The sequence below is a fragment of the Metopolophium dirhodum genome, chromosome 4, assembly GCF_019925205.1.
Source record: "Metopolophium dirhodum isolate CAU chromosome 4, ASM1992520v1, whole genome shotgun sequence".
In the NCBI taxonomy this organism is placed as follows: Eukaryota; Metazoa; Arthropoda; class Insecta; order Hemiptera; family Aphididae; genus Metopolophium; species Metopolophium dirhodum.
In genome coordinates, this window is record NC_083563.1 from 32,901,909 (window position 1) to 33,368,756 (window position 466,848).

Sequence of the window (466,848 nt, forward strand, 5' to 3'; positions counted from 1 at the left end):
AATACACAACTAGCCATCTATATAGTTGTTGTATATTATATGTGTGGAACCACATGCGCAGCGCAGCTTACTTCCACCGCGCGAACTACCACCATGATCCGTCTATGGGAATTACCTTAGATCATAACAATAATATTATAAACTAAGTTCTAGGTCCATGACTAGGATCCACGATCATAAAGACACTCTTTGTAATCGTGCTAGGATCTGAGGGAATTGCACAACACCGATGATACGTTAACACAATATTACACCGCGCACGATTTACTGATACTATGATACGATGATACTATCTTAAATCGTGGTTAACACGTATCGGTACCATGATAAATAATAACTGATAAATGATAATGAAGTTTAAAACATTTCGTTTACTTTTCAGAGGAGTTTAGATCTGTAGAAATAGAAAGCTTTAAATTATTTTTCAAATTAACTAGTAATTACATAAATTTTGATTATTTCAAAAAAAAAAAATGTGTTGATAATTGAACATTAGATATTTGTTTGTGGATGTTAAACGACACATTACTCAATTAGTACAATACTAATATTATGATAAGTTCAATTATTTAAAATTATTGTTAATATTGTTATGGCTGAAGAAATAGAACATTTTTACGGAGTATACCTACTGTATTGTCTGAATGAAAAGAGCAAAGGAAAAACTTACATTGGCTACACCAAGGATCCAAATCGCCGAATAAAACAACACAACAAAGGTGTCAAAAGCGGAGGAGCCAGAAAAACCAGTCTTCGTGGGCCATGGTACCATATTGATAAGATTACAATTAGTTATTAATGTTAAACAATAAAAATTTAAAATATTAAAATAATTTAATCAGTACTAATCTGCCTACAGGGAAATGGTTTTGATAGTACACGGATTTCCCAACGATATATCAGCATTAAGAGTAGGTATGATGTAAGTCTTCGAAATTCAAGAATTTAACGATGACATGTTATTTTTTTTCAGTTTGAATGGGCATGGCAAAATCCTAAGACATCCAGACGACTGAAACACATAGCACAAAAATCGAGAACGGAAAAAGCATATGACTATTGTATTCGCATACTTTCTGAAATGCTGCATGTAGGTCCGTGGAATCGTTTAGCTTTAAATGTCCGGTGGCTGAACATGCTTTATCGACGCGACTTCAGTGTAAGTAAACTGTCATAAATCATATAAATAACTAATTTAGTATCAAATATTATAACTCATAACTTATTATAATATAACTTCCACAGGATGATAAATTTCCACCGATGCACATGTCTATATGTCAAGGACCAGTTGTATGTAAGAAACCTGTGTCACCAAATGATATTAGCTCTTTGGACAGCAGTAAAAGTCAAATATGTGTTTTGTGTGCACGTAATTGTTGTGCAAAAAGTCTACTAAATTGTTTAGATCCAGATTGTCAAGCCGTCACACATATTCAGTGTCTTGCCAAGCGGTTTTTAGGATCATCTGATCATATTATACCAATAGATGGTGAATGTCCAGCATGTGGCACCCGTGTTCTTTGGGGTGATTTAATTCGGAGAAAAAATGGATGCTATAAAAATTTAATTGCCGCCGGCACATAATTATTAAAAACTTATTTATTATACCATTGATTATGGTTTGAGTTCCTCTTTAATGTGAAGTGTATTTTAAATATATATATATTTTTTTTCCAGATTATTGATTTTTGTAAATATTTTAGATGTATTATTATATTTTATTACTAGATAAAAAAAAAATGATTTACATATTAATATATCATAATTGTTGACGTAATATTTTTAAATTAAATTTTTTGAAGAAGTAATTTTCTTAGTTTTTTAAAAAATCTTAATGCTTAATAAAAATCTGATTTAAATTTTTTAGGGGTATTGTGATAATTTAAAAGCATCATAAGATTATCCAGTATAGACCTGAGTATAAGTAGAATAGTACAGCTACAGCTACAGCCCCCTACATTTCAAACAGTACGCCTATGAAAATCTATATCAAATCTGATGAATTCAAAAAATTTAAATGAGCTGTGCAAGAATGTGAGATTTATCTTAATTTACTGATTTTGAAGATATATTATTTAGTTGGTTTTTTCTACAATATTAAAAAGAATATTTTTTAAAACAGACCAATACTTCAAGAAAAATTAGATGAATTAAAAAGTAAAAATAAAATAAATGTTTGTTTGAAAAAATAAGTCATGAGATTGTGTCAGTATCAGAAGTAATGCCATTTTGTGTAGACTAATTAAAAAAAGTGTGGCCTGATTTGGAAAAATAAGGTAATAAGAAATAATACTAGAGATGTAAGCTTGAAATTTTTTTTTTCATTGAAATTTACTGAAAATTTGTTTTTAATGTATTTTTATTAACATAATTAATTTTTAAGGTTGTGCGATTGGTATGTTAGTTAAACATTAAGTATTTAATTAGGAATTAAATGACTGTGAATATTAAATAAAATGTATAACACCTACCTACAATCTACACGTTAAAAATATGACATAGTTTCAATTATAAATAGTTCTGACTTGTGGTCGTGTGTTAAAACTAGATAACATTTAATTTTTAATAACTCATAACTACTCATAAAAAAAAGTTTGTGGACAATTGTGGAGATAACTCAAACAATAAATATCATGTAATATCAAAAATTATCAAAAAAAGGAAAAATTAATAAATGCAGGAAAACTTTTACTTTATACTGAAGTAAAAATACAAATATATACTAAATTTATAACTATCAAGGGATTTATTTGATAAAAATGAAATAGAAATTATAAATTTTCATAACAAAACATTTTTATGAAACCTGCATCACTAGCATTCAATGGTAATGTAACATCATAGTTGTCCGAATTAATACAAGATATTATATAAATTTCAAATTTGTATTTTTGTAATTTCATTCAATTTTTTAATATTTTTGATAATCGTTCTGATTTTCAAATATTAAATTATTTTGTTTCTAGTTTAATTCTATATAATAATAACGAGAAACTGTTTGATGGTAAGAGCATCAATCGAGAAGTAAATTCGGCAAATTTTTTTTAAGTATGAATTACTGCAAACAAGGTTTTTACAAAAAAAATTGGAAAATTTGGGAAAAACCGATAAGATATTTATTAATGTGATTTTTCGATAAAATTGTTTTCGTTTAGAAATGGTTGGCAAGTTACATATTATAATGATATTAGTATTTTTTTTTCTAAATAAATAGTTTCTACTGGTTACATAATATAATATAATTGTTATGATTGGATAAAATAATTTTAACTTATAATTTTGATTTTTGGTCACTATATTTTTTACTTGCATTGGTTTATTCAAAGTTAATAGACTCAAAAACTGCTGGACCATTTTCAATAAAAAGTTATACCAATAGATCCCTTGAAACTTGCAGGGTGGTAATATCTTTTTGTCAGCCCCTATATGGGTAGCTTAAGGATATAGACCAGTGCTCACACTATTATAATTAGTAGAAATATGGAATATTTTTTTTTACCAATAAATTTATAAAAAAAAGCTTATCTTTGACATGAGTAATGCAGAGCAGGAGCTATATTAAATCAATATTATGGAAAAATAGTTTACAACAAACAATCATTTCTCTTCGAGCTTGTAACTTTCACTGTAGGTATAAAAAAAAAAATAGATTTAAATCACAAAATGTTTAATACAAATATCATATATATATATATATATAATATTATACAATATTATATCATAGTAATAATAATAATAATAATAATAATATTTTAACATCACAGAACATATTAGTCATGTCTTAATATAATATACATTTTGTAAAAAAAATACATATACTATATTAAAACAATCACAACCATAACCTGAGGTTATTATTATAAAATATAGTATAATAAAATAGTACACAGTTATCAAACAATAAATAATCAACACTATACTTCGATCTTCTAATAACATTATCATTATAACTACAATAAAAAACAATTTGATAAAATTAAAATAGTATGTATTCCAAAACGACTAATAATGGGCACACAGATTTGGTGAAACAACACTAGACATAGTATAAACATTGCATAATAAATACATTTTTTAAAAAAATAACTTGTAATATTGTTTTATTGCGCACAATACACATACCCTATTAAATTGTTTGGTGTAGTTGAATAAACATAATTGAAAAACATTGAAGGCTTCTCACTAGTAAACAATAAAACAATAGTACCTACCTATACTACCTACTTAACACATAATAATTATAGTCAACCAGTACAAATCACAACATTTTTAAGAACATATGTTTCATTTATAAATACATATATAATACAAATGGTGAATCGCAAAGAGTTGACAACTTTACGTTAAAATTGCGTTTAAAAATGTCAAATCACTGTGATACACTAATATAGGCGTACATGTATCAATCATTACATTAAATTTTAATAGTAAGTATAAAACTATTATTATACAAAAAACATTTAATTTTTAGTTTATTTTCAGTAGAATATAGTATATTCTTTAGTAATTAATATCACATCTGAGATTGAGTTATCTTTTCTTATACCTTGAAATAACGTAAAGAATAGTGAAGTATATTTATATCAAAATATAAATAAAACAAATTTAAAATATGATATATGTGAAAACGAAACAAGAACAAAGTATTTATTAATAAAAATAAGATACCGGATAATAAATTACTGTTGTCGAGAAATGTAATGGAAATTTACCCTGTATAGTATCATAAGACTCAATAAATTATAAAATATTAAAATATTAACCATTGGGCATTGAACATATTTGGTGTTAACTATTTTCAGGTTAACATAATATAAAATATAACAATGAATTGTTTAGTATAAATAAATAAAAATATTGCAGACTTAAATGACATGGGCAATATTTTTTTAGATGTTATTGATAATTTGCTTCATAAATTTGCTTAATTCATAATTTGCTTGTAGAATGTTTCAAATCTTCAGTCACTTCAATACCTTTAAAGATTTGAAACAGTAAACAAATATTTTTTCTTATTTTACTCTTATACATATAATGTATATTTAGGTTTAAAAAATTGAGCATTATAAACATTGTGAACAGCTGAGGTCAATTTTTTTTTACTTTAGAACTGTTACCTTGTTCTAATTGTAAGTCAAAATTGGGGATTTTCTCTTCAGGTTTTAGAAAATCTTCCATTGTCTTATCTAGTTCAGGGAATAATCTAGTATAAATGAAATATGCTACATCGTAGTTTGACCAATATGACGTATGTGTATACAACATTGACAAGTAATTACTGGCCGATCCTCCGATACTATCTCTCAAAATATAATCTAACCGGTGATTCAAATCTAGACATAATATTTAATAATTCATATTAGATATTATTATATTAATTCATAATAAATATAAAAATAAATAACATACTTTCAACTGGCGTACTATTTCTTGATAGTGGACACGTATTAACTTCAAACTGATTTGAACTATTGGCTTTATTATCATTGCTGCTTGACATATTAAGCCAAGTACTTATTCTACGACTGAATGTTTCATTTTCTTTTTTTACATCTGGGGCTTTAGCTTCAGTTCCATTAGTCTCTTCGAAGCTAGTATCTATGTTTCCAATTAGTTCTAAAGGAACTTCAGAGTAATCGCATTTGATACCATAGGCCTGAATACCGACAGGTTTGTAGCGACAATAATCTTTCGCAACTAATGGTTCAAACCTGAGATAATAAAATATTAAACATTCTCACTCTCACAAATGTCAAATATATGTAATTCAATAACTAATATTATAAATAAAGTGTACCTGTAGGCAACAGGGTCTGTAGGATGGTAAATGTTATATACTTTTTTGGCCAACCACATTGGGAACAAGTTTAAGTTTTCTTTGAATATTTCATTTTGACGTAATGCCAAAAACACTGACAATGGTGAACCCAAGCAGAAGAAATTCTCCAACTAAATATTAATACAGAGGATTAACAATTTATATACAATAATACGATATTTACGATTATTTATCTTAAATATAATAATATAACATACCTCAAAATTTAAATGTATTCTTGGACTGCTGTCACTTCGTTTAATCTGGAATCAATGTAATACGTCATAATATTAAATAGGTATAGACAATAAGAACAAATATTTAATATTACTCACAAATGGTTCCCATCCGGTTATAATATCATATGAAATTACACTACCCAAAGAGTGTGCCATTATTGACACTTTAAAGTCATGGTGTGGGTGCCGTTCTACAAATTCTGAATGTAGCCTATTCAGCTCGTTTGCCAAACTGTTTTGTATTTCCCGACCATATATAGGAGAAGTGTAGTACATGATATCCATAGCGGATGAATTTAATATTTGCCGTATATTTTTTAAATTTAATGGTGTTATCTGTTCAACTAACCCTGCGTTTAAAATAAATGTAGAAGATAATACTGTATAATGGTTCATTGTTTTAATTGTTTGAAATACTACCTCCATCAAAACTACACTGTGATCTCCAGTCCACAGGAAAAAACTCTGCCCTCTGTTCAGTACCTTGGAAATATTTATGTTTGATCCATTTGACGCAATCACGAAATCTAAATTTAACATAATAGCAATATAAAAATATTAAACAATAAACACATAATAATTATTTCATAATAGGTAATATTGTAAAGTATACTTACTGTGAAGTATTTTTTATTATTTTTTTATTATCTATTTTATGACCAATTCCATGAATCAAAAATACAAGATGAGTTATATCGTTCAGTTTGTCCTTTTCATTGGCATCAGTTTTGTATGATCTGATCAGTTTGTATCCAGCGGCTAAAAAAAATCAAAAAGTGTTATTTTAATTACAATTATTATAATTATTATTTATACACATTTTATGTATAATACAATCTAAATAATGTGGATGAAATGAATTTCGTGAAAAATGAATAGCCAAACATATTTGCTTCAAACTTTTTAAGAGTAAAATTCAGAATCTGTGCTTACCATATTTTTATGAAATTAGCAAACTTACCTATTCCGTTGAATAAAAACCTCAATTTAAATTTCACAAAAGTTTTTAGTTTTAAGTTATTTATACAATTATAGAAAACTTACATTTTTGGAAATAAGTTCCTAATTTTTTTGTAACGCTTCTCATAATTTTTGTGTTGATAAAAGTCTTTTGTTTAAATGAATACACCTCAGCCGATGAATACCATACTACATGCATGTCCCCAATAGTAACATCTCTTAATACTGTAAAAAACAATTGTATTTTATTAAATACAATTATTATTAAACCTCAATTAATATATTCAATATATACCTATTATGGTTAAATAGCAAAAAACCATTAATACCTGACTTTCCATTGTCTTCAGTGTCTTCAACTTTTCTGGTATCATCTCTGAATAGATTTAGATGTTCCCTTTCAACTTCCTCTCCATATTCATATGGTTCATATCCATCATAAAACCAAACGCCACGAAAAATTTCACTCTCTTCACCTTTTAAAAAATCAATAATATGAATATAAAGAAATCTACATAGGTAGTATAATATACACTTACCAGGCCAAAATATAGATGTACACTTTTTTTTTGATAAGTCTACTTCGTAAAGACCTCCTCTCACCACAACAGTATAGAGCCCAAGAAAATAATTAAAGGACCCATTCAAACTAGATACATCCTCTTCGTTGCCAAAGTTCGCCCTGTACCTGTACTCTATATTTAATGAATCAAAACCATCAAACTTGGTCCATCTTTTGAGATCACTCTTGTAAAACCATCTGACTTTTTCAGGGCCTAGTGGTTCAAATGTTATTGCAGTACCGTTGGTTTGAGTATTTGACACATTACTCTCATCCTGTGTGTCTTCAGAAATCAATACCGGTTCTTCTGTTTGCAAAAAATTTGTATCCATATTGTTCATTGCTGGTGCATAACTAAAACATTTTAAACAGTGTCGTGAATACACGTGAGAATATAAACAAAAAAAAATGTGCTTGCTTTGATTTAATTAACTGATGATGTAACCAGTTAAACAAATAACAATGGACGAATAATAAAAATGATTCACCTTAACGTGTGAAAATGAACGGTTTTTATTGATTGTTAAAAATAAAACTGCACAAAATCAGTTGACGGAGATCACGGAACAGCTACTAAGAGTTAAAACGTTTTAAAACTAGTGTAGAATGTTACTTTGCTTAATTAAATCAAAACGATCTATGTTGAACGTTTGGATTTTTTAATGTTTAAAAAATGTCCACTCTTATCTACGTTATCAGGTCTAGTGTCATGCGGTTATCACTTCCAACAATCGTTTCCAATGATAACAAAATTAATGAATTTGATCGTTTTTAAAATAAAAACTAAAAAGGCGTTTGGTTTTGATGTTTATTAATAATTAATTAAAAAATCACACGTTCTATAACCGTTGTTTTGATAATTTGATGTTTCTATAGAGCTCGATATATAATTACTGCCTGTCAAACGGTTCCATGATGTTTGGTAATTTGAGAGAAAAATTGCACAACGTCGTTCAAGAAGGATTGTCAGCAAGGTAAATGTTACTAAAAAAAAAAAACATTAAATAAGAAATCGAAAAGACACGGTTTCATTACAATGTTATCGTGATGTTAATTGAACAATTTGTTTATTCACTGTAATGCAGAAAAAGTAATGCACCCCGAGGTTGTTTTGTTTCACGAATTGCCATTCGCTGAAACATTATTAAAATAGGTATTGTCAGTGTATTAGATTTAGCACCTACTTTTCTCAAGAAGTTAAATTCCACATATTGATAAAATGCAATAAATCCTACTTTGAATCGATTTGATAGTGTTTATAATTATTATTTATTATACCTACCTAACTATAGACATCTTTCACTGAGCTTTTTATGCTATCCACCTATTATGGTTATAATTTATTATATTAGATAATAAGTCATTGATATTTACATTAACTTGATGTATTTGTATTACATTTTAACTAATACTTAGAATAAAACTGAAATGTGTCCTTTTTTAACATATCTATTATATGAAGGTTCTCCAATATATAATATATTAATATTTATTCAAACTTCTAATAACATATGTACTATATTAACAAACTTATTCTCATAACTTATTAGTATAATTTACTATTACTGTTCAGGGTCACTTATATTGTTGATTTTTTTGTTCCTACACTAAACAAATTGTCTTATCTAAATTAAATATAGTAAAATCTTTTATCTTATCCTAATGTACTAAAATTGTATTTGTATTTGATATTATATTAAAATATAAAAAGAACTTTTTAGTACTTATATGTTAGTATTGGTTTTTACTAAATTGTATTTCACATAAATGTAATTTTTTCATTATTTTCCACTATGTAACCAAAGTATGTAGATTATGGATTATTTATATATTTTAAAATAAAAAATAACTTTTTTCTTTAATTAGTTTTAACCTTTGCAGGATATTAGTTTCTATTATAAATATGTATTAAGCAAAAACTCACTTACCTACTAAAGAAACTGAAATGTTAGGAAATCAAATTAAATACATTTTTTTATAATAGTTATTTACATTTTATTTTTATTTAACCGTAAAATGAGACCATTGGTCAATAATTAGTCAATTAAAGATAATATTATTACCCATCATATTTTAGTTTTATAACTTCATACTTCCCTCGGGTATATTGTATTCATTGTTTGTGTTCAATATGTGTTACAAAGATTTTTATACATTTTTTAATCTTTTCTTTCTTTAATATATTTATGATGAAATGATGTAAATAATTTTTTGAAGTATTGCAATAGATACTTTATACCAGGTAGGTACTATAAAAATGTATTGAAATCAAAATAAAATATAAAATTAAAAAATTGCATTTAGTGAATAAAGTTATCTAATCTTTGTTCTTTGACCCATATATTATTGCAAATATAGGTTAAATACAATTATGAAATTTATAAAATAATATTTTAATCAGCTATTAGATAATTAAGTAACTACCTATTTAATAAAAAAAAAATGAATTGATTATATAATAGTTTTCATTATATATAACTAAAATAGAGGAAATTTTTTCTTATTTTCATGCTTCTATATAATTATAAACATCCGTTAACTGGGGAAGATAGAATCATGCTCGGAATCATGGGTTTGTGTTGTCGGGTAGCTTAGTGGTAGAGTTACAAAGCAAGCTAGAGACTTAGGTTCAATTCCGGTACAGCTTGATTTTTTGACATTATTTCTCCGGGAGATGTTAACTTAAATATATCTTAAAGACTTAAACCAGTTAAACCATCCCTGAAAATAAAATAAAATGTTCTTGTGTACACTTAAAATTAATAGTCGAGTTAATAGTTATTAAATACTTTTTACTACACGCTGAGTGAAGTTTGTTATATGAATACAATGTGTCACTCTCTACTTATTTCAAACCACAACTAAAATAAAACAAATTAACTAAAAACTACAATAAAACAAATTTATATATTTAAATAATTTAGTACAATTATATATATACCTAGGTCTTAGATTATTATAATTAAATTGATAAACAGTGCCTACATTATTTTGTAGGTAGATAGGTAAAATATTATTAACAAAATTAAATGTCTGTTGCCTTCTTTTAAATTGATTCAATATTTACAATAATAAAATACTATAGTCATATAAATTACATACATTTATAAATTAATTTATGATGAGCAGTTGGAATATAATAATAATAATAATAATAATAATAATAATATTTATTTAGCAAACAAACAAGATAAAACAAAATATACAAACAAATTATAGTAGGTTTGCAAGCTCATCCAATAAGCATAGATATGCTTGTAGACGGATGAGCTGGGTTCATGTTATGTGTATTATAAAAGTATACAAATAAAATAAAAAAGAAAGAAAAAAAAGTTCAACATTAAGAGTAGTTACTTAAAATTATCATTGAACTAAAAAGTGGACATTTACAACCAAGATAAAATAGTGTTAATATGTTTCTTATACTTATTAAAATTATCAAAATTAGTTAAATTAATATTATATTTACGAAGCAACAGAATTCCTTTAATCATTGGACTTTGTGTTCCAAAATTAGTATTATTTCGTGGAATAATTAAATTACAATTGATTTTTGTTCTAGTATTATAACAATGCAAAGGCTGAAATGGACCTATATTTACTTTAAATATATACAATAAAATCGCCCGTTCATAAACTTGAAAGATAGTTCTAACTTTCAACTCTGAGTAAATTGAACAAGTTGGATACAATTTTGGTTTTCCAAGTATAGTTTTAATCATTAAATTAATTGTAATAGATAAAACATTTATATGTGTGGAGTATGTACATCCCCATATTGAAATACCGTACGAGAAAATAGATTGTACAAGAGCTAAATAGATAATTCTAAGAGTTTTAATATCTAACATATTTTTGAGCAATCGGAACTTATATAATAATTTTCTAATAATACTATTTACATGATAAATATGTTCAATAAATTTTAGTCTATGGTCTAATTTTACTCCAAGATATTTAATACAATAAACTCTATCCAAAGGTAAACACTCACAAGGGTTATCTAGATATTTACATTTATAAGAGTGTACACACAGAGAAAAATCAGTATTTTTAATATGTGAACTATTTGTAATATTAAAGACAATATATTTAGATTTAGATAAATTTAGTTGTAAATTATTATTATCACACCAGTCTTTTACTACAGATAGACAGTTATTAGCTGTTTTATATAAATTTTCATAGTCATGACTTTTAATCAGAATAACTGTATCGTCAGCATAACAAAAAATTTCAGCATTAAGCTTTATATTTAAAAGTCCATTTATGTATATGATGAATAAGACAGGGCCAAGTACTGTACCTTGAGGTACTGAGAAACAATTTGTCTTTACATCACTAAGTAATCCGTTTATTCTTACTTGTTGAGGTCTGCCAGAGATAAATGATTTAATTAAATTGAGAGCATTGCCTCTTATACCATTATATTCTAATTTTTTAAGTAACAAATTATGACTTACGGAGTCAAAAGCTTTTTTAAAATCGAGAAAAATTCCAAGAACTTTAAATTTGTTATCTAAATTATTATGAATAAAATTAGAAGTTTTAGATAAAGGATCAGTAGTTGACATATTTGAGCGAAAACCAAATTGATTTGGTGAAAAAAAATTATGTTTGTCCAAAAACGACATTAGTCTTGATTTTATACATTTCTCAAATATTTTTGAAACTGTTAAAGTTAAAGCAATAGGTCTGTAATTTCCACATTGTTTTCTATCACCAGATTTAAAAAGTGGTATAATTATAGTTTTTTTGTAGCTAGAAGGAAATTTACCTGTACTAAACGATTTATTAAAAATAATTGACAATGGAAGTGAGATAGAATCAGCTGTTTTCTTTAAAATAAAGTTTGATAAACCGTTATTATAAAATGAGGATTTATCTGGTATTTTCTTTATAAACCTAGAAATTTCTGAAGGATCAATCTGATCCAAGAGAATTGAATTATTAATATGGCAGTTTTTATTCATATCATTCCAATTTAGTTTTTCAAAATTATTTATTTGAATATCGTCAAAAATATTTTTACCGACATTAGCATAATAATCATTTAGTTCATTTAAAATGTCAATTTTATCAGTTAAAAAAGATTTAGTAGAACTATTTTCAATACAATGTATACGAGTTTCCTCATTTTTCGTTGAATACGTTGCTTCATTTATTAATTTCCATGTATTTTTAATATTGTTATTAGATAAATAAAATTGGTTTTTGTAATATAAAATACGAGATTTTCTGATTAATGAATTTAATAAATTCCTATATTTAATGTAATGTTTTTTTAGAGTAATATCAAAAGGAGCTTTTTGTTTTTTTAAATATAATTTATGTCTATTATTAATTGAGACCAGAAGTCCGTTAGTAATCCAAGCTTTATATTTTTGTGATTTTTTAAATTTATTTTTGGATATAATACATTTTTTAGAAGAACTGACAATAAATTCATTTATTTTACTATTAAATTTATCTATTAAAATATCAACATCACAGTCTAAAAGAAAGTTATACCAATTAAATGAAAATAATAAATTATTTAGGTAAGAAAAATTACAATTAAGTTTGTTAACATTTTTAAGTGTATCATTATTAATATTACTTTTTTCAATAAAATTATCATTGTTGATGCTAATAGCTAAACTATAGTGATCTGTTATATCAGTTTTAACAATATACGAGGACAAATCTTAGATATCATTTATAAAAATATGGTCTATACACGAGTTTGATACATCAGTTACTCTCGTATAGTTATTAATACAAGATATAAAACCATATGAGGCCAAGATATTTAAGTAATCAGAAACGTCACCAGTATCATCCAATATATTGATATTCATATCACCACACAAAATAATTTTATAATTACCATGAATATTAGACAAATAATGATCTAAACCAACCAAAAAACTATTTATAGTTAGGGAGGGCGATCTATATAAACCAATTACTTTATATGCTTTTAGGTTATAATTAAAAGTTAGTTCTAAAGAATTACATCCCGGTATTACATTTAAAATAACATCATTAATAATTATATTATCTTTTATAAAAACTGAGACTCCATCTGCTTTATTTAGTGTGCCTAAAGAATGAAAATATTTATATAATTATTAATAATGAACATTATATCATTCGTTTAAATACTTAGCACCTAATAAATTATCTTATCTTAAAGTGAGTCAACAATATAATAATAATAATAAGAATAATGTTTGAGTAGTTTTGTGTTTCATTCAATAGTATATTAAGAGGATGTCACACCTGCATGTGTTGTCTCCGTCTTACAAATGTACAACATAGCAAAAACTGTTTTGTGCGGGACAACTTTTCTCACACCATATTTGTTGTAGAACTACCAAATTTTCCCAACTCGTAAAGAAGAACTTTATCTGTGCAATAGTGTGCTCTTTTTTTTAATAGCACTATCTAATCATTTTTTATAAGCAAATGAAAAAACCAAATGTTTAGAAGCAAATAACTTTTATTGTATTTATGTTATCTAAAATATGGGAACGCTGTTGTTAGATAATTTTCCACCCTATATGTTCAGAAATTTTGGAGCCACTACTACAAACACAGAAAGATTAAAGTTGTCCGGCGCAAAACAGTTTTTGCTATGTTGTACATTTGTAAGACAGAGACAACACATGCGGGTGTGACATCCTCTTAACTGTTCAACAAGTTTTGAATTAATGACTATTTTATAATTCTTATAAGATGAAAGAATTTTAGTATAACTGTTATAAGACAATATTAATTTTGTCAATACTTACATGACTCACGTGAGTTACAAAATAATAGTCTACCTTGTACTCAGTATTTTAAAGTTAACACATGTTAATGGTATGCAAAATTAAGAATATAAATCTGTAGAACTTTATTCCAAGTTTCTTTCGTATGTCTGACCTCACTATTTGGGGCATTAAAGTCTTAAACCTTAATGGTTGTTACTTGTATTTGGTTGGTACATTGGAATGGATATTCTCAGTACTGTTCTCATTAATATGGAAAACTGACCAAAACTAAGAGGAAAACAGTAGGTATATCTATTTTAGACAACACCACACATTTTCAACAAAATCTAATATTATCATTTTCAAAATATTTTGGCTCTTTTATATGAAATGTCTTGAATTTTTTTCAATTTAATATATAGATTCGTATCCTTTTTCGCAACAGGAACGGGAACGAGGTCCTTTTTAAAAGAAACTTTTCCAACATTGTAATTAGGTCTTATAGACACTATATTATAATATTATGTTTGAAATACCCGCAATAATTCTTGTTCTCTTATACCACACTGCTCATCCAATTATTTGAGAAATGCCCCTCTCCAAGATGATGAGAATCGCCATTTAAGATCTGTCATTCTTATTCTAAATTATTTTGTTTAATGTAAAGTATTTCATTTTCATTTTTGTTATGTATTAATACTTAATAGTATGCCTATGTATATATTGGGCTCTTGCCCATAATTATTATTATAAATAAATAAATAATATAATATAATCACAATTAATTTTAAGATATTGATAAATCATTGAAATATTGAAATAATAAGAATGAATAATTTAAAATTAGTTAGTTATTTGTATTACTTATATAGTATATTATATTATATCATCATAAAAAAAAGATATTTATATTTGATTTTGATTTTTAAACTGCAGGTACATCACAATAATGAAATGGTATTTTACTTTTATTATGCTTTAAATATAAATAAAATGTTTTATATTTATTTAAATACATTGAAAAAATTAAGAAGCCATTATCTGGCATAATACCATATAATGGTAGTTTGTGATGCATTGTGATATTAATAAATGTTTTCTATAATTAACTCTTTTTCGTATAAATCAATAAAAAATTTTCTATTGTGAATATTGTATTTGTTTACTGATGGGCTTGCCAAAATTATATGCAATGACATTGTAATTATTTAGATACATACATTATAGATACCTATATTTAAATTAATTCAGAACTATATTATTAACATTAAAGAAATATTAATAAAATATCAATATACTTTAACCATTCATTATTACAATACATATTTTAGTAATATGCATGTATAATGTATAACTTTGAAATTTTAACCTATATTTTTAGTTTCTTTCTAAGATTTTTATGATTTAATTACCTACAGAACAAAATACAAAGTATACAAATAGTTGTGTCTCATCTGTTATAAGGTGGGTTAGCACTTTGGCAAAAAATACATTACTAACCCCATAATATTATATTATTATAATAAAATATTTATAACTTTATTTATATTTTAATCCAAAGCCCAAATATTTTTGTCTACCAAGAAAATAATGAAACGAGGACACGAGGGATCATTTGATAACACAAATTATTTTTCAATTTTAGTGTAGAAACTAAAAATGTATTTATAGGTACATCATTTTTAATTCAAATTTATATTATTATTTATGCACAAAAGAAAAAACTCAAAACTAAATAATCTAAATATAAAATACATAAATATTAGTTTTCATCCCAGTGTACTTAATACTTTATAGAAAACAAAATTGAAAAAAAAAAAATAAGTGTTAGTTTTCGAGACACTATTAAAATGCCTTGAATTAAGAGAATGTCAACATAACATGTGCCTATATCATTCAGACCTTTTGTCTTTTTATCAAGATGGGAACCTGTACTTTTATATTTTCTATAGTATATTATTAAAAATACATATACTTTATTTATTTTAATATAAACTACTATATTAGTGTCAAATTACCTAATAAAAAAATGCTTAAGTTGCCCAGGCTTACCCACTTTTGTCTAAAATTGTTTTTTAAAAAATCTAATCCACTGAAGTTGTATTAAAAAAATTAACAGTTAGTCTATGCATACAGCTCTAATAGAATAATGAATAATAGTTTATTTATTGTATAGCGTTATCGTATCTGTGATAACTGATTATGTAATTAAAGTTTTGTCGCACGACAAAACCATCAATTTCTATTTAATTAAACACAAAAAATAACAAAACCAGACATTTTTTAGCCTCGATAATTCTCATAATTAGTCTTGTAATATCTTTTTAATGCTATTTGACAATTTTAAACCAACTGAAACTATTTCTGACCGCAATTGTTTTTTATAAATAACTAATATAATGTTTATTAATACCATTTCTTAATTGTATCAAAGTTTAGAAAAATTTATTACATTTTAATGTTTTTGTGAAATAAAATAAGTTGATTTAATTTTACGTTTATTTGATGTTGTTTTATTAAATTTGTATTTATGTATAAGTATTCTGTTAATTCGGGCCTACCTACCCAGAAAAAAAATTCTAGCTTCACCGCTGATTTTTAGTTGTTATATTAATTTTTAAAACAATATAAAATTTTTATGTATTTTATTATTTTTGTTTCTAGTTTAAGAGGATTGTCTGTGAATGAAGTTATTGTTGCGCAGTCTCCTAGTGAACATCCTGTTAATTATGATGCTGGTGCGGATCTATTGCATAAATATCAGACTGAATGGAATCAGCTACACTTATTAGCCGAAGACAATGCCCATAAAGCCGAGGTTTAGCATATTACAAAATAAAAAGTAATTTATTTAAATTTAAATATTTTGTTAAAATTAAACTGTAGGAAGTCAATGAAATGATTAGTCTTCTACATCATCAAATGAGTGAACAGTGGAAAAAAATGGATACAATCACATCGTGCATGGATTCAATGCCACAATTAGTAAAGAGTATTGAAAATGCCATGAAAGACATGGGTAATTGTTTTCTACACAATTATTAGTTATCAATGATAATAAACTGTACCTTTTCACAAAATACATGTCTAATTTTAGAAAACATTAAATTATTGATAAATGATGTGGAACACCAGCTGTTGAAGCTAGATGATGTAGTCGAGGAACAGGAACTTCAAGAACAGATGTTGAACGAGCGGTTTCAATTGGCTGTTTACCGATCAAAAAAACTTAAAGAATTAGAAAAAATTAGTGGTACAATCAATTGTGTTTATGTAGTTATTAGTACATAGTTCATTAAAAAATTATGATTTTAGGTGAGCTAGAAGCTGATCACAAAGAGAAAGTAACGGATTTAGAACAAAAGATAAACATCAAACTCAAAGAAAGACAGGAAATTTTCAACCAAGTATTTCAACAAGATATGCGACAGTATATTATATCAGGCATGATTCCCGTGATGAAGAGTTCAAGTGGGTGAAATATAAATTATAATTATTAATAATATTATACATTTATATACAAGAAGGTTTCAAGATACCTTAATGACTGTGATTGTTATATAGGCAATGGTGGGCGTGATGAAGTTTCACTTGAAGACATCGAAATAGAAGACGACACAGATGCACTAGACGAACTTCTAAATTCATGACGGTTGGTTTTGTACTTGAATGTTATTGTTTAAAGAATGATATATTTTTTAAGAGGTTTGTCTTCCATGATGTCAGTTTAACTGTGATCTATTATTGAATATTGTTAAAAAAAGAAATTATTTTTTAATTGTATATTATTGACATATTTATTATTAAAATTATGCATATGTGTTGTAATTATGTACCACAATAATCAAAATGTATTTAAAATTATAAATTACAGCATTCCACTTTTATACTCACCGGTTTTATAATTTTATAACTTAGGTGGACCACTGTGATCACTCATTCACTCCTACACAGCACTTATTAGAATATATTATATAAACAAATCACAATGGTATTAATTATTAAATTAAAATATGTTTTTAAACATTATAATACCATATACTTCTTACTTCTGAGCAATGCTATTTCTTAAATATAATATTATAAGTTATGATTTTATCACACTATTTGATATATTTTTAGACTCGGACTTCAGTTGTCTTATTACTAGGGCAGTAGGTCAGGGGCTCAGATGTGGATGCCATAAAAATCTATAAAAATGCCCTAAGAAAATAAGGTGTTTTACCTAAATAATTAAAATTGTTAACATTTCTATGATAATTTATTGAATTTTAAATTAATATTTGTAATAACATTCTACATATATTTAATAAACATACGTATTTTGACTTAAGTTTGAATTTCAATACTAGTTTTTAAAAACAATTTAAAAATGTTATTACCTATAGGTAATTTATGTAATAGGTGGGTAAAATTGAACAAATTAATTGTATTGATTATTTATCAATTATTTAATACATAAGATATCAATAAGTTTTGATGATAATGTCAGAGAATCTTCAAAAAATAATAATACTATTCTAGGGGGAGTCCGGATCTGGAGTCCACCCCTCTGGGTGCTCTCAACGCTGGTAAACGAAAAGTTATCGCAAAAGCGGCAATTAACAATGAAACAAAAATATTTCATTAATATGTTGTGCTGTTGTTGGTCGCCAAAATTCAAATATTTTCCAAAATAGGTCGTTTACTCGTTCCGTTAAAAGTTTGGGAACTTTTACAGTATACACATTACTATCCTTATAGTTGATTTGTTGATTATTAAAATATAATAACATTAAAACCTGGTGTCGAAATAATATGGGACACACCACACGCATGTTTTAGGTAGATACATACCTAGTTACCCTATGGCCTCTACTATATAGAATAAAACTACAATTTATTATTTATACCTCCTTCACATAATAAGCTATAGCTTATAGGCACCTAATGGCTAATATATAATTATCATACTAAATAACATAAACATCACATAATAAATGAGGTATATATGTTATAACTTATAGGTCCCTATTTAAAGTTTACATTTTAAAGATTTAGATTTAGCATCTACTGACTATGTACCACTACTATACTTTGACACGTTTTAGTATAGCATTTAGGTATACAAAAATTATTGTTTCGATTGTTTGAAGTAATAATTATGTTTACATTTATGTGGAAAAAATATCATACATATTTAAGTACCTATAGGTATTGTTTGTGATTTTCATTTCATAAAATACCTAACTGAACTGCATGAGATTTTAATTAATATAATATAAATTATTGTTAGTTATGTATACTATGTATTAGATAACTGATATGTAGATAAGTAGATGCGATGCCTTATCCATATTTTATAGCAATTATTAGCAGCTGCCTACATAATATATACAATGTACACAAATAATATTTAATATAGAACTAGTAAAATGCGTCACGTAAAGTTTGTAAAAAGTAAAAACACCAATTTACATTATGGCATTGATTATAGCTATATTTCACTGTAAAAACCGTATGTAACGTCCTCAAAAGACAAAAGTTTAGCGTTTGTGTCACACTCAGACCAGAAAAAACTGGAACCATTTTAAAATCATGGAACTGTAACGCTTGTTTAAATTAATTCAGAACCAAAATCAAAATCGAATCGATATTTTTAAAGTTAAAAACATACCTACATTGTTGGTTTTCAGTGTTGGCGCCAGATATTTTTTATTGAGAGGATAAATAGTCAGTTCTCGACTCTCGTTATGTAATAGTTAATTACAATTTACATGTTTTCTTCATTATTAATTAATAATAAAATGCAGAGTTTTATCGTGTTGACATAATATACTTTTACAAACAAAATAAATGTGTACCTAAATAAGTATAATATTTAAATTTAAAATCTTAATACATATGAGGAAAGGATTTTTGGTACCTACCTATATTATGTAGGTTAGGTACCTATATTAATATTACAATTTTAACGATAGGTAATGTACATTTTTTAAGCCTTTAAAGACTATGTTGGAAAAAGTTTTGTATTTTGAACATCTAGGTAACCGAAATCCAAACGGTTAAGTTAGGTTTATTCATCAAGGTTCCAGTCTTTACGGTTTGCAGCTTATATACCACATCAAGTAAAATACGACCGCACAAATTGATCTGATCGTGTTTTCAGGTGACGAGGAACAAAATAATATCCGACGGTTGAAAATGATACACTAATTGTCAATATCGAATACGGCGCACATGGCACATAATATACGTGTGTAAATAAACAAAGATTATATTTTAATATTTCATATAGATTTGCAATATCCAATAACCATCACGTCCGAACGAGCAAAAATCCACGTCCTGCAAAACGGGTGTTTCGTCTATTCATCATCACAGATTACAATACCTAATTATTAATAAATACCTATTATATAGTGTTAGTGTTATAGTGGTTGAATTGGATGGGTCCGAAGGGACGCGAGGTGGAGTGCTCCTTCTAATTATTATATCCGTTATTAATAGGAAATTTAAATATTCGGATACTTCCGCAATTTTGTTTATAATTTTTTAATCCCTCATCTATTTTTTATCCAATTCAAGCACTGCAGATAATGTATTAATGTACCTTATTACTTATTATATACGTTATATACCTACGTGCTACTTACATGAACTAATATCTTCATCGTATAAGAAATATTGTTTTTTTTTTCTTCGAATAATAAATTATTTATTGGTCTTATTGTACGGTGCTGACTGGTTCCGACAATACCAACGTGTTGTGTTAACGAATAGGTATGACGCCTCGGAGTATATTTTAAAATAATTCCGCTCTTTACTGCCCTTCTAACCGTCACCAAAAAATAAATTATTATAACCAAATTGTTACAATATTTTGATTAATATAGGTGTATTGTAATTGTATAGTGTATACACATATTATATACAGCACTGATATGTGGGTATATACATAATACACAGCCACACAGGTGTATAAACTTTGCACCACTTGATTTTATTCGCTGTACTCTAAAAAAAAAACTATGAAAAAATATTAAAAGAAACTTTTTTTCAGTCAAACGGATTATTTTATCATTTATGAGTATCTTAAAATTTGTAAATTGTTTGTGCCTTTTAAAATATTCATAACTTGACAACTTGTTTTAAAATTAAATATAAAAAAAAATGTTACGCACTTGTAAGACGGAGACAACACATGCGGCCATGCGGGGTGGTGTCCTCTTAAGGAAAATTAATCGGCGATACTAAAGCGCTTCTATAAAAAACATGTATCCGCTAACCGTCAACAGCCATAATATTATATCATAAAAATTAAAAAAGCATAATACAAAATATATTAATAATTGTTAGTCAATATTATTATGATCGATTGTACAAATTTTTCTAATAACCGGGCCTGTCCTGAATTTTTATCCTGGACATGCCTCTGAATTTCAGTTCTTAGTGTACCTGCGAGTTAATTAACCCCTCCATAAAACATTTTGTTTACCATTTTGTGTACCTACCTATACCCCATTCAGGAAATGATTTTAAAATGTCATTAATTTTTAGATTTACACATATATTTACACATTTACACCTATACAAGTTCCGAGTACACAACTTACTCTTCGGCCAGCGTCTGTTGTTACAATATGACCAGAATTTCTTACTGTCATGGTAGGAAGAACAGCTCCAAGAACATACAATTACAATCCACTCGTACCATTTCATCCCATTCATCTATTTTACATTAAGTATCAAATTTACAATCATTACATCGATCGGGCCAATTGATTCTTCAATATTTCTAAGCACTGTACTTATAACTATATATTATACACAACAGCTATAACATCATTAACATCAGCTAAATAATTAAATTTACATTAATAGGATCATTAACATCCATTTAATATACCTATGGGAAACTCGTGTTTTTTTTGGTCACACCAAGTAAAAAGATCTTCTTTTATAATTCCAATAATTCCATCAAACAATTCGTTCATTCCAGGTGGAATCACTATTTCTCCAGCTAATGCTATAGGCTTATAGTTATTTCGTAACCAATTCCTGAAGAAGATCCAGTAATCAATACAACTTTTGACTTTAATGACAATAACTGTGTTGGCAATAAAATCTCTGCTCCTTAAAACAGGTATATGTATTGAATAAATACATTATATTATATAACTTTATAGGTTTTAACACGAACTAAGATAGAATAGACTGGAAACAAGAGTCTTGTCAGCGGGCTACTTACAATTTTGCGAGTGACCAGATTAATGATTGACATTTGACAATGTATTCCATCATCGAGATACCATCCATCGAGTTTTTCCAACGCCAATGCTCTTTAGTTTTGCGGCCGAACACCAGCTGTCATTTCATCTAATTTATTATATTTCAACTTCATAATATAATCAATTGAACTAACAATTGGGCCCTCAATATAATCATGGAAACTGCATTTGAGGTATAGGCGGTATAGCGTCATCTTGAATTTCAAACATATTTTCGAGACGCCCTTGTTCGTCATAGTTAGACATTATTTACAGATGGATCTTTTGACGTTTTGAAATATAAAGTTTTGTTCTGATGAATAATAAATGAACATTGCAACAAATAAAATTTTATTGGCAATTATTATAGAAAAAAAAAACTAAAAAAATTGAAAACTGACAATGTCCGTAAACAGCTCAAAAAGAATCAAAATGTTATGGTGTATAGAAAATGAAAATATAAACATTCAGTAAAATGTTCATGTATCTACAGTTATTCGTTTTTGAATAACAATAAAATAACAAAACCGCTACATGAGTAATCGAGTGATCCAGTATTGTAGAAATATGAATTTCAAACGCTCATAAAAATTTAATTTAATTTGTTTTTTTTTTTGATAACGGCAGACAAAATTATAAGGAATCTTGTATTACATTTTCAAATCTTAGATTTAAAAGGAAAAATTCTTATGAATTTCCAACTCAAAATAGTTTGCTAATTTTCGGGATTTTTCCGTATTTTGTCAATATTTGAACTTTAAATGCTTATAAATAAAAACTGACTTTTTAATATTTAATAATATTTAATAATATTTAATAATATACTTTTTAATAATATTAAAATATTTAAGGATTTTTAATATTTTACAAATGTCATTGTAACAATATAGTAGGAACCTTGTATTAAATTTTAAGCTCTTTTACCCAACAAATAACGTTTTATTGACATCCGTAGAAAAAAAAAAAAACTAATAAAATTGGAAACAGAAAATGTTCCCAAATAGTTCAAAACAAATCAAAATATTTTGAAAATTTTATTGTGTATAGAAATTGAAAATATAAACAACCAGTGAACATTTCATGTATATACGTTCATTTGTTTTAAAGTTACATCAATAACCAAAAGCGAATTTGTCAAAAACCGGTTTCGCGTGAAAATTCCCGTTTTTCCTTAATTTTTAAGTTGTTTTTCCCGGCGCTTTTGAAAACTGTTGGGACCTCCCGAATGCACTAAAAATATTCACTTTCTCATCAAACAAGATACTGAAGTTGAAAATCGAAGCATTATTTCGACTACTTATCGTGTACACGGACACAAAAAAAAATAATAAAAAAAAACACACATCATTGTAAGATCAATACATTCATCGTTAGACTCATAATCTAAAATAATAATAGGTAGATACGGTATTATATTTTTATCAATAACAAATTAATATGAAAATAATATATTGTATGCTGAAAACAAAAAAGTGCCATGATGAAATTACGAGCTAAATTTGTATATTATATTAATCACGATTTAATCACTATTATACAATAGAAACGATTTTCTATATTATTATGCATTTACAATTTCTCGTTTCATTATATCATTTTTATAATTAATAGAGATACGGATTAGGTTGTAATTTTTCCCCGAGAAACTTGTACGTAACACCATTGATTATAAATACCTACTAGTATTTATAGTCAATGGTAATACGTATGCCGGCCTTTTCTGAAACAGTTTAAGCACTCCTGGTAAATTAAGTTAAACAAATGTATTTATAACCAACTAATTGATTAGAACACTAGTTCTTACTTCTTAAATCTTAGTTCTTTGTTTAATATTTTGTAAGACCTCGTGTCTTGCAACCGGAGACAGCATGCGTAAGCAGCTATTACCTACTTATCACACTTACTTTAACTGGCAAGGTTACATACAATAAGCAAGTACTTCGCGCAAGTAAAAAAAACAGAAAATCGGGAACTTCAGAAAGCAATGACTTCAAAACCAAAGATTTCTAGGGAATTTTTTTTTGCACTACCATTCCCAACTTGTTAGTATACCTATGTAAGTTCTAAGACAAAAAAAAAAAACGTTTCCCGGTAAGGTACTTTTATACCAAAATATGTAGCAAGTTATAACACGAATCTTCTCAGCTGTCGGGATTATCTGGCCTCGAGTTTAGATTCAGATAGTTTGCTTAACCTGTTCTTAATATACTTTAAAGTCGAAAAAAGGTAACCTAACCTAACCACAGGAGGCTGGCCCAATCCACGCCTATATCTAATATATAAAATTCTCGTGTCACAATGTTAGTTACCATACCCCTCTGAAACGGCTTGACCGATTTTTATGAAATTTTATATGCATATTCTTCATTAGGTCTGAGAATCAGCTACTATCTATTTTTCATACCCCTAAGTGATAAGGGTTGTCCAGAAAAAAATAAAAATAAAAATAATAATAGTGTATTATATATTGGTTGCTATTAGTTAATCGGGCATGTTTGTTGATTTGTATTATTATTTTTGTCAAAATATATGCATAAAAAAGAATGTTTATGTGTAGATTAGACCTCTGGGAAGAAAATAGGTTAATTTAAAAAGGATTAAATTGGGTTTTTTTTTATTCATCGGATTTTAGTACGGTTACGGGTTAGGTTAGGTTATGATTGTGTATTAAGAAGATGTCAGCGCACTATTTGTTTTCTCTCTTTGACCCACGCGCAACATAGACAAAACGCATTTGCGCAGAATCGTTTTTTCTATGTTTTCAAATAATCTTAGAGTAAAATCACCCATTACAAAAAAGATAGAGAATAATATTTTTGAGGGAATGTCATATCGATTTTATATTTTATTGATATTTAATTTTGTATTTGAGTTTCAAAATAAACAAAAAAATGTTGTAAATTTAAATGATGTTTAAATTGTTTTGAAACAATATTTAGAGAAATCGATATGACATTCCCTCAAAAATATTATTCACGATCTTTTTTGTAATGGGTGATTTTACTCTAAGATTACTTAAAAACATAGATAAAACGATTCTGCGCAAATGCGTTTTGTCTATGTTGCGCGTGGGCCAGGGAGAGAAGACCAATAGTGTGCTGACATCCTCTTAATTGATTATATTAATCCACCGTATGTGGAATTAAATAAAAACGACAAACTTGGTATAACTTTGATACTTTAGAGTTAAATCATACACTTATGTACAAATAGCACGGGGTCCGCGATCTACGGATTGCCTACCCGATGATATACTGCTGCGAATCAGAATTTTTATTCCGGGCAACAGAAAAGTTAAGATAAATCTAGAACATCATACACCGAATATTAAATAACGCATTGAACAAAGTTTGAGTCATACACAATTTGTACATTTAACGGGTAACGAAGTGCACGGGATCAGCTATAATAATATTATATATTAATATAATAATTTAGTATTGAGGGACGGAGTGGCCGAGCGGACCAAGGCGTCGGTTGTGACGCACACCGACGCTGGTTCAAACCTCGGTACACGGGCGGCATTTTTCTTCGAGCAAGTCATGGTGTCCGGAGGACTAGTGCCGCCGTCCCTCACCCGGGCATGGCAGATACCTGCAACGGGTGCCCACTTGAAGATCTGCCAAAACTGTAATTACACCTACTGTTCCCTCCCCCACAGTTTAAAAACCACCAAATGGCCTAAGTTGCCGCGGGTTAACTAATAAAAAAAAAAAATATATATAGTATTATTTAGAGTGTAGGGATGCAGGGTTACTTATGCAAAAATATATTCAATAAAATAAAATCTATTATTGATTATAGATAATAAAATTATAATATATTAACACACAATTAATACACAATTGTATCATATTACTATAATAATTATTTTAATATTTACGTTCTATTTTTTTTTTAGATTATTTCAAACTACAAACTTCTAAAAATAGTAATTTATCTAAAAATGTTTGGTTTATTTTAATAACTTACTACTATTTATGACTAAACAATACTAGGTAGTAGGAATCACATTTTTTCTACCTACTTTGTACTACGATTACCTATATCATTTTCTAAATTAATAACACCGTTTATATCTTCTGTTTTTGGCACATCGTTTTGACAACACCACGATATAGCTGTATACGCAGTCTGCTTAAACTAAATAATCAGAACAAATATACAAAATATATTAAAATAGTCACAAGTGTGAAATCCTAAAAATTAACACTATCCAATCACCATTGGACAATGAGAAGTTCAACGTATTCTAAAATGACATTAAAACTGTATTACCTAGGTAAAACGATATATAATTGTTTTATAGTCTATAGATAAAATAATATGTAGCTTTTAAAATGCTACAGTGTTAAATTGTTTCCTGATTCTAATATTATGTTTAAAGTCTTTTAGAAAAATTAGCATGACAATACGACTTGTTATAATAAAAAAAAAAAAACGGGAAATTACTCTGTTGTATGTGTCGAGTACTTGGGTGTACCCATACGTCTTGTCATCGAGTGGGTTACTGTAATAAAATTGAATTCAGACATAATACATAATATATTACATTGTGGTATTGTGCACATACGAAAAACGATTTTGCTCTAGATGCTATTTTAGTACATATTTCTAACGACTTCTTTTATTTATCTGTATTAATATAAGCAGGTAATTTGTTTCTCTATGCATTTCGTGGTATAAACTTAATCTAAGTATAAGTTAGGTTAGGTTTTTGAAAAATTCATCGCGTACCTATAGAAAATATGTACTAGGTATGTACTATGTACTATGTAGTGGTGTAAAGTCTCAAGTCCCAACGAATTATATTATTCTAATTACAGCGAAGTAACTAAAATCGTTATTATTTTAGTTTTAATGTTCAACTGGATCAACTGTATACAAATTTTAACTTGAATTTTATACTGTATTTATAACTAAAATGCGGGAAATTGTAAGGGAATTTTCAACTACAAAATGATTGACATAATTGATTTGCATGATTTAAAACTATATGTTCAATTTTATTGAAATCATATACGTACTTGTTCATTGACACAGGAAAATAAGTAGTAGATAAAATATGTATGGAATGTTTCTGATGATATTAATACAAAAAGTTTGAAGTTCATTGGAGATAACAATGAAAAACCATTGAAACAATTCCTCTAAAACATAAGAATAATTGTGTAAGTAACGGCATATTTATGCAGACTGAAGTAATTTAACCATTATTTGTAAGATGGATAGTAATGTTATTAATGATGACACAGAAGCTATTTGATAAAATAATACTGGCTTAATTATTTCGTTTATATATTTCATGTTCCTGTAAGAAAATATTTAAAGTAGGTATAAATAAAGGTCATATAATTTATTTATTGGGGGGACGGAGTGGCCGAGCGGACTAAGGCAATCGTGTCCGGAGAACAAGTGCCGCCATCCCCATGGCAGATACTTACGGGTGCCCAAATTAAAAATTCTGCCAAAACAAACACACACGTGTAAACTAATCTACAGTACCCTCCCCTACAGTACCACAGGCTAATGACCTAGTAGTCAAAGCCTTAAAACTAATAAAAAAAAAAAAATTTATTTATTATATTTTCAATAGTGGTAAAATACTAAAAATTACCTACTTATATTTCATTATTTCAATATTTCAATTACTATTGCACAATTAAACAAAATACAACTTAACTATTTAATAGTAAAGTTGTAAACGTATAAAAGATTAACAAAAGTCAGTGAATTTGTTCTTCCTTTCCATAACATTAATACCATTACCTCCGTAGTCACTCTTCGGCCATCGTTTTAGATAACCTAACCGTCCAGACCCAGCATACACCGCCAACGACAGCACTGCAGGGTAGTGACTGCATGCACAGGATGAGTATCTTATAAGCAGTGGTCGGACTTATCTAGATAAATTTATCTAGATTAATATCTAGATAATTATTTGGTCATCTTTTATCTTATCTAGATAAATAGTTACAAGGTATCTAAACGTTCACCTTAGATAATTTTTTTACTAATCTAAATAAATTCATCTAGATATATTTTTTATTGATAAAAATCGCGATGTTGTACTTACGCATTTTTAAATATTTATACAGATTCTCAAACAAATTTCATGGTTTATAAATAATGTAATTATTTTTATTTATATCATTATTATTATTATGTTCTTAGTGCCCAACTAAAATATACCTAAATTTAAAACCATTTAAAAAATAATTGTATCTTTTTTTATCTAGATAAATAAGTATTTATCTTTATCTTTATCTAGATAAATATGAGTTAAGTTATCTTTTATATCTATCTAGATACATTTGAGTTGCATTATCTTTATCTAGATTTAAAAGTACTTATCTAATCCGAACACTGCTAATAAGACATAAGTGTCGTGAAATGGAAAAAGGTGGGAAAAAAATAGTTACACACCGTGACCAACCTGCAAAACGATTGCGTCGGTAGTCGGTACCGATAGTGAGACAGCTCTTTACAATTTCAAAAGTCACCTAGGACCTGAAAAGGACTACCTAAGCACAAAATTTGGGTCAACAAAAAAATCAAAATGTGCCATATTACAGCGCTAAAGTTAGGTCTCTCTGATTTGTCAAAATGAAACCAAAACAATACAAATATACACGTTAAGGTTAAAAACAGATCACTAGGATCTTTATATTCAATATGGAATCTAAGGGGAACATAGGTATGAAGTATTTTCCACTTAATTCGATTACAAAATAGAACGAAATATTGAGCAAAATTCACGGTAATTTTCTCTCAGTAAAAAATAACTTGTATATAGCAACAGTATTCGACAACTTATACTGCGCGATTCTGTTAACCAATGTCCCGTCTGAACAATATGATTTGGAACATGAGGGGGCACTTATTTTCAGCGCGTTATTTTAAATCAGGTTATTAGCTTGGGGAAAATGGCACTAAGTCACGGACCATGATTGTTAATGGCTTTTCGCACGACCTGATCAGGTCTGTGCCGCAGTTTAAAAAGTAATCCAATGAATTTCATACGTCTTATAAATAAGGTGTTAAGAGGATACCTGAATACCTATTGATGACTTCGCCCAACGCCCAATTATAATTGGACAGTATTGTAATATTTTCAAAAAATTAAAAATTCATGTGACCATGTGAGCCATTTGGAAAAAGTGCTTGAGCGACTGAAACGTCATGGTCTGTCCTGTTATCTAAAAAAAAAGTTTATCACAACGGTGATTTCTTTTTTGGGGCACGTGGTTATCACGATGGTATAATATGTATTCATAAATCAAATTACGGATTTTAAATATTGAAACCGATAACCTAACTTTTTAACGTTACATGATAAAATATAAGTATATTTTTAAAGTAGGCCTAATATTTTCAAACAGTTCCTTAATTTTGATCCATTCACTTATCCATCAATTTATTACTTTATTAATTTTGAGTAAGTACCCAGCAAAATAATATAAAAATTAGTGAATATATAAAATTTAATAAATCATGTAAATTAATTTGTAATTATTATACTACATACCTAATAGCTATCTTAATATTATTATTATTATTTTATAAAATATGCAACTTACATGAATTCCATACAAGATGTCCAAAAATGTGCAAGTATACATTTACTTTATAGAATCAATACATTATGAAACATATATTTTTTCATTGGAATATTGCTTTAAGTAAAATATTAAATACATTTCCTATCTGGCTATATATATACATATACAAATATGAGTTTATAAATTTGACTCATAATATTTTTGTAAAAGGCAATGTTAGTGTATTTGTAAACGATTCATTGGAGCTAAATCTATCGCACTCGTGGTTCTGAAATTCAGTAGGTACATAGGTAATCCTAAGCCCGAGTATATGCACCTCAAAGTCAAATTATTACATTTTGCATATTAAAGACTCAAATATTTGTTGGATCATGAAAAACTAATATTTTCTTGTCTGTTTAGGGTTGCCATTGCTGGTTACTAAAAATATAATAGTTATTAAAATTTGCAATATTTGGTCAAATATCAATCCAAATATTTAATGGTGTCAAAAATCAACGCAGTTTACATTTAACGGAGTTTAAGAAGGGGTAAATCCACAGGATTTTAATCTGTAACGGGTAACGCCATGCAGGATTTAGTAATCAATTAACTCAGAAAGACTGTATAAATACCAACATATATAAGTACTATACAATATACATCTAGTAAGTAAGTTTGAGTGTAAACTTACTCTACCACTTTTTTTTGATCCTTAATCAAAATCTTCACATCTAGGACTTTTGATTCATCATGTCTAACTATTGGCATTCGGTTACCTGAATACAATACATTGTTATATTATAAGTAGGTAGGACACGTATGTAGTTACTTATAATATTTTATAAATAAAACGGAATTTATAACTTACTCATACATTGATTCTCTACGTTGCCAAGTGTATTAAACGAATTTCCAATAGCCTTTAACTGATATGCAGTTGCAATACAGATTACAATTATAAATACATCATAAATCAATGTAGCGTGAGCCCAAACAAACATTATTGTACATTCGATAGTGTAAAACATTGTAAAATTGTCGTTGTAGAATTTATCGGTCACTGGATAAATTATATTAATTATGTTTAGTCGATAGTGGTAAATCTCATTTCTCCCCTTTACTATCGTGTAAGAGTTTTTTACAACGAACGGTGTCGATATCCAAAATACAACATTCACAATCCACAAAACCATAAAAAATGTCGAAACCCATTCCAATTTCTTTCGACCATTTTCATGTATACGTCTGCTGTAATACTTATATGATAAACCTTCGGCGGACGTTAATTGTATACATTTCCATATGGTATCTGAGTAACAAATTATGTAACTGTATTTATAAATTGTAATCATACCTATCACACACAACCAAAAACATCTCATTCCCTCAATTACGTCGCTTAGGCAGCTGTATATGCTCACAATAAACCCAAATAGTGTCATAGTGAAAATAAATATTTGTATTGCAGCTATACATTTAAAAATGTGGTAACCAAACAATTTTGGACTGCGTGGGTTGAATAATTGGTAGAATCCGATAATTTTCAAAAATGTTGTGTTCGCCATTAATTTATGCTCGTTTTTCAATACCATAGTTAATTTTGTATCAAAACCTAATATTAAACAATAATTATTGGTAGGTATAAATGTAAAGTAAATGTAGCTTTAAGTATTTATTTTAAATATACATTTCGTTATAGTTTAATTCATATAAAATTCTGGTCAGTAAATATAATAATAACGTAAAAGAATTGTTATCGTAATATTTAATTTATAACTAATATAAGCATGGTTCTATTACAATTTTATTTTTATTTTTAAAATAAAGTGAATATCAGCGGAAAATCAAAAACCATACCAAATATTATAATAGCTGATAACATATTTTACGTATTATAGAGTTACAATATTATTTAATTAAGTTTAAGTGATACCGTTTAAATTCTTCGTTCAACTCATAAATACCTACCTACATATTTTAATTACAATTTACCGTTTTTATTTTGTTGGAAATAAAGTCAATCGAATATTAGGTAGGTATATAATAATAATAATAGTAATATTGTTTATTACGGAAAAATTCCAATTACATTTTAAATAAAACGGTTCGTGAGAATATTTTTAAAAAAATTATTATTATTATTATTATTATTCTATATAAATAAAATTACATGTGCATTTATCGTATATATAAATATATAATGAAAATGAAATAAAGATTGCTGATTATAGATCATTAAGTGGAGAGTGAAATAAATCTATATTATTTATAGAGTTTCCTAGACATAATAAATATTAGAAGGGGAGAATGATATATATTATGATTTCTTCAAAATGATAAAAGCTAGGTGCGCGTATACATACCTTTTAGTTTTAATTTATTTTTTGTTAGGCAAATATTATTGAGTTTAATTTTTATAAATATGATTTAATAAATAATTTGATTATTATTGATAATTACACTTACCAGACAGAGTAAAATGATTTTACTAAAACCACCCAAGTAGTATCTATCGCTAACACAATAACGCCTATACATAAAACTTCTTCAGGAAAATGTCACTTGTACAAGCGGTCTTACGATACTAACTATACAATTCTATAACCTCGATAAATTGTCTATGATGGCTTTTGATGGACTAGATTGCTGACATGCAACTTAAATATCTAATTAATAATTCATATTTAATTATATTGCCTTATTTTACTATACACGGTAAAATTTACAATTATAGGTTTATGAAAAAGGCTTCGTATCCATAGGCTACCGACTAAGTTAATATTCTATTAGATACTGACCTGCATTATGACCGTAATCATAAGTTACCGGTATAATAAATTGAGTTCGTGTCTACTAGTTTATATAATATGCAGATATTATACAGCTTACCACAGCCGGTGCTGGTGTAGGAGAAAACTACACCTACATGGTGGAATGAAGAGGGGTAAAAGCTAAGCTTATTTTTTATTAACATACCTCTACACTATAATTACCAACGTTATAGTGTACAATATGTCAATATTGTAATAAAAATATTTCTAAATAAAAATACAGGATAACTAATAACGACGGACGATTCCTACACAATTTAAGAACATTTTAATATTCCTATAATAAGGCAATCATAAGACTCAAACTTTAATTTTACAAAATCAAAAAAACATAATATACAAAACAAAAAACATATATAATTTAATTTCTCCTATCAATGCAATAAGATACTGGACACTTGTCGTAACTCGTTTGGTTTAAGAAAATATATATAATTCTATGATAGTCTACGTAGAAAACAAAGTTTATCAAATTAATACAATTATTATATAAGGCCATTAGACCCAAATAATGTAACAATAGTAATAACACTGCAAGTATCAACTCAAGCAAAAAAATCAACCATAACTACAACAACAACATTGGTACCAAATGCGTTAAACCAAACAACAAATTCAACTACAAAAACTCCAAGCGTATCTACGTAAAATACAATAATTATTCCAACCACAACAATACCAACACAAATACAACTATAACAGTATAACAACACACATCCAGCAAAATAAATAAATAAACAAACAAACGTGTCGTTTCATTTTTCGTTACGATTTTTTTCCCACTCACACCTCAAGAAAGAAGTTTTACTTAAAAAAAAACATCATGGTAAAATTGCAATACATTTTTCCTTCCGGCCTCCGATTAGAATCTAAATGAATTCACCTATAAACATATTAAACGAGTACAATTTACAGTATATGACGCAAATCGAAATACAAATCATCGTTAACATCATTATAACATAATAATATACCTCTAAGGCTCTGTGTAAATACTAAATATAGCTGGTATACCAATAATAATAATAATAATATTGGTGAAAAATAAACAGGCTTAAAATCCAGCTGATGCTGACCTATTATAATAATAATAATATGATGAATGCCACCTCGCTGGTTAGTCATAAACGACGTTGTATTTTACATTATCAGTGACGAGTTGGATTGGATGAGCCAAAATTAAATTCATGTGTGAGCCACCCTAAAGTAACATTTAAGGATTTAAAAAAATAAAGTATAAACACTCCCAGAGTCTCTAATTCCCAGAGGAATATATTGATATAACTTTTATTGAAAATGATTCAGTAGTTACTGAGTCTAAAGAGGACAAAGAAACAGACAAACAGATAGACACTAATTTATATTATATAGATTGTACTTACTGTTTATTGCTTGAATGAATAAGATTGAAACTGATGAAAACTTGGGATTTAATAGAAAAGACATTAAGGGGACGTGATACCCGCTTTGTTGTCTCCGTCTTACAAATGCGTAACATACCAAATTATACGCTCAGTAGAACACGTGTAGCTCCGTTAGTTTGAAAATAAGAGTGAACTGACATTTTATAAAATATAAAGGTAAGATTATTATCTAGGCAACCTAATGGGCTTTTTATTATATTTTAATTTTAAAGCGAGTTATGAGTATTTTAAAATTGTAAATTCTTTGCACACCTTAAAAACTTCATAACTCGCTTTAAAATTAAAATATAATAAAAATCCCATGAGGTTGCCTAGATAATAATCTTACCTTTATATTTTATAAGAGGTCAATTCACTCTAATTTTTAAATTAACGGAGCTACACGTGTTCTAATGAGCGTATAATTTGGTATGTTACGCATTTGTAAGACGGAGACAACACATGCGGGTATCACGTCCTCTTAACAATTCACATGAACTTTTTATTTCAATTATTAATAATTAAGTACAACTGACAACCACATTGCTACACGGTTAAACACGAAGTGTGTATATGTATGATACATTGATACATCATACTGTGATAACATAATCATATCATATACATTACACAGATGACAGATAGATAAATATATATTATACAATGTTTGAATCGCATAGGAATCACTTATACATTTATGACGTTTTTCATTTTGTTATCTCATTGTCTCTTTAAATTTTTAAAGTGCCTGTTTATTTTTAGAAATTAAGTACACTTTGATACCGTATTAGTGGCGTAGTACCGTACCTACTATGTTAACTACTTATCTTAAATATACTATTTCCTGCGTGGCTATATAACATAAAAAAAATACTAACGAATTCAAATTTTATTTCAAATTGGACAACTAGAAGTACCTATTTTTTTTTTTCGCCCACTTTTGGCATTAAAGCATTAATAAACATAATTATTCATTGTCAAACAATAATTAGTAAAATATTTACGAATGTGCCTTTGATGAATTGTGCCTGTTTGTTGACATGATTACCTATATGCTAAATAACAGGGGTGGCCAAACGATCGACTATTTAAAGTCGATCCCGATTTGATACAATATATAATTATATATTAGGTAACCAACCCTAGTAAATCGTAATGACCGCTGTCGACAATAGTAGTACTTATGTGTATTATATTTTTATACCTCCTTAAAGGAAAAATATTTTATCAGTACATTTTTATCAAAAAAAGGTTGGCCATCCTTGCTATACAACATAGTGATCACCACACTCACACTAATAAGTAATAACACAAATATTACATGCGGCGACAACGATATTAGAAATTGCCTACATTTTACCCCTTAAACAATAGCCGCCTCAACGGACTTGATAACCTTAATACCTATTTTAAGTCGTTAAATACATTTTAATATAATATATTATTTAAACAATATTATAGATTTTCTAATAGTTTTTCGTTTTGTTTTGTTAATTTACATAGTGGATTAAACATAAAAAAAAATAATAGGTATGCTAAAACTAAAATGCACATACACTACTATATTATTTTTAAGTGTATTGCATGTTTTAACAATACAAAATATTTTGGTTACATAGCGTTTTGTACAGAAAATTTAGTTACATGTGGATGTGGTGTGTTCATTCTTCCGGTACCCATATGTATAGAAATAAATACCAATGTGAGAGGTATAATTGTATAAACTATAAATTAAATGTTCATAAACAGAAAAATAGTTTTAATTATTATAGTTTATAGTTACTAGTTATTACCCTAAACAAGGATGAGCTTGCTTTTTTCAAATATATATGCACCCATTATCAAACGCCTTAGTGTAAATATGAATAGTTGTATTTCTATAGTACAAAAATAACAATCTCAAATAAAATATAGTATAGTTTAAAGGATGGTAACATTTAAGTTAAAAACTACATTCTAGATGCTGAACGTTAGCGAGGAAGATATTGATTTTACGAAGGGTTCTACTTATTTATTTTGTCTGTAAATACTTTTTTAGTTTTCGGGTAAAAAAAGTGCTTGAAAAGTTTGATTGGTACTGTCGTACGCATATATCGTTTGTGAATTGGAAATGTGACGCAGGCGATAAGTACAAAAAAGTAACTTTTGTATAGACTACTTACCTACTACTTTCAGTATTTTTCTAATAAGTTAGGAACAAAAACTTAAATATACAGCAATCCATCAGTCTGGAACAAAATTTTTTAAGAGAATGTTTTGGGTAGTTTATGTCATTCTAAAAGTAATTTATTGCAACTTCAAATTTAAATATAGAGATTTGTATTTGTTTCAGTATTTTAAAGATTTAATTAACTATCGATTTATTCATTTTTATTAATAATACATGCATATTTGTTAACTTTTTTCAAATTTTAGATAAATTAGAGTATAGAGTTGAAAAATGTATTCCCAAGCCCACTTAACTACGGGCTTAATGTAAACCTGATTTAAGATTTTAAAATTTAAATTTCAGTTTACCTATAATAAATACACAATATATAAACTTCAATAAAATTCCAACCTCGACGGAATTTCATAACTCTTTGGTTACCGTTTATTATAATAGTCATCAATATAATATTAAACTATTATCATACCAACACACTATAATACACAATATTATTAAAATTTATAACATACATTAAACAATACACAAACATTCTTGTCCACGGTAACGACAGATATAATTATAAATTATAATATTATTTCCGCGTCGATCAGTCACGGTATTATAATATAGCTGTAAACCTGACACCTGCCCGGTAAGTGATAATGCATCTTACGTAGTTTGTGTGCGCTGCTCGTCATCGTGGTTTAATATTATTGTCACGCAAGACTTTATAATATTTACGTGGTACACCTAACAGTAGCAAAGTGGTACTACCATGTCCGACGGCAGTGGCTGTAGTGAAATGCGACAGGTGTCCGTCAAGGACCTGATACCAGAGAGTCGATTGGCGGTCGTCGCTGGCGATTTCTTCGTCTCGGATCCTGTGGTTTACGATGGCGATGATGTGTTCGAAGTGAACCTGACGCCCGACGACCGTGCCGGCCGACAAGCCCGTCTCCGGTTCTCCGACATGGAGACGTGGATGTTACCTGATACCGAGTTTATGTTTCTCAGGTGCATCGCGGGCGCGTGAGTATGACCATGATTATATTATTATTATGAATCTAGGACGTTTCCGTGAATGTCCGCAATTGGCGAGTGTCGTCAGTCACCGGTTAAATATGTCGTCCTACGCCAAAGTCGTTGGTGAATGTTTTTTTGCGTATTGATTAGATTTGTACTGTTTGTAAATATGAATAGTTGTATTTCTATAGTACAAAAATAACAATTTATTAACATATTGATTATTGGTGAATGTTGGCAATGCCGATATTATAATCTGATCTAATCATACTATCTAGTATTCTAGCACCTATCGATACAGTAAAGGTACTGTACAAGTTGATAATTTCAATAAAATGTTTTATTACCTTACCCAACCACTCTCATTATACCTGGATAACCACCATGCTATGCTGTCTCGCTAACATTTAGTATGATATTGTCATTCAACGTAGTTATAGGTATATTTTATTGTATACGATTGATTTGCAAAATAACTAAGACATCTTCGACCGTAGTAAAATGGATCCCCAAAAATTGTTAGCTGTATAGTATTAGATGTAGTAGATAATGATTTTTTATAAACTAGCTACCAAAAATTGTCTTATGAATCAATTATACACACCAGAAACCAATTTTCAGTATGTGAAGAAAATATAATATCAATCAATTCAATAATAATAAGAAAAAAAAAAAATTCTGCATCAAATTCATCAACTGGTGGGCAAGGGTATACACGATGTGATTGCAAAACAAAGTGCACCACAAAAAAGTGTGGTTGTAGAAATGTTGGCATTTTATGTAGTACAAAATGTCATGTTGCAATATGTAGAATAGTTTTTGTATGGCAAAATAATCATAATTTAAATTAATAATACAAGTAGAATACTGTCTGATAATAATAAATTTATAATTAAACATATTGTTTCTATTTTGTATTATTGTCAATAGACTACAGTACTATAGTAAAATATTATGTGCGAATATGTACCTATGTCAACCTTAACCAAAACCATGTTGTGTATGTCAACATTGACCAAAATCCTGATGTAAATGTTAACGTCCACTGGTACATGTCTATATTATTTTAATTTTTCAACATTCACCAATTTAGTAGGTGTTTGTCGACATTCACTAGGTGATTGTCAGCATTGCGAATTGCGGACATTCACAGTAACATATACACACTTGACGACGCCTATCTAACAATCGTCAGAATATCCATAGCTGAGCACAATTTGAAACCGAGGGATTTGGGTTTTGGATTTCCAAAATAGTTGTAACTACGAATTTAATAGATATAAATATATAGGTAGGTACAATTAAAAAAAGACTCATCCAAATTACTGTAGGTATGTACGATGTACCTATTAACTATTAGTTACTTTATATTCACGCAGGTAAAGATGTCCCACCAGTACACCGTATAAAATTTATCACCCCGCCACTCTTGTTTGTTATCGCCCCGCCATGAACAAAATAAATAATATGATAGATAAAAAAATAATGTATAATAAAAGAAACAATGAAAATGAAAATAATATATTATTGTATTAATTAAACAATAATATTTCAAAATTTAATTATATTTTATATATAAAATTCAAATATAAAATATGTATTAAAATTATAAATTTAAAAAAAAAACGCTTGCCGAGTCAGGATCGGCATGTAAACTTTCTTGATTTTTAATTTTTAGAAATTTATTAACTGATATCACACCCAACTACCCAAGCTATATATAAGATATAACTATTTGAATTTCGTTGTTTGGGGTCTTGTTAGATTCACATTGGTCAGGAGAAGTGCAGTGAACATTTTCAGAACTTTGTTAATTCACTACAGACCATTAAAAAAAAATTTAAACAAATTTATTGGGCGTGTTTTGATGTTTTTCAGCTTTACAGCTTTGTAGTGAATTTATTAACGATTGGAGATAAAGTTCTGAAAATCTTCACTGCACTTCTCCTAGCCAATGTGAATCTAACAAGACTCCAAACAACAAAATCCGTTCTCCAGTTTCGGAAATCTACCTCGCTAAATAAAAAACTAGCGAAAAATAACTTCTTTTTATTTGTTAAAAATTAAATAGTTTTTTTTTTAAATTTTAGTTCCACATTTAGTATCTACTTGATAATCCTTTTTTAATGAGTTATCAACCAACTTTCTAGCTACCATAGTTTAGGAGAAAAGTTAAAAAAAAATAGAAATGTTGGGACTGTTCACGCCGACGTTTTTATGGATTCAAGTGGTTATACCGCTTGGGTGTGATATCGAATCTCTCTCATTAATGTTTTATATTAAAGCTAGCTAAATTACCCACTTACTCGTCATTATTGAGTTACATTTTTATTATTTTCCTATTTAACACAAATTCTTGAAGTTTTCAAAATTCAGACTTTTTTCATTTCAATTACCATACTTTCTTGATTAAAAATCAAAAAAGTAAAATGTTAAATTTATTAAGTGGGCCAGAACTCAGAAATATCTTTTAAGATAGTTTCAAATGCATCTTGTTCCCCGAGACGTGTTCTCCACCTAAGTTCTGCCGAATACGATTCCAGAAAAATATGTCTATTATACCTTGCTCTACAACGCTTTTTATTTCCTCATTTAGCAGAACCCCCAGAACCCCTCGATGCATAGGCGCAAATGGCGTTTGAGATTTGGAGGGGCTGAAGCCTTACTTTGATAATATTGAATAAGCTTAAAAAAAAGTGTAGGAAATGTTTGGGGGGTTATGGACATTTTGCGGGGCTTAGCCTCTAAAGCCCTCCCCCCCCCTATATGCACCTTTGCGGCTTAATGTTTCGGGTGCGCCCCTGTGACCGGATAAACAAAATTATAGGTGTGGTTTACAGTGTAACCATTTCTTAAAATATATCGTCTATCCACGAGCTAAACACAAATACACGATAGTCGATAACTGTAGGAACAATAACAGCACACTATTGTATAAAGTAATGTATAAACTATAAAGTAACTAATAAAACTATATGGCGGGTGATAACAAACAAGAGCGGCGGGGAGATAAATTTTGTACGGTGTATTGGCGGGGTGATAACAAACAAGTACCCATAATTTATTATGTCTATTTAGAACCTGCCTAATACATTTAAATCCTGATTATAATATTTATTATACGATTATTTATTTAAATTGTAAATTGTCGTGCTTGCCGCTTCGAAATGTTTTAATTATCAATTTATAATTTGTATTAAATATTAAATATTTCATAAATTATGCCTACCTGTTTTTACTTTATGGACAATAATTGTATGTTATTAATTCCTTAAAAACAATTTTGTTTTCAGTACAATTGTATACACGAATACAATTATTATAATTTCGTACATACATTTCGTACTGATTTAGTGATTTATATTATATGTACCTAACATATAAATGAAAATGTATTTTTAAACTAAAGATGAATTATTACCTATAACTTGTGAAGCAAAATATTTTCATAGGGATGCTAATGATGTTGAACATTTTATTGCGGAAAAAAGCCATTGGTTAGGTGGAAAAAATATATCTTTGAATTTAGATGTAAGCAAAACCATATTTAACAGGCAAACTAAATTGGTGTTGCATAATACCAGTAAGCTATAAATGTTTTATACAACATGTACCTAAGACCTATATCATTATCGTTTACATTTGATATTTTTTTTTAGAACCGCTGCAGAAAACCTTAGACTACCATATTACAAATGCATCACAGCCGTTAAAAAAAACTAATTTCATACTTGAAGATTGGCCTTACGTTAGTTTAAATAAGCCATTAATACCAAAAGGTATTTCATAATCTTATAGAAACATAGAAACCAATTATAAACTGTATCCCTTCAAATTTTGTCTGTTAAGGAACTGACGATGAACTCGCACCGTGGATGAGATCACGAAATAAACAATTTAACACTTGTCTTCCTGAAAAATCGAATAAAACGCCACAATCAGGTAATTCTATAGTTATAGAGAAATAATCCTACTTCCAAGTAGGCAGTTGAATATTTATTTGTTTATTTATTTTGAGCGATATATTATATAATGCGAATGAATTTTATATTTACCTACTTACCTATACTTTTTCCAACAAAATTAAAATAAGTTATTAATAGGTATGTATAGTAAATTACCATTATTTATATTACTGTTATTATACACAGAAGAGTAGAATAATTATACAACTAATAAAATACTATTAGTTATTGACCGATATTTAAAAAATTGTTTTCATAATCGTATTCAGCTTTTTCGACGCACGATTATGATTTTTTGCACGGATACTGGAAACTACAGCAAACACAGCAACAGAAGCAACACCAGCAACCACATCAACTGTACCAACAACAACAACAACACCTTCACAAATTATATCAACAACAACGACAGCAACACCAATACCAACAGCAACTCCAACACCAACAACGACAGCAACACCTGCAACACCATTTACAGCATAGGGCAGTTTTTTACCCACCGCCATCATCCCGCCAACAAGTGTTTATGTATGGTCAGCAGCCGATGATCGGACCATACTTGTCCAATATCGCTTTCCAAGGATGGCCGGGTAACTTTTACCAGCGATTATCTACCCCATTTCTACTGGCGACACATTATCATCAGGACCCGCACAACAACGATTCGTCGTCAGCAACTACTACCCAACATTAATGCACATTTGTTATTCTAGATCAAGCAAAGTACGATCGACTTGACTTCCCTATTTTCGAATACATTTATATACCTACGATTCATTCGGGTACTATCAAATATTTTCGAAAATTGATCGAATAGCGATTTAGAATAGATATCGTTGTTTTTTCAATCCTCAAATCATATAATTTGTCGATGACAATATTTTTGTGACGTTCAATATGAAGTTATACATTTACGATTATTATATATTAGTTACTATGTATATTGAATAATTATGATGCAGCACATTAAAGCGTTTCATTTGTACGTGATTACTCAAATCTTAATATAATATAGTCATATCACATATTATAATCCTCAGTTTTCCATATAAATTCAAAAAAAAAATAAATATCTGACGACTGACGAGTATGGGCTGGTAAAAAATTATAAATGATTCGTAGATCGTTGACAATTGTCAAAAGAATGATTCAGTAAACATTTTATATTTAATAAAAATATATGTTTTTAAAATAATATAATAATATGATGTAAATGAAAGTTCAGCGGGTCGGCCCTCATACCAATTTTATCTGGCTCGCGAGTCTTGTTTATAATTTTAAGTTACGAACTTAAATAAACTAAAATAAATTTGAAAAGAATATATATTTTCATTTAAAATAAAATAAAATATACTATTCAAATTGTGTCCCGTGAAAAATGTATATTTATTTTTTGACCCTTTTCATTTAAAAGGCCGATCACCATCATTGAAACCACTCTCAAAGTTGAAAATCAAAACATTTTTCTTTTATATTAATACGTGTCTTCAGACACGAAAAAACCTGTTACATTTTTATATAAATCCAATCAAAGTTAAATATTCATTTGAGTATTTATTTCGGTCATGTGTAGTGACACATCTACGTATTTTAGAATACGTATTTATATAATCAATTATCATAAATTGATTAAATTGATTAAATTGATTCAATAGTAGACCGATAATAATTTAAAAGAATAATACCTAGGTAACCAAGAAAGGAAGAAACATATTATTATAAAAAAATATAAATAATATTAAATATATGTTTGGTGAGGGTCGGGATTTAACGCTCTGCGTAAAACGGTTCGCTGTCACCTAAATGAAGTACCTAATCACTTCAAACATTTTTAATTCACATCATAGTAAAATCATATTATATGATATGCTGAGAATATAATAAACTAGGTATTAATAGAAATGTAAGATTGAGATTTTCAAAAATAGTATTAGTTTTTTTTTCTATTCATTAAACTCCTAATTTAGCATCAAAGATAGCTTCACTATTAGTGAATCACTAATGTACATGTTAAATTTAAGTCATTGCATACCTACAAAAAAACGATCTATCAGAGACGGTGAGTCAGGCTCTATTTCAAACGAGATTATTTTTATAGTTACTAAAATTTATCAAATATAAAGTAATAAACTTAAGTAATACATTTTCAATCTGGTAGTATATTTTATACGGTAAATTTGATGTATTAATTTATTATCCTAATTTTTATGTAACATAAATTAGTTTGGTTATTTAATGAAAAATAATTGGTTTTGGTTAGTTCAAAGGTCTGGTCCTAGGTCTTCGTCTAAGACGTTAGTATCTTGCTTTTTTCAAGTTTCTTTATATATTTATGGCATTCTGTTAGAAGGTGTCTTACCGTTATTGTGCCTCCACAGGTTTTGAAAATGGCTGGGTCAACATTGGGAATTAGAAAACCGTGAGTTATCCTTGTATGTCCAATTCGTAGTCTATTTTGAGTACCTAGTCTTTTCTTTTTAATTTGGGGTTGTGCCATTGCCCCATTCGTGTATTGAGTTATTGATTTTCCTTAGTTTGGATTGGTTTTGGTGTCAATTATTTTCCATTTTATCACGATATTGTTGTGAATCTGGTGTTTTTTGTCTAAGTAAGTTGTAATTTATATGAGTATAATGTGTTATTAAGTTCGGATGACTTTTTTGTTCCATAATCCACTCTGTTTGGTTTGTCATTCTCTTCTATGTTTGATTAGATTGTTTTTTTCTTGTATGTAGTATGTCTATAGCATAGTAAAATGAATAAAGATTCGATAAGTATTCATTTAACTATGGTCTGTAGTATATGTTGTATTTTCTATACTTTTTAGTGTTCTAAGGGAGGATGGTGTTGTGTGTTGTTCTTCAGCGTATTTCATGACTCGCGTATGTAGTGTTTGATTGTTTTGAGAATTGCTGTGGCTTCTGCCGTATCGAACAGTTTTCCAGTAGCTTATATCTAACAATACGATTTCGTACTATACTTTGGTCATGTTTAGTATTCATGTTTGTTAATGGGTTATAAGTCAAAACTTATGACCTTTTTTTCATGTATCATCACTACACGGGAGCCGTACAGTTTTCACATCACTTGGCCCTCATGCAGCATCGTTTATTTATAGCAAATATGTACATCTTTTTCGAGCTTTCATGGGCCAGGATAAATCCACAGGGACAGCGCTGTATATACGTATACGTATACCCCAAGCTCCATGAAAGCTTACAATCACTTTACAGCGGCTATGGCCACACGGGGATAGCCGGGGACATGCCCCACACAATCCCACATAATTATTTACATTATATGTATATTTTTTTTCTGATGTGTTCGAAGTCTTCTTGGGCTGGCCTAAGTCCTCCGCCCTAAACTTCTCGTTCAGGGGTTCTCTTCTTAGACCGGCCTAAGCCAGCCGTCCTAGACTTCCCCTTCCCAAGCCGGCCGTGCTCCGCCGCTCTCGAGTCCTGGTGCTTGAAAAGGATCACGCAGCATTCCTCACGACAGCAGCCCTTTCTTTTACTTCTTTGAGAGTCAGGATCTCCTCCACCATTTTGTAGAAGATAAGACCGTGCCCTGGGACACGCCCGCACGTAACAGGTTTGGGGAACCTTCTGGTCACTGACGAAGCTCTCTCTCGGATAGCCAGGAATGAATCATCAGGACTAGGTACTCAGGTGTACCTTTTTTTCTAAGTGCTTCGTGGATCATTGGCCACCGGAGTAAGTTGAAGGCATTCTTAACGTCCATGGTGACCAAGATGCAGAGCTCTTTCTGCCTGTGGTTTCCCGTAGCCAAATGCTCTGCAAGCATTGTTACGACCTCAACAGCAGTTTCAGTGGAAATGCCCTTCCATAAGCCAAACTGGTTTGGAGCTCAGCCGGAGTAGCGGGAGTCCTGGTGGGTTTCGAACCTCTATAGGAGGAGTCTCTCTAGTAGTTTTCCCGGTGTGTAGATCGGACGGAAGCTGGAAGGTGCCTGGACCCAATGGACCTAACCTAACCCACCATAACCCATTCAAATTTTAATAAATTCATTATTTACTTTTGTCTCTAAAAGTTATTTTTATTAAAAAGTATTTTAATTTTTGAAATGTGTTATTGTTATTTTATTTACAAATGTATATAAGTTTATATTAAACAAACTATATTAAATAATAACTAAAATTACTTTTTAAATAATTTTTTACAGTACGAGTATGTATGGTAAAGCGGGGCATTATCGTATGTGGGGCAAAACCATATAATCAGGATTTTATCAATAATTGATATCATGGCCAGGGCTGCATTTAGGGGGGCGCTGGGTACAACTGCCCCGGGCGCCGGTATTTTGTGGTCAGAAATATGTTTACTTGTGAATTATTAAAATTTTAATTATTTTAATAACAGTATCATATAATGTAATTTAGTATAATAGTATTATAATATATAGTATTATGCTGTTTGAAATGTATTATTCAAACAACCAATGTATTTATAGCAATATAGATATAAGCGATCGATAATTATTAATATACCTAATAACAGTTCCCAAATTTGTTGTGATTATGTCAATAGACATCAGTTATTTATAATAATACGGGCAATACGGCGTATTTTGATATCATGTGCGGCGTGCTATTTTACAACACAATTATTACTTATTGCATATTAGGACATTAGGTACCTACTAGATAGTTATAACTTATAAGTCAACCAACTCGAGCGTTTCAAGCCACAGTATTTGTGAATGATGCCCATGTGATTACTGATTACGTATTGTTTCTGTTAGTTGTCACTATTCAGCGCTGTTGAGGGTTGAATGTTGATTATTTATTTATTATTATATTTTTTTTATACTTTTATATTATTTTAATTATGGCCGGTAAAAAAATGGTAAGTGGTAGTCAAAATTGTAAAAAAACTTTGTTTAAACACAAAAAACAACTTAATGTTGTTAACAAATGTAAAAAATTCAAGACTTGTTTGGTGAAAAAACCTTAACAGTTGAAAGTAAATATTGGTACACTATGTGTCCTATGTCTATACAACATAAATTATACTTACAAGTTACAGTATAAGTTCTAACTACCTATGTATTAATCAGAGTTAGTGCGTTAATTAAATATTAGCATTTTTAACTAATACAATTTAAAGTGCATATACATTTTAGTATTTTACTCAATTTAGAACTTCAACTATTAGATTATTTTATGTGTAAATACTTTTGTTTTCAAGTCTATTCAAAAATCTATGGATAGTGTTTTATATAAAAAATATTTTATAACTGTTTAAATAGAACTTTTAAACAATTTCAAATACTTTTTTCGTCCATCAGTATGGATAACTTAAATTGGATAATTCGTCTATTTTGTATACAATTATAATACATTAATTAGTATACAATGTTAATGCATACAAAATATACTGTCTCTAAATTAATTGTAATTAAATTACCTAATAGTTGAAGTTCTATAAATTATAATAATTGTTAGTCTGTTTAGTAATAATATGCACTTATTTACTTAAATACCTATGTTATACATGCTAAATTAATACGTAGCCACGTAGGTAGTGATATAAATTAATTTTGCGTGTCTTTCATGAAATATAATTGTTCCAAAGTACACATGACTTTAATTAAAACCTCTAAAAATCTCATTATACATCGGTATTTGGTACCTACGTTAAATTATTATGTCAATCATAATTATTCATAGAAAAAAAATGTACATTTTAGTTATGGTATTTTTTAATTTAAGAATGTTTAAATATAATACATAATAATTTAATATGTTTACACAAGTGCAATAATACAATATTATTATGATCATTAGAACATTTTAAAAATGATTTAGTTTGACACGGTCAAGCGGTGTATCTGCTTGACGTATTGCTGTCTGCTGGATATGATGGATGTGGCTCCTCTACAGCTGCCCGGTCCTCCCAAGCGCGTGTGTAGACCGCCCACAGAATCGGATCACTTCGTATTTTGGACACTGAAAACGAGCTCACTATAACCGCAATACGGGCCGTAGCATTTGGCTCACCACCTTGACTCTCCATGATGATTCTGCACAAGCTCTTCCAATTCCCCAAAGTAGCGTTCGGGTGTTTGGTTTCCGTTTGTGATGCATTCCGTTCCTTTTATTGGTTGTAAGCCTGTGGCAGTAGTTAGGCTTGTCAGACTTGAAGCGTTATAGATATGGGTGACGTTTGCCGTCCAGTCCTGCCAACCACGATTGTAGATAGCTGACATAACCGGGTCACCTTGCAGTTCATACAATGGACACAACCTCAATATAGCCGCTTTATAGTCGTCTATTCCAGTACTCCGTAGGATTTCTCTAGTCCTCTCGCAAATCCTAATTAATTCCAGCGTGGAGTTGATGGATGTTGCTGGTGTTGATCGTTTCATCATGTTGATTGACTCTATAATGTTAGTTTGAAATAAATACACGTTATTAAGGATTACCAATTAAAATATAATTATCTGATTTTTTTGTCCACCATTCGCGTTTCACGCTCGACACTTACATTTTCCGTTAAGGTAATTAGTTGGTGTTAGAGAAGACATTTTGATTGTTATTTCAATTTTGCTTATAAATATTAGTTTTTTTTTATTTAAATTTAAAATGGGAGCGCAAGTACTTATTGAGTTTATAATTGTATATAATATATATTTTTTTTTTATTTAACATTTTATTTACAATCTCTACAATTCAATTCGTACAATGGGTAAGTTAAATACATGGTTATTATCAGGAGGCAGCATTTATGGGCAGGCACTCAGCAGTGCCACCCGATAAGGTACTTTTTAGCTATTACCTATTATTGTTTTATTTTTTTATTTTAATTTTATTATTTTAGTAGGTCTCTGACCACTGTATTTTAAGTCTTCTAAGTTTTAAGTACATTACCAGGAAGTGAGATGGAAGATAGTTGTTTGATTAATGGGTTACTGTGAGAGTTTAATTTAGTTAGAAATTTAAATTAATATTGTACCTATATGATTTTGAAAGGTTTCATAACATCGATTTAATTATTTTCTGATCTGTAATTAAATTGTATGCATAATTTTTCTTTTTATTCGATTTAAGATATTACTTACTTTTATATGGTTTTAATTTTAATTTCTACCTACGAGAACGTAAGCGTGTCGTAATGAGGTTAAAAAACAAAATATTAATTATTCATATATGATATGTACAGCAGTAGATAATAAGTTATTACTAATAACTTATTACCTACAGATGAACAATATTAAAGACCTGTTGGTTATTGTTAAATTTTAAATTTCAGTTAATTTTTGTTACAGTTTTAAATCGATTTGTGTACAAACATTTTACAATTATTATTATTTTGATATAAATAAATTATTGATTTTAATTTTTTTGATTTCCATATTTCCACGCTGCGGTTAAACACCACGTGTGTCCCTGCTGTTTATCCATCCGCAGATGCTAAATTTCAACGATGGACTACAAAACCTCCGAAAATGATATCGCTGACAAACATTTAGTCCGAATAATAATTTAGTCGACATTGTTTAATCCGACAATTAATATTGTGGCCAAACCATATTAATTGTCTGCTAAAATACATGTCCAATAAAAAATGTTTCCGTTGAAATGCAGATCGGACACATATTTTTTATGCGCTCCCTATTTTAACAATAGTACCCAGATGTATAGTTTTTACGTCATGCCGGGTTTTCCGGGTTTTCCTAGTGAACGACCACGTTTTTTTCATGCACAATACGCGAAGTGGATCCTACATATAACTAGTACATGTGGTAAATATTTTGACTTGCCGATGATTCCTGTTCGAAGCATTGGTGCAACTAGGGGGATGCACAGGGGACTTGTGCACCCCCGAGTTTAAAATGTGCACCCCCAAAATATAAAAGACTTAATCTATTATATTTTGATTATTTTGAAGTAAAAATTATCAATAAATACAAAAATGCTGACCATACTGTATATTGAGGAATATAATGAGTGGATACTTCACTATTATGTCCTGACATTCTCAGTTATAACAGTATAACACTATAGTCTATAACCTAATATTATGAAATAACCTTTAGCTTATGTAGGTATTTGATATTGTATAGAACCGGTCACAATTACGTCGTTATTACTTATTTGTGTAAAAATGATCATAGTACCTAATAATATTTTCTTATAAATTAACAAAATTAATTAGAAAACAGGATAGCGATGTTTCTCTTTATCTTTGGCAAAATAAAAGACTGCCCATGATTCATGAATGTGAGCGCGTTTATATTTTTTACTTGTTTATAATTTGTTATAATTTATAAAACAAGCGGGAGCACTTTAAATAGCCAACAATATTTCAGTTAAATTATGTTGTTCAAAAAACTGTTATGGTGTTATTTTATGAAAATTAAATATATCAATGTTTATTCAATTATTTATAATATTAAACAAATAATAAGACCTATAGAACCTATATTATTTAAAAGAAAAAGAAAATACAACAAATTGACAATCTAGATTATCCAGCTTTAAATATAACTTTTGTTCTAATCAATATTTAAAATTTTTTTTTATATATAGGTAAAATTAATATTTTTATTTTTAATATTGAAAATTAAAATTTAAAATTTAATTTAAATTTTTTGGAAAAAATTCAAATTAGCCAATTTGTAAATCTGATTACAAGAATAATTTTAATGGTTAAAACATGTATCTAAGTCAAGTAGTTAATTTTTTAGAATATTTTAAGATCAAAATTTTTTTGAGTAAATTAATTTAGAATGTAATAACTTTTTTCAAAATATTTTTTCACAATATTTGTCATACGTTTAAGTAGCGTATTTTTTTTTTTTTTTTGTCAGATCTTTCTATTATACCCTCTATATAGAGTGTGGGTCTGGGAATTCTTTATAATTTGTGCACCCTCAAAAATATAGGGCTAGTTGCGCCTATGGTTCGAAAAGTGAATTCGACACAATTATTGAGCGGTGGATCCGTATTGATGTGATACAGTGGTGGTTTCAGCTGGTGTCAGTAAATCAATCTTATACTATAATATGTATTTTTTTAGTATGTACTTTGTTTTTTTTATAACCAATTATGTCATATGAAAGTGTGCGAGATAGTACGGCGGTCCGTGTATATTAAAAGGTTAACATAACAGAATATTTTCGTAAAGGGAACGTAAAGACTATCGTAAAGAGATGTTACAGTTAGCGCAGATACGAGAGAAGTCAGAGGACCGATACTGGTGGTACTTCACATAATATCGCGGTGGATTGAATCGGCCAGCTATGGAACAGAGAACACTGGACAGTAGTGTCAATTCATCTGCGATCAGTATGACCAATCCACGAAAAAAAAAATGGTACCCATTTTTTCGGTAAAATACCATAGATAATATAAGAATGGATAGGACATAAGAACTTATCACATGAAACTTTAGTGATACTATTTTTAAGGTATATATGGGGCAAAAATTGATATAATTGATAAATAATAATAAATATTAAATATTTAAATAACATAATTTTATTCCGTAATAACTAATAGCATATAATAACATTATTGATTAATTAGTGATATTTAACAATATTTTTCTATATTCTAACAAAGTTTAGAGTAATTTTCCAGGCCCAAGTGATCAACAATCAAAATAAAAACTGACTATCATGTTATCATTATTATTTAATAAAATAGTTTTGCACATAACCTTAAAAAGCCCCATATCGTCTTTCTCTCTTTACGTTCTCTCTTCCCCAAAAAAGCACACGGCCCCATATGGAACTGGTATAGGCATGTCCTATTCATTCTTATATTATCTATGTAAAATACCGATTGTAATCGCGATAACGTTAAATCCACGAGTATAGATCACTGCGAAAATTTAAGAAATGGATGGGTGCCATGGCCCATGGGTCTTTTTATACTATATGCGTAGTGTGCTTACGAACCACGACTATAGGATACTAATACCTATACTAGGGTGGTCCAGCCTTATAAAGGCAAAAAAATAATTTTTCAAATCGACTCACAGCATATTCTTATTTTGTTAAGAGTTACCTAATAATGATTCTATAAAAATTTGGACTTGATAGGTCAAACCCTTCACATGCCGCAAAAGAGTTGAAAGTGGTCCTATACTATATTATACATTTTAATAACCAGTATATTTACGTATATTTCGGTATGTTATTTTCGGTCTGTATAGGTATACCTATTTATGGTCGGCAGAGTCCTACCCGGGTCGGCAGAGTCCTACCCGGTCGGCAGAGTCCTACCTGGTCGGCAGAGTCCTACCCTTTGTCGGCAGAGTCCTACCCCCACCTCCACGTGGTGCCGACTGGAAACGGAATTCCGGTTCCGGCCAACGGGGGAGGCACAGAAGGCAAACTGTATAAAACCGAACACCGGCGGGTCAACACGAGCGACCAGAGAGGGCCAACATCGCCCTCCAACTACCGACAACAACACAGACCGAAGGCTCGATGCATAGACGACCGGGAAGGTTAGACGGGGACCCAGGGGCTAGTAAACTCAGTGACCCAGTATCATCATCCGAAACTGCCCCACAGCGGCAGGCGTGCCCCGGGGCATTAGTAGGACGCCCACAGCACGATTCGTCACGATCGCGATTGATGAGAAAGGCCGCTAGTCCGAACGCCTCAAGAAACCACCGACCGGTCACTCGACACACCGAGCAGCACGAACGAACGAACGAACGAACGGAGGAAACAGAAGGAAAACTGAACAAACCAAAACACCGGCAGGCATCAGATCAGAGCGGGCAAACATCGCCCCCACCCGACAACAACAGCCGAAGACGGACTCTGAAAGACGAGCGGAAAGCCGCTCCATACCGGCGCACCCGCACCCCCAATCACCTCATCCGAAACGGCCCCACAGCGGCAGGCGTGCCCCGGGGCATTAGTAGGACGCCCACAGCATGGTTGGTCACCGTCCGGGTGATCGCGATTGAGAGTGAGAGGGGCCGGGCCCAGCGTCAGGAGGCGCCGCAGACCGCAAGGCTCGCAGAAAGACGAGACAACAGGAAAACGGGCAGAAGGAAAACTGGCAAACCATCACCGGGGAGACGCGAACTCCAGCACAATGGAAGGAGAATTGCGAGGCACGAGACTCGAGGCCGACTGGCTAACAAGCCGGGCCGGGAAGACCATGAACGTGACTTCAAGACTGGCGGGCAGGAAAGCCGGGTCGAGAAGTCAACAAATGCAACCAGCGGGCCTTAAGCCAACAACGTTATCTTACTAATAAAATGTAAAAAATTAGTTTCAATGTGCGCCCAATAAGGGACAAAACAAAAGGTGTGATATTAAATTTTATAAAATGTTACATTTATTTAATTTCAATAAACGATGGCGGCGTCGCGGAAGTAATGCAAAAGCAGTTCCCGCGACGCCGTCGGTTCAAACAGGAAAAAAAAAAAAAAAAGGTATACCTATTAATTAACTATAACTCAAAAATTTAATTTGAAATTATTTTATCAACTTGTTGTTTACTATTTGTGGATATAATTTATTTTAATTGAGTAATTCTAAATTTGACCCAAATTGAACATTGAATACTAAAAGTTTAATTTTTATGTGGGTTATTATTTGATTTACCTGTGACATCTAAGACCTAACTCCGCGGATTGATGACGACTATGATGTGACAACAACAAGAAACGAAGTACCTAGGTTGTCAAAAATTCATTTTTATTTTATTTAAAATTAAAATGTTTTTCATACTCCAGTGCTTTAAAAATAAAATTTTCTATCGAAAAAAAAATTTTTTAACTGTCAAAAGTTATCTCACAGAATCACGACATCATATATTATTAACAAATTCAATATCATATTATATTTATTACTTAAATAATAATAATATTAAAAAAAAATGAAAATAAATACACCTATCTATTTCTTATTATGTAACACTCAAACATACAATTATTTTCCAATTGAATCGTATAGATATAGGTACTGATACAATAAAAATAAAAATAAATATGTTATGTTAGTAGGTATCGATCGAGATAATATAAAATACGACTTATGATGTAAATCGAGCATGCAGTATTTTTTGGAATTATACCGTGACACAATAATATAAGATATGTTACTGCTGCAGGCCGTTTTATCACTGTCATCTGCTGTGTGTGGAATGTGGAATCTCATAAAAACACGTAAGCAGAGCCAACAAGTGCTTGTCGAAACTGGCCCAGGCAAGGGGTGCAAAAGTCAGAACACAATATACCGATGTTATTATTAATAATATACATTTTAAATAGTTATATACTATTATAATAGCTAAACTACTGTATAGTGTATATAGGATATTTTGTATTTTTCTTAAATTAACAAGTGGAATATGATATTACAAGAGATGGTGTAGACAATATAGTAGTTTAAAAATTCCCAAATTGATAATGACATGGAAAATATAAATATTTTTTTGAAAAAACTATAACGATCATGTTACCCCTTTAAGTCAAAGTCAGCACACTTTACGGTACATATTACACAATTTTCAAGTGTTTACAAAATAATATGACGTTGTTAGGTATGTTATGGCATTATGCCGAGTGCCTTTTTTTAATAGCGTCTAGTGATACTATGATATATTAAGAGCATTTGTAACCGATAATGCGTTTTTATTTTTATTTATAATTTATACTGCATGTCTGCTGCTATTATTCCGCCACCCAGCACACACGAAAATTAGTTTTGAAATTAATTTGCATTATTGTTAAATATTAGGTGCATATATTTAAAGTTGAACATAAAATTCCAATTTTTTTTATTTTAAGACTTCCGTCATTATATTAATATTTATGATAAGGTACTCGTATTTCAATATTTGGTCTTTTATATAAGTCCATGAAAGGAAGCACTTCTAGAAATTCTGTGGTGAGTTGTTAATTATTATAATTATATTTAATTTCATTAATTTAATTAATTCTATAATATACATATACAAGTCGTTTTTAACCTAGGTTTTAATACAAAATAATTATTTGTAAGAATGTAAATATCAAGGTAGTATACTCATTACTCATACAGAATTTTACCATTCGTTGGTTTTTTACGATCAAATTTGAATCTAAATAATGTAAAACTAAATAATGTAACATTTAGTTTATTGACACATCAAAAGTATATGATCTAAGGTACACTAGTTGGGTCATTAATTATTTTAGGTATTTTACTATAGTTGGATGCCTAATAGTTTTTAGTGAGTAGTATACTAACGTCTAACATTATTCTTCCTATTTAACAGACTTAGGACTGTCCATGACATAGTTAGAGTGTAGACTATACCTTATGGTTAAAAATAATTTTAAACTGTTTATTATTTTTATTGTTTTCTTTGCCATTAAAATGTAAATCATAAAAATTTAACAATTTATAATATTACTAGCTGACCCGGCAATGCTTCGCTATTGCAAGATTTATCAGATATTTTAAATTGCTATTTATTTTCTGGATGTTAAATAATTATTTTTATTTTAGACCACTTTTAGTCACGTCTTCATGGTAATGTAGCCATATAAATTTAGCATCGCCACCGCGGATTCTTCATAATGTTTAAAAAAAATTATTTTGTATGTAGTGGTAAATGTATATGTATGTCAATTGTGTATGTACATTTTGTAGGTATAACTATGGATGAATCAAAATATATGAATTATGCCAGTATTTTGATAATTATTCAAATACTTAAAAAATTTCTTTGTAAACAACGTTATCAACTTTTTCTGGATCGGGGCAAAAATATACAAATTAAATTTGGATGTCACACGTGACAGGGCGACGTATAATTGACCGTGAGAAAAACATTGAACGCTTAGGTCAATTCCAGCAACGTTAAGTGTTTGTCCCTGTGCTTTATTTATAGTCATTGCAAATGCTAATTTAACGGGAAATTGAATACGTTTAAACTTAAAAGGTAAATCTGATGGTATTCTTGGTATTAAAACAGTTTTTCAATTACCACAGCCTGTTAATATTATACACTCGAGTAATGAACTTCTCAATTTTTTGATTTGTAGTCTTGTACCGTTGCAAAGTGTGGGTGGGCTCAAATTTCTCATTAAAATAATAGGTGCCCCTATTTTTAAAATCAGTGTATGTGGTGGGACTCCAGGAGGCGTTAAAGAGTTAAGAAATTCAGTTGGGAAATGGCCTGCATCATCTTTTTCTAAAACTGTATCAACTGAATAGTACATTTGTGGTTGAGCGTCAAACCTAGATAGAATCAAAATATCAAATCATTTAATTTGTCGACTTGCTCATTTGTTGGTGACAAAATAGCTCTTTCTTGAAACCATTTCATAGTATGTGATCATGTGTTATGGTAGTGAGTGGGGGCGCCAGACGACGCGAGCGCACAATACCTGCCTTAGTGCCTTGGTTATTAGCAGTATATATATTTTGTATTATTAAGATATTAATACGAATATTGGATATACATGTTGTTGATGTACGTGTGATAAACTTCTCGGAACACCACCGATATCAAACACAATACAATTTGACGAATAAAAAGGTCAGGTTGCAGGTAGCAGGAAACCCGTGGCCCGCACAATATGTACAATAATATATAGGTATATAGGTATACAATTTACACGTTTATTTTAATTAATAATAACTAATTATTTATTAACTTAATCGGACTAATTGTTTGCCTTAAACCTTCTCTGTGATGTCCTCTTTAATTTAAAAAAAATTGCACGACGATTGAATAAGTAGTTTCGGAGTTTATCCCGAACAAATAAAAGCGACTTCATTTTATATAATAGTACTAGCTGAATTACCCGGCTTCGCCCGTGTGTAGTTTTTGTTTTATCAAAATTAAATTCTTAAATTAACACAAATTGTTGTGTTTTAAAGAAGAAAAAATGTATTTTACTTAATGCTATCAAGTGCTAAAAAAGTAGTAGGTAGTTGCTGAATTATAAAGACAACAAAAATAATAATAATAGTATTTACAAATGATACTAATGATTCTGATACACATATTGTTATTAAAAAATGTTTCTATAATTATATATAACTTTTTTTATGAATATTTACAAATGATACGTAGTTGCTCAATTCTAATATGGTTTAAGTCAAAACCTCTTGGTATACTACATTTAGAGTTTTATTTTGTGGTGCATAAACGTACAAATGGTCAGGTCTTCCAACTCTAGAAAATGCCACATACAATTGTCCGTGTGAGAAACAGTTATTTTCTAAATCTACACCACAATAAGTTAAAGTCTGACCTTGAGCTTTGTTTATTGTCATTGCAAAACAGACTTTTATTGGAAACTTAACTCTTCTAAACTTAACTGGAAAATCGTTGGGGTATAATGGTATTTTCGGTAAAAATATTTTTTCTCCCTTAGCACATCCGGTCAAAATTTCAGCTTCGATTACATTTTTTGTAAGAGAGGTGACACGAAGCCTAGTCGAAATGCGATAAACGTGTTACGACCGACGAAATGTATTATTATTTTTAGTCAGTGTTTTCTATACAACCCATTAAATAGTTTATTATATAGCCTCGGAACAATTCATAACACACAAAAAAAAGGTCAGAGTCCAGGTAGACGGAAACCTTCGGACCGCCGTGCCGTACCGTATTTCCCGTTATCGGCCGACTGCTATTGTTATTTATTATATGAATATAGATATACAAATTACACGTAAAAATTTATTTTTGCCAATTACAACCCTTTAAAATCAAAATTTTGAAAATCGGGCGACGTGGTGACACCCACGAAGGTATTTGGAACAACTTTGTGAAAAAAAATTGGAAAAAAGTTAAATAGCGTCGTCACAAAATTGGTACATAAAAAAGGCCTGTTCTTTTATATATATAAGGATAAGGATAGATGATAAAAATGTAAGACGTAAATACAAAACCAAGAAAAAATATTAAACATTTTAAAAATCAAAATATATAAAAAAATATTCATATTAGGCAAGTTATTGAAAAAAACAAAATATTATGTTATTTAAAAAAATCACTTTTGTGTTAGTACAAATATTTATGACATTAGTTTATTTTTGGAAATGTACCCATATTTGTATTCATAGCGAATAATAATATATATATATATATTATATATATTATTAATATCGAACAATATTGAACAGCAGTATCATGATATTTACAGTTAGTCCGATATAATATATTATATTTATAATATATTTATTTAATATACATAGAGTTAGAGTACGTATACTTATATAGATTTATTTTTAGTTATAATATTTCTGATTTCCTATTAAAATAAACTTGATTATTTAGTTATTTTAAAGTGGCGCAAATTACTTAATTCCTTTTATTAAGTTTTGTGTGCGTAAACTACAACTTTAAAAAGTGGCGCAAAAAATTAATTTTTAGATGTGACACAGCTTACATATTATATTTATTTTTTTTGGGGGGGGGGGAGGGGGGGCATTGATTTTGGCACAAATTACATACGCCCGAATTTACATACACTTTAATATTGTAACTTGAATTTCGGGGTGGAATTTACATACACCCCTGGGCTTCACATACGTGTCAGATTATATAATATAAAATAAAATAAAACAAATATATAAATAAAATATATATTTATCTACTGCTGTGAATTCTTGGTTGGAGCGACGATAAGATTAGTGCCGAAAAGATAATATTCTCAAAAAACGTGTGTAAATAGTACAATGGGACTCCCGCATACCCTACCCCATGATGGGCCGGATACCACCTTTGTTTGATGTCGACCGGCCGGCACCGTACTTGGAACCCGTCGCCGTCGGTGATATAATTTATCGATCGCAAACACTCACAGACCTGCAACGCACTGTTGTATTCAATGTATCGTGTTTGTACCATTTTTAGAGATTTTTTTCATTATACGACTCTCTCGACGACTATAACGAAAGGAAACCCTGGTCCTGTTTTATTACCGCACTCGCATTGCATACATGTTTACTCTACTAAATTTTGATTTTATTCTTTCATTCGCATTCTACACGAAACGATCGAGCCGTACTTTTGTATTAGATGATTTTCGGCACCAGACAACCTATTATTTTTGTTCACGCGGGCTACGCGGCGATGTTGTCTGCGGATTGTCGTTAATGCCCTCAATATTAATTATCATCCTTGTGTACCCGACACAACTTTACTATAATATGTTTATGTATAAAATATAATCCATATACATATATAAAATATATTATAATATACTATACAATAACTTTGACATGATATATTTGAAATCGATATCCACCGTTAAAACAATTATAAACTTATAAAAAAAATATAAGAAATATGTAATGAATGACCTATATAGTAACAGTTATAGCGGGATAGCGTAAGCCGACATACTCGGAATATTTTAATAAATTACTTGAATTTTTGTTTTCCACTTATTCACTACCACATAATAAATTATTTATTATGTATTTTTAGCATTTTTTCTTTTTCTTAAGTTGATATTTATTTTTTTTACCCAGTTCTCCCGAAGCAATTTTCAATATCGTTTCTGCTTGAGCTAAATTACAACATATTATATATTAGATGAGAGCTATTAAATGTTCTGTGAAAGGTTTCGCGACGTTAGTAGTCCTAGAAAGGTATGAATTATTGTAATAACTAATTTTAATATATTCATTTATTAGAAAAATGATGTAGGACTTTCAGATGGTTTCATTGCCCACAACTTTGTATTGAATGTATTATAATATACATTTACTAGGGTTTAACACAAATTGTTAAAATATCTGCTTAAAAATGTTAAAAATACATAGTCCAGATTTTTTTTATTAGTATTAAAAAATTTAAATTTGGACAAAATGAAAATTTATAGTTAATTTGTAATTAAAAATTTATAAAATGTTTAGTTTTTATAGCTTTGGATTGAAAATTTAAAAAAAGTTTTACTAAATTCGTTCGTTTTGTAACCAAAAAACATAAAAAATATACAGTTTTTTTTATATTAATTTGAACTTCAAGTGTGGACAAAATTAGATATTTTAACCAAGAATAACGATTTTAGTTAATTTGATGTTTTTTAAAAATATTATTCTTGGGTACTTGAAACTTTTGGACTAGGTATATCATTATATTTTATACCCACAATGACACTTTCAAATGCGATTTTTTTGACAAAAATAAATTTACCCTGCTGTAATACTAATGCGTAATAGTAAAATAATTGAGCTTGACATTCAGCTTTCAGAAATAATTTATGAGAACTTTTTAATGTTAGATTATGAATAAAAGATCGATTATTACAAATTATTGTATATTGTAATAAGCTTTACACAAATATTTGCTAAATTCCATGATATAAGTATCACATTGTGTAGGTTAAGAACTTAAGTTATAGAATTTTTTTATATTTCGGATACGTACGCCTAACCGTTATTTCCTCATATCTAAGTTCAACGCACTTTAATATAAAGTTCATATTAGTCTAGTTCCCAATAATAGGTATCCGGTGAATGTGAATCCCATAATTATTACCTATTATTATTTCGTAATACTCAGTAATAGCATCGGGATTCAAACATAATATTTTCTTCGCATAAAAATTCTCGTTCTAACTAGAATTATAATTAATATAGATAACTTTATAAAATTCGAAGAAACCCATATTAATTTTATATTTTAATCGGTTTTAAGAATATGTTTGAGTTTTGTAACGGGTTTTTTAAGATTTTAGGTTTCAGTTACAGGTTTTTAACCGGTTTTTAAAAGCTTTTGGTTTCGGTGTGGTTCCAATGTTCAAATATGAAAAAAAGGTAGGCAAGTTTGGTGTTCCTCTACTGTACAGTAGTTTACAAGTGACTCACTGTAATGGATGGTGTTAAATTTGAATTCAATGATATAAAATCATTGTATAAAAAAAACAATCTTGAGCGAAGACAGCTTATGATATTACTAAGTATATATTTGATGATAATATTGTGAATAAAGTAATTTTTATACAACCTATTTATACGTGGAACCTTGTTTTAAATTTTCAATCCTTAGATATAAAAATTGAACTTTTTATATATTTTTAACTACAAAATAATTATTAAATTTTAAATTTTATAAATTGTGTCAAAATTCGTACTTTAAATACTAATAAAAAAAAATTGTGTCTATGTATTTTTAATATTTTTTGACTGCTATTGTAAAAATTTATCAGGAGCCTTGTATTAAATGTTCACGCATTTTTACCCAACAAATAACATTTTATTGACAATTATAAAAAAAAAACTAAGACAATTGAAAACTGACAATATCCGTAAACAGCTCAAAAAGAGTTAAAATATTTTCAAAATGTTATGGTGTATAGGAAATGAAAATATAAACATTCAGTAAAATTTGTATGTATCTACAGTTATTCGTTTTTCAATTACAACAAAATAACGAAATCGCTGCATGAGAAATCGAGTGAATATCCAATCTTATAAAAATATGAATTTCAAACGCTCATAAAAATTTAATTTGATATGCTTGTAGACATTTCTTTTGTTAATAAAGATAGACAATCTTATAAGGAATCTTGTATTATATTTTCTAATCTTAGATTTAAATAGATACATTTTTATGAATTTCTAACTCAAAATAATTTGCACATTTTTGTAAATTTTATATTTTGACAATATTTGAACTTAAAAATGCTTAAAAAAAAATTGTGACATCTTTAATATTTTTTTGTGGAAATATCGTACCTATGCGATCTAACGTAAGATCGTAGTACATATATTACCTATCATTATTGAGTTCACATATTTATAATTTAATAGCAAGAAGCAAAAAAGTCTAAAATATATTACAAACATTTTGAATCACTGACCTAAAAATGTATACTGGTCAATTCAATACATCTGATGAAAACACATTGTGTTTAGAAATACGTGTGTTAATCCATAAACGTGCTTGCACTCTATGGGGTTAGGTTCAATGGGACTCCAGAATAAGTAAAGAGGAAAACACATTTATTTGTCGTCAATACCGCATTATATAGATTCCCTGTAAACCCAAGAACTAATAATGCATACCTACCAACGATTTTTACGAATAAACATCGTCCATTCCTTACAATATAATGTTATAAACCTAATGTTTTTAATGCATTTATTATGTTCAAGTAACGAAACATACAAGGACATTTCACGGTACGGCCGGGTCAGTTTATAATAGCGGAAAAGGTATTTTTGACCTTCGGCACAGGCACACCCTTCTGGGTAGACATAACAAAGACTACAGAATTAAGGGCATAAAAGAAATACATTTAGTATTTACACACCCCACATGTATATAATTGTTATAGAATAATACGAAGAATGTTCCTTTTATTATCGAATTCCTTTTGTGCATATTTCTCAAAACCGTTTTCAATGCTTTCCGTGTAAATGGACGGTGTGTTCTTTGAATGCCCACACAAGTTAAGACACCACACAACATGGGTTTTACAGTGATGTGGTTTTTTCTGTGCCTGACGTCTGACTCAGGATCAGTTAAAATTCTTCAATATTTTATATTTATCGAAACGGCGGTGGGTCCAGACTAAAGGTAGGTAGGTGTAAATTCTTGTGTGGAATTTGGATGGTCCAAAGTGTAAAATATTCAGTATTTTTTCCTAATCAATTTTTAGTTTATTTTGTTAGTCAAACCGCTTGACAATATAATACAATGTCCATGCGGCATCAATTCGACGTCACAATCTCACAAATTCATTATACATTAATGATCGATAGCAATAAATTGATTTATTTTGTTTGCCGGTCGATTTCAATATAATATACTGACCGGTTCACACCAAACATGCATCCCTTTTTCCCCCTCAATAATGTAACCTACTCAACATCTGATTTGTTAAATATTTAAATTAATTTAAGATCATATTTCAAATTGTTGAGGTTTTTTAGTATCACATAAGGAGGATTAGTCAGCATCCTATTCGTGAATCATCTTGAATATATTAATATATTATATTAAATAGATATATTTTACTTATACTGATATATACTACATATACCATTTTACAATGTTCAAGTCTTATAATAAATACAATACATCATATTTTTTACAATCCATAAAACGTTACCAATTGATCGATAAGGAATTTAAAAGCACGTCCAATATTTTTGTCACAATTTGCAGGATCAATTTATTGCTAAAAAAATTAAATAATGATTGATTAATTAAGACGTTGCGTCGTACCCACGTATAATGTATAATATATGTGTGGTCTCCGTTTACAAACGGTTAACATAGCAAATTTGCATTCAGCTGTTCCAATTTATGTTGTTAGCTTAAATGTATTTAATTTATTTAATTTTAAAGTGAATTGACCTACTATCAAACTTAAACGTAAGAATAATTTTTGTGTTCTCTCGTTAGACGTTAAATTTGTACGATGTATTAATTTTTGAGATAGTTATATATGAGTATGTAAATTACAAATACAGTGAAACTTCCATATAAACTCATATATAAATATATAATTCCATACATAAGGCACTTCCATTTAATAAAATATTTAAAATATGAATTTTAGATTCTGAGAGAAGCGATAAATGTATTGATTTTATAATGATGTGTGTTTTTTTTTGTGTCTGTCATCACATTTTAGGACAGTAAAAGTTCTTGGATTTTCTTCAACAGTAACTTTTCTGATAGAAAAATGAATCTATTTGGTACTTTGGGGGGTCAAACGTAAAAATTTCTCAGTAATTTTCAAACGCGACGTGAAAAACAAAAGAAAAATTACGGAAAAAACGAGAATTTTTACGCAAAATCTGTTTTTGAGAAAATCGGTTTTGGTTTTTGTTGCAACACTAAAACAAATGACCGAAGGTACATGAAATTTTGATTGAATGTTTATATTAGCATTTTCTATACACCATAACATTTTCCAAATATTATGACTTATTTTGAGCTGTTACGGACATTTTCAGTTTCCCTTTTTTTTTAGATTTTTTTTTCTATAAATATCAATAAAATTTTATATTAGCTATACGAGTAAACAAGTTTACTTTCAAAGCTAATTGCTCATGAATTCCTGATTATGTGTAGCAATAATATGAATTATCACATACTTTATTTAAAAAAAAGTATTTAATTCACTATTGTTGGGACGCTAAATGTAATTTTTTTCAAATTCTCTCTTATTATTTTCAAAATTTCAAAAATCATATACATATTAAGTTCGTAACAGCACCTAAAATAGGTAGGTAGGTACCGTCTGCTCGATAAACAAAATTTTAAATGTGTAAAGTATATTAATATATTATATACTCCCATTGTTCTAAATATATGCATAATTAATGATTTATAATGAATAATTGTATAAATAAATAAATAATTATTTTTATAATTATAATATTAAATTGATCGAAGATTTTTCTACTGGGTTCGCGAGACGAGTGAACAATGAATGTTGGTGTACACTGTACAGTGTCAGTAACTCTGAGGGCCTGGTGCAAAAAAAATGTAGGGCCCCCTTTGACGGGTAGATATAATGACATAAAAATCCAAAATGTTAAAATTAGATTATAAAAAATCGTTATGCAATTCAATAATTTTTCCCGGCTATATTAATTAATAAGTAAATTTATAATAATATAGTTTCAACAAATTTTTTTTTAAATCATACATTTTCTAAAATATTTAATAAAAATATACCTAATATATTATTATCCATTTAGAATTTTAAAAACCATTAAAAACTGGTTTTTCGGTCATAACCTAGTATCAGCGAACTGCGCTAAAGTCCCCCTTATCATAAAACTTAAATTACGTCACTGGTTATCATGAGTCATGAATATGTACGGTTTTATTTATGCATGTATTTTACTAGGTAGATTGTCCAATTTTCGGTAAATTAGACTAATATTATAATTATTATCTTATACACATTATTTCTATTTTTTAAGTGATCGATAAAAATAACAGTAATTTAATATTAGATTTCCTGGTTTATTTGGTTTATATAATTATATCTATGGGTCTGTATATAGGTCTGTAACTAGTTTGGGGCAAATGACCGTGATATTTGATATTATTTGTTTATATTACTTATTATACTCTAATATCTATATAAGATTTTATATTGTAATTTCATAATATTATGTATAGTCCAGTCAATAGAGCTCCGAAAAACGCGTTGCCTTGCAAAAAATGCAAAGTTTCATCTTGGAGCCCTTATTTACCAAAAAAATGCGTCATCCCTTCGAGGTCCGCAACCGTCCATCATCTTGGAATTTAGGTGAATTTTTTCACTTTTTTACGATAGAAAATTTGCAAATACCACACACACGTAATTACACCTGCTGTTCCCTCTCCCACAGTTTAAAAACCACCCAACGGCCTAAGTTGCCGCGGGTTAACTAATAAAAAAAAAAATAAAAAAAATATTGCTACAAAATATATAGAGAAAAAACCAAATACAATTATACAACATGTATAATATTGTTATATAAGTTGATATCGTAGTAACTTCAATATAGTTTCATGTTATTAACTACCGCAGCAGCTGCTAACATGGTAACGGGAATTTCAATACGAAAACAGTTTTTAACCAAATCGATTTTGTTGATTGTTGTAGTATACAAAAATGAATAACCATAGATCATTAAAATTTTCGACAAATCTTCAGAATATGTGTAAATTATAAACATGATAATATAGTTTTAAGAATATAATTTTTAGCTAGCCGAAGTGCCTTCGCTGTTTGGTTCTTCTCTGCTACTACGTATATTATAATTTTAACAAAAACATCATTTATGCTTATTGTACTTTTTTTATGTACAGATTGTATAAACTCTAGATTAAAAATAAAAAAAAAAAATAATTTTTAGCTTTTTGTCGACATTTTAAATATGCTGGGTTTTTTTCTTTTCAGTTTGATATAAAATATTTTTTCTCGGTTAAAAACGTACGAAATTTTATTCAAGGTTCTTAAGTTCTTCATAAGTAGTTTTCGCAGCAATTTAAAAATATTGAATTTACATAGTCATAATTTTTCAATAGATATTTTATAGGGATCAATGAAATTTTCAAAATATTTAGACTATATTGAATGTGTATTTAAACCACGGACTTATTCATACCGGTTGTACAGTTTGTGATATTGACTTATAGGTTAGTATTAATAATGTAGGTGTAGGTAATCTATCTATAATATTATAAGAATGAATCGTTATTTTGGAGACGAAGGCATCCGTTTCTATTAACAGCTGATTATAGTATTTTAATTTTGTTTTCAGCCAACCGTGTTTTTAAATATTATACGAATAATTAATAATAATAATAATAATAATTTTTTCTCAAATTACCTACTAAAAGTCACTTTATCCAATACCATACATTTCCCAACAAACAAAATATGTAGAAGAATTCAAAACCATTATTCAACCAAATTCATATTATCTTTAAGTTTCTACACAAACATGTGTACAGTAAAATATACATAGATACAATAAGTCTAAAAACAGTATCAACTCCATAGCAATATGCGGGATACATATTACATATCATATGATGATAGCTGTAACCGCATTTAAATGCCTTTTTTTAATTTAAAATTTCAATTATTTTTAAGAAACGTACAATTTCAATATAATTTATATTAATATGTGGGAATGATAGCCACAAAATTTAAATTTGATTTAATAAATCAAGACATTGTAAAAAAACTATTTCACATATAGTCCGGTGTGTCGCCTACCAACAACTTGTAAAACAATTCCTAATTTTGATTTTGATTTCGATTCCTGTTCTAAGCTAAAAACTTGTATTTATAATTTGAACATTGACGTTTAATTTGTTTAAATTGTTCTCAGTTTTTCAACTCTTGTCTTCGTGTGTTAAATTAACGATTTTGTTTGAGTTGCTCGGCGACAAAGACGACGACGACAACGACGATAATATTAACTCCCGTGGGCCAAATGTCCTATCTTAATAATAGATGGGGACGAAACGTCCGTGGGATCATTTTTTTTACGGGAACGAAATGGCGGGGGCGAAACGTCTCTCTCTAGGCAAACAGAAAGTATTTAGGGCTGAGATCAATTGTTGAGAACATAACAATTTATATACATCATGCAGTTAATGATGAGTACTAGAAAAAAAATCGAAGGTCCGTCATCGACACGACAATCCACTTGGTTTTATCTGACCATCTAATAATAATAATATTTTATACATTCTTAGTAACGTTTTCGTATTTTTTAAATAACGACGAACATATTATATTATATTATGTTTTGTATATTTTGTAAGTACCTTTATCATTCAGACATTTATTTCAACACAAGCAAGTTGTTTTTCCCCGAAATCTTAACTACGCAGTACAATAAAAACCCCTGTAACGCGCACGAAAACCTTTTCGGAATCCGTTGTCACGGTCGTTTTTGAGAATGTAATAAATTACACACATTGGGTACATATTTTAAAAGCACTTTCTGATAGGCATCGGGCTGTATATCCGTATACACATAAATCGAATGGACGTGGTTGTAATGAAACACAAGCGAGGGGTTGAAAAGATCCAAACCGGTTTTCGCCAACTGGTGGTATAGTAGGTTTCGGCACCGATGCGGTCGGCACCTTTTGCGTGCCATTTGCGGTCAATTTATTACTATCCACCTGACTATAAGATTTGGGTGCTAAATATAATATTTTATATACTATATACTTAATTTATGCTAATAGGTATAATATAATACTTTTTTACTATAATTCATTACATATTTAAACTTCCCTTCACACTTTTCCAGGCTTAGGACTGGCAGTATTTTTTACTGGCGTGTTTAAAAATTCACATAATCATCACAATTCACTGTACTTACATAAAGAAATTTAAAAATATTTATTATTATAAAAATGCACATAATAATATATTTGTCAATCACAATTCACAGACTCACAGTACATAATAAACATAACCTTATTCTAATTTTTGAATAATAGCTATTTTTTTTAAGCATTTTTCTAAATCATTATCTAATTCATACTATGGCAATATGGCGTATAACGTGTAAATATGTGAATTGTGATTGACAAAAATATTATTATTATGTGCATTTTAGATTCTGAGCGGAGCGATGAATGTATTGATTTTACAATTTTACAATGTGTGTTTTTTTTTAGATTCTGAGTGAAACGATGAATGTATTGATTTTACAATGATGTGTGTTTTTTTTTTTATTTTTTTTTTTATTTTTTTTTTTATTTTTGTGTCTGTGTACACGATAAGTAGTCGAAATAATGCTTCGATTTTCGACTTCAGTATCTTGTTCGATGGGAAAGTGAATATCGTTGGTGCATTGGGGAGGTCAAAATTTTAATTTCCCAGTAGTTTTCAAAAGCGATGTGAAAAACAAAAGAAAAATTAAGGAAAAACGGGAATTTTTACGCAAAATCGATTTTTAACAAAATCGATTTTGGTTATTGGTGTAACTCTAAAACAAATGACCGTAGATGCATGAAATTTTCACTGGTTGTTTATATTTGCATTTTCTATACACAATACAATTTTGAAAATAATTTGACTTTTTTTGAACTGTTTACGGACATTGTCAGTTTTCAGTTTTTTTAAATTTTTTTTCTATAAATATCAATAAAATTTTATTTGTTGGGTAAAAAAGCTTGAAAATTTAATAGAAGGCTCCTAGGTTATTGTTTCAAAGGCAGATGAAAAAAATTAAAAATCCTTAGTCACAGTTTTTTTTTATACACGTTTAAAGTTCAAATCTTGAAAAAATACGGAAAAATCACGAAAATTTGCAAATTATTTTGAGTTAGAAATTCATAAAAAATTTTCTTTTTAAATCTAAGATTTTAAAATGTAATATAAGATTACTCATAAGTTTGTCTACCTTTATCAAAAAAAAAATGTCTAGAAGAAACTTAAATTAAATTTTTATGAGCGTCTGAAATTTATATTTATACAACATTTGATATTTACTCGATTTCTCATGTAACAATTTTCTTATTTTATTGTAATTAAAAAACGAATGACTGTAGATATTTGAAAATTTCACTGAATGTTTATATTAGCATTTTCTATACACCATAAAATGTTGAAAATATTTTGACTCTTTTTGAGCTGTTTACGGACATTGTCAGTTTTCAATTTTTTTAGTTTTTTTTTCTATAAATATCAATAAATTTTTATTTGTTGGGTAAAAAAGCGTGAAAATTTGATATAAGGCTCCTGATATATCGTTCTAATAGCAGTTGAAAAATATTAAAAATACATAGGCACAATTTTTTTTTATAAGCATTTAAAGTTCAAATTTTGACAACATTTATCAAATTTATAATTTATTAATTATTTTGTGGTTAAAAATGTATAAAATGTTTAACTTTTATGGCTAAAGATTGAAAATTTAAAACAAGGCTCCGAGTAAATAGGTTATATATAAATTACTTTATTCACAATAATATCATCAAATATACTTGGTAAAATCATAGGCTGACTGACCGTTTTCGCTCAGAATCGTTTTTCTTATACAATGATATTATATCATTGAATTCAAATTTAACACCATCCATTACAGTGACCCACTTGTAACCTACTGTACAGCAGAGCGACATCCACTTATCCACCTTTTTTTAATTTAATTTTTATTTTTGTGTTTGTCATTAGATTTAAAAACAAATTAGGGTATGTTCTTTATGTAAGTACAGTGAATTGTGATTGACAAGTATATAATTACCTATATCAATTATAGTAAAAAAGTATTATATTATACCTATTAGCATAAATTAAGTATATAGTATATAAAATAGTATATATAGCACCCAAATCTTATAGTCAGTTAGATATAAATAAATTGACCGCAAATGGCACGCAAAAGGTGCCGACCGCAAATGTCCCGGAACCGTTTAGTATAGGTACCGATAATAATACAATAATAGCGACAACGTATGGACGAGGGCGTTCGGTTCGATCTAACTGGTCCTGCTGAGTATTTACGACCCCACGTGCAGTGACTTTAAACGTGCAGGTTGAATTTTATATTTTTTTTCTGCAGCAGCATTCCGACAAGAAAAAAATGGGTAGATAATATAACCTAAATCGGGGCGTGGATCGCTGCCATCCACGGGGCGCTAATCTAGTATATATTGTATATATAAATGAATGTAAGAAAATTGTAAGAATGTTTGTGTGTAGATTAGATTGTTGAGTTAAATCATACACTTACGTGCAAACAGCACGGGGTCCGCGATCTACCGCAGGTAGATTGCCTACCTGATAATATACTGCTGCAAATCAGAATTTTTATTCCGGGCAACGGAAAAGTTAAGATAAGTTTTGAATACCACACACCGAATAATAAATAACGAATTGAACCAAGTTTGTGTCGTATAGAGTTGGTACGTTTAACGGGCAACGAAGTGCACGGGATCAGCTAGTCATAATATAATATAAGTGATGTGTTAAGCAAAAATTAGATCAACACTTAAAAATACCATACGTCTAGACATTTATCACTAATATTAGTGTATTACTTAATGTAAACTAATATAAGTAGTATAAAATATAATTGGTGACAATTCCAATCGTCTACGATTTTTCATTATTGAATTACAAAATAAAAACAAAATCGTTTTTGTTGAAAACAAGTTTTGCGTTAATATTCCCATTGCCATGAGTTGTTTATTATATGAATTTATTATAGTTAATAACATGAAACTATATGTACTGAAGTTATTATGTAATCAATTTACATATTATTACTATACATATTTTAAAACAAATATTCATGTTTCAAAATGTAATGTATTTGTTTTTAGAACTAACAGAGCAAAAAAAAATTACTCGTACCAATTAGTTTATTAGTTTGTTTATATTTTAAACAACGTACTAAATATAATATAGTAATATACCATGGTTGATTAATATTTTAAACTTCGAAATTATAATAATTGTTTTCATTTTAAATGTTCATTAATGGTTACGAAAAGATGGTCTTTTAATGGTGTAAAATACGATCTATTATAATTTATCTCAAATTAGTAATTACTAATTACCTAGTACCATATTATAATAAGCTTTGATTAAATACATAATTAAACATATTTAATCAATGTAATAAGTGACTAAATAAAAACCTATTATTAGTCATGACCTGGAAAGTAAGATTTTCATAAATGTATCATTATGATAAATTGTCCCTAATAAGGGTATCGATTTCGATTTATTCAAAAATCAATAGCCCACTCATCATTAACATTAATAAAAGTGGACTTAGTGACCATAGTGACCTGAAATTTAAACTCATTTTTTTGAACGAGTGCAGTTTGACTACTACCTAGTGGCGCCGAACTACTTTTTAGTAGGTGGTGCAAACACAAATTTAACCACCCACCCACCCCTACCTAGACACCCACAAAAATTTTATTTTCAATTAGGTTCAAAGTCAACATTTCCAATAAAACTTTAATAAAATATTGTTTTATACATAAATCGATACATCTATGATCTATCTATAAAATATATGTATATGTAGGTATATAATTAATTTTTACATTTTAAGTTTTAACCAATAAGTGTCAGTTTTTCAAAACTATATAGACCCAGACACCCAGTGGCCAGTACCCACCCACCAATTGTAGGTGGTACGTTAAGTACGTGTTCGGCGCCACTGCGGGGCACTACCTGTTTTTACCCGAGTACAGTTCGACCATTACCTTTCTTGAACCCAAATGTAATTCGATCTTTATAGGTAAAAGTGCAATTCGCCTATCCCGATAGCTCCCACCTGATATTACATGAAAAGTAACCTATGGTGGCTGTGCCCCCATACCTCAATATACATTCACTTAAAAATATAAAAAAAAAAACAAATAACTATTTATTCAAGTTTTATTGTTCACAATAATAATATACTGCCTGTGGTAATCTGAATAAATATCCCAAGGAAAATATCCCCAGACTACAATATTACTCACAACCACACGAAAATGACTGAACAAGTATTTTTAAATGCTAATTAGTGTAAATACCATATTGTTAATATTTAATTACAAATTCATATAATATACTTATAGACTATACTACATACGTATATACTATTAGATTATTAAATAAAATAAAAATCAGGTATAGGTATTAAAGAAATGTTAAAGTTAAAAATATATACCTTATTGAATACAATTTACCTTACTTTTATACTTATATTATATTTTTCACATATTAGCAATAATATTTTGTTTTATATCATGTATAATTCTGTAAAAATGAAATCCCCGAATTGTTCTTTCAAATCGTTATATAAAACAAAATAATATTATTGTGAATGTTTGAAAATTATTTATTAAATATAGATATTTTTAATGATAAGTATACCTATATTTTAAGTTTAATATTAATAATGTGGTAATTTCACTAATTAACTTTTAAAAAATATTTGATCAATCAATTTCATGTGATTGTGACTACTTATGAGTAATATTGTAGTCCCACCTGTTCGTTTACATTCTATCTTAGTCGGTAGTCCGTGAGTATACCTAACCAAATGGTGGTAGATCACCAGATATTTAACATTTTTAATGTGGTTCACTTGTTGGAAAAGGTTAGCAACCCCTGATCTACATAATATTATTCAACAGTTGCCAATTTTATTTCTAAAGCACTACCTTTCTTTTTTTCCAGTTTATAAATTATAACCGACGACGCCGCGGGAATTGCTTTCGTATTACTGCCGCAGCGCTTCTAAAGCACTTCTAAATCATTACAATTGTTTATCTTAATAATAGGAATACATTTTAGTGTTCTTATTTGCCCAGTGGTTAGGGTTTGGAAGTTTACCCAAAAAAACATGCATCCACATTGAGTTTATTTAAAAATATTTTAAAAGTCGTAAATAATACTTATTCCGACGTTTACATTAAATAATAAAATACAACTAGAACATTAAAAGTTACTATACCTATAATTAAATTTTTGTGAAAAAAGTTTATTAATACTTATTTGTAAAAAAATACATATATTTTGTCAAATTAATATAAGTAGGTAGTTTTAAAAATGATTTGATTTTGAAATTATTTTCTATAGTAAATAATATATATTTTAAAATATTAAATATAAATTTCATCAATTTATTTTAATTGTAAAATTCGACATAAATCATAAACGAAAAACAATAGGATATTTTCTTAAAATAAGTTGTAATTGGTAAAAAATTCGCTGAAATTACAAAAAATTACCTTAAATTTCAGCCATTGTATTATTATAAATTACTTAAAGATATAAATCTAAGAATTCCCACTTTATTACAATTTATTATTTTTAATATCAATATAATAATATATTATTTACAATTAACTATGATGGTGTATTCATAAAATATTTATACTTAATAAAAGGGAGTGTAAATGTATTACCTACGTTTCACTCGTTAGTTGTGGCACAGTACTTCAAATGACCACAAATAAATTTAAAGACTACGTAAAATGCTGCTGAAGTGATTTAGTTAATATTCTTTCGTACGTGTCTTAGGTGTTTCAGTAAAAAGTGTATTCTTTTAAAATATAAAAGTGTGTTCGTTTATTTATATTTTAAGTACATTTATATATTATAGTGACCTTTCTTGTTGAAAGAAAAAAGTGACAATTCAAAACTAAAACAATTATAAACGTTTGGTCTGTTAATATAATATATTAAACCAAACATATGTATGAAATCCCCCCCCACAGTTAATTTTGGCATTTTCTTAGAATCGATGAACTCATATAATTTATAATTTATAATTTATAACATATAATTTATAAATTTGAAAAATCGACTTACAATATTACTTATAAATCGGCGACCGTGCCGTCATCGCAATGTTTATTATTATTTATTATTAATTACTTTATCAAGACATCTGATTTCTAGAATTAATTCCAGTATTCTAAGAATAGACTAGTTTGATGGCCGCGCGCCCGCGCACACTTATTGTGGTGCCGGGTGCGGGGTGAGGCGGGTTATTCCAGTTAATATAAAATAATTTACTTGCCAAGCACTGCGAGCTGTCCCCTATCTAGCTAGTAGAGCGGCTATATACCATGTACCCGGCGGCCCGAGGCAGTATAATTGACTGCCTTGGCTGGCGTTTTTCGCATGCGCCATTCACAATATTGTATATGTTTACGCCGCACACCCGCATACCACCTCCCATGCATTAACATAGGCAACGCCGGCAACTGCCTCGTCGAGTGTCGTGTCGAACCTCTAGCGGTGGCGGCGCGCGCCGTTCGCAGGATTAAACTCAAACGGCAAGGTTAATATAGCATATAAATTAAAACGTTACTGCGACGTGACTACGTGAGCCATTCTCCAGTTTCATGCAAGTTGTATGCAAACAAAATTAATATAAAATATAAATTTAGGTAAATAGGTATAATTATGAAATTATAAAAATCTAAAAAGTAAAAATTAACTAAAAAATTGCGCCCCAGGCACGGGCCTTGGTGGCCAATGGGTAAATCCGCCCCTGCGTGTACTGTATCATACCGCATATATAAATAAGCAGTGGCGGCTCGTGCTATAGGGCACACAGGCACGTGCCCCACCTAAAAATTGATAAGAAAGAAGAAAAATTTATATTAAGTTATTAAAATTAAAATTTGAATAGGTATATCATGATTATGTTGGTACTTGGTAGTTGGAATATTATCGAAAAAAATGTCTTATCAAATACGGGTGCTCCTAGATACGATACGCATTGGGCGGCGGGAACAACGAAGTTGTGCCCCGATGACCCGATCAACAGTACTAGATTTCCCCCACTTATCGACACGAATTAATACGGCATTGCCGGGCACAATCGGATTGTGCCCGAATTCTATTTTTATTACGATTTACAAGATTTTGTCGGTCTTATCGCCTTCGTATTGTTATTGTCGACCGTCGTCCGTGGAACAAAATTTATATTTTGAAAACATGATAATAATTAATTATTATTTGTTCATTCTAATCATTCTGTTCAATGTTCTTTGTTTATTTTATTAAACGTTTTGTACTTTTGTACTGTCATTTGTCGGTGCGCTTTTCGATAAGTTTATAAAATAAGTATTTTTACTATTTAGTGTATGATGACATGGTGTATAGTGATTAATACCTAATTTATTAAATATTTTTATTATTTTTCATCATGGGTACATAATATGTAACGGTCGATCATTTACTGAGTATCAATTTTTCAAGTTTACCTCTTGAGAAAAAGATTGAAATAAAAACAGAAGGTATAGGCCAATGCCAAATTTAAATATAATACAAATTAAGAAAACAAAGTCTAGAGAATTTAAAAGAAGTTTTAATAAAGACGTTTATTCAAAACATGATTGGTTATGTGGTTGTTCTAAAACGAACCGTTTGTTTTGTTTTCCTTGTATACTTTTTTGTCGTACTTCTGGTGATAAAAATTGGTCACAAAACGGAATAAATGATTTAGCTCATTTGAACGATAAAATTAGTACACACATAAAATCAAGTTCACATATAAATGCACATTTAAATCTTAAACTTTTGGGTAAACAAGATATAAGGCAACAACTTGCAAATGCATTTAGGCTTAGTATACAAAAACATAATGAAACTGTAACTAACAACCGTTATATTTTATCTAAAATTATTGATTGTATTAAATTTTGTGGTGCATTTGAACTTGCTCTTCGAGGGCATAATGAGAAGTCAGATTCTGAAAATCCAGGAATATTTCGCGGACTTATTAATTTTAGTTCTGAATTGGATAATACTTTACAATTACACCTCGAACAGTCTACAGTATTTAAAGGCCTTTCTAAAATAATTCAAAATGAAATGTTGGAATGTATGCTATTTGTTATTCGACAAAATATTAAAAATGAAATAAAAAACGCCGATTTCTTTTCTGTTATATCTGACGAAACAACAGATGTATCAGCACAATTTCAAATGTCCATAATATTTCGTTATATTTTATCCAATGGTACGCCAGTTGAGAGATTTTGGGGCTTTTTTAATCCATCTGGACATGATGCAAAGTCACTATCAAAGTGCATAAAATATAACTTAAAAGTAGTAACAGAAAACCACGACAAATTAATCTCGCAAAGTTATGACGGAGCTGCTGTGATGAGTGGTCGACTTTCCGGCGTTCAAAAACTCATAAAAGATGAATATAAAAATGCACATTTTGTTCATTGTTATGCCCACCAGTTAAATTAAATCTTAAGTCAAGCTACAATGCACAACCATGATGTAAGAATTTTTTTTTCCAACTTGACTGATGTAACTAATTTTTTTCTAATTCTCCGCAAAGAGTTGCCGTTTTGCATAAAGTTGTTATCCATAGAATCCCTCGATCATCGAATACTAGATGGAACTTCAAAATCCGTATTGTTAATACTGTGCACGAAAATCGTGAGTTATTAATAGAATGTATGGAAGAGATCGAAAATACATTTAATCAAAATATTGCAATTAATCAGGCGTGCGCAACAATACCTATGACATCTACAGAAGCAGAAAGATCGTTTTCAACATTGAAGAGGATAGAAACATTTCTTCAAAACAGTATGGCAGAAGAGCGATTAACAGCATTAGCGATGTTATCAATTGAAAAGAAAATGGTGAATCAAATATCAAATTTTAATGAAGAAGTCATCAAAGTATTCATGAAGAAGAAAGACAGACTAATCGATTTGGAATTCAAAAATATAACTACTGCATAATATTGTGTTATAACTTATAAATATATTGTATTACATATTATAACGGCATAATAATTATATTTAATATTTATTGTTAAACCATAATTTTTTTTTTAAATTATTTGTTGTGCAAGATACTTTATAAGCGTATAAGGTTTTGGTATCAAAGGTATCAAAAAATGTTTTATTTTATTTAAAAAATCAACAGGAATTGATGGTAAGTTCAAAGTTGTCATAGTGGAAAAAGAAGGAAATATTTGTGCCCACCTTCAATGAACCCCACGAGCCGCCACTGTAAATAAGTATCAGAATGATTTGTTTATTATTATACTGTGCCTAATATGATATTATAGTATGATTATTAGTATGATTATTATTTATTAGTATAATGTATGTATATTATACAAGATTTATCATAACATTTTCGGTCCCAAATCATCCCGATAGCTTTCTTTTTTAAAAACAGTTAATTTAGTGTTGTTAGAAAAAATACTAGGTACTGATTGAGATTTTAAATAAACGTGATGAGCATGACACTCCTTGTTTAAAAAATATATATGCATACGGAAGGCGGTACATTTTAAACAACGATTTACATATTAATTTTGTTCTAAAAAATATTTTTGTACCCTCCCTTCTCTCTCGTATCAAATTCCGAGTTACTCAGCGTACTACTAGATTCTTCATACCTGCATATGCTGTACCCAAGCGTGCTACGAATTGTGGCAGTAATCCATACTAATTATCCACTTGACTCTTTAATGCGCCTGGCCTCTAAACTTTCAAACCAGCTCCCTGCTTAATTCACAAACACTGCTACTTAATTAATCTTACTGTGCATATTCTATTAAATTCTGTAATGTAGGACTCTGCCCGTTGTTAATAAATTAATGATTAATGTTTCTTTGCTTGTTGGCGTTTTTAGCTCATTTGTTCTATGAGTCATAATAATGTTGGGCAAACAACGAAAAATAATACAATATTTTAAGCCAAATGCGCCCATATTCGTGTAAAAACAATAATTATTTATTTTAAAATATACATGTGTATTTACATTGAGTTTACATTTATAGTACCTATCTTCAATTGTTTCATGTTATTGACTATAACGGTAATCAGAATATTTACGCAAAACCAGTTTTTGACTAAGTACATCGATTTTTTTTTTCTTTATTTGTTATAAATATTTTAACTTTTTTTAAGCCATTTATATAGATATTTTTATTTTTATCTTTATCTTGATTTTTTTTTATTGATGTTGATAAACATTTTTTTGGTCTGTTAAAAGATTTTATCGATTTATTGATATAAAGTATAAACAACCTACAATATGTAAATACATTTTTTTTAATAAATATAATATAATATTAATAACTATTGTAAAACTAATAAATAAGTAGATACCCATAATTACTATGGTATCTTACATTAAAAATATACCGGTATAAACAACACCGGGAGAATCATTGAAATCGAATCATATTGCAGAGGAAAACTAATCTGTGGAACAAATATGTGCTGTTCAAATGGAATCTTTTAATAATAAAATTGATATAAAAGAAATACAAAGTACGGTTTACCTAAGTAGTGTGGAAAGTAAAGAACAATTATTAAAAAACTAAACGATTTATTAACAATTTAAATATTAATGTGATAAATAATTAAAGCAAATAGATAAAATTATAAATACAAGTAATAAAATAAACCAAATTACTAAAACAGCTTACCAAAACAGCTTAGACTGAAACAGTGATAATAATTTTAATAATTAATAACATAATACACTAAAAACCTGAAAAAATAAATCAAAGCCCAAAGGTAAAATATATGCGGATATATTAAACTAGATAATAATAAGTCCAATTAACAGATTACAGTCTGATTTAAATACTACATTCTTTGATAACACAATAACTATAATACAATTTCAGTCTATCAGACATATAAAACACATCTAACGAATTATTTACAGTTAATAAAAACAATCAAAAGGAACCAAAATAAATGTATGTTAATAAAACCAATCAGTTTTGCCGGACAAGGGTCCAATAAATGTATTAAGCTACAGAAATAAATAATTGGGATGATAAGTGCACTAGTGCCTGAACTATATTTACGTGTATGCCTCAAACACCTCGGTATAATAATAATGTTAATAATGATATTTACTTATAGAAAGTTTAAAAAATATTTGGTAGGACACTATTAATATTTCCTATTACGAAGTATCGTGGGCAACAAGAAAAATTCGCATTATAGACATCTGGAAATAACAATTTTAAGAAGATTATTTATCAATATCCCAAAAAGAATTTATCGGACAAGAAAATAATATTTTAAATAATAATATTAATTATTATCAACAGTTTTGGAATGAAGGTTAGGTTTCATGTTCTGCGAAATTTGCGTTGATTACATTAGACATATCGTAAGTTGACCTATATAAAACAACGAACTTACCATTGCTAAGAATTTACTAGAAATCAGTATCTTAGACAAAAATCGAAGCCTATGATAATAATAATAATAATAATCAAAAATCAAAATGCAGATAAATAGCGTAGGTAGGCAAAGAGCCATGTCAATAAAAAAAAAGGAGGAAAGTAGCCAAAGTAGGTAACCGCACTGCTACGTATAAAGTGGGTTTGGAGTGTACCTTGTCATCGAGTAAGTCACTGTAATGTATGTGTTAAATTTAAACTCAATGATAAATCGTTCCATGCGAAAAACGATTCTAAGCGAAAACGTACTGTGTTAGCCTATACTAAGAATATATTTTTGTGATAAATTTATGTTGCTATTAAAGAAATTTATTTTACATTTAAAAATTTCATTCTGTGTATAAAATGTGATAAATAATAATATACTTTAAAAGTTTCAAGTACCCACGATTCACGAGTAATATTTTTAAATTACAATAAAATAACTATAAAATGGGTATTCTTCGTTTAATACCTAATTTTGTCCTAACTTCAAATGTCCATAAAAAAAAACTTTGTATATATATTTTTGGCTATCGTATGAATTATTTATGAGAAAAGTTGTGTTAAATTTTATCCATCCTTATCTATAAAAATGTAACATTTTATACATTTTTAACTACAAAATTATTTATTTACAAATGTTCGTGATTTTGTTAAAATTTGAACTTCATATGCTTATAAAAACAACCATGCCTATGTACCTTTAATATTTTTAAATAGTTTTAATAACAACTTACGAAGAACATTTTCTTACATTTTCAAGCTTTTCGACCAATCAAATAATTTTTCATCGACATTTATTGAAAAAAAGACTAAACTGATTGTAAACTTAACATAATAAAAGTGAGTAGGTGGATGTCGCTTTTCTGTACAGTATATAGGTTACAAGTGGGTCACTATATAATGGATGGTATTGAATTCAATGATATAATATAATTGTATACGAAAAACGATTCTGAGCGGAGACGGTTTGTCAGTGTGGAATGTGTGAATATTTTAAATTATATTTATATATATTGTTCATACTTATTATTAATACGGTAGCCGGTAAGTTTACTAATAACTAAAATCGTTATTCTTGGTTATTTAATATCTAATTTCGTCCAAATGTAAATATAAAATAACTACAAAAAAACTGTGATTTTATTTTTTAAATCTATTACGTGGAACCTTGTTTTAAATTTAGCTATAAAAGTTAAACATTTTATACATGTTTAACTACAAAATCATTTTTAAATTTTAAATTTGATAAATGTTGTCAAAAATAGGTTTTTAAATGTTTATAAAAAAAATTGTGCCTATGTATTTTTAATATTTTTCAACTACTATTGTAACAATATATCAGGAGCCTTGTATTAATTTTTCACGCTTTTTGACACAACAAATACAATTTTATCGTCATTTATACAAAAAAAACTAAAAAATTTGAAAAATAAAACGTCCGTAAACAGCTAGAAGACAGTCAAAATATTTTAAAAATGTTATCAGAAATTGATAAAATTAACATATGATATAAATTTAAAGTATCTACGATTAGCTATTTGTTTTTGAATTACAACAAAATGAGAAAATCGCTACTTGAGAAATCGAGTGAATATATTTTAATGTTCTAATAATTTAAACTTCAAACGCTCATAAAAATTAAATTTGACTTTCTTATAGACATTTTGTATTTGATAAAGGTAAAAAACTTATAAGGAATCTTGTATTGCATTTTAAAATCTTAGATTTAAAAAGATACAATTTTAGGAATTTCTGAATCAAAATAATTTGCACATTTTCGTGATTTTTACTACTTTTGTAAAAATTTGAACTTTAAATGCTAATAAAAAAAAAAAATAAGTAAATAAACCACTTATGAAGAACTTTGTATTAATTAATTGTTATTAATATTTGCATTGACATTTATGGAAAAAAATTTAAAAAAGTCAAAATATATTAGATCTATAATATTAATATAGAAAATACTAATATAAACATTTGGTAAAAATTAGGTTATTCTTTTTTGAGTTTAACCAAAAACAAAATCAATTTTATCAAACTAGTTTTACGCAAAAAATCCTATTTTCCTTAATATTTTATTTTTCCCGGTTATTTTAAAATATAGGGTATTGGGATAATGTATAAGTATAGGGGATAGAAAATATAATATTGATAATCTATATAACTTATGTATTTAAATCTCTATAAAAAGTGTTTATAAAAAATAATTTTGCCATTTGTAATTTAAAGAGTTATCTTGCTATAGACTTGTGTAGTAATAATACCTACATGATTAATAAACAAAAAATTTGTTTTATTACTGATTTAATTGGATTTATTACGATGCCAGGCGTCAGCAGTATTCTATTGGAAATATCTTATGGCATTTTATCGTATTTTGAATATAATCTTGAAGTATACTCCTAGGATATCGGTCAATTTATATGGCCGGCTTGAAGGACACATTAATAGATAATAATATATAGGTAGGTGGTATAACAGAATCATATTACAATAACACTGGTATAATGTTATAGTACTACCTATGTATATTGTATATAATACTAATATAATCTACAATGTGATTAAAAATATAATATCACGTACTTATTATTATATTTATATATTTTCAGGGAAACGTGGACGAGATAACTCATAACGCTGTGGAAGTGTGGATGTGTTCGATGACTGGTAATATTGTCAAATATATAGAGTATAGACGAATAGACGATTCTCGTAAAAAGAAAAGAGTACAATGTAGTTTTGGAAAACAGATGATGGCTAGGGAGGGTAATAGTTGTTTATAAAAGATAAAGAATATATTATGTAATAAAAGTATAAGTTATTAAATTAACAATAAATAGTTACAATAGAACCCAGAGGTGCATAATAATTAAAAAACAATGTTTTAAACAAGTAAATTTAAGGCCATATAAACATTCTGTCAAAATACATGACGCGACATATCAACAAAAACCAACATGATTCATTATACAGTTCGCCAAAGACAGAGATTTGGGGAAAAACGAGATGGATGTATAATTGTTTTTATAAAGAGAAACATGAAATAAATTGGAATTTAAAAATCCCTAAGTTTATATATTACCTAAAACCAATGATAGATAATAGTTCTGGAGAATAAATAAGACCATTTAATAAATCATATAAAAATATAATATCCTCAACATTTCTCCTCAATTTACAAGACGCAATCCCCAATTGGGTAATCTGCGCATAATATAAATTTCTTGAAATGGGTAAATTTAATTTAAAACAAGTCATAATAGTTTTAAAAATGTATACTGAAAATTTTCAATTAGACTAATATGCGAAAAATAGTGCGGTGACCGGACAATTGACTCAAACTCAAGATGAGACATAACCAGGGAAAAGTATAATGTTATGAACGCATTAGTGTTTTTTTAAATTAATCGTGCTTCTATTAATAAATCCTAGCATCTTAAAAGCTATTTTAATAAAAGTGTTAATAATTTATTATGAATGGAAAAATTCATATTAAAATTAAAAATAATCCGTAAGTTTCTGATGGAAGTAACTCGTGTAACTGTACAATTATTAATCATATTATATTATTTATACGATAGAACGTTATAACGCTGCACTTATTTATATTTAATGGTAGGTGATTTACACGACTCCAATCAACAAATTTATCTAAATTTGATTGTAATTTTAATGCATCATTTGGTGATTTAATAACTGAAAATGATTTAGCATCATCAGCAAATAAAAGAATGTCAATTGAGCTATCAAAAATAAAAGGTAAATCATTAATAAATATTATAAATAAGATGGGACCTAAGTGCGAATCTTGAGGAACGCCAGAACTAACTAAAAAATCATTAAAAACATAACTATTAATTTTTACCAACTGGGTACGAGAACATAAATAAGATTTTAACCAATTAAAAAACGGTCCATGAATACCAACATAAGATAATTTATATAATAGAATGTTATGATTTACTTTATCAAACACTTTTTGAAAGTCTGTATAAAAAGAGTCAAATTGAACACGTTGATTTAAGGCCGAAAGAATTTTCGTCTGATAAAGTAAAATATTAGTAGAAATTGATATTTTGAGTCTGAAACCATGTTGCCATGTTTGTTTTTAGATATGAAGGGATATAATTAAAAACAACTTTTTAGTAATTAAAACTTTAAACATTTTTGGAATAATGGACATTTTGGAAATCTGTCTATAATTTGTAACATTATGTTTATCCCCTGATTTATGCACTAGTGTTACAAATGATCTTTTCAAAATGATAGGAAAATAACCCAAACCTAATGATTTATTAAAAATCAAATGAAGCGGACGAGCAAGAACAGAGCTACAAGATTTTAAAAACATAAGTGGTATACTGGTACACCATCAGGTCCAGTCCCATCAAGAGTATACCATTAAGAATATAGCAACCATTTATAAACAAAAATTTCCATCGAAAATATTAAAATCCCCGTTTGAGAACCTCCCGGGTTGAACCTCTCGCGACAAGATGTAGCTTATCTTCTTCCCCAAGGTCTAATCTATCTCTGTACCAAATTTCATCGCTATCGGATGAATGGTTTTGGAATGCATAAGAGACATAGGTATAGGTGGAAACATTATTAGTGTTTTAAATATATAGATATTATATGTTGTTGTTAGTTGTTTAATGTTGATCTTGCATTTTAATATTAAATTAAAATACATGTATCATGTATTTTTTGTGTTTATGTACACACTATATCTAAGCTATATAAGATATGTATAGTATGTAAAATTATAAAAAATTATTATTATTTCCAGGAAATTATATGATATGTGATTGTCAATTTTATTGTAATCATACTAAATAACTTACTGTAGTGTTGTAGCCTGTAGATACTATATTAAAACTGATGTAGGTATGAAAACATAAAGAGCTTATGAATAATAATTGTATCACATATTCACATACTGCATTCAACATTGTATCAATAAATATATTAAAAGTAATGGGGAAAACAGTATCAAACATAATAATTTAGGTTAGTATTAGGTTAATCAACCAACAAATCACATGATTTATTCTCTCTCCTTTATAATTTTTTTTATATGTACATATATTATTACTACCTAATTTCCAAAGATAAATACACAACCCAATGGTAATATAACAATTCAAAAATTTAAATAATAACAATTATAAGTATTTTTTTTTTATTAGAAATATCTAAGCCTTGGCAGCAATGGTTATTAGATGTCATTTGAACATTAGAACCACACCGAAACCAAAGGCTTGTTTTAAATTTTCAATCCTTAGCTATAAAAAATGAACATTTTATACATTTGAAACTACAAAATAATTTGTAATTTTAGAATAATATATATTCGAAATAAACGTACAATGCGATATCTTAACATGTGTTTAATTCTTATATTAAAACATCTGTTACATGTTTGAACAGTAAGCTTAAAAGGTGGTAATGATTAAAAATAAAATTTGACATGGAATAACGGAGTCAATAGGCTCAATAGTGGAGGCACTTCATCGTGGAATATTAGTTATAATACTATTGATTCGATGCTATAATAGTGATCTACATTATTATTTTTCAATTTTTATAATAAGCAGGTCCCATACCACTGACTTTTTAGCATTCTTTTGGGATTCCTTGAACAGAAATAAAATTAATTTTATGTTAGAAATTACAAATAAATTAACTAAAATTAAAATGTTATTAGGTAGGTATATTTTATGATTTTATTAGGAGGTAGGTAGTCATTATACAATTTACACTAGGTGCCTAGCTATCTAATGGTATGAATGATTGTTTTTAGGAAGTCTTCGAACTAATTTAATTGTTTTGCATTCTCGAACATAGTTCTTCTAATTTTTTCTACAGTTGACCACCCTAGTTCTTTTCGTTTGTTAAATGACTCAACTAACTTACTGTACAGCAGAGCGATATCCACCTTTGACCCACTCTAAACATAACAAGTTTGATTTCAGTAGACCAACCTAGTGATGTTTGTTCTAGTATTAGAATTTAGAGTGAATTGACGTACCTTATGAAATACCTTGTTTTAAATTTTCAATCCTTCAAAACTCAACATTTTATAAATTTGTAACTTTTGCAAATTTATAATATTATATTCGAAATAGACGCACATATGTGATGTATTAACATGTGTTTTATACGTGTATATTAATGGGCGCATACTTAAACAGTTGGCAGACTTTTTAATTCTTACGTAAGTAGTACAATTTAAAACAATATTACATAAAACTACCGCGGATAGGTATTATCTAAATAGCATTGCTATGGAGAAAATTAATAAATGCTAAATGCTAAATTATAATATGTACAATACATGAAATAAATTTATAATAATTTTAGATTTTATTCCTTAATAGGTTAGGTTATAGGTTAGGTTAAACGATATAATATGGGAATGCGTTCATTTTATTGGACAATGAAAATTGAACGTAAACGCGAAAGCGTTTGTTTTTTTAACAAACGTTCCAATTCCAAACACTGATTATTATATTTTATTATGTTTAACTATAGTTATATACTTATATTTGCACGACAATGACATTTTCGAATGCAATGTTTTTAACAAAAATGAACTCAACCTAACTTAGTGTATTGCTAATAGTAAAATACGAGAAAATAATATTAAATAAGAAGTTACTATAACAGCAATATACTTAGTAAAGGTCACACGCTCCAGCGGTGGTGGTAAAATTATTTTTTGTTACACCTGCACTGAAAGTTTAGTTTTCGATGACGGTTGAAGCGTTGGAAAGTGACCTTTTTTCGTCTAGCGGGCGGTATAGTGGGAATCCCCATAGTGCATTAGTGCCGGGTGGTAAAATGGAAATCCCAAAAAGTGCCGGGTGGAAAACTGGAAATCCCAAAAGTGCTGGGCGTATCCCCTTCACAGCCAGAAAACTGATCGATAAACGTGGAGGCGTGACAAAAAATAATATGACGTGTGGCTCGTGCCAGAGCCCAGAAGGCAATTTCAGTCTTGGGTGAAATGCGGCCCTCGCCTGGGGCTCGTGCGTCGCCTATCACTTCCAGCCATTACCAAACAATATACTAATGTCTTGGAGGTGGCGGTAAATTGTATCCGGAATCATTTTACCGCCACAGCTGCAATGTGTGTGACCAGGGCTTGCATTTGGAAAAAAAAATCCGTTTTATGTTATTTACAATTAAAACGTTACACCATTTTTTCGTTTATCGTTATTTAGAATTAAAACGTTATACAAGCTTTGCGTTTATCGTTTTATAGAATTAAAACGTTATACAAGCTTTGCGTTTATCGTTTTATAGAATTAAAACGTTATACAAGCTTTGCGTTTATCGTTACGTAGAATTAAAACGTTATACAAGTTTTGCGTTTATGGTTGTTTAGAATAGTGTCATTAGTGTTAATATCTATTAAATGTATTAATAATAACTGGCAATTAATAATGCTGGCAGATAATGGCCCGGGTACGGAGTATAATATAATCAATTTTAATGTTCGTATGAATGGAATAAATATTTTAACCAATATAACTTTTAAATAAATGGTTTTATATTATTTCGTTTTGCGTTATTTTTCGTCCAATGAAATTTTATAAATTACGTTTTGCGATATTTTACATTTAATGATATTTTATAAATTACTTTTTGCATTATGTTTTGTAATGATATAATATAATATGTTTTGTTCATCGTTATGTTTTATTTTGTGGTATATAATTCAGTGGCTACTATCCTCAAATAAATATGTATTGCTGAAAAAAATTGTGAGGACCCACCCACCAACAAAGTACAAACACCATTAATTAAAAAATACAAATTACCAATATTCAATCAGTGGGTCACATATTTTTGTTAATTTTTGAGCGATATCAAAATATAATTTACCTAATAATTTTTTTTTAAAACAATCTTTATTTTAGATTCTGAGTGGAGCAAGGAAGCTAGTGGTTTTACAATGGTGTTTTTTTTTTTTTATATCCTGTATTCAAATTTTCTACCAGAAGGAGTGCTTCGATTTCAACATTATAGTACCTTATCTTTTAGCAAATTGGATCAAGATGGTACTTTAAAGAGGTCATTTTTCGATTTTCTCAATAGTTATTTAATGCCACGGGAAAAACTACTGACAAATTACGAAAAACCACTTAAAATGGGATTTTAATTTCTAACACTTTGTTGATCACCCTAGCAACGAATAAAAATTATAATATTATAATGTTAATTTAACTTAAAGCCTATAATAAATAATAAAAATTAAAAAAATCCAGACTGATAAACCGTCTTCGCTCAGAATCGTTTTTCTTATACAATGATATTATATCATTGAATTCCAGTTTAATACAATCCATTATACATTGACTCACTTGTAACCTACTGTAGAGCGACATCCACTTACCCGTTTTTTATAAATTAGTTACAAAATAAATAATATATCTAATTGAAACAATTAAACAAACATTTTTTAAAGGAAAAAATATAACGTACATTTCGCCAGCTCCCCTAAATACAATTTTCGAAATTTTTCTTTTGCTAAACATTAGTGTGCCATTAGTGTGAATTTGTGCGACTATTTTCAGAATTTGTGCAATATTGGTTTAACCGTAAATTAAAAAATATTAAAGGGGGACTGGATGTTCGCTCGCCCCCCCCCCCATGGATAAAATTATAAATTTAAAAATTTTTCTAGATAGCTTACGGCACCGTCGAGTAAAAATTTTGCCAAAAAACAATTTAAAAAAATATTTGTTCTAAATAGGAATGGGATTGAAAACAGTTTTTAAAACGACGGTTATGTTACATAGATTATGCAACACATGGACTATAGGATCGCTGCCACTGATTTGATTATTTTTGATTATTGCTTTCCGTTAAAATTACTTTTACAAATTTCAATCGTTTTTTTTGTTAATTTATAACGTTATAATCATAACGCTATTATAACTTTTGTAAGCCCTGAAGGTTCCCAGTCTACAACTCATATAACTACCCAGTCTCAAACAAAATCCAAGTCCTACGTGTAATATCAAATGCCCCATGGTTTGTGCGAAACGAGGCACTGCACCAAGATTTTAAATTACAAACGATAAAAAAATACATTGAAGAACTTTCGGTTGGATTCTTCAGCCAGCTACAAAAAGCAAGTGGTCCACTACATTATGGGATGAATGCCCGCCCAACCAACCGCAGACTTCAACGTGGTCGTCCCCGCGACGTCATAATTCAGAAATAGCTATTTTTATTGTAATTATTGTATACTTATTTACTCATGTTTTTTTTTTGTTTTTTATCTTTTTATTTTAATTGTTGGTATATAAAAATCGTTACACTATAATCCTTAGTTCCAACTACTTATACCATATATCGTGATCCAATTTTCAAATGTTCAAAAATTAAATTTTACATACTTAAGTTTAGATGATGATTGTCAGGAAAACTTTAAATAATAAAGAAAAAAAAGCTCTGGAAGGGACCCTAAGATGTGTGCATTACACATTTTGAACGCGCGCGTTTTTGATAGCAAATATTTAATACCAATATTTTTTACTAATATTAATTGAAAAAAAAACCGAATGTTCTCAAACCGATATCTTTAATTGTATTTATATTATCCAAATAATAAAAACACTACGACACAGATAAAGTTTTTCCCAATGGGTTGTAGAATTTTGGTAATTTATTCTACTAAAAATTCAGAGGGAGTATAATAGTTGTCCGGCGCAAAACAGTTAATGCTATGACGCTATGTTGTACACTTGTTAGACGGAGACAACACATGCGGCCATACGGGTGTAAAGAACCATTAATGAATATTCAATTTCCATTCGATATCTGCCGGCTGGCAATCTATGTTGATATTGGTACGTGCATTGAACCACTGGGGCGATTATTATTTAATATTTTTAATACATTTTATTTCTTTTATATCATACATCAATTAAAATTATTATAATTATATTTTTAAATTTTTTATTTAATCTTTTTATACTAATTTCTTTCAAAATAATTTATGAAAGTGACAAAAATATAAGGTACATTATATTAAATTAACACGACGTGTTAAGTGAAGAACATTATTATTTTTGCTAATATAATAAATACCTAGAAAGTTTTTTCTAAAAGTCATTCCTAAAGTCATTTCAATTTTTCAATTGCTTTTGCTCACTTTGCGGCGTTTTGCATATTGCAAGTGTTTGTATTACTTGTAATATTATTATGGCATTGTATTACAAAAACGCTTTCAATAAGACTTTACTTAAGCTCGGAGTTATACACGGCGTTTTCCAACGCGTTTCGGGCGTCGCGTATTCCGCACTCCGCAGCGTTTTATACACGTCGTAGTTGATAATTGATAGCCCTCATTAGTCATTATTTTATTTTATTTTATTTTATTTTTATTTTTATTACTCGTCAATCATCGTATTATTGTAATTTGTTTTAGTCTATAATTATATGGGTACATTTTTTTCGTATTTAGCACAATATTATGGTATATTGATATATTCGTATATTCAAATACGAACTGCCGAACAGCTCAACAGCGGCGCACCGGGAATTTTCCGGGCTTCCCGGCGGTCCAGTTCGGCACTGCATATTCCGCATAGTTTTTTACTGCATCAGCTGTATCCGGGTGTATCCGTTGATACGTTCCGCCGTCTAAATTGTATACAATAAATACATTTTGGACTATGGTATAAACGCCGTGTTTTCTGTCACCAGGTCCAGTCCAATTTAAAAGCATGTAAAGTTGGCAATTTTATTGCTTCAGCGTTGCGGATGGCGGATATAAACGTAGCGGATCACTGTTCACTATCCGTCGTGTATAATAATTAATATGCATTCAAATATGAAAAACAATGAATATTGAATTAGACGGAAATAGTTGCGGAACACGCAGCGTACGGAACGCATCAGAAAAAGTCGTGTATAGCTGGCCGAGTAAGTAAAACAATAAGCTAATATTATATAGATCCATCTTTATTTGTTTTAATTTTCATCTGTTATCGTCGATAATTTTTCTTGAATTTTGATTTACGTAGATCGCTATTAGCTTTTGGATTGAATAATAATTATTTTATATGCTGACTTTTTGTTTATGTATTATTATTTACTATTGACTAGTGTACTTTAATGTTTGTACACACTACACAAAGAAAGGTAAAATATAAAAACTACACTATCAAAATATGTGAACGATTTTTAATGAATATCGAGTAAAGGGTAACGGCTTCCCTGCAGCGTTCAACAGTGTGGAACAGACAAAGTATTTTTCCTTTTACCTAATTTATTATAATATATACCAGACTTTTTATGCTTCGGACTTCCTTCCAACCGTTGACTTCCTATAATCCTATTTCCTGGACTTTTTCACCACGGACTTTTTGGCTGAGACATGATTGAGCATAAAACACCTTTTTTTGCGACACGATTGAGCTAAATTGTCGGTGTATCAAAGGAAATCGGAATACAAAAGAAAACTTACACGATTGAGAATAAAAACTCTGCAACGTTGCCATTTTCCATTTTAAACTATATTATACAAAAATATTTATTTAAATAATTTAAATAATTCTAAGTATAACATATCAAAAAAGAACATGATTTTATAGTCAATAATATAGTCGCATTTCATAAATCTGTTTGATAATAATAATAATGATAATTATGATAATAATAATAATAATAGTTATGAAAATAATAAAATCAAAATATGGTACGAATTAAAAAAAATACTGCATGGTTTATAAGTCAAGAATACTATAGAGTACCTATCAATCAGTGGTGGCTCGTGGGTGTTGGTGGTTAGGGTGCGACTTTAAGACTTTAAATATAACAGCGGTAGCCATAGGTATAACAAATTATTTAAATGTACGAAAACATACATCTTACCATGACAATGTAGATGTATTTTAATCATGCATCTTACTTTTTATATAGTCGCAGGTCGCAGTAGAAAATGAAAATGAAAATAATAATAATAGCGATTAGCAACCGACAACGCTGTTAGTTTTAAAAATAAATTACCCAATACAGTAATATCACAGAATAGATTAAATGCCGTCGGTCGTCCAAACCCGTGTGTTATAATATTAACATCGCAGCAACAATAAACGTACCCGCACGCACACGATTGCGCGCGTCGATGGTAAGTGTTATTACATAGGAATTCTGAATATTGCTTGTACGACGCTGCCGGTCGTCCAATATCCGTTTATAAGAACGCAGCTTAAACGTACCCGCACGCACACGATTGCAGCGCGTAGCTTATACATGCGTAATACGAATATTGTTCGGACGACGAAACGCTGCCGGTCGTCCAAACACTGCTCGTGCGTACGGCGTACCCGTTGTGCTCCCGGTATCTGAGAGAAATGACCAGAGAAACGAATTAAATGTTCACGACAATATTAATATAATGGACAAATGTAAAGTAGTTAGTAGTTTATAACTAGCGATCGTCCCGTCGTCCAAACCACGAGCCGCCGCCCGCCACTGAGGCTATCATGATTCACGGGTGATCGAACATTGATATTATTTCTATAATAATTTTGGAATAATTGTATATCTTAATTTTATTATCTTATATTTTCCCCCAATTTTAAATGTTTAAAACGTCGGAACTTTATTGTTCCGGAACTTATTTATTAATCGATAAAGCTGGGCTCAGCTCACGGCTCACGTCTGGTATCATAATAATTGGTGTGATAATACGTGAAAATCATAAATTACAAAATTTTGGCCACGTGAATGTGACGACATCGCATAAAATATTCTATGTTCAATCGTGTTGCTAAAAAGATATATATATGCTCAATTGTGCTTTACCGGACTTTTTATACCTCGGACTTTTTGGTAGTCTACCACGTAGGACATAACGTCAGATACCCACCTATGTCCGGGCCGGTACTCGGTAGTGACGCTAGACGCTGCAGGGAAAACGTACCTACCTTAACAAGAAATATTGTGTCCTTGGATAATAATATGTATTGCTTAATTTATTTATTTATAAATATACACAGCCACACAGGTACCTATTGGCTATTATATAAATGTATAAATGAGTTTTGTATTAGTATCCATAAATACCTAGTTATTTGGGTAAAATGTTTATATTTTTATATTATAGAAGAATTCGATTTAACTTGATTCTTGGTATCATATAATATCCGTTATTATTATTATATTATAAATTATAATATATTATGTACCTATTACTAGTATAAATACTAGTATTTATAACCAATGCATTTCTTATTATTTTTGAAATTTTAAAACTCGTGTAAAATTAAAATAAATATTTTAAAGTATGAATTTAATTTGAGATGAAATGGTTGTGCTAGAGATGCGGTTACCGATTTTTCCTTTTTTTTGTTCAAATATAACCTATAATAGTTAGTTTCCTTGGTATAGTGGTATTCACTCCATTACTCAAATATTAAAAGTTAGCGTTGCCATAATTTCATCAAGCAAATCCGGAACTGAGCAAAAAAAAAATAAAAAATATCATTGAATCATATTAGGTACCTATGTATTAAAAAAACGAGTAACGATATATTATTTTATACACTCATTTTACCATGCAAAAATAATAAAAATATTGTAAGAAAATATTCATTATTATTTAATAAATTATAAATTATAAAATTAATACTTTTTTTAATTATTCATAATATTATGGAGTTCTTAATGGCTAAAGAAAGCCCCCCAATTTGCACCACACGTGGAACACGCACAACAGTACAACACATACTTACTGATTGCCTAAAATACGAAGACCTCACAAAAAAAAATCAATCTGCCTGAACAATTATCCGAAATCCTGGGACCCGACGAAGATGCAAACAACAAAATAATAAATTTTCTAAAAATGTCTGATTTGTATAAACTTATTTAGCAAAATATCTTCATAATAATATTGTTTATAAAATAAAAAGTAATATTATGTTTCAAATCCATTTCTACCTCTTATTATAAAACTCCAAGTTTCAGAAAACACGTCACGAAAATAGCATTTTCTTTTAGGTGTCATAAATCATAATGACTAAAAGTGGAATACGCTGCAAATCAACAAATTACAATATACTATAGAATATTACTGATGTAGGTACTTACGTAATTAGTGTACTACTAGTCATTACTCATTAGTCTTTAACAATCGTGTCGACTATTGGTAAAATATAAAGTTAAAACATGTAAACTGGTAACACACTAACACGCAGTAACAGTGCACACGCGCTTGTTTGTTTCCCTCGAATTTTCCCAATACTATTATTTTATAATTAGCCTATGAATTTGGTGTAATCAGTCAATACTTTATCCCGTATAACATTTTGACTCTCAGTTAAAATTATTATTCAAAAAAATCATCGAAATTATTAAACAATTTTGAAATTTTTTCCCAAAACCGTACGGCGGTGACAGTTCCGGTTTTCCGGGACTTATGACAACCCTATTAAAAGTAACAATACAAAATTCAAAATAATATGCGAAAGTAGGTAACCGCTATATGCTACGCATTGCATAGATAAAGTGTACCAACGTCACTGGATGTGTTAAGTTTGAGTTCAATACGAATATACGATAAATCATTGTATACCATTATACAAAATAACTAATCTGATCGGTGACAGACCGTCAACCTTTATAACTATGGTATATTATTTTGTGATACAAGGGCGGAAGCCGGGAAGTGAGCTATTTCGGTCACAGGCGACGTGTGCGGCTACGTTCGCACAAGACACGTAGTCTTCTCAAACGAGCCCCACACGGGGTGCTTACTACCTACCTACTATTATTTGTCACACCTCTATCGTCGTATATATCTACATTGTGGCGTTCGCGTTCCATAATTTGAATATTGTTCTCGCTATTTCTTGGCATATAGATTCCCCTAACTGTTTCGTACATAACAACTCGGGATTGGGTAGTAACCAGTAAGTACAGACTATACTGTACAGTAAGTATTATAGTAACCCACCTACCGGCCGGTACCTATTTTATATATTAGACAAAACGTATCGGATAACGTTCGTCGTTCGTGTATTGATCCGATTTGAACAGTAACTTTTACGACGGCTGCGTAGCGGGAGATATCCATTTTACCACCGGTCGGAAAAAAATATTATTTACTGTCCGCTGAATGGAAAAAGGTTATTAACCACAGCTTCAACCAGCGTCGAAAAATAATTAAACTTTTGGTGTAGGCGTGACAAAATGTAAATTAGTACATTTTATTGTTATAATAGGTATTATGTTTGTAATTGTATTGCTATAATAGTAATTTATTATACACTTAGTACTTTAGTTGTACGGTAGGTTGAATTAATTTTTTCCGAAAATATCACATTTGTTATAAATTATAATATTATTATTAATTATTATGATGGTATAATTATTTTATATTTACTTAGGTACCTATTATTATTTATTGATATTACAATTTGAGTAAATATTGACTAACCATAGAACGGTGTGAAATGTGAATAAGTTATTAGTTGTATAAATAGATAATAGCTTAAAATAAATGTATATATTTGAAAAAAATGTGTGTAATCGTTTATTAATACACGTAAACAAATAATATTTTTGAATTATAACAAAAAATCTATTTTTTTTTTTATTATATCTCTATTTTTCTGATAAAATCCGATTTCGTATTTATTTAAAATAGTATATATTTATATCATATACATTGTTGCTATTCAATTTTAAGGACGTCGCACCCACGTGTGTTGTCACTGTCTCACACACGTACGACATAGGACATTTTCGTTCGCTAGTTTATGAGCATTTTCAAACACTAATATTTTTCATACTAATAACTCACTTAAAAATTAAAATATCGTAAAAAACCAACTTGAGAACACAGATAATGTTGTTACGTAAAAATTTGATAATAATATGTCAATTTGCTCTAATATCAAAAATTACAGCACTATGCCACTCTATTGAAACAAGCAAACGAAAATTTGCTATGTCGTACGTGTGTAAGCCCTAGACAACACATGCGGGTCCTCTTAATACCGACTTACTGCAGAAGGGTGTTCGTGCCATTCGCGGTATAAATATTAAATACCTATAAATATTTTGGAAATTTAATTGTGTTGATGTATATTATAATAATAATTAATAATATACGTAAACGTATACTATTACTAAACGTATTAAATTACTACAAAATAACTAAAATCATTACCTATTCTGTGTTTAAATATCTAATTTCGTGCTAATCTGAACTTCAAATGTTTATAAAATAAAACGTGAAATATTGTACCAACGCATTTCAAATATTTTTATATTGCTAAAAGACAACTTAAATAATATGTGAGATCTTGTACTAAATTTACATAAAACACTAAAACAAATAGGTACATTCGTAATTTTCGTGATTCATCATTCAGCTAGGTCAAAACGTCTGAACGCAAATTTTTAATGTTGTACGTTTGTAAGACAGTGACGAGTAACAACACAACATATTATGCAAATGTGCCAGCCTCTTAATTTATTTTTAGTATTGTAAAAACATTTAATATTATTGAAACAATTAATCGATAAAAAAATATACTTATATGGTTATAATATTATAATTTAGTATAATTTGTTAGGTATTGAAATTTGAAAAACTGTCTGTTCAAGCGTAAATAAATACATACCTACTTATTAATAAATAATAATTAATAAGTACTAATTATTTACTTATTAATAATTACTGTAATTATTACAAAGTATAAAGTCCTAGAGACTAGAAACTAGTGTTGGAATATACTGTCAAGTGTCAAGCAAAATACTACATTTAATATTTATACAGGTAGAAGAGGCAGTAAGTAATAAGTATGGCGTGCGTGTCTTTCTTCTATAAAGCAATGGAAATTCACTTTTTTCATTGTTAAAATGACGTTACACGGATATTTATTGTATACGTCTTACAAGTGCTTAGCATACCAAATTTAAGCTCAGCAGATCACGTTTAATTCGGTTAGTTAAAAAATTAGAGTGAATCGACCTATTATGAAACAGGATGGTAGTATGGTAGTATGGTACGAACATTATCTGTGTTTGTATGTGGTTATCGTATATTATAAATTATTACGATAATTCAGTTTTTAAGTTAGTTATATGAGCATTTCTAATTTACACTATATTTTATACGCATAACTTGCTAAAAAATTTAACTATCGTAAAAACCCCATTTACAAACAGAAATAGTTTTCTTACCATCAAGTTTTAAACGCAATCTGCTGTGCGTAAATTTGTTATGACTTATGTTACGCTTACGCACTTGTAAGACGGAGACAACAAGTTACCGTGTAGAGTGTCATCTTAACCGTTAATATAATATTTGAACAAAAATTATAAAATTATTATTTTACTCAAAAATATTTACAATTAATAAATTCATAATTATACATTATGTCAGGTTTATACTTAACAATTTTACATGTATACTATTAGTATATATGACATTCATTAATCTATATTTAATCATACTGAGTGACTGAGTGTAATACAAAATATATACGATTTACAATGATTAATTAAAAATTTTCATAGCACTGTATAGTTTATAATTGTCACAAAACCATGATTCAATCCTAAAAATAATTAATTTTTTTCTTACGGAACTCATACCGATGTAAAGAAAATAATTAAAAAGAAATTGTGGTCAAATGTATATCGTTTTGTAAAACGTCATTTTATATTATATTATCAACGTGTTAACGACCCAGCGTTGAGTATACTGAGATGATATTACAATGTACATGATAACGTAGATGTCTATATTTATTTATAATTACTAAAACAGTAAAACACCAAGACCATGGCTTAAAAGTAATTAATAAAAAGTATTTAGTCATGACCAAGATTAGGTATAGATAATAGATATAATATTATTTCGTAGATTATTCCTAAAACAAATAAGAAATATTATGGTTCATCATTCAAAAATTCTCGTCGAAAAGCCAATCTACCGTGTTACTATAATACAACCATTCGTAGCGAATAGTGATAATAATAATAAGTATTAAATAAGAACACTTCCGAGGACGAAATAAATAAATGCAACTGCTACCGAAATAGTTAATCGTTTAATGTTTGGGTCGTGAGACGAAAAAACAGCTCTTAATTTCCCAAGTACCTTCCGATAAAGGAACGTCATTTTATAATATTGTCATATTATGACGTAATAACGAAACAGACCACAGGATAAAAGGGTAAAAAAAAAAGAAAATATGTCAATATTCAATTCCGGAGCGTTATATTATGTTGCCATGGTGTTTTGGTGTAATCTACGACGGACGAAATAAATTACAACAATATAAAGCAACAATAATAAATGTTCAATTTATTGTAATATTAGACATAGGAAAAACAATATTATTTTATCGTCGCGGGTCTATAATTAAAAATAATAACGAATGTCGTCGCGTACGACCGGTTGATGGGGTGTGCCGGTGTGGTGCGGTGCGGTGCGGTGCCGTGCGATGCGCTGCGACGCGGTACGCTACGGTGGCGGGTGCTGAGGTTATTTGCGTCGACTTTAATAGTTTAATAACGCAGATGCGCGGGGAACGGGTGTCGACTGTCGAGCGGAGCAAGGAACCAGCGGACGGGTGTTGTGCTACGGCGGTGAGTAGTGTATGCTGCGGGGATTGCGGCGGTGGCAGCGGCGTTCGGATCGATAGCGACGGTTGCCACTTGCCACTGCTCCGTTGCTGCGGGCAGCAGAGCGAGCGAGCTAGCCGCTAGCGTGACGGCAAGTACAATAAGGTGGAATAGAGAACGAAAATAATAGTTTATAACGCACGCCGCCCGCACCGACCTCGAACGCGTTCGTGGAACACGAATATTGAATCGAACATAGACGCGTCGGAGCTAGCGAGCGTTCGCTGTTACTCGCTAGTCGCTGAGCGATATACCACACTTGCGATTGTCGCCGTCGCACGCGCACGCGGCGGCGGCGGGTGGCACGCCACCCGAAAGAGAACACAACACACAAGCATGAACACACTATATAGCGACTAACTCGCGGCGGCGCACGGAACTATGCGTGCTCAACTGCTCAATACTGTCCGGACAGGTGGGTGGGCGGCCAAACGGTTTTTATGGACGGGCGGGAAGGGCGGCGGCGACGGCAGGCTGTGTTCGGGTGGACGCGCTATAGGCGGTGGCCGGCAGTTCGAGTGTTCGACACTCGTGTGACCCGAGCAGTAGACAGTCGTGAGCAGTGAGCATTGAGTACTCGACATTCGATAGTCGACACGGGCAGCCGCAGCGCTCCATTTCACCTCTCTGGCACAGCGTTCGTCTGTCGTCAGCTTCGGTACACTTCGTGCACCGCCGTCGTCTCACAGCTCGCTCCGCATTCCGTGATTCCGTCCGGCCGCCGCCGTCGTTCTTCTTCGTCCGTCCACTCGCTCGCGTCGTCCTGTGTTCTTCGCTCGTGCGTTTGATCCTTTTCCGTTTGCGTTTTTATCGCGTACGGTTTCGCGCCTGCGCGCCGGTCCGCGTGTATCGATTGTCATTTGTATTTAGTGGGCAGATATCGTTAACCGTATCACACGCTCGCCGTCTAATAATTTATTATTATTTTCATAAACTCGGTTGGATTGTTATTATTGTTATTATTGTTATTATTGTCATCGTTGATAATAAAATATTATTAATACAACGGATAACATTAATATTTTATAATATTTTATATTATAGTTCTATTGTATTAATTTGTGTTGTGAGCTTTGTACTTTCTGATCGATACTTAAAACAATTGGTAGCATTATCGTCATGTCTTTCGAGGGTCCGTGAACAGCAGTTGCAGCATCACACGGAATCTAACTCTGTAAGTAGTAAATTTTGCGATAACGGTAAGCCGGTAGGTCCGCCCGAACGGTATCTCCAAGTACGGTGCACGGACTCCCGCGGGTCGTGTAGCAACACGATCGTAATAATAATAATATTATGACATTCGTACGTCTTTTATTGCACAAATTTTCATCCACTGTTGTTCGACATCTTAAAACAGTCAGCATTCTGTCTTAAAATCATTTTTAGAATCTATTGTAGGTACCATATTATAGACAGATCTTTATTGATATTTTGCATCGTTGATCTGATATCGTTATTTTTTCGGGATGTCTATGCAACGGATATTCGAATATTGGATTAGATACTTTCCTAATTTCCATACTTTCTCGACGTCTTGTCGCTTTTTGTTTTTATAATAATATAGACGCACTTTATATATAAAATATACGTTTAAATCATAGTAATATTATACCCTTTGCGTTTCCCAGGGTTTTTGTAATCGTTTCTGCTGCCCTGCTATTGGTTAAATTGCAATACGTTGACACCATTATCTCTTCTACAACTGTCCTTGTTAGATCAGTGCTGTATTGGGTAAATTACTTTTGTAAAATAATAAAATTACACTACTCGTTACATTAAATATTTAATTTAAATTACATTCACATTACCCACATTATTTTTATCACTTTACTTTTTCATTCAAAAAGTAGAGCGTTCGAAATAACGTTACTTTAAATATAAAATAATTGCAAAATCAGTCCATATTGTTGATTATTATTTATTATAAAAACTTTTGGAATCGTAAACAAATTTTAAATTTTTTTCGAATATCTTAGTTTTTGTCGTACATCGTACATTCATAACTTATTTTAATAACGTGGAAAATATCGCGTTACTCCATTACAATTGTGTTGATTTAAATAAAATATAGTGAAATGACTACAGCGTTACAGCAAAAGTAATTTGTAATTTGCGTCGTTATGTAACTACGCAACACTTGATGTGTGTTACATACCCTAAGTAAGTATGCATAGCTACCTATCTACTGCCCTAATGATTCTGGATTATCCGTCTGTCACCAGTCACCATAGAGATTTCAACAGTGTACCTACTATCTGATCTTGTTTAGATAATGTCAGAGGAGTCGACATGTGGTTTTTGCATATTCTGTCTTTACAATTTGAGTGCTTTGGTACATTTTATTCATAATATTGAATTCTATACTAAAATTGCATATAAACCAATTGTGCTGACCAACTGTGCTCCACCAACATAATTATTAAATTTGAACTTTTTTGTTAATGTGTTTCATGTGATTAAAGGAATACCTATTCAAAACTAAAACGTAAATGGTCAATACAAGAGCGTGTACAATGAACTCAGAAAAAGGGAAGAGAAATCAGAATAAAAATTCAAATAGAAGTAGAGCAAACAACTCAGACTCTGGTTAGTGCTGTATTTTGTGATTAGTCCATTGAATTTAAGTTTAATATGAAGCTGTTAAATACCTAGTTATAAAACTAAAACTGTAAACATAATATTTCAGAATTGTTTAAAAAAAGAATTGGCAAGCTAATTCTAAATTAAAATGTAGTAGGTATATCTAGATATGGTCAGTTTTTGTTTTAATAAGAAATGTTTAATATTATAATTTGTAATACTTACCTATCTACCTGTCGGTTTTGAATTTAAATAATATTAACTGCTTCATATAAATCTAATAATAAAATGATAAATTTAGACATACCTAATGTAAGTAAGTATGCAATAAAATTAATGCAAAAAATCACGCCCTTATGAATAATTTTTTTTTGTTGATTAAAATGGGATTTTATTAGGTTCAATCAGTTTTTAATAGCAAAAACTAAATATAAGTATTAAGAGGACATTATTCCGACATTTGTTGTCTCTGTCTTACAAGTGTGCAACATAGCAAATTGTACGCTTAGCAGAACACGTTTAGCTCCGCTAGTTTAAAAATTAGAGTGAATTGAGCTCTTATAGTTATATTAGAGTGAATTGTCGAACTCTTTTAACATTTAAAGGTTAGATTATTATCTAGGCAATCTCATGGGCTTTTTATTATGTTTTAATTTTAAAGCGAGTTATGAGTATTTTAAAATTGTAAATTGTTTGTACATTTTAAAATACTCATAACTCGCTTTAAAATTAAAATATAATAAAAAGCCCATGAGATTGCCTAGATAATAATCTTACCTTTAAGTTTTATAAGAGTTCAATAATTCACTCTAATATTTAAATTAATAGCTATACGTGTTCTGCTGAGCGTACAATTTGCTATGTTATGCTCTTGTAAGACGGAGACAACAAATGTTGGTATAACGTCCTCTTAAGTTAAATATCAAACAATGTTGGTAGGTAGTGTTTTATATAGGTACAAAGTGCCTAACTATACCTACATTTATATTTTAAAAGTTAATAAGTGTCAATTAAAAAAAAGAAATAAAGAAATAATAAATATTCAGTGTTATAAGAAGTTTAAATGTATAATATTGTATTCTACAATATGAGGTTTTACCTCAGACCTGTGTAGAGAAATTTCTTGTAATATTTCACAATATTTAATATTTATGTTATGTATATTTCTTTTAACTAGAATAAATAAATACTTAAATGAATAAGAACTAAGAAAAATACAAAAATAGTTGTATAAAAACAATATAAGTCAATATTTTGAGGTTTTTCAAGGATTTTTTTTTGAAAATTATTTTTATTTTTTTTTAAAAAAATAATGGCGTTTATTGAGGATTTACAATCTGTACATTATATACAATAAGTAAATATGATAAGGTATAGTAAATAATATAAAACAATGGCTTTGAGTAACGTGTAGGGAGGCTTGCAGTCGAGTCACCCTTTTACAATGAAATTAAATTTTTATGAGTAATATAAATGTATGTTATTGGTTAAGAAGATCTCTGCACCAGTTACGTTTGAGACGTCTTGTGGGATTGTCAGGAAGAGTTTTTGAGGCCAATTGAGAGATGAGGTGGTTGGGGTTCATATGGAGTTTCCCATGAAACATTTTGTAGAAATTGGTAGCTGTATCATGGATGGTTTTGATTTGAAGGTCATCATGAAGTAATTTGTTCGTTACGTACCGCAATGATACGGAGACAGATTGATTGAAAAGCTTGCATCGTTTGAGTATTGGATTTTTTGGCTGGGCCCCAGAGTATGATGCCATATGTCCAGATGAAACGGAGGAGACATTTGTATATAATAATTTTGTTTTGTATATAGATGTAGGATCTTAGTAAGGGCCTGAGTAGGTGAAGTCTGCTGTTTAACTTTTTTCGTTTGTCCATGAGATGAGGACCCCAGGTAAGTCTTCTGTCCAGTGTGAGACCGAGATATTTAACTTGGGTACAGTGCGGAATAGTAGAGTTGTTCAAAGAGATCGGCGGGCAGTCTCGGGGTCTTAGAGAAAAGGTAATATGCGTTGATTTGGTTTCGTTGATTTTGATCCCCCATTTGTTGAACCAAGACATAAGGGTGTTTAGGTGGGCTTGGATTTGTTGACTGGCAACGGCAGGGTCTGCATTTGAGGCAAGTATGGCTGTGTTGTCTGCGTAAGTTCTGATGGGAGTGAACTGATAAACTGGGATATCCGCAGTGTAGAAAATAAATAGAAATGGGGCAATATCGCTGCCTTGAGATACGCCTGCTAAAACACTATGTTGGGTTGAAAGTTTGAACGATCTGTTTTCAAGGTACGATTTTAGGAGTAGATAGTAAGGGGCTAGGAATATTTTTTTGTGTTTGAACAGTAATCCTTTGTGTCAAACGGTGTCAAAAGCCTTCGCAACGTCTAGAAAAACTCCCGAACAGTATTTTTTTATTTCAAGTGCCGAGGAGATGAAATCGGTTACGCGGTGTAGTTGATGAGTTGTCTGATTTCAGGTGTGATGAGATGATCAGATTTTGATTTATGTGCTGGTAGGGAGGAATTATATTTTGCGTTGAGTATAGTTTCTGTAAAATTTCGGATGGCGTCGTCGATGTCTGCGTGAGATTTTAGTTTGATGTTGAGATGTGAGTTACGAGTCATGATGCTACGAAACATTGGCCAAATAATTTGGGAAGTATTATTATTGAGGCATTTATTTGAATTAGAACTGGAGTATGGTCAGATGCTGGATCATTTAGGTTGGTTAGTTTTGTCTGGAGATGATTTGGAAGGTTAGAGATGAAGAAGTCGAGAAAATCAGGGTTGCGGTTCAGATGAGAAGGCCAATAAGTTTGTGCGGGTGGTGCATGTATTTTGGCTTGTTTGGTTCTGATAAGATTCTGGAGAGAATGGCTTCGTGTGTTGATTGTTGAGCAGCCCCAACAATGATGTTTGGCATTGAAGTCGGCTCCTAGTAGGAATGTATGATTTAACGTGGTATTGTAGGAGTTCATTTTCCGGGAATTTTCGGCCTGGAGGAAGGAATGCAGAACCAACAGAGACTGGTACTGAGTCAATAAGCAAGGAAGTGTTGGTTATTTGCATATCGAGTGATGTAGAAGGTTGGGATGGAGTGTGCACTATTTTGTTTGAGATAATTAGCGCTGCGCCACCATGGGCGGTATCGTCGGGATGGTCAGCCCTAAGTATGTTGTAACCGAATATTTTGAAGGCCAAGTTCTTTGTTAGATGCAATGTGAAAATTATTATAATATCAATTTTAGAGTAATTTTTAGCAGACTCAAGTATTATTGTTACATTAATAAAGAATGGTTACTCTCTCATTTGTTGTATAAATTAAACAGTGTTGAAAGCGTTGTACACGTTATTAATAAAGCGGATTAGTGTACTTATACTATACAAGTTGTGTTTTTGGTTGAACATGCTGTGGTTATTCTTTGTCTCGCGTCTTAATTTCTACTTAACTTTGTTTAAATATCGTACATTGTTTTTGGAAACCAATTAAAATAATATAAAACAAAAAGTTTCATAGAAATTTTTAAGTTAGCATCAATTTTTAATTTTAGACTATTTCCAATTATTCTAATTATTTTTTTATTTTTGTATATCTGCTTAATTATGATTTATGATGACACGTGCCACTAACAAAAACCTAAAAATTTCAGTTTATTTATTTTTTTATTTAAGGTAAAGCTAAAATGTTAAATAATTTTTCTCCTTTGTATCATATTTTTGAATACTTACCTAATAAACATCAGGTCTCGTATTTGCTCGTTAATTTACTAACCGGTTAAATTAATCAATATTTTTTTTTTCAATTATTATTAAACAGTTTTAAATTTTTTTCAGAAAATCTATAAGAATTATAATAAAGAAGTTAAAATGTTTTCAAAAACTGAAAAAGGTTAAAAGTTTTTAATTTTTTTTAAAGATGAGATTTTTTACATTATATATAAAAACTAAACGATAATATAAAAAAAAATGTGTTGATGGTTTTTGTCGCTCTTTTTTTGCTTTTTTAATATTTTTAAGTGCTTATAATGAAATATTTAAGTGCTTTTTTCAGCGCTTATTTTGATGATTATAACAATGGTTCTAATATGAGGACACTGACATTGTGCTTAACTTATGTAAGCTAGTATGCCATGAATATAGCTTAATTATTCACTGTTATAATGATCTATCTCTAGCAGTGTGACCAGTCGGTGGGCAAACTTGGAGTATTGTACTCCCAGTTTAAAATACCTTATTATACAATAAACTATTTTACAATTGCAATTTTAACTAATAATTCCAGGGTAAAAACATCTATGGCATCTATTTTATAAATCTATGTAGCTACTTTTTCGTTGAACCAACAATCAAAATGGTGGTGATTAATGATATATATTTTGTTGTAAAAATATATTTTGCCAGCTTTTTAGTATTTATTTTTTGTTTTTGTTAATTAGGATAGATTTTTAAAAGTACCCATCAATACAGATTGTGCTTAAGTATATAATGTTAATAGTTATTTTTTTTTAACAGGAAACGAAAAATCAAAAATGAAATCCAACAGTAAATCGCCGCCCTCTATTTGTTCAAATCCGGAGAGTGAAGGTACTTTAATCCAATTTTTATTTCAATAAAAGTTCTTTACTTAAAACTTCTATATTATAAATAATTTTTATTATTATTTTATTTATTATTATTAAATTAATCTTCATTATTATAGTTATAAATTTATAATGTATAAAAAAAACTATTATTTCTTTATTATTTATTCTGTTTGTTATAATTATCTTTGTTTTTGTTTTATAAAATTATTTAAGAGAACACTACTCAGATATTGTTGTCTCCATCTTACAAGTGCATAACATAGCAAATTTACGCTCAGCAGTAACTCGGTTAGTTTAAAAATAAAAGTGAATCGACCTATTATGAAACAGGATGGTACGAACATTATCTGTGTTTGTATGTGGTTATCGTATATTACGATTTATGATAATTCAGTTTTTAAGTGAGTTATTAGTATTTCTAATTCATGCTATATTATATACGCGTAACTTGCTAAATAATTTTACCATCGTAAAAAACCCATTTACGAGCAGAGATAATTTTCTTACCATCAAGTCTTATAATAGGTTGATTCACTTCAATTTTTAAACTAACAGAGCTAGTCCTCTTAATAATAATAATATATATTAATATATGTAATAATATTAATAAGCGCCCTATAATAATCATTATTGATTAAAACAATAATTGTGTATTAAATAACTACTTACTGTAAAATATTATTTACCAAAAACAATGTTATTTTGAAATCAGTAATGTTATTAAATTGTGAACTGATTATCAATAGTAACATTTTTTATTTTTATTCAACATTTTAGATACAAGTTTTACTAGTGGCAATAGTTTTTTCTTGGTCAAAAAGCTTACAATTAATGCAATAGGTACAAGGTTTTTGTATTGATTAAATTCATACAATGTAAATGAATAATATTTTCAATTTTTAGTTCCCAAGACTTGAAAATGTAGTATGAACTTAAAGTGCTTACCAGCAATTTAAGATCAACAAATCAACTTAGCCATTTTAAATTTTAAATTATTAAAGAGTCAACAAAATTGGGTTCCTTCAAACTAATAATAATAAATAACATATTAATGTAACAATTATTTAATGTATTTTTTGAAATTGTATTGTTCAGAAGATGATCAAAATGTACCTACAGCAGTAACAAATCCACCAGTCAAAGTGACCTTAAAAAAGACAAGGTCAAGTAGCAGTAGTTCTTCTAGGGAATCCACCCAATCATTTGAAGTGAGAAACTTAATAATACATTTTAGTTAGAAATTGTTTCAATTAATAATATGATGAATAATACACATGAGTAATACTTACACATTTTGTCTGATTTTTGTCAATAGGGATTAAGTAAAAGCTTATTATTATATTATATTGGCTATAAGACAATTATGTATAATATTGTATATTATATTAATTTTATTTAATAACTTCAAGAGTATAATATATATTTTTTAACTTAGTTAAAATTATATTGATTCACCAAAATTATTGAAATGGATGTGCATTGTAATAAATTCATGATGCCTATAGATTCTGAGCGGAACAGTCTTACAATATTTTTATTTTTTCTATATCAGATTTTAAGGCAAAAAAAATGTTTTAATTTTTAACTTTGGGGGTTGTTTCTAGTAGCAAATGATCTAGTTAGTACTTTTGAAAATTCTGGGAAAAACAACAAAAAAAATTTATGAAAAAACAGGGATTTTCACACAAATCCAGATTTTTTAAAATTTTTTTTGTTTTTTTTTTGTGTGTAACTTAGAAACAATATTTTAACTTGAGCTATTTTTAGAAATTTGAAATTGTTTTTAGTTTATTTTCTATAAATTTCTATAAATTATTTGGTGGGTCAGAAAGCTTCTAAATTTAATAGAAGGTTCCTTATGAGGATGAGTTGTTATTATAGCTATTTTTAAAATATTAAAAATGCGTATGTAAATTTAGATATTTAAATGAAGAAATATACTTTGTTGTAATTTATAAGTATATTATTTATTTCGCCCCCCCCTCCCATGACTCTTAATGATAACATGATTCCCTCTAAAGAAGCAACTCGTTATTTTGGAGTCCACCTTAACAACAAACTTACTTGGGTCACTCATATAAAAACTAAGAGAAAATCTCTTAATCTCCATAAACGTAGGCACCTCCTCAAATCAAATCTTCCGCTCAACACCAAACTTTTAATTTACAAACTAATTATTCGCCCATCAATAACTTACGGTATTCAGCTTTGGGGTACGGCCAAAATATCAAATATAAAAATGTTCCAATCATTTCAGTTAATTTGTCTTCGCCTCATTACAAAAGCCCCCTGGTACGTCAGCAATCTCTCATTTCACTCTGACCTCAAAATCCCAACCATTCATACACTTGTCGCTCACTACTTTAAATCATTCCACAAAAACACTTTCAATCACTCAAATCCTCTAATTTCAAACCTCTCCTCTCTTACTCTTCCTAATAACTCACCTCGCCGTCTCAAACAAAATTGGCCCAAGGATCTCCTTAACATTTAATAATAATAAAAAAACCCGCTTAGAATTTTAAAGTAGGGTCATTGGACCCCCCCTCCCCTTCTATCATGCCGTCCCGTCTTGTTTACTTGAACCCCCTATATAACCTATTGTATAAATTATTTTCAGAATGTATATGTTACGGTAAAAGTACGAATAGCGGTAAATCCTAGGTTTTGCCGACTGCTGATGGTAAATGTCCGAATTTTGGAAATTTACCGATTGATTTCGGTACAACCTAGGAAACACAAAATAATTTAGTCAAACCCCGAATGATTTTTGTAGTTTGGACTTTTAAAAACAAGATTTAGTAAATCTTAGGATAAACAATCAGTGTTAGTAAAAGTCTGAAATTGTTAACCAATTGTGTTATATTTTTTATGCTGAATGTTAATTAATATATGTAGTTCGAAAATTATTATATTAAATTAAATTAATGTTATTATTATATATTATGACAACAAATTTTTATTATTATTATTATTACTATAATTTATTATATAACAAAATTGAAACTATTGCATTCATTTTACAACGATCAATTTTAGGGATTTTCATTTTGACTTAAATATAATAGATAATAACGGAAGACCTTGGCTTGTTTTTGAAGTCCAATATGTGATTCTTTTTGATATTGATTAATTTTTAGTGTCCACACCGGTATTTAATTTTCTACGTCCCTTATTTCTACATTTTCATTTTCATTTGCTAAAGTTTCATTATCCTTGTTTATTTCAATTTCTTCATTTATCTCTCAAATTTCAACTATATTTTCATTTGGTTCTGTAAGTGCTGCCTCTAAATCCTCTTGCAGTCCTGGAAATACATTTTTTGGAATAATTGAATTAGCGTACTGTATTAAAATATGCATTTTCATTTTGAAAAGATACATACACACAAAAATTAATAATTAGGGGAAAGTGGGGCACATGAAATAAAATCATTCGGGGTTTGATTAACTATTTTGTGTACCCTAGGTTTTACCGAAATCAATCGGTAAATGTCCAAAAGTCAAACATTTACCGTCAGCAGTTGGCGAAACCTAGGATTTACCGGTGAATCCTAGGTTTTACCGCTATTAGTACTTTTATCGTAACATATATATTCTTGTTTTCTAATAAAAAAAAAAAAAATTCATTTTGTGGTTATATGAAACTCTTAACGTATAAGTGTTACTATATTTTATAGTTTTATACACACAATGACATTTTAAAATTGAATGTCTGCCAACGTTTAATTCAATCTACTTATAATAAAATAAATGCTTTTAATTGCAATATAAATTTATTATAAAATATAGGTAAGTTATTAATATAGGCTGACATACCATCTTTGCTTATAATCGTTTTTTGTCTGCAATGATTATTATTATTTACAGCGGATCAGTTACCTACTTAACTTCTTTTTTTGTGTCTGACATCAGTAAAAATATGCCAAACATTAACTTTGAAGATGTTTTCTGGTAGGAAAGTTGATCTGATTGGTACTTTAGTATAAAGCCACTTACATTTTGTATGAGTGATTGAAGTTCAAATTTTAAAAACATTGGATATTTATACATAAAATATAGATTTTTCCTCAAACAATTTTTGATATTTTATTATTACTACAAATTTATTAATTTAGGAAACTTAAAACATTTGACTATTAATAATTATATTATTTTCTATAGACAATCAATGGCGTATTTCCTGAGTTTAGGCCTGTGGCAAATTGCCGCCCTAAATTATTAAAATAATAACAATAACAGAAAACATATAAGTATAAACTTAAAAAATGTTCTACTGTAAGCACGTGCCTATAGCGCCTGTATATAAATACACTATTGTACACAATTACAATTTCAAAATATTCACACACATTTAAAGCCCTATCTAGGTTTTAAAATTTTTTTTCTATTGATGTTGATGGAATTGTTTACTCTTGGTCAAAAAGCTCAAACAAGACCAAAGTTTAATGATTTGTTTTCATAGCAATTTAAAAATATTGTATTAATTACACAGGCACTATTTTTTTTTTATCGTTTAAAGTTAAATTTGTAACATTAAAGGTAAAATTAAATATAGTGGGTTCTTCTCACGGTTAATTACTTAATTTGCCTATTAGACTCAAAGCAGCTGGTCTCGATTTCCACGTATACTAATAAAAAGCAAAAAATTATAGTGTATTAGACTCACTAGACCGGTTAATCGGGTCATTTAAAAATTAGGTAGGTACTTAGGTTATTACAATAAATACATATTTAAATCATATTTTATATTTTGAGCATAGCGAAAAAATGTATTGTATTTTCAATGATTTGTGTTTTTTTTTGTCATCAACATTTGAGGTAGTAAAATTGCTTCAATTTTTGATGTCAGCATAATTTCTGATAGAAAACTAAATGTAATTGGTGTATTTAGGAGGTCTAAATAGAAAATTCCCAGTAGTTATTAAAAGCGTTAGGGGGGAAAAAAAATAACAAAGTAATAATGGGAATTTTTACGCAATAACAATTTTCAAAAAAATCAATTAAATTTTTTTGGTATAACTCAAAAACTAATAACTATAGACACTTGACATTTTCACCAAGTATATTTTATATAAGCATGTTCCAAACAATTACAAAATATTTATTTTTTTTTTGAGCTATTTAGCCATAACATTTTATTAAATGTTGTAAATTATTTTTCATTTTGAAATTCATAAAAGTTTTCTTTTCATAGCTAATATTCTACCTCTATCAAAAAAAAAAAAATGTTCACCGGGTACTTACACTATTTATAGCTATGAAAGATTTTTGAATTTTATAAATTTTTTTTTAATTGTTAAATTTGATTATTGATCATACAAGTATGCTTGGAATTGTTGTTCGTATGCAATGATTTATCATTGAATTCAAATGTAATATCTATAATTATAATAATGACATACTCATCAATTACTGTACAGTAGAGCAGTACCCATTTGTCCAAATTTTTTCCTAATAAAATGTTTAGATTAATATAAAGCTACCCTGACATCATTCTATTAATAACATGTAGTTATTTTATAATAAATGAGTTCAATCTACTATGACTAATAGGAATATAAATTATGGATAGCAATATAAATATTTATATCATGGGCTGGCTGAAAGACTATCTCTGCCCAAAATTGTTTTTTGTAAGCAATGATTTATTATTTATTGAGTTAAAATGTAATGCATCCATTTTAGTGATCTACTCAATAACGAGGACATGTTACTCGTCACCTACTATACAGCAGATAATTTTTCCATTTTTTAATCTAAACAACTAATGTTTATTTTATATTTAAGTCTTCTATTTCTAATATATGGTTCTTCTTTTTGTTATTAAATTATATAAATATATTAATTAATTTCAGGTTGTAAGAAGTCTTACAAATACAACTGAAAGTGTTTCTGGCGAAGAAGATTGTGAAAATCCAAAAGCCTCCGGACAGGAAAAACCTTCTGATAAACCCCCCTCAGTTGATGCAGGTGAAAATGAAAAGGAATCTGATGGAGAGTCTCAAAATGCTAATAGTTCTGATGATAGTGATATAGAAATATTGTCAGATGATTCCGATGAGTCATTTACTGAAAGACCTAGTCCAGCTGTATCAGTTAAAGCTGAGGAGAAGAATGTGTGTATTAATACAGTAGTAGATTTAAAAACTGAAGAACTTCCTCAGAATTCTACAGCGGTTACGAAAGAAGAATGTAGGATACGAATTAAACCATTAAAAGAAGAACTGTTAAAAGAACCAGACTTAGAAGTTGATGTAAGTGTCCTAAAAAATGATAATGAAATAAAAAATATTCAAGTTCCTCAACCACAAAACGGCATTCAAAAAAATGAGATAAAAGAGCAAGTTAAAGAACAAAAGTTTACACTTAATGTCCGCTCTTTTGATGATTTAGTAGATCCTCGTACTGCGATTCTAATTAATATGCCACCACCTGCACAAATAGACAGGGCACCAAATTTTTTAACTCAAAATGGTAGTGGGCCTTTTCCGCCACCGTATTTGTCATGTGATATCTGTGGAATACAGTATGATTCTCCAGAATTATTAAATGATCATAAAATAACCATGAAACATTTCAAATGTTCTTTCAAGGAATGTGGACATTTACTAGAATTAAGTCAACAAGAATTTCTAGAACACCAACGTATGGTTCACAATACTGTGCCATCACCAGTACAACAATTAGCACACCAAGTAATAATAAAATAATAAAATTTTGAAAAAAAGTTACAAATTTATTTTCAATTTTAGTCAGTTTTAAATCAACTAATATCATTTAAATTATTCTTTAGTATTATGTTTGTTAAGGCTGTTGAAACCAGGTTATTTTTTCATGTAAGCAGAAAAAAAAAGATAAAAAAATTTATTTCCAGAAGATCAATTTGAATTTTTCTGATTTTTGTCTGTTTTGTAAGAAAATAATTTTTTTTTTAGTTAGGTAAAAATTATTTTTGAAAAAAAAAAATATTTTGTATATACTAACAATACAAAAAATTGAAAATCCATTTCCTACACACCTAGAAAAAAGAAGAAAGAATTCAAATATGTTTTAAAAATTATTAAAATCTAGTTTTTGGTACTGTGTGAATTTTTCTTCCGCTTTTAAGGACTCATGGCCACATGGGAGCTGAAATTTTTTTGATTGCAAAGTATAGTTAGCGACGTGTGACTGTGCGTATGTATGTTACAGATTTCCTAGAATCTTAGCCATAATTTATCTTTTACATAAAGCGTTCGGGAATTCATGCACACAAATGTTCAGTCACTACACTCAAAATGAGTATAGAACATTTGCTAAATCCGACCCCTTAAAAATGGTTGGCTTTCAACAGCCTTATACAATTATATACTTATTAAAATACAATTGATATAATATATTTCTTTATATCATGTTGAATTGTTTTTTATAATTAGGTACAACGTTTACCAGCAATGGGTTTTGATCAATTACAGTCTGGTGTTCCACCATTACCTGAGAACCTATCTCCTAGTATGTATACACAATCATTACGGATGCCGAATCAACCAGTTCCTATGCAACGTGCCATGCGTCCAATGATGAGGGCTATGCCACATAGTATAATTTCTCCAAGAGGGCGTAGTGTACAAAGAGGATCAACTATGAGTGCGTCTCAAAGTGTTGTATTGTATTATATTATTAACTATATACAATTATTTATTATTATTGCATAGGAGGAAGACCAGCATCTCTAAATTCATCTCCAAGAGGCAGTTCTTTAAAAAGACCATTAACAGCGCCTAGGAGGGGAACTCCGCCTATGAAACGTACAAATGTAGATAGGTTAGTAGCATATTATCTGTAGAATATTCCATTTAGTATTAATATACTCAAGGTAGATATTTAAAGGTATCAACACTTCGCTTATAATTGCTTGTAATACTAGTTGTAAATTCCACTTTGAGCTAACTACTATTACTATGAAATACTGATTAAGACATAGATGAATTTTTTTTATAATAATTTATATTAAATAATATTATAATAATTATAATATGTAACTTAATATAAATCAATCTTGAATTAGAAAATTGTCAATTGTCACGCTGTTTTCAGTTATAGGGTTTTGAGTAGGTATATAACAACATACTGTGCCAGGCTGCATGAAAAATTGATTAATTTAATGGTTGTAGTCATTATAATTTTAAAATTAAATTGTATTAATGGCAAATTTATTCCTTGATTTTTGGTATATGGACTACCAAAGAGTAGAAAATCAGTTAATCTGCTTTTATACATTTGTATAAAAAATACATGGCAAATTGTCACTGTAAGCGGACATGTGTGAAATGTTCAATCTTGTCAAAACATGTTATCTGACTATTTTACTTTTATATTATAAATATAGCAGTATCACATTTCACTTTATTTTATTGTACACTCTTGCAGTCTTATCATTATTTCTAAACCTTTTAAATCAGAAACCATTAAAAATGAGTTTGTTAAAACTTGCATTTTGATCATGTTGACGACTAAAATGAAGCCATATAAATTTTTTACGAGAACCAAAATTTTTTATTAAGGTCTGTTCTTACAATGTCTGGTAAAGTGATTAACGCTAACCAACTGACAATGGATTTTATTGCTGGCAGAATTCGGCCAGTTAAGTGTCGAACGCGGCCGGGGCCAATCCATTTTTTTTAGGGTCTTGTAAATTTTTTTATATGCTTGGCGTCGTGTGTCTGGTAAGGAGTAAGGACCCAGTAAAGTATTTATTGATATATTTTTCTATACTGGGCCAAGATGCTTGCCTATTACAATGTGAGCAGGGCACTATATTAGTATAATTAGTGTAATAAGTGTAATAAAGTAATAAGTAGGTGGAAGTTTTTTTGGATAAATTGCGCTACTGCAAGTTAAGTTAGGTTATTTATCTCTCCTTAAAAACAATGGGCTCAGACGAGGCCACGAGGGCCCCACTCCCTTGATCCTGCAGCGGATCCGCTGTTGGATTCAGCGATCATGAAAATGTTGCATGCAAAAATATGTATTATTTATAATACTATACGTCTACACATACCTATATATTATATATATAAATAAAAATATAAAACAATGATGAAGATTGGACATTTACCTATGAATGTTTACTTGAATAATATTATGCTTATAGCTTATGGATTTGTCTTCAAAGTTAAAATTCTATAGGTAATATAAATATAATTTTTGTTTTCGTAATTTCGTTTCTGTGTAATTAATAATGATAATTTATAATTTTGAAGTTTTAAATATTTCAAAAATGTCATAGTTTATTATTGAACGAATGACTCTCCTCGTCAGGCTTTCCATAAATATTATACAGAGTGGTTTTTTAAGCATGCTCACCCTATTTTTTTACTTAAATTGTACATATTATATTCAAATTCTGATTTTTAGAATTTTTTAATACACTTGTTGATTTTTGAATGCATTAGATTATTCATACCATTTAAGGATGATATTGTTACAATACAAACTTCTGTTTTTTAAATAGAAATCATCTTTGTTTACTTTTAATTATTCAGCTGATATTTTTTTTTTAGAATTTTGATGCATCTAAATCAAAATTTGAACAAGTAGTTTTTGAGTTATATAACTGTACTAAGGTTATATGGAAAATGGCTAAGTAGATTTGGGGGCTTAGATGATTTGTACATGTTAGTAGTTAGTACTAATTACCTTTGGTCTATCAAGATAAATAATTTGTAAAAATTACTAAGTAGGTATACTGAATAGTGATTAGGTACTACATTTAATATTAGGCATTTATAGTTTTTTTTATTGTAAAACCATATTTAAGGATTATTATCCTTAGTATAAACATTTTAATAATTCAGCAACTGCCTATTACAATTATGATTTAGATACATCTACATTTACAAGAAAATCATCTGCTAAATAATTTGCAGTACAAAAGGGAATTCTCATTTGAAAAATAGAAGTTTGTAAAGCCACTCTTTAAAAGTAGTAGAAAAAATATCAAGAACTTGAATATATGGTCTTTTTAGGTAAACCTAAAAATTCAGAATTTAAATAAATGTTTTTTAAAGAAAAAAATTTGGTGAGCATTTTTTCTCCAAAATGTCAAGTAAATTTTGTATTTCATTAGGGGCACCTTTGAAAAACTGATCCCCATGGGCCTTTGGAGTTCCAGGCCGACACTGGCCCTAAATATTATTACGCTTATTCAATTTAAATGGATAGTAAAGTAATGTCTATGTTTTTACATTGACGAACTTGAACTTTAAAACGACGTTTAACAACATGACAATTGTATTTTACGCACGCATTTAAATACACAATCTGTTTATTTTTAAACTAAACCCAATTATTTGTAGTTTATTCTTAACTAAAATCGGAGATTAAATGGAAGTATCTACCAATTTGGCTTGTACGTCCATTTGTATTATTCAGAAATAGCTGATATTTTTTTATTTTTTTTTTATTAGAAATCAAAATAAATGGTTACAAATTAAACATTTTTAACAAATAGGTACAGTTTTGATTACCTACCTCCTGTAAGCTAATAGCTTGTGATGACCAATAAAATAAAATAAATAATAAAATAATTAGGTAATTTCTTATATGTTCATTATATAATGGTGGTGTGTCAAATTAATATTATATCTGTTAATTTTATTGTAAAAAAGGTTAATACAGCTAAAAGAAACATTTAAATTACTTAGTGATGATTGTAGCTAGAACCACTAGAGTGGGTTCATTTGATGTGTTTTGTTTTGCTTATTAATTTATTGGTATGGCGGATACGGCCATTTGTCTGTTAGATTTCGATGTATTCATGAAGTTATTGTAATCATTTATGTAATACATTGTAATAATTAATTTAGATAATAATTTGCCTCAATAAATCTCAAAGAACTAATATTTGTATATTAAATATACATTTTATTTGTTTATTACTAAATATTATAATTTAAATAAGTTTTGTGTATAGTATCAATTTTTTTGTATTTCTATAAATACTATAGTAAGTATACTAATATGCAAATACAGTATTTAAACATATAAAATACTATAATTTGTATTACATTATTTAAATTAAGGTTGAATGCTTTATACTGATGTATTTCAGTATAGACAAAAAAATGAAAATTACTTAACATTAAATACTTTACAAAGTCAAATTTAAATATCAACTGACAACAATTATTAAAACATAAAAGCATTATATGCTATACAAATCAAAGTAACCGAAGCAGTGCTTATGGTGGAAATTATACAAAAACAATGGTCTATAATATTATATTGAAAAAAACGTTGTTTTCAGACCACTGTTTTAAAAAAAAAAATCCTAATGGTTACTAAGTACCATGATGATTAACTGGTTTAATTTTTTCGTAATGATATAAAATATGAAGTGTTGACACATTAGTACATTGATGATTACATTTACATTAATTATATTTCAAGATTTAAATGTAATTTTGATTTAGAAATTCCTATACAAATACCTTGAACAAGACTCCTCAAATTGCAAAATCCATAGCAGAATCTCTAACCAAATCTGCAACCAAAAATTCAGCTTCTCCGGCTTCACAGCAAGATGTTGTTAATTTATTTTCCAAACGAGGGCTCACTATTAGCACGGTAATTTCATTTTATTATTTTTGAATTTAAAAAAGGTAGTGAATTTAAAGGAAAAATTGAATTGCTATAAAATAATTATTAAAATATTATACAATACTATTATTATAATACAATAATAATTTATTAGCGAATTTAATTATAAATAACAAAATAATATTAAGCAGACATTAAATATTGAGATACATAATATTATATACTTAATATAATACTATATAGTATATATATACTTAATATAAGTTTTGGCAATATTATTGTTACAATACGTTTATATATAATAATTATAGATTTTAAAGATATGTAATGTATAGGTTGTAACTAAGACTTTTTTTTTATTAACTCCGACTAATTAAGAAATATTTTACCATCAAGGAGTTAGACAATAACAGTTAATTAATACAGATACTAATTATATACAGATGGAACAATCAACATGATATTATTAGATGGACCATGGACTAATTATTGGGTTTATACTTATTTTTTTTTTTGAAGTTAAAATAAATTATTACAATATACCTGATCCGTTGAATGTCTTGCTTATTTAATTTTTTAGTGTTGGTAGGTAGCTTTTATTTTTGATAAGAGTCCCTTGTATTGATTATTTTGGGAATGTCAATAAAGATACATGGTTGTCTGTCCATATCTTTAGTTCAATATTTATTAGTTTTATTAAAATTAAATAATATAAAAAGTATATAGTATTATTAATTAATTTATTAGATAGTATCACGGGTAAAAGCTCAATTAAAAAGAAAAGAAAGTTTTTACATTAATAGAAATAACATGCTTATAAGTAAGGCTTGGATTTCAATGCAAAGTCCATATTTTTTTGGGTTATCTTAGACAATGCTTTCCAAGAACATAATTTGTTTTATGAAACAGGTACTTTTATATTGCATATTGTTGCACATTTAAATGTTTTTTAATTTTTTGAGCATTTTTCGGTAATTTTGTTAGTTTTTATGCATATTTGTATTTCATACGACTCCAGTAGCAGATTTGATTCATCTAGGCGAGGGGGACAATATCCTTTTGGTCAAAAAATTCAACTTTTTACTATTTATCCACTTACGCATATACAAAGGGAAAAACATGTATCCAGTAGTAACTTTGTAAGCCATGGTTGTAATTTATAAACACTAAACTTCTTATCAAATTTTTTTTGATGTAATTTTATTAATAGATATTATTTTAATTTTATAGGTGGATAATGGAAACAACTCAATTCTTCCCGCTGGACTTAGCTTGAACTCAGCCGTTTCTATTATACCTACATCACCTCATAAGGTACCTAGTAATGTACCTAAAAAGGTATCTAATAGTGTATCTAATATGGCATCTAAACATGTACCACCTAAGGTACCAACTCAGGTAAATTATAGTTTTTCATAATATATTCCAAATATTTAAAAAAATAATTTTTCATTCGTAAAATCGGAATCAATGTTAACAAGCAGATAAGGTAATTTTTCAAGTGTTTTGTCATTAATACAATTCATTTTGATTAAAATATTTATCAAATTACATTGAGTATTTCAAAAAAACCAATGTCATATTTAAATATAATACCTAACACCTGCACTTATATTATGAATGTACATATTCAATAAATTATTTTATGCAATTTATAATGAGTAAGTTGGATAACATGAGTTTATGTCATTGTAGATATTGATATGTAGTATACATATAAAATGTTAATAATTTAATATTTTAGATAGTTAAAATTGTTCTTAGACCAAAGTAATCTTTGAATGTAAATTATCTATTACATTAATATAAGACTGATAAAATAATAAGATAATTTAGACTTTTATTTATAACAGTACAAATGTAGTGTATTATCAGCAAACATTTTATAATTTTTTTGCATCCAACATTTGCATGGAAAAACTGCCATAAGCTAATATAAATTAAACATACAATTATTCTATTTTAGAGTATGGACTGTGTTGATTTAACTGGTCCTGATAAGCCAAAGAAGTATTATCCTTGTGAAATATGTTGCAAAACATATACGAGTTCTGAAAAACTGTATGAACACACATCTATTGCACATAAATCAACTTCAATTCCGTATAGGTAAGTAATTGTTACTCCCTCACGAGTGCTTAAACCGTGGTTTTGAGTAAAAATAATACATAATTTTTCCTTTTTCATAAATATTTTGTTCTGATTTCTGTACAGGTGTAACTTGTGTACATTTGTTGGTCAAAATCCTGAGGTGTTGAATCGCCATAAATTAACAGTTCACAAATCAGAAATGAATAACACATCGTTTGTGATCCCTGTTGTAGACTTGAGTAAACTCTCTACTGTAAATAAGTTGAGGAATTTAGGTGTCACCAGTTACATACCAGTTTCCCAACTGGAAAATCAAAGTGGCCAGTTTGGTGTGCCTATCATGAGTTTTGGAAAGAAGAGCAACTTACTAGATGGAATGAATGCTACCAACTTTTTCAATTTGGGGACAATACGGCACATGCAATGAATATCAGGAAGACTGTTTTGAAATAGCATCTATTTTGGTTGTAACTTTTGCATTTTACTCAATAATCGCAGTTTTATGCATTTTATTACAAATTTATTATGTATCAACAGATTCTACTTTAATTTGGTACAGTTAAAACATTAATTTTGATTAAGTTTCTTTTTTTTAGATAAAATAGTTTCTCAGTTTACAAGTAGTGGTTTTTTTTTTATAATTAAATTTGTTACTGATTTTAATATGTTCTTGTTTATTATTTTTTTTTATGTTTCAATAAACTAAGCCAAATTACAAATTTTAATCTTGGCAAACTATATTGTATTGTATAGATTAAGTAACTACTTCTATACAACTATAAACAATATTTGTACATCTTTATTATTTGAGTGAGAAATTGATTTTTAAAGGTCAAAAATCCAATGTTTATTTTTTATTATAACTATTTTTAATAAAATGTTAACTATTGACATTTTTTATTCCCTGTAAAAAAAAATTATAATTTTTAATTAATATATTATATTATATGACATTTTCTTATTTTATGTTCCAGTGTCACATTTTTGTTATTTTATTTTTATTACATGTAGTCATGTAGGTAAAAGGGTGCAGATAATATGTCATTAAGGATGGTCTAATAAACATTTGACCTATATCAGTGTGTCTTTACTGTATTTTTACCACCTTTAACTTTTTTTTGTTAGTTGAACAAAATATATATTCATACCTAATTGTTAACTAATACAGTAATACTTTCAGACATCTGACTCAGTACAATTTAAGCCGTGCATGTAAACATTTGTACAGACTGTATACACGATAAATAATTTTAAAAAATGGTTTGGTTTTAAACTTATGGAATGGAGGTGATTTTTACTTTTTAGTAAAAAATTAAATTTGGTTGGTACTTTTGAGAGGTTAAGATTAAAAATTTCTAACACTTCTCAATATTTGGGAAAAATGGGTTTTTGTGCAAAAATAGTTTTTGATAAAATTGATTTTTTTTTGTAACATTAGTTTTTGTGTATTATTTAGGCAAAACAAATAGGTAATTTAATTTTTGAAAATTTTTCCCCTTCACCCCCTTGGGTGACTTCTGGATCCGCCTCTGGTGTAACATAGCAAATTTTATGCTCAGCAAAGTTATGAGTATTTTAAAACTACATTTTTAGTACATCTTAAAATACTTGTAGTTTGCTTTAAAATTATAATATAATAAAAACCTATGACATTGCCTATAGATAATATAGATTATTTTACCTTAACATTTTATAAGAGGTCAATTCACTCTAATTTTCAAATAAAAGAGCTAAACGTGATCTGTTGAGTGTAAAATTTGCTATGCTACGCACTTGTAAGACGGAGCCAACAAAATATATCGGTGTAACGTCCTCTTATCTTTAAATTGTATAGTATGTAAATTGGCTCTAATATCAAAACTAACAGCACACTATTGAAACGGGTGAACGAAAATTTTGTATGTCGAATATATTAACTATATATTTAGTTTCTGTTTATGAATCCTAACATCTTAAATGATTTTTTAACTAAAGTATTAATATGTAATATACCTACCTGCCATAATTATCAATTTTATATATTATTATAATTAATAACATTATCTAGATGAGAAAAAGTAATAACACTACAATTATTTATATTTAGTGGGAGGTAATTTTGACGACTCCAAGTAACAAATTTATCTAGATTTTACTGTAATATACCTATCGGTTGGATACATTTAATATTCAAACATATTTAATGTTTATTTATTATACCTATTATAATTTTGATGTCTGATCGTCAGTGGCGGCGTGATGTACCATATACGATTATTTGAAGCAATTAGCAATTGCTTTATATCTGAAATGGTTGGGTAGGTATAATCGTACGACCTCAACACAAATATCAATGCAAATATTATAATTAATAATTATTAATGGCCCCTGCTGCTGATTTTGATTCAATGAAGAGTGGTGGTAAAAATACTAAAAATATACAATATGCTTCAAGCCTCCAAAATTTTGTGACGCCACTGCTGATCGGTAACAGTTAACTTTTATAACTACCTACTCGTATACGAAATCGATCTATTCATGAAAAGTTGTAAATTTCATGAAGTGGAAACAATACATAATATACTGTGTGTCCACAAAAACACTTGCACAGTAATATAATATATAAATAAATAAAATATTTAAGTTATTTTAAATATAAAAAAAGGTGGGCAAGTGGGTGTTGCTCTGCTGTACAATAGGTTACAAGTGGGTCATTGTAATGGATGGTGTTAAATTTGAATTCAATGATATTATAATATCATTGTAAAAGAAAAACGATCCTGAGCGAAGACAGCTTATGATATTACTAAGTATATATTTGATGATATTATTGCGAATAAACTAATTTATATACATTATATAACCTATTTACGTAGTTATAACCTTGTTTTAAATTTTCAATCCTTAGAAATAAAAATTTAACATTTAATACATTTTTAACTACAAAATAATTATTAAATTTTAAATTTGATAAATATTGTTAAGATTCAAACTATAAATACTTATAAAAAAAATTGTGCCTATGTATTTTTAATATTTTTCAACTGCTATTGTAACAATATATCAGGAGCCTTGTATTAAATTTTCACGCATTTTTACTCAACAAATAAAATTTTATTGACAATTATAGAAAAAAAACTAAAAAAATTGAAAGCTGACAATGTCCGTAAACAGCTAAAAAAGAGTCAAAATATTTTCAAAATTGTATGGTGTATAGCCGTATAGGAAATGAAAATATAAACATTCAGTGAAATTTTTATGTATTTACAGTTATTTACAGTTTTTGAATTACAACAAAATACTTCAAACGCTCATAAGAATGTAATTTGATTAGCTTGTAGACATTTTTTTGTTGATGAAGATAGATAATCTTATGAGAAATTTTGTATTACATTTTCTATTCTTAGATTTAAATAGACAAATTTTTATTAATTTCTAACTCAAAATAATTTGCATGATTTGCATTTTCGTAAATTTTCGTATTTTGTCAATATTTAAACTTTAAATGCTTTTATAAAAAAAAATTGTGACTGGATTTTTAATTTTTTTCAACTGCCTTTGAAAAAATATGCTAGGAGCTTTTTATTAAATTTTCAAGCTTTTTGAACCAACAAATATTTTATTTGATATTTACAGAAAAAAAAACGGAAACTGAAAATGTCCGTTAACAGCTCAAAACAATTTTTGGAAAATGTTATGGTGTATAGAAAATGCTAATATAAATATTCAGTCAACATTTTACGTACCTTAGAGTTGCACCAAAAACCAAAATCAATTTTCTCTAAAACAGTAGATTTTGTGTAAAAATTCCCGTTTTTCCTTAATTTTTTTTTTGTTTTTCACGGTGTTTCTTAAAACTACTGGGAAAATTTTACTTTTGACCCCCCAAAGTACCAACTAGATTCACTTTCCTATCAGAAAAGATACTGTTGAAGAAAATCTAAGCGTTTTTACTGTCCTAAAAGGTGATGACAGACACAAAAATAAAAAAAACACATATCATTGTAAAATCAATACATTCATCGCTCCGCCCAGAATCTAAAATAAAAACTACTTAGGTATTTAAAAAAACGAAAAATTGTACGCTCATTAGAACATGTTAGCTTAAAAATTGGATTGAATTGACCTCTTATAAAATTTAAAGGTCAGATTTTTTATCTAAGTAATATCATATAGGTATATATACCTATCTTTTTAGTTTTTATTATATTTTGATTCTAAAGCGAGTTATGAGTATTTTAAGATGTACAATTATATTATATAAGTATTTGCTTTGGGGATTTTTTTCCTGTGGATTTGGTTCCGGGGATTTCTTTTCCAATTACCACTATTTTTATACCATCCTACGATCGATGATTATAAATTAAGCTAGGACCATAGGCGCAACTAGACCAATATTTGTAGGGGTGCACAAAGTATAATAATTTCCCCTTAACACTGTACCTATATCTATTAACAATAATTTCCAATGTATATGTATGTAGTATGTACTACCTATATTTTTAATATTTTTGTAAAACAGTAACAGTACCAAGTACTAAATTGTGACTACTATACATAATGTTTCGGCCAGTAAATTGTTTATATTTAAATTACCTACTGCTAGTTCAACATAATGTTTCGGCCAGTAAATTGTTTATATTTAAATTACCTACTGCTAGTTCAGATTTCTGGACGACGTACATCCACCTCTCCTATCTCAATTACACCCTAATAATTAATGCTATTACAATTATTTTTATTCAGTTGAGTAGGTATTTTTTAACTCTGACTGATTTGAACTAGAATTAGTATAGCCTTAAACAGGAATACTTAGATCGTTAATTTCTTGTTAAGTAGTTTTATTTTTTTTGTATGGGTATAAGGCGGCAAAATATGTGTACCTCCGGCGGCATTGCACCTTAACACGGCACTGACTATACCTACTATCGGTATTAATTTGTTGTATCGTGTGTTGGCCACAAACACAATATAAACAAACGTACACTAACAAGTTATTCATATTTATTATTATAATAAATAATATATATTATGCTGGCTCAATAGTATGCTGCCTAGTTATTAATTTTCTTATTAATGTTATTACCATTTTAATTTTGTTCAAAACACATTATTTTTTATAATATAATACATCAGTTTTTATTTTCGTTAATAATATTTATATTTTTCCGATTACTGTTATAATTCTTATTTTCTAAAAGTTTTCCTATACCTATTCTTTTAAACTTTTTTAAGTTTCTTTTCGTTTGTAAAGTATAAGTTCTTTTTATTTTCAACATAAAACAATTACACTTTTTAGATTCATAAACGCACGCACATCAACGATGAATGCAATTATTAACCAAGGATTATATCTCTCAGACCACATAGGTAGAAGACTGAAATATTATTATGCACCTACAATGTTTTATTACCCGTCAAGATTTATAGAAAAGTTATTAAGTCCAAGTGACGATAAAGAATTATTTTGATATAAGCCTTGATCGGCGGATATAAGTAAGCTTAACTATAGTGTATAGATGCCTAACCAAGTAAGATGATTTTATGTATTGACATTGAGTATTTTGTAAAATGTATGTATATTGAATATTGTCGTCCCTTCACCATTTCATCACCACACCAAACACATCACTCACTATCGCCGGCCGGCGTCACACACACAAAATAAACACTTTGTTCCAGGACCGTAAAAAAACGTTTATGAATGAATGAGTTTCACGACATTTAAAACAGGTTGAATAAAGAGATCCAGTAGGAATAGTGAGTAGTAGGAGACTATTAGAAATAGGACTTTGGAAATTCCTAAATAATAATAGATAAATAATAATATATAATATAATAAAAATAATAATAATAGTAATAATAACATAGTTATAGTTATAATATTAAGACAGTGTTGAATTTTAAATAAAGATCAGCGGGATATCATCCTAATAATTTAAAACTACCTACTGTATTTTTACTCCTCTTGGACTTATTATTATAATGATAATATGACATATATAAATCCCTTGGCACCAGCAGCCTAGCTCGCCTTTCCAGAGGCTGAAACACACTAAAATTCAACGCTATAGTAAGCCGAAAATGTGCGAATGCCATGTTGCGACAAAATTAAAAATTTGAATTAAAACCATAAAACCTCTATTCAACGTTAAATTCGATATTTGTTTTTTTATATTAAAATATTATGTCTTATCGATGTATAAATAACGAAAAATGTTATACAAGAGTAGTGCACTTTTCGCTGTACCTACCTATGTAAATTACAATATTATTGTAATCAACCGGCGTTCGCGTGTTCTCGCTTGCGATGTGGATTAGGCCTACAGGGGATACCACAATAAAAAAAACGCGCCACGTGTAATACCTCTTGCTTTTAAACAACATGGATGATGTGATAAAATGTCGTTTAACTAGCTAGGTGGTGTGGAAATTTATGCGACGCTGCAGCCTGCTGCAGTCATCCTATATAGGTACCACCTACATGTAGTACATTGAAGTAATATAGATAAAACAAATACTAATAAACTTGGATAAAAAACCTGTATAACATAAGACCGTGGTAGAGATTAAAGAAATATATTTTTGCACGGAAAAAAATATTAAGTAAAAAGTTTTAGGTAGAAATATTATATCATGTTATATCAGCCATATTTTAGTTGAATATACTACATTTTTACCGAATAAGTTAACGAAATCAACTAACTATAATTAGTTGAAATATTTTGGTTGATTTAACTGTAAAATATAGTCAAAATGATATGACTGAATAAAAATACTTAATACAACCGTAATAATATAGTAGGTAGGTATGGGTTTATCCCACTGCGCTGTGCCATCGTGTTGTGAATTTGTTTCCTTTGTCATCATTCGAAAATCAAAACCGAAACGTGTCTAGTCTTAGTGCGTACCTACTGCATATTCTTATGTAATGCGTGCACATACATGTTTGTTTCATTAAATTGTTATAAAACATTGTTATTCGTTAACTGTGAGTCTGTGAATTTGTTGATAGTGTATTCGCATTTCGCCGTGTCACGTGTTGGACGCGTACAGCGAGCGGCATTATATGTAAGTCCCTACCTACATTTATTACATATTTATATATTATATACTCCACATAATGAACATTATGGACATACACTTATAAGCGTGAGTCGTGGAGCTGTACAGATCACAAGTGGATTAGGTGCAAATTTACGAAACCTCGGGTGCTGGAGAAGTGTTCATAAGCTTCCCTTCATGACAAAATCACATTTAAAAATGATTTTTTTCTAAAGATCTGTGCGGCGCCATTTGTAAGACGCGTAGGTATGTAAAAAATTGAAAAAAACAAATACTTTGTGATAAATGATACCCATTGGCTATTATAATAGTATATTCAATAATCAATACACTTCAATAACAAATTATAAACAAGGAGACAATGACAACGCGCTCACATTCATAGGCTTTTATCCCGCCAAAGATAAAGATAAAATTTCGTTATCCTATGTTCAAAGTTATTTCGTCAACCGATAATATAATAATATTATGGGGAGACGGAGTGGCAGAGCGAACTTAAGTGTCAGTTGCGACGCGCACCGTCGCCGGTTCGAACCCCGGCCATGGGTGGTCACGGTGTCTTTTGAGAGAGGCCGCCATCCCCCACCCGGGCATGGCAGATACCTACGGGTGTCCACTTGATAATTCTGCCAAACTAAAAACATACGTGTTTAAAACCTACAGTACCCTCCCCACAGTTAAAACCACCCAATGGCCTAAGTTGCCGCGGGTTAATTAATGAAAAAAAAAAAATAATAATAATAACATTATGACTATTGCTACTCAAATAAGTACCTAATAACATTGATTATAGTATAATACAATGTCTATTATATTAGCAATGGTAATGACTATCTGTGACCTGTTCTGTATTTCCAAAATTTAATTTGTACAATAATGATGTATGAATGCACCGTGGGACGTGGGTATGACTGAATGAGGTACCTATTTACTTACCTATATTGTAGTCTATATACTATTCCCGCCAAATAGGGATAATCAAAATCGGTAAAGCACGATTGAGCATATACCTTTTTAGCAACACGATTGAGCATAGAATATTTTATGCGATGTTGCCACATTCACGTGGCCGAAATTTTGAAATTTATTATTTTCATGTATTATTACACCAATGATTATGATACCAGACGCGAGCCGTGAGCTGAGCCCAGCGTTATCGAAAATATTATCGATTAATAAATTAGTTCCGGGACTATACATTTCCGACGTTTTAAAAATTTTAAATTGGAGGAAAACATAAGATAATAAATTAAGATACAATTCCAAAACTACTATAGAAATAATATCAGTGTTCGATCACCTATACTCTATAGTATTCTTGACTTATAAACCATGCAGTATTTTTTCAATTCGTACCATATTTTGATTTTATTATATTCATAACTATTATTATTATTATTATTATTATCATTATCGTTATTATTTTGTTATTTTTTTGATATGTTATATTTTGAATTATTATAACTATTTAAATAAATATTTTTGTATAATATAGTTTAAAATTGAAAATGGCAACGTTGCAGAGTTTTTTATGCTCAATCGTGTAGGTTTTCTTTTGTAATCCGATTTCCTTTGATGCTCAATCTGCCATCAAAATGTATCATTGTTTCACATAATACCGCACTATGGTTGATTATTAATTATTATGCTTGCGTATATCTACTTATTGCAAATAAAAAAATCCGATCAATATAGGTATCTATTAAAGATACCTATATTATGTTAAAATGTTAATAATATTTTGCTATAACGATATAATATAATGTATCTATATAATATATTGGTTAAAGTAAAAAGCACTTAAGTAATTCTCTTCAAACGTAAACTATTATTAGATAATTATTATTTATTAGTTATTATCTATAAATACTAAATATGTGTAGGTGTATACGACCTATAAGGATGTCGAAGGAAACAAACATAGGTAGGTACCTACTTAAGTATCTACCTATACCAATCAACATTTTTTGTGGCGGAATAATAATAACACTTATTTTAGGTTTTAATAAAATGTCCCATGATATATTTCAAAACGCTGGGGTTTAAAGCATTTATATGCAAAGCGAGTAATAAAAAAGGTTCAATTTAAAAATATCTGAGCCTCTGTATAGAAGGTCCCACACGCATAATGAAATTGAATACCTACTTGCGAGCACAATAAAACGTTTGATCAAATGCATTGCTGAATTAATCAGCGCTCAAAGTAAAAACGATTCTTATAGTAAGTTAATTTCAAAGAAAAAAGGACGTCCAATGAAACGGTAGCTACAGATATAAAGCGAAATAGGTATGCTCATTTAAGTATAATATAAGCAGGGCCTTGCACCCGAATCAGTTATTCGGGTTTCGGGTTTTGGGTGTTCAAACACCCGAATAAAAAATTTAAACAAACATTTGGGTTTTCAAAACCGTTATTATTCGGGTTATTATTGGTTAATATGGGTGCTGAGAAGTCTGGATAAAACAGAACTTTTGATGACCCCCCTTCCCCCCCCCCCTAAAAAAAAACAGAAAGTGTTCATGTTTATGTTATTAATAATAAAATATAAAAGTTTTACCCAAATTCGCAACGTTTGTTTTTAACTAAACTAGGTTAATTAATGTACAGTAGTTATCTTTTTCTATGAACTATAAGAAATAAGACAATGGGAAACTAATTATTTAACTACCTATTCGTTTTAGTATAGGCATTAGAGTCCACGTAACTCATTTTTTTTTACTATATAACATGTCTAAAATCTAAATAGGTACTGGACTTAAATTACATACTAGCATAATTAAAAAAAAAATTGTACTTATTAAAAATATTCAGAAAAATTTTATTTGATAAGCAAACAAAAAACAGTCATCAAAAATCAAAATGTTTACAAGGCTTTCTGTGGTCAAAAAATAGTTAACTTGCTAGAGCCTAATCCCATTTAAAAGTAAATACAAAAACATAATGAATAGGTATATTTTACAAAATCAACAGTTACAACAGATTGATATTTTAATTTTGCATAATGTTACGTACCTATATAATAGAATAGGTATTGATTATTTTGTGATGACTTAAAAATTAAAAAAAATAATCTTGATAAATATTATGAATAATATTATTATACTATAACTAAAAGGTAATATAAAAAATATATAGGTACTTATAAATTGTACGATGAAATAATAATACAAATGAAAATTGAGTAGGTACGTAGTGAGGGGCGCGTCGTAGACTCGTAGACCGAATGTGATACAAATTAGTAATTACAAATGTACAATTTCCCACATACCAACGCCAAGTCGATGGATATAATAAATAATAAAATATTAAAATGTTTAAAATAGATGTCCATAGGGGCGCTGACTGTTGAGCCATAGACAAATAAAATAAAATATAAATTATGATTTCGTGATTACCGAAACACTGGTAAATAATAAATATAGCCGCGTATTACGATATTCGAGTTACTAGATATTATAGGACATAGGTAATTCCGCTTTGGAAGTTCGTCGCAAATAATGAAATAACACAAGTTATTATTAGTTATTAGTGTTTGGTATTTTGGTCACGGCTGTCAATACTTTCAGTTTTGTTGAGACCACGTCTATTTTATATTGCTATTGGCTATATTTGGATTTATTTCACTAATAAAGTAATAAAGTAATAAATTATATCATATAATAGGTATAAGAAATAAATTAAATACTTCGTATTTTAATCAGAATCAATTAAATTATTAAACATTTTAATGGATTTTATTTTCAAGAAATTACCTATGATTGTTTGTTAGATTGTTCCTGTTATTATTATTATTGATTATTTAACTCTACAAAATCGAACTCACCACAAGAAATACATACGAAACGATATGTCGCATGAAGAATGAGAAAAAAAAATTATTCGGGATTTCGGGTTAACCCGAATAGTTATTCGGGTTTTGGTTAACACGGGTGTTTTGAAAACAGAATCATTCGGGTTATACACTTATACGGGTTTCGGGTGTTTGATTTTTTAAAGGTGTTTAGGGGTGTTAGGGGTTCGGGTTAAATCGGGTGCAAGGCCCTGATATAAGTACTCCACTACTGCAGTATATTACCTATGATAACAGTTATCTACTATAATATAGGCATATGGTACTCGTGTGTCGAAGTGTAATATGTTAAAATATTTATAAAAAGTTTTACCTTTATTGTTATTATTAGACCATTGACTGTAAAAATTCTTGGGTTTTGTTTTTTAAAACAATGCAATAATACATTCAGTTAGGTACGTATCTAATTTGAACGTGAAAAGTGAATTATATACCTAAAATCTATTATATTTTTTTCCATTCTCTATACTTAAATCCTTCTACTATACTTAACTAGGTACCTAATATATTTACGTAGTCATTACTTATTAGTTACTGAACATTGATACATAATATTAATGTTCGTCAGTGGCGTAGCTATGAATTTTCGGTGAAGAGGGGAGGGGGACTGTTAATTTGTTATTTAGGGGAGGTTTAATTAGGATCCTTCCCAGATAGAATTTTGTAATGATAATATTATAATAACGTTATATAGGTACTATAATAATATTATAATCACGAATAGTATTATTATAATGTTATAATAATATGTTTAGTCAAACATTTGCTGTCTGGGTTCATACGTTTATTCGTATGCTGATGGGGGATGGCACGAAACCTCAATATAATATTTCTAACTGTAAAATATAATGATTTTTTTTTGAATCGTATATACGTACTATATTACCTAGATAAATCCAGAGTATCTGCACGAGGAGACCTGAAGGCCATATATTTTCTCTCTATTACAAATATAGAATATTATACTGGGTGATCCATTATCTAATGTAAAATACTTATTATTTGAGGAAATGTTTTTAAAAATATATCTTTTACATCATTTTAAGTCTTTAAAAAACTAATATTTTTGGAAAAAATTATAATGTTTACTATATTTTATCTTTACCATCTTAAAGTAATATACTCTTTTGAAGACAACATACATTTTTAAGAAAAATATTATTCGTATTTTGATTCATAGAAATCAAATTTCGGACAAGTTTATTTGTTATACGTTATAAATAAAGACCGGATTTATATGTTTTTACATATCGTTACTGGGTCTATGCGACTATGCAGTCTTATCATAAGACTTATGAGAGTAAAAAATGTTTTATTTTATTTTTAAAATGTGATTTATTCAATTCTGAATACGTAGAAAAAAGTTTTTTTTACATATTTGAGAATATTCCATGGGTTGGAGAATATTTAACCCATTTAGCATATTTTGGAATATTTCGTAAATTGTGAGAACAAATGTGTATTTATTTTTAATTTTAATATTACGGTACCCAGAACATTTATAATTTTTTTTTATCATTTCCAACTCTTACTCAATCGCAATAATATTCCATTAGAATACGCAACTTTTAATGCCTAATTAATACCTCACTATTATATATAAAATTATATAAAATTGACAAATAAAATTTTTAAATGCATATTAAAGCAAATAATGATGTTTATTGATTATTTTTGCATATTTTTGCTTTTTTTTGTATATTTTGCATATTTTAGCATATTTTTTAAATTTTTAAGAGAATATAATGAGAATATTTGAAGGTTTTTTAGAGAATATTAGCATTATATTTTAGGTATTTTAAGAGAATATATATCCGGTCATTAGACTTATAACTTATATTTTATAAGTATTTTATGTTTAGATGAGCGGAGTACCCCTGTTGTATCAATTCACTCCTTTTATCAATACTTTAAATATATTATTATATTCCTCATAAACTACTCGTCCAAAATTAGATTTTTATATTACAACGAAGTACTCCAAAAATATTCAGAATAAGGAATTAAAAATGTATGTTGTCATTAAAAAAATAAAAAATGATAATGATAAAAATATACTTTTTCTTAGAAAAATGTTATCTCAATGACTTACAATATTTTCAAAAACTGTAATGATATTGTGTGTATTACGTTAAATGGTAAAATGGATCACTCGGTATTATTATCTAAATACATATATAATATATATAATTTTAACTCGTCACAATTCAATGGTTTGGAATGTCTACTGCTTGCTTTGTTAATGAAGAGAAATGTTAATTAAAATTTAAATACATTATTTAATACATTTTTCTAGAAATACACAGAATGTTTCCTACGAATTGGTGTTATAATGTTTCTATGAGTATTAACCATTAAGTACAATTGAGTCTCATTAACTCGAAAACCTCGATAATTTGAATTTTTTTTTTGTCCCTTGAAGTGTTTTTAAATTTTGTTTGAGGTATACCTAACTTTAAAAATACATAATTTGAATTTATATTTATACCCCTCGAGATTCGAGTTATCGTGACTGAATTGTAGTAACACAAAATATATAGGTAGATACTTAATATTTTAATAATTTAAATTTAATAATTCTTTAAATATTAGGTACCTCTATAGTCTATATCTATAGGTAACTGTTAATTATTACAATTTTTTTTTTGTTATATTTTTAAATAATAATACCATACTGATTCTACTTACGTTGCTTGACGAATGACGATTGTTAAGAAATTAGAGATAACCGTGTACTGTTTTTTCCAGAAACGTGAAGGTAACGTAGTTTTTTTTAGTAAACCTTATTAATTGAAAAATAAATAAATTTCATTATAACTTTATTTGAGTGATAAGTAGTTAAATTAATTATTTTATAAAATTGACTCATTCAACACCGTATTTTAGAATCTTGCAGCAGCCTTATATAAATTAAAATTGTAATGCATGGTTAAGAAACCTAATTTTGACGATATTTTATTTTTATTTTGTTGATAATATTATGTTCTTTGAAATTAATTTCCCCTCCCCCTGACTATGTCAATGATGTTTTGAAGTATAAACTAAAATGTAATTAATATTATTATCTCTTATATTTTAACTTATGAATGGTTCATATTTTATTTAAATTTCCACAATTTTTTATACTTTAAGACTTTACAGCTTAATTTTATTCATCAATACAACGATTAAAAAAATAAACATTATTCACTATTATAGGGAATACATATGCCTAAAAATATATTCAAAATTATTACTCAGTAGGTATATTATATAGAGTTACATTATGTCAAATGATGTGGCCACACATGACGCATTGCTACAATAGTAAAATGTAATAGCAGTAGATAGGTACTACAACTGTAAAATGTATCATAACTCATTTTATAAGGTTTCCAATGTTTAATAGTAACATGCATGACGTCAATCGTCATTGATGTTGTTAGCAGCTGAATGGTAGCGAAATGGACGTAGTTTTCTGTCTTTAATGAATTATAAATGATTGAACAATTTTATTCGAATAAAACCGTACAAAATGTCGTAGACCATTATAGTCATATACTCAAATGCATGCATAATAAATTAGGCTATAGAGTGAACCACTCTTTGCAGATATATATATATAATACATAGGTGCATGAAAAGTGTTTTTGAATCAAGTTTGCGTAAGAAATATATTATACGTGTTCTTAGACAATTATTTTGCACTGTCGACTGACAAACAAAATGTATATTATTTTAAAAACGACTTATACATTTTTTATTTGGATACTCCTAGCCGGATTATTACTCGGGAATACACCGACCGAGTGTTTCAACATTGTGGTTGAAAAATGAAAAAATAAAAATAAATTAAGATGAAATATTAGTGCTCGGCTATAGGTCACGAGCGTGATATCTTCTTCGGAGTAGTGGTCGTCTTATTCAACGTAGGCGGTTTGCGAGTGGGCGGAAATAGTAGAAGTTTCTGTGGAGAGCTTGGCACATTTTTGAGATAATTACCACTACCAATTGGCCGTTTCCCACACTAAATGTCAGTTCAGAAAACAATAATTTGTCATTTTCAACCGTGGTTTAGATTTTACACTGTCCAGGGAAAATCGACCAATACAAATTCTAAGTTAAGATATTTAATTAAAAAATCTCTGTTTTAAATATAATTTGTATTTAATTCGAAATTCGTTAAGGTCACTAAATAACTTTTCTTAATGCTTCAAAATGTGTTTTTTTTTAAAATAATATCCACTCGTGGAATTGTAAAACATATTGTTGAAACCATTTCATTTCTATACTTGAAATTAAAAATAATACACAAAAGTAAATCATCTAAGATTAGGCATGAAGCAATAAAATAATTGTCAATGTTTGCGTTTGGAAATTACAGTTATTGATTTTAGCTAGTGGCGTCACAAATCAATCGGCTCTGTTCATATGTCAGAACAAAATATTATATCGTTCCTACTTATATAGTCATCACTCGTCGATAGTTCGTAATAATATCACGATGAGTACCTCCGTATTACTACACTTGCTCGGGCTCGTTTTAAATCGTATTCGATCCGTTTTCGGTTATCTTGACACGGTAATCCTCAAGGTGTGTAAATCGCGGATTTAAAGACGTCTAAATTGAGTGGCGAGATAACAGTCGACGACAAAGGCTGAGTACACTACAATATAGATCCGGTCGGGCATAAAAGATTTCACACATTTTTCTTAGGATTTTAGTGCATTTTATTTATTTTTTATACCCTTCTCCGCGAAGTGGTCGGACATTTTGTCTCGGTATCTGTATTCATAGCGTACAACGTTTTGGAATATATTTTTCCAGCTACTATTTTTCAAAGCAATGAATAAACATTTTTTGATTTTATCAAAAGTATAAACTTTTTACCAGATTTGTAGAAAAACCAAATAAGCAAAAGTATTTGAAATCCTCGTAGAGTGCGTTATATACAGCGTACGGAATAATACGCATACATTTAATAGTAAAATATTGTATTTAAAAATCATACTTATATGCGTAAAAATAACTATAAAAAAGCTTTTTTTTATTTTACACTCTTAAGTTTGTTGCGTTTTATTTACCTAACCTTAACTTTTGGGAAACTTTCCAATATGTACGCTTCTGAATTTCCAAATATAATATAAGTTATTAAAATTAGGTCCATAAACGAATTGTGTACAATACTTATTATATTTCTATAGTGCTATGTTATAATACAGGTAGACTGTAGCTTAAAGAACAACGTCTGATTCGTCGAGGAGCCGCAATAGCCTCTGATTGTTAAGCGTTTATTTATGACGTCCATTGTGCTTCACTGAAGTAAACGATTTTGTTCGAATAAAACAGTCGGGCGTTCTTTCAGCGAAATAATGAAAATCTCGAGAGACAATTTTTGTGTCAGTAACGGACACGTTTTAGTGAAATTGAAGGCGCGTTCAAGCCGTTAAAAATTGCCTGTACCGTGGTCCATGAATCATGATGAAGTATACTTGTAAGAGACCCTAAATGCGCCATACTGCTTTAATTGGCTTTCCATACAATCGCATGATTTTCATTTAATATTATTATAATGTCGCAGAATAAAAGATGGCTTGGCATCGCCGATGTGTCCTACCAGAACCCCAAGATGCATAAGAGACTTGTACAATTCAGCAAAAATGTTGCAATGTATAGACAGAGTTATTGTGTTTTATTTTTGTTTTTAAAAGAAAACTTTATATTTTTACTATACACTTATACTTTAAAACAATTGCTACACAATGCAACTTTAATCCAATTTAGTGCTGCGAATAGAAGTTTAATTATAACACAAGTATTCGGTAGTTTATTATTATTCGACTTTCGTGAATTTATCGTGGCGGCAAAGCCACAACAGCGGTGTACCTAAAATGCCTATTTAAAGTGCCGTGTGATCTTAACTATTGTATTATTTACCAAATCATCCATCTGACGTCTACAGTATAGTAATGTTTTTCGATTCTAAAGTGTCTTAAGATCGACTCAAAGTGACTACTACTCGACGAAGTTGATACCCTGACTTTGCGTGGGATTTGTTCGTGCTGATCACGCGATGTCGTCGAAACACTTATGTCTGGCGTTTAATTATTTATTTGACCGTTCGCCGAAGTCGTTTCCACTAACAATACGTCAATACTACCTATGCAAACCAATCATACCGATAACAATTATTTATATTTTTTCGTATGTAATCATAGTAATATAATATACGTTTATCGTTATTATATATTATAATGATTACGTATTTACGTTAAAAACATTAAACACGTTTGCACGCAGACGAATTTAGAATCTCGGTTAGGGGTTATTAAAAAATCTGTCCGGATGAAAAAACGGGAAAAAACAAAATAGATACCTGCTACAGATTTAAATAGTGGTAATTAAATCAGAATGGAAATTTCCAGGCGTTAAAATGAGTCTGTCATTTCTGTTTGTTTAAATAATGTATACAGTTAACTAGTCCCCGGGTTTTTGTTTTGTTAATTTATCACTTTCCTTATGCAGTGCAGTATAACAACTGTCTATTGTATTTGCTTTTGGAGATTTTTTTTTGGCGTGCACTGAAATCTCATTTTTTTTCTTTTTTTTTTTTTTTTAATAATGCAATCAGACCAGAGTTGTTTGTACTAAGCAAATAATATTTCTGGTGGAACAAACAATTTATGATTAACATTACCCATCGAATGCAATAAACCTATTACAGTTGTGCAAAAACACTTAAATTCTTAATTTCGTGTTGTATTTTTAGTAGTTATACATTTTGGATTTTGCTCATTATAGTCATTATACACCAGTGTTCATGAACTTGTAAGAGATTTAGAGATATGGCAGACAGATAATTAAGCCAACTTAGTAATTTACTAAACTGTGGGTAGAATACGTTTTACTTCAGATATTAAATACAAGTAAAACTATGAAGCTGATAACAAATTTTAATGTTATTTATTTTTAAACAAAACGTGTTATGTTAAAACCGTCAAATATATTTAGATACTTATCTTCGAATTGAGTGAATAGAAAGAAACAAGTGATAGTATACAAGCAATAGGCAATTCATTAACTATTTTATGATTAATTTACTCGAATAAAAATACATATTTACTTTCTTTTATATTCTTCGATCTTACGAGTAATAATTTACATAAATCACTATACATAATCATTTACAGCTCATATTATTATAATGAAACGACAACAATGATCGAATTAATATTCAATTGAAAATAAAAATAATAAATGAGAGTCACTTAAAGAAATATTTAGAGCAAAATGGTATTGATAATAATTATTATTATTGAAATCAACACACTTTTAATACACTTGTGATAATGGTACACTACATTATATAGCTATTTTTAAGTAGTTCATTCAAATACTGTATGTATATATGATGGATATTATAATTAGTGTTAATTGACACGTACCGTTTTATAATAATTAGATATGCGTCAATACTTTAATACTTATAATAGTGAAATTTAGAATTTATTAAGTTGACTCTGTACTCGTTGCTATTTAACTTGAATCACTGAATCATTTCCATATACATATTTGTATATTTGTATATTTATATAACTTGTTTTTAGTCATGACAATGGAAAACATTTTAAGACTTAAAGAAGATTATTATGCAAGTATCATAATATTACAATTTACAAGTAATCATAACAAATAGGTAATTTTAATTAAGAAAGACTTCAATAATTACTGTAAAATAAACATGAATTACCATTTACAATGTAAAATTATATTCTACATAATATTATATATTAATATTATTTTAAGATAATATATTAGTAAGTAGGTACATGATAAGCTATAATAAATGAATACAGATATATATCAGAACTTCTAATGTGTGAATGTTCTTGCACGCGCATTTATTTAATTGATACAATTAATTAGGGTACTCTTATATTATATAACAAATTAATAAGCATACAGCGGTTGGTTATAAATGTGTTTCCACGACCCTTTTAGTCTTAAGTTTACGAGTATTACACAAATTTGCTCTGTATAATAACACCAGATTAATATGATAGTCGGTGCAGACGTGCAGTGTATCCCGTGAACTTATGATATTTGACCTGATGGCTGGTGCAGTAGTGCCTGGTTATACAACACGCTTTGTTTAAAATCATTTTTATTTTTTATAAAAACATACCACAACCCATTATTAGGAGTACCTATGTAATTTAAACCATATAATAATATTATGTTTCAGATCTAAATATCACCATTTACAGAATTGTAGAAGTTTTTTTTTTAATTGTTCGAATAAAACCGTACATATTTTAGATTTGAAGTGGATCGAGGAATGTATTGGTTCTACAATAGCATGTGTTTTTATATGGTTTTTTATTTCAAACAATAAATGTTGATGTAGTTAAAAGTTAAAAAAGTTTTACAAGGAAAATAATGAAAATATTAATATTAATATTCAATGGTTATATTTCTTTGTTAGTAATTTTACGGTTATTAGTTTAGAACCGATTTAGAACTTCAAGAACTAACATGTTTTAATAAATTGTTTAATCTAATTTAAGGTATCCAATTAGGTAGGTTAACTGTTGGCTCTTGAACCAAATTAGAAATCTCGAACTCGGCCACAATTGATAATTCAAGAATACAAACGTCTTTATTACTATAACACAGCTTTAACTTTGAGCTATAGTTTGTAAGTTTTAAATGAAATATGAGTTGTGTATAATATTATAGGTTGAAGAAGGTTATTTTAGAGAACAGCTAATAGTAAACTTTTAAAACATTTTGAATTTTACGTAATGGATTATTATTTTTATGTATATTTTATTATTTTCCATAGTTAAAGTGGCTATATTTATCAGGGAATTTTAGTTTCAAAATGTAATTACAACAGCAAAAAAACAGTTAAGATTAATATATAGTTATTAATTATTACTTTTAACGATAATATTAATTGAATATCACACAAGTATTGTAATTGTATTCAATATTAATTGTAAATTGGGAATATGCCCGGAATGTATGCTTAAATAAATAAATAAATAAATTATTAGACCATATAATTCATTATTTTATTCACAACCTAAAATTGTGAGAATATACTTGGTAGTTTGTGAAGTTCCTACAAATTGGAAAGTAAATAGAAAAATGTATTATTATTTATTATACATATTTTTTTAGAATAATAATATTAAACGGAGAATATTTTATTATTAATCTAAAAAAGTTTATGTATTTCATATAAAAGAAACATATTATTTAATTTATATTAATATTATAATCTATTTCAATGTGGCATAAGTTCTATTTTTTTTTAAAAACATTAAGACTAAATATTAAAATATTGTTAGGTACCTTCTAATGCTGTATATAAAAAAAAAACCATTAAGACGTTTCTGACAGTAAACATTATTTGTAATAAAATATTTTCGTGGAATTGTCATTTTAAAATTTTCGTAATAAAATGAATATAAAATAAAAAATACCATAGAAATAAAAAAGTCATACTTAGAAAAAGTTGCAAATTCATAGCAATCCGAGTTAAATACTTAAGTAGGTAGGTACTAAAACTTTTGGGAAACAGACTACTTTATAAATTAAAAAAATTATTTTACGTGTGTCAACTAAGCAGATAAAAATAGGTATATACATATTCTGTATTGGGTAATATATTGTGTACTAACTATGTTTGTATAATGAGAAACTACGTAATGTATTTCTATTTAGCATATATTTTCAGCCTATGCACTTGGATTATAACAATGTTTAAATTAATATGCTGATAAATATTATTTTTTTTTATATGCACTTAAGTAATTTTTTGATAAATATATTATTATTTTGAAAAATTCTCAACAAATAGTTTGAATAAATATTTTTTTCTATTATACGCTTGGGGTCTTTAAGTTTTAAGAAGTTAGCCAGCCTGTAGTTATTATAACCATTACACCGAATTCTTACTAGTAAAAACATATACAGCAGATTACTAATTTTAGAAATAATGTAATTAATAATTATCTATTTTAATTTTCAAATGGTACTGACATTCTTAATATTCTTAATAAATATAATATATTATTATATCATTGCATCAACTAACAGTATTATTGATACTCGCGTTTGTCTAGTTATTTAAATTCAAAAGTTTATTTTTCTCTGGTTCAATCTTATCAATATATCAAGACGAAAACCATGTAAATTAGATAATATATTCACCAATATTTTTATTTTAAATTAACTTTGACTTTAACTTCTTTTCCACCATGTGTAGTATTTAACCATTAGCTCTGAGATGTGTAGTCTTGTCACAGGCCACAGTACAGCGTCCAGGCCGCCATCAGTAACAATGAAATATCCGTACAATTGTATTTTACGAATCATAATAAGGGTAGAAATCATTATTGATATTTTTAATGTTAATCATATTCTTAAAACGTCTGAGTATTTTACAAGAAAAATAAAAGCTCCTAAAAATACAATAATATTCTCAAACGATATTTTAGTTATGTATTTGTGTTTTATTGCGTTACGTATTAATTTTCTTTTCTTTTTTTTTTGGCATTTACTCCAAACCCTTTTTATAGTCTTATTCTCATATAGTCACAACTTGTCACATTCATTTTATTTTTGTTCTACGAAGAAAAACGATTTTAATTTTGTGTTATAACTTAAAAATATTATTCGTGGATGCTTAAAACTTCTAGAGAATATTATTATATACAAATAATATTAATTCAACTTACCGGCTACCGTATTAATAATGATAGTTTAAATACAATATAAAACATCCTTGGCTGACGAACCGTCTCGTTTTTCTTTCACTTGTAACCTACTGTAGAGCAGAGTGACATCCACTTGCTCACCTTTTTTAAATTTATTGCTGGAAGGCTAGGTACAAATGTACACATTATTAATTTCATAATATTTGTTTATAAATTGAATAATGTTTCTTTTTTGACAAACGGATAAGTTAAAGAACCCAATATTGTTTGTTCATCGAAGATCTATATTTAGTTTTAAAATTTTTTAAAATACTCGTTCACACTTAACTTGACGTGTATTTGAATGCTAAACACAATGTTTTGAATAAACCAGACTTTTCGTTAGTTCAAAAAGAATTTGAAATGTCCCGATAAATATCACGACTTATAAGTGATTTAAATATTATATACATTTCTCAATTTGGCTATGGGCTCTCAATATTGAAAAATATCCAAGGGTCCAGTTAGGTTATCATCCGGTAACTGAATTGGCAAACTGACACTGGTGCCATCCATGTTGTGAACTCTTAAATCATGTCTATTATTTACTGTAAAATGAACATTTATCCAAAATATACGATTTATAATGGTTGTGCTAAAATTAAACAACTGGATGACAAAGCAAATAGAAAGCAAATTTAAAAAAAAAATAAAAGATTTTTTTTATACATTTTGGTAGTAAATTCGAGTTCATTATTATTAAGTAATCATACCATCGGAATTTATGTTAATTTATTACCATTATTCCAAAGTCAATTAATTTGATTAATCGGTCAAACACGCCTGTATACCCCGGGCTTACAATATTATTCACAGTCACCACATTATAGCTGATTAGTTTATAAAATTATAACTAATATTTCAAGCAAAATGCAGGTGTAGGTATAATGTATCTACGTACCATAAAAGCCAAATTATAAATAATTGGAAACCTTTTTTATTTTTATTTTTATTTTTAATGAGCTATTAAATATTTAAAACGAGAGAATGATTAAAGACTAAGATTATTAATCTAATAAATACAATGTGTTCAATACAATTTTTATTTATTTAATTTAATTAACGGACAATAAGGTCAGTAATATATAATAATATTGAATATATTCTAGGTTTTTGTATTACGGCAATAATTAAATTATATTTTTAGATTTTATACTTGTATTTATACAAGATTATACCGTGTGTAATTTATTATTATTTTTTTTATAAAATTATTTAACTGTTTTTTTTTTTATTAATTTTTTCTAAGAAGACCTGCCATTTTGTTTCTATGATTTATTTAATCTTGAAAATTAATAAAAACATAAATAAAGGTTATATTATATGAAAGTTATATTTATTTTTTCACGTATGATTTTCCATTTAACGCAAAAAACTCTTAGTACGAGTTTTCCGAAAATAAACTTTGTACTATTGAACTCTTAAACTATTGACATTTTGAGTGTAGGTATAGATAGAATATAGAATATGGTAAAAAGTAGGAATGAGAGTTCACCAACTACACTAAACCAAATTGAAATACTCAAATGGGAGCTTTATATTTGGGCTTATTATCTTTTATACAAAGTTCAATATATATAATATATTATATTATGAATTTATCATTTATTTAATTTCAAGACCTTAAAATATTTTTATACAAAATCAATATAATATAATATTATAATATAAGCCCATAAATTCGAAATTTGTTTTGAAAGAAAATTTCATAATCTTAAACGTAGGTATTTATTTTGTCATTGGTTTTTTTCTTCATAATGGGCTTACCTTTGCAGTGTAATATTTGTATAGTTTCGTATTATTGAAACGTTTTATCGAACGTATTGTGAATTTATACTCCCTATTAATTTAATCGATTCTCCAATGTAACGATATAAATAGTAAAAACGTTGTGTTCTGGATTTTTAATTGCTATGACCATTGACCATACAAGCAAGCTTTTGATTTTAAGATGATTTTATTTCAAATCTGAGACGAGTGTGTGACATTTAAAAAAAATACTTTGTTTGAGACATAATAATAGTTAAAATATCGAGTTTAATACTAGTCTTAAGAGGATAATGGGTAATTGTTCTCCAAATAATTTTTAAATAATATATTAATGTATCAGGGATATTATGTAAATATTTAAAAATATTACTCATCATTTTTTAGTTAATTTATTTCATAGGAAAAATGGTTTTCGAATAAAATCTGAACAGAATTATGCGTGATGATAATTTATAGCATGTTTCAAGATTTGATTTTGAGAAGCTGTGTTGTGTAATACTTCAAAACTCAACTTTTACGATGACTCGGAAGTTTACAGCCACACCGATACAAATCGACTATTTTATGCAAGCTGTCGGATAAGTGGGTAGAGTTTTTTCCTCGGGACACTTATTATGCGAATGTTGGAATGCACTTTCGTAAAAAATAAATAAATATGATATATTAAATATACATATTATAATACAAGTGAAAACTGAAAATTAATAATAATAATCATGATAACAAGTAACAACCACAACAATAATAACAACAATAACAACACCAACAACAACGACGATCACAACAAAGCACTTGAGTTGCGTGGCTATGACTTGTATGTTATACCAAATTTTAGGACCGTGGACGTCAACATTATAATAATGTTATATATTTTATGCACACTTCCTACCGCGTTATAACAATAATAATTATATTGTCATTTTCGTTCGGACGGCGTACACGGCCCGACGCCGACCTCACCACAGTACGGCACACTGGCACGCGGGAGCTAAGTACACTTATCCACGTTATACGTGTAAAACTACCGCTGACAAGAAGTCAATAAACAATACGACGTCGTGCCGTAGGTACATTATTGCGTAACGAAATATGCGATGACGTTAAAACTTAAAATATTATTGTTTATGTTATAGGTACCGGTTAACACGGCCCGTTGTACTGCACCGACGTCATTGCGTCCGGCGAGGTCAATTATGATAATAATATCGGCATTATAATATTATTATTATATTTTACACACGGCGATGGGTAATTATAACAAAAACCTCCGTCGTCGCTAGCCGCTCGGTGACGACGACGGCCTCTGCGCGCGTGGTATTATAATAATATTACAGGTATTATTATTACTCCGAAACGTAATAAGACAGCAGCTACAACGAAAACCACAGCGATGGGTTGATACCATTATGACCTCATGGTACAATATTATAATATTACTATATTAATATATTTTTAGGTCATCGCGATATTGTGTGGATTTGACCACGAGCATATTCCAGGGAAGATCGAGAGGAATCCTCCTTCCTGTACCTACCTATCTGTATGTGTATCGAAATCAAAACATATACCTAGGTAAAATAAAATACTTAGCTTATCTACGATTTATTCTATTTTCGATTGTTATTTTACCATCAGAACTGCTTATATTGTCGCATACATTGTAATTTGTGTTGTGTAAAAAAAAAAAAAAATAGTAAATTGACGATTGTGACTTGTAATACTACCACTGAATTATAATCAGTGGTGGACTATGAAAAGAATTCGGCCCTGGAAACTTTATAATATTATTACCGTTCTTTAAATTTGAGCTCCATGTCATGGGTATATTTAGTGATTTTTTTAGGGTATAATTAATGCATGTTTGTTTTGAAGTTTTATAGAACATCTTGCCCTCAAATTATTAATTATTACTAAAACAAAATAACTCACATTTTGTACCTAATAAAAACGGAATATACCAATATTAAATTTAAAAAAATGTGCATGATTTCTTACAGTTTTTTTTCCAATCTAATAAATCGCTTATTTTTAACAGTGGCGTCACGTTGAAAACATCAATTATTATATTATTCAATATATTTTTCTTTACAGCCATAAACGGGAATGCCTCTTCTCAATATACTATAATATTTTGTACGAACGGCTCGACTACCCCAGCCACGTGAAATTCCCCCGGTAAACTGCCCTCTTCCAGCGCAAGCCTCATATAATATTATTATGTCTGTTGTCACACAACTGCGCTCGTCCCACTCGCATATAATAATAATATACTCCCACGCAGTGGCGTAGACATGATTTCTGATAGGGGGGGATCAAAAAAAAAAACAACGTAGCTGAATGGGAGGGGAAATTTGGAAAATCCCCCATCCTCTCAAAACTTTTTACTAAGGTAATAAAAATCCAATGTGGGGGGGATCTGACCCCCACGTCCCCGCTTGTCTACGCCACTGCTCCCACGCCCTTTATAATATTATTAGGCACCTATATTATATTGTAGGGACTCCGCCGGTAAGTCCGTCTGTCACGGGTGTCGCACCGCACGTGCGTTACGGACAATAACAATAATAATAATAATTATTATTATTATCGTCGTGGCCGTCGCCGCCGAGTACACTTGAAGCACGGCGGTGGCGCGCGCGATTTTTACGGCGGCGGCGTATAATAAACGTGGCGCAACCTCTCGCCCCGCGGCCGAGTCACGTCATTATTATTATTATTACCGTCTGCCGACCGTCGTCGGCCGGTCGTCGTTGCACGTCGTTTCGCCGATCCCGTCGATCGCTGCAGGCCATCGTTGCATCGTTTTCCGGATCGTCGCTGTCGAAACGTTGCGGATGATCGCGCCGACCGACGAACGACCAAACGTTCGTACTTACGACAATCGGCCGTCATGCCCGTAGTATAATACACCGTTGTATGCAATTCCTATAAATTGTAAATAATACATATTTTATACCGGATAACCACCGCGTGGGTTACCGTTGATACCGCACTCGGACTATATTGCGGGTATACCAAGTATACGGTATACCGTGGTAACCTGCTGCAGACGGTACGTTATTTGCGCCGTTATCCGCGCGACCTCCGTGTACAACGTGTGCGAACAATTTTTTAGCCGTTAAAATTTACAGTCGCTTAATTTGCGTCGCTCGCGTCGATCGCGTCGCGCTCATCGAATTGACGCCGCGAGAAAGACAACAACAACAACAACAACAACAACGTCGACGATGTTTCCGTTTCGTTTTGAAAATTCATAATCATAATATTTCCGTTATTTTTTCAAAAGTTTTTTTACTGATTTACTTCACTCCCGTCCCGCCACCCCACCACCGCTAACAGCAGCCGGTGTCCGCGAGTGTAGTTTAGTGTACGCACGACACAGCGTGATTTAAGTATAATTATACTTAAGTTTAAGTATGTCCGCCGAGGATAAAGTCTGTCACATTCACTGTGAGTATTATAAATTATAATATTATTATTGCCTGCGCCTTCATCACAATCGCGTAATGTCATGCCGTACAAGTACATACATAATGAAGTACAGCTTTTGTGATGTTGTACCTACCCAGCATAACTCGCGTAATATAAAACGGCAGGTACAACAGCTGATAACGTTATTAAAATAAAATACAAGTTATGACGACTATTACACAGCGTATAGGTACTTATAATGGCGGTTCTCAACCAGTGATACGCGGAAAGCTCGCGTACATAATAAATAATAGTACAGGCGGTGCGCAAAAAGAATGGCTTAGATAAATAAAGTTAGAATATTATTATTATCAAGTTTTTACAATTATTTAGTTCCCATGTAGTATAAAAGCCTTCCATTTACAACCCGTTGTATGCCTACAACTGTACTCGAAAGAGCTTTCCTTTGAAGTGGTACGTGAACATTTTCAAAACTTAACGGATTGCACCGGGATATACGCAGAGGACAAGCGGCTGAGAACAATAAAGTACAAAGTTTATGCTAGGACGTGGCCCACGATGGGTAGTGGATATCTTCAGATGTGTTGTCCCCGTGGTTGATAAGTAGGTGCGTGGATAACCAAGTTAATAGATGTTATCGTAGCTACCGGGTTTCGCAAACACGCAACGGTGTAATGTTGTCAGAACAATGCCATTGTTGTCATCAGACGTCGGCTTAGATTTGTCCGCCGTGCCATGACGTTGAAAATGATTCCTTTCGTCCATTTCGACGGTTTTCCGATTTACATAGGTATGTAGAAACCATGGTACAAGACGTGTGACTCTCGTTGTGTTTGTGTAACGACTACACTTACTTTCGTGCATTTATAATACACGCCAGTGTTTTGCTATAAGACCGATTGGGTCACGAATAAATAAATCTCGGTATTGAAAATCGGGATAATGATCACAGATACTTTTCGTGGTTTCTATATTATAACACTTTTTGGTATTATTGTTTTTTTTTTTTTTTTTGAAAAATTTCTATTCGTTATATGTAGTTCTTAATTATTATGTAACACATCGATGTTTGTTAGTTATGGATGTACATACTCAAAAGAGCACTATATAGTGAGATGACGAGCACATAATGGTGGTCCATCATTATAAGAGTTAAGTGGAAAAAGCTGAGTCTTTGTAGTTGTCTGCAGTAGATCCAGGAAGTAACAAATTTGATTTGTTAAAATAAAACGTTTATTTTATTGTAAAAATATATTATTATTGACCTGTTCTAGAATTCACATCGGTTATATGTATACATTATATATTATTATATTTATATACATACTTATTTGTACTAGTTACATAATTAGATACACTTAATTTTATTAACAACTAAAAAATAAAAGCAATAGCTTCAGCGACTAAGAAATTGATTTTAGTCTTTATTTGTAACATTTTATAACATGACAAATATTGTGGTTACTTTCAAAATTTGAATAAGATTAGGTAGGTACTAATTTAAATTTCTATATCTTATTATTTTAATCAAGTGAAATTGTAAACCTTTACGGTTAAGTTCTCGGATTTTGTTTTATAAATAAATCATATTTAGTTGATTGTATTGTACCTATATCTAATGTGGATTATACAATATAATGATTATATAATAGTACTGACAGCATTGTGTGGGAAATATATGTGTTATTTGTCCAGGCTTCTATAGGCTTCTTTAAACTAATATAGTGTAGGTAGTTGTATAGAGTACGATGAAGTAAAGTTAACGTATTTGGTTTTTATAAGGAAAAAAATGGCTTTCGTATTTTTATAAACATAGAAAAAGCTTCATTTTTGATCATAACTATTTATTTTAACAATTATAAGTTACATGTTTTGTTTTTTAAAATAAAAAAAATTCACTTTAGAGCTACTAATGTACAAATGTGCATATCTAATATACAATGTATAATAATTTGTTATTAGTAAAATATATTTGAAATGTTTTATTTTAAACAAGCAGAAGCAATCATTAATTGTTTCATTTATTCTATATGAATAATTGATTTTCAAGAAAAAGAAGTTGTAGTTTATACTAACTTTGTTGTATAATACAATACATTGCACATTAATTTTATTAAAATTATTTGATTGTTATTAATAATAAAACTTCACGTTATTTGGTACTGGCTTTCAATAGTAAACTGTCATTTTTAAATACACAACTATAGCTGTTTTAATAAGTTTTGAAATATACCGTGTTCCGTTTTACGGTACGATAACCAATTCACGGTGATTTGTCCATTTGGGGACGTTGTCAGTAATGCGAAATTTGTTGATTTAGGGCACAGACATGATGACCGATTTATGTTTTGTTGCCAACTGTCCTAAAAATAAACATGTCAATGAATAATATTATAACACTTAACAATTCCCTATTATAGGTAATATCGAGGGTATGTTTTGCTGTTTGTATACAATTAGTAATTTTTGTCATTTTAACATAACTTTTTACACACCAACTTATTTTAGAATAGCAATTCAGTCAATTTTAATAACATTTAAAAATAAAAATAAAACTGGATTTTACGAGAAAAAAAAATTCTTAGCAACAATTTAAATTAGTGCAATTAATGCAACTATTAAACATTTTCAATAATAATGTAATTATGACTTAATGAGTGCAAAAAAACACATCTATGTTGTTTAATCATTTTTAATACAACGCACTGAAATAAATATACAAACTTAAGCTATTCAGTATTTACCTCGGTATTTACGAAGGTATATAAAGTTTATTAATCTAATGAAGTTTAAAGTTTATATAATTTTTTGAACAAAATAATTATAGTTTTCCCATTTAATCGAAAAATAATTAGATATAGGGGAGATCAAATACACTATGTTTTGTGTTAATTTAATTTGATATTTGTTTAATGAACCTTTATTTATAAGGTAACTGTTTTGAAAGAAAACTAATAAAAATTTCCAGCTTTGGACGTCAAAACTATATCATATTACATTATTACTCATAGAAAAGAGCTTTTGAATTAGCTTTAAGTTTGCAAATAGTTTTGTATATTTGATTAATGTTATATCATATATTACTTAATACATGGAGTATGCACTTTTTCATTTCAGTAAATTGTAAAAATGTTGTTTGCTACAGTATGATTTTATTATTTATAAAACTATAAACAACAATTTGTTTGAGTTATGTATTTTGAAATGTATTAGTTAGTATTTTATTTGAATTGTATAATATGTATATACAGTTATAATTATAAGTTGAATGTTAAGATATAGTAAAATGTTAACTTAACTCAATATATAACCACAAGTGTTCATAAAATGATTAACCAAAAGTAATACATTATGATACATTCTAAAACAATTGTCTATAATAATTAGTAAAATTAACTTAAGGTTGTTACATTTTTACTATTCTTATAATGAAATACGTATTTAAATATTTATTTGATACATTTGTTTCTAATTTCTATACAGAATTCTTTTTTTCATACCGTGTAGTGCTTTTTATTTTTGTTTTTGATTATAAAATACCAATAGAAAAATCATCGACAATAGTCACTGATATAGAAATTAAGTACCTAACTGTTTTGTTATTATACATTTTATAAGCCACTTTAAGCTGATAAATCTAAGTGGAAGTTTTTGAACTAAATGAAGAAAATATCTACATAATAATCATCAACATTTATAAATATCATATTCCATAAATGTCATCATGAATAATCATTTTATTCTTATTTTAGAGTCTGAGTAGAGTGAGGAACTAGGGGTTTGACAATGATGTTTTTTTTTTATCCTGGAAACAAAATTTCTACCTGAAGGAATCTTTCGATTTCTACATATAGTATCTTATCTTTTAGAAAATTGGATCAAGATGGTACTTTAGAGCGGTAAAACTACCAAAATGTATTTTTCTCACCAATTTTTTTCTAACACTTTGTTTATTACAATATAAACGAAACAAATTTAAAAGTGCAGCGTGGTGGAGTATGTTAGTGGTGTTGGAAGTTTTTCTATCGTCCCTTCCGTTCTCGGACATGATAGTGTATTACAGTATTTGATTTGAATAAAAAAACTGCATTCGATAAAAAAACGATTCTGAGTGTAACGATTAGTAATTATATGTAGCAATATATACTTATATATATAAATTAGTATGTTTAATAAATAATATTATATAATTTGAAATTAGATTCATAAATTATGTTTATGTTCAATAATAAATTGAATAAATATAAATTCATACATTTTCATTTTCGAGGGGTTATTTTAAAATTTAATTCTTTCTATGGTGATTAACAAAGCGTTAGAAAAAAATAGCTTAGCAATAGTGTATTTTGGTGGTTTTTTTCTTGGCGCTAAAAAATTATTGAGAAAATTGAAAAATTACCTTTCTAAAGTACCATCTTGATCCAATTTGCTAAAAGATAAGATATTATATGTAGAAATCGAAGCACTCCATTTGGTATAAAATTTGTTTACAGGATAAAAAAAAAAAGTAAACATCATTGTAAAACCACTAGCTTCCTTGTTCCGCTCAGAATCTAAAACTACCTAATTTCCATTAGGTATATTATACACAATTAATAGTTATTTATTAATACATATTTATAATTCATTCTTTCGTCCACTCAGAATCGTTTTTATCGAATGCAATCATTGCATTCAAATCGAATATTGTAACAATACACTATCCTGTCCGAGAACCGAAGGGACGATGGAAAAACTTCCACCACTGCTGACCTACTCACCTAGCTGCACTTACCCGCTTGTTTTTAATTTTAATTTTGTGCTTGTTAAATATTTCCGCATTAACATTTACAACTTAATATTAAAAAATTATTAATATACCTACCTGGGCAGGACCATCCCGTGAAGTGGATTGTGGGTATGACCTCCTTCTCCTCCCATGAGTTTGCTAGTTAGTGGTATAAAACTGTATAAGGTGGTGTAATACGTATCTATATATTAGGAATATTATACGATGGTGTATGCGGTTAGGTTACACGTCGGAAACTCGGGCTACAGCGGCGTACCTCGCAAAAAAACATTATTGCGGCTCAAAAAACTATTACAACATAATAAATACTGGGTGAGTTGAATTTCCTGAAGATGAAGGTCACGACGAGTTACAATAATAGCAATAAAAGTAATAATAATAAATAATAATTTTTCTATAAAATAGTATCTACTTACTGTCATACAATATTATTTTACCAAGCTTTCTCTATGTACAATGCACCATGTATAATTATAAAAGATTATCGAAAAAAAGTGCGGTATTTTATTCCATCGATATGTCGGAAGCTTAGTATTTCGAAATGTCGTATCTGCTTGTTGTTTCAGAGACGATACTATATTGCGGAAAGTTTATATTGATACCATCATATTTTACAAACGATAATATAGTATAGTTATAGGTTAATATGCTAGGTCTTGATAATATTAAGTCTGAGTCAACGAATAATAATTGTAATGCCGATCATATCGATACTGCAGCTGTTGAGTAGACTTGTTCAAATGCATCAGTAGTAGTGGTGGTGCAGACACCAGAGATCCCGAAGAAAAAGTGTGCTTCAGGAAGTAGATGAAGTAGTTGAACGACAGGACAAGTCACTATACGCTTGGGACACCTGTTGGAATATAGAACGACGGGTTGGCGAAACCGTCGGTATCCGTTAGCTGGACGAGTACGCCTAGCTGGGACATAAAATGGTTGAAAGTTAGTGTGGAGGCGGTGCCGGCCGAACGTTACGAGTATTAATATTAATTATATGATTGGGAAAAACTGATCTGGAGTAGGATTTATACGGCCGCCGCAACGTCATCAGGGCCAGACCGGGTGGCGCTGGGCAGGTCTATGGAACATGGAGCTAGCGATCATTCTGAAGCATGAGTCGGACCAAGTAACAGATAGCGTACCTCGTCGAAACTCACTGGTAGGTGATCGTGGAATTAACGTGGAAAAGCGTGTCTTGCAAGGACACACACCATTTTCCAGGTTTGGCGCCAGATTTGAGCTCAATGGGTGTTGGGAGGGGAGTAGTGTGAACATTTTAGTTTACTGGGTTTTGAGAGTGTACTTCACCGTTGAGACCTCATTGCAGTAATGAATGTGTCTTCATATGTTTATCAAAAGTTTTCAGTTGTTTCTTTTGATATTTTTAGCAACATTACCTACTATTAATACTGCTGATATTTAAAAAATAATAATAATAGAAACGTATATTGCATTATTGCATGTATATAATATAATATTATACCGTAGGTCCGCGAAAACTGGGTGAATTCTATAACTCAGTTACCTACATTACTCAGTACCCTATGCATATTTTTAAAATTCTATCTGCGGGAGATTGATGGATGATGATCCAATAGTCTAGTATCATGTCTCAAAAACAGAATTCAAAAATATGTATGGGTAATTTAATTATATAGTGTACCCTGTTTTCGCGGATACACGGTTATGTAAGGATTGAGTGTATTCAGAGATTTATTATTATTATTTATATATTTGAAGAAAGATGCACTGTTTTAACAAAAATTGGCTTGAAACTCAAAGCACATGTATTTTTTTATCTTCACATGTCACTTTTTGTAAGACGACTAGACGATTTTTACCTATATATGGACTTGACTTCGTTGATCACATATTGCATGAATACAGTATAATATAACATAGTTGTACTACGAGTGGCAACTTTAAATCTATGTAGAATATAAATTACAACGATTGCTATACATTCAAAAGAACTTGGAAGAGGCAATCATTAAATCAATCTGATTTACGTCTTATTAGACAATACAAAACTACATTTTTTATTCAAGACCCCTGCAAATGTGTAATTTTTAAGGAGTTGTGTTTAGGCGATTATTTCGTTTCTGCAATTACTGATCATCTTTGTGTGTGTAGTAAATGATCATTAGTTTGTGTATACTCCTTTACCATCACCCGCGAACCGCATAAATTTACAATTCATTGTTATTTCTTATCTGGTTTATGGTCGCACGCACGCACATGCACAAGTCATTTAAAGTATTTAGATCAAAATATTCAAAACCAATTTATGGACGTGAAATAGCCGTTGCACTGACAAAAATTAAGGCACTTCTAGTGGTTGGATTTAATAAATGTAAAGATGTTTGTGTTGGTAAATAAGTTTACTTTGCATCGGTTGGAGCACTTTTTCAATTTCAGCAAATTCTTGTCGAGAATAATTAATATTTTACATTTTATAAATTTATAAATTTTTAATATTGAATACCTATATTCAAAAATATCTAAAATATAAAAAATATGCTCCGACTGATGCAAAGTAGACTTGTTGACCAATTAAAACATCTTTACATTTTTTTAAATCGAACCACTAGAAGTACTTTAATTTTTGTCAGTCGCTAAGGTCGTTTTGATGAAAAATTAATAGGGTTTGCAGGGGCCTTAAGAAATCTGAAAAAAAACGGTAATAACATAAGTAGATTCATGGTATTTGTGTACTTATATATTATTATTCTCTAATAAAGTACAGTTTTTTTTTATTCTTTTTTACTTTTTGATAAAATTTGGATAGAAGTATTGCTTTTAAACAATAGCTTGGATCCCAAGGTATATAAAAACGTATAGATTTTTAAAACTGATTACATCGAGAATTATTATTTTTATTTTTACTTACAGAATTATATACTTATATTCTCATTCTTGGTGTTAGAATTCTAATATTGTATTAAGTATGTGTATTGTTTATTAGTTATTGACTTATAGCATTTACTAACAGTAAATATTAGTAGGATAGTATAACATATAGAAATATTAGAGTTAATTGAACTCTATAAAAAAAGTAACATTGTTGAAAATGATATTTTTAAATTGTATTTAACACAAAAATTAATATATTAAAACAATATTACTTGACCATGATAATTAATATTAAAATAATAACATACTCATTATTATTTTGACTAATTAATAAAGTTACCTTGAATTTGGTTTTGTGAATATAAATATATATTTTATCTTAAAATAACATTTATTATTATTTATATAGTGTAATCTTAGCATATAACTTTTCGATTAAGTTTTGAGTTAAATTTTTAACGCATTCGTAAAGTTTATTTTTTATATACTATTCTATATAATATATATATATTATATCATAAGAATATACAAAAGTAATGGTATAAAATATTAATTAATTAATTTGAAAAAATGAATTGGGAATCGTTAGAAACAAATTTTAATTTGGTCAAGATTAAAAGTTAAAATATTACTAGCCGACAAGAAAACAAATTTTTAAAGTACCTAATCATCCATTACAGTGATCCACTTGTAACCTACTGTACAGCAGAGCGACATCACTACCCGCTTTTTTAGTTTTTAAACTTAACTTTGTATTGTTTGATTAAATATAATTGCATAAATTATATTATTTTATTTTATTTAGTTAACCGTGGTTTTTGCTTATTATATTTGACTGTGTCGTATTATAATCATAGGGATTTATTAATCTCATTGAACAAAATATTATTTATGGATTCTTTCATACTTGTACTAATTTTATTATTGTTTTAAATAGTTTTTAAAGTTGTTTTATGATTCAACAGTGAAATATAATACTACAAATTGATTAATTCAAATAGTCTTATATAAAAATATAATAAATCTTAAAATTATTTATTGTTTTATTATTAGGCCTTTAGCATGATCATTTATTTTTAAATATTACGTTTATTATATACCCTCAAGTCTTAGTAATCCTGTTATAATTTGGGTTAACACCATATTATCTTCCATCTTTCAATTTAAAAATGAACCTGCCACGGTACTACCGTACCGTTATGTATCATTGACCATTGTATAAATATTTAAGGTGCCATGAAAGTGATATTTATAAAATTGAAAACTTCAAATATCTTGATAAATAGTATAGTTATTGTAAACCATATTATAGAAGCCTTTTTTTATTCACATCTGCAAAATAATATTTCATTGTTTTTATTTAATAAAAAGATACAGTTATTTTTTTTTATTTAGTTATTTTGTTGTAATTATTAAATAATAATATGTAAATCATGAGATGTTTTTGTACAAAATAAGTTAAGCCTACCAAATTAAGAAAATACTATTAGTAATACAATATTGTTCATGAAAGCCATAAATCGTAGGTATATATTCAAGTGCGGTTGCTGGTTCGTCGTTAAATCTAAGTGGGTGTGGTGGCATGCACCCCACGGTTCATTTGGAACTTTATTTTAAAAAAGGTCACATGGAAAATCGGTAAATATCTTGGGTCGCATGTACCTACACAAAGGTTGAGACCTGATGAGCTTAATGATATAGTTAAACTCAAAACAAAATTATATACGACATAAATAGATAAATATACGTAGACGCCTAATCATATACGGGGGCATATTATGTATTTTATTACAACTAGTATTTTATTTTTGTCATTATAGAATTTGCAAAGTTAGGATGATTAAAGGAAGGTATTATATATTAAACAAAATTAAAATTTGGTGTGTTGAATTCACTGTGTATATAATAATTATACATGAAAATAGTTTAGTCATTTTCATCTTAAGTCATACAGGTTTAAGAGTCCTGATCGATAGTATAATATAGGACTGGCAAAAGTCGCCTGATCATATATAATCTACAAATATTATCATTTTTTTCGCATAATACATGTGTTCCCTATTTAACAAATAACATTATATTTTAGACGCGTGGGGTCGGATTACTCGGATTCGAAAACCAAACAACGATACCTTAATAATAATAATAATAATAATAATAATACGTCGTTAAAAGTGTGCGGTGCGATAAGTATAGTACGGGTGAATACCTGTGTGAAAACGTAGTTGTTGGTTGACCGCGTTTTGACGCGCTTTGTGGTTAGGGTGGGGGTGGGGAGGTAACGGCCTCTCAAAAGTCATTGGTCCGTGGTTTTCCCCGCAGACAGCATCGTGAATTAGTCTGTATAGACTCTATACACGGTGTCACCTCAGTCACAATTTAACCATTCGCAGTCGATTCATCCTTTAGGGGCTAGAAACAATAGAAATGTGTATCCACGGACTGTTCTCGACGAATATGATCAAGAACGGCGATCGAGTATACGAAAATCTATTTTTTCCCATACGTTTTCGTTCGTATCCCCTCGGCAGGGTATAAAGTAGGCGACGGTGAAGACGTTGCAGGCAGCGTTTCCGGTGCCGAAAGATCGCGGGTTAACTCGGCGGTCGTCAAGACCGAAAAGAGAATTTGGCGCGATTGTGAAAAGTGAAAAATCTAATGACAAATTTATCAGCGACGGGTCAATAACTTTGTGTTATAGTAAAAATGCCATTGTAGCGCACGATATAATGATTACACCAAACGAATGAGTACCTATATTGTGCGATAAAGTATAGAGAGCCTATTCTCAAACGTAACATAACTTATAGAATATAATTGCGTGACAGAAGTACAGCACTGACAACGACGTTCCGTGCATGAGACACATAACGCCCCGTGGGTTCTAAATCGGTCGCCAAGAAAATGTTTGCCACTGCAGCTCTTTTACTCACTTTTCTCGCGTAGGTGTGTAATTGTCGATCTTTTCCGTGTCGTTTTGTTCTCCAAACGCAACTTGGAAGCAAACGGTCTTATTAAAATCTGTGATTCCTCATTTCCTCGTAGTCACAGTATGTAATAATTATTAATGCTTAGTATAATGAATTACGCAATGCTGTGATTATTATGAAATAATATAGGTCATATAATTTGATTGTATATGAGCGTACAATTATATTGTAATGTAGGTGATGCCTACTATTTTTGTATCTACCTATAATAACAGTTTGTTTTATTATAAACCATTTGTTCACATATCGATAAAACTATACAAGATATACATATATAGACGAAACAACAATATATTTTAATGTAATTTTCAGCATTTCAGCAAGACACATCACTTTATTATAATAGGGTGACCATAATTATTTTATAGAAAAATAGCAACAAACCGTTTTGGCTTGAATCTAAATAAAAAAAAACTTAAAAACCTTGTATATGGTTTGTTGTTACTTGTTAGGAAGGATTGCGGTCGTATATGGGGTTTTAATTGCACTGTGTACTAATACGACATTGCTGACAATATTGTACGTCGGACCTCAATAAGAAACAATATTTTAATGATTTCAAAGAAGAATATGTAACTTAAGATCACGTACAATTCACTGTAAAAACCCAAGAAGCTTACAAAAAAAATATATATATAAAAAAAAAATAATAAATAAATAAATAGCCTTAGAATACATTTCCTGAACGAAACTAGGACATAATGCTTACGTGATAAGTGAAAACTAATATCATGATCTGATCCACCATAAATGTTGATGTGGACCCATTTATTGTGTAGACTGTATACTGTAGAATTAAATTAATATTTAATATTATTGTGTTAACACAAATCCAGTACTAACTGTATAACGACGTGCAATTGTGTATGAGATTGATATTGGTCGTTGTTGGATCTGCGAAAGTCTTCAATGTTCAATACTTAAGTTGTTAGGAATCGCGTTAGCTTTGAAAAGGTTTTGGATTTATTTTTAGAAAAACCTTACTGATTTAGAATATTACGATGTATATTTAAATAATATATATTGAATGGATGACGAATAAAGTTTTTTTTTCAGAATACTGCAATGAGTAATATCGATAAAACCGTTCATTCTGAAGAAAATATTATCAATGACCCGGCACCAGCACCAGCAGTTGCAAATCCAGTCGCTGAATGTGAAATGGACGCACTGCTGCTCGGAAGAATCGGGGTAAGTTACATTTATTTTAGTAGTTATCAATTTAGTTACTAAGTTTAAAAATAGTATAAGAATTTAAAATGCAGGGCATTGTGTTTGTATTACAACTTGGCTGTGGTTGAGAGTAAGTTCAAAGTTCAGAGTTATATTCAAATATTCAAAGGTTATATAAATAAAATATACTTTTAGATTTAGTGACGTAGTAAATGTTTTTAGCACCATGTGGCAAAGAAAAATTATTACACTTATGGTGGTTTTAAAATAGGCAAATACCTCTAAACAAATTAGTATTCAGCTACAACCGCTCCTCTGCCCTCTTTATAATTTATAATATATCATAAGATATTGATTTGATAACTTAGCAATTATGTTTTTATATATACATCGTATTCGTCTAGATAAAAAGTATGGATATTAAAAAAAATATCAACTATACAAATTTTGAACAAAACAATAATGTCAACAATTTTTATTGTTTTTGATTTAGTAATGTAGTTATAAAACTTACGTAGGTGGCCCTGATGTAAGGTGCAAGTATTTCCGGATCTTTTCATGAATCGGAAACAAAAAAAAAAGTCTTGGGAACTATCCTTCCCGCCATCTTTAATCCTGGGATTTCCTCTCAGTTGCAACTTATAAAATTTAGTACTAAAAATGATTAGTATATTTATTTTTAAACCTACCTAGATAAATTTAAAAATGGTTATTTTAAGTTAGGAGTTTAGTTCAATCCCGTTTTATTTACAAACTATACTGAGCTAGTTTTGTGCAATAAGTAAAGGTAGGCTTAAAATTGTATAGACGCGTGTTATGGCTATTGTCTTGGGAAATTCCGTTATTGCCTGGATAGAACTTTTAAAGAAATTTAATTATTTCTTCAGATACTTGAAAGTGATTTACAACTCCCAATAGAATTTTACTAGAGTTATTCTTTCTCGAAATTGATCACTATATTTATCCGTACAACGTTAATCATTTCATAAAATTTTAAACAAAAACGTTACATATATATTAACTATATTTCTATACCTTGTATATGTTTGAAAGAACATGGGTTTCCGAAATTACTTGTTGAGGGTTCAAAAGTTTTTAAAAACTTTCATTCAGTCTTCTTGAAGTTAAAATTTAGAAATATTTATTTTGTGTTTAGAGCAATTTTTCTAAATTTGTAGCTAATATAATTGTATATTTTCTGAAAGTTTCATAAAGATTAACATAATATGTTTATGAAATAACTGTAGGTACCTGCTTAATTCAAAATTTTTATTGATATTTTGCTTCGATGATTATTTTATTTCAATATAATATATAAAATAAAATGTTTAGGTACTTATAAGTTAAACTTATAATTAATGAGTAGTCTATTTGTGGTTAATTAATATTGTTATATTTTATGCATTTATAATGAGTGAATTTTATAATTTTAACAAAACTTACAACTTACATGTTACACGCACAGGTAACAAACAAATGTTTTTATTTTTATTTAATAGAAATTAAAATTTTATTGTTTGCATTTAGTCAATTAATTATATGTATTAATGATAATATATAAGTAACTATGCAAATGTATTAATACGATTTTACAAAATAATAGTATATTGAATACATGTCGTGAATTAGTTAATGCTACAGTATATGACTTTATCATAGTAGCATATTATTTTTTATTTTGAGTAATTAGTTAACTTATATATCTGCTTACTAATTATTATATTTATAAGGTATTTGATTACACATAGGTAAGTAGTACATAGGTACTATTAATACAATTTACAAACTACGAGAAAAGGGAATCTGTTTTAATTATTTTGTGAAGGAACTAACAATAATTATTTGATTTTAATTAAAAAAAATATGGCTTCCTTTAAATTGTTTCATAGGTCTTTACCATTGAACAGTCATGTTTCCAATAATAAACACATTTCTAGCGCACATGTTAGCTTACACAAAACATTTGGTAGTATTTTGATGTGGGCATATTAGGTCCATAAAATGTATCAATTTTAATATATGAACGAATCTTTGGTTTTCGTTCTATTTTTATATCACTATAGTTGATTTTAAATGACGTGTTATACAATATCTTTCAAACGTGTTGTTTTATTGAATAATGTCGTTCAATGATACAGATGTGAGTGTTGTAAACAATTTTCCTCTTTCAAAATATAATTAAGTACTTTTAAATATATACTACATAGTTAGATTTTTTATGAGACTACATTCATAATGTAGTATCTATATATTATGTTAGTCCGATAAGTTAATTTTAATGTTGTATTATTTTAAGTTTATAGCATGTTATTATAATAGAATAATTGAATGACGTTATTTGAGACACAGTTTGTTGAATATTTAAATTACAACGACACTATCACTTTATATTTGAAATTGGACATTTGGATATTTGGTTGATATTTAAGTAATTTTAATTTTTGAATGGTATGCTGATAATATCATACCATATATATATATTATATTATAAGACACTATATAACATCAACTTCTAAAAATTCTGTGAAATAATCATACTTGTAAAAAAAACAGTATCAACAATAGTTTTTTTATTACATTAATACTATTTATAAAATAAATTAGTGGCATCACTAGGATTTTTATTTTGAGGGGGGGGGGTTGATAATTTGTTTTATATAATATATGGGACTACTTAGACACTACTAGAGGAGACTTAACTCGGTTCCTCATAAGTTTGGTGTGCCACGGCCGTGGGTATATACAATTGTATACTTTTACAGTTTTACCACAACGTTCATATAAATTACAATTTCAATCCTTAATTATGTCTAAAGCATACGTTCTAGAGCATTTTTAAATTTCATAAAAGGGGAGTACTGCAAACTTCTCATCTCTTTGGAAGAAACTTATCTCATCTGACAGATGATACAATACAATAATAATACTCGTCAAAATACTATCTCTTAAAAATGGCCAAGATGCAGATCACTTAACATAATAATGTCGCGGTCGTTATCGCAACGACCGCGGCGTCTCTATCGACGTCCGCGAGATCGCGACCGACAACCGGTCTGGCCGCCGCCTGTGGCACGGCCGCCGGCCCGGCCAGCGGCGGTGGCGACGGAAAACAGCTTAAGCCGAACCGTCGTCGACGAACCCACGCGCGATTATTAATTGTAACAAATTGTGATTCGAACTCTGAATAAAAGGTGCTTCACAGAAAAAGCGTGTGTCGTTATTGTGTTATTAAGTTTGCCCTAACTGTTCCAACACCTACATTGGCGCAGTCGAGTAAGGAGTAAGGTAAGTGCTAATTTTAATAAAAATAATTTTACGTAAATTAAAGTAAATTAGCACATATCGGGTTAAAAGAACCTACAATTTATAGGTGTCCTGATCATACCGGTTCCTAATATTTTTTATTCTGATTTTTTTTTTTTATTATAAATAAAATATTAAGGGCTTGTCCAATCTAAGGTGGTAAATTGTAGCAAAGTTTGCATAATTTAGCGTAATCCCTACAGTGCTAAACTTGGTTTAGGCTATTTATAGATTGGAAAGTACATATCTCTACCAGCGATAGCCCGAGTTACGTAATTTCGTATCCATTACGTAATTTCGTAATTTAATTTAGTATAGATAATAGCAATTAGATTTAATCTCCACAATGGGTGTTAAACGCATTAGTGAGTTAAATATTGTCGATATTAACAGGGAATTATTGAAACGTGGTATTGAGACCGGGGGGTCCAAGGCCGATAAACTCTTAGCATTAGAAGAGTATATTAGGGCTAAGGAAAATATGGATCCAGGATCAGTACGGTTTGGGGAAACTGACGAGACGTCAGCCCAGGTACCGGAAGGGAAAACATCGGAGGCTCTGAGTGGGGAGGATGAGGTCGACTCTGATAAGAATTTGATAAACCACTTCATGGAGCAGATGTTAGATAGACTGGAGGGGTTGGAAGCAACGGTCGACAAGCAGCAACTGACAATCGCTACTCTCAGCGAGAGCGTGGAACGCTTGGAGCGGGAGTTAGCCGAAGAAAAGCTTAGGTCGACCGAACGGGTGGAGCAAGCAAGTTGCTCATGCCGTGGAAATTCCCAACAACCATCAACCAGCGATATGTCCGGGGCAAATCAGATTTGCCCGGACAAAAGTCAAAATCTTCCGGTCAAAACTCAAAGTGTGAGTTTTGAGAGCCGATGGGCGAACATACGGAGCAGATTGACCGGGGAAAACCCGAGAAATCGGAGTGTTTCCGGAGTTTCCGGTAACCGGTCCGGAGTGTCCGGTGAAACGTCCGGAGTCTTCGGTAATCTGTCCGGAGTGTTCGGTGAAGGGTCCGGTAGAAGTCGTGAGGAAGCGTTACGGAGTAGTTTTCCGGTGAAAAACGCGTGCATTTCCCGGATAGCCTGCTCATTCCTCAAAATGAGTTGAATATGGCCCGTGCGTCGATACCAGAGTTTGCCGGTAAGAGGGAGGAAGACCCGGTGCGGTTTTTGCTCCAGGCCGAGGCAATACTTGAAGAAACTGGTATCCACAAGGCTAGATGGGTGACCGTTTTGGCCCCTCAGCTTAAGGCACAGGCAGGAACATGGTGGGGAACCATGAGAGCGTTGGACTTACCATGGCAAGAGTTCAGGTCTGAACTATTGGAGAAGTTCAACGGGGACGAGTTGCAGTCGAGTCTGCAATCAGAATTGTTGAGCACCGCTCAGACCAAGACCGAAACACTGGGGGAGTACGTCCTACATAAGTACCAGTTGTATCGGAGATTAAACCTTGGTCTGACAGAAGAAGCGGTGGTGATGACAGTGATTGGGCTCATGCGTGATGAATTTAGAATTCATGCACGTATACAGCGACTGAAATCGTTCAGCGAATTACGAGCGCTTGCCCATGTACTGGATGGTAGCAGGGCCGTAATGTCGGATAAGGCGGGAGTGAGCACCAGCGTACCACCAAAGTTAAAATGGTTGGATAAACGAAAAGCTGAGAGTGCTGAGAAATCCCAAGTGCCGAATCCGAAGCAACGACAATCTTCGGGAGCAGGGTGCAGGGTATGTGGTAGTCATGACCACTGGCAAGCTGCATGTCCAAAAAGAAAGTCGGAGTCGGGAAACGCCAAAACGACCGGCGGGACCGCCGGGTCCCGGCCGGCCAGGAAGTAACCGGCGGGAAAAGTACGAGTCGTCCGAAGAGAGGTAAGCAACGGAGTTCAAGTCGGGCAGTGAGTAACGTTCCGGTACAGGAACCACAAATTACAAGAACTGACCCGAAGAAACGGAACTTCGGAGCGTTACGGACCGGAGACTCGGGAAAGGACCCGAAGAAATCGGGTCAGAAGGGTTCTGAACCGGAGAAATCCGGTACGAACGGAATTCCTCCGGAGAAAAACTTTGGTCACCCGAAGATAACCTCCGGAGTGAAGAGTTGTCCGGTGAAAACCGTCGAGCCTCTAGGAAAACACCGGAGAAATCGCCGAATCCACCCGAGAAAACCCATTGAAAGCGACGTTCCGACAAAGGAACCACAGTGCGTGACAATGGACCGGGTAAATGGTTCGGTGATGGATACGGGTTCCGACCAGCTGGACAACAGGTCGGGAAAATCATTAAGGATCGAAAATGTTCCGGACAAAAGTGAAAATTTCACCGAGGTGAGTAATTTTTCCAATAAAAATGTCGCGGACAGTATTTCAGGTGATGCGGAACAAGATGAGTTAACAAAGCAGTTGTTAATTTGTCCGGTCACATCCGAAGATTTTTCCGAGGAGTTTATTCCTGATCCACGGGAAAAGTGCAAGAGGAGAGACTCGGATACGGACTCAAAGTTTGAGTTGAGAAAACGCTTTTCGGATCTGCGGACCGGAGTGTTAGAGTCTCCAGCCATTGCAACGGTGTCAACGGGGAAAACGAAAGTAACGGATGTTCCGTTACCGGCCATTGAACTAGAGTTTGCACTCGGGGCAGTAGTAGCGCTACTGGACTCCCAAGCGGCGAGGACATACGTCAAACCGTGGGTGGCAAAGAAGTTTGGCCGGAGTTTTACCGAAGAACTGGAGATTGTCCGGATGGCGGACGGTCGGACCCGAGAAATTACGGAGTTTTCCGAATTTCGGGCCCGGATAGTGGATCTGGAGGTAAGCTTTAGGGCCGCAGTGCTAGACAACCTAATTGGAGATGTCTTCCTGGGCCATGATTTCCTCGTGGAGCAACAAGTCGCTTGGGACTATAGCGGTTGCATAATCCACCTGGGGAAAGAAAGACGTGTTTCCGTGAGTTGGAGAAATCCAGTAACTCCGGTCACCGTAGGAGTGGACTTAACAACCGCAGGTTTACCCGAAGGAGAGTACGGTATGCGGGTCAAAGAAGTCCTATGCCAATATCCGGAGGTATTCTCCGGAGAGGTAGGCAGAACTCGGGTGATAGAGCACCAGATCCGTCTCAAGGATCCAAATCCGGTGGCTCTAAACGCTTACGGGTACTCCCGAGAGAAAAACGAGGTGATTGCCGAGATGGTGCGAGACATGGAGGAACAGGGTTTTGTCGAACCGAGCATATCTCCATGGGCTGCACCGGTGGTACTCGTGAAGAAAAAGGATGGTTCACGTAGATTTTGCGTTGACTATCGCCGTCTGAACATGCAGACGGAGTCGGACGCTCACCCGATGCCGGATCTCCATGACATGGTCCGAGGAATGGGTGGAGCGAAGATTTACAGCACCATGGATTTGAAATCAGGATACTGGCAGGTGGGTCTCTCACCAGAGACACGTCCACTCACGGCGTTTAGGACCCAAAGAGGATTATTCCAGTTCAGAGTAATGCCTTTTGGACTTAAAAACGCCCCCGCCACTTTCTGCCGCTTGGTAAACGAAGTCTTCCGTGGGTTAGTTGGTAAATTTGTGTTGGTTTATTTAGATGATATCGTGGTATACTCCGAGGGTCCCGATCAACATCTAAACCACTTGCAGAGAGTCTTGGAGCGACTCCAGTCTTACGGTCTGACGTGCCAGCCGAAAAAATGTACATTCGGGGTGACACAGATCAAATTCCTAGGTCACGTCGTGGACGGTGAAGGAATAGACCGGGAGCCGGAAAAACTGACGACGATTCAAGAATTACCGGTTCCAAAGAAGACTAAAGACGTGTTGCGGGTGTTAGGCGTTTGTGGTTGGTACAGTCAGTTCGTGCCGCACTACGCCGAGATCACAGCACCACTCACGAGTCTGTTGGCCAAAGGGACCAAATGGCGTTGGTCAGAAATTGAGCAAGAGGCGTTCCGGAAGTTGAAGGAGTCTTTGGTGTCCGCACCACGGCTCTGCCCTCCTCTTCCGGGTAAGCCATTCAACCTACAGACCGACGCGAGCGAAGTCGGAGTTGGTGCCGTGCTCTTCCAGCGGGGGGAGAGTGGTGACAGGAAAATCATTTCCTACGCCAGTAAAAAACTAAATCCAGCACAGGGAAGATACTCGGCAGTTGAACGTGAATGTCTAGCCATAGTTTGGGCGGTTGACAGGTTCAGGCCGTATCTTGAGTCTGGTAAGTTTACGTTATTTACAGATAACGCGGCACTCCGATGGTTACAGCAAGCTCGCTGTACCAACAGCAAACTAACGCGATGGGCGCTACAACTCGGGGCTTTCGATTTTGAAATCCGGCACGTGCCCGGAGTAGAAAATGAAGCAGCCGACGCGCTATCCCGTTGTCCGGTGGGACCGAACACAGTGGACGAAGAATCGTTGGAGAACAATATCCACGATCCCCCAGTGATTCGGCCCGGAGTGTCCGGAGAAACTTCCGGAGTCTTCGGTGATCTGTCCGGCATGTCCGGAGGATCCGGTGTGGGTGTCACCCAGTGTGGAGCGATCCAGCCGAAGAGGAGTGACGGAAACGTCACATTGCAAGCTGTCCGAGAGTGGCAACAAAACGACCCGAACATACGGGAGTTAGTTGCCAAACTCTCTGGAGACGGTGCAAGGTTCGGTCGGCTTCGGAAGTTGTACGTCATCCGGGACAAGGTGTTGCACCGCCACCCTCGATCCATCGCGCTTGGAGAAGAGGGGGTGGTCGTCCCGGTAGACAAGGCCCAGGTTTTGCTACAAAGGTTTCACGACCATGAGGCAGCGAATCACCCAGGGTGGAAAGAAACGTACCGAAGTATAAAGAGTCGTTTCTTTTGGGCCGGTATGCGTGAAGCAGTGCGTAATTACGTGCGGGCGTGTGACGTCTGTGCACGGGTAAAACCACTGAATCGCAAACCAGAAGATCAGATATGCACCAGAGTCCCACGGCAACCTTGGGAGGTGCTGAGTATCGATCTTATGGGTCCATACCCACGAACGCAGCGGGGTAAGACAACGATTTTGGTGGTAACTGATTGTTACAGTCGCTGGGTAGAGGCGTACCCCTTAGGAAAGGCGACGACCAAATCGATTGTAGATACATTCGAACGGGAGTTGTTCCCACGGTTCGGATACCCGAGGGCATTATTGTCAGATAATGGCCCGCAGTTCGTGTCCAAGGCAATGGGAGACGCACTCAAGAGGTGGGGAGTGGAAGGATGGACGACCCCAATATACCACCCACGTGCCAACCCGGTAGAAAGGCGAAATCAAGAGTTGAAGAAAGGGTTGCGGACCTTACTCGTTGATAAGCCTCATCATCTGTGGGATGTCTACCTGCCACACGTGTTGTTCTCTGTAAGGAACAGAGAAAACCGAAACACTGGACAGTCGCCGGCCAAAATGATGTTTGGTCGGGAGATCAAGGCCCCCGGAGACTGGCAGCTCGAGTTGGCTGAAGAGTCGCCGGACGACGGCAAAGGTGGTCCGGAGGTGTCCGGAGCAGATCGGAACCCTTCGGTAGAAATCGAAGATCCTCCGGTGGAACCGGATGATGCTCCGGTGGGAGAGAGGGGTTACCCGGTGGGGTCCAGCCCCAAAAGCCCCAGTACCCATATAGCCCCAGAATCCCCGGGAAAAGACAATCTGTCAGTAGGGGATTGGGTATATTACAAAGCGCATCCGCAATCAAGTGCGGAGAAGCGTTTTCACGCGGGGTTCGCCCCGAAATGGTTAGGTCCGGTTAAGTTGGGTAAACCACTAGGGACCGGAGTGTTCTTGACGGAGGGTAAACACCCTACTAAGTTACATGTCTCAGCGATGAAGCGAGCTGTAGGACCGTCAGAGAACACTAACTAATCATACCTTGTTTCAGATGGCAGAACGCGCCAATAACCCCCCACCGAACCGCAACAACCGGCCATCCCGCGGCATGATTGCCGCGCATGTGGAAAAGCTCCGGGCAATGGCCGCGCAGTTGTTGCGGGAAGCCAGGAGGCTGTCGGGCGATGGTCCGGAGGACACGGTGAGCGGTTGGTCGGCCGAACGCGCGGCTACCGCGTCGTTCGGCCGGATACGAGCAAGCCCGACTGCATGGGCCTTGTTCGAGCGGGGTTTCGCCGAGGGACGCCGGTCCACTCGAGCGAACACCCCACAGCCCGAAGCCGCCAGGCCTAGGGCAGGACCGCCCGGACGAGTGCCACCTCGCCGAACAGCGACGGCGTACCAGCGCCACGACGTCCGGGATGGGCGTGGCCGGTTCAGGCGGCCAGCGGTTCGGCCACAAGCCGACCAGACCGACGAGTGGCCCATGGTACAGCCGCAAGCCCAGCAGCCCGTGGTGCCCCCGCCAACAGAGCCGCCAGCAGAGCAGCAGCTGGCCCAGCAGCCAGACACCCCGGAACAGCAGCTGGCCGCGGTGGAGCGGTGGATCCAGGCCATGGAGGTGACGCCCGGGGACCCAGTCATCCTCCCCGTGGACTAGGTTGCTCGGTCGCGTCTCGCGGACTCGGGGGGGAGTATGTCGCGGTCGTTATCGCAACGACCGCGGCGTCTCTATCGACGTCCGCGAGATCGCGACCGACAACCGGTCTGGCCGCCGCCTGTGGCACGGCCGCCGGCCCGGCCAGCGGCGGTGGCGACGGAAAACAGCTTAAGCCGAACCGTCGTCGACGAACCCACGCGCGATTATTAATTGTAACAAATTGTGATTCGAATTCTGAATAAAAGGTGCTTCACAGAAAAAGCGTGTGTCGTTATTGTGTTATTAAGTTTGCCCTAACTGTTCCAACACCTACAATAAGTCTGCCTATTATATAAATACATCCTAGGTTGAAACGAAAATTAAAATTTCGCATAACTTTTTTACAAGTCGCTGCACTTATTATTTGTTTACTTCTTGTTTGCGATACTAAATTATTATTATTTCAGACTTTTAAAATCCCAACCACAAAGCGTCAATAAATGTACAAAAATTGAAATTTTTAGATTTTTTTCGTTATTTACACAGTTACACCATAATTAGATCGAACTTTGTGTCAGGGGAAAGTGTCTTATAACTTTAATAATGACTCAGTAAGTGGTCACTGGCTAGTAAAAAAAAATGTAAAATTTGAAAGTCTCCCTCATTGGGATGGCTTAATATTATGTGATTAATATATGACTATATTAATATTATGACATATATTATGGTCTCAATTTTTTACATTGTCCTATGCTATTTCGTATTAATCTATGTTTAAAATTTCAAAAGCCAAGGAAGTTAGGAAGCATCTAATATACGTGGTTGAGAAAAAAAACACTAGTTGAATTGGTTCAACTAAAGATGTGTCATAACATGCTGCTTGACTTGCTGGGACACTAACGAGTGCTTAAATAATCCTGTTGACTAATAATTCCGCATTGATGCCAAACACATGTATCCCATGAAATTATTTTAAGCCACTATAGATAATAATAATAATAATAAAAAAAAATAATCTTTAAATAAAACTTATTTGTTTAACATAAATTACTGGTTTAGATATTTTGTTCGATTAATTATTGGTTCGTTAATAATATCATAGACTGTTTAGAAACATGAAGCTTTTGCTATGCTTATGAATAAGTAGGCATTTTTATTAACTTTTTTCATACACATAGTTTTGTTAAAGTTTGGATTCAATTTATTGTAAGAAAAAATTGAGCAATATTTATAAAATGTATTAAAATTACAAGTACCTATATATAGTAACCTATATTATAATATATTAGGAATATTATTAATTATCGTAGAGTAATTTCACTAATTATTGATAGAAAATCATGCATACCTATATAATATATACATGCATAAAAGTATAAATATATATTATATATATTATTATTTCATAAGGTTTTTGGATGATAATAATAGTTATTCGTTGCTCGGTGTTGCGCTGTGGTTTCATTCAGTCACGGTACGTGTTTTGAGTACAAGTACCGGCTGGTGTCATTAGTTATCGCCTTCCCGGGCACCCAGGTTTTTAGTGACGAATCCTTGCCACACATATACATTATACACACGTGTTTCAATCCAACCGTACCCCCCACCCCAAAAAAAAAAAAAATAAACAGGTAATGGCCATAGCAGGGATCAAGATTAATAAAAAATAAAAAATGATTTGTTTGTTTTGATTATGGATTTTAATATTTTGATGAGTTAAACATGAAAAAAGGATATTTATTTAATTAATATTCTTTTTTATTTTAAAATAATTTATTTTAATGGAAAAACAGTTTTAAGTTTTAAAATCTGTGCGGAGTCCAAAATATTTTGATTATTCAATAATTTAAAATTATTATTACTTTTAATTTTTTCTTTCTTTTGGAAGTATTAATGGTACTATAATAGTGGTTTCTTCATTTATAGAGGGTTTGATTTCAAATGATTTTATCAGTACCTACCCATAGCTAAATTATGAGATTGACAGTAAAAGTTTTTTATTTTTTATACTGACAATTTTTGGTTAAACTCAACTTTACTAAGAATTTTATTTTTTTTTTATTGAATAACCCGCAGCAACATAGGCCATTGGGTGTGGGAGGGAACTGTAGGTTTTTAAATTGGGTAGGTTGGTATACGTGTGTGTTGTGTTTCGGCAGAATTTCTAATGGGGCACCCGTATGTTTCTGCCATGCCCTGGGAGGGGGAATGGCGGCACTTGTCCTCCGGACACCGTAACTTGCCTGAAGAAAAATGCCGCCCGCGGACGAGGTCTCAAACTCGGGTCGGTCACTCCATCCCCCTTACTAAGAATTATTTCGATAATATGATGACTCATAATTATACACCTATATCTAACCTATGTATATAATTATATAATTTAATATAAAACCATATATGAATTTCATTAAGATGATAAATAATGTTGATATACAAATATATAATGAGTTCTATAATAATCTGAAAGATTGAAATAAAATATAATGAATTGTATTAAAACATGGAGCTCTCATTATTTGAAAAAGTATAATACTTTGGTTTGCGGATAACTGATCTATAAACTGTATTGGAAAAAGAAGAATATATATTTAAAATCATCTTTGAATAATATTTTATTTTTTCAAAGGTAACAATTAACTTATTTTGATGCCATCAAGCTTTTTTAGTTTCAGTGAAGTTTGAGTAAAGTCATTAGTAAATGACTGGTAAATATAAAAATTATATTACTTTACGAGTACGAACGGCTCCAGATAACTTTGTGATACTATATAGCCTTTTTATACCCTTTACTGGCTGACTAGGTAGTTTAGACAACTAAAAATGTATTTTAGGCGTATATGTTTTTAATATAAATACGTATTAAGTGAATTAGTGTGTTCAACGACTAACGAGTATATTATTATATATACATAAATAAATAAAAAATATAATAATATTTTATTTTCATAAAATGTATTGCTTACAATATTATAATTGGTCAAAAATACAACGTATAACTATAATAATATTATTCTATATTGAAACATTAAAAAAATGATATGCGAAAATTGCATTAAAAAGATGTAATCAAATATAAATAACTTTGATTTTAGTCAAACAAATAAAAGTTATATTGATTATGTATAAATAATTATTGTTTGTTCTATTTATTATATCTTAATGAATTAAAAAATAATAATATATATACATATATGATACATTATATGTGTAAATATTTTATATAATAATATGAATTTCATATTAATTGTACTATATTATGTAATCATGCATTTGTCTTAAGTTACCTTAAAATTGAAAATTATGACAAGATAACTTCTGAGGCTTGATCAAAATAGTGGTCTATCGAGTAGAACCATAGAAGAGTAAAATAAAAGCCTAGATTTTACAGCTTAAAACTTTCACAATAACAATAATAATTGTTATTAAATAGTACTTTATAATTTTATAGGAGGTTATACCGGTGAGACTCAAGTATAAGTTAAGAACTTTTTTATCCATACATATTTACAGACAAAAGTTTATATGCTTACGGATTCATAGACGTGGTGTGCAGATGTAGTCTCGGTATTAATGAAACTTGGTCAAAGCTAGTTACAGATGCTAAAACTGTAGTAGTTTTTAGTAGGTAGTTATAGTTAATGTGAATGTACTTGTTGTATATTGATGATTGGTCTTAGTGGCATTATAATGTTTGTAAGACCGTTATTGTATTGCATTGGTCGGTTTAAGGGCGCCATAGTAGAATCTACAGTGTAGATAAAACGGCGAGAGGTACTTCGTTTCCTCGTGGAAGGTTTTGAATTAAATTAATTCATCAAACCTCTAAAAATTACGTGGTACTTCCTTCAGTGAATATCCGCTGTATTAAGTGAGATACAAAGTGAACAGACAACTGATTGAAAAACCATCTCCGTGATTTCCCATGGTTTCCGGTGCGTGGGTTTGCATAAAAACGCACTTCTGTAAATTAGCATTTCACGAAAAAAAAATATATAAATAAATGTACGTTTTTAAATCTCAAATAGCAAATAGATATGTTTTTTGGCCCGGAAACTTAAACAATCCTATATTTTTATATATATTATACCATAATGTTTCATGGTTTTATTCTTGCCATTGAGAATATTTATATTTTAAGTAGGTAAAATCGGATACTTCATTTTTCTGTATGGAGATTGTCATTGTGTAGGTAATTGTATTGGCTAATAATATGTTAAATTTGAATTTAATATTAAATAATTTCATATAATAACGATTCTGAGCCAATACGCCAATACGACGGTTTTCTTATGATTTTTTTATGATTTATATTTAGTAATTTATTTTTCTATTTGTAGTATGTAAGTATGTTGAATACTCTGCAAAAAACATCATAAATATTATATAGTAGTTCTTGGAAATAGGATAAGTTATGAGTGATAACACATAAAGTAGGTACCAAAGATGACCAAAAAAATGTATTAATGACCTGGAACATTTATTAAATTAACAAAAATTAACACGTCGATCTATAGATAGATACGTCAATATCAATTAATATTTAATAATGTATAGTTATTAATCAGTAATATGGTTTATCAGATTTATACGATACAATTTATAAATATGATATTCGATAAGTGTGTCCATGGGCGTATGTCTCTAAAAGCATGTGTAATATGACACGCAATCAGTTGTACGCAGTAAATATAATCATAACAAAAACCCTTAAATAATAATAATAAAGATATTTTTAAAAATTTAAAATGGTAAATGATAATAGAAAAGTTACCTAAATTGTAAATAAAAATTAATAAAAAAACATTACCTATTAATTGTAATATAAAAAGTTTCTTAAAAATATAAACAAATGTATAATATTCTAAAATATTTATGAAGTATGAATCAAGTTTAAGTTTAATATAGTATTGTATATTATGATTATAGGAATTTTTTTTAAAACATTACTCTAATAACAGACTATTATAATCAAATATGATCAAATTTTCTACCAGAAAACTACTTTTTATTAAAAATGTTACGCTTCAAAAAGCGATGATAGACAAACAAAAATGCACGCACACATCGTTGTAAAACTAATACATCCATCACTCTACTCTGAATCTAAAATCATATTTTATCGATAAGCGATTTTAACGCTACAATAAAAAATATTTAACATTGAGAATTAGTTTTCAATTACAATTAATTACTAACTAGGTAGGCAATAATTATTTTGTTAAAATATTGTTGTACAAATTGTAATATATCAATTTCCAATATAAAAGTACCAATTATTCAATGTATAATTTGTATTATTTGCTATAATTCAAGGATAGATAGTTTAATCTGTGTTTTTTGAGGAAATAAGTAGTATAATATGCACAAATTTAAATTTAAATTTAAATTTATTTAAACTACTATCCGTGCGTTTTATTTACCAAGGTTTCGTTTTGCCGTGTAAAATGTTTTATAAACGTAAGTTGTTATCATCAATTATAATATTTATAATTTACTTTGAAAACTGTTTTGAAGAACATCCGTTTTCTGTTATAAAGACCGTGTATAATAAACTAGACTATATTCGATTTTAGTTTATAAGTTATTAACTGATTGGTTAGATTATTATTATTATTGTTATTTTATTTTATGATATAAGTTTCTGGTAAATGTTTAAAAAATAAATGCATTTAACAGATTTTTTTTAAATTAGTACCTTTTTGATTAAAATATATATTAATCTTATTCACACGTGATAAAATATACTTTTTTCTAAATCTTGGATTTTATATTACTGATCGAAAATTGGAAAATTGGTAAGGTCTTGTGGTCATCATAAATCTTACTGTTACCGTTTTTCAATCCATCAATGGCCTAAGTATTAAATAAGAGCTATAAAAGAGTAGTAAAAATGTAACATAGTATCGAATATATGGTTCAAGAATACCAGAAAAAAATAGAGTGATGCTCTATAAATTCGTTTTACGACTGTTGATTTTAACGCCTATCATGATAATAGTGTATTGTTTTTTCGAAAGAGAATTTTTTTGTTTGTATTGTTTTAAAGAAACGTATAAGAACTCTGCTTCACGGTAGTTAATTAGGTTCAACAAAAAGCAATACAATGTCCGGTCAGTACCCTTGAGGGTATTATTATTCTCAACATTTTATTCCCTCTCAAATATTCTAGTAAGAAAAATTAAATATATTTGGTTCAGTTTATTTTTTGACCGATAAATGGTTACACAGGAGTCCTCGATGGTCATTTGCACATACGAAACGAATTGTATAACTTGCACCTGAATTAACTAGATTAACTGCATTTTTGTTTTATTTTATGACTCTAGTTGTGAAAAAAAAATAAAGCGGAATTATGTATACAATGAATTTGATAATATATTTCAATTATGTTATGGTTGAATTAGAATATTTTGTGTTTGAATTTTACTAAATAATAATGATTATTCCTTAAACGTATCTAACTGAATACTCAATTATTCAAATAAATTAAAGAAACTATTATTTTAAAAATAACTAAATAATTTTTTTATAGTGAAAATAAAAATTACATAAATAAATATTAAACAATTTTATTTATAAAAATATTCAAATTTTAAACTTTCATTGAAACTTTCATTAAATTATATTAGTTGTCAGGGCAAAAACCATTATAATTATTGATTCAGATGTATACTGATGTGCGTGTATCTGAAAATTGTGTTTTGTATAAGTAAATTATTATCGGTTTTTTATTATATAAGAGAAATTGTCTAAATTATGACAAATCTAGACATAAATCAATATAATAATATCTTGTTGAATAAAAGAGTTGAATCCGTTTTGAATTATTTTAAGAGGTTTTATTGGGTTTTTAATTTTTACTATTTAAATTTTAACATAACTTAATATTTAAACCATTATGTTTAACTAAAAACTCGGTTTATTATTGTTATTAAATGTATTAACATTAATAAGGAAATAAACGTATTAAACGTATATTACTTACCAAATGTTAATATGATGTTTATAAATAAAGATGTTTGTATAAAGTTCACCTTTTTAAAATTCAGTTGATATTACTTGATGTTTTATTTCCAACTGCAATATTTATTAAATTGTTTTAAATCATTAATTTATTAAATAAAACATAAACAGATATTTAAAAGTGAATACGGTTCTTAGAATTAAAAAAAAATAGTTGCTCTATAAAACATTTAAATGTTGTGTTATTGATATGTAAGTATTAAAATATATAAAGAAAATTAACAAAATTGTGACGTAGAACTACTTTTGTACAAAATATTGTTTGAAGAATGTGTTTATATTAATTTTATATACAATTAATATTCTTTGTTGAAAATTGAATCGTACTTTAATTCCTTTCGACTTTATGGTTTTATTTTAATTTAGCAGTTTCTTACAAATTAAAATATTTTCAGTTAAGTTTGTGTCCATCAATGGAATATAAGTTAAAAATATTTGTCCACAATACTTGCTCAATATATAATACAATAATAATAACATAATAATGTGGTAATATTTTAATATTAAATATTTTCAATTTCAAGTTTTAAATAAAATAACAAAAATCGATTTTATTAAAAACAATAACACCGATGTATATGAAATATCGGTTGTTTTTCATTACGCTTAGGGAGTTATGTGTACAAAAATCGAGAAACGACCTTTTTAGAGTGTCAACTAAATACAATTCTCCACCTAAAAAGTTAATAATAAAACTTTTAGATTACATTTTTCACTCTAAATATAGTCATATACTCATATATACATAAAAACCAGAATGTTGTGAAATCAATATATTTATATCTTTGCTTTGAATCTTAAATTGTTTTTAGAATACTTAATTTAATTTAATACACACTATCACTGATATTCATTAGTTAATTTTTTAACACCCTCTCAATATTATACACCTTACAAGTAAACGAGTTAACAGAGTGTGATGAAACACAGAATAAAATCATGTCAAATATGTGATGAAAGAAAGTTTTTATCGTCACCGTTTAAAAACATCGAACTTGGGGTATTTGTCTTGGAAGAAACTTATTTTAATGTTTACTTAAATTCAATATGTCTGTATACCTTCCTTATTTATCACTATACAATCAATATACTTGTGTATTTACTAAATATTTGCCTTTTATATTTGTTAATATTGTTGTTATTACGTACTTGAGAGTAAAAAAAAAAGTTACGATTTTATTACTTTACTTTGAACTACATTGATAGAAGATGTAATGTAGTAGGTGACTGTAAAAACGCGAGTTGAAAAAAAGGATTCTAGTTATCTCTAAGTTATCTTATTAGGTATAAAACTTTGCCATTCGCTGCAAATGAAGTGTCTCGGTGACAGGTCAGCGGGTGGCTTTTTTTCAACTAGTCAAAAGACCCCGCAGGGAAAAAAAGACAAAAACGCGTCTTTGTATATATTCGTGTGACAGACACACTGCGTCCAGGGTGTGGTCGTTTCGAATGTAACAAAATTACATATCAATTCAGCCCTACCACCACAATCACCTCGACAGGAAACACGATTCTCGCTTTAATCTGGCAGTGGCGTATTTGAATAGACCTGGGAATTGATTGTGTGTTAATATTTCAAACGGATAACCGAGATGTGCTACTGAGAACGTCGAAGAAATCGAATAATTTGTGTTTTATAGCAACAGTATTTGGAAGTTTACTTTCAATTATGTTTTGGGTTTTTAAACATCGCATATATACGATGGATGTATTGATATCTTATACTGATGTGTTTATTTTGAGATTGTCTATTATTTGTGATTTTTCACATAAAAGCACTCAAAAAGTATTTTTTAGATTATATTATCTTTCATTTAAAAGTTGTGTGTAAAATCAAAATGGTATGTTTAAGATAATCATTTTTTTTTTGCTTTTCATAGATTGCCTATAAGTACAAGGAAAAACTCAAAAAAATTACGAAAATATTGTAAAATTTACTACATGCCCGTTTTTAATGTTATTGGTTTTGATAATATTGTATTGTAAATGCAAACTAAATTATCTTAGAAACGTAAAATAGTTTCTGATATAATTTGTACAGTTTTGGTATAAACAATATATTCCGTCAGGTTGATATTTTTTACAGTTTCATTGTGAGTTTAAAAATTTATATTTTATTTATACGATCAAATTATTAATGTATACCGATAAAAAAAAATTACATTACTATTATAACATACAACTAAAATTATTGGTAAAAAATGTTGTTTGATATTAGTATTTCTACGATATCAAATATTTTAAATTAACTAAACAAAAGATTTTTATTTTATTTTTAGTGGTATACTTTTTAATTGATTTGTTTGCTTTTCAAAATTGTATAATTAAATGTCAATAGGGAATTCCTGTAATAATCAACAATCATTTAGCGAATAAATCGTAAAACTTTAAAATTCGTACGTCCTTTTCAAACAAACTAAATACGTAAAGCAAAAGTGTAAGTTTTGATATTTGATATTTGTCAAAATGTCACCGTCACACCAAAATAAAATATACCTATTATGGTTGCGTATCATTAAAATTTAATTTTTTATAACTTAAAATTGTGCTACAATATGATAAGGGAAATACCATAAAATAGATATAATTTTTTTTTTTTTTTATTTATTTGAAGTAAAGTACAATCTATACATGTTCTTAGTATAATAAGTAGGTTTGATGAATGACAAGTAAGAATGATATGATAATAAGATTAGGGAAGATACCCAGTGGTAACACCCTATAAGATATAAATTTAAAACATATATTTGATATTTTAATTTATTTACAAAAGAAATGTATAAATTGAATAAATGTATTTATTATACCAGTTTTCTCAGTTTAAAGTGTTTAAACTGCATGGTTTGATAAAATATTAGTAACACAAATCTTAGTATTATAATTTTCAAATTTAAGTAGAAAAAAAACTGTTAACGATTCGTCATTTGTGTTATAGCTCAGCACATTTATACTGTACGCCATATGGGTAGGAATCTGTAACGTTCTAATGTAAGTGATAAAAACTTCTGACTCTACGAGAAAAAGTAATTTAATTTTTCTCATAATTATTATTAATCTTAAATTTTTTTTTTTAAATTAAATTACTAAATTAGATACATTGAAAGTATCCTAGGTTGGAAAAGGTTTCAACTGTTATTTTAAGTGATTTATTTATATAGATTATGGTAATTTTACTAGCATTCTAGACGGGTATAAGATGGTGAAGTGTTATTGTTTTTGTGATGGACTGAGAGTAGAAAGTAGATAGTAGTGACAATAAATACATTTCATTGACATTCTCTCAGTAAGTTAAGATATTTAATCATTTCGACAAAAAAATGTAGCCAGTGATTAAACGTATCATAATATTATGTAGTTAACAATATCAAATTGTGGGTATAACAGTGGGTATGTCATATCGACATAAGCTGTTGAAATTTTAAAACTATTTAAGATACGCACTATGATATTTTTCTTTGGTTTTTATCATTCACATAATCACATTAATGATATGCCTATACTATTTACTTTTTGTTTTTACATAAATCACGGTTTTCTCTGAACCGATTACTTAGTGGTATAGATAATACGTTTTTATTATAAATAATTATTATCAATTGAAATCTACTTGAAAAATTATTTTTTGGTTGGTTTAAAATACTGGCATTTACATTAATTATGTATGGGGGGAAAATAAACGTTACCATGGTAACTTTTTAAAATAAACAAAATATACTTATAAGGGATTTTTCAATAGCCAATATAAATTGTATATGACTAATTTTGTAAAAAACAATGGCTGGAATATTTTACTATTTGTTCGTTGTCAACTATATTTATCAACTTTAGAAAGTTTTCAATTTAATAAAAAATATAAAGTAGGGCTGAATACTATTATATTATTTTTAATTTATTTAAATCAGTCATTTTACAAAAAATCAGTTTTTGACTACATCGATAGTATTATTTTGTCATTATTCAAAAACGAATAACCTTAGTTACCTAGATAGGATATGAAAATTGATTCTGAATTTTTGAGCGAAGGATAGGGAGGAACCGAACATATTTCTAAGGGTAGCTTAATGTAAATTATTTTTATGCTAATAATACTATTCTTTTAATTCATAATATTGTTTTTTCCCACCACTTTGAAAATTAGTTAAATAACTTATTATAGGGTGATTTGCAAAGCATGCTCACACTTTTTTCAATAATGCAGTTATTGAAAATCTGATTTTTGCAATTTTTAAATATACTCAAAAACCATATTTTTTATTACACAAGAAATGTCTTGCAGAATTACAAGTTTCTGTTTTTCAATGAGAACCCCCGTTTTCTACTATAGATTATTTGTCTGAACATTTTTACGTATCACAATCAAAATTCGTACTATTACTTTTTGATTTATTTAAATGTGTACAAAGGATAATAGGTCCAAAAATGAATGGTATTACATTTAAATTCAATGATATATAATTATAATTTATTTTTTTCTGTCATATTTGCAAATAATCATATATTTTAGACATTTCAAGTACCCAAGAATATTTTTAATAAATAACACAATATTAAAATCGTTCCCTTCGTTTGAATATCTAACTTCGTCCAAATTTGAACACAAAATAACTATGAAAAAAAACTGTGTTTTTATATTTTTAGATTTTTGGTTAGAGAATAATCTATTTGTACATTTTATCAAGTATAGGAATTCATAAAAAAAACATATAGTGTTCATTTAAAGTATAATGTATCTTTAGTTATTCGTTTATGAATTACAAGAAAATTGGAAAATCGCTACATGAGAAATCAAGCGAATATCCAATGTTTTAAAAAATTTGAACTTCAAACAATAATAAATATTTAATTTGACTTTCCGGTAGACATTCTTTTTTTGATAAAAGTAGACAAACCTAGGAGGAATCTTGTATTCTCAAAAGAAGTCAACATTTTACGGTGTATAGAAATTCTAATATAAACATTCAATAAAAAAGTGGGTTAGTGAATGTAGCTCTGCTGTACAATAGGTTACAAGTGGGTCACTGTAATTGATGGTGTTAAATTTGAATTCAATGATATAATATAATTATATATGAAAAACGATTCTGAGCGAAAACGGTCAGTCAGCCTATGATATTACTAATTATATTTTGATGATATTATTGTGAATAAAGTAATTGATATATTTACATAATTACACGGAACTTTGTTTTAAATTTTCAATCTTCAACTATAAAATTGAACATTTTATACATTTTTAACTACAAAATAATTATTTAATTTTAAATTTTAAATTTGATAAATTTTGTTAAAATTTGAACTTTAAATGCTTATAAAACAAATTGTGCATATGTATTTTTAATATTTTTTAACTGCTATTGTAACAATGTATCAAGAGCCTTGCATTAAATTTTCACGCTTTTTTACCCAACAAATAAAATGTTATTGATATTTATAGGAAAAAAAACAAAAAAAATTGAAAATGTCCATAAGCAGCTCAAAAAAAGTCAAAATATTTTCAAAATTTTATGGTGTATAGAAAATAAAAATATAAATATTCAATAAAATTTTTATGTATCTCCAGTTATTCGTTTTTGAATAACAATAAAATAACTAAACCGCTACATGAGAAATCGAGTGGAATATCCAATATTGTAAAAATATGAATTTCAAACGCTCATAAAAATTTAATTTGATTTGCTTGTAGACATTTTTTTTGATAAAGGAAGACAAACTTATGAATAATCTTGTATTACATTTTCAAATCTTAGGTTTAAAAATAAAAATTTTTATGATTATTCAATTCAAAATAATTTGCTAATTTTCGTGATTTTTCCGTTTTTTGTCAAGATTTGAACTTTAAATGCTTATAAATAAAAACTGTGACAAAGGATTTTTAATATTTTACAAAGGTCATTGTAAAAATATAGTAGGAGCCTTGTATTCAATTTTCAAGCATTTTTACCCAACAAATAAAGTTTTATTGACATTCATAGAAAAAAGTCTAAAAAAATTGAAAACAGAAAATATTCTTAAACAGTTTAAAACAAATCGAAATATTTTGAAAAATTTATCGTGTATAGGAAATGCAAATATAAACGACCAGTGAAAATTTCATGTTTATTCGTTCATTTGTTTTAGAGTTACACCAAAAACCAAAATCGATTTTGTGGAAAACCGATTTTCCGTAAAAATTCCCGTTTTTCCTTAAGTTTTATGTTGTTTTTCCCGGCGCTATTGTAAACTATTGGGAATTTTAAATTTTGACCTCTTCAATCCACTAACTAAATTCACTTTCTCATCAAAAAAAGAATGAAAGATACTTAAGGTCTAAGCATTTTTTCGTCTACTTATCGTTTACACAGACACAAATAAAAAAATAAAAAATAAAAAACACATATCATTGTAAAATCAATACAATCATCGCTCCGGTCAGAATCTAAAACCATGCTTAATATTTATGTTCCCATAGTACATACGTATTTTCAATATTTTAAAATTGCTATAAGAACTTATGAAAAAAGTTAATTTTAATTTAAAAGTGAACAATTTCAATGTTTGATGATTTACATACATAAAATAACACAATAAATATTAAAAACAGTTTAATAATAGATTATAATTTCTATATATAATAATGGTTCTAGATATTTAATATTAATAGTAGATAGATATTTTATAATAAAATATATTGCAGGTATAGTATATTGATGCATTTATAAGTATAATGTAATCTTTTTTGCTGTTAGCTCAATCCCCTTGATTATATAAGATTAGTTTACTAGTTAGTTTTTAAAGAAAAAAAAAATGAAAAAATTGTGCAACTTTATGTATAAGTACATAAAAACTCATATAAAGTTAAATTTATCTGTCTTAAAAAATACGGAACTTATAGAAAAATGGAGGGCACCATAAAATCAATAGCTTTATATTGTTTGATATAAATTTTAAATTTTAATCATTCAAAGTTACTTCTATTCTACTAAAACTCATTAATTATAAATATAAATATATATACTATATATAATTTAAGGTTTAAACAGTTTAGTTGTTTAACAAAAGTTATGAATTTATGTTTTATCATTAGTATTGAGTAAGCCTGTGAATACTATATTAAGTAAAATTTAAACTAAAGATTAATTATTTATTAATTGAAAATTTATAATATTTAATAGGTATATTTATATTTATCTATTTTTTAATTCAATAAGTCTTGAAGAAATAAAATATTATTAGCATAATTGTTTTCGGGGAAGATAATTTAATGGATTTGGGTCAACAAAGGTGCGTTGAGAATATTGATATAAACTACACAGTTGATTTTTATACATTAACTAATAAAAAAACATAGTTATGATTATAAAATCCTACATAAAGGGACTTAACAGTGTAAAAATATTTATCCATTAATTTGAATAATGTCCAATAAATTGGTGTTTGAAAGTTAGTATATTTTCTAGTAAACAATAAGTATGTAGATTTTTATTTAATTCATTAACGTTTAATACAAATTGGGTTCAACGTTTTAGGTTTTAAAAGATGAGGAAATCATATATTTTAAATAATCCATCGACCCGGCCGGTCATGCTAAGTATAAAAAAAAAAAAAAGCGCCTTAAATTACACACATAGGCAAGACACACGCTAATTGCTGGACTGTAATATTACAAACGAACAACAAGGATTCACAAAAAAAAATTGGTTTCTGGTAGAAAATCAATCTAAATGATAATTGAGGGAAGAGGAGTTAAAAGTTAAAAATTCCCAGTACTTTACAAAATTATCAGGAAAAATAAAAAAAAAAAAGAATGTTTTTATTCAAACGTAAGACCAGTTTTCGACAAAATTAATTTAGTTTTGTTTGTTGTAGATATTTGTATAAGCTTTTTCTGGACATGAAAATATTCTCGATATTTTCTCATGTTTTGTGCTATTTATAGGGATTTTAAATTTCATACTTTTTAAATTTTTTTTCGATTTATGCATGGTAAAATGTTTGTTTGTAAGTCAAAAAGTTTGAAAATTTATTACAACGTTCCGTATAAGTTTTTCTTACTGTCTTTGAAAAACATCGAAATTGTATTTACACAATTGTTTTTATAAACATTCAAAGTTTAATATTTGACAAAATTGTGAAACTATAAATAACGATGTTAGTTGAGGTGTTGTAATTCAAAAAAATATTAATCGTGAGGTTGACATTTTTGATCATTACGTATATTATCATTTTCTATGCATAATATTTTGAAAATATTTTGATTAATTTTAAGCTGTTTATATCACGAACATATTCACCCGTTCTACGATACGCGTTATATTGACTTATGCGTTAATACATATTATAACACTATAGTTTTAAGTTTATAACGTAGGTCGTATATGTGATGTGAAATTACAGTAAAAATTAGTTTAATCTACTGCGATACTATACGAAGTGTAAAAAATCAATTTTAAAATATCCTTAAAAGTAGTGGTTGAAACACCGTCTCCGCTAAAAATTGTTTTTCGTATGCAAAACTATTTTTAATGAATTTAAACTTAACGAATTTGTTATAGTTACTCAATAATTAGGTGCATATTCGAAACTTACTGTTTAACATCCGCAGTATTTTTTTTAAAATTAAAGTTGATTTTTTATAATTAATTCTAACGAATTAACTCCCGCTGTTTTTTTATTTTATTTATTTTTAAAATTCATTTGATCCAAGAAAATTTATTTGACCGTAGAAGGAAGTATATACGTTAATTTATAAATTTATTACATATTAGGTTCTATGTTTACATAATCCTATTTTAATCAGCATGCGGAATCAATATAGTTAAGTATTGTAACATTAATGTCAGTATTTTCCGAATCAAATTTAATTCAATATTTCAATTGAACGATATCTTACAATTATTTGAAGTCTTAGGTATGTGCTTGTCTTTTTTCTTGACATATTTTTTTTTATAACTGATGTTACTCGCGTTTGACGCACCATTGACTCCAGTGAAAATTATTTCACTCTCATCCGTCCGAAAATAATAAATAAGACGGCCCTTTCTTTGCTTTTCTCGACTTTTTTCCTTTTGATTTGTGAGCTTTATTTTTGCTACATTTGCGTCTGCCTATAGACAAAACCGAACGCATTCAACACATTCGTGCACACATCGACAATATGAATGTACGCAATATGTTTTTATGTATACCATAAATATATCATAGCACCTAAAAATGTTAATAATACAAAACTGTGTTGGAGTGACGGTTATAGTTTTATATATTATAACTTTTTTTCCTTTTTTTTTTTAAATATAATATAAAACGAATAAATATATATTTATTGTTATTTATATGATAGAATATTTGTACTCTTCAATGGTGGAAGTTTTATTCATTTCTCTAAATTGTCGTAAAATTCTAGTTGAAATAGTCATGAATATAATATTGTATAAGTATATACATGATGATGATAAGAATACTATTTTTATGACACAGCTGCGGAGCATGGAACATTTTTAAATGAAAACACCACCATCATAAATAATTTTATTAAGCAATATCACAAAATATTTCTTGCCATACAACACTTGGCTAAATATGCATGATATTACGTGAACACGACACTTTTATTTTACCTTAGTGCTAGCCAATGTTGTACCTATATAATATTATGTTTTAATTAAATGGCAATAAATCATTTTCGAACTCTCAAAATAGCTCCGAGTGGAATTTTATTTATGATAGGTAATTTAGGTTGTCTTTAAACGATATAATATGTTGCATATTTTGAGGACTCATAAAATATAAGATAGTAGGTAAGGATTTTATTATAATTGTATATCATTCGGTATTGTGAAAAACTTGTTCTGACTTTCAGTAAGATTACAAAAAAAGCATATTAAATATTTTTTTTTTTGAAAAATTGTTGTACATTTTTAAACGTTTTCAGAGACTAGAACTTTTGGATTATATTTTTGTCCTTAAAAGTACATATTCATAAAATAAATTGCTTCTTATAATCGTTTTGATCGAAATCATTTTCGTGTTCCTTTAATAAGACACAAATCTTCGCTGCTGCTGCTTTGATAGTACAATTTCATACTAGTTATTTAAATATAACTCATGTATTTTAATTTATATTAACCAGTGTCGACCTCAGATAAAAAAAGTAACTAAATATAGATGAAGTTAGCAATTTTAAATCGTATCTAGGTATAGTTAAATATGATTAAATCTAGTTAATATTATACGTTGGATACTTAAATTTCCTTTTTAATTTACACATTAAGTAATATTATATTTCTTAGTTATTGTGTTGTTTTTGTTTTATGACTAGACATTATGTTTAAAGAAGAATTTTAGTAAACATCGCTTTGATTCGTGTTCGAAAATAAAGATTGATTTTACCCATAAAATTCAAACCATTATTTATTAATTAGTATCCACTCCATAGATGCTCCATAATATGACTACCGTCAGAGTCACAGATTCTACTTAATAAGTAAATAATATGAATAGAAATACGTAGAATACAGTGTTGGGAAAAGATAACCAAAAAATCATTTGGATAAGATAACAGATAATTCATTCAAAATTTGTCTAGATAAGATAAAATATAACATCATTTTTTTTATCTAGCTAAAGATAAAAATACACATTAATTTATCTAAATAAAGAAATAGATACATTTTTTTAAAATTATATTATAGATAATGTAGTCCATTAGTAATTACTAATTAGATAATATTTAATAATTAATAAATCCTTAATGTCATTTCTCAACTAAAATAATATACAATTTAAATTTTTAATATTACTTGAATAAAAATAAAATAACGAAATAAAACTGACAATATTTCAGTAAACATTTCTTTTTTTAACTATAATAATATTGGAATTTGGAACCACTACTCGGTTCTCGTAAATTATTGGCTATTTCAGTATTTAAAAATATTCTTATTATTAAATTATTTATCTAGATAAATTACCACAGATAACCATTACATTTATCTAGATGAGATAATTAGATGATTTAATTATTTTTATCTAGATAATATAATTAAAGAAATAATTTTATCTAGATAAAATTATCTAGATGATTCCTAACACTGGTAGAATATAGGTACGCATAGCACACGCGGTGTGTGCCCAATGTTCACAAAATATGTATTGGTTTCACGTAATTGTCATCACTACTTGCATTCATATTCAGTGGAATATTTTTTTATTGTATGATGTCTACTACGAAAAACAATAAAATTCAAAGCAATAATAAATTAATCAAAATTAGATAATATAATAATTAGAGAATAACTTAAGTTATTGATTTTATTAACCAAGGTATATTTATTTATATTTCATCTTGGATAGAAATCAGATACCTACAAGGACCTATATCCCTAGATACCTATATTTAAAGTAAGTAATGGGAGCATTTATGGGGTATCATTAACATTTTTTTCAAGAATTTAGGGGCGGCAGTATTTCTGTTCAAAACCTTCAACCATCGTATTTTCAGATTTGTTGTTTGGGATTGTTGATTTCATTGTTTTAGACTTTGGTTGATACACAATTTGATATTTTTTTTATGCTATAAAAACAATAGCATATTAAAATTACTGGAAAAAAAATAAAATTAAGTGGAACAGCTTCTAGGAAATACGCCTTACAAATGTTTTTAAAAATTCACTTAATATTTCGCAATTTATTATTTTATCACAATAAGAAATCGGAAGATTTGACATATTATATGTTACAAATGTTAAGTGTTTGAAAGTACTTGCAAATATTTTTTTTACCTATCAAAATAATAATTGTCGGTGATTAGTTTTTAAGTGGTGGGGGTAGGGAGGGGTTTAAGGGGTGACATAAAAGCTAATCGCTTATTATTATTCAAGATGAGATAAAGGTACAGTAGTCAGTAGTTAATATTTAGATACTGAAAGTTGTAAGTTATTGCAGTAATATGTTAAGTTATGTATCATGTATAATACAATTTAATAAATAAATTAAATTACTATCTACGTATAGCGTTTATTTTTCTGTTTTTTTTTTCTGTATTATATTGTTATATTTTAGTTGAACTATAGTCCCATAGAGTGCACCGATTTAATGCACAGCATTTTTAAAGGGAATTTCTGTTTTCTGTATACAAATAAACCCAAATGTATAAACAATAAATTATGAAATACGATAAAAAAATATTTATCTACGATCATATGCGAGTAAAATTTAATGAAAAATGAATAAAATTATACATAGGTAGATAGGCACATAATAGCTTAACGTTAATTGATTTTCAACTAAAACCCAAAATATTAAATGTATGCACGCCAAAATTGCATAGTGATTAGTGGGCCAAGTTGGCTCTAGGGTATACCTGTGAATTTCGATAATATTCGACCGGTGAGGTCGACCATATATGGTAATATTATGGTCTCACAGTAACGTACACATGTGAAACTTATTTATCGTATTATTATTATTATTATTATTATCATTATTATCTCAGGTCGTTGCTCAGCCGCCGCCGTCGAGCGGGTAATGGCGACTTGATGGACTGCTATAGTGTCATGCCCGGCTGAGAGATTTCGTTTAATATTGATATGTTTAAATTAGTTAGTCCAGATGACGGTGAATTCCACTATCCCCTATTCACTCACTCACTATCCCTATATGCCTTGCTTTATTTATGAATACGTTTTATAGTACAGACTCTATACCATAGAGTTTATCACGAAGTCATGGAGCTACATTTAGTGGTTGTTCGAATATTATAAATAAACATAAATAACATGTAATTATTATAGTAATATAATCTGATTTGAAGACCGCCAAAAATAATAATTATAATTTAATTTTCATTATCTGATTGAATCATGATATATAGGAAAATGTTAAATTAAGGACAATATAGAGACGTAAATTCAATATTTGTCCGTAATCAGCAAAGCTTGACACTTCATGCACTTGAAACCAAAAGAAATTGTTGCAACAAATGCACCAAAAAAATATCGAAATAGTCATTATTGTCTTCTCCCGTAAATAAAAACCAAGTATAAAGCAATTTTAACACATAATTTAATACAAATATTTTAACCCGTGTTAAACTGTATGATAAGATGCTTTTTATATTTTCCACTTTGAACAATCTTCTATTATCGGCTAACAATTTTTTGACGCAGTAACGATCTTTCAACATGAATGTAATAATACGTAATTGACACGTATTATTGAAATAGAGGTAATGTATTTTTGTCTTCGTGTGATTCTATCATTTTGAATAATTATTTGAATTGTCTACAATTTTATTATTTAAAATTTTTTTTTTTTTGTAAATATTATAAAATCTTTTATCAAATTTATTTTAGACATTCTATCCCATTACAGGGTTTAATGCAGTTTAAACTTTATTAAATATGTTAATTGAGTAGTCTAAAGACACATTTCAGGATTGCAAAATATTTATTGATAAAAAGGCTCAGTCCGTATATTCATGGTTGATAAAATAAAATAAAATAAAGTTTTGTTATTATACAATAGCAGATTTATATTGAAATTATTATGATAATATTTTTGTACAACGTTCATAATATTTATTTATTTTAATGAAAAATTAGATTTTCTGTGTAAATAATTAAAAATTATAAAAATATCAATTAATCTTAAAAATATTCAAGAAAATAAATCAAAGAAATGCAAAAATACTTGCAAATTATTTTATGCAAATTTATGAAGTCCCGAGGCCTGGTTATTAATCCACAACCACCATGATTTCATGTATTTTAAACAAATATTCTAATATTTTATATATTCATACTGATTGATATTAAATTATTATAATTACTATTTAAACTTTATTTATGATTTTATTATCACTTCAATATTATAAAGTTAACAACACAAAATTGGTTCTACCGAGTGCAAATGTGCTATGTAATATGTCGATTAAGACAAGTAAGCCACATGTAATTATATTGTGAGTATGCCATCATCTTATAAACAATGCCAAGTTCGATGGTTAGTCCAAATTCTGATGTTTGATATTACCTAAGGACCAATTGAGCCTACAACAAAGTTTTTGTTTAGAGTCAGTGTAGTAATTGCGCTCCTTATATTTTAGGGTCAGTGTACCAATTGCTTCTCTTATATTTTACAGTTAGTGTACCAATTGCGCTCTTTACATTTTACGATCAATATAACAATTGTGTTTGTACCTATTGAAGTGTATTTAAGTTTAAATATGAATTACAATGTAACTGGTAGATATAACTTTAATTTTGAATAATTGACTATCAAAAATTAACTAGTTAAATGTAAATTATTTATTTATTTATGTTATGTATTATGCATTAATACTCGCAAACAAATCAGTTAGTGTCTTAATTTATTATATAATTATAACTAACAACCTAACTTAACATAACCTAACTTAACCTTTCCTTAGGTATTGTTAAATGTTTAGAGCGCAATTATTGGTATGAGAAAAGGTCATTTTAAGCACGATTGGTGAACCGCCGTTACCGCAGTCATCAGTAGACAGTTAACCACGGTTGTTACCTTAGATTTTTTGTACCTTAGTTATAGGTTGTTTGTACTACAAATAATACAGGACCGAAATTGACACATTTTATAGTAGAACCAACGTATTCAACATGATCGGTCAATATAATATTTTTCAGTGCACAAGGCACCATTGAGAAACACATTGCACGAATGTGCATTGTATCGATGACGAGGTTGACAGTTGCAGTTGTACAATTCACCTACACCCCGCATGATACTACAGGGCACTGACCAATCACGTATAATGTATATTGTATAATATAGTATATTATATAGTCCGTGTCTTGCAGTAAATTCCCACGACAAAGGGCGACCACCTACCTGTCAGATATTCTCTCATGAAAAAACCAAATTAATTATTATTTATTTACTAAATTAAATGCACAAATACTTAAAACTACATAAAACGATAATTTGTAAAAAAAAATAATCTCGGATGGAGGGACCATTGCGCCCTATTATCGTTCGCACAATATTACTCCACTACGTACACCGTTTAAAATCAATAATTATTTCATTTAGTTTAACAAATAACAATATATGAAAAATAGGTAAATAATTAATATAAATAATGATTGATGTTACCTAATAACTATAATGACTTTAGCAAACATGTATTTTGGATGATTTTAGGGTGAATGTTTTATTTGATTTTGAATATTAAGGAATTATCCGAGTATTTTGTAATTTATTATATATAATAATTTCTGCATTGTAAACATGATCGTTTCTGGTATAGTCTTATAAAATACGAAAATACGAAAATTTAAAAATGGAAAAACAGAATAAACTTATATTATTAACTGCCATTACAATTTTATGCAAGTGACTTGCAGATTTGCTCAATGCAATATGATTGTGTGGTTGTAAATAAAATAATTATTCGTATAATATACTTAACGAAATTTAAAATATTAATAAAAATGTTGACGTAATGTAACAAGTTTCTAAAATCATCATAATATTATGCACCTAATTGTATAATATAATATTTATTCATGATCAAAATTATATAATTACCTACTTACAGTTCTATTTTGACACGCAGCTGAAGACTCAAGTACTAGATATTTCAGATTGCTTTAGTGCTTCTTCGCCAAGTATTGGGATTTTGTAGTTATTAAATTATACCTATATGTTTGTATAATGTTGATCGGTATATTTTTTTAATCCTTGGTTCTGAGTTTCTGTTGATACTTTCAAGCATATTTTTATTTATTTCAGATATATAAGACTACATGACGTATCGATAACCATGTTTTAACGACGTATCTTTAGTTAGTTATTTATGGAATTTATGGTTATAACAACGTTTTATTACTGAAAATAATTGTAATAAGTAAATAATTGTTGTCAGGTTTTATTTTTAGCTAACAGAAACTTTTAACTCGAAGTATAGTCGTTAGTTTTAAAAATGTTAGTTTTCTACTTTGGACGGCAGATAACGCTCCAGTATATTGTACAAGCATTAATGACGTACACATTATATTATTATAAGTATAAAACGTTCAAGTAAAATTCGTAGTTAGTAAATACTAAACAGGCAACTCTAGTAAACAAATAAATAAAAGTTAACTATTCTTAACTAAGACATATGTGATTATATTAACTTTTAGTATTTTTTATTAAACATTAACAGATATTTACTGTAAAATGTATGATTATAATATATTGTATATTATAATCTTAATGATTATTAATCAAAATATAAGAGAAAATGTGAAAAACTAAATAAAATTAATAATGATAAATAATGGTAAATGATTGATCTATAAATGTGTCTAATACAAAAATGTATCTACTTACTATTTTATTAAAAAACAATAGAGCAGTATAATAATCATACCAGACATAAAAAACTATCCTATGTTGTATCTTTGTAATTTGGAATAAACATTGTATTAGTTATATTATTTTAATAGTTAATGTTTAATAATAATTTTATTTTCTTCATATCAAATTTTTTTAGTATAAACTTTATAACTATATCTAAAAAAAAAAAAATACTTACCGATTAGATTTTTTTTCATTCCGTACAATAAAAGTATGTCGAGTAGTTTTTGCGATGTACAATTATACAATTTAACACTGGTATTTCGGTGGTTGCTCAAATTCTGCTTGAACCAAATAATATCGAGATACCGAAGTACTGTTTAAGACCAACATACTGCATATAATACTACAATACAAAAGCATATTTTAATGGTAATTTAGTATTTCAGTAAGTACGTAATTAATACATGATGGATAATACAATGGTATATCGTTGAATACTAGTATCTTAATTAAATTGCGTCAACACTAAATTTAGTGAAAATAGTATTCGGTATTTATCATTCACTGCAGTAGGTACTGAGGCGACATCCTTCCGTGTTTTTTCAAACTATAGTTTGCTGTTAAGGCCGATGAGTGGTATGCTTGTTATAAGACTTATAAATATAATTAATTCTACAAAAACAATAAATATGACATCTACTAAAAAAAATAAATTAAGAATAATACTTTACAATGAAAAATAAAATAAATAATTTTCAAATTAATAAAATAAACTTGAAATCAAGCATGATTTGTGGAATAGAAAACATCGATTAAAAATAATCAATTAAAATTATCTATACATTGATAATTATTATTGTTATAAAATGTTTATATAACGTACATATTGTATATTATATGGGTCAAAGTACTATAATATAATTTAATCATTTAAGTCATGGTATGCATAAAACATGTTATTTAAAGGTTTTCGTTGTTCAGTATTTAAATAGATACAAACTGGTATGCCATTATTATAGAGAACATTGAGAAACTTATTATACTAATGGAGTGTTATCCTTAGAAGTTCGAAACAATAGTGTACAAGATAAAGTATTTCAATGTCAGCTACAGAGACTTACTAAATTAACAAATTATTATCTTTACTAGAATGATTATGTTTGCCATAATTTATTATAAATATCATAAACGTATTTAATATTTATTCTAGTTAATGATGTATAGGTATTAGGTACTTTATATTAAATGTGATTGGACAATTCTAAATAATGGTCCCTAGCTGGTCACTATTTCAAGGGTAGATCACATATTGAACGAATACCGTTTTGTGAATACTTCAAAGTATTTACAACAATCAATGTATTATAATTATTTATAATAATATAGGTACTTAAACAGCGTAACTTTCAAGTGAATTTTTTTATTTTGATAATTTATTGTAGAATAACTTGTTTGGATTCTTCTATTAAGATGTCTAATGTCAGCCATAAAAATAAAAACTTTTATGAATTTCTAACTCAAAAATAATAATATTCAAAGTTAAAAAAATTTCTCAAGGCTATAAATAGCTGACAAAGAGACAAAATATTTCGAAAATATAACCATATATGGAAAATGCTAATATAAATATTTGGTGATAATTTTTAAATGTATATAGTTATTAAATTTTAAGTTACACCAAAAAAAATTAAAATCAATTTTTTCAAAAATTGGTTTTGCGTAAAAATTACCATTTTTTTGTTTTACCCGACATTTAAAAAACTACTGGTCATTTTCAATTTTCATTAGAAAAGATGCCGAAAATCGGAGCATTTTTCACACCCAAATGTTGATTATAGAAAAAAATAATTAAAAAACACACATCATTATTGTAAGTACAATACATTCATTGCTACGCTCAGAATCTAAAATGTATTGTTCTATAGAGATAATTCGTCAGTTATTTTTTAATAATTTTAATCCATCTCAAACTTATAAGTGTTTACTTATATATATATATAATATACCAATATTACATCCATTTTATAACCTTTCATCGATTTATAATAATTGTTCGAATAGTTATCAAGCAATATTAAAGTTTGAATAAACATTTGGCTTGAAAAACTATATTTTTTCTATTTAGTTTTCTGTTGTAAGTTTTTTATTTTTCGTAGTATAAATTATTTGTTTTTATAGTTTAGTTAGCTATAAAAGTCAATTGCACCCGTATAAATTTCTCATTTAATGATTACTGTTGTTTGCAACGTAAATTTTCCTACTTATAATATATTCGACATCAATGATAATAATATACTTAAGTACTTCATAATTTTCCGTCTAAATAAGTACATAGTTCAAACGTTTTCTTTGTGTCCATGTGTTGCATATGTAGCAAAAATTACTCAGATCGCGTTCCAACCAAACCTAACCCAAAATGGTATCTGATGAATATTTTTATTCATATATTATGAAGTTATCTGTTCCACACGAAATAATTGAACACGCAAAGAGCAGTATCATTTAATTGGTCGCACTGTTTTTATTGATTTAATTTGGACATCGTTTGCCAGACTTTTGCACCGCTCGTTTCGTACAAATCCGTGGATTGTGTTTGTGTGTGGTGTCGTTCGCGTAAATAAAGGCACACATCCAATTTGGTGACAGGTCAGTTTTTCGCAACGGTAACTCCAAATAAAATAGCACATTGTGTTTGTCGTATACCTAACACAATACAGTTGTCGTGCAATACTCTCATGTTTGATCAATTTGTCTGATGTAATAATGATTTCTCCGTGTACTGATAAGCTACTATATTTTATTTTGTGTAGAATTGTTTTTTATTCACTGTCCAAGCTTTTCTACAAGTAAGTGCGGCGAAATTGCTTTTTGAAATTTTGAATTTCACCAGAAAACGCCTGGTGAACGATAAACCTACCACTTTATCAGTGTTGTAACAGACATCGATTGCCGTTATTTCATTTTTTATAGTGCCTTGTCAAATGTCCATGCATGCCAATAATGAAAAGGTAAAAGCAAAATAAACACACCATTCATTTCTGTTTTTAAAAAAGACGTTATAATATGATATAGGTGCCTACGTATTTTTACTATACATATTGGACTTCTACAACTCCAATATATATTCACATCCGGTACGAATAGTATTATGTGTTTCCGCAGGACTTTTCAGTTCATTTCGGTAGGAAATCTCTACGTTATTTATGGATCCTACCCGTTATTACATTTATGGTTTTCGTTATTTTTGATTTTGTGTTTGGCAAGTAAGACGTATATTTTACAATTATTATATAATTGTCACATTTTTTTCCATTATTTTATTGTTAACGTTTTTCGAGACACAAAAATAAGTTTGAAACATTTTAAGAAAGCCCATTTAAAAAGAAAACTGAACGCCCACAGTATTTTAAGCATTTCGTTTTTCGTATGTCTGTAGTTTTAGATAACATTGCGGAAACAGAAAAAATGCACTCAAATAAATCGTCATTGAAATGAAAAAATAAATATTTTTGGTAAAATCAATAAGCTTTGTTATAAAATATATATCAGTAGGTATCTAAATTATAAAAAAAAAAAACTATTTAACTATAATGTATTTCATAATTCAATAATTAGTTAATTAATTTATATTATCATTGTAATTATTGAATACATTTCTTCTTATAAAAATTGTTGGGTTTATATTGTTATCGAAAAAGGAAAATAGTGTAGATACGATTTCATTTAAATGGTCACTTGTAAATACATTTCTAAATAGATTTTAAATTTAAAAACAAAATATAGCATGCAATAAAAATTTGAGCGTGCAATTAAAATGTATAAGATAACAATAGCTATATTGTGTAATAATTAACAGGTAACGAAAACTGAAAGTTTAAGTTATAAATGCGATTATGGTAACTGTATTATAAGTAGGTTTTTTTGCTTATTTTGGAGTAATTTTTTTTTATTGCATTGCACATTTAGTTATACATTTTCTACGCTAAAGACTTGATGATTTTATTTTAGATACATTTGTAGTTACTTATAAATATGTGACCAACAACACGTTCTGATGTTTGATAATAAGGTTCAACATATTTATGTATGTGGATAATGAGTTTGCACGAGGGGAGAGTTCGTGTCGAGGGCTTTTTGACCTCAATTCGTATACATAAGGGTAAGGTATATTTTAATTTATCTGTATAATTGTTCAAGAGAAAAACTGAGCAAAAAAAAAGAACTTATTACGCTAAAAAAAACCCCATATAGTAGTAAATCCTCGTGACCTATTTCGGCAAATGTAATAGCTGTTATTCAGTGAAGATGTATGACAACTGACAAGTATATTATATATTTTACAAGTCCAAAGTGTAATTTAAACATCTACATAATATTACATCGATCCATAAAATAACAGGCAAACCAACAGTATTTTTATTACCTACCGATTGCATCAGATACAAATTTCTCATTTTATGATGTTATAATTTTACAACGTTTTAAAAAAATCAACTAAACTTTCTTTATAAGTCAAGTTATCTGGAGGCAAAGGAAAATGCTCGTTTTGATGGTTCTAAAGCTGATTATATTCAATGTTTTTGTTAAACGGGTATTGTATTATGCTGATAATTTTAAATTAAAATATTATTTTGATTGTTAATATATTATACCGTTTTGTTAAAACAACAATAACATATTCTTGTAAGATTTTTACAAGGGAACTATAAACTAAGGTAGTAAAATGATTTATATTTATATTTCAACGAAAAACATAAAATGGTAGAATATTATACAGAATTGCATTTACAAACAAATAGGTTGATGTTTAAAGTTAAACAGAAGCAGTGTAGATATATACTTGAGTATTTTATGCTGATTCGAAAAATAAACAATAAAGTGTTATCTAATTAGCCATTATTAAAGTGAATTTCAAAATGTATAAGGATAAGTTATAATTTTATGACAAGTAAAATAACAGTGGGATTATATATTTAAATAATGTTTTTTTCTTATAATTCTATTAAAACAAAACTATTAAACGTGAGAGTTTCCATAAAATGTAAATCTTAATTTTAACATTGCAGGATAACTAATTCAATTAATCCCCAGTAGAGGTGTAAACAACTTTTCTTATAGTGATAATATTTATTTGTTAAATAAAAGCTTTGAATAATATATTGAAATACACGAAACATATTGAACATAACTTACTGTATCAGTTCGGGATTTGGAGGGGAGGGGGTTCTAAAAATAATATTTATTTTTATTAAATACAAGTATTAACAGTATATTTTATAATATAGAGGTAATAATATATTGGTGTCGCCCCCCGTAAATATGTCACTGTCCTGTATAATAATTTTAATTTCGATGTTTGAGTAATAGGTAATTTACATATTAGATTCTCTAAATATAAATAATTTTAGAATATCATGAATATTTAATTTGTATAACAAGTAAAATATATTGACAATGAACCATACAGAGGTACAGTATATACATTTATAATGATAAAAACATAGTTTACTAATATTATTGTGTAGGTATATCAATAATTGAACAATCAAAGAGTATAGAAAAAATATATTTTTACTGGTCACTGACATATTGTGTATTACATACAATATTGTGATAAAAACAGATAGTTGAAGGTATTTATTTATTTTGAACCATATGAAACCATAACTATTTCCATGATATATATGGTATGATAAAATTAGATTTATTCCTTTATTTGAATTATTAAACTAAGATTTGAAGAAAAAAAGTAACCGTTTAAAAATAATATTAATATTATACCTATTATGTATTTTTTAGGAACAAAATAAAATAAAATTAGTTTTTATTTATAGTTTGATGCAACTTTAATTATCTGTAAGACCCTACATTTTTTAATTTTCCATTTGTATGCATAAAATATATTTTTAATTTCAATATTATAGTAGTTCTATAAGTGGTCACAAGTTTAAGCAGGAATTGTTTACAATAATTGCTCAGAAAATGGTTTTACGGCGAAAAATTAAGAACAATCAGCCGGACCTTTTCAATTAATATAGACTTAAAAACAATTAAATTAAATTATGTCTCTTTTATTTTTATAAATTTATATGTACCTAAATGGTTATTTGTATAATAATATAAAATAATTTTTTTTCATAAAATATAATTATTATTTGTTTTTATGAATGGAGTTTAGTATTACAAGGTGTTTGATGAATGTCATTTGTCTTGGTCATAACTCATTAGTAATATATTATCATAAATAGTGTTAACTTTCATTAGTGCCCCAGGGCCATAATATTTGGAACCCCTAGTAAACATACATATATTTTAAATACTTGCCGTCCTTTAAAATGTTACAACTTATGGCACGGCCTAGATCATATAATTTAACTTTTGACATAATATATAGTCCCTCAAAACAACTTCGGACTAGATGTATAATCAACCGAATAACGCTGATTAAACGAATTATTTAAGTCTATTGAAGCAAGCTTTCTTTAAAAATATTTTCGATTTTTTAAATTGTTTCAAATCAGTAAAAACTAATTTTTATTGTACGTGAATTTTAATGATAATATTGAATTGGATTATATAAACACGCATAAATATTATGCAAACGATATAGGCTTTATTATTATATTTTAATGTAGAATTTGATTTAATCCGTCTGACACTGAATACTTTAAAATACATTAAAAAATATTGTTTACATTTTTATATTCATACTGAATTAAAGATTTAAATTCAAATGTGTTTTCATCTTGATTATGTTTCAATTTAAACACGATAGTTTTATTATGACAAAGATGCACGCTTGATAGACAAGACTTCATTATTCTATGTAATATCATTCCATCTTAAAGAGAAAATATTGTAATAAATAATATAGTAAAGCAATAAATATCTACTTGGAACAATTTTTATATATTCATAAAGAGTTCTACTACGTTCATATATTATATGATGTCACATATTATATTTTTAATAACATTATATGTGTATATTATAGCATGTAAAAATAAATCTTATTTTTTTTTGAATAATTATTTATTTTACTCCAATTTATTAAAATAATAAACTAATGATAGGTAGTTTGTCTGAATATTAATTTTAAACGTAAATTATATAATTGGACATTTATTAAACATATTTTGAATACAATATATAACTCTGTAAGATATTGTTATCAAAATTCTATTCTGGTTTACATTAAGGATTATCAACTACTCAATTTGTCTATTCGGATGTAAAGTTTCAAACCCAGCAAGCAGTTTTCAATAGTACCTACCGGCTAACTCCTTGACAATCCTTATTATATATGAACAGCATTTCTGAAATGACTTGTGGTTTACATTATGAAATTAATCTTTGCTTGTGTTGCATTTTCATTTATGGTCAAAATTAACTGCAATATAACGTAATGCGTATATTATATTAACATAGTATTTCCACCCATTAATTGTATTAATAACGTAAACACAATTTACACAAATAAATGCGTATTATTTAATAAAGTGTATGATTATTTTCAAAATAATATTATTGTAAAACATATTTGTCTACATTATATTATAATTAACTAATGAAACATCATAAGCATAAATATTTGTGGGCAAATAAATCCAACTTAAATGCGTAATGGTATAGAATTATTTTTCGCTTAAAATGAATACAATATAATATATTTTTTTGTAGCTGTAAAAGTACACTGCATTTCATAACAATCAATGAAAACACTGATTTAGATACTTACTATAGCATATTTTGTTAAGTATTCTTTACCCATTTCAAAACTGTGTCGAAAGTTAATTAATTATTGTAATGTTTTGCGAATTTAATGAAGTCGAACACTTGATGGCTTATGATATTAGTTCTGTGTCGATGTTGATCTGTCTGACGCAGTGAGGTTCGCCAGTCATGCGAATTTCCATCAACTGCCATGATGGATTATCTGGATCATTTCTTGTGTGAAATACACACGTCTATGTAGTAACTTATACAACGATATTAATATGTACATCGTGTAATACGTGTGCAGCGTACAGATGATTATCGTCAAATTGATGATACACCAAAGAAAAAGTATTTATCAAAATAATTTTTATAGTTTAGTCGGTAGGTTTGTTTATCTGATAATATCTAAACACGTTTGTTTGTGCAATAAATGTGAGAAATATAAATCACGAATAATATATATTTATAGCGCAATTTTAGACGTATAATAATATAGTATCGTTAAGTTCTACGAAAGCCATATTCGACCTGCTCATTGACATGTGCACACGCAGTTTGTCTTATAGAGGATGACGACGAGTGAAAACATAAATAAAAAAAGGTGGATAAGTGGATGTCGCTCTGCTGTACAGTAGGTTACAAGTGGGTCACTGTAATGGATGGTGTTAAATTTGAATTCAATGATATAATATCATTGTATAAGAAAAACGATTCTGAGCGAAAACGGTCAGTCAGCCTATGATTTTACCAAGTATATTTGATGATATTATTGTGAATAAAGTAATTTATATATAACCTATTTACGTGGAGCCTTGTTTTAAATTTTCAATCCTTAGCCATAAAAGTTAAACATTTTATAAATTTTTAACCACAAAATAATTAATAAATTATAAATTTGATAAATGTTGTCAAAATTTGAACTTTAAATGCTTATAAAAAAAAATTGTGCAAATGTATTTTTAATATTTTTCAACTGCTATTAAAACGATATATCAGGAGTCTAATATTAAATTTTCACGCTTTTTTACCCAACAAATAAAAATTTATTGATATTTATAGAAAAAAAAACTAAAAAAATTGAAAACTGACAATGTCCGTAAACAGCTCAAATAGAGTCAAAATATTTTCAAAATTGTATGGTGTATAGAAAATGCTAATATAAACATTCAGTGAAATGTTCAAGTATCTACAGTCATTCGTTTTTTAATTACAATAAAATAAAAAAATCGTTACATGAGAAATCGAGTAAATATCAAATGTTGTAAAAATATAAATTTCAGACGCTCATAAAAATTTAATTTAAGTTTCTTCTAGACATTTTTTTTTTGATAAAGGTAGACAAACTTATGAGTAATCTTATATTACATTTTCAAATCTTAGATTTAAAAAGAAAAATTTTTATGAATTCTCATCAAAATAATTTGCTATTTTTCGTGATTTTTCCGTATTTTGTCAAAATTTGAACTTTAAATGCTTATAATTAAAAACTGTGACTAAGGATTTTTAATTTTTTTCATCTGCCTTTGAAACAATAAACTAGGAGCCTTCTATTAAATTTTCAAGCTTTTTTACTCAATAGATAAAATTTTATTGATATTTATAGAAAAAAAAACTAAAAAAATTGAAAACTGACAATGGCTGTAAACAGCTCAAAAAGAGTCAAAATATTTGGAAAATTTTATGGTGTATAGAAAATGCTAATATAAACAACCAGTGAAAATTTCATGCATCTACGGTCATTTGTTTTAGAGTTACACCAATAACCAAAATCGATTTTGTTAAAAATCGATTTTGCGTAAAAATTCCCGTTTTTCCTTAATTTTTCTTTTGTTTTTCACATCGCTTTTGAAAACTACTGGGAAATTAAAATTTTGACCTCCCCAATGCACCAACGATATTCACTTTCCCATCGAACAAGATACTGAAGTCGAAAATCGAAGCATTATTTCGACTACTTATCGTGTACACAGACACAAAAATAAAAAAATAAAAAAAAAAATAAAAAAAAAAAAAAATAAAAAAAAAAACACACATCATTGTAAAATCAATACATTCATCGTTTCACTCAGAATCTAAAATCGGCTGAACCTTCGCCGTCTTGCACTACCGTATGGATCTCATCGTCAACATCGTACAAGTGTGCATCGAACTTACAAATACTACGGGGCACACATCATGGGAGCTATATATTATGACGCATGTAGCAATAATGACAATAATATCATACAGAGTTATAAGCTATTTTCCAACGGTCGCGTAAACACGCCGTGGCCAAAGATGATCAGAAACAAAAGCTGGTGTTCAAGTCGACTGTGTGTTTAATTTACAGCTTTGCGTTTAAGTACGCCGAGTGCAGTAAAGGCCCAGTTTTTTTTTTTTAGCGAGAGAGGTGTGGTGGACCTAAGAGGCTCAAGTTTTGCGTGTTTTTGTTTCACCGTTCCACTGATTGTGTCCGTTTCATAATTGTATTATAATCGTCATGAATAAAAAAACGCATAATTTCACGACGACTGAGTATTACGTGCTCACTATCTGTACATGATTTTTTACGCGACTTCTTTATTAGTATACCGGCGTTTGTACCATAACTGTGTTACATGCGTACCCTTAATATTATGCTAAGTATGTTATTACTTACTTATTTTTATCCATCATAATGCAAATATTGTAACACGGCGTATTGGATAGGCAATTTCGCTACACCATTGTCGTGGGACACCCCCTCCCACCCGTATCTCATAATGATAATATTATATTATGCGTACATAAGAAGTGATAACGACATCAAGCGGATGTTAAGTGTCTGTCTATCGACATAAAATATTATTTTTATTTTTCAGGATATTACGACGTTCACGGAATGACCGGAACGTGTTATTATAGATAGGAACCTATAATATTATTTATTTGTTATTTGTATCCAGATATAAAATCTTAAGTTCGAAGACGAAAATAGGGATTGTATTCGAAACCATAGTATTAGTTTATACTTTACATAATAAGTATTGTATCATAATAGTTTTCAGGGTTGTTGTTATCTGTGGAATGATGTACGAGAGCGAACGATAAGTAAATTCATGCACGTGATCTATTTTAAATTTAAATTGCATTGCACTATGATCCAAAATTTAAATTAACTCACGGATATACATATATTGTTATGAAGGATGAACGACGAATATTAATAGCTTAAAGTGACTGTATGTTTTTAATTCAACTAATCATATAGGTAGGTCATAAATGATGGAATTTCCATAATGTTGTATATTTTACTTATATATCTATTTTGAATGAGAAAATAAATAATAATATTACTATGTCGGTAGCGATTGTTGATAATATGATATTTTGTCGAGTAAATGTATAATACATAATATGTATTTAATTTACATTTATCTAATTTACGCCATAGTCATATTATAATATCCGACCAATATTAATGTTCACAATGTTTTTTAAAACTTTTATATAAGTAGCTAGTAAAATCGAACAATGGATATAAAATATATTGTAGACAAATTTGAAAAATGTCTAACTGTAGAATATTTTTACATTACAAATAAAACCATTTAGATTTAAAAGATACGAAATATTGTTACGTGTATAATATCCACTCTATAATGCAGATCACAAACCTTTCCACGCAGTTATAATTTTTTATTATTATAATTATTTACATTGTAACTAAATATTTATAATTATATTACCTTTTTCTATTTTTATAAATATAAAAGTTTATCAAATTGTTCATTTAAATAGGTTAGTAGATGTATTTTGACATTATATTTGTTCAAAAAATAATCTAAAACACACTTTTCATTTTATTTTTTTTATTTCTACAAACATTGTAATATTATATTACTGAATATATAAACTGAAATCAATATTTATTTACCTGCTAAAAACTATATTATACATTTATTTTAAGCTATTTTTTATATTTTATTTTATGTTTGGTATCATTTTCTTTGCCGAAAAATAATCATAATATTGCAATACTTCCTTAACATTTATCTAAGTCTCCTTTTTTATGAACTTATGATGTAAAATGTGCATTGTACCAAGTAAAATGTTATTTTTCAATTTAAAGTCCAATGCAACAACAATAAAATTCAAGCGTATTTTATTGTTATTGGTAAAAAAAAATATATAGATACGTCGTTTCATTGCAACAATTGAATATGATTTATTTTATTTTATTCGAGGTTTGATGATGTGTTTTTTATACTAACTTTAAATGTATATTGATTATCATTTTTTTTTTTATCAATTACGCAATTGTATATAAATATTTTCAGTTGATTAGTTTTTACATTATAAAAGATACATATTTTTGTTAAAGTCAGAGTAAAAAAATAAATTAAATTATATTATTCTTTGTAATTACATAGAGTAAAGTCATTTCGAGTCTTTCATTTTTTGACTTGAAATTTTGTTAACTATAATCTTTTTATTAGATAATAATATGATGTTTGTAATTTAAATTTTATATTTATAGAACTAGGTAGGTATACATTTTGTAAGTTTAAAATAAAAACTACGAAAAAAATGTACTTAAAACTGTTACCTGTTAGGAATTAGCAAAAGTGGTATATCAAGTGTACTTGCTCAAACAATAATATGCAGTTAATGTGAAAAACAAAAATAACTTACTCACGAAAATATTGCATTAAAATGTAACCAATAATTTATTTATTTATTTTGATTCATCAAAATATAATAGTTGTGATTGGATATGAGCACTAGTGAATAATAACACTATTTTAATTATTTACGTGCGGTATAATATATTTTTTTAAATAAAATCCTAAACACAATGTTATTTTAAACGATCATATGTTAAGTTCATAATCACATTATTATTATATTATATTTATTATTTATACTTGCATAGTATGACGTGTCTTACAGAAATATTGTATATTTGTACGCACAAAAAAAATAGAATAGAATTATTTTAATGCGGTTATCAAATATCGTTAAGTAAATACAAGTAATAATGTATAACTATTACTATACCATTAAACTTTGCGTATGGATACTAAGTATTTGTGCTGTTAAGCTGTACCTAAGGCATCATTTATGAGTCATAGAGTCTCAAACATTTTTTAAAGATGTCAAACCTTCAGATATAATAGTCATATACTTATATTAAATATTTATAACTTTCTTTTTTTTTTATTACAAAACACTAAGAATGATACATCTTTTGCTGAAATGATAAAATATGTATTTTAAAATATATTGTCAACTAAAAATTTGTGCAGTTCGTAGAAGTATTCCAGAGTGTTTATTCAAACCTGTTGGTAGTGTAAATGATTGATTCGACGAGACGATGTTCTTACACAAGTCACACGCATTCATTATAAATATAATTACAAACTTTTTCGAATGTATAGTACAATAAGTATGTGTGTTTTAGTAGAAATTAGACAGTACTAAGGTATAATTTGTAAACCCGCGAATAAATAAGTGTCAACGACTTGCGCACCTTAGTTCTGTAAGTGAAAAGTTTATAACAACCGCCTAAACTTTGGGTAGATAATTAATGTAATTGTTATGGTCATATTATATTAATAAATACTTCTGTACGTAAAATAGTATATGTCGAGAATATTCGATAGGAGTTCATAGTTTTAGAACAGCTATAGTATTATATTATAAATGACAGTAATGCAACGTTAGTTCGTATTATTATAATTTATAATAATACGTTTTATTGTTATTGCTTAAATAATAATTAGCTGTTGGTCGTGTTAATTTTGTAGGTAACTAAAAGGAAACAGCGATTAGATTTAATATTATAATGCCGTTAATACCTATTAATGTATAGAGATGTTTAAAGCTATGTTGTACTTGAGTTATATTTAGAGCAAGTTTATATCTAAAAATTGAGTGTGTCATTTTATTTTTAAGCCGACGTTGGATAAACGTTTTTGTCAATCTGCCACATTTAAACATCTAAGACCTTTGAATATTCTATGCGAGTTTTTTATAATACAAAAAAATAAATAGCAATTAGAGTTTGGCAACTGTATACCTATGAGATAATACAATGTTCAGATGTAGGTAGACTAGAATTGACTTGTTGTCGTCAGTATTTATGACGGTTAAACACGTAATTGTTTTTTATGGATTATATTAATTATTTCATACTTACAGTTTTTCTCGATTTTAAGCTGAGTGAAGTATTTTTGATTTTGCAATCATTTATTTTTCACTCGTTTCTTATTTGTTTGAAATGTTTTAAAGGGAGCATATACACACAACAATTTCAGTTTCATCAATGATTTGAAAGTTGAGCGTTGAACACGCGCTTCAAATAGTTAATAATTTCTGTTTTTTAATAAAATTCGATAGAAACCTTTCACGAAATCAAGCATCTACTTTTATTAAAACTTAACCACTTTTGCATTATAGTTCAGACTAGTTTTTCAAATGCAATAAATTATCATTGTTCTCAAATTAAAAAAAACCTGCCTAGTGGCCCTCCAATTATTCCTGTATTTCACTATATTTTTTTGTAGTTGAATAAAATATAAAAATATGCAAATGTATGTCCTTAATCCATTATAATGCTCAACGTTGAATGAAAATTGTATATATTTTTAACCTCTTTGCTTAAATTTAAATATTAAATACTTAAATAAGAATTACACTTTACGGATAATCGTTTTAAAATGATTTTATTCAAATAGACATTTACAAATGAACTCAAGCCTCTATTTATTAATGTAATCATCAATAAAGTATTCATCATTTAAATATTAATTCCAACTTAAGACTCTAACTAATTATTTCTGGAAAACATTGCTTTTATGTTTATAATATTAATACTTGTCTTTAAAAATAATATTATTGATATTAAAATTTAATTTTAACGATATTGAATCAGTTTTATTAATCATAAATTATGGACTTGAGTTGAGATTGGATTTATAATATACCATGATAAACTTCGATAAATATTTAAAAAATAATGTGTTTATTAGGTATGCACCAAAATTCCACAAATATTATTTTAAATATAATCTAAATATGTAAATTTTGACAAAAGTTATAATAAAAGTATCATATATTAAAAAAAAAAAACCATTGTGGCTAAAATTAAAAACTATATATAATATTTATATAAATAATTTAAATTATCTGCCAAAATAATTGTTTGGAACCAATCCACCAAAATATGTAGGTATTTAATAAATACAATTTGAACGTCACATATTATTATTGTGCACTAAAAGTTAAAAAATGTCAAAATATGCAAAATTATTCACTAAACACTTGTATTTCCATTCACAACGCTATGAAACGAATTTTGTCCTTACATAGCATTTAATATGATCCAACCAAATAACATAATATGCAAATGCATATATATCCGCCAACTATATAGTAGGCAATGATATTACACTATATTGTACTGCAGGTGACTGCTAAGTGCAGTACATTAACTGTTGAACCATGGCATAGTTATTTGGTGGACCACTTATATGATATCCAGGTACATATACTTTAAACTTGACACGATGGTGTTTCATCCACCTAATGGCCTTGGCATATAGTATTTGAGTCGAATTTCAGGCACACGAATGACATTGAGATACTCGTTGTTGGTCAGAAAATGTCATTATTCATATGAATAAAACAGAACATGATGATATATATATATATGTTATTTAGCGATACATTTATTATGCGTGTCTATAAATGCATCCTAGGAAAATATCTGTTCATCACGGTCTAGTACTCGAAAATAACTAGAAAATTATTACAGCCAATGCGATTATGGAAATTCTTATTCCATTGATAACTGACCCCGTTTCGAGTCTTAATAGCTATTTTTAAATTACCTTGCGTCCACAATTTATATTTCACGTCATTATAATTTGGCGATTAAACTATTTCAATACAATTTAAAAATCTTTGTGCCTAATTATTCTATTATAATCGTGTCGAGTTAAAAGAAAATATATTATAATGGATACTGATTTTTAAAAAAAAATTCTTACACTCGATATTCACGGCGGAATTGTTTGTACATATAATTAAATAAGTTTCAATGTATACATTATTTAAACGGTTTTATAACTGTACAGACGTTAGTAGTAAAATTATGTGCGTGGACGTCAGATACTGATCACGGTCGAACTTTGACTTGGTAAATATAATATAACGTGCACGGCGTTAAGCTGTTAGTCAGAAAATGATATACATATATTATCATAACCGTCCGTTAAATCGTCTATTTAAAAATGAGTCATTCGACTTATTCGGAGTACTGTGTGTGTGTATGTGTATAGTGGACGACCGAGGGGAGGAGTGGGTAAAAGGCGTGGAAAATTAATGCTGCTATATACTTTGCATAATAATTTGGACGGTGAGGCGGATTTCCAATTAAACTGTCCGGCCCGTGTCGTTTGCAAATGGATTTTCCACGGAAGCTATGCGTCGTTCTTACCTTGGTGTGTGTCTTGCCAAAGACCATGACGTGTTTTAATTTTTACTTTGACGCGAGACAGACCACAGACGCGAATCCGCCACACGCCCATAGGCTTACCGCCGACTTTAAGCGTACAGTCTTATTGGCGATGGATTGATCGAATCGTCCGTCCGATTCCGGGCCATCTTTATTATCATCTGGTGGCTGTTTGACGAGTCACCCATTTCAACACTCGCCTCCACACTAGTGACCGTAAATCCACTTTGACGGCGTAGGGTTCATCGTTGTTTCGGGCGAAATAATGATGAATGCGCCAACGCGAATTGAGTTATATTTAATCGGGAAACCTAACCTGACCTAATGATTGACCACCGATATAATAATGTACAGGGCGATACACCAAGAATGCTCATCCCATTGCTTTTCGATAATGAAGGATAAAATAAAAAAGTTATTCAAAATTTGATTTTTACAATATTTAAATAGCCCAGAGACCATATTTTTAATTGCTGATCGTGTGAATTTTGGGTTAGGCACATAAAAATGTTTTACGAAATTTACCACTAAATATTTTACTGTCAAAAAGGCAGAATTTAATTTGAAAAACAGAAATTTGTATATTATTTAGGTAGTACGAAAAATCTCAAAAAAATTAAAATTTATTCTAAAAGTATAATATTTAAAAACTTCATAAATGAGAATTATATTTCATCTGATCGTCATTAAAGGAAAAAACTGTGTTGAGCATGCTTGGTGAAACTTCTGTAAACAAACTGTAATAATTTATACCTATATTGTAACAAGTATAGGTTCACGTTTAAATAATTTTATTTGTTTTTAGAAACTCAAGATACAGGTGTCTCTTAATGTCTATAATATTATTAGATTATATTTGTTATATATTATTTATATTTATATTACTTTATAATAACTATTCAATAACGTTAAATAATCAGTTTATTTATAAATATAAAAGTCGGGAATAATAAATATTTCATCATTCGGTCCATATTTGAAAGCCCAACATTGTTGGGATGAAAGAAAACTGTTTAACTAGTTTAAAATCAGCTAGTGAAACACAATAATTTATCTGTTCACATTTATTTTAGAAGTGAATGGGATTCAACATGAAAGCATCTCTCAAAGAAATAGTAACCATTGTACTTCTTACAGCATTAAACAAACGAATTTAAATCATTTTTAAATGTACACAGTTTTTCATTCTGCTTCTGGGTTTCCAAATAAAAAAAACTAAACATTTTATCAAGTTCTCAACGCAGGAGTTTTTCATTTTTAGATACATTTGGCTTTGTCCTAGTGTAAAAATGCAGAATTAAATCATTGAGACATAATATAATTATGTTTTTATTTTTTAACTCCATAGTATGAAAGATAAAACACGACATGTACCGTAGAGGGTATTAAAAACACGTTTATGTTTTTGTGGTTTACTCCGGGGAACATTTTATGTGAATACATTTTTATGATTATGATTATTTTACATTTGGAAAGTTTTATTTTTTTTTCGTAATATTTTCTTTTATCATTTATTTTTATTAACTAGTCTTGTTCAGACGTTGCGCTTATACGGATCATAAACCATTGATTTGGTTTAAATTCATTTATCATTTGCTTAGATGTGTGTCTAAAGTTTCAGTCGAATAGAACCATATAAATCTCATATAAATTATATCCACAGTCACTTATTTCTTTTATAAATGTTTTTTTGGGTTATAAAAAAAAAATATTTTCTTTAATCTGTGTATTATACGATGATTATTATTGCTATTTCAACCTGCAATTACTATTAAACACGATTTTTCAGTATTTACATTTTTTCCATCATACATTTGATTTTTTATAAGTATTTTGTGTACGGCTACCTATTATATAATTCTTAATAGTTTGCGTGTTAAAAACATTAAAAATTAAATAGTTAATTAAAAAACTTCGGCTGTTTAAGTAAATTAATTACGGCGAAGAGTTAAATAATAATAAATGAGAAAGGTTTACTTACTCAAAAAAGATAAATTACTTTAAGTGTTAATCTTTTAAAATTTAAAAAAAAACGTATTTATGAGTCAAATTAATTTATTTAAAAAAAATATATTTATATTAAAAAAATAATAAATTTATTTACTGTAGTTTTATTTTGATTATTAAAATATACAATTTGAATTTATTTAATTTATATATAAAAAACCTAAACAAATAGAATTTTAAATGTTACATTAAAAATAGTTCAGTAAAAAGAAAAACAAAGTGTTAAAAAAATGAATTAATCAAATATTTGTATATATAAGCAAACCTATTGCATATTGGCACATTGCTATGTTTTTATTTTAATTTTTATTTATACGCTACTACCTATGATGGTTGGGAGGAAGAGAAATAGTTTGTGTGTGAGAGGAGAGAAAGAGAGAGAGGGAGAGAGAAATAGAGAGAGAGTGATTGAGACGGGGGAATATAAATCATTTATTTTCATAGGAAATGGAGGGACGGGGAGGGAATTGAGTTCAAATGCGTCGTGGTTTTTTCACAACAGAACATAAGAAAGTTTCGGAGACGCTTTGTCCGAAACGCGTAGCACCTATACAGACCTTAGACACATGGAGTCAACATCCTGCATGGTTTTTTGCTGATGTAGATTTCAGATTCATCACGGGAAATTAATGGACAATATCTTCTCGACGCTGGTAGGTAAATACCGTCCACACGGAAATGGCCATCGATCCCACTGATGTAAGTCACACGTTTCTCGTATTGTTCGTGACAATACACGAGAACTGTAAGATACGACGATGTGGCTTTTCATGCGTATTCGATTTAACCCGTGTGCAGTGAGGAAGGTGTTTTTTTTTTCATAAAACGACTGAGGTGTAATGCACAATTCTCTCTACCGATCTTGATTAACGTCAGAAATTGAATTATCTAAACTGTCTACATCCACCGGGAACTGGGAGAATTGATTCAGCGATACCGATGTCTTAGGAGGGTTTTTTTGTTCATCGTCTCGAGAGAGAAAGACACGACAATGAGAGATTATTTCCAGTCAAGTTAGAGTTATTGGTTACCTACCGAGGTTGACTGTGATTTACATATAAGTTTTTGTTATTTTTATTTTTTTTCACGTTGGTGACACAAATGACGGAGTGTTTGCAGTGAAAGTCGACAATGATACTAAACTATGTATGATACTGTCGAGGCTGAATCACCTTAATCCCTTAACTAAAAAGTAAAAATGTGGATGATTTTTTTCAGCATAATATAATATTATAACACAATACTAGCACTAAGTAGTTTTGTTGAAGTCATAAAGTAAGATGAACAATGTAGTTCGGAAATAAAATCAATACATTTTTTAAGTAAACTATTTTTTTAGTAAGAACAAAATACAAAATCCCCAATTTCGTAATTAATATTTAATTATGAACGCATATTATAATAGGTATATGATGATAATGAACAACAGATGCTTAGAGAGATGAGTTAGAATTTTGATTAAACTGTTTGAGGTATTACATCCACCATTCTCATTAATTATTCCTTACTGTAAATATAACAAATGATTTTGTTACCAACTAATAGTACTGTTTAGATTTTAATGTAATCCCATTGACTTACTCGTAGGTTTACGATAAACAATTTCATACTCCCGTTTCCTTTGTTTGTATAATTTGATAGTATACGGTAAGTGGTAACATTAATAAACGTTAGTTACATGGACCAGCAAATATAGGTAGGTACCTACCATTTCAGCTTATTCGAGAACTCTATTGTTGCAACGATAATAAGGGGATTATTAATAAGGGTTAAGAAACAATTGCATTTAAAAAACAGTTGTGATCACGATTATTTTTTGTATAGGTACTACTATCTGAATAATATAATATATAGCATTCTACAAATATTGTGGGTAATATATTCAGAGAATAACGCTATAATGGTAGTTGATTAATTTTAAAGTTTGATAAATTGTTATATATAACTTAATTTCCAAAATGTCTAGATATTGTGAATACCTACCTAATTATTATAATAATTATAATATTTTCGGTCATGTTATAATTATTTTACGATGCACGATTCACACGTTCATCATTATTGTATTATTACCTTGTTTGAATATTTAAATTTATCAGTAGCTGTTTTATAATATTATAAACTTTTGCATTTTAGTTGCGTTAGAGAGATTTGAATACAATTTAAACATACATGGTTTTCAAGTGCATACATTTTAGTAAAATTATGTTAATTTAAATAATTTTTTTTATATGTTTAATAAAAGTAAGTATATTGTTATCTTGTTTTATCTATAATGCTACGTATTGATGAATTCATATTGTAATAATTTTAATAATAATCATTATTGATAAATCGAAGTGCATATAATTTGTGTACAATGCTTGTATAATTTCAGTTTTATTTTGCAGTAAAAAAAAAACAGTAAGGGTAGGTATCTATATTAATCATTGGGTGGGTAAATAATTCATTAGTGATAATTTATAAATTATAATACTATTTCAATCGTTACAGACATTAACATTGTTTACTGGGATAAGACGATACTCTAGTGTGATTCTTGTACATACATTCAGAACAATTGACAATTATTGCTACTCATTAAAATTGTAATTTAATTCGTGGAATTAAATTTTATTGACTTGGCATGTTATATTATATTTGGTACTAAAAATTGTCATAAATATGTAAATCAGTACTAAAAATATTATACCGCTATAACTAGACCTTGTTATAGTTGTATACCAAAGTTCAAAGCAGGGAATACATCAGGGGATAAAAAAATATAATTTAAAAACATTTCAAGTTAAATTAGTAAAATAACTATTTATCTACGTGAATGTATTCATGCAAGTAGGTAGTATTTGTCGGTTCTATCCAAGTTTTAACAATTACAGGGAGATTTAAAATTGTTTATCCACAAATGTTGCGCTTACGATGCCAGATCTAAATACCCCTGGAAAATTTTTAATAAAAAAAATAATTATTTTAAAAAGTAAATATATTTATGTGGGCAAAAAAAAAATAATAACAAATGAAAACATAATAATAATCATTTGTGTGTAACTGAGTAAAATATCTCTTTTTTTTTAGTCAAAATTTTCCCAGAGTCGACATTGGCACCGTAAGCGGAAAAGTTTTAGATGAATATTTTTAAATCTCCCCGTAACTGTTAAAAACTTGGATGGAAAGACCTCACAAAACTGATCGTTCAACTTCAAAAGTCGTGGATAAACGATTTTAAATCTCCATGTAATTGTTAAGATTTGGATAGAATCAACAAATACTATACCTATTACCTACTCATGCAGATATTTTACATAGTTCTAATATTTAAATGTATGTTAAAAAAATCAAAAAATTCATTAATTGTTGATTTATTTTGATAGAATTATATTATGAAATTGAACAACATAATACAATTCATTATTATTTCAAGCCAATGGTCCCGTCATCGAGGCTTTCTTCTTTAATAAATAAAAAAAAAAAACAAGATTATTAAATTTTAAGTTTTTATTTGTCACCTTTAATAACAGTATTTTCGAAAATCAGAATCAAAATGTTGACTTAATAAAATTATTTTAATATAGGTACACGTGTATATTATACATTATAATGTACGCGTGTGATGGGTGTACCTATAGTAATAATTGACTAAAAAAATAAAATAATAATAATTAATAGTTAATTAGCGTACCATAACATAGTGTGTTAATTATGTTTACCAAAGCCAAATCTATATAATACGTTATGGAACAATAATTCAATGTAAACTTGAAGTTATTCCATTGTAGCGTGTAATTTATAATTAACATGGTGTTGTCTTTTGTTGTATGGTGGTTTTATGGTATCAACATAATAATATCTCTTATGTGTAAAATTACTCCTATTGTATACTCTGTGTTATTGTAACAGTGCAGTGTTAATTAATACTTTAGAAAAATGTTGATTTTTTTCAATATTAATAATTCGAATTTTTTCGTCCGTAGGTATAATAGGTACTTATATATATATATACTTATATAGTTTTTTAATTACGTTTTCACCAAAAAACGAATTACGACGTATAGTGAAGTTTTTTTTTTCGTACTTTATTGCTTGTATCAACCATACGATAATAACAATTAAAATATTAATAATATGTGCTTTGCAATAATCGAGTATTATAAAAATAATCGTACAACGCTTAGGGGATTTTCACGCTTCAAGGGGTCGGAAAGCGTGAAAACCATAGTATTATATGACAAATCGGAGGAGATTTTATCGTCTGTCCGTCGCGTGCTTCGCTTGTTCTACGTCTGTCGTCGCTATATTATAATAAAACAATATAGTCCCTATTGTTTCCCGGTATTTTTTTTATTTTTTCATCCATTATTGGCGATCGTGCGGCCTATATTTACGAGGCGCGCGATAAGAGTTTATTATCTCCATAAAATACAGCGTCATTATAATCTACCGTGGTGGCTTTTTTTGTATATATTATAATTTTTTTTTCGGTCGACGTCCGGAAAACACCGTCAGATTTTCAAAAATAAATAATAACAACTCGCAAAAAAAAAAAAGACAAAAACGTTATTTCGTTCCGGAGAGACGCGGGGGGACCCACTCTCCGAATTCGGGAATTCGGGGGGGGGGGGGGGCGGCACTCCTGGCACGCGGACATGTTAATACACAGCTCCCAGAAGTCGGTGGTCGGGAGGGCAGATTGCGTGGCAGAACGGGTCGGGGGTCGGGTCGGGCGCACAATGGACGAAAGTGTCATAAATTTTAAAAACGTGTCGTGTGGCGGCGGGTCCTCCTCTTCAAACCTCTATCCGCCAACCAACCCCCATCGCCCCTTGCACCCCTTCGTCTGACCTCACCGCCTGCACCTCCACCCACAAACACCCTCGTCCCACGGTCGAGACCGTCTCGGATCACGCCGCCGCCGGCCGACGGTATAGTCGGAGAATTTGTGTGTGGCGCCTACACGTTGTCGTGGTCGGGACCGCCGGAGAGGGCCGACCAGCCAGTTCGTACGGACTTTTCGCGACAGTCAGACGTGCGTGCACCGTTCGTCGTCGTGACGTCACCGCGGCGCGCCGTCACCGTCGGAGTCTCGTCGTCGTCGTCGTCATCGTCGTGCGCGCGTTTTCGGTCGTTTCCGTTTGTTTTCCTCCGATGAAATTTTAGCGTCCCCACCCCCTCCGGTGTCTGTGGATCGGACGCATTTTGGTCGTCTACCCATACGTCGTTTTCCATATTATGGTCTCGCATTAATGACAATCGTATAGGTTACCTCCTGTAATATTTTGTATTCGACGTGGTCATATACCGCACCGGTGTCGTCCGACGATACAGTCTTGTTCGAACCGTCGTTTCCCGTTGTAGGTAGGTACACACAATTATAGTCAAATATAATATTATAGTGTAAAAATATTATTGTACCCGACGGCGGGCTCGATGTATCCCAAACGGTCAGAGCTACATCATAATTAGTAGCGATAATATCACGCCGATGGTGTCGAAACGTTTTAGATTTTTTATTTGCCTTTTCTACGAGTCGTACGAGTCATACATTGGTATGGCGTTGTTTTGAGTTGACTGAACGTAAAGGATTATAGTGACGTCTTATAAACCAATTTTTTCTCCATCGTGCATTTTGTAATTTTTTTTTTTTTTTGTTATTAAAGCGTATTTATTCAATCTGTTTCAATACATGAACAATAAGAACAATTGATGAAAATAAATAAAATAAAATAAAATAAAAATAAATGACAGATTATCCCGTATGTAAAGGCCTCCCAACAACATGAGTATAAATTTTTTTTTTTTTGTAATTTAATGAGATTATTTTATGTTTAAACTGTCTTGATAATTCAAATTAAAAAATAAACGATACTTATATTATGGAGGTAATAATGTCGTTATGTATAGTATAAAATGTAGATATATATTGTTTGTGGTTTAAATAGTATAAAACGTTTCAAATACATTTAACCATCGAAAATTATATTAACAAATCGATTACAAACTAAAATTGATTTAGTTGTTTAATATTTATACAGAAAATTAATAAAAAGCAAAATATACCTGATATACTTTGTTTTTTTGATTCTAATTGGTGCTGAAAACTATGAATGTATTGTTTTTACAATGATGTGTGTGGTTTGTTTTAATTTTTTAATTTTTGTGTCTGTGTACAAGATAAGTAGTTGAAATAATGCTTCGATTTTCAACTTCAGTATCTTGTTTGATTGAAGAGGTCAAATTTTAAAATTCCCAATAGTTTTCAAAAGCGCCGGGAAAAACAACATATTAAATTAATATTAAGAAAATTAAGAAAAAACGGGAATTTTTACGCAAAATCGGTTTTCCACAAAATCGATTTTGGTTTTTGGTGTAACTTTAAAACAAATGAACATAAATACATAACATTTTCACTGGTCGTTTATATTTGTATTTAAATACACAATACAATTTTCAAAATATTTTGATTTGTTTTTAACTGTTTAGGAACATTTTTTGTTTCCAATTTTATTAGTCTTTATTTCCATGAATGTCAATAAAACTTTATATGTTGGGTAAAAAAGCTTGAAAATTGAATACAAGGCTCCTACTATATTGTTACAATGACATTTGAAAAATATTGAAAATCCTTAGTCACAGTTTTTATTTATAAGCATTTAAAGTTCAAATCTTGATAAAATGCGGAAAATCCGAGAATTAGCTTGTTATTTTGAGTTGAGAATTCATAAAAATGTTTCTTTTTTAATCTAAGATTTGAAAATGTAATACAAGATTCCTCATAGGTTTTTCTACCTTTATCAAAAAAAAAATGTCTACGAGCAAATCAAATTAAATTTTTATGAGTGTTTGAAATTCATATTTCTACAATATTGGATATTCACTTGATTTCTCATGTGGTGGTTTTGTTATTTTATTGTTCTTCAAAAAAGAATAACTGTAGATACATGAACATTTTACTGAATGTTTATATTTTCATTTTCTATACACCATAACATTTTGAAAATGTTTTGACTCTTTTTAGGCTATTTACGAACATTGTCAGTTTTCAATTTTTTTCTTTTTTTTTTCTACAAATATCAATAAAATTGTATTTGTTGGGTAAAAAAGCGGGAAAATTTAATGCAAGGCTCCTGATATATTGTTGCAATAGCAGTTGAAAAATATTAAAAATACATAGGCACAATTTTTTTTTTTTTTATAAGCATTTAAAGTTTAAATTTTGACAAAATGTATCAAATTTAAAATTTAAAATTTAATAATTATTTTGTAGTTAAAAATTTATAAAAAGTTCAACTTTTATAGCTAAGGATTGAAAATGTAATACAAGGTTTCACGTAAATAGGTAAATATTATATGAATTACTTTTATATCATCAAATATACTTAGTAATATCATTGGCTGACTGACCGTTTTCGCTCAGAATCGTTTTTCTTATACAATGATATTATATCATTGAATTAAAAACTTAACACCATCCATTACAGCGACCCACTTGTAACCTACTGTACAGCAGAGCGACATTCACTTACCCACTTTTGTTTGTTTGTGTAAAAATGCTGTCTATGCTTGTAGAGAAAACATTTATTTTAAACTGATTGTTTAATAAATTAACTGTCGGTGTTTTTGCGATGGTATATAATACTGTTAAATGCAGATAAATTATTATTGGAGAATTTATTTTTCTCATTACAAAAAGAAGCTATACGTGTATTGTTCTAAAATAGCTTATTGAGATATTTAGACTAGGTATTTAATATAACATGTTATAAAAAATCTGTATTATATAGCTTTTATTTATATTATATTGCGTTCACTAAGTAGAAACGCCTTTCATAAGACTACAAAAAGATAGCATTAAGTCACGTCATGATAAGAATTGGGAATTAAGCGCTACACAATAGAATAATGGGCATTGAGACGCGCGAATTCAAACTATTTAAAAAAAAAATAATACATCATAAAATACTTCTAACAATTTATTTAAAAAATAAATATTATAGTATATTTTAGTGTAAGGTAGTTGATATTAGTACATATTCAGCTGAATACTGAATTTCACGTCTTGGATCATCGAAATAGTTCGTATTAATTAAAAGCAGTTAACCGACGCTTTAAAAAGTTTTTGATCCTCCATAATCGGTGCCAAATTTAATGCCACGCAAAAAGTTTCTCTCGTTCAATTTGTAAGACAACAGAGATCGAATTATTTTTAATTTAATTTTACATATTGAGAACTATTTCTGTTTTTCGCCATGCTTAATTTTAAACTACAAGTTCTCTTTAATTTGAGTTTTAGTTTGTTTTACTTAAAATAATGGTATATAACGCATATCATGTTGCATTTTAGTTTTTTTTAAGTTACTTTTTGTTTATATATAATACTTTATATTCTCGTTTATGAATATATAACAATAGAAACTGTAAATACTAATCCTACCTAGTTAAAATTATTGTTTTAAAAAATAAGAACACTGATCGGTAACATAGTTTATTTTGCACATTCGATATTTTTTGATTTTTATTTTACACAACTAGACTATTCAAAAACTTTTATTCTAGTTATGTAGCAAATATACGTCGGTCACAATGTTATCCATCTTATTGACCTATTTATTTAATGTTTCATTGCTAACCATAAAAATACTGATTTGCATTTAATTTTAGGTTTCCTTATGGTAACCGACTTGTACATGGTAACATTACATTAATATTAATTATTCTCTTAAGTTTGTTTGCTATTTTATGTACGTACCTAGTACCTATAGATTTCGCGATTATTTTAACAATAGGTAAACACTGATAATTTCAAAAAGTATTACCTAATGACTTTGAAAATATTATATTTTTTATCGTAATAACTAATTTTTTTAATTGTTTTGTTTCATCAATTGGTTATAGGTAAGTAGGTATTTTAAGTTTTGATGATCGGAGAGTTGTTGCATTGGGGTACCCTTACTAATCTATACCTTATACAATATTTGTCTAGTACAAGTTGTACTGTATAACGCTCGAATCACCTTAAAATACCTATAACTAATTAACTACACGTTTAAAATTCTTATTCATAAGAATTTTCATAAATATTTTCTACTTAATAAGAAATTGAAAATGTATAATTTTTTTTAGTTTTGTAATTTTTTTTTTTATTATTAAAATACAAGAGTATACTTACATAATTATTATCATAGATTTTTCATATTTACTGACAACCGTTATAGCTTAACGAATGTATGTACTAGCTAATTAATTATATTAATTTAGTATACATATTTACATTTACTTCTTAGTTATGTTAAATTATTTTAGATAGTTGTAGGTTGTTATTGGGCTATAATAATTAATATTTTTTTTTTTTTTTATTGGGTAACCCGCGGCAACATAGGCCATTGGGTGTGGGGAGGGCACTATAGGTTTTTTATATTGGGTAGGTTGGTACACGTGTGTGTTGTGTTTGGCAGAATTTCTAATGGGGCACCCGTAGGTTTCTGCCGTGCCCCGAATAATTAATATTGTTTAGCTTTTTAACGCAATAGAATAATGTGATTGATATTATTGGTCAAATGATTTAACACGGAAAACAATAGTATTAATTTTATAAAACATTACCTACTGTTAAGTTTTCAACAGTTATAGAAGGTGTTAATAAAAAAATATCACACTTGTCATAATCATTGCATGGATCTTACTTTACAGATTTTTGATCTTGCATTTTAAAACAATTTTTTTAATTTAATACTTTCCACCTTGTTTCCACTGTAGTCCACCATTCTCTATACTTATATTTTGTTTTTCTTTAAATAAAAAAAAGGTGGCCAAGACAACTCTGTACCTTTATATTTCGTTTTATTTTTCAATAAATGTCATATTATTTATTATGTCTTACAGCAGCACATATTATATTCTTTTTCATATTAGTTTTTCCATGTTCATTGTAAATCATCACTACCTACACAATTGAGATAAATTTATAATTTATCGTCTAACATCTTTATTTGTCTTTACCTTTGAAAATTCTACCTGCATTATAGTGTTAAATAATTAAATGATTCCTTTAACATTTTATTTTCATGCTGAATATAGAACAAATTTATTCCATAATTTATTCTTATTCATAAATAATAAAAATCATGTGTCTAAATTTGGACATTGATGGACATTCAAAATAGTTATTACATGTATAAATTAGTTTTTAATTATCTGTAAATGATACATTATTCAGTTACTTAATAATTACGAAACGTATTATAAATTGATTATTGAATAAACAATATTTCAGAATGTAATTGTGATGTCATGTAAACAATATAATTGATTTATTTTAATGATGTATAAATTATAACCTAGAATTAGGTCTATAATCTGGAACAAACATTATTAATAATTAAATACACAGACGTTTTGTTTTCCCAGTAATATCGTATATTATATCATATTCGTTTTTTTAATTGAATTAAAACTAAATATATTCACTTTAGATACTATTATTGCTGTACAATTTTTTGCTTAAATCCATTATTTGAACACTTGAAAACGTGACTAGTCTTTTTATGTGAGACTCTTCATGAGTAAACCAATTTAGATAAAAAAAAATAATGTCATTCAATAAATAAGGGTATAACCTATAAAATATATCCAAATTTGTAAATGTAAATATTATATATTTTTATGAAATTTGCTATTTCTTAGTTTGCTATTTATCATCTGATATGGACCATATATAATATAAGACTAACAACACTTACACATTATATTAATTATTTTAAATAATTTCGTTTATTATATTGTATTAGGATATAAATAATATTATTTATGAATGGAATAACAAAATAATTTCTGTAGAAATACACACATTTTATCAATTAGGTAAGTTGTTCTTAAAAATAATTAGTAATATTATTATTATGACAGTATGAACAATTAACGAAAATAATAGATAAGTCATATTTCAAAACACATTTGCTTAGGAATGATATACCTACCTACATTTAGATTTGAAGTATCGGTGGTCCTAACATAAGGAGAAAGTTTTTTCCAAAAAAAAAAAAACTGTTCGTTTCGTGATACTATCTGGTTGAATTTAGTATAAAACTTTTATGGAAACTTTGATCTTCACAACAATATTCTACTGCATATTGCTGCTCGAGCCACATTGTTCATTTTTTTTCCTTACAAGAAGTCACTGTTCACAGTCGTGGTATCCGAGTAATATTATATTATGTCCTTACTCCTTTAGCCTCCCACACAGTCCTTCCCTACCTGTCGAAGCCCTCACACAGTTCCAAACTTATGAATAGATGTGTTTATCTTTAACGTCTTTTTCGACGATAACCGACGCTGCCGCTGCCGTTGCACTGTTCTCAGAATTCGGCCCCTATCGAACATCGTGTAATAAAAAAATCATTCGTGTATCGAAATTGAACGGTGGCCAAGACCCTGGGAAGTCATAAACATAAATTACATGCAAAATCGTCTATGTGCGCTATGGGGATATATCAGACAACAGAGAAATGAGCTGCCGAAAATGAATGAAAAAACTTGCGCACAATGTATGTCTGTAACGCAGACGGTCTGTGTATTATTATTATACGTTACTCGTATAGTTTGTTCAACTAGACATAAATTCTAAACGTCAACGGGATTTTCGGATTATTATTTGAAGAAATATTTTTGTTCCGTTATTTTTTATTTCAAATCACGTACGGGTCCTTCAGTGAATAGCTTTATCTTTATTTTCTTAACCTCTTCTCGCCATACAATACCAATTGACTTTTGAAGCATTAAACAACTTTAATAATAATAATAATAATAATAATATGCCTGGCGCCAGCAGCTGTTTATTCACTGCGCACAAGTGTGGCCGATATTATCTGCTTGGACCATCATCCTTTGTCGTTTCATAATTTTCACAGAGATCTAAAAAAATAATGAATAATTATATTTGTGTTGTAAATTATATACTTCTTTAATGTTGTATTGAATTTTTAAAACCTTTAAACTGTTACATTGAAATGAAAATTATGTAAATTATATTTTTCACAAAATAACGAAGTACAATTTATTATTTTTCTAGAATTTATTTTCAAGCAGATTATTACAATGTTAAGAGGTGCTTGTTAAATAATATCTTTCATAATATAATATATATATGTGTTAAAGAAAGAAGATTATTTAGTTTTTTTTTTTAACTCGTTAAAATATTATATTATGTCTGTTGATAAGTACTATTAATTACCTACTACTATAATTTGATATTTATGAGAAATTTGAATCAATTTGAAAAACATATTTAAATTACATAGTTATTATAACTTTAATCAATAAAATATATTATAATATTATACATTCGTATATCATATTTAGTTTTAAAATGAATACTAATATACCAGATAACATTATTACGTTCTGCACATTTTACTATTTTACGTGTTTTTTTTTTGTATTTATGTTTAACTGCAGTTTAAATTAATTAAAATATATCCAATTTAGTACTTATAGATAACTTGTATTGATTCAACCCTAATACATATTATAATTTGACATCTGTCATACATATTAAACATAAACGTATTAAACAAAAATCAACTTTGTAATTAAATAGGCTATTCAATTTATGTTCTGTATATAAATTACACAAGACATTTTTGAGAAAAATTTAATTAATTTAAAATTTCTTAAGTCCTTGCTGCGTTGGGCTGTATTGATTTTGTAATGCTTTCAGAGATATTATTTTATTATATATTGTACTGATAGTATAGTTCAATACGTCAACAACGCCCATTGCTCAGAACTCGGGTAACTTCCCTCGGGACGTGTGGAAATCGTGTTTCTTTCCATATAGTTTTCGGTGCGTCCTTCGTATGTAATACGTGTGGGTGGTAATGTGATACTTAGGGCGGTACGTTTTGAGAAATGACATAGAGGTATAGGACGATCGTAATCTGATTTAAATTATTGGACAACAGCGAGGACGACAACAGAATGAAACAAATTTAATAATAATGGCGCGAATGTGTTTCTAGCTCATTATTGACGACATTCGAACATTGACAGTCTTTGAAAAGTAACCTACAGCTGTAGCCCTCCGTAAATTAAAGACTCCAAGCAGAGGTATAATTAAGCTTTTTTATTCCACGGTTCCTTCATCTCTTCTAGATATTATGGTGGCTCTCAAATTATTTAGTAGGTACATCGAAAGTAAACGCTTTAATGTGAAATTATTTATAATAATATAGACATATTATAAATATATCGATTATAATATGAAGACAACAAATTTAATAGACAGTTGAAATTAAATGTCTTATGTTTATAATAAAATAATAAATTAACCGTCGTCATCGTCGTTTTTTTTCCTCTACTGTGCCACAGCTTCACTGACAAATACTCACATTGTCAAAGGCTGTGACGCACAGTTTAAACACCTCATCTGAACTGTTTTACCTAGTATCGTACTGAGAATCGTCTTTATTCGATTGTACTATACGAATCAAAAAAATAATAATTTTATTGAACTGACAATCGTATGAAATTAATAGTGTAAAGGACAGTATAGTTAGGGGAAATACAATAAGCTGTTATTATGTTTCTACATTTAATTGTGGTGTATCAAAGGAAATACACACCAAGTTAATAAAAATCATTCCATGCAACATTTTATCATAAAAAAAGGTAATAGCTTATAAGAAAATACAAAGAACTGTTTGATTAATTTTTTTAATATGTAAAAAAAAAAAAACACTTGCCAGGTCAGAGAAAACTTTCTTGATTTTTAATTTTTAGAAATTTATTAACTGTTATCACACCCAAACGGTATAACAATTATTTGAATCCAGAAAAATGTCAGTGTGAACAGCCCCATGCAAAAATTCATTTTTATTTAGTGAGATAGATCTCCAAAACCGGGGAGCAGATTTTGTTGTTTGTGTTCTTGTTGGATTCACATTGGCTAGGAGAAGTGCAGTGAAGATTTTGAAGAATACATTTTATTAGGCGTTTTTTTATGTTTTTCAGTTTTACAGCTTTGTAATAAATTAAAGATTGAAGATAAAGTTCTGAAAATCTTCACTGAATTTCTCCTAGCCAATGTTAATCCATCAAGACCCCAAACAACAAAAACCGTTCTCTAGTTTCGGAAATATACCTAGCTAAATGAAAATCTAGCAAAAAATAACTCTTTTTAGATTCTGAGTGAAACGATGAATGTATTGATTTTACAATGATGTGTGTTTTTTTTTTTATTTTTTTTTTTTTTTATTTTTTTTTTTATTTTTTTATTTTTGTGTCTGTGTACACGATAAGTAGTCGAAATAATGCTTCGATTTTCGACTTCAGTATCTTGTTCGATGGGAAAGTGAATATCGTTGGTGCATTGGGGAGGTCAAAATTTTAATTTCCCAGTAGTTTTCAAAAGCGATGTGAAAAACAAAAGAAAAATTAAGGAAAAACGGGAATTTTTACGCAAAATCGATTTTTAACAAAATCGATTTTGGTTATTGGTGTAACTCTAAAACAAATGACCGTAGATGCATGAAATTTTCACTGGTTGTTTATATTAGCATTTTCTATACACCATAAAATTTTCCAAATATTTTGACTCTTTTTGAGCTGTTTACAGCCATTGTCAGTTTTCAATTTTTTTAGTTTTTTTTTTCTATAAATATCAATAAAATTTTATCTATTGAGTAAAAAAGCTTGAAAATTTAATAGAAGGCTCCTAGTTTATTGTTTCAAAGGCAGATGAAAAAAATTAAAAATCCTTAGTCACAGTTTTTAATTATAAGCATTTAAAGTTCAAATTTTGACAAAATACGGAAAAATCACGAAAAATAGCAAATTATTTTGATGAGAATTCATAAAAATTTTTCTTTTTAAATCTAAGATTTGAAAATGTAATATAAGATTACTCATAAGTTTGTCTACCTTTATCAAAAAAAAAATGTCTAGAAGAAACTTAAATTAAATTTTTATGAGCGTCTGAAATTTATATTTTTACAACATTTGATATTTACTCGATTTCTCATGTAACGATTTTTTTATTTTATTGTAATTAAAAAACGAATGACTGTAGATACTTGAAAATTTCACTGAATGTTTATATTAGCATTTTCTATACACCATACAATTTTGAAAATATTTTGACTCTATTTGAGCTGTTTACGGACATTGTCAGTTTTCAATTTTTTTAGTTTTTTTTTCTATAAATATCAATAAATTTTTATTTGTTGGGTAAAAAAGCGTGAAAATTTAATATTAGACTCCTGATTTATCGTTTTAATAGCAGTTGAAAAATATTAAAAATACATTTGCACAATTTTTTTTTATAAGCATTTAAAGTTCAAATTTTGACAACATTTATCAAATTTATAATTTATTAATTATTTTGTGGTTAAAAATTTATAAAATGTTTAACTTTTATGGCTAAGGATTGAAAATTTAAAACAAGGCTCCACGTTAATAGGTTATATATAAATTACTTTATTCACAATAATATCATCAAATATACTTGGTAATATCATAGGGTGACTGACCGTTTTCGCTCAGAATCGTTTTTCTTATACAATGATATTATATCATTGAATTCAAATTTAACACCATCCATTACAGTGACCCACTTGTAACCTACCGTACAGCAGAGCGACATCCACTTATCCACCTTTTTTAACTATAAAAATTTAAAAAAATTTATTTAAAAATTTTTATTTCACATTTCGTATGAACTTGATAATCATTTTTTAATGAGTTATCAACCAACTTTCTAGCTATCATAGTTTAGGAGAAAAGTTAAAAAAACAGATATTTTGGGACTGTTCACGCCGACGTTTTTATGGATTCAAATCGTTATACTGCGTGGGTGTGATATCAAATATTTCTCATTAATATTTTATATTGAAGCTCTAAATTAACCACCTAATCATCATTACTGGGTTATATTTTTATTATTTTCCTATTTAACACGAATTTTCGAAGTTTTCAAAATTCAGACTTTTTTATTTCAATCACCATACTTACTTGATTAAAAATCAAGAAAGTAATATAATATTAATAATTATAGAAACTAATGAAATACTAAATAGTAAATAGTAAGTTCTTAATCATAAAAAAAATTTAAATTTCCAAGTATTTTCTAAGTTACACAATTCAGTTTACTAGAAAAACACTGTATAATCATAAATATTAAATAATAAATAAAACATTTACTGGTGGGGTTTAAATATAGATATTTTGTTGAACTTAAGTAAATTATTTTTAAATATTTATATAGTATACCTATATAATAAAAAAAATTAACGTTAAAATAAATTACTTTAAAAATGTCTCTCCTTTGCCACCCACGCAATGGTAGATACCACTAATCTGAAGCGAAACTATTTTTTATTGAATTGGATAGTAGTTACTGAAAAGTTAAACGGCACCTATAATAATATAAAAGTAAATTTACTATGCAGTTTTCGATAGAATGGAAATAGAATTTGATTATTCTGATTGAATTAAATGTATTTTTGATATATTCTCACTTATATATGTGTATGTTAAGGACGTATATTTTATTTTCTGAATGTGTGCCACGTTAGGTGTATTTTTACTCGAAATTAACATTACAGAGGATATAGTACCCTAATTGATGTTTAAAGGTTGAATAAGTTTGATAATTATTATATTTGTTCTATGTATTTTGTTACAAACATTGCAATTTGTTTTTACAAATCATGTTTACTGCTAATCTTGTTTTATTTGACTAAGTATATTTTGCAAGAGAATTAGAAAGTGGACTGTTTACCCGAATCTGTACCCTTATAATCACTTTGGCAAGTTTCGCGGAATGCTCAAGCTTCGTGATGCAATTTTCGGATTTCAAACATCAAGTGACTTCCAAACGATCGCTCGTTTTGGCCTCTTATCTATTAAATTCTGCAAGAAAAAAAATGACCATGTTTTTGGGACTTTGATAAATTATTTTTGGTTTAAAAATAACAAAAAAAAAAAACTTAACTACTAATATTTTGTTCTTGATTTCTTTTAAAATCTAATATTAATTTAAATAAAATTGATTGATGTGCCTTCAAAATATTGGAAGTTCACCCACATTATGTCTTAAAGTTATTTATTTTTTACATGGTTTCGTTAAAATTCAATTGATTTACATTAATCGTCCAACAAACTGTCAATCATTGTGTGTGTTTGTATATAATTTAATTTAAATGTAGGCAGACTTAATTTAATTGTGCATGCAAAATTTATATTATATAAAAATGTATTTAATATAAATATATTACAAGTTAAGTACTTACATATAAGACATAAGTATATATACATAAAAAATATTATTTTGTACAACATACCTTAAATATCTTATATTTTATTCTTAATTTAATAATAAGCGATACAAAAATTATATTAATTCAATTTAATATACTTTTACTTCATAATTATTATTCACCTCTAAAATTATTTTATTTTATTTCATTTTAGTTTATAATCATTGACCTTTGTACAATATAAATATTTTTGTCATACTTAAATGAATAGGTAATCACGAAAGCGTATTAAACAAAAGATAATCATCAAACTATATTTGAAATTAGAACTTTACGGGAACTTTGTGTTGAGGAGTACGTATTATATACATGCAATTTTGCTCAAAAACATTATAAACTTGAATCGTCTACTGGATGTTGAAATATGTTATAAACTTATAAACAGTTATTCACCTAGTAAGTATTACATAAAATAATAATACATTAGGTAGGTATATCACTAAATATCATATTCTTACATATCCTATTATATTATTACATATTTAAGAAATTATATTTTTGTATTGCATGCATAACAACTAAAGGTATATGTAATTTTTTTGATATTTTAATTTTTTAGTGAAATTTTTAAACGTATTAATTAATTTTATCTTTCAATGTATTTATGATTGGTTTTTCTCATGGTAATCCTTAAATTACTAAAACCACGTACTTCTAAATTAAGATCCCTCCAAATGTTATCTTCAACACAGTGTTGGCACTGCATGCACTACAACGCTCATTTATATGTATTGATAAATTTATGGTAAACCTAACATGCTTCAGATATAATAATTTATGTTCGAATATTTTTTACACCAATAAAAACAAGACCATGTATTTCTGTTTTATACATTATTATTTCTACCAATATACATATGTATAAATGCACATATAATATTATATTATTTGCACATTTTGTGCGATCGCGTTTTGAAGGGGGTATGGTACTTTTGCCGGCTTCTGTCCTGGTGGTGGCGGTGTGTACCATACTGCACAGCTATAAACACGCAGAAGACGAGTACATGCGAATACCGGTCGATAATATAGTATAATCCGTTCGGTGGAAACAGAGATTTACGTGCGGATTCCGTCGGATCGAAAACTTCGCCGATGGCTCATAGCGTTATCAAGTGGTCTTGGGGAAACGTACGACGGCTGCTGCACCGCGCGTGCCTATAACAACGCTGTTACACCGCCACTGCATGTGAGTGCTTCGGATACGCGGGCGTAAATAACAATATTGTCGTTTCGTTATCAGAGACAGAGAGAGAGAGAGACAAAGAGACAGATGGACGATAACGAGGTTTTGGCATCAGCAGTATAATCGACGATAGCGGTGGTCAGGTGAACTATTCATCGTTGTCTGTGGTTGGGTTGGATTAAAAAAAAATGACAAAGAAAAAAAAATTGGAAGATTTAACCACCGTCGTTAAAAAACGTGTAGGATACAACACAGGACATCAGCACTTGTTTCCTCCATTAGTAGTCCAGTGACGCGACGGTGCCGACGCGCTTGAATTTGTTTTTCAAATCCTCAACGCCAATCTAGGAGAGCAGGAAGTTTTATCCGTAGTTATCGATCTTGAGTACGTTTGGCAGAACACAAGTACATTTTTTTTAATAAACCAACGTAGTATGTATTTAATTTACCAATACAGGGTGATGCGCCAAACAGTATCCGCCTACAATTTTTTATTTAAAGATTATTCTATTCAAATTCTGATTTTTGGAATTTTACAGAATAAGGACTATATTTTGAAATACTTGGACTTTTTATACCATCAACGAGGTGACCTGACCTGTAGTTATACCAATTTCTTTATTTCAATTGAGAAGCACGCTTTTTCTTGAGAGTTGTTAAGAAGATGATTTGTTTGAAAATGTGGATGTATCTAAATCAACATTTAAACGAGTAGTTATTGAGTTTTATAAAATGTATGTAATAAGGCTAATAGTACTTAGGTACTTAAAAATGATTTTAAAAAATATACAATGAATGTAAAATTGGGTCTCAAATTTATTATAGTGAGACAATTTTTCCAAATTTCCAAATATTGATAATAATATAATAAATAATAATTAATAACATTAATTGCTATTATTTTCAAATGCTTTTAACCCACTAGGTCTAGGTGTACATCGTCTGGACCTATTACCATGGATCGATCTATAATACACAAATTTAAATACTTAACAAAAAAATTACTCGTTCCAAATTCGATTTAGATGGGTAGTATGTACATACAAATGTTCATTAGTCATCCAATTCATAATTTACACGAATAAAGGTGATTTTCATTCAAGAAAATTTAGTTTTTCATGGCCACAGCACACTCTTTAAATAGTATAAAAAAGTATTTATTTGAGAATATTTTCCATAAATATCGTTAAATATTCCAAAAATCAGAATTTTAAAAAACCACTACTATAGGAAAAATAGTGGTGAATCTGCTCGGTAAATCAAACTATATATCAAACTATAATAATATTATATTGTAGACACGTGTTTGATAAATTAATATAAAGTGTTGTCTTTTTGTCGTGTGAGTATGCGCTTGTGCACACATGTCATGTGGCTCCGAGACAGAACAAATTTCCACTGTAAACAAACACGAAAAAAATTTCACGTTGGTGGCGTTTGTCTTTCACTTTATTGTTAGAGACACTCGACTGTGTTTACATGCTCGCAATGATTGAACAATTGTCTTTAGGTAGTTTTGAGAAAACCAAAATACACCATGTTTGCGTTGTTTGCGATCGTTTTTCCAAAAACTATGCTATGTATTATGTTTATATTTATTTAAAATGTAATCAAACAATATCGAATATATTGTAACTAATAGCTAGTGCGAGACTCGAATAGTGAAATTAATATAAACTCACTAAAAAAATATCTCAAGTTAATAATATTTTGTCAATACATATTATTATGTTTTCAATATGTATAAGATGTGTGTTATTCGGGTGAAACGAGGAAACAGATATATAATATAAAGTTTTTGATATAACTTTAAACATTGCAGGAGAGTACTTTATTGGAGATTATTATATAATATGCAATTTATACGAATATAGCTATATATTATGGTTTATATCCATTCACAATAAATTACTATTTCCATGTTATTATTATCTTACTCGTTTTTGCAATTAAATATAAACGATTGAATCTATACATATTCAAATTTTTAATTGAATTTAAATAATGGGTCAACGGAGTCTAGACACTTTGAACTTTCGAACAAGTTTAGTACCTATATATAATCATTACCCGTAGGTACCTAGTTATTGATTGTGGTCACTGGATAATTCAAAATACCTATACATCGATATGCATATTCTAACCAAAATATGTTACAAAACATCTGCTATACAAATATATTCATCTACATAAATGTATTAGGTATTTCATCAGATTTCGATGAGTTTAAATCGTTTTTGCTTCGAACGCTAATCTGAACTATTGATGTTTAATTTTTTTTATCATCTTCATTGCACAAATTGGCAATATTGTACTATTTGCAAGTGAATCTCATAATGTGGAAACCGTGTTATTATTATTATTTTTATTACTATTTATCTTAAATTTCCTTGAATTTCCGTTCAATAGTGTAAAGGCTAACCTTGAAGAGGGAAAACTATATTTTGCCATTTGAACAATTAAAAGCGATAACCGAACCAGTTTTCTGAAAACAAATGATATGAGACATTCCATAGGAGTTCTACATTTATAAAGTTCTGTGGTGTATTCAAAACAAACTGAAATAAAGATTTTAAACTTCACATTTGACTGTATAACTATCTACTTTTAAATAAACACATATTTTAAAAACTTAACACTAGAGTGCATAAGGACAAAGGGTATATCTGCGTTAGCTCCGTTGTTTAAAATATTATGTATTGTTCAAATAGGTAACGGATGGTCGATAACAAAGTTAACGACTTTGGTACTGGCACGAAAGCAACCACAAGATGACTTTTACGTAATGCATTTTAGTTATAACAATATTTTGAGTTATGAATTTTGAATGATTTCTAAGAAGAGTTGGTTTGTTCTAGTTCTAAAAAAAACTCGTTATCTAGATATCCATTTTGAACAACCTATGACAAGGCTCACTAATATCACCGACAACAATTAATCATCGTGTGAAAATTAGAGAAGATTTATATAAACGAACATTAGTTGTATGTAATATAGATACCAATCTATATTATCGTCATATAGAACGGAAATACGTTTTGTTATAGTATAATATTTATTACATTTAACGATTATCAAATAGTAATTTCAGTCAGTATACATTTATGTAATATTGAATTCATGTATATTTTATAGTTATTTTTTGTGTGAATTCGTATGTATTTTTAATTTTTATAGTAATATTCGTGAAATCAATCAGATAATTTACTATAGGTCATGATAATTGTTTCTATAATATTTTAGACTCGAATATCACAGCTGTATAATGAACATAGTTCATACAACTTACTTAGCTGTGTGCTGTTTTAGATATAATTAACACGACAATTTATTATACGAATAACAAATATTTTAATGAATCACTGAAATTTTACTTGAAGTATAAAATAAAGTTAAAAAAAAAAAATCATAATCAAAGGAACGATAGTAATATACATTTTCAAATTAAAAACAAAATGGACCAATACTGTTACTATAAAAACATTTTAATTTATATTTTGAATTATTACAACCAGTAAAGTTAAACTACAATGAACTTTTCCTTTCATTATAATCACTGCATAATGTAAGTACATTAAAATTAATGATAATAATAATTATAATATTGCTGAAAAAAATGTAACTATCATCTAAAAAAAGGATGAATACTATTTTGTTGAAAATTGGTATAACGATGGTAGTTAGTTATTCAGTATTTATTATTTTTTATATCTACAGGGCATCCACGTTATTACTGCTTATTACCACTGAATGTTTTAATTTTAAATAAAGTATTTTTAATGTGAATATTTTATAGGTACACATGGTAGTAATAATATTTTTTTTATCTAACCCATTTTGGTGTAATATATAAAGTACAATAAAAAAAAAATTATATAGTTATTATTCTGTGTTCGTAAACATATTCTGCGAAATTGATAATAATATTATGAGATATGTGAATATAATATCCAACTGTGGGGTTCACATTCTAGTTTGTTTTTATTTAAATTACCACTTATGTTGGATGCTTTGATAATATTAAAATAATTTTCCCAGATGTGGCAAATTGTGAATAAAAATTGTGTTTTTAAAAAAAAAAGATAAGACTTTATTAATAAATAAACAATTTCATTTTAAAATTTAAAAACTTGTCGGTTTTAATTAAGCGTTTATTATTTATGCTTAAAAATTGTATATATACAAATATAATACTCCTTTCATAGTATCTAAAAGAGAATAATTATTCAATTAATTATTTTGTTATTTATAGGAACTGTAAATTAAAATATACTTCAGAAGTTTTTATTTTATTTTATATTATTTTTATTTTGAGTTTAGAAGTTAATTTAAATAATTCAAAATGTTATTTTATTTACAATCATAAAATATTTAAGATATTATATTTATATATGGTCTTAGTAGATGTGATTGATTTATATTAGTAACCATAAATTATTAGAAATGTTGAGCATTTTTAAGGAGCATTTTAAATATTTAAGCGAAAAAAATTAATTAAAACTAATACAGAGTAATTATTATAATATAAATAGCTAACCACGTACACGTCTTCATTGCCGTGAAAAATGTTAACTTTATATGATTCAAATTTTGTTCAATTAGTTATTTGATATTCAGTGTAACGGTGTTAAAAATTGTCTAATATTTATTATAACCTGTAGGCTGTAACCAATGATAATAAATATATTTTATAAACGTAAAAAAAAATTCCAGTCGTAATTTCCAACGACCATCGTGAATCTCAAAATACTTGTGCAAGCACCTCTTTAAAAATGCGAGTTTTGGAAAATTCTTTATTTGTGCACACTTACATTGTGGTACGACGAAGGTACCGTGAAAATGTTAAGTCTCAAGCTATCGTTGTTAAGGCTCTACGTTGATAAGTCAGGACACGTTCGATTATATTATTTTATAGCGTTGTCTGTGCCAAATAGAGGGCCCGTGAGAGTGTGAGACTAGCTTGTGATTATGCGAACAGTTTATTGTAAGGCGGGTACGCAAGTGTATAATTTGTAACTCTAAAGTTTCTAAGTTATACCGAGTTTGTCGTTTTTACTTAATCCAATCCATGGCGGATTGGATACAACGTGCCATCGCTTGTCCAATGGTCTTTGATATAGCTGTAAAACAACACAAATTCACCCGGGAAAAAAATATCAATTAATACAAAATACTGTGTTATATTGATGTGTCTCGGTTTAGAGTACCTCATTTCAGATTTTAAAGCTCTTGGTATATTTCCGAACGTGCTTAAAACAATCTCTGAAATCGGTAGAGTGGTTTTTGAGACTATAGGCAACAAACGATTTTGTTTTATAAATACACTCTCATATTAATTGTTTTAAGATATAATTTGTTTATTAGAGGCCATGAGCTCGACAATTTGATGCATGCTTCTACTTCATCTGCCCCAGTAACCAATGGCAACTATTTATAAAAAAAAAAATAATATTTCTAATTTTCACTATATACTTTGGATTTTATGTATATAGATAGATAATATAATTTTCATAATAAATTATTATAAAACAATTTGACCGGCTTTTATTTTTGAATAACAATTGGATTTGTCACTCGTGTATTGTTTCTGAAAAATAATTGCAGAAGTTCCTATCTTATAGCCATATTCGATAAGAATCTAAGACGGTGGTGACACGTCTTTAATTTTCCCTGGCAAGCAGTCACAGTATTTCTCAGAATTTTAATTTTACCCTCAAAATGTTTGCACTACAAACAGATAAGTTCTTAAAGTATTCAGGTGTCGGGAGTGAATGCACCAACAGTTTTTGTTGTAGTACTAAGACACGTAGGGACTTCCGAGATTTTGGCGAACACATAATTATAATAGTTAAAATTGGTAATTAGTTATTCGTGTACCCACCTACCTGTTATTGTGTATTTAAATGTCAATACAGTATATTAGATGAACATTTTTGACAGGTACAGCGCGGAGAAAAGAAGAAAAATATTTCACTTGCGTCTGAACTAGGAGAATGTGATCGTGCCTATAATATTGGCGGACGTTGCACGTGGATATAATATAATTAATAGAAGGCAATGTGTGTGTGTGTGTGTGTGTGTAAGTGATCTACAGCCCAAGTTTATTGTACTCGTTCTTTTGGAATTTGGTACATATATAATCTCTATACTTGTAGATGTGCACCTCGATGACGATTTCTTAAATTTTGTATTTTAAAGTGGGGCTCACACAGGGATTTGTTTGCTTACGAAAAATGAATATTTTTTCTATATATTATTATTATATGATTCTCATTGTTTAACTTATATAAATTAATGTAGTTATTATAATTGTGCATACATTCAGACTTGTATTTTAAATTTGGTCAAAACCACACGAATGACTGTGTTAAAAATATATTGTATAGTATGTTTACCAACGGAGTTTAAGACGAGGTAAATCCACTGGAGTTATTTAATTTGTCGCGGGCAACGTAGTGCAAGATCGGCAATAATTAATACGACTTACGCGTATTATCTAATGTATAAATTCAAAAGCATAGACGACACTTATGCCGCAAATTCACAGTTTGTGACCGATTTTCGTAAAATTGTTGTCAATAGTACCGGCAACAAAATAGTTATGATTGTACATCATTTTGGTGGGAACAACCCAAATAACCGTACTATCGTAAATCTGTGTTGTTAACATATTATTATTAATATTTTAACGGAGTGTTTGAGGAGCGGTGAATCTGCGGACATTTAATTTGTCACGTCGTCGTCGTGCACGATCAGCTGGCGATGATAATAATAATAATATTATGTCAGTGAAGTAAACAGTCAGAGGCAGTGGCGTGTAATCGACGGCGTTCGAAGAGCGTCCAAAAGGCGGCACACGGAGACCAAGACACAATGACAAAACGGGAAAACTTTTTCGCGGTATTAGCTACTCTCGTCAACGAACCGAAGCACGCTCGTTTACGGCGGCACAAACATAAACTCGGCGTTTTCCGGCGTGGATGTGGGTTGGAGGGGGAGTGCCGGACGTTGGTGGAAAAATGATTAATTGCGCCATCGCGGTGCGCGTGGTGCCAAAATCGGCTTTTATATAAATTGTATTCGATTTCGGTGGACAGAGAACGTTAACCGGACCGAGAAGTATAGTCGGATACAACTTTCTGCAATTTTATAATAGTTTCAGTGGTGTACGGTTCCGGACGGTCGTGAACTCTGCGCCGCTCGAGGCTGATGGAAAATCCTATTGTACCGGCACACAACGATAGGAGTCGGTGTCTATTATAACATGACGTGTTGCTCTTTTTTCATATAATTTTCAGTCGCCTATAGGTACGTTTGCGATTGAACACTTCGTGACATAAAAAATATTATTATTATTTGTATACGATAGCGCACGAAGGCTCGACGACGCTATACTTTGCTATTAGACCGCGTCTCGCCGTATTATTATACCTACCTAAGAACACAATAATGTTATTTTGAGGTTTTTACTCGGACCCGATCGCAGTTTTTGTGGTTCGGTCGATTTTTTGTTTGGCTCATATAAGATTTTCACCCCGGGTACAAGAGTTGGATTCTTAGATTACAGATTAAAATATTATTCGTTCAGACAATTGTCATTGTATAATAAATATTATTAAATTAGGTATAAAAGTATTAGGTGTATCTATTTTAAATTTATTTTTCGTATCGTTTGATGTTTTATTTATAGTGGCAATCGCGTTATTTCGTTAAGTTAACAATATCAGCTGTCAGTGTACCGAATACATAAAACATACGCCTAATACATCAGTCGTATAAGTGTCAATTTTTTACATTCAGAACAGTTTTAGCCATTATGATAATGCAATTGCGTTGCTCGTTTCGAAAAATAGCGGCGGAAAAGGTACAATATCGGTGACACAGAGGTGCAGTAAAAATATACCACTGTTGTTTTCTGTGACAGCTCTACGGTGCAGCACTATTTAGCAATAACACATCGCCGTTTCACGCGTTATTAAATCCAACACACATGCTTATAAATTTATATAAATGACGCATGCACATAGTTTCAATAAGCACGGTAATAAATTGGCGATAGTGCTCCGCTGGTGATCGAGTGCGGCAGCCGCTACTAAATGTCGTGTGTTTTGTTCTCATCGTTTTCCTGCGATTTCGTGCCCCCGCTAACCAAAATACTGATTAGGGCGTATATCTTTTTTTGCACAATGTTTTTAATTGTTGAAAAAATAAATTCCCAAAGACATCATACGTGCGAAATACGAAAAAGAGGGACCGCGAATATAGGTCACGACAACCGAAATTTACTACCAGAACCGACAACGTAAATAACTCAATAATATATTATTCTTATTCCCTACTCATAAACAAGTCGGTGTAGTATTAATAAATATCTATTTTTTATTTTCATTATCACGTTTTATTTTAAGATATCTAAATCTTGATAATTTTCCTCCGCCTTATTCGCGTTTTAACTAGCCGATGTATATTTTCGCCAATCAAATTCGTCTTTATGGCTGTTTTTTATTTTATATACATTTATTAGTCGTTCCGTAATTATTATTACTATACAAAACGATAAAATCCGTCCGTCTTGAAAACCATTTGAGAGTTGAGACGGCGACAGTGTGTAATTATCCACGGATGAATAATTTTGCAACTGCTGCTGTATAGTTAGTGATGTAAAATACAAAAACAAATTATTATTGTTCTGTACACTTTATAGTTTTCTCAAGCCGATTACTATAATATTGTGTATAATCCCTACCTATATTATAATGAAATATCGTCATCCCTCGTGCTAAGAGAACGTATTTTTTTCTCCACTATAGCTCTCATTAGGAAACTTATTTCTTTACATTTTATTCCTCTCGGTGGATCCGTTTATGCTTGGAAAAATATCAAGACGGCGGGAGAATCGGCAATCCTATGACGAATTCATCGAATTTGCATTTCACGAGTTTTGGCGCGATGTTACGATGGTTATTCGGGTTGCTACGGTGTGTTGGAGTTTCAAGCACGATGGATTAAGACTATTATTCTTTAAAATAAATATACACGCCACTTAAAAGTTATCTCGGGTACGCTGTACGTGAATTCCTGGCGAAATTGTGTCCTCCATGGCTACAGTGCAAACTTAAACTTACCCAGAATAAAAGCTTTTGTTTGTAATCTGTTTGCGTAAGGTATATCTTCTTTTTACGTATTTTGATTGTGCGAAATGCGAATACACTTCCACATTACGTATTATGTCCGTGCGTTATAAAATATATTAATACATATTATAATATTGATGATTAAATATTTAGTATATTATCATACAATATACACCTAATATTGGGTTGATGATATTATTATTAAAAAAGTCATTAAATCGAGATAATAAAACTATATATACACCGTACAAAGTTTCTTTTATATAATCGAATGTTATCTGAAATATAGGTATGATTATAATATTATATATTATGTGCTATAAATTATGATGTTTATAAATCGTTACGATGATATTGTAGTGAAACTTCGGTTTACTGAAAACTGATTCCCCTCATTAGGGCATTTATATTTTTAGTTTTCGTAACTGTCCAATATAGAGAGGTTTCGCTGTCCATTGTCCAATACAGACATGTTTCGCTATATGAAGTTTTTATAACGAACACAGAATAATAAAATGATTCCGTTTGATAAAAGTAGTTTGTTTTTTTTTTTGTTTTGTGACAAACACAGTGAAACACCTACAATTTCCCGTGTGATGCTTATATTTTTAAAATATTCATTGCCTTATATGAATCCATTCGTTTTAGGAGACCTTACACGATTTTTTATCCACCAAGGTTGCTTTTATTATGTATAGAACAGCGGGGTATAGGCGATTGAATGGATATGAAGGTCACGGCGTAAATATTCCGTAGTCCGAAGAAAGAAATGCATAACAGAAATCACACACTCTGTGTATTCAAAAAGTCTTAACCCGTATTTCGTTAAGAAGAATAACAAGCCAAGTTTTAACAGGTTTATTTTTATTTTTTATATTAAAACTTCTAAGCTGGGTCATGTGATTTGATTCAACGACAGTATTTGCAATGACCGCAATTACTTTCGCAGGCTTTATTCCTTTCGTTTGCTATATGGATAATGATCTTCGAGTATAATAAATGTATTATGTCTTCATAATCTCTATAAATATCAGCGAAAATCACATTAGCAAAATACAAATTATGTTAAAATAAATACTTATAAAAGGTGTTACAGAAAGAATTGACCAGAAAAAAAATATGTGTGATACCTAAACGTATGACAAAAATTGATAAAATTATATGATTAGTAAATAGTTGAAGAAATATACCCATGTTACCAAATTTTCAAAAATAATATTTTTAAAAAAATTGTTGCGTTCCAAATTAATTTAATCAAAATAATATTGATATTTTAAAGAATTCTAAAAAATAAACTACTTGACTTAGATAAATGTTTTTACCATCCAAATCGTTCTTTTGATTCGTCAGATTCACAAATCGGCTGATTTGAATTTATCCAAAAAAATTCAAATCAAATTTAAAATTTTTTATCTTAAGTATTAGGAATAAAAATATTTATTTTTTTTGTATTACACGTGTAGCGCAAGTGGCTATAAATTATATATAAACAAAACATTTAAAATATTGATTAAAACAAAAGTTACCCAATGGCCTATTTTGCCGAGGGCTCTTTTCCTCTAAATAATAAAAAAAAAAAAAAACAAAAGTTATTCCAAAAGTCAGTTCTTTCTGGTATTTAAAATGTAAATTTGCAAAGTACCTCCTTAATTTAACGTCATTGAGATACAATTACTTATCGATAATTGTCTATCGACCGGTTAACTATTTTTTTTTTTTTATAAATTAAATAAACATTAATTGCTGTTAATAAATAAACTCAAAAAGCAATAAAAAGAAGCTGCAATAAGTATAAAGACATTTTAAGAGTTTATAAATTATGGTAATGTAAGGATTTTACAGAGCAGGCGATAAAACTGGTTGTGGTAGTCATTGTAATTAAATAGTAAATACTACATTTTACGGATTAAAAACAAATTATCTAAGTCTATAAAAGTATTATGACGTTACGCGTCTAATCTGATGGTTATTTGATTTGAGGGAAAAAAATAATTCGATTTAGTATGCATACCCATTACATTTCATATCTTGTATAATATTTGATTTATTAACGTATACTTTTCAAACAATAATTTAATTTTGAAATAGATTACCATGAACCATATTTTTATATAACTTTTTTTATTTAATAATAATATTAATGGAAACAAATTTTATTTTTGTGCTTGGTTGAACTTAGACCATCGATATCCTTAACCTGCACGGTACCTACAGTTTTTTCTCAATTTATCATATTATAATATTATTCATTTACAATCTATATTTTTTGTATTATGAAAATCATTATGATTAATTCTTCTAACAGCCATGAGCTATCTGAGTCTTATCGTATACCTATAAGCCATAAGGAAAAAACGATGATTGAGTGTTGGAGAATGAATTTGTATAATTTAAATTTACTAACTAAGTTTAAATAACTGATAAGCCAAATCTATTTGGTTTTTGATGTTAAAAAAATATTTTTATTATCTCTCGGATAGACATATTACGATAAGTTTGGTCGTTTAGTGTGATAATTTTGTTTAAGTTCCTACCATTATTATAGACATAATATAATATGCGTTTCTTGAGTTTTCCAAGTTGGAATTAAATATTGATAAAATTATATCCATACACGCAACTATGCCACTATAGGGATTAATGTTTATTAATATGAAGTTTAATATTGTGTACATTATAAATATTTTACGCTGTGGTTATATCTATTTGGTTCGGTCCTAAGACAGAATTAATCGATTATTATTCATAAGCGCGTACCTATAATGACAAACATCCCGCTTTTAATATTTAAAGACGATAAGTCAAAAGTTTTTTTATTTATAATCTCCGTGGAATATAATATCATATTGTTAGTTACATTTTCCTATTTTTTGGATTGCAGGAAAATCGTACTGTGAAAAACACTAAATTATTGTATGATACGGACGGCTTAAAATATTATTATTATCGACTGACGAACACAAATAATAATATTATTATAATATAGTTTAAACGGATCTGGTGGAAAACGAATCATACATACTGGTCGGGAAAGTAAACATTCGTGCCACGACGAGTTGGCTGTATTAAAAACAGACATCGTTTTCGAAACTAAAATAAGTGAGCCGTATAATAATATGGTGTGACGCATAATGAAAACGTGTTGAAACAAATAATTCGACACCATCGATTATCGAAATCATCCCAATCACAACATCGAGTCCGTCCGTTAAATCCGTTCCAACGGATCGCAGCGATATCAATACGATAATAATGCTTATTATTATGCTGTAATATTATATAGTGTACCCATTACATAATACAATTCGACGTGTTGCGCGCGGGTGGATTCATTGTTGTGTTAAACATTTTTTTTTTTTAGGTGAAAAGGACGGACGCGCGGCACTCAAATAATATATTACGTCGGTTTTTAGTAATGTGACGTGTATTCTTGTTAACGACAAAGTATAGTCGTAATGATAATACCGCCATAAAAAAAAAAAAAAAAACGATATAATATAAAACAGATATTATATCGTTAGAGGTACCTATATCTCAGTTATAGTTATTATTTCTGTAAAATAGTCGACGCGATCATGCCGTTATTTTGTTATCGTCATAAAATATAGCCTGCACGGGAAAAGCGCGCGAAGAGCCACCGGCGATAATGTCATACGTAGACATCGATAATTACGACGACGACGATAACAACAACAACATCAACAGCAGCAGCAGCAGCAGAAAAAACCGACAGCAACCACAACGATGATGCGGTAATAACGGCGAAAGTGATAACAGTATCGTAGTCGTCGAGACGCCGCGCCGGCACATTAGAGAAGATCGCAGTCGTCGTTATCGCGCGGAATGATAAACGATAGTCGGCCATGAACACCGTGCAGAGTTCCCACGGCGGTGGTGGATCCGGCAAGGAAAAAGGCATCGAGGTGAGTAGCACGACGGCCTGCACTATAATAATAATAATAATAACGCATAATGTGTTACATCGTTATAATGTTACGAGTAGCGAGGTCGGCACATGTTATTATAATGCGGTTAAAGCGAGTACACCCGAGTACGTGTGTTGTAGGCGGTCCGAGAGATATTATTATTATTATTATTATGGATATCGAGGCACGTCCGTCCGCCCCTCCGTCAAAACAGGGACGGGGGTGGAAAAAACGGAGACGGTATTGCGTGCGAATTCTATCATGATTATGCGTGCGCGCGGTTTAAGTACGTGCACCTATATTATATACCGGGTGATTCACCGATCATGCTCACCCCCGTTTTCCCCTTTCGTATAGGTATGCTAAATGTTTTACTCAAATTCTGTTTTTACGGAACTTTTCAACATATTAGGCAGGTTACTCGTAGACCACATCTTAAAATCAATATGTTTTCAAATGAGAACCACCGGCCTTGTTTAATGTACATCATTTAGTGTGATTATTTTGGGTAATATTATTTTACACATTTTGATATAGTTCCTTAGTTCAAAACTCAAAACGAGCAGTTTTTCAGTTATTGAAATGTGTATACTGATTTATTATAATAGTCCTTAAAAACGGTTTTATAAAAGCTATAATAATAGCTGATATAATATTGAATTCTGCAGTGTTTATTATACTTGGGTCATTTTCACAAAATATAAATATCGATAGATTAATAATATTCATTACTAAAATGTTTTAATCACCATAGTTGCTATATATCCCAACCCGATAATCATGGAACTTGTACTAACCTTAGTATACACAAAGTTAAATAACTTAGACCTCTTAAACTACTCGTTTGAATCTGGATTTTGTACGCAAATATTTTCAGAAGAATTATTCTCTAAATAATGAAATAAAAAGGGTACTCAATTAAAAAACAGAAGTTTGTATATCCACAGGTCACTATATAAGTAGTACAAAAAAATTGAAAGAATTTGAAAATAATATGGTAGTTAGGTATATTTTAAAATTCTAAAAATCTGATACTGAACCACTACGTTATTGAAGAAAAAAAGAGGGATAATGCTTGGTGTATTACCCTGTAAATTATATAGCCATATAGGTACCTACTATATATTGGGTATAATATACTTTTATCTCACCTATGGCGTGAGAAACTCTATCTGACATTTACCCGTCAATACTTCCCACAGCACTTTATTATTATTTGATTTATTATCATATCTGTGATCATTTCGTAATTCGTTTAGCGTGTGAAAATACAGATGTTTTATCAAAATTTTCGTCGAAGGTCATTAACATTTGTCCACAGATAGAGCAGTATAGATTTTTAATTTGATTATTGATGTATTTTTACCATTTGCATTGTTAAATGTATTGTACCAATAAAATAAATGTTCTTTGATCCACTCACTAATTAAAAACCTAATGACTATGACATCAAATGAAAATAAATTAAAAATGTAAATAGGTACAAAACAAACATCGAAAGACTTCGCTACACTTCTAATTATCAGCAACTCACCTTTATTTAAGTATTTTCGATATTTTTAATACGGGTATTGTTACTACCCAGTGTGTTTTTCCCTTGGTCAGTGGTTCATATCATAACTAGTTAATGTTTTCATCGGTTAACCATAACAGTAAACTCTCAAAATACGTTAAACCTGTCTTGTCCAAAAATATGTTAGTCACAATTATGTGTGCGACAATCCCTTTGAGAGCGTTTGATGGAATTTATATCTCAAAGGCAGTCAAAGGCAGTGAAAATTATTGTCTTGAAACGCGAAACTCACATTATTGAGTGGTTGGGTACTTGGGTATGCCAACATTTTGGGGACGAATACCAACGATAAACGACATAGTTATATTTCTGAGATGTATATTAATATATCGTCATCTCTTATAGTGCCCTTAGGCGTGGATTTCGCTGGAGTGTATTCATTTAAGATCAGCATGTTTCCACGGAAACAGGACATCATTGTTCAACAGGTGTTTCATGATTAATTCCGTATTGAAAAGAAGGAAAAAACCTCCTGATATTTTATGCACTGCGATGAAAATGTTACATTGCAGCAGTTATTTATAACAGTTTTCCAAATGATCTTATATCATATGTATAAACATACTCATGTAGGGTAGGCAGGGAACCCGTAGATTCATAAATAAAATACAAATAATAATGACACCTTATTTGTTTAAATATTATTTTATTTATGCAGCGGGAATTTTTTCAAATATTGCTGATGCCATGAGAAATTCCACGCTATGATTTATTCAAATACATTACAGTTTACTTATTTAAGATGCAACAATAATTTATAATATATAATATAATATACATGCACTTATTATATTTCCACTGTTTCACATGAATATCAAAATTATTTTACAATATTGCCCTTGTCACCTGCATATACTTCCGCGCAAGAGCAGTTGCAAGTACTTTCTATGTAGAATGACACACATATTATTCAGCTTTCTCACAGGAAGTGCCGTATTTCCACACATATTAACTATTAAAGATTTCATAATGCTTATTTATCACATCTGCCTTTTTTTTTGGCACGGGTATATATGTGTTTGCGTGTTACGAATACATTTTTTACATTTGTTCTTCGGACCACAATACAGTTTGAGGTGGATCGATAAGCTTCTATGATGTGACCTGCAGTGTAGGGAGTTCATGTGCTCAATGAATACTAAAACAAAACCCGAGAGTCCAATTAAATGAATTATATCTGAACGAGTTAAGTTTTTAATTAAAACTGGCATAGCTGCCGACCAATTATCTGAGTTTAGAGAAACTGCAATTTATTAAAACATTTAACGATTATTTTGTGTGTGGTAGGTATTCAGTCGCCCATCCGACGGTGACAAACATACGTGATGGAATACAACAATAACTGAACGAAAAGAAAAAACAAATTCCAAAAATATACATTTAATTTTTATGTTTTTAATGTTTTTTATTTACCCATTAATTCCCACTATACCACGTAAACTACGTCTTACGGCTGCCGGCCGACGTATTTCGTGAAATCATTTTTAGAATAACCAAAGCAAGCTTTGTCACGATTAAACATTTCATTCATTTTTTCCCTCTCGTTATTTTATTATTATTATTTTTTTTTTTTCGTAAACTGATTTAATTAATGACTCAAACCAAACGCATATTTTTGTGCGCGGCAATATGAAGAAAAATTACAAAGGAATGAAAGAAAAAAAGTTATCAACGACTAACGATATTTTCTTATTGACGGATCCATTTTTATCTTTTTGCAGCTGTAATCACGTTTTGAAGCAGCACCGAAATCTGGGCATCTGGGTGTGTGTTTTCCAATGAGTATTTAACGATAGTGTTTTTAAGCTTGAAGGTTTTAAAAGAATAGTTATCATACCTCTTATGGCATGGTGAAAATTTAATTTTCGATAATGTTTAATACCAAATTAAAATAAAGGTCTCATTTGTCGTTCAATTTTTATTTCCATATTGTAAAATAGTGGTTTCGAAATTATGCACATATGATAAACACTATTAAAATTATTTAATTTATTTTTGAATTAATTAATAGTAAAATATACGTATGATCGAAAATAGGAATTTGAAGAATTGTTTAATTTAAAACGAAATTTATTCAGAATATTATTTCGTGTTAAGCCCTTGCAGATATAATAAAACTATTTTGAATATATTTAAAATTTAAATCATTTGTAATAACCATCAAATAGGAACATCACTGGAGTATATACAGATTCAAATAATCAACGTTTACTAAACTAATACTAATTTATATTATAACTAAAACAAATTAAGGTTTTATTATTTTAATTTTGAGTTTATTTTAAAATGTATTAATTTTATGCAGTATAATGTGGCCTTTCAAATATACTGTCACAGTTGATGAATTTTTTTGTAAATCATTTATTATTAAATATTTGGATTGTTAAAAATCATTATTTTTGTATTGGATGACTCTTTATTTTCTTCATTTTATTTCTTCAAAAATTTGATGTAGGTAGTGCCTAAATTGTAGATCTGACTTTTCGACAAAATTAAAAAGTTGCATTATTAATGCACATAAAGTATTCACAAAAAAAAAGTTATCAACGGTGAAGAAAACACAATAGGATGGTATGCATGTATAGCAGTATTATATAGTAAATTGGTACAGGGAGATTCGCCAAGAATGCTCATCTCCATTATTAGATTTAATAATGAATTTATTAAAATTCTGATGTTTGGAATTTTTAAATATACTTAATGACTATACTATAAGTATTACTTAAGCAATGTCATGTGGTGATTAAATACTTCTGTATTAAATTAGAGAATCATAATTTTTTCTTTTAGATTATTTGGTAGACAATTTTTTTAAAAATGTTGATGTACCTAATTTAAATTTAGAACGAGTATAGTTTCTCAGTCATTGAAATGTTTTTACCTACTAAGGATAATATTCATTAAAAATTGTTTTACAAAAATTTAAAGTCGATGTATATTATATCTAGTATTTATCAGACTAGGACCATTTTTACAAATTATTTATTTTTAATACTAAAATTTCGAACACACCATTGCCTCATATATTCTGAGCCCATTATCGTGGACTTATTATCCTTAGTAGTATACAAAGTTTGAAATGTCGTTATTTTCAGAAAACATATTTATTAAATAATTTAAAGTATATAAGGAGGGGGTAATGTAATTTAAAAAATAGAAGTTTGTATTTCCGGATGACCTTAAGTAGTACATAAAAAAAATAATATGGTCTTTAAGTATAATCAAAAATTCCAATAGTTAGATTTTGAATATCTGCATTTTTGCGAAGAAAAAAATGGGGTGAGAATGCTTGCTGATACTTATCCTGTGTATCATTTTTTTTTTGTTACCAAAATGATATTTTAATGAAATAGTATACTTCTGAATGGAAATTATAGATCTGTCTAATAATATCTACATATAATATTGAATAAGTATTTGTTAGGTTTTTCTCTGTGTCGAACATTAATGATGCCAATTGCCAACACGTATTGTTATATAAATATTGATGATTGTTTTATAATATTATGTTTGATTTATATAAAAATAACAAGATAAATTATAACCGTCATAATATATCTATTGAAAAGGTTATGTTTTACTATCATCACGATTGATTATAAATACTATAATATTTATAACCAATATTATCATTATCCTTAAACAATTGTCATACAATTGCATTTTATGAATTGAACGCTCTTATCATTTTATAAATCAAGTGTTTTTATTTTTGATAAATATCCTTAACTATAAGTTTCTAATAACATTTTTTTTAAAATAATTTATTTAAAACAATGAATAGATAGGTGGATATAACTCAGAATATCGTGATATTATAGTATAAACTTATAACCATATTAATAATTGTTATTAACGTTAATAACGTTTTTCTGCTTGAAACATATACTACGGGTAATTGTATTTTAAATTAATTCTTTAAAAATAAAATGTCTGTATTAATTTTTTTTAGTTTTTATCATTTGAAAATGACTATGTATTTCACATGTCATACTGAAGTAGATTTTACAAACAGCACAACAATTTAGAAACAAATTACAAGCTATTTGGAAGGTTCTCTTTTAAAAAATTACTGCGCCCTTCTGCTATATTTTGTAGATTTCCTTATATTTTCCATTAGTTGAACTTTCATAATATAATATATTTATAGTTTTTAAAGCTTATGAATAATGTTTAATTTGTTAGTTAATTTAATTTATAATATTCATAATTGAATGTGCTCATTTGAAGAAACTATAAATATTTTTATTTTTATTTTGTTTTACATGTAATTTTAGAGTTATTAGTTTTAACATTATTTAATATACTGATGATGTATTAAATACTGTAATATTAATTATATGACTGAAATATATTGAACATTTTAATTGTACCAATATAAACATTATAATATTTATTTATTTATTTAAGAAATACATTATTATTGGATTACCGCATAAGAATGATTATGACGTATTGTGCACACCGATAAAAATGTGTCTTTAACGATATTTAATATGATAAACCAAAAATATTGTTTGTTGTAGACAACTTTCAGTTAGGATCAATGACACGTTTAATGTCAATCTTTCTGCAAAGATTATGAATGATATTAAGAATTGTTTACTTTATTGTTGCTGACTTCAGTGTATTTGGTCTAATTAAGTTCTAAATCCAAAATGGTTGGATCTGGATTTTTTAACATTCATTAATAGATACTAAACTAAATACATAAGCTGTTCAATAACATGAACTCCTCCTTTTCTAATAATTAATAGGTAACTAACAATAATAAGTGATGAATAATTAAATTTAAATTTAAACAATTATATAACTAAAATCTAATCGTGCATATAAAAGTAAAAAAAAAATAACATAAAATATTTTCCTATCTTAGTGTTATATAACTTGTTTAGGAGTCATGAATATTTCATTAATAATTTCGTGAAAAGAAAAACCTGTCGATAAACTTTAAATAATGATACCCGGTGAAAGTCGTCGAATAAAAAAATATGAGTATGAATAGAATGGTTTTTGAACTAAAAGACACAATTTCCTGTTAAGTATGATTGACACGCAACAAAAAGTTGATTATTAGGATGCTATACTAGTTTATTGTTGCGAATTTTGTAAATCCATGCAGATTATGGGTTATCACGGTTGGTTTTATAAAAATATAATTTTCACGATATTTTTTTCCTTCAACCCAACTGTTGTCATCAATGTAATATACTGTTTTATTTGTTCATTAATTTATTATATATTTTAGTGGATCGTTATTTTATGGTTTATGATGCCAGTCTGTATTTTTTATTTACAACGGAGATTTGTTGACTGTTTTAGTAATGTTTATAATTCAAATTTAAAAATACTATTGAACTCGATTAGGTGGAAACTTACATTGAATATACTTAATTTTAAAATCACAAATAAATTATACCTGGAAATCACAAATTTTTGACTTTTTCACTGAATTTGATTTTTATTATTTGTTTCTGATGTAATAATGTTTGACATATTATATTATTGTACAATATATTATTTATAGAAATTTAAAAATAGAGTATTTTTTTTGTTATAATAAATACTCAAAATTGGATCAAAGTCACATTATTGTTTGAAGGTGATCACTGTTTAACAACCCTTATAATGGATTATGAATCCGAGCTTATGATTTTTGGCATCAAAATAGCCTATTAACACTTTTATAGGGTCGGCAATTTCCGGCGTTTAATATAGAAGGTCTGAGCAGTTGGCCGGAAGGAAGGCCATTAGTGATCCGATCCTATCAATATTATTATACGTACATTATATAATACAAGTTAATTTATTCAAACCCGGAGTATTAAGATTTTATGGCTGCTCTCTTGAGTCCATTTTTTAGTACTCTATTTGATTAAAATTACTTTTCGTAAATTAATTGTACACGACGTAAAATCGTAAATAATTATAAATTAAATATTGTATTTATTATTGAAATAAATGTTTTCAATTCGCATACATTTTTAAAAATATATTTCACAATATTAATTATTAAAGACTCCTTTTAAATATGGCTCAGCAACTAGCACAAAAACAAATTGTGTTTGATATAATGTTATGTAAAATGATACAAAGAAGAAGTTAACTAATATAATATATTTATATATAAATGTATGTGTATCAAATCTTTATCCGTTATCTGTTTAATGTTCGTGTACCCACACATAAGATATCGAGATACAGAGAAATATCGATAATACGTTTCTAATTTTTGGATTAAAATCTGCTGACCAACGACGGTCACTAGCCTTGTGACCAGATTATACACATAATGTGCTGCGGCGGGTTGATAACAAACAAGACAAGTAACTAAACCTTAAATAATTTTACAGATTTTCGATTATGTGGGTTAAACATAATAAGGTTTTTGGTACAAATAGCGTTTGGAATTGGGGGGGGGGGGGGCTAGGGAGCTAAAGCCTTTGATAATATTGAATAAGATTAAAACACGATGTAAGAAATGTTTAGGGGGCTATGGATATTGTTGCCCTCCCCCCCTACTTGCGCCTATAACATATAGCTGAATATCTCTCCAATATGCTATAAATCCAAAACTTTTAATGTATCTATATACTTTATCAGTTCCTCAGTGTTTTTTAGTCTGTGGATATAATTATAATGTATTTTTGTCCATGATAATACCTAACATCTTAAATCATGGTACCTTTACAATTTTTAAAATACCAATGAATAATTAATAAAGCTGTTAAGGGGATTCGATACCGTGATTGTCTGTCTTTGTCTTACAAACGTGTGGCATAGGATTATAGACGTGTTCTTTGCCACACATACCAATTGATAGGTATAACGAAGTGATAAGAATTCTAAAAACAGTTTTGAATTTTTCGTGAAGTCTGCTTAAAATCGACTTTCCCACATTTTTGATTTTTTGATTTTAATTTCTCCAAAAATTGAAGTACTAAAATTTTTTAATTCCTCTTTTTCAACATTACGTTCTTAAAAATTTTAGGAAATAATATCAAAAATGCGGGAAAGTCGATTTCAAGAAGACTTGACAACAAATTTAAATCTATTTTCAGAATTGTTATCGCTTGATTAGATCAATTGGTATGTTTGGCAAAGAACATGTCTAAAATCCCATGTCGCACATGTGTTAGACAAAGAGAGAAAATCACCGGGTGGAATCCCCCTTAAATAATAATATGTGGGTACTCTTTTTTTGTTAATCCAAACAAAGAACACACACATAGTTGGTTAATGTAATCATTAAAACGGCCAAAGGGTATTTATTCTATTTTGTGCTACGATAATAATAATGTAATAATGTCTTATTTCAAGTTTAATCTAATCGCACGACCACCAAACGGGACTGCATTATATTTTCCCCTCCATGGGTGGCTTATTGGGCATATCAAGGGTAAAATGTTATTTTTTTTTTATCGGCTTACGTGTAATTTATTGTTTTTTTTCTAGGTCATACAGTTGCCCCATGCGTTTTAATCTAGTTATTTTCGACCATTTAATCTATCTTTATCGTGATTTAAGTATATGCTTTTATTTTTAGAACGTTTTTAATTTGAACATTTTGTTTATAATTATAGCGTTGATATCTTGATAAGTGTATCAGAATTTATAAAAAAACGTATATACATAAATACATGGTGTAATTTATTAAAATTGTATGTATTGAATGTATAAAAAATATAAATATCATAACGTATATCAATCAATGCCTAATTAAATGAACCTTGTGTGAATGCCGATGTCATATTTTTTGTATATATTAAACCTTTAAATAATTAAATTTTCCAATAATGAAATCGGTGTTTGATCTTATACGATAAAGTATAAATATTTATAATTTAACTATACAATTTATTTTAAAAGGCCTCGAGTCAAAAACCAATTACCTAATAAGAAACATAAATATTGGAACTTTTCTTTACTTATGATGATTTTTTTTTTTTAATATCTGACTAACATTTTATTTACAGCTGACGGCATTTTATCCTTTGGTAATAAAAGTTGATAAATATTTCTCATATCATTATCCTAACTATGTAAAAATTAAAATATTCTGGTTCTGTATATATACATACAATCATAATAATATTATTCACTAACCAATGTAAAAAACAATGTACATAATTTAAAAGGCCATGTAATAGATAAAATCATTGCATCGTTATATAATGTAATACAGTTGTGGTTTTAAGACACTGAGTTACAAACATAATTTCCACTATTTTTAATCACTGTTATTGAGCTATATTTTTTAAAATAAGAACAGGTGTATTGTTTATTTAATTTATTAAATTGGCATGTGTTTTTTTACACTCGTATTTTGTTTAATTTAAGTGAATATAAAAATACAAACCATTTTTACCAGCAGTATACAGACATTAAGCGTGCCCTATAACAAATTAAACAGTTTATTTTAACTGTATTTCTTAATAAATGTATAGGTACTTGTTGTTTCCGATAACTATGCAATTAGTTTTCTTAAAACAATGAAATAACTAATCTCTGAATAAAAATGTTTGCTATTAATCACTTGCGGATAATTTTGAGGAACAATACAGATGTTCAATGATTATCTATTTCTACACTCCATTCAGTATTACCTTATAAAGATAAAAAAAAATGTTTTTATTACAAAATAAATAAATAATGTTCGTTATCAACATCTTTAATTTATACTCTTGGTAAATTAACAATTATATGGGTATGACTTTTTTATGTAAAAAGCATTAAAAGATATCTTAACATATTTTAGATTCTGTGTGGAGCGATGAATGTATTGATTTTATAATGATATTGTGTTGGTGTGCACGATTTATATAAATGCATTGCAATATTATATCTCTTCTGGTCCGAAAATGATTCTTGTTGGTACTAGGTATTGAAAATCAAAAACTCTCAGTTGTTGTCTTAATAAATAGGAAATATGAAGAATGTATACGCAGAACCAGATGTTGACTAAATCAATTTTTTTTTGTGTTGTAATTCAAAAACCAATCTTTATGTTAGCACTTTCTACTAATGGTATAGTTTTTTCAAAATATTTTGTTCTTTTTCAGCTATTTATGGACATTTATTTAGTTTTTTTCAATAAATATCGATTAAAATTTTTTCGATCGGTCGAAAGGCTTGACAACTGAATAATGATTCCTCATAAGCTATTATTAAAGCTATTTAAAAAAAAAAGATTCATAAGCAAGATATTGTTTTATAAGCATTTAAAGTTCAAAGTATGACAAAACTCGTCAAAACCACACAATTTGCAAATTATTTTGTATAATGAAATAGCTCGTGATAAGAATACAACAGTGCCTATTTAACTACATATTATGCAATAACAACATGTTTTGTTGAATATTGATAAGGCTGTGTACAACACTTAATTCATATGTGATTTTAAAATTTAATAACAAAGTTTAAAACGTTGTTTATGAATCATAATTTTGAAGCGAAGACATTATGCAATTACTAAATTAACAATTGTACTGATAATTTACCATATCTGCAGAAGTATATAACCGTATCTTACCGTACCTATACCTGGTTTGAAAATAATCAGTTAGATATTGCAATATGTGTACTATTTTTTCGTGTGTCGTACATTACATAACATGTAATGCAGATACTAGTCAGTAGTCATACTTAAATGTGTCGCGACATAGGTAGGGCCTACCAGTAAACTATTTTAACTTTATAACTATATTAACTGACAGCAATATCTACTTAATTGTTATTGCACATTATTTATTTAAGACATATTGCAGTGTGTGAATATTGTCAGCGTATACATCATAAGGTATAATAATTCACTCTGCAGCTCAATAGTATTATTTTGACTTGAAGCTACTTCGAGGAAACTGTTTGCTTTTATCTAAATTCAAATATCTTTGCAATCTGCATTCCAGATGATTCAATTAGGTTTGTTTCATTTAACGTTAGATCATAAATATCATAATATTATATTTTTCCAAGAAACAAATTATATCATGCAGAATTTAGTTGCTCTTCAGATATTCCAAATATGGTTGAAATTCGTCGAAAATATTTACCTTGAGGGGGATGGTGTAATACATAATAATATATTTGTTGTGCTTTTATCCAATAACTGGAAAAAAATAAATATAATATTCTAGTAACGAGGTTTTAATTTTAATATCGGTTTTTTTTTTCGTATGATTAATTTTTTTTTTGTAAGTTTGCTTGAAATGGAATGATCCTATTTATTTCATTTCGTGACTATCTAAAGTATAAATCATGTAAAATTTATTTTTAAAAATTGTATTAAGTATAATTAATATTAGTTCATTACCTAAAAAAAAAATCAAAAATCAATTTTAATGATGGATTTGTTGTAAGAATGTAAAAAAAAATCGATTTTCATAATATAAATTACTTTTTATATAATTATTTATATGTTCGTGTATGATAAAATATTCTTTGTAAAATTTTCAATTTCAATTAATACGTTTTTTAATTATAATTACTTTTACTTCTCATATTGTGCAACACTCAAATTTATATACTCCCCCCCCCCCCAGAGAAAAAACAAGCATTATACTTAAAAGGGAGTTGCAAACATATATTTTGTATATTTGTATTTACTATTTATCAGTGTGTAATATTGTAGGTAACCCAACAAAAACACTCCGCCAAACTCCGTGTAAAAAAAACGCTAAGTACCTATATAAAAAAGGCTCTACAAGTTGTGAATCATTTTATAGCTAAGTCTTTGAACTATAGATAAATATATAATTTATGTTAAAATATTCTGCTAAATAATTGAACTTCACTTGGCGACTTTAAAACACTTGATAAGTAATACACTACCTATTTCAATGATAGTAGACAGTATACTATATTATGATTTAATCATTATTCTATAGTATCTTAAGATTTTTAACTTAAGTCACCAAACTAAGTTCAATTATTCAGCAGAATATTTAACATAAATTATATCTATAATTCAAAGACTTAGACTATATACAATGTTAATATCACAACTTTTAGAGCTGTTTTTTTATATAGGTATACTTAGAGTTTTTTTACTTGGAGTTTGGCAGAGTGTTTACGTTGGAATATCACACATTTTTTGTTGATACCTTATTATTTCGGGAACACATTGTTTTATAAAGATTTTTTTTCTTTTTTTTAAAAACTATTTTATAAAACAAATTTATATTATGTTTATAAATGGTTTCCATTGGTTGCAGATTATAATAGTAATAATAGAAATTAGTATTTATTTTTTTTATCGTTTACCATTGGTGTCAGATAGTGCATTTTAATGCGGGCCGCGGGGAATATTATATAATAAAATGATAAAAATATGCTACAATAATTTCTAGTCAAATTGGCTATTACTCTGTTAATATTGTGTTGAAAAATACAGCATGCACTTCTGCGTAAAATTTGCAATTAGATGATTATATTTACAAACTTCATTATTGAACTCTAAATTTGGTATGCTTCCTCAAGAAATTTTTGAATCGTGTTGTTTCCTGTAAATATTGCCCGGCAGTTTTTGCGTGTGTCTTGCCTATGTATGCATTTTAAGGCACTCATTTCTTTTCATACTTGATCTTGCCGGGTCATTCGATATTGTTTTACTAAAAAAATATAAATTATTATTATTTCCAAACAAACATAGAAAAATAGGCAAAAAGATTACATTTTTATTAAAGTAAACAAAAATCTTTCGAAACATGGTGAATATTTTAATTTTTCTTTTGCTACTGTTTATATTAATTTGTGAAGGAGACCCGGAGAAAAAAATGTTTTACTTCGTGTCCTTCGACATGTTATTAATGCATGTTTCGGCGCTACAACCTTTTCAATGAATCTTGGAAGAACATTTAGTTTTACAATTAAATAAAAATATAATAAATTCCATTTTAATTGATACATAAAACTATTTCAGGTGTAATGAAATATTAAACTTATTTTCATCTATCACTAACTCAAACCAAATCTTCTAAAACTCTAGTCTGTTTTCTGTGTAACGAAAATTAGCTAAAGATTGATTAATGCCTTTAATTATTCACAAACTATTACTTTACTAATATTTATTAAATATTTAACCATTACCAATCAAGTATAATAATATGATAAGTAAATGGTTATTACAAAATATTTACAACTTTGACACAATTAAAAAAAATTTATAAAAATATCATCTGGCTGTAGAATTTTTATTGGTAATATTACTAATTGTATTTTCCATGACATCAGAGAATAGTAGCATAGTACCGAAGAAGAAGAGTTGTACGAGACTAATTATACCAATATACCTTAATACCTTATGGTGAGACCGTATGGTTTTGAATGAAGTTTTCCATAGTACTTTATTACAAGCTGGTTAATATTTTCAATCCGTATGTAAATAGTAAATATTATATAGTCTGGAATTGGATGTATACCAAGGCGTAGAAGTTATAAGGAGAGTGGTTAATTGGCACTGTCTTATGTTTGCACTCTGTAATTCAATAAGTGTCCTAGTTGGAATTTGTTAAATATATTCGTCAATAGGTAGTTATTAGTGACATGGAAAAGGGACTGCAAATAAATGTTTTAGTATTTATCAAGGTTTGAGCAATTATCGGATGAGTATGGCGTAATATATTACACGTTTTCCATGGAAATATCTGGTATTTCTTTATAAACTCCATGGGTGTGTAATGTGTATACATATAGTACAATGGCTCTTTGAATTAAATACCTACTACTTATAAATATAATAGCAAATTTTCATACTAAATGGCTTTATAATTATTGAACAAGTTGTCGAAATTTAATAACATGGTGCAACATTTTAATAAAGTGCTTTTTAGGTAAAATCTATTGTTATAGTAAAATTAGGGGGCTAAACTTGATGATTTTATCTTGACATGGTTCCAAATTACTTCATGTATACATTTAATCTCTATTGTTGTCTTTAAACCAAACATCTTGAATATAAATTGACTAAGCGTGTTTGTATAATATAATTTAAGGATTGGGTTATAGAAAACTATTTAATCAACCTAATGATTTAAACAATTTAAAATTATCAAAAGTCATATGGCTTCATAAATATTTGGGAAAATTTAATTGAAAATGTAACTTGATTTGAATTCTGAACATTCTGTAATTAAGTATTGGTAAACAAAAAACACAATTTATTTTTTAATATGTTTAATTTGTATAAATATTACAATAAAATATGATAATTTTTTAATACAAGAAGCTTTTAATTTGAATTCAATAATAAAGGTAATGTCCGTCTTTTTATTTAATGTTAAACAGTTCGATACAGTTGTAGATCATAGTGAACTCAAAATTATGTCAAGTTTTGGGATAACAAATAAAAGATCTTATTTGGTTTAAAATGTATCTAAATAACAGAATACAAACGGTTTTTTTTTAAATGGTATATTATTACTTAGCAACTATATACTAAGACATAATCAAATACATTTGTAACCTGTGTATTGATGTTTACATTTTATTGTACATCGAATACGATATATGCACTAATTTCTATTTATCTTATTTGGCTAAGGTGAAATCTGAAATATCAGAAGTTCAAATATAATTTTTGTAACTGCCAAAAATACTCTTACCTCACCTTACTAGGTAACTCGATTTAAATATTTATGTTTAATAATTTATTGGTATTTTTGGTGGAAAATATATGTTAGAAATTTGGTTATGCTTAATTATTTTTTTACCGTTTAACAAATTTAACAAATACTTACTTTTAGAACCTATATACACTGAATACAAAACTCTGTAGAACAAATCAATTTTCCAGCATGGTCTAAATGTCTAATAGTGTACGGTTGTGTAAATAATGCTCTAAGAAAACTTGGCACGTCTTGAGATACACCAATATATTGCAATACCATTTTGAAAAACCGGAATTTATACGGTTCACTTCGACAAACTATAAAGACCTTAAAGTTTTTTCAGTGAAATACATGTACAAATAGGACAAAATCTATTTGCAATAATGTGAACACCTAATTAAAATAATAATTTAACAAATAAGATTGCTGTTGTAAACTAGCTGTAAACTGAAATTAATGAGTTTATTTTTCAAGGATTTTAGAAGTTTTTTCAAAAACGGAACTGTATATTAAATACGTAACTTATTTACCATACCACAATTCCTCAAGTATAAGTTATTGGGCAAAAATATCTTAAATGCAATCCAATTTATTATATATTTATGATTATAATATTATATCTGGTTTCAACCGCGGTCATAATATTATGTTTTATACATATACAGTGAAACTTCCATATAACGAAGTCGAATAAGCAGCAAAAAAAATTCGTTATATAGAGGAATTCGTTAAATAGAATTACTTATTTTTTTCAACTTTTTTTTTATTATTTTTTTATTATGTATATTGTATGTATGTAAAAACAACATCAAACATCATATTACAGTTTAATTTAATTTTTAACCTTAAATATAATTTAAAAGAAATAATCAGTAAGTTTTGTTTGCTTATTATTTTTGAAAATTGTCCTTCTTTCGTAAAAAGTTTTAATATTGTCAAGTTTCGGTGTCTTATCTTTATCGGGTACATTGTTCATGTACAATTTTAGAACTATGACATAAACTATCAATTTGATAGTGACAACATTTACAAAAACTGGTTTTTATCGACTAATTATTTCGTTATATAGAAACATCAGATTCGTTATTTGGAGATAAATGTACGTGTAATTAACAATGAAGGTCATAGTTCTTAAAAATATTTCGTTAAACAGAAAATTTCGTTAAATGGAAGTTCGTTATATGGAAGTTTCACTGTATATTATATTATATAGGATATATCCCTAGTATAATATGTCCGTTGTGTTTGAAAAAAAAAGTATATTCTATCTGTAAAAGTATGGCGTATCTAACACGTAATTATGGCCACACATGATGTCGTAGTGACGTAGTATTTATGATTTAGTATACCGCTTCCTCTTCTAAACTTGCGTGATCATGTGTTTTTTCAATTTAATATAATATTGGTACGTGTTACAAAATATTAGGGTAATAATAAAAAGAAAAAAATACTACAAAGGGATCTTGATTTTAGTTTCTATAACGCACTAGAAATCTTGCAAAAAATATAGGTTATTTATAAATACAACTTTTCATATTATTTTACTATATTGTGTACCTACTGTAAATGTCTACTTGGCACATAGATAAATTTATTGACTTTTGTTATTCACCATTAATGTGCTGAAAAAAATTTAAATATTAACGTATTGTTGTGTTGTCTATTATTGTTAATTAGTAAAAATTAAACACTTGACTGAAGGATTTTACTCTTATTGATTGATAAGATTAACATATATATATGGTTTAAATCTATGTATTTGAACTATAATTATTTAGCAATAAATTAGAAAATATTATACTTCAGTATAAAATATAGTAATCTCTATCAGTACCTAGTACAATTAATGCCGATTTTATTTTCTCTTTTAGTCTTTAATTTTGTTAGAATTAGTTGGAAGTCTTTAGGAATAAAATCAAATTGTTAAATTAGTTAGAATAATTTTCTAGGCTTTTTTGATTGTTGTGGGGATAAGTAGGTAAACTTCTTATCTCATAAATACGGCATTTATTTTCCATTAATTGGTCAGTTTATGTGGATTAATGTTTCTAAAGTTAAAAATTGCATTTTTGTTGATGTTGATAGAATTCATCATTTAATTATATCTTTTAAAGCATTGGGAAATAATATATAGCCTGATGTGCATATCATCATTAGTTAATCATCATTCATTTTTACAAACTTTTCATAATTTATATTAAGTGTATTTTCTTACTGAATTGACTATACATTTTGCACTTATACAGTTACTGTCCATGCTTACTCAGTTACAGTTGACTTATTCAGTACCTAATGTGACACAGGTTGTGAAATGTTGGTGCACTGTTATTATTTTGAGCATTAAATGATTGCATATAAAATTAACAGTTGATTCAATATTTTATTCATCAGCGTATCAAACAAATATTAATTGGCATTAAAAATTTGAAATATAGAATGGCAATAAGTAATATAGTATTCAGTAACATGCAGATTTAATATTTTTGACACTTACATTAAAATATAAATAAATAAAAGCAGGTAAGTGGATGTCACTCTGTTGTACAGTAGGTTAATGTTTTAAAATTACAAGTGGGTTAATGTATAATGGATTGTATGAAACTTGAATTCAATGATATAATATCATTGTGTAAGAAAAACAATTCTGAGCGGAGACGGTTCGTCTAGTTTGGATATTTTATATTGTTATTATTTATTATAGCCTAGCTGTACCTAAGTTGAGTTAATATTATAATATTATTATTTTTTATTCGTTTCTATGGTGATAAACAAAGCGTTAGATATTAAAATCCTATTTTTAGCGGGTTTTCATAATTTGTCGGTGGTTTTTCCCGTGACATTAAATAATTATTGAAAAAATCGAAAAATGACCTCTCTATAGTACCATATTGATCCAATTTGCTAAAAGATAAGGTACTATATGTTGAAATCAAAGCACTTCTTCTGGTATATAGAATAATAAAAAAAAAAGACACCATTGTAAAACCACTAGCTTCCTCGTTCCGCTCAGAATCTAAAATAAATGCTTCTCTTTTAACGCAAAATATTATAAATCATGATCTATAAAAAAAATTACAGAAATTAATATGTGTGAAGAAATAGCATCCAAAAACACCATCAAGTGGTATAACACGGAATAATTTGGTAGACCTAGCGAAGTATTTTGGTTTGGAAAAAAAAATTTGTATTCATGTTGTTATTTAAAATTAAAAAAAAAACTAATTGTAAAATATTTAAATATAAAAATGTAACTATAACATTATTGATAACATAATTTAATTTAATTTACCTCAACGTATAAAAAAATATGTATACAACATGGTTAGTAACAATGGTTATTACTAACAATGGTTTAGTTAAAAATAAAAAATTATAATAATAAATGAGTAATGATAAAAATAGAATTTTTTTTTTAATATATTAAAATTTTTGCTTTTCTAAAATATTATTCTAGGTAAGGACATCAAACAATAAAAATCATTTAAACTTTAATATAAATGTTCATTAAATGAAAGTTTGTAATTGTATTATTAAATACATAACTTTTTTATTTTTTATTTTCTTAAAATAATTTACAATCTATAGGCATTACAATAAGACCTATAATGAGACAATTTTATAGTAATGGTTAGTGACAGAAATTTTCAAGAAGTGATTGCAGGAGATTAACATTTATGGACATGCACTCTGCAGTGATGCCATCTGATACAAAACTAATAAACTATTTTGAAATTAGTTTAAACTTTACGTTTGATAAACAAATAGTCGATCGTTAAGTTTGAAGTTTTGAGAACTCCTAGGTTCCATTTTGCTATATAAGTAATGCCGTTCTACTATTTAGTATTTTATTTGATGGTGATCGAAATTCACATATATGTATCCGATTCGTTTGTAACCATTTCATCAAAGACATACCAAACGTTATTTGACGGCTAAAACATCGTAGTCCAGTACGTGGCATTAATAATAAAATGTGCCTAACATCCCGAGAGAGCTTAACTTTTTTTTTATTCAAAAGGTCGACTCGTGTATTTTAGATATCCGAGGATCTATTACGACGTTACCTCGAGTATAATATTCAAAGAATATCCATTTTGTTTTTTATATTTGAAGTATAACAATTACTGTTGTAGGTACAATATACTAAAAAAAACCCCTGTGCATAATATTAAGTTAACTTTTTATTATTTTAATTTTAAAATACAATTACCACGATTATATTTTAGTTAGGTACTGTTTTTATTTAGTTTTATATAAGTTGTAACAACTTAGTAAGTACTTATGTTTTTTTTAAATACATCATTCAAATGTATACATTTTGTTCACCAAGTATTCACTTATATATCACTTATATGTCACAAATATAACATATAAATTAGGTTTTTATAATGTCATATTATTGTCTGTAATATATACATAATATCAACAATAAGATTTGTGTAGAATTTTTTTTATGAAAATTACTTCTCTACTAAAACTAAATAAATTCAACATTCATACGAAGAAAACTAAATTCATTTTTGGTTTATAATAATGATATTAAATTTAAATTTAACTATGTATACAAGATACTGCAAAGTTTATAATCAATTTGAAAAAGGTACTACATAAAGTAATATATTAAGTTAATTAAAAATTAGTTAGGTCAAAATTTAGATTTTGCTATAAAATTACACGAGGTTTAGTTGTTATCTGAAACAAGTGTATTAATACTACCTACCTATTATATAATCTACCTATTATAAGATTATAACTTATATATTATTTTAGATTTTGAGAGGAATGATGAATATATTTGTTTCGATTTATGAAATTTACCACAGTTGCGAACATTTACAAATTATATTGTGGATCCAAATTCAAACCATTTTGAATTTTATTACTCAATGCTCTCTAATATTAAGTTCAATAATCTCATAACATTTGTTGTTTTTATAGAAATTAAAAAAGAAAGTGTAGTGTGAAGCTAAATTAGTTTTTATGAAAGTTGAAATTTAAATTTTGTTGAAATCAGATATTCAAACGATTTTGTAATTTTGTTGATATTAAGAGTAAAAACATTCTAATATGACTAAAATTATAATTTTCTATACACAAAGAAAATTTCAATACAATGAAAATAAGCTTAACAAGGTGTTTATACCTTATAGAGGAATTTGAAGTTTGAATTTATAAGAAATTGGATATTTGAACGAACTGTAACAAGGGAATACCTTAGTGAATGTAGTTATTTTGCTGTATTTAAAAAAAGTTTATAATAGGGACTTGAAACTTTTCACTACATTTTTTATTATTTTTGTCTATACCCATACAAAACATTTTTAAAAATATATAAACTAATTTTAAGCTATTTATAGGTACTACAACTTCTATTTGCATCGTTATACCGGATGTAGGAAATTACATTTTAATTAATAAAAAAAAAAAAAATAACGTGATATAATATTAAAACAATTATTACATACTAATACCTATATTATTATATAATATATTATGCGATGTTTTTGACAAAAATCGGGGCAACAATTTTTTTTTTTTTTTTTTTTTTTTTTTTATTGGGTAACCCGCGGCAACATAGGCCATTGGGTGTGGGGAGGGCACTGTAGGTTTTATATTGGGTAGGTTTGGTAGGTTTTATATTGGGTAGGTTGGTACACGTGTGTGTTGTGTTTGGCAGAATTTCTAATGGGGCACCCGTAGGTTTCTGCCGTGCCCCGGGGTGGGGGGATGGCGGCACTTGTTCTCCGGACACCGTGACTTGCACGGAGAAAAATGCCGCCCAGTGGTCGAGGATCGAACTCGGACCGGCTGTGCCGAATCCGTCGCGTTAGACCACTCGGCCACCTCGTCCCCCGGGCAACAATTTATTATAGTACCTATCGTATACTACTATTAGAAAAATAAATAATAACTTATAGTAATATAATAAATTATAATAATATGTCAGTAGATATAGAGTCTGGCACACTGTCTCCGGACTCCGATCAGAATAGTTTTTTTGTATGCAATGATTTATCATCGAATTTCAAACACAACCATTACAGTGATATAATACTCAACGACGATTTAAACTCGGAACCTACTATGATGCAGCCGAACGGCTTCCCCGTTATATTTTAAGGTTAAATTCTTATCTTCTCGATTGGAAAATATGAGTCCAACATATTAAATACGTAGTTATTACAATTGTTAGTATTGATTTTCAACAACATAACTTTGAAGCTATAGTATACGTATTAAAATAATATGTATAGTTTATTGTTCGTATCTTTTGAGTTTAAACACATAATAGGTATAAATCTCGGGGTTCGAGTCAAAGCACAAAACATGATTTAAAAATATTGTTAAAAATGTATTTAGAATGCTCTATTGTACTTGTAACCTAGTGAAATATTATAGTCTTGAGAAAATTTTTGTTTCAGATTTTGTATTCTGGCATCGAAACAAAAAACACATTATAAGTAATTCCAAAAGCCAAAAACATTCTTAACATGTACCTACGCTTTTTTTATTCTTACAAAACGATTTTTGCCTTAGTAGGTTATTGTGATGTTTCATAAATATTGAAGAATTTGTCTATTTTACTTACAATATTGATAGTTTAAATTATTGTACTATGTCAATACTCAATACATTGATTACAGAATCAATATTGTCTCAAAATTATTATTTAGTAATAATACCTATACATTTAAATATTTCAAACATGCTATAATAATAGTGATTTATGTTATGAATTATGTGAGTCTTTCATGAATAATATAATTCTTCAATAATAATATAAATTTTCATATGTCTTTAATTGTAAGCTCTAAAAATGTCATTAATAATAACTCATTATAAATCGTATTTGGTACGATAAATTATATCACAGTTAGATATGCTCAAAATAAATATATTTATTTTATTTCTGGTATTATATTTTTAATATACATATATAGGTAATATCTTATATATTATATTTGCATCTATATAATAAAATATGCAATTGTTTGTGATGTATGCATTCTCCATTAAAATATTTAGAACTTATGTTTATACATGTTTTTCAACATCACATTCTTCATAGTTTTAAATTTGTAAGAAGTTAATTTTTTCAGTCCTAAATTTAGTTAAATTTAGTATGGTAAAATGTGATAAAGTATTTTGTTTATTTAATATAAATGGAGATAATAAATTATAATGGGTCACAAACAATAAAACTTTTGATTAGGGGGATGGAGTGGCTGAGCGGACTAATATTAGTCGTTATAACGGCGTTGGTTGAGACGCGCACCGTCGCCGGTTCGAACTAGGCTACGGGCGACATTTTTCTTCGGACAGTCATGGTGTCCGGAGATAGAGGCCACCATTCCACACCCGGTCATGGCAGATACATACAGGTGCCCACTTAAAAATTCTGCTATACAAACACATACGTGTTCAAAACCTACAGTACCCTTCCCACAGTTCCACAGGCTAATGACCCAGTTGTCGAAGGATCAACCCCAAAAAAAAAAAAAGTTCGTGCGATAAAACTATAAAAAATTATTTCTGATATTATTGTATACTGTCTGAATTTTTGAAATATTTTATAATGTTAGGTACAAGTTTGGTATCAACAATTTAAACAATGTGTATGTAGTAAAAATGTTTTTATCATACTAATATCAGAATAAACAAGAAAATAAACTCAACAATCCTGTGTTTTTTTTCACATATAGGTACTTTAGTTATCCTCCGGTGCCATGTCAACTAAATGCTTATATAAATATGTCATGACTACCTCCTATATGTATATTAAATATTTTTACTACTAACTACTATTATAAAAAAATATGAGGTCCCCTGTGTTAAATGTTCAAGTCTTGTGATTGAGTTAAAAAATTCAGATAATTATTGAAAAAAATCTTTTAAAAATTTAAAATGTCTTTTGTACAGGAAATGGTCAAATAAATATTTTTTGATTGTCACTATAGTTATTCGTTTTTGAGTTGGAAAAAAAATATCAATTTTGTCGATAACTGGTTTTTTTTATAATTTTTATTTGATTTTTCCCTACGTTTTTTAAAATTACTGAGAATTTTTTACTTTTTGACCCCCCAAAAGTTAGGAGCAATTAACAACTAGATTCACTTTCCTACCAGAAATCGCGCTTGAGTAGAAAATCTAATCGAATTCTTACTGCCACAAAAGGTGATTGCAGACAAACATTTTTTTTTTTTAAACACATATCATTGTAAAATCAATATCACTCCACTCAGAATTTAAAATTAGTTACAGTATTAAATAATACTTGTGCATTTAAAAATAACTGGTGTTTTCATATATTAAGTGTACTATTTTTAAAAATTGAATTTCATTACTATTTTAAATTTCAAGTATAAAAAAATAAGCAATGTTAAAAGTCCTTTTTTATTTATTATTATTTTTGTTTAAAGATACCTTCGACAGAATTGTATAGAAATTAGGACATTATATTTATTTTATACAATAATTTATCCACTTTTAAAAACTCTTGGATATTACGACATTAGAAATGTAATTTTTTCTTAAACAAATCTATAAATACCTACATCGTTAGTGAAGTTTGAATTTAATAATATGATGTAATACCCACTTATGTAGTGTTCTTAAATTGAATCGTGTCAAGTATGAAAATTCACTGCATAAAATAAATATTACATTCAGTATCATATTCATATAGCATACATTGCAATGTATCTTTTTTTTTTTTTTTGATATCCATTAAATATTTAGATTTTAGATCTAATGTTTATGAATGTTTTTCAACATGGCATTCTTTATTTATGTAAGGAGTTAATTTAAGTTATCAAATGGTTATTTATAGTTTGGTAAAATGTGATAATGCCTTTGGGATAAGCGTTATAAATGGAGATAATATTATAATGGGTCATAAACAATAAACGTTTTGATTCTGCACTGTATGTATGATAAGAATATAAAAATTGATTACAGTTGTTATTTTATAATATATATAAAAAAAAAAGGAAATACTATCTGTATATTCATCTGAATTCTTCACATTTTAAAAGCTTGTATTTAAAGTTCAGTATTAACTATTCTAACAATGCGTAGTACAAATGTTGTACTATACATGGCTTTAAATTGAAATGGATTAATTATGTGATAATATTATTTTAATTTTAATCAATACATAACACATCACCTATTTAGGTAATTCATTAAAATATGAATAATATAAAATAATATATTATAAATAATAACATTTTATATTGTTTTATACGTTTGAAACTGATGCCGCGATATCCTACCCATAGGGCATAGATATAATATAAAATAACTAGATAGCCTTCTCCTTCTTATCAATGAAGTCGGCAAACATTTACAAATTAATATTATAACTGTATAATAAATATATGTATATGAACAAATGTAAACATTTCTCGCTTTATAAATGGCGGCCGACTTCAACAACATTGGTCACAACCGTACTATAAAGACAACTATCTAGTTATTGTATCTATGGTCTGCCCGATAATGGTACCCACTTGCCCACGCTTTTTTCGTTTAAATTTTATTATTATCTTTTATTTTGAGAATTTTCAAATATAAACCATAATAATATATTATGGTCACAAAATTGCAATAGTATGTACAATAATAAATTACTCTGATCATTATTACATTTCAAAAATTATTTAGTTTTATACGATCAAGCAGTGAATCGGTTTGGCGTTTCGCTATCTGCTCGGCATGGTGGATGCTGGTGGATGATGGTGGGGCGCTCACGAATTGCCTCCAGGAATATTTATTTTAAAGTTTACTACAATTGCTTCTTGATTTCAAAAGTAGCATTCACTTGAATTGCCTCCTATTTTAGGTAGTGACCCTCTTTGTACTGGAATCATCTCCGATAGCTATAACTAATCGATTTTTAACCTTAAATTATAGGAAATATTATTAAATTTAATACATTTAGTCAATTTAGTCAATGTCGTTTGATTTAATTTAAATGAACGTTCATAAATATTTAAATAAATAGACAGTTTCAAAAATGTCAGAGTAAAAATTTAGAGGAATCTTGTATTACATATTTGATAATTGTGTAAGTATGTTTTCAATTATATTAACAAATATTTAAATATAGTTTTGAATACAACTGTAATGTAACTCTAAAAAAATATCAAATAGTTTTTTTCTACCCCTGGTATGTATTACATAAATTATAATCTATAATGAATATACTACATGCTTCATAATATGACCTAATAATATTGATAAAGACGTTCAAATATTTGATGGGATCATATATCGAGTGTGGGGGAGAATATTTCAACGGTTTTCTCGCGCTTCACAGTAATCGAAACCCTTCTAAACGAATCGCAAGACGAAATATGTGTACTAAAGAGAACGAGAAATACTACACGCTACTACTTACTCACTAGATCACGTATACAATGTTTATAGAATTGCACATTTTAAAATAATATAACACTAAAACTATTTTAGCCAAACCGTGTGACTCGTCGTAAGGCGAAACACTAAGATCTCAGTGTTGAGTTGGGTATTTTTGAAACCACATCAGTTCATCCCGCATCACCTTCGACGTTAATTTATGTTAATTGAAAGTTAAATTATGGTAGACCCCGAAGAAATGAAATCCTGCCGCAGATTACGTGAATTGGATATCCAAGTGAAATTAATGGGCAAGAAATTTATTGGTTAATTTATTTCCATCAAACTGCTATAACCGACTACATCAGTGCTACGTGTGTTTCTTACAAATTATTAAATTACTCACAAATTGTTAATTATATTAGAAAAAAAAACAGTACATTTGGTTTGTGCCTTTTATTGCAACCGTAGTATATTACAGGCGTATCCAATATTTGAATTTGAATTCAGTACCAAACTACCTAATTACTTTATTTTTTCTATATTATTATTATAATTATTATTCACATTTCAAAGTTGGTACTTATTAATTTTTTCTTATTATTTCGAGTCAAATTTCAATTAGTACTATTTTTACCTTGGTAATGAACTAATATTATAATATTGTATATAAATATATAATCCCTATTTGTTATTTTAAGAGTACCTACCTATAATATTAACCTACTTATATAGTTTAGGCGTAGTTATAGTAATATTATCGTTAGTGTCTGCTCATTATTTGTTTGATATATTTTGTATCGTAACTTTTTTGGTATTATAATATATACAAATCGTCATAAAGTACCTATTTAACAGAAAATGTATAAATAATTAATTACCAAAGTTGAATATCCTGTAAATGTTTTATACTAGGTGTACAGGAGCGTTCCTGGATAAATTGGTAAATGGTATTCGATTGTTGACATTATGTCTTAGGTTTATAGGGGTTCAAAAAAATTGTGTACTGAAAAAAGTGCAATGTTTTGTGGTATAAACATGAAATTTACACCATAGGTTTGAACCAATTTACCATTTATTGCCTTAGCCACCTAATAAAGAATCCAAATTTATGATTTTGTAAAAGTAACTTTGATGATGAAAATGTAAAGTAATTAATTACGATTATAATAATAATACTGATTTTTATGATCGTATGTTAAAATAAAATAATGAACTATTTTTGCCAACAATTTTGTTTATAATTTTTTTTTTTTGAGGGTCTCATTAGATTACCGATTCAACTATTAATAATTATTATTAATAAGTGTATCAAAAGTTAGTTAAAAGAAAAAAATATTTAGCTCTTGTAAATTAAACCTATACCAATTATTTCAATTAAAAGTATTAATGCATATTTTACTAATCTTTAGAGGACCATAGTTAATAAACTAGCGAACCAAAATTGATGATTTGACTATGAACATTTCCAGAAAAAAAAAGCTTTACCAGAATCCATTAAAAAATATAGTGGTTACTGTTTTAAAAAGTTGATTTTGCTATTGGTAGGCACACCCACGTGTTTAAAAATTTTGAAATTGTTATAAAAAAATTGCCTGTTAAAAATAAAGAAACACGTCTTTTTTCGTTTTAACGGAATTCCATATTATCGTTCCATAATCGTTAAAAAAAACCCCGCGTACAATGGCATAAGATACACCCTGTATATATGACTCAATAGGAGTATTTTGTATATATGATTAAAACGAGACCATTAGTAATAAAGTGGTATGAAACGAATCTGATGCGTCGCAAGGAAAAAAAAATACATGAATATGGAACAGTTTTCATATTATGCAGGCAGCAGAAAACGTTTGAAGTTGAAAGATATGTACGTGTTATATACAATATAAACTGTTATACAAAAGCAGACTATTTTATAATGAGAAACAGTGGAACAGTAGTTATATAAAAGTCGTCATCGTACTAAATGTGCGGACGGGGCATGAAAACAGTTAATTTTCCGAAGTGGATGTACACAATTCAATGACAGCAAGTTGTAGGTAGTTGTTGATTTTCAAAAATAACAAAACAATGAAATGTATGCAATTCGAAAAAGAAAGTCCTACCGTATGGTTTTTCTGTACTGAAAACTGCAGTGTTCATAAATTGTAAAATCAATACTGATCGATCATTGGGCAACATTGATTTCTGGAGCGTCCTTCGCCAAAATCGACGTATGGCGACCATTATTTGGGTTCAAGATCCGTTCAGAATAATGTGTGTTGGCGTGTCTGATTGGCGGACTACCGCGCGATTGTTTACACACCATAGTATTGTCCTATGTAGTACGCGTATGCGGAGTTGACGTCTACCCATGTCTCCGTGATATATCCACGGTTAACACCCTCACACGAACCACCTCGGAAAAACCATTATCGCCGTAGGTGTCGGTTGTAGTGTCTTGTTTTGTGTCCGGATCGTATTCTGCCGTGCCATACGCCTACCTCGCAAAACGCCATTTCTGCGCGCGTGACGAGCTCTCCTGCAATCGTGGTTTCGCGTTGCTACTGACCTCCAGAGATGTTTGATCATTGCATGATATTCATCGTTACTATTATTTGTATTATTTACACTATGAAGTTATCTTTTGTAAGAAGAACTCGATTTTTGTTTTTGATTTTTAAAATATTTAAATAATATTATATTATATTTTCAAATATTTAGATATTTTATAAATTTAAGCCCTGTGGCGATAAAAAATTTTCTTTTCAAATGAGAACCAACCTATACTATTTTTACTGTCAATTTTCAAGCTATTTATGTTTTTGAAAATGTTGATATATTTAAATCATAATTAGAACCAGTGTTTATTGAGTTGATACAATTTTTATTATACTAAGGATATAATATAGTCCTTAAAAATGGTTTTGAAAAATATAAAATACATGTAATATATTTTTTGTCTCACCTGCACCGAAAGTTTGGTTTTCGGTTAAAGCGTCGGAAAGCGTCCTTTTTCCGTCCAGTGGGCGGTAAAGTGGGAATCCCCAAAAGTGCTACGCACACATTTCACGCGTGTATACCCTGCACAAACAGTCACTGAAATCTATACCACAGTCGTCGGTTCCTTACAAATTATAAACTTTTGGTTACATCTCATAATCATATTATAACCTCCATGCGTGACGCTTAAAATAAATAAAACCAAATCGTTTCTTTCATGAAATATATTGTTGCCGTATAATTATAGTCTAGTTGTTGCATAGATCCCTGCATTACCTTTGCCGTTATCGATGAATAAACGCAGAGGCGCGACAAAAAATAGTATGTGTAGCTCGTGCGGGAACGCAATTTTAGTCTTGGGAGATATGCGGCCGGCGACTGAAATACCTCACTTCCCGCCCTTGCCACACAATATTATTATTGATATAGTATTTATCTACTCGGATAATATTTTAGAAAATTATATTATGTTAATTAATTGATATTAATTTCAATAATTTTCAAATAGTCATAGCGTTTCTATATTCCAAACCTGTTATCTAGAACTTATTAAAGTATACTAAGTTAAATTACTTAAAAACTACTTGTTAAAATTTAAATTTCGTTGTACTCGTATAATATTAATTCTTTAAAAACTCATAATATTATATTATTTACAATTCATAAAAAAGGGTGATCTCCTTTAAAAATAAGAAGTTTTCTATTAGAGACGGTTTCTGTTGTACGTTATGTTTATTACTATAGTTTACCCTTTTCAACCAACAAAATGGTTTAAAATGACTGTATATAAGAGGGTCTGACACCGTTACTGCCACCTCGGTATCTTTTCATCCTTTGAAGTAAGACCTACCTGGGCAGATTTATATACAAGTTTGGAAGGATATACTTACCCAGAACAAGACTACATTGGACAAACCTATAGGTAACCACTGTAGTTAAAATAGGGCACACGATATGATAAAATGGTGTCGGAACTTAACGTCTTTACCAAAATATACATACGACGTAATGATTTGTCACGTGGCCCGAAATATTTTTTATAAATTTACTCGTAATATTATTCATTCTTATAATACGCCGTGCAGGACGTAATTTGTATACTATTTGCTGTTTTTTAAGTGACTTGAATTATTATTATTGCTTGGTATTAAAAATATACAGTCCATTTACAGAGTTTATAATTTTGTAGTCAAATATTCCTTAACACGCCAAATAATTTTTTTCATATGACTTGTGATAACATGGTCATACTCAATAGTGAATGGATAAGATATGAATCAACATATAATAAGAATAAGTAGAACTACATAAAAAAATCATAAAAATATATGCAAGGTTCCATTAAGCATATTTTAAGCCCCTTAGTTATACCTGTACTGCATAAACGTTTGACTAATATATAAAATTTTAAGCCACATACAATACTATAATTACCTATGTGTTATAACTAATTTGATTTGATAGGATAATATTGGCATTAATATGTGTGCACATAGGATGATAAATAGGTATCATACCATACAGTGGATTAGATGTAATTTCATAAACACGGTCAGTGAGATTGAACGTGGAAAGGCTTTAAAAGGAAATATGAAATATCATGGAATAACTACTGGACCACTGCAGCGGATACCTACGGCGAAAAATAATAATCATTGTCTTTTTCTCATTTTCTGCACAACAAAAAAAAAACATGACGTCGTTAATCCAAATAATAATATCTCGAGTTTTTGAAACTTTTATTACTTCTCGGAGTTTTTTTTTATTTATTTTTATTCCGACCGCAATTAGAACGAACGATAGATTTTCCCCGGAGCCCCGGAAATAGGCCTGCGTCAAAAACTCAAACCAACAATAATGAACTATTCCAAGTGTAAAGCGCGCGTTTATTAAAAGGAGAAGATCCTAGAAGTCGGGAAAAAAAATAACAAAACAAAAAAACACTGCTGACTTTTTGACCTGTCCGGTAATAATTCATGAAAGTCACGCAATCGTTTTTAAAAAAAACAGGAAGGGTTGGCGTTTTTATACCGTGCAATATACTTTATTTTTATACACCTGTGTTGTGGTGGGTACATGGATTTTTAAATATTTGTATTCGTTGTACACGCGTATCTGTATAATATATTCTTAACGTGTTAATAAAAAAATTACAAAATATACACATTACCGACCGGAACGATTGTGTGCTCATCCAACTATACAAGTCTTACAAAATATTCTGTACATAATGTTTGCATTTTATTTTCGCTATTTTACACGTACACTTTTCAACTGTTTATTCTCTGGTGCTTTGACTGTTTCTAGTATAACAGAAATAAATTGTAGTGAGAAATGTGGTGGTGGTGGTGGTGGTGGAGGTGGTATGTATTTTATACATATTTTTGTTGAGTCTTAGAACTAAAAGTACATATTATATCAAACATAATTTAATTTATGTTGACACAAACTGTACGATGGTATAGTAATTTTAGCTAAAAAAAGGCAATTCTGGAAAACAAAATAAGATGACACATAATTACTGTCAAAACATTATATTTAATTTGCGTTATAAAATGATACGATTTAAATGAGTAGTACCTGTTAGTTACTTATTAGATCGTTTATACCAGGCGATACGTATGTTATCATGATACTACTCTAATTCAAAGAAATAAAATGTATTATGATTTATAAATATAACTAGATGTAAAATTAAGCTGTATCTTAAAATTGTATTTAATTAATAAATGTATTTTTGTGTTTCAGGTAAGTTTTGATGTTCACAAAATTACGATATAGTTTTCTTTTCATGACAATAAGAGGTACGTGCAAATTGTAAAATTAAATATTTAAAAATGTAACACTAGGCAACTAAATAATTTAACAATAAAATTAAGTTAACAGTATGATAATTATTATAAGGTAAACAAAACAGACTTTCATTCATAATTGTTTAATCATGAAAAAGAAGATACAAAATGTTTTATATTTAATTTATGTTATAACATTATTATTCTAACAATGGAATAATATTTTATAAATATTTTTTTATTCCTGCCATCTATACGAAATCAATTGAAGCGAACATCAAAGAAAATATTATTATAGTATTGAGGTTTATTGGGTTAATATTTTACCTATTTAAACATGTTTAAAAATATTGTATTTACATAATTTTTGATTGAAAAAAACGTTTTTAATTCCATATTCTGAAGCGGAAATTTTTTTGGAGTATTTAGGTAGGACTTTATTGGCGTTACCACCGGGGAGGGGGTATGGGGAATATATCCACTCACAACCTTTTTTTTAGTGATGCATTTTCTCTCCCCCGCGGTCCATTTTGCAATTAATTATGTAAATTAATATTGTTATCAAAGAAATTAAAACTTTTTGAAATATTGAGTTTATAGTCACTTAAACGGATCACCAAGTACCTAATCTGCATAATATTATTACAATGCCGTTTATAAGAATATCCCGGGTAAAACAATTCCCAGAAATGTATTTGGTTGGTTTTATACTTCGTTGCAGTAATTTTGGTCGTATAATATAACGATATCGGATTTAACGATAATCCGGATAAAACGTTGTTATTTTTAAATGAAAATAGGTTGATACAGAGTGCTCTCTAAAGGAAACTTACAAAATTTCGTCGAAATTGATGCTGCTCTTTGGACCACTGAATGAGTAGAGAACATAATATATAGATTTATTTACCTATAAGGCTATAACCCTACTTATTCACCCGAACAGTATTTTTGATGGAATAAATACTTACTCAAAACGGTACATAATATATTATTATACATAACTATATTTGCTCAAACAGACCACATTTTTAGGTCGATTCACTCAAACGGTCTACGCCCAATTTGTGCGCGTTCGAGAATATTATAATTTGTTTCATTCTGGAGAATTAATCCCCTCTCGCCTCCTATAACCCACCGCAGATGTGCATTCTATTGTGGGATCAGAGAAATAATCAAGACAAAGCTGCGGCGTTTAAGCAGCACATGCGAGTCCTCATCGGGTTAGACTGCAGTTGTCGGTGATATAACGTTAGCATTCTTTCAAATATTATTGTTACTTATCTTCTCTCTATAGCGTCACGAGTTTCGTCCTTTAGGTGTTTAAATATCAAAAAATAAGAAGTGCACCGTGCCATTGAGAAGCACCTGCCGATATCAGGCATATATTTCTGTGCATATTACTAGCCATTTGTTTGTTTGTTTGTTTTTTTTTTTTTGAACATTCATTCACGAATAATTAAGCAACTCAGTTGAACTACCGTTGTCTACAGCAGTCTTGCACCCGTGCACAATAATAACAATAGCAGTAACAATAATGTGTTTATCGTAATGTTCGAGTTAAACCTTTTTAAAACGGTTTTGGAGAAAATAAATTGTGCATCGCAAAGCGTCATTAAAATGGTTATTTCACTTTGGAATGTAACTCGTCTACTACTGCAATATCAAATTGTAGACGCTTATAACATGCATTCATTTATTTTATTAATTAATTTATTTTTAAATGCCAATCCGAAATTTTAAGTTTAAGTTTTTCAAATTTCACAGAAAATGTAGAAATGACAACTATAATATAATATATTATAATATAAAATAAACGGTAATATAGTACAGCAAATTTATAACTAGGCGGTACCTAAAAGATTTAATTACATTTTAAAATCAAAATCAAGATTATTTAGCTATCGAAGCATTCTATGTCAGGGGATGATTTTGTCAATAGTATGTATTGTGGATTGGTATTTGGAAGAGGGAGAGACTTCTAGAGAATAAGGAAGGGATAATAATAATATCTAAATAACAATCTGTGACACTATATTTATAACTTAATACTGTACGAGTATTTATTTTGTGATACGAGTCCATGTGTCGCAACAAGACTGATGATATTGCTCAAATATACAAGCAGTTACAACTTGCAATACTATAATAATATTATGTTACACTCGCAAATGTTCACATTTTCCTTATGTGCTTGTATCACGTTATTATAACGTCATCTGTCGCGACTTGCGGTGCCCTATTGGAACAACGTGGCATATTATTATTCCCAGAACATGATTTGTATTATACAGGAACTCCATCCGATATAGCCCCCGACCGTAGCGTAATAATTGTATAATATATTATAATATAATATGTTCGAGTAGAGATAAAACCAGTAGGTATTAATCATTTACAACCGACCCTCAGACCGTTTTACAATGCGTCCGACCATAGCGATTAAATAATATGTTTGAAATTAAATTGCTCGGCGCAATCAACTGTGCGAGTTTATAACCCGATAACCGTACATACGGTGCAGTTGACTGTTGAAGCATAATTTAATTATAATTAACATTCAGCGACCGTTTGTTAAGATTTCCAACTTACAAACGGTCCGTTAATACTGGACCGACAACAACTGGAATATAGAACGTGCGTTAAAAGTATTATTGTGTATTTGTGTGACGCGTCTGAGAACAACAATATAGTTAGCGGGTTAGTACTATCTGGTCTCTCAAAAATACGTCACAATAATAATTATTTACGTGGGTACGTTTTTTTTGGATGGCACACATATGTATAGTAGACGGAGATTTTGTACGTATAATTGAATTTTCGCGTTCGCCCTCCAACGAGAGAGGCAAAAAAAGAACATTTTTAAAATCATGTTTACCATATAATATTCGCGTATAATGCCGTTGGGGTCTGACGCACCTCCCTTCGGTGTATGCGTTTGATTTTCGTATATTTTAACTACCTACCTACTTCGTTAGACCGCTTGTATGGGGCGAGTCTCACATTTTGATCGGCATCATTATTCATTGGCTGGTATATAATATTTCGTAGGTAATACGACGAGTAAACCATTATAATATAATGTATATATTATATGAAATAATAATAATAATAATAATAATATGGTATCTGCGCGTTATTATGAGTATAAAATATTTCGGAGGCGCGTTAAATCAACGAATGCGATGTAAACGAAATTTTCCCTTTTTCGAAATGTACCATTTGAAAACTCGCAGTGAAATCCTATAATATATTTGCGCCTTAAAATAACAATACGTTTGTTTATTTAAGCGCGACCATTATTTTTGAAAGCGGACTTATACGGTTTTGTGAATTTTGAAAAAAAAAAAAACTATTATTATTTATACACTTTAGTTGTTCACGTGCACGTGAAAAAATATTTCCATCTCTAATGTTGCTTTGTATGTTTTGTTTATGTTTCGGTCGATGAATAAAACAAACATTCAACAATACATACTTTTTAAAAAATATAATAACTATTTACATTAACTCAATAGAGAAGTTATTATTTATTTTATAGATAAATACGATTCTAACGTTTATTTTTTTAAATTCAAACAAATGCATTGTTAAAAATTCAAGAAATATTTGATTCAAACTTAAATCTTATTCAATTATTATCGTACTTCAAAATATAACTTATCGAGTTTTAATACGCTTTCATTATCTGCATTTATTTACAACTATCAAAAAATATTATATTGTATATGTTCATTAAATTGTTGACGAGGAACTCGTACCTATACAATAATATAGATATTATGTATTTTTACGCTTAGTCTGCTTATTGTTGCTGTTAAAGCGGTTGGTTCGATTTGCTTAGAAACATAATATTAATATTAAACTCATGTCGAGAAACTATCAGCTTAAGGAATATCGATTTGTGTTATTTTATTACCCAATTCAATGACATGTTAATAATTCAATTTAAACAACATTTCAATATTGCATGTATCTACTTTATAACTTACACTTAATATGACGTTATGTATTAATAAGTAAAAATAGAACCATATAATATATAATACTTATAGATGTTAAATAATTTTAAATCATAATAGGTAGTCATCATAATAATATATTATAAGTAAAAAAAAATTAACCAAAAAATTGAATATTTATTCGAATTGCATATAAAAAATTATTGTCCAACTATCGAACAAAAAATATCAAAATTAATAAAAGACAATAAAATGTTATATTTGTTTTTAATATAAAAGTAAAATATGCATTAAATTATAATTATTAATTAAATTAAATTAATTTTTGTTTTTAAGACTCCAAATACGATGAAAAAATCGATTAATAAATACAGTAGATGCCACCTAATTTGGGCACCACACCGGTTAATATGGGCATCCGGCGAATATGGGTAAAATGGGCAAAGTGGTCTGGTCCCAATATTCCAATGTACGCTAACTAACTATTTTCGGTTTATATGGCCCACCGCTTAATGTGGGAAAAAAATTTGGTCCCACTGTGTCCACATTAAACGGAATCCACTGTATTATACGACAGACGTGACTATCACACTGAACTATATTGATTCAGCAGTTTTTCGAAAAAAAAAAATCTACACTAAATAAAATTTTTTTATATGAAAAATTGAATTTTTATTAGAATTACAGTTGTGTAACATATAATTTAATTACCTTATAAGTAACTATAAATGTAAAATCATATAGGTTTTAAGTAGTAACAACATAGTTGATTATAAATTATAATCATAAAATATTTTTTTTAAATTTAGACCAAGATGGTAAATAAACGAAACGATTATCAAGTGCAGCTAACTCAATTATTAGTTTCTTTTTTTAATAGTAATTTATTGTAAATTCTAAAATAAAGGATAAAACGGTGCGTTTTAAGAAAACAATATTGAATATTAAATTAATTTGTTCAACAAATGAAGTTGAAATTTTGATTTTGAGTTATTACGGTGTAATTATTATTATTATAGTACATTGGACGTAGTGTACATCAATCATCCGCAATAGTTTCAAGGTTCTTAAAACAAATGCAAAAACGGATAGTTTGATGAACATATTCAAACGTCCGATGACTTTCAAAATATAATTATCGAGATGCAAAGACCCTCATCGTCTCGTAATTAAATAATTCAATTTCAATTTACAGCACGGTTTATGATAACATGGTTGGCCAACGACCCATTAGAAAAATGTTATCACATGGCATACGATTTAAATCCAATAGTTACGTGATCTGTTGATTTTTTTACCTACAGCGGTACCGGTGGTAAATTAAAATTTGTTAAAATGTTAGTTAATTAAACATTAATTAATAATTATTATTTATTTTGTTATTTACTTATAATATTTGATAATTCTGAGTACAGGCATTAATAAGATGAGTAAATGAACAGTAAAAATAATATTCCACATGAAGCGCATGATCAAGATTTAAATCCTAGGCCGTCTTATCATCGTTGGTATTATGCTCGTTGGGAAACCATACAATATTAAACCGTGGTTTACAGTTCAATTTCAACATTTAGATAAAAGGTTGTATACATTTGTATAATATTATTTCCCATTTTGACTTCTGATGAATTTTAGGTTTGTAAAAGTGTGTGCAATAAAAAATGTAACATTTTGATAGTTGATTACAAAAAGAAAGTAACAATGAATAGTTATTTCAATATAACAATCAATCTGTATCAAAGTATAATTTCGAAAAAAAAGAACATAGACAAAATGAAATCAAGAACAACTACACGTCACGGCAATCCAATTAAAAATACTTATTTTTTCTTTGGATTATTGCGAGGCAGTCTCAACCCAGAAAAAATTCTCTTCAGACGATTTGCATTTATCCAATTACAAATACCGGCTATTCGACAAGAATGTTTTTAAAAATACTTAGGAGGCAAATTTTTTGTTTTTATTCATTTTAATTTTTAATCATCTCGGTCCACGAGAGTTAATATTTGTTTTATTTATAATATATTATATTTTATGCATTTTTGTTGAAAAGCATGTTTCGTCTAGTTAAACCAAAACAATACATTTTTATTCCAGAAAATAAAAAGTGTTAAACAAACGATAAAATACATTAAAAAAAAAAAAAAAAAAACAATAAATATTTAATTTGAATTAAAAATGAAATACAAATAGGATAAATGTTGTGTTTTTGTCCAAATTCTGACCTATATAATATTATAAACCATTAAAATTTTTATACACTGAAAAAATAATAGTCACCGAGCTTAAAAAGTTAGGATAGGTATATTTTTTTGAATTTTTTGACACGTCAAATGCATTGAACTTAACTACAAATTGTTGTTTCAATGATAATTGAAGGTTTTAGCATATAAATAAATAATCAATAGGTATATAATATGAAGGTATGTACTTGTTAAATTGGTTGAACGATAGTTCTCGAATTGAAAGTTAAAATAAAGAACTCAGTGGTAACACGTTTCTGTTGAATTTTATTTTTAGTTAAACCTCTTTTTTCAAAGTTTGGTCTTTCCGCCAGTTTTTCTTAAGCCTTCTTGGCCATCCAGGATTTCCTGGTATAGTGTTGGAGTCAAGAGTAGGGATTAGTGGATTTGGATGATTTGAAAGACGGGAGTGAAACAGTTTGTAGGTTAGTTCTGTTTATAAGATGGTTTGAATTTTTACGAGTGCAATGTTTCACTGTAACAATACAGGCTTGAGACATCTACTGAAAAATATCGTTGTAAAATGAAACGGCCGTAAAAAAGCCACTTTCACAATAATATCACGACCCATACATTATTATTATCTGTTTAACGGTTTCGAAAAAAATCCAATTATTTCTTTTGACTCAATCCAGAACTCTAGCTGCAGCCACCGCAGATAAGAAGCGCATGCAATAACTCAGTCAAACGCAATCTAAATTAAGATAAGTAAATTCACGTTGCATGCACAAATTCGTATTACAGACTACAGTACACATATTTTATGCCAAACTCAATTAATATTTTCGTTTAGATCTATCATATGCCCTACGCCCTTAATTATTATATTGTATTCTATCAACGGACACAGTAATATTATCGCACCCTGTAAAAAAGAATAATTATTACTACCACCGGGATTGGTCAAAATTGATCGATTCGGGCTTATAGCGGAGACGATGAAGTTCAAAGTCAAACTGAAGCAAAAGGGTGTGTACATAGACTTATACTGTATACGAGTTACACAGCGTAATTCCTGATGTCATGTTTACTGATTTTTCGCAATCATGACTTCGAGTTTAAGTGGTGTAGAGTCGTCGAAACAAATAAGCCCGAGTCAATAGAATAACCGTTACTAATGGCGAAAGAGAAATAAAATGAATCGAATACTTTTGTCGCTGCAAATGTTTTGAAATCATTTTAGGGTAACATATTAATTTTCGGTGTCTTGTGTTTTTGTAGATTTTCTTCCAGCGTAACGCGTGTCAACGTGTTGAGCGTGTTTTAGGACAGTTAGAAAAACCGAATAGATCATATTAATTCAAAGTTGTGTGACGTTTATAATTTTGTGGGTTTCAGACAAACTATACGGTCACCAAAGTTATTGCATTAAATTAGTAAATATGTATATTATATTTAAGTTTGGACACTTGAAATCGCTGGTCGCACGCCATCAGAAAATCACTGTTATCATTTTCCAAGCAAATTCCTTTCTCCAAAAATGTAAAGGCGGGTTCCCACGGCGCGTGGCTCGGCGAGCCACGAGTAAAATTCGCTGGCTTGGTAAACTACACGCGCCGTGGGAACGCTCTTGCGCGTCTAGGCGCGGTATAGCTCGGCCATGCTCGCGTCTATCCGAAAATTGTCGGTCCGATGTGTCCGCGCCAAAGTAAACGAGCCGCGCATTTAGACAGCGTTCCCACAGGCGTGCGGTTCGGCGAGCCATTGATAGTTGTACCTATACGTTTTTTGGTGTTTTATTTTGCAATTTGGTGTTTTTTATTTTTTAATCAATATTAATATTTACTATGACGGAATGGTCAAATGATGAGGTAATAGAGTTTTTGCAACTATATGAAGGATATCCACAAATTTGGAACCCACGCCATCCGGGTCATAAAAATAGGAACATAGTTCACGATGCGTGGAAAGAAATAGAAAACAAATTAAGGTTAGATTAATTTTGATTTTTTTATAATATTTTTAAATAATATTTTTGTATTTTTGTAATTTTAGTGTCAAAACTGATATTACAGAAATAAAAAAAAAAAAGATTCTCTTATGGCTACTTATAGAAAATTGTTAAACAAAGTTAAAGCAAGCAAGGGTACTGGGAGTGGTACCAAAGACGTTATTCAGCCCGACTGGTTTGCCTACAATGCAATGTAAATGTAAATGAATACAAACAAGACATTGCAATGATGGAGATTGACAACCTTATGTTTCGGTTAAAACATTCAGATAACCAAATGGTACAGCCTCAACCACCCTATAATCAATTTCCAAGTACCAATATCCCGACATATTATCCTCAACAGTTACAACATGATAATTATTCAACAGCATCATCATCATCATCATCATCATCATCTATTCAGCCACTACCATCACCAGAGTACATATCTTCTACGCCATCTACATATTACCATCAACATTTTCAACAATTGCAAAAACCAACACCAACAACATTACAACACAGTAATGTAGGAGAAAAAAATTGTTGACTGTTGATCAAGATACTAATTTTGGTTCATCCTACTAAAATAAGCATATTATAACATGCAATTTAGTAGGTATGTAGGTACCAAATATTGTTTTATACATAGAAGATATTATTTTTTTTTTATTAAAATGCTTATAATACATTCTGTATTATTATTTATTAATTTTAAATATTATTAAGAAAAAAAGTGTTTATTATTCTAATAAAAAATATGTTTTAAAATATAAATACTTTATCATGATTTCATTTTTCAACTCCTGATTTAACGCCTTACAAACATCTTGAATACACCTTGAAACAGTTTGACTCGAACAAGTATGACAAGCTCTTAAAGCTATCTCCTGTGGCTAAGAACCTTAAGGTAACAGCTAGCCTTTCCTGAACCGGAATACACTTTCTCATATTTGTATCAGTTTTACATATGGTTGGACCAATTTTTTGAATAAGATATTCAAAGTCTGTGGCAGACATTCTACAGAAGTTTTGAAATTTGTTAGATGGTCCTCGTTTTAAATCTTCTAACAGATCCGTTGCATTGTACCTATATTGTAGTTGTAGTATAATATATTATTAATAATGTTAAGTACAACTATAGTATAATATTATTTTATTTTTTAATTTAGTATTTTCTATCAAAAACTTGTTAACTATAAAAAAAACTAGCTTGTAATAAATTATAAACTGTTATGTTCTTGTATGTACCTACATTTAAAGTTAAAACTGTTGAAAAAAGGTAGTCAGTAAAAACTAAATATAAGCAAATTAAACTAAAATTAAATTTAAAAAACCTAAAATTAAATATTAATTTACATAAGCATACTTACCTAGCACGGCTTTTGTAAACTTCATGCATCCAATATCTTCTTTCCTTGCAGGATTTCGTTTTTCTTTTTCAACTAATTTTTCTTTTAAATAATCACCGCCTACAATTATAATATACCTACGCTGCTGCACAAGCAGCAATTTGCGTGTTATCCAAAGAACGACTCATTTTGAACTGAGACTTTTGGCGTCTAAATAATTTTGTAGGAACTCTGATCGGCTCGGATAAGCTCGTGGCTCGCCAAGTCACGCGCCGTGGGAATGCTGTTGACATTGTAGGCTCGTGATATGCCGAGCATACGGTACAACAACCGCGTTGCGCGAAGTTCGCCGAGCCACGCGCCGTGGGAACCCGCCTTAAGCACGAGTAATCATCGATGCGTTTCCCAAAAAGATACAAAAATATAAAATATCATTATTTACTATAAGGAAACATAATATTATTATGATACGTGTGTAATATACAATGACACATTGACATGATTTCACATAAAATAATATCATAATACTTATTACTGTTGACGAAAATGAAATACTTAGCTAGGTACCTACTTAGTTTTTTTGTTGTAACGACCAGGCTGGGTCAAAGATACAGATTTAAAAACTGTCACGTATAATCTAATATTTAGCAACGGTAAGTTTAAACTAGAGCTTGAAACTGAACATTTTATTTCCTTTTTCGATTTTTGTTTCGGTTATTGGTGTTTATTTTTTCGAATTTCGTTTTAGGTTTTGAATACTGGTTTTTATTTTTTTCGATTTAAATTACCAAATTACCGGTATAGATTTTTTTTTGCGATTTGGTTTTGGTTTCGGTATCAATTTCAGTTTTTAACGGTTTTAACCGGTATTCAAAATCGGTATCTATTAACGGTTTCAAGCCTTTGTTTAAATACATTGTATAAGGGAGTCGTCTCACACTCTCGCGTAACTCAGAAGCATTTCTGAACATCTACGTATAGATTGCTCCTTTAGCGGAGTATCGTCTGTTTATCGTCCGATACTCACTGAATTTGTTTGGTGATTTAATCACAAAATCCGTAAACGAATACCCTTTAATAATTCATTCTAAACAGATTTTTAAATTTAAATTAAGGTTGAAATGAGAAGTTAACCAACTCAAAGTCATTTGGAACATTACGAGATTTCGTGATAAGAATAATAGAAATACATTTAAACTTTACAGAAATCTCTTTAAGAAATATTATGCATAAGATCAGATTGGTCAGTGTCTACAACCTTACACTTTAACCCTACAAATAAAAAACATTTTCTTTTATGACATAGTATATGTATTATTATTGTATGAATTTCATTAAAATAATAATAGATCACTCCTACCGCGGTCAATGACCAATGCAGTCGAGGATTTGGTTTTAAAATAATTAAAATAATAATACGATAGTATTCACTATTCTGAAAATGTGACACTCGAATTGTGTGGGTTATGGGATTTAGGATTTGACTAATCTTGCGAACGTATAAACTTGAAAATTGTCGGAGTTTTTGCATGGTATATTATCTGTTGGTCTACTTGAAATAATATATTGAAAGCTTTTTGAGGAAAAATATGCAAAATAATTCAACTGTGATCAGACACTATCCTGATTAAAAGCATACAACAGATAATAGATGATAGTTTATTTAATATTTATAATGGTTAAAATCCACGCACATCATACTAAACAAAATAAATAATAACAATACAATATACAACCATCACATGCATGATTGTATTTATATCGTTTGTATATTATGCATATTGAAATTATTACATTTGAAAAATCGATTATTTGAATGACGACGTTCAAAATTAGTTGAAAAACAAAAAAAAAATCAAAAATATTTTTACTGTCTACTGCTTAAAAAAAAAAAATTAACTGTTATAATAATTATTAATTACATAATATTATATATATTATGTATGTTGTATAATATATCCATCAGTATGACAAGTGGTAATGGAACTTTAAACAATTTAATAACTTTTTGTAAAATATGAAAAAGTGCAATTGTAAATAATATGCATATTGTATATATTATAAGTATTTACAAAACGTATTAAGTTTATTTGAATTTAATGTGGATGCTGCAACCGCAGCTCATTATAAGACTTGCTGTCGAGTCACATTCCCTTTCAACTTATGTTATGATCCGAATATTATGCTATAACTTATGAGTTTGTAACCCTCCCAAGTTTCAGTTGAGTGCAATTCTCCATTAAAGTCTGTATTGTTTACGGTTTCAACGAGTTTTCCCGTTCTAATAATAATCGCAAACCGTCGAACGTATTTTGAAACACCATTGTACGCTATATATTGTGAAATCTGTATATTATCCTTATATTTATAGCCGAGACCAAATCATATAATCACTTCTACAAACTATCATAGTTGGTGCTCTAGTTTTGAGATTATATCAATTGAATTTTACTATAGGACGGATGAGTTGTTCTTGTCAATAAGTTTACACAGTTTCGTTTAATACTGTATGGCTCGACGCCATGAATGTTTACTTCAAAAATTCAAAGAAATATAACAGATTCCGAATAAGTCGTATAGCGTACTGTTATTAAATGCATGTTATAATAGTATATATTTTTATGTAAATCGCGTAAGAGGAAGAGCTTTGATGAGCGTAAACATTCGCAGAGTGGTCGACGAGGATCTATACATGTGCACGCTGTCGTTTGGTGAGAACCGTATCATTCAATTCACCTATTGCAAACCGAGTCATGTGATCGAAATGAATAAAAAAAAAGTACGTAAATGTACTTTCACGTATACACAATGATAACAGTTCAGCGCGTAAACCGATGTAGCAAAATAAAAATAAATTCCCAGTCGGGAAAACATATTTTGTTTTAACGGTTGTCGAGAAAAATTAAGTGCATATTGTTAAGCGTTTCTGAATTTGAGTGAATTGCGAAAATGTGTGCCTTAGTTGATTCGTCTTCTTATTATTGTGTGGTAAACGTGGTTTATACTGTGATTTTGTGAAACGAATTAGTTTTATTACAGGACTAACAGATTAAAAAACTTAACAATAAAGTGTGGTTAAAAATGTACAGCGTGTCTAAAACGTTCAGTTCAAGTTGTAGATTTTACATTTAATGTAACTATACCTACCTATATAATATATTTTGAAATTAAAATATTTACATATTATATTTATTCCACTCTTATCGGATTACCGAGTACTTTATAGCCTAATTGCCTTTCAGAGTTTAAAAAAAAAGAATTACGTGTAATTTGTTGGTGACATGAATTTAGATTAATGTTGTCAGTGTAGTTTTTTGCTGAAATAATGCACTTTTTAATGTCCAATCTTTTTATTACAACAGTTTTACGAATAGCGTCAAAACATCGTCGTTAAAAATGCATTCATTTGTAGATTGTATTAAAATAGTCCATGATAGATTTTCAAATAGTAACTCCTTGTCAAGTTATCCCTCGTTGTCTGTTGATTAATTAACTATCGAAAACAAATGTTTAATAAGACATAAGTTAGGTTAGGTTAGGTGCCTATACCTAATTTACTTATGTATCGGTTTTCAAACTTAAACAAACCTTCAACACTAAGTCTTAATGAACGATTTATATAAATTATTCTCAGAAATTGGCAATTTTGAATTTAAAAGTAACTTAAAAATGGGGAATGTCTATTTTTTGATTTTGGAATTAGAGGACTTAATGGAAATATAGAACTTTTCCAACTATGAAAAAGTGGTTATTTAATAATATTTTTTAAAAATGTAATTTAAAAATATTTGTTTAATTAGTGACACCTATTTTTTTTAATAATACAGAAAATAGATAAGTAATTTAAAGATTTACATTGTGTATATTATTGTAATATTTTGAATAAATAATAAACAGGTTTTTATGATATAAATATTATGTTTGGTATTTTGTTATTTATAAACATTATATTACACCAAACTTTTTAGATATTATAATTGTAATTAATTAAATCCAAATGTCCACGTATTAAATATGTTTCAATCAGAACTTTTAATTTAAGTCCTATATTTATACGGATTCTATTATTACGATTGACCGAAAATTGGCTTTAACCAATATATAATATCATACGATACAAATTAAAAAAGGTCACATGCGTGGGCAGTATTTTATTTAATAGTGATATATATATTCTGAACGAGAAGTAACCGAAACAATTGTTAATAATAAGTCTTTACCATTGACATCATAGCCCATTATACGTATATATTCCATTGTGTTGTCTATATAATATACTAATAATAGTATCAAGAAAAACGAAATAACATTCTCACTAATGATACAATCGGGACGTTTCAATTCGATTCGTTTCCTAACTCGTAATCACAAATTTAACGGTCTTGCCAGATAGTAATTTAAAAGTATTTATTGCCGACCATATCATGATCGTAATACAAATAGTAAAATGCTTAACGTCCCAAAGGGCCTAAGTATGAATACATGGTTACACACAGTCTTTATGATACAGTTGTTTAATTAAAAGATACAAATGAATGAAAATGAAAAATGAATTACAGTAGTTTTTATGGAAATAAATGCTTAATAATATCTGGCTAACAGTCACTGGATTTGGACAGTTCCTGGTATGTTTTTAAATTAATTTAAGTTTTTTATTTGAAACCCTTCAAAAAAATGACAAAAACACGGTTCTGGCATGTTTTTTTTGAAGCGAGGTTTTTGGAGGTCCCCTTTATTTCTAACAGGTATAGTACAATCATTTAATTTCGCGAATTTTGTAATAACTTTTTACCTATTTTTAATATGTATTTTTATAATAATGCCAAACATACACGGAATGTAATATTAAATGACAGTTAATGAGTTTTTGTAATTGTGTGCCGGAAGGTAGTCAGGTCGATTACGTTTGTGATATATCACGTCGTAAACAGTCTTGCGGCGGTAAACATAACAACCAGATAAAAATTAATGATGTGTACATTTTAAATTAATTTAATGAAAATCTAACACATTTTTAAAAATTTTTCGGTGCTCATATTATTATGAAACTCTGCGTGTTACAGTGGTGACAATATTGTTAGGTAGCGTTTCCTCGCTCAAAAAATTCCACTGGTTTTGGCAACAAAACTAATGATGGGCGCAACCGAGTGAAAACTATCTAATTATTCGATTGTTTTATAAAACTATCGAAAATTTTGGCTTAAAAATGCACGGCCAATAATAATCAACCATCGAGAAAAACTATTGAACTATCGAAACTATCGAACTATCAAACTATCGAAAAACTATAGAACTATTGAAAACTAATCGAACTATCAACATTTTTTTTTACCATCGCTCGAACGACGAACATGCGAAATTTTGAACCATCGATTGCACATAGTTAGCGCTTATCAATTATTATTAAATAATTAAATTATTATTATTATTATATTTAAATTTTATCAATTATCAAATATTGTCAATAATTAATTCATTCGATGGGTTGATTGAAAAATCACTCGATAGTTTTTCAAACTATCGATAGTCAAAACTAGCCGGTTGCGCCCATCACTAAACAAAACCCAACACGATTATAATTCACAATACTGTACATACGTCGATTTATTTCTTGTATACGTGTAACATCATACATGATCGGTGCCAGCACAATTATTTCAGAGTACTCTGAACGAAAACCTGATCGTGACTTACACGCCTGTTTAAAATAATGTTTTCGATTGACATATTATTATTATTTTTGTGACAATGTTATAGCGTTTTGTATTAAATAATATTATTACAAACATTATACAATTATACAGCCATGGTTTTTTTTCTTTACATAAAACAAGACGTCATAATATTAAATAACCATCATAGTTAATGTTTACTAGTTTAATATATACACAAAATTATTATAAATCGTTCGTGCGAAGATTGTTCATTTGATAAATATAGTAGGAGTGTAGTACATTTTATGCTCCAAATAATAATTTAATCTCGACTGTTTTTGGCACATGAAAAATGTTTGAACATAATTTTAATATTTGGTTGCCCGTCGAACTTATATGACGTTGTAGTACATACGCTAAAATATGCTTGTACACGAATATTATAAACCAGCATAATACGTTCAACGATTATTGTCAACTCGAGAAGAAAAACATAAAACATTTTAAAATGCTTGTATTCGTACTTACCCACACGGTTACACGTCGTATAAAATGCACGGGTTAAAGTGTTATTTTTTTAACTTTGTTTTTAACATTATTATAGGTACGTGGATTGTTACAGAATATTTATAAGCAAAATTAAATTTTACTCGTTAAAGTTCGGATACGCTTAAAATGTTCAAGCTATTTATACACTCACATGACGAATTTATACCCATCCAATATTAAATATGAACGATTTAACTTACCCTTTGTTTACCCTACGACATTTTGATACTCAAAACTGTTTTAGCTGATAACATGTTTGATGTATTTATAATTCAAACTGGTTAAACAATTTTCATGAGTCACGACGTCGTAGTATAATATTTAGATTTAAGAGACGTAGTGTAGTGGGATTAAATTATTATAGTTCGTGCCACACACACAATGATTTATAGTAACCTGTATAATGTATACTTAGTGTATATTATATTAAACTATTTTTCTAATACTCAACAAAATGTTTTCGTATCGTAGTTGAAAATTAGATTGTGGATATCATTTGAAAATAGAAATAAATTTAACATTTTATAACCTAAGAAAACGAATTTACTTTCATATTAATGTAATATATTATTATATAATATGTTGAATAATAACAATAGTAAAAAAAAAAAAAAATAACAGTGCTAATTATACATCCAAATAATATATTTACAATTTAAATATAAACTATGAACGAAATTGCCTTGTGTTCAAAACAAAATATATTATAGTCCAGTTATTTGAGATGGTATATTTTTAATGAGTGTTCGTTTTAAAAGTTAATAAATAATAATGAACCTTACGCAAATAGATTTTTTATACAAAACAAAAGAAAAAAAAAATAACGATTGTTAAACGAGATACATTTATATGCAAAGCCCGAATGTACATTGTACACGTTAATTCTCTCTTCGAAATTCATTGGAACCCAAAGTTTGGTTGTTTGGTGCATGGCCTATTATAGTGTCCTTTTCGATTCCATATGTTTACTTAAGAGAAAGTTTAGTAGCTTCTGGCGGATGGCCATTAAAATGCAAAACTTTATATCCAGCCGAGAAACGTATAATATTATAACTACTAAACTGCAAATGCGCTATCGCCGTGTTCTCGTCACCGTGTCGGCGTCGGGGCGTTGTGTGGTTAAAACTAAAATATTGTTTTAGGAAGCAATTATGATGGCACGGCGATTTAAAACGCACAAAGCCGTAGAGTATACGTAATATTTTATCGCACGAAGGTATACACGACGGCCTAGAACAACAGCATCGGTTGAGAAAATAAAGAGGCGCCGACTGTCGGAAGTCGGCTGGAAACATGATACACTTCAGAGGTGACGCACGTGTAAGGCGATAGAGTGCACGGATATTTGTCTACAGGACACTATACGCGCCTAGTTAAGAAAATAATATTTTACTCGACAAACACTGCGAGGTCTCATAACTCATAAATTATATTATGTGTCGCTATACGAGTACACTATACTTAATGAAGAATAATGAACGACTCGGGTGATCATAAACATATAAAATTTGTTCTACACAAAAGCGGACGATTTCGATTAGTTACCAATACATTTTGTAAAAATAAGAGCATTCTAGTAAGCCATATTAGTTATGATTTAGATGACTTTATGTTGTAAATGCAATTTTTATTATTATATTCAAACAAAAATGTATATATTTATTTGAAACACTTTTTGTTGTACTCAGTAGGAGATAATTTAGTAACATACCATGTACAAAAAATAATTATAATGAAAAATAAAATTTTGACCAATATCTGGTTGTGTATTTTTGTTTTCATCAAAGTTGTTAATTTGCTATGTACCTAAATAAAAGGTATTTACTGTGTTATTAAAAACAGATGTTTGTTTGTTATTAAAATAATAATAATAAAAAAATACCCAAAATACAAAAATATGATTAGTTAATATGTAGAAGGAAATCAACGGACTCGGCTGTAAACGTAATTATAGGATTTAACAAATTCGGCCTATTCTGTATAAGCCATAAACGTTATTTTATTTGCGAAAAAAACAATATTTATGAAACATTTAGTGTATAAAATTGTACTACTAATTTTTTTTTTAGAACTTTTAATATGGTTTTTCTTTGAATCTCAAAAATACATTACACGACTGTGCGCTGTGAAGCTTCTAACAATGTGTAACTTTGTATTTATAATATTTTCATTTTTTCATTTTTTCATTTTTATGGCATCGTTTTTTTTTTGTCGATTAATCACTATTCAAATGATTTTTTAAAAAATAATTTACAAACCATTTATATTTTTATGTCATTGCTTTGCATGCTAAATGTACATTGCTTTTATAAGGTTCATAAAGTAATTCATATTTAAATTAAGTGTTAATATTTTTTTTATTACACAATCTAAATTTAACATTTATTATATTAGAGTGCAGAAACTAGCATTAAAAATGCATTACTATTAAGTCATACAAATAATAAAAAATATAAACTTTTATATAGGTAGTTATAAAATAAATTAAATTTTTAGTATTCAACTTCATGATTTCAATTTAAAATAATTCTTGTTTTTTTTTATTTTATATCATTATATTTCCATAACATTATATTATTACAGCAAAATTAAAATATGGCTTTTTAATACCTAGATGGTTAATATTATTTATTGATGACATTTTAGTAAATATCTTAAAGGAGTTATGTTTATCTGTATAATTCAAATTACCGTGAAAGAATTATTTTTTGATAAACATTATGATTTATGTTAATATTTTGAATAATTCTTCAATAACTATTTAGTAAATATACCTATGTTTAGTCTTATTAACAAAACTGATTGAAATGTATTGCCCAACTAGTAAATAATTTTGAATGTATAATAATTATGAAAGGTTTGATTTTATTTACAGTATTTTTCGTAAAGTAAATGATCTACACAACGTGATTTATACTGCGTATTCAAATAAGCCGAGATCATTTGGTAATAAATAAACTATATTTATACTGCAGATCATTGAAGTATTAAGGAAAAAGATAATGGGCTAGGGAAGCGGGCGATCATTCCGGGTGGCACTTTTTTCTACAGCTTTCTAATGTCTTGTATAAACATTTAAATTGTAAAACGCAATATTGGTTCAATACCTTTGGCTTTGGTTATCTTATTGGATATATTGATTTATAATTTATTTGGTTAACACTAGTTACGCCTTTATCACAGGTATATTGTCTGTGTTAGATCGAAGGACGAACTCAAAAATGGACACTTGACACTCGTAAGCGATTTATTTTAAAACTTTACATAGATATCTACTTATGGTCTTAAAAGGATGAAACAATAGAGCCGTCATCTCCGTCTAGTGAATTAGTTTTGTACTCCCATTAGTGAGAGTCCTGGATCAACATTAGGACTAAATATAGAACTATTGAACCACATAATATTCCACTGAACCAAATACATGGAATGCGTAGTATTATAATATGTTGTATCATGCATAATATATAAAAATTATAATTAAAATTAGGTTAAGTAAACATTCGTATGTAACAGGTAAAATACCTAAACAAAACAAATCAAATCATACAATACTCAATAAGCTAAGTAACAACATAGAAACAATTATGCATTCCACCAAATTAGGATATGATAACAATTATTATGTAATACAATAACAATTAGTATAATTTTAAGTAGTCAGTAAGTATGATGTAACTAGGTTAAACTTAATATCGATACTACCAATAGTGCTTCGATTGTAATATTGATATATAAGTAATATGGGAAGACAGAAAGAGGGTCAGTGAGTGATGATCGTGAGACTCGGTTACCACTGACACCACCAGTGTTAGAGCCAGGTGGTGATAGTGTGACTCGATCGCCACTGGACGTCAAAGTTGATTAAAAGTGCTTATTATAAATATAAAGTTCGTTTATTTGTGCACGTCTGTTAACGGCGTATACGACAAATAGTATAATATAATATTATACTATGTATAATCAAGGGTAGTATGTATAATTTTTCTATAATATGTAAAATGAGCCACCATAATGTGCATTCAAATTAGATTTTTAACATTAATATTATTATTTTCATAGATAAAATAATATTTCGTCATGTTTGCCATCCACTTGGAATGAATATCGCCTTCTATTAGATATCATATTATTTTAGTTAATAAACGCATTCCATGTATTTGGTTCAGTACACAGATTCTACTATTGCATCGTCTTATAAAATGCTAATTAATATTTAAACTTATTTCATATTTTAAAATACCAATACAGCCGGCAAGTTTCACTAAATTGAACAACAATGATTCTATTTATATCTTACCTTTACTTACTTTTGAATTATTCTAATCAAAAACTATGTCTACTTTCTAGGTAGAATATATATGTTTATAGTCACTTATTAGTTCAATGCACACAGAAAATATAAAACAATTTATAAAATCACTTTAATATTATTATAAGTACCTTCAAATTCTTCATGAAAAAATGTTACATATCATAATGTTATATATCAAACTCGTCTTTATTTGATTATATTACTTGTGAATAATGAGAAAAAATATATTGAAATAGAAACAATTGGTGTGATTTGTAGAGGGGGGAGAAAGTAAAAAAAAAATAGCTCAGGGTGCTGAATGTGTCTCTGCTCTCGAGTCACTTGTGTTCTAAAAGGCTTTTGGCATTCATCATTACCTAACCTTTCTCGTTTCCACTATCTTATTTATAAATCTCCTTCTTTCTTTTTACTACATATTTACTGCTCCGATATATTCTTATGTAGCTCAATATCAACGAATAAATAATCAAGAAATATATATAAATTAGAGTGGCCCTTATTTATGAGGTCAGGCCAATTTTTTCTTAAATTGTTGTTAGCAATTGTATATAATATTATTAAACAAAACATATTTGTATAGTTTGGAATAGAATAACTCAACCACTTTCCAAGCCTCAAAACGGTTTAAAATTAAGAAAAATTCTATATGTAATATAATCAGTAAATATTAACATTTAAAAAAAAATCATTGCATATACATTATATATTATTGATTTAATCCTTTGAATGTTTTTATAAACATTTATTTATTGGGAGTGGATATTTTAAGTGCTCGCAAAGCTTATAGCACTAACGTAATAATGTATTTGTATTACAGATTATTTAAGTAATTATAAACTGTTTTATATAGCATACAGATTATTAAATTATTTTAAATAAAATAAAAATTCGATGATAAATTGGTTTATAACATTGTAAATTTTTTTCTAGAAGTAATTATGGAAGTCATCACTTCAACCGAGCTATTGTTGAAATATTATACTACATATAGGTTCATATTATATTATACAACTGTTTGGATTCCCATTATAATATGAACTATTCATATTAAGGCAAAATGCGCATTATATATTTTTTGACAGAGTTGTTTGAATTTACAACGTGAAGAATGTCTCACGGGGTTTTCGTTTTCCAGAGTAGAATATTGTTATTTCTTTCCAATTTCTCAAGTAAAATAACTTCTGAATTGATAAAAACAAATCACACCCTCTGGGATCAAATCTGAAAATAAATATTATTTGACTTATGAGCATATTTATTCTGTTGGCGTTTGAATAGTATGATTTTTTTGTTCAGATTTATTAAATACATTGTATGGATACTTACTCATTTACAGTATGTGCGTACCTATATTATAAAATAATGACCCTTTTAGTATGGAGTAAATAATATATAAAACATATAAAGTGATTTTAAGTTTCAATTGTCTTTGTAGTTTGTTGTCGTTTTTCAAAATATAGATTTTTAAAAACCACTGAAACTTACACGCTAGTAACTATCGCCTTTGCCTTTTAACATATTCATATAAGAAGGGCACAACATGTTTGATCCTATATTTTCATTTTACATTGTCTTTTATGTTTGTACAATTTTCGTGTAGAAAGATCATACTCTTCTGTTTGTGGATATTTTATAATTTAATTAAATTATCATAAGTAATTTATTTTATGAACAAGAAGTACGGTATGTTTGACTAACTTTTATCAAAAACATCACATATTATAATAAATAATGCAATATTATATAAATTAATTATAAGTCATTACTGATTTCCTATAGTACGGTGTGAATAGAGGTTTACGGTTTGCATAGCTTGATATAAGTCGAAATATTTTTTAAATTTCAATCTAAACCCTTAAAAGTTTCATTTAATTAGATATTGCTGTAACTTTCGGGGAGGAGGGTGTGGCTCAAAAGAAAAAATTTCCAAATAGTTAATTGGGTAAAAATGAAAAAAAACCTACTGAAAACGACAACGCAAAAACCAGTTTTTGACAAAATCTATATTGTTTTTTCAGTCATTATAATTAAAAAACTAATAGCTTTAAGTGCTTGATTTTTTAACTAAATGTTTTTATTATCATTTTATAGAAATTATATAATTTTTTTACTATGTTTCTATTTTTGGGCTTCATCTATTTTAAATTTTAGATTTTTTTAATTTTTATAATCAAAAATTGTTTGTTTGTTAATCCAAATGCTTGAAAATCTAATAGAAGTTTCTTTATAAGTTGGTCTTACGGTTTAAATGAGATATTGTGGTAACGCGAACGTGAAATAAATCAAATGTTATTATTTTCCTGGAACACGTTGATACATAATTTTAAATTACAAAGTTTTGTAATAATTTTATACCTCTATGGACAAGGTTATTCGGTTTTCTTTCTAATCTCGAATATTTTGTGTGTATTATAAATTGTATTAATTCTACTTGCCGCACCGTTGATTGCAGAATGCATAATTCATTTTATAATTGTGTTAAGTAAACTGGACAGTTTAGTGCATCAACATTTAAAAATGTATTTCACTTAAATTAATTTTAACGTACATAAAACCATTATAAATATATATACAACCTGTCGGGTAAGGTACACTAAGTAGCTACAAGGTTAGCTGTTGTAATAATTATTGTTATCATAATTTTTTTTTTTATTCCCTCTGTGACAGTTGTTACTTGCGGAGGTTCCTTATTGCTATGTTAAATAAATGACTGACCATTTCTAATACAATTTAAACACAATAATGAATAAATTAACTGCTCAGAAACAAAATAAATTTATGCAATCCTACGTGGATGTACCTGACGCCTGCTGCAGTCATTAGTTAATCCATTTTAACATGAAATGTATTGCGTTAGGTGTCCGTTGAATTGTATTATTGTGTTTACGGGCAACAGGGCCAATGGCCATAATATACTGAATCCAATAAAAGTGTTTTTTGTCTCACATCGCTACAGAAAATTAAATTAAACATTTTCATGCATTTTAAAAGTACCTGCAGTGTTTTCTGCTAAGTCAAATATATCGTACACGCAAAAGAATAATAAATCATGTTTTTATATAATTAAAAAAATATAGTTACTATGACTTTGAATTATGTTCATTTATTATAGAAATGTTCATTTGTTATATAACATCCGAAACCTGCACAATTCAAATAGGTCGTAGTTGACAGTCTCGATTTTCATATACCGTTGTTGGTTTTGATCAATTACTTCACGTAACTTGAGGCTATAAACTTTGAAAAGCCATACTAGGAAAATATAATATTCTTCGTGGCAGTTATTCGTATTTTTATTGTTTACAAATCATTCAATTGTTAATAGTAGATACACTCATTTACTACCCAATATCGAGTTTGTTTTCGATCCACCAACAATTAATATTCATAAAACATATAAATTGATTTAAATAAAACCACTTGAACCGCTTATACATCCAAGCTCATACATAAGTTACAATAATTATTTTAATAACAATATAATATAGGATATGAGTGAAATTTTTATTAATTTTTTTGATGTTTTTGGTCGGTATTGGTGAACTCAATTGTGGATTTCTATAAAATTAAATTTATCTTCGAAATTAGGATTTTTTTTTTTCGAAATTGAACCTGTTCAAATACATACTTTCGGATATTGTGGTTAAGTTTAATTTAAATATTCCTAAGTTGTTGAATGGTATTTTTAGCTTCCCAAACTATTTTAACAATTAATGTAAGGTAATTGTTTCAAGTGAAAATGTTTATCATAGAAATTTAAATTATTAAAACTCTTAAAACTTTGATGGGTGTCAGTATAAAAACGAAAAAAAACTTCGCAATAATGTAAACAGTTTTAAAGTTTGTATGTTTCATTATTTAATAGCAATCATTATGACTATTATGATGCTAACCTCATCCAACCTGACAAAAAACGGAACTTATTCACTATTTTGCATGCACGTAGTGTGAGGTAAAATGGATAGCGTGACAAACATTCCAATTCGTCGTTTAAGTTTTTCGTGGTACTTGACAACATTTTAAGCTTAATTTTTTTCACCTATTTGGTACTAAATATTCGTTAAAGTAATAACCTATATAATCTAATGAATTATACCTACACAAATGACAATATACACGAATCAAGCAAATGGTTTTATATTATTGTTTTGATTTTTCAATTTTTTATTTAATACCCTACCATGGAATATAGTCAACTATATGTTGGATAATACCATGTTCGTGGTATTTATTTAGCCAATTTTTAGATCGAACGGCATAAAATGATACTATTTTACATAATATTATTTGTAACAAATTCAAAACTACTAAACTCGACTGTTTCAATAATTTTTTATGACACAGGAACCAATAATTACAATAATTTATCGTTAACTGTATTGGAATGTTTGGTCTGTTTGTCGTTATTTTGAGACAAATATAATAATATAAATATGACGATGTCTGCTACGGATAATTTAATATACGAAACCGCAATAACATTGTACATGGAAAACTGTAGTAGCTGTATAATGTGTATTGTCCACATTATTATTATCATTATTATTTACAATGACTCATTCGCTCCGGAATACGCAATACCCCTCACAGAATAATAACAAAAACACCAGAGGCTAAACAAAGTTTAGGTCAATGCAAAAGATTACTTCATGTCTAAAGTTCTGATGCGAGGCGGCGGTGCTCTGCGACGAACGTTGTTCCATTATTTTTATTATTATCGTTATTATTATTTTTTTTTTTTACGTATTTTCGTTATCAGATAAAGCTTCATAGCGGTTTCGGCGGCAGTTGATGTATCCTAAGGACTTTTATCCTCTTTGACAACGTATAGACGTGGGTTAACGATGTTACTGGGAAATTTTAAATTCATACGACAACGACATGGTTCGACGCGCGATCTATTTTTACGGGATAACATAGTAAGCCCGGCGGCAACATCAGGTTGTCGACTTTCTTTACGTTTTATGATGTCGGGGAATAAAAAGAAATTGTTGATCAAAAGCCCATCGACTGAAAGATCATAATATTGTTAGTAAAGTACGCAACATTTTCATTATTGCTCGTCCAACGAATAACCGGCACATTAGTCTATTATAGTATCTATATATGCCTATTAATGTTATACCAATACTTGAAATGCATTAGGTATAGTTGTTTTTACGAAGTATTTATAAAATCCGATTGGGTGGAAAATAGCAATGATTATACAAGTAAAATCGTTCAAGTTGTTGAGTCTTATGTACAATTACGTTCGAGATAAAACGATGTGGAAATCGTCGGGAAATCATCAGCTGTTTTTCGAAGTGAAGACATATTTTTTCAGTCATAGACGCGTAAGTTAAAGTGAGTTTTTGTACTGAGTTTGACGGATCGATGATATTATTATTACTATGATTATATCGATGGCATAGTGCACACATGTCGTGAGTGACATTTTCGTAATTGTTCAGGAGAACGACAATAATTGTGATTTCATATCACAAAATGTACACAATATGCAAAGAGTTGTTAGCATGAATGTAGTTAACAAGACAACCGTGCAAAAAACTCATTTTTTTAAATGGTTCACTTACAAAATGTGTGCACTATGCAACCGATATAATATATGTTATAATGAAATCGAAAAATTTTCGTCTTAATCTTAGTCAGTTTTCGCTATATTGATAAACAAAAACTTTTTTTTCTCTGCTCCACTCAAGTGATAATTTATTACACTTGTCGTAATTAATTAAATGTTAATTGTGTCCTATTTGACCGACATTTGACTAATGTAGAATAAATTACCACACGTAAATGCGTCAAATTACTCAAAAATTTTCTTCTTTTAAGATATATTATTTTGAATAACAATTTTATTTAAACCAATATGAAACTCGAAAACTATTTTATATTTTACATGCTTGAGTACATTTAAATAAAAACTAAATAATGTATTTACATCGTAATGTTATTATAAATATTTTTCGCTCAATGAGTAAGAACATTTTTTTTTATTAAAAAGTAGAAAAATCATCAAAGGGTAGCTTAATATTATATTATGTTGTGCGTGCTTAACAATATTTTAAAAACAACTTGAAAGTTTAATTCGTGCTTTGATAACAATATTATATAGGTAAGTAGGTAATGGTATTGCCAACTATTAAGTTTAGAATTTGAAAATATTATTTGTTACTACCATATCAGTCCCAGTAAAAGTACAATAAAATATAATATTTAAGTTCATATAGATATATTATTATACGATTTTATATTATATTTTAACACATGAACGCCACTACCAATCAAACAGAGGTCTACTCAGCAATACTCGCCTCATATTATGGCACATAGAAAAATCCTGACTATGCAACTGCATTATGGTAATTTTCACTAACGTATTTCCAATTATCGCAGTGTGCGGGTAAATAATAACATTATAATGTTTAATAATTCTCAATAGGTTCCTATTATATGGTTTATGGATATCGTTTCGTTGTTTTTGTTGATGTAACCAAGAAACGTTTGTGATTTGTATGTAATATGTAATATGTGTATACAGTATAATATATTATAATATCATGCTCTAAATATATGATGTTTTTCCATAATGATATTATGATATCTCCGTTCTGTCTTTGCTTAGTTGTAAATATTAGTATTAGGTACTATAATGATTGCATGGCGCATGCTTAATTAGAATTTAACTATTTAACCCATCCACACAGATATGCGTATTATATTCTATTGCAGCATATTATAATATACATTTTTAATATCAATGACGTATTAGGCGTGTAGAATAATAATATGAAATAATGTAAGAGTAACGACAACACATTTTACCATAAATTAAATTAAATTATCTTGTTATCTGTCAATCAAAATTATATTGTTTGTGACTTAGTTTGCGTTTTACATAAATATTTTTTCAGTTCCTTATTATAGTTGAACATAATATTATTATAATATTCTTATTATTGGTGGTAACACAACACTTTCTCCCTAGTTTTTCTCATAACTCCTTATTATTATTATGATTCATATTTTTTGATGGTTGGTCGTTTCAAATAAAAACCTCCAACCACACCAGATATGTGTCAAACGCATGGTGACTTTAATAATAATACAGTGATACTATAGATCAATGGTGAAAAATATTTTATGGACATTAATGTGATTTTAGTCTTAGTTTTTTCTATACAGCATTATATGTGTATCAAGTATCAACCATATAGCACATCTGTAAGTGATAAAACATGATGATTTATTGAATAACGCAGTGGTAGAATAGGTTATGTTGGAAATGTGGATTTATAGTCGGCAAACAGATAAAGTATTCTTATTATTGTAGCATATCATTGTGTTTGTTCTTGTTATCGTACATTTGACATGATGATTTCTTGTCAAGGAAAACCTCTACATAAAATATTTCATTGTGTCAACTCGGTAATCTATTTTTCTCTATAGTTCTCAATTTAGACGTGTTTTATATCATTTTATGTGGTATAATATGTGATTTTTCCAATATTGTTGTTATTCGAATAATGGTCGAGTTTCAATTTGATTCGCCAAACTATAAATACATTTTGATGTATTAAATTCATATTTCAAGTGATCCGTGATATATTTTTTAACAAGTTATAAGTGTTTACATTAGAACGATGCAACAAATGTGATATGACGTTATAAATGTTTTTGAATTAATATTGACAAAATAATTTGATGACCTATCTTAAAAATAGTTTTGTAGGTTTTGTTTTAATATTTAATGTTTAGTAGTGGATATAATGTTCGTCAAAATATGTTAAAATAATATTATTTAAAATTCAATTTTGAAAGATTTTTTTTCATTATATTTATGTAATAAAATAATCCCACTGTTTTGAAACAATATTAGTATTCTCTTAACTATACAAACATAAAATAACAGTTTTATCTTAATTTTAAAGAAGTGTCGTTTTTTAAGTCTAAAATTGTATAACAAAGTAGATTAGAGTTAATTGTTTAAAATAAGCTTGGTTGTTCACTTTTGGGTTTTGTACAAAACAAAATAAATTAGTCAAAACAAATTAATTCATTAAGTACATACGTTTTTCATGTTTTTTAAGGGAATTCTAACTTTTTTTAAAAACAATAAACATCTGGACCTGTTTTCATTAAACATCAAATGGGTGTTGTGTAATTGTTGTTAAAAACAATATAAGTATTCATAATTTACAATTTAGAACTTTGCAATTGTGAGAATATATGTTATAAATTATAAAATATTTAACAAGAATGTTTTCTAATAATAATTTTATGAACACAAAATTTAATCTGCTTAAGTTTTTAATTTTATTAATTTATAATAACATTAATTTATTTTAACTTTTTGATGGTATTGTTTGATTTAGTTATTTTAATTTCTTAAACATACTCACTTTGCTCATTGGTTATGATGATCTTATGTAGTACGTGGTATGGATTCAAAGTAATGTATTTTGTATCATTGTGTTATCTATTTATAATACAGTACAGACAACCACAGGCTAATGACCTAGCTGTTGAAGCCTTTATTCTCAATATAAAAAGGAAAAAAAATACAGTACAGAGTGTTATACAACTAATGTCCTAATGAATAGGTTTTGAAACGATATATTTTATTTTAATTAAAGCACTACACTTACAAAATTAAAACAGGTAGAAATTAAAACTGTAGATTGCAAAGTTTTTTTAAATTTTTTTCTTCACAAATATTTAATATGTATTTCAACCGTTAGTCTTCTCTCCCAACTCGTCCCAAACCTAGCTTATATATCAAATGTTACCAAGCCCCTACAATTCTTTCTTACAGTTCTTCGAAAGTTGTCGACAGAGGTAGAAAAACTAGAGACTCGCCTGTGGGCTGGGACATTCGACATTACTGATCGATCACGCTACGGCCAGAACCTGTGGAGTTATGATTTTTGGAAACCAGAACATTCTTTATAGAACACTCTGTATAGTTACTGAATACATTTTGGACAAATTATTTCAGTTTCATATGAATGAAAATGTAACAAGATTGAATTTATAAGTTGTACAAATGTATATATGTGTGGCGTGTGTATTGTGGTGGTGTCGATAGCAAACCGCATGTGTACGTCATATCATATACCTACCTAGTTAATTATTGATTTATACTTCAATGTTCATGTTCTGTTTATTCACAATAGTGGTCTGAAAGGTGTGGGTTTATACGACGTAATTGTTTTGAATTTATTAATTGTGATTGTTTGATGGTGGTCTATTGTTCCTAGTTTGATCTGGTTTAGTGGTCAGACTACACGTCAGCAACTACTTTGAAACTCAATTTAGATTTATTAATACACTGTAGTTAGCCCAAATCAATTTTTAAGGTCAGGTATAATATGAATTTATATTAAAAAAAATATTTTCAGTGCATTTTTAGGTATTATGTCAAAAGCAATATTAATATTATGTCTAATATCTACATTATAAAGCTGTGAGATAATAATCAAAATATGGTGTAAGCTTTTTTGTTTAACAAAACAATAGGAAGTCGCTGTTAACGAATTTATTATTTTTTTAAGCTATCAATATAGAATATTTCATGTCATTGTGTCAGGATATCATAAGTTTATACAGGTGTGATTCTCTATTTGTATAAATTGTTTAGACAGGAAAACTTTTGATTTAAGAATAAAACTAAGTAGAAGGCATAAAAGCTTAGTTTTTTTTATATAAGTTTCTGTTTTGTGTAGTATGACTAAATTAATGGGTTGTCAAGCGTAATATTTTGTCGGGGCTTCAAAGATTATAAGTTGTTATTTAATTTAAGATTTATAGTGTCTTGGAGTAAAGCTTAATTGATCGAACTTTTTATCACACAAAATTAAAAAAAATAATGTCGACTTTCCAAGCGAAGCTATTTAAATGGGTCTACAATGGTTCTCTGTACATTTTAGCAGACGAACTCTTGAGCAGCAAAGAAAAAGCACAACAATTAACTATTTATTAAAATATTATTAACATTATAATAAATAGATTGAAAATAGGCACCACGTTCGATCGACGACCGTCGACCATAATAAAACATATTGGTGAGTACTTTTTAAAATAATTAGGAAAGAAAATTGTACATCGTTTACCATTATAACTTTGAATATTAAGTTACGTAACTTATCCATTTCCATATCATCACGTAACTTTTTTCTAATATTGATTAGTTTTAATTATTTTATTCATACTCTTACCTTGTAACTTGTTCGTAATATTTTTATTGGTATTATATACAATATAAGTAATACAATAATGTATAGTTTATAATTCACCCATATAAATGTGAAACAATATAATAGAACCATTTGTTTTAAAGTTCAGAGTTTTGGCACACGTTTTAGATAAAACGTAAGGTTTAACTATTTTAAATATAATGAGAGAATTGCATGGGTTTGACCAATTTGACCATTATCGATATTGTAATGTGTCAGAATAAATTTAAATAAATACATTAGAACATTATGTCAAAATAATTATTATCATTAACTATGATTTATTAATTTATGAATGTCCCATAGGCAGTGATGTATTTACTATCCACATATTAATCGAAATATTTAGCAATACCAGTGGAGCACCAAAGGGGTGGACTCCAGGTACGACTATTGTGTCAAAATTCAAATTAATCAAAAATCAAACATTTTTGATAATTTTTTATTTTTGTTAATTGGATACTAAAGTTGGACATTTGAAATGTTGATTTCTATAGAAATGGTTAATAATATTTTTCTGATTTCTGACCCCGGGACTGCAGTCTTATACGCAACAAATATTTTTTTTATATTTTGTTGGTAAGTTAATGTGAAGTGAATTCCTCCTTCCAAATTGAAGAATCCTAGCCACTGATACTGAGAAAAACTTTTTTTTATTTATATAATGATACAACTTTTGAAACTCGTTGATGATAGGACAAGTTGCGTAGGCAATGTTCTGCTCAGTATAAAATGTTTTTTATTTATTCTTATTATTCATAACACAAATGTCTTTATTCCGGTCCGCATATTTTATATTCTTCAATAAACTATTGGCATTTTTTTTTTTTTAATGGAAATATTGCCGTACATAAAAACTTTAGATATTTGCATGGTTTTTTTTCGTACGCAGTGGACACTCCGTACATATAAATTGTACACCATTGGACAATAAGACCCATCGCTTCGCTATATTTTCTTGAATATAAGACTAATCAACGATTGCTCAGTAAAAAAGTGCTTTCCAATTTTCCGATTTATGTTGCCATGGCCAGTTACAGCATGACTACAAAAAAAAATATACAAACATAAATAGTTTTATTTATATTTGTTATAATTGTACTATGACGAAATATATCGTATGAAAGATGATGTGATGAGCGCACCATATTATTGTGTTTCCTTTCGGGCAGTATTGCACAAAAAATGTCTACGATTAACCGATGATTACAGTTTATATGGATTTTATTTACAATTAAATATTCATGCATTTAATTAAATTTACATTCGTTGAATTTGTCATTACTATAAGGATTGATGCACTGCTGTTGTTAAAAATAATAAAATTCCACTATGAAAATAATACTTAGTGAAATTAATCGTGGATAATGATTACATATTTTGTGATTCAATGACAAATATAACGAGTGTGTTTTATGCATGAATATTTAGTTATAGATAAAATCAATATAAACTGTAATCATCGATTAATCGTAAAATTTTTTTTCCCCTACAATTCTTTTTGGTGACAATACAGCTAATTTAAGTTCAACATAACCAATGTTGTATTGTTACCAATCTTTGATATTAGAGTGAATTAACTTATTGTCAAACATAAATTAAAAACATAATCCATGTCTGTGCGTTAGTTGTTTTACAATGTTTCAATTTTTCTACGATATATATATTTAAACTGTAATGTTTCACTTAATTATAATTTTTATAAAAATTTAAATATCGTAATCCATTGCCTAAGTCAGATATGTTTATAAGTCATAAACTTATAACTTTAAGTTTGATAATACGTTCACTCTAATATTAAAGTAAACATCACAGAATTGGTTATACTAAACGCAAATTTTCAATTTCACACATGAGTATGACATGAAACAAATACCTAGTGTAATGACATCCTTTGAGGTTTTTTTCTCCGAATTTTCATTAAATCGTGCAACTAATTGTAAACGAGAATTTTTTTTTTCGTTATTTCGTTTAAATTGGGTTTTCATAAATTTCCTATAATATTTTGTAATATTAAAATATTACCCAACAATCTATTTTAAAATATAAAGAGCCGAATCCGAAAATTAGTATATTCTATAAAATTTGAAAATAATATTTTAATATTTTAGTTGTTACCTATGTTAATTAAAATACTTTTCCACTAATCTACAGCCCAAAACCTATTGATAGGGTTGGTGGGGTGTATTATATCAATAAAATTAACTTCACGGGAAAAACTCTCACGCCTCGTTTATTATAATATAATATATTATGTATGATTTCGATAAATTTTTTTTATCTAAAAGATAAAACTTGTTTCTGGTTGGACCAAAGACCGAATTTCCATTTTACTTAAAATAGTGATAAAAAAAATAAATTGAAAAATAATAAATATTGTACATAATTAAAATGCATAGCTTGGCTTTTATAGTTATAATTTTGAAAATCCGGCTTTGATCAAACCTGAAAAATGTTCTATTCTTTTAAATAAAACAAGAATTAACAAAATCTGACTGTTCTACAGGGCGTGAGAGTTTTTCACGTGATGCAGGTTTTTGTACTAAAAACGCGCACCGGCTCCGACACCCTCAATACTTTGGTACAATAACAACGTTATCACTGGTTATAATAGAGGTCGGTAAAATGCAGTATCTATGTTCAAAAAGAAAAATATTAGATTTTTGCTGCTGTGCAAATAGAATTTGGAGACTGGATTTGAATTAAATACAGAAATGTTTCCCCCTGAGTGCATACATTTCAACACAATTGTATTCAAGTTGGATATAACATTGTGATATTATGCCTTTCCGCCATAAGATTTGTTGATGGTAATCACAATTAATAGTAAGGAAGTTGTTGTACAATAACTTAGAGCAACTGAATAATTAAAATAATATATTGCTATAATAATAATAATTTTAACACACATGACCCATACTAATATTGTTTACTGAATAACAAATTGTATTTAAAATTACATTTAGCATGACTTACTATTTAATCATGTTACGTACTGTTAATATTACATTTATATAAATAATATACATAAATATATTTTTTAAATATTTTTAAATACTTTAAAATACAACCTCTTTATTTAAAAAAGTAATTTATTTATGATATTTTCAAAATGTTCGTTAAGCAATTTATTTATTAATATAACATACATATACATTATACACACATGAAATTTTTCATATTCTAATGTACCTATATATTTAAGGAATCAAAAAAAATGAAAACTCCCAAATTATAATTCAAGAAATGTCAGTAAAGTAGAATTAATTAAGAATTGAAAATTTTTTTCCCCGTTTTTCTCACGTCATCTTGTTAATTAATTAAAAAACTAATGTTTTTGGACTACTTACCTAAGGGGCTACGTGGGCTTAAATTGAAAAATAATGATGAAAATCAGAAAAAAATATGTAAACGCGAGTTTTAAATTGAGAACTATGAGTTTTTGATTTATGTGAAATATTTCTTTTAAGTTAAATGTTGTACCAACAAAGTTCAAAACATTGAAAAATAATTTGTAATATTTTTAAAGGTACAGAATAAAAAACAAAGAAAAATTGCTTAAAATATGATTAACGTAACAAAATAAGACAAATGGTTCTTTTATAATTGTTTAATTTTTAATGGAGCTCATAAGAAAATTAAGTAGAAGTTTGTGTCTTATTAAGTGTAGGTGTAGGTATTCAATTCGTAACCCATAGCTATGTTTTAGAACATACCGACCTAGGTACCTTAATTTAATATTTATCGATGTTGTATAACTACGCATGTTTCACTTATGTAATATTATGAATGTATATATATATATTGTATAGGTATGTTATTAAATACACGTAATCACGTAATCTGTCTTCTAAATAAAACAAATTATATCTCCCGCAAAAACTGTCTGTTATACATGTTCGTAAGATGATTTACATCACTTTGGTGAGGTTTAAATATATTTTACATGTCGTTACGTAAATGTAAAACTGTAAGTAAAATAAAGTAATACTGTGATTTGTTTATTTTTTTGCCAAACGCATTGTTTGTATACTACTATTTAATTAATAATAATATCTCTTTTATAGGTAAATAAAGATATATTTAACTATTGCTATCATCTCAATAATAATAGCCATAATAATATTAATAATATAAAATTATGAGTTTCGCACCTGATATAACAACACAGTGTAACTATAATAGTATTATATATTAAGTTATAGCTACATATTAAATTAATTTTAAATATTTATGGATGCCATTTCTTAGTATAAAATAATATCAGTATTAGATGCAGAAGTTACACAAGGAGCGACGAATTTTCAAAAATTAATTTCCGTTTTGTTTAGCCAAATAAAAAATAACGTTAAAAAGACATACCGGGGGGGGGGGGGGGGGGTGGGTACCTAACCTATCTACCGGCTAGTATATTATTATTACCTATTGTTTAATGTTGTAAATAACGAGCATAAAAAAAAACATGAATTTTCTGGGAATAACTTTCTTTAAGTATAAAATAAAAGATAACTAGATAGAGCCCCGTGAATGATCATACCACTAGAGTGTGCTGTAGTTTCTATATAAATAAAATAATAATGCTTACATTTTTCAACCCTAGATGACTCTTCCAATTACTCGTATAACAACTTAAACACGAACATTTTCGATGTTAAATCCATTTCAATGAAAGCAATATTTGCAATATTACTGTTGGTTGATTGTTTGATTTAGAAAAACATAATTTATTTATCAATTATTTTTTTTTTTAATTATGTGACCTTTTTTTGATTTCTGTTTGAACAATCAAATTTAGCTACATGTCGAGTCTTTTCTCTGTCGAGTTCAGTTTGTTTACATTTAATGTATATTTATTTAATTGTTCAGTCAAAAATGAAATTAATGTTACAATAGTTTTTTAACAGTATTTATTTTAAAATTCGACAGCTCTCGGCCTGGGTAATTGTCTATTATATTATATGTTATGATCATAGGCATGTAAAATAACCTTTTTTTATATGTGTATGGTTATGATTAAATGTGTGTCATATTTTCATTAGAAAATATATAGTAATAATGATTAAATGACATATTTTAAGTCTATCGATTTTTTTTTACCACTTTGATTATTACTAAAAGATTAATATTGCCATAAAAACGTTGTTTATTAATTTACTAAAATATTTTAACTACATTATTTATTTTTTATGAATAATTTTGAAATCCATATACATTTATAATTAAATTTGTAAATCGTACTTAACCTCAAAATATACTATTATATCTTAATGCGTTCTTAAATTCACTAAGGTTCTTAGTTCACTGAAGATTTGTTATATTTACTAACATATTATGGTTTATGTCGTATTTAATTTTATGTTAAGAATTTTTATCAAAATTTTACGTTTTTTTCTACTGTAAAGAAAAAAAGAAAAACTTTTTATTACAAAAAAAACTTGGAGTTGGGTCAATTCATTTTCAGGTTTTTACTGTAAATCAATAATATTACAAATTACACAGAAATAAGGTATACAATAATGTTTATAAAATTTTTTTGACGTATCGAACTTTGGTTTTCCATATCATTGGCATCTTTTTTTAATATGTATTAATTTTAATACTTCAATATCTTAAGTAATTACTTATTATGGTCTACAATAGTACAGTTTATGATTAACATAAATATTCATAGTTCTTACTATTTAAGAGTAACTATACTGCTTACAGTGTGTCAGTGTAAGACGTGTATAAGTATTTAGTAAATTAATTAAATTAATTAGTTATATTGATAGTTTTATCTTCGTTAGTATTTCGTGGAAGTTCAAGAGTTTGAAAGTGTTGGTTCGCAGTCGAGTGTTCTAATATATCTTGTAGTGATTGTCCATCGACAGGTATTGCAGATTAAAGGAAGGGTTTTATTGATCATAAAAATGTAGTCTTTGTCAAATTCTAGTCTTGGTAATGCAGTTACAGTCATTACCAGGACTAGAGTTTAGAATAATGTCAGTAGCCATTACTGACATCGGCTGAGATATTGAGGCATATATAGTTTTAAATTCGTTAGTAGATGGTACAGAATCTGAAGAAGGTCGCCATCATTATAAATTAATTCTGTGACAATAAATAGATAATTATAACGTCACCGGAGGGTATGTTTTTAATGATGAAAAAATTGGGTTGGTTCATCAGCTGATGTCGACGGACATTTCGTTTCCATTCACTCGAGTGTGAGAACCATTGACATTTATTTCTTTCGATAATATAATAATATTTTGTTCAATAAATGACATTTTGGACTTTGATATGCATGCCAATTTCGTCATGATAGTAATTTTTTAATTAACTGTCACTTATTTAAGAATACCACAATACTGTTTTAACTTCTAACCATATTTACTTGTTTAAATTATGTATGTGTACGTCTATATGTATAATCAAACTCTCCTCTTGGGATTGATAGTAACTACTGTTTAGTAGCTGCTATTATTATATTGCATGACTCATTTACATAACAAAGTGCACCCAGTTAATTATTATATTTTGATATCATTAAATTATGTAAACAAGAGTGTCATTTGGTGTTGTATTAACATTCATTAGAATATTATACTGAGTTTATTTAAATTATATGCGTATATTTTTTTTTATATATTTTATTTATATTTTTCATCACCATAGACATTAGCTAGTGTGAATATAATTTCTCGTAATTTTCTAAATATTGTTAGTTTAGGACGTAGAGTTCTGATTTTTAATTAAATTTCAAAATAATTTTAATATTATTACTCATAATACCTACCTACCATACCATAGCCTGTTATCTGAATACCCATCTAACTCTAATATTGTATAATATCATAATTTATTGAACGTTTATAAATATACTTGATATGATCATGTATTTTTAAAATAATAGGTATCACTAAAGTTTTTTAATACCTCTAGGTACTTACTTAATAAAAGTTGTGAGACACAGTCAACTATAGTTTTAATAATTAATTTTAATTTATCCTACGGTTGTATTTGTAATCGGTGTATCAATACATATAAAACATAGGTAATATTAATAAACTATTTCATATATTTCCTAATAGAGAACAAATAAAATCAATTTTGTATGTTTTTGATAAATCATGATTCTATATCACGTCGTATACTTTTTTGGAATATAGGTACTATAAATCATACCCTATATTATTTTATCATACAATTAGGTTAAAAATATATTAACGCATTGCTATTTGTGAAATGAGATATTTACCAAAATATGATTGAAAATGTTTACGGTACACCAGTATAAAATTATAGAACTTTCAACAAGGTCGAATGAGATTTTAATGAATTTATCTTTAGTGAAAAACTTTTATCTTACTTACCTAATTATATTATCTTTCACTCCAATTTTAAAACCTTGACATGGAACTGAAAACGCGTCATAATGATCTGTATAACTGTATGCTGTTAAAAGGTAATTTATTTTTTATAGAGTTTTCTTGAAAAGGTATATAATACTTTCTTATGAAGGCGATCATCTAAATTATATATAATTTAAAAAGTCAATACCTAGTAATACTGTCTGACTTTATAAGAATAGTATTATTTGTTCAAATTCCTTATTTTTAAAATTAAATTATTGCTGACATAATAATGTAAATAATAGTATATGAATTGTATATTAAATTAAAAAAAAATCTTTTGATCATAATATTTTTATTATTATTACGTTTTGGTTCGTCATGGAATTTTACTTGGTAACAAAATTCCATATGTACCAAAGCCATCCGGAGTCATCGATTTCAGTTATTATTATTATTATTTAGAATTAATAACCAGTAAGTTATAATCTTAAACCAAATAAATGTAAATTTTTTAAACACATTTTTTTTTTGCTTTAAAAGCAGCTTCCACTAAGCTTTTCCATCCATCCCTGTCTGGGGACTTATCCAATCTTGCTGACTCAGCAATTTATTTGATATCTTGATTCACTTTATCTAACCATCGTTGTAAAGACATTCCACATAGACATTTTTTGGATAGAGTTACTTTTTAATACGCGCATTACGTTAAAACGTTATCACTGTTCTCATATATGAGAAAATATGTACACTGTGTCTGAACATATATTGTGAAGATTTAGAAAATATTTATTTTAGAAATTCACACTTCACACTTCACATAGTCCAATATGTATAAGAAATCATATTTTTCATGTAATAGTCTACGACAGAAAATATCGAAAATAATCATTGCTCACAAAACTTTTAGGATATAGACGGGAAAACTTTATATTATAACCGTCAGCTATTGCCTATTACATGGCCAACTGCAGAAAAGATAATTCAGGGTGTGACACATTTAAAGGAAATGTAAAACACGACGATAATTATATTATCGCATATCTATTTCCGTTCTGATGACCTTTATTTCCATCGAGTATTATAAATACAATGCGTATATATAATTTTTATATCATACAAATTACGTCAACAATGTTTTGCATGGTAACGAGAGATTATATTTCAGACAATCGTGCGCCGGCCGATGATATACGTGGCCCTTGTTTTCTTGGAAAATTATGGAATAAAATTTATTATCAACCGGTGTTTGGCAAAAACGAAAATATATAATAATACACGAATGCGTTTCAGTAAGGCGAGAAACACGGAAACCGGAACTACGAGTGAAAGAGGAAATAAGCGGTTCGTAATAAGTTTGTGGCCTGCAGTTGTGGACGTCATTGTTTGAAATGAACGTTCAGTACCAAATCACGTATTGTAATGCGCCACATTTCCGTTGCATAATATTAAAATGTTGACGGATGCTCACGGAAACGTAATCATAGGCGCAACAATGTTGTGGCTAATGGTGCTAGTTACTTATGTTATTGGTAGTGTATTAATTTGTATTACGCGACGAATCAAATATTGGCTACCACCACAGTCTTGTAAAGTAGTTGAGTAAACGTATTTAAATACTTTTATATTATTTGGAATACTTTTTGAGTAAAGTTTTTGGAAAGTATTATAAAATACTGTATTGGACGTAGGTATTTGTATTTGAAATTCAAATACTTTTATGTAAATACTTTGAAAGTTCAAAACAATTATTCGTCAATCATCACTTGTCATTGTTTTATTAGATAATAATTATATTATTTAATTTTTAATATTTGTTCACTCATAATTAATGTTGAGTGCCCGCAATGGCGATGTCTCGTTTATGATTATTACAAATAATTTACCGACTTCCAAGACCCCTATAAGAACCCAGTTATTACACTGTTTTAAATTAGCGATCACAAAAATAATTTTGAATACCTACTTGTATTAGGTAAAATTAAAAAGTATTTAAATACTAATATTCGTATTTGTTCTTAATTACTTTTTCATAAAAGTATTTTAAATGTATTTTAAATACTTTCTGAATGGATCTTTTTGTACCTGTAATTAAATACAATTTTAAAATTATCTTTTGCGAACTTGCTACCATGGATTACATAATATGATGCACGAGTGATTTTCAAACTTATCACTGTTAAAGATTGAAAACATTTTAACAAATCAATTAACGACTAAGGTCCAGTTGTACCGTCTACGGTTTAACTTCAATTACGCTTAATCAGCTGATAACAGATATTTAACCGGGCATATTCGGCCAATTAAACTCCGGTTAACTTTAATTGAAGATGGTATAACTGGCCCTAAAGGTGTTATTTTTAAATTTATAACTGAATACAGGAGAATATTCCTTTAACAGGTGCAGATAGTCATCTATCCACTAATTATTTATCTTTTATTCAAGTAATTGATTATTATTATTATTAATAAACAAGTAGTGTGAATAAAGGAATAAAGTGATTTGTACCGTAAACTCCGTATAATTTTTGCACCTCCAAAGTTTAAGGTCTAGTTTCGCTAATGCACATCATTTCAAATCATCAGTGTTTGTATTGGATCCCCATGGTTGACACTGGCAGAGACTGTGCAAAGAGCCTCATCACGAGTGCCATTTGTCCTCATACAACGCTCCAACGATGAGTTACAGCAATCAAATGCCGTGTTTTAGGTTTGTGACATTGATTATCAGTACCTTTAGTGCAACTGTCAAACGGTGACGCCATGCGTTGGCAATATTACGATTGAAGTTTACAAAACTAAATGTCATAAGTTAAAATAGTTATGAGATGGTATACAAGGTGAGTACTAATGTTGGAACCAAAACCATTAAAAAGTCATGTTCAAAGTGTTTACACGCTGCCCCTGCAAGCGTAGCTGCTGACTTAAAAAAAATAACACTCAGAATATACGTATTCATTGTATAAACAATATAATAATAATATATCACGTTTTATAGAATGGGAGATTTCAACCGCATTTAAAAATAATTGAAAGGTAGGTAATCAAAATCATGCAAACCTTTTATTTAGATTATAAAATCTAGTGGAACTCATTCTGGATATCATTAACGAGAAATATCTTCCTCATTATATTAATGTTATAGACTAAGGTGAATATATTTTGATCAAGGCTGGGCAAGTTAAAGATTTTTTTTAACTCAGTTAAGTTAAGTTAATATGCACCAATAACAAAAAGTTAAAAGTTAAGAGTTAATTTAACTCTAGGTTAACTCAGTTAAGTTAAAAGTTAATACACACTTTTTGTTAACTTTTTATTAAGTTAAAAAAAAGTTAATTTGTTTAAACAAATTCAAAATTGAAAAAATTCAATTTTTTTCCAACCCAAAACTAAATTGTAGGATATAGTGTTAATACTTCATACAGTATTTCCATATAAGTTAGATTTGAATGATATACATTATACATTTTTAACTTTAAACAATTTACGATACATATTTTTTGACATGAAAACGAAATAGACTGGTGAAAGACAGTGAAATATTATACAATTAAAAACAAAATAAATTAACTTAACTTACTTCTTAAAATGAAAAATTAACTCGTTAATTTCACGTTAATTAAGAAAGAAATTTAGTAAGTTAACAGTTAAGTTAATGAAAATCCAAAAGTAACTAGTTAAGTTAAAAAGTTAAAAGAAAAATAACTTTTTAACTTAACTTTAACTTTTTAACAAGTTAATGCCCACCTTTGATTTTGATAATTTTCAATAATATAAAACACTGGAACCTAATTTAAAGAATTTCATCAGGTAGGATGCCGATGAAAATCATGAAGAAAATACGTGACGCCAGGGTTATATCAAAGCACATCGACATTAATTTAACACTCTTTCTAAAATACTGTCAGGACACAATGATGAATGAAAGCCATAGTTTCAAGTTTAGAAAAACTTCTTGAATAGTAATTGAAATTGCAAAAAGTTCTACACAACCGGGATTTATAAATAATATATTATTTAGTTTTACTTTTATGGTCAAAATCAAAATTTTCCAATACCTACCAAAAATAATATATCAGAATAATATATTTTTATTTGTTATAGTTGTTAAGAATTCAAATTTGATTTCTTAGATATCCTTTTGAAAACTAACGATTATTTTATTTAATAACTAACAAGTATTTTTTAACTTTAATTATTTAAATTTATTTCTAGGGTAAACATATATATTTTAGTGGGTAAGTATTTTTGTTTTAATCTTAAAGATGTATTGTATAATATACTATTTATTCTTACATGCATTACACATTTATATTTTAAGACCGTGTGTAATATTATCAACGTTTCCCTCGTTCATCCATCCGAAAAAAGACTTCTGTCCATTCGTGCGTTGTTTTTTTCTATAATATGGTCTGCATTATGCATCAGTTGTTGGCATAAAATATTTCACCGCTATCTTTAAATATGTTGCCTTTTTTATGAAAAAAAAAACTGAAGTAAAAATTACCAGTTTGCACAAATCATGGAAAAATCAATATTAACCGATTGAGGATAAAACCACAGAGAGTGACAAACTCGAGCAAAGGGTATTAAGGTCATGCGACCCACTTTAATGCTATTAAATTCAAAACGTATCTTATCTACTGTCCAATGGACTCCCGGATTTTATTGCTGACCAGAAATATATATGGGTTTTGATGAACTTATCAACTGTCTATTTTAATCACACAATCAATCTATAAATTAAACTAAAAATAGTCTAAAGGCGTCCAGGTATAATAATTTGAAGAAACGTTATTCAAATTTAACGATGTGGACTAAAAACTAAAAGAGTTAGTATATTATATAACGTTATACAGTATATTAGCAACATTTGTTATGTATCTCAAGATATTAATTGGATTGCTATAATCGTCAGTCAACATTCAGAAGTTAGAAATTACGTATATTTCCTTTAATAGATATTATAAACATTTAAATTTAAATTATATTTTTTAACAAAAACAAGTCTATTGCTTTATTTGTCAGTTAAATATAATCAAATCAAAATAAATATTAATGTATAATATGTGTTTAACTAAGAACTTGTCTGATTAGTTAAGAGATTAATTTTATTAACATGATTTAATTGCTCAGATTACTTCCAAAGTTCCTTAAAGTTTATTTTAGTAACGCGCACCTAATCCCTTTTTATATTGAAAATATAATTTTTTTTTGTTATTTTAAATTTCCATCCTCAATGCCAGTATTTTTAATTTATAAATTCAATTTTATAAAAATTGGACATTTGAGATAAATAAGTATAAAAAAAACAAGAATTTGGTAGCTGCTTATTAAAACAAATAACGTTGATACATCATAAAAATAGTTAGTAAAATGTAATATAAACAAAACAAACACTTTTTTACTTTTAAAATGGATGATAAATTTAACTGTCGTACATTTAACACGTTACAAATAATTTTTTTTTAAACTTTATGATCTGAGAATGTACCAAAGTAGGCCAAAAAATATGGTGTAAATCCGAAATTACGTAATAGTGTTGAGAAAAAATAGTTACATTATTATAAAATCATAACTTGAATTTTATTTTGCTGCCACAATAATAACGTTTGCTGGAAGCCGTAATATTATATACTTATTTGTTTTTTTTAAGAAAATAACAACATTCGTAACCTATAATATACACTGCGCTGAATAGATAAACAGTTAAATCGCTGATAAAAAAAATGGAAATATGATAAAATCGACTGTGGAATATGAATGTATATTGAACAAGGCGTGAGTTTTGTTGCAAAGAGTTGATACGCTCAACGAATATTTAACGGATACTTACATCACGTCGTATCTGTAACGAGCGTCTTAACCCGAGAAAAAAAATCATTTATATATATATATATATATATTATATATATGATTTACTTCTTTGTTCAAATAGGTAGGTATGTAAATATGGTACTGATCATACAATTTAGTACTTACGGTTATCGCGATTACCAATACGGATTTCCGTTAAACTCAGTTATGTTGTAGTGTTACTACCAAAGGGTAACACTGCGTTATATTATATTAAGACATTTTTTTTTAATCTCGTAGACTGAATAATTTAATAATTTATTAGATCTGCGCCCAACCAAAGCCAACAAAACATTTCCTGTAACGCACATTTTCACCTGAAGACTCTGGGATTTATGTTCAATAACATAATTTTAACTCAATAACTGCAGTCAACTTTGGCACATATTATATTATGTAGGTACCTATAACCATTATAACCGTTATCACAATATATAATTTTTTTTTTTTTTTTGTATTCTGCTTGAGCCCGGCAACTTAGGCCATTAGCTGTTGGTTTTTTTGTTTGTTTGCAGGTTGTTAGTAGGGGGAGGAACGGTTGAAAACGCGTTTTTGTATGTGTGGCAATGATTCGTTGCTAAAAATCCCGGGTGGTCACCCATCCGGGAATTAGCAACGCCGGCCGTTACGTACACTCAGTGCGCGTTTCCGCAGTTGAGTGTACGCACTGCGCCACACCAAGCCACACAATATAATATAATTGTATCCGAGTAATCTGGGTATTTCACACAACCTCGGGCAGGTTTGGTTGTACAGTGAGTGTAAGTACCCACCTACTTATGTTCCGAAGCATACTACATGTAAGTACCTATAGCCTTAGGATAGCGCTGGTACCCCATGAGCAGTGTTCGGACTTATCTAGATTAATATCTAGATAATTATTTGTTCATATTTTATCTTATCTAGATAAATAGTTACAAGATATCTAAACGTTCATCTTAGATATTTTTTTTACTAATCTAAATAAATTCATCTAGATACATTTTTTATTGATAAAAATCGCGAAATTGTACAAACGCATTTGAATATTTATACAGATTCTCACACCAAGTTTATGGTTTATAAATAATGTAATTATTTTTATTTATATCATCATTATTATTATTATGTTCCTAGTGCCCAACTAAAATATACCTAAATTTAAAACCCATTTTAAAAAAAAATTGTATCTTTTTTTTATCTAGATAAAAAAGTATTTATCTTTATCTTTATCTAGATAAATATGAGTTAAGTTATCTTTTATCTCTATCTAGATACATTAGAGTTGCATTATCTTTATCTTTATCTAGATAAAAACTACTTATCTAATCCGAACACTGCCCATGAGGCGTATAGGTTCTGTGCAACGCAGTCGACATTTCTGAATAATCTCTGCTGCCGCTATAATGCGAGGACAGTCATTTCGCGGGTTCGTATTATTATTATGTTGGGTGTATCCGTTGCGATTAATTACGGTGCGGAGAGATGGATAGCCCAATCAGCGATGTCGTTGTATATTATTATAGCCGACCCGCCGATCGTCGTAGGGCGATGTAATTATACAGCGTGCCGAGGGCCGATGATCGAGACGTGTTTTGGGTGTCGGCGGCTCACACATCATGCGGATATCGTGGGCACGAGTGGGTATGTCGAATAATATTCTCCTCTATAATATTATGGTATCGAACACAAAAGAGAAATGTGCGAAGTGCGTGAGTGTGTGTGTGTGTGTGTGTGTGTGTGTGTGTGTGTGTGTGCGCGCGCGCGCGTGTTGGCGTGGGAGCGTACCGTAGTGAAATGGGTAAAAAAAAAAAAAAAAACGGGAAGAAGAGAAAAGGTGTATTTTACCGGGAGCCGGAAAAATCCGGGGTGTGTGTTCGGCCTGTTCGGCCAGCGTCGGCCGCGGTCGGCTGGTTTCGCGTTTCCCGCGGTAACGTCGCGCCGGGCGTCTTCCGTCCGGCTCGGCGGCGGCGGCGGCGGCCGGCGACGGATGACTCGCGTATCGGGCAGTACAGAAGCGTGTCGTCGCCGCCGGCCCAACAGCCACGCGCTTGTCTTCGTAGTTTCAGTCGTAATAATATTATTATAGTATTATAGATAGACGAAAATATTATTATTTTTTTTTTTTTTTTTTTATTATTATTATAAAAAACGATACGCGAGTGACCGACATTTTCCGACGTGACATTTACCCGAAAATGTTTGCTAACAGTATGATATTATTATAAAATATAATACGACCACCATACCTTACTCATTGACGGCTGTCGAAAAGGCAATGGACATCGTTGGATCTGCAATCGTACACCACCACAACCACCGACAGCTGCAACACCGCCACCACAGCCGCCGCCGAAACTCTTCCGCCTTGGTGCTGTTCTAATATGGACGACCGGTTCCTGCAAGACGTAAGAGTACAATAAAATATTAAAATCATTATTAATACCTATTATGTTTTTTTTTTAAGTACCTATACTACACATTACATTAGCGTAATTTTTTGTTCGTTGATTATTTATTTTTTTATTTTTCGTTGTAATATATTTGAAAGAAAAAAAATACCTTTCCAAGCTTGTTAATTTTTTATCCATTATTTTTTTTCCGTTGATTGACATGTTTAATCTCGAGCACAACTAAAGTTACGTACTGAAGAATGAAAAAAAAATTGGCTTGTATTACGACAATTTCAAAATAATAAATATCGTATGACAATGGTTTTGTAAATTGTGTACAGAACTATAGGTACTATGTTCGGGTTACATTGGATGCTTTTAATTTTCAACCCTTTAATACAGTTTCATTTAACTAACCTGAAAACAGAAATTCCGGGAAGTGGATTGTCATTAAAGCACCCGGGTAATCAACAATATCACCAGTGATTAATGTGTCCTCTAAGTACCACTTCTAAAATATGAATTGTTGTAAAATTATTTGATATTATAATTATTATGTCGTTGTCGTATACAAATAACATTGCTAACAATAATTAAAATTGTAAAATGTTTTTGAATAACTGAAGCAAATAAGTTTCAATATAAAATAAAATGATCGTTAGTTTAATCAAACGAGTAAAGAAGTATAAACTAAAAAATAATTTTAAACTGTTGGATAATTGTTTTCGATTTAAATACCTGTGCTCTTATATTTTTATATTTCCCAGATTCTAGTCTATATTTAATTTAACTCAGTGCAAACCATTTAATCTTAACGTATATCTTTAAATAAAATACTTTGATTTTATATTGAATATTTATACATTTTAAATATAGCATACAACTATGAAAATAACAATTACAATATGTATATTACCCCCTATATAAATATTTAAAAATCTAATAATGTATAAACCTATCAATGAATAGAGTATTTGTATAATTATTTTTGATAGTTATTGGAACCTAACCTGTTCCATTACGACTTAAAATTGCGAATAATCAAATAAATAATATGACATGCAGTATCAGTGTATCTGAATAATTAAGAGTAAATATCCCTAAAATTCATAATCAAACATTTTATTTTATATAAACTACTAAATTACTTGGTGCCGAAAATCATATAAGTTACACTATGCATTAACTAAAAAATTTTTAAAAATTGAACACGGAACATTTATTAATAAATGAAATACGTATTTTTTCACAATCACACAATTTGAAAAAATATTGACTACGTATAATTTGACTGTATTTGACTATACTATTTTATAAAATTTAGATAACATCTGAAATCAAGTCTATTTATGACAATTATTATGTCCATAACCAAAATAAAATTTAAGTACCATAAACGCATTTACCCCCTTCCCTCTCACCATGAATTTTTCCTCCCTAATAAATGTATTTTTGATTTTATTCATATACTAAACTTGTAAAAATCTTAGTTTAATTTATACTTAAGCCCTCCCCCATTTTATAATTATAGCTACGCCACTGCAGATGTAGATCACACTAAATAACATTAAACAGTATAGACTACAGTATAATATACTTAAATAGTTGTTCAATTTTTTTTTTAGTGTTTCAATATGTCTATCATAAAATATGAAAAAAAATTAACATAAATTAATAATACTAAACAACTGCTCTATTGAAATCATGGTACAGATTTTGAACAAGTAAAATAATATTTAGACAATTCATATGTTTTTTTTATTGTATATAATTTCTAAATTTGAAAAAAAAACATTGTACTTCCACTAATAATTAATCCTTTATACAATGGTATATACAATATATAGTACGTGTGTATTGTATACATAATTAATATAGATAAAAAAAAATTAACGTTTTTTAAGCTGTCACATTAATGTTTTAAATGAAAATACATCATTTACAGTTTTCCGTAGGTGTACTAAGTGCATCACTTTCAAACATACATAAAGATGTAGAGAAGGTAAAAAAGGATATAAATTCTTGTGGAACTTAAATTTGTTCACTTCGGTTTTACATTTACTTAACCCAAGACTTTCTTAAACTCGTTTAAATAGTATGCTCATGAACATTAAAATATACATTTACATAATTTTCGCAAGTTGATATAATATTTGAAGTAAGAATTAACATCGCATAATGTCTACAATATATAAGCTATTAAATTCCTAAAAGAGTATACACATTTTTACAAAATATAACCTAAACAAATACAAATACAAATACAAATACAAATAATTTTAAATTCATTTTAATATTACTCGCCGCAATTCGTTGATTGTATTGATCGAAAATTATATTTCTATATTTTCCCATAACTTCTGTGTAAGTAAAAATGTATAATACTTATATGAATGAAAAGCGATTGCTAATACGTAACGTACCCAAAACTTTGTTACATATTTTTTTTTCAAATTATCCGAACAAGATGTACAGCACGTCATACATTTTGAAAATATTTTAATCATTCTATTCATGAATATTCATCGTTGGAACTTTTATTCGAGTAAACGAGAGTTAATATTGTAAAGTTTCTTTGATGTGTCAAGTATACATCATCGGTACGAGAAAATAGACTTTATGTTTTAACGACAAAAAGAAAGGGTCGTTATATAAGAAAACTTTTTTCCTTAAGTTGTACTCAAGTGCATTAACGGGCTTAAACATATACAGTCTTTCATATTATATGTAGTAAATCAAACGTAGTGTACTGTGTAGGCCGGTTTCTATAACATTATTTAGTTAATACATTTAGCCGCTAAATATTCAGCACTTTTTAGTATACGTGTACACTTTTAGAGTCATGACTGTTTAATTTTATAAAGATTAATAGCTTTTTAGAAGTTGCAATATTTATAAATTTGTATTATTATATGACTTAGTATGGTTTTGTTTTTATAGTTCCTTTTATACCTACAATAATAATATTATACTCAAGATATTATTTTATAGAAGTGAATATAAAATAGTTAGTTAATTCATAGTTATCAATATTATTCATCCACATAATTGTAATAGTCACAATTTTTTTTAAATAACAAATTCTAGATTTTGATCTTTATTTGAAAAAAATAATAAATCATGCATTATACGTTGTAGTCAATGGGTTATGTTAGTTAGTGAACGTGTATACAAATAAAGGTTTCAGCAAACCGAGTCTCCGCGATGACTTACCGTAAGTTAAAATTATTTTAACTTAATATAAGCCTAGCACTGTAATCGAATTATTAAAATATACACTCAAAACGGCACAGTTTATCGTAAAACAGAGGTCTTTTTCGTTTTCAATTAATTTAATAATTATTATTGTTGTGAAACGTGACGCACAGGAATAAAAAAGGAACGAATCGGCAAGAATCGTTTTTTTTTTTTAATAATTTTTTTTATGCAATATCTTAATACCTTATTAACTGCTGACGACTAATAATTGTCCAACGATATAATCTTGTGACGTGTTTCGTTTTATGATTTTCGTGTAATTGCACAATTTTTGTTAAATTTACCCAGTTGTTTTTAATTTTAACACATCTTTAAAAGTTTTGACAGGTTGCGAGAGCAATGATAGATTGCCGTGCCCGTCCCCGGCGGAGAGCGCATTTCGGAACTTTCCGCATGGATACAGATTTGTGGGGGGGGGGCGGGCATATAATGTTATTATATATTACTTGGAAATCGATTAAAACGCGTACATAATGCGTTATATACCTAATACAGTTTTACGTTGTGACGAAACATCACGCTATATATTATACACAGGCGCATATTACTGTCCGTTTCTCCGTGCCAGTAATATTATTACTATTACACCAGCTACTGCAGCTGCAGAAGTTGGCCCCTGTTTACAGATTTAATGTTTTAGGTAAGTACGCCGTGTTGTAGACGACCGGTGTATACTGTACTCAATAATAATAATAATAATAATAATAATATAGTAGGCAATAACACTATCGAGCCAGGCCGTGTTTAGTCGTTTTGTGCGAACGGCACGCGGGTACCGAAACAAAATAACTGTGCGACACGTTCCTCATCCACGTTTTAACGATGTATTACATTTTTAAACCCACTTTAGTGAACCTTATAACACCTATATAAAAATATTATTGTAACGACCACTGCAGCTGGAACTCGTCGCATACACACCAAACACTATTCGGTTTTCAGATGACGCGGATATCGAAATCGTTCCGTAGTAGCCTCTACAGTATAACGACAAAGTCTATATATAATATATATATATATATATGTTACAGTTAAAACCCGAAATCCGTCGAAACTAGTTTTAACTAGTCAAAACTAGTTTCCACAAATCCCTTTAGTCATTTCTGGTTTTAACTAGTTAAAACTAGAATTTACTAAGACCTATAAAATATATTGGTGAAAACTAGAATTATCTAGTTAAAATCCTTAATTTTTATATTGATAGGTTAAACTAGTTTTAACTAGGGAAAAGTAGAAATATAAGTACACATTAGAATAATTATTATAGGAATTTATTATATTATTTATTTTGACAGGACAAACTATTGTGGCATTTAGAATTGCATAGTATTTTATTTTTTCTACATAAACAGCGATTTGTTCCGCAGGACGTTTTACATGTGCATCTTACAAAGCCTTGCCCCGACCCCGTCGATGCTTTTGTTGCGGCTGCACGGAGGGAAATATGATTGTTTGGAACTTGATTCTCTGTGATGAATTTTTCTTCGCATGTTATAAATTCAGATCTGAAACAATTTTTACTGATTAGTAACTATTTACTAATTATATTTTATTTGGTGTATGAAAATGTGATAATGGACGTACCTACAATAAAGTTTTTCTAGAATTCCATCCTTACTTCCGATTCTGTATAGATCGTGCTCTGTTTTTTCTAACACCACTCCGATGAGATTAGGATGATCTGTTTTGCCTTTGTCAACATCTGGAATGCGGATTACTACGTTGACACCAACATCAACGGCGGGAAATTTTTTTTCTGATCGAGTCATCATTCGGGCTGCCTGTTTTTCCAAATTTTCATGAGCTTCTTTTCTAATTGCACCTATAAAAGAGGTATCTGAAACATATCAAAGAAATAAACCGTGTTTATGTATTTATTAGATTTGTTGGTTACAGTATGAGCTATTTATACTTAACTATGAAAGTTGATTTTTTTTACAATTTTTCTAACTGAAAAATAATTTAAAAGTTATCGAAAAATGTTTATGGTTTTTAAATTATAAAATATGTAAATAAAAAATGCATTTTAACCGCAATATAATGTCGATAAATAAATGTCTAAAATATTAATGTCTAAAAAAATAATAAAAATGTTTACCTGCAGCTTCCTGCTCAATCTTATTTTCACTTCCAGTTTCAGTACATATAAGATTTTCCAGTTCATCCTCGACGTTTATAGTAGCAATCAAATCATTGGGGAGGTTAGAGGTTACGAGCCCCACTCTTGGATCAACCCCAAACATTGCTTTATAGGGCGTCATATTTATCCCGGCGTGGTGTGCTCTATTTTTCATAAATTGTACGAACTTTAATCCGATAGACCAATTAGTGGATTTATTGTCTGTCATCCAAGAAGCGAGCATTCGTTCCACGTCTTGGTTGGCTCGCTCTACGGAGCCTTGGCTTTGTGAATGCCTAGGTTTCCCGTGCACGATTTTTAACTCTGGCCATAGCCCTGTCAGCTCTGTAATCACACTGTTAACAAATTCTCTCCCATTGTCTGAATGAAGAAGAACCGGAGCACCAAATGTTAAAAAAATGTCTAATAAATGGCTTGCAACTTCTTCTGCACGCTTGGTCTGCAAGGGGCGGAGCAGAACGAATTTTGTCAGATGATCTTGATAATTAAGTATAAACTTAAACTGTGCATCAGGTTGTGACTGCATGTCTATCAAATCTATTTGACATCTACTATTTAATTCAGTGTGCAAAATTGGTTTCGAAACGAGTCCTTTCTTTCCTAGTTTTTTCTTTTTCTGGCACGTTTCACAGAGAGACAAAAAAATATTTATCATGTCAGTGGTAATGTTGGCGTACTTTCTTGAAGTTTCAACCTTCAGACGATCTCTCCCTCCATGCCCTACAGCGATATGTGACAAATCAATGACATCAAAAATGTCTTCCATCGGCAAATAATATTTGACTGGCTCTCCGCGGGTTACCAGCTTTTTTGTATCGCCAAATTCCAAAACATTGAATCGCTTGATCCTTCTATATTGAGCAGAGGTTTTTTTAGTGGCTGATATCGCATCCTCAACCTCTTTTAGAAGCGAATCATAAGCATCTTTAATAATGATATTATAATGATTGTCTTTTTTTCCTTCCACCGATTCCATAAGCTTCTTAAAAAACCGTTCTCGGGTACTCATTTCTCTTTCAGTTTCCAACATGATACCAAAGTATACAGTGACGTTAGGACAATTTTCAAAACCGGCGAATGTCAACAAGAGCGAAAAAACAACTTAGAACGGGCAATTCACGACAAAAACACGTAGGTACAACGACTACGACGAACACAATCGCACTGGCGAAACACAGCCGACGATATAAGCTGACCTTCAGATCAATATCGTATTATTATTAATATTATTGTAGGTATAATCTGTCGAAGTTATATCGTATCTAAGTGTTGGACGACTAGTTATCTTAATTGATTTGATAGTCGACCGGTCAAACAATTATCGAGCAATATTTATAGATCGTCTGTGGTCGCGTGAGTTTTATGTAGTACGAGTTTAAATACAATATAATATTATTCTATACTAAATAAATAATATAATAAATTCCTATAATAATTATTCTAATGTGTACTTATATTTCTACTTTTCCCTAGTTAAAACTAGTTTAACCTATCAATATAAAAATTAAGGATTTTAACTAGATAATTCTAGTTTTCACCAATATATTTTATAGGTCTTAGTAAATTCTAGTTTTAACTAGTTAAAACCAGAAATGACTAAAGGGATTTGTGGAAACTAGTTTTGACTAGTTAAAACTAGTTTCGACGGATTTCGGGTTTTAACTGTAACATATATATACGTCACATACACGTATACATGTACACATGTGCATACGTTATATACATAATATACATACGTCATAAGTAGTATAAAAAGGACAGTTCGTGCACATCGTCCTCGTCCTCGTCCTCGTCCTCGTCTTCCCCTCGCCTTACTCGTCATCCACTCGTCTTGCCGCCGCCGCCTGATTGGTCACGTGACGGACGTAATGTATTATATTCGCGCATGCGTACAACACAGAGTTATCAGTCATATGATACCATATTATTGTACATATACCATATTATTGTACATACACCATATTATTGTACATATACCATATTATTGTACATATACCATATTATTGTACACACACCATATTATTGTGTGTATATTATTGAAAACTTTTTTTTTTTTCATTAAATAAATAATGAAAAAAGTGCGGTGAGATTCGAACCCACGACCCCCGAGCTATAGCACAGACGCTTTAACCCACTCAGCCACAAAGCCGTAATACCAATAAAATGATTCTTAACGTATATAGCTACGAATATTATTGTACTCATCTCTATGTAATAACTGGTTGATACATTTATGTATCAAGGACTTATGTTACATTTAAGAATAATATTCTTGTACAATTACATTCTACAGGAATGAATCGTCTTGTGTGACCCGATAGACCCTAACTAATTGTTAACAATAACATTCTTCAACAAGGGTTGAGACTACACATGTTAGGCCCTTTGTATACAGGAATGAAACGTCGTGTGTGTGCCTACATACCCTAACTATTGGTAACATTCTTCAACAAGGGTTGTGACTATACCCTTTGTATACAGGCAACGACGTGTGTGTCCCGACATACCCTATCTATTGTTAACATTATTCAACAACACTACACATGTTCACCCCTTTGTATATTTTTAACCTTAAATTTCTGTCGCCATAACGTTCTATGGCGAGACATGTGTTGGACATACCCTATATCTATTGTTAACATTCTTCGACAAGGGTTGTGACTATACCCCTTTGTGTACAGGCAACGACATGTGTGTCCCGACATACCCTATCTTTTGTTAACATTCAACAACAAGGTTATAAATGTATACCCTTTGTATATTTTAAGCCTTGTCCACTTACACCTTTTACGGCAGGTGTTGTTATTCAATTTCTCATCTGTTGTGATTTACTCCCACCTAATAATGCTACCCCCACCGAATAATGACTCAAATCGACAGACGCTTGACCCTGCAAGAGCGGCCATTTATTCAGTGTGTTCAGAGTCTTATACTATACTACACGTACATTTTTATTTCTTGTTAGTGTTTTTTCAAGTCTTAATAAATTTCAAGTTTTTATAAGTTTTTAAAATCACTAATAACATGGCCGGTTCGATCGCTGACAATGCTGCAATCTACAAAAAGAAGCCGTTTGCGTACGTTCCACCGTCAACTCCGGCTACCCTAATAGATTCTACATCCTACACATTGGACTTTACCTCTCGAAAATTTTTACTTGTTGGAATCGATCCGACTGATGATTTCCAAACAGTCATCCATATATTGACTTCTTCACGTTACGTAAAGTTGTCAACAGATTTTCTAAGACGAATATTCTCGCTTATGGGTAACGTGCTATCATTTATACTAGAAATACCTACATCATATAAACGAAATACATTTCTCGAGACAGATTTTTTCAAATTATCGAGTATGGTGTATGTAGGAGTAAATGTTTTAGTAATAGAATCTAAAACTGAGGACGGGTGTAGAGTTCTTTAGAATCGTTCAGATCTAATTCAGCTTCAGAACTTGGAATGGAGTATTGCTGCGAGTATACGGGAAAAAGATATTTTCATCAAACCCAAAATTATAAAACAAATGAACGAATATTCCGAGAATTTGATCGGGAAAATTCTTCAAGTGGATTCACCGCCTAATAATGTACGAGAAATGCAAATTTTCATTAACAACCAAGAAGTTAAGCAAACCAGTGAAAACCAATTCCTCAACCAAATCAGAATGTTTGCACCTATACAATTAACCGAACTTTGTATGAATCGTCTGGTGACACCAAACACCCCAGAGGTAATTCAGAAATTTATTATCACATATTATATAAAATATTTAATACTTTTTATATTATTTTAGCCATATGACATGAATTTTAGAAGCCCGTCATTAATGATACCAAGCTATTCACCTGTCAACGCTGGTAACTACAAATCGTACGAAGACCCCATTAGAAGTAATGGATTTAATCTGACGGATGAGGATTATGATTTATCTAAGGTAATTTATTAAATAATTTTTAGTAAAAACAATTTATTGATTTTATATTTATTTTTCCAGCCGATAGATCATTTTGATGGTCCAACGTCACCCGATGATAGCTGTAGCCAACAACTGTCGTTCGACGAAAATGATGGGCCTGATTTTTTCAATCTAAACCATGCATCGTCTCAATTCAAGACACCACGGACATCTCGATCAACTAGTGCTGAACCCCAAACACCGTTGCGTAAAGTAAAACGTAGACTTTTCTAATAATTTATGTAAAATAAATAATTTATGTAAAATAAAAAAAAGACGTGATATATAAGAAAAAAGTTTTTTTATTTAATAATATTAAGGTTTACAATAAATATTAAGGTTTACAATAAAATATTAAGGTTTACAAAAAAGTATTTACACTAAATATTTACAAGGTTCTTACTTCTCCGTTAAATGGATTATAAGTAATAATTTGGTCATGTAATATTAAACAATATGCGGAAGTGGAAGCTGGAAACGCCTCATCAGCTTCTAGTTCAATTCTGAGGTCAACAGTTGACATTTTCACGTTGTCGTTCTGTCGGCTCATGTCAACAACTATGATTGGAGAGTGATTTTTGAATTCTGATCGGTTCAATAGAGGTGTTACATCGTCGTGACCGTAGTAAGATTTTTGGAACTCTGCATACGCGCGGTATAATGTCGCCATCTTATTCTTGTTAAAGTCACTTTGAAAATCTTCATATGGAAATACTTCGGAGTTTAAATAGACTTTCAAGTTTTTAATTTTACAATGATCGAAGTATGACATTGCTTTACTTGTGCTATTTTTCCTATCAGTTTGAAATCCGATTATAACATATCTAGGTTTTTCCAACTTGTTGGATGTCTTTACTTTCCACGAATGTGAAGTGTTTTGAGGTAAAAATGGGTATTCACATAGTTCCCACGATCTGAACGTACATGTCAGGGGTTTTTGACTGTTGACTACTTTCAACAGTCGAATTTTTTCTCTATCGCTAACTCTCACTATAGGCATCCGCCACAATATTTTTGTTATGTTTATTTTAGCGTCTTTTAGTTTAGCACCGTCCACTAACTCGTTATTTTTATATTGCTTAATAGCATTTAAATCGATGGATGATCTATTTAATATGAGTTGCTGGTTACAGTTGATTAAAATACGTTTATAATCTTCACAAAAACCAAACAAATGTTTAAGATTAATACATCCGTTAAAATTACCACTATCAATAAAATCTTTATTAACATTTTTAAAATCACTATCCCAGGCAGCGTTTTGGTGTGAGGAAATATTTGTTTTATTGTACGAACAATATCCTTTTAATGTGGTCGATATACCCGGATTGACGAGTTTCTGAATTTGATTTCCGTTTATTTCATATTTCATTTCGGAGAAAAGAAATGCCAGTCCGTTGTTTATAAATCTAATCTCGTCAGTTATTTCTGCAGGTTTGGTTATTGTCCCCTCGATGTAAATATAACTCTCGCATGGTAAAGTATAAGACTCTGTGTTATGTAAAGCAATACGCACCTCATCATTATTAGAAAGAGCCGATGTTGAATACGGTAAAAAAGAATGATAATCAATTTGTGTTATTTTACAATCGTCGATGTAACCAGCCGTCACGTCTAAATATGTGTCGTCCATATTAAATGACGTTAATCGAGCGTAGAAAAGCCAAATTATCAGGTGTTAGACTATGTTTAGTCTGTTTTCGTCTCGAATATTTTTTCTTCTTCGGAGTTGTTACCTTGTTAGTGTTTTTAACACGACTAACGGGTTTTTCATATACAGCCCTATTTATATTGTAAAATTGAAGCCCCATCACGAGTCTTGAATTAATAATCGTATTGATAGCGGTTCGCCCCGTAGATCGATCAACTCGTCGTCCTGATTTTTTAAAATTATACTTGCGTGTGTTATAGATGTAGAATTAATGGAGTAAAAAACCAAATGTGTTGGTACCTCTATTATTTTATAGCCTGGAGGAACATTCGGATAGAACTCGTGGATTGTATGGCACTGCTTACCGTTGACGAATGAACCCATAACTAGATTTGAATCGATATATATACAGTTTGTTTTGGTAATATTGACCAACGTATCTGATTCGTGTTTGACATTAGCAGCATATTTACGATTTTTGAACCCCAACAACTGTCCTATACTATCTGTCATACGAAAATCTACAGTTTCACTACAAAACATTGTACATTTTAGTGTATTATTATCTGCTCTCAACTCGAATAAAGTATCTGTATTATGCAATACACGTTTTATAGCTGCTTCAATTTCATTCAACTCATAAGAGCCGGTAGGTATCACATAGCTGTCGCTATTCATATTGTTATCATTACTGTATGTGAAGCATATTTTATTACACTTTTCGTTTACGTTAGGAATAGAATTATTCGTTTGAAAACCTAACAGACAGATTTTTGCATTTTTACTGACTTCTATCGGTGGAAAAAAGTCACACGACAATTCGCTAGAGTTACCGGTTAACGTTATAGTGTACATGATAAAAATTTTAAGCACAGGTGACCACAGTTTGTTGTGTTATATTTCTGATGTCTCTCGTAGTTATATTCGATATTGCAACCGTTGAAATATTTCTGTAATTCTAGCGGCGGCGTTAAATTTCCATAACTATCATAATATTTAACTTTTTTTCCGATTTTCTTATACGCTACCCAATGAGTACCTGTACCGTTTTCGATGTCTAAATTAACTACAGCTGACTCTTGATGTTTTGCTCGTCGAGGTAACTTGTCTCTAGCAAATACACCGATGAAATGAGGAATTTTCAACATGTCAGCGTATTTTATAATCTCATAATCGTACAACGCTCTATCGGGTAACGTAGAAATTAGTTTTTTGACCTTGATTTTTTAACCGACCCGCCCTTGTGTGGTGCTAGGTATAAACCTTTACCTTTTACGATTTTATAAGAACTACCCTTGTGAGGAGTAAGATATAATCCTTTGCCTAAATGAATAGGTGTGCTTTTTCCAGAATTTAACTCTTTCACGACTTTTACTATATTACCTACTCCACCGGTAAGCGCGCCTAATGCTGATAAACCAGCAAAAATAGGAATTAAAGGTAGAACACCACCTTTTTTCGGTATCGGTATAATTCTCGGTGTTTTAGTTTTATTCTTTTTATTCTTTTTAATTTTTTTCGCAGCTGACAGACATGTTCTTACTAATTTTGTTATATTATTTTCGTTCATTTTATTTTTGATTGAATTTTTAGCAGCCAAAACCATTTGTTTAAATCCGCAACCAGCTCCAAGCTTACGTTTGACTTTCATGGCTGTAGTGACTAGCCAAGACGCCGCTTTTTCTTTGATACCTGTGTTTTTAGATTTAAACACTTCCCAAGCCTGATTTTCTAATACTTCGTCTGCTCTATGTCGATCAGTTAGCAAATTACTTTCCTCGTATGCGATATCGTGCGCTCTGGCCAACTCGTCAAGTCTGTTTATACCACGTTCTCCTCGTGCTAATCTTTGTTTCAATTTGGTTCCGGGACCGGCAAATCTAAAAACAATTAATCACAAAATTTAAAAACGGATTTATTAGTCATAATATATTGTAGCGACTTACCTATAACCAGGTAAATGTAATTCCACGGGTAAATGATTTATAACAGAGTTAATAAGACCGGAGCCTTTATTGTTGTTTCGCTTACGAACGAGAGACATCGTGTGACGCTATCGCTAACATAGCACCTATATTTATAGTGAAAAATTAAAAAAAAAAAATGCGCTTTATCGAACAAGAGAAAAAACTCCGAATTTATAATATTGATTCTCCCGAGACAATTCAACAGAGACATGGAGAGCTTTTCCCAAATACGATAAGGTCGTTGGTACTCGGCAGCTCGGGGTGTGGTAAGACCAATCTGATATATTTTCTACTAGTCGATGAAAACGGGTTACGATTTGAAAACGTTTACATATACTCCAAGACGCTGGAACAACCTAAATATAAATTATTAAAACGTATTATTGATGGAATAGATGACATGAACATTTTTACCTTTTTCGAGAATGATAAAGTAATTCCACCCGAGAAAGTTTTACCAAATTCAATTTTTATCTTGGACGATGTTATTGGTGAACACCAAAACGTTATAAGAGATTATTTTTCTCGAGGTCGCCACAATAAAATAGATATATTCTATCTGGCCCAGAGTTATTCAAAAGTACCAAAACAGCTGATACGTGACAACGCAAATTTAATAGTATTATTTAAACAGGACGAAACAAATTTAAAACATGTATACAACGAGCACTGTTCTGGGGACATGTCATATACACAATTTAAACATTTCTGTGTAACATGTTGGAACCGTGAGAGGTTTACATTTGTTGTTATTTGTAAAGATAGTGAGCGTGATAACGGACGTTATCGTTTTGGGTTTGATACTTTTGTAGTTATATAAGATGAAACAACTAATAAATATTATCATTTAAAACGTAGTCATGACGGAAGCAACTACTGTGTTAGATGAGCTAGTTAAAGCTAAGGAAAGTATTAAACGTAAATATATCGCATTAAAAACAGGTTCGGATAATGTTCAACAATTAATGACACAGACATTAAAACCAATTATCGATCCGTTAACTAAAATATCAAATAAACCACGATTGAACAAGGAAAATACTAACAATAAATCAAAAAACTCGATTTTGGACTACTATCAACAAGAAATTGAAAATTGGTTTCAGTCTACAGACTTGGATAAAATCTATGGTCCGAAAAAACTTCCAAACGGACATATTATCTTGGGCAAAGAAGAAGTAAAATTCTTAGAAAACACTTTAATTATCGACAGTAATGTTTATACCTTAACCTCGGGTCTTATACAGTTAATATTTTTGAAAAATCCACTCGTTTATACCGAAAACGATTTAGATGAGTATAAATCTATATTAACTCAAACATCGGTACATTTATCTACAGTTGGAAATAAAATAAAAAAGGGTGGTACTAAATATTCAACAATTATCAGTAAATTATTCCCCTCGGGTGGCGAACTGTCTATGAAATTACAGAAAAATAACTTAGTGTATTGGGATAATCCAAACGAGTTGGTCGACCGATTACGTCTGCTTCTCGCGTCAAAAGCAGCCGGCAATACAAGCGTTTCAAACGAAATAATATCGATTTTCGACGAATTACACGAGGCCGGACTAATAAAGCGAATTCCAGATGTCTAAACGGGAAATCGCTAACGAACTTCACAAACCAGCAAGGAAAAATTTCACTAGGCGTCGAGTTAACGTCTATGGAAAAAATGATTTATGGCAAGCTGACTTGGTTGAAATGATACCATATTCAAAGATAAATGGCGGTTACAAATACATCCTGGTTGTAATTGACTGTTTTACAAAATTTTCTTGGGCATTACCATTAAAGTCTAAATCGGGTAAAGAAGTCACTAGCGCGATGTCAAAAATATTACTCGATCGTTCACCAAAACTTTTACAACTCGATAACGGAAAAGAATTTTACAACACCACTTTCGACGCTTTGATGACCAAGTATGGCATACACAAATATTCAACTTTCAGTATTCTAAAAGCGAGTATAGCGGAAAGGATGAATCGTACATTGAAAGGGAGAATGTATAAAGAGTTCACTGCACGTGGGTCACACGAATGGGTTTCAATTTTACCAAAGTTACTTGACGAATACAATAATTCATACCATAGGACTATAGGAATGACACCGATACAAGCAGATTCCAACCCCGCTTCGGTGGTAATAAAACAACGTGAAATTAATACTGTAAAAATTAAGTTCAAAGTTGGTGATAATGTTCGTATCAGTACACAAAAGGGTGTGTTCACAAAAGGTTATCTACCAAACTGGTCTACAGAAATATTCGAGATTATCAAAATAAATAAAACATTACCCGTTACTTATCAACTACAAGATTATATGGGCAAACCTATAGCTGGTTGTTTTTACTCTGAAGAAATAAACAAAACTAATTTCCCAAACGAATATTTAATTGAAAAAATTATACGTAAAAAACAGAATCAAATGTACGTCAAGTGGTTAGGATTTGATAATACGCATAATAGTTGGATAAATACATGTGATGTAAAAAAATAGCGTCAGTCGTTTTATAACTATGAACGTGTTCGGTAGTTCTCAGGCTAGTGATACTAAAAGAATTATATCAGATATTCAGTCAAGTAACAAAACAATTCTAAATGATGTGAAACTCCAACAGAAAGAAATTGAAACTTTGAAAAATAATATTGTTAATCTAAGTGATAAGATACTATTGCTTGAAAATAATATACAATCAAGTAATAAGTCTGTATTAAATTGTGAAAATCGTATGTCGCAGCTATTTAATGACTGTGCTGAAACTAGTACAGCAATCGGTATCCAGGGACTCGACGTTGCCCAATTAAAAGCTGAAATAAATCGTATAACCGGAATATTTTATGAAAATTCATTACCGAATCATGGAACATATATTTCAGATTTAAATTCACGTTTGCTGATCATGGAAGGCAAAAATATTAAGAAAACTTAATTTCATAATTTGGTATGCGATATTGAAAAATAATTTCAGTCGAGCTGTATACATCATCGTGTTTGGTAGTCCTGTGCTAGTGTTAAAAGTATTTCTGTCTTATAAAATATTGTATAATTTACATTACTAGTAATTTTTATATACATTTAATAAACCTGAAATTATGTCGTCGGCTATCGCAGACATGCAATGCGTACTTGGAGCAAACAATAAATATTTTATTAAAGAATTATCTATTGTTGATATAGAATCATTTGCGAGCCAACACTGGATTTTTAAAAATTCAAAATCTCAGCAGGACAATAAATCTCGTAAAACTAATAAGTGGCTAGAACTTAACTATCATAAACTATCTATAGAATATGGTGATATTGAGTATGAAGAACTAAGTAGAATATTGAATTCTTTAAAGTTCTCCTGCATTTACGTCAAAGGTGAACAGAAAAAACAGCTGCTTACAGAATTTATACCTCAAGTCGCACTAATCAACATCGAAGACCTTGGATGTCCACGTTTGGACGAAATATGTGATGGAGAAACTCACCCCTGCTGTATTTTTCATATGGATTTTAATCCAAAACAATGTACATTTTATAAAGTATTTGCTATTAGAAAATGGTTTGTAAATAATTCTTAAAAATTGTGAATGTATACATTTTATTTAATAAACATAATAATATTATATTTTAACATTGATTTTTTTTTATTTATATGTTAACATATATACATACATTTATATATATGTTAACATTCACAAGGTTTTTAATATAATATGTTAACATATATACATATACATTTATATATGATAACATTTACAAGGTTTTTAATTAAAAATATATACTAATATTGTTTTCCTTTGATCTGAAACAGAAAAAAATGATTAAATATATTATTAAGACTAATCATGAAATAAAAAAAAAATAAAAAATGAATATAATTTTACAGAAAATAATACAAGATTTTTACATGATATTTTCTAAGTATTTACAGATATAAAGTATTAATGTTACATGATATTTACAAAGTATTTACAGAAATAAATTATTTTCAGGTTATTTACATGTCATTTAGTTATATAATAATTTAATAAATATACATACAAAAATAATAACTAAAATATAAAAACAATAATATACATAAACATAATATTTACAGAAAATGTTACATGATTTTTACATGATATTTACATGATATTTACATGATATTTACAGACTTAAAAATTATATAATATTATACTATATACATGGTACTTATAATATATTAAACTATCTTCATAAAACTTAATATCCTACACCCTCCATCATTGCTACCATCTCTGCTTCCACCCTCTCAAGTTCCCTCTCGAGTTCTTTAGCCTCTCTATAAAATTCAAAAATAATGTAAGTAAAATAAAATAAAATATACTTTTATTCATTTTTCATACTCTATACGATAATGTCCATAAGCTAAGGTATGTATTTTGTCATCTAGAATGAATCTCTTGTCGTCATGATTATTGTAAGACAATTTGTTTGTATTGAGTGTCATTAGCTGGTGGTTGAATGACCTAATTGAAATATTCTGTTTATAAACTACTAATCCGGGTTCACTAAACAGACACATCCGATGGTCCTCGAACGTCATGTGGTTATCAACTACATGACGTCTTATACCCTTTGCCCTAATCTCCTCTTTTGGTTGAATGGCCCCTCTCCCCTCGATTTTATAAGCATATGATTTAGCACGGAGAGCACAAAAAGCTGTCATAATCAATCCATCAGTTTCGTCGGAGAAATACCCTGGGACCTTACGACGTTCGGCGATATAACAGGGATGATCCTGTGGAAGGTTTGCAGTATCCAACCGGTTAAGTAAGATTGGGTAGTTTAATAGGTCCTCGTAAAAATCATCGGTGAATATATGGTACACCAGTGAATCTAAAATAAAAATAATAAGTATGAATGTAGTTTTATAATATACATAGTTACAAATAAATATATATATATTTTTACCAGTGTCAGTATACATGAGTTTGATTTTCTCTCCGTAATGTTTCTGCATTACCTCGTAGTGATAGTCGTACATTAAACTTTTCGAAATATCAAGGACCGCAAAACCTTAATTTTATAAAAATTATTATATCTGTCATGGTCAAATTCAATATAAAAATATTTACCTATATATATCGGTTTACAGAAATCAATGATTTTATTTTCCAACGTTACAGCAGAAATATTTTCTCTGTACGAAGTACAATGCTTAAATGTCGATTTATTTATGAGTTTTTGTAATCGTCTATCACTCACTACTATTTCCATTTTCAATCTGTGCCTCATCGATTCAAGGGTTTTCCCTGTAAAATAATAAATTAAGTTTTTAAAAGTTCAAAACAAAAGATTAAAAGTTAAAAGTAACTTACCAAATACAGCGTTAATCATAAGCTTAAAAAATAGACTCTCAAAATCATTTTTTGAGTTCTTCCTCAAAATTGTATTCAATAAAATATACTCAGCTAACCACCCTGACTGATTGAATTGAATAACTCTATGCACCTATAATAATAATAATAATATGAAATACTTGAATATTATAATATTATATAAAAAAAAAAAATAATAAAAAATATCGTTTTACTTTTTCAACTATTAATCCGTTTTTAATGGCCTGCTGAAGGTTTCTGTAATGAACAATATAGTTTTTTTTTGTCTCTAGGGTCGCCATCAGTTTTGGAACCTTTGAGCCTACGGGTGTAGCGTTTTGAGGAAGAAACGGAAAGTCGTTATGCCGATCGTGGAGTTCTTTTGGATATGATATATCAACCTCATAAATACGCCCTATAGGTGAAGTATCATCCAAATCATTCAATCCTGCAAGCGTAGGTTTCACCCATTTAAAACCGCCAGTTGGCATGTATTGACTCATCGCGTAACCATAGAGATTATTACCTAAGAATATTTTATATAAATAAGGTATGAAAATATTTTTTAAAAAAAATATATTTTTTCTTACAATCCTGATACACCAGCCACGATTTTTCTTTCTCAGCATCATAATCGGGAACTTTCTCATGGTTTGCCGTCGCATACCGCTTGCTCGCCTGCACAAGACCTCCACGAATACCTATAAAATCAAAAATAATAATAATAAATCTTTTAAACTTTTAAACTTTTTTTTTCCTTACCTTTTTCGAACATTAACAGCATCTCGTAATCTGATAAAAGCTGTAATCTAATCTGAGTCTTCTTCAACATACAATGAAAAGACATTCCTGGAGCTGTATAATAAAATGCGGGGTCGATAGCATAAGCTTTCATGCACACATCTCGAAAGTTTTCAAAAATGTCAGCAAGCAAAAGCACATCAATTTTTAAGTATAAATCGGAATATTCTCCTAGTGTTTTACACGCGAAGTGCTGCCAAACCACCAAAGCGTGATCATACTCATCGTCCTCAATCGCTTTCTCATGAAGAGTACTATAAAATTCGTCTTTCCCCGGTAAACTGTCCTCATCTAATTTCTCCCAACTATCCGTATACTCGTAAGGATATACCCCCTTACGAGTAACGAGTGACATATCTCCAGCGGCAAAATGTTTAGCTGCCTCACGGAATTTTTCAAGGCCTGGGGTAACAAGATTCTCGGCAAGACTTTCCAAGCTCGATGGCATAAACCTCATCGTATCAATAAACCTAATAGTGAAAGTACTACTTAAATATTTAGAAAAAGAAATAAATTTCTCTTCACTATTCGGGATAACATTAATAGACTTGGAATCGTAAGCTAGTTCAGTAATGATAAAATTAGAGTCGTAGTTACTTAAATTGTGTAAGTAACATGGAACAAATTTAGGCTGTTGTAATTTAAGATTGCATTTAGAACAAAGCGTCTGTCTAAATTTACCAGTTAAATGGTCGTGGTCTCTAACTTTATCACATTTGAATACTGTACGATTACATAAATTGCATATTTTACACTCTTGGTGTGTTTTTTCTTCATTGTCACTCATAATTAATGGTATATTCGTTTTCAGTAACTTTTCTATCCGCCTACCCACATCTACGATCGCGTCTACGAAATTTTGGGCTACATCCTCACGGTCTACATTACCTCGGTCACCATTCACAGATTCCGGAATCATATATTGTTCTAGAAGCTCTTTTGGTACGTTATCTGCCGCCTTAACCACGAATCCGTAGCTCATCGCTTTATGTTTATGTATGACTGTTGTATTATCCCCCCTACTCTCATCGCTCTTCACTAACAGCGCTTCGAAGTCCGCGTATATTACGAAGGGATGTCGAACCGTATTTTCCCACGATTTAAATTTGAGTACATCTTCGGGTTTAGGCATTACAGGTAAAATTGCATTATGCGACCCACAAATTATCATATGCTCGTCAAGCCCCGCTTGACCACTTTTTCTATGTTTACGCGCTCTATTGTCAAAAGAAGTAAAACATCGCTTACAAAACACGCGACTCGCTATATGCCCCGTTGATTGAGAACGAATAAGCCTAGAAAAATTGCTTATATAAATATAATGCATTTTTTCATCCTTCGTAATATATAGTAAATCAATATGTTCTTCTTTCTCCTTGTCGATGACTTTCAGCGGAAAAACAATATACGACTTAGTTTTTAATAGGGGGTTTAATTTTTTCTCCAGTCCATAAACATTAATACTAACAGTAGGATTTTTCCGTTCAAAAATTTTAACTTCACTCAACGGTGTTGGGAACGACAAACCTGTGAAGTCATATTTTTCAGAATGTTGGTTGTAATTATTTCCGATACGACTCCTGTTTCTACCGGTGACATGTTTTGCCAGAACACTCCATTTGAAACAGTGCTGATCGTTATTTTGTGGATTTATCGTCCCCTGTTTTCTTTGAATTTCACTTGGTAAAGAAATATAAGTCACTCCATTTCTCTCCATAACCTGATCTCTCTCCCCCTCTTCGCTTTCAATATTTTCGTCACCCCCTTCACTATCATTATTCTCGTCACCTTCTCCTCTACCATTATTCTCGTCACCTTCTCCTCTACCATTATTTACGTCACCTCTACCATTATTCACGTCACCTCCCCCTCTACTATTATTTTCGACACCTTCACCACTACCGTTATTTTCATTATCGTTGTTTTGTATACGACCAGGGAGATTAGAATAACCTGCACCAAGCATAGGTGTATACTTATAAACTGTTAATATGATACCATCTATGTTTTGTAATGTAAACCCACTTCCACGTGAAACGTATGTTTCTTCCTCCTCTAATAGTTTACCGTACGCCTGATCAATTATTTCCCCTAAATCTGAATCTAAGAAAATCGCCCTAGCCGATGTCTTGAACGATCTATTCTCGGACGAGTTTTCGATGTTGATTCGGTGATATGTAGCCTCCAGTTTCAAATTAAATTTAATAGGACTTTTTTGAACGAATGATTTTAATAATGTATTCAAATCTAATTTAATTGATGATAAAAAAGTAATATAATCTCGAATATTTAATATATTTTTCGCGAAATAATTTACTACGATCCTATTATGCGATGAACTTATTTCAACGAACCCTGCCTCCTGAACTACCTGCATTCGTATTTTTTTTGAATTTTTAGCAGTTTTCGTATTTTCTACGTGTATACGCTTTCCCCTTTTTGTAGTAGTATAATAATCTAAAATAATTTTTAAAAATCAGAAAAAAAAACCTAATACATCCCTTCCATAATATTAAAAAAAAAAAAAAATCTTACCTGTCTCATCGCATAGTCCCACTTCCTCAACATGTTTCATCGTTTCCACACATATTTCGTCGCTCGCTTCTTCATCAAGCCATTGCTCATTTTCGTGTACTGGGAGAATAGCTGATTCCCGCATGACTTGACTTCTGTTAGATGGACCAGCTGGAGTGTCTGGTACAAGTATTTCCGGTGCAAGCTCTATGTATCCGTCTGGATTTGTTCGACTGAGGGCCGGTGGTTCTGGTTGAATGACGGATACACTGGCGTGTGGAGGCTCAACTACCTCATTATGTTGTACTGTAGGTACACGAGCAATACCTAAAGAATAAAAAAAAAAAATAATAAAGAAACTAAATAAATTAACTTCGTAAAAAAAAAATTATAATAGGTATATCAAATGTTCTGTACATACCATGTTTGTTTTTCATATGGCGCGCCAAGTTAGATTTGTCGGAAAATGTTACAATGCATGACGGACAAGAGAGGCGGACTGCATTATGTGATTTTTCGTGTCTAGCCAAATTATACTTTAGCCTGAATACAGCAGGACACTTACCACAGTTAAACATAATATTATATTCGTTAAAAGAAAAAAAAGTGAGAAAAATATAACAAGAATATACTTGGTAAAATAAAAATCTTAAGGTAGTAATCACGAAATATGTCTTCACCGGGTAAAAGACTGGTTACACACTGACCGATCATCAGCGCTTGACGGACCAAGGTACCGAGTGGCCGTTGATGTCTAGAATTTTTGGAGGTGGTAAAATGTTAAGCCATGTATTACTAAAATATTATTTAGACATTGGCTATGATAAATCCGTGATTCGAGTAATGTGCTCAATTATTTTGGTCGACATTTTCTTTAGAAAAAATAGTTGTTATGTTACTAAAGCTAACTACGTGTGTGTTCTCCAACAATAGTGGTTTATTTTCTACCCTGCTATAACAATAACTCTATCTTACGATACGAATCGAGATGCTTACAATAGATTTTCTTCCCATCGACTCTCTAGATATTTCTCCGTCGGTTACTCGAAGAAGCCATATAAAATTAGTTACTAACATACAAAGAAAAGCAAGCATCTGCTACTTCAAAATTACTACTAACATAGCTAACAAAATATTTATAAATATTAATATAGTTTGGAAATATGAATTATAGAATGCGTGGTTTTAAAATAAAAATATATACATATATTTTGAAAATAATAAATAATTCAGTCATTACTTCCCCCCTTCATACAAATCCATATACCGGTTCAGCTCTTCATCTTCTTCATATGCCTCCATATGACGGATAAACTCCTCATCATTTCCGTCATCACTCCAATCCATTTCTGGTGATTGCCCTCCAGAATGCCGCGACGTGTTCATAATTTCCCCGACAATTAACAAGTTGAATTCGGGGGGTACCATGGGCTGAGAAACTACCTCCGGGAAGAGATCGTTTCTCACCCTCAGTGCGTATGCCCTCGGTGTTGTCGGCGGGAACATATCGGGCGAAACTTCCTCCATAAAAACAGGTTGATCCGGAGACAAAGATCGTACCCGATTCTCCATCTGTGATAGTAGTATAGTATAAGACTCTGAACACACTGAATAAATGGCCGCTCTTGCAGGGTCAAGCGTCTGTCGATTTGAGTCATTATTCGGTGGGGGTAGCATTATTAGGTGGGAGTAAATCACAACAGATGAGAAATTGAATAACAACACCTGCCGTAAAAGGTGTAAGTGGACAAGGCTTAAAATATACAAAGGGTATACATTTATAACCTTGTTGTTGAATGTTAACAAAAGATAGGGTATGTCGGGACACACATGTCGTTGCCTGTACACAAAGGGGTATAGTCACAACCCTTGTCGAAGAATGTTAACAATAGATATAGGGTATGTCCAACACATGTCTCGCCATAGAACGTTATGGCGACAGAAATTTAAGGTTAAAAATATACAAAGGGGTGAACATGTGTAGTGTTGTTGAATAATGTTAACAATAGATAGGGTATGTCGGGACACACACGTCGTTGCCTGTATACAAAGGGTATAGTCACAACCCTTGTTGAAGAATGTTACCAATAGTTAGGGTATGTAGGCACACACACGACGTTTCATTCCTGTATACAAAGGGCCTAACATGTGTAGTCTCAACCCTTGTTGAAGAATGTTATTGTTAACAATTAGTTAGGGTCTATCGGGTCACACAAGACGATTCATTCCTGTAGAATGTAATTGTACAAGAATATTATTCTTAAATGTAACATAAGTCCTTGATACATAAATGTATCAACCAGTTATTACATAGAGATGAGTACAATAATATTCGTAGCTATATACGTTAAGAATCATTTTATTGGTATTACGGCTTTGTGGCTGAGTGGGTTAAAGCGTCTGTGCTATAGCTCGGGGGTCGTGGGTTCGAATCTCACCGCACTTTTTTCATTATTTATTGATAGAAAAAATATTACAATAATATGCACAATAATATGGTATATGTACAATAATATGGTATATGTACAATAATATGGTATATGTACAATAATATGGTGTATGTACAATAATATGGTATATGTACAATAATATGGTATCATATGACTGATAACTCTGTGTTGTACGCATGCGCGAATATAATACATTACGTCCGTCACGTGACCGATCAGGCGGCGGCGGCAAGACGAGTGGATGACGAGTAAGGCGAGGGGAAGACGAGGACGAGGACGAGGACGAGGACGATGTGCACGAACTGTCCTTTTTATACTACTGTCATACATTTTATGACGTATGCAATAGCACGGCGGACTTAACAGGGTTTCCCTAATGCAGTGGATACGCAGTTTTCCCGGGGGTCCAAAAGGTCAACATTGACTTTGTGCTGTGGATATAGAAAAACAGAGAGGGAAAGACACTATAGAGTAGTACAGAAAGGAAAAGTGGCGGTGGTGATGAAAACACGCGCGTACTCAAATCCATGTAGGTGTGTGTAAGTATGTGTGTGTGTGTGTTTGTGTGCGTGCGCGCGCGTATGACCGTAGTTTTATTAGTGTGCCGCTATAAAACCTCGCGGCATTTCGTCGCCGCTGCTTTCGGAGTCCCACGTGTATTTTTACTTAAATAAAAGTGTCTCTTTTGTGATCGTTGTCTTTTGTTTCCGCCACAGTGTATATTATTATATGTAGGTACCTATTACTATTGCAACTGTACACGTCCATTAATCACCCCGACGTCCGGCTTGGCTCCTGAGCCCGGGGGGCTACTCCGGTGCCGTTGCCCGTTCTTGCGACAACCCCCGATGCGGAAGAAGGTGATAACTATATGCATATACCTACGTCGTTAAAGCCATTCGTACGCTAGTCAAACCATTTCGGAGTAGTTTCCGATTTATGCCACTGCGATGGAGACGCAGATTTTAGTAGTATTCACTCCACCCGACACATGATAGAATAATATTGAGTACATAATATTATAAATTATAATACTCGCGTGGACTGAAAGGGAATCGTTGATCGTTGTCTGAGCAGACTATAAGTATCTACGAGTAAAATGTCTACCATTGGTCTTGGTCAGAACTATATTATAAGACATTTAATTGAGTAGAGGGGAGATAAAAATAACAATGCGCCAATATCAAGTTTACCTAACAACCAAAAAAAAAGTATTTTCGGGAACTTTTGAGTTAGAAGTAATAGAAATAAAAGTAACCCATGTTCAGTTATAATAAAAATTATATAGAACTACTAAAAGTGTTTTGATGTAGAGTAGGTAGAGTATAGGATGTATCTATATAATCTAATAAAAATCAATTTAAGATGCCCACCAAAGAATATCATTGAACATCTTAGTTTTGGTATTTCAACATCTACGATAAAAGTATATTGATTAATCTAATAAAACAAAAAAAAAAAATTTAAAAGACAATAAACAAAAAATATTTACTAAAAAAATTCTCTACTGCAATGACGACCGAGACGTCCAAACTAGACGCCGTCGGGCGCCGATTAAATATAAAGTGTGCCATGCAGTGGATTTAATTGTTCCGGTTTTATTCCATCATAGTTGTATTTACTATTTAATAATATAGAAAATCTATAAATTTGTATTCATCCGAAATGATGTTTTCGGTAGACCATTTTGGCAATACGCAACTGCATAGACATCATTAATTTTTAATTTTTGAGCGAATTTTTCTTTCACAGTAAACATAGATTTTCGAAAATAAACTGAAGAAAAACGAGAAGTAAACGTTCAACGTCTTACTCGTTAACATATTTTAATTTAAATCATATAATTTTTATGTAAAAATAATCTTTCAAAAAAAAAAAAAAACTACTAATGGTAATAAAAAAAATATTTGCTAGATTTTGTGCTACGAACTTCGTGTTAAATAATAAAGACAAAGCTTACTATATAAAAAAGTACCAATACCAAAAGAGTGCCACCCGGAGTGATAACCTCCTTCCTGACACCCCTAAATATGCGCTGCACTTAAATAAATTGCTTATTATTCTATTATTTTTACAAGCTAACTTATATTTATTATTAGAAAGCAGCATGTCATTCTGTTTTTATAAAAACAACCACCGCAAGATGAGAAATTATCAGTCAGTTATACGTACCATTGTATTTTATAATGTGCATAAAATTATTATAATACGGAAGTAACATACAATAGCCAAATTATAATCTGATTTCGTATTTACGATTTAAATGATAATGTTTTAACCTCGTTTAAAGCCTCGGGTTATTATTCATTAATTAGCATACTATATTGAATTTAATACCTGTATAATTATCCGTTAAATATAAAAAGTGAAATCACTGATGAATAAATAATTAAATAAATAATAAATTAGGATACCATAATTTTTTTCGGATTTATGTAGAAAATATTATATTATAATTATTCGACTAGAATCTGGTAATAAATAAAATAAATTTGTTTGTTTTATTGGTTTACAAAATAGAATGCCAGCTTATAATAATGTTGTGTGGCAAATATTTACAACAGATTAATATTAAAAATAAATGTTTACCTTCATCTTCAAAATCTGTACAATACTTAAGTTGTGCTCTCTATAATATCTAGAAATACTATAAGTGTTTAATATTGATCTTAAATAGATATCAGAAATATAACGTCATGTCGACGGAGTCGCACAAATTTACATCTCTAAGACAAGCTAGGAAATCAGTCTCTATTGCAGAAAAAGAGGTAAGAGTGTTGTTTAATAAAAGTAGTACTTAACGTATTACGTACACTACTACCTAAGATAAGATAAAATTGGATTTAATTTATTCAATTATGCTAAATACTAATGCACTATATTTATTAAATGTATATAATCATACTTATAAACTTATAAGTACCTACCTTTTGTATTATGAAGTACTTATATTTAATACTGATCTGTATCATGTTTTTATATAAAGTATCAATTGTTTAATATAATTCTTTGTTCATGAAAATGTGTGTCCTCAATTGTCTCGATTACCTTACAATGATAAACGTCCACGGGGCACATGCATTTGAACTTAAAATACTTATGAAATTGTGACTTTGGATTGTTAATTTTTTTCATCTACCTTTGAAACAATATACTAGGAGCCTTCTATTAAATTTTCAAGCTTTTTTAACCAACAAATAAAATGTAATTGATATTTAAAGAAAAAAAACAGAAACTGAAAATGTCCGTAAATAGCACAAAATAATTTTCGGAAAATGTTATGGTGTATAGAAAATTATAACATAAACATTTAGTCAAAATTGCATGTACCTATGGTCATATTTTGTCTTAGTGTTGCACCAAAAACCAAAATCGATTTTCTCAAAAACAGATTTTGTGTAAAAATTCCCGTTTTTCCTTAATTTTTCTTTTCATTTTCCTGGCGCTGTAAACTATTGGACATTATTTACTTTTGAAAACTACTGAGAAATTTTTACTTTCGACCCCCCAAAATACCAACTAGATTCACTTTCCTATCAGAAAAGATACTGTTGAAGAAAATCTAAGCACTTTTACTGTCCTAAAAAGTGATGACAGACATAAAAAAAGTAAAAAAATAAATAAATAAAAAACACACATCATTGTAAAATCAATACATTTATCGCTCCGCTCAGAATCTAAAATTAAAAATAATACCAAATCGATCAGAATAACAATATTTATATTGTTATTATACATTTAGCTTAGACTAACTAATATATATTAGAAAATTGTCATTATCGTTCGTAACATTGTATAGTAAAATTAAGTTATAAAATGTTATTATAATCAAATTAATTCTTGTATGTACATTGTGAATTATCAAGAATATTTACCTCACTTTTATCCTTTAATAATTAAATTACTTAAATTTGTATAAATTAACTTAATTAGTATACTTAAAAACCAAATTTTCAGATTCCTAGGTTTTCAATTAAGTCAAACACAGTCGTGGTTCAGCAAATTTCTTTTAGATTCTTGCTCAATCGCTGGGATAAATGTTTTGTTCTTACAATGTGAGGTATCAAAAGCAAAAAACTGTCAATGTATTATTCTTATTCATTAGGAAAAACGAGAAAACAATGCATTTCTGATAAACTGGAATATTTACACAACATCAATTTTTGATAAATCGGATTTTGATTTTTGATTTTTATTAAATATTTAAATTATCATTTTGTACCCATATTTCAAAATAGTTTGGCTATATTTGTGCAATTTCCATTTGGTTTTTTTTTCTAAAAGTTTTGATAGGAATTTATTCTCGGTAAAACCACCGTGCCAAATATTCAATATCAGGTTTATCGTAAGTTGTTTCACTGATAAAGCATTTGAAGTTTAAATGTTGATGGAATAGGATATTTAAACGTATCATACCGGTTTCTTCTCGGATTTTTGTTATTTGATATATTTGAAAAAATACTAAACCTAGAAACATCAAACATTGTACAACTACTCAAATTATAATTTTCTATACGCAATGATATTTCAAAATATTTAGACTAATTTTATGATATAAAAATTTTAAATAGTACTTGCATTTTTAAATTTTTTTGTAGGTATATATTTTAAAATATTGGGCTAAGTAAAATAGATTTAAAATGTGATACAAAAATACGCATTATAATGTCGTCTTTATAGTTTTGTTAATATGTTGAATATACAAAGCTAAATTTTTTTTATATATATATACGGGTTTACATACAGTTTTATAATTTAGAAATCGCTAGTTCAACTTTTGATTTATATACATCAATATATTTAAAGAACATAATTTACAGTAAAAACGGTATGGTTCTCAACTGAGAAAAGAAGATTGTATCGCCACAGGAGACAAGACACTCTGTATATGATATAAGCAACATAAGTTTATTTTGTTAAATATAGTCTTCGAGTATATTTAAGATTTCAAATAAAACGTAATTTGAATAAATTTATTATTAAAGGAAAATTTGGATGAACATGCTTGGAAAATCACTTTATATATTATATTTATAACAACTGCGTCATACCATTGAGTATACAATATATACTCAATGGTCATAGGTACATAATATATTATTTTTTTTTGAAGTATTGTGTATACAGTTTTATAGTATTTCTTTCAAAAGTTCAAATATTACAAATCAATGTTCGAGAGGTTTTTCCTATAGAATAATAATTTTTTCTTTTTGGTTTCTTTATTAAAGTTTAATGATAAAACTTGCAATTTATGTAGAATATATATATTTTAAGTGACATTTTTAACAACCAAACAAAATTAAATGTAACGACAATAATTATTATTAATGTGTCGAATAAAAAAAAAAACAAATTAATGTTATTCTACAATGTTTCTGTTAAGTAGTCACAAAGAAGACAGGGCAGAATTTTTTCTATAACAAATAATGTATACAAATAAATATATACTATAAGCTGTATAAACATAGTGCGTTCGTTGGAGAGAAAACAATTTATTGCTGAAACGACAACTATTACAGCATAACAGAAGTGTGTTCACTTTACCAACTCAAAACTTAATTAATTACAGTGTTTCAAAGACAGTTGAAAATTACCTGATCAAAATTTAATTATAAAGCTTTTATTGGTGGTAAAATGTGAGTCCGTGGTTAAGAATGGTGTAGTATTCGCTTTGTTTCCGTTTTCCTTCAACAATATGGAAATTATAATTAACTAAAAATATTTTTCTCTATGTTTGTCACGGACCACGGTGCACGTGAAAGCTTAGTTGTCTGAAATAATTGTTATGTATGCAATATGCATATTTATTAAAAAATGGGTTTTTATTTATCAATTGCCGTTGCGTGTACACTAAAACATTTGAATTTCCACGAAATATCAAAAAAGTACACATGTTTGTTTGCGAAATAAATTAAGAATTATAAATGTACTATTATGAATAAAAAATTATTATTATAATAAAGTTTTATAATATCCTGTAATTTAATAATATAATATAAATAAATTATAAAAAATATCCCATAATAATAAATATAGTATTAATATGGTTGAACAATTTCCGAGAATGCTTGTTGTGTCGTAAATGTACACAATTTACATATTTTCTATGCATTTTTTTACTGTCTACGATAAAACAGTTAAGAACAATACATGTTAAGACAGAAGAATAACTAAAATAAAATAATGATATTCTATTCCATGCTTTAAATCTAAATTTTATGGTGAAAAAAGTTAATCAAACTACAATTATTGCCCAACTTTTATAATATAACAGTTCATTTATTGTTGTTGAAACGAAAAAAATATGAATCAAATTCAACATGCCATAATTAAAGTTCCTTTGAAACAATCAATGGGTAACCTAATATATTTAAAACCACACTTTTAGATGTTTGTTCATATATTCAAATTTATTTTCCCTTATTTTAATATAGTTTATCCAAAAAAATAATTATTAAGCATTGAAATCCTAATAGATTGGATTTTAAATTATTAGAACGTGTTATCTATTCATTATATTATTAAAATATAATAAATACTCATTATGAAACTGTCTTTAACTAGGTATACATTTTTGTTTCGATCCTATTTTGAGTTAAGTGTAAAATTGGATACCTACTGATAATAAATTATTGTAACATGAAGGTATACATATTATGTACTCACATCACATGTATTATGATTTATGGCCTTAAAGTTTATATACCTTACAACTGTAAATATTACTTTTGTATGTAAGATATACAAATTGTATAAGACAGCATAATAATACCTACTGTAGCATGTCAAAATAATTACTATCGTATGCTTACCTATGAAATTTGTATCGGAACTATTTAATTCGTAGCTACTGTATCGTAATAATGGCGCAGTCAGCACGAATGTCTAATTTTCGACATAATGTGAAAACAAATTAATCGCGTTAAAATAACAATAACTATAGAAGGTAGAAAACATTTGCAATTGATCGACATCGATCACCACCAAAATGTTAGGTAAAATTAGGCCAATTTATGTTATAAATAATATAATATATTTATCGTATATATTTGTACATTCTACGTAGCTATCACACATAAAACATATTATTGCTTAATTTAAATTGTGTTATTATTGACTTAACGACGAAAGTAATGGCAGGATCGGAGTCCCTGTTAACGTCCATGTAGGTTCTGTCTGTATAGTTATACGTATTTTAAATTGATATATTTCCTAGCATTTCAGTCAATGGTTACTAGCCGTATACTAGTCGTATCGAATTTGGACAGATTATAATATAATATTTATATACGTATGCAATTATAATTTTATTATGCTTCTGTACGGACAATACACTTTGGTGAAGGAATTCAATGTAAATGTGTGTCAAATGGACGATTTTGTCAATTATAATATATATTACGCTCAAATAAAACTGTTAGTTTTGCGAACCGGTAAATAGCAATGCAATTAATATTCATTATACATATTGTATACATCGAATATAAAATAGTTTATTAAATTTATTAATTTAATTAATTATATTAATTATATTAATTTCACTTAACCATAATAATATATTATCACACATATATTAAAATATGCGATGAATATAATATTGTATTTACATTTTTTAAAATTTTTTTTAATTTAATATCTTAAGCCCGGAAACTATGGCCCTTAGCTGTTTGTGGGAGGGTATGGTTGGATTGAAACACGTGTGTGGCAAGGGATTGTCACTAAAAACCCGGATGGTCATCCATCCGGGAACTAGTGACACGGACTGGTGTTTGCACTCAGAACACGTTTCGAGACTGAATGCAAGCACCGTGCTACAAAATATTTACATATTATCTATAACGGGAAAACCGAAAACCTTGAAAAAAAATTAAAGGTATTTATTTTGTGATTGTTGTTTTAAATGTATTTATGTTTATGGGCCAAAACGCGTTTCCCAAATCCCTGGAGTGCGCTGCCATTGCAGAAGGGTTTGACCTTGCAAACGTTTTATTTATTTGCACAATATTTAATCTGACTGAGCAATTCCTGGGAAGCTTCAGTCTTCCGGGAGTGCTTTATTTCTCATGCACTCATTCCGGTAGTTATATGGCGTATAATAATATTATTATGATGAAGTTTTAAACTGCGATAACCGTACGTACTGTTATGCGCCGGTGCATTATGGTCACGGCAATGTTGATGGGGGTAAAACGCGCTTTTAGAAAATTTGTTAAAATATTCAAATGCCACCGATCGTCATCGGTATATATACTAATGTAGTAATGTAGAGGCTCAAACGAACCCATTCTAAGACTCTGGTAGCTGGTTTAAAGCCAAACAATACAATCGTCGGAGATTAAAATTCTCTCTTTGTTTGGAGGAAAAACAACACTTTCTACCGACGTTTAATTTAGACACGTCACAATTACCTACATAATAATTGTATAACGAAGTCGTTGTCGCGCATTTGTAAGGCCACCGATAAGGGCGCGAGACGTGATGTCGTGCTCACACATATTCCTTTCACGTCCCCGGGCACCTGCAGCATAAGACAATCGAATTTTTGCTCTCCCAACGCGTATAATATCGAGCGCGACGCCGATCCGCTCACGTGAATTTCGAATATCCAACCACCAACGTTGACTGAAATAATAAAGACAACATAGTATTGCCATTATAGACGTTTCGAAACGAGTGTTCATGTCCGAGACCCTGCCTTTGGGTCATTCTCGGCGGGCAACTAACTCTCCCGCTTGTCACCACCCCTAACCAAACGGACAACCCCCGGCAAAAACCTCTTCCGCAACCGCCGCCACCAACTCCGACGAATATCTTAACTTTCTGCGGCGGTGCGTACGATAAACCACCGTCCACGAGCAGGATAACGAACGGTCGCCGCTGGCAGAGTTTACGGTGATTTGCGCCGGTGGTTAATCTAATAATTTCGGCGAGTTACGCTGCCGCAGCCACCACGGCGCGGTGACGGGAACTACCCCTGCACGCCCGTAATTGTCAGCGGATTACGGTTTTGGCGGCCGAGACTAAGCCCCCCCCCCCCTCCGCTGCAGCCGACGATGACAACGACGTCGACGACTACGACTACGACTACGACTACTACTACACGACTACCACGACGGTTTTAACAATAAACCCACGCCGTTCCGATCGTAATTTGTCGATAGGGGATGCCGGTGTGTGTGGGGTTGTGTGTGGGAAGAGCGTGGCCCGGGACAACTGGATATTACAACGCCACTGCAAACATGTATAATATATATGCATGTAAAGTATATTGTGCGTACCGTTATAATGTACAGGATGTGATGGTTGTATTACGCCCTCGCCGTCGAACAGCAGTCGTCTGGTATGATGGTTCCCATCAAAAAAAAAATATTTTATTTCTTCTCGATATACCTACTTGTAATATCGTTATTACTAAGGAATCGCTCAACAACATTTTTAGTCCTTGTGGACCGTTTTTTTCAACGAAAATCAGTCAGGTGTCTACACTCGGATAACTGACTGTATAGAACCGGACGCCCTGTATATTATTATGTGCGTTATGTATATAATACACCGGTAGTTCGGTTATACGACGGACGAAAAAATTGTACACTCACTCACTCGCTCGCCGTATAATCTCATAGGTATATAATACTATACATATCACTATCCGACATATATCGTATAATTTAATACGCACATGACATCACGCACGTGTATTATGCAATAACATATTATAATAATAATATCATGATAATATAATACATGCACGTCGTGTATTATATCATACGGTGCCAATCGGCTTGCGGTCCTGTTTACGGTTCGGCAATATGTCTCGTTCGAAAATGTCTCATCATCCAATATTACCGATACAACACTCACCGACGGATATTATAACCCGTCGTTTATTTGTTGCTCTCGTTATTGCTATTTTTGAAATCATAACGTACACGCCAGTACTTCCAACCCCACGTCAATACACCCGCACGAAACGGAACGATCTGCGCTGGGCAGAAAAGTAGCTCCGGAGGGCAGCAGTTAAAATTTAAACTTTAAATCGAACATTTTTCTTGCTGTACTATTACCACGACGAACGATAATAATATTACAGCATACAATGAACGAAAATTGGAGTACGACTGGCGCCCTTGCACGATCACTACCTGTACCGTCGTGAGTTTTGCGGGACCGGTAGACTTATTCACAACACGAACAATATATTTTCGTTCTATAAAAACTGAAATAAAAAAATTTCCCGCGTCTCCCTCTGGGTCGTACGCCTTAATACTAAACCGAAGCACAATCTACGGTATTGACTCAAATCACAGTGGGGCTTACGATATATTTAGGTGGGTACGTGCGAATCGCTTTGTACGAATTGCATCGTTGGCTTGTCTCGAGGACTATTTATACATTTACACTTAGGTATATTATATTATTATCATAACTACCATACAGTATGTTATACGATTTAACTATTTCGAGAGACGCAACGTATTTTTTTTTACCGAACAAACCTTCTCGCGCGTTTCCATAACCCTAAACGATTGTTTCAAATTTTTTTAGCTGGTGAAACAGACTTTAAACCACGAATATCAGTTATAATATATTATCGTGTGTTATTATGATGTGTTACACTATAGAATGTACGGTTATTCAAATTTAGTTCAATTTAATTTTAGCTTTGAATTGAGTGCTTTAATAAATTTTGTTAACGTACAATATCGTATACTGTAGTTATGCATAAGATAATTATTACTCTTTAAAGTTTTTTTTTTTTTTTAATAATACTTTTACACTTATAAATAAAAATAATTAAATTCATTTAAAGTTTTAATACGAAAAGTTTCGACGTCGGTAAGTTGAGTTGTTATATTATGTTAGGCAATTGAATCTAAATAATTTCTTTACCTTTATTAATTATTGGTTTATAAATATTAAACTTATTTTTATAAGTCTGCGGGATTATAAATTCTTTATTTATGGTTAGTAAAAATATTTTTATTGTACGTTTATATTTCTTAATATATCGTATTATTATTGAATATTTACGAATTTTTTCAACACCATGTGATTGGAAATATATTTTTTAGTTATTATTCAAATATTACCAAGCACTGAAATCCAAAGCGATGAAAACCAGAGAAAATCAGACACTTGGAATAAACAATAAGTATGTTCTATAATATTATAAAATATAATATTCATCTACGTGTAAGAAGAATTTCGAAGAATACATTTCATTTTTCAATAACGCAACACTTTGACAGTGTGTTTATGGCATTAAACGCAACTAAAATATAAAATATATCTATGTTTTGAAAATAACACTAAAACGCGATACTGTTATAATGTCACACGATAAAAAATGCATTTCAACAACGTATCGACACGACGCGTTGAGGCGTAAGGGTAGTTGTTATAACTTACACGTACTCACGATTCTACAGGACCTATCAATGTATTGTTTTATTATACACTGTAATTTTAAAAAGTGCAATATGAACGGTTCACGAATGCGCTTGGTCGAACAGGATTCACTCATGTCGGACAAAGACAGTACTTTGTATGCAAAGTGCGTTAGTTTCGTGAGTTGTGGCCTGTGGGGAATTACTGACCAGTTATCGGACTGGCGGGCGGTCCTACATGTCGTCACTGCAGGTCGTTCCAACGTATTCGCCGATATGCGGTGATATTATCATAAATTACGTCACTATTGGTATCGAGAAATTATCTCTGATACCCTCTTGCTACAGTGTGCATTGGAGGAATTACATTACAGTTTCCAGGGGGGCTTAGATCTTCACCTAACTAAAAAGCTATCTGGGTGGTTAGTGAGATATGGTGGGGCTTAGGCCTCCCTCCACTCCCATTCCCATCAATGATGTCACTATTTAATTATATGTGAACTATATAATGGATAGTGGATGCAATACGTTTTAGGTACCAGCTATAGATATAATAGGAGTCGATAGCTCCGTCGAAAATGTTTATGAAGAATTGAGATTGTTGTCTTCGTAGCATTTACGTGGCACTCAAATAATATATACATATTATTATTGTTTAATTAATGTTTAAACGGCGGCGCGGCGCCTGCAAACAATTTTATTATTATATCCTTCCCGTACGGGACACACCTACTAACTGTGCATAATAATATTATAATAATACTATATTCTCGCCGTGTAATATTATTATATTAATATTAATATTACGACTAGTCAGTAATACTGCTTAATGCACCGTGCGTAATAACATGGGCGTTTTGTACATCACATACGTTCGTATTGTTATTATCGTTATGATTATTATTATTATTACTATTATTACTATCACCGTCACCATCATCCTGCAGGCTTTTGTTGACTTATATCGTAATATGCGAACACACCCGCCGCACTCGTAACTTTCAAACTTTCCGTTCGACCTACACCGTACGCGCTAATAACGTTTCGGCGCGCATTACGAATGTTTGTCGAATAATATTATTATTATTATATTATTCTCGTTTCTCGCGTTTAACAAACACTGCAGCAGACGTGTCGCACAATAAAACACGAGCCGCCAAAGTGTTGTTCGACTGCAAGGCGCGTTATTTAGTTTTTGTTTATTTCTTCGGGAGTTTCACGCATAGTTGTGTCGTCGGTTCGGTGGAAACCATAGACCGTGCACACCCAATAAATATATGCATATTAAATGCCGCCCGAGAAAGTTTACGGACACGTGAAAAATACTTTCGACGCCTTCCCCCCCCCCAGCCACGCGCGATGGAAATACGGCGACGCGTTTAGTTTACGACACTTTTTGAGCACGTGAGTTTCACTTTTGAATAAATTCCCCTTCGAACAGTAAACGGGACAGTGCGGTGTTCGGATACGGTTTCAAATGACAGACTGCAAAGGTTGTATACGACGGTTAACAATTATAATTTTATTTTACCCCGAACCGCCGAAGAAATCAATACGTCATTTTGTCCACGACGATATAACATAGTTGAGTATAAATATTGTGTACCGTTCGATTAAAAATATTATTTAACTCAGGATGATTAATTAGCCAATGATCATCGAATATCAGAATACTGTACAGTGCAGACGTTACCAAATGGCTGCCTGTTGGGCGCATTCGGACAAACCTTTTCTAGCACACATAAAAGAAATTTGTTTTCTAAATAAATTACTATATTTTGATGGTGCGTTTAATGAGGTTTTTATTTATTTTATTTTTTCTTACTTTCTTTCGAAAAACTTCAGTTGCAATGGCCCCCGAAAACTTCCAGAATTTCTAAAGTGGCCCTTCAAAAATAATATTAATTGGTAATCCCTGTTACCTATAGCTTATAGTAATGCAGGCATTACCGTGAGGTAAATAATCAATATATTTTTTTAGTGCGACGAGAGTTATATTGGTATTGCTTGTTGGATAATGTTTACTTGTAGATAACAATTATTACCTCATAGTATAGTACAATCGTTTTGACTATTAGTATGTACGTGTCTGAAGTTCAGTCTATAATATTTAATACGATTTAAAAAACAGATACAATTGTATTGCAATAGAAACAAAAATATAACATTTTTATTTTTATTTTTACATTCGACTGAAACGATCGAATAAGACCCACACTTGCAAGTTTCAGTGATTGAACTGAGCTTCGCAGTAGTTTTCCCGGAATAATCACCATTCGGTTGACGGCCCGGGAGTGTAAAATTCAACATAAATATAGCCATTGGGCTACTGCGTTGTGCCGTTTTCCCGTGTTACCTAACCTTATGGGGAAATAGGGAAAAACGATAGGTATATATAATTAGGTATGCTCGTCCCAGGTAATGAAACATAGTTCAACCGTCACGCCGGTCTCCGTGGTGAAACCCCTGCATCGATATAATAATAATCATAATCGTAGTAATAATAATAATAATACAATATATTCCTATTATTATTATTATTACGGTGGCGTGGAAGACGAATGTCGTCGTTATACACTCTGACAGATGAAACGGATCCTTTGTGTGCGGACGAATGGAGTAGGTACCTACATAATAATAATAATAATAATAATAATAGTATATATATATTATAATATATATATGTATACTCGAATTCGACGGGATTCGAGAGACTCAACGATGACGGCCGCGCTATTGTGGGTGTATGTGTGCGGTGTGCGTGTATTTGTTCACGTGATGAAAACGTGATGTATATATTATAATATATAATATAATGGTAAGAGGATAGAATGCAAAAACCTGAATGGGAACACATTGTAAACGGAAAAAGAGGGTTGTGAATTATTTATCGAGTGTGTTTGTCAATACCCCGGGAGGGGAGGGCCACCCGAAAACGAGAACTTCCGCTCTTATTACACCCAATATTCAGTGAGCACGAACCAGCCGACCTCCATTTGCAGATTATTGTGTGTTTGTAATGGATAGTAACGACGACGACAATGTGACGTGCATAAACTGAGTTTCACCACAACTGACTATCCAAGACTATCTATTGACTCCCGAGTGATGGAGGTATAAACGGCTTATTGGCACACCTATGGTTGGGGAGCTTGGATCCCCTAGCGGGCATTTTAACCCACCTAAAAGTTAATTTAATTTATATTATAAAAAATGCGAAGACCTATAATAGCCAACTTCAACATTATATTTGATTACCCTACGCTTATGCAGAAGCCCAAATAATGACGACGGCCACTACCTCAATACTTAATAACACACAAGGTGAATATTGTACCACTCATATTGTTGTCATTTTATCGGTAAATATATTATAATGTGTTTTTAGAATTATTTTCTTTTTTAATATTTTAAGTCGTCGCAAGACAAACTTTTTTGTATCACCGTATTACGTTTCTTTATTTATTTTACTTATGGTATGATACATTTTTAATTTAATATCCCAAAGCAGTGTATATTTTTGAAGATTTCGATACGAAAAATCTCATTTATCACGATAGATGGTAGAAGATAAGTTATAAGTATTTAAGGTCTAAAATCTAGATGAAAAAAGTAGTGATGAACGACATTTTTTAGGGTATCCATATGACGTGCCACAACATATTGTTTCACCAATTTTTGTTGACGTTATTAAATATATTTTCTGAAGACAAATAAATCTACCATGATAATTATTGTATAGCGGTAAGAAAATCACATATTATACAACATAATAGTATAATACAACCAACTTGAAAGGGTTCAACGAAAGTTTGTGAATTTTGATTCCTGTTTATTAAAAACTGAACACAAACCACATGATTATGAATCAGTATAAAAATATAGATTATGTTTGCAGTACTTAGCTGATAGGCGAATTATCTACAATAAGGTCTTTTTCCGCAAGCTTATTGATGGATAAATTGATTGTCCTTAGTTACTTTCCAAGGTTAACTTTAACATTTCTTGTATCCAGACATTCCTATACTTTCTCTTTGCCATTATGTACGACTAACTATTCCTGTAACCACCCACTCTATATAACGATGCGTATAGCCATCGAAGATCCGTCTTTTAGTTTGTAATTTATACTAATGTATTATTTTATAACTATTATTATTTTGTTTTTTTTCCATAATATATATATAACTTGTCTTACCTACTATAATTACATTTTGTATTGTATATCTAATTATGTTAAATTGATAACTGTACTTATTGGGCCACGGCTCGTATTGATAATTAAATAAATAAATAAATAATATATTGTGTTGTTTGAGAATTATTGTTGTACAATATGTACGATATTTTGGTTTGGTCTGACGAACGGTAAAAAATTGTCGGTTGGTCGCAAATCAATACTACCCATTGATCACTTTTGTACATTTTTCACCATCACGGTCTACGACTTAAATTTTACTCCCTCCCTCTATACTTCTATTATAGTCTATACCATTTGTTTTTATAAGTACATAATAAAAATCAGAATTAATACAGTTTATACTGTGGAAAATATTTTAACTTTTTAATGATTAATTTAGTAAAAAAAAAAGGTGATAAAAATTCAAATTTTAGTGTTTAATATAAATACATCGTATATAAATCGTTATCGATCGCGCTGTATATTAAGCTGCCACTCTTCAACCATCAACGATTAACGTATAGTGGAAAAATTATGTACACTAAACCGAATACTGCAAAATACAATTTTGCTCATTTTTTTATTTTTAAATTTTTAAATAGAATAAATGATAGTCATGACAACCATTTTTTGGTATCACTGACCACTTGAGATAAGTCCACTCCACCGGTGGTCCATAGACCAGCAGTTGGGAATCACTGCAATAAAACATAATATGATGTCAGTAATGCGTAATATAATGTACAATAATAATTAATAACACAATTTTATTATAATATAATATGCACGTTAATATTTTACACGTGAAACATATGCAACTGCGAATTTAGCCTTTTAAACGCCATAAAGTTTGACGCTTTCGCCTATGCCAGTGAATAAAATATATTATCTAATACGTTTGGTTACATAACGTCTGTTCGTAGTTTGAACAATGGATAGTAATTGTTATAACTGTCAGCGCACAGGACTCAGTCACTCAGGTCATATTATATAATTTAAATACACCATTTAAAATGGCAAATGTACCTACCTATTTCAAGTAAGACGAGTTAACACAATTATTCTTACATTACATTTTATTTCAGATTGTGTCAAGTGTTTTCTTTCTTTAGAGTCTTTTAAAATTAATTTTACTGTCGTTTATTAAAAGTAAACATAAAAAAGCTTCGTACAGCTTATCACTGAACAGTTTTATGAAAATCACAAACGTATCCAATATAACATATAGGTTTACCGGAGTTGAAATTGTTTTATTATTTTTGTCTAATATTGTATTATAATAGTTCAAACGATATTTGTCTGACAAACCACACGGGGGAAACACAAATTCGATTGTAATATTATATTGGTTTTTTAAAAATTGAATTTGATTATTTTTCAACCCAAATCTAAAAATTATTTATTATGGTTTACACACTGCTCTCTGATTAAAATCAAGAACAATCGAGTTTAATCTTATTTTTGGGTTGTAGTGCAGTATATCTACATTTCAATGTGGGGCATTACAACTGCGATAAATGGGCGATAAATAAAATGAACGACGATGACAAATTATTCAAACAAAATGTTGGACGAATAATGTCACAAAAACGTCCGGTGCCATACGGTATCTGATAATAATATCAAAGGACGTATTATGAATCATCAATCGTTGAGAAAACATGAAATTCAACTGCTGGTATCTATTTTATGTATTGCATAATTAATGTTTGCCATAGTAACTGTTAAATTTATAGTAACATTTACATTTAATTGCAATAGAAGTCATTAGTTTATCTACATTTTTGTTATATAAATGTATGTAAAATTGTAAAATACAGAATTTGGATGATTTACAGTCACTAGTCACTAGTCTTGTTTCTATTTCTACATTAATGGTTGCATTCTACAGCATATGATAGTGGCGAATTACAATATTTTATAAGTTTTAAATCAATAATAGTTCATCACGTACAACAAATGGTTTCCAGTTAAAGACTTGAGTTTATTACATATAGTTTTCAGACTAATTTTATGTTTCATGATATGCTCATCAAAAAAATTAATTGGATTGGTACTTAATGATTATAAAGATGTCAAATTTGAACATTAATACTGTATTCAAATTATTAATCTTAATTTTAATGACTAAAAATGTTGTATTTTAAGTAATATACAATAATTGTATTTATAAATGTAAAAATATGTATAACGGGGCAATGCATAGGCAATTTCGCACCACTGTTGTCATACATTAAATAAGTTGCCTATACCTATTAATGGAAATTTCTCAATCAGTATACATGACGTTGTTAATACATTATAAATACACACACTTAGTTAGAATGTATTAAAAAAAAAAACACACACTTATATAGTTTTATGTACTTAATTTATACTCATCTTATAGTAAAACTGTTATTTTGCTATGCGTAATTACATAATTTTCATGGATTTAGCGTTTAATAATAAAGATGTTTGTACGTCTTATAATTTTATTACATTTTACGCATATAGAAAAACTGAATATAAAACCAAACTAACTTTTATTTTTTGAAATAATAAACTAGTCTAAAGTAACAAATAATGATAGTATTGAATGTAAATATAAATAATCGCGTTATGTATTCTTGATCAATAATCATCGCTTATTTGTTCAGTTATTATTATAATGCTTTACAATGTTGTAGCAATGTTCTAACTTACAATGCTTGTAAAAATATTTGTCCATTCTATATTTCTATGGCTGTCATATTTTTGAAGTACCACTATTTCAAAATTATTTATTGCCACCGAGCTTGGTATTAAACATACTTGGTCTTGAGATTTTCTAGTGTGAACTGACACATTATAAGTGGATTTCCACTATTTCTTGTTGTACAAGATAGGGTTCGTTTATAATAGTTCCCGGAATAGTGTGATAATTTTGCAATTTCAAAATGCTTGAGTGTATAAAGTACCTATCACGATGGTATAATTCACAAGCTTATATATAAGAGTTAACCATTATATATATATATTTATATATAATTACAATTCATGTCTTATATAAACACAATCGTATTACCTACACAATGTAATAATAAAAAAAATGTTGTTCCTATTTTATACATAGGTACATATTATTATCGACATTCATAACAGAAGCAGTATGTACCTAACAACAATAATTAAATTTTCAATATTATAATGAAAAATTCAATTTCTCGGGGTTTAAATGTATTAAAAAAAATGTTATTCATATCTTAAATTATATTGTATGTCACACTGATATATAGTGATCGATTTCAAGATTTTGATATTTAAAAATAATTATGCTGCAGACTAGTATTTATAGTTTAATGTGTAATAAATTTAAACCAGATAAATGCATAATGATTGTTGTGGTTGGTTCTAAATTGAATTTAATGATTTTTTTTTTTTACTTTAATTTCCGGGACATCCATTATCATGCCGAACTCGTCGTACGATACGACTTCCCTGACAAATGATAGTGTCATTATGCGTTACATGTGAACTCAACGCACCAGAGGTTGTACCTTTGTTATTTTTTTTTCCAATGGAATTCGCTATTTGGATATCCTGTCTAGATGAAAAACATTTGAACCTCTGCCAGAATACCACGATATTTTATTTCGGACCAAATTTCATCCGTTTAAGGTGGCACTTGTACGTGACTGCTGTTTAAGAGTCCTATACCATGAAATCATACGATACCGTTGGGTTTTTCAATGTGCACAGCGTTTTAAATAGATCCAACGTCAAGGATTTTAATTACGCGATACAAAAATAAAACAAATTAATAAAAACAATAAAGTGTATACGAAAACGCTCAGTGTTTTGCTTTTCGAGGGGTGGAATAACTTCCAGCAATTTATTCCTTGATCTCCTTTCGGTACACACAGGAATGATAAATGTACTGTATATACTGTATAATTTAGGAGATCAGCGTGATCTATTCGAATTTCCTTACACTTTTATTATATAGGTACTACGTGGTATATTTTATTAAAATTTCGGTACTTCTATGCATACATTACAATTTATATTAACACTGTACATAAACGTCGTAGGTTAGGTTAGGTTAGGTAACATGATTTTAAAGTGAAAAATTGCGCTTTCGAATAAGCGATTGAATTTATCTTTATGGATCTAATATCATAGAATGGATAAACGATACACCTATGATTTATTTTGATTCTACTGCGTAATAAAATGTGTAAAAACTATAATTTTTATATTTTATGCACAGTTATTTGACCGGTTTGTTATTAAGATAGCTTTTCAAGTGTGTGAGAGTGCATGCGTAGGAGTTTGTCCTTTTTATGTCTCCCCGGCGAAGAGCTACTGACTTAAATTGTACGATCCCTAAATATATTCTCCGCACTAAACATATGTGGCCGTAATATACGGAAACATTTTGATTCCATGGGGAACACACATTCGCCGTATTTCTATAATAAAACGTGGCATCATTCTCTACTTACCCATTTCAAATATAATATACTCTTTGTTCTTTTGTAGATGACGAATATCAGTTCCCGTATTTCACTCGCCACGCTTAAGATACGCGAATACGACATCGCAGCACTTCATACATATTTAAAAATATATTTTGATATTTTAAAAATTATTTTGATAGATTTTAATTTTATCGTGAATCTCCTTATATAAAAGCATAATCGAATGTCGATCCATCCAGAATTTCACAGTAAACGTGATTAAATTAAAAATACCAGACAACGCAATTTTATTGCTTTATAACGCATTAGTAAATATTAATAATAAAGTTATAAGTTCATATTTAAATTATATTTTCTTAGAACCAATCTTCGAAGCATATTAAAATGGATGTTTTAGCGCTCTTTTGACTTTTAATATTTAATTTTAACTTTCAAAATATCTTTGCATATATTTTCATAACGTAATATTACTTTTGATAAAACTTTCGCGGTTTCGTTCATTCAATTTTCGTACGACAATAATTATTCACCGTACTTATTATATTATTCGTATGCAATTATGTAAGTATTTATATATGACGTATCATGTATGTATGTATGATTATATAATGTATTATTAATAGGAAATGTAATTTGCTTATAAATCTTGCTGATTTTTAGGATATATATTTAGGACCTCCATTCAATATTCAAGTAATAATAATATTATGACATACATGTTTACCATATATATAGTTATTATTAATCATTAATTATTATTTTTCGTTTAATTTTATTCGAAAATTATGAAACCAAACAAACATAGTGTATAGAATATGTATTTAAAATGAATCGGTTTGAAGTTTTCAATAATGTATTTAAGTTTCATATTATCTTTTACCAATCCACTATTACATGTTTGGTCAGAAGTGTCAAATATATTTAAAATGTAATAAATAGGCTCATCTAAGTTTATTGGATGGATAGGACAAATTGCATTATCGACTATGGTGGAAAAATGGAATATTATCAATTGTATTTTAATATCACTATGCAACAATAAAAACGGAACCATATATAAGACAGTATAGAAAATAATTAGTTACATTTTTTACGATATATTATATTACAAGCTAAAATATATTCTAAACAACTTATATAATCACTGTATACCATACGAATATTCCTATACAACTGGGAATTTATATCAGAATGGTTACACGGTAGATTTTATTCATTTTTATGAAAGGGCATTGTTCATAAATTGTAATTCACCCAACGTTATTACGCCAAGTCCGTTAACGAGTTCCGGTCCACGCCACATGATATAATATTTTCGTTACAATCGATAATTATGACTGGTATGTTTGGTACATTTAAAACACTATTACAGTGTTATCAAAAACTAGACAAATTTGATTTTCTCAATTCCGTCATCTGATGCTGTAATATAACTTTTTATTTGTTCATCGTCGTACATTTCTCATGGATGAACAGTCGATGAATTCCGAATTCACACAATGACATTCACGGACGATATATAATAATATTATGCTTATGTCATATGTGTATTATCTTATTTCTGACTCTAATCCAATGACATATGGTGTGTCACAGATGGGTTTTAAGCAAAATTGATTTTTTAGAAATTTTAGAACACCCCGAATACATATTTTCCTATTATTCAACGCCGTATTGATAATGTGACTTTGTCGGTGTACCGATTGAAGAAGTGTATTAGATTATATATATAACTGTTTTTGTTCATTGTTAACTATAATATAAATCTCAGTCGCTTGTCTTGTTTTTAGGGGAATTTTTAGTCGACATTCAACGTTTCTTACCATGGACAGAGTTATTTATATGCAAACTTTTTCTTCAAATAATAAAATACCGAAAACTTTATTGTCATGTTGATTTGACAGTATGAAGAAGTTTAACCCAAAAGTTTATAAAATAATTTTGCATTTAAATGAATAAAAATGTTAATTATTAAAATAAATATATACATTGTTTTCGGTGATTCAGTCGAATTTATTTTTGAATAAAGAAAAAGTAGTTAAATCTCATGAAAAATAATACTATTTATTATAATTCTTTGTTGGAAAACGTAAAATTGAATATTTTTATTTGAAACAGGCAGCTGATACGAATATAGTTTTAAAAAAGACTTTTCGAATTTTTTAATATAAATTGTAAGTACAAGTATTCAAATTACTAGTAGATACCCACCTATAAATTTTTTATAAGTTTAAATTTTCTATAAGTTTTTTTAATTATTATTTTTCAAAATAATTATTCCGATTTATCTTGATATTTTAGTATTCGTTGTTTCAACCCAACAAGGACTATAGATAATCGAGGAAAAACTAAATAACGTTCATTTTTATTGTCTCTGACTGTTGATAAAATCGTGTTAAAGAGTATAATAGACCAATAGTATATAGGTACACAAATATAAATTGTTTAGTGGACGACGAAAAAACATACGCCAGCTTTAGTGTGACGTCATGCACCGAAACAATTACGATTTCGTCACGTAGTAACTACCGACCGGGATATTTTATTGCTTCTGCAGCGGTGACTCGTGACTTTGGAAAATATCGCAAGCTCCGTGAAATCTCGGACGAACGTTATTATACGCCATCTATATATGTATGTATATAATAACAACACAATATCGCCGGGCATTATTTATTTTGTGCACGTTAGCTGCAGAATGACGTCCTGCTGCAGGAGATAAGACGAGTAGAGACCGATGCGAGAACCGCGTGAAAACTCTGTTAAACGCCAATCGCAGTGTCCTATCCCATAATACTAAAGCTAAAGGCGGTGGTGAAGGGGTGCGGTGGGGCACGTCCGGTAGTCTCTAAGGCAATTGTCCTGTAAGCGGCGGATGCGAAACCTCGGCGAAATGGCCGAGAGGCGCTGACCGGAAGCGGTGAACTGCTTCTTATATATATTATATTATATATGTATATGTGATACGTTGGGGGAGCTATAGACGCACGTGTCCGGGGGCTAAAGTAACCCAGAGCGCTGTAGGATAGGGGTTGATGGTGGTAGCGTATGCAAGTATATTATAATATCTTCTTTAAATGTAATTTATGCATTTCCCGGAGACGGGGACGATTGAATTTCCCGGGCCACGGTGCAATTAACCGTTTTAATGTATTATTATTATTATATCTGTATATTATTGTTACCTAACCGGAAACAAACGACTAAGGGGACAATCGCTGTATAAATAACTCTCCTCCCGTGTTGCACCACACGCAGCCAGCGACCTAAGTTGCCAACTACGCTGACATCGTCCCCGTGGCTGTAGGTTACTCTGATATATTTTGTGTGTGTGTGTGTGTGTGTACAATGGATAGCGACCCACAAAATCTCTATTGATCCTCGGTGAGCGCAGGTCGAAATTAATTCGCTCAGAGGAGTTTTTTTCGAAGTTTGAGTGATTAAATTTTGTATCGTATCAAAGTCATTCAGCATTTATTATTTTGTTGCTCGGGCCTAGTCATCATTGAATTTCAAGTATAGGTCTCATGCTTCATTGGTTTTGGCGATTTAAGATTCTGATGAGACCGAGGAATGTATATTATGTTTAACAAATAACAACGATGGTGGTTTTTTTAGTCTGTACACACTCTTTAGAGTAGAACATTTGCTTCAATAATCAAGCTCCCTCTTTTGAAGATAATTCCTGGTAGAAAATGTTATCTAGCTTATACTTTGAAGGGTCGAAAATAGGAAAATCATGGTAGGTAATTTTAATAAAAAATCGGAGAAAACTAATATAAACAGTGAGGCAAAGGGAATATTTACGCAACATCAGATGAAATCAATGTGGTTTATTTCTTTGATGAAATTCAGAAAGAAAACCTATTGAATTTTCAAGAAATATTTGAATTAGCATTGCTGGACATGATATATAGTTGCAACATGGATTTATGCTAGTTCTTTATGTTTGAGCTATTTATAATAGATGTTTTAAATGTCCAATTATTTAGCTTTTTTTTTAAATTTGGCTTGAAAATGTAACAAGATCCCACATAGATGTTTTGTATCACAATTAAAAACTTTAAAAATATGTGATCCCAATAACTATTTTTATAAATCCACTTTGATAAATCGCATGATTCAAGGCATGATTGAAAAAAATATTTTCTTCCTTAGGTACGCATAATTTATAATATCATTATTTTCGATTCACAATGCAATGTTTAACAATTTTTTTTATATTTCCAATTAGTTCTAAGATATTTATACTATGACCATGATAGTCACACTATTGTATAGTACGTTGGTGTTGTAATAGAAGTTATATGAAATAATGTAGCAAAAACTAGATCAACCTATCGAATAAAAAAAAAATACTTATAATAATGTTATTATACGATATACGATATAATATATAATATCACATCATATATTGATTTAAGATAGATTATCCTTAGAAATAAATGCTTATTCATCCATCTCCGTCCTTCAGAATTATTTTAGGGATACAATGATTTATCACTAAATTCGAATTCCATTTCAGTGATTAGGTACCTAAATTTGAAACTAACTATGCTGCGGATTGAGTTCCTTGGGTTTTTCATTTTCTTTAACTTTTCTTTTTTATTTAAATGTAATTGAATTAATTTTACTATTATATTCCATTTAAATGTTTTTACGTTTTTATGATGATACAAAAAAATTATACAAGCACACAGATTTATTATTTTTCCAACCACAATTCGTCAAAATAATGAGAAAACTTACAAAAATGATTTTTAAATATTTTGCACGCTTTTATACTGCACTATACATGTTTTGTACAACCATTATACCTAATATTGAATAATAAAACGTATAACATTTATTGGGTTTAAAAATGTTATTTCAGCGATTAGTGGTTGGAAACTGTTGTAGTTACAGCGTCTAAATATGGCATAATGTAATATTAGCACGCGAGAATATTATGAATGGAAAAATAAAATACTCTGTCGATTAAAAGGAAAATGCTGATATTTTTTTTTTCAATTTATTATATGACTTACACGCCACGTTTATTATTTTATAACCTTTAAATAAGCTATACATTTTTATGAGTGAGTAAACATGGAAAAGTTTATAAAAAAAATATAGACAATAAATAATAATATTCATAAGAGTGAACATGTCAAATAAAAATTAAAACGTTGTAAAGAAATACTTGTAATTGTATTAAAAAAAAAAAAAAAAGTTGATTCATGTAAACAAGAAATAAAATTCAAATAATAATTGTATAATTAATTGTGATATTATAGAAAATTATTATTATTATTATTTTCAAGTATTGTAGAATATGAATTTGTTTAACTGATTTGCGATGCAGTAAATTACGACTTATGGATTATTTGCTGTCACAAAGTAAAACAACGTAATATGTATTTTTACCTCGTTATTCGTCGTTTATGCCAAATTCACAGTTCTTATAAAATGTAATAATGCCCTAAGACTTATGGCTTAACTGAAACGTGATTGTAGTGTAATAGTAGTGGTATAGTAAATAAGTAGTCTGTTTCAGACAGCATACTATTCTGTGGGTTTATTTTCATCAACATTCTTTCTCAAAATTCAGACCCTAATATAATGTTCAATAAAAGGTTATCCACAACTTCTAAAGCATCCCTTTCAAAACAATAGAACTGTTTATAATGAACTGGGGCTCGAGGGCTTGATTGTTACCATTAAATACCTTTTATTAAATGTTTTTGAAATGGAAACACTTGTTTTAATAGATGAATTCTAGGAGTTACTTCATTTTATTACAACGTGTTATTTTAAAAGTGGTTGCGTAGATCTTGTCATGGAAAATGTTTAAACTGAGCTTGAATTTTATCCATAGAATTCTAAAGAATAAATCACGTGTTATCAATATCTATGATTATTTTTTTTGAAAGTGCGTTTGCACTACTCTAAGCTTACATATTTTCTTATTTTTTTTTTGTCTGAAGATACTTTTTTTTTTAAAAAAAACAAGCTATGGTCATCAACTTTGATAAAAGGTTTCTGATATAAAATTTGATCTAATTGGTACTTTTAGGAAACCAAATTGATAATGCACAGTATTTTTTAAAACAATCGACAAAAACTGCAAAAATGCGTTAAAATTGTAATGTCATTATTAAAATAATTGTTTGGTAACATTGGTCTTGCGTAAAAACGCAATATTTTCACACGTTCTGTTGTACAGCTGAGCGATTACCCAATATCCCCCTTTATACATTTTGATATAGTGTTCTAGATGAAATTAATTTGTATGGTAAAATTAAAGTATTATTTTCTTCTGTAATTTTCAACGCAAAACATGATATATTATTTTTAACTGGTCGAACCGTTATTGGTGTTGGAGTATATTAGCATATTAAATGCCAGTAACACGTTATTAATTAATGTGAACTGTTTTATTTCCTTTTTTAGCTAAATAGATGATGCCTTAAATAACTAAAAGCTAACCAAGATTATCGTGCGTTACGATAAACAGCATCTTTGTAAAAGAACTTGGTGTGAAATATTTGTTCAAAAAAATCTAACCACTCCAACTATAATGTGGGTGAAATTTTCAGTCAATCCATTATATTGTTATAATATTAATATTACAAAAATGTAATCCACATACAACATGCGACTTGAGATTTTGGTATTAAAAATTAATTCAACCGAGCTTGCATTTTTCATTCAACTAAACAGGCACACGATTCCTTATATAATATACGTGCTTCAGTAAATTGTTCTACAATAACGTCATTTTTTGAAAGGGGTTATAATAATTATTATTAACTAACCGAATAGTTAATGGTTTTCAAAGGAATTACATTCTAGCAAACTTAAGACCGTTAATATGCACTACCTACTAAAGATAACGCGATTAGTTATGGTTCATTTGAGTACAGTTTCTAATTTTAAATCATCCAAAGGTTTCCAGAATTTACCTACATTTTACCTGGTAACTTTGAAACTATGCTAAAAGCATCATTTCATTTTATACGTTCACAACTTTATTTAAAAATGATTTACGCCGAAAATGATTCAATCCTAGAATTTATATTAATGTTTTACATTAATCTTAAAATAACTTATATATTTATTTTATTTTATAAAATTAATTTAATCTTAATGGGAAAGAATTTTAATACGATATTAACTTGACGAACATTAGCCAATTCCAATCCTATACTTCCTAGGTGAATGTTGTTTGATTAGTTATTAACTGTTCAGTATAATTTGTTCAGCATAATTTGTTCTAAATAATATACATACATAATATATATCCAATTAGGTTTTAAATTTAGGAGGTATATTGTATCATATTTTGATATAACTATATTTGTTGTATATTTTATTGACTACTAATGTATACAATTGTATTTGTATATACATTTGTGTGTACACATGGAGTATATAATAATACAATTATAAACAAATTATTGGTTAGTCATAACTTGAACTGCAAAGATATCGTGCCTTGGAGCCTGGGGTTTGTTACAGATGTCACTCTAAATATAATAAATTATATTTTTTTTTATACAGAAATTGTCAAGTCAGATTAATATGATTTGTATTCTAAATCCTACCTTTTTTTTGTCATTCAACAACGCGCAGTCGCCTAAATTGTATTTTGTCCACGGTCCGCGTTTGCCGGTATAATTATAATTTTTATATAAAATTAGGCTATTAATTCAAAAACTACTATTGCTTAAAAATATAATATATCTTAGTATAAAAAATGTTTAATTTGTGTAATGTATAAAATATGAATAATTTTTAGTATTCATTATGATAATGTGTATTATGTATGCAAAATGTAATGTTTTATTATTAAAACTACTTAACCCAGTCACAAATTAATTTCTAAATTTAATTATTTTAACTACTTGATTAAGTGTGTATATATTTTCATATATGTGTTTTTGATGGAAAAGTGACTTTACGTCAAAATGGAAATATTGAAATTATTTTATGGTAAAACTACTACGATGGAACGACAATGACCGGCGAACTATCAATAAATATTTATCCTGAAAAACCTTCAATATACTCTTGTGTGTACTCTGTGTGTGTTGGGCTGTTAACGCTAACTGCCAAGTACTTCAATAGTGTAAAGTGTTGCAATAGGTCTATTCATTTACAAAGTATCTAGCTATTAGAATTAAAAATCTAATATGTCCATTGTCCAAATATTTGGTTTAAAAATATGTTCCTAAATATTCCTCCAAGGCCGCAATAAGAGTTGATCTATGTCCTTCTGTAGCGATGAATTTAATAATAAATAAAAAAAAATATTTATAGCTCCGGGGTAGAAAATTATAATTAATATAATTAGACGTTAAAAAAGCAGAGTTTAATTACCACAAAAAATCTGTCCGTAGGAAATCCGGAGCTTAAAGATGGAGTCCAGGAAATTTATGTGATGGTAAAAAGATTTTTTTGGTATTTAGAATAAAATAAGATTTAAACCAGAAGTTGGAATATTTATTTTACAAATAATTAAACTGAGATTTCAGAGATGTAGATATAATTTCAAAAAAAAATAATTTTAGATATGTATGATTTAATTGAATCATTATATCACGTTTAAAAGATACAGATGTATGCACTTAAACATTTAACTTATTGTTCTATAAATGTATTATTGAACGTAAATATTATATTCAACCATAAAAAATTTGATAAAATAAAAATATAAATATGAAACAAAGGTATATAATTTTAATAAAACAATTAGGCAAGGGATCTAAAAGGTATTTTCTATTTGATTTCAACAATCTTAACAAATTTAATAAACGTTAGAGATATTTTTTAATATTTTTAATTATTTGTAATATTTTATGTAATAATTGTTGGGAAATTGTATGTGAAGGAGCTACCAAGGACACACTAAACAAAGATTCATATAGCTTAAGTGAAATTTTGTTAAAAACGGTTACCAACCTATATTATTTTTTTACTAACTGAAAAAAGTCGATTTACAAAATAATATCTATATTCTACATAATATTATGATGTGTATCATATAAAACGTACAATAAAATAAATAGCTGTATTATCGTCAAATTATATCATGATGATCTATGATTTTTTTATTTAAACATTGTTCAAAAATAGTTACATTTCTGATATTTTTATAACTAGTTCTATTTTGAAGAAATATAAAAAAGAAAACGTAACTAAGAAACGTACCACGCTACTCGATATTTTCCACTTTGAAGGAATTGTACGAATCATAAATAATAAATATGTATTAATAAGGTACCATTAATTGTATATTTTATAATTAGTTATTATTAGGTAGTTTTTTAATTGTAATCGTTTCTATGGTGATCAATTGATAAACAAAGCACAACCCAAAATTTGTTAGGAAATAAAAATATTTGTACCCAGCCTAAAAACATAGTTATATTTATAATATCTATAATGTCAACTAAATATAATTATCAAGTTTAAAGATATTATGCAACAAATATTTTGAATATTTAGTAACTCATTAATGTGTTTGTATTAAATAATATATCTACTCATTCAAAATATGTATCCAAAATATTATCATGATCTTTTTAAAATGTATTACAATAATTTACTGTATACAATTATATTATTTGATTAACTAAACTAATAACTTGATGAACTACATATTTTTTTAAATTTAAAAATTCTTATCGCTAGAAGTTTTTGTATACCAATTTTTTTCAACTTCAGATTAGAGACCAGAAGATAACTTCAGATTATCTCTCTCTGGTCTCCCATAATTAGTTTTCTCGGTATTGGCCGTGAACAACAAAAATAAGGTTATTATAAGTGTTATTTTTTTAATGATATTAGTATTAAAGTACGATAGTATATAATTTTTAAAATACTTAAGATTCAAAGCAGAACGTGAAAGTTATTATAATATTACACAATATGATTTTATTTTTGTGTAACGATTTATTTTTTATTTGGAATACTCCAATACTCCTATTTGTTATTGTATTGCATTTAATGAATAAAAATCGACCCAAATGTATAGGTGTGTTTATTTTATATTAAATATTTATATTACTTTGTGTTAGGATCACTAGAATTGTCTTGAAAACATATGAATTAAAAATGTCAGTTCTTTAAAATTAATTAATTTGATGTATACAATATATCATAGTATTTTGTTTATAACTACATTTATAATATTTGTTAAAAAATATATATATTTAAAATAATATAAACTATCAGACAGACTTTACGAATGTGGTAATTTATACAATGTACTTTTTTTATAAACAATATTTTAATATTTTCAGTTCCTTTTTTATAATTAATATAACGGATTTATTTCCATCCTCAGTGTTCACTAAAATTATTAATCATTAATTTAATGATAAAAGTAATTTATGTAAAATTATAAAATGTGAAAAATGCACTTTCGATTAATTAAAAATGATAATTTTGATTATGCAAGTCATTACGAAAATGAAAAATCAGCGATTAAAAATGTTACTGAAATGAGTGGGATATTTCTTATACTTGGCGTTGGTTTTTTTTTTAATTGTCCATTCACCTTAACTACTTGCTCGATCGTAATGTCTACAATTTACAATCTAAGACAAAGCGTGTAGGGGGGGACGAAGTGGCCGAGCGTACTAAGGCGTCGGCTGCGACGCAGCCGACCCGAGTTCGATACCTCGGCCGCGGGCGGCATTTTTCTTCGGGCCAGTCACGGTGTCCGGAGAAGAACTGCCGCCATCCCCCCACCCGGGGCATGGCAGAAACCTACGGGTGCCCCATTAGAAATTCTGTCAAAACACAACACACACGTGTACCAACCTACCCAATTTAAAAACCTACAGTGCCCTCCCCCACACCCAATGGCCTATGTTGCCGCGGGTTACCCAATAAAAAAAAAAAAAAAAAAACGTGTAGGTTTTCTTAATATTTTAAAACAACAAAAAGCGTTTTGCATTTAACATGGCCGCTCTCGTTCTTAGTGGGGCGAGTTTTATACATGGTAATGCACTAACATATATATTTCTTGACAGCGAACATCTTAGTCTATAGCATATCAAATTATTATTCATATACGTCAAAATGATATTACATGGGTAAATTGCATACGAAAAATAACGTCTTACAAAAGAGATTGATGATACTATATATAGGTACACTTGATTATATTCATAATAGGAATTTCTATTTTGCTCTCACTTGATTTTACTCCCCGGCGTGGCATATATAACCGACACGAACTGGATACGGTCCAAATTGAAAATTAACGTTTCAAAATTAATTAAAACATAATTACTTATTAATGTTTTGGGGAGCTCCAAATGTGAGTTTAAATAAATTTACTACTCAATTTATATGATGTTGTGTTTACTACGTTTACTGAGAAAATAATACGATAGCAATAATAACAAACTATACCTAACGGAATTTATTTATTGAGTAGGTATGAATTCCGTTTAGATGAACTAACATAACATTTACTAATAGTAAATAGAGTTATAAAATTATAATGTGTAATGATCAAAAATATGTTGAAATTTATTATTTGAAAATTGTAAATAAATAATAGGGTATCTTTTTAAATGTTGATTGGTTAACGCTAGGTGATTCAATTATGGTATAATAGTTACTATTCATAAAACGTGAACATATTGCTAATATCGCCGCCCAAACGGCACAAATTTTATTGTTTTAACCTCCTACCATCGAACCTCGTTATACCAGACAACTATATATTTAAAATAAAACGTTTATAATAATACTATGTGAATGTAAGTAGTTACATAATATATAGTGTGGAGTATAAACTAGAATTACACCAGCCGTCTGACTCGAATAAAGCAATATTTTGCAGGGGGAAAAAATAATAAAGTTATCGTGAAAACTCGCATTGCCTCAACGAGCAGAGATTAATGATATTGTGCTCTTCGAAACGCATAATCTTCATATCTATGTGATTTTTCAATTTTATTTATGGTTTTCAGCCATTGAACACCACGAACCGCCTAGCTATATACTCTGGTTATACACCACTCATCGCGATCATCGAACGCTATCGTCTCTCTCATAACACGCTCGATTTGATAAAAATAAAATACAAAAATACAACGATTCAATTGATATGGTTTTTTTTTTATCGGTTAGGGGACGCGAAAGGGTTCGTTGCACACGCGCTTGCGCACTCGGCGGCACAACGACAAATTATTTATATACCGTGAAAAAGGCAATGATTTACACCGCGAAATGTTAAACGAGGCGAGTGTCGGAAGAAAGTAAAGGGGACGGTTAGTACACGCGCAACCCCTCCACCCCAAAAACGAGCGCGGAGCCGCCGACGACGCCCTAAAACAATAGCTGACGCGGCGGCGGAACAACACCGAAGTGCCATATGCATATTATTATGTATATATATATATTTATATTATATCATATAATGAGCGCTGTTTAGTGCTCTTATTGTACTTGTGCGTGCATAACATTATTATGCATAATACAGGGCGATTAGTTTATCGTTCGCCGTCGAAATCACTGCACGTCTGCACGTGCGATAATTGCTTAGTCAGGTCAGCGTTAGCAACAAAGATTCTGCAGAAAATAACTCGTCGAGAAGCCGCTACCACTTGAATTTCAGATATTTTCGACCAAAGTGAATATACGATTTACCTTTTATTTAACTTTTCGTTAAGCTCTGGGGAAAACGTTGAAACGGTAAGGCCACAGATGTATCAAGACATCCTAGCTGGTCTTTGAGGAAAGTTAAAATATTCGTTTGATCAATCGGAATACGCGAGTGGGAATCATAAGATTGGGATCAAAGATTCCGTGTGTTTGGCGTACGATGTACAGAAATAGAAAATCGTCGCTTTCGATCGCCGCTTCACTACCAATATCATCAATTATACAATACTAATATGTTCTTACACACCGTTGTACACATTGATCTTATACCTCGCTCTGAATCGGGCTGTATACATATTTTTTTTTTTTTTTTTATTAATTAAACATAAGACTTTCCTAGCCTAAGGCTATCTAAATCTAGGGATATTGGGGGACATATTAATATAATATAATAAACTCTATAGTCTATGTAGTATACAACACTATACACATTATACTACTGTGACGTGTTTGTGGGAAATCTGCGAAACGTTGCAGCAATAACCCACCGACGGGGGTGGCGAATAACGACCGACGGGCTCGCGGATGTGTGATTATCGAGGGAAGTGCAATGGATTTATACGGTCGAAAACTCGAAGATAACGTTTTGCAAAAACCTTTTATTATCGAGGGGTACCGGTGTAAAATCACATTCAAACGTGTATTGGCTACCCCTACCGAAACACGAGACGATACACCGAATCGAAATATGAACGCGCACACTCGCACGCACACACACACACACACACACACACACACACACACAAACACAAGGGCGTATTACGCATTGAGAGCACACCTATTGTCGAAACGTCACTGGAACGGGGAGGATCGGAGCAGCAATGCGATAATGTATAATATCATATATTAATGTCCCTGTTATCATAATATTATTATGTAGGTATATTCGAATTTTTTCAGCTATCGGGAAATATTTATATTATTTTGTCATCACTATGACGATAACGTGTTGTATAATATATTTATATATTTTAACGTTTCGTGAGTTATTACGGCCAACATTTTATCTTTTGCGCATATACCCACGTCATAGATATTATTTTATTGTAATGTTATACCGTCGACTACAACTGGATAATAAAGAAAAATATATATGTTGTCGATATTCGACGATCATTAACTGTAATGGTATTGCAATTTGTGATATAAACATTCAACGTGTTAACGTTTGCGAAAAATTCTGAACTATAGATTGGTTCGTAAAATAGTAATATTACTTATTATAATAAAAACCATAAAACATAACTCCTGTACTGTATATAAATTTAGTAGCCACCTACAGCGAATGGCTGTTCATCGAAAAAAACATTATTACATCTTCATGATTTACATGTAAAGAAAGGTGGGCAAGTGGATGTTGCTTTGCTGTACAGTAGGTTAAAACTTACAAGTGGGTCACTATAAAGGATGGTGTTAAATTTGAATCTAATAATAAAATACCGTGGTAGATACTAGATATACGAAAAACGGTTCTGAGCGAAGACGGTCAATCAACCTTACCAAGTATATTTTATGATAATATTATTGTGAATAAAGTAATTTATGTGGAAACTTGTTTTTAAAAAGCAAACGTTAATATAAATTAAGTATATATATATATATTAAGTGACAATTTCATGGATCTACCGTAATTTTTTTTTAGAATTACACCAAAAACCAAAATTGATTTTGTCAAAAACCGATTTTGCATAGAAATTCCCATTTTTCCTTAATTTTTCTTTTCTTTTCTCTGCGCTTTCGAAAACTATTAGTAATTTTGATCCCCCCGATGCAACACTGTATACCACCTATATTCACTTTCCCATCGCAAAAGATACTGAAGTGGAAAATTGAAGCATTATTTCAACTACTCTTTGGGTACACGGACACAAATAACAAATTACACACATCATTGTAAAATCAATACAGTCATCGCTCCGCTCAGAATCTAAAATATAATTTTTAAGAATTCATGAGTTATCGCGAAATCATGAAATATTAATGTTACTTATCAGTGCTATAAAAACAGAAGTTTCATTCGCCAGTATTTTGAATTATTAGTTTAATTAATATTGAGTGGGAGTTCATATACTTTGTATATGGTATGGTGTCGAGAACCTATTTCTTATTATATTATGTATAATTGTATAATATTCCAGCTATTACCTATAGGTTCAAGTAAATATTAGAAGTACTGATTTTAGAATACACTTTTTAAAACGCTCCATTATATTTCGATTAATAATTCATTTTTGTAAACATAATGAACATTTATATGTCCAAAACAAAATTAATGAAAACATGGCATTTTAAATTCGAAAACACGTAATTAAATTTGTAAAATACACAATGCACCTATAATATGGGTTTGATATAACATAATAATATGAAATATATAACAAAAATATTATATTTTTAACAATATATTTACAAATTTAATTCAAAATTAAAATCGTTTACTTAACTTCTTTTTTAAATTTCTTTTTTGATCAATAGTTCTATAATCAGACTGTATGCCTTTTTCTTTTATTAAAGTATGCGGAGTAAGCTTAGAACATATTAAGGCTGAAAATAATATAATCTCATGGTGTTTGATGGGTATTCTAATTTTATAATATTAATGTGCAATATTTATTTAGAACAATATGTAGGTTGACAGGTTGTTCAACATAATATGACAAGTTACTTGTATTTAAATTCGTAAAATATAATTTTTTTCAAATTTGTTTTTTATAATTTTTAGTTTATATTATTCAAAGTTTGTTGTCCTCCACACGATTATAAACAAATCCACGAAGTTTTAAATTTATTCAGCCTTGCTGATCGTAGGTGCTCTGCGATTAATTTCTAAGCTTTTATCAAATTAAATGGAATGCCCTACACTCCTTTCACAGATAATTTTTAAAGCACCTCCTTGTAATACCAGATTTATTTGTTTCTTTGTTATTCCATTTTCCATTTATAATTATAATATACTAAAATCCCCTTTTAACAATCCATAAACTATTCACCAATTGGGTGTTTTATTAATATTATTATTACTGTAAAACTATTATTATTCAAACTAAAATATTTGTACAATTTTTTTTATAAAATATCATATATTATATATTATATATAATTTCTAATATCTATCACTGTATGTTTTTGTTTCTCAGCCTGTATTTTTATAAAAATAAAATATAATAATAAATAATAACTTTACCGTGGATTTATTGTTATTCACAAAATGTATATTATGTAGATTGTTGCTATATGTTCGAGTTATGATAATGTTGACTGCACCGTGCAGTTTTGTAAATCGTGGTTCACTATCCTTTAAAAGTTTTCATTTTTAGTACTTGTATGTAAAACAACATAAGCGCGCGTCTTAATTAAGAAGTTCATCAACAAGCTGGATCTTGTAGAACGTCCTCAACTCGACAAAACTAACTTAACGTATTACTAAAATATGTCTAAATATGAGTAATAGAAATAAAAGCAAACTTTTTTCGACATTATAAAAAAATTAAATATTTTATAATAATAGATTGAATTATAGTTTATGTCCATCGATACCCGAGAAATGCATATTGATATTTTAGATTTTAGGCTGAATAGTGATTGCACTGATAGAGTTTGGTGATCATAATAATTACTGTACCCACATAGTAAAATGTTTTCAAAGTCTTACGATATTTCCATTAAAAAAAAATTGTCAAAACAATAACATGTAAATACGTCACTGCCACCACTTCGCGTTTTATTTCGAATTTATAATAAATGTCAATCTGATGACCTGTTTAGAATTTAATACATTCCTTACTCAATACACGCTGTAATAATTAACCTACAATTAATTGAGTATAATTCTTGTACAAAATGTATACACACTGTTCCGTTTGGTTTGAAATAAATGAAAAATAAAAAAAAAATTGCCAAAAACAGATAAAATGCACTTGAAGATTAAACAGACTATAGGTACACATATTTAAGAACTGCGGATGAATATATTTTTAATCTTTCTTTCTTTATTATTTTTATAGTTATATTGAACCTTGTTGCACATTTTGTTGATTGAAACTTTGTGAATTAAATATAACTTTACATTTTTAGAACCGTAAACTGTACACTTTAACGGTTCACGGATTTCTCTAAAGTTCAATATAAAATGTAATTAAATTGTCATTGTTGACTTATTATGTACCAAAAAATCTAAATGTTTTTTTTATAAAAGTAATAAATTATGTTATTATAATATTTATTAAATTTTTTTTTTTATTTTTCTTTTACACAAGTTAATTTTCAAAACATGGTAATAATATTATAATAGTTGTATGAATTTTTATAATAATACATACACATGTCAAAAAAAAATTGTGTTTAGTTTTTGTGATTTAAATTGACTCATGCACATCCAAGCTAAATATTAAAATATGTGGATACCTTTCAGTTATATATGATTTGACCTAATTATATATACGGGGTGATTAACCAACCATGCTGCCCACCTCCATTTTTTCATTTAATAATTTATTTATTCAAATTATGATTTTAGGAATTTTTAAATATACTCAAACACCATGTTTTCAAATGTATGCATTGTTTTGTACTACTTAAGGAGTGTCCGCGATACAAAATTCTGTTTTTTTCAAATGAGAACTCTCCTTTTTTACTGTAGAATATTTATGTAGTGGATAATTTTTTAAACAATTTGACGTACCTAATTCAAAATTCAAATGAGTAGTTTCTTAGTTATTAAAGTTTTTGTATTCAGGATAATGGTCCTTAAAAATGGTTTTACATAAATACAAAATAGATTGAAAATTAGATCTTATGTTTATTAAACTAGGACTATTTTTATAAATTATTAATATTGATAGACTAATATTAATGACTATAATGTTCAAACCATTATAGCCCCCATATTATCTTATAAGCCCATTACCATGAACCTTTTATCCTTAGAACACAAAGCTAAGTAAATCAAAAACTATACTCGAACAAATTTGATTCTAATACGTCAGCAATTATATAAAAAATTATCTTTTGAATAATCTTTAGTTGAATAGAGGTGTTACCCTGCTATTACTCTAATGAATAATCAATAATCAAAAAAAATCAAGTGTTGTCATACATTTTTTTTATTACTTTAATTTGTGTAATTTAAGCTTTTTTACGTTTTTAAATTTTTACTCATTTTTGTTTTCACATGGCAAACTTCCGTGACATTGCTGGACGTTGCTGGCCCAGCCCGTTTTGGCCCAGCGTTCCGCTGTTAGGAATTGTCATCATTCCCTAGGAATTGTCGTCATTTCCCAAATCGTCAACATTTCCGGTAACATATGCATAAGTAAAGATGTCTGGAATACCTATACTACAAATAAAAATATTATTTTCATGTCTATTAAGACTTATTATGATTTAATTTAGGGTCAAGTATATAATATATAGGTATATAATGTTTCGTAGCCTACTCAAGTGTACTTAGTTAATTAGCATATTTTGTTTGGATAACCCGTGGCTTGAGTTAGTGTATTTTTAGTTTTTAATGTAAATACATAGAGGATATCATGTGCGTACCTATATAATACGAGTAGGTACTTTGAGTTTAACTAGGATATACCAAGTATGGTAAAAATCGCTAAATTGACCATTTAAATGATATACGACTAAACGGTATTAGAATAGGAATAATGCGTTTTAATTGTACGTTTTGTTTTCAGGAATTGGTCGTAATCACGCCAAATGAGAGAAACTGGCGCGGTATTCTTATCGCACTTCTGGTCATTGTAGCCGTTTTGGGCTTGATAGTATTCTTTATCGTCCTGCTGTCACCACCATACAAAGGTCCTAGGAATCTTGGAAGTAAATTCACAGTCGATCAAATTGCCGGGGACACATTTAAAGCGCCTTCGTTTAATGGCTCATGGATATCAAGTGAGTTAATATTATATTATATTTACTAGGTACATAGATATTTATCGTTATTCATTTGATTGAAATGCTGTTGGATAAGTAAGATTAAAAAAATAATTAAGTTACTGTACAGTTTCATTTGTTACTTAGATATGAAATTAATGAAGTTACTTAACTTACTCATTGCTCAAAATTGTAGTAAAATTACTTACAGTTTTAATCATAAAATTAACTACGTTACATTTACGTTAAAAAAACAGATACCTAACATGTATTTCTCTAATGTCTTATAACAATAGTAATTCGACATGCAATACAAATATAAACACTATATTATTTAGGTACAATTTTAAAAATACGTCGAAAAAAATGTTTAAATAGTTACTTAACAATAATTATAAACATAGCATAACATCCAAAAATTATAAATTAATTTTAACTTTTAAAGTATATTAAAACTGTGTTAATACGTAAAAATAATAATATAATATTACACCTGTCCACGCGACCTATTCATAGGAAACCGTTCTGTGTATTTGGTTAAAAGTTAATTAAAAATATATTTTATTTTATTTACTTTTCTTGTAATTTATGGTGCAGGTTGACATGTGGTTCGAAACATTGAAAACTGAACTTTGACGAGTTCAAATTAAATGACTTACTAACACAACGATATGTTTATTTGTATACCCAATACCCACCCGCGTTATAGGCATATTTTATAGTATTTTCATTAATATTACCTAGTATATTTATTATTAGGTTTTTTCGTTTTTAATTCGCAACATTCGAAACCAGTTGAAACGGTAACACATTTTACTATAGGAATTAACTTTCAAACGTCATTACCATTACATTTTTTTCGTTACATGAAAACAATTCCAACGATATTACGCGTTACTTTGATTACGTTACTATCCAAGACTGCAATGAATTGTGATATGTTTATATAGATATTTTTAACATATAGTATGTTTGAATATAATAATCGTAAAGCTTGTAACGTATGACGGCTATAGTTTATAGTGTAACGTCTCCTCTTCACCTGGCGCTCTGTTCAGTCTTTTCAGGTGTCGTTCTGTTTATATGAGGTGTGTGATATTATTACTATAGACCTGGTGTGAAGCAAAGTACTCGACGTATATATATGTATCTATTATCAAACATGAATGTATTATTATATTATTAGGTACTACTTATAAACTATGGGGTTACCAATCGGGCCATGGTGTGTCGTGGGTGCCGATGTCCAAATGTGGGTCGAGCTGGTCGTCCGCAGGTCCTCTTCAGGTCGTTGTCACCCATCGACTTCCATTATCGACCATCCTCTAGGACTCTTCATTCTCGATCGTCCAACTATTGACTGCCGACTATATAGACTCTTTAGACCACCTAACTGTAGACTATCTGTCATAAATATCTGCCGCCAGGGGTCCCGGTCGGTTATTTACACGATGTGAGCTAAATATCGCGTCAGCATAATATATATTCCATACATATATACACATTTGCCATTACTAACACTCAGCATATTAGCCGTGCTCAACGTAGGGAGTAATGCGTACGATGTCGATGACGATAATCGTTACAATAGCTAAAATAGTGTTCTCTGTGCGCCGAGCGATTGGAAAGATTGATTTTATTTCATATTAATTAATAATCAATAATTTAAATGTTTTATAATATGAAAAACACCATAAATCATGATATTGACAAGCCTCTATCCTATAGTGTGACAATAAACTATATACTTAAATGGTAGTTTAATCCCACGACAATATACAACGTTTTAGATAAGGAAACATATTAATATTATAATGTTGATATAACACTAAAAATATAACAAGATCAAACAAAAACTAATGACGAAACGCACTAACACCTCATGATAAGACGTGTGGATCTGTTTTAAATTTATTCTTACATATATACCTATCTCCTATATAGTATATTACTTGTACATTCAAATCACATAAGTTTATTAATTATTTCCTTGAAGTATTTATACTAAAACAAATGTAATTTAACAATCAAAATCAAATTTCTTAGATATTTAATTTTTTTTTGTTGTTTTTTGATTGCCTTGAGACCATTAATGACATAAATTAAAATTTTTAGAACTATTAAGTTATTTTTAAACTTTTTCTCTAATTGACTTACTTACTATAGGTATACTAGATTCGGCATCTATTGAGATTTCATAACCATCCAAAAAAATTAGAGTTTTTTTTTTATTATTTTTCTTTAAATATATATTACATTATATAGGTAAAGAAATATATCTACTCCTTTAAGCCAGGGCTTGTGACGGAGTAGAGAGTTAACGATTGTATAATATAAATGCTTAATTTAAAAATAAAATAAATAGGTATTAGGATACACCTTTTTCCTTAAAATTAAGAAAAGACACAGCAAGCTCTTTAAAATATAAATACAAAAAAAAAACATAAATAAGAATCAAGAATGCCCAAATGAACAAACGCCAAGATATAATATTTTGAAAAAATGTTTATAATATTTGTTTATAGTATTAAAATATTGATAACACTTTTAAATTTGAATTTGAAAAAAAAACTCACATAAATATGGACTCAAATCAGAAAATAGCCACTTATAAACTACTATTGGATGTGTCATTTATTCAATCGCATTTTTAATTGTTTTAATTAATAAATTGGCAAACTTTGATATTAAACCAGTCAATGTGCTCTTATATTATAGTAAACTAAATAATACGTTTTGAGCGTTAAACCATATTATTAACTATTTATTATTATATACCATACAACTATTCTACCGGAATATCTTAGTTTATTATGTACGAGTATAATAATAATAAACTATAGTATATTATTATTTCTAAGATGCTATTAATTTAGCCCTCTAAATCCTAAATAATATCCTATAAAGTATACGTTTATAATCAACTAAGGGGACAAACATTATGGTGATTATATTAATTCAATAGATGCTATTGTCAGCATGATAATATATTATAATGTTTGATTGGTTCGCATTTATTCTTCAGTATAATGGTAATCTCAAAAATGATTCTATTGTGTTTGAAGTTCGCATTGAAAACCAGAAGAATAATTTTCATCAATATTTACGATTCCAAAAAACCGTAAAGTGTGACAGGATTTATAGTACAACGCCATTATGAAAATGCAATGTATTTACAGTTGCAAACATTTTTAAAATATTAACGATGCGCAATACAATTTCGTGTCAAATACTGTCGTCCAAATAATTATGATTTAAAATCAGATTTCTTGTTAGCCATCGCCAACGAAAAATAAAAAACACGCTGACATCGGATAAATTATGGTAGAATTTCACAGTCTGCATTGTCGTTATTTAATTATAATGCATTATGGTTATTGTAATTTAATTTAATATTTTTGAAAAACACCTAAATTAATTTATAACTGACATCGAGTTTGAAGATGAGAATACAAAATATACAATATTAAATAATGTGATTTACAAATATCTACCTATTTATACATAATATTCAACATTCAATGCTATTGGCTATTGTATTGTATTTATAAAATTGACTAAACAGATTTTCGGGATAAAACATTACTCACAATATTAATATAATAAGTAACTCACATACGCATTTTTAAAAATATTGTAACTTAACTGATGTTACTGATATGTGATTTTGAAAAACATTAAGTTGTGAATGTTTTCCAATGTTTGGTTTTTAAAATAAAATATAATTTATATTAACATTGTAAAGCTCTGTTGAAAAGTTTAAGTATTTATTCAAAATAGTTCCTTAAGTTTATAAATCCGTAAAATGAATCTTGTTCATAAACAATAATGAAATCAAAATATCATACATATTTTGTTTTACTGTTGTACAGACTCTGTAATGAAAATAATATTGTTAATATTTCATTCTCAATAAGTAAATAATTATACTGAGGTAATGAGCTTGATTTAAAAAAATTAACTAAATTTACTGAACAGAAATAAATATATTTTTTGAACGTCCAAAAGTATGTATTATACTTGGCTTTTTCGTTTTCTATCTTTGAATTTTGTATAAGTTAAAAAAAAAAACTGAAGTTAATTTAAAAATATTACAATCTTACTATTTAACATAACGCTGACTTTATAAGAATATTCTGTCAGTAAAAAATGTATCATACTGACGACGTACAATTTTCGCAATGCCTTAATAATGTTCTGTATTATTATTATTATTAATATTTACTCATTTTTATATAGTGTTATACATCATATTGTTATGAATTTATATAGTATATATCATTTTTTTACTACTAAGTTAAGTTAAAAATATTATTATATCCTTGAATTGAGTATTTTTTTTTTTACAAAACCTTACAGAGGAGAATCTACAAAAATGTCTATCGCTGATTTGGTTTAATCCTTACAATGAGACAATTTTCCTGAATTATTCCATCGTAGTTATCGGTTTTGCCCACTAGGAGATAATAAATAATAGTTTATACATAATAATAATATTGTCGCCACCTATCGATGGCAGAAAAACACGAATTTAAGTCGTATTTAAATAAAATGAGAAATGCCTCCGGGCAATTGTTTTACACTTGGTCGTTTTCATTATAACTCATTGGAATTTAATTATTATCGCCAAACGTAATCGGCCGAAAACAATCGGCATTTCCATTCGGTCCGTTTTGAAATAAATACGTCGAACGGGTCACTAAAATACGGCCGTTATCAAAAATACATCCATTCATCAGCAGTTTAAAGCGTTGGGGGCGCAACTTCCCCTTATTATTAATTACGAGTTTCAGAACAAAAACAGTGGGACAGGTGACGTTCTATAGTAATATCCACGCCCGTCGATGTGGCCCCGGGGTAATTATATTGTAGTCGTTTTCGTTTTGGAGATGATCCCGTGATAATATATCGTTAGCCGTTCGCCAACTCGCCGTGGACGACATCCATTTCGCATAAAATTATTTTCAACACCTGTAATGACCTGTGAATAACATGCACGTGGTGCATAATAGTCGATAGAGCTCTGTGGCTTTTATACGAATATTATAACATGACGTTATTTTAACCGTCACCGAATGATAATAATAATAAAAATGAAGTAATATGTAAAATTATTGTTATACTTTTTTTTTGTGTTGTATTATTATTATTATTTTTACAATAATGATTATTTTAGGTCAAACGGGAAAATAAATTCAAGGTTGTTTTTTGATAAATATATTTGTTTTTGTAAAAAGTTGTTATTATGCGGTTTTTTACCTCAAAATGTCATTTCGTTATGAAACCCATTTCAAAATAACTTCAAACGGAATGACGGTATTTTTTTGGTTTCCCTAATTGGTTGAATCACAGGCAGTTTAGTGTTGAATGAAATTTAAAACTGTACGAGTATACTTTTTCTAGTTTATAAATTTTCTCCACCTACCCCACTGGAAAAAAATATGCAATTCGTTAATTAAGTGTTGCAAACTTGAATATCATTAGTCAAAACCACGAAAACAGTTGATTTTTGAGTACGACAAAAAATTATAATTAAACTTTCCTCGGTTGAGAATATTTAAACTAGTATAATAATATTTTAGATACTAGTTTAATAATACTTTTAAGTACAGTAATTTTATTATTAGCGGACACTAAACATTTCTCTGGTTTTAGTTAGATGAATAATGCCATAACTACACTCATGCATCTAGCCATACTAAATTTATTTTCTTAATATAATTCTACTACACTTTAAATACACTTATAATATGCACTTGTACCTAAAATGTTCCTTTATACTGCACAATTGTATGAAGGTTAAAGTTAATTGAATCTATTTAAATGTATTCCAATATTTAAATATTGGAACATTACTTCCTACAACTACTCTATTTTTTCTAACCGCAAACATTGATTGTTAATCAATTGAACCAATTGAATCATAAATAATTATTATGCCATAAGTTTACTATTCATCTGAATTTTTTTTAAATATTTAATTGTAAAATAAAAATTCAGAATTAATATTTTACAAGACTATAGTTAAGATGCAATACATTCAACGTTCATCATATTTTAAAATATAATTTTATTCATATTTTATGAGTAATTTTAATAAATACTTATATCTACACAAAATTAAATGAATCAAGAAAAAATAACTGGTCCAAAATATTTTTAATTATTTAAAATACCTATGTATCAAATAATTATATATTTCGTGATAGTATTTTTATTAAATATAACATCCGATGGTATGTGTATGTTTAATTTTTAATTATTTAATAACAAAAAATGCATCGTTCAATATTGTAGGTACTTAAAAATGTGCATTGATATATTGTTTTAGCAACATTGTTTTTCCATGATACTGGAAACGAACGTAAATAGCCATTTCTCATTCACTAAAATATTCATGTCACGAATATTATAAACGTTTTTTTTTTTTTACATATTCACGTATTTAATGTCTACAAGACCTTAGATTAACTCAGAGTTAATGAATTTTACCATGGAATGTTACATTACTAATGAATTGCTGACACGGCTTTTGGGTACCCCCAACATCGTAACGGATGCGTGCAATAACCGTGCAAAAGTCAACATACTGTTAAAACACTAACCTTTCCTTTTTTTTTTTTTTAAATTAAGCAAAATGAAGCATTAATTTATTATCATCTGTAAAAAATCTTCATGACATAATCTATATCATAATATCATCAGCTAATGTTTTCCGAGAAAAAATTCACCACAAAAACTTAATTACCGCCAAAAAATGAAATATTTCATATCATTTTTTTTTTAAATCTAAATTTAAAAAATATAATTTAGGTTGGTATATGCTATAATGGATGTGGCACATTTGAGATAAAGTTCAAAAATAAAAATAAAATATCAATAATTAATTTTAATAATCTTAATGGTTCTATAATCTATAGACGTAAACATGGTAATATATATATATTTTATTTGAAAATAAATGTATATATTATGTGTATTTACATAATATCTACATATCTTATATCAATCATTGCATTATTAAATGCGTACCTAAATATATTAATAAATATTATATAATTACTGTTAAAACTAAATCTATTGAAATAACATGAAAACAAACATTTCAATTATAATGTAATACATTTTTTTTACTTTATATGTATAATGTATATTGTTTATTGTATATAATGATGATTGGACAAATTTAAGTATATATTTAATACATTGATACATTTAATTTAGTTAAATTTAATGAAGTATTTAGTGTCAATATTTACAAAATAAAAAAAAAACGAAATTAGAAAACGTAGAATTTAGATGAAAACTTAAATCGATAAATAAATATTAAATAAGATGTTCTTGTTGATTTTATAGATTCGTCCTGTAACATGTCTTGATTGTTGTTTGTGTTTAAAAACTATTGACTTAAAAAGAAACATTCTAACAGAAAATAATTATTAAGTTTTAAAGAATAAAATAATTTATAACTTTTGTAAAAGCTAATAAGAAGTAACGATAGTTGGTTTTCATTTGGTCCAGTAACCTTAAGACCTTATAATTCATCGAATGAAACTAAATCCTAATTGAATACAGGCGAGTCCTAAAATTGAACGGATCTTCATAAAAAAATTAATCTTTTATGGTAAACTGAATACAAATATTTATAAATTAAATTACATTATATTATTTTATAATGGAAAACGTTCAGTAAATATTAGAGTAAACTACCTAGTATGATTGATTTAAATTTTAATATCATAAATTAAGGCATGGTGGTCTTGTAGGTATGTGTTGTACAATATTAGAATAATAAATGTTATATTTATAATTCAAGACGAATCGAATTGGTTAAACCTTCTGTGTATATTTATCGCTTACACTGACATAAATGTGTTTAGTATAAAATTTATTTGAAGTATTGTGTTTGTTTTCCTCTTAGATACAATTCTTAAGAGACAACTGTGAAATAACTGAAGGTAATATTTCATAAGCAATCAACCTTTGACTCGACCTTTTATCCTTCTTAAAAAACTATAATATGTACAAGAAATTAAATAGCATTAATACAAGCAATATAATTTAAATTAATCTGTAAATATATTTGAAAATGAATTTAAAATATAATGAATGTAAAAACCATAAATAATTAGTTTGTTTTTATTATCCATCATCATTATTCCTAGATTTTAATTGAATTGAAAAATTGACAAAAAAAATTATTTTAATATATAAAGTTATTTTTATATTATAATTCAACGAATAGTTAAGTATTGTATAATATATAAATGTATGTTTAAAAGCGTGAATAATTTTAAAAATAAGATTTTATGCTAATAAAAATTAGAAAGCTTCTTGTGTTATATTAGTCACGTAATGTTTACATTTATATTAAAAATAAAAAAAAAATGTTCAAATTGTATAAATGAAAAACATTAAAATACCAAAGCTACTATTTTTTCAATCATATTCAAGACGAAGAATAACATGGTTTGTTTAATTTATTTTCTAAAATAAAATCTTCGTTTTTATATTTTTTTGTAATTTTATTTTAAAACTCTTAGCTGAACTAGTTATTATTTTTTTTTATTTTTTTTTTTATTTATCGTGAAGCCCGGCGCAACTATGGTCATTAGCTGTTTGTTTTTGTTTGTAGGGGAGGGAACTGTAGGTGTAACACGTGTGTGTAGTTCTGGCAGATTTTTTAGTGGGCACCGGTGGGTATCCGCCATGCCCGGGTGGGGGATGGCGGCACTTATCTCCTGACACCGTGACTTGCCCGAAGAAAAATGCCGCCCATGAACCGAGGTTTGAACCAGCGTCGGTGTGCGTCACAACCGACGCCTTAGTCCGCTCGGCCACTCCGTCCCCCGAACTAGTTATTGGTGAACATTTATAAAATAAAACATTTTCTCAACTCAGATATGACGTCGACCCTTCTTCAATTCATCAAAGCGATAAAATTATTCCAACGAATATAATATATTATTACCTGAATACATATTATGTTAATCGCATACAATTCAATAAAAATATTACAGGTTATGGTTACTAACTTTTCGAGAGTGCCAAATTCCCGGTTTCTAAACGTTTTTTTAATACAACGCAATTATTTATAATTTCATATTATTCAAATGATGCACAGTAACTACGGACAATAAATAAATACATTAACATCAACAATTGTAACTATATGACGTACTGGTAACTAACGGACACAATGGGAATATAAAGTCTTCTAAACATATGTTTTTAAACCTAAAATTACACTATGCATATTTTATTTTAATATAACATCAAATGAAATGTATTTTTTAGGAATTTCAATAACCATAGCACTTGAATCGTTTGAATAAAATAATAATAATAATAAAAATAGTTTTGTAACAAAAAAAAAAAAAAACCAACAACATTGAATTCCTTGAAAATAATTTATGATTATAAGTTTATAACTGTGATGAGAATATTTAAATGCATTTTAGATATGATGGAAAATTATTTTAACATAAATTAGTTTATTTATTTCAAATTATTATAACGTTTACAAGTTATTTAATAAGTTTTAATAACCTCAATTAAACCTAGTGAATTACAAATAAAAATATGATATATCCACATTCAGAATAAATTATTATTATTATTCGAATAGAATACGATAATTTGTTTTCAGTTGATCATAATATATTTCATGCAAATATAATAATACTTCAGTTAAGTCTCGTTCCATGATCATATTTTAATAATTTAGACAATACACTGACGTTAGATACTACAGAAGCAAAGGAGTATTAGTTACTAATGGAAACCAAACATTTTATACATTTATATTATTTTTATTGGTACAAAATAAATATTAATATTGCCAATTAAATAAACGATTATTTAATGGCTAAATAGTAAATATACATTTCATTTACGTCGATAGAATTTAAATTGCATTGAGTAATAATTATATAATGAAAATTATATACAACGAATTCCATTAAAAAGTACCAACATTCATTTTTTTATACAATCATTGAAAAATAGAATTACCATATGACATTTTTGATTTTGAGATTTTAATGCCTATTTAATTTTAATTTTTCTTTTCCGGCTTAGTTACAAGTTATTACATCAACCAAACATCAAAAACTTTAAAAGAAACCAATTCTTCTTTTCGTTGAAAAAAAAATCAAAATTCTTAATTTTCTAAATTTGGTGTGATGATTACATACAAGCAGCTCATGTTTACTTGTAGACACGAATCCGTTAAGATCACTTAGAAGTAGTTTTTTTGCCGTTGCAATGTTGATTAAATTTTAGTGCAGGCGTTTTCATAAAAATCAATCAAGCGTTCATTGCGGGGTTATTTTTTTAGTAAATAGTTTTCTGCCAACATAACATAATTGCTTGACAATTAAATATGTCTAAAAGCAATAAGAAAATCGTGATTTATGTATTTGAGCAAGATATTATATAAGAAATATAATACAACATAAGTATACATTTGTATGCAATTAATCAGCAGTTCCGATTGTTTAAACACAAATACGTTTAAAATTTCAGTGAAGCAAAAATAGAGATTGGCGTGTTTTTAAACTCAAACAAATAGTATGATAAAATTGTGACGAGTGATTCAGCGGCAGTTGTGCCCAGTGGAAGGACCTTGGTCTTGAAACCGTAACAAAGTACGGGGAACGTCGGCTGTGGCCAATCGTACATAATAGTTGTAGTCCAGGGCACGTGTGTCCTCGATGAGATATCAATATATTGCTACCATTTCGATTCGTTGTGACGATAGAATATTATTATAATATGTGAGTGGATCCCGGCTGTGGATCATGTCATAGTTATTATCTATTTATTACGCAGCGCTGGCAGAGATTCTGAGAAACGTACCGGTTATTTTGTGGGGGGGGGGGAGGGGTGGGAGGGGATTGTCCTCTGCGGAAAGCAATAATATTATTATTACGATATTTCGCACGACGACTTGTTGCGTCGCGGAAAATAATTACTTGAGAAAAATGCGAAAAAATATACTATCCATGACGGCGTCGATTGTGCTCTAGACGAAGTGTCGGAAACACGTGCGCTCTCCCGCGCGCGGGTGGGCGTGTGTGAGTGAGTGGGGCATTTAAGACGTGATCGATCGGCCAAAGGTCTGCCGGCTGTTGCGGCGGTGTTTGCCGAGCCCATTGGAATGGGATAAACACGCAGCGACTGGTCAGAAATATTACGATTTATGTGCGTCTGTGCGTGCGTGCGTGTGTTTTGTTTCGGCTTTGCAATATGGCACACACGACGGTGGCGTCACGTTATACGTACATAAACGCAGCTTACGTACACTCCGAATAGGTAATTTGTTATTATTTCATTATATGTGCCTCCATCGAACTCGGTATTATACACTCGCTCACATACCCACACACCCACACGCCCACGATGTCCGCTGCCTTCGACTTGTCCACGTATTTGTGTGTGTGTGTGTGTGTGTGTGTGTGTGTGTGTGTGTGTGTGTGTGTGTGTGTGTGCGCGTGCCGTGTGGCTCGTACACGCGCGAAATCGGCAGCCGCGTCACATGGAATCACACTGTATATTATTTAGTGTGGCACGCGACGTAGTCGATTTGATGGTCACCGACGGGCAAATCGATCGTATAACAATATTAGTAGAATGTACCTATACGCTTTTAACGACGTCATATAATAATGCGGCGTAGTCAGTGTTCGGAAAAAATGTATTTCGGTTTATAATGCCCGTACAGGATATTACGTCTATAATATTTAAAACCGATACATTTCTTTAAATAAACATTCGTTGAATTCGTCAATCTTTGGTGACAAGCGAAGGATCAAAAATAGTTGCGGTCAAGAGATAATAATAGTTTTTGTTTCCGTTTAAATAAAAAAATTTTATAAAAACTGTATTGATTACTAAATATTTACTATCCATTCATACTGATGAAATTCAATATTTTCGTGCGTGTGTGTATAGGCGATCCGCAGCCAAGTCTGTCGCACTCGTGGTTCTGAAAGTAGGTACATATGTCATCCTAAATAACCCGCGGACATGCACCTCGATGCCAATTTTGTAAATTTTTCACGAGGGGCTCACACGGGAATTTGTTAGATAGAGAAAAATAATGTATAGGGTATTTTAAGAAACGTGAGTCTCGAAAGAAGGATTACAATTATGACATTAAAACAATTCAAATTTGACTTTGAAAAAAAAATAGATTACGGAAAAAATTGTTAAATAATATTCTATGATTAATAGTTCAAACGTTGATCGTGATTAATTTGGTTTGTATACATTTTTATGAATTATTAAATGTATTTTAAATTATTATTCGATTATATTGACGACTCTTTTAGAGTTAAAGATTTCGAGAATGTATATTTAATGATATATTTTATGAATATTTTGGACAACTATTATAGATAGTACTATGATTCTAATAATCATTAAACTTAGGTTTCATATTGTCGGGTGGTGCTGCTGAGTGCCTGCCCACAAATGTTAAATTCTGCTACTTTATATTATATTAAATATCCTACTTGCTCATTGTACATAATGTATTGTATAGATTGTAAATTACTTAAATGAAAAAAAAAAAAAAAGGTTTCAGATTACTCGTATATTTTTGTTGTCATATGCACATTGACAACCAGGGCTAGGTAGTCGTGAACGACGCTATCGGGATCCATCGGGATGAAAAAACATAAAAATGATATTATGTGTATCGTTATTTTACAACCAATTTATTTGACGACGCTATTGCATAATATAATACTGTTATAATTGTAAAATTTGGTTGCCATGCAACATTGGCAACCACGGCTAGGCAGTTGTGGACGATGGTGTATCCATACAGATGCATAAAATGAATATATCTTCATTTTATAACCAATTTATTTGATGGCGGTATTGCATAGAATATTGTTGTGGAGGTACCCATTAAACGAATATTAAAATAGATACCACAAATTTTAGATAGGTATACCTAGTCAGAATTTTTAAGGCAGTTTTAATGTTTCTCATTCTTTTTTTTTTATATAAAACGTTTACGAAAAATTAAATACTAGCTATGTGCATGGCGCATGACCTTGAATAAACTTATAACTGAGCGCGTTTGATTTTCTTCACTTTATAATATTAAATGCACTCTGTTTTTTGTCTCAAACAAATTATTTTATAAACAAATTCCAATTTTTCCATTTCTATCAATCTTTATATATTATTATATAAATTAAAAGATATTATCATTTATACAACTTTTCAAGTTAAATAATTATTTCTGTACCCTGTCAAAAAAAATATTTGAATTAATTCAAACATTTACAAGAAGCAGAAATATATCATACAGCTTTATGGTTTTAATGGATCAATGGGCATGAGGTTCATTAAATTTAATTTGGAGACGAATATTTTGGAATTCAAAAAAAGTCTTTGTCATTTCTTTTGAAGCTTTTTCGATACAAGAGAATTAGGTAAAAATTAGCATATAAATGTAAATATATAATATTTTTATTGAGTTTTTTATTTTTAAATTTATTTATAGGAACCATAATCACAAAAAATGAAATTTAAAGGTTACTTGTGTGATATTTTTTGATATTAAAAATAGCTAATGCATGACCGTATAATATTGTAAGTTTTGATTATTTATACATTCGTTCATAATAAAAAATATACTTTTTTAATTTTAATAAAAATTAGTTCATGAAAAACAATCAAACTAATGTTCACAAAAAATATTGTGTTAAAACGTCCAATTATACTATTAAATGATTAATAGTTTTATCGATTGGTTTAACATATTATCAAATTAAATCATTATTATTTTTATTTCACTCCAGGTATTTTTTCTATTCATTTTAGACTTATGTTTACGTATTATTCTACATTTAAATTTTATAGAATCTGAAAGATAAAACTTTTATAAATTATATTTTTGGGCGACCGATTTACCAATAATTTTTGCACTGTAAAATCTATACCAACGATATCACAACGCTATTTTTTTTTTAAGATATTATAATATTGTTTTATAATATTCAACAATAGTTTCAGATGAGTTTCTCTATTATGATACATTGTCTTCTCTAATTTGATATTTAATTGACGTTAAATTAATTAAGTCTGCTATAATAATATGTCATGTACATATTTCAGTTAATAATTATCGTTCATTATTTTAATATGATGATTAGTATAAACTGTTAAGTAATGGTGTCAGCTTAATTAAACGTTTTGATTAATTAAGATTATAACATTAATTTTCTATTATTTTTAAAGTTCAAGTGATAAAATAATAGGATGTAAGAAAAAAGTTTTTTCCGATTATTGATAAATACTCTTTTATACATTTCACACTTAAGCTCTTTCCGTTCACTATAATTTGTAATATTTCAAATAATATTTTCAACTTTCAAAATAATATTTTACTATTGATTGAATGTTAATACCACATCAACGAAAGCATTGATGAACGTACTGATATATTTTCAATCAAAAACACATCAAACAGTCACAAACAATTATATATAATTGAATTTAACGTGACGTTTGTATTACCTACAATATAATGTCAAAATGTATATTCAGATTATCATTAAAAATCATATTAGGAGGTACACAATGATAATATCAAATCTAAACCTTTAGTAACCCTCAAAACATTATTCCTAATTATTTATTTTAAAAACATAATTTATTTTCATAATAATATAATCAATTGTTATGAAAAATAAATAACGGATAGTTCATAAACTATTTGTAAGTTGTATATTTCTAATTAAATAATAATACATTTTTATGTCAATAGAATATAATTGTATTGTTATATTCAACAATAGTTAATAATTCAAGTATATTCAAAAAATAATTTTTTTAAGATAAAAAAAGACGACGACTATAATATTATTATAATATTATATTTTACATGGGATAAGATTTTTAACACGGCGTCTTGTATAGGCAAAAATATTACATTTCTGTTTCGGTGGAAATAAAATTACATAACCATTTTCAAATAAAAATATTATTATGTTCCCCAAATTACAATAATTGAATTATGTCATAATAATGATAATATTTTTGAGAAATTTATTTTCCTCGTTTATATATTACATTGTGATATTTTTTCCTGCAACATATAAACTTGAAAATTAAATGATGTTTTGTACTTAAACTCTGTAATTAGTCACTATAGTTCTAAACTTATTTCTTGTTCTTAAATTGTGATCAATGCGTGCTTTTCCGTCATATGTTATTCATTTACCTGTAATAAACTAACTATTTCAAATTCGTTTTTGTAAAATGGAGAAACTTTATTTCGGTTCGATAAAAAATATTTTATTTTGTTTTCTACAATTGTATCAAATTTATTTTTATATTTTTGTTCGAAAAAGAAAATGAAAATAGGTTTAATTATGTTATGTCTGTGAATTTCACATTAATTAAATTATGTCAAATACTGTCCTTCATTATTATTATCAATTATTAATAGTTATTTTATCTAGAATGTTTGTATAGATTAAAGGTTAAAATGGAATAATGTTTTGTAAGCTTATATCAATAATTTGTGTTTTCCGTAATTTGCTCATGTGTACGTAATTTTTTATTTTTGTCTTTAAATCAAAAGGTCCAGTAACTTTGTGTAAATTCATAATGTAGGTGTCAAACTGCTAATCGTTTTTTTTGTTTTAAAATTGTTCCAACTTACTCTGAAGTTTGAATAAATTCACACCATACAGAATAAAATAATCGTGTTTGATTTATTCATTTTCATAATACATTTGAATGAAAACTATATTTAATTAAACAAAAATGCGAACAATATAGGTTCAATTGTTGGTATACAATGTACATCATCACGTTTCAACATAATTTTAAATTATTATTTCCATTTTTATCAGTTATATTCCGCACGTTTTTAAGGAAATTAATTAAGTTAAGTACGAACGGTCGAATGTATACACTATAAATAATATTCAGCGAAATATTTAAATTCCTGAAACAAATTGAAATTTGCACATCATACTTTTACATTGTACATTGATACTGTGCTAATTTCTTATGTTTAAATTGAAATGTTATTTTTTCTTTTACATGATAAAATTTTTAAATTTGTAATTAATATACCTAAATAATATCATAATTTATTAATGGTGTTATTATTAATACTATCACACCATCTAAAAGCTACAATATTATGTTTATTTCAAGCTTTTTTGTTGAGCAATTAATCATAATCGGTAGACATAAATCATTATTTATTGGCTTACTTTTATTATTTTTTTCTTTAAAATACATCTTAGTTTTTTTGGTTTTTATTTGATCTCCGTAAAAAGATTCATAAAGTTAAACAGTTGGAACTAAACCATTATATTGTTTTTTTACTCATTACATAAGTTATACCATGTTTTCAGAGGATATAAAAATGAAATCAGTTTTACAATGGTTTGTTTTTATTTTTCAAAGAATTATTTCGAACAACTGTACACCTATACCAATTTTAATAAGTTATATAAAGTTTATCATTCAACAATTAAACAATAATATTATGATTTTGACCGAAGATAGAGCTATATATAATAAACACATTTTATTGTTTTTAATATAATGTAATAGTATATTGTGTGGCAAGGGCGGAAGTGAGCTATTTCAGTCGTGGAATAAAATTGCCTTCTCGCACGAGCCACACATACAATTTTTTTTTTCGTCACGCCTCTGCATTCATCGATCACGGCAAAGGTAATGCAGGGATCTATGCAACAACTAGACCATAATTCTACGACAACAATATTTCGATTTATGATTAATTAAAAAAAAATATTGAATTTATTATAAGAAATATTATATAGTATTTTATTTATAACTCCATTGTACGGTTTTAAATCATTATCACAATAATAATATATGCTTTGAGCTTATCAGATCGATATTTGAACAGTGCATCTCAAGGATCAGGCAAGAAATAATATCATGTTCAGCAAAAGTGAATTATTAATATTTTTTTTTAACATAATTTCGACTAGCTTTACCTATCTATTTTAATCTGAAAATATATTCTTATTTTTTGCATATTATAATTAATAAATAAAACATACAATTTAACTATAACGCAATATAAATAAAGCATTTGTGTTCAACGGTTATATTATTAATAAAACATCATAATGGAAGAACAATTTACAGTACAATAATACCAGACTCAATATAATGTTAACGTGTTTCAGACGCCTCTTAGAAAGGACACTTATTCACTCTGGAAAAGAATAGTGATGTATTGTTATTTTGAACTACAAAACAATGATAAATTATTGCATTAAAAATACAGTTATTAATAACGGTGCTCAGTTATGATTGCACTTTCCGAGTTTTGGTCAATATTGTTCACTGATCGCTAACAATTTCATCTCAACGCTTAGGGAAAAGTCTGCAAAAATCGAAAAACATTATCTTTATAAAACACCATGAAATCGTCTTAAATACATAGATTGTAATGAGTCGAAAAATATACTTGCAGAACTTAGTTACTGTCTTTCAACATAAAAGTGAATAAATAGTTGTATGTTTGGTCCAATGACATACCTGACTAAAACAATATTGCGATGTATGTCATTGGTGATTTATTCCAATTTAATTAATATCAACTATTAATGTAATAATTGTTTGTATAATATTCAACTGGACATTTTTTTTCGACAAATTTACTAGGCAAGAATTGAAACAGAAAATATTTTTTTCCTTTTTTGGTTATGGTTATTGGTATTTATTTTTTGATTATTCGACTAAAAATGTTTACACCTATATTTAACATGGTTCAGCTAATTTATAGATAAAGTAGACAAAGACATTCATTATTATAATTAAATTGAATATTGAGTTTAATTATTCAGTACTTACAAAGAGTTTTGTAAGTAGTTTTTAGTTATTCTAAATGCAACAAAGTATGTATTGTTAAATTTGTTCTACAAAAATAATTATATACCATATATGCATTAAAGCTTAGGTTATAACAACGTTCATTTATTCGAAATCACTCACTGGAAATAAAGTTAAAATATTTTAAAATACTGCATTTTAGAAATCAGGTTTTATATTTATATTTCGCTAGGCCGTTATTATAAACGTCACGTTAAAATTTAAAACAATATTAGGAAACAAAGCTATGCTGTGCATAGGTGACCGGATCCAAACTAGATACAAAATACAATACAATCGCTGTATACGGTGAATATTATTATTTTTCAATGACCAACATTTTTAATTTTACTAGAATATAATTAAATATTTGTAAATAATATAAAAATTACCAGAAATAAAATAATAAACGATAATTCATGTTTCAAAAACTATAGTGCAGATATGTTCGAAAATAATTGAGTTGACCTCGCAATGTCTTAAAATTTAAAAAAAAATAATAATATAATAATATAATAATGATCATAAACAAGGTGTTAGTAATAATTTGTCGCATACAATTTATTAGAATAAACTGAAACCATTAATATAACCTTCACAAACATAATTTAATAATAATTTAGTACAATATAATATGAAATGTGTAGTAATTATTTTATAAAAGCTCTTTATTTTCTCTTAAAATGTATTATATATTTTAAAATATGCTTTTTATAATATTGTAATAAATTTTGAATTTACTATAAAGTTGTTGTTTCTCAAAATGCAAATTATGTTTCGTTAGTAAATAGATTGTATCATGAGTCATGACGGTCAACAAAAGGTTCAGAATTTTTTTTTTTTCGTTACTTGAGTTTTTTTTTATTCTATTGATTATATTTAATTATGTCAATACGTTTTATCGATATAAAAATATAGCATTTTATCGGATTTATAAATTCATAATTTATTTTATTATTTTTATCAGTAGCAGACACTTACCACTTAGAACGAAAAATAATATATGATGGTTATTACACTACCTATAGGTTTAATTTATTATTTTAGTATGTAATATTGTTATTTTAATATTTTAAATTGAATTTTAGGCTAATTATCAGTGTAAAATATTTTTTTTTTCATACATTTTAGTAAAAATGTCCTTAGAAACTTCCATAGTTATAACGATTATGTATAGGTGTTTTGATTTTTATCTGTTGTAAATGCTTATCCGTTACCTTAATTATACTTAAAAATAAATATTCTATCTTCCAGCATTGATACATAATTTATTCGCTAAGACCAGAAACCAAACTATTTTTGTCTATGATTTAAAGAAGCTATCTTAGAACCGGACCTGAAAATTTATTAATATTTCAATACTCTGCTTTAACCCTTATTTTAGGTAAGGTGTGGGTACAATACAGACCAGAACACAATGAAATGGTTAAGGCGTCAAGCTATAATATGATAATGACGGGATCATAAAAATCTGTTTTTGTAACATCAACGCCTCGTTAAGTAAAAATTATACACGTCAAACGTCAGCGGTGTCGATGAAACGGAAAATTAATTTTGCGCTCCGTCGAACTACGATGATTGTCGATTAAATGGTACGATGTAGAAAAAAATATTCGTTATTATCTACACTAGGTACATAGTGTTATGTTAAGCCCATAATAAAAACGTTATAACTCCATTATATAATAATAATAATAATAATAATAATAATATGCTCACAACACTGATACTAATATATTATAAATGTCATGTTTACATTGTTATATCGGTATTATTCGTTGTTGGCGACGGTTTTTGATATTATTTTAATTATACATTTTTTACTATCGATGAAACAACGTCATTAAATAATATAATTTGAAATTCCTGTTTTTAAAATATATTTATTGTAGGTATCAACAGTCAATGTTTAATTTATGTCAAAACGTATTCATTAAGCCGACCATAATATATTAATTCCAAAAACAAATGACGTGCCCACTCCCTTCTACTAACGGAGTCGCGTCATAAATATTTTATAACATAATCGATACAGTTTGACATATTTCTAGTAATGGTATAATATTTACAATGGGTGCTAAAATGCATGTATATCTTTGGAACACACATCGGAAGTAAGAACCTTTATGACTAAATTATTAAATGTTTTCTTTGAAAAACTGCATAATAATATTATGTTTATGTTTATAAACATATTGTTCTAACGATTTAGTAAAATAGTTTCTCGACGTTTTCTTCAATAATTTTATTACGTGTAACTATAGTTACTCCAACACAACGCATTAAGTTTTCGGTAGACTGCAAAATCGTTTAGAAAACTTAAACCATCATATTTGACACATCTCAATTTAAATAAAGATGCCATGCGTTGAATTATAGCACATGTGTACAGTAATTTCCCTTACGAAACAGTACATTGCAAGAACTGCGAAAGTCGCCTTATTATAATATATTCAGCAACACCTGTCGCATTTCTCGGACCACACAATATTATTATTTAATATAATAAGTAATAACATATTGTGAACTTAGCGTTCAGCCAAATTTATAGTATTGAAACCACGATAATAATAATAGTATTATGTTCAACAACGCTCGTTGCACATGGAGTGAGTTGAATTTGTTCGTTACAAGGTTTAAATATTATTATGAATTATATAGGAGCTGATGTAAAATATGTTACGTACAACAAACGTTCAAGGTTCAATTTTTTTTCCATACACATATTTGAAACATGTCCACATAATATAGAATGTAATCGCATATTACATTTTGCAAATAGCATAATTTATGTGATTTTTTTTATTATTTTTTTTTTTTTTTTATTGAAGAATCGTATAATTTGTAAATAACTGATTTGCAAAAAGCACAAGTGGAGTTTAAAGGTAAATATAAAATAAGATAGAAACAAAACGAAACAAATGAAATTAGATGGTTTTATAAAGACAGGGAACTTGGTCGTTGGAGTCATCCATTGATGGAATTTTATGACATTGGTTACAATAGATGATGAGAAGAAAATATGTTATAATATTTTTATTTCACAGTTTTGGTTTTTATGAAACTTGAGAGATCAGTGATGACGAGTGCTATTAGTGGATTTAAAATGGATTTAAATTCATCCAGGGATTTGGAAATTGAAATGTCATTGTTATTTATAATAATAGGATTTGGTTTGAATGATTGGTGACCCACAGTTACATTTACACACGAACGTGGAATTGTGGAATTTCAGTAGCTAGTTGCTAAGATAGTGGTTTTCAGAATTGCGGGGTGGAGTTGGATGGCAGTGGTTGTTGATATTTTTAGTTTGAAATGTTGTTATATTTGAAAATTATGTTTTTTGTATAATATTGTACATAGTTTGTAATTAGTAAGATGGGCTTCTTCTCAGGGGTTATATTTTGCTAAGAGATCTAGAAATTTTGTGTGGGAAGTGTAATTTTCCTCACATTTTTCACATACGAAAAGATATACAAAGTAGGTCCGGGTATGGCAATAGGTTCAGAAATTTCGATACCATAATTGTCGCCTTATTTAGGGTTCTCTTACTTTGGAATCGATATCAACAAAGAAGAGAGAAGTGAGGTTTTTGTTTGATGGTACTTGATATTGGTAACATTTCTTACAGCGTGATATATTTCTCCGTATGCTGATGCAATCTTCCTCTAGAGTGGATGGATGGAGGTTTTTCTTAAGAACTCTTATGGGGGTTTACCAGATTATAGTAAATTTACTGGTATGATATTGTGCTTCAATGCCTTTTAAAGTAAGAATAATTTGTTCTATAGTTCTCAAGAGTATCTATTTGAATTTTTAAATGAGTGAAAGGTGATCTAAAACATAAACTGTCCGGGGCTATGATTCTTTATTTTTTTTTATATAGCCACATGTAGTAAAGATGCGTTAAATAAATTAAATACAGAAATACATTAAAAACTATTTTTTTGGTGTAGTATTTGGTGGCGTTAGGTTGCCGCTGATTTAGTTTCATTTGAGCCGTTGATATAGTATAATGTTTTTTGGTAAACATTTATTGCCAGCTCCAACTTGGTTGAAATTCCATCTGATTTTCTTTACGCTGTATTTTTACATAATAATGCATTGTGTTTGCATCCCAGATAAATTTATATTTTTAAAAACACAAGGGGACTTAATATTATATTTTTCAAAACATTAAAATTAAAATATTCACATATTTTTTTTAACTCTCAAAGAGTATTGATTTTTTGTCAGTTTACTTGCATATTTATTATATTATCAATATATAAAAAAAATAAAATAATTTTTGTTTTTAGTGTGTTGTGCTATAATGCTAATTGTCCAACGGTATTTGATATCGTATTCAACACTCTAAAATCTAACACCATATTAAAATAAACCATTTTTTTTTTAGAAACTTTCCAATTACTGTTAGTTATAAACAACGCCAAAAAAAACAATGACATGAATAAAATCAATAGATTTTATCAAAACAAAAACCATTGTCGAATAACCACCCAAAGGCACAGACATTCCACAATGTCTAAATTCTCTGCATTGTTGTGGTTATTTCTGTTTGTATATCTCACGCTCTGTGTTATATTGTGCTACAATTCACATTCATCACATTTTTGTAACACCGGAAAAAGTAGGTAGGCTGCTACCTATAAATCTGCTAATATAATTTTTGCATATGCATTTTTAAAGTAAACATTATCTGACCAAAAAATCATAAAAATCAAGAATAATTTTTTTTTAATAGATATTTATTTTAATTGACATTAAAATTGGGTTTAAAGCGTTTAAATAATATTTTAAATACGATTGCAGAATGTATTTCCAATTTATTTTAAATCAACAGAAACGTTATAATATTATTTAATGTCTTTGACATAATGCGTAATAGGTAAATAACAAAAATAACACAAGACAATACCAATTATTGTAAAATGTAAAAAAGAAATGGAGCTACATATAAACTAGGAGAGTAATTATAGGGACCAATTTATTTTGTGAAAATAATTGACTGCAAATACGGGAATCGTAAAAACGACATAAACCAGTAAAATAAATGTACTGACTATCAGTTAGGAGGAACAGTGTTGATTAGGATAATAATATCACTCTAGACTGCTGAGACCGAAACCAATATTAAATATGAATATTATTTTACAGGATGGGTACGATCAAGACAATATAACAGGATTGAATTTTAGAGTAAAATAAGGTTCTTATTTATTATAAGTTCCGAAAAATACGGTCATGTATAATATTGTCCCAATCAATACCATTTTGATAAATTATTATTCCAATTTAATATCGGTCCTGATTTTTTCAGTTCCAATTAAATTATCCTAATTTATATAGCCTTTTTCTAAACTGAAGTTTACTATTAAAAAAATTCGCGTACAGACAATTGAAATATTTGAAATGTGTATATTTTGGAAAAGTGACACATAATATAATTCAATTCATATATTTTATTCACTAAAAATGTTATTTGTAATAATTATTATAATTAATTATTAATTATTGAAGATGGATGAATTCCCATTTATTTTCCATTAAAAAATACTTTCAAAGTGTCTTCACCATTAAAAGATAAATAAATAAAATAGTGTTTTTCGCTTTGGTTAAAAATGATGAAAGTTTTAAAAGATTTCGAATCAATCTGATTTAATCTTCTGTTGGATTTTATACTCGATACGGTTTTGAAATACTACAACCAGCGTTATAAACAGCTCGACAAGACGACAATAGAATTTTTTTAATTGGTTTGGTTAAATATCGTTTGTACTCTAAACTATATATTATGTTGTACTTTTATCAAAAATGTGTATGAGAAAAACGTAAAAAAAATAACGAATTTCACTTAAGATTAATGTACACACACGTCTCAAAAGAACGTGTACGTCTATATTTTATTTATTTTCCTATACTTCGGGTCTCAAGATATATTTTTTTTTCTTCAAATCAGAAATAAAATTATTTTCTTTTCCGAACATCGTACATCAGCGGAGAATAATATTGTCATGTTTTTGTGTTTGTTTTCAGGCGTGGAGTTGGTGGTTCGAGACGCACAAGGTGGCGTCAGCGTATACAATGTCGAAACAAATAAACACAGGGTACTACTCACGAGTTCGTCTTTTGTAAGTGCCAATTTACTGGTATCAACTGAGCATACGGTTTTCGCTGATTGAAGACAGATTTGCAAAGCAATAAGGTTTTTTTTTTTTTTATTATTTTTCCCACTCGGCATTGCGTTTCCACGTTCTGGCGTGGATTGTTTTTAAAGGGGAAAAAATAACAGCAAATAGCAGTCGACGGATCGATGGGTTGTGCCAGCCGTCTGCCGAAAGAGCAATTGATTCGAACGGCTTTTGAGTAATCCTGAAACGATTAACTGGGATTTAATCTCTATAATATGAAACAAAAACCAGACACGAGGCGTGCGCATCTGTCATACTTAAATCATTTCTATTATTTTGTACACAGTTTACGAAGACAGTAAGCGAACAAACTATATAATTTAAATTCAAAATGGACCGTTTCATATTTTATATGAAACGATATTATTGGGCTCACTTACCGTCAAATGACGAAGTTTTTAAAATGTAGTGAGAAAATGAAACTCAGTGGTTTCGGCTTTTCAACAAAGTTGGATAATGGTTTTTTTTTTCATTACATTGTTATTAACATTTTTTTTTTTTTAAAGGAACACCCTTTTTACTATTACTAAAATGAAAAACTCTTAAAATCCACGCTTCTGTTATACTTGCAATATTTAGAAAAGTGGCAGTTTTTTTCAATCTCGTTAGAATGATATGGTCCCATTGAAGATTTTTATCTCTCAACGGTTTTACTTAAACTGTATTATACAGTGATAATTTAAAAAATGTTCCGTCATGCATGTTTCTGACAAAACTATTTATAGGCGCATTGCAATAACCATTTTTTTGTATAACAGACAACATTAATTAAAATGAAACGACTTTTTAGCAACGACTTAAATAATAATGAATAATATATTTTATAAAAATGAATGGGATCAACAAATGACAGACATACCAATAACATTACTACGTTATGAATTTATTAGTTTTTTTTATACTTTAGTGTCCGATCATAAATATCTAAATATAAATATCATTCCATACTTCTAAATAATCTAAGTCAAACTTCTTAATAATTGTAAGTAAAAAATATATATCTAATCAAATAAAAAAAAAAACGTTAAATTGTTTAGTTATTACAGCGTGATACTTTTACCAAATGTTTCTCATTACTTAAAAAAAAACAATTAAGAAATTATTTGAAAAAAAAATAATTAAGTACATATTTTTGGGTCATTACTAAACAACATTTAAAAAAAATGTATCTGTTAATATATTTTATCGTTATCAGTTTTATGTTTTTACTGTTGTATTATATAAGAACATACCTACATTTATAATTTCATATATCTTAGTAGAAAATTATTTAAAGAATTTCGATACATAAAATCCAAATGATTGACGATAATTCATTATAATTATTTAAATGATAGATAAATGGAGTAGCAGATCAATATTTTTCTGGTACTCATGGACGATGGTCTAAACTCAAAACGTTGAAATATAATTATAACTCATAAATTTATCGTACACAATTCTCAAACATATTACCTATAATCGATGTACTCTCAAAAATATTCCACTTTTAAATAGAAATTAAAAATGTATGTTGTCGATAAAAGAAAAAAAAACTTAAGACATTTTAACGGTATAAATGGTCAATACCATATTTTAGTTATCATTGTTTTTTTTATGCCTGCTTCTAGAAACGAGTGAATGCTAATGAATTTCAAACGTCTAGCGATCAAAACTACGTGCTCCTGGCATCGGACGAGAAAAAAGTAAGTGAAACGCACCCCGTTTTAACGCATTTTGGCAGACAAACGCAGTACGTGCGACAATGATAGTAATATTAACATTTAATATAATTTACGTTGTGACGTGTATGGCGTATATAACAATAATATACGATAATGCATTGTGATACGCATGTGAAGTTTGAATGTAATTTTGTTTTCACGTACTTCACGGTTAAATCGCTGTGAAATCCGTAAAAACGAAAAATGATTACGGCTGTACGAATATAGGTGTTGGCCGAGGATGATTCGTGAATATGGCCGCGATAACGCTGGCCGAGTATTCCTGTAGATAGATAGATTTTTCGCCATCATCGTGGTTGTTCTCTCGCGTGTTTTAGGCTATTTGTCGCAGTAACCGAACCGAGATATTGCCACTTACCTTTTTTCTTTTTTTATTTATGCCTCGAAAAATCACCTAGACCACTCTCTCTCTCTCTCTCTCTCTTTCTCTTTCCACGTGTATCTCCGTCATTTCTCACGCCCTCCTCCACCCTTACGCCCAAACACACTCAACTCCGAACTCTGAATATACCAAATGAACTGTAAAGACAAAAGTTTTTGTCTGCCGCACACCGTACCGGTATCATTAGTTATCGTTTTCTGAACGATTTAACCCGCACTCGCCGGCTGATGGGTCCCATTCGTAATCGTACGAACTTCGTTAGCAGGATACACACATACACACACACACACACACATATAAGCGCGCGTATTTATACGTACTGTATATTATTATATAATTTATAGGATATTGTATATATTGTATAACAGATCTATAGAGGAAGCTTTGTATCGTCGAAGGGTGCGATACGCATAAAGCCGAAAACTATTTTTTTTTCCATTTCCCGTACAGAAATATTTGTTCATTCCTTGACCGCAGTTCGACGAGCTTTCGGGTCCCAATTTCCTGCATACATCGCACATTTCGTGGAATGAGAATTTACCGTAATTCGCGTGCACGCGAACGATTTTTTTATGCTTCGAGTTAAAAATAAATAGTAGGTAGGTAAAAGTATTCCAGAAAAATAAAATATGCGCTGTATATTTCAAATTCTACAAACCGTTGATGTAGTATACACAATACGCATTCCCATCGGGATAACTTTATAAGGTTTTCATTATAAGAACTGTCAGTGTTGATGCAAATTAACGCAAAAGTCTGTCACTGATTTGATTTTCGTCCTTCCGTTTTTACTGAAACTAGGTAAACACTGTGTTATTAAATTTTTTTTTTAAGAGCTCCGTTACTATTTGACGTTAACAACAAATACGAGAAAATCTAACTTTTAATCCCCTATCATACCTAAATGTTGTATGTTTAATGTTTATATACGACGTAAAAGTTAGGTTTTAATCATGGAGGTATAAAACTTTTGAACAATCAAACACAGTACTCTATATTATTATTATAATGTAGGTATATAATATATGAAAATCTATCCGCTTAAACAATTTCATAAAAATGTACTTCAAAGGCATATATATATATATATCAAATTGATATTAAAACAGTACTTTCCAACTAAATGATAAATAAACAGAACTGAAATTTAATTTCATAATTAATGCCATAGTATTGATGTTAAATCATCCAATTCACAAGTATTCAGTGATTATACTATAATAGGTATTAATTATTGTTGTCTAATAATCATATTAATATAATTCATACCTATTCAATTATGAAAAGCGCATAACAGCTATACATAATATATTTCATTCAAATCTTAATATTAGTGGATTAATATATTATGGATATTAAATTAAATAATTAATAATATATAAAACTGTATGTTAATTTATTCATTTTTAATAATAATTTAGTTTTGGTAACACAAATAATATATAATTTTATTGGTTTAAAGTCTATAGAAGTGCTTGTTAACGATGTTAAAATATTATGTGTAAGTTGTACTTACTACTTACTTTCAATTTCAATATAATAAGTTATTATTAATAACACAATTATTTTTTTATTTTAAATTGATTTTAGTTGAAATCGTGTCAATATTGAAACATTTTTCACCGATATTAAAATCAAATAAATAATAAATACTACAGTTGATGGAATCTGACGAATGGCGCATTTAAAAAATAAAACAAAATGGAGTGTAATAAGATTAATCGGTTTCAAATTAATATGATTAGAGGGAGTTTGACCCGATGGAGATAAAAAGAAACAATAATAAATTACTAAAAGCACTTTGAATCTGTTACAAAAATACATTTAAAAATCGTTGAGCAAATAACTGTCAAACTTAATATTATCTAATGAATTATACCAATTTGTCATGCTATATTTCCGGGGGTTTTTTTTTTATCGGAAAATTCAATATTTTTCTATAATTGGATTTTTTTCCCTTGTAGTATTGCACTAAGAAATGTTTGTGTGTATAGTGATTGTATTATATTGTCTTGCTCGGGTAATAACCAATAAAAAGTCTTATAGCTTAAACTATATTATAGATTTTACGAAAGTATTTTGTTATTTTGGTAGGTACATAAAACGAATGTATAGACACGGTATATATAAACCGAATAATATTGTTATTATATTTACAAATGAAAATCCGTGTGGATTCCATGCTGCCGTGCACAAGTACAATATTTCACCGTCGACTTTATTGAAAACAATACGATTGGTCGGGTTGGAAAATTCAAAAAAAAATTCGACGAATAAAAGTATAACAAAAATTTCTAATACAAAAACCACTTTTGCAGCGAACTCTCGAGAAATGGACGTGAAATGTTTTTGACCAAAAAACGATAAAGTTAAAATGGATGTTTGATTTGCATAAGCCAGAATAAAAAGTTTTCCGTCAACGTCACGTCCACGCACGTATTGCCGTTTTTCTTTGGCCCGTCGACGTTTGACGTAAACGACGAAAAGAAAAAATGTTTTAATATGTAAATACTACACACGCCCGTATATAATGGTAATGTATACGTGCATATTCTATGGCCGTACCCACGTCAACCGAATGCCCCGGAAAATGAAGAAATAACGAATACTCGATAATATATTCGGGAAAAAAAACGAAAAGGAATGACGCCGGAATGGTCTTTATAGTTATTGCGGGTGATGTATTGACGACCGAACGTGTATTATACACTTCACCAGTGGAATTGCAAATTTGAAATTACTCAGAGCAACGTTTGCAGGATAGGCCCCGCGAACAACTAAAACAATACTGTCCGTAAACCGAAATCCGTTTGATGTTCGCAAAATAAATAATAATATCCGTACCACCACCGCGGTACATAGGTAAATGGTATCAGTTGCAGAGCTCTGCAAATTGTTATAATATTATATATTATAATATGTACTCCCGTAGATCGTTTTTTTTTTTGGATTTTTCCTTCTCCTCTCGTCTCGACGCGTCAGTCAAACTCTGAGAGTCAAATATTCCGTATATGTTGTAATAGTATTTTTAGATGACCACTGCATAACAAGATCATCCTGATTATTTCGTTTTTCAGTTTAAATATAATATCGACATACCAATCTAAATATTTTGACTATTGAGAATTTAATCAGAAAAATATAATACCAATATTAGAAAATTATTGATCAATAGTGTTTTTCACATGACATTTGGCTCTTTGAAATACCTGAAATTGTAGAAGTGTAATCTCATAACTCGAAAATAATATATTCGGAAAAAAACCCGAAACGAAATTAATTTAACGGTCTTTGGTTATTTGCGGCGATGTATTGAGAACCAAACGTTTATCATACACTTCACCTGTGGAATTACAAATTTGAAATTACTCGGCTCAGCGCACCGTATGGACAGGTCCCGTGAACAACTACAACAACTGACCGAAATCCGATCGATGTTCACAAAATAAATAATATCTGTACGGCCGCCGTGGTAGATAATTAGTTCCTACAGTCGCAGAGCTCTGTATATTATTATATATATATATTATAATATAATATATTATTATCTACTTACGTAGACCGTTTTCTTATTGCCGTTACACTTCTCCTCTCGTCTCGACTCGTCAGGACTGGATACAATTCGTCCGTCGCCGATCTAATACGCCTATCATACGGCGACCTCGTCGTTTTTTTTTTCAAAAAAATATGTCATTGATATCGTCGAAATACACATCTACATAGGTACTATGTACGACCATTATTATACGCGAGTACGCCGGGTTTATTACATTATTGGATTACAATTATTTGTCGGAATTCGATTCCCATTCCGATCGTTTATTTTATGCACATGTAAAACACGCAGATGATAGACTCAGTTAGACTATATACGCTCGCTCTTTTTTTATTAATATGATGCCAATAGCAGTCTTTAGCGTTTTATTATACGTTTCATATTTGCATTCAACTGTTATATTATTATTCGACTGAAAAGTATAAAATATCACCAATTCCTTTCTTCTTTTTTTTTCTATTTTTGTCGTTTATGCAGTGACTGATTGTTTTCATAAAAATAAGCGGACACGTAGCCACGTTAAATTGAAAATACTTTAGGTAGGTACTTTGAAGAAAATAATGACTTCACAGATGTATCGACGTGTTGCCAAAGTATTTTTAAAAAAAAATGGGTTATAAATGTATTTTTCATTTTAAATATCAGCCTTACGAGAAAGCTGTCGGTTTAACAATAGTAGTAGGTATTTGTTGTTTTAAGATTCTATTGAATGAAAATTGAATTTAAATTTGATGTTGTGTATGCCAAACTTTGAAAATGTCTAATGAAACTCACAAAAATAAACTAGGATTATTAATTCAATTTACCTGTTTAAAAATTATACATTTGTTACATTTTCATTAAAAAAATTTAAAATTTTATTAAAATAATTTAAAATTACAATCAGTTATAATAAATTAAGTGTCATATATAATAAATATAATAATATAATAATATAGTACCTCACCCTAACTCATTTCTAACACAAACAGCTAACACGAGTGTATTATATAGTGTAATTCATTTGTCGTTGAACGCTCATTTCAAAAAGTATAAATGTTTTTGAAAATATTTTTTCACATAGTTTTAAGTCATTGCAAAAACACGTTGTTATTAAAAAATTATATTTTTAAATATTTCTTATCCTTATAATTTTTTAAGATTTTTACTTTTTTGAATGAAAACAGAATTTTAATTGTATATTCCTAAAAAGAATATTTTTTTAAGTACTCTGGTACATGAAAATTTAACTTAGAGTGAGTAGTTTATGAGTTATGATAGTATTTATAGTATTGATGAGTGGAGTGGAGTGGAGTAGTACGGGCTTACTCGGCAAAATGTTTGTCCACTACTGTGTCCATCTAAATTTTTAATACTTATATCTTTCATATTACTAAGTAATAGCCCTAAATTCGATTTGTATGGAAATACTTAGAAAAATATTTTATTTTTAAATAAACACATTGTTTTGTAACGACATGAAACTATAAAAAAAAATATTTTCAAAAACATTAAGAAGTAAATTTTACACTTTTTGAAATAATTAGTTTTCAATGATATTATTTAATTTTCAATCACCTTATAATACCTATTTGAAGTTTGATAATATGCAACATAACTATACAAGTAAATCAAAATTATCAGTAAATTATTTTCCCTTTTTTACTATCACTGCCTAAGTTTATTTAGAACCTTGTCAGTTTTTAAAATTGTCAGTATCAAATGTATATATTTATTGTAAATAAAAATTAACAATTTTAAAAGAAAATACACAGAACTTTGTTTTTTTAGAATATTAAACTACTATTCGGTTTATGTGCATCAAACTGTTATTCACATAGGTACTGTTGATATAATATATTACATATTGTAAGAATAAGTATAAAAAAAAAAACATAGTAAGAATAAAATTGTAGTTAAAATGTATAAAACGATCATATATCGTTAATATATTATATTATTACAGTTGTTTGCAATAATTAAATTTGTTCTCGTGATTCTTATGTTCCGTACAATTATTGCATGTCACATAATTTCTTATTTAACTTTCAAAAACAGCCAACTTCTGTAGTCGAGTGCTTGCCATTATGTATAATTACATTATTTTATTTTTCCGGTTATAGGCAACCTTGTTCCGTTGCAATTCGATAGATTGTAAGTAGGTATTGTAAAAATAATATTGTGTTATTCAACTCCCTAACCATGTTCAAATAACAATAAAATTAAAATATTATGGCAATTCCAGGTTTTTTTCTCGAAAAAAACTCGTATATAATTATATAATAATAGTACAATAATTTTGCGTGTAGATTTATTAAAATGAATGAATGTGTACGTAAACATAATATTATACGAAATATTATTTAGCAGGGCCGGTACCTACGTAATAAATACAATATAGGATGAATTATGTATCTTGATAAATAAAAATATATATATATATATATATTATAAATCTGGCCTATCCGGATTAACTGCTCGGTATTTGAATATTAAACCAAATTATTCAACCAAAAAACTGGCTGCCTGTCTGTTTTATACACCGCACAATTTTTGTACACTTTACGAAAAAAAAAAGAAGATAACCTCTTATTCGGTAGTTTTTTTTTTTTGTTTTTTTTTTACCTGCAGTTTCCACACAGCGTATTTTTTTTCCAGACCTCTGTTTAAAAAAAAAAAAAAAAAAACAAAAACTTGTAGAACATAAACTTTTACTGCGATCCTCGGAGAATTCATTACTGCACCTTGCCGCCATCACCGTGCAGTGTACATAACGGGCAAAATGTACATTTCATCACGAACGTTTATAATGGAGACCCGTTAGCGTTATGAGCAATGCTATACGTGTATAGTGGACTAGCCTAATATATATTTTAAGAACGAATTTACATTTTTATGACGCATTTGGATACGCGATTAAGCTTCGCGACAACCGTTACCTAGGACACCGGGTACAAAATCACGACTTAATACGTAATAAAAAAATCATTTATCCAACATTTTTATTAATTTTCATTTTGGATTTTTTCATTTCAATTAAATTCAACCGAATTTAAAATGATATGTTAATCGGCGTGCGTAGTTTTTGTTTCATTAGTAAAAATTTAAAAATCCTATGGAAAAAATTAAAGTCATTAATGATCTCGTTAAATTACTAAAAAATATTTCCAGAATAATTATTCATTATGGTTGGTACCTGTTATAATTCATAAATGTAAACAGACAGCCAAGCTTGAAAAGTCCTTTGTATTGTATTTTTTAGAAAACTACATAACAAGATCGTCCTGATTATTACGTTTATTTTTGATATTTCAACTTATGTAAATATTATGTTTTCAAGACTTTAGTCAGAAAAATATAACAATGAATAATTCAATAATGACATTATATTTATCATTTATAGTATATTTTATATACAAGTAGGTTCTCTGAACTACTTTGCAATTTTACATCTGTTTTCATTAAATATTTTTCTATATTATTATTATTAATATTATTGGTTATCACGATTTTATAATGTATTCATTGTAACAATTTGACTAGAAATGCACTTTCATAATAATATAATAGAAAATCATAATGGTTTTTAGTGTTAGCTTTGTTATATTCTATAGGTGTGCTTTATTGCTCAAACATATGAAATACAAAGTCAAGCCGAAATTCTACGTATAGTTTCAAATATTACGCAGTTTATTACGCTTTTTTGAAATTTAATAATAAAAACTTAATTAAGTCACAGATGTTTATGTCTACTATTATACGATCCACTACCCACAATATTTCAACATGCTAGTACGAATAATATAATAATACGGTATATTTACGCTACCTATAAAGTGAAGTATTATTATTGCACCGAATGTTCAACACTTCAATTTCAGTTATATTCCGAAACAATACCGATGGCGCAATGATGAAATCATCTATCACGATTTAATTCCAAGTAAATTTCCTACTATTGTGCAGTATTGAAATTTTCGAAAAGTAATCCAGAAATAATCGGCTTAGGACTGATTGAAAGGGGGATAAAATATGAATTCCGACCATGTTGGTCATATACGTACATGGAAATATTATATTATATTATATTATAATGTGGGCGAGTATAAAAACGTGAGAAAAAATTAAATATCTATTTTCATCTTCTGAAATAATAGTAATAAAACTATAGCGATTGCAGTGTTAATACCGAAATAATAATAATTTTAAACTGTAGTTTTACCCGAAGTCATAATATAGTAATATTAATATCATAAGACTATATCGTCACACTCGACGTAAATACCTGCCTGCGCGTTAATATTAAAAAAAAAAAAAAAAAAAACGCTCAGCTCTCGGCATTTTACTCACTCGACATTTTTCGTTTTTTTTTTTTTTTTTTTAGATTTACACGAACACGCGGGAGGCCAAGTATCACGTTTTCGAAGTGTCGACCCAGTAAGTAGGAGGGCGAGCACCTCCATGCCTCCATGGTCCTCCACGTACGTCTTAATAACGGGGTATTTTTTTTTTCTTGCGTTTTTCCACAGGAACGGCGTACCGCTCATGACCGCCTCGAAAACGGTGGACGATGGCGAGCAGATTTACATACAGAAAGCGCAATGGTCGCCGACGGGCAGTGGGCTGGTGTTCGTGCACAAGAACGATTTGTACTACAAGATCCACGGTAACCGGCACAGCAGAGTGGTCAGGATCACGGACACGGGTACGCCGACCGTGTTCAACGGCATACCGGATTGGCTGTACCAGGGTAAGTGGTAGGTTAGTGATAGTACGTCATCGCTGTGCTGTTATTGTTATCGCTGTGTGACACGGGAGTGTGATAGTATAATATTATGAGTTCGACGGCTAAGGCGCGCAAAATGAAAATAATAATAAATTATTGCACGTTGTAGAGGAGAATATTATATTTTCAAAGATTTTGCAGGAGTACTGGTGTAAATGTATCAATTACGAAACCTATCAATTTTCAAAAACATCACACACTTCTTGCAATGTTTAAATGATTTATAAATCAAACGGTTTAATTAGAAAACAAAAAGTTATCCACGGGAATTACACGACCGGCAATGTATTATAGGCAGTACCTATTTTTTCAAAAAGTTTAATGGTGAAATGAAAATCGTCGGTCACACAGTCAGATTAAATCATATTATGTTTATAAACATTATTACGTTTACCACAACACATTTTCACGTCACAATAATTTTTATATTTCAGAAGAAATTTTCAAATCCGATAGAGCGTTTTGGTTTTCGCCATCTGGTCGGTATTTAGCGTACGTCACGTTTGACGATTCATTGGTCGGCGAATACAAGTATCCGGTATACAACACTAGATTCCAGTATCCGTATTATCAGTCGTTACGATATCCAAAGGTAGGTCAGGTTAATATTATACCTAAATGTATTATTATTTAAACAAAATTTTCTGTTTACATGTTCATAATATAATTTTTTTCTCATTTACACAGATTACTTAAAATATACATATTAAATAATATTAAATTAATATTGTGATACACGAGTTTTAATATATTTAGTACCTAGTATAAATTATTATAACTAGGAAATAATTACATTTTTACTTATATAAGTTATTTTTATGAAATCAAAAAAAGGTTACCTACCTATTATTCTATTTTAAATATATTATTATTTTTTTTTTTTTTCATAACGCATAATTATTTCAGTATAATTTATTAAATTTAAAAGCAAAAAATAAAATACTGTAATTACATAGTTAAATTAAAAATTATTAAAAACAACATTGAACATTGTATACTAAAAAGTTTTCAAAACCACTAATGTTATATTCAAATATAATATGATACACTGCAACTATGCGTATATATAATATCCTAAATTGGACTATTTTTAATATATTATGAACACCTAATTAATTTCTAATAGGTACATTTAAGCTCACAAGTTATTGTTTATTCCAGGCGGGAACGCCAAATCCAACAGTGACTGTGTGGTTGAGGGATTTGAAAAACGATAGTTTATCAAACGGCACACTATTGCAAAAACCACAAGCCTTACATATGGAAAGGTGAGATGAATTTTTACGAAGGTGGACACTGGGCACGTTAAGGAAAAAATAACAAATTCAGTTAATTTCACTCTAGTTAAGTTAAGGTGACGTTATAAGAACCATTAGCTATCAATTAACAATAATAAATGTTTAAAGTTAATATAGAGAAAAATACTTATTTAACTCAGTCAAAAATATCTTAAAAAATATAAAATTTCGATATTTTGTTTAACTACCACCTGAGTTATTTGTTATTATTTAATCATCATGCAATTTACATTTAAAAAAATAAATAATTATTACATAATATTAGGTACCTAAATTGTTAAAAATGTATACTATAATAGTATTCGTTCTTATCGCACACTAGCGTTTATACTAGGCTTAGGCAATTACACATTTAGTATCAATTAAATTTTTAAATCAACTAATATTTATTTGTTGATTTTTATATTTAAAATCGTTTTAATCACTCATCCAATAAAAAAAAAAAATAATATTTATTAATCCATTTAAAATATAGTTTAAATTATAATATTTTGTATAATGTATATTGTATAACCACATATTTAACTGGTCGTATCATTGTTCAAATGGATTAGGAAAAGCTAATTTGTTACTATTGAGTCTTTAACTAGAACTATTTAATATAGAATTTACTAAGAAAAAAGTTAAAAAATAAATACGTTTTTTACTAGTTAATGCCCGCCTCGCAATCTGGTACATAGAAAAATGATTTTTATTATTTGCATAAAATAAATTATATTTTATCATATTATTGTAGGTATTCTTTTTTATCGACTCAGATTTTACCACTCAATTTTTTTTTCTATAGTGAACCCTATTTGATGCATGTTAAGTGGGCAAACGAAAGACGTATTGGAGTAGTTTGGATGAATAGAAAACAGACGACAATGGTCATATCTGTATGTTCTGAGCCAAACTGGCAGTGTCAAGACGTGAGTATGAAACGATTAAGTGAATTTGTGACAGTCGTATGATAAATTGATCACTGTCTAATCCCAATGTTATACTCACTACCACGTGATTGACATATTATAATCTAGTATGATATAATATGGAAACGATCAACTAAAAATGAGTATATTATTATTATTTATTATATAACGCGTGATTGATTTAAACAGCAGACTGCTTGTAGATGGATAAGTGATTATATTATATTTTTGATATTTTATTCTGTATAATGCGCCATAATCATATTATTTGATATATCGGACGGTAAAATTTGTCGAGAAAAATTATGTTGTCAAACGATTAAGCCTTCTATTGTCCGTGTGCTCGAGTAGATAAATATTGCAGTTTGGATATTTCAAAATACATTCGTTACGATTTCAAACAGTACATTTATTGAAAACAAAAAATAGTTTTTTTTTATCTCCGTGTAAGGTACCTACAATTAAACTAACATATACCGTGACGTAATAATATGTCGTTTCAGTCTTACGTGGAGAAAATCGCTGATGGAAAGGGGTGGCTGGAAAACACCCAAGTCGAGTTCAACGAGGATGGCACTAGCTACTTGGCGATATTACCGGTGCTTGATGGTCCACGTGGCACGTACCCACACATCTGCCTGGTGGACATATCCACAAAAATCGTACTCCCGCTGACGAGTGGAAGCTTTTGCGTCGTCCGAATCGTTCAGTGGGACCAGACGAACCAGCTAATGTAAACAATTATTATTAGACACTAAAGTTTTTTTTTTTGTAAATCAAACGAAAATCACTTTTTAGTATGAAACCGTTATTACAGCCGATGTCAGTAAACGAATTATTTTAATAACAATATAACACGATATGAAACAATTTTTTAAACGTTTAATAAATCCAAACAAAATTTTCAATAGTATAATAACAGTGTCTGCATAATAGTTATCCACGCCGACTTCAACGCTATCGCGAGGATTAAGTTTATGACCATCGGTCGTGATCTTAAACGAATCGGTATCGCAAAATATTTATTGACGATATTAATATTTTCGTGGTACAATCGAATTATTGTTATTATCGTCACCCACGCCGTTTCGAGGAGCAATATTATGTTTCCATCGTTTTACTGACAAGCAGACGCGGTGTGATTGATCGTGTAATGAGTATCTAGGTAAAACTCATTAAGGGATCTATATAATGACGTTTCCAAATGATCTGATTACGATGGGACAGGACGTGTAATAAGCGTAAAACCACAATCGACTATTTCATATAATAAATCCGTAAAAGTATAAAATTTAACATTCGATATTCCCCCAAACGGTCGAAAAACAAAAAATTACTCATTCAAATTTATAACGATATATTACGTTTGTCGGGGCCACGTTGGATGGGCGTGAGCGTCTGTTTTCAAATTAATGAAAACTTACTTTACTGTAGTATCACAGAGTAGTTGTGTCTGTTCGAAACGTTCAATTATTATTCGCTTTATTGCGGAATAATTGTCGGTGAATAATTTTACACTTTAGAAACGCTAAATTTAATTTACAGATACTTTGAAGCGATACCGGAGGGGAAACCGTCGCAAAGGCATTTATACAAAGTACCCGATAACGTAAACAGCACGGCGGGCTGGGAATGTATGACGTGCCCTCCGAGCGGACCGCAAAAGAATACTTCCAAAATGGACACATCCATGAGTTCGGATATCAGGTAAGTCTGAAACTCCGTGCGCGTGTGATTAATATCGATATAACAATCATCTGACAGTTTTTGTGTCGTTGTGCATCGCGTTTAAAAAAAAAAAAAGTCCCGAAGGTTAAAAATTGCATAGGTTTTTTTTTTATAAATCCTACAACAGTAGGTGGGTTATCGTCTGTAAGTTATCGTCCTTCCTCTTGAGTGCGCTACCGTCTACCGTCGTAATGTATGAACTATTCAACAGATGGAGTTATATGATTTATTTTTTCACAGCGACTCGTTCCGGTTAAGTCTTAAGGGATTGGAGACGTCAAAACTTCCTCAAGACTCGTGGCCAGTGAGGACAAACTCATGCCTATATGTCCGATCTCATTTTTGTCGGTACCCTAATTCCAAATACTACGTTTTAGAATGTTTAGGTAAGCGTTAGTTGAATTTCTGTAAATATTAAATATAATTAATTAATGTGTCGATTGCCTAGCTATTGTTCTTTCAAAAACCGATAAAAAAAAAAAAAAACGCTGGACCGTGAGGCGTTGTCACTTACATTATAAATGAAAATTTTTTCGTTTAAGTCGAAAGAGCATATTTACGCGACTGATTTTGAGTTGAGAACAAATCAATTTAAGTTATCATACATCTGTAATTAATCTATATTAAAATATTGTATGAAGATAATCATTGAGTTACTCGATACAAGCAAATAATTATTTTATGAAAATAAACTTATATATTATTTATCAATTGAATACAATATTTAGGAATTCTATGCATCATAATCTGTCATAAAAAAAACCACGATACCTATCTGGCGTATGTAGATATATTGTTTATACAAGTCGATCAAAGTTGTTCATCAAAGTATCTAATGCTAATATATTCCATTATTTTATTTTCACCAAGTGTTTTAATTTAATGTACATATTATATTGTATTTCTCTTAAAGTATAGTTATGACATGCACGTTTATATTTTTATTTTGTAGTCTTATAAAAAACATAATTTTCCCGAACATCGTTAAAAATGAAAATGTTAAGCAACTACAGTATAATGAAAACGAAATATAATCTAAATAACTATGAGGTACATTTCACGATATTAAAAAAGTAAAAATTATAAAATTGTATAATTTAGTAATTTGATTAAATTATTCAGGTTAAATTATTGGTTCAATTTTAAACTTCATTCATTAATACTTTCATTTTTACTGAACGTTTTTGATGACTGTCATATTATCTCATAATTAAACACGGTTTAAGGTTTTGAAATTTGTTTTTAAACAAGTAAAAATTAATGTAAAATACGATGGGTTATGTAAAAATTTCAGATAAAATCCAAAAATGTCTTCAGGTACAGTCTAACTTCTGGTTGTAGTTAATATATTTTATTCCCCTTAGTTAGAAAGGTTCAGTTCTAATTTGAATGAAGATATGTTTCCCACAAAATTTGGTAAAACAAAAAAGGGTATGTTAAAAACAACAATAATATGATACCTAATATTATTTATGAAATCGTTTAGTTCGTTGATACATGTGTACTTACAATAACTATTAATATTGTGATGAATATGAAATAGTACTTTTTGGTTATCATATTTTATTGAGTTCTATTATGTAAATATAGGTACTAATATAAGAACTAAAAGATTTTATTTTGAACTTTATTAAATACCAACATTATATACCTAATACTGTATTGATTCAGCACTTTTTAGTTCTAGATAATTGTGCAAATAATGAACCTACATGGTTGTTTTGGAGTTTAATAATTGTGGATCATTAAAAACTTAATATAATATTAATTTTTCAATAAAATGTATTAAACATTTTGGTTGCTCCATGATTTTACAAAATTACAAATAAATAACATTTCTAAATAGTGTGGTTTTTAAAGATGTTTTATAAAATACTTTTTATTTACAGGTCCCCTAGTTCCAAAAGTGATATTGATGAACCTGCAGATAAATCAAAAAGTAATGATATTGAACAATTATACTGCACTGGCAACTAAATATTCTGCAATGGCTAAACCTAACATACAAATAATGCAGGTTAATGATTAATAACAACTATAAACAGTGGGATAAGCCAATATGGCTTTTAAGTAATAATTGATAAAAAAAAAAAAAAAAATCAAAATTATTTCCGCAGGTGGAGGTGGAGAGCGGATTTATAGCTCAAACCAAGTTGATGCTGCCCCCTGCGTTTAAAGAATACGATGAAACCGCGTTTCCGTTTATTTTATACATGTAAGAATAGATATGTTGAAGATTTTAGTTTTTTTGTCGTATTACAATAATATAATAACATTATTACTATAGAAGCTTACATTTGTATGTTCACAGTTCTTTGGTTTTTTCTCCGTTGCAATTTACACCGTGTGCAAGGGGGAATGTCCCACTCGGAGCACACGGATTTTACCGTATTTCACATTACGGGGAAATTACACATTCGTTGTCTGTCTATTTTCCACTCACGCAAAAAAAAATTACTGTATTTTAAAATTACAGGGAGATTGCACACTCAAAATCGGGTTTGCCCCCTTCCCCGAAAATATTTACCATACACACCAAACCTCATTATAAAACTGAAATAATTATTTCGAGTGAAGAACACAAATTATCAAATGAAACATTTTTTTACTTTTATAAATTAAATCTTAATTATATTTTCACAAGTTTTATTACTTCTCTGGTGGGTGAAAGGTACATAATATTCTACAATACGATCATGCATTTATAAACAATAAGCAGATACACCTGTAAGCGATTCTGTTGTTTAAATTTCCAATTGAACATCGAGGCTGTGGCTGAATCGCGTACTGTGAATATACAATTAATGTACACTACTTATAATATTATCTATACAAGTGACCGATTCATTTTAGATCTTTTGTCTATTAATTCGGAATAATGTTTGATATTGTTACCTATATCATGTTAACGTGCATTTTTGGGTAAATCATAATATTTTTGTTGGTTACAGAAAAGGCAAGCCCGGCACTCAGTCGGTGACCGAAGAGTGGTCTGTGGATTGGGCCACGTACTTATGCAGCAACAAAAACATTATCATCGCCATAATCGACGGCCGTGGAACACTGGGCCAGGGCGACAGGTCAAGAACATCAATTTACTATAAAATGGGAATCACGGACATCCAGGACCAGCTTTCGGTTTTGTTGTAATTACAGAAATTTAATTTACACTGTTGTCCATTGTTTAATTAAACGCGGTACGTGTATGGTATAACATAATTTTGATGTACAGGTATCTCAAGGATACGATGAAGTTCATAGACAAAGATCGTATTGGCATTTGGGGAAAAGGATACGGCGGATACGCCACTGGAATGATATTGGCCAAGCAACCGGAAGTATTTCGATGCGGAATTGCCACGTCGCCGATTACGAATTGGGCGCATTTCGGTAATTATTATAATATCTAGCCTAGTATAATGGGTGTATTCGCGTAGGTAACTATTCATTATGTAAAATCACATGAATTCAGAGATAAATGATTAAATAATATTTGCTAGTTTGTAATTTTATAAAACCAATTTTTGTTTTTACTTTGTTTTAAAAGAAAAACAATATTTTACTGTTTTGTCAATTTTCAAACCAATTTACAACAAAAAGTTATTTGATTATTGTTCATATTGAAATAATTTATAAACAATTTGTATACCTATATGTGCAAAAAATAGAAATACTTAACCAATTAACTAAGCATTCATTTCGAAACTTAAAATGATGTCTATTGCTGTTTTAGATTCGGCTTGGACTGAAAAGTTGATGGGCACCCCAAATGTGACAGACAATTACCGTGGATACGAAGACTCGGATTTAAGCAAAAAAGCAATTACATTGGATAAAAAACTGTTAATGTTAATCCATGGCAGTGCAGATGAAACGGTCCATTATCAGCATAGCATGATGCTGATTAGAGCATTAACAGAGAAGGGGATTTTATTCAGACACCAAGTGCGTGGTCATTCATTACTTTTTATTCTGCAGTTTATTAAGTATAAGTTATAAATTTAAAGAAGAGAAAAGTTCAACTAAAAGGCAAAGGCACAAATACAGAAATAAAACATTATCTCTAAATAATGTCAATTTTTTTTACGGTTAAAGAAAAATTATAAAATATAGCTGTTAAAGAAGTTTCTAATTAGTTTTACAAACAATTATACACTTTTACTTTTGCTTAAATTATTAAAAATTAACTTAAAATTAAGTTACTTGAGTTGTAATAATAATATAATGTAGACAAAATATTCCTTGAATGACATACATTTATTAAATTAAATGATTTGCTAAAAAAACCTAATAATAAACTATGCTCGATATTTTTATTACTTTTTTTCAAATTGGTGAACTATATTTGGAGTACGAATACAAAAGTATATTTATATCAAGAATTATTGTCAGTTCTGTTTATGTACATACAATTTATTATTATTTTGTATTATATTAAATATAAATAACAAATCTAGTGTTTACAAGAACTGTAAAGAATATAATATTAATAACGATATACTCCGAATAATACTATTACAATAATTGCATAACATTTGTCACAACTAAGTAACATAGTTTTATCGAAATCTCTCAGATACAACAGATCTTCACTAGCAGCCATCATCGAATTCATAATAAAAGCAAAACTTTAAAATAAACTGTAAAGCCTGTATAAATTGTTCACAGACTTATCTGTACATCGTTAGAAATAAGTTACATTAAATTATAACTGTATCCCTATGGCCTATGTCGCCAAGGGTAATTTTGTTTACAAAAAAAAAAAAAAAATGTTATCGAATTTATACTAGGTGACAACATTGTAAAGACAGTTTTATTTTATTTTTCAGACGTATCCGGACGAAGGCCACACCTTCGATGGATCAACTAAACATTTATTGCATGCTATGGAACATTTTTGGGACGAGTGTTTCGGTCCATTGGATTTTGACGACTGGGACGAAAGCTTAAATTTTTTTGCATTCACGCAGTAATACATAATACAAACCATATTGACCCAGTGATGTATTTATGGCTGGGGGAATAGGGGTATAATATACTTCCAGGGAGTAACTTATATTCCCATAAAATTTTTTGAACCAACATGAAAAAAAAAACGTTTACATTGTTGAAAACAGTTTTTTTTTTCAAGAATAATTGCTACTCACTAATATGTTGATAAAGTATGTTACTTATCAAAATAATAAGTTGTGATAACCATACATCAAATAGTTGCAGAATCTGTTTTTTTTGACACTATTCTCAATCTCTTATCGGCACCTACAATCTACATACGGGTGAATTTGCTTGGGCGTTGTGTAATCAGCTGTGTATTTATAATCGTGGCAATCATTAATTTATGTTTTAGCATTTTATCGTAGGAGCTTTTAAAATAATTCCTCATAATAATTATAATTATTATAATTACAATTATCCTTATAATTACCCCCCCCCCCCCTGGAAAAACAAAATGCGTATACACGTCACTGGATCGGCCGATACGTGTCCGTTAACGGCTTCAGAAATGAATTCCGATCATACTAAAATATTCACAGGGTTATCCATTTCATAACGAAATAGAACTAATATTGTATTCCAAAAATAGACAGGCAAATATCGTGATCACGAAATTCGACAATCTGCGAAATTTTCGAACGAGCGGAGTCTTAAAACAATAATAACCCTGGTGTACGACTTTATTTTTTTACCACATAATCATTGAGAGCTTAAGGAATCAATCTGATGTATTCATAAACCATAGTTTACTGATCACAGTTGTTCATCTTCGTAAAATCATTTGTACACTCAAATTGTTTAGTAACACGGTGGTCACATTTCGCACATAATGTATTGTACAGGTTTCATTCAAATGTACATTTTGCTTTTCCAATCAGAACTAACTACGGTAGAACGTTTTTGTAACGACTACATTTATAATTTTATCGCTAGTGTGAATCGGACATATTAAATTTACTGGTTATCAAATAATTTCGTGAAAAATAACATGAAAAACAGTAAAATTTGTTGTATTGAAATATAGTCGATTTTCTATTGATTGTTACGTAGGATATCGAATACATTATTTGGCTCAAGTAATACTGTGATAAACGACTATACAAAAAAAAAAAATTGTTGCAATGCGTCATAACAGTAAAACATTAATAAATACAACTTTTGTTATTTCATAAATATTAACACTATATATGTTATTATTTTATACAACGTGTATGAAATTAATGATAGCTAAAAAAATATATAAATAATTAACTGCCTAAATATCTGTGTACATTCATTTTGAGAAAAGCTAACAGATTGTTAGTAAAAAATACTTTTTAACGATCAGTTCATTCAAAAAAATATTATTAAATACTTAACAATAATCACTTCAACCGTATTATGTTCCTTGAAAATATGAAATCATTTGAAAAAAAAAACTATTATTGATAAACAATGTCTAAATGTAATTTTATTTTATGTTATTGGATGTTAAGAAGTAAAGACATTTTAATTTCTGTGGAATAAATGTATGCCTATTAAACATTTAAGTAATTATTTAAAAGTGTCTTGTAATATTCAAAACTGGATAATACATTTCAGTGAGTTCAAGTGATCGGAACATTCATTGATAATTGTTTAGTATAATGTATCTATCCTAGTGCTCTATACGAGTTGATCTGTTGTTATTTGGTATACAGAAAAAAAATCATTGTTGTTATATTATATTATTTATACATTCCTTTAGTAACTAAAGTTTAGCAGGTACTTATACAGTTTTGTGAATTGTGTGTATTAAAAAATCATGTTTGATAATGTTGCAGATAATTTTGAAAATAATGAAAATACCGTATAGAATTATTAATTTAGTACTAAGTAAACTAAGTATTGCGAGCGTGTTAATTTTATTTTGGAAAAAATCCAAACTAAATATACAATTCTAACCAATAATAAAAATGTATTTTTTATATGAATACATATAACATTAACTATATTACAATAATTTCACTCAACATTCAACGTTAAACTATTGTTTTGCGAAAAAAAAAATAGTCCATATAAAATATTATATTGTGAGAAAAAAAATGAGGAATAATCGATTATGAAAATTATTATGTATCCCAGTTTTTGGATCTTTTTTGTGTAAAATTTTATTTTTATATATCTCAAATGTTTTAGATATATTGTTGCTTGTGATGAATATTGTTTTATGTTAATTTTGTAATGAATATTTTTTTTCTATCACCATTTTACGTTAAGAGTTTTACCAAAGAGGTGACTGCAGACTGATTAATATTTCCATTAAGCCTTCATTTTCGTATTAAATTTTCCAATAGAACACTTTATCTTTATAACAATATTAAATCATAATTCCAATAAAAAGCCGCTGCCGTTTAATTGAATTGTACTTAATTATACGTCTAAAAATAGTATCACATACATTCCAATCTTAAAAAAATTATAAAAATCGTATTTTACAGACGGTATAGGTATAGATTTTAAAAAAGTTGATACTTTCTTGTTTTATTCACACAAATTGTATATTTTAATATCGCAATATTATTACCATACTTTTCTTCGTTTCTCTGCTTAATTTATGTCCCCCCGAAAAATACATAGGTACACCGTGAATACAAATTCTATATTATTATATATATATATGTGTGTGTGTGTAATTTCAATCCTACGTAGAGTAAATCAGTAATTTTCGAAACATTATAATTTATTGTACGGTAAATTATATTCAATTTTAGCTTTACAGTCACTATGATGATATTATTATTACGTCATCGGTCCAAATCTCCCAACATTGATGACGTTTCCGTTAAGATTTGATCTCTTGGTTTTGTTTAATACGAATAATTTGGCTGTGTTTTGATATATATATATACGTTTCTTTTTCATATAGTTGTTGTGTTTAGCATCGTTTTAAAATTGCATGCAATGAGCCCGAGGTGCCAAAATCCGTCCAGCGCGTATAGCATAAACAACGGTTTATGTCTCGGCGACTATTTAGATTAGATCGCACGAATAGCTCTCTACAAGTGATACAATAATAATATCATAACAATATTATTACTGTGGACTAAACATAGCAAGCGAGAACCCCCTAATAATAATAACGTCTTTACTCGTATAATGAAAATAACACTATACATATTATATTATTATTATTCTTAGGTTAAAGTTCCTCGTAATATTTATAATATAATATACCGTAGGCTGGCTTCGGTTTTCGTTTGAAAATGTTGAAAACATATCAAATAAAACATTTTTTCGATCGCAATGTAACGATAATAATAAAAATAAAAAATGAGTTTCCTATATTTTATTCACCAACACTTGATTCGGCGGCGATACAAGTGTCGAACGCTTTTGTGTAGCAAGTACCTAGTTCATAGTTGTTTTAAAAAGATTTCGTTACAGCGTTTTCGTATTGTTATGTATACAATTTATGAATACAAATATTATATATATATATTTTTTTTTTAGTTGAACAAAAACGTGTACCTATTAAAAATATCTAATGTCAATGTCTTAAAGATATCGCCCTGAGTTCACACACAGGCCTATGTTTATGTTAAATAATATACAAACAACTAATACAATACGACGTGTAGATGTATTGTATTGTTTTTTATAGCTATATTATATTATTACTCACATAAAAAATATAAAATTAAAAATGTAATATTTGTAACTTAACCGTTTCATATTTATGCTTTGAATGTATAATGTACATTAATTACCGCATTAATAATATAAATTTATATTATATGGTTATAATCTGTTAAAATTATTAATACTTTAATATATGGACTTAAAAAAAAATGATTTACATACTGTGTGTTTCTAATAAATAATACGTTTAAAACAATTTTAACGTATTGCTAAGTATACGGTGTTATGCGTGTGATTTATTGATGTTAATATTTAATAGTTGTGTACTTATTGAAAATATTATAAACCTATTACCGTTTTAATGTTTGCGCCGTTCTGATGTAATGTATTATTATTATAATATACTGAAAAAAAAAAACAAAAATAATAATAATATAGTATTTATTCATTCATATGGATTGAAGCGATTTTTGATTAAATGGGCATTTTCCCTACTATAACACCAAATAATAATAAAATTACCAAAAATATTAACCATTAATATCGGTCTGATAATAATATATTTTACTATATCACCAATTGGAATTTTTTTTTTTTTTAATAGGTTTATTATAAAATATGAAAATGTTTTCTATACTAACATTCATTACGAATAAAAACTATGAAAACTTAGACTCAAAAATAGGTTAATCAGTCACATTTAGTGGCTGATTATTTTGTCATTGTTATTTTGTAGGTTAAAATAAATAATTTTAAATTTTAGTGTAACGCAAGTTTTTAAAAATGAATTGTTGGTATGCTTTTTTGATCTAAACAAAAAAAATAGTAATTCCTCTAATAATTAATTAAAATATTCCACTGGATATTTGTATATTATATGCGTTAAATGAAAACTGTAAACCGTCAAGGAAAATAATATCCATACAATAGTCTAAGATTAATTCAGTTCGAATACTAATAGTTGCTAAACAACTGAATTAGACTTTTAACGCAAATCTTTTGTTATACCTGTCGTTTATCTGTTACCAATTAGTACATGAACAATAAAAATAAAAGTTTTAAGCAGTATACATGGTTGAACATTCTCTATAAGCATAGCTAATGAATATTCATATTAACACTCAGATAGAAAGCAACTAACTTTATTCTCGTCAAAATATAATGCTTCAACGAAGATGCTAACAATGTGTTCATTGGAATTTAACTCTCAATAAACTGTATAGGAAGTGTAGACAGTGTTTTTGTTTTGAACAATACACAATTATAATATGTCGAACACACAACTTTTTAAACATGTAGTTTTGATATAATTTATTCACTTGCAGTAGCCGACTAAGAAGCTAAAATACTATTCTAAATTAGAACATAAAAATGGGGCAATGAGGTAACCGCTCTGTTATACAGGTACCTACTAGAGTAGCAATATGGTGTCATTGAGTAAGGCACTGTAACAGGCATGTTTAATTTTAACTCCATGAAAAATCATTGCATACCTACGAAAAACGACTATCAGTGAATATGATATGCATATATTGCCAAGTACATCATTTGTTTTATGACATATTAATATTGTTGGTATATTCATTTATATTACTATAAGTAATACGGTAAGTGGAATTAATTGTTTCTGAAATTATTAACTATACTACCTATTAATAAATATAATACGGTATAATATTATATTATTTATATCACACTGTATTGTTATTAACTTTTTAGTCAATACCGAAATTATCGTAGAACGGTGTGAATAGGTTCGTGGAATAAATAGAAAATAGAATAAAATTAATTTAAATGCTTTGAAATGTCATTGTTGTGTTATAAAATATGATAATATACGTAAAGGTTTCAAGTGACCACGAATAATATTTTTGAATTACCTACAAAGAAATAATTACTAAAATATCTGATTACATCCATTTTGAACTTAAAATTTCTAAAAAAAAACAAGTCGTTCGTATATTATAATATTATAAGTAACATTTTACTAAATATTTGTCCTTCTGCAAGGAGAACTAGGGAATCGTAGGTTTGAATTTGGGTATAGTGCAATGGAAGAACAATAAACAAAATGTAGATATTTTTAAATGTAGACACAAAAAGTGACAAACTATTTTTAATCTATTATAATCATAATATCTAAGAAATGCCAATTTCAATTCTCATCTAGTGTATTTAACTATTTATGAATTTTATTATAAACACACAATATTAATTTTGTCAAATTAAAACTGGTTTGGCGTAAAATGTCCAGTTTTCTGTATTTGTAGATTCTATGAATTTCTTCGATGAATGTATTGGTATAAAATGTTATGTGTGTTTTTTTTTCATCTGTACATCATCAAGTTTTGGGGCAGTAAAGATTCTTCGATATTCAATTTCGGAGACGGTATTTTGGTGGGTTAAAAGTAAAAATCCTAAGTTCTTTTCAAAATTACTAGAAAAAACAACAACAAGAGTATTTTGAATTTTCTCAATATCGTATCACGATATCGAATTATCGATGATTTCGATATTTCAATGTAAAACAATATTTTAAAATAATTATATTTTCAGTTTTGTATGCTTTGATAGGTAATATTAAATTAATTCATAAATAAAGATGGTAACTGTTTGGTTTATTAACTTTTAAGGTACTATTAATAAGTTAATTTTACTAATTTAGTACAACATCTTATATTATAATAAATATTAAATAATGGAAATTGTAATTAATTAATAGTTATATAGTTACCGATAACCTTTAATTCGACATCGATATCGAAATATGAAAAATAAGCCACTGATCAATATCGATACCGATTTGGGGTTACAATCAAACAATAGCCGGGTAACCACTTCTAGGTAGCTATAATAGGTATAATAGTAGGGTTCTGAATTTGAAATATTCCAAAATTGAAAATTTCACTCTTCTTGAAAATATATTCCAATGAAATTATGAAAAATATTTTTTCTTCTTTTAAATGTGTTCGGTTATAGATGATTATAAATAATATATTAATTACACACATAGAAATAAATAAAAACATATAATTTTTATTGATTTATTATTTCATATTTGTATATTTTATATGTAATTATGAAAAATATTTCTGGTTTTTTTTTGAGAGTACAAATATTTTTTATATGAGTTTTAAAATATTGTTGTATTTTGACCATCAGCGATCCAAAAGTTAATGGTTTGAAATAAAGTTGAAGTCAATTTCAACAGTGAATTAAATAATAGTGTATTTTCAGTAATTATTATGTGTACAAAATCGTATATGTGTGTGTATGTGACTGAGGTGCCCTGCACTCTTTTATTTAATACTTAGATCATATTTTGTATATTGTAAAAGGTCACGACTCACGACTATTCAGAGTGATTTACGTCTATACATTGTGAATATAATATTATAATATAGTATGATATAATATGTATTTGCAGATCCATGGCTCTCGACAATATGTTATGATGTTGAGTTGGTTTATGAGTTTGTAACTTAAGAGTTAAAAGGCAATGTTTAAATGTGTTAGGTATATTATAGATTTGTTAAACAACTTATAAATTATATATTTATATGTAAATATGTTACATATTTTCTTTATTTTTCATACAATAAACCAACTTTTAAAAATTTTCACTTGGAAGTTAACGATTTTAGATACAATAAACATTTTATTTTTATTTTCCACGGAAATGAAATATTTCAAGAAAATAAATTTTATGAAATTTTAAAACCCTATATAACAAGTAATTTAGAACTCGACAAACAAAAAATACCCATTCTAGCTACAAAATTATCCAAAATATAAATAAATGATATTCCCGTAATAACTATATGGTTGTAAAATGGGAAAATACGGTATCTCAAACTACCTACATAATATCATAGGTAAGTATAAGTATATTATGGTAAAATATGTCAAAAATGATATTTTAAAGTTAACAAAACACGTATCAACGTTTTATAATTTAAAACAGAAGAACCGTATGAACTCTTATGATAAGTACCTAACAATATTGTAAATAACATTATTTTTCGCATTTTGAAACTACATTCTTTTGCAATACATAATAGTAAACTATCATGTCGATACGAATATGTTATGGTATAATATTATTGTTATACAGTTCGATTGAAATATTATGGCGTGCGTCGTACTGTCTTACAAGTTACAATATTATTTTATTTTTGTACCATTTCACAAGAAAACTGCGAGTTTTTCTAACGCGGAGGCTCAAAATTAAATTATTTAAAAAAAATGGTGTAAGAATACGGTACCCGTGTTTGTTGTGTGAAAATTAATAATATTATATTATGCGTGATATAATTTATATTTTATGGTGCCCAAGTACCTTTGATTGATTTAACTTCGTTTGTAAATTCAAGATATTCGTTGTTGTACCCAACGATCAGCATGACGTTTCATTTCGTTTGGGTTTTATTTTTTTTAACAATTAACCCATTTTATTATTTCGATTCGTATATATTTAAAATATTAATTAGAAATACCATTTTGATCGGTTTCTTTTTCACGTGATGTCATTCTCTCCATTGGACACAAATAAAATATTATGAAACATGATTTTGTCGCTCTGTCGTCTTGGAAACGAGAAAGAAAAATCGAATCGAACAACATCAGCCATTTGTTAAACGGTCTTTGCTTAACCACACTATTTCACATCGCCATTATGTTACCACCAAAGTTTGATACCGCGTCACCACGAGGTGGACACCATAATATTTGCACATCGAAAACACGCGTTATAAGTCATATATTTTATATATCTTGTTGTTGGCGCAGCCGTCCATACTTGTACACTTCAATTTAATCGATATGGAATATCTATAATAAATCTATAGTTATCAATTGTTTCACGTTTGTACTATACATATATACCACAAAACTAAAAACATCGTAAACTACAATCCACCACCGTCGTTAATTAATAATATATGTTGCTGTTTTGGGAACTTTACCAATCACAATAATATTATTATGTTCGTTAAATATTAATAATATTGGCTCAATATATTTGTATAATGTATTATTATATAAATACAAATTTGTTGAATAATATTCTCATTCAAAATAAGTTTTGAATTTAAATTACATTCGACTCATTAGAAATATACACGATTCATAATTTATACAATGAACATAAAGTAAATACAGATTATTGCAAACAAATAAAATAAATACATCACAGTTGTATACCTATTAAAAATAAATTAAAAACTGCATTATTAAAATGTCCTATTAGGTATCTAATAAGTAAAAAAAATGCAGTTTTCAGTCAGTTTTTGAAATCTATATTATATATTTTATCGTAAAATGTATGTTTAAAAATTTAATAAAAGAACGCTTTATGCAGGATACAGAATTGCAGGATAATGTAATTTAAAATCGGATGCGTAGGCACGTAACAAGATTAAAACAACATAATATTTATAACATAATTTGTTTTCAAATCTAATTATCCATTGGATGAATAATAAAATGTTGTATTTTTTTCTGAACACGTTTAGTCAAAGTAAATTTACTTTATATATATCTAGTTACTTATAATTAGGTAATACATAATGTAGTTGGTAGGGAATTTAATATTTGTATTCTTTTTTTTTATTAACTTTTTTTAAATATGTACCTAATCAATTCTTCAATCCTGTAATAATAGTTGTATATTATGAAGTCTTCAAAATCAATAACCATACATGCATCTTAGCTCTTCAAATCTTTAAAAAAAATTATATCTTATGCATCTTTTGTTATAAAAGTTTCAAGTTTTTATTTTAAAAATATAAACTGTACATACACTATATTTGAAAGTACAGTAGTAACTATATGTAAGAAACAATAAACTTAAAAACTGGGGAAATTGTTATGTTGTACAGTGTATCTCGTAGAAAGTCAAGTAGTAGATTACAAATAGAGTGCACTTGAGGGGAAGGGTATGTTTAAATATACGTAGGAAAAATAGAATGTGAATGAAAGGTATGAAAGTTTGGAAAAATTTAGAGGGGAAGAGATATGAGGACTTTAAAGTAGGTATAAATATCCCTAAAAACAACGTAAAAAGGGAACCAAAGTGATTGTGGCCCGACAGGTCCTGCCTGCCTACACTTCACTAATACATAACATAATCTATTTTAGTTGTGTATTATTGTTCTAATATTATATACGAGTGTATACCTAGGTGTAATGGTTAAAGTTCTTACCTTTTCGATACTCGTCGTTGTTTCTCCAAAGACTTCATACATTATTTTCAACTTTGACTGGGTCTAGTTCGATACTCAATATAACTACTCCCGGTTGTTAAAGTGTATAATACGCCTTATCGATCCTTCAGCAGAGTCAATATTTTGATTATATAGTGATGAGATACTCGTAACTCGTATTATGTTTATGTAAATAATATAGAGACTCATAATTAAAATAAACACAAGACAGCTAAGGACCGTACAACTTCACTTATAAAAAAGTAATTAATTTACTTGTAATTTGATCTTATATCCAAGTAGTTTGTGTATACTTACAAATTACAAAAGTATAAGCACGAGAGATGAAAAAGTAAAATGTACAAGGAATACGTTAGTTGATTAGTTATGTACTTTACTAATATAGGGTGTATTGAGAAAACACTGACTGTGGGTTTTAGATATCGCGCAGCCTATTTGTAAGCTTATTTCAGGTGGTAATTTTATCATACTCCTTTAATTGAGAAATTCGATATTAGTGGCGCAATATGTCCAGTCATGGTTGGTTGGAATACGTGATTTTCAACATAATTATCCGGCCTGTGTTGTTCTAAAATATTAAGTACTAGTTGCACCTATACCGGATTTAGCATAGGAAAATTATCAGTTATAAAATATGACGTTCACTGCTGAAGGTTCGGTTTGAGTGTGATAACGTTTTGAGAAAATTGGAAACGATCAAGTCATGTCCAATGGCATTAAAGGAGTTAAAAAAACACATAAGTAACTGATTAATCTATGATCTTTGATTTTTATGCTTGACAGAGCTGGAAAACTACCATGGAGTATCCTCCCACTAATATTACATGCTCACATGGTTTATTGCAATTTTCAATTGAATATTCAGATTATGGTATCAAGATTCAAAACAAAATAATATATTATTGACATGAAAAACTTCCAAGGAAAACCACAGTACTAACTATATATCTTAGTAGTACTCAGCAACATGAATAGTTCTAATACGACGCATGGGACGCCATTGTATCTGCCCTGAAGTCTGTCTCAAAACCTAGAAAAATCTCTTAAAATCACAAACTAGTGGCTATACTCAGACTGTAAAGTTTTTCTTTTTAAACAATATCTTATGACAGAAACGTGGTAGTAATATGACCATAGATTCACTTTATATTGGCATGACAAAGAAAAAAATCTAAAATATTTAGATTTTTTTTAATTACAAAAAATATTCATTTTTTTTTTAACTGCTATATTTTAAGTCTTTGAAAATAATATTCACTTAATGAAAAAAAGAAAAAAAATTATCTGTATAGAAATAAATAAAATAAAATAATATGTATTACACATAAATATACCTAAATATTATGAAGTGAATACTTCAAATATATGTATAGTACCTAGTTGTTTGTTTCTGGATTACTACAACAAATAATATCGATCCTTTCGAAAATTGTTGTTACGTAAAATATTACCGTTTTTTCATGTTTCGTGTTAGTATTTTCTTATTACTGGAATAAGTACCTTAGTACTGAGAATTTCTTATTTTTAACACCCTAACAAACCAACAAGATTAAATGTATTTCCAGATACCACCCTTAATGTTGAAGTTTGAATCAAACGTTCTGCTCTAAAACACATATACATATATATAAACACATAATAAATTATGAATCCAATACTTTACTTGTGGCTTGTTTCTATCCAAATCTCAGGAAATGGTGGTTAGATATTACGGTATTTTTTTAAAAATTACATTCTGACATTATAGATAAGTAGTATCCCCAAAACCAGGTGATTACTTCGTACACTACCAATATAATGAACGGTGTGAATAAGTTCGGGATAAGTATATAATATGTAATATGTATAAGCAGTAGGTACTTAACTTAAAACTAATTTAAATATTTTTTAAATTTCTTTGTATGCAGGCAGTAAAATAAAATAATATACGTTTAAGTCTCAAGTTCTCTGGAAGAATAATAATATATATTATTGAATTACAACAAAAAAACTATTATCGTTAAATATTCAATGTTTTAAAAGTTTCAAATATCTATAAAAAACATTATTATGCTCATGTATTTTTTTTCAGATATTTAGATTTCTGATAGCACTTCTTATGAGAATCTTTTTACTACTTTATCAAGTCTTAGCTATACAAATTAAAATTCTTTAAAAAATTAACTACAAAATAACTTGCAATTTACTTTATTTTGACGAATGTTGTCACCATTTAAACTTCTAACACGTTTTTTTAAAACCATACCTAAATATATTAAATTTTTTTAATATTTTTTAAGTACAAATTATATTTATTTATCATTTATAGTAACGAATGTTCCATAATTAAATTCTATATACATGGTATAATATACTTAAGTATATTATATTCTACTTAACATGTAAATTATAGTTATCGCAGTATAACATTTTCAGAAGATAATCCTAAATGTTCATCAATTATCTAAATAATCCAATGTCTGAACCTTCAAATTTAAAGCAAAATGTTTTGGTTTAAATTTTTTAAATGCAGCCTAGTTAATTTTAGCCCTGAAGTTTAAAATAAAAAATGTATCAAAGTTACGCCGGTTATGGTTCCTATTTGTATAACCACTAATGGTGGATCATAACCGTTTACTAGACCATTCTATTGATTGAAAAAGTGTATATTGTTTTTTATAAGCTTATAAAAATGTAATTTTCAAAACAATGGTGTGTTGTTATGTTTAGTAAAATAGTTGAAAGTTTAATGTATTATTATTATTTTTTTTTTTAGTTATGTTTTGACAGCCCCTAATAAGCCCATGTCATTTGGCTGTTAGTTATGAGTACACGTTACTAATAACACATATTATGTACCTGATAAAATTTAAAGCCATTTCATAAATAATAATGTAATAGCTGGTTATAATATTAATATGTTGAATGTTGATACTTCGCCAGTAACCTATACATTTTTAATGAATCTGGTGTGCGGTTCTTTTTCATTGCATATGGGAATATTTAATTATTGTTTTATACTAAACTTTCAGGGTTCATTGATTTTTTTATGACCCAGTTTAGAATGAGCTTTATCCTTCTTCGGGCAAAATTAAGTTTATCGGTTTTGACTAGCTAGGATGCTGCTTTATGATTAAATATAATATAATATATACGAATACCTATAAATCCATGGCCGTCACTATAGCAACTAGAATTTTGAGAATTTGTTTTAGCGTTCAGTGTATTTATAGATACTTAAGTATTTCAGTATTCGTATATTACTATAATCAATCCATCATCGTACGGAACAGATATAAACTATATTTTCAAGTATTGGTTTTTACGTTCACTGGACTTAACAAGTCATGATATATTATTGTTTTGATACACGCCCCAAATCATTGTATACTTACCGAATTGATTCCAAAGAATGCGATATTTTTTTTTCTTCTTAAAGATAATTATTTTTGTCTATGTATATCATATATTTTGAATATCCCGATATTTTTCTGATGATATTTGATATGTATACTACAAGTGAACTTATAATTACATAAGTATAATAATATTATAAATTAGTGATGATTATTTTAAAGGTACACACTAATTTTCTCGAAATGTTTGAAGGTGTGTGGAAACATATTTTTATATAATTTAAAATAGTTGCATTAACCATTTTGATGACATCATACATTATTTATTTCATATTACGTTGTTGAATGATGTCTGAGAATATCGTTCATTAAAAATCAAATTTCCAACTAGTACCTTATTAGGTAGTTTTTTTTTATTAAAAGTCACCTTTTTCAATATAGTCGCCACTTATTGAACTCACTTTCGGACAAGAACATTAATTGAGTCCATTAACCAAATGAATCAATAACGTAAAAGGTCCAATAATTGAATAATATACATTATATTTTTGATGTGGGGACCAACATTTTGAGGCCAACCTTTCTGGCTCTGTGCCACTCTACGTCGTTTATCTTTACTTTGAACATTAACAAATAATTAACTACTCGTTTTAAACTCGAATTTTATTGATTAACATTTTCAATAAAATATACCAATTTGGAATGTAAGATGAAAAATGTTTTCTTCGTTCAAAAAATTAAAATATTTTTAAAAAAAATAATAATTATGTAAAAAAAATATTTGAAAAAGCGTATTTGAAAACACTATTTGAAAAAATTATTGTTTTCAAAAATCACCTTTTATATATTATACTATTCCAAATAAGAAACACCCACTTTCTCCGTGCTGTTTCTTATTTTGAATAGAGTATAGTTATAGTTTTTTAAGTTTTTTTCTACTTTTTACATGTTGTCTGCTTCATGCTTTAATGCTTTATAGTATTTAAATGATAAATTAGTATATTTCTAAAAATATTATAATAATAACCTAACCTAAACTAACAATAGGAATGTTATGAGTTTATGATTGATAATTAAATGTCTCAAATTAATCAAAATTATCAAAAAATTAAAAAGTAATATAATTTTAAGTGCTACATTCAATTCCATGATATTTTTAATATACAATAAAGTTGAATATCATTATATTGCTGTATTACATGATTAGTGATTATATAATCGTTATATTCATATTATAACGAAAAAAAAATAAGTACCTAATTTAATCATTTCAAACAATTTAAAAAATATTCCTTGACAGTTAATTAATATACAATTGCAATTTATAGTAGATCATTTTTTTGGTGCATAATAAATTCATACGATCTTTTATTATATTATTATATATTTTGTTATAACAATTCATTGCTATGATGAATGGTGTCTATGTGATAAAAAAAAAATATAAAAGCAACATAAAATATTGTTGAAATCTTTGCGAGAAGGGCTGTCTTATTTGTTATTTGAGTTTGATAAAGTTACAAGATCGGTTTTTTCGCAATATATTTTATTCACAATAAATATACGTTTTGACAGATTATAGATGCTTTTGAGACATAGTGTGAATATTTTTACAATATATCAGCCCAACCTAAACTTATATTCATAGTGAAACCAGACCAGACTAGTATACAATTACTAATTAGGTACTAATAAAGAACTTAATAAAAATTTTTCAATGCTCTATTAAGTTTATTTTATCTATTGAAGTATATTTATAAATGATAATGCTTGGATTTCTATAGAATGCGCTGCAACTTACCGTTTTTCTGACAAATATTTTGAATATTATAATTCCGAAATTGAATAAAATAGTTAGAATGCGCTATGTCTTATTTATTTGTTAAACAACAATATGTCTTAAATGTATGCAATAGATGACATGTATTCGAATATATATTATTTTAAATATTATGTCGTGCATTATAATAATTTGTAATTAAATAATAACTGTATATATTTTTTTTAATTATTTGGTCCAAGTTTTATTGGACTACTGTATTTAAATTATCGAATTAAAGTAATTCTATAAATTGCAAATATTATATATTATTATATAATTTACATGACATATTAATGATTGTGTTAATATTTATGAAACATGATCATTAAAACGCGTTTTATAAAAGTTCCAACTGGGCTTCACTTAAAATGTTTAGTGTTTAAACCTGTAAAAAAACAATTTATATGCCATCGCATTTGAACATCATAGGTAATCACATTAAACTGTAGTTAGACAAGATAATATAACTGTAACTGCAGTATATAAACTGACACAATATCATATTATGTAATATTTAAATTTAATTTATCTCTGAATTTGTGTTCATTGTGAGTATGGCAAAGTGAATTCAGTCAAACAATGTTAAATCTTCATCAAATTAGGGAAAAGTAATCGTGCATATATGTCGCTCAGTTTTTTAATGGGCATTATGTCTAATAAACAAAACGCTGCATTATCACAATTTATACAAAACTGAAGTTACGGTACTTTTGAAATTCAAATTACTTCTAATGACTAAAACAAACTCAAAACAGCTAACGATAAACAATTGTATTTATATATAAATATATGTATCAACGGGGATTATGTTTTCAATATCTTAAAGAAAATTAACACTTGACGTGAAGATAATATGTGAAATCCTGGAAATTAAATTACTTGTATCTCACACGAGTGCCTTATTTGCATCTCTTAACGCTGTGAAGATGGAATATATTTTAAACTAATATTGAAGGTCACGTTCGGTACAATTAAAATTTACTATAATTCAGTTTTGTAAATTATTTTAAACTTGCAGACTAGCTGATAATAATTAAAAATGTCAGGCAAGAGCGCACAACGGAGATTACTCTTACGGAACTACAAAGTGTTACATGTTATTATATTATCACAAAGGTATGGTGATTGAAAATATTTCTAGATAATTGAGTATTAAAATCTTTAGGTATTATATATATATTATCCAGCATGTTTACGTCATGCTGGCATGAAAATTACCTCGCCCGCTATATTCCTAAATATGGTTCTTTAATGAATAATGGTTTTTTAATTACAAATCCATATATTTTATATCCAATAGTTAGACCAAAAGCCTGACTTATATCAATATAATATAAATGCAAACTAAATGATGAAATAAAAAAAAAATTGTAATTTTCACAAATGTAGGTCAGCTATCATGAATTTACAAAAAAGTGACACCGATACTTTGAAAATCGAAAGAAAACTATACTCATTATTTGTGAAATTGTATCTTATGATGTTTGGGATATTAATAAATATTTCATGCATATTATAAATGACAAAGCTTACTTAGTTTATGAATTAAAATGTGATTTATTTAATAATTTTAAAACTAAAGGTTTATGGTTTTTTTACAATAGGACATTGGGGACGTGACTATAAAAAGTTATGTTCTTACCCTGTATTTCCTTTTTATTTACTTTATACAGACTGTGTTTTTAATTTTCTAGCTAATTTAATTAATTCATCAAAAATCTGGCTCCGTCAGTTATGTTATATTTTAGTACGGTTTGCAATAAACCGGAAGTATCTGCGTTAAGTCTTTTCTAGGAAAAGAGATTAAGGACGGAGTGAGAAATGTGTACATAATACTCTATTGAAATTAATATTTTTATGAGATATTTTTAAGTATGTTTTTTGTTTATTATTATTATTATTATTATTTATTATGCAAGATATCTTTTACAATCTGCACATGAGGTGTGCAATAAATACAAGTGATGAAAATATGAAATTAAATAAAATTACATTTAAAAGTATGAGAATAAGAAGATTTGGTTTACACGATAAATATTTATTTTTTTTACCTTGGGATGGAGAACGAATACCATAACTGAATTTAAAATTATTGAATCAACAATTTTTTTAGATTCTGAGCGAAGTGAGGAAACTAGTGGCTTATTAATGGTGTTTATTTATTTTTTTTTTTATCCTGTACACAAAATTTCTCTCAGAAGGATTGGATCGATTTCAACATAATATAGTATCTTATCTTTTATCAAATTGGATCGAAAATCAAGACGGTACTTTAGAGAGGTTATTTTTCGATTTTCTCAATAGTTATTCAATGCCACGGGAAAAACCACTGTTAAATTACGAAACACCGCTAAAAACGAAATTTTAATTTCGAATGCTTTGTTTATCACCATAGAAACGAATAAAAAATAATAACATTAATTAACTTACATGGCTATAATAAATAATAAAAATATAAAATATCCAGGCTGACAAACCGTCTCCGCTCAGAATCGTTTTTCTTATACAATGATATTATATAATTTAATTCAAGTTTAAAGCAATCCATTATACATTGACCTACTTGTAACCTACTGTACAGCAGAGCAACATCTACTTACCCGCTTTTTTTTTTTTGTCCGTGATTACAAAATTTAAAAAACGTATAGGTAATATAAATAATGAATATTCCGATGTATTTACTTGTTTTTATTTTTGTTTTAGTTATTTGTAATATAATATATCAAGTAAGCAAATAATTAATTTCATGATATCTTGAAACAGAGCGCAAATATTTTGAAACTATACGTACGCATATTTTTCTATGCATTATTATTTTTTATTAAGATAATCGGGTACATGTGACGATATAAGATTAATTAAAAATATTAGATACAATCTCGACAGGGAGAATTATTTTAACTAACTTAATCGATAAATAAGTATCATTGTAGAGTTATATTATTATAGTAAGTATTTATCGATAACAATAATATGTTATGCTTGGAAATTATAATTTTCTTACTTTTATGTAATATATATATATATTTTTTTACATTGATTGGCATATTAAAACTCAATAAAGAAATAGGTATTTTAACCTACAAACAAACGGAAATATTTCATTAAAATATCTGTTATTGTCTTATTGGTTATTTCTTATTACACAGAATACAATTTTCTATTCTGACAATATTAAGTATTTTTGTTTCTAGGTATTTGGCTAAGCTACATATTGGTGAACATTCAAATATAGAGGTGCTAAATTGTTGAAACCTCACATACCCGTAGTGATAAAGCACCTCCAATGATGTTTCATAACTAAATAAATATACGGTTACGCTATAAAAATGATACAATTACTTAAAAGTCATATATATTGCACTTCAGCACCTATCCCATAAGACTTCTCAAAATATTACTTCGTAAGTATATAAATTCAAGTTGACTATTCAAATATTGTCAACTTTACTCACGTTTTCTTACAAAAGCACATCCAAATCCCGTGTCTCTATCATAATTGATTGGCATCCTGAAATAATAAATTTTTTTATGTAAAGCTAAGAATATATTTTTAAATTCTATATAAATTTACATCTAATCGTCACTGTATCGGCAGACTTTTAACGCATGTTTTAAAATGTATGCGAGACGAACTATTTTGTTGATAATGTAGTGAACATATTTTATTAATTTTGAAAAATTACCACTTATTCTCCTTATTTCTTCACGTTTTCCTTTACGTATTATATCATAACATATTGATCAGTTAAAATACTCTAAAATACACTACCTACCAAAGTACCGAGATGCCATTTCTCTCTTATAAATAAAATATATCAGATTACTAGTTTATCGAGTATGTTGTCATATAATATTTTTCCAGATGAAAAATCATCAACGGTCAGATATTGAATATCACGAAATAATAATAATAATAATAATAATAATGAAAATAAATATATAACGAATATGTCGATAGGTAATCGAAATAAGGCGATATGAATTTAAATTGTATCAATAGCTTCTAATGCCAAAATTATGGACACGTACGAGTTGGATACCAGACAGAAGAGATGCTTACAAGTTGCATCAATACGGTGTTGCTTCATTTTTACGCGTGCATATTTGACGCATTTTTTTTTTTAGCAAACTTTGTGACTAACAATTTACAATACATTGTACTTATATCATTTGAAAGTTTCAATTGTATCACATATTAATATTGCCGTTTATTACAGCGTTAATTACATGTTTATCGCAAACATCTACATATTATAATATTAAAAATAGTCTATACCTATAATATCACTATAATATGTTTTGTATTATTGTCTGTTTCGTTTTAATTGTATGTGATAAATTAACATTATTCTGCAACTATTTATTTCAAATTGTATACAATTCAATAAAATATTTATATGTACCGATTTCAATATTAGATGTACATTTTAAGGCACAAACAAATATCATCTGTAAGCATGGACTAAATTATTTTAGTATGATATATCATAACTACGTATAAACTCATGACTAAAATATTGTTTTAAAATATTTGAACAGCAGCAGAAAATCTAAAATACTTGATTCAATGTTAAGTAATAGTAAACACTCGTTAGCATTATTATATTGACCTCAAGCCAATACAACTCCTTTGTCTTTTATTAACTTGATAGTTTTCCACGAACTATAATTTATTTTAAAATACAAATTAACGAATTCAGTTTAATAATTTGATTGAATTTAATGAATAAAAAAAAATTGCAATACATTTCGTTTATAAATAATACAATTCTCCAAAACATAATTTCATTTGCACACATTTTTCTCCAGTAATTTTTGGCCTGAATCCCTGACTTAGTAATATACAGTTTACGATAAAACAAATTCAAATATGATTGGTAAAAATTGATTAGTGATAACATAGAAAAAATGCAATGCATTCTATAGTAAACTAAATGTTTAATTAAAACAAATGTATGATAATATTCCGGAATTTTTTTTTTTTTTTTTTGGTAACCCGTGGCAACATAGGCCATTGGGTGTGGGGGAGGGCACTGTAGATTTTTATATTGGGTAGGTTGGTACACGTGTGTGTTGTATTTTTGGCAGAATTTCTAATGGGGCACCCGTAAGTTTCTGCCGTGCCCCGGGTTGGGGGATGGAGGCACTAGTTCTCCGGACACCGTGACTTGCACGGAGAAAAATGCCGCCCGGTGGTCGAGGATCGAACTCGGACCGGCTGTGCCGAATCCGTCGCGTTAGACCGCTCGGTCCCCCAATATTCCGGAATTATAACATGAAAATGTGTGTGTATAACTGTATTAACCACATCATCACCGGGTATCATGGGATATTGTATAGGTACTTTTCAATTTAAATACTTTATCATCTTTATGAGATGTATAATTTGTTGCGCGATCAATAGACCAATTTTGAAAAAAAATTGTTAATGTATCTCCCTCTCAATTAATATTAACTGTCACCTATTTTGTCCTTAGATTTTACTCCACTGTGATTATCAGTTATCGCACACAATTATGTTGAATTATTATTCATGCTGTACCTAACTAGAACGTGAAACCACAGCTATTCTCAACCGTGCGTTCTTTCAGGAGTATTCTAAATTCAAACTTGGAAATAACGCACAATTCAGAAGTACTGTTGCTCGAGTTTGTGACCAAGTTACAAGATTGGCTCATCTATAAATAACTATAATTCGTAAGTTCGTGATACGACAATTGGGAATAATTCAGTTTGAATACGTGCAATAATCACGCACAATTATTGCATTGAGATGACAAATCCTGGGTTAATTCTTTGAAATTTGATGATTGAAGCTAATATTTTTAAAAGATTTTACGCCTATATAAAATATGACCAAAAAAGTTAACGTGTTAACTGTCTTGCCAGTTAATTTTGTAATTAAAAAAAAAACAATAGTTAAAACACGAGTAGAATTAAAATATGACAAGTGTAGATAAATGTTTTATCGTCTCTGTTGTATTGATATAAATATATTCTACTGTATTGGTTAATTTAATTAATCTAAAACACAATAATAAGTATAATGCGTATAGGCAATCGTATAAAACAGTTTTAACACAAAAGAATAAATAATCTAAATATTAATATTATTATTTAGACTTTTCAAATATAAATAGTTAAATAGTGTTCGAAAATTGCACATATCTCTTTAATAGAACCAAAATCATTTCTATATAGATTATGTTTTTATAACGCGTATATCATATTACACTATGCACCACTATTGACACCGAGGTAAGAAAAATAACTTGTAGCTGAGTACATTTTAGATTTTTTGTTTGCTTTTAATATAAGTACAGCGAATTTCACTGAATATGATCACTAATTTATAGAATCAACCTTTTCATCATTAAATAAAACCATAAATTAAATAATATTTGTCAAGTTAAATTTACCTTTTATTTGATTACAATAATTGTGCACCGGATAATTGAATCACTTACATGGCTTTCAATAGTCAAGTTATGATTTCCAGATTCACAAATCTCAAAAAAATCCGAAACAATTTTATCAGATTTATTATGTTTTCAATGTTATATTTATAGACCTCCTCATTCTCCCTACAAAGTCACAATCCATGTTTTTTTATATGCAAACACTGGAACCGTGGCTTATGCAGCTCAAATTCAAATTATTGTAAAAATATTGACAAATACCTATGGTATATTGCCCTAAAATAATATACAAAACATGAATTTTAAAATAAAACCAATGAATATTGTCAAATTGCGAATTATCATACATAAACATACCAAAACAAAGTATATTATGCTTAATTAATGTCTGCAGGTAGCTCCGCACATAATATTTATGACAGACTTTAATCTATACATTTCAAGAATTATAATATTAAAATAAATACCTTTTAAAAAAAATTAATATTTTATTACTTACTATTCATTATAGTTATTATATTTTATTTATTTTTTTTTTTTATTGATCTCAAAAAAATAACGTCGACAACAAAGGCCATTAGTTACAAATAAGGATTGTTACATTAATTAAATACTAAATAATAAACATTTTTTTTTTTTTATATAAGATTGAACAATTTGGTTTGTTTCATAAGCTTTATTAAATCAAGGTGTTTTTCTTGATTGGGTCCGAGTGAAGAGTCTAGGCTGTAGGATATCTTATGTGTGGCCCGCTCTTGGTTGAACATTAAACAGTCTGCTATTATATGTTTGACGGTTAACAAGGTTCCGCAGGTTTGACATATGGGAGATTGCCTCTCTTGCCATCGGGAAGCCGTGAGTCATTCTGGTGTGACCAGAAGGGAGTCTATTGAGAACAGTATCTTCTTTACGGTTGATGTTAGGGTTTGTCCAACGATGTATGTCTCTCTTTATTTCGTTTAATTTGGTGTTTTGTAAGTTCCAAATTTTTTGCCATTTATATTCTGTGCGCTCATTTATGATTTTTTTTGCGTCATCATATGACATTTTATTAATTAAGACGGTATCTTTGTTGTTGATGGCTGTTGAGGCGTGTTCGTCGGCTACTTCGTTACCTATTATTCCCGAGTGACCAGGTATCCACATGATGACTATGTTTTTACCTAGACCGGACGCTATGGTGAGGTTGCTCAGAATTTTGGATGCAATATTACTGGGATTGAAAGGGTTCTGCAGGCTTCTTATCGTGCTTAATGAATCGCTGAGAATGATGAAATTCGAATGAGCTTCTTGTAATATTGTCTCAATGGCCATGAGGATGGCTAAGGCTTCAGCTGTGAATATGGAGCAATAAGGAGGTAGTTTGTGTAAAAATATTTTATTTGGGAATATTATTGAGAAACCTACACCTTCTTGAGTTTTAGATCCGTCAGTGTATACTTCCTGGAAGTCATTGTAGTTACTTATAATGCTTTTAAAGAAGCTTTTGAAAATATGAGGAGAGGTTTGTTGTTTGTAAAGACAGCTAAGTTCTGTATTAATTAGATATGAGTTGGCCCATGGGGGTTGGGCAATTTTTTCTTTCGTTATAATTTGCGTTATATCTAAGTTTGTGTCTTTCATCTCTTTTATGAGGAGGGGGTTGTTTTTTTCATGGATGGTGTTATTTGATTTTGAAGATCTTACTAAATATTTGAGATTTAATTCCAGTCTTTTTATGTCAGGGAAAGTTTCACCGGCGAGGTTATAAATGCTGTATACAGGACAACTGCGAAAAAGTCCTAATGCCAGTCTCAAGCCGCAGTTATTAACACTATCTAGCCAGTTAAGAAGGGGTTATTTATTTTGTCTTTGCATAGATAACGGATATCTATTTACATTATTAATTATTAGTCATCTTCATTATTTTATTACATTATGTGTTAGCAAACATTTTTTTTTTGTTATTTATTTACATGGTAAAGAAATTATTATGAATATTATTATGATCATATAAAATAAAATAACGTAGTTATAGGTACAGAAAATATATTTATTATTATTCATTATAGTTATAAAAAATAAATTACACATTGTTCTAGTGAAATACACTATTGATAGTTTCATTTATTTATTATTGTTTGTTGTTGTTTTTAGTAATATTATGTATGGTAAATTGTATTTTTATTACACTAGTAAGTATAATAAAACTAGATGTTTCACTTGGCGTTTTTCCGTGCAAAGGTTTGTTATTTTTTTATAAATATATTTGTAAACAACTTTATATTATGCCACATTTCTACAAAATTATAATAGTAATATAATAATATGTAACCAATGGTAACCAATGGCAACCGTTTAAATAAATAAAAAAATTTTTTTTTATGAGTTGATAGCTGAAAAAAATGTACCTTTAACAAGGTACCTATAATAGGGATTGAAAAAATAAGCTATGAACACCCTTCAAGTATTAATAAATCTATTGATATAACTTTTATTAAAAACGGTCCAGTGAGTCTATTGACTTCGGATAACCCAACATCCATTTTTATCTGTACACATGACTTTGGCCGTGGAAAAAAAGGAAATGCAGTGCTATAAAGGTGTATTTTGGTTTTAGTATTCCTACCCCTGTTCGCGGTAAAATCATCGTCGGTGTACCTGCTTTGTGAACTCATTCGACCGATATGGACAATTTTCCTGTGGCAGATTAGATTTATCACGTGGTACAAGTCGAACGTGGTTCAAACTAATGTCAAAACTTTCCGGATATCTTTAAAAACAATTTCTCAAAATCATTCAAGTAGTTGTTGAGTATGTAAGCTACAAATACACATTCAATTCTCATATTATCAGATATAATTTCTTAATTTAAAGTCATACATATATTTTATGTTCGTCAAAAATACTAATTTTTACTAAGTATGTTTACTATTACTATTAATAGTGTAATTACAAAATAATAGATATATTACATCGATAGTTTTCAAAAGTGCAGGGAGAAACAAAAAACAAATTAAGGAAAAACGTGCATTTTTACCCAAAATTGGTTTTTATAGCATTTGGTTTTCGGTGTAACTCTATAACAAATAACCGTAGATACTCAGACATGACATTTTTACTGGTTATTTTTATAAGCAGTTTCTATACACGATAAAATTTTCAAAATATTTTCAGTTTCCAATTATTTAAGTTTTTTTTTTTATGAATATCAATACAATTTTAGTTCTTGGATAAAAAAAGATTGAAAATGTAATACAAGGCTCCTAATATATTGTAACAATAATAGTCGAAAAATATTAAAAATAAATGTCACTATAATTTGTATAAGCATTTAAAGTTAGAATTTTGTCAAAATACGCAAATTATTTTGAATTAGAATTTCGTAAAAATGTTTATACAAATTATAGTGACATTTATTTTTAATATTTATCAACTATTATTGTTACAATATAATATTAGGAGCCTTGTATTACATTTCCAATCTTTTTTTATCCAACAGCTAAAATTGTATTGATATTCATAGAAAAAAAAACTTAAATAATTGGAAACTGAAAATATTTTGAACATTTTATCGTGTATAAAAACTGCTTATATAAATATTTTATTCAATATTCTATTAAATGTCAATAAAATATTATTTGTTGGGTCAAAAATCGTGAAAATGTAATGCAAGGCTCCTGATATTTGTTACATTAGCAGTTAGATATTATTAAAAATTCATATGCACTTTTTTTTAAGAATTTATAATTTTAATTTTTAAAAAAATTATAAAATTTATAATTTAAAAATGTATAAAATGTTCAACTTTTATAGCTATGGATTGAAAATGTAAAACAAGGTTTCACGTAGATAGGACGTAACTAAATTACTTTATTCACAATGATATCATTTAATATACTTGGTAATATCATAGGTTAGGTATTCGCTCAGTTTTTCGTATACAGTTTTTCAGTTTATGATATTATATCATTGAACTCAAAATTAACACCATCCATTACAGTGACCTACTTTTAACCTACTGTACAGCAGATCGACACCCACTTGCCCACCTTTTTTACTTTTATCATACGCATGAGAACTGCAAAATTACATACGCAGTCAACATTTTATGTAGGTTTATATATTATAATATTCTTAAAAACCTTGTGCGCAATTCATGTAAAATACATAATGCATTATTATAATCGTAAAATATATCGTTTGGTGTAAAACGTATATTAACGCATTTCAAGTTACACTTTTTGATATATCCTATATAATAATATCATGTTTATTTGTTTTGAAGAATTTCTCACACTGAAATTGTACATAAGAAAGAACACGATAATGGGGGTATATAAGTTGTCTTTTGATGTAATAGGGTTCTAAGCCAGACAACATTATATTGAACCTTGTACAAACCACTATATTAAACTTAGTATTACGGTCCTAAGTATTATGAAAAGTTTGTTTACTTTTGTAACCATTATATTATTCCAGACGTCGACGAAACAGTTTTTACCAAGAAAACTATACTGTGCATTTGATGTGTATTACTGACTTTGGAGAACAAAACTATTATTATATTATTCGAGAAATTTTGTATGAAAATAACATTTAAAATAAAAATATAACAATAATCGGGATTTGTCATAAAATTGAAAATATTCTAATATCGAGTTCAATATTCTATCGTGTGAATCGTAGCTCTGCCTTTTCAGTTTGTTCCAGCAATATTGGCGATGCTAAAATAGAAAAGTGTAGATTAAAGAACAGCAGTTTTTTATTTGCTACCGAAATTCGTCATTACTTTTGCAATGTTCATTTTCATGAAATTAAAAACATGGAATTAAACCCCGCGGACAGTGATTATTCATTGATCGATAAACCCATTTTTTTTTTACAATGCCCTTAATTTGTTATTCATTTACGTACCTAATCCAATCGATCCACGGGTTGAAACCCAAATGATTGGAGACCGTAAAATATATTCCCACCGTGGCGGCTATCTTATTGCGGGCTTATTCTACGTCATCACAATGTAACGACCGTAGCCGACCGACTGCATACCATAAGCTCGGTGGTTTAATTAACGTAAGTGTCCACGAAATTATTATTAGGAAACACGGGGGTCCCGGTCAAATACAACAGTACAGTCACGTCCTACGCAGAAATCACATTCATATATATATAATATATATATATATTATATTATTATATACACAATACGGTGGCCGGTGGCTTGGAAAATGGAATGTCCTTCGCGGGGGCCGACCGAAATATTTGCGAACGGAAATATAAACCAACTGACCTGGCGTGCCTTTACCTGCTAGTACATATTATTTGAAAAAAACATTTTTTAATTGTTTCCGAAACTGCAGTGTTAGTATAAATATATTATTATGCGATAATTAATTTTTTGATTTTGTTCTATAACGAATTTGATTTGGCGTGCATCTGGAATATTATAATAAAATAGGTTAGGTTCATACATGAAGAAAATCAATGGCTTATGTCACCTCCCCCTCCTTCCCCCATGGTATGCATTTGATATATTGAATATAAAATAATAATATACGTAATGAAAAAAATTGTCAAGTCTGTACAGCTAATATATTTTTAAATTACAACAGATAGCTAAACAGGTGATATAATAACTTCGTTTAAATATCCAATTTCATCGAAATCTGAATGAGGAAATTCCTATAAGAAAATATTGTAAATTTGCGTATTCGATAAATTTTAATTGCAATAAGAAACTAAGAACAACTTAAGAGAAAGCTCGTACTTTTACGTCATTATTATGCTATAGAGTAGATATTAATATTAATATAATTGAAAATATTATGAACTATTTGAACTACGAAACAATTCGCAAATTGTCTTGCTTTTAATGAATTTCGTCAATATTAAAAAGTGATAATGTTTATTAAAAAAAACCCAAAACCATAAGAACATCTTTTTAGCAACTTTTCATACTATTTTCAAAGTTTTGACCTAGAAAAAGTTTCTATAATATCTCCCCGTACCATACAAAATATTAGTAACCCCACCAAAGACAAGTAATTATATATTATTATTTTTTTTTTCAATGCATCAACTGCATGGTTATTAGTCTGTTAGTCTGTTTTCACTGTAGGGAGGTTCGTCACTAAAACCCGGGTGGTCACTCATCCAGAAACTAGCGACACTGGCCGATGCTAGATCTCTGAACACATTAGTGTCTGAGGCTAATCACTGTGCCACACCAGGCCACAATTGTATATTATATATGTGTAGTTTTGGGCTATACAAATCTATGGTTAACCGATGAATTAAGTTTATAATAATTAGTAGAAACTAATGAGTGATAGCACAATAATATTATATCATTCATAATTCGGAAATTCTGTTTCCCGCACAATTATTTAATTACGGACTATAAAAAACTAATTATTGAAATTACTCTTTTACCCATTGTTAAAAATATAATTAGGTTCCATGATTACATTTTTTATTTATTTCAAAATGTATTTTTATTACTTATTAAATATAATTATTATATCATATATTCAGTTAATATTATTGAAATTTACTATTTTTAAATTAAAGGTAAACTCAATATATCTTTTAACCGTAATTTATTTAGTGTCTTTTTTTATTGAACACTGGTATAAGCACAAAGTTAATAAAAATACTTTATAATAAATATTAGATATAAGTTATTTATACCTTTGCATTTGAGTCAATTACTCGTCGTTGTCTTTTTAGTTTTGAATCTATTTAATGCACTATATACAAATATTGTACACAATATATTTTATTGAACAAAATATTCCTTATAATAATAATATTGACATACAACGTTAAAAGCTGTTCTAACGCTTGTTTTTTTGTAAAGAACTGTTTTTAAAAGAGCGCATTTTAATCATATTATATTGCTATTTGAGTATTATGTTTATACCTAATTGAATAAAAAAAACAATCTACATTATGACAGAATATGACATCAACTAACATATTTTTTTACTCGATCAAGATACTTTTTAATTGACTGAACCAATAAAATTGAATCCGTCATTATTTTGCATTTTTATTAAAATAATTTCTTTAGATAAAAATCATAAATCTAAATGTACTTTATACAGAAAACACGCGTTACTACTACAATGTCATAAACATAATAATATGACATTAGTGCCAAACACAGATTTAAACTTTTGGAGTGTACTATCTTACATATTATCTTGTACTGTCTTACGTGATGTGTCTTTTGCCAAACAGTCATGTCTAGTTTAATATTACAGGGGCGTAATCGACATTTGATGGGCAGTAGGACAATATTATCAATATTTAATTTTAATACATAACTTTTACTATTATTTTCATAGTGACAGCTACAGGAAGTCACAGGTACATTCCAAGAAACACATTGAATAAATGATGTGATCATCCTACAATAAAATAATAATATGTATATCGCAAACAATAGTATAGGTACATAGAAATTGTAAATGATTGCAATTGTAATTGTATAATATTCAATATTATATTTTTTCATCTGAATTATTACAAATTGTCTTCATGAAAATGTCACACATTGATTATATTTTAACAGAATATCTATACGTAATTTAAATTAGCTTAAATGTTTTCAAAACCATATCGTGTTTAGAAAATGTTAAAAATGTAAATTCTTTACAATTATTAATTTTCAAAATAAAACAAAACAACAAAATCAATATTGTCAAAAGCTTGATTTACGAAAATATTCGTGTCTTGCTATTTTTTTTTCTGATTATTTTGAAAAGTACTGGGAATCTTACCTCCCAACTTATCAATTTGACCCAATTTGTTAACAACCCTCAAAATTATAAATTTTTACCACTAGAATTTAACGATGGGCATAAAAATACAAATAATAAGCAACATATTATTATATCTTTGTAAAACAAATAAAATCCATCGCTCTGCTCAGAATCAATAATTACAAAAGTGTTGAAAACTTTTATATAGAACAATTTATTTTTGTCCCTACTGAAGCCATGAAAACGTATACATGAATTAACTTAATATTACGTTACATATTGTTACAAAACTTCATAATTATAAAAACAGCCTCATAGGATAATAATTCAATTTAATGCAATATATTATGAAACAATATATTATAATTTAAAACGAATAAATATATTATTATATGAAAATTGATTTTAACATGACGTCATGACATAATAATTATACATTCTAAAATTGCTATTAATGAACCAAACGGCGTGTTCACGGTAAACTGTGGCTATAGAAAATACTGTCATGCACAGCAGTTCAATTTTAACGGACATTTTATCAAAGAATTTATTAGTATTTCGAAAGAGCAATATAGTTTATAATACAACCAAAATATCCAATTTCTTTTGACATGATTGGAAATATAATTTGTTTGGACGTAGTTTATCGTAATAAAATGTTATAGCTAAGCTATATTTTCGTCAGTTAATACATGTACAAGGTATAAGTACCAATTTTGTTTTAATTATCATATAGTGTATCTATAAGACAACATGAAGGCAGCTCAAAATATATTTTGGTACTATTATTTTTATAGTTGTACTAAAAGTGTATTTAATAGCTATACCAATATTATAGTTAAGCAATGTTAAGTACATGGGCATATAGACCAATAAAAATACAGCGTTGCACGTCAGTGAAAATAATACTTAATAGTTATTCGATATATATAATATATATAAAATAAATAATTTGATTAGGTATATTATTATTGTTGTATTATTAATTGGTGATCAACATTGTTTTTAAATTGTTTTCTAAAATGTTATAATATGAAGGATATAAAAATTAAATGTTCATTCATTGTCTACATTAAATAAATGAAAATAAATACATAATATCCATGTAAATTTAGTATATTACGTATGTGTCATACGTGGGATTTGACCATAAAAGGACAACTAAAATTATATATACATATTATACTTATAGTGTTTTCGTGAGGAAATGTTTTTTTTTTCTTTTTATTCACCTTAAGCCCGGAAACTGCGATGACCATTAGCTGTTTGTAGGGGGAGAGGGATTACGGTTGGATTGGAACACGTGTGTATATGTGGCAAGGATTTCTCACAAGAGTGGTCACCCATCCGGAAACTAATGACACTGGCCGGTGCTTGCTAAACCCCTTGCTACACCAATCCACAGATAGAAACTTTGTTCATATTAAATGTAAAACAGTACAGTTATGATTTTTTTTTTCTAAAACATTTGTTTAATTATATTTTACACAGCATAGTAATACGTAAAAAAAACATTGTTCCTGTAGCTTATGAATAATGTGTTTTTCAATTTATTTAATAATTCAATCTATTTCAAATATATCTTTCTACTAAATCCATATACATTCGTGGTTGTTGTATTCAGTTATGACTAAATGAATTATTTAAATTGAAAAAATGCAATTATGCTGTTAATTGAATTCACCACTACTCATCAAAATATATCAGAAGTCTATTATAATCAAAATAATTGTTCTATACCCAATACCATCGATCAAAAATCTCAAACTAAACGTTTTAATTTGTCGTCATATAGACATAATGAAAAATGAATGGGTTGATACTGATAAAATACCATTTCAAAAAACAGCTATCAAATTATAATTATTATGTTACACTATAGAGCACTCGACATTTTTAGATAGTAGTTATTATTTTTATAAATATTTTTAATTGAAAATAAAAATAGATAGATATGATCTGGATGATAATTTTGTCAAATGTAATACTACCTTTTTTTAATAAACATAAACCTTAATTTAAAATGAATATTTTCATCAATTTATTTAAATGAGAATCAGGTTTTTAAAAAAGTCATTTTATATACAAATTTTGCTGTTACATGACGTATGTATTAGGTATAAAAATATAATAACCGGAAAAAGACTTTTTTTTTCTTAAATGTATAATTATGCAATATTCATACTGGATTGAATGCTTTTTGTGGCGTCGAATATCCGGTACTTCTTTGTATGTAACAGGTGTAAAATCAAAAACCTGGCCAGCAAGACACCTCAAATGAAAATCGATTTACATGTAATTTAGTCAATTTAAACAATCCGTGGACAATCTTCAAGCTTTATAATATCAGGTAGGCGGACACGACAGTGATCTACAATAAGTGCAACAAAGCAATTTATGCCAACTACGTCCATAAAGAAGAGTTATCACTAATGTAAAAATATTTATACTTTACCCAATCTATATAAACCGAGTCAACTACTCTTATTTGGATATCTCAATGATTTTCTTGCGTGCCAAATAAAACGGAATGAAATAAGCAAATTCCAAGCACATCTAGAATTTAGAGGAACCACAATTACAAATTTTAAGTTAATACGTGAATTACTTATTTCATTAGTGAAAAATTTAACAAATGTATAAAAACTGTGGAATTTTATATTCTTTTACTGAACAGATGGTGCCGCTGTTAGGTGCCCCTTTAAGGGTCGAATTTCCAAAAAAACCTTTTTAGCGGACACCTACGTCATAATAGCTATCTGCGCCAAACTTCATCCCGATACGTCAAGTGGCTTGAACTTTGTATTGATAGAGCATTCAGTCAGTCAGTCACCTTATCCTTTTATACGCATACAATTTAAACTATTTAAACATAAATAGTGAACATATTCAATAATTTATGAATACATTTGTTTGATTAACATTTCTATATGCTTTAATTAATTGTTTATATTTGGTAATATAAATATAATATAATCAAAATAATAATGTTGTATGTATTGAGACTATAATATTTTTTAAAATTTTTTTTATATTGATCGTAAACCCGGCAACTATGGCCATTAGCTGTTTTTGTTTTCGTTTTGTAGGGGAGGAAATTGTAAGTTTAGAAAACACGTGTGTTTTTGGTTTGGCAGATTTTTTATTGGGCACCTGTAGGTATCTGCTATGCCCGGGTGTGGGATGGTGGCACTTCTCTCCAGACACCGTGACTTACCCAAAGGAAAATGCCGCCCACGGCCGAGGTTTTGAATCGGCGTCGGTGTGCGTCACAACCGACGCCTTAGTCCACTCGGCCACTCCGTCCCCCAGACTATAATATAATATGAAGCCTAAAGAAATAATATAAAAAAATAATTGTTCTTTAAAAGCTTCATGCAGAAGTTGGTATGTTATTCAATAGAAATGTGTTCTTAGACTGTTATAGATATTTAAACTAAAATTTGATGAATAAATATAATGTATAATCAAATTAATAAAATGCGTTTAAAATTTAAAATTTTCACGATTTTAATAACTCTTGACTCATTAACTTTGAATTTTTTATTTTTTACATTTTTATCGAACAAAAATGTATATATTTACAATCTGTATTTACATGTTATACAATAAGTAAATTTGATGAGATATGATTGACGGGAGCGGCGCTCCGTAACTTTGAACTTAAGTATTTATTGTTTAAATTAAATATCGTGGGGTTAAGATTGTAATATTTTATATTATATACGATAATTATAAAATAAATCAGAGATTGTTATTCTTATCAAAGTTTATTTCGTCAAGTAATGTTCAAATAAATAAAAACCATTAGTATTCAAACCAATCATATAATTATTGTCAAAAATATTTAGTTTATTTCTTTCGATAATATTTTTATTTCCAAAAACACAACTCAAATAACTTAACTATTGACATATTTTTTATATAAATATTGAAAACTTGACTAATCAAATAATTTGAATTACAAATGGTTATTTGTCTTACAAGACGTTTGTATTCGAACAATGTTATGCTAAAACACAATACGTCAATTCACTAGAGAAAATATTGTTATTTATTTATAGACGCTGTACAAACTTTTATGATTTCTAAATTCTAATAGTGTATTAAGTCATTAAAACCTCCTAAGACGATTCACAGTCTTAAATCATCTTTTCGCAACACAATTTAAAAACGAAAAAATTAACTTGTTAACCAACAGACATATCGTTGTATTACGTTTTATTTATTACGTTTAAGACTGAACATTTATCGAATATTTATTTTTAGTTTATTTTAATTTATTTTAATTTTTTTTAAACTGAAGTAAATCGAAGAAAACGGGAAGTATACTGTACATATTATTACTATCTATCTATAGTTCTACACAATCAATTAAAAGTATAATAGCATGCGCATTGATCACGCGATGGAATTAATACTTACCAAGTGTGCCAAAAACATGACTGATATATTTTCACCGTATTATGCAATGCAATATATTTAGTTACTCGTGGCAGGCTTAACCATAGTTAACTTTTTTAATTCATTTGTAGATAAGTAAATAATTCCTCGTGCAAATCGTTTTTTTGCTTTCCCACCGCAAAAACGATGACTATCGAGTGAAAACTTACGACACTGGCTAAACAAAACGTAAACAGTTATAATATATTTAGGCTATAAGGTTATAAACAATTAGGAATATGTAATATTGAATCGATAAAAAAAAATCCGCCAAACATTTAGGTAGAGTGGATATTTTCATCAATATAATATTAAAATATACTATGGTAGCGGTCAAACAGGACTTTAATAAACTAAGCTCGCTTGGCATATGTTTGGTTTCAATATTCTCCAACTTTTTGCTATTATTTAGTATAGATTAAATATTATTGTTAATACTTAACTTATACCAAAAATGCCGACTTAAAAATAGGCATAGAATAATTGTATGCAGGTGTGCTGATGTGATCATTTTACACATACACACGTTCTAATTATTGCGAGATGGCAGTGACGATAATCTTGTTTTGTTTTGTTTTTTCATGTTGCTATTAAACCAAAATAACACCTAAAGTATTAAACATCGTAAAACGTAACAAAAACTTTTAAATACGCATAAGCCAACGAACTGTAGAATATAATATATAGAATATAGTGGTGTGCCGTGTACTAACTTGGTATATCTCGTGTTACTATTTACAGCTAGAAAAACCGATATAGACTTCCACGATAAGATAACATTTCGTGAGCGAATTAAAACTACCTATATCTACACACAGTATATATATACCCTTTTTAATTCCATGATCCCTGGTCTGGGTGTCAAAACATTAAAATAAAATAAAAATAACAATGCAATGAATAATTCAACTCTTTGGAACACTCGTTAATAAAAGTTCACGAATTTTTAAACATTGTGTCAAACTAACTGTAACCTACTATAGTATAAAATGATATCCACTAATATGTATATGATAAATATTTGTCTCAATAACATACGTCAATAGGTTAGTTAATTAAATAAATATTCAAATGTAGGTATAATAATATTAAACTAGAATAATATAAATTATAACCACTATGTAATTTTTAATAAATCAAAACATATTATTTTACTAAATTAATTAAGAAATTAAACAAACATAAATTATAAATTTTAAGATACTTGATTAATAAATAACAAATATCAGTTTTAACTTTAATACTTTAGTTTTAAATTCCCAACGCAGTACAACATTAGAATATTATTACAGAATGTTATAGTACCTACACAAATAAATTATTACATTCCAACCACCTTAAAGAACATTATGATAATACTCACGTTATTACCGTCATAATGTCTTGTAAAGTACTATTGTAGTATTTAAATTATTATTTTGATGGAATTATTACAGAATAATTATTATAGTTGAATGGCGAACGTTTTAAAATGCTCGTTCTTTTAAATTATTAAAAAAAGAAAATTTCAATTTAAAACATTTTCATACAACGGTATTCTCTGAGGAAACCGTTCTATGAGATATAATATTTATTTCAGTTCTATATACTGTCGTATATTGCAGACAGTCGTCAAAATAATATTATTTAATATATTATATGTAATATAGGTGGGAATTTCTGAAATTGTAAACTATTGACATAGGTCAGGCCAGCGAAGCAATATATTGTGCTGAGGCGACAATAATATTGTCTATATAACACCGCCGTACGCGCAGGCACGGGGGCCCCGTTGTCGCTGAGTGATTCGGCGAGGACGTAGGTACGACGTGCGTGTGGAACGCCAACCGTAGTACGGGCTAGGTGATGTGAATTTGCTAAGTGTTTTATTTATGTTTGTTTTAGTACAATAAAAGTGTTTCCGACCCGAAAACCCCAGTTAAACATTATTTTAGTCATTCTTACGGTCTTACCTTTTATAGGAGCAGCGCCGGGATATACGTAGGTACTATGTGTCAATGAAGTTTTATTAGTGCCAAGGTATATGTAATCTTTGAGTCATTTCAACTAGATAGGAACGAACTAAGAATTGACAAGCGCATACCATCGTACCTCAACGAGTTAACAGTGATATTATAATTAACTTTAGAGTGTCATTAACTAGAGAATACGATAGTTAAGCGTATAGTTGGTTTGCCGCGTATTTTCCAATACGGGTGATACCACAGTATGTATCAAAACCGCTGGAACGGACAGTTTTCAAAAAACAGAAATTATCGTCAAATTTTATGAAACAGGTTACTTAGAAAATTGCATAGAAATCATAATAATATGTTATTATCATAGACATATAAATAAATGGACTGCGCTTAGAGAGAGAGAGAGAAATCATGAAAACGACATTGATGAGAGAGAAAGAAACAGTTGGGGGCAAGCATGGGGGAAATAATTGAATACTCAAATTATTCCATGATATTATTTATGATATTATCAAATATCAATGATGGTTATCACTACTTATCAGTTTTATAATCTATAAATTACAATAATTTCATGGCATGAATGAAATATAATTATTATTTCTTTCATGATTGCCCCCAACAGTTTCTATCTCACTCACACAATTTACATTTCAGATTCGGATAGATGGGGGGGGGGGGGGGTGAGGAAAGCGCAGTCCATTTATTAATATGTCTATGGTTATTATTGTATCTGAAAACTTCCTATACATAGTTAAGGATATTGTAACGCGTTGGGTACAACTCTTTTTTTAGTCATTAAAATATTATTTAATGGAAAAATGTAATTTATAAGAAGTTACAAACAGCATGTTTGTGTATAATAATTATGTAATGGATGGTTTATGGTTGTTAGGTTTCCAAAAAAACCATATAAATGGCCACTTTGTAATTTTAATCAGCGACTAAATATCGTTTAGCATAGCATTACTAAACATTCAGATTCAAGCATTGTAATGTTATGGTTTTAAACTATAACATTTTACATTCAAAAATACAGTATTAAGAGTTCGTTTTACTTATAAACTACCTACCACATAAGTAATTTAATATAGTATTGATAAATTGTTCCAATAGGAAATATAATAATATTAATTGAAATATTTTTGTTTTAATTTATATTATTAGGTACGTATATAACTTCTTAATTAATGGTATATGAGTTACATTTAATTTAAGATACTTAACACTTAATATACAAAATATATTTTCATATTAGTTTAAAGATTTATAAATTATTTAGAAGTAATTTATAATCATCAGCCTTGGAAAATTTGTTTTTATGTTTTGTGAAAATATTTTTTTTGTTCATACCTATTCTTAATATTTTGTTTAGCCACTGAGGTGTATTAAGGGTATCGTATTTAACTTTAACTTTAATTAAATTACTTTCTTTAATAATTATCTATGTATGAATGATTTGTTGCACTGTAAATAAAATTGAAATCTATGTTTTTCGTCGAGTTAGTGAAAACTCTTTCTTATATTTAGACTAATTCACATACAATAGAGTTTAAGACGTTCTTCAATTTTATCTATATTTTGAAAATGTAACTGATCGTATCCAATATAAATCGCAATAATTAAACAAAAAATAATAATATTGATTTATGTAATAAAACAATTTTTTGATGAAGTTCGTATTATGATATCAATTAATATCTTTGTCCCAATACATATTCAAATATATAACTAAATAATAAACATTTTAAATACTGTTATAGGACTCGTTTATATTTAATTAGTAAGAAACAGAAAATAAGTTTTCTCAAAACGTGAATATCCAGTTTTACAATGGATTTATTTTTCTCAAGTCTCTAAAGCCTTCAATTGTATTTGATTGGGTGGCATTATATAACAACACACTTTGAAAAAGATCACACTAAATAAGTTTACCATCTTCAGCCAATCCCAATATTCATTAACTATTGGAAAGGATACGTTTTTAAATGTAATTTTATACAACAAATACTAAATAAATTGTTTTGTTATTACCATTAAATTATGTCTAACAAATTTAGAATTTTAAAATATCTATAATAACACAAATAGAGACAAAATCGTAGGTAACATAGTTAAGCGAGAACATTATAGAAAAAAAATATCATCAAAACAATAATAAAATTATAATGTTTGTGTATCAAAAAAAAAAAAAAAAATTGTATATTATGAGTTCAGAATACGTTATATATATATATGTTATATGTATATTATATATATGAACATATATACACAATGTTACAATACAATCAGTTTCAAATCCGTTTAAATTAAAATACTGACGAATGACGAAACAAAATGTTTAAAACGACGGAATGTGTAGAGAAATTGCACAGAGAAATTACTCTATTGACCATTTGAGCGTAAAATATAAGTCATTATGTAATATTAATCAATAATTACGAAATCCGTTTTTGAACAAAATATGGTTACAATATTTTCGTAACTACAACAACACTACGTACAAATTATTCAACACGGCGTACTGGGTAGATAAAACACGTACATGCGTGTGTAGGAAACCACGATTACAGGGTTCTAAATAAATTAAGAAAATAACACATTAGTGTCTTAATTATTATTTTAAATATTTATTTTAAAAACATTGAAAATGTAAACATAATTGTTGATGTGCCATCTCGTGATATTATCGTGTATTAATAATATACAGAAATGTCTAAATATAAAATTTAATTGGCAAACTGAAATAGCAGAATTGAATGTAACAACAATTATATTATATCACTCACAAACCATTGATAAAAAAAAAATACTATTATGATGACGCAATAGTTAAGCAAGTTTTTTTTGGGCGAATTAGTAGGTGCAGTCATCAACAACAAAGTACATAGGTACATGGCTTATAACGATTTTAATATTTAATTTCTGATTTTGATACTTATTCGATTATTTATTAATTTTACTTTTGTCAAGTATTTTTACTTGCATATGAACATTGATACAAATGTTATGGTTTCACATTTATGTTATGATTTAAGAATATTCATGAATTATTTGTGTCATTTATTAAGGTTCCATAATATGTCGTTGGATAAATTGAGTTGTGGTATCTAAATAAAAATTCTTAATATTATATGTTAATAAAATATTAAAATTACAATATTATGTACATGTTAATAATTAATGGTTTTTAAAGTTACAATAAGTTATAATTGGTACAATTTAAATTTTGAAGTAAAAATGTTATTTGTGATGCTGTATTCAGATATAAGATATTATACTTAACGAGAATTTCGTCATCAATAATTTGACTTTTCAAGTTTTAATGTAGCTTTTGACACACGGAAATGCAAACATTTAATATTAATATAATATGAATAATCTAGTTGTTGCATTCATTTTTTGTAAACAATAACGTTAAACAAAATATATTGAATGGGCTAAATGTTATCTTAAGTTGGGTACACAACGTAATAATTATTTCAGAATGCTTTTCACTGTTCCTATGTTTAACTTTTACTGCCACTGTAATTTTTCATTTGATACTTAATATTCTTATAGTGTACGTGTAGTAATGCGTTAAATTACATGACAATGAACCACATATTATGGTGGTCGTTACTCGGTGTAATATGGTTTAGGTTAGATACACGTGTCTAAGGTACGCTGTACTTTACTGATTATTATACTTTCATTTTTTCCAAGGTCAAACGACCTTAAAACACTCATCACCAGTGATACCATTTAGCAGCCCCCTAAGTTCTCACAATTCAAAATATTTATAGTTCTACACGCCCTCTTCTAATGAAAGTATATTATTAAGTTCATAATGTTATATTATGTGTACTATAATATGTGCCTGCACGTGTGATGTTTATAACAATTGGTTTTTTTTTCTCAATAAAATTAAAAATATTACACTCGCGACACACCCTTGTCATAATTAATACCATTTTTTTTTTTTATTATTATTTATTATTACATGTACAATATTATGTTAAATTTTCATAAAAAATAAATCCATTTAAACTCATAAAATTAAGAAAACAATATCCTTATTTGTTTAAACATATTTTAAACTAAATAATTGACTATTCAAATTCTAAAGAATACATTAAAATGTGATAAATTTTTTAGGCGTATAACAATAAATTGCGTTATTTATCCACATATACTGCAAAATTTGGTAATATATTTCATAATGTAAATTGAAAAATATTTACTTACCTCAATTTTTTTTTAAAAATAATTTCTTAATAAATTGATTATCATTATTAACACTATTATTTTTAGTAACATATGTATCGCGCATAATATATTTATATTAATATATACATGAAGTAACGGTACACGTATGTTGTAAACTGTTGCAATACATAGATACACATTAAAACTATTAACTAGGTTAACATATTTTGTGCTATACGAAAAACATTAAGTATCAAGTCATAGTCAGGACATTTTAGTAGACTAAAAACAAGATGTGTCTTAATTATTAGTGTAACACGGAAATGATACGACACTACTATATATAATTACTATTTATGTTATGATCAATTATATTATGATTTTAAAAAATCCGTTTTTAAAATACAAAAAAAATGTTTCATAGTATCATAACGAAAACTTCTATTCAGAAACAAGTTAAAAAAATATAATAATACAACAATTTTCTAATCGAATGGTCTAATCCAATGGAACAAATAATGAGCGTTAATTGGTAGTAGAAATTGTCTCGACTTATTTAATATAGCCGGCGATGGACGATGGTGAACATCAAATTTATAATATTAAATTTATTCATTGAACCTAAAATAAAATTAAGTTGATTTAATACTATTCAATAAAAATATAAATAGGTAATAGCTATAATGTAGTTATTGTTTTCCTGGGTATTTATATTAATATAATATAGGTACTATTCTCGATATTCAAAAGATATTATAGTATACCATTAAGTGGTATCTAAGGAAATAATTATTTTTCACCATTTCACACAAAATAAGTCCAGTAACAAGTCCAGGTCAAAAATTTGTCATTTTTTGTAAGAATAATATTTTTATTATTAGTATAAACTCAGTTTTTTTAAGAAAAATTCATGTTTCAATGAAAATAATAATATGCCAAATTAAATGTTTAAAAATCGTATAATTATAAATTTCAAACTACTCTTAAGTTTTAACATTAAAACTATAAATAAACAAAGAGTAGTGTACTAGTGTGGAACAACCCTATACCGCCGAGTTCAGAGAAAAAAAATCCAAAATATAGCTCCGGACGGGGTATTGAACCCGAGTCTCTCGCTTGCCGGCTGAATATTCTACCACTAAGCTACCCGGTAGTCATACACTGCTATTGGTTTTCAACCTTATAAACTAAATTATTACAGACATTTTATACCAAATATATACGAAAAAAATAATAGAATAATTAGTATAACGGTATAATATACATCATAACACTATAATTGTATACTCAGTAATACATCTAAGAAGTTTTTGGATTTATTTTTAGTAAAAATATATCATATAACAGTATTTCATTCATGTTTAAATGTTAAAATTTCATAAGGGCTCGAAATAAAAATAAAAATAAAAGTTTTTGGACTGCAATTTAATCATGGATAAATACAATTTCTACTTAAAAATACTTCTAAAATCCTCAAAGCATAGTAGGTATTCTAAATAAGTATAGAAACTTTAATAATATTATATGACAAAAATCGTTTGAGAAAAATCATTTTTAAGAAAAAATTGTACGATTAACAATCAATGTCATCGAAATTTAAACTTCAAACGCTCATAAAAAATAATGTAGATTTACGCTGATTTTAACTTATTTAATTCCAGTAAAATAAACCTTCAAAAGTAACGTATTTTACTTTAAATTCGTAGTAATATTAATATTGAAATATTAAAAATTTTAAATACAAAATTATTTTTAGAATTTCGTTATTTTTAAGACTTTTGTAAAAATTTGAATTTAAAGTCTGTACAAAATATATTCTTCAATGACTTGTAATACAAATTATAATCGATTTTCTGGGTAACTAACGTTGCGTAAATTCTTGTAGTTGCATTTTCCTTTCATTTGTTGCTACTGTATCTCACTTATATTAACATCAAGTTCCAATAACATCAAAACATTTCCTACCGGGAAATACTTTCAATGTTAAAGATCGATGTGTATTTTATGTTCCGAAACATGGCAACAAACTCAAATAGATCATTATAAAGTCTTTGCATTCCAATGTTTTCCGATAGTCTAAAATTAAAAAAAATAAATAAATACGCTATCCTTATTACCGCGGCCTGGCTTCTAGAAAATGTTCCCGATAGAAACAAAATACCCTTATAGACGCAAAACGATGTTCGCGTTAGCAGCCGGCTAAGTACACGCACTCGAGACAAGTTCCACGTGTGGTGGGCATATCGTGTGTCCAAGGGAAAAGCGAAATAATAATTAACCGCTTAACGAACACGCGTGCGTTTGACAAATACCTAATGGGTTTTCACATGGTGGGAGGGGTGAAAGAGGAATTGTTCACGACGTCTACTCACGAACCGGCTTGCAGATTTAACGTTTACACAGAAAATCAATTATGGGAATAGGCAGGAACGAGAGTTTGGACACGTGCGATTCGAATGATATATCGCCAAGAACCATATTAGTAATTCAATAGTAATGTTGTGTTTTTTTGTTATCTGTGGATAACCGTGGGGACGAAACAAAGTATTCGAACTGCTATGTTTTTTGGGGCGACACGCGACGTTTACGCCGGATAAATATATTTATCATAACTGGGTTTTTCGTCGTGCAAGGTCGTAAAAAAGTACTAGCATCGGACACCCCTAAAACATCAGATTAACCATCACTGATGCATATGAACCATAAAAAAAAAACATGCCATAAGTGACATAACTGCAACGAACAGTGCATATATATATATTATATTATTATATTAAAATACCTATATTATATTGTATAAAAAAGGTATACGTCATACACACCCGCTAAACACACGGACGACAACGAATGCTCTACAGAATATGACGTGACGAGGGGGAGGGACGGTGGTTTAATATCGGCGATGGAAAAATACGAATTGAAAAAAAAATTACCATCACACAATGACAGACGTGGCAATATCGCGTACAACACGCGAGTACGAATACCTATTTGACTCCCGTGTGCGACGCAGAACCGACAAAAGCCTTCGCATAGTGGCAGTTGTCCATATATGTCGTGGGCCATAATGCGCAGTCATATTATGTATATACGAGCTAGTGTATTATAATAGATTGGTACTCGACGGATGAACAACAAATATTGTTATTTTACATTTTTGCAGATTCCAAACAATCAAACAACATAATAATAATAACATATTTAGGTGCATAACGCCATATTATTATAATGGATAGTATAATAATATTATAATAAACTTGACACTGTACATTAGAATATTGTGTGATTAATGTAAACAAAAACTTTCTACTGGCTGATACATACCTACTGTCAAAATATATTAATCAACTGTATAACGTCATATAATTTACCTAAACCTTTATTAAAATATACAATGTATTGATCGGCAACGTTACCTAGGACGTGGCGAGGTGGGAACAAGAATGTTATTCGTGAAAAAATCTCCATAAATAGAAACAAATTATAACCACATTATTTAAACAAGGTATACGTCAATATTTCGGTACCTAGGTCACACATCAAAACTTTAACCGGTGCACTATTGAATTCAGTGGTATAGTATAATAGTACAACAATATATTCCTTAAGAACACTACTACAGTGCAAAGTTGCAAAGTTTATAACATAATTTTGTATTTTGTAGTTATTCAACGCCATTTAATTTTGATATATTTTAATTTCCTTAATTAAATTTTATTGTAATGTAAAAAAATTTTATTTTATTTCGAATTCCCTATAACGTAACACTAACCAAGTATTCATTCAATTTAATTTTCAAATTACATTACAGTTTACTCCAAAACTACAGATGGAGTTATAATAATATAACTGCCGTTGATCTTAAAATAAAATCGTTGTCATAGACAAAAAAATTAGTTTTCTTATTAAATTTTGTTTGAAACGTCATTACCTGGATATGATAAAATAATATTTCATATTTACTTAGTTATGTATTTTAAACTTTAGGATAAGTGTTATACATAATTCAAATTTTGAAAATACATTTTTACGTTGGACATTAATTATTTTAAAACACATTCATTATCTGATGTTAATATCTAAATCCATACAGGATTATATAAATAAATAAAACATAATATCATCTTTTATAATTGTATTATATTTGTATTCTGATAATAATTAGCTTATCGATTTTTAATTTATTAATAAAAACCTTCTGCCGTTACACTAGAAGAAAATATTAACATTATAGTACCTAACTGCGTATAGTATTGTTCGCCATAGCATATTATTTAGAGGCCGCTACA

The 466,848-nt window shown here is 29.0% G+C and overlaps 11 protein-coding genes, 1 long non-coding RNA gene and 3 pseudogenes across 21 annotated transcripts; 9 read left to right on the plus strand and 6 right to left on the minus strand.

Moving 5' to 3' along the window:
• Window positions 1-319: 319 nt before the first annotated feature.
• Window positions 320-1,811, plus strand: LOC132943014 (structure-specific endonuclease subunit slx1). Its single transcript, XM_061011776.1, has 4 exons — window positions 320-765; window positions 860-911; window positions 974-1,159; window positions 1,246-1,811. Exons 1-4 carry the CDS (start codon window positions 593-595, stop codon window positions 1,585-1,587), a joined length of 753 nt encoding a protein of 250 aa, XP_060867759.1. The 5' UTR covers window positions 320-592; the 3' UTR covers window positions 1,588-1,811.
• A 1,884-nt stretch (window positions 1,812-3,695) lies between these two features.
• On the minus strand, window positions 3,696-8,290 carry LOC132943332 (phospholipase DDHD1-like). The gene is made up of 12 exons (XM_061012288.1): window positions 8,071-8,290; window positions 7,560-7,936; window positions 7,350-7,496; window positions 7,105-7,245; window positions 6,678-6,819; window positions 6,481-6,587; window positions 6,157-6,410; window positions 6,040-6,084; window positions 5,801-5,952; window positions 5,413-5,714; window positions 5,121-5,336; window positions 3,696-4,979 (listed from the first exon to the last, which is right to left on the minus strand). Exons 2-12 carry the CDS (start codon window positions 7,921-7,923, stop codon window positions 4,933-4,935), a joined length of 1,917 nt encoding a protein of 638 aa, XP_060868271.1. The 5' UTR covers window positions 7,924-7,936; window positions 8,071-8,290; the 3' UTR covers window positions 3,696-4,932.
• Window positions 8,291-8,339: 49 nt separating this feature from the next.
• Window positions 8,340-18,212, plus strand: LOC132943333 (dysbindin protein homolog). The gene is made up of 6 exons (XM_061012289.1): window positions 8,340-8,556; window positions 16,984-17,137; window positions 17,206-17,338; window positions 17,417-17,572; window positions 17,635-17,790; window positions 17,884-18,212. The coding sequence occupies exons 1-6, from the start codon at window positions 8,495-8,497 to the stop codon at window positions 17,967-17,969; spliced, it is 747 nt and encodes a 248-aa protein (XP_060868272.1). The 5' UTR covers window positions 8,340-8,494; the 3' UTR covers window positions 17,970-18,212.
• Window positions 18,213-20,212: 2,000 nt separating this feature from the next.
• LOC132943376 (uncharacterized) lies at window positions 20,213-23,370 on the minus strand. 2 transcript variants are annotated; one of them, XR_009664345.1, is made up of 4 exons: window positions 22,550-23,370; window positions 21,483-22,434; window positions 20,711-21,315; window positions 20,213-20,646 (listed from the first exon to the last, which is right to left on the minus strand). It is a non-coding gene; the product is annotated as an uncharacterized LOC132943376 (long non-coding RNA). The 2 variants fall into 2 exon arrangements; XR_009664344.1 differs by having other exon boundaries at window positions 20,711-22,434.
• A 2,658-nt stretch (window positions 23,371-26,028) lies between these two features.
• Window positions 26,029-34,583, minus strand: LOC132943813 (uncharacterized). Of its 2 annotated transcripts, XM_061012928.1 has the most exons (6): window positions 32,579-32,674; window positions 30,981-31,724; window positions 30,804-30,888; window positions 27,780-27,879; window positions 27,596-27,718; window positions 26,029-26,711 (listed from the first exon to the last, which is right to left on the minus strand). In XM_061012928.1, the coding sequence occupies exons 2-6, from the start codon at window positions 31,702-31,704 to the stop codon at window positions 26,592-26,594; spliced, it is 1,152 nt and encodes a 383-aa protein (XP_060868911.1). In that variant the 5' UTR covers window positions 31,705-31,724; window positions 32,579-32,674; the 3' UTR covers window positions 26,029-26,591. The 2 variants fall into 2 exon arrangements, with proteins under 2 accessions (XP_060868911.1, XP_060868912.1); XM_061012929.1 differs by lacking the exons at window positions 30,981-31,724; window positions 32,579-32,674 and adding an exon at window positions 34,326-34,583.
• A 2,687-nt stretch (window positions 34,584-37,270) lies between these two features.
• LOC132943627 (basic-leucine zipper transcription factor A-like) lies at window positions 37,271-42,177 on the plus strand. The gene is made up of 5 exons (XM_061012656.1): window positions 37,271-37,524; window positions 40,971-41,101; window positions 41,178-41,297; window positions 41,368-41,460; window positions 41,753-42,177. The coding sequence occupies exons 1-5, from the start codon at window positions 37,271-37,273 to the stop codon at window positions 42,175-42,177; spliced, it is 1,023 nt and encodes a 340-aa protein (XP_060868639.1).
• A 32,515-nt stretch (window positions 42,178-74,692) lies between these two features.
• Window positions 74,693-75,646, plus strand: LOC132943629 (zinc finger MYM-type protein 1-like). Its single transcript, XM_061012657.1, has one exon. The coding sequence runs from the start codon at window positions 74,693-74,695 to the stop codon at window positions 75,644-75,646; it is 954 nt and encodes a 317-aa protein (XP_060868640.1).
• Window positions 75,647-97,821: 22,175 nt separating this feature from the next.
• Window positions 97,822-119,205, plus strand: LOC132942717 (uncharacterized). 3 transcript variants are annotated; one of them, XM_061011339.1, is made up of 11 exons: window positions 97,822-98,460; window positions 99,749-99,872; window positions 104,386-104,457; window positions 105,552-105,664; window positions 110,314-111,153; window positions 111,874-112,084; window positions 112,153-112,261; window positions 115,912-116,065; window positions 117,269-117,436; window positions 118,005-118,147; window positions 118,253-119,205. In XM_061011339.1, the coding sequence occupies exons 2-11, from the start codon at window positions 99,776-99,778 to the stop codon at window positions 118,554-118,556; spliced, it is 2,211 nt and encodes a 736-aa protein (XP_060867322.1). In that variant the 5' UTR covers window positions 97,822-98,460; window positions 99,749-99,775; the 3' UTR covers window positions 118,557-119,205. The 3 variants fall into 3 exon arrangements, with proteins under 3 accessions (XP_060867322.1, XP_060867324.1, XP_060867323.1); XM_061011340.1 differs by having other exon boundaries at window positions 97,823-98,460; window positions 117,269-117,352; XM_061011341.1 differs by lacking the exon at window positions 99,749-99,872.
• Window positions 119,206-144,402: 25,197 nt separating this feature from the next.
• On the plus strand, window positions 144,403-426,842 carry LOC132943924 (prolyl endopeptidase FAP-like). 5 transcript variants are annotated; one of them, XM_061013090.1, is made up of 20 exons: window positions 213,081-213,448; window positions 239,081-239,242; window positions 239,328-239,642; window positions 379,182-379,395; window positions 403,306-403,400; window positions 405,071-405,145; window positions 413,486-413,538; window positions 413,631-413,851; window positions 414,322-414,479; window positions 415,049-415,155; window positions 415,973-416,096; window positions 416,600-416,829; window positions 417,642-417,803; window positions 418,065-418,210; window positions 419,714-419,841; window positions 419,942-420,039; window positions 420,776-420,970; window positions 421,057-421,214; window positions 421,558-421,769; window positions 422,654-426,842. In XM_061013090.1, exons 3-20 carry the CDS (start codon window positions 239,583-239,585, stop codon window positions 422,795-422,797), a joined length of 2,580 nt encoding a protein of 859 aa, XP_060869073.1. In that variant the 5' UTR covers window positions 213,081-213,448; window positions 239,081-239,242; window positions 239,328-239,582; the 3' UTR covers window positions 422,798-426,842. The 5 variants fall into 5 exon arrangements, with proteins under 5 accessions (XP_060869071.1, XP_060869073.1, XP_060869074.1 ...); XM_061013088.1 differs by lacking the exons at window positions 213,081-213,448; window positions 239,081-239,242; window positions 239,328-239,642 and adding exons at window positions 144,403-144,990; window positions 156,661-156,795; XM_061013091.1 differs by having other exon boundaries at window positions 213,081-213,444; window positions 239,081-239,642.
• LOC132943810 (uncharacterized) lies at window positions 159,769-166,819 on the plus strand. Its single transcript, XM_061012925.1, has 2 exons — window positions 159,769-160,062; window positions 165,985-166,819. The coding sequence occupies exon 2, from the start codon at window positions 165,985-165,987 to the stop codon at window positions 166,591-166,593; it is 609 nt and encodes a 202-aa protein (XP_060868908.1). The 5' UTR covers window positions 159,769-160,062; the 3' UTR covers window positions 166,594-166,819.
• LOC132943834 (uncharacterized) lies at window positions 274,416-279,745 on the plus strand (annotated as a pseudogene).
• LOC132943833 (uncharacterized) lies at window positions 279,718-283,970 on the minus strand (annotated as a pseudogene).
• LOC132943814 (KRAB-A domain-containing protein 2-like) lies at window positions 321,271-323,825 on the minus strand. Its single transcript, XM_061012930.1, has 3 exons — window positions 322,114-323,825; window positions 321,600-321,852; window positions 321,271-321,520 (listed from the first exon to the last, which is right to left on the minus strand). The coding sequence occupies exons 1-3, from the start codon at window positions 323,183-323,185 to the stop codon at window positions 321,295-321,297; spliced, it is 1,551 nt and encodes a 516-aa protein (XP_060868913.1). The 5' UTR covers window positions 323,186-323,825; the 3' UTR covers window positions 321,271-321,294.
• Window positions 323,989-326,384, plus strand: LOC132943815 (uncharacterized; annotated as a pseudogene).
• LOC132943926 (uncharacterized) lies at window positions 333,507-339,609 on the minus strand. Of its 2 annotated transcripts, none has more exons than XM_061013096.1 (2): window positions 334,651-339,609; window positions 333,507-334,575 (listed from the first exon to the last, which is right to left on the minus strand). In XM_061013096.1, the coding sequence occupies exon 1, from the start codon at window positions 338,233-338,235 to the stop codon at window positions 335,791-335,793; it is 2,445 nt and encodes an 814-aa protein (XP_060869079.1). In that variant the 5' UTR covers window positions 338,236-339,609; the 3' UTR covers window positions 333,507-334,575; window positions 334,651-335,790. The 2 variants fall into 2 exon arrangements, with proteins under 2 accessions (XP_060869079.1, XP_060869078.1); XM_061013095.1 differs by having other exon boundaries at window positions 333,508-334,018; window positions 334,083-339,609.
• Window positions 426,843-466,848: the final 40,006 nt, after the last annotated feature.

Bases quoted from the DNA above. Each gene is read 5' to 3' on its own strand.
- LOC132943014 (XM_061011776.1), top strand. From the start codon at position 593: ATGGCTGAAGAAATAGAACATTTTTACGGAGTATACCTACTGTATTGT. The intron at 766-859 runs GTACCATATTGA...ATCTGCCTACAG, and splicing joins ACCAGTCTTCGTGGGCCATG to GGAAATGGTTTTGATAGTAC. The intron at 1,160-1,245 runs GTAAGTAAACTG...TAACTTCCACAG, and splicing joins TTTATCGACGCGACTTCAGT to GATGATAAATTTCCACCGAT.
- LOC132943332 (XM_061012288.1), bottom strand. From the start codon at position 7,923: ATGAACAATATGGATACAAATTTTTTGCAAACAGAAGAACCGGTATTG. The intron at 7,246-7,349 runs GTATTAATGGTT...TGTTTTTTACAG, and splicing joins TGAAGACAATGGAAAGTCAG to TATTAAGAGATGTTACTATT. The intron at 6,085-6,156 runs GTGAGTAATATT...CATTGATTCCAG, and splicing joins TAACCGGATGGGAACCATTT to ATTAAACGAAGTGACAGCAG.
- LOC132943333 (XM_061012289.1), top strand. From the start codon at position 8,495: ATGATGTTTGGTAATTTGAGAGAAAAATTGCACAACGTCGTTCAAGAA. The intron at 8,557-16,983 runs GTAAATGTTACT...TTTTGTTTCTAG, and splicing joins CAAGAAGGATTGTCAGCAAG to TTTAAGAGGATTGTCTGTGA. The intron at 17,339-17,416 runs GTAATTGTTTTC...GTCTAATTTTAG, and splicing joins AAATGCCATGAAAGACATGG to AAAACATTAAATTATTGATA.
- LOC132943813 (XM_061012928.1), bottom strand. From the start codon at position 31,704: ATGGTATTGAAAAACGAGCATAAATTAATGGCGAACACAACATTTTTG. The intron at 27,880-30,803 runs GTAAGTTTACAC...ATTTTCTTACAG, and splicing joins GATCAAAAAAAAGTGGTAGA to GAACATGAAATATATAAACG. The intron at 26,712-27,595 runs GTACGTATATGA...CTGATTATTTAG, and splicing joins TTTCCTGTGTCAATGAACAA to TTTAAGCAGACTGCGTATAC.
- LOC132943627 (XM_061012656.1), top strand. From the start codon at position 37,271: ATGTCCGACGGCAGTGGCTGTAGTGAAATGCGACAGGTGTCCGTCAAG. The intron at 41,298-41,367 runs GTATTTCATAAT...TTGTCTGTTAAG, and splicing joins TAAGCCATTAATACCAAAAG to GAACTGACGATGAACTCGCA. The intron at 41,461-41,752 runs GTAATTCTATAG...AATCGTATTCAG, and splicing joins GAATAAAACGCCACAATCAG to CTTTTTCGACGCACGATTAT.
- LOC132943629 (XM_061012657.1), top strand. From the start codon at position 74,693: ATGCCAAATTTAAATATAATACAAATTAAGAAAACAAAGTCTAGAGAA.
- LOC132942717 (XM_061011339.1), top strand. From the start codon at position 99,776: ATGGTCAATACAAGAGCGTGTACAATGAACTCAGAAAAAGGGAAGAGA. The intron at 112,262-115,911 runs GTTAGTAGCATA...ATTTTGATTTAG, and splicing joins AAACGTACAAATGTAGATAG to AAATTCCTATACAAATACCT. The intron at 117,437-118,004 runs GTAAATTATAGT...ATTCTATTTTAG, and splicing joins CACCTAAGGTACCAACTCAG to AGTATGGACTGTGTTGATTT.
- LOC132943924 (XM_061013088.1), top strand. From the start codon at position 156,670: ATGAGTAATATCGATAAAACCGTTCATTCTGAAGAAAATATTATCAAT. The intron at 420,040-420,775 runs GTAAGAATAGAT...TGTTGGTTACAG, and splicing joins TTTCCGTTTATTTTATACAT to AAAAGGCAAGCCCGGCACTC. The intron at 421,770-422,653 runs GTGCGTGGTCAT...TTTATTTTTCAG, and splicing joins GGATTTTATTCAGACACCAA to ACGTATCCGGACGAAGGCCA.
- LOC132943810 (XM_061012925.1), top strand. From the start codon at position 165,985: ATGGCAGAACGCGCCAATAACCCCCCACCGAACCGCAACAACCGGCCA.
- LOC132943814 (XM_061012930.1), bottom strand. From the start codon at position 323,185: ATGTTGGAAACTGAAAGAGAAATGAGTACCCGAGAACGGTTTTTTAAG. The intron at 321,853-322,113 runs GTAAACATTTTT...GATATGTTTCAG, and splicing joins GATTGAGCAGGAAGCTGCAG to ATACCTCTTTTATAGGTGCA. The intron at 321,521-321,599 runs GTACGTCCATTA...AAATTGTTTCAG, and splicing joins CTAGAAAAACTTTATTGTAG to ATCTGAATTTATAACATGCG.
- LOC132943926 (XM_061013096.1), bottom strand. From the start codon at position 338,235: ATGCAGGTAGTTCAGGAGGCAGGGTTCGTTGAAATAAGTTCATCGCAT.